The sequence below is a fragment of the Zalophus californianus genome, chromosome 15 (genome assembly GCF_009762305.2).
Source record: "Zalophus californianus isolate mZalCal1 chromosome 15, mZalCal1.pri.v2, whole genome shotgun sequence".
NCBI classification, from domain to species: Eukaryota; Metazoa; Chordata; class Mammalia; order Carnivora; family Otariidae; genus Zalophus; species Zalophus californianus.
The window spans coordinates 30,361,590-30,938,305 of record NC_045609.1 but is presented as its reverse complement, the minus strand read 5'-3'; the positions used below and the strand labels follow the sequence as shown (position 1 = coordinate 30,938,305).

The 576,716-nt window shown below is 46.3% G+C and overlaps 11 protein-coding genes, 1 non-coding gene and 4 pseudogenes across 24 annotated transcripts; 7 read left to right on the top strand and 9 right to left on the bottom strand.

The window, feature by feature from the left end:
• Window positions 1-27,946: 27,946 nt before the first annotated feature.
• FAM241B (family with sequence similarity 241 member B) lies at window positions 27,947-30,890 on the bottom strand. Its single transcript, XM_027596319.2, has 3 exons — window positions 30,791-30,890; window positions 29,413-29,561; window positions 27,947-28,725 (listed from the first exon to the last, which is right to left on the bottom strand). The coding sequence occupies exons 2-3, from the start codon at window positions 29,503-29,505 to the stop codon at window positions 28,456-28,458; spliced, it is 363 nt and encodes a 120-aa protein (XP_027452120.1). The 5' UTR covers window positions 29,506-29,561; window positions 30,791-30,890; the 3' UTR covers window positions 27,947-28,455.
• A 34,792-nt stretch (window positions 30,891-65,682) lies between these two features.
• NEUROG3 (neurogenin 3) lies at window positions 65,683-66,627 on the top strand. The gene is made up of 2 exons (XM_027587891.1): window positions 65,683-65,811; window positions 65,979-66,627. The coding sequence occupies exon 2, from the start codon at window positions 65,980-65,982 to the stop codon at window positions 66,625-66,627; it is 648 nt and encodes a 215-aa protein (XP_027443692.1). The 5' UTR covers window positions 65,683-65,811; window position 65,979.
• Window positions 66,628-83,707: 17,080 nt separating this feature from the next.
• LOC113920537 lies at window positions 83,708-91,594 on the top strand (annotated as a pseudogene).
• A 22,222-nt stretch (window positions 91,595-113,816) lies between these two features.
• On the bottom strand, window positions 113,817-163,576 carry TSPAN15 (tetraspanin 15). Of its 6 annotated transcripts, none has more exons than XM_027596276.2 (9): window positions 163,318-163,454; window positions 140,923-141,050; window positions 136,262-136,447; window positions 134,942-135,016; window positions 124,911-125,006; window positions 122,184-122,300; window positions 116,908-116,955; window positions 115,172-115,288; window positions 113,817-114,635 (listed from the first exon to the last, which is right to left on the bottom strand). In XM_027596276.2, the coding sequence occupies exons 2-9, from the start codon at window positions 141,016-141,018 to the stop codon at window positions 114,486-114,488; spliced, it is 885 nt and encodes a 294-aa protein (XP_027452077.1). In that variant the 5' UTR covers window positions 141,019-141,050; window positions 163,318-163,454; the 3' UTR covers window positions 113,817-114,485. The 6 variants fall into 6 exon arrangements, 5 of the variants coding, with proteins under 5 accessions (XP_027452077.1, XP_027452078.1, XP_027452076.1 ...); XM_027596277.1 differs by lacking the exon at window positions 163,318-163,454 and adding an exon at window positions 141,684-141,706; XM_027596275.2 differs by lacking the exon at window positions 140,923-141,050 and having other exon boundaries at window positions 163,318-163,573.
• Window positions 163,558-180,495, top strand: LOC113920544 (annotated as a pseudogene).
• A 4,209-nt stretch (window positions 180,496-184,704) lies between these two features.
• TACR2 (tachykinin receptor 2) lies at window positions 184,705-200,545 on the top strand. Of its 2 annotated transcripts, XR_003520336.2 has the most exons (6): window positions 184,705-185,661; window positions 190,156-190,350; window positions 193,898-194,051; window positions 195,329-195,525; window positions 198,462-198,878; window positions 199,412-200,545. XR_003520336.2 is itself a non-coding variant. In XM_027596274.2 (5 exons), the coding sequence occupies exons 1-5, from the start codon at window positions 185,270-185,272 to the stop codon at window positions 198,676-198,678; spliced, it is 1,155 nt and encodes a 384-aa protein (XP_027452075.2). In that variant the 5' UTR covers window positions 184,705-185,269; the 3' UTR covers window positions 198,679-200,545. The 2 variants fall into 2 exon arrangements, 1 of the variants encoding a protein (XP_027452075.2); XM_027596274.2 differs by having other exon boundaries at window positions 198,462-200,545.
• A 79-nt stretch (window positions 200,546-200,624) lies between these two features.
• Window positions 200,625-314,526, bottom strand: HK1 (hexokinase 1). 3 transcript variants are annotated; one of them, XM_027596273.2, is made up of 23 exons: window positions 314,395-314,526; window positions 308,338-308,488; window positions 305,009-305,089; window positions 288,760-288,954; window positions 279,986-280,082; window positions 276,631-276,678; window positions 245,099-245,261; window positions 233,536-233,684; window positions 228,787-228,906; window positions 225,577-225,672; window positions 224,891-224,990; window positions 224,596-224,779; window positions 218,851-219,006; window positions 216,186-216,419; window positions 213,789-214,093; window positions 212,285-212,433; window positions 211,829-211,948; window positions 210,366-210,461; window positions 208,778-208,877; window positions 206,029-206,212; window positions 204,081-204,236; window positions 203,044-203,277; window positions 200,625-201,517 (listed from the first exon to the last, which is right to left on the bottom strand). In XM_027596273.2, exons 5-23 carry the CDS (start codon window positions 280,010-280,012, stop codon window positions 201,373-201,375), a joined length of 2,766 nt encoding a protein of 921 aa, XP_027452074.1. In that variant the 5' UTR covers window positions 280,013-280,082; window positions 288,760-288,954; window positions 305,009-305,089; window positions 308,338-308,488; window positions 314,395-314,526; the 3' UTR covers window positions 200,625-201,372. The 3 variants fall into 3 exon arrangements, with proteins under 3 accessions (XP_027452074.1, XP_027452072.1, XP_027452073.2); XM_027596271.2 differs by lacking the exons at window positions 276,631-276,678; window positions 279,986-280,082; window positions 288,760-288,954; ... (1 more) ...; window positions 308,338-308,488; window positions 314,395-314,526 and adding an exon at window positions 262,979-263,171; XM_027596272.2 differs by lacking the exons at window positions 276,631-276,678; window positions 279,986-280,082; window positions 288,760-288,954; ... (1 more) ...; window positions 308,338-308,488; window positions 314,395-314,526 and adding an exon at window positions 252,326-252,568.
• On the top strand, window positions 308,145-308,484 carry LOC113920549 (annotated as a pseudogene).
• A 1,368-nt stretch (window positions 314,527-315,894) lies between the features above and the next one.
• HKDC1 (hexokinase domain containing 1) lies at window positions 315,895-357,231 on the bottom strand. Its single transcript, XM_027597127.1, has 18 exons — window positions 357,169-357,231; window positions 352,228-352,390; window positions 346,553-346,701; window positions 346,326-346,445; window positions 342,527-342,622; window positions 341,379-341,478; window positions 338,756-338,939; window positions 335,686-335,841; window positions 334,421-334,654; window positions 333,301-333,605; window positions 331,103-331,248; window positions 330,890-331,009; window positions 328,072-328,167; window positions 327,796-327,895; window positions 326,216-326,399; window positions 324,046-324,201; window positions 319,464-319,697; window positions 315,895-316,815 (listed from the first exon to the last, which is right to left on the bottom strand). Exons 1-18 carry the CDS (start codon window positions 357,229-357,231, stop codon window positions 316,668-316,670), a joined length of 2,754 nt encoding a protein of 917 aa, XP_027452928.1. The 3' UTR covers window positions 315,895-316,667.
• Window positions 357,232-370,706: 13,475 nt separating this feature from the next.
• SUPV3L1 (Suv3 like RNA helicase) lies at window positions 370,707-397,330 on the bottom strand. 2 transcript variants are annotated; one of them, XM_027596903.2, is made up of 15 exons: window positions 396,857-397,330; window positions 390,347-390,424; window positions 389,839-389,946; window positions 388,897-389,011; window positions 387,359-387,527; window positions 385,698-385,809; window positions 382,844-382,921; window positions 381,431-381,522; window positions 380,043-380,223; window positions 379,114-379,207; window positions 377,780-377,999; window positions 376,084-376,164; window positions 375,524-375,700; window positions 371,842-371,990; window positions 370,707-371,184 (listed from the first exon to the last, which is right to left on the bottom strand). In XM_027596903.2, exons 1-15 carry the CDS (start codon window positions 397,134-397,136, stop codon window positions 370,749-370,751), a joined length of 2,370 nt encoding a protein of 789 aa, XP_027452704.1. In that variant the 5' UTR covers window positions 397,137-397,330; the 3' UTR covers window positions 370,707-370,748. The 2 variants fall into 2 exon arrangements, with proteins under 2 accessions (XP_027452704.1, XP_027452705.1); XM_027596904.2 differs by lacking the exons at window positions 385,698-385,809; window positions 387,359-387,527; window positions 388,897-389,011; ... (1 more) ...; window positions 390,347-390,424; window positions 396,857-397,330 and adding an exon at window positions 384,239-384,304 and having other exon boundaries at window positions 370,714-371,184.
• A 16,892-nt stretch (window positions 397,331-414,222) lies between these two features.
• On the bottom strand, window positions 414,223-452,244 carry VPS26A (VPS26, retromer complex component A). 4 transcript variants are annotated; one of them, XM_027596609.2, is made up of 9 exons: window positions 452,112-452,244; window positions 446,748-446,897; window positions 434,788-434,863; window positions 433,486-433,642; window positions 432,480-432,644; window positions 429,935-430,041; window positions 421,085-421,153; window positions 417,992-418,134; window positions 414,223-416,027 (listed from the first exon to the last, which is right to left on the bottom strand). In XM_027596609.2, exons 1-9 carry the CDS (start codon window positions 452,112-452,114, stop codon window positions 415,914-415,916), a joined length of 984 nt encoding a protein of 327 aa, XP_027452410.1. In that variant the 5' UTR covers window positions 452,115-452,244; the 3' UTR covers window positions 414,223-415,913. The 4 variants fall into 4 exon arrangements, with proteins under 4 accessions (XP_027452410.1, XP_027452409.1, XP_035580185.1 ...); XM_027596608.2 differs by lacking the exon at window positions 452,112-452,244 and adding an exon at window positions 451,756-452,034; XM_035724292.1 differs by lacking the exon at window positions 452,112-452,244 and adding an exon at window positions 451,710-451,728.
• Window positions 420,955-421,096, top strand: LOC113924012. The gene has a single exon (XR_003520505.1). It is a non-coding gene; the product is annotated as a U4 spliceosomal RNA (small nuclear RNA).
• A 2,792-nt stretch (window positions 452,245-455,036) lies between the features above and the next one.
• LOC113923878 (cytochrome c oxidase assembly protein COX16 homolog, mitochondrial-like) lies at window positions 455,037-455,375 on the top strand. Its single transcript, XM_027597091.2, has 2 exons — window positions 455,037-455,114; window positions 455,178-455,375. Exons 1-2 carry the CDS (start codon window positions 455,037-455,039, stop codon window positions 455,355-455,357), a joined length of 258 nt encoding a protein of 85 aa, XP_027452892.1. The 3' UTR covers window positions 455,358-455,375.
• Window positions 455,376-470,367: 14,992 nt separating this feature from the next.
• Window positions 470,368-481,700, bottom strand: SRGN (serglycin). The gene is made up of 3 exons (XM_027596854.2): window positions 481,545-481,700; window positions 474,522-474,669; window positions 470,368-471,276 (listed from the first exon to the last, which is right to left on the bottom strand). The coding sequence occupies exons 1-3, from the start codon at window positions 481,618-481,620 to the stop codon at window positions 471,033-471,035; spliced, it is 468 nt and encodes a 155-aa protein (XP_027452655.1). The 5' UTR covers window positions 481,621-481,700; the 3' UTR covers window positions 470,368-471,032.
• Window positions 481,701-535,052: 53,352 nt separating this feature from the next.
• Window positions 535,053-574,540, bottom strand: KIFBP (kinesin family binding protein). The gene is made up of 7 exons (XM_027596931.2): window positions 574,040-574,540; window positions 565,372-565,470; window positions 549,576-549,655; window positions 549,075-549,258; window positions 546,339-546,423; window positions 540,817-540,932; window positions 535,053-536,474 (listed from the first exon to the last, which is right to left on the bottom strand). Exons 1-7 carry the CDS (start codon window positions 574,463-574,465, stop codon window positions 535,599-535,601), a joined length of 1,866 nt encoding a protein of 621 aa, XP_027452732.1. The 5' UTR covers window positions 574,466-574,540; the 3' UTR covers window positions 535,053-535,598.
• Window positions 568,664-569,014, bottom strand: LOC113923801 (annotated as a pseudogene).
• Window positions 574,541-576,716: the final 2,176 nt, after the last annotated feature.

The following is a 576,716-nucleotide window of genomic DNA, read 5'->3' as shown; positions in this document are numbered from 1 at the left end:
TAGTGAGCAAGCTACTCCAACATTCGGTTTCACAGAGGCGAAACCACTCACCCAAGGTCCCAGACAGGGTGGCTGTGCTGAAACCCTCTGGCTCCTTGGTGGGAGCTGCGTCCACCACATGGCAGCATCCAGACACACATCCTCCTTATGATTAAGGCCACAGAGCTGCCCCCTCGATGGCCCTGAATAAGGGAGCGTCATCTCCCCACATCCCATATCCCCCATCAAGCTATTCCCTTTCCACGGCCTTCCAGCAAGGACAGGCCCTCAGAAACAGGACTGTTGGTGCACCCTCTCCCTCGGGTCAGAGAGATGCTCCTTCAGCCCTAAGGGAGGATGCTCCTACCCCAACTTGCACGGGGCTCTGGACCCTTTGCAGACTGACCTACAGAAAAACCAAGTTCGCGGACTCTGAGGAGGGAGAGTTGGCAATAACGGGGCATGGAGGAAGGGGAGATGCGGAGGGGCGCCGCCACCTGGCCCCCCTTAGACACCCCAGTGGCCTCCCACGTGCTCGTGACAGGGCTTCCTCACGGCCCTGGGGCCCCGGTGCTGGACAGCCTGGAGTCTGGACTTGCCTTCTGGCCACGACACCCAAAAGACCCTGTCTCCGCCTCCGCCTCCTCCTCCTCCTGGGCTCCAGCCTCTCATCAGGCCAGAGTTGAGGAGCTCAGCACTTTGGGAAAAGCCCTCCCCAAGCCTGGGGGAATGAAGACAGATAGGGACGGAAAGCTTCCCCTTCCCTTACTTCTCACTGAGCACAGGGCCATCAGACATCAGTCCCTGGCCTGGTCAGGTACAGGAATGGGGAGTGGAATAAGGAGCCACAGTCCAGGAATGGGGGTGAAAATTGCGGCCCAGCCCCCTTGACAGACAGAATCCTGTCCTCCGGCGTAGGCTGGGTGGCTAGCCTTGCTGTTGAGGGGGGGGGCGCACCATGACCATCCTCGCCTCCCCCACCTGCACGCGGGCTGGACGGACAGACATAGCAATCAGAAGCATCAGGCTCATCCGAGGCCCCAGGACAGCCCAACGCTGGAGGACTGGGGTCCTTGTACAAAGGACGCTGCTCTGTTTTCAGGCAGCCTGGCAGCTCAGGCGGGACATGTGAACACACTGGAGGGCCCTGCAGTTCCTTCTCTAAACCCAAACCCTGTGGACCAGGAGCTGGAGCTCTTTCAGGGCGATCAGGACAGAAGCGTGCCTCTGAGGAGCAAACATTTTCTACTGAGATTCCAGGTCCTTACAAACAAGATCCTCCAAGGGAGGATACAAGCACTCTGACCCCAGAAAAAAGGCTCAGTGTACATTCTGATGGGATCTTTAGGATGTTAATGACAGCCAGTCTATCCTTCTGTAGGTCCCTCCGAGGCTTCTAGGGTCTTCTCTGAATATATCAGTCAGTGCATTTTCTTTCTGCAGGACATTTTCTAATTCAGACTGGACTTCCTTTCTGTTAGTCACTCAACAAATATTTATGGAGCCCCTCCAAATGGCCAGCAGGCTAGTCTACTTGGCAGAGGTTTGTCGACCTACCCACCCCAGCACCCTGGGCGCACTTTTCAGAGACTTCCCGCCAGTCACCTGTAGAGAAGACACATATGGTTTTGGAGCCTGCCAGGCCTCCACCTTCTGCGGGCCCTGGAAAGCTCTAGAATCCCAACCCTCCAGGCAAGAGAGGCAGCTGGGAGAGCTGGCTAAGCTGTTCACAAGAAGCTGACCTCTGTGTGGGGCTGACGTCTGGGCGTGCCCATCCAGGTGGCTGGGTACCACTCGGTCCTGGACACAGCCCCTCAGGAGGCCCAGGGCTGCCACCGCTGTGGGGTCTTTGGACAACACTCTACCCATTCCTTCTCCCTTGACCAGCCCTTGGCTACTCTGGCCACCTGCCTATGCCCTGTCTTGGCCCCCTCTCACCTCTTTAAGTGCCTGGAGCTTTTTGCCCATTTGGGCCTGAACCGCACTGAAGAGCCCCGTGCAAAGCTCTGATGCTGATTTGGCAAGGCAAAAGGTGATCCAGAGTCTGCCCACCTTGGGAGACACGCTTCCACTCCCCAAGGCTTTATTACGGGACTCACGACCAGATTTTGGGCATCTGGAAGAGAAGCCTCCCAGAGTGGTTAGCAGGGCCGCGCCCACTTGAGGAATCACGAAGACCCCAGGGAGGATTTGGTGGGGGGCGGGCGGGGTTGGGCACATGGTACCCACCCCACGCCCCTGCGGCCAAGTGTGGCCGGCCCAGGACCAGATGGAATAGCTCCTGCCGCGAAGCTCATGCGCCAGCAGCATCTCGGGGCCTCTTCCCCGAGGCTCAGCTTCCTCATCCACAAATGGGAGAAGGTCTGCAACGGCCGGGCAGACCTTGGCGGTGGAGCCAGACAGGCCCGGACTGGAACTCCAGCTCTGAGCCGAGATCTTGGGTGAGTTCCCTAACCTATCCAAATCGCAGATGCATCATTTGAGGAGGGAAAGGGGAGCAGCGCCTGCCCTCTGTGGCTGTTGACAGAGCTACAGGGAAAGCACACCCAGGACCTGGCAGAGAGCAGGGCTTAGTAAGCAGGAGTTCTCATACTTCGTGGGCCTGTTTCAAGGATTAAGTCCAAGGAGATAACGTGCGTGCAATGGCCTGGTGAAATACAGTGTACAAATGGTAGCAATCACCACTTATGGGTGCGACCTCCGCTCCCTGGGCCTCATCCCCGCCTTCCCCGTTCTCAGTCTCGTTTACCTTTCCTTCTCTGCCTTCACCTCCTCTGGGCCCCTCTTCCGCCAGTCCCCGTCTCTCCTCCTCCCGTCCCCACAGCCCTTAGCCAACATCCCACCTCAGTTTCAACCTCCCCCCAGTTTCAACCTCACCCCAGAAACTACATGGGTTCCCCACGGTCCCTCATGTCCGAGGTCAACAGCACCAACAGTGGCTGGCTTGGGGCAGAGGTGGCACGCAAGGTGGCTGGACAGGTTCATAGGACAAGTGGAAGCAGTTCATGAGGACACAGGTCCCCAGGCTGGCCCAGAACCCAAGGGGCAGCTCGGTAGACTGGGACATGCCCTCAGCTCTATCCGCAAGACCTGCTCTATCCATCCCTGGGGCCTGTCTCTTCTCTAGGCCCCAACTCATTCCCTCTCCCCTGGCTCTCCCTACCCCAGCCAGCCTGGCTGCCCTCTGTCTGGTCAACAGGGACAGCTCTGGCCTGGTTCAGTCTTTGCACAAGCTCTTCCTTCTGCCCAGGAAACGCTGTCCAGCCCACATACCCCCAAAGGTGGGAGAGCCCCGGCTAGAGCCCACCTCCTGCCAACTTGGCAGGGGAGGCTGGGCTTTCCTTTAAGATGTTAGGAAGAGAGGTCAGGCTGGGTGTGAATCCAGCTTTCTCACCTCCCAGCTGACCTTGAGCAAAGTGGCAGGCCCTCCCCTGCCCCAAGGAGCCCTGTGACTGCACGCATGAGCGCATCCAGCACATGCCGGGGGGCCTAAAGCAGTGGCTAATGGAGAGACAAAAACACACCCTCATTAGGAGGCTGGAATGGTAGGTGGGAGTCAAGTGGCTGAAATGTAGGCAAAGCGCTGTTCCTTTAGCCCAAGCCAGAGGGGAGCAGGCTGCACTGCTGCTCAGGTCAGTCCGGATGTGTGCAGGATGGACTACTAGAAAGAGCAGGCCTCTAACCAAACCCTGTCCTCCCTATGGTTCGTGGTCCCTGACCTTCTGTACCAGGTGAAGGGCAACTTGGGAGCAGAGCCCAAGCCCCACGCCTCTGAACTTGAAGCTCTAAGGCAGGCTGGGTACCCAGGAGGCGCTCGGCGACATCCCTAACTCTCCCGCTTAGCATCCCTCCCAGTTAAAAACACGGTCCTGGCTCCCTGCAACCCCACCCCTCTGCTCCCCTCAATTAGATTATGTCTGTAAAGCCCCCCCGGAGCTAAGTACACTATAAATACAAGGCATTTCTATTAGATCCAGGTTGAGGGAGCTGCGAGGGGCCAGGCGAGGGATGGGGGCTCCGGGGGGGAGGGGGGTGGTCTGCACCAGCTGACCTGAGCAAGGTGTCTCATGGCCCAGATGCTATTAGTCAAAACTGATGGCTGCTGCCGGCTCCTCGGAGTTACGAGGAACCAGGGAGGGCAGAGCTGGCGGAGACTTGAGCTTGTTGAGTGCTTGGGACTATTCGTCTAATATTTGTAGGTTGGAGTAAGCCCAGGGCACATTCAGCTGAGCCACTTTTTAAAATTTATTTTTCAGGGGCGCCTGGGTCACGCAGTCGGTTGAGTGTCCAACTCTTGATTACGGCTCAGGTCGTAATCTCAGGGCTGCTCTGCGCTGGGCATGGAGCCTGCTTAAGATTTTCTCTATCTCTCTGCCCCCCTCCCCCCGCACTTGCACACTCTCTCAAAAAAAGAAAGAAAGAAAGAAGAAAGAAAGAGAGAAAGAGAGAAAGAGAGAGAGAGAGAGAGAAGAGAGAGAAAGAGAGAGAGAGAAAGAAAGAAAGAAAGAAAGAAAGAAAGAAGAAAGAAAGAAAGAAAGAAGAAAGAAAGAAAGAGAAAGAAAGAAAGAAGAAAGAAAGAAAGAAAGAAAAAGAAAGAAAGAAAAAAGAAAGAAAGAAAAAAGAAAGAAGAAAGAAAGAAAGAAAGAAAGAAAGAAAGAGAAAGAAAGAAAGAAAGAAAGAAAGAAAGAAAAGAAAAGAAAGAAAGAGAAAGAAAGAAAGAAAGAAGAAAGAAAAAAAAGAAAGAAAGAAAGAAAGAAAGAAAAAGAAAGAAAAGAAAGAAAGAAAGAAGAAAGAAAGAAAGAAAGAAAGAAAGAAAAAAGAAAGAAAGAAAGAAAAAAGAAAGAAAGAAAGAAAGTCATTCTTCTGGCCATGTGAAGTTAAAGATTGAGGTTCTCCTGGTTCTCACTTGTTTGTGCTTGTTTGGGGGTCTGTTCTCAGAGACGCTTTCTCAGAAGGGACTGGGATGTTTTGCACTCAGAGTTAAAAGGCTCCACAGGCTGGAATGGGACCCCCGCAGCCGGGCAGTTCGGGGTCTCTGAATGCTGTCGGGCGCGCTCCTCTTTGACGACACCCTCCAGGGCATGACGGGAGCCACAAGCCTCATCTCTTTTCTCTTCCTGTACCAGCCTATCGACATCAGTGTGGCTTTTTATTCCTGTGGGTGCAGGTCCCCACTCTGGGGCCCACAGCCCATGGCAGCAGGAGGCAAGCGGGTGGTTAATCCACCTTGTCCTCGAGTAAACATGCACACCAGGGGATCCCGCCAGCAGGTCACCTGCACTGGGGTGTCTCTCAGATAATCGGTCCCTCTTCTATCTGATCACTGCCAGTGCCACCATACCCCATCACCCGTCACTGCTGGCATGCCCACACCCCACCACGATTCCCCGATCCCCCATCACTTGCCTCCAAACTCCCACCCTCAGAAACCGCCCAAGACGCCGTCCAGGAGTCCTGGTCAGGAAGACTCCAAGGAAGAACATCTGGACCGAGAGACTGCATGCGACCCGTGGGCCGAGGGGTCCCTGGGAAGTGACTTGGGGTCTGCGGAGGGTGCTGGGCGGAGCCGGCCTTGTCTGCAAGTGGAATGATCTCAGCCCAACCGTGGGCGAAGGCTGGCCCGATTGACCCATGAACACCCATTCCCAACCCGTCTGCATTTCGAGCGGCCCCGTGTCATGCAAGAGGGAGAGCGGCAGGATATTCACGGCAAGCCCAGAAGGAAGCCCTGTCCGTACGGAGCCCGTAGTATCTCGGAAGAGACAGTAAAAAAGGAATCACAACAGGAAAAAGTACAATGTTGAATGAAGGAGAGGTCGGGGGTGCTGTGGGAGACGGGAAGGAGGGGGTTCAACCTCGTGGTGTGGGAAGGCTCCACTGACAGAGTGTGGGGGCTGCCTGCTCCAGGTGTCCCCCTCCCGTCCCCAGTGCCCTGGCCCTTAGCTGAACACTTGGCTCCATGTCCCTCCTGCAGGCTCCGTCTGCTAGCAGGATGCCCACCGTGGCAGAGGCCCCCTCCCAGCTTCTGGACCCCACACCCCTCAGACCTCAACCCTGGAAGAGACCTCAGCAGCCTTCTGCTCGTGATGCACCCCTGGAAAGGAGCCCCAGGGCAGCTGACTTGTCCAGCGTGAACAGAAAATGAACAGACTCCCTTTGCATCACGGGAAGCCTGTGGGATTAACTCCCTTAACCCCTCTAAGCCTCAGTGTTTTCATCTGTGAAATGGGCCTGCCTCCGCCGATTGGTTATGAGGTTTAAGCGAGACAAGGGCAGTGAAGGTCCCTTTGTGAGCTGGGGGCATCCCGGACACAGTGTTTCTGAGGTCCGAAGGGGCATAGAGGCTGGGATGACTTCCTCTCAGACGGCTCCACCCCCAGAGACGCCGGTCCCACTCAGTGATATCTCTGACTCAGCAGTGACCCAAGTCAATGGAGATGCTGGAAGGGTCTGGGGAGGGTGGGGAGGAAGGGGTTCGTTGCCATCCTGGGAGGGGCTGGTCCCAGGCTCCATCAGTAACGTCTTCAGGGCGCAGACAACTGGAGACGGCGAGGTGGGGGCGAGGGGGCTGAGGGAACACAAAAGAACAGGAAGGTTCACGCTCAGATGGGAGGGAGAGGGGCCCGCGAGGTGTTGTGGACGGGCCCCTGAGCCCGGCCCCGCGTTAAATATATCCGCAGCCCATTGTTTCCTCGGTAATTGTATTTTGCAGTTTTCCCTCTTGAGAGGCCGCCTAAATGAGGAGCTGGCCAAGTCAGGGGCCGCCTGGAAGTTTTAAGAACACAATTGTTGTCATGATGAAAATTAAAATTGTATATTTTTTGTTAAAAAAAGCAAACACTCCAAGGTCATACATTGGCCCCGTGCCTCCTGGAATCCAGGCCTGTTTGCTATTCTTCCTCAAGGTGCCTGAGTAGGGGGGGCCCAGAAGCACGGGTCAGCTGGGGGCCATGGCTGGGAATCACACACAGTGGGACACTGGAGTCCTTAAGAAACAGCCCACCCTCGGCCACCCAAGCCCCTGACAGCCCCCGGGTCCCAAGGGAGGCTCAGAGGAACAACCCAAGGGCTGTGTCCAGCTCATGGTCCAGAGGCAGGGAGAGCCACGCGCAGCCTCACGGCAAGGGGCGACGACTGGCCTAGACCCAAGGCTTGCTGTCCTGGGGTGACCAGGCCCTGGGGCTGGCAGGGGGAGACATGTCCACTTCAGGGTGTGAAGCGCAGAACCCCCCTCCCCTGAAGCCAGCGTGCTGTGAGGGGCCGAAGTACACACGGCTATGCTCCTTTGCCTTTCTATGTCCTCCCTCTCCCCAACCGCCCAGCTCTCTCTGCTTCTGTCTCTCCCTCTGTGGCTGTTTCTATCTCTGCTTCTCTCTGACTCTCTGTCTCTCTGTCTCTCTGTCTCTCTGTCTCTCTCTCTCTCTCTCTCTCTCTCACACACACACACACACACACACACATTCTTGCTCTCCTTCTCTCTCATATTTTTGCTTCACAGAGAACCTCTGCTGAATTAAGGAGGCTTAGTCCCATGCAGGCGGGTAGGAGCCCTGGGGAATCACTGAGAGACCAGCTTGGGGTCAGCGAGTGGCAAAGCTGGGATACAAGTCCGGGGCTTGGGTGTCCCCAGCGGGTTGGGCACTCCACCTCCCCACCCACGTGCGGGGGCCGTGGAGACCGCCTAGTGGGTCTGAATCCACCAGCCAGAGCTCTCCACGGCACTGCCCTCCCCGCCGCCCCGGTACCCTACTCCCCTCCACTCCCTGCACCCGCTCCATCCTCAGCTGGGGGAGGCGGGGGCGAGGGGGGGGCTACACCCGTGCCCTCTGACCCTCTCCCTCACAACCTTGGCAGCCTTCCCCACCTCAGCACTCCAGGGAGAAGGGCTTAGTGGTCAGACCAGCAAGTTCATGAGGCCGAGTTCCCAGCAACCACAACTATGTGCTCCTGACAGGAGTGGGTTCGGCTCACTGGCCTGCCTGTTCTCAGGGGAGACAAGGTAGAGGACACCCAGCCCGGCCTCTCAACATGGCAGATCTCTTGGTGTAACTGAGCAGCCAGAGCGTGGAAGGCGCAGCTGGGGAGAGCCTGATGTGAGCTGGGAAGTTGGAGACAAACTTTCACCCTAGAAGAGTGTGCGGGTACACAACAATAGCAAATCCTTCTATAACAGGTTCCCAGCAATTTACACATGAACTGACTTAATTTCTACAATGGCCCTATTATCATTCCCATTTTACAGATGAGGGAACCAAAGTCCTAGGAGATTAAAGGACTTAGCTCGCAGAGACCCCAGCATCTAGCGCGGGCTGGCTGCAGAGACTGCTCCCGGGCACGCCCCAGCGCAGCTCAGTGCCGTCTAACAGCCCAAGCACTTGGCCACCCGGAGATGGTACAGACAGGGCCGGTGACGCTGCATCCACCCTGGGTTTATGTTCTGCAGTTGCCATCTTGCCATTCTAAGTGATTCGGGAGCTCTGCTCTTCTGCTCCATCTCCTGGGGACGGTTTCATTCCTGCTGAAGCTGAGAAGCCGCACGGGACAAGGGGAGGTCCTGGGCACACGGGTAGACGGCAGGGACAAGCGAGAGCCCGGCACTCCATCCCAGCTCTGTGCTGCACACAGGGGCATGTGAACACGTGAGCCACTCTCTGAGCCTGTGTTCCCAGGAATGGGTTGGATCTGAAGGGCTTTCTTTGAGGTCCCTCCTTGCTCTGAGATTCAGTGGTTTGAGAACTCATGAAGATGAACATATTCCAACCCAAGCGGTAGATCTTGGTGTTTCTTTTAAAGCCAGCACGCTAAGACCAGCGTTCTTCTGGTTGGGAGGAAAGCCTGAGATGATCCCCAGCCTCTACGAACATCCTTTCATCTCAGCAACTCCAAGACTCCAGCACAAGCCCAGGTGACTCATTCATTTGTCTACCTTGGGGTCAGAAGCCAGTCCTTGAGTGATTGGTGTGGGCAGAGGGAAGGAATGCTCTGGCTGACCCGGCCTGGCCCCCCCTGAATGGCCAGGAGTGAGAGTTGGCCGTTGGCGGTGGGGAGGCAGCACTCAAAGGAAAGCTGGGTCAGGTCATCACGACAACCAACACCTGCTCCGTGGAGCCTCACTGACCCCCACAAAGGGGCTGCCCCTCCCCTCCGGGGGCACCGAGCCCTTCACGTAGCCGTCTGTTGCAGCATGGCAGATGGGCTCATCTGGATCTCCTACAAGGGCTGAGTTTCTCCAGGGGGACCCCGTCTCATTCGGGTCTCCCAGCGTGCTGCTGAGGACCTGGCACACACAGTCACCACTCCACACACGTGCCCTGAAGGACAGCTTAAATCAGAGGCTCCAGACAAAAGTGCTTTGGAACGTTCTACACTACGTGCTTCAGGATCCATCTCAAGTGTCAGTTTCTTCCAGGATCAAGAGCCTGCCTCCTTTAGGACTTTGTGTTGGAAGAAACAACCACAAAAGCCATCTCAAATGGATTAAACAAAAAAGGAACGTGCTGCTCACAGAAGGTGGTTAAGTTCAGAAATGAAGCAAATCTCAGCATTGGTCTGAGCCGGTCGCTCAAAAATGTCACCAAGGACCTACTTGCTTTCTTTCACTTCTTTGCTTTCCATGATATTATCTTTCCTCTAGAGTCCACTTCCTTTGTGAGCTCAAGGTGGTTTCCAGAATCTCCCGACTACATACATACTCTGGCCCGGGAATGGAACATGCTGGCTTGCTCACACCCAACAGGGTGGCTGAAGCGAGAGCCCTTGTGTCCATGGCGTAAAGGTTCTCTTGCGGGAGCTGTGGAGGCCCAGTCAAAGATGGGGGGCCTGTCAGAAAAGCAAAAAAGGCAGGCAGAGGCAACAGCACAAGCTTCCCGCCCTTCCCTAACTCTGGTCACCCCAATTCTGAGCTCCCGGGAACCATGTTTCCGACTTTATCCATACCCTTGTCACCCGAGATTATAATGTAGGTGTTTACCTATTTGTTTACCACATTAGACCGAACTTCTTGAAAGCCCAGACCACGTCTTGTCTGGTCCTATGTCCCCTGTGTCTCAGGACCCACTTAGGGCTGGGTCCTCCCCAGCACTCAGCTCATGTTTGCTCAATGACAAAGTTTCCAGAGCAGGGCTCGCATGAAATAGACATCTCTCGGCCCAGAGAGCCATAATAACATCCTGTTTGTTTTAAAATAAGTATGTGTAGTCTTTTCCTAGCATGATTTCTTAATTTTATCTCTTCCATCTGGAAGGGCAGCACCCGTCCCTCCAGGAAGCCGGTCTGTGTGCGCCATGCTGCTTGGGCTTCCTGCTGGGGCAGGGATGGCAGGGAGGGGGGCGCAGGTCCTCCAGGTGCCTGTCTCCCCCTCAGGGTGAGATGGACGTGGATGTGGCCACGCCCAGGTCCAGTCACGACACCCGCTCAACAGAGGCACTGGAACAGTCACAGGAAACCAACTGCTCACGGTTCTCTGCATCACAAGCCTAAAGCAGGGGCTAAAAATGTCCTCAGAAAAACCGGCCACCGTGGATCAAAGACTTCTTCCCCCTTTGGAGGAAACCCCCCGGAGCATGAGGTCATCACACGATGTTCCCAGAAGGATTCTAAACCTCCAGATGGGAGGCAGCCTGGTTGGCCAAACTGCCTTGTCTCCTTATTTACGTTCTTTGTCTAACCCCAGGGGTTCTCATCATGACAGGAGGCCTGCAGCCTCCCCCTGCCCGCCAGCCCTGCCAGGCCTGCCCCGGGGCCCAGAACGGTGGAAAGGCCCCGTGTCCAGCTCCTAGTCTCGGCCAGCCCATCAAGCAAGGCCCCCACATGCCAGCAAGGACACTCAGCCATGTGTCCAAGGGGACCTGGAGCTTGGGACGGGCCACTTCCCAGACCTCACTAGAGTCAAGCAGTTGTGTGAACCTGCCCCTCTGGAGCTAGCTGATGGAAATGGGGTCAGAGCACGAGAAAGCACTAGGAACTGAGCAGTATGGGGCCCCAAGACACACTGCTGCCCTTCCTCAAGGAGGCTGAAGGCTCCACCCCATGTTCACCAAACTTCATTTGGAAAGTTCAGACAGGGAAGAACACAACTGTGCGGGTCCCGAGGGAGAAAAGCAAGCAAGTGCTGAGTCTGCAGGAGCCCCGCGGCTGGAGTCGGGGAGAGGACATCAGCAGGCCTGGCAGGTGGCCTCGCTCTTCCACACCTTCTAGGCCTTTCCAAGGGCAGGAGGGGCTGGAGCTGACTAGAAGGAGAGGGAAGCTTTCTGCATTCCAGGGTTTAAGACAGAGCCCCCCGGTAAGCAGGAGGAAAGTCCACATTCTAGTCCTGACTCTGAGAGGAAGTAGAGGCAGAGGGATGAGGCTGGGGGCACCCTCCCCGCGGCCAAGACCTAGCGAAGCCACTGCAGCTACAAATGGGGCCCCTGAACAAGGAGGGAAAACACAGGCATCTGCTGGGAATCAGTGTTTGCAAATCCCCATGAGAGCATCCCTAGGGGCCCCTCTGGCCTGGAGGCCCCCGGACTCTCACTGTGGCTGGAGGGAGTTGTTGCAGGGTGAAGGGTTGGGCCAGGTGCAGCGGAGGCACGGAGCCTCTACCCACAGGCCCCATCCGGGGAGAGCTTGGCACGGGGCAACAGCAGACAGTGGTGAAGGACTCAGGCCAGATTGCACGCGTCCGAGAGAAGGAGGCTGTGGACAAACCCCACTTGCTTGTTTGGCTATAACTGACATACAACACACTATTAGTTCAGGTGTACAACATAGTGACTCGATATCTGTATGTATGACAACATGATCGTCCATCACCACACAGTTATAAAAATGGTCTTTCTTGTGACAAACACTTTTAACATCTACTCTCTTAGCAACTGTCAAATATACAATACAGTATTATTAACTAGAGTCAAACCCCACTTGTCAAAGCCGGTTTCAGTTTTGGACTTTGACCTATGGGGTCAGGGTCTGTTGGGGCTTTGGCCTGAGGGGAGCTGGCTGGAGATTCCGGGTAGGGTCAGGCTTCCAGCTCACCACCCCGCAGTCCAAGCAGGTGCTTTCCCCTGCAGGGTGCCCCTTCAGAGCCCCCCAGAGCCAGGGTTTCTTTGGAAACGTCGGCAGGTTACATTGCATTGATCCCCACAGGCTGCCTGCCCCTGCCAACACACACAAACATGCACACACACACGCCCTCATAAAACACAATCATCAAACATACCTAGGCCCTTTGTATACCTCTGCAGCTTCCTTTCCATCCTTCTTAGTGGACACACATTCCCTTTTGGACCATTTTATGTACTATGTATAAAAATTACATAGGTGTTTTTATTCTGCCCTGTCACCGACTATATCACATGCAGGTTTTTACGGGTAAACATCGTTTTGTAGCACGGGCTCTTTTAAAAGAGAGCAAGTGCAGTAGGCCATGCCTTAGCTCCAAATGATTCTTAAATGGGACCATTCCAGGCATTGTGACCTGATGGTAGGGAGGGGCAGGGGGAGGAGAGAGAGGCTGTTTCCTGCAAATCGTTAGGCACCGGACCCACCACGCCAGACGCGCCCAGCTAGCCCCAGTCCCAGGCCAAGGGCCTGCTCCGCCGCCTTCCTGCCCTACCTGCCTCAGATGGAGGAAAGGCTCAGGGAGAAGTCTGGAAAGTCTCTGCGGCCTCTCTGTTCTGACCCGGAGGACGCCCCCTCGGTCTCCTGTTCAGCTCTGGCCTTGGAGGATGACACCGACAGCCTCCTCAGCCAGTGGCAGATCCCAGATCTACGGTGCAGGGCACGGGTTCCTTAAGCCAAAACAAAACAACGCAGAGATCCAAAACCAAAATTAGGTACCAAAGTGAACACGTATATAGAAAGAGAAAAATCAAAACAAATCACACGTTTTAAAAGCTGACAGTTTCCACAAATGTCACAAAATCCAACACACTATTCCAGACCAGCTTCGACTTTTACTAATTCAAATCTCATTCCCCTCCACGCCCCACCTGTTGCGGGGCCTTTCATGACCCCTGCAGGGACTGCACCTTTTTGCTTGGCAAAGGGGAAGACACCTAGGAGCCGTTTGCACCCCAGGCCAGCCAGCTGAACTTTGGCCACTTGTGGCATGCTGCAACCGCAAAGTGCATCTCCTTAAATCCGAGCGGGCTCTCTCCAGCTACTCATCCCCTTCGCCTGGCCACTCCCAGGGACAGTGGAGGGAGAAGTCACCCACACTGGTTGCAGAGATCACTTAAAAATAAAATCTAAAAAAAAAAAACAAAACCCAAAAAACCAAGTCAGTGGTCTTAACAGAGTACAGTGAAAGTATTGTATATGCAATTTTTACAAAGACATGTGACCACAGGGACTCTCTGCCAGGTCCCCTCCCGGGGCCTTGGAAGGCTCCAGAACACTGAGGGGCCCTGGGGTTGAAGCCCCCTCAGATTGCGGTGGTCCTACCTCTGCTGGGCGCTTGCACCCTTCACTTTGTCTGGGTGACTTTGTCCACGTGAAAGTCATTTCCTCTTGACCTCAAACCGAAAATAGGGCCTTGCCATTTTCTTCCATAGAACCTTGCTTTTCCCTCTGCTTCATATTTTTCACAATTTGTAGCCGTATTTGCGTGTGTGTATACTGATTGGTCCGTCTCTCCAGCAGACTGTCTCTCCCCAGAAGTTAGAGAGCACATCTGTCTTATCTACCATGTGTCCCCAAAGTCTAGGGCCCACAAGGCCCCTACCCGTAATAACAGGGTGAGTCAATCATGTGCTGCGTCATGTGACACTGAGCAGGTGTCAGTATATAAAGCATATAAAGCATCTAGGAGCTCCTCCCACATCTCTCATGCCTGCCGAGTTCTCTTCCTGCAACAGGAAGGGTTAACTGCCTTCTAGGGCACAAAAAGACAGAAAACCTAAAATATAACAACAGAAAGGAGAAAAAGATACCAAGGGAAGATGATGTATAATGTATATGGAAAGTCACATCTTTTATAATGTTTCTTAAAAATATGAAAAATATCATTCAAAATATGAAAACACAAAAGCAGTGCTTTTGAACAAATCAGAACATCTGGAAGGCTTGAAAGCAAGCAAGGCAAACACAGAATGGAAGGGCACCTGGCTGGCTCAGGTGGTGGAGCATGTGACTCTTGATCTCAGGGTTCTGGGTTCGAGCCCCACACTGGTTGCAGAGATCACTTAAAAATAAAATCTAAAAAAAAAAAAAACCCAAAAACCAAAACAACAAAAAGAAACAGAATGGAATGAGTTGAATCCATTATGTCACATATGAAACACATTGCATTATATGAGTATTTCCTAGAAGTACAAAATTGGGCTGGAAAATAGGTTGACCAAAGGAAGAAGAGAAAGAAGGAGGGAGGGAGGGAAGGAAGGAAGGAAGGAATCATTAAGACCTCAGAATTTGGCAAAATGAAAAGGCACCAGTTTTCAGCTGAGCTAAACCCGGCCTGTCACACCAGCAGCGTGGTACAGCTGACAAACAGAACTTTCAGGCTGGGTCACATGGTGACCAGTACGTGGGTCCCGTGACGAGTTGCATTTAGGTTGGGGGACTGGAGCTGGCCGTCAGCAGAAAGGCCTCCTGACCATGCCCACCTGGGCCACACACTCACAGAGGACAATCCCGGAGGGGGGAGCCGCCCATACTCCTTCCGCCCCCAGGCCTGTTCCCATGGTGACAGAGCCCCTGGTGCTGCATCAACTAGGAGGGGAAGCCCCTCCCAGGTTCCTGGAAGCCCAGCAGCTCTGCTCCCTGCTGGGGCCTCCCCATGGGCCTCTCCCGGCCCCCGGCCCCTCTGCCCCCTCCAGTAATGTCCTTTGTGTCCAGCTGTGTCCGTGAATGCCCCTCTGCCCCCCCAGCCCCCTTCTTCTGTCTGCAGTGCAGCAGTGTCCCCCACACCCTGACCCACCCTGATCTATTTGGGGAGAATGGGGGAAAACGACTCTTTAAATAATCTCCTGCCTGTAATTAATTATCGTAATGGCTTTCAACTTGGGGGAGAGAGGGGCACAATGTGCCTAATATGTTTTATGTCGACAAAACACATTTTCTACTTGGCAGAGAAAGAGCCTGTGGTGGGGTTGGGGCTGAGGCGTGATTTATAAGGAGATTGCTCCTGCTACAGACGCAAGGTGGCCCACCCTCTTTTCCCTCTCCCTCTAAGACCCCGGTCCTCCTTGCCTCACTTTCCCCCTTTCCCCAAAACGCCTCCCTCTCTCAACCCACGTCTTGTCCCCTGCTCCCATCCTCATTGCCCCCACTCTCGCTGTCTCTCTTCTCCTCTCCACAGACTCGAGGACTCTCCGGGGAAAAATGGTGCCGAGCCGACCCTTCAGGGTTGCCATCCACTGGCTGCATGCGGCAAGGCAAGGGGCCTGACGGGCATGGTGTGGGCGGGAAAGGTGGGGACCCAGGTCAGCTTTTTGGTCTGTTCCTCTGTGAGGCCTCTCATCCGGCCTTTCGGGCACCTCCTTTGTCCCTGGGAGAAGGGGGGAAACCTGTGTGAACAAAATGCGTTCTAGGTCTTAGTGGCCCTGGTGTGGAAGCCCTCTGGAGAAGGCTTCCACGTCTGCTGTGAGAGGGGAAAGGCAGAATTTCTGGAAAGAGGAAGGAGATGAAGTTAAGGAAACAAAAACAAAACAAAACAAAAAAAACCAGTCTCACAAATCATTCTTCAATGAGGGTGAGAGTCTCCACGGCAACCTGCCCGGGGCTGAGAACTCACTGGGGGGGGGGGGGGGGATATGCACTGTTGCCATGGAAACCACATCCTAGAAACCCACTGGTATTGGTCCCTGATTGCCTTTGCAGATGAGTGCTGGGAGCTGGGGTTAGACCTGCAAGGCCCCTCAGGGGAACTGGATGAGGGAGAGGAAGGAAGAGAGGGAAGAGGGGAGGCGCAGGAGAGGAGAGGAGACGGGGCGGGGGGACAGCTCCAGGAGTCAGACCACCTCTCTCAGAGGAATCGTGAGTTCTCTGGACTTTGCCCGGCGGAGAAGGAAGTGTGCTGTGTGCGCAGTGTGGGCATGTGCCAGTGAGTTGAGGGAAGGGGCCTGAGCTGGAGCCCCAGGCCGAGTCTCATGCCAGCCGGAGCCAAGATACCCACCTGTCCTCGCTGCTTCTATCGCCTCAGTATTCAAGATGAACAAATGGAGCACAGCCCGGGGTGCCCGTTCACTGACCCCAGAACAAGCCCCCGAAGGGTCTAGAACCAGAGGAACCCAGTTTGGGGCTACCAGTACTCCCCTTACCCCAACAAGGGTTCCAGAGGGGAAGTGATTGGAAGCTGGGCCCCAAAGCCTGTCTCTTGCCCTAATTACTCCCAGACCAGGGTTTGTGTTCCCTGCTTCAGGGAGTTGGTGGCCACTGGGTGCCTAGCGCCACCTGCTGGTGACCACTGGAAGCATGGTAGCAGCGACCAGAATGGGCAGTCTTAGTGTGTCCTCCAGCGCTGAGTCTCAGGGACCTCTTCAAGCCAAGTGTCAAACGGGGACCCTCCTCTAAACCCCCTCTCAGATGCCTCTGGGCCAGATGAACTCCTCAGTCAAGTGAGTCACAGAACTCATGAAGCATGAGCCTTTGGCAAGTCAGTTCCCTTTACGGCTTGGAAATTCTGAGTCCTTGACTCAAGTTGGTGCCCACGACCTCTGAACACAGAGGGAGTCTTCCATTTCCTGCAGGGAGCTGCCACTTTGGGCACAGTCCGAATGGATGACGTTTCCCACGTACCTGTGATTGCACCTGTGACTGCTGAGCCGTCAGCTCACGATCAGAGAGGCTGGCCAGGGCCTGCAGGAGCAGGGGTCTGGAGGGGATCGTGGGCACCCTGCTGGCCCAGCAAGGCAGGAAGTAAATGAATAGAAGCTTTGAGACAGGACAGCCGAGTTCAAATCACAGCTTTCCCGCTTAGCAGACCCATGACCTTGTGCTGTTTTCCCAATTTGCTAATTAGAGATAACAGCACTATCCACCTCTCAGGGTTCCAGGGAGGATTAAATGAGATGATACATATGAAGCCCTCATCATCATAGACTCAATTCAGAAGACTCTGGATTTGGGTCAGGCTAACTCTGACTCATTATAATATCAAGAACATGTACAAAGTGTTTCTTCCATCAGTAACTATTCACTGAGCCCCCACAGGCCAGGCACTGTGCTAGACAGCAGAGCTAGAGCAACAAAGAAGACAGATACAACGCCAGACTTCATGGAGCTTCTAGTCTGGTGAAAGGCAAAGGAAAGTGCCAGATGGACATCAAACAAATAATGACGCAAAGAGTGAATTACACTGCATTTTGAATAGGAAGCCAAGGTGCCCGGGGAGCATGTGATTAGGGAGTTCACCAGATCTGTGTGGCTAGGGAGGATTAATCTTTGCTTCTTCCTCCTTCCTGCTGACTGGAATGAGGGCACGATGGCTGGAGCTTAGCAGCCATCTTAGACCAAGAGGCAGAGCTGCTGGATAAGAGGGGTCTGCATCCCTGATGACTCTGTCAGAGTGCTGAACCCCTTCTGTGTTGTCTACTCCTGACTTCTTCATCATCTCCCTTGAGAGAAAATGACTTTTCTCTTCTTTAAGAAAAGTAGTGCTTTAGTTTTTCTGTCCTTGTCCTCAAAAAGCTCTGAACCACCAGACCAGAGTTAGTAATGAACATGCTGCCTCTGTATTAGACCATAAGAACCTTGGGGGCAGAGGGAATGCAGTGCCCAGCACTGGGCTTTCCTCATAGGAGGGAGTCTCAGCAGCCATTTGGGAGCATTGGTGTGAGCAGGAAGGATATGACAAAAGAATTCACGGGACAGAAAAGTCAAAGTGGATACAAATCTAGGGCAACAAGCATGAACCATTTCCAGAGATGCCCTGGGGGCAGAGTTAAAGAAGATGGAACAGAGAAAAAACTCAGCAGCCACGGGGGCAGAACCTACCAGAACAAGAGCTGAAGGACTTGGAGTCAGGGAGAGAACTGACCTCCAAAAACAAAGTGCCTTAAGGGCTTGGAGGTCCTTGGGGATGGCTTCGAGTTGGCCCTGACTTTGAGAGTGATGGCGAGGGAAGACGCGAGAACCGGGGCAGCAGAGAGAAACGGATTTAGAGCCTGCTCTGTCGCTTGCTAGCTGCTGAGTTCAGGTAAGTTTTCCGGGCCTCTCTGAGTTTCAGTTTACCAATAAAACAATGAAAATAGATGGAATTATATGTATGAAATGCTCCACACACTGGTACGTGGTAGGTGCCCAGTAATAACGGCCAACAAAATTTTGGGTGCTTTGGTGGATGGACGTTTTCAGGGGGCCCATGATCTCAGTCTCCTGGTGTTCAATGCTTTTCTGGAATCCCCTCCCCTGGAGTGGTGGACGGGACCTGTGGCTTGCTTCTAACCAACACAATGTGGTCAGGTGATGGGATGTCACTCCCGTGATTATATTACATTATATAAGACTCAGTCTTGCTTTGACGAAAACTCTGCCCTGAGTCCTAAAGCTGCAAGAAAATGAATTCTTCCAACAACTAGCCTAGGGAGCCGTTACTACTGGAGCCCCTGGATGAGAACCCAGCCCTGGCTGACATCTTGTCTGCAGCCTTGTGGAGGACCTGGCTACGCCACGTCCAGAAACTGTGCAGTAACACACATGTGTTGTGTTAAGCTGCCAAGTTTGGGGTAATTTGTCCCACAGCACAGAAAGCAAATATAGGTGCTATATCAAGAATATTTTACAGAATATTTAAGAAATATGTCACTTCATTCTGTCTGCACATCAACCCTCAGAGGTGGTATTTTTACCCACATTTATTATAGAGAGAAAACTGTCATGGGGCTACATTGCCTGAGGCCACACAATGACTGGAAGAGGGGGACAAAGGCTCCAGAGCCTGCGTGATGAAGAGCCTCATCACTGGCTCCAGGCGGCAGCATTAGCCTTAGTCTGCCCCATGCTATGTAGCAGCGTGAAGGCCTTTGGGAGGGTGTGCTCTGCCCCGTTCTCCACAGGCCCCACCCCTCCCTATGCCTAGTACTCAGCTGCTCCGCAGGGCTCTCTCCCGAGCCTCCAACCCCACAGAACTGAGGCACTGGGAGGTACAGCCCTGTTTCCCCAAGGACTTGAGAGCAAAGGGCAAGAGCCAAATTCCCCTGGGAATGAAGCTCGGGAAGGAGGCAGCCAGCACTCCAAGGGCCCTGGTGCACACACTTCCTGAGCCAGGAGGGCCACAGTGCATCACTTCCACGACATCTGTGTACTCCATGGTCACTGCACCCTCCGTACCCCAGGGCTGGGCCTGGTCTGATGGCGCAATCCCACGTAGAGCAGAGGAGGGACAGGGACACACCAGGACCAAAGCCTTAGAGGTGACCCCTCCCAGCTCCTGGAGCAGGGGCAGGTAAGGGGCCTGGGGAATAGGGGAGTTCTCATGTGATGATCTCCAGAGGAGGGTTGTCGTTTCACATAAGAGAAATGCAGGGATGTGGGCTGATGTCCCTGGCCAACTCTGGACCCTAACGTGGACTGCATTTACACTTCCGACCAGCTTCTTTCATTTCTCCTTCCTCCCTCCCTCCCACCCCCTTTCCTTAGCCCCGCGCCCCTCTTCCACCATCAGCCAAAGGCAGTTTCTCGGGATTAGCTGAGCTCAAAGTGGCAAAGAAATGCCCTCCCTAGGCCACTGAGGACTCTAGCACAGGCCAGTGCCTCAGAGGGAATGTCTGAACTGCATTATACGGGGGTTAGCAGCCATATTGGAAGATTTTTCAATTTTGTTCTCCCAGAATTTCAAAAGCAAATTACATTTTAAATATTCTTGGCTCATTTGCAACGACGTGGGATGGAACTGGAGGGTGTTATGCTGAGTGAAATAAGTCAATCAGAGAAAGACATGTATCATATGACCTCACGGATATGAGGAATTCTGAATCTCAGGAAACAAAACTGAGGGTTGCTGGAGTGGTGGGGGGTGGGAGGGATGGGGTGGCTGGGTGACAGACATTGGGGAGGGTATGTGCTATGGCGAGTTGCTGTGAATTGTGCAAGACTGTTGAATTACAGATCTGTACTTCTGAAACAAATAATGCAAAATATATTAAGAAAAAAAAAGAGGAAGAAGATAGCAGGAAGGGAAGAATGAAGGGGGGGGGAATCGGAGGCGGAGACCAACCATGAGAGACGATGGACTCTGAAAAACAAACTGAGGGTTCTAGAGGGGAGGGGGGTGGGGGGATGGGTTAGCCCGGTGATGGGTATTAAAGAGGGCACGTTCTGCGTGGAGCACTGGGTGTTATGCACAAACAATGAATCATGGAACACTACATCCAAAACTAATGATGTAATGTATGGTGATTAACATAACAATAAAAACTTTAAAAAAAGATCTATCCAAAAAAATAAAATAAATAAATAAATATTCTTGGCTCAGGGCAGCTGATTTTCACTAACAAGCACTGCAGGAGGTGATCTGGTACAAACTCTCATCCCTGGCACACTGTTCCATGCCCAGGGACTGTATGCACATCTGCCATCTGGACCTCACAACCACGCTGGGTGGCACCTGATCCTCATTTCACAGGTGAAGAAACTGAGGCCCTGTCAGTAACTTGCCCAAAGACACACAACTAGCATGTGGGAGATCTGACTCCTCTGCTCCTTGCTTCCTCTGAAAAGGACAAGCACTAGGTGAGGGACACTGTGTCCTGAAGGCCAGCCAGGTCACAAGATCACATTAATCAGCGGAAACCGGGCTGAGCACAGACAGATGAATGTGCAGGTGGGCAGGGCACTGGCAGGGCTGGCTAGACACAGTGCCCCCAATCTAGAGAGAGTCCAGCCTTAGAAAATGGGTGGGTCCCTCCCACTGGCGCCACCCTATGTGACGACAGCAAGCCTGGATTGAGAAACAACAGAGAGTAAAAGATTTCTCATTCTGCCTCTGACCCTGCAAGCTCAACTATGGGAAGGGGGGTGGTCAGCTTCAGGACCCCGGGGCCTCTGTCTTCCTCCATCTGCTCCTGTCCCAATCTGACCAGCTGAGTTGCTTTCACATCCTTGAGCCTCAGGTTCACCATCTGTGCTAAGGGGATCACATCTATTTTTCTGTTTGGGGTAGGATGAATGACACAAGGCTCTCGGCATAGGGCTTGGCCCAGAAGGAGACCATAATAAATGAATTCCAGTGGAATTCATGCTCCCTCCATCAGAAACCCTGAGTTCTCTTAATCAATGAAATAGAAGCCAATGGTAAGCCCGGGCTGGGTGAGGACGGAATAGGGTGGTTTATGGACAGAGGTCATGCTCCTGCATGAACATTCCACCAGATGGCGCCATGGGACAAAATTCACAGCCCTTCAGGCCAAAACATGGGGATGCAGGGGTTTCCAGGGTCTTCCTGCACAAGGGGAATGGAACTTTATTACCCAGTTCAGAGCTAAAGAAAGCCTGAGGCTATGTCACTCTGCATGATTTTCCTCAATCTCCTTAATCAAGATCTTAAAAAATGGGGCGGGCTGGGGGAGTGGGGGCCAGGAGAGGATGGGGGTAGAGATGGTGATGCTGGCTATACCAAGCCACGTCAGCAGCAACCACCTCGCCTGCTCCCAGAGCCAGACAAGGCCAGGCGAAGGCAGGAAAGGCACTGCAAAGCCAACTGCAAAGGGAACCAAGAAAATCAATCAAGTGTGACTCCAGAGGCAGGCTATTCCTGCCTCGACCTCTCCTGGTGCACAGCAGACTCTCCCTGAATGTTTGCTGAACTCACTTAGGACTAAGTTAAACCACTTACGGAGATTCACCCCTCAGGCCTGGAGAAGGGAGAGAGTTCTCTCAGGGTTCCCACATTTCAGGGAAACAGCCCCATGGAATAGTTTGGGGTCAGAGCTACAAGGCCCTTGGGGGTCAATTCTGTCAACCTGTTATGGTACAGATCACTCCATGGAGGCCAAAGAGGGTCACCAACTCATCCAAATACCAAAACGCTACAGAATGAAGACACTCTCTATGCACTAATATGAAATGTGTTCAGTGCAGGATGTACTGTTAAGTAAAAAAGTGAGAGCAGGAATGGGTCTATTTTTCCATTATTTGCATTTAAAAAGACAAAATTAGCAAATTTGTGTTGCTTACACTTGTGTCAATAAATTCTGGAAGGACTGAATGGACTCTAAGAACAATATGGAGTGGAGGGGCATAGAAGGATGGATGGATGGATGGATGGATGGAAGGAAGGATGGATGGATGGATGGATGGATGGATAGAAGGAAGGAAGGAAGGAAGAATGGATGGATGAAGGATGGACAGACGGATGGATGGATGGATGGGTGGATGGACAGATGGATGGATGGATGGATGGATGGATGAAGGATGGACAGACAGATGGATGGATGGATGGATGGATGGAAGGAAGGATGGATGATGGATGGATGGATGGATGGATGAAGGATGGACAGACGGATGGATGGATGGAAGGATGGATGGATGAAGGATGGACAGACGGATGGTTGGATGGATGGATGGATGGAAGGATGGATGGATGAATGGATGGATGGATGGATGAAGGATGGACAGACGGATGGATGGATGGTTGGATGAATGGATGGATGGATGAAGGATGGACAGACAGACGGATGGATGGACGGATGGATGGATGGATGAGGACAGGGGAGGGAGTTGAGACTCTCCTCTGGATACATTTGAACATTGCTTGATGTTTAAACCATGCAAATGTATTACTTTTCAAAGACTAATCTTTAAAAAATAGCTTGCTCAAGATCATACAGTGTTTCCCACAGTCATAGGAGGCTTTTACCTGGCTGTGTATGAAGTGATTTGGGTCAGTGTGCAAGATGCACAAACACAGCACCCAATCATATAGTGAGAAAACCCGTCATTTCTGTTCAGTCTCTGTCTCCATCAAGGAGAATGTCTCATTGAGATGCTAGTGTGTCTTTAACACCTCTCTAAATCCTGGTAAACTGCCTTTGTAACAAAGAAAGCAGGCATCAGGCTTCGGGGCTTGGCCCAAAGCAGTGGCTAGCTAAAATGGAATGTTATTTTCTCAATACCAAATTTACTTGCTTAAAGTAGATATTTCTACTATGAATGGCAAGTAATGCTGGCTCCCCATTATCGCGAGTAATAGAAGGCTTCCTTTTCAAAATAGATGTAAGTAAAATGTGAGTTGTTCTACACAAAAATATTAAGTAAACCCTAATGCCATTGTTTTGTGCTAACCTTGTGCCAGAAATGGCTAAATGCTTCCCATGAATTAATCCTTAATCCCCCTGCCGCTGTGAGGTGCAGAGGACAGTGGGGCAGAGAGAGCGTGGACTGTGTCCAAGGTCACTGGATAACTGGAGGAGGAGCTGGGAATTTGAACTCAAGCATTCAGCCTCCCGCAGGGCCCCCCCACACCAGAGGGACCAAAGCTGGTGGCTCAGGGGTGCCTAGGTGGCTCAGTAGGTGAAGCATCTGCCTTCAGCTCAGGTCATGATCCCGGGATCCTGGGATCGAGTCCGGCATCGGGCTCTCTGCTCAGCGGGAAGCCTGCTTCTCCCTCCTCCTCTGCTGCTCCCCCTGCTTGTGCTTTCTCTCTGTCAAATAAATTAATTTAATTTAATTTAATTTAATTTTTAAAAGCTGGTGGCCCAGGGAATGCGGACCAGCCCTCCTGCCCCCAGCCCCAGCCCAGCTCAGTCCCAGCACTTGAGGAAGTCACCCTAAAGGCTCAGGCTTCATTTGGGACAGCTTCATCTTCCTCTTCCCAAACTCTGGGTCCCTAAAGCCAAATGGTTTGTGCTCTCCCCCCACCCCCAAGCCAGAGGGTCTCTCTCTCTCTCTCTCTCTCTCTCTCTCATACACACACACACACACACACACACACACACACTTGAAGCACTCACTCAATCTGCTTCTTGAACTTTCTCTCACTGTTCTGTTGGGCCCTGAGCAGCGGCACAGGAAGCTGGTAAGCTTCGCTTCTGCCACGGTCGTGCCCTGCTGGACAGGCTGGAGGCTTCTCACTCCAGCGAGTTTGGGCCCCAAAGCCCTCTGCCGCCCCTTCCCCGCCCTCACCAGCCCTGCACAGCCCCTCAGGGACCCTGTGCGAGGTAACTGGATTTCTCCCCTTGTCAGTTTGCAGTGAAAATGTCACATATTCGGGAATGCAGGGAAGAGGGCTACACCCCCATTCAGCAAGTGTAAGTGACTGCAGTGACACAAGTGTAAGTGACTGCAGCCCAGAGCTCAAGCCCTGCGGAGGCCACCCAGCCCGGCAGCTACGGCCAGCGTCCTCACACCCACCTCGTGCCCTCTGCCCTTGCAGAACTGATCTGATGGTCACAGTGGGTTCCAGCAGGTAGTGAGGCCTGCACCTGCCCTGCCTCCCTCTGTGAGCGAGCTGAGGTGGCTCCCCTCCTCTCTCTGAGCCTCAGGCACCCTCTGCACAGTCCGGGGCTCAACTACCCCTCTGCTCCCCCAAATCTCGCCATCAAAACCGCCTGCTTTGTAAGAGGCAGGCTCTGGGTCACGTCCCTCAGCATGCCTGACAGAGCCTGTGGGGGGCGCCTGGGGATCTGCATCTGTAACAAGGCTGTAGGTGATTCTGATGGACAAAGTGGCAATAGAGGAAGGGTCCAGAATGTGGGCTCTGGCCTCCGTTTGATCCTCGCTCCGCCCCCCCGGCTCACTCAGGGCCCCAGGGCAACTTAGGAAGTCCCCACAGTGTGCTCCGCAGGGGAACAGAGATGACAGTGCCAGTACCTGTCACAGAGTTCTGGTGGCTTCTGAATGACATTGAGTGCCCGGCACAGTGTCAGGCACACAGCATGCTCAGCGGGTCCCTCCTGTCCTCACGGAAGACGTGCAGAAGCAGGTGCCTTCCCTACCAGCTGGGGAGGGGCAACACTAGTCTTCAGAGCCCAGCACTAGGCCCGCTGGGGGGCCCGGGGGCCCGGGGCATTGTGGTCACTCTAGGCCAAAGCCCCCAGCACAGGCACTGTGGTCCAAGGCACAGTCTCTGTGGCGGAGGTGTGGGGGCTGCTGCGGGCCCTCCTTTCCATGCTCACATCTCTCAGCCACCAGGCAATGGTGAGCCCGAGGCCCCAAGAGGTGGGATGGACCGGATCATCACCCCTTCTTAGAGTTGAGGAACGAGGCTCTCGAGAGGTTAAGTGAACCATCCGAGGTCACAGACCCACCAAGCAGAGCAGGGCTTGCATCCGGACAGGCTTCCTCTGGGGCCCAGCTGGCCAGGGCGGGGTAGCCTTCCCTGCCCACAGGGTCAGGCATCCGAGGGCAGAGGCTCTTCCTCAACTCACAGAGCCAGAGTCCCCCAGTCAGGGACCTCTGCCAAAGGGCCGGGCTCTGGTCCCAGTTCCAGAGAGACGGGAGGCAACGGAGGGCTCCTTGAAGAAGCTGGCAAAACTGGAGTCGCCATTTTGCCCGGTCTCAGGCTTGGTGTGTCTGGTGGGAAGATGGAAACGTGGCCTCCACCTGCAGGCTAGCTAGAGGGTAGGGTGAGGTAGGGTTTGGAGAGCCAAGGCCTTAGAACTTATGGAAGGAGGGCCCAGGCGACTGGGTAGTCAGGAAGTTGGAGCTGGAACAGGCATTCAGACAGGGCAGCTCCACTCACCAGGTAGCCCCAACCAGGGAGGCAACATGACTCCACGGGAGAGGGGGAGCTCCCCTTTCCAGCCCCACAGAGGCGGCAAAGGCCCAGTGAGAACCAAGCTGTGGCTCACGTGCCAGGGGCAGGGGGGGAGGGCAGCTCTCCCCAAGGCAGCCAGGCTGAAAATCCAACCTGACACGGAGATACAGGGCTTCGAGGATTATCCCTGGAGATTAAGAGAAACCTTCCCTGAAATCTGCCCTCACAGCAGCCCAGTCTGGGGGGTCCTGTCACACAGCAGGGGGAGGAGCAAGGAAGAAGGGCCCACCGCCTCAGACAGGACCCACCAGCCACGGCTCATCGGGCTCTGCATCGGGCCACTGGGAGCAACAAGCCTCTAACTGCTCAGAACTTTCTCGCACCGCGACTTCTCGTGATCTCTCATGATCTGTCGTGATCTCTCCGTGTGCGCAGGTGAAAGCCTCACTGAAGGCCATTCAGACAAAAGGCAGGGAAAAGGCCCCCGGACGCTTCCTGCTACACGGGCTGCACAACCCAAGTGGGCATTTCCGTCTGCACACAGCCCCTGCTTGGGGGCCGGACCGGCGCGGCATACTTCAGACCTGGGACTTGAAGGGAAGCATGGCAACGGTTAGCGAACTCCGCCCAGAGCCCAAGGGGCACAGGGAGGAAAGAAGGGTCAAGAGACGGGCTCCCCCCGTTCAACCAGAGCAGCTCTGCTGGGTCTGTGCTGTGTGTGTTGGACAATAAATAGCACTTCTTTCTCAAACAACCCACTTCAAGCCCCCAACCCCTTCCCTCAGGCTGGCCAACAAGTCTCTGGAGGGGCCTCTGCCCGGGGCGGGGGGGGGGGGGGTTGGTGTGGCCCTGGTGCCCCAGCTCCCCCCGCCTCCCAGGGCCTGCTCCACGCAGTCTCCTAGTCAGGGGCAGGGAGGAAAAGCCTGGTCTCCCCTGCCTTCTCTAAAGGACCCTCAATTCTCCTCAGAAGGCTCAGGCTTTGGGAACAGAAACTAAATTCTAGAAAAAAGACAGTTCTCAGCCCTGAATCTGTGGACCCGGATTCATACCCCTTAAAGGAACTTTATATATTGGGGGTTCACTCAAGATTTATTTCTTCAGAATCCCACAGCTTTGCAAAAGAAAAAGAAAGGGAAAGCCTGGCCCCAGAGGGCCATGCAGGGGGGGGGGGGGGGGGGAGTTCGAGGGAAGGGGGAGGGTGGTGCAGCGTCCTTCCTTCCCCACAGCTGTTAGGCTGGAGCCATAGGAAAGTGGGGGCTGCGCAAGCGTGTGGCAGATATGCCAGAGCAGGAGGAACAGCCCGGGAGCAGCAGGGACACCGGCCAGACCTGGGTACCACCTCCCCTTGCCCAGGCCCGGTGGGTGGGAGCCACTCCTTTCCCTCCTTTCCCGTTCTGCAATACCCCCAAGGGCCCAGCACCCTCCCCGCCATATGCACATCATTAAGGGAAGCCATGTTCCAACAGCTGCTGAAAAATCAAGACACAGAAAACATGGAGAAAGGAGTCCAGTTCCAGCACCACAAAGCTCCTTCATGACTGTCTGTGATAAAGGCCACCAGCCCCCTCAAGGGCAGTGGCGAGCACAGGAGCACCGGGGTGTATGTGTGGGGGGAGGGGAGGCGGGGTCGTGTTCCTGAGCAATATGCCCAGGCTCTCAGGAGGAGGGACAGAATCAATCTCGATCTCAAACTCACCCCATCCTCCCCACATACACCCCATGATGGTTTGCTCTAGAGCCCTGGCCTTCAAGGGGCACCTCCTAAACCTGCCTTCCTCCCCCAACCCCAGAAAAATCCTAAGAGGTGGGTGAAAATTCTGGGCCCCGGACAAGAGAAGGCCTCAGGCTCACCCAGCCTCCCCCTGACCACCGTGAGCCCAGAGCCCTCAGTCATCCTCCAACAGGGCCTCCACCCAGACCTAGGGCTTACCAGCCACAACTCAAGGCCTCCACTCATCCACACGCACTGAGTAGTCAGTGCCAAGACCTCCTGCCTTTTAAGGAGAGTGTGGCATAGCAGGGAGGCTGAGCAGCCTCTAGTCAGAGCCCCTGGGCAAGGGGGTCTGTACCGACCCCGTAGCCTCATTGGCCATTCTGGCCAGAGGACCCCGTGCCCCCTGGGCAGGCTGACATCTCAGTCAGCCAGAAGTCACCCAAGCATCAGACAAGGGGCCCACATCCAGGCTTTACCTGGACCCCCTCCAGGCTCCCAGCCCCCCTCCACCCATCCTAGGTCAACTGCCCACCTCCACCCTGTTCCCAGTCCCAATCACTCCCAACCACCTTCCTCATGTCTTCCAGATGTGCACACAACCATGCAATCACTTATGAATGTCTTTACATGGATTCATTTTTAGTTAAATTTATTTATTGAAAAGGCCACCACAATAAGGAGGTACCTGTACGACTTGTCATAAATAACAGGTAGCCAATTAAAAATATACCATTAAAACAAAACAGAGCTATAAAAGTCTGGAAACTTTCCCCAACAGCCTTAAGCCCAAGGCCTTCTCCCTAGTAACAGGGGAAGTCAGGCATGAGTTCCGGAGGCATGAGAACATATTGGCACCAAGCTGAGACTTTCTTCTTGGCATAAAAGGGTTGGAAGAGAATTGGAAAGGGAATCCCTTTCTTGCTCTGACTCTGTGCTTAACGCAGGCCCAATACTATCTAAAAACATCTCAAGGGGATGTGGGTACCCACCCAATACTTGGGGAATGCACGACAAGAGACTTCCTCTGCCTCGTGCTTCATGCACCGTGGAACGCCTTCTATGAGCACACCTTCAAGGCACCACCAGACCCCTCCCCAAGGCCCCCAAACTGCCTCTCCCGCATGCCGGCCCCGCGCGCTCCCAGAGGTCACCGCTGACTCAGGTGGGACACCAGGTAAATGAAGCCCACCAGCAGGAGTCCGCGCACGCCGAGCATCATGAGCAGGAAGAGGAGCAGGATGGAGGTCACTGGCTCCACAGCATGGTTGCCCAGATGCCACTGGGGGAAGCCCATGTTCACCAGCTGCCGGTTGAGGTCATTGAAGGGGGACGGAGCAGCACCCAGCCTAGCCCCAGCCTGCTGCTGGCGAGGGCCCGAGCCCCCCAGGGGGGCGCCATGGCCCCTATTGAGAAAGCTCTGGAAGGTGAACACAGAGAGGGGAATGAATCCAGAGAAAGCATCCCTGGAGATGAAGTATCAGAGAACAGGGGAATCTTCTGGGCTGGGCCCTGCCCGCCCCTCCAGCCCCCAGAGGGCCACACCTTCCCCGGATGCCACCCCACAGGGATCCCCGTCACCAAGTCACAAGCTCTCAGAGTACAGAAAATGCCAGGCTCTACTCCCCACGTCCTGCCAGGGAGAAGGCACCCAGGTCCGAGAAGGGGGCAAGGGGGGCTGGACTACAGGGCAGAGCTTGGGGGCAGCCATTTCTAATACTCCTCGCTCCCCCCCTGTAACGCCATCACTGGGTGGCCGTGGGCTCCTCTTCTCCACCTCCTCCCGTTCCCTCTCAGCCAACAGACTCTTAAAAGAAAGATGCAGGCTGCAGCGGGGAGAGCCAGGTCAAGGGAGAGAGGGCTCTTGGATTCCAGGTCCGGGAAGGCTGCCCGGAAGGATGAGAACTGGGGAGGCAGGCAGCTCCTATTGCAGATTGCAAGAAATCTGCCATTTTCCCCGAGTCTGGACCCCCAACGCTCTTTAGCCCGGCTCTCTGCAAAGAGGGCTCCTGGCTAGAGAAGGCGAATGACTAGCCAGAGAGCTTCTGGTTGCTAAGGAGTAACGGACACGGAGGGCAGGAGGCCAACTGCTCCCCTGGGCGCCTACCTGTCGGGGGGTGCTACCACGCGAGGGGAGACTGTTCCTCACGCGGGGGTCGTCATCCTGCACAATTTCCCCATTGGCCAAGATCCGCACCATCCTCCCAGGAGCGAGGGGTCCCCGCTGGGCTGCGCCTTTCCCCAGACCTCAAAAAGCTGAAAGAAATATTTTATGAGAGATAAGGAGATGCTTGCCTTCAGTGCAGGCAATGGCAGTTCTGGGTGCCCACGCTGGTTACCCGGACTGAGCAGGCGCTGCGTCCGGTTCATCACAAGGAGAGAAATCAATGCAAGTTATCTGACAGATGAAAATCTTTCAGACATTGAGTCCGCTGGGAAAACTACCAAAGGGAGCCTTGTTGCTGGAAGTTCTGCGACCCAGCAGCGCCAGCAACCTCAGGGATGAGAGCCCTTGCTGTGCGGCCCAGGCCCATCTCACACCTCCCCACACTCTGCGGAGCTGGGTACAGTCGGAGACCCAGAGGGGTCTAACTGGCTTGCCCAGGACCACTCATCTAGAGGCAATAGAGACATACCCTGAAGCCAGAGGCCCTTCTCTGGGCTCTAAGCAGGGAGTCCAGGGCACCCAGATCCCTAGTGTTGCCTTTTCCGGTCCGTTAAAAAGGGCCCATTGGGAGTAACTGCCAAGGACCTGGGCCTTCTCCCCAGAGCGGATCCGGGCCCACTTCAGAGCTACTTTAGGTGCACTGCCTGGCAGCAGACCACACTCAAGGCCGCAGGGCCACCAGCGCTGGGTGGAGGAGCAGACCCTTCCGGCAGGCGGCACGCCCCTTGCCTGCCCCTCACCTCTCAGATGACACCAGTCCCGCTTTGCTATCGGGGGCGGGGCCAGCCTGCCCAAAATAGCGGATGGCTCTGGAAGGGCCCCACTCCGCAGACCCCAAGGGTGTCCGTGGGCTGGAGGTGGGGGTGGGGTCCTTCCATGGCTCTCCCCGAGTCTGTGTAAAAGCCATTTTTTCTCAGGAGACAAGCCACAGTTTTCACCCAAATTCTGAAAAGCACTTGTGACACACACGCCAAAAGGGGTTAAGAGCCCCTGTTCTGTTGCCCTTGGCCTAGAGCCTGGGACAGGCGGGGTCCCCTTTCTGAAGCCCGCTGGTCCCTGCAGAAGGCCAAGCGGGTCACGGAGCTCCGCAGTCCCTCGGTGCTTTGTCCCCCAGCGCCCCCTGGGTGGGCTGAGGCTGCAGCCGGCTTGGGGACACCTGACTCGGGGAGGGGGGCGGTCGCGGGGGGCGTGCTGCAGGGCAGGGGCCGGGGGGGGGGGGGCGCTGCAGGGAGGGGGCACCGCCCCAGCTGCCGAGCCCGGCCCGGGGGAGGGGAGGGATACGCTCCCGCTAGCCCTCGCCCCGGGCCCGGACACCCACCTGCGGGCGCGGCTCCCGGCCTCGGCGGCGTCCACTCCCGGCGGCTCCCTGGCCGCTTCCTCCCACCTGACCTCACAGGAAGCGCGCGCCGCAGCGGCGCGGCCCCCTCTGCAGGCCGCCGGGGGAACTGCAGCTGCCGGGCCCGGGGGCGGCTCGGCGGGGAGGAGGGAAAAAGGGGGCGCCTCCGGGAAGGAAGGGTGAAGGAGAAAAGATGATGGGGAGGAGAGAAAGAAAGGAGGACAGGAAGGAGGAGGGAGAAGAACAGGAGGAAGAAAGGGTAGTGGAGCCCATGGAGGAAAAACCCAGAAGGAGGGAGTCCCTCTGCCCTGGGTGGAAAGACGGCTCGGCTCGGGCTCAACCCACCGATGAGAGTTTGCTGAGCCTGCTGGGGGGATGCCTTTTGAGTAGGACCCAACCCTACCCTCAAGGAGCTCCAACTCCAGTAGGGGCATGAACCACAGGCGGGTGTAAATAACTGTAACTTGAAGGAAGGAAGGCTTCCTGGAAGAGGTGGTCTTCGAGCTGGGGCCAGAAGTGTAAGTAGGATAAATAGGGAAGAGTGCCACCTGTCAAGGGAGTGAACAATCAACCTCAGCCTCTTTCCTGATGTTTTCGTATCCCCACCCTCCTGCCGACTCTCATAAGCTGCTCCCTGTGAACCCATTCTCCAGTGGGAGAGAAATGAGCTCTGTAGTCCCACAGTTTGGGTTTCAGACTCTGGCAAGTTACTGGGCTGCTCAGTCTCTCCTTTGCAAAATGAGGATAATCATACTTCACGGGACTGTTGCAAAGATTAAGAATGAGAGTTGCCGAACCTAGCAAGTGTTGATAAACTTTGGCTATGATTATCCGTCAGTAGTTGTTTCTGGGAGTAGGCAGATATGTGCTGAGTATATAGTAGGACCCAGATGCCCACTGGCCCCTAGTGAGGGAGACAGAAAGTAGGGTGAAATTTAGGCCTTGCTTTAAGGACTCATCACCTGCTATCATGGTTTAATTCTTTGATTATGAAGCCTTATCAGTAAAAAATGTTGAGCAGGTCCCCCTGATACCTGTATCTCATTTGTGTATTATTTATTGGCTTGTGGATAAAAGGTGGCTGCTAGAGCCAACCTGGCTTGAATCTTAGCACAGCTGCTTTCTAGTGGTGTGGTGGGCCAGTTATTCAACCTTTCTGGCATGAGTTCCTTGGTCTGTAAAATGAGAATAATACCAGTACGGTTGTCCTTGGGTTTTCATGGAGCACCAACACTTTGTGTACAGCCTGGCCACTGTTAAGTGCTCTGAGCTGCTGACCCTTACTGTCACTACCACCGCTCCGCTACAGTAAGTCAGTTGTAATGCATGGACTCTAAACAAGTTTAGGATTTCAGATAGATAAAAAACTGAAATCCTAATGCTTTTTTCCTGCACTCCGATGCAGGGGGTTACTGTGCATATGTGGAAGAGGTGATCCCAGGGCAGGATTCCTGATTGCCAGAGGTGGTCTGCAAATCTCAAAAGTGGCTGCACATTGGAATTATCTGGGATGTTTAAAAACAATCCTAATGCCTGAGTCCCACCCCAGAGGTGACAATGCTGTGGATCTGGGATGCAACCTAGGTATGGAGATGTTTTAAAAAACAAATTCTAGGTGATTCTAATGAGCAGCCTGAGCTGAGAACCACTGCCTTCCATGAACAGAGCCCCACAAGTGGGGCTCACAACCCAAGATCCGCAAGGAGGAAGAGACCTCAGCAGGCTGGGAGAACTGGGGAGGGAATAAGGGATGTGTCCAGGAAGCCTTGAGCTGGTGCAACTGCTGCCAAGAGACACAGTCCAACCAGAGGTAACCATGAGAGCCCAGGGGAGGACATCTCTCTAGGGAAGGGCAGGAACAGATTTAGGAGGCAGTAACGTTTGACTAGACTTGGAAAAGACCCATCAGTACCAATTAAAACAGCCTCAGGAGGCTGTGACTCACTTTTCCTACCTCTCCACTTCCTTCAGGTATCTCCCTTGCTCAGGAACCTGCAATGGCTCCCTATTGTCTGCTCCAACAAGACCCAACTCATTGACAGTCTCGGACAACCCTCCAAATCTGGCCCAGCACACTCTTCCCAACTCCCTGCCTCAACTCCACCCGCCTGGTCCTGCCGTACATCACCCAGAGTCCTGCTTGGCTTAGGCCTGTCTGTCTGCCTGAAGACCCTCTCCACCCAGTCTCAATCCCCCTACACTTTAATGCCAACAGCACAAACTTCAGTTCTGAGTGTTCCATGTAATAATAATAACCCCTGTGTGTGCAGAGTCCCTGTGCTTTCCAAAGTGCTTTTCCAGAGACCACATCATTCTCTGTTGGATTATGACATAGGAAGCATAGGTGTTATTGTTCCTTTTTGCTGATAAGAAACTGAGACTCAGATAAATGTTACATGGCCAGCTCCAGGTCAGCGGTAGAGCCAGGATTCAAATGAACCCAGATTCCTCCTCCCCTTCAGGCTTTTCCCCTCTCTGCTGCCTCTTTTATTTTGTGCTTCCCACACCCAATTCCATGAGCGTGAACCTGGGCCCCTCGTCATGCCTTATTCCCAGCAGGTGCCCCACAAAAACATGCTTTTGGCTCTGCTGGTCATCATTGCAGTTACTCTTGCACATGCTGAAGTTTGGGACGCCCTGCTTTAGACCAGTGGCTTTGCAAACTCTTTTGGTAGCAGTACATTTTACATCACAACCTAGTAGCCACACTCATGTGAAACAGAAGTTTCAACAACAGTATTTACCCTTTCTACATGAGCTATACTGTGACGTTTTCTATTTTTTAAGGGAAAAAAGTGCTAATCAAGATCTCACTCTATTTCACTATCCATGAATATAGTGGTTCTCAACCCCGACTGCACATTAGAATCACCAAAGGGAACTTTCATAAACTACTGGTGCCCAAACCAATTGGATCAGAACCTCCAGGAGGTGAAGCGTGGACATCTCCATACCAGGTTACTTAATAAGCACTCAAGCTTGTAGATGCTAATGCAAGGTTTTTAAAAAACTGCAGTAGATGCTCCTCCGGGCCAGACGGCTGCCCCTAAACTTAGAGTTCCCTCAGATACAAAGCAGTAAGTTCCACTTGGCTAACAAAGATAAGCTTGTGTAATAAGCCCCAAGCCCCAAACAGGAAACGCTGCCCAGGGCACATCATCACAATGACAGTCCCTTGCCTCCTTTGATTATCCAAACGCCAGGAACAAAGACCAACACGGAGCCTCCAATATGGCACCAATCCTCAAAGAAACCCTCTGACCACTCGGTGGCAAGTTGACTTCATTGCACCCCTTCCATTCTGGAAGGGCCAGAAATTCATTCTAGCAGGGAGAAACACCCATTCCAGGTGTATGTTTGCCTTTCCTGCCTGAAAGGCCTCACCCAGAACCACACATCTTACAGTGTATAACACTGCATAAGACCCAGGGTCCCACTTTACAGCAAAGCAGGTGCAAGAGTGTGCCCATAACCATAGGATCCACTGGTTACATCACATACGACACCAGCTGGCCTAATAGAACGTTAGAATGGCACACTGAAGGCCCAGCCCAGTGCCAACTCAGAGACAGCACTCAGCAAGAATGATGTGCCATCCTCAAGGGATGCATTCTATACCTTAAATCAAAGGCCTGTACAAGCTGTTGTGTCTCCCGTTGGAAAACACTTGGATTCAGGAACTCAAGGGTGGGAGCAGCAGTGGCCCCGTTTACCATCATGCCCAGTGACCCTCTTGAGGAATTTGTGCCTTCCATCCCCACAACTCTGGGCTCTGCAAAGTTAGAAGTTCTGCACCCCAAAGGGGGAACACCAGTGCCAGAGAACACAGCAAGAGTCCCATTGAACTATAAGCTTGAGTATTTTGGGTTCTTGTTTCTGGAGATTAGCAGGCAAGAAGAGGGGACATTGCCCTTGTCCAGGAGTAAGTGGTCCTTGTCACTGGGAGGAGGTAGGGCTGCTCTTACATAATGGAGACAGGACAATCATAACTGGTACCCACATGGTCCACTTGGATGCCTCTTGGTGGCCCTTTACCCAAGTGTAGTGTGGTAAAGGGCAATACAACAACTCCGTCCTCAAAAGGCCATGTGACCAGAACTCAGAGCCCTCAGGGACAAGGAGCTGGGTCACGCTTCCAGGTGAGTCACTGAGACCATTAGAGGTAACAACTGAGGGGTAGTGGAGGAGAGAGACGTCGATCCTTTGCAGCGACAACGGAGGGAACTGTAGTTTGTCCCACTAGTATTTCTCAGGGACAGCAAGCCACTGGAATCCTGAGAAAGTGGATCTGAATGGTGTGAAGGGTGGGCTGTAGGAGACATGAGGATGTGCTGGCCAGACCCCCCTCCAGGGAAGGACTTTTGCTCTAACTTCTGGAAGAGCATCCGTGGAAACTTCCACTGTCAGCCCCTTTACACGGGTTGCTCTGCTGCAGAGGGACACTTCGCCCAAGGTCAAGCCCTTCCAGAGGCTGCCCATATTCCACGACTGAAGGACACAGGAGATATGCACGGGCTGTGTCAGCTCCAGAGATCTTCTTGAGGTTGGCTGAGGCAGTCAGGTTTTTATCGTAACTTAGTTTTCCCTTCCGCTCACCCCTGTTTGCTCTGTCTCCCTCATCAATCTACTGAACTCTAAATTCTGTCTCATAGTTAGCTTCCTGGAGAACCCAAAATGGAACAAGTCCCCATTCTGCTGGAGTGGGAGAAAATTTAATCTCATTTACTGTGAGATAGCCACCGCCTCTGACGTAGCAGGCACAACCAAATGTCCTTCAGATTCACAGCCCCCTTTTGCCTTTTCATTACTGAGCCTTCCCCTCCACCAAGGTCTGACAGGTAACTAGACATCTGTCTAGGTAGCTAGGAAATCCAAAATACATGATCAGAATTAAGAAGACATTTTAGTAAGATTATTGTCTATAAATCAATTGTATTCCTAAGTACAAGCCGCGGAGTTAGAAAATTAAATTCCAAAAATAATACCAAATGAGATATGACTTTAAAAATATATGTACAAAGCCCCTAGGATTAATCTAAGATTAAAGATGCGCATGGGGTCCTCTCTTCTGTTCCATTGATCTATGTGTTTATCCCTCAGCTAATATCACAGAGTCTTGATTATGTAGCTATATCATAATTCTTGAAATCAGGTAAGAATGATTCTTCCTCTTTTATTCTTCTTCTTCAAAATTGTTTTAGTTTTTGTAGCTCCTTTGTCTTTCCACATAAAATTTAGAATAATCTTGTCTATATCTACAAAAAATCTTACTGGGATTTCGATAGGAATTGTGTTAAACCTGTATATCAATTTGGGGGACATTGGCATCTTTTTACCCTGTGGAATCTCCTCATCTGTGTACACAGTTTGTCCCTCTGCTTATTTAGATCTTTTTCTGTTTCTCCCATCAGCACTGTGTAGTTTTCAACATCTAAGGGCTATACATATTTCACTAAACTTACACCTAAGTATTTCATTTTTAAATGATTGCAAACAATATTACATTTTAGATTTCACTGTCCATATGTTAATAGTATATTAAAACTACAATTAATTATTGTATGTTTGTCTTATATTCCATAGCTGAATTCACTTACTAGTACTAGGTATTTCTGTAGATGTATTGGAATTTTCTGTGTAAACAATCATGTCATTTGCAAATAGAGACCGTTTTATTTCTTCCTTTCCAAACTTTATGTCTTTTATTTCCTTTTCTTGCCCTAATGCATTGCTAGAACTTCCAATACTACATTGAATAAGAACAGTGAAAGTCGACATCCTTGCTTGTTCCCAAACTTAAGGGAAAAAAATCACTATTTTTCACCATGAAATATAATATTAGCTGTAGGCTTTTTATATACATATACAGATGCTCTTCATCAAATTGAGAAATATCCTATTTCTATTTTTCTGAGCATTTTTATCATGGATAGGTATTGAATTTTGTCAAATGCTTTTTCTGTATTGATTGATATGATCATGTGATTTTCCTTCTTTAGTATGTCAGTGTGGTAGATTATATCGAGTGATTTTCAAATATTGAATCAGACTTGCATGTCTAAGATAGTCATGCTGTAAAATTCTTTTTATAAATATTTTCCAATATTTTGTTTAGGATTTTTACATTCATTTCCATGAAGGATATTGGAGTTTTTTTTCCTTTTTGGTTGGGGGGCTGTGTATCTCTGTCTAATTTTATTGTCAGGGCAATACTACCTTCATAAAATGAGTTAGTAAGTGCTTCCTCCTATTTTCTGGAAAAGGTTATACAGAATTAGCGTTAATTCTTTAAATGTTTGGTAGAGGGGTGCCTGGGTGGTGCAGCTGGTTGAGCATCTGACTCTTGCTATAGACTCAAGTCATGATCTCAGGGTTGTAATCTCATGGTCATGAGATAGAGCCCCATGTCTCTCTCTCCCTCTCCCTCTGCCCCTCCCCCCTAAAATAAATAAATAAATCTTTCAAAAAAAATGTTTGGCAGAATTCACCAGTGAAACCATCTGGACATGGAGATTTATTTGGGGGAGTCTGGGTTGGCTCTAGGGGAGAGGAAGGAATTATGTCTGGCTGGGAGCATGCACACAGTAGGCAGGGGAAGCTATGAGGTCCCGGCAGTGTTCAAGGTCTTGATCTGGTTGGTGGTTTCATGGATGTTCACTTTATAATAATCTGTTAAACTGCGCAGGGAAGAGGGAGAAGCAGAACTGAGGAAGGAGGTGGTTTATCCAGGTGGTGGTCAAATGGGTCTATTCTTTCATTAGAAGCAGCCTAGGCAGGGTATTCTTTCATTAGAAGCATACCTGGATAGGGTATGGCCTCTGGGGCCAGTTGACTTGGATTTGAATTCTCTGGCTCTGCTACCTACTTGCTGTGTGACCTGTGCAATTTACTTAACCTTTCTGTGCCCCAATGGTCTCATCTGTGAAATGGGGATGATAATACTACCTAACGGGAAGATTAATAGCTCTTAGGCATACAGTAAACAGCACGTGAGCTTTGTTAAGTACATAAAAATTCATAGATTCCTTCAACATAAGAATTCTTTATGTGCCTGTGCTGTGTTGGGCCCTTTGGTAAGCCTTCACAAGCCCGTGGACTTGGGCCTGAGTGTGAACTACAGAGGTCTTAGAGTCAATGCAGCCACCTCCCACTAAAATGCAGGTTGGACTACAAGCCTAAGCTAGGTGAGCCCACAGGTTAGCCAGGGGGTCCCGGCTATGGCAGCCCTAGGGGGACTAGGAGCCGGGCAGGTCCTTGCTGGCCGCCTGCTTCCCCAGCTGGACCTGGGGGCTTCGGGCGGTCTGGCACCAGGACCCGGATGGCCTCTGCTCCACCAGGGCTCAGAAAAGTAGAGGGAGGTCAGACTATGAGAAAAGAGGAGCAGGAAAGAGCCAGAGCGGAGGGTCTGGGATGCCTTTCATCCCATCCACAGAGGGAGCAGCAGAAAGAAGTAGGGGGGCGGGGTGGGCAGAAAAAGGAACTGAGAGCAGAAAATGAGGCCTGCCCAGCTGAGGGCTTTTTGTGGGGTCTTAATTAAGCCTGGAGGTCCTATTGTTCCTTTCATGGTGGAACATATGTTCAGAGCCTGGCTGAGGTTTGGGAATGAGATTTCAATGGTGCTGGGCCCTATGGCTTGCCGGGGAAGGGGGGTTAGGAGAGGCAGCCAGGAAGGGGGTACTGTCCCTAAGCCTTACCAGACTGATACCATCTCCCAGAGTCACCTGGTGGGACAGGACACTTCGAGCATTGTTTGGGTCAGAATGTAAAACATAAACAATGCAGACAAGCCAGGACTCTGGGCATCTCTATAACCTTCGGATTAAATCTCAGTCTATTAGTGGGCCTCCATCCCAAGGGGACTGGCCAAGGGAAGAAAAGTAGAATGTGCACAGGCAAAGGGTACATGAATCCCCCTGGGTCAGATGTGGAGCCTGAAGAAGGAAGCCAGGCTGGGTCACCTTAGGAGTGTGGAGGGACTAGGTGACTTCCCAGAAACAGAGGGGCAGAGAAGGGACTTACACAGAAACAGCAAACAAAGACAATATCTGTGCCAAGGCAACTCTGGTGACAAATCCTTAGGGATAGGGATGGTCTCCAAAGAACCCAGGAAGCTACTCCTAGAGTAAGACCGGCAGCATTTGGGAAGAGCCACGCCCAGAAAGCCTCCGCACCAAGTGACAGCTGCAGCAGTCAAAGCAAGAACTTCTCTGATTCTTCCCACCCTGGGATACAAACCAGCAGCTAGGCAGGTAGGCAGGAGAAGGAAAAGAAGACATAAGTGGATCACACCACTGCAGGGGTCCCAAGACTCCGGGGTCTGAGCTGCGGGAAGGGAGAAGCCCTAAATAAAGCTGGAGTTTTTATATTCCCCTGGAAATGGATGCTATTCGTTACCCACTAGTGATTGGGGAAAGCCCCGAGAATGGCCAGAGATTTCACCCAGGGGAAATGAGGAATAAGATGGGAGAGTCAGTAGGGAGAAATCATATAGCTGCTTACTGTTTGCGTCCTAGCATCCAGCTCATTCAAAGTCCAGTTCCAGATAACAGCTATGGCATGATGATTGCCAAGTGAGAAAAGCAAAGTACAGAACAAGGCATCGGATGGTGTCTCCCATCTAAGAAAGGGAGAATATAAATACGAACAACTAAATAAATAAATTGGCTTATGTTTTAAACAATGAAAGGATAAACCAAAAACTAATAAAAATGGTTTCCAATAAGGGGAAGGAGGAGACAGGGTTGGAAATTAAACTTCACTGAAAGTACCTTGTTTGATGGTGTTGGGTCTGGAGCCAACTAAATGTCTGACATCATTATAAAACAAAATTAAATCAGTACTTTTAAAAGTAGTAGTTAAAAATAAAACACAAAACGAAGTCTATGAACTTAACTATATATCAAGGTTGTGGCTTAACCACAGAGAATTATTTTAAGTGACTTCAAAGCACAGACATATGTAACAGGGACAAAAATGGTATGGAGAAGCTTCTGGATTCCCAAGGGAATTTTTCTTAGATTTTTACCTTGAGAATTCACTGGGATTCCCATGAGAGTATGCAGACTCCCCTCATCCTGGACCCTGCCCCCAGCCACCTGGAGTGTCTCACCCTCAAACTAATCCATACTTAGCCTCCGGCAATTGGTCAAAATGACCACTTAAACGTAACTACCGGTTTGTGGCTCTAGCAGCGTCTGTTCCAGGTAAGCCGATTCTGACTGCTCACCTATCTCCCCAGATTCCAGGGTGGTCGTTTGCCCTGGAATCTCAGTGCTCCCATGGGTTGAAGAAAAGTGGTTGATTTTCAGTTTGTTCGCCTTTTGTCCCATTTTAAGTATGCAATGATGACTTCCAAGCCCTTTACATGTTGAAACTGAAATCAGAAGTTCCATCCATAAATTCATTAGTTATTTTTTTAAAAAAAACAAGTCATTGATTACTTTGGTGGTTGCTAGGAGTATCTGTCAAAATTCAGTCAGACAGGTAGAACCCACCAGGAAATATTTATAATGAAGGATTTACTATTGTCACCAAGTAAAAAGGTGTGCATGGGAGGAATTTGTAGTGATTTTACAATCTACCATAACTATCCTGCTAGATCCCCAGTAAATTCAAGCAGATGTTCTGTTTTTTTAATTAAACCTTGTATTTTAAAATAATTGTAGATCAGTATTCTGTAGTAAGAAATAATACAAAGATACCTCTTATATACTTTATCCAGTTCCCTCTAATGGCAACATTTTGCAGAACTCTGGTACAGTATCACATCAGGATACTGACATGGACACGGTCAAGATACAAAACACTTACGTCACCATAAGGATTTCTCATGTTGCCCTTCTAGAGCCATACCTCCTCTTTCATCTCCTAGCAACCACTCATCTGTTTTTCCATGGCCACAATTTCATCATGTCAAAAATCTTATATAAATGGAATTGCATAGAACATAATCTTTTGGAATTGGCTTTTTCCGCTCCAGAGAATTACCTGGAGCTTCATCCAGGTTGTTATGTCTATCAGTGATTCATTCCTTTTCATTACTAAATAATATCCCATGGTATGGATGTACCACAGTTTGTTCAACCTTTCACCCACTAAGGATAATTCCATTGTTTCCAATTTGGGCTTTTAGGAATAAAGCTATTTGTGATATTGTGATTTATAATAAGAAACATGTATTTAGTCTTCATATTCTTTTCTGATACAGAGCTCCTAAAACCCATGGGGTTTCGTAAGTGATAAGAGAGACACAGATGGCTCAGTCGTTAAGCATCTGCCTTCAGCTCAGGTCATGATCCCAGGGTCCTGGGATCGAGCTCCGCATCGGGCTCCCTGCTCAGCGGGAAGCCTGCTTCTCCCTCTCCCACTCCCCCTGCTTGTGTTCCCTCTCTCACTGTCTCTCTCTGTCAAATAAATAAATAAAATCTAAAAAAAAAAAAGAGAGAGAGAGAGAGATGTCTTTTGATATTTATAACAAGCTCCTTTCAACCACACCTGAGTTTAGGTAAAGGAGGTGACTTGTGGAAAGCTCCTAAGGATGAAGGCTAGTTGCCAGTGGAAAAACCATGTGATTAGAGGATTGGAACTTTAGCCCCAACCCCTCCACCTCCAGGGAAGGGAGAGGGGCTGGAGGCTGAATCAATCACCAATGGCTAATGATTTGATCAATAGTGCTCATGTAATGAAGCTTCCTTAAAAATCCAAAAGACAAGGTGCCTGGGTGGCTCGGTCAGTTAAGCATCTGCCTTCGGCTCAGGTCCTGATCCTGGGGTCCTGGGATCGAGCCCTGTATCGGGCTCCCTGCTCAGCAGGGAGTCTGCTTTTCCCTCTGCCCCTCTGCTTGTGCTCTCTCCCACGCACGTGTGTTCTCTCTCAAAATAAATGTAAAATATTTTTTTTTAAAAAGTCCAAAGGACAGGGTTTGGAGAGCTTCTGGGTTGATGAACAGGTGGAGAAGCTGGTAGGGTGTAACACCCAGCGGGGGCACAGAAGCTCATGCCCCTTCCCACCTACTGTGCCCCCATGTATCTCTTTTATCTGGCTGTCCCTGGGATGTATCGTTTTACAATAAACCAGTAATCCGGCAAGAAAACTCTTTTCCAGAGTTCTGGGGGCCACTATTGGAAATTAATGGAACCAGGAACCAGTCAGTCACATGCACAGGTAACAACCTGGACTTGTGATTGGCATCAGAAGTGTCAAGGGGCAATCTTGTAGGACTGAGTCCTTAATCTGTGGCATCTGATACTAACACTAGGTAGGTAGTGTCAGAACTGAATTGAGTTCTAGGACATTGAGCTGGCGTCACTCCATTCTGGGTTCTGAGTGGCCCCCAGAACTCCCGAAAAGTGTTTCTTTGCCAGATTACTGGCTTATTATAAAAGGTTGCAACCCAGGAACAGCCAGATAAAAGAGACACATGGGGCACAGTAAGTGGGAAGGGGCCTGGAGCTTCTGTGTGAGAAAACCCACAACCACATTTGGTGACCAGAAGTATCAGATGTGGAGGAGAGTGCTCTGTGGGGAGAGAGAAAACAGAGGAGTTGCCCCATACACTACTATAAGGATTCATGTACAGATTTTTGAGTAAACATAAGTCTTCCTTTCTCTGGGAGAAATGCCAGGAGAGCAATTGCTGAATTGCATTGTAGTTGCATGTTAGTTTTATAGGAAACTGCCAAACTGTTTTCCAGAGTGGCTATCCCATTTGACATTCCCACAAGCAAGGTATGAGAGACGAGTTTCTCTACATGCTCACAGAAATTTAGCATTGTCGCTGTTTTTATTTAGCCATTCTGACAGGGGTGTATATTTCATTGTGGTTTAAATTTGCATTTCCTGATGGTCAATAATGTTGAACATCTTCTCATATTTTATGTGCCATCTATGTATCTTCTTCAGTGAAATGTCTGTTCATGTCTTTTGTCCATTTTCTTTTTTTTTAAGATTTTATTTATACATTTGAGAGACAGAGAGAGAGAGAGCACATGAGCGGGGCCGGGGGGCGTGCAGAGGCAGAGGGAGAGGTAGAAGCCGACTCCCGCCTGAGCAGGGAGCCTGATGTGGGGCTCAATCCCAGGACCCTGGGATCATGACCTGAGCCGAAGTCAGACGCTTAACCGACTGAGCCACCCAGACCCCGCACTTTTGTCCATTTTCTAATTGGATTGTTTGGGTTTTTTACTGTTTAGTTTTGAGTAATATATATATTCTAGATTCTAGTCTTTTACTGCCTATGTGCTTTGCAAATATTTCCTCACTCCGTAGCTTGCCTTTTCATCTTTTTAACAGAATCTTTCATAGAGCAAAAGTTTTAAATTTTGATAAAGTCCAATTTATCCATTTATTTTCCTCTTATGAGTCTTGCTTTTAGTGTCAGATCTAAAAGCTTTCTGTCTAGATCCTGAACCTAGATCTTGAGGAATTATTTTCCTGTAAGTTTTATAATTCTGTGTTTACATTAAAGTCCAGAATTCATCTTGAATTAATTTCTGTATAAGACATGAGATTTGGGTTGAAAGCTTTTGTTTGTTTACTTTGTTTTGTTTTGCCTATGGATGTCTACTTATTTATTTTAAAGATTTTATTTATTTATTTGAGAGAGAGAATGTGAGAGAGAGCACATGAGAGGGGGGAGGGGCAGAGGGAGAAGCAGACTCCCTGCTGAGCAGGGAGCCCGACGCGGGACTCCATCCCGGGACTCCAGGATCATGACCTGAGCTGAAGGCAGTCGCTTAACCAACTGAGCCACCCAGGCGCCCCTGGATGTCTACTTATACCAGCACATTTGCTGTAAAGGCTATCTTTCCTCTACTGAATTGTTTTTACACCTTTATCAAAAATCAGCAAGGCGTATTTGTGTGGGTCTGCTTCTGGGTTGTCTATTCTGTTCCATGTGTCTCTGATCTGTGCATCTATCCCTCCACCCATACTGCGCAGTCTTGGTTACCGCAGCTATATAATAAATCTGGAAATCAAGTAGAGTTAATATCAGTCTCCCTTTTCAAAATTGTTTTTAGCTATTCTAGTTCTTTTGCCTTGTCATGTAATTTTAGAATAATCTCGTCTATATCTGCAAAAAATCTTGCTATTTTTTAAAAGATTTTATTTTTTAAGTAATCTCTATACCCAATGTGGGGCTCAAACTTACAGCCCCAAGATCAAAAGTTGCACGCTCTACCTATCAACCCAGCCAGGTACCCTTGCTGGGGTTTTGATGGGAATTGTGTTAAGCCTGTAAATCAATTTGGGAAGAACTGACAACATTACTATGTTGAATTTTCTGATCCCTAAACATGGTATATGTCTCTACATTTATTTAGGACTTCTTGGTTTCTTTCATCAGCATTTTGTTGTTTTCAACATACAAGTCTTGTACATATTCTGTTAGATTTATACCTAAGTATTTTATTTGTGTGGTGTGTGTCATGTAAATGGTATCGTGTTTTTTTATTTCAGTGCCTATGTGTTCATTGCTAATATATAGAAATACAATTGACTTTGTATGTTTATCTCATATCCTGCAACCTTGCTGAATTCACATATTAGTTTTAGGAGGTTTTTTAATATTTCTTAGGCTTTTTCTATGTAGACAGTCATGTCATCTGCAAATAAGGACAGTTTTTATTTTTCCTCTCCAATCTGCATGACTCTCCCCCCCACCCTTGCCTTACTGCAGTGGCTAGAACTTCCAATACTATAGAGAGTGGTGAAAACAGATATCCTTGCCTAGTTTCCAATATTAAAGGGAAAGCATTCAGTTTATCACCATTATGTCTTTCATCATTTAATTTTTCACCATTAATATGGGTTTTCCATAGATGCCCTCTTTCAACTTAATGAAGTTCTCTTCCATCTTAGTTTGCTGAGAGTTCTTATCACGATTGGGTGTGGGATTTTGTCAAATGTTTTTTCTGCCTTGATTGATATTATCATATGATTTTTATTCTTCAGTCTGTTGGTATGGAGGATTATACTGATTGATTTTCAAATGCTAAACCATTCTTGTATACCTGGTCATGATGTATAATTTTCTTATACATTGTTGGAATTAAGTTGCCAATTTTTTTGAGGATGTTTGACTTTAAGTCATGAGAGATACTGGTCTATAGTTTTGTTTTAGTCTTATACTCTTTTCTGGATTTGTTATCAGAGTAATGCTGACCTCTAAATTGAGTTGGGAAATGTTCCCTTTTGTATTCTCAAGAAAAAATTGTGTTAAGTTGGTGTTAATTCTCAAAATGTTTGATAGAATCCTCTAGTGAAACCATTCGACCTGGAGATTTCATTTTCAGAAGGCTTTTATTTATGAATTCAAGTCTTTAAGTTAGTGTAGAACTATTCAGATTATGTATTTCTCTTGACTGAGGTCTGGTAGCTTTTTGTTTTTAAGAATTGATCTCTTTCTTCTAAATTGTAGAATACATACATGAACATAACATTGTGATATTGCTTTCTTAACCTTTAATGGTTGTATCATGTATAGTCACATCTTTTTTTATTCCTCCCATTGGTTATTATACTCTTCTCTCCTCTTACCTTTATCAGTATTGCTAGATGTTTATCAATTATGTTGATTTCTTCCCCAACAAACCACTTTTTTGTTTTATTGATTTTCTCTATTGTTTTCCTTTTTTAATTTTATTGCTTTCTGCTCTGATCTTTATTATTTCCTCTCTTCTTGTTTTGGGTTAATTTTTATTTTATTTTTATAGTTTATTGAGGTAGGAAAGTAGATTGTTGATTTGAGACCTCCTACTCGTTTCCAATATAAGCAATTAATGTTATAAATTTGTCTCTTAGTATTGCTTTAGCTGCACGCCACATATTTTGATATGTAATATTTTCATTTTCATTCAGTTCTGTGTACTTTTGTTTCCTTTGCTACTTCCTCTTTAACCCATGGATTATTTAGAAGTGTGTTAATTTCCAAGTGTTTGAAGATTTTCTTATGTGTCTATGTTGTTTAGAGCCTTGCTGAGTTTCTGTGTAGTAGTTCTAGCTGTTGCTCAGGGTGGAGTTTTGAAATCCCCAACTCTGAACATGTATTTGTCCATTTCTCCTTTAAGCTTTATCAGTTCTTATTTCATGTTTTTTGAGGCTCTGTTATTTGGTGAGTACACATTTAGGATCATTACGTCTTCTTGATAGATCAACGTTTTTATCATTAAGTAGTGCCCATTTTTGTCTTTAGTAATTTTCATTGCTCTCAACTCTTCTTTATCTGATATTAATATTGCCACTTCTCCCTTTAAAAACTGAATGTTTGCATAGCATATCGCTTTCCATCACTTTACTTTTGACCTACCTATGTTGTTGAATAGTGAGGTCTTTGTAAACTACATGTAGTTGGGTCTTGTCTTTCTTGTCCACTCTCTCAACATCTGCCCGGTAGTATATCTAGACCATTTACTCTTAAAGCATTAAATGTAAATGCTAATAGTATATTTAGGCCCTTTATATTTAAGGTAATTATTAAAAATTGGGTCTTACTCTGCCATTAAAAAATATTTTCCTGCTTATTTTGTTCTTTTTAAAAAAATTGTTGGGGCGCCTAGGTGGCTCAGTTGTTTGGGCCTGTGCCTTTGGCTCAAGTCATGATCCCAGGGTCCTGGGATCAAGCCCTGCATCGGGCTCCTTGCTCTGCAGGGAGCTCACTTCTCCCTCTCCTCCCTGCTTGTCTCTCTCACTATCTCTCCTTCTATCTCTTCTATCTCTCTCAAATGAATAAATAAAATCTTAAATAAATAGTTTATTTTTGAACCTCAATTTCCGTTCTAGGTAATAAAAATGTAAGATGTAATACCAAACAGTTGCCTTTGGTGACTTAGGCAGGAAGCCATGACTCTTCAAAGGAAGCTATATTTCTCTTTCCCTGCCTTCTTGTGGGTTACTTGTGCATTTTTTAGGATCCAACTTTATTTATTTATAGGGTTTTTGAGTATACAATTTTATATGGTTTTCTTAGTGGTTGCCCTGGACTTAGACACATGTGACTCACCTCAGTCTATTGCTATCAACATTTTCCCACTTCAAGTGAAATGTAGAAACCTTACTTCCATTTAGATATCTTTACCTTCCCCACTTTTAAATATCATTGCTTTGAATATCAAATGTGCTTATAATTTTTGTTTCAATCCTTATATATTACTTATAAAACTCAGAAGGTAATCTATTGTATTGTATTTCCTAATGCTCCAAAGAACTTCTTTTTTTTTTTTTTAAGGTTTTATTTATTTATTTGTCAGAGAGAGACAGCGAGAGCAGGAATACAAGCAGGGGGAGTGGGAGAGGGAGAAGCAGGCTTCCCGCTGAGCAGGGAGCCCGATGTGGGACTCGATCCCAGGACCCTGGGATCATGACCTGAGCCGAGGGCAGACGCTTAACAACTGAGCCACCCAGGCGCCCTCCAAAGAACTTCTTTTATCATTTCCTTTCTGTTTGAAAAATTTCTTTTATCCATACTTTAAGAATAAGTCTGCAAGTGATGAATTGCTTTAGTTTTCCTTTGTCTTATTCCTGAATAGTTCCACTGGACATAGGAATTATATTTGAGTTTTTCCTTCAGCACTTGAAAAATGTATGCCATTTTTTTCTGGTCTCCACATTTCAAATAAGAAACCTGCCTTCATTAGAATTCTGTTCTCATATATGTTAATGTGTTATTTCTCTCTGGCTGTTTGCAAGACTTTTTCTTTGTCTTCAGTTTTCAGAAGTTTAGTTATGATGTATCTTGACATATAGTTCTTTGGGTTTATCCTATTTGGAGTTAGCCCAGCTTCTTTAAACTGTGGGTTTATGTCTTTTACCAAATTTGAGGGATTTTCAGCCATTATTTCTTTGAATACTCTTTTAGCCCCACTCTCTTTCTCTTCTTATCTTTGACTTGAATGTTGGATCTCTTGTTTTTGTCCCACAAGTTCCTGAGACTGCTAAGAAAGAACACTTTCTTTCTCCATCTCTTTCTTTTTTTTTAAGATTTATTTATTTATCTTAGAGAGAGAACATGAACAGGGGGGAGTGGCAGAAGGAGAGAGAGAGAATCTCAAGCAGACTCCACATTGAGCACAGAGCCTGACGTGGGGCTCAATCTCACGACCCTAAGATCATGACCTGAGCCGAAACTGAGTCAGACGCTTAGCTGATTGAGCCACCCAGATGCCCCCTCTCCCTTTTATTAAATTCTGTTTTGTCTCTGTTGTTCAGTTTGGGTAAATTCTATTGAGCTGTTCCCAAGTTCACTGATTCTATCCTCTTCGTTATACTATTAAACTTACCATTGAGTTTTTATTTTCTGTTATTGCCTTCTTTTTCAGTTCTATAATTTCTAGTTGTTTCTTTTACTTCTTTGCTGTGATTTTTCCAACTTGTTTCAAGATAATTTACAATTGCTTGTTGAATCATTTTTATGATGGTTGCTTTAGAAATCTTCATCAGATAATTCCAACAGCTGATTTATCTTGGTGTTGTTATCAGTTGATTATCTTTTCTCATTGAAGTTACTATTTTCCTTGTTCATGGTGTGGTTTGTAATTTTCTCTTTTTTTCTTTTTTTACTATTTAATATCTTTGGACATGAAAAAATTTCATTATAACATAATCACAGGTGATAACTTTTACCAAGAGTGGCCAAATATTGCCTCTGTTTGTGGTATTATGCCACATCAGCAACAGCCAAGGAAAGATAAATGAGTGAAAGTGGATCCGTAATAGCCACGGAGAGCAGGTTTGTAAAGGGCTCCAGCCAATTGTGGCATGAAAGAACAGTAGCCCAGCATTGTTATCAATATTAATTCTTCAAAAGAAGCTCAAAATTTAGATTTTTGAGAGAGATCTCTTATTTTTTAAATATTGAAAATTCATTCTTTTTTTCCCCCAAGAATCTTCTGGCCAAACAAGATTGGATTAGGCTTTTAGGAAGTCCATTTACCCCTCAGATTTAGAAAGATTCTACAAGAGAAAAGGTATAGAAAATGCAGGGTATGCAATCAATCAAACTGGACATGTCACCCACTGAGTACACTGACATGGCCAGTTCATTAAATGTACAATGCAACTTTCAGGGCTGCTGCTGTGAACTGAATGTTTGTGCACCCCACCCCACCCAAATTCATATGTTAATTCCCTAAACCCCAATGTGAAGGCATTTCTATATCCACCAAAAACATCCTTCAAGTTGAGTATGAAATAAAGATATTAGATAAATGAAATCTGAGATAATTTGTCTCCAGTGAATCTGGGCTATAAGAAATGCTAATGGAGGCTCTTCTAACTAAAGGAAAATGACACCTATTGATAACTCACATCTACAGGAAGAAATGAAGAGCACCAAAAGTTATAAATAAATAGGTAAATATAAAACGCTATGTTATTTTTTATTCTTGTGATTTCCTTAAAAGAGAATAGACTGTTAAAGCAGTAAAATAATAATGTAAGAAAAGCAAAAATGATAATAATGCAAGGTAGATTTATAACACATGTAGAAGTAAAATACATCACAAACAGCGCAAAGGATGGAGGGGACAGATAAATGGCTTCATATTGCTGGAAGGAAAGAATAAAAATAATAAAAAGATACAGAATTAAGAAGCAAATAGAGGAAATTTGATGGAATATTAAAAATATCTGATCCAAAAGAAGGCAGAAAAAGAGAGATGGAGTAACAAAAACTTGAAGGAACAAATGAAAAACAAGTAGCAAGATGTTAAACTTACACCCAACCACATCATTAATTACACTAGAGGTAAACATATTACAAACTCCAGTTAAAAAGCAGAGATGTCAGAAGCCCACCTATATACTGTCCATAAGAGAGATCATTTAAATATAAAATACAAATATGTGAAAATTAAATAGATGGAGAGATATACCATGTAAACACTGAATATAGAACATCGGGTGTGGCTATATTAATGTCAGACGATGTAGATTTCAAGAAATCTTATTACAAAAGATACAGAAAGCCATTTCATAAGATTTTAAAAAGGACAATTAATTAAGATATAACAGTTCCTAAAATATATGAACTTAATAATAACATTTCAACATTTATGAAGCCAAACTGAGAGAACAAAGGAAATAGACAAATCCACAATCATAACTGGAGATTTTAACATCCTCTCTCATTAACTGATTGAAGAAGTAAACAAAAAAGAAAAGAAAAGAAAAGAAAAAATGTAGAAAATCTCAAAAACACTATTACCCAATTTGACTAAACTGACATTTACAGACTAACAACCACAAAATATAAATTAATTTCAAGTGCATATGAAACATTCAAGAAAGACCATATTTTAGACCATAAAATAAGTTTAAATAGATTTCAAAAGGTTGAAAACTTATAGACTATTTCTCTGGTCATGAAGGAATTAAATTAGAAATCAATAAACAATGAGATATCAGAAGGGGGAAAATAGAAATTAAATAACATACTTCCATATAACTCAAGAGTCAAAGGAAAAAATCACAAGAGAAATAAAATTTTTTGAACTAATAATGAAAACACAACATATCAAAATTTGTATTATGCAGATAAAGCAGTGTTTAGAGGGAAATGTACCGTGTTAAATGCCTATATCATAAAATAATCAATTATCTAGGTTTTCACCTTAAGAAGCTAGAGAAAGTAAATGGAAGAAACTCAACCCTATGTAAATAGAGAACAAAATAAGAGAAAAATTCAATGAAATAAAAAGAAACAAAGAAGAAGATGAATAGAGACAAAAGTCTGTTCTTTGAAAAGATTAATAAAATTGATAAACCCTTAGCTAGACTTATTAAGAAGAAAGAGAGAACACAAAATACCAGTATCAAGAATGAAATGAGTGGTATCACTAGAGAGCCTACAGACTTTAAAAGAATATTAAGGAAATATTATGAACAGCTGTTAAAGATGAAATACCAATCTTAAACACTCCTTCAGAAAACAGAAGAGGAGGAAGCATTTCTGTATCATTCAGGGTCCAATCAGGAGACAGAAACTCCACAGTAATTCAAATGGTAACTTGAAGTTTAGTATAAAGAAGTATTAACAGGAGATTGGGGGGGAAAAGGGAATTGTCTAGTAAGAGTCAACAAGAGACCTAAAGAATATAGGAATAGCAAACATAAGGAGTAGCCACTATCTCTAGGGGGTGAGCTGGAGTGATCATAAAGATTCCCCTCCTTCAAAGGGGAACCCTTCTACACTGTTGGTGGGAATGCAATCTGGTGCAACCACTCTGGAAAACAGTATGGAGGTTCCTCAAAAAGTTGAAAATAGAGCTGCCATATGATCCAGCAATTGCACTACTGGGTATTTACCACAAAGATACAAATGTAGGGATCCGAAGGGGTACGTGCACATCCGATGTTTATAGCAGCAATGTCCACAATAGCCAAACTGTGGAAAGAGCCAAGATGTCCATCGACAGATGAATGGATAAAGAAGATGTGGTATATATGTACAATGGAATATTATGCAGCCATCAAAAGGAATGAGATCTTGCCATTTGCAATGACGTGGATGGAACTGGAGGGTGTTATGCTGAGTGAAATAAGTCAATCAGAGAAAGACATGTAACATATGACCTCACTGATACGAGGAATTTTTAATCTCAGGAAACAAACTGAGGGTTGCTGGAGTGGGGGTGGGGTGGGAGGAATGGGGTGGCTGGGTGATAGGCATTGGGGAGGGTGTGTGCTATGGTGAGCGCTGTGAATTGTGCAAGACTGTTGAATCACAGATCTGTACCTCTGAAACAAATAACGCAATATATGTTAAGAAAAAAAAAAAGAAGATAGCAGGAGAGGAAGAATGATGGGGGGGGGAAACTGGAGGGGGAGACGAACCATGAGAGACGATGGACTCTGAAAAACAAACTGAGGGTTCTAGAAGGGAAGGGGGTGGGGGGATGGGTTAGCCTGGTGATGGGTATTAAAGAGGGCACGTTCTGCATGGAGAACTGGGTATTATACACAAACAACGAATCATGGAACACTACATCAAAAACTAATGATGTAATGTATGGTGATTAACATAACAATAAAAAATTTAAAGAAAAAAAAAGATCCCCCTCCTTGGGTTGAGACCCAGACCTCACTGGAGAGGACATGACATGACTCACTGGATGGTAGAGAGGTGGCTGGGATGCCCGAAGTGCCATGCTAGTGTGACATCTGGGATGCAGAGGGAAGTCATCCACAGTGAGTTATGCCTTGGAGCTTCCTACCAAGTTGCTGGGGTGACCATTGGTGGGAAGGTGCCTCTGTATCGCCCCGCTGCCTGAGAAGGGACTGTTCCTGTAGCATGCGGCAGTCGACAGTCGGAGGAGCCTGCATGCTCATCTAGCTAAGCCCTAGAGAAAGCTCACTCTGCAGGAAAAGGAAACCCTTTACCCCTCCCATGTCCCACCAGCACCCTCTACTGACAAGGCTTAATGTGGTGCCCGCTGTTAATTATTTAATTACACGACCCACCATCTCCTTTATCACAGAGCGGGCAAAGAAGAATGGTTTTGGAGTTGAGAAGCAATAAACTGATAACTGGCACAGCCTCCCCTTTCATTTTATGTGACCAGAAAGACTCTGATAACACAACCTGACAAAGACTACACAAGAAAATTACAGACCAATATCCTTCCTTGAACATAGATACAAAAATCCTTAACAAAACAATTGCAAATCAATCACAGCAATGTCTAAAAAGGATAATAATACATCAGAACTAAGTGGAGTTTACCCCAGCAATGCAAAATTGGTTTTAAATTTTTAAGAACCAGGGGCGCCTGGGTGGCTCAGTTGGTTAAGTGACTGCCTTCGGCTCAGGTCATGATCCTGGAGTCCCGGGGTCGAGTCCCGCATCGGGCTCCCTGCTCGGCGGGGGGTCTGCTTCTCCCTCTGACCCTCTTCCCTCTCGTGCTCTCTGTCTCTCATTCTTTCTCTCTCAAATAAATAAATAAAATCTTTTAAAAAAAATTTTTTTAAGAACCAGTCAGTATAATTCACCACATTAAAGAATAAAAGAGGAAAATTATACAATCATCTTGATAGATGCACAATAAGCATTTGACCAACTGTGACATTTGTTCACGATTTAGACTCTAAGTGAAGCAGACACTGAAGAGCATTTCTACCTGACAAAGGCCATCAATGACATTATACACGGTGGTGAAACTAGAGCCATGGAAGAGAAGTTTAAAAACTTAACTGATAAATGTGGTGCTGGAGATGCCACCTTAGATGGACAGGAAAGATGAGAAATGGCCTGATTCCTCTTCCTCCCACACTTTCACCTCCCACCAGTGTCTCCTATTGGCTGATCCCAGGCAGAAACCGGTTCTCCTGAGAGCCCCAGAAACAGGCCATGGGAATCAGCTGCCTGCAACACAGAACAGAGCCAGGGAAAGGCAAAGAGGAGATCTGAGGGAAAACGGGAACTATTCTAGAGATGCTGCCGGGAAATCTCCCATATCTCTTGGCAGAAGAGGGGAGGTTTGGCCCATCACAACCAGGGCAACTCGTGGTGGTCCAGCCACATCTTCTTCTGTCTCAACTCCGGAGGGCCTTCTGCTGCTAGTCTGGATTCTCTTCCTCAACCTATAATCCCTCTTCATACAGCGACCTGTTGAGTTGCCAAGCATACCTAAGTCTGACATACTTGGCAACCTAGCCCCACCCTACACCATGCCCCCTCCATCTTGCCTGACATTGAGATCACCCAGTCAACCGCATCGTCTTGTGAGTCTGTCTGAACTCTGGGTGACTTTGCTCATAGGGTCTCCAAGCCTAACATGGTAGGGACAGAGAGCTAAATTCCTCAAGTAGGTCACTGAGAGTGATAGAAAGTGGGGCTACTCTTGCTTCCTCTCTCTTGATTCCTGGACTCGTGTTCTACCCTACTGAGTACACAGCACCATATAGAGTGTTGATCTTAGTATGTATATTATGGTCCAGAGGATGGTCTCCCATCCTTGCTGACTTTGCGGTGCCTTCAGCTGGCCATTCCAAGGCCCTCTTTGGCCAGCCGCTAGTGTCCTTGCAGCATTGCTGGAGTGTAAAATATGGACCATCAAGGACCAGCTGAAAAATAAGATCAAGTGGGAACTCCACAGTGTCTCCCTGCCCCACGCTCTGAGGTCTCACCACGCAGTCCGGGTGGGTAGTAATCTAAGTCTCATTTGCAGAGCCCTCTACTGCTTGTAGAGCACTTTCACCCACACACTACATTTGTAACAATACCGCTTTCTTACACCTATATAAAACATCCAACTCCCCTCATCAAGCTGCTTCACACATGATGTCTTACTCCCGCAGAATTGAGAGATCCTTCCCTTGGTCTTCAGGAGAGCACACCCTTCTGGTGGTCCTCCTCCTTTTCTGGCCCTGCCCCCTCAGTCTCCTTAGCTCCTCCTCCTCCTTTCTGCCTTTAAAAACTGGAGTTCTTAAGACTCATTCCTCGACCCTACTCTTCTTCATGCCATGCTCTTTTCTTAAACTAGCTCATCTACACCCAAACTCTGGCTATACCCTGATGACTCACAAATACGCATCTTGAAAGACAAATACTGTATGATTTCACTCATATGTGGAATTTAAGAAACAAACAGATGACCATGGGGTTGGGGGTGGCAGGAAGAGAGAGGCAAACCAGAAAACAGACTCTTAACTATAGAAAACAAAGTGGGGGTTGCTGGAGGGGAGGTGGGGGGGAATGGATTAAACAGGCAATGGGTATGAAGGAGCGCACTTGCTGTGATGAGCACTGGGTGTTGTATGGAAGTGATGAATCACTAAATTTGACCTGAAACGAATATTACCCTGTATGCTAACTAACTGGAATTTAAATAAAAACTTGAAGGAAAAAAAAAAACACAAATACACATCTTCAGTCCAGACCTCCACCAAGACCTGTGGCCAATAGTCCACTCAACATCTCCACCTGGATGTCTCAGAGGCACCAAACACAACATGTCTTCTGGGGAACTTCATCTCACTTCAGGCACCCCCATCATTTCTATCATCCCTTCCCTAATGCCCCATAGTCCATCTATTGCCAGACTCTGCCCACTCTCCCTTTCTCAGCTAAATCCACTCATCTCTCTCCATGCCCTGTCCCCTGGCAAGCCCCACCCTCTTTCACCCAGAAAAACCTCTTGGTTTCCCCTCTGTTGATGCCAATTTTCTCTTCACATACACACTGATCTGTTCATAAATGTGCATTATGAACATGTCAGTCCTCAGTTCATAACCACTTCCTGTTGCTCAGGGCAAAAACCCACAAAGCTCTGCTGGGCCCAGCCCAACCCTATCAAGTGGAGCCTGGCCAGCCCTCCAGCTTCACCTTGAACCTCTCTCCCTCCTTCTCAGTGCTCCCTCCACAGGCCCTTTCACTTTGTTCAATGCTCCTTCCTGCTTCAGGCTTTTAGGTATGTTGGTCCTTTCTCTAGGACACCTTCCCTGACCCAAGCTTTCATTGCACCCTAAAGCTAGTCCTTCATAGCTCTCACCAGGCTCTGTTGTCATCTATTCATATGACTGCTTTGTTTAACATCTGCCTCTAGAGACCATGATGTTTTGCTCTCCTATGCATCTCTCTCAATGACCCCGTGGCCAGTAACAGTAACCCTCAATAAAGCATTAGCCTTGCTATGAGCGGGGCACTATTCTAAGTACTAGACATCTAGTAACTCATTTCATCCTATAACAACCCTAGAGGTGAGTACTATTACTGCCTCCATTTTATAGATAAAAGAATCAAAGCCAGAGAAATTAAATAATTTGTCCAATATCACAAAAAGCATAAGATCCATACATAGCCTGGATTCCAATCTACCTGGCTGGCTCCAGAGTCTGCTCCTGATCACTCCCTATTTGCCTCTTCATGGATGAGTGGGTGATGATTCCTACCTAACAGAGAGGAGCAGTCCACAGTTCCACAGAGCTGGAGTTAGAACCCAGAGCCCAAGATTCATTCTGCCAGCCTTGGTTCCTGCATCTTGGCCTGTAGTGACCTCATCAAAAGCTTGTAAGCTAGTCATCTCCGATCTGGCCCCAACTCTGGTTTTGTATCAAAAGCACGGATTTGCTAAATGTGCAGACTCCTAGGCTACTAGGAGGGTGTACTCTGGAATAGCAAGCTCAAAAGTGTTCTGGAATTCCTGTAAACATCATTGGGTCCATCTCACCACTAGACTCTGGACTCTTGAGGCAAGGACTGGATTTAACCCCAGTGCTGACACCAGTGTTTGGTGCTGTATTCCTCAGGGAATACATGCTAAATGGCTGAAAGGCCTTCATTTTGTCCATTTCATTCATTGACAACTTTTACTCAAAATTTGTCATTCACTCAAAGCCCAGGCACATCTCCATAGAAGATAATTTTCAGAAAAACCAGAAAGATTGCATGACTTGCCCAAAATTGCTCAGCAACCTTCAGACCACAAAGTCTTAATATTTGGGGAAGGGCACCATGAACCCCTTAGACGACTTAATGAAACTGAATCTTCCCCTCAGAAAGATGTATGCACACACAGAATGTTGCCTACCATCTTCTGGGATTCACAATCCATGAGTCCCCTAAACTGGAGTGACAAGGGTGGGGATGGACATTACACTGAAGATTTCCACTGTTGTCCAAGGAAAAGTTTGTATTTTCCAATAACTAAGCACGATAAGGACCATTGCTAATGGATTTCCCATTGATCACTGGGCATATGGTCATCCAGGCTTCAGACTCCATTTCCCAGCTCCCCTTGCAGCTAAATGAAGCCATGTGATTAAGCACTAGCCAACGTGCAGATGTATATAACTTTTAGGTTGTGCCCTCAAAAGGAAGGATGTGCCTCCCCTTCTCTGCTTTCATTAGCCCCATCATCAGAGTTTACAGCAGCCATATAGGTCTGATCAGCCCCTTCCACTCATTCCATATCCTGCCAGCCCCCTGCTGGCTGCCCAGATGCCCAGATCTCACGTAACCTTCATCTTCCTGGACCCATGAAGCCAATCTCTATCAGATACCCACCATTTTCAATGTCCCTGCTAAATGCTCAACATGACACAGCCCCTGATCTCAAGGACTGCATCCTCTTATGAGGGAGACACAGGACAAAGGACCTCCACATACCAGGCAGAGAATGATGGCTACCAAATGAGAGCAACTCAGAGCAAGGGCTCTGGGGCTTGATCATGGACTAATGGAAAGAGACTCAGGTTCTGACTTGGCCACCCTTGCAGAGTGGCCTTGGATAAGACATGTTTCCTTTCTGAGCCTCACTTCCCAACCGTTTGTCAACTCAGTGTTGAGGACTAGAAGCCAGTGAAGGTCTTCCTCAGCCCTAACCTTCTGGTTCTCGGTATTTCTCACAACACCTAGCACATCACGGGTTTGTGCTATTATGCTATGATTCTTTAGGAGGGGACTGGTGTTCCTTTCAAGTCATTCACGTTAAGAACTGTAGCAATGAATTCCACCCATGGTCTTGAAGGCCTTCGGGGGCAGGTGACTCCCCAAATATGTTCTACACAACTGAATAGTCATCCTAAGCCCTAAATAGCCTAAATCCCTGCTTTTCCAATTGAAACCACTTCCCACAGTCTAATCTCTGTGACTGTGGGGAACAGCTGGCCACCACCTTCTCCTAATGACCCTTCATAAACATTTATGAGACAGAGGTAAGGTGTGCCCAATTGACCTGGGCCATCTTGGTATCTGGGCAATTGCATTGACAGAAATTTGATGTGTAGTTTCCTGTGCAGACCTGAAGCTCTGCATAAAAGTGCTCCCTTCCACACTTGCATCTACAAAGTGTACCCCACCCATCATATAAGGTTACATGCCAGGTTGCCTCCAAGCCCGCTATGGTTTCTGGTGGACAAGAGTAAATGAGCCATATGCACACACCACCAGCTGGCTTCATTGATTAGTCCACACCCTCTTTTTTGGTAGTTGTTCTGCAAGAGTCTAACTGGATGGGTGCTACAACCAGCTCACAGGGTGGGGGACCCACAATATAACAGAGAGCTAGGGTGGATGAGGCATAGACTTGGGGTCAGAAGACCTAGATTCTTATTGCCTCTCCACCATACAAACTGGGTGCCCTGGGGTGAGTCACATCAGCTCTCTAAAGCCTCAGTTTGTTCATACGTAAAATGGGCTGCTGAACTCTGACCATGTTGCCTCACTGGTTTGATGAGGAATATTAATGTGTGAGAACGTGCTGAACACAGACCGGTGTCTTAACTGTTGATGATCCTGCCATGGCAGTTGCTTAAGATGGCAGGATTCAAATCGGAGGGGAGAGTGCAAGAGTCATCACATATTAGAACTTTTAGTTATATTTATGTTTATTTCCTGGATGCAAATTTCTTTGGAGGTATGTTTTATAATGTCTGTATCATCAACAATTGTATTCGTAAATGGTTGAACACTCACTACATGTTCATAGTGATTGCTTTACAGGAATTAAATTATTTAAGCCCCATGAGGTAGGTACTCTATTATTATCCCCCTTTTTATTTTTTTTAAAGATTTATTTATCTTAGGGCAGGGGGAGAGAGAAAGTAGGGGAAGGGGCAAGAAGGAAAGGGGGAGAGAGAATCCCAAGCAGACTCCATGGCGCTGTGCGTGGAGCCCAACGTGGGGCTTGATCTCATGACCCTGAGATCATGACCTGAGCCAAAACCAAGAGTCAGATGCTCAACGAACTGAGCCACCCAGGCGCTCTTATACCCTGTTTTATAGGGGAGAAAATGGAGGTGCCTCAGAGAGGTTGAGTCAATAGGGCCAAGCTTACACAGCTACCAGGTGGTCCAATTTGGAACCCAGGGCGCATGGCTCAAAATCACATTTTCTTCTCCACTACTTTTGCTGCCTGGTACAGAAAGACATCCACAACTTATAATAAATCTTATTTTGCATATGTTTTATATTGCATGTAATTTGTGAAGAATAATGAACAGCTATTATAACATATCATTATATATAATAACATATCATTATGTTTTTGAAGGGTGTGCCTAAAATAGTTTTCTGCTAATGCCACCTAATCAAAAAAATTGGGACCACCCGCTTTCAGGTCTAAGCAAGGGGCAATATGAAGCTCATTACCCTCACAGCAGAGCCGGGGCTGGAGTGGGGCAAGTGGTAAGGTGTGCCTTGGCACCAAATTTAAGAAGGTCCTCACTCTCAATGCCCTGTAAATCTGGATGGGGAGCTAGAAGCTTGTGGAAGCTATACGAAGAGAAAAACAAGAGAGAAGGGGAAAGTCTCCATTTTTTATTGCTCCCAAACCCTTCAGCTCCTCTACTCTCAAGACCTTGACAGACCTGCCCACCTCCACAGGGTTCCAGAGGGTGGCAGGATGGAGATCCTAGAGTGTGGGCAGTGGGTAGGGGGCCGGGAAGGTGACAAAATGAAGATTCTCTGCCAGCTAGCTGGAATGGACACAAGGGAAGAGGAGTTCCAATCCTAAACGCTGGGACCTTGAGCCTCAGAATGCTCAGGAGTAAACTGGGAATTAGGAAAAATCCCTTCCTGGCTCCCCTTCAGGTTGTATGAGAGGGTGATCTGCCTCCTTCAAAGTCCCATATGGACATTAAAGTTACTAAGTACTGTGTGGGAAACCACATTGCATGACATTCTATTGCTTCTCCACTGAGTTAGTCTAGAATTAATTCTGGACCCTCCCCACCTTGCAGCCCTGTGCCCTTCCTGCCTTCCCAATCTGATAACTAGAAAGTGGGTGACCGAAAGAAGTGAGGTGGATAGATTTCTCCTGCCCTCGTCCCCAATTCATAGCAATTCTGACACCCTTTGGTTTTATTGTTGCTGCCTAGACAGAATCCCCATGGCCCTGGGAATGGGTGGGAAGGGGGCATCAGGGTAGGAAACAGAGGGACCACCAACAGAGGGCTCCCCTGATTTGTACAGAAGAGACTTCTCCCAAAGAAAATTGTCCCCTGCCCTGGGCTAGTGGATCTCAGAAATGTCAGGACCACATTCAGTCAAAAACATATGGAAAATAAAAATTATTTATGTAAGGATGAGGGAATGAGCAAAGCTCATGCAAGTTCACACCAGGGGTAGGAGGGGCACACTTTTCTCATGAAAGAGGCCTGGAAAGAGCCACACACCCACCACCCAGCTTCCCAGCCCCACCTCAGCACTGGAGGAAATGAAGGTGTGAAAGCCTGGCATCAGTAGGCATGCTGTCACTGAGTGTCACAGTGTCCCATGGGTTGCCCATGCCCCAAGAACTGGAAGATGGAGGGGACAGAGAATAGCTTCCTAAACACCTCAGTGCCTGCCTTTCTCCACTACCTTCCCCGCTCCCAGCACCTCAACTGTTGGTGAAAGATCCATTGGCCAGAAACTCAGATCTGGGAAACCAAGTGTGGGGATTAGGGGAGTGGGGGCTCTCTCTCTGGGCTTCCTCCTCTCACAGCCTAAGACCCACTGATATCCAAGATTTCCAAATTTTGCAGAACTTGCAAAGAAAATGACAACGTATTTCCTTCACAGCTTTTTCCTTTAATAGATAAGAAGCAGGTTCCAGGTGAAACAATTTTCTTAGGGCGGTACAAGGATAGTGGCAGAGCCGGCCCCCATCCAGTGCTCCTCTCATCACGTTCCGCTGGTAAAGCCCAGCTCGGTGAATTTGCATGCGCCAAGGAGGTGAGTGGGCAAACGCGTGTGAAACGGCCTCCTCCAGGGGTACGGGCCTGCCCCCAGTGCGCCTCAGGTGGACGTCCACTCCTGGGAATCTCGGGAAGACCCAGGAATTGGGAAGCCCAGAGGTCAAGCGAGGGCCAGAGGTCAGGCAGTGCCCTACCGGCACCTCCGGAGCTTCTGGCCCTCTCCGCTCCTGCCAGAGACCCCTTTCCTGCCGCCTCAGGGTCGGCGCTCTGCGCCCGCTGCCGTGCGTTCTCCTGGCTCCCAGCCGCGCGCCCCGCCGTGCGCCCTCGCGCCGAAGGGCAAAGCGCAAAGTGAGAGGAGCCTGGGGGTGGCCTCCCCGCCTAGGGAGGTTCCCGTCTCTTCCGGGCTGGGGAGAGAAAATCACACAGTCCTGTTTGTTTCCCCAACCCCGACGGGCGCGGAGCCGGGCATATGGACATCTTGCGCTCCGCATCTGTGTCATCGGTCGCGTTTTCTGTGGATGCCTGCGTGTGTGCGTGTGTGTGTTTGCGACCGGGCGCTGGGAACAAACGTGCATCTGTTAAATTTGACAATAACGTCCTACTGCGAAGCTGCCAAGATTGGGGCGGCAGGTGGGGGCGGAAGGCAGAAGGGGTGGGGGGAGAGCTGCAGTCTCAAAAGGCGACGCCAAAGCGCCTGGCCCAGGTATTATGTCGGGAGAAGGTGAGGGGAGCAGCTGCTCCTTCTCGCGGGGTGTGTATGGGAGCGAGGGTGCGTGTGTCCCTGTGAAGAGTACACACCAATCTGCTCAACATATGTCGCCACAAATCACAGTATCTCTCCCTCCTCCCACCCCCCACTCCCTGCTGACCGAGGGCAGAACAGAGAGAGGCGCTGAGAAGAGGCGCCGCTTCAACAGGTGTCTTGGTGCGCAATGCACCTTTTCACGCATTCACTGTATCCGTTGGCGGCTGGGATAATGTGGACACTTTGTTTCCAGGCGCTGCGCGCGAGCTACCGACATCCGGGGGGAGGCGGCCCTGGGCAGGGAGGGGGATCTGGAAATAAAGACCTCGGGCGCTCCTGAGGTCCCGGGCCCTCTCTTCCCTTTGTTCGAGGGCTCCCGGGGCTGGAGCTCCCTCCTACGCCCCGGGGGGCGGCATATGGCGCCCTCTCACCTACCCAAGAAAAAGAACCAGCCACCCATTCAAGAGCGCACGAGGTCTCTGCGCCCGGGGAGGAGGAGTCTCTGAGGGAATGGCTTCTCTCCCAAGGCGCCTGAGGAGCCCGCCTTATCTCTCCCCACCCCATCTCGGCCATCCCCTCGGCTGGCCCGGCAGCCGTTGAGTGGGGCGCAGCGCACTGGGCAGCACCAGCCTGCGGGAGCGCCCCAGCTCCCGGCAGATGAAATATGGGGCTGGTGAGCCCCTGGAGACCATATGCTTTCAATAAAAGAAGACAAATAGGACCGAGATAGGCCTTGCAGCCAACCTGTTATAAATGGGTGGCAATTGGGCCAATGTACACGGAGGCAGGGCCCCCGGGGGGAGGCCTGCTCGGCGCCAAATCCATGTGTCAGCTTCTGGGACAGGTGTGCCCAGGGGCCAGGGGCCAGGCCTCCCCCCTCTGGGTGTATCACGGCAAAGGTAATATTGTGCTAACTATGAGTAAACAGTCATTGTGAAAACGAGGGAGAGTTTATCAGAGGCAAACTAGTTGGGGGGTGGCTTAACAATAAAGTTGTCCGCCTTGGGAGCAGGTGACGGCTGGCTGCGGGACTCCCGTGGTAGATGTTTTCCAAAGCACTCCACTTTACAATCTCTTGTAATTATTTATTAAACGAAATCTATTTATTATTATTTTAGCAAACACTGGAGACAGGTGGGGCTTTCTTTTCATCGTCTCCTTTTGTTTGAAGGGCTGTTTGAAGTGGCCAGTCTCGGCCCAGGCAGCTCGCTCGCCAGATTTTTGTCTTCCCCTCTTTCAGTGCCGAGGCGAAGGCGAGAGAAAGAAGCCCCCTCCTCTGGCAAGCTATTAGCTATTCAGCTTCCCATGGCCCCCCCTCCCTCCCGCTTGCTTCTCAAAGAGCCCCCAGGCATTGCGAGGATTCCCCCCGCCGACAGGAAGGCGGCAGGGCGGACCGCGGCCTTCCTTCGTTTCCAATCTGCCCGCGGTCCCCAGGCGCCCGGCTGTGGCCTGTCTCCTGGGCCGCGCCGGCCTCCGGGCTTACCTAGGTCTCAGAGAGCAGAGGCGCGCGCGTCCGGGAGGCCTCCGAAGCGGCGGCGGGCCGGGGGCTTCAGGGACCGGCTCTGCTCCCCGCTGGAGGAGCCGTTTCACAAATACCGCCGGCGCGCCCTGAGTTGTCACTGCTTGCGCCTCCGCCGCCAAAAGCACAGGTATTGACTTTGGAGAGAGGTCTGTGCGTCCCCAACAGCGGAGAGGGGGGACGTGGATCCCGGATCCCTAATCCCCCAGGACTCCGTGACCTCCGGCCCTGCCCTCCTGGCCAGAAAAGGGGCTGCCGAGAGCTGTTGGCGTTGCTCAAGGAGACCGCGGCTCCCGGCCGCTGCGCGCTCCTCGCCCTATTTTTTGCGCAAAGCAGTAGTGGTGGCTGCCTGCAAAGCCCGGGAGAGCCCTGGGCCGGAGCTGCTCTGGGGAAGCTGGATAAGAATTCCAAGTGCCTTCCAGAATTCTCTCCCAGTTAAGAAGGTTCCCAAGAACGCTCAGAGTCTTCCCCTGGAGCAGGAAGCTCACCCTGCCCCTCTTGCCGGTACCCATTAGCCGCTTGAGGCAAAACTGAGCCAAGCGAGTCCACCGTTGCCTTTTATGCCTTTTATCTGAGGGCCACTGCTGGACGAGAGTCCCGGTTTTGAGCTGCTCTCAGGATTCCTGGGACCCATGGGGGTGTTTTGATCCCTTATGGCCAGGGCTCGCTCCCTGGAGAGGGGCTGAGTCTGGAAACCCTAGGGAAGCAGGCTTTGGATTTCCTGTCAGTTCATAACGTGCAGGATGACAGAAATCAAGCAAGGCGAGTGTATGGAGCAGGGAAGTGGAGAGATGGAACATGGGTGGGTGGACACTGGTTTCCCCTTGGCACTGGGTGATGGGGCCACTGCCTCTTGTCTACTCTGACCCGGTCTTCCTCAAAGATACAGGACTTCCATTTTCTACACTTTGGGGTGTCTGGTTTTGCCTTGAAAAAATATATACATATTCCTCCAATCAGAAAGAGACAGCAGGTACAAGGGAGAATCTAGAACTAGGAGTCTTAGGACCGGAGTTCTATGTGGTTCCAATAGAACTTGCTGTGTGACCTTGGGTGAGTCCCTTCCCCTTCTGGGCCTTGACTTTTCCATCTGCAAAAGGGGCCTCGGGTTCTCCTTCTTATGACTAGAAAACACATTTGGAGCAATTCGTGACCTAAAGGAGGAGCAGTAGCAAAATGTGGAATCCAAGAGTCTCATTCCCTTTGCTGCCCCTGAGCCTGACCCCTAGCTTCAGTTGGAAGGCAGAAAGGGAAGGAGCATCTGCTTAACAGCACACCGGCTGAGATCTGGAGGACAGCGCCCCCACCCCCATTCAGTCCTAGAGCGCGCTCTCTCTCCCGGGCTCCCAAGCATACGCATCGTCTCCCTGCCTAGGAGGTAACCGCGCCCTCTAAGCAGCCGCGGCGGGTGTGGAGAGGCAATCCCCGGGGCAGATCCGCAGACTTACCTCCTCCCTTCACCCCATCCCCTCAGTTTCCCAGCGGGGTCCAGCCCCCCTCCGCCAGCTTCCGGGAGGCACTGGGTGTCTGGGTCGGCCAGAAAGTAAAGCCTTCGCAGCCTGCAGAGACGTAACACGGGCCCCAGTCTTCCCGCCCTCGGCTTCCCCCCTCTCTCCCCACCGGGCACGTCGCGGCCAAGAGAGAGCAGCGGAAGCCGCGACCCCTCACCCTGAGTGACCGGAAGCAGAAGACCACGGGGCGTCCGCGGCGGGGACAAAAGGGAAGGGCGGGGAAGAAAGGAGGGACGGCGTGTTCAGTCTCACTTTGGAAAACTTCCAGACGGCGCTAGCAGGGCCCTTCGGAGTCCCTGCCGGCTGCTCTCGGCCGGATCCCGGCCTCACGCGGCGGCGCTGGCTGGCCCAGGTAGTGCGGGCGGCCGCCGCCCTCCTGTGACTGGGCAGGAGGACGGAGGGGAGAAAGAAGTGATCCGCTTCTCGCGGCGCCAGCACACCACGGGCATTTAAAAGACAAGGCCTGGCCTCGAGCTCCTGGCCCTCTCCTGACCCCTTCTCACCTGCGCCCTTTCCCCGTAGGCCCTGGCCCGAATGCAAGGGGGCTGTCCACGATTGCTAGTCGTGGAATGTCCCCTGGAGGTCCCATCGTGGCCACCCTCCGCCTCTGGGACACGATGGAAATGTCTTCGGTTCTTGAAAGGAGATTGGGAGGAGAGGTTCTAAGCGCCTCCCTCTGAGGAGTGAGCGGCCTCACCTCGGGACACGGTGGTGGGGGAGGAGGGGGCTCCTAACCCCCAGGGAAGGTCTCTAAGTGGCAGGGGCATAGGCAGAATCTCTCTCTGTGGTCGCCCTGTCCGCCCTGCCCCAGAATGGAGAGGGTCAGGGAAACATCACCTTGTGTGCGTTTCCTCGCCTGACACGTAGAGCAAGAGAGCAGGGTGGCATCGGGAATTAGTGACGCTCCTCCAAGCTGGTAGTCGGAGCACCTTGCTCCTTGTCCTATCTCTGGCGGAGTGATTCGGGGCGAGCCGCCACCTTCTCTGAGCCTTAATGTCCCCGTGTGTAACGCATGAAGATTGGCGAACCCTATAGGCTTCCCAAAGCCCTCTTTGGGGCACCAAAAGAGGGTCTGGACAGATGCCAAGGAAAGACAGGAGCAAAGCGGTCTGGGGCGGCCAGACGGGAGCCAAACAAGGCTCTTCTCACTGGGCGAGGCTCTTTGAGGAACCGAGAGTTGCTGGGACAGAGCCCGCGGAGAGAAAGCAAACAGAGCGGCGCTCCCCTCCCCCGACCCCGGCCCTTTGTCCGGAATCCAGCTGTGCCCCGCGGGGGAGGAGCGGGCTCGCGTGGCGCGGCCCCCTGGCCCCGGCGCTGATTGGCCGGTGGCTCCGGCTGCAACCGGGCAGGCACGCTCCTGGCCCGGGCCGAGCAGATAAAGCGTGCCAAGGGGCACACGACTTGCGGCTCAGAAAATCCGAATAGTCTCGCAGCCGCGCCCAAAACAGCAACGGTGGCCCGGGACCCCCTTTGCGCTTCGCTTCTCTGGAGCTGGGGAAACTTCTAGGCAGCGGCGCCTGCGTCTCAGTTGCGCTTGCAGACGAAAAGGCCAGCTCATCTCACCAACTGCTCTGGCTGGCCCCCTGCTCTCTACCCTTTTGCGCGAGAGAACAAGGTAACACCTGGAGGCCACAGAGCGACGGGTGGAGGGGGAAAGGGGTCCTCTGATCCGGCAGGAGCGGGGGGCGGCTCTTTCTCGGTTATTTCCCACTTGGCCCTGGGATAGGGAACTGCGCCCGGGTGGCCGACCCACGCTTACCCCGACCTCTTATCCCGCCGCAGGATGGCGCCTCATCCCTCGGGTACGCCAGCTGTCCAAGTGACCCAGGAGACAGAGCAGCCCTTCCAGGGGGCCTCGGACGACGAAGTGACCTGCGTTGCGTCGGCTCCGCCCAGCCCCGCTAGCGTGCGGGGGAACTGCACGGAGGAAGAAGGCGGCGGCTGCCGAGGGGCCTCGAGGAAGCTCCGGACGAGGCGCGGGGGGCGCAGCCGGCCCAAGAGTGAGTTGGCTCTGAGCAAGCAGCGAAGGAGCCGGCGCAAGAAGGCCAATGACCGCGAGCGCAATCGAATGCACAACCTCAACTCGGCATTGGACGCGCTTCGCGGCGTCCTGCCCACCTTTCCGGACGATGCCAAGCTTACCAAGATCGAGACGCTACGCTTCGCGCACAACTACATCTGGGCGCTGACGCAGGCGCTGCGCATAGCAGACCATAGCCTCTACGGGCTGGAGCCGCCCGCACCGCCCTGCGAGGAGCTGGGCTGCCAGGACCGCGGCTCCCCGGGAGACTGGGGCTCCCTCTACTCCCCTGTCTCCCAGGCGGGCAGCCTGAGCCCCGCCGCCTCGCTGGAGGAGCGTCACGGGCTGCAGGCGCCTGCCTCCCCTGCGGGTCTGCGCACCGGCGCCCTGGCTTTTTCAGACTTCCTATGAAGGAGCCGTCGGCCGCTGGGCGGTGGGTGCTTGGAGGGGGGCGGGTGGAGGCTGTCAGGGATACACCGCGATTGCGGCGTCCCTGAACTTGCTCCTCCAGTCTCTGGCTCGCTGACACCCGGTGAGCCCAGGCTCCTACGAGGGTGACAGGCTGGATTCGATCCCCCGGTCCTCGGCGCCGCGCCAACTTCAGCCCCCTGTTTGCTGCCCGCGCAGGCGGGTAAAGCAGGCTCCGCGCTCCCCTCCCTGCAGCCGCCCCAAGTCTCCTGCAAAGACGATGAGGATGGTAGCACAAGGCAGCTGGAGACACCCACTGTCTCCAGCCACCCTACCCTCACTCAAGTCTGTCAGTCTCTCTTTCCTCCTCCACCAATGTGATTTAATCCAGTGTTTGATCCCTCGCCGTTGGCTCTCCTCACCGTTTGCTCTCCTCTCCAAAGACGCCGCTGACCTTCTCCTCCAGTCGCTATCAAGTCCTGGTTTCTGGCCGCCCCGCTGCCTTAATCCACGAAGGCGATCCTCTGCCTTCTTTCGTGCACTTTTCGGAGCCATTGCCCTCCGGGGGGAGGGAGACCAGGCTCTGAACTGGGAAAGAGATTGTCCGCCTCGGGAACGTCTGTCCCGCTTCCCTGCGACCTGAAGCGCCCCTGTCTTTAAAAAGGAAAAAAAAAAAAGGAAGAAGAAAGAAAAAAAATCAGCCTGTAAATTATATGATATCTTTTGAAGTGAATTTTGGTACGGTAAATTATATGCCCCCCTCCTTTACACGTTTGTATTTATTGATGAGATTTCACAGCAGGGGGAAAAGTCTATATTTTGTACATAAGATTATTTAGAGACTGGTGGATGAGATTTTGAGCCAATAATAATAATAATAAAGTACCCTCAAGAAACCTCAGTCAGGTAACTCGATTATGCAGAAGTGAGGCCACAGCCTCTGGCTGGGGTGGGGGTGGGCCTCAGTCCAAGGAGAGGGATAAAACGTTCTGGGGGTCTGGGCCCCTTCTCTGATTTGGGTTAAGAGACTGTGGTGCTAGGCTGGAGGCCGAGCAGATGGCGTCCTGAGGGCAAGTCAGCTAAACCCGCATGGAACGTAAGAGCTGGAGGGCTCTTGAGAAATCACTGGTCCAGTTCCCTGTTTTATTTATAGGGAAGCGACTTGTCATATTCCAAACTGTGGTTTAGATGAACGACAAGCCTTCAACTAAGGCTACTTGCTGGCGCTGCTGACCCTTTCCCCTACACCACTAGCCTGGATTTCGAGCGACTGTTGAATTTGGGGAGGAAGAGTAATAGCCCGACCACAGGGTCAGAGCCCTCAGAAGCACGGAACGTGGATTGGGCATTCCAGCAATTTTCCCAGAGTGCTTAAAGCGCTAGCACGTCTTCTGAGCGTATTTTACACAGCAGATTCTGGGGCGGTGGCATCCTGATGTGTGGAACTGAGCAGCAGGGAGCAGAGAAAGTGGAGATTCCTGCTGAAATCTCTTGGCACCCCGGACACCCGGCAGTCTTGATTGAAAACTTACCAAGAACTTGTTCCACGTTTCCAGCCACTCTTTACTCCCAAGGTAGAGTTGCGCTAGTGCGCAGCAGGGACTGAAACCTGTCCCAGGGGCGCTATTGGAGCATCCCTACATGGCTTGCGGGAGCCCCATACCTCTGGAAGCAGGCTGAGCTTTAAGAATTCGCAGTCTGCCAGGAGCTGGGGAACAGGAAAATGGAGGGTGGGCACTCTACCCTGTGAATTGAACCCCAGAGGCCTCCTTGGATTGGCCGCAGGAAGGAGCAGCCAGCCCCAGTGGGGCAAGGCGCCGTCAGGGGCCAGAAGCCAGACCGTAGGTAACTTTCCAGTTAGAACGAAAAGGTGGCGTTTTACCCGGGGCTAACACCTCTTCCGTCTCCCTTTTGCCCTCCCAGCTTCCAATTGAACTTTTCTTCTCCTCTATTCCCAGTAAAGGTAGCTCTGAGGAAATATGCCTCATTTATCCGGGGCTGGATTTGGGGGAGGGGAGAGGGACGGGCAAACAAAAGAATGAACGAAGGTGTTGTTTCATTTCATGGCTTTAATCTGGGAGGAGATTAATGGGTTATTGGTGATTTCTGCAGCAGCCAATTTCCCGCCTGAGGCACCACCCAGGGGCAGGTGTCAGCAGCTCCTAGTTGCACGGACCAAGCCAGTGCCTGTTACTCTCTGTGCCTTTAGGGGAAGAGTGTGGAGAGACAAAAAACAAGAAGGTCCATCTCTGTCTTCCCAGGAAAGCAACAAGTATACAGACAAAAGTATTCGAGGCCAAAATTATTGGTGCTGGGTAGAGGTACAAAGCACAGGACGTAGGTGGGCCTGCTGTTACCTGGGGCTGGACTGGGAGGCTTGCAAGAGAAGGGGACATTTGGGCCAAGGACTACAGGTTTAGAGAAGTCCTTAAGCAGGAAAATCCTTTCTGTGAGAGGCCGTGGAAACTAAGTGTTCAGATAGACAGGGGACTCCCTCGGTGCAAACGACTCCCTGAAACTGCAAGAGTGTTGGCTCCATGTTCCAGGTGGATGCATCCACTGCCCCATCCCCCTCCTACTTTTGAGGATGCTTATTAAGGAGCCATTAGTCACCAAACACACGCAGACTGGTCCTCCACCCCACAAATTAAAAAGAAAAAAAAAAAAGGATGGTTTAACCAACTTGACTGCTGGGCTGCCACCTTGGGTCAGGGGTGGATTTGACTCTGGAACTGTCTGCCGGCTCTACTCTCCAAGTCAAGAGGAAGCAGAGAAAGGTTTGGGTTTGTTAGAATCACTGCAAAGTTTAGGGCTCCCTTGCACAGGGTGAGCTCCATCACTGTGTATGGAATTGCACTGAGATGGGAAACTTTGTCCATGCCTCTTTCCAAAGAGCCACTCATGAAGAAGCTCAGAAATATTTCTGTGAGTGGTGTGGAAACTAACTAGCCCAGCCTCACCATCACCATGCCCCCCAACCCCCACGGGCATTTTGCTTTCAGAAGCTTTTAAAATCAGTCAAGCTGGTCTCAGTCTCGGCTGGCAGCCCGCGCTTGCAGACGACGCCTCCGCTGTAATGGTGCGGAGCCTCCCATAGTCTGAAGTCGTCGCCTGCGCCCCAGCTCTCTGAAATCCAGACAGGGTCCCCAGCGGGGCCAGGAAAGACCCTCGGGTCGAAAGGCTCTTGCCCCTCTTCTGCCTTTGTCTGAGACCAAGCCTGACTTCCAGAAAAACAGCACATGAATCTTGCACCACCACCCCACCCCCATCCGTGCACACAAGCAGGTAGATTTATGGTGCCCTGCCCCCATCCCACTCCACCCCCAAGCCGGCCTTGGTCGGGAGACAAAGCGTCCCGGGGCCATTGGAATGCTAATGTCTGGGAGCCCGGCTGCAGGGCTGGCACAAAGGCAGGCGGGGCTGGGGGCGCACGCGACCTCACAGGCGCCCTTTGCCCCTCCTCTCCCCTAAGGGCCACTCTGCCTGGCTGTGTGACCTTGGACAAGTCCCTGAGTGTCAGTTAATTCGCTGGAGAATATGAAGGGAGTCCTTTTTTTTTTTTTTTTTAAGATTTTATTTATTTATTTGAGAGAGAGTGCATGAGATGGGGGAGGGTCAGAGGGAGAAGCAGGCTCCCTGATGCGGGACTCGATCCTGGGACTCCAGGGTCATGACCTGAGCCAAAGGCAGCCGCTTAACCAACTGAGCCACCCAGGTGCCCCTGAGTCCTTAATACCCTTTCACTGGATTTCTGGGTGACTAAGAGAAGGCAGTGCTTGTGAAGGACGAGTTACAGCCTGCCCACAACCAGAAGGGTGGAGAACACCCTTAGGCCTTGGCAGGGGGGACACTGTGGGGAGGGTGTAAGAGATTTCCGCTGAAAATGTGGTACAGAATAAGTGCTGAGCATATTATAATTACATTTTTATATTTACATAATTAATATTCTCTATTGTATTTATTTCCCTCCTCCCCCTCCTTTTTAAATACCTTCAGGCTGTGCTCAAGAAAAGGAAGGGGGCACTTACTGTACCTGCTTGCTCTGCCCTCAAAGGGCCAAGGGCACAGACAGTGGGAGATTTGAGGCTGGACACTTCTTACCTTAGGTCCCTTCCTACAGTTGGTGAGGAGGGCAAGGAAGGATGTTCACACCCATAGAAACAGAGACCTAAAGTCTTAGAAGTTGGTGATTTCCTCAGACCCTCAATCACTCAATGAATTACTGAAATAAGCTAGGACTGTGACCTGGCTCTAGGTTCTGTGCAATTTAGAGCTCTGTGCTGAGATAGTTTGTTCCTGCTTTGGCCGTAGCTGGGTCTTCTGGGTCTTGTAAGGCCAAAGTCTCCCTTGCGCCCTTGCCTTTGGCCAACCCCACCCCCCGCCCCACCCCCGTTCTCTTTCGAGGTCCTAGGCTGCTCTTCTCTGCCCGCTCTGCTTCTGGGATCTGAGGGCCAGCCAAGGCGGAAGCTGGGGGCACCTGCCTGGCTAACCCGGTTGGGCACAGACTTCTTGAAAGCGGCCGCGCGCCCCTGACCATGGTGCTGAAAGTACCGTGTTGTTTCAGAGCTGGAGACGCACGTTCCTGGCAACTTAGTGTTCTCAACACGGAAAACCATCTATCGACCCTGCCCACGTTTCTAGACTGCAGTCCCTAGGGGGTCCCCTGTGGATATGTAGATCCAAAAGAATGTCAGGTTTCCTTGGCATGGTGAGGAAAGCATGGGCTCTGTTGCTGTTAGCTGACTGCATGACCTCAGAAAGGCCCTTTTTTCACTAGGCCAAAAGACTCCTTTGTCAATGATAGAGCTAGAACTGAGTGACCGTGTTAGGAACTTCTGACAGCATCTGAGAGGTCTGAAGTGGAGCAACATTGGAAGTGTAGGTTGCAACACCCCTAACTGGGAAAACTGGTTTGGAACTTGGCCCTCAATGGGAGTCTCATTCTCCGAGTTACAAAGAGATTTTAGTTATTCCAAGAACAAAGGCCTAAGGAAGTCCCCCAGATGCATACATAGGATGGCAGAGTGGTTAAGAACAGTTACTTTAGAAGTACACAGACATTGGTCTGAAGCCTGGTACTTCCAGTAGCTGGTGGTTTTCAATAACTGTGAAGTTGGGATGATAAATAGCGGCTGCCCAACTGGGCTGATTAATGTGCTTGCTTTTAGTGCGGCCTTAGCTGCCATAAATGGTAATTATTAGCATTAGCATCTTCATTTCTCTCAAATTCTTCTTATTCTCCCTGGACTTTTTAGGAGGGGGTGCTTTTGTATGAAGTTGAATTTCCTCTGCGCCTCTGTACAGTGTAAATTGGCACAAAGGCTAAGGGCCACTTATCCTTCTTGGTGACCTTCCTCAGCTGCTATCTACCCTTCCTAAGCTCCAGGATTATGCATCCAGATGTCCCTTGGGCACCCCAAATGAGACATGTCCAAAATGGAATTCCTCTCCCCTAACTCTAAACTAACACTGCTTCCTATTCCTGCTTCATTATGTATCACCATCCAGGCACCCATAATAGAAATCTAGGTTTTATCTTGACTTTTCTCTCTCACTACTTACATCCAATTAACCCTTATGTCCTGCTGATTTTTCCTTCTCACTATTTCTTGAATCTGGCTGTTCCTTTATTTCCTTATGACCACTACTCTAGTTGAGGCTTTCATCCTTCACATGGAGAGACTGCCTAACTGATCTCCCTATCTTTAATCTCAACACTCGTCACTGTACTCTCCATGTTACAGCCAGAATAACATGCAAATATAACACTGTCACTCTCCTGTTTAAAATCTTCAAGTGGTGGGGCACCTGGGTGGCTCAGTCGTTAAGCGTCTGCCTTTGGCTCAGGTCATGATCCCAGAGTCCTGGGATCGAGCCCCGCATCGGGCTCCCTGCTCCGCAGGGGGCCTGCTTCTCCCTCTCCCTCTCCTGCTGCTTGTGTTCCCTCTCTCGCTGTGTCTCTCTCTATCAAATAAATAAATAAAATCTTTAAAAAAATAAAAATAAAAATAAATAAAATCTTCAAGTGGTTTCCAATCATCCCTGGGATAAAGCCCATGTTCCAATAGAGAATGATGTTGTAATGTGAGCTGTGAATCTGGGTTCAGTTCCCAGCTGGTTCATTAACTATCAGTATGACCATGAACAAGTTTCTTAACATTTCTCTCAATTTCTTCATCTGTTAAGTGGAGATAATATTGCTTGTAGGGTTTAGGTTAAAGTGCTATAACACATTCACTAATAATTCAATCTGAGGTGAGCATTCTATGTGGGTTGTAGCTCTGCTCCATGACATCATTCAGGTACCTAGGTTCCTTCTCTCTTCTTTCTCCACCAGTTCCTAGGTCTTTGCCATCCACATAGTTGAGGCTGCATTGTCATAAGTTCTAGCCAGTGGGAAGGGAAAATACAGTATGGATGAACCTCAGCCACAGTCTTAAAGCTTAGACTCAGAAGTAGCACATTCCACTCACATTCCACAGGAAGAACATGATCATATCACTGTACCCAAGTGGAAGAGTATTTATGTGCCTAGGAAGAAGTGAAATATGGATTCTGGTGGGTAATGAGCAGTTTGCACCACAGGGTTATTGTCAGATTAAATTGGATCATATATGCTATTATTATTTATTTTTATCATCACAAATCATTTAAGGTTAGGACCAGAGTCCTGCTGCAGCAGCCTCTTTTTCACAATGCTTTACTTGCCTTGACATTTACCATCCAGAAATACTGACCTGCTTGAAGTTTTTCCTTACACATACTCAGGTATCCCTTCCATGCTTTTTTTTTTTTTCTTTTCCACACTGCTCTCTCTGCCCAAACCCTCTCTCCATCCTCTCCAGCTCCCACCAAACCTCCAACACAGACATTACCTCCTCCCAGGAATTTTCTCTGAACTATTCCTCCCTCTTTGCTCCTGTTCCCATAATATTCTGTGCATAGGAATATCCTTGCACTCTCCAGGTAGTATTGTTTATTCACCTGTGCCTTCCACTGGTCTTCTCAAGGGTAGGAACTGTCCTTCATGAATCCAATGAGTACCCATTCTCAACCATATGCTGCATGTTTTTAGAATGAAGTAATGAGTAAGTGAATTGACTCATGAATGAAAGGCATTTCAATTATTTGTTTAGAAATTTCTATCCTTCCCCAGACTGGCTACCACATAAAGGCCAATGAATATATGTTGAATAAATGAATAATTTATATAGAGACCCATTACCCTTCCTGCATCATACCCTCCTCAGCGCCAAAATAACCTGTCCATGGTTGCCTATGGGTCTACTTTAGAAGATGCCCCATCTGATTAGATGAGACTGGGTTATCACCACAGTATGATTATTTCCGAGATCACTAGTAACAACGCCCATAGTCAGGTGTGGTTGTCCCTCCTGAGATAGTCCTCTAGTGAATTTGACATCTATCTCAACTCATCACTTCCTAAATCTATCACCTTGAGTTAAGTTTTTTAGCTTCTCCAATCCTCAATTTCTCCATCTATAAAGATGGAGAAAACCACACTTACCACATAGGGTTTTATGAGGATTCAAATGAGAGGACAGATGTGTCCATACACTTCGTGTGCCTGCCAGGAATTTGAAGCAGAACTTATTACAGTACCCACTCCATCTCTATCTTATTCCTACAGATGATTAGCCAAGAAGGCATGGGCCAGAACTGACTTTCCCACATTAACTAGGGAAAGGTTATATGACTTGCCCAAGGCCTGTTAATTGTGGAGACAACCTGAGGCTCCTGATATCCTAACATTATCACCAGCTATACTATCTCTGTTGTACTGTCTATTGCTCATAACAAATTACGAAAAAGTTAACTACTTAAAAAAGATACATTCATTATGTGGGTCTTCTGTGGGTAAGGACTGCAGGCATGGCTTGGCTGGGTGCCCCTGGCTTGAAGGGTCTCATGATTGTAGTCAGGATGTCAGTCAGAAATATGGTGTCATCTGATGGCTTCATTGGGGGTGGATCCATTTCTGAGCTCACTCATTTGAGCTGTTGGCAGGATTCAATTCCTCGAGGGCTATTGGACTGAGGGCCTCAGTTCCTCAGTGGCTTTGGACCAGAGCTTTCCCCAATTCCTTGCCATGTGGGTCTCTCCATAGGGCAATTTACAACCTGGCAACTGGCTCCCTTCAATGCAAGTAAACAAGAAGACACCAAGACCAAAGCCACAGTCTTTTTGTAATCTAATCTCAAAAGTGACATCCCATTACCTCTGCCACATTTTATTTACTAGGAAGAAATTACTAAATCCAGCTCAAAGCCAAGGGGAAGAGATTACACAGGGCATAGATACCAGGAGGCAGGGGTCATTGGGGGCCATCTCAGAGACTGCCCATCATATTGGCAGTAGCAGAATGTTGCTGCCTGCTTTTCAGACCCCAGAGACAGACAGACACATGGGCACACAGGGGTACATGTACACGCGCAGGCATACGCACCACCCGCCACACACACACCTCCACAGGGTCAAATACACCAGGATTCATAAGAAGAAAGCCCCAGGTGATTTGACTCCTTGGGCTAAAGCAGATCTCTCCAGTGCTGGGTTGGCTTCTAAGAGCCCAGGAGGGGGACCACTGAGTGCACATTGGAGCCACCCCAGCTGATCTCTGACATCCATTTACTGCTTTCACAGGCCTCCCCGCCCCCACTCCTGGAGGCAGAGATTTAGGACGTCTGGGGCCTGGACACCGTACCCACTGAAGGGAAATTTACTGCCTCCAGAGAACCAGGGCCTGACTTGGGGTCTTGAATGCATCTTTTTCCCCTTTGCCTCTGCTTTATTAGGTTAATCATTGCTTGAATCGGTTGCCATGGTTTGGGCAAACCCATGGCGACTCTATAATGAAGCCTGAAAGACTCGGACCCCATTTATCATCCCCAGTGTTGGGAGGCCCAAAGCCTCATTTGCCTCCCCCGGGGTCTGGGCACCACCCTTTGCCTGGGGCCTCCAGGCCCCTTTTGAATGAGGAATGAACAGGTGGTGACTTGGAAGAGAAGACCCACATAGGTGGAGTGAACGGTGCACTGCACACCGCCCTCCCCAACACACACACTTATATTTTTCCACTCCTGGAGTCCAGACACAGACCAAACACACAGGCATCTCTGCCAGACTTTTTCTTTCCGGAGAGTGGGAGGCAAAAAATGATCTTCAGTTAGAAGGGGTCCATGGCTGTCCTTAGAAAGAGAATTTGTGTCTTGACAGACCCAGGTGTTACTACACTTCTTATCTTCTGGGTATAGATTGAGCAGCATTGCAACCCTGCAGTGAGTTGGAAACAGATAGGGCAAAGCCCAGGGGGGAAGCTGAGGCTTACAGAAGTTCAGAAACATGTTCAAGTTCACCCAGTGATGGTACAGCCAGGGTAGAACCTGGAGCTAGTAAAATTAACCATAGAAAATTTCAAAAATAGAAAGAAGAGTATAAGGAAATCTCATGTTATCTACCACCCATATTCAACAATTACCAACTCAGAACCAAGTATATTTTGCCCACATACTTACCCACTTCCCCCGCACTACCTGTGTAGATTACATTGAAGCAAATTTTAAACATCATACAATTTTAACCCTCAATCCTTCCCCAGTGTCCTTTCTTTGCTCAGCATAAATTGCCTAATAGAGTATAGCAGCAGAGGGAATTGACTCTGAAGACAAAAAGTCTGGGTTCAGGTCCAAGCTCTGTCCCTTCCCAGCTGCGTGACCTTCAGCCAGTGACCAAATATTTCTGAGCCTCAGTTTCCTCAACTACAAAATGATGCACTTACCTTTCTCATAGGATAATGGTCAGGATTAAATGAAAGAAGGCAAAATAAGTGCTCAGCACCTGTGTCAGATGCAGGGTCAATGTTTCCATTCTTGCTACCACCACATCATCAGCAGTGGCTGTCATATAGCAGAATGTTGGCTCTTGGCTTCCAAAATCCAGGTCTCTTAGTGAAATCTCTTGGCATGCAGGCAAGTACCTTGTTATCACTCTCTGCCTGGCTCAGGACTCTGAGAATACAGATCTCAACAGTGAGCCTGGCTCCGGGTGATGACGGGCCCCAAGCTCTGCTGCTCACAGAGCTGCTCTGAGCTCTCCACCATGAACCCCCCCACAACCAGCAAGACCAGGTTCCCCCTTCTCCTCTTCTTGTATCTTTAGACCTTCTGACCTCTTTGCTGCTGGTCCCATTTGTGAGCAGGTGCTAATATACCTGCCTGAAGTTTATGTGTGTGTGCACGTGTGTCTGAGTGTGTGTGCCATCCCCACATGGGAACTAGCATATTCTCACGCTTCCCTGGGCTCAGCCTGTGAGGGACCCCCCAGGAGGAGACTTAGACCTGCCCTCTTGCAGTTCATGGTTGACTGACAAGAGACCAGAGGAAAAGTCGTCAAACAAAGACATGAAGACGCAAGCTTAGCCACTAAGACCTGGAGGAGGTGGGGAGAAAACTAATCTCTGCCGAACATATTAGGTTGAAAACAAGAGAGGGGCAGGCAGGGGGCTGCATGGAAGCCAAGGGCATGGGAAAGGAGGCAGCCCATCTGGGTTCATTGTTTAGGTACGGCCTAGCCCCAATAGTGGACCTCTCCAGGGAAGGTTTATTCCAGGGAATCACCCACACCCCCAGAGAATCAAAGCTCTGAAGAGTCCTCCTGGCTGAAAGAGCATGTCTTCCCCAAAAGCTCCCTATCTTAATGGCAGCTAATTTCAATTGAGTGTTTACAATGTGTAATCATAGCCCTAGCAGTTTCTGTTAATTAGTCTATGAGAGCAGACTTATTCCCATTTTACAGATGATAAAATTGAGGCCGAGAGCAATTCAATGACACTTTACATGTTACCTGGTAAGAAGTAGAGTTGGATTGAACCCCCGCTCTCCTTATCCAGAGCTGGAAGTCTTGAACACTGCTACATTGCATAACTGATGTGCTCTCCATTTTGATTTTACATATTTTCAAGAATGCATAAAGTGGAGAGAGAGAAAATGCATGCACTGTAAGTCAGCTTCTGTAACCACCAATTCACAGCCAATCTTGTTTCTTCTATTTTCCCCAATCCTATCAACCCCAATCCTGCAAACACATTTTTTTAAGGTTTTATTTGTTTATTTGTCAGAGAGAGAGAGCAAGAGCACAAGCAGGGGGAGTGGCAGGCAGAAGGAGAAGCAGGCTCCCCACCGAGCAAGGAGCCCAATGCGGGACTCGATCCCACGACCCTGAGATCATGATCTGAGATGAAGGCAGACGCTTAACTGACTGAGCCACCCAGGTGTCCCTGCAAACACATTTTTTTTTAAAGATTTATTTATTTATTTATTTGAGAGAGGGAGAGAGTACAGAGGAGGGGGGAGGAAGAGGGAGAGGGACAGAGAGAATGTCAAGCAGACTCCCCACTGAGCACAGAGCCCAATGTGGGGCTTAGTCTCACGACCCTGAGATCATGACCTGAGCTGAAAGCAAGAGTCAGACGCTCAACCAACTGAGCTACCCAGGCATCCCCTGGGTGTGTGTGGAATTTTTAATTTTTATTTTTCCTTTGTGTGTGGAATATTTTTAAATATATCCCAGGTAGCTATCATCCCACTTGTAAATACATTTCTAAATGATAGGACTTTTCTTTAAAAAAGACTTTATTTATTTATTTGACAGAGACACAGCGAGAGAGGGAACACAAGCAGGGGGAGTGGGAGAGGGAGAAGCAGGTTTCCCGCAGAGCAGGGAGCCCGATGCGGGGCTCGATCCCAGGACCCTGGGATCATGACCTGAGCCAAAGGCAGACACTTAACCAACTGAGTCACCCAGGCGCCCCAATGATAGGACATTTTTAAAAAACAGAACCACTGAGCCATTTTTATACCCAATGAAATTAACAATTCTGTAATATGATCTAATATCCAGTCATATTCAAATGCTTCTAATCGTCTCTTTCACAAATGTACAAACAAAGAAATGAACAAAGAACCTCCCATTTTGGAATCTCCTCTCTCCCAGCTTGAGCAGGTAAGCCAGGCAGCCCACTGGAGGCCAGGACCAAGGCCAAGACCAAGACCAGGCCAGCCCTGACTCCATGGCTTGGAAGGACTGGCTCTGGGCAAGTCAATTCCCTCCCCACCCCCTCCCAACCAGCCCCACCCTAAGGTTTGGTGACAGCCATCCTGGTTAGGCCAGGACTTTCCCAGTTTGGACACTGCAAGTCCCTGGCAAACCCAGATGGTTGGTCACCCTGTAAGGAGCTGGAAGCCTGGTGCCCACCCCAGCCCTCCCTCCCTCCCACTCCTAGCTCCAGTGTGGTGTTACCTACCCAGAGCAGGGGGAGCCTGCCACTGAGTTTCAAGGGCCCTCAAAATAACAAATAATTTACGGAAACCTTTGAGGAGAGGGCCCCAAGCCCCCTGTCGCCAGCAGAGAATCAGGATCTTTTCACACCCAGGGGGCCAAATTCAGCAGTCTCCTCCCTTCGTCTTTTTCCCCTCTCCAGATCTAATGACAATCCAAAGAGTTCCTGATAGGGTTTTAAAAGATGCTCTTCATTCACCGTCCACCAAGCATGAAAATCCAGCTCGTTTGTCTCCATTCTTTGCCCTAAAGGCCCAGCCAGCCTCAGGCCTGCAGCCTCAAACTTGTCACTCACTTTCCACATCCTTTTGTGAGTTTGCCTTTATTTCGTTCTCCCATCTCCTCCTACACCCTCCTCTCCCCTGCTCCCCCCACCCCGGTCCTTCCCCTCCGCCCTCCCCCAGCAGTCCCCAGTTCCTCTGTCCACACAAAAAAGGCAACAGACCAGTCTGGGAATTTCTTTACAGTCCTTGTGCCCCTGCCCCCACCCAGGCCCCTTCTCACTCACTGCTTTTAAAAAAGTGGGAGCAAAAAGCCAGCAGCAGCTCAAATGGCTCAGGATCCAGGAACAAAATTGCCTCGTGCCCTGGCTGGAAATGGCCTCAAGGCCCCCTAAGTGCTGATCTTCGGCCTCACAGCTGTGGAAACTGAAGCTCAGAGAGGGGAATAGACCAGCCCAAGGTCACACTCAGAGTTAACTGCAAAGCAGCGCCCAGAGCCAAACGTCCCAGCTTCTCAGCCTGGATTCCCCCATGCAGAATTGATGGCTCCTCCTCTGTCCCCACGGCACTGAATTGATTGCCCTTTTAGGACTCTCAGCTGCCTGGGGTCATAGCTGGAAAGCCTTGGCCACATCCAGTGCTTTGCTGTGCCCCTTGAATGCTTAGCATGTGGTAGGCGTTTGATGGTGGCAGTGGTGTTTCTAAGGAAATTGAACTGAAGGAATGTGAGTGCCAGGCTGCCCCCAACTCTTTGGATCTCTTATCAGCCACCTTCTGGGCTGTGGCTTTGTTGCCAGGCTCAGGGTGTCCCCCTGGGCCCAGGGGAGAGAAGGGAGGGTGAGAAAAGTTCAGAAGAGGCTATGTGTTTAGCAGTCAGACCCCTTACCAGCCATTGCCCCTCCTAAGAACAACCCACACTGGGAGGAAGGGGGAGGGCTGTTCCCGCCCTTCTCAGGGGCAGGGCAAAAAGAGCTGGAGTCCTTAAGAGAGCAGGAGGTGGGATGGGCATCTCATCTGGAACCATATGAAGCAGAAAGGAGCGGGAGAGAAGCAGGACAGAGTAAGAAAGGCAGAAGGGGTTATGAGGGGGTCTGGCTCTGCCTGTGTCCGTGAGTGTCATCATTGTGCCAGGCCCTCTGAGTGATAAGGAAAGAGGCAGCTGCTGGTTGTGGGGCCACATGGGCCTCGGAAGGAGGGGAAGGTCAGGCTCAAAAGCACATCCCCAATGGGGCATGGCCTCTCCCTTGGCCCCATCATTTGTGAAATAGGGATAATTATAGTACCTTTCTCCTAGATGGTTATAAAGATTAAATATAGGATCTACAATACAATAAGTATACACTGTCTACAATATAATACTATATAAAAGAAAGGGACTGTGTGACAGCTTCAGTGAATGTCAGCTGGTGCTACTATCATGATTATTGCCCCTCCGTACTTAAAAACATTTTTATTATGTCCGTATATGACTACAATTATTTAAAAACTGACCCATCCTTTCTTTTTGGCAGTATTATCAAATGCCCTAAAATAGTCAAATTCTTGGGAAGGGATAATTGGGTGATGGGTATTAAGGAGGGCACTTGATATAATGAGCTCTGGGTGTTACAAGCAACTGATGAATCATTAAATTCTACCCCTGAAATAAGAGTACAGTGTATGTTAACTAAATTGAATTGAAAATAAAGAATTAAAAAAAATGGTCAAATTCTTGGTCCAGAAATTCTTCCTAGAGAAATCATCAGAAATTACATAAAATGTATCCACAAAGGTATTCATAATACCATCTTTTATAATGGTAAAAATTAGATATAAAAGAAATGTCCAACCATAGAAGACAGATTGGATTATTATATTTTAGATATATTGATTATATATTATAGGTTAATATTAGATTATTAGATTATTATATATATCTAAAATTACATGTTTTAGATACACTACATATATTACATATATATCTCTCTCAAAAATGAGATACAAAAGAAATGTCCAACCATAGAGGGCAGATTAGAATATTTTATATATATATATATATATATATATATAGTGTAATATATATATAGTGTAATATATATATATAGTGTTGAAAAAATAATACTTGTTAACATGAGGAAATGTTCACAATATATTGCCAAGTGGAAAAAACACACCTGATTTTAAGCAAGATGGCAAGAAAGGCAACTTGCAAACTACTCCACTACAAAATATCTAGAAACTCTGGGTAAAATCTAACAAACATTATTTTAGAGGTATAGTATGAAGCTATTTGCACACAAGATACATGCATGTTTATGCTTAGGAAAGAATCTGGAAACACATCAACCGATTTATTGACTAGACAACGAGACTGCAGGACTTTCTTTCATTTCTAAAAGTTGTTTGTTTTGGGGCACCTGGGTGGCTCAGTCGTTAAGCGTCTGCCTTCGGCTCAGGTCATGATCCCAGGGTCCTGGGTTCGAGCCCCGCATCGGGCTCCCTGCTCCGCGGGAAGCCTGCTTCTCCCTCTCCCACTCCCCCTGCTGTGTTCCCTCTCTCACCGTGTCTCTCTCTGTCAAACAAATAAATAAAATCTTAAAAAAAATTAAAATTAAAATTAAAAAATAAAAGTTGTTTGTTTTTTGCCCTGAGCTTGTATTATTTTTTAATTAGTGGGAAGTGTTATCATTTAAAAGTTTTAATGAGGGGTGCCTGGGTGGCTCAGTCGGTTAAGCATCTTCCTTTGTCTCAGGTCATGGTCCCAGGGTCCTGGAATCAAGCCCCACATCTCCCTCTCACTCTTCCCCTGAGTTCTCTCTCTTTCTCTCTTTCAAATAAATAAATAAAATCTTAAAAATAAATAAATAAAAGCATTGAAGAATGAATGCAATAGTACTTTGATTTTTAAAAATATCTTTGGTGGGATGGCTTCCCAGACAGGGACCTTTGCAGTGAATTGGCCAGGCAAGCAGAGATCAGGAGCCTTGGTATAGGCACTCAGGGGCTAAGACGTCAGTGAGTGAGGAGGAAGAGGGGGGCTGGAATTCCCGCCTCTCAACTCAAAAACTAGTGATCCTTCTTCCTCCCTTTCCAGTTTCCCACTGTACCACACGGGGTTTGAGAAAGGGATGGAAGGGAAACTGAATGCGTGCATTGGTTCAGGATTGGTCAGGTGCCCCCCATGTGCCCTGCACTGTGCCAGGCACTCTGGAAATTCAAGGTAGATCCGGAGCTCCAGCACCTGCTCAGGAAATGAGCTTTCTGTATAAAAACATTTACCAGAAACTGGTTGGTTTGGTTAAACATTAAAGTAGGACTTTTAAAAACTTTGTAACCATCTGAGATTAAGAATCTCTCTGTGGTGGGGTGAATAGTGCCCCCCACTTCCCATCTCAGAAGATATGTCTACCAGGAATCCATAAATGTGACCTTATTTGGAAGAAGGGTCTTTGTAGGTGTAATTAAGTTGTGTGTCTGAAGATGAGCTCATCCTGGATTAGGTGGGCTTTAAATCCAGTGACAAGGCCCTAGAAGAGAGGAGAGAAGAAACAGATCCTGAGACCCAGGGAGGAAGGCCACATGAAGGCAGGGGCAGAGGTTGGGTTTAGGGAACCCAAGCGGAGGAGTGCCAGGAGCCACCAGAACCTGGAAGAGGCAAAGAGGGCGTCTTCTCTGGAGGCTTTGGAGGGAGCAGGGTCCTGCCGACAACCTGATTTCAGACTTCCGGCCTCCAGAATTGTGGGAGAATAAATTTCTGTTGTTTTATGTGACCATGTGGTATGGTGGCCCCGGGGAACTAACAGACTTTTCAAAAAATACTGCATCTTTCTTACCTCTTTACAGAGCACACACCGCATGCCAAGTGTGTGGCCAACAGTAAAAGCTCAGCAGGGGTTGGCTTCCACACTCACCTGTCGTGGTGGTTAGGCAAACTTCACAAGTGTCAGCCGTGGTCCAGCTCTGGGCACTCCCGGAGCTCCCGAAGTGTGCCCCCCTCTCTGACAACGGCCCCAGACTGCTGTGAGGATGGAGCTCTTCTCTCTGTTATCCTGGCCTCAGTTATTTTAAGTGGCCTGGCTCTGGAGGCTGGCCACCTTCTTTCTAGTGTGCTGCCCCCTATCACCTATGGCCTGGGGAGCCAGTGTTCCAAGCTCAGTGGGATTGCGTAAAAGAAGAACTAACAGAATCTAAGTGAGGAGCCGTGGGCCTTTCCCTTGAATGTATGAGCTTTGGGTTTTGGACTTGATGTCATCAGGATGATGCCAGAAGATGGGAAGAAGGGAGGCCTCATCTAGTGGGGTGGAGGCAAAGCCCCGGGGTACCAGCTGGGGGCTCTCAGGAATGTGGATGATCAGGACGAATGCGGACTTGCTATGGAGGGCACAGTGCTGGCCTAAGAGCTTGTCAGAGGACAGGGTTTCTAGAATGACTGAGATGGCCCACACCGGATTTGGGGAGGAGGCCCAGAAGGCCACCTAGAGGAAGTAGGAACTTGAAGGAAGAAAGAGCCTCAGGACAAAGAGACAATGACAGACAGTGAAGTGAGTATGGGATTTGAGTCTAAAGCCCTGGTTGGAATCCCAGCCCACTCACTGTTAGCAATGGGCAGATATCCTTTCAGACTTTTATATAGACATGAAGAAAACCTTATACTCTACTTTTTTATACTATCCTATTTCACTTAATATGTTATGAACATCTTTCCTTCTTAGTGAAATATAGATCTACCTTGTCATTTGAATTGCTACGTTAATTGCTTCCATTTTCTCATCTATACAATGGTTGTTATCTGACCTGCTATGTTCTTGGGCTTAGGGGAGGTTTAAATGAGAAAACTTATGGTACCACAGATCTGCGTTGGAAGAGGGGTCTGTGTGTGGCTCATGGACCTTAATTAGCCACCCTGCTCCAAGGAACTGCCTGGACCAGGGAAGGTGGGGGGACAGAGCAGCCTTCCTACAGCTCATCCATCAGCAATGACAAACCTGGCCTCAGCTGCTGAGCAACGGCAGGTTTGGAGCAGGAGCCCCTCCCTGGGCCCTTGGCACCCTCCTCTTAGGTCAACACACAGAGTGGGCTCCGTCGGCCAGGTGAGGACAGGGAAGATTAATGGAGCAGGTGCGGGCTTGGTGGAGGGGGCGGGCAATCACCTGGCCAGACAAGGTCCCCCCTGGAGACTGAGTGCCCAACACAGGCCAAGAACCAAAGCGGATGTCATTCAGCCTGGCTCGGGCTTGCCTGGAGGGGGGCTGGAGCCAGCTCTGCTGCCCATCCCGTCCCTGGCCTCACCTGGCCTCACCTGGCCTCATTCGGTCTCCAACGTGGGGGCCCACAGGGAGGCCCTCAGAGCCCAACCTGTGGCACTCAGCTTTAAAATAAATGTTTTTTTGTTTCTTTAACTTCCCAAGTAACTCACTGCAGAGAAGTGTAGATTAGCAAAATACTATAAATCACCCATTAATCTCACCACCATTGTCAACAATGTTAACATTTATGATATTATACCTCTATCTACACACACCAACACAAACACACACATACATATATATGGAGAGAAGAGACACAAAGAATTCACTCTATAGTTTTTGTCCTATAATCTTCTTTTAACACTTACATATTATGAACAGCCAAAGAATTATACATCTACTTCATTGTTTTAATTGCTACATATATTCTGAATGTTCAGGTACAGTATCATCATATATGTAATAAAAAAATCCCCTTTTGGATATTTAGGTCATGTCCAACTTTTGCCCTCTGTAGATAACACTGAGATGAACATTTTTATTATTTCTTTAGGGAAATGTCCTAGAAGTGAGACTGTTATGCCAGACGGTATGTGCTTTTTAAGGCTTTTGGTGCATACCGCTAAAGGTTTACCACTGTGTTCATTGGAGCTTGTGGATGGTCCCTCCTGCATTGGGGTGAGGGGGAGAGGCAGGAGCAAGGCAGCCTGTGGGCAAGAGGTTGGAAATGAGGCCAATCTAGCATGGATCCCACTGTCCAGGGGTTTGTCATCCAGCCTTCCCCCAACCCCCATCCCCAGGGAGAGAAGTCATTGAACGAGCAGGCAAGGAACCTCAAGGCTTGGGGGCCGGTACCTGGGAGCAGCACAGAAGTCAGATTGGAGGAGGAGAAAATCTCCAGGGGACATGAAGTCAGAGAAGACTTCCCAGAGTGGGTGAAATTTCCAACAGGTGAAGAAACGGAGGCTCAGAGTATCTAGTAATTTACTTGGTGGACACAGCTGGTGGGCAGCCAGGACTCAACCCCAGGTCTGTCTGGCCCTATAGCTTGTGAGACTTCCCTGGGCCAGGTTGCCACCAGAGCTGAGATTACTTCTCAGCATCACTCGGGATAGAAGTCCTTGGGAGTACAGCTGGGGTCCCCAAAGCTGGGGAGTGTGGGATCTGAGGCTGTGGAGATGGAAGGCAGGGCCTCTTACAGGCTCCCCCACCCCCTACCACTACCACCACTGTCCTTCTCGGCATGGGGCAGCCAGCTGGCGACCCGACCTTGTGCCTCTGACAATGATTTAACCACATTAGTGGAGGTTTGGGGGAGATTTGTAAAGCTGTCAACAGGTGAGGGACTTTAACTCCAGCCTTTTGGCTCAGCCACTAGTTGGGGGTGGGGAGGAACAGGACCCAGGGGACCTTCTGGTTCTGCTTGCATTTCCAGCATTGGAGTCCACCATGGGACACGAGGGACGCACTAAGCCCATGCAGTTCTGTGTCTCTTCCCCCACCCTAAATCCAGCTTCCCTTAGGGTAACCCCAGGCAGCTCCGAAATATTGTCACTCCTCTCCCCTGGCCCATGTAGGGAGAGCCCAATCAGCCACAGAAAATGGCAGAAATCACAGTGGTGAGGGAATCCAGAGACATGGGTTCATATCGCAGCCTCCCTACTGTCGGTACTGAGGCCCTAGAGCGAGTGCTATGGGGGCCAGAAGACAACACACATGAATGGTGGTGGCCAAGTGGAGACTATGGTCACCTGGAGAGGCCACATTCCCCTAAGGGGGCCAGCTGGGACTTAAGTCCATCTTCTCACTTGTAGGCATCAGTGAAGACTTAGAATTTCTTGAGAGAGCTGGACATTCGGATTTATATGTGAAATCTTCCCAATGTTACCAACTAACTAGAAAAAAATTCAAACACAGTGTAGGACAAACAAACAAACAAACAATTCTGAATGTAGCCTTAGGCTATAGTCTCTGGCCTAGACACAGAAATAATAAAGGCCAGAGGAGCCACTATTAGATATTGTCTAGCATAACCCTTTTGTTTTAGATGGAGAAACTGAGGGGGGCCTGGGTGGCTCAGTCGGTTAAGCGTCTGCCTTCGGCTCAGGTCATGATCCTAGGGTCCTGGGATCGAGTCCCACATCAGGCTTCTTGCTCAGCGGGGAGTCTGCTTCTCCCTCTCCCTCTACCTGCTACTCCACCTGCTTGTGCTCTCTCTCTTTCTGTCAAATAAATAAAAATTCTTTAAAAAAAAATAGATGGAGAAACTGAAGCCAGATTGACCAAGAGAGGCATAACTTGATTAAAGTCACATAGTGAGTTAGTGGCCTGGCTGGGCAAGGAATCCAGGCCTTCTGCCCCCAGCCTGTGACTTTGTCAGAACTTGCTTGGCTGAGGGGGGCCCCTGGGGAGACATTGGGGGTTCTGAGCAGCAGGTGAAAGGAGGAAAGCTGAGCCCCTCCCTTTTTGCCAGGCTCACCTAAGGCACCTTCCGTCCTCTATGAGCCCGGGGGTCCAGCAACCAGGTATTTCCTCTTCACCTCTGCCACCTCTGCTCCGGGACTCTATGTTCAAGCTCCTGTGAGCAACGACACAGGGCAGCTAGGGGAGGGGTCTAGCACCTTTGCTCCATCAGGGACTTGACTGACAAGCTACCCACTGTGGTATATGGCACAGGGGAGTATCTCCTCCACAAATACTGATTTTTAAACCAAGTAAGAAATTAGACAAAGAAGCAAGGTAGATAGAGACCAAATTTTGATTTACTATGGATGAAGCTGATTTTGAAGAACATGGTTCATGGCTGTGGGCAACTGGGCTTCCTAACATGGAAACCCAGAATTAGATTTACCAAAGAACTCACAGGCAATCCTGCACCATCATTAGCCTCCCCTAACCACAAGAGCACAGCAAAAATGCATGCACCTTGCAGGTAGGTTGCAGCCAGAAAAAGGGGCTGGGTCACTCAATCCTGACTCATCTATCAGGTAAGCCACTCAATGTTCCCTGGAGCAGAATGAAGGAGAGAGAGCAGAGAAACTGGGTGTGTTACCTTAATGGGGCTCATTAGACACAGAAGGAAATATTAAGATTCCATTTTATCTCTGCCTTTGGCTTAGTAGCTACACTTTTTATTCTCTTAGTGATTGCCTAAGGACTTACTTCCAGGAGGCTTGCTTCATACCACATTATCACCATCTGCCATCCCTAATATTATACCATCTCACATACAGTGTAAGAACTTTACAACACTACACTTCCATTATTCCCTTGCATCCTTGGTGCTATAGTTGTCATACATTTTCTACTGATATTATAAACCTCCAAATATAGAATTATTGTTTTTGTTTTATACAGTCAATTATCTCTAAAATATTTTATATTTATGCATATGTTTATCAGCTCTTGCTCTCATAATTTCTTTCTGTAGATTCAAAGTTCTATCTGGTATCATTTTCCTTCTCCTGAGGAATTTCCTGTAACATTTCTTAGAGAGCAGATCTGCTGGCAACTAATTCTGTCACCTTTAATTTGTATGAAAAAATAATTTCATTTTTGTTTTTGAAAGATATTTTCCCTGGGAATAGAATTCTAGATTAATTCTATTAATTAATAGAATTCTAGATTAAACTGCCACCCCTCCCCGTGGCAGTTTAAAGACATTGATTCACTGTCTTCCAACTTGCATAGTTTCTGATGAAAAGTCTGCTGTCATTATCTTTGTTCCCAGGTGCATGTTTTGTATGTTCTGTTTGTTTTTTCATTCTCTGACGGATTTCAAGATTTTGTCTCTATTGTTGGCTTTCAGCAATTTGATTGAATATTCCTTGGTGTGATTTTACTTGTGTTTATCCTGCTTGGGGTTCATTGAGCTTCTTTGGTCTGCGGATTTATAGTTTACATCAAATTCAAAACTTTTGGGGCACATGAGTGGCTCAGTTGGTTGAGCATCTAACTCTTGATTTTGGCTCAGGTCATGATCTCAGGGTTGTGAGATCGAGCCCTGCGTTGGGCTCCGTGCTGGGCATGGAGCCTGCTTAAGATTCTCTCTCTCCCTCTCCTCCTCCCCACCACACTTGCTCTCTCCTCTCTTAAAAAAAAAAAATTGAAACTTTTGCCCATTACTTTTTCAAATGTTTTTTCTGTCTCCACTCTCTCCTTCTGAGGCTCCACTTCCATGTATGTCAGACTATTTCATTTGCCTTATTGGTCACTGAGACTCTGTTGATATTTTTCTTAATCTTTTTTTCTCTGTTTGCTTCATTCTGGAAAGTTTCTAAGGCTATGTCTCCAAGTTCACTGAACTTGTCTTTAGCAGTGTCTAATTAGCTGTTCATCTTATGCAGTGAAATTTTCATTTCAAATACTATATTTCTCATCTCTAGGAGTCCATTTGGGTCTTTTTATCATTTATTTCTTTCCTCGTTATGTTCCTGTTTTTTCCCAAATCACTGAGCATAAGTATATTTGTAAGAGTTATTTTAGTATCCTTGAATACTAATTCCAAGATCTCTGTCATTTCTGAATATATTTCTATTAATTTATTTTTTTCCTTGTTAAGGGTAACCTTTTTTTGCTTCTTTGCACTTCTAGTCATTCTTGATTGGATGCAATGTAAATTTATGTTGTTGAGTACAGGATTTGGTTGGTAGTCCATTAAAGAGGGCTGGACTTTGTTCTGGCATGCCATTAAAAGACCAGTATAATCTTTCAGAGGCTTGTTTTAAAGCTTTTTAAAGGTAAGACTAGAGTAACCTTTATTCTAGAGTTAGTTTAGTCCCACTATTGAAATATGACCCTCTGGTATCTCTCATAGGGCTTCCCTCATTTGTTTCTCTTCAGTCAAAGATCATAATTCTGAGTTGCCTGATTTCTATTGTCTAAAAATTGTTGTGTCATATGTTTTGTCCAGTCTTCTAGGTAAATCCATCCCTGTTACTCCCTTGTGACTGAGAAAAGTCTAGAAAGAAATATTCGGAGTGAGGAAATGGGGCATCTGGTGGCTCAGTTGGTTAAGTGACTGCCTTTGGCTCAGGTCATGATCCTGGAGTCCTGGGATAGAGTCCCATATTGGACTCCCTGCTCAGAGGGGAGTCTGCTTCTCCCTCTGACCCTCCCCCCTCTCATGCTCTCTCTCTCTCTCATTCCTTCTCTCTCTCAAATAAATAAAATAAAATCTTTTTAAAAAAGAAAGAATGAGGAAATGTTTTGCCATTAACTGTTCCTACACAAGAGTGAGCAACAGTGAGGACCTGGACCATTTTAGGATCATACCTGTGCTCTGAGGGACGTTCTTTTTGATCATCTAGTTGCCAAGCTGTGTGGTGCAATGGACAAATAATGGATCAGGGATATAGTTCTGCCCCCTCACTGTAGTGACATTTTGTTTTGGTCTGCCCCACATCATTCCCCCCCTCTTAGCCATAACATCTGCTTTCCTTTGGAGAACTGCTCCTCCCTTATTTTATATGGTTCCACTTGGCTGCCAATCATAGTGCTCTGCCCTCTAGGCAACAGTGATGAGTGACCCATGCCCAGCCAATCAAAGCTCTTAATCTCCCTGCCTCAGTCATTGGTTAGGGATGATTACATGATCCAAGTTGGGCCAATCACATCCTTTCCCTAAGATTTTTACATGGATGCTAAGAGAGATAGCTTTTCCCGGAGTCATTGCCAGTCTGGACTGATACAAGCCTATAGTTTCCTGTGGACACATCCTTCTCCTCTTTTCATCTCTCCAGTAGAAGAGATCAAGGCAGAAAGCCTGAGGCAAAGAGCAGAGAGGGTCCTCGCAACATGAGTGATGTCCATGCAGTCCCAGAGGCTAGATGCACCCCTGCACTTTCTGTTTATATAATCCAATAAACTCCTTTTTCTACTGGCTTGATTCATTTTCTGTCACATTCAACCAAAAAAAAAAGATCTATTTACATACTGTTTGAGGTCTTGGTCTAGGTGTCTTCAAAATGCAGTGTGTATCCTCTAAGGGGTATACAAGATGATCCATTGGTGCATGGGAAGAAAGTATAAGATCTATTTATGAGTAGGCATTTTCCAGATGGAAAAGAGGATATCAGCATGGCAGAATAACATGTGTGACAGCATGGACACTAGAGTCCACCCTCCATGAAGGCAGGGCCAGGATCTGTCTCATGTTTATGTTTCCCAGCACTGAGCACAGAGCCTGACTCACAGGTGACATCAAAAAATAATTGCTGACCTTCCCATGATACCCAGAGAGGGGTCCATACAACATTGTTCTGGGTTCCTGTCATAACTTAAAGAGAAATTTCACAAGGTCCATAGCCCTTGATGTTCTGCAAATGAAGGAGGAGGATGTCCTCAAATTTCTTGCAGCAAGAACGCACTTGGGTGGCACTGACCTTGACTTCCAAATGGAAGGGTACATCTGCAAAAGGAAAAGTGATGGCATCTACATCATAAATCTGAAGACAACCTGGAAGAAGCTTCCGCCGTCAGCTTGCGCCATTGCTGCCACTGAAAACCCAGATGGTGTGAGCACCATATCCTCCAGGAATCCCAGCCAGCGAGCTATGCTGACGTTTGTTGCTGCCACCAGAGCCACTCCTACTGCAGGCCGCTTCACCTCTGGGACCTTCACCAACCAGATCCAGGCAGCCTCCCTGGTGGCTTCTGGTGGTTACTGATTCCAGGGCTAAACACTGGCCTCTCACAGAGGCCTCTTATGTTGACCCATCTACCATCGCTCTGTGGAACAGACTCTCCCCTGTGCTATGTGGACATTGCCATGCCTTGCAACAACAAGAAAGTTCACTCAATGGGTCTGATGTAGGGGATGCCGACTGAGAAGTTCTGCACATGCATGGCACCATCTCCCGTGAACACCCATGGGATGTCATGCCTGATCTCTACTTCTACAGAGAGCCTGAAGAGACTGAAGAGTTAGGACAGGCTGCTGCTGAAAAGGCAGTGACCCAAGGGGAATTTCAGGGTGAATGGACTGCCCCAGCTCCTGAATTTACTGCTACCCAGCCCAGGGTCTCAGACTGGTCTGAAGGCATGCAGGTGCCCTGTGCAACCATCCACCCCAAGGAAGACTGGAGTGCTCAGCCAGCCACTGATGAGGGCTCTGCAGCTCCCACTGCTCAGGACACTGAAAGGTTAGGAACAACAGAGTGGTCTTAAGCTGTTCTACAGACTCTTAAACAGAAAGGGGAAATAAGGTTGATGGGAAACAAAGGTTCTAAAAGTAATGAATGAACAAATGAATGAATGAATGAATGAATGAATATTTGCTGGGTAAATGAATGAATAAATATGCAAAGATGAGTGGTGTTTAAACAAGGGCTTGTAGTGGGGTGGAGGGAACAGAAACAAGTGGACATGGCAGGTAAAGAGCAAGTAATATGAGTTTCGGTGAGGGAAGGGCATGGAAATTTTTGGTAGGGAGATTTTTTTTTTTCTGGGAAGGCGGGGACACAATTCATCAGGGTAGCCTCACTGAGGACAGGAAGTGCAAAGATTAAAGGAGGGGAGAGAATTCAGCTGGAGTAAAATTCCTGAGTCAGGAGCAGGCCTGACCTATTTGTACAACAGCAAGGAGGCCGGTAAAACTCAGGTGGATGGGTAGGAGGCCATAGAGACAAGGGGAGGATGGCTGGATCCTGTGGGGTGTGTAGCCATTCTAAGGACTTGGGATTTACTCTGAGGGAGATGGGGCACCATTCCAGGGTTTCAAGCAGAGCTGTGGTCAGGTTTGCATTGGGAAAGGATCCTCTGGCCACAGCACAGAGAACAGGCTGAAGGAGGGGCAAGGTGGAACCGGAAGCCTGTTAGGGGGCCATTGGCAGTGACTGAGGTGAGAGAGGACAGCAGCTTGAACCAGGGTGCTCTGCAGAAGGATCTGTCGTGACCATAGAGGCAACTAAAATCCCTGGCAACGATAGGGTGCGAGAGAAGGAGGGGTCGGCCACAACCCCCAGGGTTTTGGGCCAGAGCAATGGGAAGGAAGGAGTAGCCACCAGCTGAGATGGGGAAGGGGATGAGAATCTGGTGTTATAGGTGTCCAGGAAGCTCTTCCAGCCCAGTCTCTGCCTCGGTGATTGTTTGGAGCCGCAGGACTGATGCTGGGACCTCTGGCACCGTCCCCGTCCCTGTCCCCATGTGTTCACATCACCCACCTAACGTCAGTGCCCTTGAATCAGTAATGTGACATCAGCTTGTCCTGCAGGAGCTTGAGTCTTCTCAGAGAACCTTCTTGGAAGGAAGTGGTGGGCTCAGCTTTTCCTAGAAAGACAGGTCCACCTTGTTCTGGAAGTCGGGAGCCCAAAATGTGTTGGCAGGACTGTGTTCCTTATGGAAGCTCTAGGGGTTTCCTTGGTTTTTCCAGCTTCTAGAGGCTGCCCCCATTCCTTGGTCTGTGGCCTCCACATCACTCCAGCCTCTGCTTCTAGTACCATCTTCTCTCTAGTAGGGAGATTTCTATGGTAAAATTTGGGTTAGAGGGCTCTTTTTGCAGAATGACCAAGCAGTGACACTTGCTAGGGGACTGCCTCAGTTAGGTGTGAAATGATGGACACGTCAGGAATGTGGTGCTGGTACCAGAGAGATTCAAGATGCAGATCCACCCTGGTGACTGGATGTTGGGGTAGTAAGACAATGGGCTGGGGGTAGGTCTGGGTCAGAGAGGGGGATCAGAGGTGTCAGGGCAGAGGTCGATCAATGAAGACCCAGGAGTTTCCATTTTGGGATCTTGGGACAGAAAGTTTCATGGTGAGAAGACAGTGTGGAAGGAACATGAGTTCTGTTGATGGTCTCTGGTATTTTTGAGTTGAGACAGCCACGTGGATTAGTCCTAGAGGCCATGAGATTTGTCAGGGATGGAAATAAGTTTGGAGGTTGTCAGGGAAGAGATAATATTAAAACAATGAGACCGGTTATAGGTGAGAAGCCCAAGGAATGAACCCGAGGCACATTCAATGCATGGGACCAACACTGCACAATTACATCACTCCAGAAGGCACCTGTAGTCTAGAGACACTATGTATCAAATACACAGACACGTGCACACACGCACACACACATATACACAACCCTGACAGCAGAGGCCTGGGCAGGGCCCAGAGGAAGATGCACACAGCATGCCCAGAGCAGTGGGAGGAGGCCAAGGACACAGTGGTGTCCTGGAGCCATGAAAGATGAGTATAAGAAGGCAAGGCTTTCAACAGGATTGAATGCCACAAGGAGGTGAAGAATAGGGACTGGAAATGGGTAGATGGCAAGGAAATACAGGGCAAGCTCTGTCCTGACTAGCTGGTGTTCTAGAGCCAGTCACCCGCCTCAACTACCGCCTAGAGCAGGGAAGGGTAAAGGAGCTGGGCCCTCCGAAGTGCCTGGCACATGCTGAGTAAATGCTTAGGAAATGCTGGCTCCTGCTTTATTGATGAGGATTATTCTCTTTTCACCTTCTCAAAGCTTCCTTGCCTGCTTCAGCCTGTGCAGACTACCGCCACCTTGGACCTCCCTCTCTGCCTCGCTCCCCAAGCATCCGTCCGACAGGAGAGCCCCTGGATGATTTGGGGTGTCCCTGGGTCTCTCATTCAAACTTATATCTTGCAAGTCCCCGCAGGCCCACGATTCTGAAGGTAAAGATGGCCTGCAGTAGCAGGAAAGAGCCAGAAGTCCCCAAAGCCCAGCGTGGTCCCTGATTGGTCAGTGGGCAGTAGGCGGGGCTTATTATGAGCCACGCCCCTAGCGTGTGCTGACCCCTCCCCCGTCCTTCCCAGTTTGCAGAAATCCAGCCCCCTCTGTCCTGCACCATCCACTCCATCCCGGGGTGGAGGGGTATTGTCCTGTTCTTTTTTTGTGAACTCTTCTGGGGCCGAGGCTCTCCAAAATGCCCCCATGGGTTAGGAGAAGCAAGCAGTGTTTCTGGTTTGGTGAGGGCATGGGCAAAGACACCTAGAAAATCCTGATCCCTCCACACCTCCAGGTCTCTGTGCCTCAGGAGACTCCCATCCACGTGTTCTGGGGAAGAGAGTTCAATTAGCTGGGAATGGGGGGAAAGTGGACAGGGAGGGAGCCGCAAAGGGCACACAGTGTGGCTGGAGGCTGGCCAGCTTTTGCAAGCTGATTTGCTGTGGCAGGGCTGGAGGAGGCAAATGCTCCTTTCTTCCAGAAGAGGGTCTGCTTTCCTTTCTCTCAAGTCCAAAAGAGAGGGAGAGGGGAAGACAGGACTTTCTGACTGCCCTGGGACCAACATCCTCCCCCACAGCCCCCAGGCTTCTCACACCTTCTGGGACCCCAGTGAGCACAGAAAGCAGCAGTTCCATGCAAAAATGCAGTAGGTCCCCACTTTGCCCCTATTTCCCACTCAGCAGTGGGGCAAACCGAGGTTAAGGGCAGCCAGGCTGAAACCACCACAGCCACTGCCCCAGGGCCGGGGCTGGGAGGGCCTCGAGGCACAGTCGTGCTTGTGTCACTGTGGAAACGGAGGGGGGAGGAAGGTGCTCATTTTTTTGTTTTTTGTTTTTTGTTTTTTAAGATTTTTATTTGACAGAGAGAGACACGGCGAGAGAGGGAACACAAGCAGGGGGAGTGGGAGAGGGAGAAGCAGTCTTCCCGCGGAGCAGGGAGCCCGATGCGGGGCTCGATCCCAGGACCCTGGGATCATGACCTGAGCCGAAGGCAGCCGCTTAACCGACTGAGCCACCCAGGCGCCCCAGAAGGTGTTCATTTTTAATCCTCTTGATCCTCTGGGATTTGGGATTCGGCCCAGGATAGGTCTAGGTTTGTTGCAGACACTGGCTAACACCCACCTCCAGAGAGCCTCGGGCTTCCAGCTCCAAAGCCCTTGGCCGCCCCACTAACTAGCTGAGGTTTAACAACATTGTGGTGTTTGAATTACATTTGTTATTAGAATTAACTTCTACTTTGTCTATTTGCAGTTAGGATATAAACCTTTCCTCTTAAACACTAAGCTTCAGTAATACACTTTAAATAAGATTAACGAGGGGTGCCTGGGTGGCTCAGTCAGTTAAGCGTCCAACTCTTGATTTCGGTTAGGGTCATGATCTTGGGGTCCGGAGATCGAGTCCCCGGCTCAGCGCGGAGCCTGCTTAAGATCCTCTCTCCATCTCCCGCTGGCTCCCTCCCTCCCTCTCTCTAAAATAAATAAGTAAAATCTTTTTAAAAATAGATAAGTTTAAAGAAAAAGGATTAATAGTTTAGGTGGATGTGATGAAGGCAAAAAGTGTGCAGTGGGTACCAGATAACTCAGGTCTGGGAGACTCTGGTCTGATGGGTGGAGAGTGGGGTTCAGAGAGGCGGGGGTTGCCTGGAAGGAGCTGGGGCGGCTCCTGCACCACCCACGTGGCTCCAAAATGGAGGCCTGGCTGCCCAGAGACTCCAGGGACCTGGAGCTTCCCAGGCAGATGCTCTGGCCACTGGAATGAATTAAAAGCCTGCATTTCCACCTTCCTGCCTGCTTGCCTATCCCCCAGACCTCCTAGGGCCGAGGGCTTTGTTTCTTCCTGGCTTGGTTGGGAGCCTCCCTTCTCTCTCTCTCTCTCTCTCTCTCTCTCTCTCTCTCTCACACACACACACACACACACACACACTCCTGCCCTCTCCTGAGATTTCCCCCTCCCCTTCTCTCCCTAGGCTGTGAGGCCCCTTCAGGAGCCCCTTTGTAAGGTAATTGGATTTCTCCCCTTGTTAGTTTGCAATGAAAATGTCATCTATTCGGGCCACCGCCAGGGAGGGGCTGGCCCCCATTCAGCGAGGCTGGCCTGAGCTGTGAAGCTATTCAGGCCTCCCTGCCTCCCAGTGGGGCAGCTGGCTGCTTCCCTGACAATGCCCCCCTGTGCCTCCACACTGACCAGTGTGCCCAGCCGCTCCCGGGAGTAGCCCTGACAGGCCAAGGGCTTGGGGGACTAGAGTTTGAGGTTCTGAGGTCACCACCACCCACCAGCAGCAAGTAAGCACTGGAGGTATTTGATTTTCCGAGTATTCCCCACCCCTGAGTGTGGGCACTTGGGAGGGGGCAGGACTTCCCTGAGAGAGAAAATGAGAGAGGGGGCTAGGCTTCCCTGAGAGAGAAAATGCCCTAAGTTCTAAGACGTTGGGGCACTTGTAAGCCAGACTGAGAAAGTGCGCAGGGCAGGTGCTGGGGCAGAAGGGTGGACGCGGTGACCTCCCTTGGGAGACTGCTACATCTAGCAGAGCTGACCAATCCAAAAGCCATGGTGGTGCCACCTAACCTCAGCTGGACGGTGCACACTCCTCACCCTCAGGGCTCCTAGTTGGAAACAGAGCAGGGGAAAATGACTCATGATGTACCCAGGCATCTGCCAGTCCTTCCCCAAGAGTTTGTGGACAAAGTGAAAAAATGGGGGAAATAAGATGGAAAGGCAGTCTTATGAATCTGTAACCTGTTCCCCCAAAGGAAGAAAGATAAACCCCACCCTTACCAGCACTATCCAAGTGTGGAAACTGAGGTCCGTACTGTGTGAGTACTTGCTCAAAATTGCACAGCTCAAGAAGAAGGCAGAGAAAATGGCAGAGAAGGGTTTCAAACCTGCATCTGTCCCATTTTTAAGCTTACTGTTTATTTTTTTAAAGATTTTATTTAAGTAATCTCTACCCCCAGTGTGGGGCTTGAACCCATGACCCCTAGATCAAGGGTCTCATGCTCTTCAATTGAGCCAGCCAGGTGTCCCCTAAGCTTACTATTTACAAAGCAAACTCGATTTGGGATGGCATCGACATTTCCTTCCCCCACTCCCAGAAGCCCCACCATCCGTTTCACGAGATCATGTCGGGACTACTGCCAGAGCTTCCTGTGATGGGCGAAATGGTGACCGCCCAAAATTCGTACGTTGAAGTCCTAATCCAAGTATCGCAAAATATGTCCTAATTTGGAAATAAGGTCACTGAAGATGTAATTAGCGAAGATGAGGTCCTACTGGAGCAGGGTGGGCCCCTAATGCAACATGACTAGTGTCCCTATAAACAGGACAAGCACACAGGGAAAACACCACGTGAAGATGAGAGTTCATGCCACAGGCCAGGAGCTACTAGCAGGGAGAGAGGCCAGGAACACATCCTCCCCTAGTGCCTGTGGGGGGAGCCTGGCCTGCCCACGCCTGAATCTCGGACCTCTAGCCTCCGGAATTGTGAGACACACGTCTGTGGTTCTAAGGCACCCCATATTTGTGGTGCTTTGTCACATCAGCCTGGCAAACTACTATGCTCCCTAATTGGGTCCTTGCTGCCCTTGATCCATCTCCTCACAGCTGCTGGAGGGGTGGGCAAGAGTGGAGACCTCACCCATCACCCTCCTGCTTCACAAGTCATCTGTAGTTCGCATCACCGTCAAGTGCAGATTCCAAGGTCTGACCTAGCCCTGCTAACTGCTCCAGCCCCGGCACTGTGCCCCTTCCTTACATCCTATTCCTCCGCCACCTGCAGAGCCAGGAATGTGCTCTGGTGTTTCTCACTGTCTGCAATGCTGGAGTGTTCCTGCTCTGCCCACCCCACTTGTTCTCTTGAAAGATGCCTGCTTAGGGGTCTAGTGAAACTTTCCAAGACTTCCCTCTCTGGGCAATGACCACGGAAGTTATCTGGAGTCAGATCGCCTCATTGAAGATCCCAGCTCTGACACTTGCTAACTGTGGCTTGGGCAATTTATTTTCCCTTTCTCTATGTCACAGTCTCCTCGTCTGTGAAGTGGGGCTAATAATAACTATTATCTCAAAGGGCTTGTTGGAGGATCTAATAAGCTGGTGGTAGCTGGTCTCCCAAGACAGCCGCCAATGAGTGATGGTTCTAGGTAGTCTCCTCCAACATTGAACCCGGGCTGGCCTGGGACTAATAGAAGGTGGGAGGAGTGTTTCTGTGCCAGTTCTGAGCCTCGTCTTCAAGATGACTAGCATCTCGTGCCTTGAGCTGCCATAGAAGAGGTTTAGCTCTCCTGCTGGAGGGGGAAACCACCAGAACACGTCATTGAGGAAGAGTCCTGAGACTACATGGAGAAGGAGCGGGGACCAGCCATGCCAACATTCGAGAATTGCAGTGGAACCTCCAAATGACCTCAGGCCCAGCTGTTACTTGACTGCACCTGCATGAGACACTCCAAGGAAGACATGCAGAAGAACTGTCCAGCTGCACCTAGTCATCCCATGGAACTCTGAGGGGTAATTAAGCCACTAAATTTTCAGATGGGTTGTGACACAGCAGAAAATAACCAAAGCAGAGTTAAGCAGGTAATGTGCTAAGAACTATATCTGGCTCACAGTAAGCGCTGAAGGTGTTGGTTCATTGCCACTCGCTCTAGAATCCTTAAGGCTGTCTTCTACACCCTGCTCTTTGGGACACGGGCAGGAGACCAAAAGAGGAGAAATGCAAAATCAGGACAGGCGCCCTGGGGAAGATGGTTCTTGATATGGGTTTTGTCGGAGAGTTGATGCCTCGCTGGCTGCTAGAGGCCATACAGCTGGAGTTACCTCCTTCCAAAGGGGTGTGGTGGTTGGTTTCAAGATCACTGCCACCCTCATTGGTGACCATGATGCCCTGAGCCTCCCATATCTCCCTTACTGACCCCAGGCCCCCATACCCACATAGGCTCAAGACTTTCTCTCCTGAGTATCTCTAGCCGACGGGTCCTGTGCGGCATTTGCTCACTCTGGTGCTTTGGGTCCAGGGCTGGTTTCTGAGGGAGGCATTTCAGACACTGGGTAGGCTAATGGGGAAAATGTTTCGGGGGGAGGAGGTGGGTAGAAGCCCTTAAATCACACCAGGTATTCTGTCTTCTCAGCTGGAATAAGTTTAGAAAGCAACAGCTCCTTTCACTTCTTATTTGGTTAGTCCATGGTACCAGTCATATAAGAAAATCAATATAAATGCTTGATGATTTCCATTTATTTATCAGGTTTTAAGACAACGAATCGTTTTTCTGTCATCCTTCACAAGAAACCCACTAATATTGTGGGGATTTTTTCCTTTCAGTATCATTATGAACTCATGAGTCAAACATCTGATAGATTTCAATCCATTATCATTATTATTGTCTTTGAAGCTCAAATTGTCCCATTTGGGCCAGGGGAGGCCTCTTTTAGTTGGCTCCTGGGTCCATTTGATGTAACCTTAGTAGTTTGATAAATTTCTCTCTATCAAGTATAACAAGATGTTCCAGATTCATCTTAGATGTTTCCTGTCCCAAACTAGGGATCTTCTGTTTCTCAAAAACCCTGATTTCCTTTCATGGGAAGTGGGAAAGACTGTAATCTGGGTCCTAGGAATACTCACTGCTGCTGGGTTGGTCATTGTTCCTAGATGTTTTCAGTGGAGAGAGATAGAAAATGTAAATTAAAAATACATAAATATTTTAAGATATAATACGTCAACACTTTCATACTGGATTTCCCGATTCAAATCCAATATCACAGGGTCGTTATTTAACCTCTACTGTACTATACCAGTGTCTCCTTTTTCCATATCAAGATTCCTAGTTCCCAACACTCAGGAAACAAAGGATTCGAATAGCCAATAAAGGTTTGCTGTACCACACTCTGCATGTACAACAGTATCAGAATAGCAGCGCTATTGTTACCACACCAATATGATTACTGAAAATGGTTTAAAATATCTTTGCATATGTTCCCTGCCCCCGTGATCTGTTGTAGATGGTGGAAGGAACAGGAGACCTTAAAGTACCAGTGGGAATCAGCCACCCGCCAATGAGGAACATCTGTTTGGATCTTTATATGAGTCGGAAATAAACTTCTATTGTGTTAAGCCCCTGAGATTTAAGGAGGGAGGTTACAGCAGGTAGTATTGCCTTATTAACACTGTAACTAACTAAAAGTATCTAGACCTAATGCATTCTTGAGTCATACATCTTTTAGCAGCTTTGTTCAGATGTAATTCACATACTATGAGTCACCCGTTTAAAGTGCACAATTCGGTTGTTCTCCATACATTCACAGATATGTGCAACCATCATCGCAATCAATTTAAAACATTTTTGTCGTCTCAAGAAGAAACCTCCTATCTGTAGTTATCACCCCCCTAATTCCTCTTCCGTCACCCCTAATTATCAGCAACTTCTAATCTACTTTCTGTCTCTGTAGATTTTCCTATTCCAGATTCCATATTAATCAAATCACATAATTATATGGTCTTCTGGGACTGGCTTCTTTCATTTAATGTAATGCTTTAAAGGTTTATCCATATTGTGGACTGTATCAGAATTTCATTATGCTTTATGGCCAGATAACATTCCACTGCATGGATATTCCATCGATAGACATTTGGGTTGTTTCCACCTGTTGGCTATTATGAATAATGCTGCAGTAAACATTCATATACAAATTTCTGTGTGGACATATGTTTTCATTTCTTTTGGGTACATACACAGGAGTAGCATTGCTGGGTCTTACGGTAACTCTATATTTAATCATGTGAGGAGCTGCCAAACTATTTTCCAAAGTGGCTGCAGCATTTTACAATCCCACCAAGGGGCATAAAGTTTCCAATTTCTCCGTATTCTCACCAACAAATGTTATCATCTGGCTTTTTGATTCTAGCCATCCTAGTGGGTGTGAAGGGACATCTCATTGCCATTTTGATTTGCCCTTCTTTGATGGCTAATGACACTGAGCATCTTTTTAAATGCTCTTTGGCCATTTGCAAATCTTCCTTGGAGAAATGTCTATTCAGATTCTTTGGCTGTTTTTATTTTTTTTTTAAAGATTTTATTTATTTAATTGACAGAGAGAGAGAGAGACAGCGAGAGGGGGAACACAAGCAGGGGGAGTGGAAGAGGGAGAAGCAGGCTTCCTGCTGAGCAGGGAGCCCAATGTGGGGCTCGATCCCAGGACCCTGGGATCATGACCTGAGCCGAAGGCAGTCGCTTAACCAACTGAGACACCCAGGCGCCCCTCTTTGGCTGTTTTTAAATTGGGTTATTTATCTTTTTATTATTGAGTTGTCCTAAGCCATAGATCTTAATTATCTTTTTAAAAAAATATTCATTTATTTAAGTAATTTCTACACCCAACGTGGGGCTCGAACTCATGACCCCGAGATCACAAGTCACATGCTCCTCTGACTGAGCCAGCCACATGCCCCAACCTTTTAATCTTGCATATTGTTGTGGGTCTACTCAGTTTTGGGGAGGGGATGCATTTGGGTCATTTATCTTCTAAAAAATTTTGCATTTCTCTAGTTCTTCAAATTTATTGCCATTTAGTTGTGTATCATATTAATTTACAATTCTTTTCATTTCCTTCATATGTGTGGTTACATCATGTTTATTGCTCCTAATATTATGCATTTTAGCTTCTCCTCTATGCTCCCCCAGTCTGATTCAGGCTTGTCAGAAGTTAGCTTTTTTATCTTTTATAAAAGCTAAAGTTTCATTTTATTAATTTTTTAGTATTTTTTTACTTATTTATTTCAATTTTTACTTTTTAGAAATTCCCTATACTTTCTTTCTATTTTCTTTCTTTCATTGTTATTTATCTTGGTTAAGTCATTTATTCTGAAAAACAAAAATGTTGTCTATTTTCTCTTGTGAAGAGTTTTGGATGTGTCTGGTAAGTTTTTTATAATTTGTTAATAATTTAACAATTCAGTTTTGATTTCCTCTCTGACACAATGGTTATTTAAAAAGTGTTTGTTCTTTGTTCGATTGGTTACAATCTTTTTTAAAAATAATCTTTGCATCATTAGGGCCCCTGGCTGGCTGAGTCAGTAGAGTGTGTAATTCTTGGTCTTGGGGTCATGAGTTCGAGCCCCACATTGGGTATGGAGATTACTTTAAAAAAAAATCTTTAAAAAAATTTTTTTAAATAATCTTTTCATCATCTAATTATCATCTCAATGAATTAAGATTAAGTGAATATGGCCTATAAAATGTGTTTGAAATTTATTATCTTTGTGACCAAGTAAAGAATACATTTTTGTTAATGTATCATATAGTTTTACATGAGACAAAACAATGCCAGATGCATATATATGTACATATACGATGCATTTATGTATACAAGATGCATTTAGGTATGGTCTTGTTTTTTTAATTATTCAGATCCTCCACTCGCTTGCATAGTTTTGTCTACTGAATTGTCAAATTCCGAAAGCTTTGTATTTAGATCACCAGCATGACTGTGGGGTTTTTTTGGTTCCTTGTTTTTCAGCTCTGTTTGTATTTCTAGAAGTCTTTACTCTGCTTATTGAACTGCTATATAGTTCAGCACATAAAGGTTTACAACCGTTTTATGTTATTCATGAGGAAGGAGTTTCTCTTTTATTTTATTTTATTTTTTAGGAGTTTCTCTTTTAGAAATGGGTGTTGAAATTGTTGTATTGACACACTGTAACTAAATCTCCTAACACTGAACTATCAAATGAAGAAGCCCTCCTGAGCTCTGGTACATGAGCTCTGGTTCCTTAATTTATTTTTTAAAGATTTTATTTATTTATTTGAGAGAGAGAGAATGAGAGAGACAGAGAGCACGAGAGGGAAGAGGGTCAGAGGGAGAAGCAGACTCCCTGCTGAGAAGGGAGCCCGATGCAGGACTCGATCCCGGGACTCCCGGATCATGACCTGAGCCGAAGGCAGTCGCTTAACCAACTGAGCCACCCAGGTGTTTCCCTAATTTTAAGCGCTGTGTGATATTCCACCGCAGGAATGTATCATCAGGTGTCTTCTCGCTCTCTTTGGGTACCACTTAGGAGTTTCCCCATTTTTCACAATTACAGTGTTGCAAGGGACCTCCTGGTAACCACTCCCAGGGCACCTATGTGCCCTGGGGGGGTGGAGGGGCGGTGCACAGGGAGTCGAGATTCTGGTGTCTGAAGTCTAGGGCCTGGTGCCTTTACCCTTTACTCAGGGAACTCATAAATATTATCACTCTCTCTATAAGCATTGAGGAAAGTTAGGAAAAATTGCCACAAGCCTTACACATTTTTAACTCGACTGGATTTTCTCTTTTTTCAATCAAGAGTTCACTGCTTTTATAACTTTATTGCCTGTTTCCTATATTCCCTCCTCCCGCCCCTCCGTGTGTGCGCATGCGTGCGTGTCTGGCGGAAGGCAGAGAATGCCTGTCACTCAGGTGAGCGTCCTGTGGCCTTCGTCCTTGTCTGTTCTCAGTACTGCTCTGTCCTTAGGCTTTTCCTTTGCATCCTGGAAATGCTTCTCCATCTGGTCCTTTGTATCTTTCATTGGAATTTTACACTTTCCATTCGACTCCCTATTGCATCCAGTGCAAATTTAAGCCAGCCGCCGTATTTCTGTTCATCACGGTAAATTGCCCTTACTTCATAGAAGCAGTATTCTCTTGCACCTTATAGAGCCTGAAGTACAAATATTCTAATTTTGCCGGTAAAATCTCTTGCTGAGGAAGATTATTCTCTGGGTTACGTACTCATTTGTCATCTTCATTGAGCACCTGCTATGTGTTCGTGAGGTACTGGAGTGACGGTGATTATACGATGCAGCCCAAGCCCTCTGGTCCTCCTTTCCCCTTTGCTGCACCTTTTTCCATGGGCCCATGTTTTTCTCCTGAGGACTCCTCCTCTAATGAAGAGTTCTTTCCCCGTCCTTTGTCAAATGCGTGGATTGCCCCAGCTTCCACGTGGGACCCTCAGACCCTGAAGGAATCTTCCTCACAAATCTAAGGTGGGAGATGTTGGGGTATGTGGTACCCAGCCACGCCTTGGCCAGTATTCTCCACATGCTGGTTCCCCTTCTGCGTGTGAGACCTTGTGCTAATCCTCCAGGCAACATCAACTATGAGCCTTTGGATGAGATGGGTCTTCTGTTCCCACTGCCTACTCTCTGACTGGGCAGGTCTTCCCATTGAAGTTGGTTCTGAGACCCACTTTTGCTGCCACAGGGTCCAAATGGGTCTGAAGGGACCTCTACTGGAGGTCCTGCTCTGGAGACTCCCCAACATTGCCCAGGTCAGCATCAGGAGGACAGCTAAGCCAGTCATAAAACCCCAGCCAGGCGGCCCAGCCCTCCCCCCAACCCAGTCCCTCACGAATGGCATCTTAGTCTGGATCCTTGCTAGAAGCTGCTACAAGATCTGCCCCTGGCACAGGCTCAGTTTCTTAAGTTGACACAGATCTGTTTTTATTTGTAGCCGCCCAGGTTTTTCAGTAGGTATTGGAAAAGGGAGAGACAGCCATGACACATTTGCTTTGGAGATGGAAGAAAGGACAGGGTTGCAGGATTGGGAGGGGACAGGGCAGCCATCTGCAGGGGAGGCAGGTGGGATTAAAGAGCATCCTTACATCTGACACAGCTACTCCCTGAGCCATCACATCTAGAAACCCTTAGATGTTCCCTCGGGAGAGGAGAGAGAAGCCCTAAGAGGGACACAGATTTGACCAGGAGGACAGCCCTTGGCCCTCTGGGGCTCATGTATGGAATGCCCAGGGCCCTCTCGGTCCTAGGAGCTTGCCCAGGACAGGTGCCGTATGTTCCTGGCCATTTCTGTTCCCTCAGTCTGCACCTGCTGATGAGCACCCACCGTGCACGAGGCACCCTTTGGCTAAGCACCGGGGGAGATAGCTGCGCATGGAGCAGAGCAAAACCGTGTCTGCCAGTGGAAGAGACCGCAAATAGCAAAATAAATCAGTAAAATAGGTAACACCCTCTGACCACTATGTTATTACTGTCGCTTGTTAGCATGGCCTGCTCAGTGCAAGGGGCAAGGGCTGGGGGGTGGGGTGCCGAGCCCTCACAGGGCAACAACTCTACACACATGGTCTCGTGTCACCCCACAGTGACCTGGCCAGGTAGGAGTGATTATACTCCTTTCCCGGACGAAGAAGTTGCCCTCCGGAGCCCAGGTGCCTGCACTGGCTCATTCTGACAGTTAAGTCCCTACCACCCTCCCCAGGCTCATTTCAGGCCCTTCTATGGCCATCTAAAGGTGGAGGCTTCCCTCTGGAGGTTGCAGGCTGTGCTGCCTGAGCAGGGGGGTGGTTCTTCACCTGGGGTCCTGTTTGGGCTGCAGGAGGCGGAGGCACTGGAACCAACAGGTGACCCTGCTCAGACGCAGGCAGAGCGCTTCAAACCCCAGCTCCTTCCTTCATTCCGCTAAACTGGCCTCTCGGAGCCCTAGTGTCCTCACCAGCGAATCGGGAATAATGAAGCACCCGCCTCATTGCTGTGTCAGCCAAACAGGATGAAGAATGAGATACACTCAGCACGGTGGACAACGATAACCAGTTACTAGTGTTCGCATCAGGCCTCAGCTTCCAAGTCTATAAAGTAGGGTTGGAAAATCTCCTCTATGCCAACCTCACAAAATGGTCACTCCTTTAACGGCCATTTATTGAGCGCCTACTCTATGCAGGCACTTATGGTCTTTTAGGCTCGCTCACCCTGCGGCTCACTCCTTGAGACCGGATGGGAGGCACACTCCAGCTGCTGCCGCAGCACCCCCGCCGGGGGAGCGGCCCAGGCTCTGAGGCGTGGAACGGAGGAGGGGGTTTGCGTACTGGGCTCCAAGTCGCGGCCGGCGGCGCCACCTAGTGGCAATATGCAGCCATGCCAGAAGACTTGTGCCTTCTGTGTTTCTGGGCTCTCAGGACTGCAAATCTGGCTCCCTTGAGGAGCTCACAGACTGTGGGGAGCCAGGAGTCGGTGCCAGAGACAGCGACCCCATATTGTTTATGAGCGCTTCCCAGGCCCCAAGAGGGTGGTAGGCAGAGCAGGGGCCTGGAAGGAGTCAAGCTCTGCGGTTACTGGCAAAGCCTCTTGGCATACAACTTACTAGTCTGGTCTTGGTTTCCTTCAGGTTGACACAATATGTGGGAGCAGGGGCTGCCTGGGGTTTATCTCCTCGCGGAGTGTATATCTCTCCAGCTCATCCTTTCCCCTCATTCAACCACTCTGAGCTGCTGCTGTGTATCAGGCACTGGGCTGAGTCCTGGGAATACAGTGGGGACCAGACACCTCTCTGCTGCATTCCGCGCAGGACTGCCTTACTTCCAGCCTGCCCTGCGGCTCCTCTGGGGTCAAGGGTCTGAAAGGCCTGCTTGGAACTCAAGGATGCAGAATCTAACGTGCAGGGGAGTTAGGCCCTGCAGGGCCACTCTTGAATATTGGGAGCTGATGGAGAAATGTTTCCTGCTTTCATCCTGGGGTGGAGAGATCATTCCCAGGCCTTTTGATGGGGTCTCAGGGAGCAAGCCAACCCCACTGCGGTGAGATGCAATAACACATTCCTGTATTAGCTTTCTCTTGTTCCTTATCTTTTTCCCTTGTTCCTCACTCCTGGTCCCAAATAAATTACCTGTATGAGGGATTTGTCTCCGGTTCAGCTTTCAGGAGAACCCAAGCTAAGAAAAGCAATGAACAAAACACACAAACATCCCCACTTTCACGGAGCATTCACTCCAATCAGAGACAGGAAATAAACAAGGCCAATACGCACAGAGCAGTTCCCTAGTGATAAGGGCTGGGAGAAAGACAAAGCCGGGCACGGGGCAGAGAATTAAGGAAGGAGATAGCCATTTTATCGAGGGTGGCCAAGGACCTCTCACCAAGCAGGCGACATTTGACCAGATGAAACTGAGAGCCAGCCATGCTGACATCTGAGGGCCGAGCCCTCCAGGCGGAGGAAATAGCAAGTGCAGAGGCCGGGTGCATTCCTAGAGCAGTCAAGTCTGACTCCAAGGCCATTGGCCTAAGCAACTGGAGAGATGGAGTGGTCGTTCCCTGAGATGTAGGACAGCTGCAGGTATGTGAATGTATGTATAAGTGTGTGTATGTGTGTGTATGTGTGCGTGTATGTGTGTGTGTGTATGTATGTATGTATGTATGTGAATGTGTGTATGTATGTGCGTGCATGTGTGTGTGCGTGTTTGTGTATATGTGCGTGTATGTGTGTGAATGTGTATGTGTGTGAATGTGTGTATGTGTTTATGTGCGTATGTGTGTGTATGTGCGTGCATGTGTGTCTGTGTGTATAAGTGTGTATGTGCGGGTATGTGCGTATGTGTGTATGTGTCTATGTGTCTATGTGTGTGTATATGTGTGTAGATGTGTGTGTGAATGTGTGTATGTGCGTATGTGCGTGTATGTGTGTATGTACGTGTGTGAATGTGTGCGTGTATGTGTGTAGATGTGTGATGTGTGTCTATGTGAGTGTATGTGCGTATGTGTATGTGCGTATGTGTATGTACGTGTGTGTGTGAATGTGTGTGTGCGTGTATGTGTATGTGTGTGCCTGGGTGTCTCTGTGTGCGTGCGTGTATGTGTGTGAGTGTGTGTATGTGTTTGTATGTGCGTATGTGTATGTATATGTGTGTAAGTGCGTGTATGTGCATTGTGTGAATGTATGTGTGTGTGTCTCTGTGTGTGAAGGTGTGTGTAAGTGTGTATGGGTGTGAATGTGTGTATGTGCGTGCGTGTGTGTAAGTATGTGAATGTGTGTATGCGTTTGCATGTGTGTATGTGTATGTGTGTGTGAATGTGCATGTATATGTGTGTATGTGTGTGAATGTATGTGTGTGAATGTGTGTAAGTGTGTGTAAGTGTGTGTATGTGCACGTGTGAATGTGTGTATGTGCGTGTGTATATGTGAATATGTGTAAGTGTGTGTATGTGTGTGAATATGTGTGTGTATGTGCGTGTGTAGGTGTGTGAATGTATGTTGTGAATGTTTGTGTGTGTTTGTATGTGCATGTATGTGTGTATGTGTGTGCGTGTGTATGCATATGTGTATGTGTATGTGTTTGTATGTATATATGTATTGTATTGTGTGCATGTGTGTATGTGTTTGTGAGTATGTATATATGTATTGGGGGTATGTGTGGGTGTTTGTGAGTATGTATATGTATACACACACACACACACACACACGCAATGAAACATTACTCAGCCATAAAAAAAGAAGGAGGGGCACGTGGTTGGCTCAGTCAGAAGAACATGTGAGTCTTGATCCCGGAGTTCCAGTCCCACGTTGGGTGTACAGATTACTTTAAAAAAATAAAATAAAATATTCACCAAAAAAAAAGGAAAGCTTGCCACTTGCAAAAGCATAGATGGACCTTGAGGGTATTATGCTAAGTGAAATAAGGCAGAGAAAGACAAAAACTGATCTCACTTATATGTAGAATATTAAACAAAAAACAATTTATAGAAACAGAGAACAGACTGGTGGTTGACAAAGGTGAGGGTGGGAGTGGGCAAAAGGAGTGAAGGGAGTCAAAAGGTACAAACTCCAGTTAAAATAAATAAGTCCCGGGCAACGTACTGTACGGCACTGGGACTATAGTTAATAATACTGTATTGCATATTTGAAAGGTGCTAAGAGAGTAGATCTTAAAAGTTCTCATTACAAGAAAAAATGTAACTACGTGTTGTGATGGATGTTAACTAGATTTATTGAGTTGATCATTTTGCAATATATACAAATAGTGAATCATCTTGTACCTCTGAAAATAATGTTAAGTATTGCTATACATATGGAATATAATGCTATTATAATGCTATATGTCAGTTATATCTCAATTTTTTAAAAAAGATAAGTAAATGAGGTGATGGCTGTGTTAATTAACTCAATGGTGGAGATCCTTTCATAGTATATATCAAATCATCACATTGTACACTTTAAACATATTAGAATTTTATTTATCAATTATACTTGAAGGACAGTTGGAAAGTAAAGTTATTAATAGAATGAAGAAATTAATAAGCGGATCTGAAAAAAAAGAGTGAATGAGAGGCAAGGAATCAGAGTATGGACACTAGGAATTCCAAATGGTTGTGGTGGAGGGAAGGCCAGAAATCGAGGAGTGGCTATAGGGAAATTGAGATCAGGGGATTTGCTTTTTGTTTCCAGATAGGAAGCATAGCTTGTTTATGCACTCATGAGAATGATCCAGCTGGTTCTTTGAGAAGATCAATAAAATTGATAGATCCCTGGCCAGACTCATTAGAGAAAAGAGAGAAAGGACAAATTACCAACATCAGGAATAAGAAAAATGTGATAAGTACGTATTCCGCAGATATTAAAAGGATAATAAGGGAAAGTTCTGAACAATTTTATGCCAATGATTTTGATATCCTAGATGAAATGGACAAATTTCTTGAAGGACTAAACTGCCAAGCTCGAAAGAAAGAAAGAAAGAAAGAAAGAAAGAAAGAAAGAAAGAGAGAGAGAGAGAGAGAGAGAGAAAGAAGAAAGAAAGAAAGAAAAAGAAAGAAAGAAAGAAAGAAAGAAAGCAAGAAAGAAAGAAAGAAAGCAAGGAAGGCAGGAAGGAAGGCAGGAAGGCACCACGGAAGGAAGGAAGCAAGGAAGGAAGGAACGAAGGAAGAAAGAAAGAAAGAAAGAAAGAAAGAAAGAAAGAAAGAAAGAAAGAAAGAAAGAAAAAGAAAAGAACCTAAATAGCCTGATATCTTTTAAAGAAATTGAAATTATTATTTTTTAAAGATTTCATTCTTAAGTATTCCCTACACCCAACGTGGGGCTCAAGCTTACAACCCCGAGATGAAGAGTTGCATGCTCCACAGACTAAGCCAGCCAAGCACCCCAAGAAATTGGAATTATTGTGTAAAATCTTCCTACAAAGAAAGCCCCAAGTCCAAGTAGCTTCACTGGTGAATCCTATCAAACTTTTAAGGAAGAAATAACACCAACTCCACATAAACTGTCCCAGAAAATTGAAAAGGAAAGAATACTTCTTGACAAATTCTATGAAACCAGCATTCCTTTGATACCAAAACCAGACAAAGACATTACAAGAAAATTACAGCCCAACATCCCTCCTGAACATTGGTGCAAAAATCCTAAACAAAATGTTAGCAAATCAAACCCAACAATTAAAAAGTGAGTGGAGCTTATTTGAGGAATGCAAGGTTGATTTAACATTTGAAAATCAACTGATGTAATTCACCATGTTAAGAAATTTTAAAAGAGCAGAAAAAGCATTTAACAAACTCCAACATTCATTCTTGGTAAAAAAAAAAAAAAAATCTCAGTAAGCTAGAAATACAACAGAGCTTCCTCAACCTGATAAAGGACATCCATGAAAAACTCACATCTAACATTATATTTAATGATGAAAGACTGAACGTTTTCTCCATAAGATGGAGACAAGGACATCTATTCTCACACTTTCTATTCAGCAATGAATGAAACAGAATAGAGTCCAGAACAACCTCACACATATGTGGACAACTGACTTTCAGCAAAGGTGCAAAGGCAAGTTGGGGGAGAAAGGACCGTCTCTCAACACATGGTGCTGGAGCAACTGGATATTCTTCTACCATATAAATGAATTTTGATCCATACCTCACACCATATAAAAAAATTAACTCAAAATGGCCCATTGACCTAAATGGCCCTAAATGGGCCATTATAAAACCTCTAAAAGAAAATATAAGAGAAACCTTTGTGACCCTGGGTTTGGCAAAGATTTCTTAGATGTGACACCAAAAACACAATGCACAAAAGAAAACAAAATTGATAAATTGGATTTCATCAAGTTGAAAACTTCTGCTTTTTGAAAAACACTGTTCAGAGAATGCAAAGATAAGCCATAGATGGGGAGAAAATACTTGCAAATCATCTATCTGCTAAAGAACTTGTATCTAGAATATAGAAAGAATTCTCAGACCTCAATAAGAAAACAAACAATACAATTTTTAAAGAAAGATTTGAACAGATACTTCAAAGAAGTTAGTGGATGGTGAATATGCCCATGAAAAGATATTCAACATGATTAATTATTGAGGAAATGCAAACTAAAACTACCATGAGGTATCACCACACACCCACAACAAATATTGGCCAGGACATGGAGGAACTGGGACTCCACACAGCTGGTGGAGGTATAAAATCATGCAACCACTTGGGAAAATACTTCGGCAGTTTCTTATGAAGCTAAACAATACACTTACCATATGATCCGGCTATTCCACTCCCAGATGTTTACCCAGGAGAAATGAAAGTGTATGTCTATATGAAGACATGTACCCAAATGTTCATAGCAGCTTTATTTGTAATAACAACAACAAAAACCTGAAAGCAGCACAAATGCCCATCAATAGGTAGATGGGTAAACAATGGCACGTCCATTCAATGGAATATTGCTGAGTGATAAAAAGGAATGTACCACTGATATATGCGACAAAATGAGCAAACCTCAGAATAATCATGTTGAGTGAAAGAAGGCCAACACAAAGAAGAGTACACATTGTATAAATCCACTGATATATAAAATGTTAGCATGTACAAAATAATGTATAGAAACGGAAAGCAGACCCATGATTGCCTCAGGGGTGTGGTGGGGAGGGCTGCAAAGAGGGATTCCCAAGGGGCAAAAGGAAATTTTTTTACTGTGAAGGAAATGTTCATTATCTTGATTGTGATGATGGTTTCTTTAATGATATGTTTGTCACTTTAAACATGTGCGGTTTATTTTATGTTGAGTACACCTCAATAAACTTAAAAAAATAAGTTTGGGGGAGATCGTATTTGGAATTTTTATTCAAAGCCAGCCTTCCCGAATACATTTGATTGTTTTGTTTTTCTTATAATTATATAACAACAAAAAAGTCCAAAATTAAAGCTACACATCTCCTTCAGTTCCACGACTACTGTGGGCCATTTTCTGTATGCGCTGTGGTGAGGGGAAGGGATTCGTCTTGAAGGTCAGTCTTCCATTCTTGTGAGATGAGCAGTCAGGAGGATGTTGTTGGCTCTGAGCACCAAGAGAGTGCAACAGGAGAAGCATCCGAACCGTGGGACTGAAAGAGTCCTCCCCATGTGTCCCGTTTTGCTTTCTAGAGAGGTGAGTGGCTGAGGTTTGGAAGAAAAGGAGCAAAGTGTCGGTTGGAGCTCAGCCGTCTGTGACCACCCACCCATGACCCCTGCCCCACGTCAGCAGCAGTGTCGGGTAGAGGGGTGTCTGCACAAGGTAGAGGAAAGAGGGAAGACTAGGTGACCAGAGGCGTTCAGGTTACAGGGTCATATGACTTCGGATAGACACACTCAGTGCTGTCCCAAAGCTGTTCCGTGCTTCTGCCATCTTGCTGCCCCAAAAGCAGCTGCCCCCCACTCTGCGCCCAGAGAGAATCCCCAGAGAATTAGCCAGAGCCAGCCAGCCAGGAGGCCACCAGCCAGACGCAGAGTGCAACCTGGCCTTGCGTGCATAGGTCAAAACAGGGACCAGGTGGAGTTCCCAGCAGCAGCTGCAGTGACCACCCCATGCACGGGGACATCAGCAGTAGCAGCCATCGGGGCTTTGCACGCCCAGTAGCATGCCTGTGTCCACACCAGGCGACAGAGGGACCGAACACTGGGGAGATTCCACCTGGGTACCCCTCATGGCTTTGTCACCTGCCAGCCAGGTGCTTTGGGCAAGTCACTTAACATGCCTCAGTCTCTCCATCAATAAAATGGACATAACAAGAGTGATACCCCACACGGCTGTGAGACTTAAAGGAGCTGGTAGCTGTGAGATGTTTACATGAGCTCCCGACACGGAGTTCGCTCTCAGATGTGTTTGCTGTTGTTACATTAGTCTGTGCTTTGACAAACCCCTCTCCTCCCCCTTCCCACACCCATCAGACAACTCAGGCCCCTACACATGGCCGACCAAGCATCCAACCAACTTAGCTTCTAGATGTGATGGGCAGCTCCCTAACACCCTCAGACTAAGTTCTTCAGATCTGGGGGCTGGTGCTGTTTATTTCTATTGCTCTGACTACTCAGAACCTCGCCAGAAATCTGGAACCCAAGTCTTGGGAAGGCTTGGGTGGGCTGACCCATGCAGGTCCTGCCATCTCCAGCAGGGGGCGATGGGTACCAACCTTTGCTGGGCGTTGAGCATTCTTCCTCCCCGTCCCCAGAACCAGGAACACCCGCTGTCGGTGTTGGAGGATCGAGCCTCCCAGGTTCCAAAGCTGCGGGTGAGTTTGTGGGCACAGCTCCTTCCCAGACCCCTGACTTTCCTAGTTCCCATCTGCCCCACTTCCCGGAGGAGGAGCCTCTTGCCATTGGTGGCTTTGCCTCAGTTTCCCAGTGTGTAAAATAGGTGTGGCCATCTCTGCCTCTTCCAGAGATTTCCCACAGGTGAATCCCTAGCAGCAAGGACAGGCAGGGGAGGCTCCAGGCCCAGCCCACAAGCACAATTGGGAAAAGCCATTTCTGTCAAAAGCAACACCAAAGAATGGGAGCGGCCATTCCAAATCCGGAGCAGGCAGCCTCCAGCCAGCTGCCCATCCTCCTGGGCTGCCGGGTCCCAAACCATCCCAGATCTTGGCCCCAGGGTGCCTCCTTCAATCCTTGCACCAATCAGGGGCTTCCCGGCCCAAGCAGCGGACTTCTCCAACCCCTCCTGACCCAAACAGCACAAATGAAATACACACAAAAAATTAAAAAAAAAAAAAAATCACATCTTTATTGTTTGATTAATAAACTGGCTTGGAAGGGCAAGAATGGGGTGTGTGGGTAAACACCCAGCTTTGATTAGTCAGAAACTCCTGTTAACCGTGTACAAAATGAATGTTACAAAATCACGTAGAAAACGGGGTCAGCAAAGCAGCAGCCTTGGCGAGGGCTCAAGGTCCCTTGAGGCTGTGAAATGAGCCCAATCTGGCCTCTGGGGCGTGGCTGAGGGACTCCGGGGCCGTGGGGGCTACACACCCCAGCCCCCACAAGGCACACATGGTCTCCTCCGTCCTCGCTTACGAATTACTACAAAATTGCCCTCAAAGGGGCATAAACACCACAGGCCATGGCATTGCCAGAAATGAAATGGGCCCTGAGCTGAGCCCTGAGCAGCGCCTTCCGCGGCGGCGCGGGCCTAGAGAAGGGGCGCCCTTGTTCCCCACGCTGAGGAGGGTGGGCAGGCACAGGACCCCAGAGCTGGGGAGGGGCTCCGCTCCCCAGAGGGACGGTGGCCGAGGGAGGCCTGGACAGGCCACCAGAGCAAACACAGCCAGGGTTTTGGTCAGTGCCAAGTGTGGGGAGAGGATCCGCAGTCCTGTGCAGCCACCGTGCTGTGGCCTGAGCGGTGCGCTCCCGGCACGGTCCAGACGGGGGCGCTAATTGGGGTAACACATGCAGCACCCTGTGCCTGCTGCCTCCACGCTGGGCTTGGCGCCGGGCCCCAAGAGTCCGTCAGTGACAGAGTGCTCCATGATGATGTCCTCCACCCGGGTGATGTACAGGAATGTCAGCAGCACCCCCAGGAACTGAGGAGCAAGGGCAGGGTGGGTGAGAGCCTGCTGGGGATCCGGGTGGCTCTCTCTGGCAGCCCCCAGCCCGGGCCCTTCTCTACCCCTCAGGAAATCCCAGAGACCCTCTCTGTGCCCCATCAGCAGAGGCCCCTCCATTCTGGGACTCCTGTCTCCAGCCCAGCTATGCCGCTCACTATCGAGGGGACCTCGGGCAAGTCACTTAACCTTGCCAAGCCTCAGTTTCCTCCTCTGTAAAATGGGCATGCTAATAGTATCTACCTCCCAGGATTGCAGACGGCTGTGCCTGTAAAGCACTTGGAAGAAGTTTACAAGCAAGGTTCTTGCCATTTGCCCTCTCCTTCCGGCCCTCTAGCCCTCCAAGGGTGAGCCCAGATTGATGGTACGAGAGCCTTCTTCACCCCACCCGTTTTGTACCTTTTCTGCCTTCTGTAATCACCAAGCCACATTCTCTGAACTGACACCTTGCCCACCATTCCACTTCCAGCTCCCTTCCCTGGGAGACGGGGCTGGGGGGGATGAGGACAGCCCACCTGGGGGAGCAGGATGCCCAGCAGGAGGCCCGCCATGATGGTGTAGTTGTCCATGAACCAGATGAGCACAGCGTTGGTGCAGCCCCGCACATAGATGACATCCTGCACGCTGAGGCGCTGCACAGGGAGGAGACTGGCTGACCCCTCGCCTGGCAGAGCCCCAGCCCCAACTCTGCTGCTCACTCGAGGTCCACGCAAGTCCCTCATCCTCTCTGAGCCTCAGTTTCTCACATGCAATTTGGAGCATGGCTCTAGACCACTGGGTCTCCGTGGGTGGTAGTGTTCCCTAGAGAGCACTGAGGACATTGTGGTGGCACTTCTGGTTGTCACGGCAGTTGGGTTTGGGGACTGAGGGGCTGCAGAGCTAAGGGCAATCCTACTCACAAACAACTACCCTGTCTACCTGCCTCTCAGAAGTCCCCCGGGGCATCTAGACAGCTGAAAACCCATCCAGAATTACCCAAAAGGCCAACTCCCAGGACTCATAAAAACCAAAGTGTTTTCTGTGTGGTTTTGCTATGCGCAGATACACGCGCGCACACACACACACACACACACACACACACACACACACATATATACTGTATGTAATTTTGCAGAAATACTACTAAAGATGTAAATTCAAGAATGATTATATTGTATTTTGTTTGGAATTTTATCAAGAATTGCCCACCAGGGGCGCCTGGGTGGCTCAGTTGGTTAAGCGACTGCCTTCGGCTCAGGTCATGATCCTGGAGTCCCGGGATCGAGTCCCACATCGGGCTCCCTGCTCAGCAGGGAGTCTGCTTCTCCCTCTGACCCTCTTCCCTCTCGTGCTATCTCTCATTCTCTCTCAAATAAATAAATAAAATCTTTAAAAAAAAAAAAAAGAATTGCCCACCATTTTTAAAGACCACGTCCACGGCAAAAATAATGCCCATGGGATTCCCGTTTGGAGCACAACTCCCTCTCCCACGGGTCAGCTGCCCCTGGGGGCAAACACCTGATTGCTTTGTTGCGTCTTCTGCTGTATCTAATGCCTGAGCATTTGCATGTGAAATATGCTATCTGCTTGTAAATTGTTCTATTTCTCCTATTATCTCAGATCCGTCACTTGTTCTGAAATTAGGCGTGTAGGTAGATTATGTTATCTGTGAATTTCATTTCGAGATACTAACTAGGCCATTACCAGATGATTATTATAAAACCTGGCCATTGGGTCTGATGGCTTGAGAACCTCTGCGAGTCCATCACTCTCCAACTGAAATGTGTGTCAGAAGCACCTGTATTTCTATATGTGCGTTTCTAACAAGTTCCCCGGGGCTGCTGTTCCTGCCGGTCCAGGGACCTCACTTTGAGAACCACCACTCACAGGCATCTCAAGTTGTCATGATTTTTGGCTCCCTTCTTAGGGAGTGTCACTCTTAGCCCAGCGGAGTTGCAAGGCAGGCTGGTGCTGAGCACGGCTGGGCACACGGGCATGCGGGGGTGGGGGCTAAGGGCAAGGGCTCGGTGGCCTCCCACGGACAAGCCCACAGTAGGTGCTCAGCAAACACAAGCAGGCAGGCTCTGCCGGCCTGGGGGGTTCTTGGCTCCCTGAGTCCTTCCATGTCTGGGCACAGGTGGAAAACCCTGGCAGTCCCCGACTCCTGTTCCGAGCCAAGAGCCCACACCCCCGCCAAGAACCCTTCCCATCACTCTGGGGATGGGACAGGAAGAGCAACCTTTCTCAAGGAAAGAGATTGCAAAGACATTACCTCCTTGTCAATAGTTCTGTAGCCACACATGGTGTTGACCACTTCCGTCTGAAACAGAAACGTGTGTTAGCTGTCACATCCATCGCGCTTACTATGAAGGACTGTTATTCTCCCCTTTTCCCTGACCAAAGCATTGAGGCACAGAGTAGCACCGTCTGTATGGATGGAGCTGAGACTCCCACGCGGGCAGTCTGGCTGGGGTCTGCATCTTAACCTCCCTTCCTCACCTGCGCCACTGCCCCACTCCAGAAGTGCCCAGGAGGACCGACGGGAAGGCTGGTTCTGTGAGGTTTGGGTGGGAGGAGCCCTCCACCACCAGCAGCCCAGGACCCCCGAGAAAAGCGTGCCTTCCCGGGCTCCCTGCTGCAGCCACCCCACAGCCACGGCTCTGCTGATAGGGTGGTGCAAGGTCTCGGAGGTGGGGCCCAGGCCATTCTCGCTCCACTCGCTCTGACCACGGAAAACCCCAGACCACAGCCAGGCCCCGGCCAGCTGCGCTTTACCTGAGGACCGGGCCAGGGCCTCCGACCACACGTCCCTGCCCTGCAGACTGCCATTCCACCAAGCGAAGGGCCACACAAGTGCCGGCCCAGGAAGGGAGCTGCTCTCAGGAGCTCTGGGCTGCCAATCCCCCCAGGCGCAGGGAGAGCTGTGGTCGGCACAGGGAGAGCCGTGGTTGGCCCCGGGCGCCATCCCATCCCTTCCCAGCAGACCTAAGTCAGAGGGTGGGCAGGGGCTCGCACCCTCACTGCCCAGGCCCCTCGGGCGGTCTCCTCCTCCTCCTGCAAAGTGAGAGGAAGCGAGAGGCCCCGGCCCCATCCATGTGACTGGAAGCCGCTGTGTGGGGTCAGGGGGCCCCGGGTGCTGGCAGCCAGGCAGGTGCCACACAGTGGCCAGCACGGCCTCTGGCAGCACGTGGCTGGTCCAGATCCTGCTCTGCTCGCCAGGAGCTCTGTGGCCAGTCTTAGGTGTGCTGTCACGGGACTGAACATGGGGGCCCTAGATAAGTATTTGTTGAATGCATGCATGCATGAATGAATGAATGCATAGGTTCCTCGGTCTCTTCCATAAAGCAGTGGTGCTCAGTGACCCCACATCATGGGGCTGTTTTGAACATAAAGCGAGATATACCCATCAGGGGCTTATCTCAGGGCTAGACACATGGAAGAACCCAGGGGCGCTGGCTGGAATGACTTTGGACAGGATCCCAGCCCCTGGAAGGCAAGGAAGGCTGTCTGCTCTCCTTCCACAAGACTGGGTTGCACCTAAGGCTTCCTCTCAGATATCAGGACCTGGTTTGCAGGCAAAATCACCTCCCTTAGTCTAGACTGTACCCCAGGTGCCCTCAGACCCAAATCCATCCAGCATCCACTTAACGTCGCTCAGCTTTTGTGGCTCTTCTAGGCTGTGCGCACGGCCCTCGTGGAGAGGGTCAGGCCCGGAAAGCAGGTGCGTGATAGAATGAGGGGAACGGTGTTTTCTACCCTACATGTCTGTTCTTTCTTTCATTCACTGAACAAATATTAACTGGGCACCCATTATGTACCAACCACTGTTCTAGATGCTGGGGAAGTAGAAGAACCAAGGAAAGTCTTGGCCTTCATGGAATTTATATTCTAGAAAGGGAGACACTCAATGAGCACAGTAAGTAATTGATATGGTAGAGAAGGTGACAAGAGCAACCACTTGGCACTGTGCTTCCAGCCCTGGAGGCAGGGCCCTGCCGTCAGGCCCAGACCCCTCCTCCGGACTCGCCTCCCCTGCCAGGAGAGCCCCCTCCAAGGAGGGGGGATAAGAGGTCTCCGCGGTCTTTCCAAAGGTAAAGCCTGCCTGGGTTTGCCCACAGAACCGATATTCTCCAGAGGCTCTGCTGAAGGTTCACAGGCCCCAAGAGCTGCTCTGCAGTCTCTTCCATGTGGCACAGGGTCAAGGTCAGGAAGGGGACTCCTGAGCAGCCCAAAGACAACACAGCAAAGTTCACAAGGGTTCTTCACGGGTGCGTCCTCTCACTCTGGCCCAGGACTGATGAGCTGGGTTATCTGAGGCCTGAGAAGCGAGTGGGAAGGTGAAGAGAGAGGCCTGGAGGGACAGGCCCCCAAAGGGTAGCCAAAAATGAGAGAGTGGAGAGCTATACAAATTGGACACAAGAGCTCAACAGGCACAGCTCTGGAGGCCATTTAATGGAGTGGCAAACTGCCCTCCCCACCAACAAATCTTGGGGACATCAGTGTAACCAAATTTCACAAGCCTGTATGAACTCTGTTGCTTCAAATCCTCTGTAGGAGGCTGGGTAGAAGACATTCCCTTTAAAGCTGAGAGCTAGGGGGGAAAGTGACTTGCCCTGAGGAACTGGTTGGCCTTCTTCTGTTGAACGGTCACCATGTAACAGACCACGTCTCCCCTTTTCCTCTGGCTGCCAGGAAGCTCTAAAGCACCAAGCACAAGGCTCTAGTTTCTGATTTTTAAAAATTTCCTTTTTTTCTTCTATGTATTTTCTGTGTGTTCATTCAGATCTGTGGCTAAATGAAATAGTGACAATAAATAGATTCATACACAAGTTCATACACAGATTCTATGAAGGCAGGAAACACCCTCTTTTCTATTTAGACAAAACCATGGTGGGAGGCACAAGGAGAACCCACGGTGGTTTTGTAGTGGGACACCAGAGATAACCCACCTCAGTGCTCCCATCCAGAGGCTGGCTTCACGGTCCACTTCTCTGCGGGGGGCATCCACGTTTATACTCCCGGCCTGGACTTCTCCCCCAGACTCCAGCCCCCCTATATCCAAGTGCCTCTTTGACCTCCCTGCTGGAAAATCACACAGGCTCCGCAGACCTGCCCTCTGCTGTCCTCCCCTCTCAGGCAATGGCAGCCCCGTCTTTTCTTATGACTCGGGCCAAAACCTGGGAGTCCTCCTTGATTTCTCTTTCCCTCATCTCCCACATCTGATCTGTCAGCAAATCCTGTTGGCTTATACGGAAAACAAAGCCAGAATTGGACCAAGTTCTTCTACCTCCACTAAGCCTCTGTCTTCTCCCAGCTGGTGTGGTGGACGCCGGGAGGAGCTTTCCAGAAGCCCTGCAACTGTGGGAGCCCAATCAGGAGGAGCCTTAGCTGTCAGTCCCTTGCGGTGATTGTCACATGTGGTTATTATTTTATGTGTCAACTTAGCTGGGCCTTGGGGTGCCCAGATACTCAAACATTATTCTGGGTGTTTCTGTGACGGTGTCTTTCAATGAGATTAACATTTAAATCAGTAGACTGAGTAAAGCAGATTGCTCTCCCTACTGTGGGTGGGCCTCGTCCCATCACCTGAAGGCCTGAATAGAACAATAGGGCTGCCTCTCCCCCAAGGAACAGGAAATTCTTCCTGCCCGTCTAACTGCAGACCTGAGTTGAAGCACTGGCCCTTCCTGGCTCTTGAGCCTGCCAGCCTTCAGACAGGAACGACACCATTAGTTCTCCTGGTTCTCAGGCTGTTGGACCCAGTCTGGAACTCCATCACAGGCTGTCCTGGATACCCAGCTGCCTGACTCCTCCTGCAGATCTTGCTCGCTAACCAGAATCTCAGAGCCTGCTTCCCTGACAGCCTGACCTGACATGGGCCGCTGCGCTAGCTCCTAACCAGACTCCCTAGGTCCACCTCTGCCCCACCCCCCACAGCAGTTAGAGGGACCCTGGTAAAGCCTAAGTCAGATCTGCCAGTCAGCTACCAAAACCCTTCATTTGACTCCTCGTCACTCATGGGAATACCAAAGTCCTGACCATGGCCTTCAGGGTACCCGGGACCTCCCTGACTTAATCTGCTACTATTTCTCCCCCATGCTCACTCTGCTCCAGCCACATTGGCCTCTGTGCTGTTTCTCAAACACACCAGGGCAATTCCTACCTCAGGGCCTTTGCACTTGCTGTTCTCTTTGCCAGGAATGCCCGTCCCCCAGATATACATGGCCTACCCCTTCACTTCCCTCAGGGTTTTACTGAGAACCTACCTTCTTAGTTGCAATCCTCCACACCCCTGCTTTTTCTCCTGAGCATTTACTGCCTTCGAGCATACTATCTGTCACTTTTTATCTTGTCAGTCTTCCTGACTAGAATGTCAGTTCCATGCAGAGAGTTCTCTGTGTGTTTTCTGTACCCCTAGAAACTAAAATCACATCTGGCACATAGTAGGCCCTCAACAAATATCTGCTGAGTGAATGAATACACATAGGGCTTGACCTGGACAGCTTGGCTTGGACACTCAGGTGCCACTGCCTTGGGTGATGAAGTTCAGGATCGCCCCCCATGGGCTTCTCTGAAAACGCTGGGCTCTTCCCCAGCACTCCCCCTTCCCAGAAAGCTACCCTAAGATGGCAGCTAAAATTTCCAAACAAACCTTCCCTCCTGGCCCAGGCTTTTTTAAGGCTGGTGCACTTGGCACCGGCTCCCTGACTTACGGGAGAGGCCCCCACCCCCATCGACAACTGCTTGGTTTACAGAATCCAGGAGTGGGCGCAGAATGGCAGAGATGTTCGAAAAGAAATTTTCCATGACTATTCAGGGTATGAGTAATTGCAAAGCGCGCCACCTCATTCCAATCCAGAAACCAGGCAGTTTTTGGACACATTAGTCAAACACAGAGGACTGACGAAGCCCCTTATTTGTAAGTGGTGACTCCAGAGGACAGCTTCCCAAGTGGCCATGGAGGTGACAGCACTGAGTGGGGGTCCTGCCAGGGGGAGGCCGTGGCTGGCATTTATATCACCACACCCATTCCCAGGTGCCGCCCAGTGAAGGCTGCAGAGCCGGCTGCCCCACGAGGCCCCCCTGGCCTGGACCCCTCTCCGCGCCTCCGTGTAGGAGTCCAGAGCACAGTTCCCATGATGGTGGCATTTCATTCCAGCCCCACCAACCCTTCAAATTCAAAAACCTTTGCCTGGGCAAAGGTTTTTGCCCTTCAAAAACCCTTGCCTGGGCAAGGCAGGCACCTAATGCTTGGTGCCCCAACTTCTTCATCTGTGCAGTGGGTAAAGTAACAGGACCGACCCCACGGTGCTGTGGAAAGAGCTAAATGAGTTACCGCAACTAGAGAGCCTCGAACAGGCCCGCACATGGCAAGTGTTGGATAGCTGGTAAGGACCGCTACTGGCAGGACGACTGCCCCGCCCCCACCCCCAGACGTACCCCTTCCAGTGGCCCTGGAGACCCGGGACGCCTTGGCAATGACCACCACCTCCTGCCTGCCCCCCATTCCTGAAAGACGGGAGGCGGGTGCCGGGTCGGGGTGGGTACCGTGTTTCTGACGCAGCAGGTGTAGGGCACCCCACAGGCCAGCGGTCCGGGGGCGCTGCAGTCGTGGTACTGGTTTTTGCTCCAATCCCGGTAGTCTTCCCCGCCACAGCACTTGAACTGAGAGGAAAACAAGCAGGGAAGGGGGCTGCCATCACCGCCGAGGCCCCAGGCGCCCACCAGGAAGGGGCCCCGCCGAGAGACCCGGCGGTTTCTGATCGGGTCACCTGGGAGGGGGGCACCGGAGGCTGTGGTTATCAGCCAGTTGCCTGGGAGGTAGGGAGCACCCCATCACTGGAGAGGCGTGCAAGCCAAGGCTGGGCAGCCTCTCGGAGGGTTACCAGTGGGGGGGAGGCTAGACACTGGAGGGAAAGTCGTTCCTTGACACCCCCATCTTCACATCCCAGGGCAGCTGCTCGACCCTTGAAGGTCCCAGAGACTAAGATTCTATGGGCCGCCCCCACAGCCCAGTGGCCCCTAAGCCACAGTCACCCAGCTCTGCCTGTCAGCCCTCAGCACAGGGGCACACACACCTCACGTCCTGCCACAGGCTCAGGACCGCAGGGGTGGCAAGGCGGCCTCATTTTCCCCTTAGCTTAGCTGCTCCCCGCATCTCCCCCTGCACTGGTGTGGGCGCCCAGGGAAGCAGTGATTCCCCTGAGGGGCTGACGTGTGATAGGTGCGGTGGCTCGCACCAGAGCGACAAGGGTGAGCCAAAGCCACACAGCCGCGGGCGACAGGGACAGGCTCCGCTGGGGAGACAGGGAGTCACCACTACGTGGAAAGGTCAGTGGGGTAGCGTTGTGTGCCAGGAGCATGGGAAAAGAGGAGAAGGGGGTTGGAGGGGGCGGCTGTACGTTGGGAGGTCAGGAGAGGCCCCTCTGAAGAGATGACATTTCATCTGAAACACGAAAAGCAGGAAAAAGCCAGTCAACAGAGCATAGGCCCCGCGCAGGATGAGTGAGGTGTAGGCGGGTCGCAGGTACGGAGGCCCGTGTGTCTGGAGCAGGGCGAGGATGATGCGAGGGCCAGGTGGAGAGGCCGGCCTAGGCCACCCCACGCAAAGCCGCGTTAGCCAGAATAAGTAGGGGGCTGGGATCATATTCGGAGTGATGGCGAGTCACTGGAAGGTTAACTAGGGGAGTGACAGGGTCAGAGGTCCCAGCACAAGCACAAAGCAGACACCCTTCCAGAGTCCCCACAGAGGGCTTCCGGCTGTCAGCTCTCAGGACCTGGCAGTGCCTCCCCAGGGTGCTGCTCAAAGGGCATTTGCTTTGAGTTCAAGAGTCCAAGAGACTAGAGTTCAAATCCTCATACTACCATTCTTAGCTGTGTGAATTTGGGCAAGTTGACCAGCCTCTCTGGGCCTCAGATCCTCATGTGCCAAGCAGGAAGAGCAATGCTGGCATTGCACAGCTGAGCTGAGGATTACAAAGTCAGGCCGTGCATGAAGCACTCAGCCTGGGAGAAATGAAATCCCGAAGCCAGGGGAACGCTGGTTCCAATAAAAACATTACGCTTCACCCGATGGCCAGAGCTGGCCGACACGCCCCTAGCAGAAAGGGGCCTCCCGGAGGCTGCACCTGTTGTGACTACAGTGAAGGCCTGAGCCAAGGGAGTGGCCACCACGGGTGGCCGTGGGTGTGGGGAGATCTGGTTCTCGCTGAGGGCTAGCCCCGGCAACCAGGCCCGCTGAAGCCCCCTAGACCATGTCCCAGGAAGCTGCCAGGGCTGATTCTCGCCGAGGAGAACATGGTGGCAGTGGTTGCCACAGTCGAGAGGAAGGGGCCCCCCACAACCCCCTGCTGCCGATGAGAACCTGAGCCTCAGAACTAAGTGAGACTGATGTACAGAAGCCACCAAGGGCAGTGCTGGCCTGCCACAGCTGTTATTATAACACCAGCAGACGTGGGTGGACCTTGGGGGGAAGGGGCAGTATCCCCAGAAGATGATCATTGCATTCAAAGAAGTGTTACAGGGGCACCTGGGTGGCTCAGTCGTTGAGCGTCTGCCTTCGGCTCAGGTCATGATCCCAGGGTCCTGGGATCGAGCCCCGCATCGGGCTCCCTGCTCCACGGGAAGCCTGCTTCTCCCTCTCCCTCTGCTTCTCCCCCTGCTTGTGTTCCCTCTCTTGCTGTGTCTCTCTGTCAGATAAATAAATAAAATCTTAAAACAACAACAACAACAAAGAAGTGTTACAGAGGAAAAGGAGAAGTCCTGTTCTGTTCCCCAATGCAGGGGGAAGTGGAATTGGGGAAGAGTGCTCTCTACCTCAGGGCTGTCCCTGATTTGCCAGGAGTGAGCTCCCCGTCCCTGAAGGGACTCGGCAGAAAGGTCTCTGAACTGGGCAGCTAGGAGGTCTGTCTCTCCCACCTCAGGGAAGGAGGACCTTTGCCCATTGGAGAAGGGTCCCCTGGAACCCTGCAAGGAGGCTTGTAGCTATAGCAGATCTTATTCTAAAAAAAAATTTTTTTGATGGGGGCCTATCTGTGTAATTAAAGAGAGGGAGAGTAAGGACATTCTGGGCCAGGCATGTGGTTGAGAAGGTCAGGCCCCCACCCTTGGTGCCCATCCACGGCCCCGCCACTGCCTCGCAACTTGCCCAGCACCAGCTTTGGGAATGGATAAGCCACTGCTCCCTCGCCCCCACCCTTGCCCTCTGGAGCGAGGTCCTGAGCCAGGGGCAAAGGGCATGGCAGGCGCATCTCTGACCCAGAGCACCTGGCTCACCTCCTTCTGAACAAAGTCCATGATGTTTTTGAAGTCCAGATCGTCATAGTAGTTCTCGATTCCTCTTCGAATGTTGTCATTCAGAAAGTCGATGGTCTATTTAGATGGAGACATTACAAAAGAAACAGACAACCCCCCACCCCCTCAAAGTCCAATCCAAGAGCTCCCAGAACTCGGGACTGGAACAGAAAGCCCACAAGCCCAAGTAGCCCCCACCCAGGCTGCACCACCTCCCTGCCCACACCTCTGTGCATCCCGGTGCCCATCTGATACCTGGGTCCCTTTGCCACGTCTGAGCAGGAATGATTCACCCCCTTTCCTATACAGATCAGAGAGCCCAGGCACCAAGAGATGGGACCCTGTCTGGGGAAGCAGCCACGCCAGGCTGGGACTTGGCTGGCCCGGGTCCCAGCCTGGTGCCCTTCCCACTGCCCAAAGACAGGCCTGAGCCGAGTCTTTGTCCTCCAGGCCTCCTCTCCACTCTTGTCTGCTATCCAAGCTCTTGTGTTATGGATAAGGAAACTGAGGCCCAGACAGGGGGCCTGGCTCTCCCGGGGCACAGAGCAGGCTGGTTAGGGGCCTGGCCAGGACCGGAAATCAGGTCTCCTGACTTCCCCAGTGGGCCACTCTTCATCGCTGCAGGGCTCTGGGCTGAAAGACAGGGCCCACCTCCTGGCTCGGGCTGGTCGACCCCCGCCGGGAGTAGCGCTGGCACATCGCCCTCTCCCGGTCACGCTGGGCCTTCTGGATCAACAGCCCGGCTGTTGTGCTGAAATCCAGGAGCACAAAAGGCCCCACAGCGGGAAGGGGTGGGGGCGGGAGTGTGGGCTGCCCAACCCCACGCTCCTAGCGACAATCAGGGCTTTCAGCGCTGGGAGGCCCGCAAATCACCAGAGATTGAGCTGGCACAAAGGGGGCATTCTTGGCTCTGGAGCCAGACGATCCCTGGGGGAGGCGCCTGTGGGTGCCACTGGGAAAACAGGGCCCTGGGTTCCAGGCCTGGTCCTGCCACTGCAGGCCACACCACAGCTACCTCCCCTCTCTGAGCCTCGGTTTCCCACTTGTGAATCAAACCTGCAGGCCTATCTTTGAGATAACTACCAGCTCTGAGGGTCAGAGACAAGGCTGAGAGGGGCCGCCAAGGCTCGTGGTCAAGAACAGTTCCGGTAGCCACCTGGGCCTCAGACAGCTCATTTAGCCACCAAGCCTCCACTTCCTTACCTGCCAAACGGGGAACATAACCTCTGCCTTGGAGAGATTTGAGTTTAGATAGAGTAAAGCTACAAATGTGCTTAGCAAGGGGCCAGTCACATGGTAGGCCATGGTATTGTTATAGATCTTTCTCTTCTTTTCCTGGAGACACATACCCTACAGGACTGCTTCATACCCATCACATCATCAGTGAAAAATGGCTAATCCCAAGGGAAACCGAAGCCTCAAGTCTTGTCCAAAAGGCCTCCTGAGGTGGAAGCGGCCTCCCAAGCAAGAGCCAGCCCCTAGCCTCGGACCCCTCACAAACACCCTGCAGCCTGGAGAGGTAATCTGACCAAGGTCACTCCACTGGTTGCTGGCAGAAAGATGCCAGGACTCCCGCAGGGCTGGATATGGGGGGCCAGCAGATGAGAGCAAGAGGCCCTGGGCAAGGTCGGCAGAGGGGATGCCCAGTGGCCTGGTGGGGAAAGGCTCTCCCTCCCTCTTCAGTAAGTGGCTCTGACCTTTCTCCCCAAACCAACTCAGTCTCTGGGTACTTTCCAAACATGCTGACTCCAAAAAGGCCTCTGCAAAAATCAGTCCTCCCATCTGGTAAGCTGAGCTGGGTCCCTACAGGGAAGGGAGGCCCCACTGGAGGCCCCTCCGAATGGGCAGGAGGAACAGATGGCCCCAGGCTCCATGGACAGCAGCTGCCCCAGCTCCCTCAGGGACCTCTTTGGATCAGGCTTGCTCTTGTGCCCTCCTACGTGTGTGTGCGCATGTGTGCGCGTGTATATACCAGAGATATGAGGATACTTAGGGGGTCCTTGTGCCGTGATGGGGCTGGGGATGGATGAGAAACTCCAGTGAGACAAGCAAGCTGCCCAGCTCATGAATTTAACTGCAAGGTGCTCAGCTATGTTCAGCTACGTTCTACAGGACTGGGGGAGCCACTAGGAGGATGTGCCTTGTGGGGCACAGCAGGGATCCTCTGCCCCTTGGGGACCAAACCCCCGGTGCCACCCCCGCCCTGCTCGAAACCAGCTCACAGCAGCAGGGCCAGCTCCAACTAGGGTGAGAAAACCACCTTTCCTCGCCAGGCTGGCATGGCTTCACAGGGGCCACATGGCCTGGCTAAACTAAGCAAAGCATAAGCAAACATCAAAGGCCACAGGATTTTCAGAGCCTATTGTTTAAACCACCAGAGGCAAGCTGCAAAGAACCGTCCTTTCTAGTTCTTTCTTTTAAATCTAATTTTAAAGCTTTCCAAAGCCTCTGCGGCACAGCTTCCAGCAGAGGGGCTTGGTGTTTTTAAGTGAATGAGGAATCAAGGGGGTGGGGCATGTGGCAGCCCCGCCCCCAGGCCCAGAGGCTGAGGAGCAGGGGGAGGAGGGAGGAGTGGAAGGGCGGCCACGGGAGCCTCCCTCCTGGCCTCCAGGGATGGCGCTTCCGTGGCTCTCTCCCTGAGACCCAAGGCTGCAGAGGCCCTGCTGACACCAATACCAGCCCGGTTGTCACAATGTGGAGGGGCTGCTCAGCCTAGAACGTCCTTTCTTCCCTTGCACGTGAGCCTAGCCCGCATCTCTGGGCTTCCCTCAGTGCCCCAGACTGTGGGGACGCGTCCTCTTGCCTCCAGTACTGAGACAGGCTCAGTCGAACAACCAAAGCCTGAAGAGAACCCAGGGAGCAAGAAGAAAGGAGAGAGGGCTACAAGGTTCTTTGGAACATTTGCCAGATCCTTCCACCAACCCTGCTGGAAGTCACAGGTTTAATCCAGGGTGGGGGTGGGGGAGGGGGAGAGGAGGTCCTGCTTCAGCTTCGCAGGGACTTGGGCCTCCAGTTCTCACTCCCACACGTTGTCCACAGTGCGGCACAGCAGCTGGGAGAGTCTGGCCAGGTCTCAGTGCAGAACCTCCTCTACTTTGCTCCGGGTGGGCAGGATATATGTGTGTCCACATGCTCCATCAAGCAAGCCACGGTGTCATCTCCTTTCTCCCTACCCCTGGCTTCAAGGGCGTGTCCTGAACCAGCTAGTGCCGGTGCCATGATAAAGCAAACAGGTCAGATGCTGTCCACCGTGCCATGGCCTAGTGTTGGGTATGACCCCAGCATCCTCTGATCAAGGCCAGGAAAGAGGCCACTCTTCACCCCTTCCTTGGCAGTGGAGGGAAGGTAGAGGCCAGGAGGCCTGGGCTGGGGGTACAGACATACCAGCTACCACCTGGCACCCTCTGGGTCTCCCGCTCAGCTCCGCCTGACTGGCGACACATGGGCAGGTGTTGCCCTCTTCCAACACCCCTGCACCCTCAAGAGAGGCCCCAGAACAAGCTGGAGTACTGGTAGGTCAAGGTGAGACCCAGACAGTTGTGGAGGTCACTCAGGTTCTTCTCGCACGGGCTGGGGTCAGGACACTGCATTTCTGATGCCCAGGCCCTTGGAACTCTGTGCCCAGCTTCCCAGTGTGCAGCTGCTAGACTCTGTACAACAGAGAAGCCACTTGAGTCTGACCATCAGGTCATGCCCGATAGTGGAAACCCTGCCCAGGGTCAGGGATGGAGAGTCTTGTCTTTATACCTAGGTGTTTTGTTGATTTCTTGCTGCCAGCGGTGGCCATGGCCTGTGCCCCTTCCCGAGAACCACGTGTGAGGTCATTAGCCTAATTTGTTCTCATCTGGCACCATGAGTGGATTCTTAGATTTACAGGTAGTCTGTGGAGCCAGACTTGTTATAGTAGGGCTCAGAGAAATGTTTCTTCTCCTCTTGGTGAGGAGAAAGTGGAACTGGGGACTCACCTCCTCCTGGCAGCTGACCTTCATTGTTCCCCACCTTTTCTCTCCACCCTACGCTGCCCCTTCCTGCTGCCGTCAACAGCCATCCTCAGCACTGGCCAGTCTGGTATTTTACATTAGAGTTAGAAGGGACATTATTTTTCTGTATATGGTATTTTCCCCCATGATTATAAGAAAAAGAAAATTTGGGAGCCAGGGAAAAAATATCAAGAAGAAAATAAGAATCACCCTAGCCCTACCTCTCAGAGGAAATAAGAGTTAATATGAGAATATTTCTATTTTTTTCCAGGTTTTTCCAGGCCTGTTTTTTTCATGGTAGAGATATTACTGCATTTATAGTTTTATATCTCATTTTTCATTTATTTTGAATTATATATCACAGGCATATGAGCACATGGCTCATGATGAGCCTCAGAAGAGCCAAGAGCCCTGATAGTGAGGGTCCTTCCTGGGCTGCACACAGAGATCCTCCCCTGACAGGACCCCGTAAGGGGACTCCCCATCCAATCCTCAGGCTTTGGGGATAATGAGATAATGAGAAGCTCTTAGCCCTGACCTCAGCCCATGGCATCCTTAGCTGTGAGGACCAGAGAGCTCAGCCCTCCGGCTGGATGAAGGAGCAATTGGTGTCATGGCCGCTACTGACCTATGGGGGACTGGAAAATGATAAACCAGCCTGCCTTTGAGATAGCATGCTGGAAACCAGAACTGCTGCTCATTTAGGGGATTGTTAACTAAAACAATCGATGCTGCTGACCACAACCTGGACCTGAGCTCTAGCTAGGAAAGCACTAATCCAGAACCTCTGGAAAGCCACAGGCTGGCTGGGAGCCCAGTGACTGCACAGAAACGCATCCCCATGGACAAATGGAATAGACACTTCTCTCCCCTCAGGCTGCGGAGACATGAACCAATACCTTGATCTTCCAGCTCAGAGAGGATGGTCTGAAAGACAGAAAAGGGGAAAAGGGAGGAGCAAGTAGTGACACTAGATTGAAAAGACAACAATGGGGCAAAGAAAAAGGGAAATAAAAGAATATTTTGAGACAAACAAAAATGGAAACACAACATACCAAACTTCGGGGATGCAGCAAAAGCAAAAAGCTTAGTTCTCAGAAGGAAGTTTATAGCAGTAAACATCTACCTTAAGAAAAAAAGAGAAAGACCTTGAATGAAAAATCTCACTTTACACATCAAGAAAGCAGAAAGAGAAGAGCGAACTAAGTCCAAAGTTAGTAGAGGGAAGGGAATAACAAAGATCTGAGCAGAAATAAATGAAATAGAGACTAGAAAGACAATAGAAAATATCTATAAAATTAAGAGATTTTTTTTAAAGATAAATAAAATTAACAACCTCTAGCTAGACTAGGAAAAAAACAGACAATTCCAATAAATAAAAGCAGATATGAAAAAGGAGACGTCATAACCAATACCACAGAAATACAAAGGATCATAAGAGACTACGATGAACAATTATCCACCACCAAACTGGGTAACCAAAAAGAAATGGATAAATTCCTAGAAACACACAACCTACCAAGGCTGAGTCATGATGAAATAGAAAATCTGAACAGACCAATAACAGGTCAGGAACTAGTAAACTAGTAAAACTCTAGGACCAGATGGCTTTACTGGTGAATTCTACCAAATACTTAAGGAATAATTAATACTAATCTTTCTCAAATTCTTCCAAGATATCGAAGAGGAGGAAACGCTTCCAAAATCATTACGAGGCCAGCATTCCTCTGATACCAAAGCCAAACGAAGACACTACAGGAAAAGAAAATTAGAGGCTAATATCTCTGATGAACATAGCTGTAAAAATCCTCAACAAAATATTAGCAAACCAAATTCAACAACACATTAAAAGGATCATAGCCGTGATCGAGTGGGATTTATCCCTGGGATGCAAGGATGGTTCAACAGCTGCAAATCAATCAGTGTGATACACCACAATAACAATGAAGGATACAAATCATATGATCATTTCAATAGATGCAGAAAAAGCATTTGACAAAATACGATACCCTTTTCTGACAAAAATGCTCAACAAATTAGGTATAGAAAGAATGCACCTCAACATAACAAAGGCCATACATAATAAACCTGCAATTGACATACTCAGTGGTGAAAAAGTGAAAGCCTTTCCTTTAAGATCAGGAAGAGAAAAGCGTCTACTCTCACTACTTCTATTCAGCTAGTCCTGGAAGTCCTAAGCCAGAGCAAGGAACTTAGGCAAGAAAAAGAAAAAAAAGTCATCCAAACCAGAAAGGAAGTAAAATTTTCTGTTTGTACACGACACGATCTTATATATAGAAATCTGAAAGACCCCAGGGGCGCCTGGGTGGTTCAGTCGGTTGAGCGTCTGACTCTTGATCTCAGCTCAGGTCTTGATCTCAGGGTCATGAATTCAAGCCCCATGTCAGGCTCCATGCTGGGCATGGACCCTACTTAAAAAAAAAAAAAAAAAAAGAAATCTTAAAGATTCCAGCAAAAATCTGTTAAAACCAATACACAAATTCAGTAAAGTTGTAGAATACAAAAATCACCCTACAAAAATCAGTTGCATTTCTATACACTAACAATGAACTATCCAAAAAATAAATTAACAAACCCATTTACAATAGCATCAGATAGAATAAATTATTTAGGGATAAGTTTAACCAAAGAAGTGAAAGATCTATATACTGAAAATCACAAAACACTGATGAAAGAAATTGAAGACAACACAAATAAAGGGAAAGATATCCCTTGTTCACGGACTGGAAGACTTAATATTACTGAACTATTCATACTACCCAAAGTGATCTACAGATTTAATGCAATACCTATCAAAATTCCAACAGCATTTTTTCACTGAAATAGAAAAAAACTCTTAAAATTTGTGTAGAACCACAATATGACCCCAAAAAGCTAAAGCAATCCTGTGCACAAAAAGCAAAGCTGGAGTAATCATACTTTCTGATTTCAAACTATATTATAAAGCTACAGTTATCAAAGTAGTATGGTACTGACCCAAAAAACCCACACATATAGATCACTAGAATAGGATAGAGAGCCTAGAAATAAACCCAGTCATACCCACTAATTTTCTATAAAAATGCCAAAAATACACAATGGGAAAAGGATAGTTTCTTAAATGGTGCTAGGAAAACTGGATATCCACATGCAAAAGAATAAATTGGACCATTATCTTACATCATACACAAAAATCAACTCAAAATGGATAGAAGACTTAAAGATAAGACCTGAAATTGTAAAACTCTTAAAAGAAAGCATAGGGGGAGAAATCCCAGACATTGGTCATGGCAATGATTTTTTGGATCTGACACCAAAAGCACAGTTAACAAAGGCAAAAATAAACAAATGGGACCACATCACACTAAAAAAATTCTGCACAGCAAAGGAAAGAAACAAAAAAATGAAAAGGCAACCTACAGAATGAGAGAAAATATTTGTAAGCCATATATCTTTTAAGAAGTTAATATCCAAAATGTATAAGGAAACCTTATAACTGAATGACAACAACAAATGATCTGATTAAAAATGGGCAGAAGAACTAAATAGATATTTTTCCAAAGGAGACATCCAGATGGCCAACAGTTATATGAAAAGATGCTCAACATCACTCATCATCAGGGAGATGCAAATCAAAACCGCAATGAGATATCACCTAATGCCTTATTTGAATTGGCTATTGCCAAAAAGACAAGAGATAACAAATATTAGTGGGGAGAAAAGGAAACCTTTGTACACGGTTGGTGGGGATATAAATTAGTATAACCAGTACGGAAAACACTATGAAAGTTCCTCCAAAATTTCAAAATAGAACTATACCATATGAACCAGTAATCCCGCTTGTGGGAATATATCCAAAGGATATGCTGTCGCATTACTCACCATAGCCAAGATATGGGAACAACCTAAGTGTCTATTGACAGATGAATGGATAAGGAAATATGCTTATTTATTTAACATATTTATATATTTTTATTTTTATATTGTATTGTATATATATCCATTGCATACACACACAATGGAATACTATTTAGCCATAAACAAAGAAGGAAATCCTGCCATTTGTGACAACAAGGATGGACCTTGAGGGCATTACGCTGAGTGAAATAAGCCAGACAGAGAAAGACAAATACTGCAGGGTATCCCTTGTATGTGGAACCTAAAAAAGAAAAAGGAAGTCAAACCCATAGAAATCAGAGAGTAGAGTGGTGGCTACCAGGGGCTAGGGATAGGAAATAAGATGTTGGCCAAGGGTACAAACTCTCAGTTATACAGTGAATAAGTTCTGAGGATCTACTGTATGGCATTGTGACTCTAGCTAATAACACTGTGTTGTATACTTGAAATTTGCTGAGAATAGATCTGGAGCATTCTCACTAAAAGCAGAGTTCCTGTGTGAGGTGATGGATGTGTTATTTAACTTGATTGTGGTAATCATTTCACAATGTATATGTGAATCGAATCATCACATTGTACATGTGCATGTAAATATGTTGCAATTTTACTTGTCAATTACACCTCCATAAAGCTGGGGGGCGGGGAGGAAAAAAGAACTGAAACCGAAGAGCTGCCTCTGTCTTGCTGTGTGCTGTGGGAAGGGCTTCCTAAACTCTCTGTGCCTCACTGACTCCATTGATTTGATGGGAGTCTCCCTGCCCCTCTCCTGCAGTTCCTAAAATGGGAAGAAGACCCCTGGATTCCAGGGGTGTAGACAAGCCTATGTTCAAGGGGCTCCCCTGCTGCCCCCTCCCCGGGGCCGGGATCCAGCTGCACCCACGAGGAGTTTGGCAGGAGTCAAACACCAGGTCACTGGAGGGCTCTGTAGCCCCCTGTGTCTGGGATAGCGACGGCTGCCCTGGGCTCAACCTCTGACAAGAGAGAAAATGGGGCCACAGCCCTCAAGCACCTGCTCAGCAGCAATGCCCGAGAGCGCCAGGAACCGAGCTGTCTGGGTGGGGCGGGGTGGCGGCAGGGGAGTGGACAGACCGAAGAGAACTTACTCAAACTCACCCTGCTCCCCAAGTCCCACCTCCAACACCAAAGCTGGGATGAAGGCAAAGGAATGCGATTATGGGAGAAATGACAGAGCCTTGGGTTGGAAGTCAACCCCACACAGCCACTAGGTTATTGTGGGGTCTTGGACAAGTCATTTCTCTCCTCCAGGCTTCGGGACAGAGGAGCTGATAGGTAACAAGGGTCCACCGGGGGCCATAACCACGCCGGGTCCCTCACATGCATTCTCTTATCAAATCCTCACCCAAAACCCAGTGAGCTAGGAATAATAATCCCCTGGGAACCTGAGGATCTGAGAGGCTACCCAAGGTCACACAGCCAGTATGAGGCGCACGCAGCCTGCAATAGAAGGATTGGAGACCAAAAGCTCTGAGAACCTCGCCAGCTCAAAGGGGCCCTGATTCTGCCAACTCTTCCAGGGCCAAGCCGTCATCCCCTCCTTCCTAGACGACAGCCTCCAACTGGCCCCTCCACAGCCTCCCGCCTCCCTACTGTCCATTCTCCACTCAACAGCAAGTAAACTGTAAATCAGATCACATCACTTTCCTGCAAAACTCTCCAAAGGCTTCCTACTACTTTTAGAAAAAATTCTGAGCACCCAAACCATGGCCTACGAGAACCTATGAGATCTGCCCTGGTGGCCCTTCCAACTTTGCCTTCCGTCCCTCCCCATCACTCACCCGCTTCAGCCCAGTGGCCTGCATGCTGGCCCACAGAGCTGCCAAGCTCCTTTCTGCCTCAGTGGTTCCCTCTGCCTGGACCTCCGTTTCCCCTGCTCCTCACCTGGTAGGTTCCTTTTCATTCTTTCATCATTCCCTCATCCACCCCAGGCACTCACCTGCCACCTGTTCTGTGTTCTTGTACTCTGGTCTACTTGTTCAGTGCCCATCTCCCCAGCAGAATGGACATTCCACAGGAATTATCTACCCTGCTCTCCGCACACCCCTAGTTTATAGCCCAAGGCACACACGGTGGGTGCTCAGCATACACATGTGGCTGACACCTGCACCAGAGGCCCACCTGGTTCCGGAAGATCAAGGCCACCACGCCACCGATGAGCTCAATTATGAGGCAAATCCCAAGGATGTACATAAACTGAAAAACAAAATTCAGAGATTCACCTAGAGGGGCAAGCGAAGCGCCATTTGCTCCGAGGTCAAGTCTGCTGGAGCTCTTATTGGCCCCTGGGCCTTTTGCTCCTTCTTCCCGTGAGGACACAGGATGTGGACAGATATTCCCCGGGAAAACCCATCTCTGGAGCCAGTCAGTGGTCAGGAAGGGTGACTCAGCTGTCCAGGCCAGATTGCTATTGAGGTTTGTCTCAGGAGAACTCAGCAGCGTCTGGGTGGAAAAACACCCCCTCCCATCACAGCCCCACCACGAGGACAGCTGGTCCCCACTGCAGCTGACCCAGAGGCAGGCCTGGCCTGATGGGCAGGCTAGGGTAGCATCTCCAGCTCTGCCCGCAGAGCCCCTCAGAAGCGCTTCCCAGACCTCCCAGAGTGGGTGACGTGATGTCTGAGGCTTGAAGGATATATACCCCCACCCCTGCCCCTTATCACAGGGCAGCCCTTGTCCAAACTGATGCCAGCAACTTCCAGCCTCAGCCAGCACCAATACCCTGCTTGTAAGGGCTTTTAGGAGCTTCCCACGTGAGGGGTGACGTGAGGTCAAACACACATGTGGGCGCAGAGTGAATCTGCCAACCCAGTCCCCCCCCCCAGCTTTGGGGAGCCATTCGTTACTTCACAGAAAGGGGGCCGGGTGGGGTTGACCCCAGGGCAGGCACTTGGCCCAAGCAGGCCCATCGGAGTCCTGGGACTTGGGCCCGAGGTTACCAGGAAAGATTCCCCAAATCCGGAGCTGTAAAGACCATTAGCCTGAGGCTGCTGGTGACTATTGCAAAGACAGCGTGAGGCCTGGGAGGCGGCAAAAGAGAGAGAGCCCAAGGGCACCATCTACACCCCTGGTCCCAGTGTGGGTTTGCTGATGATGTGAGCCAATGACTCACCACCAACGTTTTTGGGGTTTACTTGCTCTCATTTCAGTGTGGTTTCTCCCACTCGCAATTGAGAGGCCAGACCAACGCAGGGTTTAAATAAGAAGAATGGGATTCAAATCAGCCTTGACATGCAAAAGTGGAAGTGGCTTGGTCTCTCTTGGGCCAAGGTGAACAGGTAGGCTGATCCAGGAAACCCTCTAGAAAGTCTCGTTTGAGGCAAGGACTGAAAAAAAAAACGGGCTGCCCAAGGGCCCCGAGGCAGTCTCCTCAGCTCTCCGGGGGGCTCCAAGGACCGCTCCCCCCGCCCACCAGCTGAGGGGTACATGGGGCCCACTCACCGCTTGGAGAAGGCACAGGTTGTCACGGAGGGAAGCCAGCACGCCAATGAAGGAGACAATGAACATGATGACCCCCAGAAGGATAAGGATGATGGCCGGGGCCAGAAAGGCGCTTTCAAGGGTCTTATATTTCTGTCGTTCCACCTCTGCGTAGATCCCCACTGACAGGACCAAGGCTCCGATCAGCTGCAGCAAGAAAGCAGGGGGTGAGAGAGAAGAAAGACTGGCAGTCACTTGATGATCCTACAAAGAGTTCATCTCGGGGCTACGATGCCTGTCGCTGGGGGGCTTACCCCAGATGACCGTACATGAGGGAAGCTGCTATGGGCTGAACTGTGCTCCCCCAAAGTTCAGACGCTGCACTCCTAACCTCCCCCACTTAGTACCTCAGAATGTGACTATATTTGGAGATAGAGCCTTCAAACCAGTAACGAAGTTAAAAATGAGGTCATATGGGGGGGGCCTTAATCCAATAGGGACTGGTGTCTTTATAAGAAGAAGAGATTAGGCCCCAGACACACACAGAGGGGAGAGCACGTGAGGACACAGGCAGAAGGAGGCCATCTGCACCCCAAGGAGAGAGGCCTCGGGAGAAACCAACCCTGCCGGACCTTGATCTTGGCCTCCCAGCCTCCAGGGCTGTGAGGAAATAAATTTCTGTGGTTGAAGCTACACGGGCTGTGGCACTTTGTTAGGGCAGCCCGAGCAAACTGGCCCCGACCCTCTTTAGAGGAAAGTACCGCTGAGCTGGGGGCCCTGTGATACCTCCTCCACAGGCGGGTCACCCAGGGACATTTCAGAGCTGCTAAACGCAGCACCCTGAATGTGGAATATACAGGCAGGAGGACCATCGGGAAGGAGGAAGGTTAGGGTAGGAGGAATTTTGAGGGGATTTTTAAGTCAAATTCCTTGTTAAATCAACTTTCCCAGCAGTGGAAAGATGACTGAGTCCCACTCTGTCAGGAAAAACCAGGTCACAAAGCCCTTGGAGGGCCCCGCTTGTCCCTCAGCCTCAAAGTCTCGTGCTAAATTTTCAGGGAGTTTTACCAGCTGCCACCACTCCCAAGCCTCAGACGAGTCTGGGGCTACACTGCCGCCCTGGGATCCCACTGTAGTGTCCTGACTGGCCCCCTTCGGCCCATTCTCCACATCAGAGTGACCAGGCAAACCCAAATCAGAGCAGGCTGGTTCTCTGTGCACCAAGAATGAAAGCCACAACCCTAACCACAGATGACAGGTCCACACAACCTGTCTGAGCTCACCTCTCACTTCCTTCCCTCCCTCCCTCGGCTTTCGCAGCACTGGGCTCCTTACTGCTGGTGGAACACATTCAGGGAGCCACCCCAGGGCCTTTGCACAGGCTGTTCCCACTGCCTAGAATACTCTTCTTCCTGACATCCACATGGCTCACCCCTTCATCTCCCTCTTGTCTTTTGCTCAGTTGTCACCTGCCTTGTGAGGCCTTTCTGGGGCCATCTTATTTAAAAGTAGAAAATCCTTCCCCCTCAAACTCCTGATCCCATTTCCCATTTCATTTTTTCTCCTCTGCCCTGACCAGTATTTAACGAGCAGCTTTCTTCTTTTACTTTGTAATTGTTTGTCTTCCCCAAGAGACTCTAAGCTCCATGTCAGGAGGGATTTTCCAACTGTTTGGGGCATCCCCAGCACCACGACAGTTCCTGACATTTAGGAAGTACAGTTGGTGCTTACAATCAATGTGTATTGAATGGATGCGTGCCGGACTTCCCTTGGGCTTGAGTCTGACGCTGTGTACCCCGTCCCCTGCTTGTCCAAGGATTCTGAGTTTCCGGGCCACGCCTTCCTGAGAGCAAGGACACATTGCCAGATATGCTGGAGAAGGTGGCGTGGGACAGTAACCAGAGCCGTGGCACAGCCAGCTAAGGTCCAAGGAAAGGAAGTGAGGAGTGACACCGACAGGATGTTGGTGAGATACCCTAGAGTCAACAGCTAGAAAACTGAGGGGGCCACCTCTCCAGTTCCTCACTGGCCTTAAATTGGCTCTAATGTGCCCTCAAAATAGATCCCCTTGACTTCCTTCTGAAGAGTACTAAGAACGCCCTGGAGGAGTAAACTGTAGTTTAGGGAAAGCAGGGAAGTGCCTGCTTTCTCCAAAGCTTTGACAAGTGGCCAGGATGCCAAAAGTCAAACAGAATGAGCTTACTTAGGAACATTGTATAAAAGAGAATGGCCAGGAATCTGTCTCCCTGGGACAAGTTGACCATATCAGGAAAACCGTGCGTGAAATGATGTCATCAAAAGTACCAAGTTGGGTGAATGTTTAAATTTGTAAGGCAGAACACACACACACACACACACACACACACACACACACACACACGAAACTTTCTACAGGACAATGATGATCCCAGGAAGTAAAATCTGCCTTTGACAGAGCAAGATCAGCCAGAGGCTATCTGGTCAGTTCATGCTCCAAAACCCAGAACAAGGTGAGATCATTGTTCAAGGCCGGCCTAAGCCCTGTGGGTCCTCTAGAACAAGAGCAATCAGCTGTTAAAAAAAAAAAAAAAAAGCCCCATCTCCCTCTTCTGAATTACTGGACTTTTAAGGAGTCGCTTGCTCAACCCTAACCCTGAACCAGACGCTGAGCGCAGAGATCCCTCCACCCCAGAGCTGAAGATCATGGTTAAAAAAGACCCCACACGGACAGACAGACAGACAGATGGACGGAAGCCTTGAGGGCCCAGGCAGGGACTGAATTAAATAAGCAAGGACACAGTGTAGGTGCGGGTGACAGAGGTGGGGTTTTATCCTCTGTCTGGATGAAAAATGTCATTCTTACGCAGTCACTGACCCAACAAGACTTAATTTTTTTCAGAATTGATTCCTTATACTTCTGAGAATTTTGTGTTTCCTGTTTTAAAGAAAAAAAAAGGTCTTCTGGACAGGAGGGCCCAGGGCCCTGACATCTTCTCTGGGCTCCCACCCTGTGCCCCTCGCTCATGCCTGCCTGAGACCATGCTTCTGGGCTAAGGTAGCCTGCTTTGGAAACCATCTCCAAAACACCAGAGTAGACCTGACCCCAGCCCTCTCCATAAAGGCATAAAGTGGCTCCTTCTATTTTTACAAGCTCCCTAGAGCCTCAGACCCACTCCAGGATGGCCTTGCCGGCAGGAAACGACACTTCCTTTGATGTGCTCTCCCTCCTGGTGCTTTGGCATTGCCTTTTCCTTGCTGGTCAGCCTTGCAACATTCCCAGACCACTAAAGCCATAGGAAAAACTCCAGTGGCGAACACAAACCCAAGCATCCCGACTCCCCCCGCACTGTGTAAACTGAGCCATCACACACCCGCTTCCCTGGTCCCGCCAGACAAGCCCCGAGGGGGCTCCCACAAAACACAGGCTGCTTGGGCTCCTCACTCAAGTGCTCAAGGGGCCACGGGCATGGGGAGAGGCAGCCGTACCCTTCCTAGGAACATCGAGATTTCCGATGATATTTACATCTCTGATGACATCAGTTTATGTTCACATTTGAGTATAAAATTAACTGTCAGGGCGAGCATGCAATCCCGTCCAGAACTCTCGGCTAATTATAGCCTTTCCACAAGGCTGCGGGCGACCACTCCAGCCCCAGCCAGAAGCAAATGGCCCATTTGTCGTGCAACTTCAGCTAGACGGGGCTGGTGGTGGGGGGCGGGGGGGGGGCACACAGCCATGCCCATCTGGGACCAAACAGGGGATACCGCTGGCAGTCCCCAGACCAGGCCCAAAGCCCCAGGCTTTGCAAGCCCTGTGGTGTCTTCCACAGGCTGCTCGGGAACTCTGTGGCCCAGCATAAACTGGCCTGAAGGATCCTGCGGAGCCCTGCAGCTTGGAACCAGCTTCTTCCTCTGCAGGGAGAGGCCCAGCTTCACACAGATGCTGGAAGCAGGAGGCCCTGGGAGGCTTTCCGGCACCTGTGTCTCCTCCTTCGGGAAGCATCTGGTCACCCGCCTGCTGGCTCATCCCCAACTGGGGCAAGTCTCACAGCGGACCTGTGAGACCCATTTTCACCCTAAAAGGCACTTACTAGGTATCTATTATGTTCCAGGCCTGGAGGTCACAGGAGTCACAAGACTAGATAGGGGTAAGATAGGGGTCAGAGAGGCTGGAAATGACCTCGACAGTCCGATGGATGGAATTCAGCGGGTCTTTGAACTGGGGATGGAGAAAAAAGTCCTATCTTTACTTTTGCTAACCTCTAGCTGAAATGTTTCTGGCACAAAAAAGGTGACGATTTCCTGGTCTGTGGGAAGCAAGCTGCAGTTCTGGAGAGGTGCTGGAGAGCTGGGGATTCGAACAAAAGTGAGGGGGAGAAAGGCTATGTGAGGAAATCAGGGTGGGCTTCCTGGAGATGTCAGTGTTTCCTGGAAGGTCCCAAGAACTGCTTCATTCTGGAACTATTTCATAAGGCACTCGAGGCTCCAGAGTTCTCTGTTGGGCCCCAACAAAGCACTTTCCTGAGTTTCTAGCTTTGAAAGGATGTAGGGAGTAGCTAAACTCTAAGGCCCTAGAGAGATTCTAAGTAAGATGGGGTTGGCAGGGCCCCTGCCTCTGGACCTCACGTCCGTCAGCCCTTCTGCCCCAGGCCAATCCTGCCTGTGCCTGGGCGACAGCCAGCTCCTCCTCAGCATGCTCGTACCAGCTTGTCTCCTGCGCAGAGGGAACAGCAGAGGAGAGACAAGAGATGCGGGCTGGCATTCTGGGCCTCCGTTATCAGCTCAGTGCTCCCGGCCATGTCCCGTCTCCTCTTTGGGCCTCATTTGTCACCTGTAAAATAATAAAGCCTGCTGCCATTTACAGAGTGATGATGCCGCACAGGGGACCGCAAATGCTAGACCTGTATCACCTCCCTTAACCTTCGCACCCCCTCACACGCCCAGGAAAGGACCAGTCTCACGTTCCTGGCCAGACCCTCAGCCAAACCAAGTGACACAAAACGTAGGGGAGGCAGTCAGGATTCCCCACTGAAGCCTGTCTGTCTGACCTGCCGCTGAGGCTTCCAGACAGGCCTTTCGAGACGACCTGGAGAGAACTGGGTGCAAATGTCCTGGCAAAATACAAAGGTACCACGAGCAGAGCAGTGCTGCCCAGAGCAGGTCCTATGATGACACTAACGTCCAGTCTGGTAGCTACTTGCCACATGCGGCTAGCCAGCTCTTGAAATGTGACTTGTGTGCCCAAGGAACTACATTTTTTATTTTATTTCACTGTGATTAATTTAAACGTGACCACGGGTAGCCAGGGGGCCACCGTGTTGGACAGCACAGCTCTAGAGTGTCCCCCATTGGATGCTCTCCACAATGCTCCTTTCTAAAGTCACAGCGACCACCCTTATTTAGAAATCATGGGCCCTAATCATCCAGCCACTAGCTAGCAAGGGTTCGATTCATCTTCACTGACCTCATTCGGCAGAAAACAGTCTCTTCTCACAGTTGCCCCAAGAAAGCTCACTTCGTGTTGTCCCCTGCCTCTTACCCCCAAGGAAAGCAGGTCAGGCCAGATCCAGAAGGCCCTGGGCAGTGCCCCCAACCCAGACTGATAGAGGGTCCGTTCTCTCTCCTCCAGAAGAGTGCCAGACCCAGCTCCAGGACCACGGGGCAGTTCCACGCTCTCGGGTCCTGGAGCCCAGTGCCGCCACCCTGGCCCCAGCCCCGCCACAGGCAGCCTGTGCTTCCGGAATGGGGCTCCTCCCAGCCCCAAATCAAAGCCAGCCCATTGGGAAAGCAGCAGCTGCCGGCAAAGGAGCCAGTTTCTGGCTTTTGTCACTGATACTTTGCTGTCAACTCTGCCTTGACTCTGGACAGGACTTCTTTGTTTTAACAAAATATAGACATCAAGGGCAGAGAACCTGGTTAATTGCAGACCTTGGTCCGTGACAATCTCTGACACAGCCCGCTTTCGCTTATAATATAGTAAGCACCGTTGACTACCCAGTTCTGCTCCCGCTGATCTGGCATGACCCCACTGTCACACATTAAGGTCCCACATATGCTTAGGTCTGTTTGTGGCTCCTGATCCGTTCCCTCGGTCAGTCTGGCTATCCCCAAACAAACCTCCCCATCATAGCAACTACAGCTTTATAACACATCTGGGCATCTGGAAGGCCAAGTCCTTTCCTGTCTTCTTTCAAAGTGGCTAGATATCCTTAGACCTAGATTCTTCCCTACACATTTTAGAGTCACCTAATCAAATTCCAAGAAAAACCCCACTGAGGTTCGACGGGATCACTCTGCATCTATAGATCCCTTTGGGGAGGATTGACATCTTTATCAGGGCTTCCTGCCCGTGAGCATGCTTTACTCCTTCTTCGTGTCTTCTTTATTATGACTTCTCTATGAAGGGTGCTCCCCATCCCCTTTGAGCTTTTTGGGCAGAAGTGGGGAAAAACCTCTGGAAGGCTGGAGGGCCCACCAGCTAGGTCCAGGGGTGGAAAACATGGCCTTTGGAAAACAAACCTCTAGGAAGCAAGGTGGGTACACCAGTCTGTTTTGCTTCCCCTCCTACAGTTAGGGAAGCTTGAATTCGAAGACTCCTACACACACACACACACACACACACACACACACACAGCACATTCCAGGCTATAAAAGAGCTGAGCTGGGAGGCTTGGCAGCCCAGCTATTCAACCCAGCCAGGGCAGAGAGTGGGATTTCTAATCAAGAACACCCCCCCCACACACACACACGTACCAAAAACTGTGGGTAAGAGCTGACCCAGCTGGGACTCTCCAAAGTTTGGGGACAGACAGGTAGGAAGTGGTAAAACAGACAACTGATAAGGCTATTCTGAGACAAGAGGTGGAATTACTTCCTCCTGGGAAGTCAGAGAAGGCCCATTGGAGCCGAGCCTTGAAGGATGCAAGGGAGTTTGACTGCCCACCACTTTATCTTCCATGAGTGTCGGGACCACTGGCCCAGTGTACCTGTTGGAGGAGTGAATCTGAGAAATCATCTTGCTTCAGATGCCCATAAGCCCAAAAAAGAAACGCAGGTGATCGCATTCCAGAACAGAGTGTTCCAAGGCCTACAGATCAGAGTGACTTGTGGTTCATCTGAAAACCAGGGAAAGAGCCAAGGGAAAAAGGAGAGTCAAGAGCAAATCACCTCCACCCAACACATTCCTCTCCCTGGTTTTCTTTTCCTTCCCTCTCCAGGCCTCCCTCTCCCCCCACCCCTTCACTGTGTCAGGACCAAGAGAGTCAGAAGCTGCTCCCAGGGCTGCGTTCCCGTGGCATCTGGGTGATTATCTTCGCAGATCTCGGGCCCACGTGGGCCCCAGCCAGGCAGGCTCATTAACAGAGGCCCATCAGCACAAGAAGCCACGGGTCCCTGGAATGCATCCTGGATGGGTGGGCCTGGCAGCGGTGGGACAGCGGACAGGCGGGCCTGGCAGTAGGGACAGGAAGTCCCCCCGCTCTGGTCACTGCAGGCAGTGCCCTAGGCCTAGGGATGGAGCTCCAGCTGAGAGGTGAAGAATAGAGAATGGAAACTGGGATCCGGGCTTGGGGGCCCCTCAGGAGGAAGAGCTCTGCAGTGTGGGGCTGGGGGTGTTTCCTGCTGGTTGTGCCAAACCACCACTGCTTACCCTCTCCCTCTGGCCCGGGGTGCCATCTGCCACAGCACCCAGCATCCAGCGAGTGAAGGCTCTCCTGCTCAGGGCCGTGGGTTGCTGCCAGGAGCAGGGAAGGTGGCCCAGGCCTCCCCGCCTCTCAGACCTTTTAAAAGGAGACACAGGCTCACAGGGGTGACAAGGGGGCTTTGTTCTAGACAATGGCTTCCAGTTCAGGTCCCAGCAGCCATTTAGAGCATGCATGTGTCCACCAGGTACTGGACCAGACATCCCCGATTCTTCTACTGGCCTGGGGCTTTTCCCAGAAACAACCCAAAGTGAAGGCAAGAACTTCAAGGGACAGGGTTGGTGGGTAGGCGGGGGCCTCCTGTGGTCTCACTTCTCCCCGACCCTCCGGGCTGCTGAAAGAAGTCCCCGTAAAGGAGGCAACTGCCGGGGCGCCTGGGTGGCTCAGTCGGTTAAGCGGCTGCCTTCGGCTCAGGTCATGATCCCAGGGTCCTGGGATCGAGCCCCGCATCGGGCTCCCTGCTCAGAGGGGAGCCTGCTTCTCCCTCTCCCACTCCCCCTGCTTGTATTCCCTCTCTCTAACAAAAAAATAAAATCTTTAAAAAAAAAAAAAAAAGGAGGCAGCTGCCTGAACAGGAGTGGGCAGGGCAGGGCAGGGCAGTGGGAGAGGGAAGGAAGAGCTCCAGCAGGGAGCTGAGGACCCATGGCCAGGCGACCCCTTGCCAAGGGTCACCTGGCTGAGTTGGCCATATGTAAATTAAGGGTGGTCTCTACACTAAGTGTTTCATGTTTCTTATTTTTAACGTTAGATGTAGTTTTTTATCTAAGAAAAAAATGAATCAAATTGCTTTTTATATAAATTTGGCCCTTACCTCATTCTTTCCCCCTCTGCCCCTGAACTAGAGCTGGAAGGGAGAGGGGGCAGTCAGACCGCAAGGGTCAGTGCCTGGCATGTGCGGGGCCTCCGAGAACATAAACTGCCTCCACTGCCAGGGTTCATGACTCCAAAGAGGTCAAAGGGCAAAGGGGAAAAGGAGCAGTACCATACATTGGAAGGAGAGTTGGAGGTGAGGGGAGACTAATCCCAGTCTGTCACCAGCTCCCATGTGACCTTGGGCAAGCCCCTTCCCCTCTCTGGGCCTCAGTTTCCCTGCTCCAAAAGGGAGGATGTTGGCTACAAGCCCCAAAATCCCTTCACTGCTCCAGAAGTCCATGGAAACTCATACGAGGACAGCCCCACCCAGAATCCCGGCCATCAGCGGACGAAGGGTGGCCCAAAGACCCCTCTCCTGGGATCCCACTGCTTTCCTACCTGGTCCAGAACGTCACGCTTCAGCATGAGAAAAAGCCCTACAGGGGACAGAGGTGCCCTTCCCACCCCAGCCTCCACCAAGACACAAACCACCAGCACTCTGTCTCCTACAGCAGCAGTGGGTAGGACACCAACTGTTTTTTTGGAAATAGTAAAGGTGTAAGGGGCTAATACCCATCCGCCAAAACTCAGCTCAAAGCCCTCCTCCCCTGGGAAGCCTTTCTGGATCACCCCAGCTACAGGGATCTCTCTCCACTTCTGATCACCTATGAAATCAACAATGGGAAGCCCTCACCGGTACTGATATTCGTCGTATTAATTATGCCCATTGAGCAAATAACGTCAGGTGTTTATTACCGACCGCGGGCAGGGCGTGACGGCAGGACCCAGCTACACACGTCCCATCTTTGACCTCAACAACTTCAAAGTCTGCAAATGTGTCACTTCCACAAGTTCACAGGACGTTGGGGGGCTTAGGTCCCAGACCACACTCTCCCCACAGCAGCTACATGAAAAGTGCTCAGGGCCAGAGCTGGTCCACAGTGGCCGGCTCAACCACACTGTCCCTGAAGCAGGATGCCATGCAAAAGTTTCTGGTGTTCAAGAAATGTGATTCCTCCTTCCCCAGTAAAGATACAGTACAGTTCTAACACGGACATCTTCAAATTAGAGGCCAGAAACCATTTCCCCTTTTAGAGGCACTTTGCTCCAAGGATAATTTGGGGGAAGGAGAGTCCTTGCTGTGAATCCCAAGGCAGCATTCACTGATTCAACATACATTTATTAAATACCTATTATGTACCCAGCACTGGGCATAAAAAGATAAAACTTAGCTCCTGCCCTCAAGGAACTCGATCTGGTAAGACACACGAGCATACCAGCAAATGCAGCAGAGTTAGGGAAACACCGGGGCAGAGTGTGCAGAGGGCCCAGAGAGGAGGAGATGCTAAATCATAGGCAAGACCAGTGAAATCTGAGAAGGCTTCCTGGAGAAGGTGATGCTTGAACGGAGTCCATTTAATGCATGGGATAGATAAGCAAAGATTTCTGAAGTGGCGAGCAGTTTCGGAAGCCCAGGAAGGTACCAGGGGGACAGCAGGTTTGCACAGCTGGAGCCAAGCACCGGTGACTGGAAGAGGGAGGAAGCCAGGCAGGCTCACAGAGGCCAGGCCTCTCAGGTTAAACCAAAACGTTCATTCATTCAACAGCTCTTTACTCAGGGGACTTTTAAGCCAGTGGTTCTCAAAGGTTTTGATCTCAGGACTCCTTTTTACTCTTAAAACATTTGGAGGACCCTAGAGCTTTTGTTTTTGTGGATATCTATTAATTATTGACTACATAAGAAATTAAAACAGACATATTCTAAACATTTAACTCATTTAGAAATAGTAATAGACTTACAACATAAATAGCATACTTCTTATAAAATATTTTCCAAAAAAAAAAAAATGGAGTGAAAAGAGTGGTATGAGCTTTACATTCTTTAAAAAAGATTTTTTTATTTGAGAGAGAGAGAGAGAGAGAGAGCGCACGCACCAGCAGGACTTGGGGGGAGAGGGAGAGGGAGAAGCAGACTCCCCGCTGAGCGGGGAGCCCAACGTGGGGTTCGTTCCCAGGATCCTGAGATCATGACCTGAGCCAAAGGCAGACGCTTAACAGGCTGAGCCACCCAGGCGCCCCTGAACTTTACATTTTTGCAAACACTGTGTGGCTGATAGGAAGACGGCTGCCGTCTCCTAGCTGCTCCTCGCTCAGTCTATAGTCATAATCACCCCCCCACCCAGTGCCCCGGAATACCCCCACTAAACACGCCCGAGGATGACAGAGGGGAAGGCAAGCAACATCTCAGTGTCACTATAAAAAGGGTCCTCCAAATGGTTTTGACTTCAGGGACCCCTTGAAAGGGGCCCCCCAGGGAAGGCTGGAGCACACCCTGAGAGCAGCTGTTTGGGGAACGAGAGGCGGGGGGGACACAGCTAGAGCAGCGAACCAAACACACAAGTCCCGTCTTTAGGGGGAGTTCACATTCTAGCTGGGGACAGACAAATAAGAAAAACACAGTATGTCATGGTTATAAGTGCTATGAAGGAAATAAACAGGAAAGGAGGCTGGGGAGGCTGGGGGAGGAGACTGTCATTTTAAATGGCTTAGTCAGGGAAAGTGACATTTGAGCAAGGACTTGAAGTAGCGGAGGGCTCTCTAACATCCATGAGACGTATGGATGAATGTTCAAGAGCTACCAAGACCTTGGAATGTGCTCCTGTGCTCACAGAAGAGCATCTATGGGGTGACAGAGGGGGACTGTGTAGGAGATGAGGTCAGAGGGCATGGGCGGGGGTGCGGGGGGGCAAAGCAAGTCAGGTCAAGCCTGGGAAGCCACTGAGAGGACTCAGACTTTTGCTCCGAGTGTGTGGGAGGCGCGCAGGTTTACAGAGGAACCTCTGACTGACCTTGATTTTCAAAAGAGTTACTGGGACTGACTGCTGTGCTGAGAACAGACTGGAGGTGGGGTTGGAGGCGCAGAGGGAAAGCAGTCAGGAATCTCCTACGGTCACCCTGATGCCAGGTGGCAGCAGCCTGGACGAGGGGGGGGCATGGAGAGGGGGCGAGAAGCAGGCAGATCTGAGATATAGTTTGACATTGCAATAGGGAAATAGCTGAAATAATTTAAGCAGAGAGTCACACGCTCAGATTTGCTTTCAAAAGTTCTTTGTGGGGCTCCTGGGTGGCTCAGTCGGTGAAGCATCTGCCTTTGGATCAGGTCATGATCCCGGGATCCTGGGATGGAGGCCCGCATCGGGGCTCCTTGCTCAGCAGGAAGCCTGCTTCTCCTGCTGCCCCTCCCCACCCCCGCTCATGCTCTCTCGCTCTCTCTCTCTCAAATAAATAAATAAAATCTTTAAAAAAAAAAGTCTTTTCATCAAAGAGAATATTCATATAGCCCCGAAGAGTCATCCCACAGCTTATTTGTCATCAAGGGGACATGCATGTTGACAATGGAGGGGGCTGGCAGGCTGGCTTGGCACGGCCAGCAGTGGGGTGGCCGGACATCAGACGCCTCCAAACCAGTGTAGTATCCCGGGCCTCCCGCCACAGCCCCCGTGCAGCGCTTGTACCAGAAATGTGTGGCCTGAGCCCAGTGACCAGGAAACCGAGACGCGAATCCAGAGCGCAGGCGTCTGCAGGTCACCGGCCCGGAGCCGTCCAAGGAATCACAGGCAGTGCGGATGGACTAGACTGGGGGATTCCAGAGACGCGTCTTGGCCAAGCCAGTGTGTGAACCTCGAGTGCATCCTGGCTGAGTAAAAGATCCACCCCAAAGGACATCTGGGGAACAACCGGATAGGAACCGTATAGGAGATGAGGTTTTATTTTATGGAGATTCTTTTTCAGATGGAGAATGGCAGCGCGTGGGAGAATGCCTTTTTTGGAAAGCTGAACGCTGGAGTATCTAAGGGTGAGCTCACAGTGCCTGCAGCTTTCTTTCGGCTCGGTGGCAAAAAAGTGTTGTATTGAGAGAGGGAGAGAGAGAGAAAGTGAGAGAGAGAAAGATCAGAGAGAAAGAGATGTTAAGACGAGATGTTAGCAATTGTTAACCAAAAGCATGCAGGCATTCTTTAAACTCTTCTTTCAACTTTTCTGTGGGTTTAAAAGAAAATTTTTTTTCGAGCTCCTTTCCCCTCTGACAACTTGATTTCGGAACTACTGATTTTAAGCTTCTCTGGCAACCAGGTTTCTCCAGCTTGCAAGAGAGAAAGGGCCTCTCCTGCCCCACCCCAACCCTCCAGAACCAAGGAACCCAAGACTGCGTCCCACATATCCGTGGGCACACAGACGTCCCCAAAACCTGCTCATACACACTGGCTGTTTGCAGAGCATCCACGATCTAGCAACACCAGGTCATGTGGGCAGCCAGCTCTGGCTTGTGCAGCTCCCTCGAGCACCTCCCCCAGGGCCTGGCACAGGGCCCAGCACGTGCGGCTAGGGATTCGGGGTGGACACTCAGGGAGTCCCAAGGCTGGCTTCCAACGGGACGAGGGCTCATGCAGGCCCCCTCCACCCCTGCATCACATCAATATCCAGGTCCAGCAAGTCTTCCCGTATCCACTTGCTGATTTTCCCTAAGCAACGAGAGCACAAGGCCCCAGCAGATCCTGGTGGATCAGGCAAAGGCAGGCAGGTGACACACAATCGTCCTTCCAGGGCTTCAGAACATATAACATTCAGGGACTCAGAAGTATTTCCACTCACGTTTCAAATGCACTGCGACCTTTTTTGTCAAAATGAGATTCAATGCAGTGCAGGAACTGTGATGCTGGATCCTGATTTGTTGTTTTTAATGCACTGTGAGAAATATTTTAGGGACGACTGGAGAAATTTTAATATGGACTTTGTATTTCCCTAGGCATGATAATGATGGTTATAGCCAAGAATGTTCTTTTTTTTTTTCTCTCTCTCTCTCTCTCTTTTTTAGAAGATGCATCCTGGGATATTCGGAGTGAACTGTCATCATGACTTTGACCTGGCCAAATGTTTCGATTCTGGCTGATGGGCATCTGAGTGTTCCTTTTGTCATTTCTTCACCTTCTCTCTCTGTTTTAATCTTTTTACAATAAAAAGTTGGGAAAGCCGGCAAGATCCAAGTTCCATTTTTCCCAAGAGGAAGGCTGTTTACAGGTCTGAGTTTCCCTTTGGCCTGGGAAGTCTCCGTGGCCACAGCCAGGGGCCTGCTCTCCAGAGGCTGGGGGCAGGCTGCTTCCTGCAGCCTGGGATTAATGCCCTCTCCAGATGTCTCACTAACTGCTAACTGGGGCTAAATGTAGGTTATAACAGGAACCTACCAATTATACAACCAAGAAAGCCTACTAGAAAACAGGACCCTGAGGCTTCGGGGCACGGTCCTCCCTGTGCACGGGAGAGCGGCCTGGGGGAAGGCAGAAGGGGGTCACTCTACACCCTCAGTTCCCTCCTTCTCTGCTTTAAGAAAATTAGGGTAAGGGAACACACACACAACAAACTAGCAAGATGCAGTCCTGCCATTTAGGAGCTGTGTGACCTTGGACAGACCACTTCCCTCTCTGAGCGTTGGCTGCCTCTGCCATTAACCAGGAACGCTAACACCTGCCCATTGTCACACAGAGGACCCCAAGAGACAGGGAAACTCCTTTGTAAGCTGTAAGGTGCTCTAACACGTAGTGAGAATCCCCATTTTTTTTTTTTTTTAAAGTCAGCAGATACAAAGACCGTGTTAAGTGCCTACACCTGACCAGGAGTTTCCACCACATTTCTTTAAATCAGCTTTTCCTTAGTAAAACAAACAGGATCCTGACCTAACCTACCAATATCTATGAAATCATAGATTTGAGAAATCATTTTCTTCCGCACATATCACACTTCATGCATATCTATTAAATTTTAAAATGTTACCCCAGGGACCACCTAAAAGCCTCTTTCGAACCACCAGGAATAAGCAGATGGACATGGCTCTGGCCCAACCCCCTTATTTTGCAGATGGGAATGTGAGACCCAGAGAGAGGCTGTCACTCCCAAGAGGTCACACAGCATCTTAGCCATTGGATAGCAGCTGTGACCTGGGTCTCCAGACTCTCAGGCTCACGCTCCCTCCACCACAAGCTGTCCCCCCTCATCAGGAACAAGAGTTCTCACGCCCTGGCATGCCCTCTCCTGACGGAAATATTAAAAGGACAGTGATGGACACTGAATGACAGGGATGCCAACTCCTTTTCTGTCTTCCTGCAGTTCCAGAGAGCCCGATGTAGATCTGGGTCCCGGCTCCTGTGCCGCTTCGGGCCGGCTCCCTCCTGTCCCACAATCCACACGGGGTGGGGGTCCGGAGCCCCTGCCCTGGGAAGCTGCTCCCCACACCGGGGCCCCTGCTCCTCTAGCAGAGCGTCGGGGAGAACAGGAGGGCCCCCAAGGCTGCCTGAGTAAAGGAGCCAATGAACCAACGACTCCCTCAAACAGCCCAAGTCTCCAAAAGGGAAACGGTCTTCCAAGGAGAAGCTCCTGAGACAGAAAGGAACTGAGAGAGTGAGGCTGGGCATTTCCTTGCAAGTTCCCTAACCTCTCTGGGCCTCTCCTCACCTCGGTGTAGAGCCGACAATGCTGCCTCTCCGGGTGGCTGGCCGAGTAAATGAGAGCACGTCCCTCAAACCGAGGGAGGGCTCACTGATCATTAGCTTTAAAAAGGACAAAACAGGAGGATCCAGAAGGCACGAGCAGACTGGACAGGGGGCAGCATGGAGCGCTTCTCGACTGCAAAAAGGAAAGTTCAGTTCTAAGACAGGCCAGCCCCAGGGGAGTCCACAGGGGAGAAAGAAGATGGGGACAAACAGACCCCACTCCTGTCACAGGGACTAGGGGTCCCTCCACAACTCCTGTCCTCCTCTTATTTCTGCTCTGATCGTGACTCCCCCACCCCCACCCCGCCCTTGGGGATGCAAAGAGTCAAGTGGCCACTGCCACCCCTATGGGAGCCCAGAGCCCAGCTGTCTGTCCACTGCTGACTCAGTGTCCCCGCCAGAGCCTCCTGGGAGGCCCTGGCCGGCCCCGCCCCCATCACAGAATGTCTGCAGCTGCCTGAGCTCTCTGCTAGCACTCGGTGACTGACAGCCTCTCAAGGGACAGGGCTGGTTCCTCTCCCCCCACCCCCAGCGCAGCACAAGGCCAGGCAAACAGTGATCCTGGGGCAGAGGTTGAGCGGAACCCAGCCAGCGTTCCAAGCTGCTGCCCGAGTTCCCTGCTGCACACAAGGCCACGCAGCAGGTCTCTGTCCCCGGGCACAGCGGCAGTCCCGTTCACAGGGGGAACCCCCATCCCCCAGATGGAAAGGCTAATCCCGGGGGAAATCACCGAGTGGGGCTCATCCTCCCCTCTGAACGATGTTGTTCCACTGGCCACACAGTTTGAGAACCAGAGGCAGCTGCTGTGGGGTCTGGCAGATTTCCTCCCGTCTGAAAGGAAGGGGTTGCGCCAGGTGCCCTCCGCGGCCCCTGGGAGTTTGGCCCAGCTGGAAGTCCAAGTCACATTCTACCCGCGCCAGGTAACAGGTGACACTCCTGTTCCGAAAGGCTGTACGAGAAGCCTAAATGTTTTACAGCCCCGCTTGGCAAGCAGTTTCCTGAGAGCTAGCTCACATCCCCCTCCCCTGCTTTACCCTCCTTCCATCGGAGAGCACAACCACTGGCCTGCTCGGGCGGCAGGGCCGGGGAGGGGGCGGGGCCGGACGGTAGGCTTCGCCCCACGCCAGCCCTGCTCCGCCCCCAAACCCCATCCCGGCCTCCGCAGTCTTCAGCACAGCCCGGAAGAAGGGACAGCCGTTCCCCCTGCTCAGCTGGGCCCCGCACTAGTGAGACAACCTCGTGGAGCAGAGAGGGCTTGCGCTTGTTCCCTGAAGCTGCCCTCAGGAATCCCAAGTTTGCTGGAGTTGCGCCGTAACAACTGGGTGGCTTAGGGCAACAGCCAGTCTGGAGGTCTGAGGTCTGAAACCGACGTGTCCCAAGGCTCCTCGACCTCCGGAGCTCTGGGAGAAATCTTTCCCCGCCTCTGCCGGCTTCTGGCGCCTACCCCGCCTGCCTCTGCCTCCGTGTGGTCTTTCCCTCTGTGTTTGTGTTTCATCCCAAAGCTTCCCCTGCCTTTTCTTATAAAGACGCTTGGCCTTCGATTTAAGGCACACCCAGATGATCAGGATGATTTCATCTCAAGATTCAGAACCTAATTATATCTACCAAGACCCCTTTTCCAAGTAAGGTCACATTCGCAAACATGAACGTATCTTTTTTCTGGTGGGAGGGTGGAGTGGGGTGGGGGACCATCAATCCACTGCAGAGCTCAGTGAGCAGAGTCAGAAATCGAGTTCCCATCCTTCCACTAACTGGTCACTAACTCATCACCATGACCCCAGACAAATACATCTCACCTATCTGGAACTGTTTTCCCATCTGGGAAATGGGGATGGACAACCGCCTGCCATGTCTCTCCTACAGGGGTCAGAACTGCAGGTCAACGAGATCACAACGGACATTCCAAACACAATGCCCATGCATCAGTGGTTCTCAAACTGAAGACATAATTTAAGGGGGGCGGGGAACCATCCTAGCTCAACTCCCAAGTGTGAATCCCTGACTCACAAAAATACTCACAAAAATACTTGTTAAGTTACAAAGTTGACTACAGAGAAGTGTTACCTTTAGAACAGGTGAAAGAATCTTGTAAAGATAACCAAAAGGCAAACATTATTCTAGAACTCACGGACCGCCCCCCCCCCCGCCACTCCCCAGATACATCCCAGTGCCCCGGAGAAGCCCAGCCTCCTGAGCCATCCCCCACATCCCCAAGCTGGCAGTCTCCGCAGGCCTCCACCGGCCCTTCTCACCCAGGCTGAGCCTGCCGACTCCCTCGTGCCCCTCCTCCAATCCCAGCTAGTCCTTCTCTCCTGTCCCGGGACCAGCACCAGCAGCAAGCCTCTTGCAAACAGTACACTAACTCCCAGCGCACAGACACTGTCCAGATTGTCCAGGAGGCTGGGGGAGTTTCAGCACGTCACTCGGGATTCACACGGAGAGAAGATTGGCTTGGAAACCTGGCCAGTCCGGTCAGAGTTCCCTCACAGGCACCACCAGAGCTGCGGCTTCCGCTCCAAGCTGCACATTAGAATCACCTGGGGACGTTTAAAAATGAGAGCTGCCTGGGTCCCACCTCATACCCAGTGTATCAACTCCAAAGATAGGGCCTGGTGTGTACTTGCAAAATCCTCCAGGACCAGCAGCCTCAAGCCATAGTCGAGGCCCACTGATCTAGAAGGTCCTTTTGACCTCAGGAAGTGACCCAGACTCAGAATTTGGCACCAGCCCCGGAAGCCAGCATCCCACTCCACTCCAACTAGAGGACTTGGCCCCAGTCTGCAATGGGGTGGCCCCAGGGGTTGGCTTCTGCTCTCTTGCCAAGCACATGGAGCCCAGCACAGCACCCGACATGCTATGCATGCACAGGAACTGAGTGGCCCCAAGCACCACCGTGGTCCCCCCATGCTGCCCCCAGCACAGCCCATCCCCTGGTAAGGGATCAGAAACAGCACAGAAAGCCTATGTGACTGGTCCAAGGCCACGCACAGTATCCTGGGAGGGGCTTCCAGCAGCCCTGGGAGTAGGTGGTTCTCTCCCAGCAGGAAGGAAGGGGCTCTAAGCCCCTGAGTCCAGACCAGGCCAAAGCTGTTTTCCTTCTTCCCCTCCATGCAAATATTTACTTTCCTACAGGCCAAGATGCAAATGCCTCCCTGGGTGAGAAAGTTCCCTTCGGAAAAGATTAAATACAACACAGCAGGCACTTTCAACAGTGAATAGCTCTGGTCCTGGGGGATGGATGCAAACGGTGGGTTGTGCCAGTCCCTTCCCCGGTGGGGGCCTCAGTCTCCTCAGCTGTAAAATGGAACAAGTGTCCCCTGTCTGCCTGGTTCACACGGGTTGCTCTGAGGATCCAAAGAGGTGAAACAAAGTGTTGGTGCGGCAGGCACCCGATGGCATCCTTCCCATACCCTCCGGCACCCCCTGACCAACACCCCTGGAGCGCAGGGCTCCTGCCTGGTGATGCCAGCGCCCAGCACCTATGCTGCAGGCTCCGCCCCATCTGCCTGGCCCCATGACTTGCAGAGATCTCCCCTTCCCACTGATGAGGAAACTGAGGCCCAGAGAGTTGTGGCTGACTTGTCCACAGTCATGCAGCCCATCCGTCTCGCTCCTCACCCATCACCCAAGTGATCTTCCCCTGATCTGCTACTTGATGGAGCTGGGTCTCCGTGGCCTCCAGGCCCAGCCTTCCCCAGGGGTGCATCTGACCTCTGCGTCCAGGCCCAGCCATCGTCCCTCTGCTGTGACCGCCCTCCCTCTCCTGAGGCTCGTCTGCGCTCCTGTCTGTGCCCATCGTCCTTTAAGCCCCCTTCCCTCCTCTCCCAAGTCACCCCGAGGCTCCTCTATAATCCAGGCTGCCCAGCGGGACAGCAAACGGCCCGTGACTTCTGGCTGCTCCTGCCCACATTTAGCTTCCATCCTCCTCGCGGGGTGACCCACTGGGTGAGGAAGATGACACCTTCGTCTTCTCCATTTCCCCCTCCTGGCCCAGGCCTAGCCTAGAGCTGGACAAATGCCCCACCCATGCTGACTCCCACGGGCCGCGGAGGGCACCTGGCGCAGCCCCTTCCTTTCAGACGGGAGGAAATCTGCCAGACCCCACAGCAGCTGCCTCTGGTTCTCAAACTGCGTGGCCAGTGGAACAACATCGTTCAGAGGGGAAGATGAGCCCCACTCGGTGATTTCCCCCGGGATTAGCCTTTCCATCTGGGGGATGGGGGTCCCCCCTGTGAACAGGACTGCCACTGTGCCCGGGGACAGAGGCCTGCTGCGTGGCCTTGTGTGCAGCAGGGAACTCGGGCAGCAGCTTGGAACGCTGGCTGGGTTCTGCCCAACCTCTGCCCCAGGATCACTGTTTGCCTGGCCTTGTGCTGCGCTGGGGGTGGGGGGAGAGGAACCAGCCCTGTCCCTTGAGAGGCTGTCAGTCACCGAGTGCTAGCAGAGAGCTCAGGCAGCTGCAGACATTCTGTGACGGGGGCGGGGCCGGCCAGGGCCTCCCAGGAGGCTCTGGCGGGGACACTGAGTCAGCAGTGGACAGACAGCTGGGCTCTGGGCTCCCGTAGGGGTGGCAGTGGCCACTTGACTCTTTGCATCCCCAAGGGCGGGGTGGGGGTGGGGGAGTCACGATCAGAGCAGAAATAAGAGGAGGACAGGAGTTGCGGAGGGACAACTTTATTAAATCCTAGCTAGTTACTGTGGGTGATGTAGGCTGTGACCCTGTGTTCTGTCTGCCACTCCCTGCCATAGGGACACCTTGGCCCCTGGGCTCCTGGAAGAGCTTCTCCCGGCCCCACTTCCCCAGGTGCTGGGACCAGTGCTCCGCCTTGTGGGACACTTCTAGGATGGCCTCTGCCTGGACATGCATGCCCATCACGTGGAGCACGGTTTCTGCTGGTGCACTGCTAGAGCCCAGGGACTAAGGGGTGGGAAGGACCCAGCCTCCGAAAAAGGCCACATGCACGCCCGAGGGGTCAGACTTCTCAGCCTAAGGCTATGGCCACAGCCATCTGCTCTAGGCAGACAGAGCATCCCCAGCAGAAAGTAGCCTCCTCTACTAAGACAGACTCCAGAAGGTCTCACATCTTAAGTCCCAGCCCCCCTGAGCTCTGCAAGGCCCCCGGGGACGCCGGGCCCTACAGGGTGCTTGATGCTTTTGCATCTCTCCTCTTGCAGAAGCCTCCCCAAGGCCTCTAGTGTATCCAGAGATGAGAAGTGTGGGAGGCTCAAAGAGGTGGTCCTTTACCCAGGGTCACACAGCAGAAGCAGCACTTGATCTGTGTCTCCAGCCAGCCCTGCCGTCGGGTCCTGACAAGTAAACCTCCGCTTTCAGTCACTCAGACCCCATACTCCTCATAGGACTAGGCCCCTGCCACCCTCCCACCCACAACTTGGCCCTTCTTAGGCTTCCCCATCTGCTTCAGCCATGCTGGCCTACCCCAGGGCCTTTGTATGGACTACTCCCTCTGTCTGAGATGCCCTCGCAGGACTTTGTTATGGCTGGCTCCTTCTCATTCCTTGGACCTCAGCTGAAATGCCAGCTCCTCATAAAGGTCTTCCTTGACCACACCATGAAAGTAGGAACTTTCATCTCCTCCCCTTGCTCCCTAATTTCCTCTTTAGCACTGATCACAAGCTACATTTATTTACTGGTATGTCTGTCTTCCAAGGCCTGGACTAATTCTGTCTTTTTTTTTTTTTTTTTTTAAAGATTTATTTATTTATTTATTTATTTGAGAGAGAGAGAATGAGAGAGAGAGCACATGAGAGGGGGGAGGGTCAGAGGGAGAAGCAGACTCCCCGCCGAGCAGGGGGCCCAATGCGGGACTCGATCCCAGGACTCGATCCCAGGACTCCAGGATCATGACCTGAGCCGAAGGCAGTCGCTTAACCAACTGAGCCACCCAGGCGGCCTGGACTAAGTCTGCCTTGTTCATAGGTATTTCCCAGTAAACATCACAGTGCCTGGCATACACACTTGGCATCAAATAACTATTTGCTGACTGAAGGAGCAAAGAACCACTTCCACCCTGGAGAGAATTGCAGGTCAGGACTGGACTCCGCGCCTTCCACTAAGATGCAATTCAAACCCACTCACATGCACAGGTTCTCTCTGGACAAGGTTAATCTCAATCTCGTGTGTTTGGGGCTAACCCAGAAGACCTCTTTCCCCCTGTACACAGAGCCAGCCGGTACAGAAATTTCATTATCAGTCTCTTATCTGGTTTACTCTGAGCCCCACCCCAGGCTGGCATTGTGAGTCACCCGGAGAGGTAAGGCACCAGGCTGGGTAGGAAGGAGGACAGGTTGTTACTCCTGCGTCCTGGGAACAAACAGCCAAAGACGGGGAGGTCCCAATCCATTCCTACAATTTAAAACAATGCCTCTCTTAGAGGAAGAGAAGGGCTCAGGCTCAGAAGCCTAAGCTAAGGGCAAAGAAACTTCCTTGAGGCCTTAGTTTACTCATCTGCGAAATGAGTGCATTGGAAGATTCTCCAAGTGCCTTCCAGGTCTGCCTTCTTGATTCTCTGGATTTTTAAGGCCTCTTGGCCAGGCTGGGAGGGGGGACCCTAGCCCCATTGCTTCCACATCTTCTGACAGCCCGTTAGACCTGGTGGCTGCTTCTCCAGGATGAAGTCACTTTCTGCTTAAATTTCACCAAGTTCTCTTTGAAATGCTTGCCTAGAACAAGAGGAAAATGGGCCTGCCTGAGGATTCAAGCACAATAATAATTTTTAAAATTCAGGAAATTAAGTATGTGCCTGTAGGTACAAGGAAATATCCAGATGTGTGTTTAACAGCCTGTAACAGGGGTGCTCCCCGAGGGCCAGAACAAAGGTGACTTCTACACTCTTCAGTGTACTCAACTGAATTGCCTGAAAGGTTTTTTTAACTAAGCACACATTATTTTCACAAAAACAGTAAAGCTCTTTTCAAAAGTTAGAAATTCCTGCTGGAAACTGAATCTATTTTCTTTTCTGTCTGGCTTCATCTAGTGCTTAACTGGAGGCCAGGGACATGGTTCCTTCCAGAAATGCTATCCTCCACCTACACCTTGGGCCCTGACAACAGGGGGAGACCACGGGGTGGCGGGGGGGAGAGGGGGGCAGGGTGAGGGCTGCTGAAGGTCATGGCCACCCAGTGCAGTCAGGTCGCATGGGTCCTGCTCTTGGTCTGTCCCAAACTTGCTATGGGGTCTAAAGCAACTCGCTTCCTCTCTCCCGGCCTGTTCTCCTCAGTAAAATGAAAAGGTCACTCTAGAGGTACCTTTAAGGACCTTTCTAATTCTCAGTCTATGGATCTTGAGTTCCTAGAAAAATAGAGAGGAAGGTAGGAAAAGATTGGCTAATCCTTAAGTAGTTGCTATAGTGTTTGTGCTAATGTACCAGGCACGGCTGTAAGCTCTTCCTGTATATTCATCCATTTCAGGGTCTCAGCAGCTCTCCAGGATCACCCACTTTACAGATAAGGCAATGGAGGCCTCATGGAAGTTAGTGCTTAAGTCACTCAATTTATAAACACCAGAGTTGGGATCTGAACCCACGCAGCCTGGTACAGGGTCCACACTCTTAAACCTAAACTATAGGAAAATATAAAGAATCACAGGCCAAGCTTCTCCATCCTTGGAGAAGGCAAGGGCTTCCCACTCGCCTCTCCCGCCCCAAGTCCTTTTCTTCCTGATTAGTCAACATCCCCCAGCCCTGACACTCTTTTGTACCCAACTGGAAATCCTTACCCCATTGTCAAGGCAACAGACTGAGGCTTTCCAGAGGGTCAGTGCCTCCATGATCAGCCCAGGCCACTCTGCAAATCCAAGGCCTCAGCAAATCTGACCACTGCTGGCTACACAACCAATTCATGCCCTGGTCAGGGGCCCCCACCTCAGATCCTGGCTCACAAGACACAGCTTTCCCTGAGCACTCACTCTGTGCCCAGACCCAAGACCAGCACTTGGAAGAGGGTATGAACAAGCCACGCCCCTGACCTCCAGGAGCCCACAGTCCAGCAAGGAAAACCAGTGGTGTAAATGGATCTCTAGGATACCCTGTGGTCAGTGCTAAAATTAGAGGTGTGTCCCCAGTGGGCTGAGGGCACATGTGTCAGAGTGATTCATGCTGCATGGTAGGAAGAGGAGGCCCCAATGCCTCTGGGTGAGACCTACCGGAAGGAGCCCTGAACTGGGGCCGAGGGGCACCCTGAAACATGCCCCGAGCCCCGCAGTCCCCCCTCTGAAAACGAGAGGGCCCCCAAGTGTGGGACAGGAGGTCATGTGAGGGGTTCAGGTCACATTTATACTGACTCATAGACTGAGAAACAATTTTCATTGCTCACTCTCCTTCCCATCCTTCCCATTGCATCTGGGAGCAAATCTGTTTGGTGCCAGTTTGTCTTTCAGCCTCTCAAACACTTGTCCGCCTGCCTTTCGAACACAGAACTCAGGTGCACAGCCTACATCACCCATCCAGCCAGGATTTAATCACGTTTTGTTTTCCCTGCACTATTTAGTGTTATAGTTGCACGCTCTCGTCGATGCTCAACATCGGTTTCCCATTGGCAGTGGTGATATAAAGCCTCCTTTTAAAAAATAAATTAAGGTTAAAAAGTGAGTCAGTTTAAAGTAATAGAGTAAATAATACTATAATTGGTATAAACCCTACGTAGGGCAGTTTAACAAACACCAAAATTCTAAACGCACATGCAAAACCAGGCAAAGCGGTTCTATGCTATTAGACATTCCAACTGTGATTACCACTGGAGGGAGGGGGTGGTGACCGGAAGCGGGTGCGGGGCGGGGGGGGCTTCTGGCCTCTGCTCTCCATTCTAGTGGTTGACCTGGGGGCTGATTATACATGTGTGTTCACTTTGTAAAAATCCATCAGGCTGCATCCGCTTATGATCAGTGCATGTCTGTATGTATATTACACATTCTCGTACCCTTTTAACCCACTGGTTCTCCTTCTAGAAATTACCCTGCAGATATACACACACATGTGCAAAATGACATGTTCAAAGCTCCTTGCTGCACTGCTGTTTGCAGTCACCAAAGATCGGAAACAACCCGAGTTCCCCAGCTGGGGACTGATTGAATGACTTTGGGCATAGCCTACAGTGAGCTCTATGTAGCCATCAGACAGAATGACGCGGCCACTACCAGAGCTCCAAAATTCACATGGACTTAAATGTAAGTGGAAAGGTAAGGGCAGAACTGTGTATCATGTGCTCCCTTATATGGAAAAAAAAAAAAGAATATATAACGCATGCACATGTCCGCGCCTAGGGCATCCTATGGCTAGGATGCTATCTTCGAAGTGAATGGTAAGAAACTGATCATAGATGTCCCTTCTGGACAGGGCGCACCAGGGGAGAGGGGGAGGCTGGAGGCTTGTCGCTGATGACTACTCTTTGGTACTTTAAAATTTTGTACAGTGTCCTTGCATTTCATATTTGATAATAAGACTGAAAATACAAAGTCTTACAGAAGGCGCATGACTATGGTAAAACTTATGGCCCCTTCCAGACCCAAGTCTGAGATGAAGGTCTTAGTACTTTGGGCTTATAAAGCAAGTAACCCTTGGCCCCACTCCTCACTCCAAGGGATGGTACCAGAGATAATGGGCCTTCCTATAAGGGGTTTCCAGTTAGCAGCAAAGCCTGTCTAGGACACATTACTTCTTCACACTGGGCCTCCACCCTGCAGTGAAAATCTGGCACCTAGAGCTGACCTGGCAGAGTTGGCAGGTGGCTGAGTTCTTGGCATGGGTGGGGAGGTTTTTAAGCTGAAATACTTCCAGGGATGGGAAGTCAAGGACTTGGTAGGGCAAGCTCAGTTGGCTGGAAAGGAAAGATTCCAAGTTCTGAGTCCCACCCGGCTCCAAGAGAAACAAAGCAAGGGCCATTGAGTGGTCTCCCTGCAGGCCACAGGGGACAGCGACAGAACAAGGCCTTGACAATCGAGGTCAATTGTAACTATATAACTCTCTCTTGTACAGCACCGGTCTCACCCACGTGTCACTATCTTCCCATATCACTAATCCTAAAAACAATCCACTGAGGTGTGGAGCAGGGTATCAGTTACCCATTTTACAGATGGGAAAATGGAGGTACGAGGGGGTTAAGAGACTGGTCAGGGATTACACATGGAGAGAAGGGGTGAAGCCAGAAACACAGCCCCCACCTTCTGATTCCTGGTCTTCCCTTTTCTTACCTACCCTCCACCCCCAACAACCTTAGCCTTCCCTCTTTCAACTGTGACCTCCAGAGAGAAGAGCTCCTGCGGCCAGACAAGCAAGGGGCAGGCAAAGAATCTCAGAACCAAGGGGCCTGTGAGACCATCAGGCCCAGCAGTTTACAACCCTGACTACACCTAGAATCACCTAGGGAGCTTAAATAAGTTTAAACAAATATCTATGCCGGGGCCCAGGGATCTGTAGTGTTTTTTAAAGTCTCTGGTTGATGCTGATGCAACTTTGGGAGAGAATCACCCCCACCCCAATCCCATATACAACCTTCTGCCTCCCTGAGGCCTCCACCATCCTCTGCTCCATCCTCTGACCCCCAAATGTACTGCTCATCTCTCTTCCACATTACCTAGAATCAGAGAACTGGACTGGGAATTGGGCTTAGCCTAGTTCTCTAGATAGGCAAGTCACTTAACAGCTCTGAGGTCCCAAACAAGGAAGTGACTTGCCTAAGATCTCCCAGTGAGTCAAAAACAGAACAAGACTAGAATCTGGATCTCTTGCCCACCAGGCAAGGTCATATCCATAGAGGGGTCAAATGGAAAGTCAGACCTGTTATCAGGCAGATCTAGCTATTCCGGCTAACAGAATAGATCCAACGAGGGTCTGAAGAGGAGAATACGGTGTGCAAATGTTTCAAGAGGGATGGGAGCCAGGGATCACCCCTCCAGTCCCTGGGCAAGTCTGCCCTGTGGCTACTGGGGGCAGGAGACTATTCTAGAGTGGCAAGGCTGGAGCTGGCTTATAGAAAGATGTCCTCATTTTTAGTTGGGGGTCCAGCCTAGTCTGAAACCTTCATAAAGAAATCAGTCTCTTGTGACAGCCAACCAGGAGGGCCCAGCTTCCCAGTATATAATAATAATAATAATAATAATAATAATAATAATAATAATAATAATAATAATGGCTCACACTCCTTAAGCTCTTCACTGGTCCCGGTGCTGAGCACTGTGCTTGGACTACTTCATTCAATCTCCACACCCATCCTTAAAGTTGAATATAATTACTGTTTCTGTTTGCAAATGAAGAAACTATGGCCTAGAGAGTTTAAGTAACTTCCTCAAGATCAGTCAGCTAGAAAGTGGTTGCGGCAGGATTAAAGGCCTAGTTCATGTCCAACCACTAACACCTTGCCGCCCAGCAATACACAAGAAGAGGTAAAACTCAGTGGCTGCGGAAGTTACCCGACGTCCAGGAGCTCCTGGAGACCTCCCCAGAAGTGATCTGGTGAAACCCTCCCAACTACTCCGCTGACAAGGCACGCCCATCCTCCTTCCACGGAAGAGGAAACCGAGGCACGGTAGGGAAGCATCTCGCTCTGGGACATCCGCAAGTAGCTAGTGGGAGTCCAGGTTTCCCCGCCCAATCCAGACCACAAAGCCTGACCACTTCTTCCGCACAAGCTGATGGGGAGGCAAACTCTAGAACACCCGGTACACCGTGGTAACCACCGCCTAGCGCACCAGCCCATGCGCAGCAGACGCGGAAAACCAACGCTCTGGGCAGGTGCACACAGGTGAGCCACAGAGCGCTCCTTCGTCGTAGTCAACGGGCTTTAACGCTCCGGGCCCATCCGCTGCTGACATTCAGGCTGAGCCAGGGCGCCACAATTTCCTACTTCCCAGGGAGAGTGGGACGAGGAACCAGGCGTGCACTCCCCGCGCCCTCCCTGGAGCAGCCAAGTCTAGACCCTACCCCGGTACGGCGTCCAGGGAGTGTCGGCACCACACACGCCCCCATCTCAGGGTCCCCCTGGGGTCACTCACCCAGAACACCGTGGAGTAGATGACCAGCGAGAACTTGAGCCAGAGGTAGGAGAGGCGCGCGCAGTAGCGCACCTGCTCGGAGTCCCCGCGGGGCATCCTGGGCACTCTCCGCGGGGCTGCGGGGCTGCGGGGCTCCGGGGCTCCGGGGCTCCCGGGCTAGGTCCGTCGCCGTGAGCAGCCCCACCTGCGGCTGCCAGCCCGGCCGCGCGCCCCGCCACCCGCGCCGGCTCCGGGACTGACATGCGCTGGCGGCAATCACAGCCGCGGCCCGGGCCAGTCCGCCCAGCGGCCAATGGGCGCGAGGCCGCGGCCCAGCCTCTGGAAGGGGGCGGGCAGGGGGGCGGGGCCGCGGCCGGGGACCCGCTGGAGGCGCAGGAAGGGGAGGGGGCGAGGGTTATGCAAACGAGGTCTGGGGCCGCGCTGCAGACGCCGGAGCTAAGGGCGCCGAGGGGGGCGTGGGAGAGTGTGCACAAAGGAGCGCTGGGGAGAAAGCCGGCGTACCTAATCGGGGGGACGTAGAGAGGCGTGCTTTCCACTGTTGGCAAGAGGGAAGACTGTAGGAAGAGGGCAGGAATTAACCTCTAAGGTGTTAAAAGTGTGCAAATGAATGTGCAAGCCGTGAATGGAATAAGGACGTGGAGCCGCTCAGCCTGAGGGGGGGGTGGAGGACCGACTTCAATTAGCAAGGTGTGGCCGACCAGGGTGGGGTTTAAGGGGTCCTCTTGGAGTTGGGGCCGCGAGTTTCCTTTTGTCACAGATCCCCAACTAGACTTTTTCCAACAAGTCTCCGGGAATCCCCTTATCTGAGGCCGGTGGAGATCCCAACACTGCCCCCCAGGGCCTCCTCCTCCGGGAAGCCCTCCCACCACCCATCCTCAGGCCAGGTCAGTGGCCCTAGCCCTTGCTGCACACACTCAGTCCTGGTCTGACCCAGCCTCTCCTCTCTCAGTGTTTCCTCGTTCTGGGGTCAGAGTCTGTCTCCCATGGCACTCCTGCACACACCCAGCCCAGGTCTGACCCAGCCTCTCCCCTCCCGGCGTTTCCTCCGCCTGGGGTCAGTCTGTCTCCCATTGCCATGGGAGTCAAGACTCCCTTGACTCCTCCGCTGTTTCCGGCGGAGCTCAGCCTGGGACTTGGGAGTCAGGCAATTGTTTGGGGCATTCAGTAATTAAATGTGTGGCCCAGAGGTCGGGCTCAAGACAGTGCTAGACGGGGTCCCTGGTGGTGACTGCAGGAATGGCACCCTAGTCCAAGTCCGCTGCCCTGGACTCCCAAGCCTCACATATACACACCTTCCCAGAGAAAGACGCCAAGACAGACCAGGCCCGCCCCAGCCCCCAGGCCTCTGCCCTAGAGGGAAGAAAGTAAGGTTGGGATAGCATGTCCTGTCCCCTTCGAGGGCCTTCTAGCCAGACCAAGAATCAAATTGACATGAGACAGATTAACAGGAGAAAATCAAATTTAATAGAATACATATGAGGAATACACATAGATGTGAAAATTCCAAAGACAGGCAAAATGAGGTACATATGTCATTCTGAACTAAGGAGAAAGGGGTAGGGGTCTGGGACTTCAAGAAAGAAATACAATTCACAGGAAGATGAAAAAGAGTAAATGTTTGATAAATGTTTGCTGGGCGCCGCCCCCCCCCAGGAACAATGGGTCACAGAGGATTGGCTCAAACAGGCCTTGCTAGGTTCCTCCCTTTCTACCAGACCTACTTTATTATTTTTTTAGAGAGAAGGGGAGGGGCAGAGGGAGAAGAGAGAATCTTAGGCAGGCTCCATGCTGAGCGGTGAGCGTGGAGCCTGACGTGGGGCTCAATTTCACGACCCTGATATCATGACCTGAGCTGAAATCAAGAGTCCGCGGCTCAACCGACTGAGCCACCCAGGTGCCCCTACCATACCTACTTTATATCATAACATAGTTATCTGTGTCTTCCTGAAGCAGATGCTCCATCTAAATTCTTTTTAGGCAGTTGAGGGGGCAGTAAAGAGCTTTTCCTGAATCTGCTGGACTTTGATGCTCTTTAATTCAAAATAACCTTCATGCCAATGTGGCCCGTCTGGGGGCAGCTAGCCCTTGGCCCCTGCAGCTGGAAGGCAATGCCTTGCCCAGACAAGTCAAGGGAATTCAGTTTCCTGGTACAAAAGGAGCCAGTCCTGCACTGTTTGTGTGGGGTAGGGACGCAGAACCAGGGACCGCTGCACATGACCTGAAAAGAGTAGCCAAGGGTTACAGAGACATCTTACCACAGTGTTAAAAGTTGTCCTTTGAGGAGGAGGACACTAACCCTTTACCCTTCTTTGGGGGACTAGCTTCCCTCCCCCAGCCCTGCAGAGCTCACCTTACACCCTCTCTTTGAGGTACTGGTCTCATCCCCTAGCCACCCCCCCCCCAGGGGCTGTCTGTCTCCCTCTCCCTGGGGGTGAGCCTCCCCACTGGGGTTTTCTTTCCAGTCCAGCTTGGGGTTTTCTTTCCAGTCGCGCTTGGCCTTTCTTCTGGCCTCTAGCTAGCTGCACTTTCTCTTCTATTTCAAGTCTTCCCTGGTGACGTCCGTCAGCAGCCAGCAACCCCTGTGGGCTCTTCCTGAGCCTCTGTAAGTAGTGCCCCGAGGGAGGGGGCTGTGACAGCCTTGCATGGGGAGCCTGGAGCTCTTTGGGACTAGCATATCCTTCCCTGGGCTCCTGAGCATCTTTGTTGCCCTTCCCCACTCCTAACCTGACCCCAAGTACTGTGGGCTGCCCCCAGCCACATTTGCAAACACTGAGACCTCAGAAGAAATGACACCTTATTTTTAACTTCTACCTCTTTTTGCCAGGAGCTCTGGGCTGGGGGTCAGCAGCCTAGGGCTAATCCTGGTTTTGCGGTGAACGTTTTGAGAAACATTAGCGTGACATACAGGTGTGAGTGTGGCCCTGGCTACAGTTTACAACCACCTAGTGAGTTTTAAAGCTATGCTGACGGGCACCTGGGTGGCTCAGTTGGCTGAGCGTCAACTTCTCGGTTTCCGTTCAGGTCGTGATCTCAGGGTCATGGGATCGAGCCCCACATCAGGCTCTGCATTCAGCGCAGAGTCTGCTTGTCTCTTTCCCTCCCCTGGTTTGCTTACGCTTTCTCTCTTTCTCTCTCAAATACATAAGTAAGTAAAATTTTAAAAAATAAAAAATAAATGGATGCTGATATCCAGGCCCCACCCTAGTTCAGCAAAGTCGGAATTACCACCAACGGGGACCTAGGAATCGGTATTATCTTAAAGGTCCCAGGTAATTTCTAAAGTGCAGCCAGGACGGCGTCTCACCAGTCCAGAGGTAATCATGCGGGGGAGGTGGTCATTTCACAGCTAGGCCACATTCCAGAGGTCACCCAGCTAGCCAGTGGTGTGCTGGTGAAGGTTTAATAACTGCCTCTCTGTTGGCGGGGGGTGGATGGGAGGGCTCCTGTTGCTGGCCTCCAGAGTGGGAATACTTCCACCTGTGGTCCCTGGGCGTTAAGAAGAGACATAATCACACAAACAGCTCTCTACACCTCTGCAGCTCTCCCTCTTTCAGTCCACCCCTGCAGCTTGACCGATTAGCCCAGAGAACCCCACCAATAATGACAGAATGCATGAAATTCACAGCTCATCAATTAGCATAACAGGTATTATTTTTTTTTGAAGATTTTATTTATTTATTTAACAGAGAGAGAGAGAGAGAGAGAGCGCGCACAAGCAGGGGGAGCCGCAGAGGGAGAGGGAGAAGCAGGCTCCCCACGGAGCAGGGAGCCCAATGTGGGGCTCGATCCCAGGACTCTGGGATCATGACCTGAGCTGAAGGCAGACGCTTACCTGACTGAGCCACCCAGGCGTCCCAGCATAACAGGTATTAGAAATGAGCTCCCATTTGCTGAAATCAGTAGTATTCAAGATATGTAGATTGTCTAAAATGAGACACCACCCATTTCTTGTTCAGAGTAAAAGAATTTCACTTAGAGGTGAAGCGTGGGGCTAAATCTTTGAGGATCCCATGTTCTAAGGTATCTGGCTGCCAGACGTGACCAGCAGTCTCAGGAATGTTGCATCTTCCTTGAGTGGACCCTTCATGCAAGGTGGTAGAGCGCCTAAAAGCACAGAGAGCTAGGCCTTCACTGACTTTACAGAACAGATTGTAGGAACCCGTTTTGTGGCTACTGGCCAATAAATGTTTGTTTTATAGATATTTTTATGGATGTCACAATTTGTTCTGCGATCTGTTTTCATGATATCCTGGCAAGCAGATTGTAGGAGGAAATACCTAACTGACACTCTTAGTGGCTACTGCTTATGAGAAAAGAATCTAAGGACGTGCAATCACCGACTTGGCTTTGCATAATAAGTTCGCCTTCACGTCCCTGGGCAATTGACTGTGCCTCTGGTTCCCCATCTGGGAAACCAGGAGGTTGGACCCTTTCTCTTCTAGCTCTAACAACCTTAGCTATAGTCCTCGTGGTCAACTCGGTGAGCAAATGTATACTGAGCTTCTCCTGTGAATCAGGCCCTGCCCCGGGCTCTGGGATACATCTGTAAACAAGATAGCCAAGTCTCTGTTGTCTTCTACTGGGGAGGGAGTGGTGGGGACATATAACGTATATGAAAACAAACACATGAAAGGGAGATTTCAGGCAGTGATATGTATTCAAGATCTGGAAGAATAGCTTCCTAATGGAAAAGACAGCAAGTGCAAAGACTATGAGAGAGGGACAGGCTTGTCCTGCGTCCCAGGGGGGCTCAAGCAAGGGACTTCAGGAGGGTAGAGGGGGTGACGTCGGACCTAGGAAGGAGCCTCGCAGCTTTGACCAAGTGGTTTAGAGTTATTTCCAGTTTCAGTGAGGGCCACGGGGAGGTTTTCAGCAGGGACGTGATACAAAATGGGATTGATGCTTCAGGACGCCGCTGCACAGAGTCAGGACAGGAGGGTGCTGGCTGGGAGGGGGTTGGTGAGAAAGTCAATCTCAGAGCAAGAAGGCTGGGGCTGGGCTGGGGCACGGCACCAGAAATGCATCTTGGACATAGAGCCAACAAGACTTACTGGCAGATTGGATGTGGAATGTGGGGAAAAGAGAAATCAAGGATGATCCCAAGGGTTTTTGCCTTGAGCAACTAGGTAAATGTCACTGTCCTTTATTTACCAAGGTGAGGAGGTTCAGGGAGAGGAGGGGGAGGTTGGGTTGAAAATCATTTACTTTCTTCGGCCATTTAATTTTTTGAGATACCTTTTCAAAATCCTGGTGGAGTTGTCCAGGGAACTCAGAGGGGAGGTTTGGATTGATATGAAATTGAGAGTCATCAGATCAAATTAAACCATGTGAGATCATCTAGGAAGAAGACGTATGTAACAAGAGAAGAGAGACAAAGACAGACCCTGGAGCCCTCCAGCGTGGAGAGGAATAGGGGCTGGCAAAGGAAAGAGAGAAGGTACAGCCCCTGAGGAGAAGGAATTGGAGGCCAGTAAGGTGACGGGGATAACTGGAGAAGAAAGAGCTTCAAGAAATTAGAAGAGGTGTGCCACGGGAGTTAGTGTCCTGGGAACTTTCCTTAATACACTGAGGATTCATCTACACCTCAGAGGTCAAGTAGGGGTAGGACAGAGAACCGACCATCAGCTTTGTAAGATGTGGGTCATTGGTGACTTTGATAAGACCTCTTTCAACCAAGCAGTGGGGCCAAAAGCCCCGAGAGAGGGAGGGGAAGAAATGGAGAAAGCCAGGACAGACAACACAGGGGAGTAGACACTCCCAGGCAGGTGTAAGAAACCATTTGGCCAGGAACGGACACTTGGAACTCTTCCCAGTCTGCCAAAATAGCCTCCCAGGCCAAGGACACAAGAGTTGGCCTCTATTTGGGAAAATTTGAATGGCCACCATTCTTTGCAGCTTCTCCATCAAGAGGTAGAATCTATTTCCTTACCTCCTGAATCTATGCCATCTTCTGACTTGCTTTCGCCAACAGAATGTGATAGCAGCGAGGTTGCTTGAATTGTACGTCTTGGAACCAAGAGGCCCAGTAGCTCCTGCTTTGGCCCCTCTTGGAATGCTCCTGCCATGAGAACAAATCAGAGCTAGTCTGCTGGAAAGACCACAGGAGCTAGAACCCGGCTTCCTGGCTGACAGCCACCAACTACCAGATATATGAGTGACAGCATCTTAGACCATCCGGACCATCCCCCTAACAGCTGACTATACTTGTGTGAATGAGTCCAGCCCAAATGTGCCAACCTAGAGAACCATGAACTAATATGTGATTGTTGTTTCAGGCACTGAGCTGTGGGCTTTCACATACTCAGCACTCAAGTCCTCAAAATCTATGGGATTTGATATTGTAGATCCCACTTTACAAAGGAGGAAACAGAAGTTCAGAGAAGCAAACTGACTTTTCTCCATTAGGAGGTTCAGGTGTTATGTGACTCAGCAAGGAATGTGCCTTCTACGCTAATGCAATTAGCCCCCAGCTATGCCAGAGTAAAATGAGTTAACTATGTGGCTTAAAAAGCAACTGGGAACAATACACTCAGCTCACATATTGAGAGTTCGGTACTGGTTAGAGTGGAAACTTTTTATAGAGTTAGTGTGGGTTTCTGCAAAATAGCAGTTCCATGAGATTTTAAGTGTTTTATAAAGAAGGATCTATCAGGTAAGTCTGGGAATGTGTGGACTTCAGAGCCTTTACCACAGGAACGGAGGCTGTGCATCTCTGGGAGGAGAGAGGGGTATGCAGCTTTTCTTGGCTGTGCCTGATTGCATGACTCGGTTTCCCCCAGACACAAGCTATAATGTCTCAAAGAACCACTGTCCTTCAGAATATACTTTGGGATTTGCTGTCCCGTGGGACGGGTTCCTAATTCTTTTAAAGTTGGAAGTGACCTCCTCAAAGTTATGTCTCTATATTTAAGAGGAAAATCAGAAACAGACTATTTCTGCTTTGTGCTTGACCTTGCGAAATTATACAACTTCCTTTGCTGTGATTGTCAGACAACCAGATCCGTTTGTGATCATACCTCTTAGGGCCCTGCATGGGGTGAGGGACACATACTTCATGACCTGGGGGACCAGGTGAATTCCAGACGAGGGCCTCCAAGGAAAGCCAAACGCTCATGCTCAGAGGGGCTTGGGTCACTCCAGCCATTTCCCATTTTGTAAATCCCCTGAAGATCTGCCTCCTTCTGTCCCCCAAGAAGGCTGGGGGGACTCCTTTGCATCCCACAGCCTCTCTGCTATCCTTGGCTGCTGGACACCCCTTCTTACAGCCCCACCACCAGACTGCTTCTAAGACCTTCAAAAGCCTCGTTCTGGGCAGAGGGAACCAAACCCCCTGTCCTAGAGGCCCACTCTGGTCCCTGGAGGCCCGTTGGGCTCTGCCCCTTCCCACCCCTCCTTCTAGAGACAGGATCCTGGATCAGTTATGCAAACGTTTCCTCCCACAGAGGCCAGCCCAGGCCCTCCTTCCTGCTGTCCCCTGTTGTCCCCACAGCAAGTCTGCTCCTGACCAGCCAGCTGGAGCTGATGTCCTCAGGAGCAGCTGTGGGTGGGTATACAGGTAGCAGGGGTGTAGGGGAGAGAGACGTCAGCCTAACTGGCCGGTCATAGGGGACTGTCACTGGAGGGTGGCACAGCCACGCCAGGGAGCCCTGTGCAGACTTTGGAAGTGGTGTGGAAAGGCTTGAGTGTGTGGTAGGAACTGCTCCTCGGACGCAGAGGCTCTGTCTGTTTGGGAGTGGGGGTGGGGCCCATGTCAGGCTCTTCAGAGCAGCTTTCTAGGCCTCCGCTCCCAGTGATGGGCGGGCGAAGAGAGCAGTGGTGTCACAGGAGGGCAGGGCCTATGGAGGAACTGTTGTCAGCCTTCAGAAGGGGCATCTCTGGAGTCCTAAGGGGAGTGGCCCTGGCCAGAACCCAGACAGCCAAGCTGGAGGACCCCGGATCTGGCAAGTGGGTGGGTCCTACAGGGAATGGTCAGTGCAGGCTGGCATCTCAGGAGCTGGCCACTGTGGCTCGTGAGCCTTCCGGGGAGGGGACAGGCTCTGGATTCATACTGCTTCTGGCTTACGGATGGATGTGTGATTGAAGGGCAGCCCAGGGGAGCATTTGATGTCGGGGTGCCGGGCTCCAGGTGGGGAGGGCCCGTGTGAACCGGAAGGCCTATCTCATGACATGATTTGCAAGGGGAGGTGGGGCAGGTGGAGGAAGCAAGATAACCAAAGGTAAGTTCAATACGCTCGTAGCTTTTTCCCAGTACGTACTGCCCCTCAATGGGCAGTGTGAGGTCTCCCCGTATGAAAAGGGGGCTCTGTTTTAAGAAGAAGATAGGAGGGCTTCTTCTGAATTGAGAGACCAGCAAATGTCCAGTCCTTTCCTATACAACTTGGCTTCCCAGCCTGGGCCCCGGGTGTGTCTGCACAACCTTTGGGACTTCAGTCCCTCAGCAGGTGACAGGCTACACATTCCTGAGGATGGTGTGAGGCTCACCACCCGCAGCTCTCCCAGCAGCAGCGACGGATGGCCCATGTGAGCCTCCGCTCCAGCCACACAGATGCAGCCAGGCCCTGGCCTCACACCTGTCTTCCTGGGTACCTGGGAGAGGATCCTCACCCTGGTCCAGCCCCGGGACGCTGACGGCGTGCCGGCTTCCTTCCTGATCTCTTGCCCTCTGCATCCCTCGGCAGGTGGGGGCGGGGGGGGGGGGAGGGGGATGTTACCGGATGCCCGGCAAGATGTTTCCGTTCTCTGTCCCTTCTTTCTGGAATCATCAACCATCCTGAGCGGGGGTTTCAGGGCATGTGGTGTGTTCAGTTGGAAAACTGGGACAGTCGCTAGAAGCCATAACCGCTTGCCTGGAACAGCGGGGTTTCCTGGGGTGCAGCATTTCAGTCCTAACACCAGAAAAGTCCTGTGCAAAAGCAGGACAAGTTGGTCCCCCTACTTCTTTCCAGCCTTCCCAGCACCTTGTACAGGTTCAGAGGGGAATAGCCGGCGGTGAGAGAGCCTCGGGCCTCAGACCCCCAAGGAGCCGTCAGAGGCATGGGAGGGAAGACCGGGGGACCAGTGTCTTCAGCTCGCTGAAGGCTGCCCTGGGGGGAGAGGGAGGAACTCCTTCAAGGGACCCCTGGGGTGGGAGCGAGACCTATGGGACACGTGGAGGGTGAGTTGGGCACCCGGAAGCGGCACAGGGGGGTAGTAAATGTTTGATTCAGAGTCAGCATATCGGGTAGGGCACATGGCAGCCCTGCCATGCGCAAGCCAACTCTGAGTGAAGACCTGGGAATGTGAGTTACCCTCCCGGGACGACAGTGCCGTATGTGAAATGGGACCTTCCGAGGTACCCAGATGAAATTATCAAGCCCGGAGCCTAGAACAAAGCAGGCACTGAATAAATGTGAGTCAAATCTTCCCAGAGCCCAGGGGCAGCAGAGGACCACCGGACGTGGAGAAGGCACGACATGGGAGACCACCCAGGCCACGTCCCTTTCCGCACAGCCCCGGGGGGCCGGCCCCGTGCCTGGCACCCACCTTCCGCTGGCTGGCTTTCTCCTTAGAAATTTTTTGGAGCCACCGATCAGCGCTGAGGCGGTGGGTGGGTGCTCGTATGCCTGATTAAGAATGAGAGAAGAGAGAGGTTAGGACATTTTCCCCAGGGAAATATATCCCCCCTGGGGAATTAGCCATAAAGCAGAACTGACAGGGGCGGTTCGGGAAGTGCCAGAGCTGGGAGGCTCTTTGGACATCATTGTGTCCAACCCTTTTGTGAACGGACAGAACTGCAGCTGAAAGAGAGTTAGCGCCCCGCTCACGGCTGTGTATTTTTACACTTGGGCCCTTGCCTACATGTGTGCTATTTTGCACAATAAAACTTTTTTTTTTTAAAAAAAGACAAATGTTCTCTTATTTTAATTTGCATTTCCCTGATAATTAGTAAGGTTGAGTGTATTTTTATATGTTGATTAGCCATTTGTAGCTCTATAAATTTCCTGTTTTTCTCCTTTGTACATTTTCCAATTAAGTAATAGCTTCTTTGGAGCGGGCGATGCGAACGGCTGACAGGCTTTAAGAAAATGCCATTCCCACCCCCATCCTCCCCACAGCGAGAGCCCTTCGAGCTGAGGAGACTCCAGGCCGGTCTCCTGGCACTTGAACTTGATGGGGGAAGGGGCTTAGAGCTGGCTGCCAGCAGGGGTTGGCCCTGTTGGGGCTCAGCCAGGCATTCTGGGAAGGCGGCCTGGGAACACTGGCTGATGGGGTGTTGGGCCAAGCCTGTGTGACTCACAGGGAGTGGCTGGGTGCCCAGGCAGCAGGGCTTCATAGTAGCTCCACCTGTCACGGGGGGGGGGGGGGGGGGCGGGCAACGGCTCCCAGAAGCCTGGGTGCTTCTGGGGGGAGGGGAGCCTCCGAGGACCCCAGCTCTCGGGGCAGTCTCAGGGTGCCAAGAATGGGGTCCAGGGGACACAGAAGTGGGGTCTGGACTTAACCCTTCAGCTACTGAAGAGATAGAAGGCTTTACACTCCGAAAACATCTCTGCATCTGCCGGTCTGTGCCAAGTTAAGTCCTGCCTTGGGTGGTTGCTGTGGGATCCCAGGCGGCCCTTAAGGGTGGACTTCACAGTTTATATACAAAGTGCTTTCACCCATGTGTGAGAGTCTTGGCCACGTGCAGACTTACCCGGGTGTCACCCTCCTTCCCCACTGGACTGTCGGCACCAGGAGGCCAGGACCATCCTACCGCCATGGTATCTGGGTGCCTGGGGGAGGGCTCATGGACATGGAGGACACCAGTCAGCTGTCCCCTTGGCCATGTGGGCTGACTCGGCTTGTACCCCATTTCAGACTGCAGCCTCCTGTCCGTCCCCAGGCTTCCACCAGAACTCCTGTCAGCCCGGCATTTGATGACAAACTTGTGGAGTCACCAGGCGGGGCCAATGCTCTTCTCCCAGACTTTCTGACCCCTTTCTCCTACTTCCTATATTTTCCCTCAGGTCATTTCAACTTCCTTTTTCCTGTTTTCTGACAATTCGGCTCAGCCGCCGCGCCTACTGTCTGTCTGGCCTACCCCCAACCCTCTCTGCGCTGCTTCAAGAAAACAAAAGGCCTTCCATTCGCAAAATGCCTCTTTCTGTCCCAGACACGTGTTGACTGAACGGTTGTTTTCTTCTCTCCCGTGGGTCATCAGAATAGCTTTGTGTGGGACACAAGACGAGGAGACCGTCTCAGAGAGCGTGCCCCAAGTCACACACACTCACAGCCCGTCAGGAGCGGCACAGGGACTAGAACCCGGGCTGCCTTCAGCCACCTCCACCACTTTGCCTCAAGCTTCCCTCCCACACGGAGGGATGTGCTCACTCTCTGCCTGAGCACACGGCCCGGAGCATTTCGCAGTGACCGCAGAGAAACCAGGCTAGTCTGGGCTCCTGGAGGGTCAGGTAAGCCAGGCTGGGGAGAGACCCTTGGCAGCTTAGGCTACTGCTTACCATTTACTTCTAGAGCATCATAAATGCCATGGGGGCCTGGTAATTCAAGTCAGCTAGGGGTGGAGGGGCGTCTCTTCCCTCTTCCATAAGGAATCTAATCCTCCTTTACATTTACCTCCTTGTGAAGCCAAATCAGCTGCCCCCCAGAACGCCCTCCAATTCAGCAGCACTCACACATTTTAAAAATTTTACCCAGAGATGTGTTTTACACATAGCCCATGTGAACACAAAAGACACAACTGAGTAGAAGTTGCACGAAACACACCCACCCTCGTGGCCTGATACATTCATACATTTTCTCTGCTATCCCTTTGTTTCAACACTAGTCATAATCCACTGTTGCAAATCACTACTCTAATTCAAAGTGTACTTGATCTCGGGGTCCTGCGTTCGGGCCCCGCAGGCTCCATGCTGGGCATGGAGCCTACTTAAAAAAACACAGAACAAAGTACTGACAGAATGCCATCAGAGAAACCCTACTAGACCCACTTTCGCAAACAGATGAGCCACACCTGGATCGCCAACATTTGTACAGAAAGTATCTAGGCAAGGCATGAAGCAAAAGCAAAGCCTTTAGAAACTTGGCTCCGGTGAATTCTGCAGTTCGCTTGATTGAGCACTGACTGCAATCCCTTACCACCCCACCCCCCCACCCCTCCACCCCCGCCATCTCACTCACTCTCCAGGTAACAACCAGGAAGCCTGGAGGGGACACTTGAAGGAGCACCTGGGCCACAGAGAGCCCCTGTATCTCCAAGGGCAAGGACAGGTTTGGGGCCTCCACTCCCAATAGTACTGATGTGCCATACAGGACCAAGTACTTTATTACATAACCTAAAAGTCTGTGTAAAAGCTACAAATAATGTACCAAATAATATTATACATTTGTAGTATGTGTAACAAAAAATATATATACAATATTAAGGTAAAAATTCCAAGGTCTACAGACAAATTTAAGAAAAAGTTATAGTTGGACATTTTAATATACTTTTTAAAAAACTTGATGGTTCAAGCAAACATAATAATCTCGTAATACAGAGGATTAAGTAATACAATCAACATACTCAATTTAATAGGTATGCTAAGAATTTTTAACATCAGAAATAAAGAATATACATCCGTTTCCTATGTCCCTGGAAAGTTTACCAAATTAGTCGTGTATTTAGCCGCAGTAGAAACTAATAAATTATGAAAAGCAGAGATTTTGCAAACAACATATGCTGATCGCAGGCCAATGAAACTAGAAATCAGTAAGATTGACCCCCAAAATCCCTCAACTATCTGAAAATTATGAAACATTTTTCTAACATAACTTCTAGATCAATGAGAAAATTGCAATTAAAATAACAGATTTCCTAGAAAATAATGAAGTAAAGAATACATCTAAAACCCTATGCATTATAGTAAAGATACACTCAAAGGAAACATTATGACCTGAAATTCTTTTTTATGTAAAACGGGAGACTAAAAACGTGTGACTTCCTTCTAAATTTAAAAAAATTAGAAAAAAAGATCAAACATATTCCCTCACTCAAAAAAAGCAAGAGGGTGGGAAGTGCCTGGCTGGCTCATTCGGTAGAGCATGCAACTCTTGATCTCAGGGTTGTGAGTTCGAGCCCCACATTAAGCATAGAGTTTACTTAAAAAAAAAGTAAGAGTTTAATAACTTAAACTTACAAATCAAGAAATAGTGTTATTATGTTATTAAGACAGGGACATCAATTCCAAAAAAATAGCTCAAAGAGTTGAAATCAGTTGCCTCTGGGGGACAGGAATTGGGTTAGGGAAGTATTACAGGGAACCACTTTTTATTGTTTTTAAGTTTTATGGTATTGACTTCTTAAACTGTATAAATGTATTACTTGGATAAAAATTAAATTTAAGGGGTGCCTGGGTGTCTCAGTCGGTTAAGCCTCTGACTTCGGCTCAGGTCATGATCTCAGGGTCCTGGGATCGAGCCCCACATCGGGCTTCTTGCTCAACAGGGAGTCTGCTTCTCTCTCTTGATTTGCCCCTCCCCCTGCTCATGCTCGCATGCTTGCTCGCTCTCTCTTAAATAAAAATAACTAAATAAAATCTTTTAAAAATTAAATTCAAAAAATACTTGAAGAATGAAGGGAAAGTGAACCTGGGAACTCGGACCCATCCTGATACAGTGGAGAGAACATGGATAGCCAGACAGGACTGAGTGTAAATTTTGCCTCGGCTGCTTATCTGTAATAGGATCCTGGGCAGTGCATTTGACCTTTAGGTCAGGCTTTCTTCCTTTGTGAAATGGGCACTAATATGTCCATCACTATAGGAAGGGACAAGGATGAGCCCCAGCCTCGCGGACTAGATCAGGAGTCCCCTCCCATATACCCTTCCCTGGCATAGGCAGGACCCCCAGCCACAGAGCCTTGCAGATGCACTCAGCCCATCAGCTCCCTGATTTCACTTCTTGGTTAAAATTGTTATTTAGGGGGCACCTGGGTGGCTTAGTCGGTTAAGCGTTCGGCACTTGCTTTCGGCTCAGGTCGTGATCTCAGGGTCCTGAGATCGAGCCCCGAGTCCGGCTCTACGCTCAGTATGGCGTCTGCTTGGGTTTCTCTCTCCCTCTCCCTCTGCTCCACCCCTCCACGCTTGCTCTCTCTCTCTCTCTCTGTCTCTAAAATAAATAAATAAATCTTTTTAAAAAAAAAACATAGTTCTTTTGGTTTCAGTCTTCCATAAGCCACAGCATTTTGGCTATTTTCCATAGTCTCAAGGCCCCCGGGCAGATGTTAGCCACAGTTTCTATTTTCAAACAGAAAACGAGTTAAAAAAAAAAAATGGCTTTAAGGGCATTAAGAACAGATGTCTTTACATCTACATCCACTTTTGAAGAGAAAATCTATTTCTTTATGCTCCAAACACTGGCAGCAGACTAACAGTGGAAATAAAAACCTGGGACAAAATTCAAAATCATCAGAATTATAAAATCCACCTCTCGTGTTGGTGTAAAGATCCATCCCATTCCTGGTTCCACACCTCATGGAGCAGAAGGAGGTGTGGAAGGAAGGGAAGGCAGGCATCTGAAAAGGCAGGAACAATACAGCATGGTAAGCATCCAGATGCAGGAGGAGCAGTTGCCTGGATCTGAATGTGTTCTGGGAAGGCTTCCAGGAGGCGGCAATGTTCAAAGGAGGCCTGCCAGACTAAGTGGAAGTGGCCCGGATGAAAGCGTGTGGAGGAAGGTCTCCACACAAGGGAAGAGTTGTTCCCAAACTTGGTGCAAACCCAAACCACCTGGGGATCTTTCAAAAGCACTGGTGCCTGGCTCCCACCTCCTTAATTGGGCAGCGGGGTGTCGGGGGCATCATCAGTTTCCATGCCCAGGTGATTCTAATGTGCAGCAAAACATGGGAACCCCTGGCTCACACCAGGGCTTGAGGCAAGAGCCCGTGAGTCTCTGTAAATTGGGGAGGAGGCCAGACAGTGGAATGGAAGGAAGCAGATGGGTTAAGATCTGGGGTGTAGAATGCACAGGAGTAGGTGATGGGGGGAGAGAGTGAGGGTGGAAAAGCTGGGCAAGTCCAGGTTTGAGACTTGGTTAACGAGGTAGATGTGGTCCGTTTTCTGAGATGCAGGACACAAAAGGAGAAAGAGGTATGCACAGGAAGACCTGCTGCTTAGAGGTGATGCATGCTTATTACGGGGAAGTTTGTCTCAATAAATAGTAACCTTGGCTGTGGTCAAGGTCACCATCACCATCATCACCATCATCAGCCTGATCTGATTCAGAGGTTGCTTAAAGCCCTCATGGCCGCAGGGATTAAAGCAGTGATGTCACCCTCTAGTGTCAATCAAGACAGACATAATTCCTGGCCTCACGGATTTCTCAGCTTGGCAGGGAAAATGCACTTTGAACAAGTGTGACGGGTCGGGATGTTAACAAGAAGGAAGGTATAGGAGAGCTATGAGAGTATGGGACAAAGATAGCTAACCTGGGTGAGCGTCTAGGAAGTTCTTGAAGGCTAGTCTATCATTTAGGGTTAAATGTTCTACTAGAGCCCAAACGAGGGTGCCTCAAATAAGAGAAGTTTTTTGTTTTGTTTTCTTTCTCTTTTTCATGTAACGGCCCTGGGCTCTGCCATCCACGACATGTGGCTTCCCTCTCTGGATTTAGGAGGGCAGCCCCTGCCTTTGCCATCCCCAGCCAGGAGGAAGGGGGAGTAGAAGTGAAGGGCAATCAGCTCCCTCTTTAAAGATGAGGTCCTGCATCCTGCAGTTATATGTATGTACTTATATGTCGCTCCTGCCCACATCCCACGGCCAGATCTGAATCGTGTGACCACACCTAACTTGGAAGGGAAGCTTGGAAATGTAGTCATTAGCTGGGCAGCCAGGTGACAGCTAACACTCAGGGAGGGTCCGTTGCTAGAAGGAAGAAGGGGGAAGTGGTCCTGAAGGATGGGTGGCAGTCATACCTGGTAAAGGAGTGGGGTGATTTTCCTCTTAACCCTGAGAGCAATAGGGAGCCACGGAAGGTTTTCCAACAGGAAGCACATGGTCAGGTGTATTTTTAAAAGAATGGAGTGGAGGGGGCAGCAGATAAGACAGTGGGTAGTGAGGAGGCTATTGCTGAAAATCTAATGATAATGATGATCCGGACCCAGTGGGGATGGACAGAGGGCATTTGGATCCAGGCATATATTTGGCTAATTGAAAAAATGTTTATAACAAAGTGTGACAAAGACCATATGGAATTCCAACCTGAGTTGAAGACACATGACGTCTTTATTCATCCCTGCTTTCCACTGGTTAGGGGTCTTCAGAATCCCTCAGCCTCGTGATGTCATTTTAGTGAAACAAAATGCAAGTAACCGCAGTTGATATCATGAGGGCCAGTCAGCTGTAATTTTTAGTAGAACCAACCCTGTAATGGGGTCAGGCTATGCTCCCCAACTCTGAGGTGCGTGGGGGAGGGGACATGTTGCAGGTGATCTCAGGTGGTCCAGCCTGGGGTCAAGATTAATGGTCAAGAAGGCCATTTGGGGCCAAGGGCATGCACCTGGAAGCAGCCAGTTGGCCCCCAGAGGGGCGACGACATCACCACTCTGGAAGCTTCCACCCGTGCTCTGTGCTCTCATAGCTGGCTTCTGGGAACTTGGCAGACACAGATTAGAGACATCCACCAGCGAGCTTCATTGTTGTCCTTCTGGGAACTCAGTCCCATGAGAGCAAAAACCTCTGCAAAAGAAGAAAAAGGCAGATCCTAACAAAGCCCAAGCAGCAAAGGGACCGTTTGAAAAAGATCCGACAACGGGAGGAAGCTAGCCGGGAGATAATTCCCGCTGGAAATGCTATTATCCCTGTGAGGCTCTGGCATAAAGCACGACAGCAGCCTCCCGTGGAGCTTCCCTTTGAGGAGAGCGAGTGGAGAGCTCTGCTTGAAGGTGGTCCCTCCAAGGCCAAGGCCGGAGAGCGTGAGATGGGCAGGGAGGCCGTGGGGCCCTTGCTGGGGCCCCCCCACCCCGCAGGAAGCTCTACAGAGCTACACACAGACGCCCCCGGGCGGGACACCAGTGTGTGCCCCTTTGACAGAGAAGGGCCAGATCACACACCACCGTCTCCAGCTCCAGCCCCTGCAGGCGGGCACCCTGACGTTGCCAAGGTGTGCACGCAGGCGGCATTTAAGACCTGGAGTTGCAGGCAGCTATGGGAGGAACACCCTGCCCTTTAGAGCCCAAACCAGCAGGGTTCAAGCCCGCCTGTCACAGAATGAGGCATGCTGTGAATAAATGTGTTTAAGAAAAGGGGTGCCTGGATGGCTCAGTCGGATGAGCGTCTGACTCTTGAGTTTGGGTGGAGCCCCACATCAGGCTCTGTGCTCAGCCGGGAACCTGCTTCTCTCCCTCTCCCTCCGCCCCGCCTCCTGCTCACATGCTCGCTCGCTCTCTCTCTTTCTCTCCAAAATAAATACATAAATCTTAAAACAAAACAAAACCAAAAAAATGGCCATTTGGCCCCAAGAGCACATGCTGGTGTTTCTTTCCCCAACAAAGTGGCACTTGAGGGGTGGGTGCTTGAAGGACCAGTAGGGTGACTTCAGACATGTCCCAGAAAGGACATTCAAGGCTCTCCCCCAGCAGCTTCCACTCTTTCCAGCCTCATCTCTGGAGCGGCAGATGGATGTTCCCATCATCTTAATACAGAAACTTAGCTTTAGTGTTTCTTACCTTTCTCTGTCACACTGGAAGGATGAAATGCCAATAGGTTTGTCACTTCCTAGGAAGATCTGAAGATTAAAGTCTCCGTGCCCTTGGGGAAAGCGGAATGATCTCTTTGGTACCTGGTGTTCTAGGCTTTACCAAAGTTGCCGTGAGAGAGCGAGAAGCATGGTGAGGTTTGGAAGAAGGGGCTGCGTGTTTACAGAAGCAGAACTTCCTTAAGAGGATGGGGAGGAGGGAGGACTGTGGAGCCAGGAGAAGTGAGCATTCAGTCCCTGTCCCTGGCGGGGGCCTGGGACACATGACCCCGGTGTGGGGGAGGCGGTGCACTCTGCAAGGATGGGTCTCTGGGACCCGATCCCCAGTAAGCCCCATATTCTCAGGGCCCAGGCATGCCTCAGAAATGACAGTCACCTGCCGTCAAGGAGCCCGCAGAAACAGGGAGAAGAGACCTCTCCAGAGTGACATGTGTGACTGAATGACCAACAGAGGCCCCACCCCAGATGCCTTGGCACTAGACACAGCCCCAGGGTAGGGCGGTCAGGGGGGGCCCCAAGAGAAATAAGATTGGCTTTCCCTGTCAGCTCAACAAGGTTGAGATGATTTCTAGAGAGGTTTTAGAGAATGAGAGAATAAGGAAATGGGATCCTTCTGGCACCCCTGGCTGTGTGAACTGAGATTTACACTTAAGCTAGTCCTTTCTGTCAGAACCTTCGGCTCCAGCCAGCCCGGTCTGGCCTTTCTGCCCAGATGGGGGTTCATTCCATGTCCCCTCCTCCATTACTTCTGAGGACCACTCAAGGGGCAGCACCCCCCTCACTCCCTGCAACCCCCAAAGGCCTCTCCCTCCCTCCTCTGAAGCTTGAAGCTCATGGTGTCACCAATTTGACAGATGCATATGGAGAGTGCTCTGGTTCTGCTAGGACTTGGCTCCCCAACTTGGCCAAGAGCTTCATGAAGGTAGAGACATGACCCTTTCTCCTAATCCTGGGCTGATCACTGGAGCCCCTGCCCGGTCGAGAGACCCACAGGGCCCGGGGCTTGGCCCTTTCAGCGGAGGTTCCCATCCCTTGTCAGCCTCTCTTCGCCTCATCATGCTGGCTCACTTGCTTCTGCGCATGCCAGCACCTGGTCTGTAAGACCCAGGCCTGCCTCTGGGGGAGCCTGCTACCCAACCAGCAAGTGGGTGTTGTGGTGGTCCTCCTAGGACAAGCCTTGCCTACCCTTTTCCTCCTCTGCCTGCCATAGATGGGCAGATTTTGCTGGAGCTTGATGTTGACAAATGGACCCATTTTTGTGTTAAGAGCCTCTGAGCTCTGTGTGCACCAGGACCCCAGCAGATGTAAACACTGGCAGCCTCTCTTCCCCGGCTAAATAAACTGCAGGCTTCCAGAACAAGCCACTGCCCCAGCACACCCTCATGGTGTTTAAAAAAAATGTCAGCTCGCTCCAGCCCATCCTCTTGGCACAGGCCAGTTCTCCCTCTCCCAACTGAATGTCCCAGACTCTGGGCCACTGATGTGCAGGCCAGGGAGCAATGGGGACAGAGCTCATCTCCTAAAGGGGCCAGCCTGGGCCCCTCCGCCTTATGGACAAAGGGTAGCTATGCATGAGGAGTAAATCCTATGCAGACCCTGATGTCCTCCAAAAGCCCTGCCCGAGCTCCGAAGACATGTTTTCTTCTTTTAAAGTTTAGATCCTGTGAAAATAAGAATGTTACTCCCTTCACCCCTGACACAAGGATATTTTAAACTTTTTTTTTTTTTTTTGGTATTCGTTATTCATTAATTCACCTGACATTTATGGGGCAGCCGCTTGGTGCTGATTGCAAAGCATTAAGCTGCCCCATCCACTCCAAGTTGCCTCAAAGCCCACATGAGTGCTCATCCCATTACTTTAAAGTTTTCATGCCCATGTCTGTATATGCTAGAGATAGATGCTAGATAGAGATAGATGATAGAGCTAGATGATTGGCTAGGTACCCAACCTGCGCCATCAGTTCCGCCGATCGGCCAGAACCCATGGGCAGTCCTGCCCCCCACACGTCCTTCCCATGCACAAACCTCCATGAGCAAACTGGGGGCTTCGTGTGTCCAGAGGAGCCAAAGGACCTTAGAGTTCTTTTCCTATTCTAACAAAGCCTAGCCTTCAAGATGCTTGTCTAGCGATAGACTCGGCAGGCCAACTCGGGGCTGCAAGCACACAGGTGCAAAGAGCTGCAAGAGCCCCTGAGCTGGGGGAAATGAAAACCCTTAGATATAATAGCTTCAAAATCGAATCCCTGTCCATATCCATGGAAGGCGACAGGCTGTCGCCGGAGGAGGACCAGGTGCTAGTTGGGGCTTCTGTAACTGGTGACGTGCTCTCAGGGCCCCAGCCCGGCACTGTGCTTGCCCCTGAGGCTCAGCAAGTTCTGGCTGCCCGGGGGCAAAAGGCAGAACAGCCAAGAGACAAATGAGGCAGAAACAAGCCCCCAAACTGAGTAGGTACATCTGCCGTAGCCGGAGAGATCCAGGGCAGAGGCCGGTCTGCAAGGGGACAGACGTCCGGAGGGTGGTGGCCGGCTCCAGAGAGGGAACAGGCCTCTGCCCCCTGGCCTGGCTGGGGCTGGAGCCACTTGTGCCAGGAGCCGAGGCTGGGAGGGCCCCGCAGCGCACGTGCCCACGCGAGGACTAGGGGCCCGGCAAGCACCCGCCTCAAGGGGCAAGATTGGATCCCCCCCGAGACCATGCACGTGTGGTGTAGCAGCACCACGGGGGCACCCCTGCTGGTGACTGAGACCCCCCCTCTGCTGTCATGGGGGGCCACCCTGCCCTGCCGCGACTGCCCCCCCCAGGGACCGCACTCCCACAGTTGTGCATAGCTGCGCCAGGGCGTGTGCGCTTGCACACGGCAGCCACACACGGGGGCTCAGAAACAGCATCATGCGGCAGCTTCACAGGGTAACCCCCCCCAACGCACACAGGTACAGAGTGGGTGACCAAGAGCAGGTGCCTACGGACAAACCCAGAGCAGCCCCTCAGGCCTTTCTGGGGTTCACAGAGGAGGCAGCGAGCCCCATCCTTGTCCTGAGAGACTGAGATCCCGGGAGAAGCAGCAGCATCACCAGAGAACTCGCCAGAAGCGCTTTGAGTTCTGTCTTCTCCCTCTTGCTGAGCCCTGAGCCGTCTCATCTGGGGTGCAGGGGGCGCCCTCTGGGGCTACAACTCGCTGTTGTGCTTTTTCCGTGCCAGCCCCCATGCTAACTAGACTCTGTGTGCATTATCTCATTTAAAACTCACAGGCACGCCATGAGATGTGCACCTGATGTGTTCTATCTTTGTTCAGATGACAAAGCCAAAGTGCAGTAACCTTAAGAGGCTTGCCTGGAGTCACCCAGGCAGTCGCAAACCCAGCCCGGCTCCCAAGCGTGTGCTCCTGATCACTTTCTAGATGTAGCCCCCGGCCCGCACTGGTCGAGTGTAAACACCACCCCCACACCCCAGGACTCTGCCCCATGCCAGCCCCCCTCCCCCCCACCTCCTCTTTCCCCTGGGTCTCTCCTGCCCTGGCACCCAGTCTGAAATCTTTTCTCGAGAAAGGCAAGGCTGGGCCATCCAAGCAGGGGGTGGGACGAGGGGCGGGAGATAGAGCTGAACCTCGTGAGCAAGCAGCACTTCTGCCAAGCCCTCACCACCCCGCCTGCGGGAGCAGCAAGGGCTGGCAGTTGGCGGAATGGTGAGCCAGCCTGTCCCAGACCACAGCCCAGCCTGCACCCCAAAGCCTGGAGCGAAGCCCGCTGGGCCGTTGACCCGTGGAATCCAAAGGCTGCTGCTGTGGGTTCATCTGATCCAGAACGTTTCCAGAATGGAGGGAGGCACCTGGGTTTGAATCCTGGCTTGTCACCCACTTACTGAGTGACCTGGGCTGGGCACGTCCCCTCTTGGAATCTGTTCTTCGTTTCTGCAGGAAAGTGGTTGACTGATGATTGGCAAGGATGTTTCCTGCTCTGAAACTGGGTCTTGGATTCTAGATTTCCATGGGACATTTGAGAAGTCTGGACAGGACATAGGAATCTGAAGGGCAAACGGCTCTGGACCCAGCGCTCAGCACAGCCCACGTCATCTTCACTTGAGACTTGGGAGTGACCCCCTGTCTCCCCTGAGTGCCTGGCTTTGCACCTACTCCTCTGTGCCCCACATACTCCCGCACCCAGGAGGATTTCTCTTCTATAGCACATCCGGGCAGGGCACCAGGGCTCCGGAGGAGTGAGGAGTCAGGCCAGGTGTCCCAGACCTGGAGGCGGCCATGGGGGCCCGTGCTGTTGTGACCGACGCCAACATCTCATCCAGCCTTGAGAGCAACACCACGGGCATCACGGCCTTCTCCATGCCCGGCTGGCAGCTGGCCCTGTGGGCCACTGCCTACCTGGCCCTGGTGTTGGTGGCCGTGACGGGCAATGCCACGGTCATCTGGATCATCCTGGCCCATCAGAGAATGCGCACAGTCACCAACTACTTCATTGTCAACCTGGCGCTGGCTGACCTCTGCATGGCCGCCTTCAACACCGCCTTCAATTTCGTCTACGCCAGCCACAACATCTGGTACTTCGGCCGTGCCTTCTGCTACTTCCAGAACCTCTTCCCCATCACGGCCACGTTCGTCAGCATCTACTCCATGACCGCCATCGCCATTGACAGGCAAGAGGGGGTTCGTGGGGAGCCGGGGGAAACAGGTTCACTGTGTTGGGGCTCGGACAGGGCTGGTGATGTGCCTGCGATCATACAGCAAGTTAAGGGCAGATCTCAGGGAACTGCCTCCCGGCCGGATTGTGATCCAAAAGTCGGCCTCTGGAAGACCGGGGGGCTGTGGAACCAAAGCAGGCCAAGTTAAGGTTACACAGGAGGAGAACTTGGCACTAGATGGTTGTTCAAGGCTGGAGGGAGAGAACGGCTGTGTTCGGAGACCTTCTGGAATGTTCTTCTCTGGAGTTGATCTTTTTTTCTTTTCTTCTTTTCTTTCTTTTATTACGAAGAAATTGCTTCTGTTGTTTTCCTATTCCTAGATAGATGATACGGGGCGGGGGGAGGAATTTAATACCGCATGCAGTTAGCCTGTAATTATAATGGGTTCAATTGTCTTCCCAACGCTGTTCTCAGGGCGCTGAGGGATCAGTGTGGAGCCATCTGCCATCCTTTTGAAGCTGGTTAGGGCAGACAGGGCACAGTTTGGACTCAGAAGGGGACTGTGTGACCCTGAGGGAGTCTGGTTGAGACAGACAGCAAACGAAAAGGGACACAGAAAGACATCAGGTGCGTGTGGGAGATGGGACAGGCCTGGGACCCTCAGAGACACAGACCCCTTGTCAGGATGGTTTGCGGCGGCACGAGCCCCACTGTCCCCCTCCCCCCCAGTCTCCATCCCCACTCAGTTGCCCAACAACACCTAGCAGCTGGCTTCCCTGCTCTGGGCTGTATTTCTATGGAGTTTTCCTGAAGATTTCCTTTGAGAACTGTATTTCTACTGGTTAAAAATGAAAAGTTCGAAAACCATTTGTCTAGGCGACACTTCGGACTTCATACCCGGGGCAACTGAGGCTCGAGACAAGCAGGATTGCTAGCAAGTCAGGGGCAGGGCCAGGGGCCCAGAACCCAGACCTCTCTGCTCGCAGTAAGGGGCGGGCCCCTCACCATCCAACCACACCAACCTCCCCCCACCAAAAGCACCTCAGTCCCCCTGGATGTTTCTGCTAGTCCACCAACATTTCCTTTTCATTCACTCAACAAATATTCGAATGTTCCCTCTGTTTCAAGCACTGGGGAATATATACCAGAGCGAACAATAGTCCTTGAAATCAGGCCTCATGGAACGTCCACTTTAAAGGGGTGGGGGTGGGGGGCATATGGACTTGAGAGGACGGGGTGGGAGCCAGGAGACCAGGCAGGAGGCTGCCGAGTGACAATCCAGGTGAGAGGATGGTGCTCAGAGATCGAGGTGGCAGTAGTGAGAACTCATCCATTCGTTTCTTCGTTCCGATGTTCCATGCCCCCTGTGCACAGATGCTGTTCTGGGCATGGGGGTGAAAAACAGATAAAGACGCTTGCCCTGGTGAGAATTGAAATAATAAACACAGGAAGAAATGGTACACTGTATTTTGAGGTCATGAGTGCTGTGGGAAGATAACAGAGAGGGGCAAGGGGCCAGGCAGGCTGTAGGGCTAGACAGGGAGTGGGGCCGGCCCTTCTGCCGGTGGGTTTGCGGCAAAGATGGAAGGAGGAGGGTGGACCCCATTAGCTCTGGGGAAGAACATTCCAGGGAGCAGGCACCGAGGCAGCAAAAGCCCATGGCAGGATCGTGCCTGGTGTGTGTGAAGAGCCCCCAGGAGGGCGGTCCTCACGGAGACACTGTGGAAAAACTCAGGGTGCACAGAGTCAGCAGCCCCTTGTGCCCCAAACACCAAGATGGGAACTCCCCTGTGCAGGGCAAGGACATCCTGTTGTCCTGGCCTTGTCTCAAGGTTCGGATCAATCCCGGAGAGGAAGGCCCAGGGGTCATCCAGGACCAAAGCCACTTCTGGTGGATTTAAAGGAAATAAATACATGGGACTCACCGTGTTTCAAATCCTAATCCCCCACAGCCTGCAAGCACTTCTCAAGCATCTCACTGCCTTAGCGTGCCAACCAGAGGGGCACGAATGACTGTCGGCCCACTTTACAGAAGAGGAAAGAGAAGCTCAAGGGGCTTAGGTTGTTTGCTCAAGACTCTACTGTTGGAATGTAGCGAAGTCAGGATTCAGATTTAAATGTTTTTTTTAAAGATTTTATTTATTTATTTGACAGAGACACAGCGAGAGAGGGAACACAAGCAAGGGGAGTGGGAGAGGGAGAAGCAGGCTTCCCGCGGAGCAGGGAGCCCGATGCGGGGCTCGAACCCAGGACCCCAGGATCATGACCTGAGCCGAAGGCAGACGCTTAACGCCTGAGCCACCCAGGGGCCCCCGGGGTTCAAATTCAGATCAGTATGAATCCAAAGTCCCAGACCTGCCCCTCCACTAATGGGGTAAGAAGGAAAGCTCTCCTCTTTCCCACCCCACCGCCTAGAACAGCAAGGGAGTCCAAGCCCCCACGTTGACCCGCTAGTCACCTTCCTCATCTGTGGGGAGGGGGCCACTGAAGAAAGTGGCCTCTCCTCTTGTTCTGCTGAGACCCTCAGCCGGGGCCCAGGCTGCCGAGGGGTGGAGCTGGCCCAGGGCCCAGCCTCAGTAATGGGAGAAGGTCAGCGTCTTGGGGAGAAGAGGGAGGGGGTCAACAATCATCTAGCCCAGACGCACGTTACCTGCGACCACAAACTGTGCACAGAAATCCCAGGGGTCATGAGCTTCTGTGAGGGTGAAAAATCACAATTACACATGGAGACAGCACATCACGTTTTGCTGGGACTCCAGCAGTGCCCAGGACGATGTCACCAATAGAAACCACAGGTACCTCTGCTATGCAGAAATTTCCGAGTATTGCCGACAGCCAGCCATCACTACTTAAAAATTACCGTGGGTTCCAGACCTGCTTCTAGATCTTATTAGCGGGTTGATAAATAAGTGTGTGTATTGCTATGCCCCAAATCAATATATATATATATATAAAGATTTTAATTATTTGAAAGAGAGTGAGCGGGAGGGAGAGGGAGAGAGAATCTGAAGCTGACTCCGCACTGAGCACAGAGCCCCACACGAGGCTCGATCTCACGACACTGAGATCATGACCTGAGCCGAAACCAAGAGTCAGACACTTAACCTCCTGAGCCACCCAGGGGACCTTATTTCATATTTTGGTAACTGTATTTCAGCATAACTGGTTGTCTTTCTAATCTTGCGTAATTTATTCCTGTAAAAACCATATTCTGAGGAGGGCCCAGGGGCTTCGCCAGATGGCCAGCAACAGGTCCATGACCCAGAGAGAGCCCCCAATCTAGTCCCAGACCCTCCCTCTTCCGAGGTGGCAACCAAAGCCCTGGGTCGTACAGCACAGTAGAAGCCATATGGGGGCCGAGGAGGGGGCCTCTGTCGTTGGTGGTTGGAGCTCTTTGGATCCTTTGACCTTGGAAGGAGGCGGCTACCCCCAGCTCTCCGTCCCCGGTCAGTCGGGGCCCTGACCCATGAGGCCTCAGCCCCACCAGGCTGCAGGACACTCCCACAGTGGCTTTGGGCGTCCTGGGGGCAGAGGGAGCTACACAATGTTGTTCAGAGCTCGTGCTGTCTCTCCTAAGCCTCAGTCTGCTGGTGCAGGAAATGGAGAGACCAATCCTTGCCTGGGATACTCGGCCACCAGGCACCAGGGGTGCCAAAGAGCAGCCCAAATCCCTGCAGGTTCCCCGGAGAGAGGCGGGAGCTGAGGAGACAAGCTGCTTCTGGCCGACTTCTTGGGAGAGGTGGTCTTTCACTTGGACTTTAACGAATCCAGAATGGAGGGAGAAATTCCAGTCTGAGGGGAAAGAAATGCCCCCACAGAGGGTCCCACAGGCAGGGCTGTTCCTTGACCAGAGAGAGCCAGGGACGGTGCAGGAAGCAGTGACACAGGGGGCTGGAAAGTGCGTTGGCCCTGTGCAGAGGGCCTTGAATGCTGCGTTTAAAGGTTTGGACCTGCTCTGTCTGATAATGTAACTAGAGCCGTATGTGCCTATTTACATTTAAATTAATTAAAATTGAAAATCCAGTTCCTCAGTCATATTAGCTATGCTTCCAGTGTTCATAGCCCTGTGTGGTTAGTGGCTCCTGGACAGGACAGGGCATATAGAAAGCGTTTCCACCACCGCAGAAAGCCGGGGGGCAGTGCTGGTTTGGGCTTTGGCCGGGAGACTGTCAGGTTCTGCTAAGGTCTCTAAGCAGAAGAGAGGCCTGCAAAGGGCCAAGGGGCTCGGCTGGGCTGAGCTTCAGGCAGAGGTCCTGAGTGGACTTCCAGTGTGGCCACACCACTCTCTCATGTCAGACAGAGGCGGTGAGGTGGGGCCTGCGCTGGGGGTTCGGGCGCTAGAGTGCTGTGTGGCCGTGGAAGAGTCACCAGCCCAGGTGGCTCTCTGCAGGTCCCCAGCAGCGGTGGAGGGGTGGGGTTGGGGGAAATGAGGCTACAGGGTGGGGGAGAAGGGGATGGGGGTTGCTCTGATGGGAGGGTGCCCCCACTCACACAGCCCTCTGCTCACAGGTACGTGGCCATTGTCCACCCCTTCCAGCCGCGGCTCTCGGGCCCCCGCACCAGAGCGGTGATTGTCGGCATCTGGCTGCTGGCCCTGGCCCTCGCCTTCCCCCAGTGCTTCTACTCCACCATCGCCATGGACCAGGGCGCCACCAAGTGTGTGGTGGTCTGGCCTGAGGACAACGGCAGCAAGATGCTCCTTTTGTAAGGCCTGTGGGGTGCAGAGCATGAGTGTGTGTGCACATGTGTGTGTGCAGGTGCACACACCTGAGAATGTCCGTGCTTGTGCATATGCACGTGGGTGTGCATGTGCATCTGTGAGGGTGTTTGGGATTATGTGAGTCCATGTATATACCAAGGGACACTTAGCACTTCCAAAGAGTCAGGCTTTACACACATGAAGCTATTCAATTCTCCTAACGCTACGGGGCATGCATGTCTTATTATTCCCATTTTCAGATGAGGAGAACAAAGACTAGAAACTAAGTAATACGCCCAAGGTCCCACAGTAATACGCCCCAGATTTAACGCCAGGGCTTAAATCTGGGCAGTGCCGCTTCAGAGCCCCCCACTTCCGCGCCACCCCAGGACTCAGATAAGGATGGGTATGTCCTTAGATGAGGATATGCATACGGCGCTACTGTGCAGCCAGGCTGCCCCCATTTATGTCTACGTGCGTGTGTGTGTGTGTGTGTGTGTGTGTGAGAGAGAGAGAGAGAGAGTCCGGGCCATGTTCATGGAAGTGTGTGTGCACACAGGTGTGTGGAAATGTGTGTGTGGGGGGGTGTTTGGGGGAGGGCACTGTACATGCTCCTGCCACAGAGGGTCAGGGTATTGAGGCGGAAAGAAAGGGCAGGTGGCAGAGCCTAGGATGTTTTGCCTGCCTCAAGCTGAGTGGGGGCCGTGGGCCGGGGAACCAGGTAAAAGAACTCAGACATGGGCCAGCCATTGTGCGACCCTGGGTAAGTCCTTTTCCTTTCCGGGCCTCGGTTTGCTACGTGCTGGCTTCCAGATCCTCATGCGCGGCTTGGTCGTTTAGCAGAGGGTAAAGAATTGGTTAAGGTTTGGGAGGCAGCAGTTGGGAGGGAGTCCTGCTCTGTCTCCTGCAGGCTGGAGGACCCTTCCTAGTCCCTTTGGCTCCTCTCCCGGGTGGGGATTAGTTAGAGCACTTGGCGGGGCGGGGGGGAGGGGGGGGTTGCTGTGAGCATGTGTGAGACCCGTCTGTGAGCCGTTAGCGCCGCGCCTGGCCCAGAACGGGCACCCATATGCGGTAGTTTAAGCCGCAGACAAATGAGAGCAAACCTGGACGGGGCCGATTTCGTCCCACAGAGGCCCAGCTGCCCGAGGCAGGAGGAGGTGCCTGCTTTGCGCGCAGGGGTTGCCAGGTCACCATGGCAACACAGCCCCCGGCCCCGCCTCCTTAAACACCCCTCCCCCAACGTCCACCCCCACACCGGCTCCATCTGCCCCGAGCACCAGCCAGAAGGGGGCCTCGCTGTGGCCTTCAGTGCTAGGGAAGAAGCCTGAGAAGCCCGGTCCCGGAGACTGATGAGTTTTGAGGGCGGGCCCTGCCTACGGTCTCTGCCCTCCCTCTGCACCGCGCCCTGCTCCGAAGGTCTCGCGGCTCCAAAGCCAGTGTCCATGTAGGGAAGGCTCGGGGAGGGGTGGAGAGCCGACTATTTTGTGACTGACCACTGGGGGGCAGTGTTTCTCCACCTTACTACAGGCCTTTCTCCCTGAGAGGGGGACCAGTAATAACTCTGGGGACCCCGCACCGGCTCTGTGGGGATGGTGAGTTCCAACCCTGATTCAGGCACCAAGGGAAGACAGGAGGGCAAGACGTGAGCTAGGAAGGCGATGCTTTGGTGTTACCTAGAATTCTGCGAGGATTTGGGGAAAGCCTGGTTTGTGTGTGCAAATGTGTTCCTTGTTCTTGGTGGAGGAACTGAGATTTAAATTGGGGGCTGCATACTCAACGGGCTCCCATCCTGGGTGTGTAGGCATCCGATGAAATTACAGATGCCGCGTCCAGGAAAATACACATAGACCCTCCAAAATCAAAATACTTTTTAAAAAGCCCAGGCTCTGAGAGGAGGCAGTCCTGGTTTTTGGTGGACCCCAGATGGATCCCCAGGGCTCCTTGGAGCTCCCTTCAGCGTAGGAACCTAGCCCAGAGTGAACTCCTATCCTGAACCATGTCCCAAGGAAAGAATGAGGCAAAATCGAGATGTCACTCATACTTGGGAAGGATCTTAGGGATTACCTCCTCGTTTTACAAAAGGGGAAACTGAGACCGGGGGAGAGGTCAGACTTGCCCGAGGTCACACTTTGAAGTGAGAGCCTGAGCAAAAACTCAGTTCTGACTTCATAGAGCTGGCCTTCAGTAGCAGGGAAATCGTCTGAGTGTTGATTAAATCTCTAGAGCTATTTCATACGTCACAGAATTCTGCACCTCTCTGAACCTCAGTTTCCCCCTCCGGACACTGAGGCGGGTAGCCCTGCTGACCCTCAAGGTCTATCTAGCTCAGACACTCTGTGACCTTACAATGAAGGTAAAGTGAGAGGGGCCTGGCATTCGCTGTTCCCCCCTGCCCTTACCTGCACCACACAGGGGTCTAGGATAAGGATCCCAGGGTCTAGGAGCACCTGTCCCCCCAAACCTTTTGTAATTAGCATACTTGCTCAAAGAGCGAGCAAGCAGAATTCTAAGCACAGGCTTTAGGAAGACATTTGCTGGAGCCACCTGCTCCCCCGCCTCTGGGTGGCAGCACCTCTAGAAAAGGAGCCCAGCAAGGCTGGCCCACAGGTCATGAGGGTGGGGGCCTTGGGAACACTTCAGCCCTCCTAGAAAAAGGTCATGTGCAAGGGCCACGGGTCTCGGGCCCATTCCCAAGGTGCCCCCACCTGGGCCCTGTCGGAGAAGAGCTGCAGCATCACTCAGAAACTAGAATGGGCAGCACACATCTCCTTTACATCATCTTTCCAAAAGGAAAAGAAACTGCTCCTCACAGCCCAGGGTGTCCTCCACAGGGATTGGATGAGTAACCATCAGTGTGTTCTGGGCCGCTTGCTCAAAGGTGGTGTGAGAGAAAGGCTGCTGATGTGAGCCGTGTTCCCAACCAAATGCTGATGGGCAGGAAGAGATGATCAATATCTTGTACAGTTGGTACTGTTGCCAGGGGCCTGTTCCCTGATAAGGATGTCGGGGCAGGATGGAACCGGATCAGCTCCTGAAAATCTACCTCTCCAGACAGACAGATGCAGCTGTAGACTATACATATATATAATCTGTCTAATGCATATGTACAGAGATATATGATACACACACATATGACTGAGGAAGAAAATATCCTGATTGTTAATATTGGTGAGAATGGAACTGGTAACTTTACTTCCTCCTTTGTGTTTAATGGCATTTTAAATGTTAAACAAATGTGTTATTTGGTTAACTTTTTCATTCCTCTTTATTTCCTTTTTTGGTAGCGTTTGTCTATCACCTGGAGGATCGCAGAGATAAAGCGCGTGTCCCTTTTGCAGCAGGGGAAGCCCTCTTTGGGCATATACGCTAGCCAGTGTTGTCCTTTTTTTTTTTTTTTTTTCTTTAAGTTAAATCAAGGCCTTGGGAGGTGGCCCCGGGTGGCCGGCCGGAATTGGCTCAGGGGCGCGCGCGGGGCCAGGGGGACTGAGGGCTGGCGGATGCCGAAGTCGCTCCCGGGCCGTCCCGTGCCCAGGCCCTTGGCTTTCCCTCCAGGTACCACCTCGTGGTGATCGCCCTCATCTACGTGCTGCCTCTCGTGGTGATGCTCCTCGCCTACAGCGTCATCGGCCTCACGCTCTGGAGACGCGAGGTTCCCAGGCACCAGGTGCACGGCGCCAACCTGCGCCACCTGCAGGCCAAGAGGAAGGTGGGCGCCGGGGGCGGGGCCCGGCGGGGGCGGGGGCGGCCTGGGGCCCCGCCCTTCCGGGCTCGAAGCCCGCCCCGACGGCGCGCCGTTGAGGACAGGATCCACCCTAACTTGCACTTGTCCCAAGTCCCTGACCAGAGTCCGAGTTCATTCTTCCTAGGAGGACAGAGTTGCCTTTGGCCCTTGGCCAAATGCGAAGTTAAAGGAACTCCCCCAAAATGTTTTGAGAATCAGAGAATCCTAAAACCCCACAGAATTTCAGATACCCCCAAGAATCTTAGAATGATTGACTCTCAAAATCTTAGACTTTCTGAGTAATCGGAGTGTTGAATTTAAGAAGCCCCACAGAACTCCGGGAGGCTCCCGTATAGAATCACAAGAGAACTCTCAAATGCTGGAACTGCAGACCTCCAATCCGAGATCATGGAGACTGGACTGGAGTCCAGCAGCACCCAGTCTGTCTTCAATTTCCAACCCAAGTGCCAGTGTCCACCCCTCCTCCCCGCCACTCAGGGCCCCCCCAAGGGTCCTGATGCAGCATTCTATGATTCAGACCTCCTCCACTGTCTCCTAGTCAAAGCTTATCTTTGCCGTGCCCCTTCCTGTTAGGCGTCCAGGGAAGGTAATGGTTAATCCCATCATGTATCAGGTCACGGTCTTGGCTTCAGGTCTACCACTGGGCATTTTTCATAGGAGAATTCAGGGAGGTAGTCAGATATGGGACACTGTCTGAGTGTCCCTCCCCGTGAAGAGCTGGTCTCCACTTGCCATCGCTGGCTTGCCCTCCATTCCTCGTCGGGTACTGGGCCAGTTTAGGAGGGCCTGCAGAGACCAGGCTTGAGGGGGGAAGGTCAGGGAGCTGGCTCCTGGGCAGAGGCTGGATGCCCGACTAGAGTCTCACTACCTGTGGATAGAAGGGCTATGGCAGACACATCCCAGGGAGAGGGGCACTTGAGAACCCATAGTTAACACAGGGGATCCCGCAAGGATGGGGTTAGGAGCTCACCCGCTCTCCAGGGAGGGGAGCCGCTCTGAGGGAAGGGGTCCGGGACACCTGCTAGATGAGGAGGCCTCCGAGCTGGGCCTCAAGGAGTGAGGACTCGAAAGAAAGAACAGCAGTGTGGGCAGAGGTGCAGGGCCCAGCAGTCAAGGCTGCTTATGCTCCAAGGGACTGAGGGCTTCCCAGGCTGCCATGAGGGGTGCCCTGCCACCACCCTTGGAGGATTGGGGTGTGGTGCTTCCAGGCTGAGGTGTGACCTGAGCCTCTCCTGACCCAGTTCGTGAAGACCATGGTGCTGGTGGTGGTGACGTTTGCCATCTGCTGGCTGCCCTACCACCTCTACTTCATCCTGGGCAGCTTCCAGGAGGACATCTACTACCACAAGTTCATCCAGCAGGTGTACCTGGCGCTCTTCTGGCTGGCCATGAGCTCCACCATGTACAATCCCATCATCTACTGCTGCCTCAACCACAGGTGAGCCCCCATCCCAGCCCCCCTCTCCTCAGCCCTCAGGAACCCTTGGCCTGGCCCCAGCTGGACTCCCCTGCACAGCATGAGCCTGTGCTTCCCACCCCCTCATGGGATTGCTGTCCTCACACTGAGCCCACAGCACAGTCCTCAAGCCAGGCCTCCAGGCGTGGCCTGGCTTGAGCCCCTCCTCCTCCCCAAAACCTTGTCCTGTTGCCCAAGCCACAGTTCTCCCCGTCCGTCTGCTCCTGCTCTCTCTTCAGGGGCTACATCTGGGACCAGGAGAAGAGAGAAGGGAGGGACAGAGAGGAGGAGGGAGGAGGAGAGTCAGAGAGAGGCCGCAAGGCGGACAGAGAGGGAGAAAGGAAGGAGCCGGTAAAGGAGGGCGGGACTTCCTCTGTCCCGACATTTTTAAGAGCTTCCCGTAATGAGACGTTTCCTTGAGCCAGGTGAACCACTCCAACCTCAGCAGTATGAAGCACTCAGCTGGGGGGCCCAGGGCGAAGACTGGAGAGGGAGCAGGCTGCTCCCTGGGGAGATCAGAGGGCATTTCCTGCCGCCAGGGGGGATTTCTGGGGCCGCTGAGGAGTGACCTTGGCAGAAACAGCCAGGGAGGAAGGAACCGAGTTCTCACTCCTCCCTCAGACACACCTGGTTGCCCCAGCCCCGTACTTCTGGCAAATCGGAGTCCCCCAGAGGGGCTGGCGTTTGCTCTGGGGCACCTGGAGAGGTGGAAGGCCTCAGAAAACCCTGAAGGGGGGGGTCAGGTAAGAGAAGATGAGAGGTGAACACTGAGTCCGGGTCTCTACAAGACAGCCATGTGGGTAAGGTTGGCCGTAGGCCTCCGTGTCCACGCCTTTTGTCACCCGCCTGCCCACGTGTCCAGGCCACTCATGATGCCATTAGGGTCCTTGTTGCCCAGATACCCCAGCCACCTAGGGCAGGCCAGGAGGAAGTGAGAGAACTGTGATTTTTTTTTTTTTCGAGTGTTTAATGGGTGCCAGAATCCTCCATTGTCTCCTGAGTTGTAAGAAGTAGATGATAGGAGGAAGGGAGGTGTTATCCCCATTTTACAGATGAGGAAACTGAGCCCCAGAAAGGAAGACTCCTAAACTCATACAACAAGCAGTGGAGCCAGAATACCATAGATCTCCAAGGCCTGTAACCTTGACCCCACAGCACACCTTTCTCTTGATGCAGCTTCTAGAACTTGGACTCAGGAACTGTCATAATCAGGGAGGGGCCCCCAGCACTCCATGTGTGTGCATTGGTCACTCTCCCATTACCCAATGACACAGTCCCTGAAAGTCTGAGCAAGTCCCCAGGCTCTACTCATTTCTGAAATAACTTCAGAATCTTCAGTAGTTGGTGACTCTAGCTCTAAAGCAGGACTGATGCTTCTGGCAGGAGGCTTCATTCATTCAGAACCTGTTCACAAGGGACTCCGTGTACCTGGCACTGTTCCAAGCCCCTGGGATACCCCAGTGAACAAAAGCAATGGTTTCTTTCCTTGGGGAGCTGCCATTCTAGTGGGGAGATAGACAGTAAGCAAGCGTAAGGAGCGGATGAATCACATAGCATATTAGGTGGTAAGCTCCACAGAAAAAAGGAAAACCAGAGCTGGGGATGGGAGGAGCGGTAGTGCCAGGGGGAGGAGTGGACACAGGGGGAGCAATTTTATAGCAGGGCCAGGGTTGGCCTTATTGAGGATTCTTTTGAGCAAAGATGATTGAATGGGCCCTGCAGCTGTGTGGGGAAAGGCTCCAAGCAGAGGGAACAGCCAAGGCAAGGGTCCCTGCGGTCAAGGTAAGGCCTTGGGCTGGGACTCTGCCACGAGGAGTCCAGTGGCGCTCTGAGTTGGGAGACATGTACGCTGACTTCCCTTTTAAAAGAATCCATCTGGCCGTGTGTCGGCACTGGACCACAGCGGCGGGGCAAGCAGAGAAGCAGGGGGGTGGGGAGGCTGTTGCAGGGATGACGGTGAGAGGTGGGGAGAGGGTTCAGACGGGGGAGAGATGTGGTCAGAGTCGGGCTATTACTAAGGTAGAGCCAACAGAACCTGACGGAGGGGAGGTGGCATGTGTGAGAAGTCAAGGCTGACTCGCAGGTTCCAGGCCTGAGCAGCTGGAAGGACGGAGTTGCCAGTTGTCAGGAACTGAGATGGGGACGCTGGAGGGCAGGCGGGGGGGGGGGGGGGGGGGGGGGGCATGCTGAGTGTGAGCGGAAGGGGCAGAGGCCGTGAAGCTCCCACAGGAGAGGCGTTTGTTGGGCCACACCATGGAATATTGTAGAACTGCAAGGTGAGGAACCAAAGTCAGGCCTGCTCTTCTGGAACATGGCACCCCGTGTCTCCTGGGAACAGACAAGCGGCTGTCACCCAGGGTCCCCTTGATCTCTGCTCCTCTCAGACAGACCAGTGTTCCTTTCTCGCAGCCCATTTCCTCCACTGCCGTCTGCTTCCCCTTCTAATTTACCTTTAGTCCGGCCATGGGGAGAGCTACTTTTTAAGCAAATATACCAAAATGTAGTAGTTCTCTGTGCATGACTTCTTTCAGAGCAGCCCCCCTTGGGAGAGCATCCTTATTGTGTCCAATACTGCCAAAGCCCAAACTTCTTAAGACTCCTCTAGAACATTCCTTTAGAAGCCAGTTAACAAGCCAAACAAGAGAATCTGTTATTTCTTTAGTTGTATTTGGTTTCTTTGTCTGTAATAACAAATGGTCTAATTAGGCTTAATCACCCACTTCAATCACTAGATTTAGCTCCAGATTCCTTCTGGGCGTTTCCAAAACTCAAATCCACTCAGGAACAGTGAACAATGATAGACAGTTAGGGGTAAAAGGATCACTTTCCTTCGGAGGGGAGATCGGCTCCTGGAGGTGGGGGCAGTTCCCGGACTGTCCCCCTCACCCCTCTGCTCAAGGTGACCCTCCACCTCCTAGGTTTCGCTCTGGATTCCGGCTTGCTTTCCGTTGCTGCCCGTGGGTCACACCGACTGAGGAAGATAAGATGGAGCTGACTCACTCTCCATCCCTTTCTAGGAGAGTCAACAGGTGTCACACTAAAGAGACTTCTTTCATGGCTGGGGATACCGCCCCCTCTCAGGCTACCAATGGGCAGGCCAGGGGTCCCCAAGATGGGGTACCTACTGAACCCTGAAGCCTTGTGCCTGGCACCCTTGGAGAAGTAGCCAGTTGAGAGGTCCAGATCTAAAAGTTTGACCCATGCCCCAGGCTTCAGTGCATCAGTGGAAAAACAAGATGGGGCCAGGAGCTCTGCAAGTGGATGCCAACTCTAATAAGAGGGCCCAGCCACCCCTCTGACGGGGCTTCACAGCAACAAGAGTCCAAGAAGACAGTGTGAGTTAACACATCTCATCCAGGAGTCACAGGCAGGGATGCCTTCCTGGGGCATACACCCTGATCAGTGACTTCCGGCGTCGGGGTAACAGGGAACGGGGGGAAGTGGAGGGCGTACGCAGCCAAAGGGGACAGCAGCTGACCAGCTCTGGACAAATGTTGTCATGAGGTAATGGGTGCCCACCATTGCCAGATCTTCCGGATCTTTCATGACACGCCAGAAATCCAAATTTGTGAGACTTCCAGCCTTGTTCCATTTGGCTCACCTTTTTATAAATATTCGTTAGACCAAACAGAACACACCTGGGGACAGCACCCAACCATGGTACTGATTTATTATCAGGCTAAAGACCACCCAGGGAGGGAGCTGCTTACTTTGCAAAGCCCATCACCTGTGAGTCGACCTGGGGCTTCTCTGCTTCGGCATCTAACTCAGACCCAGCTCAGTGCACACCGTGGCTAAGAGTCAAAAGGAGCCGCGGCTGTGTTGCCTCAGACAAGTCCTTCTGACCCTCCGCCTCTTCTTCTCCCAGTGACAAAACTGCCTCACAGGGATGCTGGGAGGAAGACTGAAGTGCGGCCTCTAAACCAGCGTCAAGCGCTGAAGAACCAGCAGGCGAGACTCTTATCCCGGCCCAGCCGGCTGTGTTCCGCGGATGCCTGCAGGACGCGAGCAGCGGTGGTCACGCTCACGCCGGCAGCGGGCAGGTGGAGGGCAGGGAACGCCAAGCATCTCGACTCCCGGAGAGCTCTAGGCCTGACCCACTGCACCGCAAGGACACCCTTCTCCCTGCCTGCCGCCTCGCCCTGCACACCCCATTTGCCCCTCCAGAAGAACCACGTGACACTGTAAATGCACAGCAAGAGGAGCGCCTGGGTGGCTCAGTCGTTGGGCGTCTGCCTTCGGCCCAGGTCACGATCCCAGGGTCCTGGGATCGAGCCCCGCATCGGGCTCCCTGCTCGGCGGGGAGCCGACTTCTCCCTCTCCCGCTCCCCCTGCTTGTGTTCCCTCTCTCGCTGGGTCTGTCAAATAAATAAATAAAATCTTTAAAAAAATTTTTAAAAAAATGCACAGCAAGAGAGTTTGATGCTAGGTGCGATCCCCCCAGAGATCACGGTGCCCAATAATGGGGCTCCGGCCTTAACCCGCACAGGGCACGAGAGGCAGGCTGATGTGGGACCCACTGGCGGGCCATGGGGTGAATCAGCAGCCTCAAGGTTGAGGTGGGGCAGGGATAAAGGGTCAGGTGGGGAGCGGTTTCCTACAGAAGGGATTCGTTTAACAGGGGGCGGGGGGGGAGGACCGTGTAGGCAACCTGCTCCTGGGGCTGCAGCAAGATGTCATCCGTGTTAGAGCAGGGTCTACACCCTCTGTTCCCTTGGAGTTGGCAGACGGTGATGAAGGGCGGGGTCTACTTGGGGACGGCGGTGGGGACAGCCAATGTGCACTGTCCTCTCATTAAACCCAAACAATCCCTGGGAGCCCAGAGGCCTTCTACCGCTTTACCTTCCTAACGGTGCGGTGCGGGGCTGAGACCCTGGGGCTGCGGCAGGGAACTGGCCGGGCAGGTGCTAGAAAACAAGGACAGAGGCTAGCTCGGTGACACTCTGCAGAGAACAGAGAAGTTATGCTACTCAACAAAGGCTGGGGGCTGAAGCACTCTCCCCACCCCACCCCACCCCCCACCCAGGATCCCCAGGGCATGGCCTCCCACCTTCTCCGGCCAGCAAGCATCACTCGGGGTCTTTGAATTGGTACAAAGTTTACTAGGTCATACAACGTGGCTCACAAAAGCAATGGGGAATTCCAACGAGGGCACTGTTTGTTGGTTTCGTTCCTTTTACCCAAACGGAGACAAGACATTTTCCCGCAGAACTGCCCACATCCCCCCACCCCCAAGACAGACAGAAGGCAAGACTGTCACGACGTGGCTCTGACCAGTTCCACGGACACACGACTCAGTGGCACGGACACGTCTCGATGGGAACCTTGGGACGCCAGACAGCAGCGGGGGCTGGGACGGGAGGAAGCCGCTAAGATGCCCCTGGGAGGAGGAGTCCCGGCAGTGTCTGCTGGTGATAATACATTTCACACGGGGGTGGGTCCCCAAGGACGGGCTGCGGAGGCCCCTAAGGCCTGTCAGATGGCATGACTTTTCATCTTGGGCCAATAAATAACTGTCGGACGAATGCAGAAACTGGAAATGGGCGCCACTACACTTCACACGTGGGGAGCGGACGACCAGGTTGAAATCGGATCATGCAGAGTGGCAGGGCAGGCGAGGAGGGGCCTGAGTGGGGAGAGATTATCAACAGCACACGCTCTATTTTGTACCCTACGTTACGCGCCAGTAGTTGGCTTGCGGCCCCTCCCCGCTGCGGCGGAGGTGGGCCCTGGCGCCGGCGGCTCCCGGCCCAGCTCGCTGGGAGGCACGGGGGTGGCCGCCCGAAGAGAGACGTGCCAGAGGGGCAGCAGGCCGGGGGGCTGGCACCCTTAGCTGCTCGTCTCTTCCCGGAGCCGGACGCCCACTGCCGTGATGAGAGCAGCCCCCTTGCCGCTACCGTCTTCGGACAGGAGGAAGGACACGTTACATTTGGGGGACAGTTCCTTCACGGTTTGGTACATGATTCTGGAGAAGCTGAGAAAGAACAACACACGGAGGAGGAGGGTAAGTGGACAAGATGAGAAGAGACGCTGGGCGCGCGCGAGGACACCTCAGGACCCTAACGACAGGGGACAAGCGAGACAGGAGGGGCTTCTTAGGAAGGGTTGGGGGGGACACCGGATCTGCCGCCGATTCTATGACCCCAGTTTTCGGCAGGGAGAAACAGCTGAGAATCCAAACAGATGTGACTGGACGGCTTATCGGGACCAGGGCAGGAATGACACACAGACACACTCATCCCCCAAGCCCGAGGCGTCTGGGGGACCGGATACCGAGAAGGGTGCCAGGGCCTGGCCCCCTGAGATCCCCAGCCCATCACCAGCCACGGCCCAACACCTGGCCTCTGAGGCCCAGAGCGGTAGGCCCCCGGTGAGAGAGAACCTCAGTGACAGGTGACTCTAGGTTCACACACTGTGTGCTGACGGTGACACAGGGCCAGGTTGAAGCAGCTCAGGGCGATGGAGGTGACACGGCCTACCCGCTGTGGCACCCCAGCGAGGGCCTGCCCCACGCCTTCTCCGCTACCTTCCGGGCCTGCCCGTGGCCGTCAGCCCGTGAGGACGAGGGCGCTCGGCAGCTGGGCGGCTGAGCATAGCTTCCACGTGATGGTGGGGCGTTAGAGCCAAGCGTGTATGGCTCCAAAACCTAGCTCTGAGCCACGGCAGTGTGCTGCCCCGGGTGACAGAGAGGACAGCTACAGAGGTGGGGAGATGGGTGCAGATGCAGCAGGGCAGCTGGCTCCCTCCCCAGCCACAGCCGTGAGGTAAGCAGCAAATGCCTACATTGATGTGGGTGAAGCTGCTTTTAAGGAGAGTGACATTAAGGCCCAGTTTACCAGGGATGGTCCCAGTGTAATTATTAGTGCAGTCTCTTCACTGGCAAAAGCGCCCCAGTTTAGACAATACATAACAGGGTCACTCTATTCATAAGGGGCTAAGCTTTGGGATATGTGGTCGATCAAAGGGCAGGTGGGGCCAAAGATCCGCCTTCAGCACAGAGTGTCAGACCCTTGACCATAAGGAGCCCACTCCCCATCCCCCTTCCTGCCTTGCAAGCCTCTTGAGAAACTGATTTAGCAGGTGAACAAGACAAGGTGGCCTCCTCCCTCCGTCCTTCACTCCCTGTCCCCACTTACCAGACACAGCCTCCTGGCCGGGCTGCAGCTACCCAGGCGCATGGGTAAGGCCACATTCACCCTTCCCTCGGACTCTGCCTGACCTAAGGGAGCCCCAGGAGGAGTGGGGAGAGGGACATCTGTGCCACTGGTGTGAGCTGAACCAAGTGAAGCCACTCCTCTCCAAGGATCTCAGTTAAACTTCAAAGCAGCTCATCACCTGGTCCCAGAGAAGGCCCAGTCCCTAAACGCACAGCCTTCGGGTCAGCTGGGTCCTGGTGAGGAATTCTCCTGCTGCGACTCACATCCTGCTGTCCCATAACCCCCATCAAGGGACCTCAGCAGCCCAGGACGCCCTGCCCACCCAAGCGGAAGCCCCACTCACTGCGGATGAAGCTTGTAGAGTGTTCCATCCACGCCCACAGTCACATTGAGGTGGTCCAGCCCTCTGTTCTCGCGGATCTTATCCACCACGGCAGCCATGCCCGCACCACACAGCTGTGCAGCCCTCTTGGACACCACCCCGCACACGGTCTTGACCAGGATACTGTCGTCACAGGTGCTGTTCAGGCCCAGCTGCTGGAGGATGGCCCGGACCTGGAGCAGCGCTAACCGGTCACTGCGGTGGACAAAAGCCAGAAGGCTGGATGAAGCGGGGCCCTGCAGAGCAGCCTGGGAGCCGACGCTGGGGGACTAGCCCCAAACCACCGTACTTACCATGAGTAGGGTCGTGGGGGCTTCCTTCCTCCAAATCAACATTTATTTTTATTATTTCTTTTTTAAGATGTTTTGTTTTGTTTTTTTTTTCAAGTAACCTCTACACCCAGCCTGGGGCTCAAACCCACAACCCTGAGATCAGGAGCTGCATGCTGAGCCAGCCAGGCGCCCCAGCTTTTACGACCATTCTAAAAACAAGGCGGCTTTTGCTTTGACAGAGCACCCTGCACCTCCTCTCACAGCTCACCAAGGAAGAGGGCAAAGGCAGGGAGGAAGCCATCACCGCACACAGGAAAACAGGAGGAAGGCACGCTTCCTGGGTGACCAAACGGCCCGATCCCAGGCTGCCTTTCAGATGAGCGCAGGTGGGACTAGACCTGTGGCTCTTGGCTCTACTGGACTCAGCGCCCTTCAACACAAGGATCTGTGATGCACCTTTATCCTGAAATGGAGTCCATACACCTGACTTCTACACCTGACTTCCAAATATACATAATGCTCCAACATAAAGCATGAAGAAAAGGAAAATCTTTTATAATAAAATTATATGATTTCAGTATGTAGCTGCTCAGGGCCTACTACTCCAGAGGGTTAGAAACGTCCTCACAAATGACAACGTCCCGTGAGGTGCCTCCCCGCCCATCACGACCCTCCCTGGCCACACGGACCTCTAACAGACCTGCGGGGACGCCCCTCATCACTCACCTCTCAATCTGGGAAAGATATTTGGTCTGAAAGATGCCCCGGGTCTTCAGCGTCTCAGAGATCTGCCCTCGGAAGAGGAACCCCTTCTTGGTGAAGTCGATCAAGATGTTGCGGACGATCTCACCCAGGTACATACCGCTAATCATCTTCTCAAACCTGAACCAGGAGCAGGGGCTGGTGTCTACGTGAAGCCTTTGGTCTCCCAGCAGCCCCGCGGGGACATCACCAGCCTGCACACCCAGCCCTGTGCCCCTCAGCAGAGGCAGAGGGAGGCCAGGAAGGGCTAAGGGATCCTCAACCCTCCCCAGGATCAGAACCGAAATCACCAGCCCTCACACCTAACTGCTGGGCCATCTCCCTTCTGCCTTTGGCCAGCAGAACCCCACTCCGGCTCTTAGCTCAAAACTCTCCTCCAAGAGGCCTGTCCTTCTCCCCCCGACCGGGTTCTATCCGCCTGTCTCAGGCTCCCATATACCCTCCCTTCCCCGTCACAAGGCCCACGGGCACACTGCCTCTCTTGGCCCGGCAGCAGAAGCCTGGAGAGACTGGAACCCGTGTCCCGCTCAGCTTTGAGGCCCAGGGTCTGCACAGCCCAGCGCTAGGCTCTCAGTCAAATGCTCAATAAATATCTGCATAATAAGCAGACAACCGGTCTGAGTCTTAAAGGGACAAGACGACAAGGAGGGCAAAGTTCCCATTAGATTTCTGGAAGGTTTTGAAAAAGCCCAGAGTGCTGGTCAAGCCCCCAGCACGGGGAGGAAGCCACCCAGGCTGGAGGGTTCGGGCGGCTGCCGTGCTCCGGAGGGCAACCTGTTCTGGGCCTTCTGACTCCTGCCCTCACCACGCTCAAGTCCCAGTGTCCCCAGGCTGGGAAGAGCCACTGGACACTCCGGGGGATGTCAGGCGCGCCACAGAAAAAACCCAGGAGATTGCACTATTATTATCGGTCCTCATCCAGTCCCTCTCACAGCGTGAAGGACACCAGCTGAGCGCAGTGCTGAAGGGGTTCTAACCCCCTCCACCGCCTGCTACCTCCCTGCCAACCAACGGGGTCTATGGTAGGCAATAGGAGCTGGAATCGAGTGACACTGATCTTCGCTATGTCATTTTATGATTATCATCTATTTACGGTAATACTGGTTTCCCCTTTTTTCTCCCTTGTTAAATTTAAGTGAAAAACAGAAGCTGACTTAAAGAAAACCATTAAGTAAATAACAGCGCAGGTGTCTCTAGAAAAGGCAAAAATCTTGAGGGTGGCTGGGGAACAAGTCTTATTTGGGAGGTGCCATCCCCCCCCAGTGCTTCCTCCTGCTCCTGGCGACACCGCTTGGACCAACCCATCCCGGCGATGGCAGAGGATGACCTGCGTCCTGGGAGCCCGAGACAAGGAGTCCTCGCTCTGTCTGCAGGGAGGACAGACACTGCCGTCTCAGGCAGGGTGTCTGGGACCCGGGCTCCCACCAGCCGTGAGGCGGTGCAGGAGGCTGGGGAACGACGAACGGAAGCCCCCACTGGCCACATCCTAATTCACCGTGCCCTCTGACAACTGCAGGTCAAGTGCGTTTTACTTCCACCAAACAAAACAAAAACCTGCTGACCAAAGGTTTCTATTAGTCTGATGGCGAAGAAGCACAGAGCAGTGGAAAGACCAGAATGTTCCAGAATGAACACGGTCACTGAGGGAAGTGGTGTGGCCGCTGCCACCCTGTCCTCTGGGCAGACTCCCGGCAGAGGAGGCACCTGGCCAGGACATCAACCTGGCCCACGTGTACCACCCTCCTGGCTCTCTGCTCTCCTTGAGCCAAAAGCAAAGGTCAGGAGGGAATCGGAGCCTCTGTCCAGACTCCACTCCTACTAGAAACTTCTTCTGTTTTAATAGGCAGAACACAGCCTTCCACCCTCACCGTCCTGGCTCCCGTACGTGTCCCCCTCCACCAAGCAGAGTTACCTTTGTTTCCCAGCGTTTAGAGAATATTCATCTACCAGTCTGTCGTAGATTGTTCTGATATCATCTAGACACCCGTTGTCCCCAAAGGCACCCCACTCCATGTTGATGCACATGCGCCCATCATTCCCCTCCAGCATCTCGACGTTCTTCATTTCTTCCATGTAGCAGGCATTGCTGCCGGTCCCTGCAACACACGAGGAGGGCAATGAACGGCTGAGCCGTGCGGCCTGGGGTTGCGGGGAGGGCCTGGGGCCGGGGACTCCACAGAGAAGGGGTACATTTCTGAGATGAATAAAGCAACAGCTTTGCTTTCCTACTGTTTCCCAGGAAAACCTCGAAACAGAAAAGGAGAGTCAGAGTTAAACTACCCAGAGAGCATCTGATTCACTTACTCTATACCAAGACGTCAATATTGAGAGCCTCGAGTGTGTACCTGCCCAGGCAGGGCTCTGTTTATTTTTATAGAAGACAGTCAGACAACAAAGAGCTATGTCTTCAATGGCAAAAGTTTAGGCAATGTTCAGATTGGAAGGATATTTCTCTCTCTCTCTCTACACACACACACACACACACACACACACACACACACACATATACACACAACTGTATACACACACGTGTATCTATAAAATACTACATTGGGGGGTCGTCTACCATCACACCATGGATGTCCACTTATCTTTACGGATCAAACATGGTCATGGACTATGCCGGCCCAGTCCACTCTCCCATGTGTTTCAGAATGAAGCCCACCGCTAGTTCAGGGAAGGCCAGTGTCCCGAGCACGTCAGTGGCGCCTTTCCAAAGGTAATGGTGCCTCGTCATTTTGATGTCACAGCCCTCTTTGAAAACCTGATGATTCTTCTTGGATGCACACACTGCACACACACACTGTGACATACAGTTCCCAGAGGCTCAGGAGCCTGGGCTCTCGATCCCTGAACTAGCCAGGCTGTGGCCCTGCAGGGACTGGCCTGGAACCACCAACAGTTTGCTGTTCTTGTCCCTGAGGAGCTGAGTACAGAAACTGAGAGGAAGCGGCATATAAAACGTTCACAGCAGTTTCTGTCGCCATGACATCCAAGCCTGTGGTCATCGGCCTTGTCTCAGTGAATGGACTAGAAAATGTAAAACCAACCAACCAACCAAGGAATACTTCGCCCAGATATTTTAATCTGCACCCCAGTCACCTGGGGAGCTTGTTAAGATGCAGGTGCTGATTCAGAAGATCTGGGGTGGGGCCTGAGACTCTGCATTTCTGACACGCTGGTTACACTCCGCGTGACCAGGCCCCAGAGCACCACCAACCCAGCCTCGGTGGGATGCAGGCGGACTTCCAGCCCCCTTGGGGGACACAAGGCAATCCCCACTGGCCTGATCAAAAGGGCTTGGATTGTTTTCGTTCCCTTTAAAGAAACTTCCATAGAATTCACAGACGCTTCTCCCTGTGTCACTGGATTGTTTGGGGTTTTTGTTTTCTCAGCTCCCTTTCACCCCAAAGTGTGAAACTGAGAGAAGAAGAGCCCCCAGAAACGGCCAGGGGTGCACAGAAAGCCAAAACATAGAAATCATACTTCTTGCCAATGGGCATTGGGAGCAGAGATGGATGGATGGAAGAAGGAGAAAGCGGGTGTGCGTGCAGCCCGAGGTGGGACAACGTCCGCCCCACTGGCTCACTCTTCCCCCAGTGCCAGGTGCCAGGAACAGCTAATCAGGCGGCCCTGAACTGGGCAGGAAGGCCAGACCCAGCCCTGAAGCGAGGGAATGTGCTTTGTCACTCTGGATTTGCATGTCACACCTAAGCCCATTCAGAAGCAGAGGTGCAGGGGCTGGGTGGAGACAGAAAGCCTTGCAAAACAAAGGAAGAAACAAAACAGCCCTTGCATCAAGCCCCAAAAACCTTACACGAGCAGCCGCTCCCCAGTTTTCAGAATTTCCTTAGGAGCCAAAAATGGCTTCACAAATGAAAAGGTCTCCCGAGCACGAGGAAGGCCGCCTTCAGGGGCCTTATCCCCATCTCCCAGGCACTCAGCAAAGGGTCTGCCCGGCAGGGCTACCAGCCCTCCTCGTCCAGGTAGGGCCTGCAGGGGTTGGCCATGAAACAGGGCCTTCTCCCAGCATCCTGACACCAGGCGCAGGCTCAGTGGGACAAATGGGTCTTCTCACAGCCCGAATTGATGTGCTTCAGGAAACGTGCTCTCAAGTCCAGACCCCTCATGTGTTTGGACCACAAGGGAACCCGCAGAGCCAACCTCTCTGCGACCCACTGAAGTGGTTGGGATTGCTCAGAGACAGTGGCTGCCAGAGGCAAAATGGTGCCCAAGACCAGTCTCTGGCCCTTGCCCACAGTCAGGGGAGAAGGAGGGCTCTGTTGCCTTCCCAATCGCAGGCTCCCACCCCTCAACACCTGCCTGGTGGCCCTCCCTATAAGCCCAGTAGTTGCCCTGATGGCAAGGCTGGCCCCAGGTACTCCCACCCTGTCCACCCAAGCCGTGTGAGCCATCTGGGGCCTCATCCAGGGCAGCTCCGTTTTGACAATCTGGTCACGAGCCTTGGGGTGAGCTGTCAGGGGAGCAGAAAGTCCCCTGACAGCTCTGCAACCTCGGTCTAAACTCTGGAGGCAGTAAGAGGACAATAGGGACAGATACAGTGGCCCTCACAGAGGACTAATCTGCTGGCTCATGGCCCCACAGAACAGGAAAACGCAGCCTTCCCTGCCCCGAAGAGAGAGACGTCCCAGGACACCCACCTACGATGAGTCCAACCTCGCAGGTAGGCTCCTCGTAAGCACAGGTCATCATGGTGCCCACCGTGTCATTGACCACAGCCACCACGTCCAGGTCAAATTCCTTTGGGAAGAAAGGGACACAGCTTTAGGGGAGGGACAGCGCTGCCTGATGCCTCATCTGAAAGAGTTTCCTTACCAGCCGTTAAAAAGGTAGTAAAATATTCCTTCACTGACTAACCACCTACGATTAATGATGTATCTGACACTGGAGATCTAAAGAAAGGAAGCATTCTACCCATTTCACAGATGATGCCGAGTACCAGAGAGGCAGCCTGGAGGGAACTGTTGAATGGAGAAAAGATGAGGGACTGTGGCCAAATAGCTCTCTCTCTCAGGAGTTTAGAGGGTTACAGCCTTCCAGAAGGCAAAACGGAACTACCAAACCCATTCCTCAGAATCTGTCCTTCTGAAATAGCCATGCAGGTACACAAAGACGCTTACTGCATGCATGGTTTGCAGGGACCAGAAAGAGAAATAACCCAAATATAGATCAAAAGGGGCGATGTAAGACACGGGTTCCAGCAAACACTGGACTGCTATGCGGCCACGGCAAAGGAGGAGGTTGGCCCCTATGTGGTGACAGGACAAGATGCCTGTTTCACATTAAATGAAATAAGCAAGTTGTAATAGAGGACATCCGGTAGGATTCCCGTTACAAGATGTGCATACGTGTGTTGGTCTCTGCACAGAACGCAGGTCGGGAGAATGCTAACACGAAGAGTGGGGACATGGGCAAAAGTAGGTCAGCGGGTTTCTTTCGAACGGGATGTAAGTTGTCTCGCATACTCTGCCAAGTGCAACCAATCCCTCTCTCAAAAACCCATTCACGTCAGCCTTCCCCACTGCCTGGGGATTTGGCTGCTCTCCTGAACTAGAGGCGTTTGAACTTTTTTTTTTTTTTTTTTAACGAATTCCCTCATTAATAAGTCAGATAAAATCTTTCAAATTTTCCATTTTATATTTTGTCAATGTCCTCCAGCCAAAGACCACCAGAAACACACCTGCAGTCAAACAGAGCTGGTAACAGGGACTGGGTGCCACACGGGCGACATATCTTATGGGGCATCTCGGAATGGGTTAGAAAGCACCTACTCCAGGATTTGAGCCTGGGTTGGGAGTTTCAGGGGGTGCTCAGAGTGGGGCTCGCTCTGGCCTGGAGGCTGTCCGGAAGCAGGGCAATCCTGAGTGTGTGCTAAGTGCTGACGGGAGTACAGACTTGGCTCCTTCTTGTCTAATTCCATCAGTTATGGAGTGACACTCCGTGTTCAACAGGAGGCCACCAAGGCTGACAGCGCCAGGCCGTGCCCGGCTGCCGGGGGCTGCTTTTCTCTTTTTCAAGCTGTCAGAGAGTCATGATTTTACCTTTCTTAAACCATCCTTTAACAACACAAAACTGTTCACCTCCGTTTTACTGCTGACAGTGTAGGGAACCCTCTTACCCAGGTCATGCACGCTTCTGTATTGTTTGAATTCTTTACGACCTAGCAAGGACAATTTTTATAATCCCCCGAACAGTGAAGATTTTTAAAAACATCCTTTTAATAGTTACCTCTCTCCTTTTTATTGCTTCCCTTAGTAATGTTGCTACATCGTGCCCCACGCAGTCAGTTGCCTTAAAACCCTTTGTCCAGGTGATCAAGATTCCCTGAAAGAAGAAAGGCACCAGGAGAGTCCTGTGTAATCAGCCCCTTCTGGGCAGAATATAACATTTCACTCCCTCCCTCCTGAGTAAACATCTGCTGAGAATTTACAGGGAGCCTAGCTTAGAGCATCTGAGGCTCAAAGCAGTAACACAGAAGGAGCCCTCCACAAGGCCCGCCCCCTCCTAACCGTTCCCCATGGCAGTCTGGTCCATAATGCCCATTTCACAGATGGAGAAACTGAGGCATAGAAGGATAACGGTGGGGCCCCTGGTATAACCAACTAGTTCCCCTAAAGAACAGTATGCCAACAACATAAATGGAGAAATGCAAATTTTTAGTAACACTGTTACTGCCTAACGTGAACTTTTGGTTTGAATGAAGGTGAACATTTGTTGGGTGTGTACTCAACTATGATGAATACAGGTGACGGTATATGTGAACTCCTTAAACAATGCAGACCTTTAAAAACTGCAAAATGCAAGTTTATATGGATCTAACTGCTGAGATATAAAAGGGCTTAAGAGGAAAAAGCCCCAAGTCAGCACAGTGAGTTGATTAACTGGCTTCCAGAAGCAGGTGGCCTGACCTAGCCTCCCTAGTGCTGCCCATCATTTGCCTTAAATCCCAAGGTTCCGTGTGATCAGATGCTATTCCGGGGCCCCCTCCCCAGCCACACCCCCACCTGTGACACAAGGAGGCACTCGTGACTCCTCCAGCATGACAGGCTCCATCTTACCTCTATGACTCTGCACAATCAGCTCCCTCTGCCGGGGTACCCCCCACCCCACCTGCCACCAATAGCCCTTAGCCCAGTGCTGAGCTGCAGGTGTAAGGCTGGGATCCTCCATTAGACTGTCGGCCTCCTGAGGACAGGAACTGTCAGATTCCGCTCTGTACCCTGCACTTAGTACTTGGCAGGTGCTCGAGCCCTGACCCTGGACCCTGTTTCATTCCACTTATTGAACATTTATTAAGTATCTCCTCTGATAAAACTCCGTGCTAGGGCATGGTGGGGGGGGGGGGGTAGGGGGACACAGGCCCTTGCTCAAGGAGCACCTGACATAGCAGAAAAAAAAGACACAATCACCAACAATTACGAAAAAAGTGCTATAACATTTAAAGGAAGAGGGAACACTGAGGAGGGTGAGATACTTGTGCCCAGGGGATGAGGAGGCTTCCCGGAAGAGGTGGGTGGGCCAAAGGATAAAAAACGAATAGAGAAGGGTTTCAAGATGAACTGGAGGGCATGACATAAAGCCTGGGTCAACCCACTGTGACGTGTGAGCCGTTTCTGACATCGAGGGGACAAGTGAGGCTGGAGGAATCCTCAAGGCCAGCCCTGCCCCGAGCCTAGAGGAAAGAGACTTACCGCATCCAGGCTCGTCTGCTTGCAGGGGAATGAGAACGTGAAGCCCAGAGGCATCTTGGGGCCTTTGATCCCCATGTAGTCCAGGAAGTCAGAGATGCAGGAGACGATGTGGTCAAACAGCTGTAGGAGAAAAGAAGGGATTACCCGTGCTCTCTGGCTTCCTGCTTCAGTGCATGAGTACAAGGGCACGATTCCATGCGCACACACACGCACACACGCACACACACAGGCACGAGCATGTGCACACGCGCTGACACATGCAGAGCAAGTACCGCTACAGGAACTCTGTAGCCCCCTGGGCAAGCCCAGCGTTGCCGAAGGTGCCTGATGCTTTCAGGCCACAAGGACATGATGGCAGAGCTGCGTGCACCCCGTGCCAGGTTTGGGGGGACCATCGATGCCACTGGACATGTGACACACATGTGCCATCGTGGAAGAAAAGCCAAACCGTCTCACCTCTTCCCCGGTGCCCTGCATGATTTCAATGGGGATGGCATAGATCTTGTTGTGCATTTCCACCGTTCTCTTTTTCCCACTGCGGATTTTCACCAGCAGGACACGGAAATTTGTTCCTCCAAGATCAAGGGCCAAGAAGTCACCATGCTCTATTAGAGTCAAGAATGTAAAGAACATCAAAAACAGCTAAGTGGCTCTTGGCAGCCGGTAACCCCAAGACTCGAGCCCCCATATTAAATACAGGGGAGAAGCTCCAGCTTCTGCTGCCTCCAGCACACGGCTCAGGCTCGGGGAGGGTGGGCACAAACTCACTGGCCACCACGACCTTCAAGCCACACTAGAAGGACAAAAGACCCATGGATGAACCACCTGTCACAATAAACAAACAAAATTCTCCAGGGTTACTGAAAAGCATGGCAACAGTGACCCGATTTTAGGGATGCCCTCACAAAAATTAGTCCTTTATGTCTATGTGTAGCGTGTGCGTAAAAATGTGCACAGTCATTCTCTTCCCTGTACTTTTCCTCTGCAAAGTGACTCTGCAGTTCTTCCCATCAAAAGATGGAGTCTATTTCTCCTCCCCTTGGCTCCAGCCCAGCCTTATGACTCACTTTGGCCGACAGAGTGTGGCAGAAGCAAAGCTGAGCCAGTCCCAGCCTAGGCCTCCAAAAGGCTTTGAAGTCCTTCCTTTCTTTCATGGACCCTGGTGCTACCACGTGGACGAGCCCGGCGGCCTGCTGGAGGATGAGATGCACGGCCAGGCACTCTTGCACCCTTGCTGAGTGCCGACTGCTGGACGTGTGAGCGAGGCCTCCGAGCTGACCCCCCCAGCGACTGCAGACTCATGAATGCGTCCAGCAGAGACCAGCTGAGCTGGGCCCAGAGGAGTATTAAGAGGTGGTTGCTGTTTTAAGCCACTAGGCTTGAGGGTGGTTTTGAATGCAAGGATATAAAACAATCATAAGTAACTTACACATGGGACCAATTCATATCACAAATTTGATTTCAAGGACCCACCAGAGAAGCCCCTCAGCATCTCCAGAGCGCTCAGCAAGGTCAGCACTAAGGGCTGAACTCTGTTCTCCAAATCTGCCTGGAGCCCCAGGCCCCTGTCTGCTTGCTGCACACCACGTCAGGACTTTTGAAGGGCGCACTGGGTATCTATCCTTCTGCTGGTGAATCTGTCTGTGAGAGAACCTGCCGCAATCCCAGCGTCGTGGGACTGGCCCAGTTTCACTGTTTTAAGCACACTTTCTGATTCAGAGCAGGACTGTGGTTTTAGAGATGGTGCTTGCCTGGGAGGCCAGATCCAGGGCAAGTCAAGGGCCCTGAGTCACACAAGGGGCAAGTCAGTGGTAAAAATGGAAAGCAGAGGGCTTTGAACGCATTCCTAGTCCTTGCTAAAATAAACGCATCCGTGGGAGATGCGACTTCCCTGCAGCCCCACTTGGTCACTGGTGGGAGAAGCGGAAGGGGTGTGTCAGCCCCCGGCAGAGGCCCTCACCGGTCCCATCTGGAGTGCTCCGGACAAAGGAGGGCAGCATCTTGACCACGGCCTTCTCGTGCGTCTGCTTCCTCAGGCCCATATCCATCTCAGCCCGCATTCTCTTCTTCACCTCCAGCAGCATGTCCTTGGTGAGGCGGAAGTGGGCCAGGGTCTCCTCAATCTGTCGGTGCTGCTCCGCCAGGCGGTAGGCCACCGCGGTGACCATGGCGGCCCCTTTGCCGCTGCCGCTCTCCGAGAGGAGGAAACGCACATCGGAGTCGGGCACCAAGCGCCTCAGAGTCTTGTGGAAACGCCGGGAAAACCTGGGGGTGGGGCGGGGAGCAGGCCACAATAGTTAGACTAGAGCCATCTCTCAGGAAGCTCTGGTTCCCCTTTCTTTTCCCACACCTGAATTCCATGCTCTAGACCTGATTTTCTCATCACCCAGGTCACACACGAGCACTGTAGAAAAGCTGGCAGATGCAGACAAGTAAAAAGGAAAAATGCAAATAGCCCACAGTCATACACATTATGACATGACGATCAAATACAGAAAATTCAGGGTCCAAAAAGGGTTCTGTCCTCCACCATGACACGGAGCTAACAGCACAGTGATGTCCGGAGCCTGGTGTTTGGAAGTCAGACAGATCAGGAGACAGGGACGAGCTCTGCCACCCGCATCAGGTGACCTTGGGCCTGTGACTTAACCTTGGAGTCCATGAGGATTGACAGTACCTGGCAGAGAGTGGGGCGGTGAGAACTAAACAAGTTTGTCAATTGCTTTGATTGGTTACTGGCTCCATAAATAATCACTCTTGTTTTTTATTTTCACTTGCCCATTGCTTCCGCTCCCAAGAGTCGGGACATTCTTTATTGGCTAGAAAAGGACTTTAGGACTCAGTGAGACACAGAACCTCCTCAAAGTTTATGGTCTGTCATAAGTATGGAAAGCTGCCTGCCAAAGGAAACAGGGAAACCAGAACCCCAAAACATCAACAGTGACCAATGCCAGGGGATAGAATGAAAAATCACATCTGTTCTCTTTGTAATTTTTTGAACTGTCTAAAGTTCCTATACCAAATACATGTGACTTCTGAACTAGAACACATTTAATCAAAGTTATTCGTTTGACATGTGATATTATAGATGAAGAGTTCGGGAGGTGGCTGGTGGTGACTGGTTGCACAACGGTGTGAATATGCTTAACACCACTGAACTGTATACTCAAAAATGGTTAGGACAGGAAATTCTATAGTGTGTATTTTACCACAATTAAAAAAATTTTTAATGTGATGTTGCAAATCCCTTTCTTGTCCAAACATTTGCCAAGAAACTACCCATCCCTGAAAAAGATAGCTAGTTTCGTTATCAAAAATTTTACAAATACTGGGGCACCTGGGTGGCTCAGTCGGTTAAGCGTCTGCCTTCAGCTCAGATCATGATCCCAGGGTCCCAGGACTGAGCCCCATGTCGGGCTCCCAGCTCAGTGGGGAGTCTGCTTCTCCTTTTCTCTCTGCCTCTGCCCCCTACTTGTGCTCACTCTCTCTCTCAAATAAATAAATAAAATCTTAAAAAAAAATTACAAGTACTTTAAAAATACAAAGAGATAAAACTATGAACCTAACAGATAAGGACATGTAATGAGCTCAAACCCTACCTGCTCAGTAACAGAACGGTTTCCACTTAAGTCAACGTTCACTTAACTGTCTCTAGAACTGGCTGTCAAGGTACCACAAGACCATTTCACATGCACTTTGTACACAGAGTGGCCAAATATGAGGTCTTGTGCAAAAAAATCACATCCCAGGCAGCTATTGTTAATAGTATATGAAGACTCAGAATTTCATCTTTAAAACTGCACAAGCCATGTTCTCGGTCCCACAAAAGGCTTTTGCAGCTAAGGGGTTCAATACACAAGAAGGCAGCATGGTAAGGAGCCCCTCATCGCCAACGGGGATCACTGACAACTTGTATCTCCCTCCTGCTCTCAGATGCAAAGCATCAACAAGCTGCCCATTTAAAAAAAAAAAAGGCACGTCTGAGGGTTGGGGGGCTCTTCACAGGAGATTCTAAAACAAGAATGTGGGCATCGCACCTATGACCCAAACTATAGTTAGGATGGAGGTCTCTGATGCAATATGAATAAGCAAGAGAATTTAAGATACAGACATATTCCACCCAGTGTTCCGGGCAGCCACAGAAATCTCTAACAAGACCTAAGAAGTGAGGGGCAAATGACAGTACAGAAGCAACACCAGGAATACTTCTCAAGTGGGCAATTCTGACCTTTCTGCCCAGAGCTACGTATTGTCTCATATGCCAAAAACCTCCACTGGGTGCAACAGTCTGACCTTTGGGGGAAGTCCTGAGCCTAGATGGGCACTGAGTGCCAATGACAGCAAAGGGCAGACTCACTGTGGGTGCGTCTTGTAAAGAGACCCGTCGACACCAACCGTGGTCCGCAGCCTGGGTGTGCCCTTGTTATCTCGAAGGCGGTTCAAGATGGCGCCCAGCGTTGCAGCCACCAGGTTGGCAGAGCGAAATGAGACAATGGTACACACGTGCTGGACTGAAATACAGTCGTCATCGGATGGCTCCACTCCCAGGCGGGTCAGGATTTCTTTGGCATTGTGGAGGCCTTCCTTATTCCTGTGAGGTTAGAGGCCAATAAGTGTGAGTTAAGGACCACACTGGGCAGTGCAAAGCACTGAGGGTCCAGAGTCCACACCCGTTCACCATGGGTGAATGACGGGATGAAGACAGTCAAGTGCCTGAGAAGAACACACGAAGGAGTCTCCTCCATAAGAAATACCGGGTAATAAAGAGAAGAAACTGTACCGGGCTGGGTTATGACATGCCAGGGACACGGAGAGAAGGGAGGTGAGACATTGCTGCCTCCACCCCAGAGCTTTGTGCTCAGGAGATGCAGACAAATCTCCTGCTCTTGAGGTCTGTGAGCTGTCCTGGGATGCTTACACACCTTTCCTTGAGGTTTTCCATGGAAATTTTAATTTTCTGCATACCTGTTTTGTGTATCTTTTGTTGGATTCATCCCGAAGTACTTCAGGATTTTGTTACTATTACAGATGGTATGGTATAGACGGCATATATTCATATATATATATATATATTTTTTTTTTTCCTTTTTTTCACCCTCATGTACCATAGTAACGTAAGATGTTTAACAATGGGGAAAATGGAGTCAGCAATATACAGGAACACTCTGTACCATCGTTGCAATTTTTCTAAGTCTAAAAATATTCTAAAATAAAAGACTTATTTAAAAACATACATATTTTAATTATTGCCAATATACAGAAATACAGTTGACTTTTGTATCTTATCTCCAGACAACTCCCTAGCCTCTTGTTATTCTATTCACATCTCTAGATATTTCTGGTGTCCCACACAGACAATTAACATCTGCAAATAATGATAATTTTACTTCCTCTTTTTTTTTTTATTCTTATGCCTTTTTTTTTTTTTAAACACTGGCTAAGACTCCAGGACAATGCTAAATAAAAATGGGTGATACTGTCTTACTGCTGATTTTAAAGAGAACGCTTTGAACATCTGCCTTGGTAGGATGCTCAGGTTTTGCTGAGACAGCCTTTATGACAATAGATGTGTTTTCTTGAGCTAGTTCAAGTGGGCTTTTGCTTCTTGGTAACCAAAGAGCCAACACCAGAAGCAGGCCAAAAGGAAGGTAGGCATTTCTTGAGTCTGTGAATGACTGTGAAGACATGTCAGGAGGCTCTTGCCCCCTCCCTCTGCAGTAGTGAGCCGGGAGGCTTGAGAAAAGAGACGGCTGGAAACTGGGTATCATGGCGCCCTGCCGACAGTCGCTCTGCCCCAATAGCTCCTGAAGGGGAGTGATCCGAGGGTAAATGCCCAGGGATGTGACAGAGGAGTGAGTCCACATAAACCCCTTCCAATTCCCACAGCCGCCTCCTCTAACTGCAGCCCACTGACCTGCATCTGCTCCCAGGAGCCTGAGCTAGGAAGCCACCAGCTCGATGTGAGTCTCCAGCACACAGCAGAGCAGTGGGAACGACAGCTTTGTGCAGAGATGAAAGGCCATCTCTAGCACCCAGCGAGCCCTATCTTTTGGCAGGTGGCCTCACATGGCTGCATGTCTGTCTCCAAACCAGGAACAGAGCTTGGTGGCCCACGGAGGCCAGCCACAAGAAAGGAGTCCTTCAGACTCAGAGGCGCCCAACCATGTCAAACTGCCCTGGGACCACGTTTACCCTCTTCCCTCTCAGGGTGCAGGCCCACAAGGCACAGCTGGGCCAGAGAAGTCTGGGTTTCTCATGGTGAGGTCGGAAGGTAGCAGTCAGGTGGCTGGCTGGACTGTGCACCCCCGTCTATCTGCCCTGTCTCAGCTGTTAACCACAGTTTCTCAAACTTGTGCCAGGGAACACATCTGGCTGTTGTTAACAGGTGAGAGAATGGGGGGCAGGCAGTGGGGAGGGCATTTCAGGCACCAAAGGAGTTTGGGAAACTGGAGCACCTGGGTGGCTCAGTCAGTTAAGCGTCCAGCTCTTGATTTGTGCTCAGGTCATGATCTCAGGGTCGTGGGACTGAGCCTCGAGTCAGGCTACACACTGGGCATGGAGCCTACTTGGCTGCTTGGGATTCTGTCCCTCATTCCTGCCACCCCCTGCTCACATACGTGCTCTCGTTTGCGTGCTCTCTCTCTCCAGAAAAAAAAAAAAGGAGTTTGGGAAATTATAAGCTAACCAAAGTGAACTGGGTTTTCTTTGATATGGTAATGAATACTATAAATCTCTCAATGGAGAATAAATATGCAATATTTCCCAATCCTGTTAGCCACAGAACCCTTTCTTCAGGGAACACCCAATTATCATGAGGTCACCAAGGGTCCCTGGAACAGCGTCTGGAGAAGGTCCTCATATGTCCCAGGGGGCTTCTGAGCCCAGCACCCAGGCTCAGTGAGCTCCTCGTTCCCCGCTAGAATCATTGGCTCCCTGGACTCTAATCTCCCCCGTGTGCGCAGGCAGGCAGGGGCTGGGGGTGGAGTGAAGGAAAAGAGAAAGCCCCGAGGGGCAGCACCTACTTCTCAATGGCTGACACATCGCTGGTCTTGAACTTCCCCCTGGTGAGCAGCTCCGGGGTAATCCGCCCTTCAAATAAGAGGCTCTCCTTGGCCATCTTGACCAGGATCAGTCGCACCAGCTCCCCCAAGTACATGCCACTGACCATCTTCTCAAACCTGTGGGAGAAAAGCGGGTGACACTTGTCGGGTCCTTCCTATGTGCGTACCCCTGGGGCGGCTCACGAGGAGTAAGACAGACAGGCAGGCAGAAGGGAGAAGGCACCACCTCGTCCTCCCAACCTCACGGTCTCACCAGCAGGCAAAACTGCACACCTGTGCCACTAAATGACGAGGAGACGGCAATGGGGGAGGGGGCATCTCCTCCAGACCCCACACCCACCGCCAGGTGGGCAAAGGAGGTAAGCACCATGGGGCACAGGGGCAGGCAGGGAAGGCTGCCTGGAGGTGAGACTGGGGATGACGAGGAGGCCCCCAGACAGAAATGCAGAATATGATCATTTCTTACAAGACACTACACTATGCTTTTTTAAGGGGCTTTCCTATCCAACCTCCCTTGCAGGGAGGTTCCCGAGTCCTGCAAGAGGAGGTGGCTTGGAAGTATTCTCTCTGTTTCCCAGCTCACAAAGGGTAAATGCCTTCTTGGAGGGAAGCCTGAGTAGATGATGGGGCTGAAACACAGCCATTCCCCATGGGACCCCCGTGGCTGGCCACCTCCCAGGCATCCATGTTCTCCTTCTCTGGCCAAAAGGACCAAGAATTTGCTTTGGGGAGCCCACTCCTCCCCCACTGACTTCACCCTCAATCCCAGGGGAGGGCTCTGAGTAGCTCATGTGCAGCCGCAGGCCCATCCCAGAGCGCCTCCTCTCTCTAGCCTCCTGGGGAGGCATGGGCTCTGGAACTGCAGCAGCCAAGTTGAGGCCAACGCTGCAGGAGAGAGGCGACCACGAACCAGAGCTCCGTGCCACCTCTGAGCCAGATTCAGACTCCACGTGCTGGCTGAGCAGGGGCCAGGAGGGAGCCCCGAGGCGGACAGATCAAAGCAGCAGGCCCTCATCCAGGAGCCCAGCTGGAACCCCAGAGCCACCTGTGACACAGCAGAACCACCTGTTCCATTCAGAGCCGGGCCCAGGAGCCAAGGCTGCTTAGCTGAGCACCTGGCCCTCCCTTGCCCCAAGACGGGCACAGAGAAACACGGTTCTCCTTGTTCCCGCTCCTGACGGGACCGGACACGATCGCCCCAGCCACAACTGTGTCGGGGATCCCTGGCAGAAGAGTGCCTCTCTGAGTCCCGGCCACTCAGCCACCACCCCAAGGACCTATGGGAACAGCCTCTGCGTAGCCCCGAGCCGGAATCTCAAAGCAGGTATAGAAGCCAGACTGTCTGGGCTCCATGCCGGCTCTGCCCTTGCCGTGCTCCTTGCTCCCTGGTTTCCTCACCTAGGTAATGGGGAGAACGGCAGGGCCTGCTGATAAGGTTACTGTGTGGAGAATATGGGTTCACAGGGGTGACACGCTACAATCTCAGCTCATCGTGAGTATGTGGCCTTGCTCTGCATCTCACGCTTTCCTGAGCACTTCACGTGCACTAACTTACTCCATCCTCATTATAGCCCTATGAGGTGGACAATATCATTCTCAGTTTCACAGACGAGGAAACTGAGGTTCAGAGAGGTTGTGTCACTTGCCCACGGTCACAGAGCTAATAGGCAGCAAATGCACACGTGGAACCAGTTAAGCCCCAGAGGCTGTGCTCTAGGCACTGCGCCACTGTGCCTCTCTCATGGGCACCGCCATTAAATGGGAGCTATTACTGTCACGCTAGCGGGCAGCTGGCCCCACCCCGACCCTGTCTCTGGCTGCCGTCACTAGCTCACTTCCTCCCTAGGCAGCCGGCCCCCACTGGGCGATGTGACAACAGGAAAGCTTCTTCCCCTTAGCAGGAGCTCAGATCAGCCTCCTGGCACCTCCTACCCACTGCTTCTCACTTTGCCCTCTAGGGGCACTCAAAATGATCTCCCTTTTCCACACGACGTCTCTTACATGCATAGATCCCGCCGTCCCCTTTTCCCAGAACCCGTCAGAGCAGCAGGACGAGGAAAAGGCATGTCTGATGTGCCTCGCTCAGCCCAAGCCGGAGGCTCAAGGACACAGCAGCGCTCCTTCTCCACCGACACACTTCCCTCTGCTCCTGGGAACCCAGCAAGTGGTGACCTGCCTGTCAGCAGTCAGATGTGCAGGTGATACCGTGGCGCCCCCCGGCAGGCACAGGCAGGCCTGAGACCCACGGGGCCTGGGGACAGGCTGGGAGGGGCGGGGTGGGGGTCATGTTCAGACAAGGGGAGCGAGGACTTGAATGCCAGTCGGGAGTGCCCCTGGCAGCCAGGGTGTGCTCAGACCGGCAGCCCGGGCACAGAGAGCTGGGAGAGGTCTGAGGCCATGCTCAGCGGGATCAGCAGTGTGCAGAGGTTCTGAAGAGTGGGCAGAGCGATGGGAAGAACAGATGTTTGGGGAGGACGGACTTCACCACCATTCGGGCCGAAGAATTCTCCAGGTCGAACCATCCTGCTGTCCTAGTCACTGCTGCTGCTGTTTTGTGGGGCAAGTGTCTCCTTGCATTTTGAAGGATGTGATAAGGAATCACACAGGGCAATAGAATTCAAAAGTCCAAACACAACACAGATAAAGAAGATCAAGAAGGCCAAGGAGACAGGAGGGGAGGAGAAAGAGAATTAAAAATGAAAGAAGATGGGACTCAAATCGAGAGTAGGATCTGGGTATGTGACCAGAATTTCAAAGGCCTCGAATACAAGGACAGTAGGGAGGAAGCTGAATATCTGACCCGTTTTAGAGAGCGAGCTCCTAACTCTGGGCCAGGCTGGGGTTGCTGAATACTCGGAGCTGTCCCCTGCTGTCCTGAAAGCAGCAGTCACCAGTGAAGGCAGGAACCACAGAGCTACCGTGCTCATGCCCTTCCTGGCAACCGGACATAGTCGGCACTGGGTGACGCACGCAAACTCCAGACAAAACGAATGAGTGGGTGTGTAGGGGTCGACAGCCCATGTGGGTACCAAGGGCCTTTGTGCAAATCCCACACACCTACATTTTCAACCCTGGCCACAAACTGTAATCACCTGGGGAGGTCTTAGGCTCCCGAGGACAGGTCCCAGCCCAGGCCCACTGAGAGTCAGAATTCGGAGGGAGGTGGATAGGATGAGGGGTGCCCGGGCAGCAGTATGTTTTTAAAAGGCCTTTATGCAATTCTGATACGCAACCAGGGATGAAAAACCACTCCTCCAGACCCTTCTTGATAAATGTTTGTCCATAAATAAGAGATGACTCTTAGACATTCTAGAAGCTCATTCTAAAAACTCAAACTTTCAAGTGGGGCAGAAAACCCTAAACCTAAACCAGATCAAAGCTCAACAAAGAGTCTTGGGTCAGCTTGTCCTATCCCAGTGCCTTAATTTCCCCACCAGTCAAATGGAGCTAACACCCCTCCCTGACAAGGAGGGCAAAATGGCTTTGAAGACCTTAGCATTGCACAGAAGACGACACAGGGAATCTCCAAAAGCTTAGGCAAGGAGCCTAGGAGAATAGCAAAAATACGCTTTAACAAAAAAACTCTTCTGGCCAGTAGCCTATTTCCAGGAATATGTGATGTAAGTCAAGAATTTGTCACCTTTTCAGCATTGTTCTTAACCAGACCTGACCTCTGGTGATCAGTTCACAGGGAAACATACTAGAGAAGATGAACTTCACCCCAACCTTCACTCTTTCACCCATTCCCCTATTTATTCACCCACCCATCTGCTAGCCATCCGGCCACCTCCCATCCACTAGCCATCCATCCATCCATCCCCAAGCCCCCATCCATTCATGCTCCATCCCCCCATCCTCTGTCCATCCATCCATCCCCCAAGCCCCCATCCTCCATCCATTCCTCCTCCATCCCCCACCCACCCATCCATCCATCCAGCTCCCCATCCCCCCATCCTTCATCTATCCACTCCCATCCACCCATCCACCTCTCCATCACATCCCCCCTCCCTATCCACTATCTATCCATCCATCCATCTCGCTCCATGCATCCATTCAGCCACCACTCCAAAAATGTTTATTGCAAGGCAACTGTGAGCCCGGTTCACAGTTCAGCCTAGGGATATAGTTCAGCCCTTTAGGAAATTCAGAAATACTTCAAAATGGATGGCAGAGAAATCCAGGTTTCCATCCAAGCCACAGGGGACCCCCACACTGGGGCAAAGGATACAGACAAGGGCCTGGGTCATATTTGCTCAGCTATCACAGGTAACTGCCCTGCTCCACTGAGAAGGAAGCAGTTACCTGCCCTTCTGATTAAGTGATTGACAGTCACGACAGGTACCTAATCTCTTATCTGAAACCCCTGGGGTCACATATGCTTGGGAATGTGTAAATGTGAGGATTTTAGAGATGCAATATGATGCATAGGCACATGTTACAGAATATCCCCAGAGGTACCTGAAACAGCAGTACAATCAAGCACGTCCATAGCTCCCCAGTGAACTGTATGACTGGGCACGGTAAATAGTTCCATGTCAGGTGGGGTCAGGTTTTAGTACTGCAAGTTAGGCAAATGGATTGGGGGGAAAAAAAAAAAACCTTTGGCTGTCAGAGCTTTGGAACTGGCACCCTTTATCCCAAGTCTCAGGATGCAAAGTAGATGTTCAACTCTGGGTCTAAGAACTTGACATTCTCTTACTGAGGAACCTAGTTTATTCACCACCACCATTCCCGGTGGAGGGGGGCTGGCCATTTACACGATTCCATTAACTCGGGCGGTGGAAAGCCCAATCATCCAGCCTAGGGTATGGAGCTCTTTGGGTGATGGGTTTCAAAATGACAAATGAACTCCCAAGGTAAGGACTATTAAGCCAACAGGGTCAATGAACATCTCTCAGCACACTGACAGCATCCAAGCCCAGGATGTTGGGAGGGCGATCAGAGAGAACTAGCAACCCACGGCATCACAGAGAAATAGGAGCATGGCGCTTCAGGAGCTAAGGAGCTCAAATCAAGAAATGCCCACACTGCCATGAATAATGTCACTCATACCTCTGTAGCCAGGAGCTCGCTAAGGCCAAAAATAACCTGCCCCATTAGTCTGATGCTCTTTATCAACTCTGACCCATCTGCTCATACATAACATGGGAGAAGTTTCTCCATTCTCTGGGCTCCTTAAGGTCTGTATGACTCGAAAGGTTTACACCCACTCCTCTGCATGACAGACGTTCACACGTGGGACATCCCTCCCCAACTAGCTCTAAGTGCCAGACCGGAAGGGGCTCCTCGGAGCCCAGCACAGAGCTCTCAGGACACTCCCTGAGAAGGAAGCAGTTACCTGCCAGCCACCCTGCCTCCCGCGTGGCCTTGCTCCGCACCCAGCGGCAATGCTAGTGACTACAGGGTGTACAAGGGTTTTAAAACCCTAGCTCTATACTAATGCTTCTGTGCTCTTCATCTTCAAAATCTTTTACCAGGACACAATTATAGCATAATTTGACAAAGAGAAAATCATTTAAAACATGCTTTTAAAGCTGCAGACGCCACAGCCGCATATCTATCCAAAGGAGTGACAGACGGTGCAAATCTGATGGGCTTCTTGCTTTGTGATCACCTGCCTTTCTGCCCCTCCCATCTCAACCCCACATCGTTGGCTAAGTATCCCCAAAGTCATGCACACGACTGGTCAGAAAAGGTGGGACTCACAGCTGCTTCCCAGGGTTGAGGGAGCCACGGTCTATCTCTCGGTCAAACTCGGTGCGGATATCTTCCAGGGACCCGTCGTCCCCGAATGCCCCCCATTCTGTGTTGATGCACATCCTCCCCTCATCGCCTTCCACCAGGTCAATGTGCCTCAGTTCCTCCATGTAGCAGGCATTGGTGCCAGTGCCTTGGAGAGAGAGACCAGATCAGAAGCTGCGACCGCACCAAACCCCAAGAGGAGGCTGCCTGTGCCTTCTGGAAACACGGGCTGAGGGCACGGGGAAAGGGGTGACGTTACCAATGATGAGGCCGACTTCACACTGCTGGTCATCATAGCCACAGGTCATCATGGTCCCCACCGTGTCGTTCACCACGGCCACAATGTTGGCATCATAGTCCTGGGGACACAGAACGGGGGCGTCACCGCCCACTCTCACGTGGGAGCAGAGGTCACGGAGGGCGTGGCCAGCGAGCCCCCGTGTTCAGACCCGGCAGGGGGGTGCTGCTCTCATTACTGCTGGCCCTCAGATCAGCCGGATTAGAGCGCAGCAACTGCATTATGGAAACTGCACAGTCACCTTCACTACCTGGCTCAGGATTCTTTTCCGAGTGGATTTCACGCACGGAGCCACAACCCTCCACAAACCACGTGCTCCAGGCCTGTGCTGACGGCCCTTGTTCCAACCACGCAGGCTGCACCTGCCCGCGTCAGCTGCCCCCGCACAGCCCAGCGCTTCTGTCGGAAGGAGGCAGCCCCCCAGGGCTCGGCCCCTCTGGGCAGCGCTTCTAACATTCCTGCTTTGAACCTTCTGGGCTGTGGGCCCTCCCCAGTCATCTGCCTGGGTCTTCAAGACACCCCGTGTGATGCCTCCGGCCATGCACTACCGCCCCCAAGAAGGGCCTTGGTCTGGTTCAGATCCCAGCCTCCTCCCCACATCGCCCCACCTCCACGCGGCAGGGACAGGTGGCCCTGAGAAAAGTTACCCCGCGCTTTTTGATGGCTTTGTTAAGCAGCTTCACCACATCCATTCCCTCCACTCCACTCGCTTTAAATTTCTTTGTCCAGGTGATCAGGATGCCCTGCAAAGGAGAGCAGATGGGGGTTGGACGAGGGCTGGGAGGCCTGCAGAACCCCCAGGTCCCTGGGGAGGCTGCTCAAGGGCAGTAACCAAGCAGAGGCCCAGAGAGGACAGGTGGCTCCCTCCAAATCACACTGGGTAACCACAGAGCCAGACTCCGTCCCGTCTCCTGTCCATCCGTCTGCAGGACGGATTTCTCTGGGGGCTGCCATGGAGAAAACTGTGCAGCTCACACTAGAATCCAGCCAGTGGCTTGCCAGGACAGTGGTGTCACCCAGCGTGCAAATCTACCTGGATGTCAAATGCACAGCCAAACTTCAAGTAAAAAGAGAACAAGAGAAATCCTGTTATTACCTGACCACCCCTCTCCACTGGCGAGCCAGAGCCCAGCTCCTATAGCCCCGAGGGAAGACAGGCAGAGCCAAATGGGGAAGAGAGACAAAATGCCAAGGCAATTTTTGGCTACTGAACTTCTAAAGCCAGGTGCTAGAGATTTAAGGATAATACTAACTAAATATGAGTTACGCCTCTTTCCCAATTTTTAACTCCCATTTGTAAGCAGCAACTCCACTATTTATACAATAGGGCTCATTTCTGTTTGTAGATTAATGGAGAAATATCAAAAAGGCTAGACAGCCAATGGTCACTCACTCGGGAATCAGGAAGGGTAGAAATTTTACTCTTTGCTTTACATCTTTACATTATCTATATAAATAGCTTTACATATTGCTTTTGTGTTTTTTTTTTTTAAATCAAAGATACTCGAAAAAAATAATTGTTATACTTGACTGTTTTTTCTCTGAATGGACAAGGTTGCCACACATGCGGCAGGACAGGGCAGAGCTCTCATTCAGGCCCCGTGGGCCTCTGGGGGTGCCACAGGGATGGGGCGCTTGCCCGCACACAGCCTGCCCCCGCTCACGGTGAAAGCCGCACAGCCCCGTGAGATGCACAGAAAGGGGAGTGTGCGGGAGACTTTGTGGTTCTTTGCTCAGCGGCAGCCTGTTCCTAAGCCAGGCATTCCAGAAACCCCTGGACACTGTTTTCTTCCCCTCTACCCCAACCCCCAAAAGCCTCAGAGAGTATGCTGCGGAAAGAATGTGGGGCTGGAAATCAGGAGGCCGGTCCCATTCTCACACCTCTGCCCACTTCCTTGTGGGCAGCTCCCCAGATTCCTCTGAGGGTCACTTTGCTCATCTGTGGAATGAGGCAGCTGGTCTAGATTTATACGATCCTGAAGGTTCCAGGTAGCCTTGAAGAGTGGGCCTAGGCAACCACCCACCAGATCGGTAATTAGTCTGTGGTCCACTGGCTTCCCGGCAGGCAGTGCGGCCCGGCCCAGGAAGCCCTCCCCGGATGGGGAGGGTCAAGGCCTGTGTGTGTGTGGGGGGGTGCCTCTAGCCCCTCTGCCCACAAAGCCCCTCTAGCAGACACATCTGCCCTGCCCTGGGGGGCTCTCCTGCCTCTGAGGATATTCTCTCCCCCTTCTGCAATGCCTTCCTCCCTGGAAGATCACAGCTTCTGTGGGGCAGGCCCCATCTGCTCCCTGTCCTCTCCCAGGGTCTAGCCCAGCCGCACAGGGATGGCACCCGGGCAGTGGTCACTGACGACAGAGCTAGGTCGAGCAGTCACTTCACTCCCAGGCCACCCCCACCTCTCTGCCCGGGGGCCATGACTGTCATGTCTCCACTCTCAGAAGCCAAGGGAAACTTAGTACCAAGAACAGACTTTGAGAAAGGTTCGGGAAGACACCGAGAAGACACATCACAAAGTGATCCAAACATCTTGGAGGTGTCGCAATGCCAGACACCAGAGAGTCTGGACAGGCCACGGCAGTCCTGACGGAGACAGGCGGACCGCAGTATCTCAGAGGTCTTCAGTGGGGGGGAAGGGGGGGGAAGGGTGACGGGAGCGTATGGGATTCTGGTCCTAGATCCGTCGTCAATAAGCCCTGTGACCTCGGGGGCCTGGTTCTCCATCTGGGGAATGACGGGCTTGGCCTACTGAGCTCTCAAGCCCCCTCTTGCTCCAACATGATGTGATTATACAAATGACACAGACGGGGGGGCTCCAGGGGCTTGAAGCGGTGCCTGGGACAGGGCGCTTACCCTACTGATAAGGAGGTACAGGGCTGCTGCCCAGAAGCGTGGAGGGGGCCATGTGCACCAACGTGACTATCCTGCAGGAAAGCAGACTGGTTAGGAGCACAGGCTCTGGAGCCAAACTGCCCAGAGCGAATCTGGGCTCTGCTGCCTCCCGGCTGTGTGGTCCTGGGCAGGTTCCTGACTCCTGCTAGCCTCAGTGTCCTCATCGGTAACCTGGGAATCACAAGCACTTCATGCACGGGCGTTTTGGAAGATACCGTGTTCACTGCAGAGTGCGCCTTAGGACAGAGCCTGGCACCTGAGCGACCCTCGGTAACGTGAACTCTCAGAGTCCCTATTATGAGGAGTTTGTTCACAGGTTGCTTGCTCTGTGTGTGTGTGTGTTTTCTGTCTCTCGTGTAGAAAAGGAACAGGCTGCATCTACTTATTCTGTCTCCCTGCAGTCTGAGGTACAATGGTGCCACGGGGTATGTCTGAGTCCCTCCCTGCTAAGCAGATGAATGAATGAACAATGAGCTACAACAGCGTGGGCATATAACGATCCACCCGAAGGTCCAAAAGGGCCTCTCTGGGGCTGGAGCTGCTCGCAGGCAGAAGCTCTGGAGAGGTGGCCCGGGCACCCGAGACGTGGGGTCCTGACCAGATTCCCCGTTCCCAGGATGGCCTCCAGGTAAACCCCACATTGCACAGCCCTGACAAAAGGCTTGCCCGCCTCTCTCCACTGTCACCAAAACTACTTGCTATGCTTTCACTTGCTTGCATTTCGTAAGTGTCCCCAGCTACCTAAACACCATGACCCATCTCCAGAAATTTGGAAATCACTTAAGTAATTGAAAGACAAACACAACAACATGACCTCACATTAATTCCTACAAATGTTTCTTGAGAAATACAAGATATGCAGGCCATCCATCTGGTGAGCAAAAGGGACAAAGGGTCGGGAAAAGGGGCTCGTCGACTTTCCCATTCTGGGGCTTCTGTCGGGCCCACCAATCCCAGCATGCGCTTACCTCGTCTATTTTGGACTGCCGACAAGGGAAAGAAAACGTGAATCCCACAGGTAATTTCTTGTCCTTGATTTTTTTTTTCTCCATAAAGTCTCCCAGGCACTCAGCCACGTGATCAAAAAGCTGGAGGAAGCACAAGAGAGCAGTCAGGAGTGAAAGAGAGTAGCCGCGCTGGCTGCCCATCCCCACGCCACCCCCGCAGCACCCCACAGCCCTGCTGGGAAAGCCATGCTGGGTGTGAATGCTAGAGAAAGAGTCCCTTAAAAAGAGACTTCCCTGCAGGGCAGCACAGCGTAGGAAGCAGTTCAAACCCTTTGATCAGATCTAGCCTATCAGTGGTCACTAATATGTCTCACTGGGTGCTCAGGAAAGTTTAAAGGAATAGAAAATCCCCTCACCCCTCCATAATACCCGGGCAGTGGGTGGAGTGGTGTCTGGCCCCTTCTCTCGATCTGTATCTCTATCTACCTCGGTCTGTGCAAATTCCAAAAATTCTATGTGCAGTTCCAGAGCCTCTAGCCCACTTGCGCGATTTCACAATCTTCAGACTATCCTATTTTTATTTTACTGAAGTCGGATACGCACACACAGAAAAGTGCACACATCTGAAGCACAGAGTTCACTGGATTCTCTCCAGCCCACCCGCCTGTGTCACCAGCACCCATGTCAAGGAACTCTGCCAGCACCCAGACTCCTCCCTCGCGCCCCTTGCGGTTACTGCCAGCACCTAACCCCACAAGGGCGTTTGGCAGTCGCTTTGGATTCGTTCTGCCATCTGTCTACTACGGAGAAAAGCAGGGAGGGTGCATTCTTTGGTGTCCGCCTTCTTTCCCTCGACATGACGTGTGGGAGAATCATCCACACTGTTGTGTGCCTTGGTAGACTATTCATTCTCATTGCATTTAGTGGATTTTAACTTAAGTTTGCCAGCTCCATGACACCTTGCCTAGGATATACATACACATCTTAGGAGCCACTAGAAAGAGCACAGACCACGATTTCCCTAGCCTCTGCATGAATACTGTCAATGATAGAAGGCTGACCACCTCCAAGGCAACCTTTTTGGATCTAATACCTCCCCTCATCTCTAAAATGTATCCAGAATTGAATATAATGTTTCATATGTGTTCTGAACACAGGAGGGCTTAGTTGAACTAAGAACCTCCCTTTTCCTTAGCTCTGTACCTCTATTAATGTAATCAAAGCATATATATGCTCTTTTGGCAACCAAGCCACAGTCTAGGTAACCCCGTCTTTTTCACATGGCTATCATAACACTAGACCTCCCTTATGTATGGGACTGACACAGCTACGGAGCTTCTAGAATGCCAAAAGAAGGCAGTGCTGGCAGGGCCAACCACATGGTCACAGAAAGCAATCCCAGCCCATGTTCCCAGACAAGGCTATCTTCCTGAAAGCCTTCCTTGCAGGGATATCCTCGAGAGGGGGCCAGAAGTCATTACTCCTATCCCCAATTTTCCCCAGAGGTTCCTGACCCAGCTCTAAGGTCTGACTTTGCTGCCAGGATAAAGGAAAACCCGCCAATTTTGATTTAGGAGCCTCTGTCCCTGAGTCACTCTTACTCAGACTGTGCCTGCAGCCAGTGACTGTGACTGGAGAGACACATGACCACCTTCCCTGGAGGGGCCCGGCTAAGCTTCCTGCGACCTACATTTCTAAGTAATATAAACCCATTACGAAGTCCGTCAGCAAGCCCCACGTCATCTGCTCTCACAAGCCCCAGGCCCCCCTGTGGCCCTCAGCAGAGATGGCCTCGGGGCAGAAGGCGGGTGGAAGGAAGGCCACAGGAAGTAGCAGGGAGAAGGCAGCCTGCAGAAAAGGATGCCCACGGATGAGGCGCTATAATAGCTCCCAGATCCAATCCAAACACAGCCACCCGCAGTGCTCTGTTAAGAAGGAAATGCCCACAGCCCAGGAGCTCCCAGCCTGCTCAAAGAGCCCGGAAGCTCCCACCACGCTAGCCCGAGTCTGTGACCGACCAGGGAGGGAAGCTAGCCAGCCTCGCCGGGCTCAAAATTCTTGTGTCTAAAAAAGCATTATTTTTTTCTTTCCTAACAACATAATCATTATTTTAAAAATCCCCAGAGATTGTTTCTCCAATTGAAAAGGGTAAAAATGACGAAAACAAAAATTTAACATTTATTATTCAAAATTTCCCAAACTAAATAAATAATTTTTAAGAAGCCTGCATTTATGCCTCCAAGATTATTAAAGCTTAAAGATGAACTGAACTTTTTGGGATAGCGTGTGTGTGTGTGTGTGTGTGTGTGTGTGTGTGTGTGTGTGTGTGTGAGCTGGGGAGAAGAAAAAGATAAAGCAAATAGTTAGCAGCTGGGGAATCTGGATGAGGGCATATATGGGAGCTCTTTGTGTGTATCTTAAAACTTTTCCATAAGTTTAATATTATTCCAAATAAAAGGTCTAAAAATCTATTAAAAATTCCTGCATATTACAGAAGATGACATCACAACCCGTGAATTCGGGGCTATTCACAAACTGAGTCTGAGTTGCTTCACGGGCACAATGGGGCCCTTAACCTCCCACCATATTCTACAGGTTGATCAGAAAAATGGTCCCCTGACACTTATGTCTAACCTCAAACCAAACTTCTGAAGAAGAGCTTCCTGTTTCATCCCTATTTTCAACTGCCAACCCTCTTCCTCAGCCGCTGGACTCTCCTCCTTGCCCACAGCCCTCACATTTCTTCACCATCAAAAAATTTTAAAGATGATAAAGACAAGAGCTAGGCTCAGAGGGTTCCACCTTGCTGAAACTGTAACAACTGGAACCAGACTACGTGAGTACAAATTCCAGCTCTATCATTTATGAGCTGTGTGACCCAACGGGCTGGCTGCTCAACGTATGAGCCTCCGTTTTCTCATCTGTAAAATGGGAATGATGACAAAATGAGTTAATACATACAAAGTGCTGATGTCAGTGACAGGTACCTAGCGAGCACTGTGGAAGTACTGCTATAATAATACATCATCATTACCACCATTGTCATCATCTTCATTGCCTTTTCTTTGCAGACTGCTTGGAAGGGGAAAAGGAGCAGAAACAGACAGCAGGAAACAGTGACCCTGGAGCTGAGAAGATGGGGACAGAGGCTGGGACACATGAGGTCCCAGGGGCGCAGTAAGAAGAAGTCACTGTGGAAGTGAATAGATAACCGAGTGTGCACCTGTTGGGGGGGCACCCCCTTAATTTACAAACCCTGCTCCTAAAAGGTCAAGCCAAAGCACACGGGAATGTCAGCACGGGCTACAGTCCTGATGGTGAAGGCAGCAGAGGTGGCTCAACCCAAGGCCCGTGGACAACAGACAGTGACGGGTCAGCACTTGCTGCCAAATGGAAGGAGCAGGATGCCAACTCAAGGCTGCTGGCTACTTGCAGGAAGGACAATGCAGCAACCACTGCTGGGCAGGATTAGGAGACCTCGCAGCTAGCAGCCCGCATGCACAAGGATGGGCCGTTTTCTGCAGCCTGGCAGTGGAGGGGAAAGCAGGGGAATCTCCAGGCAGGGCCATCCAATGAGTGATACACTCATCTGTTCTGGAGACAGTGCCTTTTTCAATGCTCCCCATGACACAGTCGGAAAAGCTCTGAACCCAAGCCCCCCAGGAGCAAACGAAAGGCTGAGATTAGCCCTTTTCTCTCAGACCAAAAAAAACCAAAACAAAACCAGGGGGAGCGGGGGGGGGGGGGGGGGGGGGGGGGGGGGGGGGGGGGGGGGCCAGGCCCCACCCACATTAACCGCTGGCCCCAGGCCCCACCCACATTAATTTAGAAACAAAGTAGAGTCAAGAGGAGAAGGCTCCTGGGTCTCATCTCAAAGTCCAGGTCAGAACAAATGAGTTTTCTGGTGAACTTAGTCATGAGCCTTGACATGAACACACCCTTCCTAAAACAAGTATTTGGCAAGCTCCGAATACATCTCCTGGGCAGCAACCATGACTCTGAGAGGCGAGCTACAGACTACAGGAGCCAGAGCATCTCCAGGAAAGCGGGAGGAGCAGCTCCCATACACAGCAGGCTGACAGGACACTGAATGACCGGAAACCGCGATCACAGGGTCCTCAGTGAGCGAGGGCCCCCACCACGCACCACAGCCAGAGGGACGGGGCAAGGGTTCCCACAGCCCCTTGGCCAGCTACAGAAGACAGCCCTTCCGGGGGGCACCCCATCAAGGGGACGGGCCTCAGGTATCAGATGTGACGGAAGGGGATGGTGCCCTTCTGTACCAAGGACTCTCAGGAGGCTATTAAATCAGTAGCCAGGAGCCCTTGACTAGCGCTTGGGCCATGAGCTCCAATTCCCGCCGCCCTACAAGGTGACAGCCAGACCCTGTGAGGCCTGGGCCCCAGGTGAGCTGGTGGGGGAAGCCAATGACTTGGAAGAAGGGCTGTTTTCACCCAAGGGCTCTGCGAAACCTGCACTAAGGAGCCAACCCCAGGATCCTTAGGAAATGAATCCCTTTGCCCACAGAGCTGCCGGGCCCCCTCCTCATACCTCCAGCATATGCAAGTCCCAGTGGCCCCCCCGTCCCATGCACCAGTTTTCCCAGACCGTGGGCTCTCATTAGACGGTCACACCCTTCCACCCAGCAGCCCCTCTCCACGTGAACCTATGAGGGACTCCTTCCAGGGGCTCAGACACCAGAGCTTGGGGGGCTGGTTCCCAGAGGTATGAGCCCGCCGAGGCTGATCAGAAGGGAGCGGGGGGACCCACCTGGCTTCCACTGCCGTGCACGATGTTCTCCGGGGTGTCGTAAATCTCGGACTCCATGTGAACATTCTGGTTTTGCTCATGATTCACTTGCACCCTCAGAATTCGAAAGGAAGACCCGCCAAGATCCAGGGCAATGAAATCTCCCTTTTCTGTTTAGGGAGACAACAGGTATCACATCAGGGTCACATGTGACGGGAAGACCCCACGCTTTGCCCACCTCTTGACAGGGTCCGGCTGGCCTGCCTCCCCCGTGCAAACCTCACCCAACCACTGCCCTGTCTGGAAAATGGACCCAAACCAGCCCAGCGTGTGGCTGGCCAGCTCCAAGCAGGGGAAGGCGGGTGCTGTACAGAGCGCCCCCCGCCCCCCGCAAGCTTTTTCTAATTCCCTACCGTTTCCTCCAGACAGCACTGTGATCCATAAAATACAAACAGCATCTCAACTCCGAGAACACCCCATATCTGAGATCCATCCCATGCCTTGAGTGTCTGCCACACCTCCACTTACTCCCCGGGGTGGGGAGGGTTAAACTGTGGTAAAATCTACATAACATAAAATTCACCACTGTAACCATCTTTAAAGTGGCGTTAAGTACAATGTTGTGCAAACATTACCACCACCATTCATCTCCAAGACTCTCCCTCAGCCCTGACAGGGTGATGAAACTCTAGAACCATTCCCCACTCTTCTTCTCCTAGTCCCTGGGTCACCGGATCTCGCCTTGCTATCACCACAGATTTGCCTCATCTGGATAGTTGACAGAAGTGGAATCACACAATACTTGGCCTTTTATATCTGGCTTCTTTCACTTTGCATAATGTCTCAAAGTTCATGTTGTAGCGTGTGTCAGAGTTTCACTGCTTTCTGAGGCTGCCTGATCTAACCCACTGCGTACAGTTACCACATTGCCTATCCATCCACCCACCTGCCGGGGGGTACTGTGTGGTTTCTACCCAGGGAAGGCTTTTAACAGAAGTCCCGCTCAGTCACGTAGCAGGAACTGGCCTGATATGGCTGCATCCCTCAGGCCCAGTGTGTGCACTGACTGAGGTGTGCCTCAGTGGGACGCAGATAATGGCACTGTACGCCCAGGCCACCACACAGCAGCAGGGGAGGAGGCCATGGGAAGGGTCCCAAACCATCAAGCCACCACCTAACATTCTTTACCCTATTTCTCATTAGTAATTCTTACACATGTTTCCAAAAATGTGGTAAAAATCTGTGAATTTTACTACCGATGTGACATCCCCAACTGCCCCAATGGGTATCAGGCCAGGGGTGACAGCCACCACTGCCATCCTGAGCCCCGGGAGTCCCCAGAGTCATCAATACTACAGCAGCATAAATACAAGTCTGCGTGGGATCTCATTTTCCTAGGGAAGCATCTTTAATATTCTATTTTTCAGTAATGGCATCACTGAGATATAAATCACCATACAAGTCACCCATTTAAAGTGTGCAATTCCACAGTTTTTCATAAATTCAGCGATGCCACCATTGCCTCAAACCAGTTTTAGAGTGCTTTCACCTCAAAAAAGAAATCCTGTACTCTTTTAACTATCTCCCTCTCGAACAAGCAAGCACCCTCTTCCCCCGCTGCCCTAAGCAACCATTAACCTACTCCTGTCTCCACTGCTGTGTGCATTCTGGACAGTTTGTATGAAGGGCATCACACGGCACGTGGCCTCTTGTGGCCAGCATCTTGGTGTAGCAGGGGTCAGCACTTCATTTCCGTATGGCCAAATAACAGTCCATTGTAGGGAGGTACCTCATTTCATTTACCCATTTGTCTGTGGATGGACTCTCTGGGCTATTTCTACCTCTGGCTGTCATGAATAACACTGCTATGGATATTTCTGCACGAGTTCTTGTGCGGCCCTGTTTTCATTTCCCTTGGGTATATACCTAGAAGTAGAACTGCTGTTGAGTGGTAACTCACTTTGAACTTTCTGAGGAACTACCACCGGTGTCTGAGGAGTGGCCCCATTGTCCATCCCCCCAGTGAATCATAAAGGTTCCAATTTCTCCACATCCTCAATTCTTATCATCATCTTATTTTATTCTGGTTTGCATTTCTCTGGCAAATGCAACGAGCACCTCTTCACGAGCTTCTTTGCCATTTTTTGCCTTCCTTGGCGAAATGTCTATTCAGATTCCCTGGCTTATTTTAAAAATGGGATTGTCTTTGGAGTGTTGAGTTGTAAGAGTTCTTTCACATTCTAGACCTAAGTCCCTATCAGATATATGACTTGTAAATATGGTCTTTCATTCTGTGGACTGTCTTTTCACTTTTTTTTTTTTAAAGATTTTATTTATTTATTTGACAGAGAGAGACACAGCAAGAGAGGGAACACAAGCAGGGGGAGTGGGAGAGGGAGAAGCAGGCTTCCCGCGGAGCAGGGAGCCCGATGCGGGGCTCGATCCCAGGACTCTGGGATCACGACCGGAGCCGAAGGCAGACACCTAACGACTGAGCCACCTTTTCACTTTCTTGACGGTGACTTTTGAAGCATACGAGTTTTCCATTTTGACGAAGTACACTGTATCTGTTGTTTCCTTTGTTGTTTGTGCCTTTGGGGTCATATCTTAAAGGAAGCCATTGCCAAAACCAGGGTCACAGAGATTTACACCTGTGTTTCTTGCCAAGAGTTTTATAGTTTTAGCTCTTACATGTCGGTATTTGATCCATTCTGAGTTGATTTTTCTTTATGGTGTGAGGCAGGGGTCCAACCTAGTTCTTTTACGGCTGGATATCCACTTATCCCAGCAACATTTGCTGAAAAGACGGTTCATTCCTTCATTGAACAGTCTTGGCACCTTTGTCAAAACTCAAGCGACCATACATGTATGGGTTTCTGAACTCTCCATTCTTCCCCCCCAATTTTGATACATAATTGATATCCTGAGCTCTCAATTCTGATCCACTGATCTATCATCCTTATGCCAGCACCACAGCATCTTGATTGTTGCTTTGTAGGAAAATTTGAAACAAGGAAGTGAAAGTCCTCCAACTTTGTTCTTCTTTTTCAAGATTGCTTTGGCTATTTTGGGTCTCTTGAGGTTTCTTCTTCTTATTTTTTAAGGTAATGGTTAGGAAGAAAAAAAAAGCTTCTCTTTTATAAAGCAGACACATCTTTGTATTTGATTCCACCGACCTGTCAGCTCGGACACATTGCTCTATTTCTGGAACTTAGAATGGTGTTTGATATACAGTAAGAGCTCAACAAATACTTGAACTCATGAGGTGGTAAAGGAATCAATGAACAAACCAAAGAATTCTCAGAGTGAATTTTCCCCATTCTTAACCTCTCTCTCAAGTTCCTTAAGGGAAAAAAACCACAACCTGGGCTTGTGTGCATCCTACCCATGGCACCCAGGAGAACTCAACGAATGCTCGATGGCTGCTTGATCACAGGGGCTGGTGCCCCAATCACTCACTCACTCAAGGTAGCCCTGCTTATTGGTCATTAAGCACAAAACAGTGATACTGCTGGTCGGTTGAGAAATTTATTGAGAAATTATCCCTGTATCATACAATTCATCCATTTTAGTTTTTTAAGGTTATTTTAATTCCAGTGTGTTATAATTCATCCATTTTAAAGTGTAGAATTCTGTGGTTCTTCAGTATATTTACAGAGTTGCACAACCATCACCACTACCTAATTTTAGAGCACTTTCAGCATCCCAGAAAGAAACTCCGTACCCACGAGCTGTCATCACTCCCCACTTCCTGGCAACCCCTCTTACCCACCAACGACCACAAATCTACTGTCTGTTTCTCTAGATGTTCCCACTCTGGACATTTCATACCAATGGACAGGTGGTCTATTGTGGATGGCTTCTTTCACCTACTATAGCTGATGTTTCTGATGTTTTCAAGGTTCGTCTATGTTGTGGCATGTATCAGTACCTCGTCCATGTCTATGACTGAATTATATTCCATTGTATGAATACACCACATCATGCCACTGGTTTTAAACTGCTTCTATGGTCCAAAGGAAACAGACCGAGGGAGAACGCCAGGAAGCAGGTGTCACAGATTGGTAGGAAATTCTGACCCAGACTTTATGGGTTGTTTGCATCCGTTTAGAAGGTTTTTTGGTTTGTTGGTTTGTTTGTTTGTTTTCAGATTTTATTTTTAAGTAATCTCTACACCCAGCGTGAGGCTCGAACTCACAACCCTGAGATCAACAGTTGCGTGCTCTACTGACTGAGCCAGCCAGGTGCCCCAGTTTAGAGTTTTCTTAGGGGTTTCCATCAGAACCTTAATCCCCATGCTGCTTACCCAGTTAAAAAACTGAATTCAGTATGAGGTGGCTCCTTCTCTCAGGACGAATTACTAGAATATCAAAAGCACTTTATTTTACCATCAACTGACATTCACTAAGCCTCTGTGCACTCCAGTTGCTACGTCCTTCATATGCATCATTTTATTTTTAGCTCCCTCAACCCTGTGCGGTAGGTACTATTGTGTCCTCCATTTTGCAGGTGAGCAAGTAAAGGCCGGGAGGGCTTAGGTGACTAGCCCAGGCACACAACCTACATGGCAGAGCCAGAACATGAATCCAAAGCTCAAAGTCACCACCACTGGCTCCAGCTGCCTGCCAGACAGACCTTGTGGACACAGATCCCTAAGGGCGGCAGTGGAGTGAGACTTCAGCACCACCAGAATGGCCGTTTTTTTCCTGGGGTTCCTCAACATCCACGACTCCTTGCGGCTTTTGGTTTTGTTCCTCCTTGTTCTCCAGTGAAGACAGTGCACTCTCAGTACAGTAAACAATTCTAAACCACTTGAGCAGATGAACGGGCACAAAGGCAAACACCGTGCTAGTATGAAATTATGGGTGCTTTTTGCTTTGTTTCAACATTTTAACTTAATTTTTTACTGCTTTAATGTTTGAATAAACATGTATTTATTTATTTCCTGTTTTACACCATCTTTACATCATAACTTTAAAAAAAATAGCATGACCCATTTTTCGGTTGCTATCGTGGTCAAAAGTCTCATTTGCAGTTAAATCAAAGGTCTTAAGTCAAAGCAGCTTCTTGTACTCAGGTTCCAGGTGTCTGCGCAGGAGCTCCCGGTTAGTGGTGTCAGTGCCGACACAGATCAGGCGAGAGCTTTCAGCCCCTGCTGCAGGAAGGAGTCAGGTTTCAGGCAGCACCTCGGCAGGACCCAGGCCTGAAGTTTTTCAAGCAGGATAAGTGAAAATGACCTCAGCTGCCGATAACCGGAAGAATCTGGCCTTAGGGTACATGGGGCTGGGCCCCACTTCTGCAACTCTGCAAAGCCCCCTGCTCCATCCCAGGTGCCTGATGTGGCCCGTCCACTCCAGCTCTCCCCTGCTCCTTTGTTCAACAAGTACAGGTCAACAGCATCCCAAGAAGAAGTTTGAGTCAGAGACAGCAACCAGAAAAGGTGACCTTGAGATATCAAGACAACACTAAACACTGGACACTCCCCACACCTGCAGGTGGGAGTTGACCGATTTGAGGAGGGCCTTTCCCCGAAGGCAGTTTACAAGGGGGTCATTGTCAAGCCCAGTGCAGTTCCTGATCCTTCCCTGAACAATGACCCTGGTTCCAGGGTGCGTGTGTGATTGCTCAAAGAAATGGCAGGTGGCACCTCCTTCTGTAAATCACATTTGCAGCTCGGGAGATGTGGGACAAAGCTCAACAAATCCAACTGAACGACTTGCTCGTGGGCACATCTTTGGCACTGCCAGAGCCCCTCCCTTTTCTTAGTCACTCATATACTTGCAAATATTGTGATGCTCATTATCTTTTACGTGTATGTGTCTTTTCTTCCTCAGTTGGATGATAAGCAACTTGAAGGTGAGGGCAATGTAACATGCTTCCTTCCGTCCCCCGTGCTAAGTCTTGTACACAGCAGGGAATCAGTGTTTCCTGCTAGTTCAAAAGAACTGTCTGGGTCAAATGCATGTGTGTCTCGTCCTATTCTCTGCCAAGGCAAAAGATACCAAGGGATGACTTCTGGTAAGGGCAGCAAGATTTCCGGTAAACTTTGGGGGCTGTCTAAGCATCTCTTTAGATAACTATCCTCCCCATTTTTCATCTGAGGTTGGGGGTAGGCTGAACCCCTGCTCCAGCTCTAGGGGGACCAATGTGTGATCCAGGTGCAGGATCCAGGAGCATCCAGAGTCTCCCATCCTGGCCATCATGATTGGCTCAGGATGGGCATATGACCCAAGTCAGCCAACCATCACCCTCTCCAAGACCATCGCTAGGATCACCGGCTCTGAGGCAGCTGTCAGCTACAGATGCCAGAGCCATCTATCTCTGCCACCCTAAGGAAGAGGCAGCCTTTGAATGCAGCCAACACACAGACTGAAAGAATAAGGGACAGGTGAGTCCCAGGATACAGAAGCCAACTTACAACTAGATTTCCCAGTTACATGAACCTAAAATTTTGCTCTTTTTGCTTACACACATTTGAGTTCGATTTCTTTCAGCTACAACCAGAAGGCTCCTGAGTCCAATATTCTTTATTAGGGAATGAATCCCCCAAATACCTACTTGCCCTCCATAACAAAAGTCATCTATTTCATCTCAGGTTGGTTCCCCGATTAGAGCCACGGTGCCCCATCACCTCACTGCTGAGGTACCAGAGCTGCTATGTGGGGGCTCCTCCACATTCTGTGGGATACCAGGGTGGAAGTGAGACAGCCTGCCTTTGCTTTCCCCTTTTTTCTGCCTCCTCCCCCTATAGCATCACAGAGATGCCAGTGAATTCTGAAAAATTCTGAATCTTTTTTTCCCAGGGCTAGACCTACATGGTTAGGCCTGAGGGTGGGGATCCTCTGACTGGCTGCATCCACTGGGAAGGGCCCTCCCAAAGAATTCTTAGAAAATTAATTAGATGACACTAGTGTTAAGGAGGACAAGGACCCACTGGAACTCTCACGGTGGTTTGCGGTTTCCAGAGCACTTTCATTTGATCCTCTTGCAGCCCTCTGAGGCAGGGAAAAGCCGGGTTTGATAACCCATTTTACAGATGAGGAAATGGAGGCATAAGGAAGTTGAGTGACGCCTCCAAGGTCAGACAGATAATAAGCAGCAGAGCCAGAGATTAATCCAGTGTTCTGGGTTTGTTCCCCCCCCCGCCCTTTAATTTCAAGTTCAGCTTCTTTTTATAGCACTGGGCTTCCCTCCAACTACCTCGTCAAACCTTTAGCCTCAACGTTCCTTCCTGCCCTGCTGCCTCCTACTTGCAACTTCTTCCCACATTTCCCATTTCCACCAATGCCAGGAGAACCGCTCTTCCAGAGAAGGCTCATTACACAAAGCATCTGAAGGGCCCCTGGCAGCTCTCCACTTGATGATGACCACCATTATTCACAGCAAATAATGGAAAACAAACACGGGGACAGATGTCTCTCTCGAGTCCTGGTCTGTACTGGATAAAATACAGAGCAAACAGAAACCCCGCCTTCAGGAAATGCCTACTTTTGCCCTGCTCAACAAGTTGATTCCGTAGGTGAGACACAAAGGCTCTCCCTCCGCGTCTGCAACCCAGCTACTTGATGACAGTTCTACACCTACATCAAAAACCCAACCAGAACCCGAGAATGCAAATTTCACAGGTGGAGAGAATTTTTGAGACAATCCAACCATCTTCCCAGATAGGGAAACAAAGACAGAGAAAGGGAAGTGACCAGCCCAAATGCCATGGGAAAAGATAGTATTTTCTTTCCTTTGACCTAAAGAAATGCTATGTATATTTGGGGCCCCCAAAATTAACCGAACATACCGCAAATCAAATATTTTCCAACTTATCCTTTGGGGAAAGCGCATGCTCAGAACCACGAGGCAGAAACAGCAAAACATTCAACACAATTTACCCTCAAAAACCTTGCCACCTAATTAGTATTTCCAGTAACCTTACTGAGAAATGAGAGGAAGAGAAAAAAGGGGAGGTTTCGTGAACGAGACACAGAGCGAGCCCTTCTAAGGGAAGCTAGACGCAGAGGGCCAGCCATCCCCAGAGATTCACAGCTCTGAAAAGGGACTTTCTGTTTAGCCAAGTCACCAAAGTAAAAAAGCTTCAGTATTTTCCTTCTTTTATTTATTATTCATACCTTTCCTACTCCAAAAAGGATATGCAGCAGCTAAAAGCCACTTTAGGGTTTAAAAGAAAAAAATTAACATATAGATTACTGAAGAGCAATTAAAAGAAAAACCACTGCCCATAAAAAATGTCCAAAGGGGGGAAAAATAGTAAAAATGTGCTGATACATTTCCAAAAAATCAGTAGAGTTTCAAAACTCTGAGCCCAGTCCCCCGGGGTCAAGTTCAGCAGGAAAGGAAAGGTTTGTTTCTCCCTTTGACTTGGAAGTCACACCGCCCTTAACAGGTGGGGGCATCTCTCCACCGAGCTGAGTCCAATTTATCCCTCAGTGGTTTGGGATTACCACTAATTCTGTCGCTGACTAATTACACAGTTAAAGCAGTGATTAACATTTAAAAAGGGAACTGCACGGTTTACTATCAAGGAGGCCCGCATTCAGACTACTCCAGGGGACCTCCTGGTTCTTGGTTGATAAAGGGGTGCAGGGGAGGTGAGAGTGGAGGCACCCCAGTCACAAAGGGGCAGGGAGTGGACTGGGGGCAGGTATGCGAAGCCTTGGCATCAGCCTGTGTGGGGCTGTGGGGTCCGTTCCAAATGGAGTGTGGGCCCCAGGGCATATGAACTGAGCCCAACCATGAATATTAGGAACAGTTATGGGGAGCAAGGCTATAAGGGTGTGTTCGGGGAGCACCGTGCTCCCCAAAAAGATACACTTAAGTCCTAACCCTTGGGACCTGGAAACGTGACCTTATTTGGAAACAAGGTCTTTGCAGATGTAATCAGGTTAAGATAAGCCCTGAGTGTGGGGCCTAATCTGATTAGGATCCCCATAAGAGGGAAATGCCCTGTAATGACATAGGAAGAGACTGGAGACATGCAACTGGCAGGCCAAGCAGCACCAAGGACTGCCCACCACCACTGGAAGCCAGAAGGCGCATGGAGGCAGGGGCAGGGCTAGGCGGGTGAGGCAAGGGAGGGCGCTGAGAGCCAATGGGCAGACCCAGGCTGCACAGGAAGGGGGTCTTCATACTGCAGGGCTTTGGTTTCACCCCTCATCCTCCTTTGGTCAACACCACTCTGTGCTCCTCAGAGGCCCTAAATATTTGGCCCCGTCCACACTGGAGAAGAGAGGCTCAAAAGGAGGCGTGGGGCCCAGGCTGCTGGCTCCCTTTCCAGAAAAGCCAGGACAGTGCTCCCCAGCATGGGCATTACCACACATGTCATCACACTTAAAACAGGGCTGAGTGTCAGACGCGTCGTTATTTTACATAACACGAAGAACAAACGAATACCACCCGTTATAATCTTAAGGTGCAGTGATAGATAATGCACTGCTGATTTCAGAAACATTCAAACTAGAAAGTGTCTCAAAATAGATGAAATATGTAAGAAAAGATCAAAGGTTAGGGGAAAAGGCAGGTAAGCCAGGTTCAATAGATTTCTTTTCTGCAGCTCAGGGCCTACAGTGTCTTGGCATCCGACATGAATGTCTGAGAAGGGCTGCAGAGTGTTTTTCCCCAGTGAGTCTGAATGCTGGGCCTTATTTTGAAAAATAACTGATAGGGGTAAATGGCTAGATTACTCATGTAGCTGGATCACACTTAGAGACCCTGAACTCTGCAAATGGATTCTAAAAGAGTAAAGAACACCCCTGGCTGACATACGGTCCCTGCATGACATATGGTCCTTGGACATGTTAGCCCTGGGCCAGTCACACAGGATCAGGGGCCCTGCGGGAATCAGGTAGCCCTCGGCACTCTCCCAAGCCGAACCAGGGTAGGGGCCCTCCGGGGGCTGCCCACACCCACGTTACCTCCCCCTTCCCCTTCTCTTAGCTGGAACCAGGCACAGCCATGCCTCTCCGACAGAACTCTGCTAATCCTGGAAAGGCTCAATTCTCCTAGATGTGGGTGCCATCTGGAGCTGAGGAAAAGCAGGAGTGAACCACAAAGCCAGAGACATCAGAACAAAACCCCGGGCACACCACAGCCCCACCACTCCAAGTGACCAGAGTTTCTTTGCTCGTTATTAAAAAGTTAAAACTGCTGGTAACCAGGACCTCAAGGAAAACAAAAGGAGGGACGTGGAATAGATTTCCAACAGTCGAGAGCCATGAGAGATATAAACACCAATGCGTACGTGACCACAGAGCCAACAGAGCACATGCCCTCCATCAGCATCCAGATCTCATCCAGGACTTCTAAAGAGCACCGCAGACCCGGCATGACTGTCCCACCGCGGCCGGCCCGCTCCGACAAGCTGTGTGCTTGCCCATCCTTTGTGAACATCGGCTGGAACGGCTGCTTTCCGGACACCCATTTTGCACCCATTTGGGAGCATACCAGATGCTGCAAACCGAGGCCTGAAGCGAAGCCTCCAGAGCAGGGAAGAAACCATGCAGGTGTGAGGGCCAGGCTCTCAGGGCGTGGACTCACAGCCCCTGGAGAAACCGAGAGAAACCCGACCTCCCCATAATCTCTCCCCCTCCCTCTCGTGCAGCAGGTGAACCCCAGGCCGGAGCACAGAGCACCCCTCGGAGCGGGATTCCTGGGAGGGTGCCGTGCCGGCCCCAGCACGGCACCTGCCCCTGCAAACTACTAGCTGCAGGTCAGCCGGACAGAACGGCCTCCTCCAAGCGAGCCAAGCTCTGCCCTCTCAGCCTCCGCTCTGCCGGGTACAGGAGCTAAGCCCCCTCCTCTGGGGAAGGGGTACTGACAATCCATGGGGAGCCCCCAACTCCCCTTTGTGGGCCATGAGCTACACAGCTACACACAGACAGGAGAATTTTTTTCTCCCTAATTCTACCTCCCTTGCCGTTTGTCTGCTTGAGGGGCTACCTTCATTTAATATCTATAAAATTCTTTTAGATGGGAATGTGTATCTCCCCTCTGAGTCCAATACCCAGCTGGCCACTGGATTGCTACTTATCTGAAGGGAGGTCTTGGTGCTCTGATGAAGAGATTTTCCTAAAATGAACTCTTCATTTGTTCTGGAGACTTTCATGTTCTAGAGCAATGCACACAGCATCTGTAAGGTACACACACATACACACACACACACACACACACACACACACGACCCTTTCTTATCATTAGCCACTAGACAGTCAGTCCAATGAGGGCAGATTAGCCTTGTCCAACCATGGCATCTCCAGTGCCTGGCATATGGTAGATGTTCAGTAGGCATATGCTAGCTGGATGGATGGATGGATGGATGGATGGATGGATGGATGGATGATGGATGGATGAAGGACGGATGGATGAAGAATGGATGGATGGATGAATGGATGGATGGAGGGAGGGAGAGAGGGTGGATGGATAGAGGATAGATGGATGGAGGAAGGATGGCAGAACAGATGGATGAATGAATGAATGAATGAATGAGGGAATAAATGAAAAAATGAAGAGAAAGTAGGAAGGATGTTTTCACAGAGAATTCAGCTCTCAGAGCTCAATCTCTGGGTGAGAGACTCACCTGAACCATCAGGGATGGACCTTACAAACGTTGGCAACATCTTGACTGTGGCTGTTGGATTAAAATCCCGGGAGAGGCCATTCTTCATCTCCTTCTTGAAACGAGTCATGATATCTATCAGAGTTTCATCGGAGAGCCGCATGGCATAGAGATACTTGTCAATCTGCGGGAAGGATAAGAAGGAAGGGAAGTGAGGCCAAGCCTGAAGAAGGTCATTTCAGCTTGAGTCTGGCTGGGGCGGGACAGGACAGGGTGAGGTGCCTGCCTGTCTAGGACAAACCAGCTCCCACAGACGCTGACACATCACATGATGAGATAAGCAGTCACGCAAATGCCATCAGCCACATCCCTCAGAGCAGTCTTGCAAATGCTCCGAGCCCCAGTTCTTCCTGTAAAATGAACCAGGTAGCTCCAAGTCCCTTCCAATCCTCGAATGTTGCATGGAAGTTGCCCTTCGATCCCCAAGCACATGCCGGAGGCGCCCTAAGCCTGCACATGACTCCTTTCCTCTGTGAGAAGTAGCTGGCCCATCCTCAAGTGGATGGCAGTGTCACAGAGGTTAAGAACGAGGGTGCCAGAGCCAGCCACGTGGGGTTCAAATCCCAGCACCATCACTTAACAGCTGTGTGATTTTCAGTTTCCTCAACTGAGAAACTGACATGGTAAATCTCATAGATGGGAGTTTTAAGATCAGATGAGACGGAGAAGCACTTAGAACACAGAAAGTGCTCAATAAACATTAGTGTTAACGTGACACAGTGGTGCTGGTGGGTTTCCTCGGGCACGATTTCTTGGTGGGTGGAAATAGTGGCCAAAGGGCTGGAATCATTCAGGACATGGGGCGGCAGGCCCAGAGCAGAAAGACCTTAACCCCACCATCCCCAGAAGGTACGGAGACAGCCCCCAGGCTCCCACACCCATGGGCCTGGGCCGACATGCCCATACTTCCAAGTCATTCCAAGTACTGCCCCAATCTACTGCTCTTCCTGGGCTCCCCATTCTCCTTGGGGTTCCAAGGCTCCTAACCACAGACCCCTTGGACTGTCGCTGGCTATTCTTCCTTCATAGTATCTTCCCATTTATTCTCTCAGAAAGTATTTATTGGGCACCTACTGTGCTCTAAGTCACCTTGTCTCACCATTCATTCTTTTTGCTTCCCTTTGGCTTAGGAAGCCCTGACAGCCATGTGCCTGGATTTCTCCTTCCTCATTTCTGATTGCTCCTCAGTCATTCACTGTAATGGTTTTCCATCTTCATTCTCTCTCCCTTCCAACCCAACCTGTACACCGCTGCCACAGTCACCTTCTTAAAGTGCAACCCTGGTCAATTCTTCTCCGTGCTCAAAGCCTTGCAATGTCTTCCACGTCCGAGGTGCCAACACTCTGCAGGTGTGGCTTCGTGCTCTCTGAACTCTGGCCTAAACACCTCTACCATTCCTGGGGGGATCCCTGGGCTTTCCCACCAAAAAGCCCTTCCTTCTCTTCCCGGCTATCCAAATCTCCCCTACCCTGCCAGGTTCAGATCAAATCTCACCTCCTCCTGCAGATGTCGGAGTTCCTCAGGCTGGAGATGACCCCTCCCTCAGCACTGATCTCTCTGCACGGTAGAGCCTGGATCACAGCTTTCTGCACCTGTCACCTTTACAGGGTCTGCTCCATTCACCTTGACCCTCCAGTGCCTTGCACGCAGCCTTGCACACGGAAGGCTCCCGGGGGATGGAGAGAGAGATTTATGACCCAATGAGGCTGAAAAGACCTTGATGCTTATTTGCTTCTGAGAATGGCATCTCATGTTCACTTTGCAGGGTGGCTGGAAACGTCCTGACTCAAGGACACAGAGTCCTCAGCCCTAGGTCATTTCTGCATATTTGAGCTGGGGCAGCCTTCTGCTCACTCTGGTCTCCATGCCTTGTGCTCCCCCAGGCCCTGCGTGTCCCCTGCCTCACGAACCATCATCAGCACATTGGCAGGAGTCCCCCAGTGTCCTCGGCGGCCAGAGACAACCCTGCCCCCACCCCCAAGCTCTGCTACCACAGCCACCTTTTCCCTTCCCCCTTGTGATAAAGCCCTGCAGAGAAGAGCAATCAGAAACCACCAAGAGCTCAAGTAGAAATTGCCAGAATCACGGCCTTAGGAGAAGACACGCTCTGTCCTACCCCCAAGGCTGGCACCAGATCAGCAAAACTTGCTGTCGTGGTGCCCACAGTCTGGCGGGGGAGAGGCAGTCACGATACAAGGGTGTGTGAGCAGCCCCAGGAACAGGAGTCTACTGAGAAGCCTTCCCGGAGGCGTGATGTCAGGGTGTGCATCCAGGCACAGTCAAGAGCATGTGTGAAGGCCAAAGGCGGGGGGGGGGGGGGGGTGTGTGTCCAAGGAACATAAAGAAATTCAATATGGATCAAGCACAGTGTAAAAAGTGAGGCAACTAGAAAGACTGTGAGGAGCTACATTGTGCAGGATCTAGTAATACACGTTAACAAATTTAGACTTGATCCCAAAGCACAGCGAGCCTTGGGATGACTTTGACGAGTATTCAACAATGACATTTGTGTTTCAGTGAGATCAAGCTGTCTGCTGGGGAGAGAATGGGTGAGCAGGAGCAAGACCATGCACTAAATCAATAAACGTCACATTGCTACTCTAGCATTTGGGACATGCTTCTGCTATCATGTTCCCCACCCTCCATCATGAAGTGTTTATTGACGGGTCTATCTCTTCTGATAAAACATGTGAGTTCCCTAGGGAAAGGAACTCACCTGGTTGCCTGGTACAAAAGAGGAATTCCATTCATACTAAATGCTAGAATACTACTCTATATCTTATGGCTCACAGTATATCAAGTGCTTTCATATCCAGTAGGTCATTTAACCTTCAAAACAACACTATCAGGGACACACTCTTGATCCCAATTTTACAGATGCAGAAACTGAGGCTCCACAAAGCAAAGTGATTAGTTCAAAGACACAGCCAAGAGAGTCAGGTCTCATACCTGCAAGTCTAATGCTGCTCTCTACAACTGTTCCCATCCCTCGGGGAAGACCAGTTCCCCTATTCTGTGGAAGGTAAGCCCAAGTAAAACTGCTGAGGTTTTCCAGCTGGACAGGAAGAAGCTTCTAGAAAAGCCAAGGCTCTCTGCAGCTCCACAGCCATCCTGCCCCGACTCAAGGTGCAGGTTAGCACAGGGACAGTGATCCGAGAAAAAACCCAAAAAGAGCCTAGAAGCTCAAAGGAGGAAGCAGGCTGGGGACACAGAACACAAGCCAGCCCCCAAGCATCTGTGGAGAGGAGGCTTTCCTCCTCTGGTTCAAGGTCATGAATCATTATGTGGGACAACCCCTCTCAGAAGAGATGTGGAAACGGGGTCCAAAAAGAAGGTGTAAGTTGGGGCCGAGCTGTAACTGAGCCTGAGGCCTCCTGGATCTCATGTGAATGAGAGAGTAAGCTACCGGGAGCCCTTTCCACCGGTCCTCGGGAGCTCAGGAGGGGCCTCTGAACCAGCGTAGATGCTGGGCCGGGGGTGGGCTGGCCAGCCAGGCAGCGCCCGGTGCAGGGCTCAGCGGGTCCACGGCACACGGACTGGGGCCCCTCAAGCAGCGCAGGAAACACGGGTGCAAAGCCCACGTGGGGGACACTTGCAGAACACTCCCAGGGGCCCAGAGCGCCCAGCGCCTCACCGAGCCAGGGGCCTCGCTCCCCTTGTTCAGGCCAGCCCTGCCTGGCAGCTGGCCACACTGCCCCTGTCCACCTGGGAAAGGCGACTGGGTCCTGGCTGGCGGGAGGGAGGGAGGGTGTCAGGCCAACCCCCCTGCCCGTGTGCTGCACATCTCCGGGCGGCTGCGCCCTGCAAGAAACCCAGCAAGAGAGGGGCTATCCCTTCGGTGGGGCCAGAGGCCCAGGAGCGGAAGCCGGCAGAGGGAGGCAGCCCTGAGAAAGGACAACTTCTGCTCTCCGGGGGTTTGGCCAAAGTCCGTGGTCTTCTCAACTTGTCCACTTCCATCCCCTCTCCTCAGCGTCTCCAGATCGTGCCCCTCCTCCCTGAGCCCGCCCTCTCCCCGACACATGCGCAAACAGGGGCTGCTGCTCCGACCCCGCATGCTGGTGCCCAAGAATCCCTCCCGTGCCTCCAACCCCTTCCTCTGCAGTTTGGTGACCGGAGGCCACAGCATGGCAGCTCCGGAGGCTGCAAGCCGCAAGCCTCAGCCTTCGGATGGTCTGTCACAGGCCAGAAGCTCCCAGAAATCCGTGACAGGAACCCTCAGCACCCCACCCCCCACCCCCACCGCGCGCTCCCTCTCGCACGTGGCGTCTGACAAGCACATGCAGGACTCCGGGCCGACTGAGAAAGAAACCAATAGGTGCCAGGCTCCCGGACACCCCGGGGGCTGGGTCCCGCAGACTCTTGGCCATGACTGAGAAGGACCCCCGCCCCGGCCCCGGGCACCTCTCACCAGCCCCTGAAGGGAAGGTGCCCTAATACTGTGCAAACCCTTGTCCTGGATTGGCCTTCCTGTGGACCAAGAAGGCCTGGAAGCTCTCGGCCGCGCCAGAAGCTGGACCACGGCAGAGGCCGGAGGAGACCCCGGAAGACAGAGCAGGGCCCCCCACCAAGCTCCTCTGGCTCAGAGCTGTGGGGCTAGCGAGAGAAGCCAGGGGCCCGGCACTGGGCAGCACGCAAACATCGCTGGGCCCGACCTCAGACCCCCTCCTGCGCCCAACAGAACAGGCACAAAACACCAACTCAAGACCGGACATGCCCGAGGGAACACGCCCGTGTGGCAGGAGGCACGGTCACCCCTGGTGACCCAGGCATTTTGACACCCCCCCCTTGACACCCCCCCCCAAGTGGACGGGGGCATGGCCATGGAAATTTTTCACTCCTTCTCTCCTCGGCTCTACCCTGAGGCCCCAGAACAAGGCAGGGCAGCAGGGGTGACTGCAGGTGCCCGGCGCCCGCCTTCCAAGTGAACTTCCCACGGGAGCCACTCTACTTGCAAAGACAACTGAGGGGCGGGCAGTGGAGGGTTAAGAAAACTCTTGCTTCAGGACAGGGCAGAGATTTCAACATCGGATTCACTTCTCTTTCTTAGGGAGGCTGACTCAGGAGAGAACCGGGCCGATGAGTGTCACTTGGATAATAGCTCGCCATCTGCCGAGGGCTCTGCCGTTTATACACAGGATTGTCACACACGTTGTCCCGTCTGGATGTCACAGAAAGAGATGAAATGAGCTCATGGATGCCACGGCCGGGCATGGGGCAGGCACGAAGAACGTTAGCTTCCGCCACCACGACCCGGGGAGGGAGGCAGGAAGGACAGCCTTATCCCCGTTTTAGAGTCGAAGAAACGGGGACCCGTGACTCACACCAGGTCTCATGGTTTGGAAGTGGCAGCCGGGTCTAGATCCCAGGTCTTCTAAGCCCTCATTCTGGGCTTCTCCTTACGCCTTGAAAAGAACATGGGACTGTGGATGAAGAGAACGGGGTTTGAACCTCGGATCTGCCATTTAGTAGCTGTGTGTCTTTGGACAAGTTCCTTAACCTGGCTGAGTCTTGCCTTCCTCACTGTTAAAGGCGATAATAATGCTTTCACCTCAGACAGCTAGTGGGAGAATTTTAAGAATGTGCCAAGAACAAGGTAAACATCAAATAACATTTCCCACCCTCCCATCGAAATGACCAAAAGGGAGGCTGTCTCCCTCCATGCCCCAGCTAACTGGTAATCACGTGGCCCTGACTCCTTTTAGCTAGGAGAAATGCACTGATTACCAAACATTACTGCCCCATTCTGTAGAAGAGACCACTAACGGTAGCGCAGCCATATGCCCGAAATCACGGCAAATTAAAGACTCTGGCGAAATTCCTCTGAAGCGTTGCCCAGTTTTATTAGGTTGTTTTTTTTTTTTTTAACTAACAGTAAGTTATAGTCACAATAAGCAATATACACTTGTTATTAAGAAGTTCACACAACACAAAAATGCATAAAAGTAAAAAGTGTAAGTTCTCCCCCCAGTCCTTCCAGAGAAATCCCTGCTAAGAGCTTTACGGATTAGGATGGTTTTTCTACCTAAACACTCATGCATACAGAGCGCGCCTTTTTTTGTTTTGTTTTACAAAAATGGAATCATACCTGGGGGGGTGGGAGAGGGGGAAAAATGGAATCATAAACACTTTCTCCTTTGAAATCTTAACCCCACCTTCCTATTTCCTCCAGGACCTGCCTTTAAGACTCACACTAAGAACCATACTTGGATTTCCTCAGGACACTGCCTGGTTCAATGATGAGGCACGGACAGGGTAGCGTGGACACCCGTATCCGCCTCTGGCTTTGATACCCCGTAGGCACCTTGGTTTTCCCATCTGTCACGTGGGTGTGTTCACATGACCTTGAACTACAAAGGCCTCTCTACTCTGCACAGCACTTTCACAGTGGTCCTCAAACTCTCCTGTCCAGAGACGTGGTGATGGTGCCATCACTTCCAGTGCCCTAAGGAAAAATCAGAGGCCAAAGAGGTTCCTCGAATGGCCAAAGTGACCACTGGTCAGCAAGAGAACTGGGGTAGACACCAAGTTCCCTGGTTCCTGGTCCTGTGCTTCTTCCTCTGAGAGCTTTCCCGCTCAGCCGCGGAGAACCCAGGCCAGGTTCCTCCCAGACCCAGGAGATGGGGGCATGGGGGCGGCATTAAGGCCACAGCTCCCACCACTCCACGGGCAGCACGGCTCCCTCGCCTTGCAGAAAGCATGCCACTCCTCTTCACTCTCCACCACCCACAGGCTGTCTGACCTGTTCTCGTCCCCCTTCCCAAAATCCCGGGAAGAGAGTTCAGAACCACACTGAGCCCAAAGGCTATGCCCCGCTGCGGTGTGTGTGCTGGCCTGAGCCCCCTCCTGCCCCTCCTCCCGCCTGCCCGGGCTCCTCAGTGCCCCGCCCCACCTCACTGCTATGGGCGGTGGCCCAAAGAACCTGTGTTCCTGTCCTGTTCTTGGCAACTGGGGAGCATCTCCTGCTCAGCTCCTCGTGGCCACAACAAGAGACATCCTCACCCTGCAGAGTTCCCCACGGGAGCCGCCATCCCAGCACCAGCCTGCCTTCCCTCGGGCAGCCTGGGGCCCTAACAATGGTTCTTCACCCCCAAAGGCCTTTCCTCATGGATCCACCAACCCCTCTGCTTGCTCGGCCTGTAAAGGGCTTCTCCATGCCTCCTTTCTCCCAAAGTCCACCTCCAGACTCACCTCCTCCGAGGGGCATGCCATGATCCGCCCCACCCAACAGCAGCTGCTCCTCTTCTCAACATCCCCTCTGCCATCAGTGGTCACTATGTAGGTATTAATTTGCCCCGGTGGACACATGGCAGCGGGAGAGCCTCTCTCAGGAGCGGCAGCAACACACACATGATCTGTGCCTCCAGCTAGTCTGTGAGCGCCCAGGGGACAGGGGCCATGCCTTCCAGGCCCTTTGTGTCCTCTGCAAAGCCCTCCGGGTGTCTTTTCCACTGGGCTGGGTGCCTGCGCTTCTGGGCGGGAAGGCCTCTGGTGCCGCCTAGCCAGGGAGGTCTCAGAAGGGTTTGCTGGCTCAGATAAGGACGCTCCTCTTCCCTGAATGGCCCAGCCCCTCACTTCAGCCTCCTGGGGACCTGTGTGGGGCCAACAGCCTCTCCCTGAGGGACAGAGTGTTCCAGGCGTTCTCTGGTCCTCTACCCCGCCGCCCCCCCCCCCCCACACACACACAACATCTGCATCTCAGGGCTGAGGCCCTGAAGGACACAGAGCCCTACAGATAACCGAGATTCTCACTCCACTCTTCAGGCCTCCCAGAGACTGCTAAATACCTGACAGCCTCCATAGGAAATGTGTTTGGGAACATGAATTCCACTCTAGAGGCTCCCGAGTGAAAGATGGGTGCACCAACATCACCAGAGCAAACAGGACCCCTTCCGCAAGTCAAAATATTGTAAGGGGAGGTTCCCTTTCCCCAGGCTCTTTACGAAGGTTCGTCCCCTCAGGCAGCCCAGGGACCAGAATGGGTTCTTCACCCTTATCTGCCATCTTATTTATGCTTCTGAACTGCAAGCTCCGAGCTCCCTTTCAACGAGCATGGGCTGGGCACCACAGATTATCCATTTGACACTTTTATGTACTCCCAACAAATCAGGAAGAGAATGGGATCCCCGCTCTTGATGAGAAATTGAGGTCTGGGGAAGGGAGATGTTAAGCAGGGACCCGGCCCATGCTGGGCGCATCCACCTGCCCTGACTTGCAGCGGGGCGCAGGGACTGCATCTTACACAGGAGGAAGCTGGGGCCGTGAAATCAAGTGAGGGACCCCAAGCACCCAGCAACCGGTGCGGCTCCCGCTCAAGACTCCAAACTCGACACTCCTCCCCTAGTTCCTCAGAATCCTCTTGCGAGAACCGTGTAAGGCCTTGAAATCATGCCCAAGGTCCTCCTGGCGACCTTGGTATGCATTAATACCCCATAACAAGCGCTTCCTGGGCTGGTGAGAGAGACCAAGCTGCCGCCCAGGACGAGAACAAAGCTGTCACACTGAACTAGCTAAAAATAAAGGAGGTACCCAGTGGCCTCAAGGGGAACAGAACCGCCCTGGAATGTGGCAGGGCAAGAACAACAAGCTTAATTCTCAGCCTCGTGTGCTGGGGCCAGCCTCCAGACTCACAGTTCCCAACGTCCCAGGTACCTCCAGCCAAGAGAGAAGAGAGTCTCCAAAGTGCAGTTTGGCTTTCACTATGAGACAACCAGACCCTAAGGCCCTGGGGTGCAAATAGTGCAGTGGTGCGAGTAGACCTGGCTAGAAATCCAAAGCCCTCAGGCCTCCTCCAGCTACACTGACCCCGCCCCCATCACCTTGGACAAGTCACTTCCATGAGCAAAACAGCAACAAACTGCCCTCTGGCCCTCATACAGGGCACAGGAGCTCCAGACACCGTGGATTACTCTCCTTCCTCCCTCTCTGGATTACTCTGCCTCACCGAGCCTCTCACAGCGCCTAAAGGTGTGTCCTGGCATTCATACAGTTCCCTATGCTCTCCAAGTGTTTCCACATCCCTTCTCTAACTGGATAAATGAGCAGACGGCAAGGCAGGAATCATCCACTCCATCTGACAAATAAGGAAACTGAGGCCCAGACAGCTCGCTGGCCACCACCACACTGCTCAAGCTAGAAGCATGTGTTAGAGATAATGGATCCCAGCCGCCTAGTCTTACGGATGAGGACACTGAAGCCCAAGGACCCGGAAGAACCCACCACTTTCAATGCAGAGTGCCACTGCCCAAAGTTTAGCCATAAAATTCACTGTCTAGCAGAGCTCTGTCCAACAGAAACATAATGCAGCCGCATATGTAATTTTAAACTTTCTAGTAGCCACATGTTTTTTAAAAGAAAAACAGGTGAAATTAATTTTAGTAACATTGTACTTAACCCAATATATCCAAAATATTATTCCCACAGGCAAACAATGCTTTTAAAATGATTAATGAGATAGTTTATATATCTTTTTGTCATACAAAGTCTTTGAAATCCTGTGCATACTTGACACTTAAGACCACATCTCAAATCAGGCTCACCATATTTCAAGTGCCCAGTAGCCATGTGCGGCTAGCAGCTACTGTTCTGGACGGCATAGCTCTAGCATCCCCAGTTTGGGAGGCTTCGGTGATGGTTTCTACTGCAGGCTGCTGCCCTGTACTCTTTTGGAAGTGTGCAGCCCTGGACCACGGTCCGGGTTCTGCAGGGACGGCGAGATCTGCCCACCGGTGTCAGACCTGCAATCCCTCTCCTGGTCCTACTGCTTTCTGGCCACCAAGATCATGTCAATTGCATTTCCTGAGGTTCAGCTGCCCCATATGTAAGATGCAGGAAGAAATACCTACATCCAAGTTGGCTGGAAGGACTCAACTAAATCAAGCACGTGAGAGTATGTTGTAAATAGAAAAGAACTTTGCAAAGGTGACATGGTGCCTTTACGATGACAGTGGCCTGGGTCTCCTCCTCCACCCATCCCAGCCACCCAGAGAGACATCAGAGAAGGCACCAGGTGACACAAGAGAAACGAGGGCAGATCGAGTAACAGGGCTGAAAGCAAACCCCAATCAAGGAAACTAGCCGCTTACAGTGCAGCCAGGCAGAGGCTGCAGGAGAGGACAATCTTCAGAACTAGGCATTACAAGAGCATTAGGGGTTCTTCTTGCAGGTTAGGCATTGCCCTCGGTGGGGGTCCTCTTTTAAATGCAAACAAGGATGGGGGGGAGAAGACAAATAGAAAGAGTACAGGGAGAAATTTGAAAAATGGGAAATCCCTAACATTTCACTGTAAATGACTTTGTTGGGCCAATTTCCTTCCCAAGTGGAGGGAGTTCATCAACACTGAGCAAGGGTAGGGGGGCATGGGGGGAGGGGGACAAGCAAAGCCAATGTGCTCGTGTTGGGGAGGATGGGGAGGAAGGGGAAGGAGCAAAAGAGGTCTGGGGAACCTGGTGGTGGACGGGTAGGTCCTGTGCCCAGCTCTGCCTCATCTCTCAACCTCCTTGGCTCTGTTTCCCTAAACAACAAAATGGGAGGGGTTGGGTGTGGTATGGTGGGAAGAACATGGGTTTCTGAGTCAGGGGACCAGGGAGTGTTGTCCCTATTACTAATGAACTGTGTGGTCTTCAACAAGTCACTTCACCCCTTGCTGGCGGGGGGGGGGGGGGGGGGGGGGGAGGTCTCTGTTTCCTCACTTCTAAATGGAGACGGTGCCTTTCTCCAGGGGGATAAAGACAGGGGCTCCCCCAGCAATGCCACTCCTATGCATATGCCCAAGAGGAGTGAAAGCATATGTCCACGCTGGAAAAACATGCACACAAATGTTCACAGCGACATTATTCCAAAGTGGAAATAACCCCAATGTCCATCAACTGACATATGCATAAACATACCACGGTATCCGGATATAACAACTAAATATTCAGTAATGACGGACTGATCCGTGCTACAGCATGGATGAACCTTGAAAACATGATGCTCAGTGAAAGACCAGACACAAAGGCCACATACTGCATGATTCCACTTATACGAAATGTCCAGAAGAGATAAATCCATTTTTAAAAAAGAAAGTAGATTAGTAGATGCCAGGGGCTGGGGTGAGGGTGGGATGGGGACTATCTGCTTAATGGGTACGGGGTTTCTTTTGGGGGTGATGAAAATGTTCTGGAATTAGATGGTGGTAATGGTTGCACAACCTTGTGAATGTACTTGAAGCCACTCTGTACACTTTAAAATGGTGAGTTTTACACTGTGAGTATTATACCTCCACTAAAAAAATAACGGGGCTCTGCCATCAGATTCGATGGGTCTGAAGGCTGGCTCTTCTGTTTCCTATCTGAGCCTCAGGGGTCTCTCTCCAAAAGTGGAGATCATAACAGTACCCCCCCCCCCCCGGCACAGGGGCGTTGTGGGGATATATCGCCTTCAGCACAGCACCCAGCAGTGAATGTGACAGGCATTTCATGAAGAAACACTGATGATGAAATAAGACCTGTGTTAGGAAAGAAAGGCCCCTAGTCGGCATTCAATGTCCCTCCGAGGTGCCCTTCAGGTGTCAGCGTTTGTGGCCTATAACCAAGCCTGGAATCAGATGAACACAAGATCCGACATCCCCCCCCCCCCCCCCCCCCGGAGCAGGGACCTCGGTTTGCAAATGGCTGGGCTGCACACTTCGCATTTCAGTTGTCCTGCGGTGGGGCACGGTCACCCTCTCCTTTTACGGAAGATAGTCAGAGAGGCTGCGGGCCTGAGCGTCCTCAAACAGAGGCGGGCACATTTAGGGGACTGATAAGCCAGCCGCGCCTGGCTCCACCCAGGAAGGGAGAGGGTGTGCGGGCAGAAGCCCACGTGCATGTTTTAATTCCCGGAAAAGTGCAACGGATTCCCACACTGGAGCACGGCGTGGGGGGGGGGGGCACAGAGAGCCCTCCCCGCCTTTCCCTGCGCCTACTCCCCCTCCTCGGGAGTATGCACGCGTCCCAGCAGCAGTCAATGGGGCTGGCACGGCTCTCAACGAGAGCTGTCAACCTCACAAGGGCTCTGCTTGATACGGTAAACGAGGAAATGGCTAATTTTAAACTAAGCTCAACTAAGCTCGAGTGCTGTAATGTGAATGGAAATGACTGGGAAGAAAGAGTCTCTTTAAAATTATCTACTTGGGACGCCTGGGTGGCTCAGCCAGTGAAGCGTCTGCCTTCGGCTCAGGTCAGGATCCCAGGGTCCTGGGATCGAGCCCTGCATCGGGCCCCCTGCTCAGCGGGGAACCTGCTTCTCCCTCTCCCTCTGCCTGCCGCTGCCCCTGCTTGTGTACGTGCGCTCGCTCTCTCAATCTCTCTCCCTGACAAATAAATACATAAAATCTTTATTAAAAAAATTATCTACTAAAACATGTTACAGGTTTGACCGTCCCGAGGGTTAGTGTGGGACAAGAGGAACCTGTACAAACTTCTGAGGGAAGTATGAAGATGGCAATTTGACAAAATCTGGAAAATGGGAAGATGCACACACTCCTCCACCCAGCAGTTCCGTCCCAGATAGACAGCCCGAGAGGCCAGAGCAATGCGCGTGTCTACTGGAGACGGGCATGAGAAGAATCACAGTGGCACTGTTTGTAATGTGAAACATCAGAAACCCAAATCCCCATCCAAACAATAGATAAAGTATACATTGTGGTATATTCACACAATGTAAGAGCATGCAGCAGTTTAAATTGATGAAACACAGGTGTATGGATCAACATGGAAAAACCCCGAAGATAGATCGCTAAGGTAGAAAAGGCGAGTTGCAGAAGGATACATGGAGTATAGCATCCTTTACAAAAGCTTACATCCACATAAAGTAACACTGTACACTGTTTATAGATACATGCTATGTAATAAAGGCATAAAAACATGCATGGAAATAATAAACATCTAAAACAAGACAGAGGCGCTCTCTGCAAGGAGAAACAGAATGGGACAGGAGATGGGAAGGCAGGGCTTCCAGGCTTCTCTAGTGTAACTGTAACTGTCTGTAACTTCTCAGGCTGCGCGGTGGGTACACAGGTGTTTAATATTAATCTCAAATCTCGTTTTTATGCACCTCAGATATTTCAAAATAAAATTTGACTCCTACGTATTGACTTGTGGGGGAGAGAATTAAAATACAGACTCCAAGTTAAATCATTAAAATCAACAAAGGTGGATTTTTCTTCTAGAGGAAAGAAGCAGAGGGAGTAAGAAGAGCCCACTGGACCCCATTCCAGATTGTCTTAAGACCTTGAGAAAATCATGTCTCTCTCCATGGGACCTCCAGTCCATTTCTAAATGAGGAATAAAATCCCTGCCTGGGGTCTGCAGCACAAAGGGCAGGCGGTGGGATGCCCAGGGGAGGCGCTGCTCTGGGACACTCAGGAATACTACTACTTCCTGTCCTCACAACCTCTCAGGAGGTTTTTGAAAGCATACACACACACAAGCATGTTGTACACTTGTGTGTATCGTTAGATAGACAGGTGCACGCGCGCACACACACGCACACACACACACGACATCTGATAAGACAGCCAGAAACGGTACTGGGATGCTCAGAGATAACAAGCCATTAAAGAGAAAGCAAACTACATTTTGAGAACTATCCATCTGACTACCCCCCCCCCAAAGTTTCTAAGTATAATATTCCCATTTGTCCACCTAGAGCCTGGCTTTAAGCCACTCCTGAGCAAGTGATTTCCCACCCATGATCTGACCCCTGGCCCCCAACTGCGAGAGCAAATCATTATTTATGCTCCAGGGGAACAGGGATCGTGTCTACCAAGTCTATAGTTGTCACCCCAGCCTCACACAGCCCTCTGCACATAATAAAGGACTCAAACGTCTTCCAAAGACACTACTGAGTTCCCATGACCGGATTGGATTCTAAAGGTCCTCAGACCAATAAGCAGGTGCCAGCAGTCTGGCCATGACTGCTTCTGGGCCTCGGAGGTGTATGGCTGCCCCGCTGTCCGCAGGGGCGTCCTCAGGCATGCTCAGAGCGGACTCCAGAGGCTAATTCTACCCAGCAGGAATCCCTGACTGCAGACACACGCGGAGACAGTACCAAATCAGTCTCTTTTGGAGAAGGCTGCCCATGCCATCTCCAGAAAACAGCAGGAGCGTGGGAGGACGGCAGAGCATGGCCAGATGTGAAAGTCCCTCATACCCACCCGGTTTCCCAGTTTATTCCCTCACGAAGGTCCCAAATTATCAAACCAAATGAAGCGCTGGGGCTTCTCTTGGGGGGGAGAACTCCGAAGACATCTGAGGTAGCAGGGACAAGGATTATGAGATGAAGATTCACCAAGGAGTGAGGCTCTTCCTGGACAGTTGTATAGATCTAAAGGTATCTGAGGCATTTTTCATAATTTCCTAACCCTCCTCTCCCTCACCCCTGAGCAATAAGGAAAGGGCAATTTTTTATGCTTGCTTTTGCAGCTGGGACACATGAGCTCTGAGAAAATAAACCGTGGGTAGCCCTTTCACTGCTAAGCATACTCTCCCCCACCTTCCTGGGTCCAGTACTCCTGAGTTCAGCTGTTGGACAAATCGCACCTATTTGTTCACCGGCTAATGGGGATTACTTAGGGTCACGGGGACCCCACTCAGAGATAACCCACTGGTCACCATTCTGACAAACTTGAAGGAGACGAAGCTAGTTCTTCCTTTTTTTTTTTTTTTAAGATTTTATTTTTAAGTAATCTCCACACACAGTGTGGGGCTCAAACTCACAACCCTAAGATGCAGAGTCGCATGTCCTACCAACTGAGGCAGCCAGGCGCCCCGGGAAGCTAGTCCTTCTTAAGAGGCCAAGTTCTCACCTTGCTGGACTCCTCTTTCTCTCCCAAACAAAGCACTATGCACACCATCACCCTCCTCCAGGCTCCTAACGGCAAAGCCAAGCGGAAGAAGCAGGCAAGATGACAGGCCTGTTAAAAGTTACTTGGAGGTCAAAGGACCCAGCCTCTAGCTGCAGACCTAGTAGATGTCTGGGATTCTGATGAATGGGATCTTTCACAAACACACACATGCCTTCCCTTTCCCGCTAAAGGCACTAGGAGAGTAAAAGGAAAGTATGTCTTGTACTTATTTCAGTCTAATGCCAGGACACGCTTTTCCCAGCACCCCATTAACCAGTGTCATGAAGGGAGAGTCTGGTAAATGGGGCTCCACGCCAGGCAGCCAGGCACTTGGCCTGTTTCAACCCCGGATATATTTATGAGATTGAATTAGTGACATGTCTCATAGGCAATGGAGAGAGAAATGATAACCCTTTTCATGATCACTTCTGTATCCTGAGCAATCCCGAAGGAACCTTCCCTGGCACCATCCCCATCTTCCTTCCTCCTATCCCCAGGCCAGAAGGCAAGAAAATGAATGAAGGTTAGTGGGGGGGGGGGGTGCCAGGGCTGTCTCCAGAGCCCCAGAGGCTGCCTAGGGCTGAAGGGCTGACTCATCATGGCTACCCACGCTGGCTGGGTAGGCAGGCGGGGGGCTAGCCTCACTGGGTCCCCACTGGGTCGCAGGTAGGGCCCAATTTCAGCAAGAAGAACAGGCCTTGCAGTCCTGCAGCCCCACCCAGGCTTTTCACAGCAAGCAGTGGGTAGGAAGGGCTGCTCTCTCCCAAGTCTTGAGTCCCAAGAGAGAAGATGCAGTCCCCCAGCTTCTGCCCAGGTGGGGGTGGGGAAAGCTGACTAGGCCACTGGAACGCGTTTCCACTAGGCTCTCGGGAGGCCCAGGAAGCTTCCTGGTGACCACACCCATGGATGGCCATGCTACGTAGCCCATAATGCAGACCAAGGTGATCCTCTGACAGGAATACACACCACCCCCCCCCCATAGAAAGCAGTTTAAGGTGGTGTGCAAGAAAGCCATCTCGTTCTTAAAACTCTCCGTGGCCAATAATAATATGTGGTGGAAGTTTTGGCTCAAGACCCTCCTCCAGCAATGTTCTGAGGCCAGCAGAGAGTGGGGAGGAAATGCCAGGATCCCAATCTCAGAGCAGAAGGGATTTGAGGAGGACCAACTGATTCAGAAGTCACACACCCAGATGCCTCGGGGAGCCTGGTGGATAGAATTGGAGGGAGGCCACAGTTAACACTGAGTGCCTGATAAAACAATTCTTACTGAGTACAATCCAAACCTCAACCCAACATAGGCCCTGGAGGCCACACAGGTGATGGTGGGTATGGACGGTGGAAGCTTAGAGGGGTCATCTGGGTCCCCCACCCCAGTGATCTGCTGTCTTGAGCTACAGTGTGCGCCACATGCAGGGGAAGGACAGTGAACTCATCTGTACCCTAAATTCCCCACTGGAAATGGGAAGAACATCAACGGCACACACCACCACTGAAGAGAACATGAAATGTACCTGGAGGCAGGCACAGCTCCCTGAGCTCCGTGGCCAGAGGAAGCTCCACAGTGCTGCCCAGCAGTGAGCAGGAGTCCCACAGTGGGACAACTCTAAAGGCACTGTTGCTCCTAGCTATGAGGGACGGTGGCAGATTTCCAGGCCTGTCTCCTAATTGCCCTACTCTGGTCCCCACTCAGCACAGGACCCAGGATCCAAGCAGCATCCCCAGGGCCTTTGTCTCAGCACCTCCCCCTCAGCTGACTTCCAGTAGGAGCCCCGGTTCCCAGGGGAGGGAGGGAGAGACCCGCCCTGGCTCTGCCTCTAACTCACCGGGTGACCTTGATGAGGTCACTGCCCTCAGCAGGCCTACTTCCTAGTGTGCCAGAGGGGGTTGTCCTAGGTAGATAGGAAGAGAACTGAGGGAACATCCTGTGGCTTTACGCTCCCACCTCTCACCTGTGGGTACTTCCCTTGTCTGAACTCCACAGTCAGGTTCACTGTGTATCCATTCCACCTTACTCCAGCAGTCCTCCCGTCACCCACGCTGGGACAGGAGCCCGTGCCAGGCCCCGGACTGGTAAAATGGGCGCTTTTCCTCACCACCTAGGCTGTTCCTTAAAAACATGGTGGCAGGGCTGTCATAAGGGAGAGACACACCTTTAAGACCTGCCAGCGGACAGCATTTTCTGCTAGACAGATGTCCAAGGCAGCAACCCCTTAGGGTAGGGAGATGCGTCCCTGTGCGAGTACACACATGTCACAGGCATACATGTCAAGGCCTCTATCCGACTCAAAAGACCAGTCTCTTATTTAAGCTCCCTGCGCTGGCTGGAAATTACAGTTTAAGAGAGCAGTCACGTAGAGGAATAAAAAATTCCATTCAAGACATGCCACTCTGGACCTGAGGCCTATGAGCAAAGTTTCCGGTGGCCTCCGCAGCCCTCCCCGTTCCGGGAAGCCGGGCGGGTCACCCTGTCCCCAGATTAAGGGGCAGCCGCAACAGCGGGTAGAGCCGGGGTGAGAGCTTCTCCCGGGCACCCGGCGCCCTCCGCGGGGAACCCCAAATGTGGGATGCCCGGCCTCCAGCCGGCAGCCCCGCCTGCTGCGCACTCAGCTCCCCACCATCTCTGTAATCACTCCTCCGCCCACGGCGCTCAGAACCTTCCGAACAGGCCCTGCGGACCGACCCACCGGTCCCCGGGCTCAGGCGCCTCCCCGCGTGGCCCGGGGGGGGACCCATCTGACATCCACAGCCCGGCTCAAGGACACTGCAGCAAGCAGCCCGGTCTCGGGGGTCTTCCCCCCACCACACACACAATCCCGGGCAGGATCGAAAGGCGAAGGCTTCCCCCGCCCTGCAGTCCAAGCAGTGCCGGCCTGGGGGAGCCTGGGCGCGGGAGGATGGAGGCGGCGGCGGCGAGCGGATGCCGGAATGCAACGCTGCGCCCAGAGCGCCGGGCGGCGGCGCGCGCGGGGGCTCACCTTTTTGACTTGGTCATCCTTCAGCTCGGTGAAGTAATAGGCCAGGAGCTGCGCGGCGATCATGCTGACGGCGGCGGACACGGAGCTGCAGGCGAGGGGCCGGCGGGGGTGCTCCGCAGCCCGAGCGAGCAGTGGTCCTCGGGCGACTGCTCGGCGGCTCCTCCTCCTCCTCCAGCCGCGGCTCCACCCCCAAGGCCCGGGAGGCGGTGGCTCGCGCGCTCCCCGGCTCCGCGCTCCCGTCCCCGGGAGGGTGACAGCCGCCAGCCGGCCCACCTCCTCGGCGCCCATTGGCTGCCGCCCGCCTCTGCAGCGCCGGGCGGCGGCGTCCGGGCCTGGGTGGGGGGGCGCGGCGGCCGCTCCCTCCCGCGCCGGAAAGGGGGCGGCGGCGCTGCGAAATCCCCCACGGGCAGGCATCTCCCGGCACGTCCCCCACGTAGGGAGCCGGCGCGAGGGCGGGAGGCTCGCTCGGGCGCGCAGGGTCGCGCGTGGCGGCGCCCGGCCGGGCGGACGCGCGCGGGGCGCGGGAGGAGGCGCCGCCCGACTCGGGCGGGACGAGCGGCCCCCGAGGAGGGCCCGCTGCCAGCCGGAGCGGCCTGTGGGGGCGCGGCCCCCTTCGCGGGAAAATGAGGCTCGCCCCCGGGAGTTCCGCGGATGGGCAGACGCCGGAGGCGGGTGCAGAAGTGGGCGTGCAAAGCGAGCCGGGCCTGGGCCGGAGGAGGCGAGAGCCCGGAGGCTGCGCGGTCCTCGCACCGGATCCCCGCTCCGGCCGGCTCCTGCGGGTCCGCCGGGAAGAGCGCCGAGCCTCAGCTGCGACCTCCGGGCAGTGCATCACCCCTAACCCGGCTCGCCCGGCCTAATCTCCGGCAGGCGGATTTGTGTTGCTAAATCGAGAGCGACGCCCCACAGCGCCCGCCCCGGAGTCACTGGTTCCTGCCGCTCTCCCGAGGGCTCACGCCCCGGCCTGTCCGCACCCCCCCCCCCCACCCCGGGCTTCCTCTTCCTCTCGGGCACCCAGGCTCGCGGGCGTCCGGGGGATCCTTCAGGCGCCCCTCCGAGGTGCCACCTTTTTCACTTCCCCAACGGAAGTGAGCCGGGCTGGGAGGAATCCTGAGAAAAACGTTCAGCCTTAACGACGAGGAGGGGAGGTGCGGAATCAGGCGGTTAGGGGGCTGCTTGGACCGATCGCTACCAGAGTGTTCTTAGATCCGTCGCGTCTGGGTGCGGGAGTTCTACTGCCTCACAAGGGGACATGTAATGAGCTCAAAATACAATGAAGTGGTTACTATCCTGATTCAACAGGTAATCAAGTTGAGGCTCACGGAGGCGGCGTTTCTTGCCGAACTTTATACAACCAGGAAGTTGTAGATCCCAGGATTCGGTCTGTGTGTTTTCCAAAGTCAGTGCTCACCGCTGCAGTTTGCGGTCCTTGCTATTGTATGTAGCCTCTCCGCGGAAATAGGCCGTGCTCTTGGGACCACGGCTGCACCAGGCGGTGCCCTGACAGATGACCACAGTCCAACCCCCCAACCTCTACCCCAGACCTGGATCCGGGGGAGCCCTGACCAGCCTACATAAAGGTACAAAAGTGGTCTCAGCGGGGAGATGGCTTAACATTCCTCCTCAGGAACATCAGGGGTCTGACCGCGGCAGTCACCACCAACCAAAGAGGACCTCAGATGTGGCCCTTGAGGCCAGAGCCTTCAGTCAGGAGCTCAGCACTCATGGCTGGCTTTCTGGCTGTGACATTCTGAGTCACCTTCCTGAGCTTGCTTCCTCATCCATGACATGGAGATCCTAAAGCCCACCCACCCACTACATTAAAACACCTGCTTATTAGACACCATAAATGGTGGGTATTATTATAAGATTGGGAAGCTGATGAGGGCTTCTCACTTGCATTCCTCCCCGTTCTAGGCCCTGAGAGGGTGTAGCAATTTTATATTTGTAATTTTGAATTGCTTTCCGAAGAGGCTCCCTAAAGTTATTTAAGCTTCAAACCCCACAAAGCCTGGGTCTGCCCTCAGGATAGTATCGTTATAAACTAGGAAGAGAAGTTCTCTGGCATCCATCCAACGCTTACACTGTCTACATGGCCATAAAGAAAATTGGGAGAAAGAACGATTTGGTTGTTCTCCACTGCCATTTGAGGCCTGCAACTGGGATGCTGGAAGTTCCTTGAGGATCAAGAACTGTGCTTTGCAAATTGCTCTGGCTTCCACACCTAACCCTCCAAGATGGCATGAGCCCAGTGCAGGGATCAGAAACATTCAGAGTATACATACCCCTCAACCCACCCACCCCCACCCGCCGCCATCACTGTGCCCCCATTACGTCCATGTTCTCTTGCATCATTATGAGCTGGAGCCAGGGAGCAGCTTTCCCAGTTTTCCAGGCTACCCCAAGATGTTATGTTTGCAAGCAGGGCGGCTGCCAATGCTTTCTGTTCCCTGGCAGTGGAGAGAGAAACTGCTTCTCAAGATGACTCCTTCCTCTCCACCCCTTGAATGCACGCAGGCCCCAAGGTCCATCAGTATTTCCTGTGAAATACCTCTAGGCCTGCCCCACTGCTTCCTTCAACCCCTAGGCCTCATTGTCCCGTGCCAGAAATATTACAAAAGTCTTCTAGCTGCCCTGCCTGTTTCCTGGCTTTCTACAATCCAAGTCATTCTGAAGTCCAGGCCACATTATTCCTGCTAAAAAGCAGCCTAATCACATCACAGCTCTACCCCAAATCCCGTGATGACCCCCTCCTTCCTGACGGAGCCAATTGAAACACTGCTGCCTGATGTCTGAGGCCTTCTGTGATCTGACTCAACTCTTCCCCACTTACCCCTTCCTCCCCCAGGGGCCCCAGTGAGGCCACTTCCCACTGTCCCCGGCCCGCCAGGCCCCTTTGAGCCCCTGCTCGTATATTCTTGCTTGCCCCGTCTTCTCCACTCACCACCCCCTGACCAAGTGTCCGGGTCCACCCTCTCCCTGAGGCCCAGCTCTCCCACTGCCCTCCACAGAAAGCCTTTCCTGAGCATGCTACTCACCCCGGTCTCCCAGGCCTTAGCACTTCCACAAGGCCAACTCGGACTGTGCTCACAGTCCATCTAGATGTAGACCAAGACTCTTCTTTACAGATGAGGAACCTGCGATGCAGCAAGTGGGCCATCTTTGTCCAGTGTCAGGCTGTGGTGGAGGTTGGAGCTGGGACTCAAACCCAGTTCTGATGCCCAGCCAGTGCTCTGTCCATTCTCCCCCACCCCCACCACACTGCAGCCTGGGCCTCAGATAAGTGAGGCCAAGGCCTAACAGTCTGCCTGATATTGGCGACTGTCTTCTGGGGGGCTGGCCTTCTCTGCCCCAATCACACAGCTTCCTGAGACCAGAGCCCAGGCTGCACTGCTGTGTCCCCTCCTGGGCTCAGAGCTGGGCCTCTGTCCCCCGTCTTATCATGCCAGTGATCACCTCGAGCACTTCTTTATTATCCCCACCTCTTTTTGCCGTCAGATAGCTCTCAGACCCCAGCTGAGCCTGATGAGGGAGCAGGAGGCCAGCTGAGGACAGAGCACAAGCTGACACACCGCAACCTCCCCTCCACACACAATCCTGGGTGGGATATATGTGACTTTCCTTTAGGAAACCTCCAACGGTCTTAACAGTGATGCTTCGCTAAGAGGGAAAAACAACCTTCACTTAATAATAGCCAGGCCTCCAGTAGCCTGAGAGTCCTCTTTGGCATATGAGAGCCCTTTTGGACACCTCCCTTTTTCCTTACCTCCCCTAACTCCATAGTATATAATCAGCCATTCCTCACAACCCCGGTGCAGCAGCTCTTTCTACCCACAGGTCCTGTCCCGGTGCTTTAATAAAATCACCTTTTTGCACCAAAGACATCTCAAGAATTCTTTCTTGGCCGTCAGCTCCGGACCTCACCAACGTTCCAAAACTACATCAAGCCCCCCTTTGCTGATTACTCTCTGGACCCCAAGGAAGAACAGCAAAGACCTTGACCATTGGAAATCGAGTTCCGGAGGTCTCCCCTCACCCTCCAGATGGCCTTCCCCTCTCACCAAAGTGCCCTGGATTTCCCTGTTCATTGTGCTCCCTCTTGTACCAGAGTTGGGGTGGGGGCTGGAGGGGTCAGGCCATACCAGGCTGCCACCCACAAAATGCACCTGCCAGTAAGAGAAGGCAGGCCACGGCCATGTCAGAATGTGACAACTACCATCTGACCCCGGGCACTGGGAATGGCACCCCAGAAATTCTCTCCAGTGGATCAGAGCTGTACCCCAGCACCTGGGCGCACACTTCTACCGGCAACGTTTGCATGATACGGACAGTTTACGGAGCATTTATTCTCTCGAATAATGCCTCATTTCTCCTGATAACAGGCTGGTGAGGTTACCAGGGCAAATATCTTTATCCCCACTTAATCAGTCAATGAGAGAGTGTTTAAGGTCTCCAAGGCAGAGACAGGGCTGAAAGAAAAAGGAAGGCTAGCGTGTGAGCCACCGCCGCGTGTTGGAATCCTGAGGAGACAGGGATGCTGGCAGGCAGAGCATGGTCTGAGAGGAAGCACCTGGAAGGGGTCCTGAAACCCACATTTCTATTAGATCTGTGGATTTCAACCTGGCTGCTTTTACAAATGCTGATGCCCGGGCCTCAGCCCCAGAGGGCGGTGGAACTGACCTGGAACGCAGGCCAAACAGCACTTTACAAAGTTTCCCCAGGTACGTCTCAGGTGCTGCTAGGATGGTGAATCGCTGATTTAGATGCTAACTCTCCGCAGGAACAGGTGGAGATTTCTGAAATGAATCCACCAGCACTGTTTTCCGTGGCGCCTCTTGGACAATGCTGAAGGCAGCCGGTTTTGCTCCCTGGAGGGGCTGGGGCTGTAAAATCACATTCTCGGGGAGGGGGGTGGGGGGATGGGGAACTGGGGGATGGACATTAAGGAGGGTCCGTGATGTCATGAGCACTGGGTATTACATAAGACTGGTGACTCACTGACCTTTACCTCTGAAACCAATAATACACTATATGTCAGTTAATTGAATTTAAATTAAAAAAAAAAATCACATTCTCGGCCTGTCTCCCTTCCTCTTTTATTTGCCCAAAGTTCTACCCGCTGACAACATCATCACAGAGGTTACAAATTGGCAACAGGCTACCACACGGCCCAGCACATATCTTATTTAGCCCACCTAACATGTTACAAGTATGATGAAACACTGACAAATTAGGAGATTTCACTTGAAAATCCAGGTTCCCAGCGTCTCAGGTCTAGCCACGCTGGGCCCCTGTTATCCCGGGGCAACGCTCAGCTAGAACTGAGTAGCCACTGCCCCCTCCAGACAGTGCAGGGGTGCTGCAGCTTGCCCCAGGCCCCACCCAGGCGGCCCCCCTGCACTGATGCACACGCCTCTCTGGCCCCTGTAGGCCTTTAAGCTCCCAATAATTGGAATCTACAGGCAGAAGGCTTCAGGTGTTAGGGCCGGGATTAGGATGAGGCAAGAAAGGTGCCTAGCGGTGCAAGGTTTAAATCTTAACGTTCAAATCTTGCACTGTAGGCACCTCTCTTGCTTCATCCCAGTCCCCTAAAGCTCTCTGCCAGGCTGCCCCTTGCTCAACCCTGACCTGTTTCCCCGGCTCAGAAAACCCCTGATACCCAGAGACACCTCTCTCAGCTTCTGTCCCAAGAAGGTTTCCACTTCCCTGTGGGGATGACTGTCCGTCACAGGAGTGCAGAAAGCCCCATCTGGCCCTGTTGCTTCTTGGACATCCCATCCTCTATGCCATTGCCTCTGAACCTGATAAGCCTCCTATGCATCAAGAATGATGGCCTGGAAGCAGGGTTAACCAGACGGCTGAGGCCTGCCTGGCCTCAGCCCTGCTCCTTATCTCAAGCCTGCTCCTTTCCCAAAGGAAGCCCATATCTTGTTGGAACAGAGCAATCTAAAAAATCACCCTGCTGATTCCTCTGAGTTTTAGTTCTAGTTCTCTCCAACGCCCACATACAACCACCTCTCCGGGGCCAGTGGAAGTTCTTTATTCCTGTCCCTTTGGAATTAGCTCCAAAATATAGAAGGAAATGTTCAGGCAGGAGAGTCCATGTCAACACCCAGGCAGGGTTCTTAGGCTGTGGAGTCTCATAGGCCAGCACGTTAAACATGCATACAAATAAAAACTAGATACTGACTTTTCATTTTGCTAAGAAAAAAATAATTTTTAGTCACAATTTCCATCTCCTATCACCATTATTTCCTAAAGAAAAAAGATGTCTTAAGCCAGAGAAAGAAACACAGGGGCTGCTTTTTAAACTAACTACCTCTGGCTTTATAATAGCCAGAACTCACTGTGGTAGAACTCACTGTGGACCGGGTATCGGTCTAAATTCTTATATTAACTTGTTTGACCCTCAGTACAACCTAATGAGGTAAATACTGGTCATAGCCTCATTTTATAGATGAGAATATTGAGTCACGGGGACGTAAGGTGACTTCTCCAGGTCATACAGCTACTGCAAAGAGCTGGAATATGTGCCCAGAGAGTCTGGTTCAAGACCACCCTGCTGTTCTAACAAGGTGAAATATTCATTTTACCATAGAGTCCTTATTTCTCTTATTCTGTGCAGGCCCAGCAATGCCTCAGTCGCGTCGCAGATGGGTCCAAAAACCCACGTTGGGGAGCTTCTTCCCTAGGGTACCAAGTCACGCTTGGTTAGATTTGTAAAGCATGGCACATGGATCCTGTTATAAAGGGCATTCTCAAACCACATGGTAAGGCAGATTCGCATGACCCACAGGGATTTTATAAGGGAGATATGGAAGCAATTGTCCTTCCCAGTGGTGTGGGGGTGGGGGACATGGGGCTCGGTAGATTCAGCTGAGCTGGCTGAGTGTGCCCTCCTCGCTTGCTGTCTTCTGGGGGTCCATCCCCATGTACCCTACCCAAAGAACCACTCTTGTCACTCCAGAACCACTCCAGCCCCCCTTCTCTCCTGAGCTCCAGACCCATATTCCAACTGCCTGTGAACATCAACTCCTAGACCCCACAGGCACCTGAAACTCGGTAGGTCTCCCATCACAGTCATTTCTTCTTCTTAAACTCACTCTCTCTTCTCATTCCCCCTCCTTTGTCATTTATTCACTCAACAGACATTTGTGAAGCACCTGGTCTGCTTCTACTTCCTGGTCACTAGAAATGGGCTGGTGAACAGGACGGAGTCTCTGCCCACATTCTGGTGGGGAGATACAGGTAGTAAACAAGTCACGAATTAAATACACATCAGGTTAGGTGCTAGGAGGAAAAATGAAGCAGAATATAGGCAATACAGCTACATGCTACAATTTCCATTTCCCCTTTGTTCTAATGAATGGCTCCAATTTTTAACTGAATCCAACCCCCCCCCAATTAAAGACTATATTTCTAGCCTTCCCTGCAGCTATAGATGTGGCCATGGGAGCAAGTTCTGGCCAACGAGATTAAAGTGAGAGCATCTCGTGCTAGTTTCCAGAAGCCTTCCTTAAGACACTGCAATTATGCAGCTTTTCTTCTTTGCCATTCTTCCTTCCTGCTGGCTGAAATACAGACAGACTGGCTAGAGAACTAGGAATGTCTTGGATATTGAGATAAACTTGGGAATGTCAGCCACACAAAACAAAGCAACAAAATAAAATAGAAGGAGCTTGTGTCCCTGTCACCAAGATGCCCCATATCAGCCCCCCACTGCCTCTAGATTTCTAGAACTTCAGAGGAAAATAAAATTTCAATGTGTTAATCCAACTGCTATTTTGGAGTTTTCTGTTACTATCAGCCAAATCTAATCCTAACTGATACCTAGGTTGAACAACAGAGAATAAGAGTATCATTTTGGATAGCATGAATAGGAGAGGCCTCTCTGAGGATATGACATTTGAGCAGAAACCAGAATAAATGGGAGTACACCATGTCTGTGCTTCCTCTGCCCTCTTGGGAAAAAGTGTCCCAGGTAGAACCATCTTCCCATCAGCCAAGCTGAAAACCTGAGCATTATCCTTGAGATTTTCCCCTCCCAAATGTCCTGCATCTAATGTGTCACCAAACCCTATGGAGTCAACCTATATATGTGCCTCAAGAACAAAACAAAACACATCCTACCTAGAACTCTCTTGAATCCATCCTCTGCTCCCCATTCCTTCTGCTAGAACAGGCCTGTAGTGGGATGCATGGTGCCCCCTAAAAGATATGCCTTAATCCCCACAACGTGTGCATGTGACCTTATTTGGAAAAAAAAAAAGGGTCTTGGTGTATCCCTAAGTTAGGGATCTTGAGATAAGATCTTCCGGGATAGGATCTCCCTGGTAGGCCCTAAATCCAGTGACCTTCCTGATAAGAGGCAGAAGACAAGACAGTAGGGGACAAAGAAGAATGGCCCATGAAGGAGGAGGCAGAGATGAGAGGGGGTTCTGCAGCCACAAACCAGGGAGTGCCTGGAGCCCCTGAAAGTGAAAGAGGCCAGGAAGGATCCTCCCCTAGAGCCTGAGGAGGGAGCCCCGCCCTGCTGACACCTTGATTTCGGACTTCTGGCCTACAGAACTGTGAGATAAAAAATTTCTGTTATTTTAAACCACGAACTTTGCACCAGTTTGCTATTGCAGCCCTACAAAACTGATACAAAGCCCTTAACAATATCAACTCTCTCCTAGTCCCAGGCTACGGAACTGATCTGTTCAGAATCCCCTGTAGCAAAAAATGTTTTGACCGCGTATCTCAACAATCTATATATTTACTTATAACTATCAATGCATACTACTGCACTATTATTTATGTTATAAAACATACCTAAAACATAGACATGAAAACAGATGAGACAGATGGGAGTGTAAAATTACACTACTTTGGAACTGTTTTTGACTATTCCTAATAAAGTTGACTATAGGGGTGCCTGGGTGGCTCAGTGGGTTGGGCATCCAACTCTTGGTTTCGACTCAGGTCATGAGCCCCGCATAGGGCTCCACACTCAGCATGGAGTCTGCTTGGGATTATCGCTCTACCTCTCCCTCTGCCCCTCCCCCTTCTCACACGCTCCCTCCCTCTCTCTATTTTTCTCTCTCTCTCTCTCTCTCAAATAGTTACATCTTTAAAAAAATTAATATATACCTACCCCATGACCCAGCGATTCCATTCCTGGGTATTTACCCAAGAGAAATTAAAGCACGTGTCCATACAAGGATTTGTACACAAATGTAGACAGCACTTTATTAGCCAAAACTAGAAACAACCCAAATGTCCATGAGCAGACAAGCAGATTAAAAAATTGTACTATATCTATACATACTTCATACTTCTCAGCTATAAAAAATGGAATTCTTTTTTTCCCCTTTGTTAACAATTTTACTGAGATATAATCCACATACCATGTAATTCACCTATTTAGAGTATACAGTTTCGTGATTTTTAATAAATTGCAGAGTTGTGACATCATCACCACAGTCATTTTTAGAGCATCTTCATTATCCCAAAAAGAAACATCATACCTATTAGCTGTCACCTCCCAAACTCCCGTGCTACCCTATGGCTTTAGGCAACCACTAATCTACTTTTCTGTCTCTACAGATGTGCCTGTTCTGGACATTCCATGTAAATGGAATCTATACAATATGTGATCTTTGGTGAATGGCTTCTTTCATTAAGCGTGTAAATGTACTTCATTTATGTTCATTCACATTGTAGTACATATCTGAACTGCAGCCCTCTTTTTATTTCTGAATAAGATCCCATTGTGTGGATATACCACACTTTGTTTATCCATTCATCAGTTGATAGATAAAATATTACAGACTACGCGCCTTAAAAAACAGAAATGTATTTTCTCACAATTCTGGAGGCTAGAAGTCCAAGATCAAGGTGTTGGCAGGTTGAGCTTCTTCTAAGGACTCTCCTTAGCTCGCAGATAGCCGCCTTCCTCACATGGTCTTCTCCCTGTGTGCACACATCCCTGATGTCTCTTTGTGGGTCCAAATTTCCTCTTCTTGAAAAGATGCCAGTCGGATTGGAATAGGGTGCACTCTAAAGACCTCATTTTAAATTAATTAACTCTTTAAAGACCCCCATCTCCAAATGTGATTATATTCTGAGGTGCTGGGGGTTAAAACGTCAACGTACGAATTTGGTAGTAGAGGGACACAATTCAGCCCGTAACAGTTATCACAGTAAGAAACCATTGCCAAATCCAAGGTCACGAAGATTCATATCTATGTTTTCTTCTAAGAGTTTTATAATTTTAGCTACTGCATATTTTGAATTAATTTTTGTATATTGTATGGGGCAGGGATTCAACTTCATTCTTTTGCATGTGGATATCCAACTGTCACAGCATCGTTTGTTGAAGAGATTATTCTTATCCCACTGAATTGTTTTCATATCCCTCTGAAAACCAAATAACTGTAAATGTAAGAGTTTACATTTACCTCTCAATTCTATTCCATTGATCTATAGGTCTATCCTTACGCCAGTACCATGCTGTCTTGATTACTGTAGCTTTATAAGTTATAAAAACAGGAAATGCAAGTTCCTTGACTTTCTTCTTATTATTCAAGATGTTTTGACTAATCTGGGTACCTTCCATCTCCACATGAATTTTAGAATTAACTTGTCCATTTCTGCCAAGAAGCCAGCTGGAATTTTGATAGAGATTGTGTTGAATCTGTAGGTCAATTTGGGGAGTATTGCCATCTTAAGTTTTCCAATCCATGAACATAGAATGTCTTTCCATTTTTTTAGATCTTCCTCAATTTCTTTCAACAGTGTTTTATACTTTTCAGAGTATAAGTCTTGGACTTCTTTTAAGTTTATTCCTAAGTGTTTTGTTCTTTCTGGTGCTATTATAAATGAAACTGTTTTCTTAATTTCTTATTGGATTGTTCATTGCAAATGTATAGAAGTACAATTGATTTTCACATATCAAGTTTGTATCCTGCAACCTTGCTGAATGTGTTTATTCTAACAGTGTGTGAGCATGTGTGTGTGTGTGTGTGTGTGTGTGTGTGTGTGTGTATCTTAGGATTGTCTATATAAAAGATCACATAGGAATGAACTCAGTACATGCAGCAATATGAAAATATTAAAGCCAGGTACAAAAGAGTACACATGTATGATTCCATTTACATGAAGTTTAAGAACAGGAAAACTAACCTATGGTGATAGAAGTGAGAACAATGCTACCCTCAGGACAGGGGATGGGGGAAGTATTAACTGGATAGGGACATGAGATTTTGGGAGGTGATGGAAATATTCTATATCTTGAATGGGGTTCTATAGGTATAGACATGTGTTCAAATTTCTTGACCTGACACTTAGAATGTATGCGTTTGACAGCTAATAAATTATACTTCAATTAAAAAAAGGCATAAAAATGAGATAAACTAATTTTAAACGTGGTGGCCTAATAGTACCATTAGCTAATTATCTCAAGGTCCTCTGTAAACATAAGGATTAGCTTATCATCAGTGATGTACAGAATAAAGCCAGAATTCAAAAAGCCTTGTCTGTTTTTTTCTCTGACTACTTTTTATATCTGATCAGATCTTTTATTTCTTTTAACCCCAAGATGTGGCTAATGAGTAGCTGGTACCAGGGATAAGAAACAAGTTGGCGCTCTTATTTTCTCATTGTTCATTAGGTTTTTTTAAGTTTATTTTTTTTAGTAATCTCTACACCCAACATAGGACTCAAACCCAAGACCCCAAGATCAAGAGTCACTCTCTCTCTTCCGACTCAACCGACCAGGTGCCCCATTATTCATTAGCTTTAATCCATAGTTTCTAGGCAGAAATCTTTCTTTTTAATTTTTTTAAAGATTTTATTTATTTATTTGACAGAGAGAGACACAGCCAGAGAGGGAACACAAGCAGGGAGAGTGGGAGAGGGAGAAGCAGGCTTCCTGCAGAGCAGGTAGCTGGATGCAGGGCTCAATCCCAGGAACCCTGGGATCATGACCTGAGCCAAAGGCAGACACTTAACGACTGAGCCACCCAGGCACCCCCGCAGACATCTTTCTAAGCCACTTGCTTATTTTGTGAGGGTCAGCCTAGTTAAAGCCAGATAATATGATGTACAAAACTACCCCAACCAGGCAGTCAGAAGACGGTAATGCCTCATAACATGCTAAAAATGGCTCTGGAAACAAAGGAAGGGACCACTATCTGTCCCTTCTTATTGAGAGAGACCCTGAGTACAAAATGATACAAGTAACCATCTGGAAGCCTCACCAAGCAAGTCTACCAGTGCCAATTGAGCTTTAAAAAGTTGTTAGCAAGGGAACTTGTACAACTTTCTTCCCATTCCAAAGTGGATCATCTTGCACACACACCGCCTCTGGAGAGCTCTCTACACTCATCCCCACTACCTCCTGGCTGATTCCCTGGAGGCTCAACGCTGATGCTCCTTGCTGCTGTCAGACAGAACACAATTTAATCACATGACTCTTCGGCCTAAAGATCTTTTGGGCCCCCTCTCTGGAGTTCCTTAACTGGACATCCAGGGCCAGCCCAACCCAACTTCATCAGCCTCCCTTCCCGCCTTCCCCACCAGCACCACACCAGACAGCCTCCCAGGATCTTTCCATCCTTCACAGGCTCCCTGTCTGCCCTAGCGGCTGGCTATGCCTGTAATGTCCTTCCTGGCCTGCAGATTCTTTCTTCTGCTTCAAGAATCTCCTGCTAATCTCACGTCCACTGTCCAACCTTCCTTCTCTCCCCAAGACAGGGTGGATCCCTCCCTCGTCTGGCTCTTAAGGCACATGTCACCCTCTGTTGTAATTTTTTCCTTTTTTGCATGTTGAGTTTCACTTCTCAGCCATAAATCCTCAAATGCTGGAGTCTCTGATTCATTTTTGAAAGAACAAGAATATGGCTGTTCGATCAGTGGAATAAGCAGCAGGGCAGAGGTGGCTATGAATCTGGACCCAGCCTCGGACCTCACCTGGGACTAGATAAGGGAGCCGGATGTAGGAGAAATCAAAAGTTACTGTACTTTTCTCCCAGCAAGCTGGCTCTCCAAAGCCTCCACCTCGCCACCTTCCCGAAGCAATCCACCTCAGATTCACTCTACTGCAATTTGATAGGCACAGTAAAGTGCCCGCTTGGGGAATGAGAGGGAAGGTGAGGGGCCATCACAGGTAGCACAGAAAATTCTCTGATTTGGAACCCTATGGGTTATGTCAATAGGAAAGATCTGAAACTTTTTTTGGCCCATGTTCCAGTGCAGAGGGGATGGGTACCAAGTTCCTGGCATGCCAGATTCCCCACAGTGGAAAAGACAAGAGGGGAGAGACCCTTCCATTCCCTCTCCCAGAGCCTCTCCCACAGTCAGGAAGCCATACAGCTCCAAGGTAGGAAGGTCCTGTGTTTAGCTCGGACACTTAGCATTTTGCTCCCAAGAAAGGGCTAAGAGAGGAACCTAGGAACAAAGGCCCCCTCATAAAGCTCCTGCCCTGTGGGGTGGGCTGGGCCTAGGTAGGAACAGGTTAGAAGTAAATGTTCTTCCTCCCCTGGTAATCCACAGTAGGGCTTCATGGCTCACTGAAACCATGATCAGAATTCCCAAAGGGAATTGCCACACACTATCCCTCTTGTTTAGAAAATGTTACAGAAGGATACAGAAAGAGCATTTAGGTTTCTTACCTTAGCTTCAGTAAGCGGGGGCTTGATGGGCCTTTCAGATGCTTCACTCTTAAAGAAAGACAGGACAAAATAAGGTGTGACAAAGGCATCTTAGCAACTGGTATTCACAACATATTGATGCTCATTACTAATCAATCATATTCAGAAAGCAACCGTAACCCCGAAATCACAGACGACATCCTGACATGATGAACAATTCTCTGGATGAAGTACAGCAGAGCTCAGAAATGTCCTGTTCGTGAATGTATTCCCATCAACATTGATTAGGTGCTTCCAAACCTACAGGGACTGTGCTGGGAAGTGGGGGTTCAAAGATGACAGACACAGTAGCTCTGCCTGCAGGGAGCCCACAATCCACTAGAGCAGACAGATGTGCTGACCGATAATGAAAGCATGGCGCTGGCTGAGCCGCTGGAGAGGCGTGCAGGGTGGCTAGGGGAACACAGGGGCCTGTCCCTGCCAAGCCACTGGCCACAATGTGTCCCCAAGATTGCAGGATGCAATACTTCCCAGAGGAACATGGAGGGAACATGGCCATCAGGCAGCAACTGGCTGGATGAGCTAGTACCCTTGACGAACTAGCATCCTGTCCTTCTGTAACGCTCTTAGGACTTTGCATGCCTCACAGATTTTTGGAAGCTGCTGCCAGTCAAGAGAGGGGCCCATGGAGACCTCTCCACGATGGCAGCTGAAGGGATAAGGAGGCTGTAGTACATTGTTTGTGGAAAAGAGCCGTAATGGTTCTCCTCCTTGTACCCAAGCCCTCTGTTGTCTCCTCCCACAGTGACTCTGGATTTAGCTGTGTGACTGGGCTTTAGCCAGTAAGAAAATAACGCCTTCAAAAACTCTTGTGCTGGGGCCCGTGCTCTCTTGCTGCTCTTGGAACTCTTGCAACCACCACTCTTGGCAGGTGAGGAGGGAGGAAGCCCGGAGTGAGGGAGCACCAGAAGTAATCCCACTTCCTAGAAGGGCTGCATAGCGGCCCACAGACATGTAGCCAGTCCGTACAAGAATCAGGGGTAACCCATGCATTCTCCCTGGAGGGCAGAGACCATCTTTTCAGTCCTTCTTGCCCTGCCTCACATAGGGTAGGGGCTCAGTAAGTGTTTGTTGTTCGTGAACAGAGAAACCACACCCTCTTCTGCGTAGGCTGCTTTGCAAAGAAGCTCTACAGAAAATCATGGTCCTACAGAAGCAAGAAAAGGCATTTTTCCATAGACAACCCAAGTGAGAGGACCCCATCTCGGCAAGTTTTTCACGTGGCCAAAAACCAAACAGTCTAGGCTTTACACCGATGCCCCATGAGAGCAAACTTGCTACTGAAAGGCACTCTCATGAAGCCTTATAGATGCTTATTGGCCTTCAGGAGAATTAAGAGTAAGGAAACAATGAAAAATACTGTCTGGGGCTTGGAACAGCCAAGGAGCCAAGGAGACAGAAATGGAACAGACCATATAATTTGGGGCCGTTCCTTAGATTAACAGTGGGAATTCAATATCCAGAGCACAACATTTCTAAGCTTGGAACAACTCAAAATATGAATGTCCCTAGGCAGTTACAGGTGGAGTCCCATGCCTTACCCCCAGCCCTGAGTTTGTCCTGGAGGTGGAAAGGGCACAAAGCCTCGGAGTCACAGGGACCTGAGTTTACGTCCTAGATTTGTCACTGATGAACTATGTAAAATTAGGCAAGTACCTTAACTTCCCTACGCCTCAGTTTTCCCATCTGTAAGATGAGAACCATACCTACGTTGTTGGGACTTTGTGAAAATGTAAGGAGACCGTGTAAAGTGGCAGTCGCAGAGTAGTTGCTGGTTGAATGACAGCAGATACAGTAAAGATCACAGGCTCGTGGAGACCCAGGGCAATAATCAGAACTCACCCAGGGCCCCGTGAGAGGACGAAACTCATTTCCAACTCCTGGATTTCTCGCTTGCGCCTGAGATCCCGGAGCCTGGCTTCCTGTCTCCGGAGCCCCCAGGACCACAGAGGACCAGCCCGAGATGCACAGGCTGATGCTGAACTCCAAGTACCAGCGCCTGAGCCTGCTGATGGCCGTGTGGCACCTGGGACACGGGCCGCTTTGTGCCACCCCTCCAAAGCTGGCCTGGCCCGCTGGAAGCTCTCGGTGGCATTCTGCCTGAGGCTTGCAAGGCTGGGTAGGGGCACAGAAGGGGATGGTGGGGACCGTGAGAGGTGGCAAAGACATCCCAAACAGACCTCCTGGTTTGGAGGTGCTCCTCCTTTCCCAGAGCAGGCAAAACTTTTTTCACCCCAAGTGTGGCGTAAAGGAGAAGGAAGAGGCATTGGGGGTCCCAAGGAGTTTGCAGGTTTATGTGTTCAGTGGCCTCCTGCTCACTGTAACCCAGAGAGGTGCCTCGGAGTGCAGAGATGAGACTGAGACGGAGAGCCTGAGCCTCCACGTGGGTGTCAGAAGCAGGGTCGAATTCAGTTCTCTCAAAGGATGTATGTGGGCTGGACAATGCATCTCCCCAGAGATGATGAAGGGGGTATTTTCAAGCCAGGCCTGTAACAGGACTGGGGAAAGTTGCCCGCCCCCCCTCACCCGGAGGCCAAAGCAGCTCCTGAAGCTTGTGTTCTCTCCTCCCCACTCCCACATACAATTGGGAACGATTTTTCACCCACAGGCTGACCAGGGAAGTCTTCACAAAGTAGGCAGGCCAGGCCACAGCAGGGACCAGCAGGCTTGCTCTGAGAGAATCCCATCCCCAGGGCACTACTGAAGTCCCAGCCCCATGCGTGTCACTGGGCTAACACCCCTGCTGTGCCTCCATTTCCCAACTGTAAAAGGGGGCCTCCGTAGTCCTTGCCCCAGTGGGACCATCTGCAGCATAGGCTGACTGGAAATGAACCAGCTACTCAGAAGAACATCATTTGTCCCATAAACACTTTCCCAGGGTTATATCCACATCCAGGGGAGAAGTAAAGCTCTCTGCAGGAGGCAAGAATGGGTTTCTGCTTTTACACGGCCATATATAATCTGGCCAAGGAAGGCTTCTCTTAGAAAAGGCCACACTCCTGTTTTCAACACCCGTTCCTGACTTTGCAGTATAATGACCTAAGAAGTGATTAACCAAGGGGTGACGTGAATGACCCCCTGGGCACCCCCTGCTCAGGACCTATCTGACCTGGTAAAAATTAAACTGCACAGAGAGAGCTAGAGGCCAGATGTGAAGGCCTCCTGCCATACCCCATAACACTTCTCTGCCGAGCTCTGGGTCTGGGTTTACCTCCTAGAAAATGGACTGCAAGTAACACCCCGTGGGAGAGTGCACTGGGCAGGCAGTGGTGTATGTGACCCCATGACGTTAGAGGACAGCAAGGGGAGAACTCACCCATCCTCGCTGGCAGGTCTGCCCCATGGTGCGGAGGACACCTGCTGTGCCCAGCTTCTCTCTTCTCTTCTGCTCTCAGCAGTCAGGGCTGGGAGGCCTGGAGAAAAGCAAAGCCCAATGGAGGAAGAATGATGGGCTCATCAACCTCATTCCTCTCCTCACCGGTTGGGAAGCTAAACACCCCAATACTGAGGACCAGGGGCAGAGAACTGGCCCCTGTGTCCAGAAGGATCCATAACCCCAAGTAAAATGTCATAAGGTTTCTGGCAGGATATTATTCTAGAAGAAATTCCCTGGCAGCTGGTCCTCATGTGGTGCCTCATCACCAACTACAGCCTCCTCTGCTTACAAAAAGGTCCGAAAATAGGGTCTTGCTTTAGGGAAGAAATCCAGTGGAAATTAGCCAAGGCGACTTCAAAAAGCCCCAATTTCAGAAGTGTGATCTCCACCACACTGTCATTCTTTTCCCCTAATTTAAACAGGGTAGGGTGTAACTCTGGGTAAAAATCACTTCTCTAATCATAAAAGCAATGCACAATCATCACCAAAAAAAAAAAAAAAAAAAAAGTCAGAACACACAGGCAAGTAGTTTAAAAATTAAAATCACCTTTACTCCTTATAGAAATAAGTTCTTTTAACATTTTGGTCTATATCCTCCCTCATATTTTTCTCCAGATAACTACACACCAGTAACAACACAAAAATGGAACCATGCTCTTATACTCTTTTTAAATCTACCTTTTTCCATGGAATAATAAATTATGAAAATCTTTTCATGTCAATTAATAAAGATCCCATCGTTTTTTTTATTGGTTACACTGGTAGAGATCTTATAGTTCATATTCAGAAAGGCTTACTCAAGAATGATATAATAATAATTCAATAAGTGTCAGATATCCTAAGTCAAAATTGAGAGCAATTTTATTAAGTCTCTGCCATATCCTGAGCAGCTTTGAAATATTATGTGATTTGCCTGCCAATTAGTGTGCTGCAGCAAATCCAAAAACTTCCTACTATTTAAGGCCTTTTCAGTTCAAAGAGAGTAAGCCAAGAGTCCAGGCTTCTAAATAGTGATGTAACACTGGGCCTCCAGCCATCAAACCCCAATGGCTCAGGGTTGGTGAATTCTGCCAGAGCTGGTCTTGCTGGGATACCTGGTACCCCTGACATGCCAAACCCTCCCTAGCCCAGCTCAGAGGCATAAACAAAATTTGTGGGGTTTCTTTGTTATTTATTTACATAAACACAATTTGATTTAAAGCTCATACTTCATTCCTTCATCCTAAGCATTTCTGGTAGAGAAGACACACAGAACTTGGCTGTGGTATGTTCTTCAGAGAACTTGGAAATATCAGTACTTGTCTTATATTTACTTGATATTTGCCCCCCTCTCCCATTAAAGGATAAACTCCCAGGGTGCAGGGATTTTGTGCATCCCCCAGTGTTTGACTTACACATAGTAAGTGTGGAACACAGTGCTGAGGTCAGGCTGCTTGGTTTGAAGCCCTACACAGCCATGTAATAGCTTTGACTCTGGAAAAGTTACTTAATCTACCTGAACCTCAGTTTGCTCAACTGTGAAATGGGGACATTAACAGTAGTAATAGAGCCACATGGGAACGTGAGGTCTGTGTATGTAAATAGAGCACTTAGAATCGTGCTTTGCATATAGCAAATACTCGATACATATCTATTAACTATTATTCTTGTTGAATGATTAACAATGTTACTGAAATTCACAACAGTTGTGAAAGCAAAAAGGGGCCATAAATGGCTTATAATTGAGGCATAGACTATTCAGGGGGCTGATTTAAAGCAGTGAGTCCACAGGGAGAGCAAAAGACAATTTGTTGGAGTGACAGAAGATGGCATCAGAACTTTTATTTATGACTTTTTAAATTTCACCCTATAACTTTTTTAGGCTATTCTTTATAACATACACATTATTTTAGTACATTACTAAATGTCTATAATTTTTTAAAAATTGAGATATAATTCATATACCAAAATATTCACCTTTTAGGATATATATATACACATCTATATATGTGTGTGTGTGTGTATGTGTGTATATATATATATATATATATATACATATTTCAATAGTTTTTAGTATATTCATAAGGTTGTACAATCATCACCACTATCTAATTCCAGAATATTTCCATCACTCCAAAAAGAAACCCTGTCCCCATCAGCAGTCACTTCCCACTCTCTCCTCCTCCCAGGCCCCAGCAACAGCTAATCTACTTTCTTTCTCTATGGATTTGCCTATTCTGGACATTTCACTATGTGAGATCATAAATGCATAAATCCAAAAAAAATTAAGATACATGTGTTGGGGAATGTGTCTGCCGAAATATTTTACTGACAGAGTACATGACCAAAAAGGTTTGGAGAGCCCTGGCTGAGAGAGTGGAACCTTCTGGGTTTTGTCCCCAGCTCCTCTGAGTTTCCCATACAGATAGTGACAGGAGGTCACAGGCTCCATTGATCCATGCTAATTAAAGCCCAATAGCTAACACAGGCCAAAGCAGAATGTGATCTAAAGATAATATGCATTTTGCTTTGCAATTTATGATTTAACTTTGTTTTTATAAAAAGATGTTCCCCTAATTATGCTTATGATAGGCTAACAGTTTAAAACAGCAATGCAGGGTGCCTCAGTGGCTCAGTCGGTGAAGCGTCTGTCTTCGGCTCAGGTCACGATCCCAGGGTCCTAGGATCGAACCCCGCGTCGGGCTCCTTGTTCGGTGGGGAGCCTGCTTCTCCTTCTCCCTCTTCCTCTCTCCCTGCTTGTGCTCTCTCTCTCTCTGACAAATAAATAAATAAAATCTTTAAAAATAAATAAAAAATAAAACAGCAGTGGAGCCTGGGACCAGGGTTCTAATCCTGCTCTACCACTTACTGAACTTCCCTGAGCCTAAGTTTCCCTGTTGTAAAACGAGGGAGGTAAGAGGTGAGAATTAATAACCTTTTCGCCTTTTGCATTAGAACTGGGCCTTAGGTTAACGCTCTGGTTCCATTCCCCCCGTTACTTGGTAATGTCACCTGCTAGACCCCAAGGTCTGACCTTTACTGCTCACCTGCTTGTACTCACCAAAGTTGTCCCACATTTTTCTTAAAGCCCTTCTTTCCAGCTTATCTTTTAACTCAGACAAAAGACCCCCCAGGCATAGCATCCCCACTGGAAACTGAAACTACCCCTTAAACAATAATGAAGACCCTGACAGAGAACTCAGGCCAGTGTGGACTCATGCTTACACAGGTGGGCCATGGGGCAACCCATATGGTGACCAACAGTCAACTCTACCTCATTGAAATGCTAAAATCTCTGCCCACGGAGGGGTACAAGCCTTATTTACATAACTTATCATGTATGTACAGGCATGTTTCCTTAAGGCACATGTGTGACCTTATGCCTGCCTCTACATAGATGACAAGGCTCTCTTTCTAAATATTTATCCCAACCATAAATTAAAAAAAAAAAACAAAAACAAACCCATTCATCCTTGCTCAGAGAGTCACAGCTTTGGACGTTATTACCTATGGTTTCCTTCTTTGCCACAGATAAAGTTTCTTTTGTGTGACAACACCTGGTGTAGCTTCTATCTGACTCACCAAGGAGGGAACTCATGTTAGCTCCCTTCCAGTAAGGGTGGAATATCAAATACGTTAGGAGTAACATTTCTTTTTTTTTTTTTTTTTTATGATTTATTTATTTAGTTGAGGCGGGGTGGTGGCAGAAGGAGAGGAAGAGAGAATCCTCAGGCAAACTGCACCGAGCCTGGACCCGGATGCGGGGCTCAATCCCAGGACCCTCAGATCATGACCTGAGTTGAAATCAAGAGTCAGATGCTCAACTGACTGAGCCACCCAGGCGCCCCTGTTACTGAGTAACATTTCTTATGATAAAGCTGACCTCTTGTTGGTAGATTGCTCCTGGGTTGGAAACATTATAAATACTAGATGGGATACCATAGCTCTAGGTTTCCCTAACTGAGATGAGTCTTGTTTTGTCCCCTATAGAGACCATGGAAAATGTCCCTATGGAGTTGTTACAGGAGAATTTGGCTCCTGCTGGGCAGGAGGCTTTTCAAGCCGGGAGGAATCCTGCACCCACCCAGTGAGAGCTTCTCCCTCTGTGGACTGCTACACAGATTCCCTCGGAAAAGAAACATTTGGCCTTGTCCTGCCAGCAAGCTGTGGTCGCCGTCTTATAGCCCTGCAGGCAGAATGGAGCCAAGTGTGGCTGGTAGCAGTCTTTGAATCTGAAGGTTTAGTAGAGTCTAGAACACTCCTGATGGGGGTTACAGATTGAGTTGTGCAGAGATCCTGGCATATAGTAAGTATTTAATTGATAACTGTGAGTACTAAATAAATGGCTATTATTATTGTTTTTTGGTATTTTGTTTTATCTACATTCACTAACTCATAGTGGGCAAGAGATTATTCTAACCCCGAGGAGCGCAGGTGGGGTATCAGACTACCAGATAGAGCCCCATTATGAAACAGGAGAAAACACCATTCTGTAATTCCGAAAGGAGGAAATATACAAATGTCCCTTCCACACAAGTATTTATTGAGCACCAACTGCATGCCAATCTCAGTGCTAGATGAGAAGATGGAAAAGATGGATACGGTCCTGGCTTGGCAGAGCTTGTAACAAAGAGCAATTACAGTGCATGTGATGGGGGGAGGGAGAGTGGGGTAGTTTATTTGGAACTACATAGATTTGGGAATCCAAGAAGGCATTTCAGAGTACCAGCCTTAGGCCATGGCACAGAATCCTAGGTTGGATGAAGACTGGAGTCCTGGTGCTCACCTTCTTCCCCTGCCCACTGTACACAAGGTAGCTTGTTGCAACGATGGGCATGCCTCTCTCTATCCATGCCCCTGGGTCGTTCTCATCCACAAAGACTGACCTTGGCCAATGACTTGCTTTGGCCACTGGACAATGCATCACAAGAAAAGATCTGAAAAATGCTTATACATGAGGGGCTTATTCTCTCTCGTTGCTCTTGGGACCCCTGCCACTGTTGCCATGGGAATAAGCCCCAGCTAGCCTACTGGATGACTAGTGGCCACATGAGGTAGAAACAGCCGTCCCAGCTGAGTATCTTAGGCCAGCCAGCCCCCAGCCAACCAGGGGACTAAGATGCAGGAATAAGCCCAACCCAAACCAGCCACCCCTGGCTCAGCTCTGCAGAACCACTGTGATAATTGTGATTATAAGAAATATTTTTTGGTCTTTGTCCCCATTCCTGGCGCACAGCTCCTAAAATCCTTGTAATTTCCTAAGTTTTAAGAGCAATGGGAGAATCTTGTATTACAATAGTTGGTCTTTTGTCCTCAAGTAGCTCCAGTTCCTGAAATAGTTCTGGTGATAAAGGTGGTAGGCATGTCTTGTTACTCATAACAAGCCCCTTTCAATGACCCTGAGTTTATGTTAAGGAGGATGGGGCTGGTTGCCTGGGGAACCAACCTTGTAATTTAAAGGTGGGAACTTTCAGCCTGCCCCTCTCCAAGGCAGGGGTAGGGGCTGGAGGATACATCAGTCACCAAAGGGCAGTGATTTAATCACTTGTGCCTATGTATTGGAGCCTCCATAAAAACGTAAAAGGACAAGGTTCAGAGAGCTTCCAGGATGGGGAACACGTGGAGGTGGGGGAGGGTGACCTCCCAGTGAGGGCATGGCAGCTATGCACCCTTTCCCATATACCTTACCGTATGCATTTTTCCATCTGGCTGTTCTTGAGTTACATCCTTTTATGATAAATGAGTAATCTAGCCGCTAAACTGTTTTCCTGAACTCTGAGCTGCTCCAGCAAATTAAGCAAACCTGAGGAGGGGGTACTGAGACTCTATAGCCGATTGATTGGTCAGAAGCCCAGGTGACAACCTGGCCTTGTGATTGGCATATGGGGGGGGGGGAGGGAGAGGTCTGTGGGACTGAGCCCTTAACCTGTGGGGTCTGACACCATCTCTGTAACCAGGCGCAGGGGTGTAAGAGCACCCGCTCCAGGGTCCCAAAGAGATCAGGTTTGGCCACTTGCCACTGACAAAATCCAAAGGCAGAGACCGAGTGGTGGTGAAACAAGAAAGGAATTGATTTCAGTGAGGCCATCACCCAGAAGACAACAGACTAATGTCCCAAAGGCTGAATACTTGCAGGTTTATATAAGGAAAACGTGGGACAAAAGTCGGTGGGTACGTGCAGGTGGGCAGTCATCGTCTTGGGGTCAATCCCACGGGGTCTTGCTGGCTCAGGGCAGTCCCTATTGCCAGAAGGGATAGTTTTGGTTCCCATCACGGGATGCTTTGCCCACTCCGTCTTTTGTATGAGTTAAGAGATAAGCTAGGAAGAACTTAATCAATTAGCAAGTACAGACCGAGGTCAAAATGGAGATCATTGGAGTCCTCTTTTATCTCCAAGTTGAATTGAGTTACATCTAAGACATTCTGTAATTCTGGTGATGCAGAATTGTTTGGTGTGGGAAGAAACCCCACATGTTGGTAACCAGAATGGTTCAGTGTGAGGAGTGAGAAGGAGACACCCAAGTGGAGTGTTTCTTCCTTTACAACCACCCAGCTGAGCTCAACCCAAATTGCTGAAACATAGAACCATGGGCTTATTCTTCGAAGCCACTAAGTTTGGGGGTGGTTTTTTTTTTTATGTCGTAGCAGATAACTGAGCCCCAAGGAGCTGGTCCCTGCCCTTCAGGAGCAGGCTCTCCTGGAGGATCCCTGAACCAGGAGATAGGGAACCATCTCCGGTCTGCGGTCCACAATCTGTTCCCCAAATGGTCTCCAGGAAGGTGATTAACATTTCCAAGCCTCAGTGTGTCACCTGATTACAACCGCTCTCCTGTCTACCTCACTGGGTTGTGGTGAGGATCACATACAGCTACCTGGATCCCTCAAGGGAGCCATTAGCACGGCCTGAATGGAAGCTGGAAGAAACCTTGTTGCCCAATAACCGTTAATAATGCCACAAGAAGAAAGAGTTGCATTCATAGAGCACTAACTGCATCACACTTCTTACACAACTTCTCATGTGATGCTTTCACACCATTACAAGGGGGATAATAAGATCCTAACTTAGGGGTGAGGATGCTGACGTTTAGAGGGGTGCCGTAATTTCTCAAAATCACACAGCAGGACCTGGGGAGACGAGCAGGGTGCAGATCTTACAGACTCCAGAGCCCTCTTTCTTCCCACCCCATACACTGCCGCTCCTCCAGAGTCTGTGTCACGTCATCCACCCCTGCTCACACCTCAGCCTCCTGAATGCTGGGGTGGAGGGAATTGTATGCTTCCCAGCCCCAGGCCCTGTGCAAGGAGAGCCTGCGGGAACCAAGCTGCCCACCAGCATTCAAAGCGGTTCGTCAACAGATTCCACGCGCACTCTTGCCTTTCACTCTGATACCCGGGTAACTTCCCAAATCTAGTTCACACATTGCTCTGGATCACCAAAGCAACCTTACCAAGAATAAATGTTACATCTTCCCTATCGGCATTAATGTCTTAAGTTCCCATGGGTCTGTCGAAAGACAAAGAAGATTATGCTACCATCCCCTTCTTCCATGGCTTCCTATCTGCTGTTACCCAGGAGACAGGAGTGGAAGGGGAAAAAGGAGCCCTGGTGACTGGCCCAGGGCACTCAGTTTGAAGGTCATCCAAAGCAGCATCGCTTATTGTCAAGAGACTGCTTGGTCTAGAGTTCACATAGAAATTCATGGCATTTCCATGGGCCCACCATGGTTCCATTCTGCATATGCAGCCTACTTCGTGCTGGGAGTTGGCATTCCCCTATCACTCCATTACCCTTGGAGCCCATCACTCTTCTCCCTGGGACTTGCACAGATCTCTCTAGAACTCCCTCCTCAGATTCTAAAGCATCTGTGTAAACCAAGTGTTGCCTTTCCCAAAACAGCTGGCACAGGCACCATCATAACATACTTTCAAAGTAGATGCTTCATTTCTTGAATCATTTACCTGAATTTAGGGATCCGGAGATCCCAGCATTTTAATAACAGAAAAATATGTAACTCATTTGTGTCTCCTAATGGCTGGATTCCTTGCTCGTTTCCAGCTATACTTTCTTTTTATCCTTTGAGCCTTGTTTTCAGACACCATGAACCCCCTCATCAATTGACTTCCCATCTTTCAGGCACTGCTACAAATGACTCGGGCATTAAATTGCAAGAACCCCTCATAAGTGACATTATCCTATTTTATAGACGAAGAAACTGAGGCTCAGCAAGATGAAGGAACTTCCCAACCTCGGACAGCGGGTGAGGAACAGAGCCAAGCTTTGAAGTCAGGCTGGCTCCAGGTCCTGGGTGCTCTGTCATTCTACTACACCCTCCTCCACTGTGCCTAGCATCAATTCAGACACAGAGGTTAGTAGAGAAGAGCAAGTGAGTACTCAGGAGAGAGAGGCCTTTTACAGTTTATCAAGCTATGATGAACACAGCTTTTGCCTTAAAAAAAAAAAATCACACTCTAGATGGAATTGGCCCCAATACTTCAAAGAGATCTAGCTATAGTAAGTTCTGGTCCAGTTACAAATCACTGTGTAACCTTGGGAAAGTGTTTGTCCCTCTCTGGGCCTCATCAGTAACATAAGTGGGTTTAAACCCCAGCAGCTAGCCTTCGAGATCCTGAGACTTGAGCATTTATTTACAGAGGACAGGAAGCTACAAACTGCAAAAGGCCAGGATGGGGTCTAGCCCAGGGAGGAGGGAGACCCCCATGGTTTGGCCACTTGCCTTGGGATGGCTTGAGACACCTCTGCTGCCTCTTCACTTGGTCTCACTCTCATTTTTCCAAAAGGACAACATACGCCACCTTGCAACCCAACTGTAGATTCTTGGCACAAAGCAGCTGTGGGTGGGTGTTTAGCTCTTTTCTTCCTCGGGAACAATGCTCTGGGTAACAGTTCTTTAGCTGGTTAGTTGGGAGTCCTGAGAACAGACAGAGACAAAAGATGCATTTGTCATAATATCAAGAGTCACCAAAGGACTGGCAGGGGGAGAGCATGCACCGGTGTCCTGTGGAAAGAGGAGCACAGGCCCTGTTTCCAGTGAAGAGGATGGTACGGCGGCCTCACGGGCAGGGGCAGGGGCTGGGGCACTTGGTGTCCTAGACATTCAGAAGGTGCTTTATGGTTATGGAGTTCTTTATCCTACTCATAGAAACCTCATGAAAACCTTGGGTGAGGGGCAGGAATCATGGCGGTGGTGAAGAGGACAGTGGGGACGGTGATGAACAGGGACCCACGTGCACTGAGCCCTCGTGATAGTTACCAGACACTGTGCATTGACTCTGGAAGCTCCCACCAAATGCCAGGAAGCAGAAACCACTTCCTTGTGCCCAGGGAAGCCGAAGCTTACAGAAGGGAAGTCAGGTGCTCATGGAAATGCAGCAGTAATGTACATGAAATGTAGCTGGACTGGGGTTTGAACTTAGACCTCTCCCACCCTGGGGCTTAACTCTTTATTTTATAGGTGCAGTAGCTGAGGCTTAGAGCCAACAAAACCAACTGAGGTTTTACAATCAGGAGAGAGAGGAAATACTCTGGCTGATGGGAGAAGTAGAGAAGACAAATGTCTGATTGGTGCCAGCCAGAGCTGGGGTGGACCTCAGCCAAAAATCCTAGAGCATGCCACCTCCTTCCTTCCTCTTCCTGTCATGAGGCACTTCTTTGGGGGGGGACAAAAGCCCCTCTTCTTCCACTCTCTTCCATAACCCTGGGCATGACCCACCACTGTTCCTCCGCGCTGCCACCTTCCCTTTTTCCTACTGTGTTTTCCTACCTTCAGAGAGCTTTCCTCATAGTCTCTTGGGGAGAGAGATGTTAATTAAGAAATCACATGAATTACCATTACAAATTGTGACTTGTATCTGGTAACTGTCATGAGGAAGCATAGGAAGCCACAGCATCGGATCCTGGGGATTCATGGAAGGCATCCCAGAGGAAGTGACTTTGGATCTGGGACATATTGGTCTGGGTCAGAGTTTTCTTTGAAGCCCCTGAGGCAGGGACAAGTGAGCCTTAATAAAAGAGGAGGAGAATGTGCCTTAAAATTTATTAATTCACCCCCTGCAGATTTGGGGCTTGCTGAGAGTAGGCTGGCCTGGGTCCCTGCCCTCTAGGGCAGTGGTTCTTCAAGTGTGGTCCCTGGACCAGGGGCAGCAGCATTACCTGGGAACTTGTTAAAAATGCACATTCTCAGGCCCTGCCACAGACCTATCCAACTGAAAACTTTGGGGAAGAAGCCAACCATCTGTGTTTAAGAAGCCCTCTTGGGGCGCCTGGGTGGCTCAGATGGTTAAGCGTCTGCCTTCGGCTCAGGTCATGATCCCGGGGTCCTGGGATCGAGTCCCGCATCAGGCTCCCTGCTCCTTGGGAGCCTGCTTCTCCCTCTGCCTCTCTCTCTCTCTCTCTCTCTCTCTCTCTCTGTCTCTCATGAATGAATAAATAAATAAAATCTTAAAAAAAAAAAAAAGAAGCCCTCTTGGCCATTCTGCCACCGGCTCGAGTTCAGAGCCACGTTCTCTATGTCTACAGTCAAATGCATTACTCATCAAAAGTATAATAGATCTGGTCCTCTCCCCCTCTCTCATGCTCTCCACATGAAAGAGGAATTCACAGATGACATTTTGAGAGAATACCCAAAAGGAATCTGTAGCCATAGAGAGAAATGGGACCAGTTGTTTGATGGGATTGGAGGTAGGGATAAAATACAAGGATTTTAGCAATTCAGAGGTTAATTTCCCAGGAGATGAGACTCCAGGAGGTGAAAGCGTATTCTTTGAGAGCTGGAAAGAACCTAGAACATCATGTGCCACTCCCACCCCGATCCAAGACAAGACCCCGTAAGTAGTATCTCACCCTTAAAAGCAGCTTTCTCCACTGTTGGCCAGTTGTGTCTGAAATGAAATATGCCTCCCTCTGACTTCCTTCCATTGGCCTTAGTTCTCTGGACTCTTGCAGAAAACCCTTTCCCCCTTCCCCACAACCTCCCAAGGATGACAATCATGCTTATCTGTGATTCTTAGCAAAGACATAATCACTGACCAACCGAATGTGAACGAAGACCCTGGACTTATAAATGCTTTTATTAAAGCAAGAGTGAACATGATAGCAACTTCAAGTACACGTGCCCGTCAGCTGGGCAGGCCGACTTGAGGGTGGCTGTGCAGGCTGGCCCACATTCTGAAGAATGTTAAATAAAGGTCACAAGGAGCTGATTCCTAACTCTGTCCCGAGCACTGGATGCTCCCCAACTCACTGAGCCCCTCCCATTTGCTTTCTTTTAAGTCCTGCATTCATGACTTGGACTATATATTTAAACTGCCAATGCTTATGTGTATTAACCACTTCACAGCCAGGATCTACTTACAGTTTCTGGAGTGAACAGTCCCCAGAACATGTTTCTTTTGTCACTCTGAGGTCCCTCATCTCAGCCAACCAATTGCATGGTCATTCACACATTCATTTAACCATTCTGCACATCCAGTCCCAGTCCACCTGGGGGTGGGCACTACCCAATTTCTTCTCCAAATTGAGAAACCCAAGCTTAGAAAAGTTCTGCTCCAAAGAATATGCTAACAAAAGACCCAACTTCGAGAAAACAAAATTTGGCAGAGTATAAAAAAGCAACTTAAATTCTTTTTCAAACTTCCCTCCCCACAGCCTGGGAAGAGGGCAGGGAGATGATTAGCACATTTCAGAGAGAGCCAGACTGAGGCCCAGGAAGAACTACATCACAGGGCCCTGCCTCTCAGCCTGGTCATCCACCACCAGTCAGTACCTCCCGGGCCTGGGAAGGCTCTCAGGGATACCACTATCTAGAGATGACATCAGCCCTTGAGTGATGATATGGAACTTACCATCCACCAAAACAAAACCTTGAAAGAAACTTACTATGAAATGGGCCTCTGACACTTCTTGTGCATAAAGATGGTCTTTGGAGAGTCACCTCGAGATAAAAGCTGACTCCTCTGGGGCTGGAATCACAGCTTCTCTATGCTGTCTAGATGTTGGACAACAATGTGACCACAAGCTCTTAAACTGGCTTTCCACCAAATGCTGGAGGGAGAGCTCATTTGCCCACCACCTCGTAACAACCGGAGCCAAATCTCTGTTTCATTTTTACCACGAAAACGACTCCATCCTACCACAACAGTCCTTTGCATTCAAGCCTCTTCGCAGAGGAAGCCAAAGACTTCCTATCTTGAGCAAAAAATGCCAGCTATGTGCTCCCACAGGGTTCCAGAGCCCGGGAGGCACAGGGCCCCGGGGCCTATCACAATAACCTCCCATCTGATCTACAATTCAATTCTCTTTTGTATAAAACCCCAGACACTGTCCAACAGTGCAAATCCCAAGCTTCAAACCCAGGACAGTCCACCCTGTCCTCCCTGCCAGAAGCATCTCTTGACCTCACAAGCAGACTCAGAAATCTAGACAGACTAGGATCTGGGGCCCAGGGACTGGCCACATACATAGCTCTAACTCTCTCAGGGGAGGGATGAATTCCCAGGTTGACCCAGTACGTGCTGCCGTCTGTGTACCAGACACAGGAGGAAAAGGGTATCGGTGAGTGGTGGGGCCTGGGAGCAGAATTGAACTATGAAGTCCTCAAATAGTTAATAGACAAAACACAGATGCAGCCCACATACACCCAAGAAAAATGAGCCAGGCAGCCGTCCTGTCAGCAGTTAAGTCCTTTAATAGTAAGTGCTTTAGTTATCAGAGGAAATGCCAGGTGGTTCCAAGAAGATGGATTTGACCTGGGACAGGGCTAACCTGTCCCTTTCCCTAGAAAATGTCAGTCTCCTTTCCTCTGGCCCCTCAGGCCTAGTCCCACCATCAGATTTACTTTTGCACCCAGCCCTCCCCCTGTCCCTCCACAGTTGACTGCAAAACATACTGTTTTTTGTTCGTTTGTTTAAAGATTTTATTTATTTGACAGAGAGAGTGAGAGAGAGAGAGAGAGCACAAGTAGGGGGAGTGGCAGGCAGAGGGAGAAGCAGGCTCCCTGATGGAGCAGAGAGCTCAATGTAGGGCTTGATCCCAGGACCCCAGGATCAGGTCCCGACCCGAAGGCCAATGCTCAACTGACTGAACCACCCAGGAGCCTCAAAACATACAGTGTTTTTATCAGCACCAGGGTGCCTGATAAATAGTATTTCATTTAGGCCTATAAGAAGTTATTAAAAGAGGAAAAAGATAGGACACCTGGGTGGCTCAGTTGGTTGGGCATCTGCCTTTGCCTCGGGTCCCACATCAGTCTCTCTGCTCAGCAGGGAGTCTGCTTCTCCCTCTCCCCTGCTTGTGCTCTTTCTGTCGCTCTCTCTAATAAATAAATAAAATCTTAAAAAAAAGGAAAAAGATGACATAAATCATAATGGTTATCCATGATATATTGTTAAGCCAAAAAAGTTAGAGAGTAATGTGTAGAGTAAAATCCCATTTTTATTACCACTGCCACAAACAAAAACAATCATATCCACATATATCAACTGCACCATAGGAAATGTCTGATTGTGTAGATGAAAGATGGTGAAGGTTAGAGAAAAGTGATGTAAAATCTGCTCCTGCCTCTCCCTGCATACAAACTGAGACAGTCACTTCCTGCTCCTTCAAGAGGGGCAGGAATATCTCAGACCCCAGGACAGGGGCCCATGGAGTAAGATCAGGGCAGAAGGCTTGCTCCAAGAGAGCCAGAAAAGCATGTGAGGCTTGAATAGCCTCAGGTATTACTCACCTATCTCCAAGGGCTGGGAGATAACAACCCCAGTGAGATATTCCCTCCCAGTGCTGCTTCTCCCTAAGAGACTAAAGGTTAATCCCGGGGCAGCTGGGTGGCTCAGTCAGTTGAGCTCTGCCTTTGGCTCAGGTCATGATCCCAGGATCTCGGGATCAAACCCAGCACTGGGCTCCTTGCGCAGCAGGGAGTGTGCTTCTCCCTCTCCTTCTGCTTCCCCAAATGCCCCCTGCTTGTGCTCAGGTACTCTCTCTCTCAAATAAATAAACAAAATCTTTATAAAAAATTTTAAAAAAATATCAAAAGCTGATGTACTGGGTAACATCCTTTAATTAACTCCACAAGGTTGGGAAGTTACCTCATTTTCACATTCTCATCCTCAAAGCATCAAAGATAAACCAGTACCTTATCTAACTAGTAAAAGAATCCAGCCAATATAATGTCACTCTTCCGAGTCAATTTGCTTTATTTCTTAAATTTAATTTCTCATGTTTTTTGGAGTTTGCTCTTATGAATTTAAAATAAGTGAGTGAATGAATCTATAAACTATGTGATTGTCTTCATTCTAGATAGGTCTTTCTAATATGCGTATTTTTCTTGGTAAGTCTTCTTTCCTCTCCAGATATTTGGATGTGAAATAACTCTTCATATCATATCAGTACTATGTCTTTTCTGTATTACAGGATGTTACTGGTCCTTGAAACTTTATTCCTTTTGGTTTCCATGAATTATTTTATTTTTTATACCGACATTGTAATGATAAATAAATTTTCAAAGCTGAGAAAAAAAATTTTTTTAAATAAAGGTCAATCCCTAAAACCCTGACCAAGGGAAATACTTGGGGCTAATAAGAATGTTTAATGGGGTTTGGGGGCCCAGGAATCTACATCCTAGAGCTCCGCCTCTCCCATCTCCATGAATTCACTGGGACTGACTCAGACTAGGCTCTAGCCTTAGGCTCTAACCCAGTACACATTCCAAGACAGAATAGTGGATAACCCTTAGTGAAGAAGCTCACCAGGCAACTAATGAGATATCTGAGGAACAAAACTACCTGAAAAGAGCATCAACAAACCAGGCAATATAAACCATTTGAAGCAGAATATTAGAACAGACAGACAAAGAATGTAAAATAAAGATGATAGATATACTCAATTATTTAAATAAAAAATCTTTTAAAGGATAGATATACTTAATGAGATAAAGAAGAATAGCATGAAATAAGACATGAAAAACATAGAGTTGAAAAACAACATAATAGAAAATTAGGCATATATACATACATATGTGCGTGTGTGTGTGTGTGTGTGTGTGTGTGTGTGTGTGTGTGTGTGTGTCACCAAAAGCATAAGCCATGAATGAACTAAACTTCATTAAAATTAAAAACTTTTGCTCTTTGGGAGACCCTGTTAAGAAAATAAAAGGCAATGGCAAGATTTCATTCCTTTTGATGGCTACATAATATTCCATTGTATATACATACCACATCTTCTTTATCCATTCATCTGTCAATGAACATCTTGGCTCAAACCATGAGAGACTATGGAGTCTGAGAAACAAACTGAGGGTTCTCGAGGGAAGGGGGTGGGGGGATGGGTTAGCCTGGTGATGGGTATTAAAGAGGGCATGTACTGAATGGAGCACTGGGTGTTATACACAAACAATGAATCATGGAACACTACATCAAAAAACTAATTATGTAATGCATGGTGATTAACATAATAAAATAAAAAATGCAAAAAAAAAAAGAAAAGAAAAGGCAAAACATAATAGATGGATACATCTATTAGAATGGATACAGATGAAGAATGAATTGCTGAGTTGGAAGATTAGATTGAGGAACTCTCCTAGTAAGTAGTAGGGAAAGAAAAAGAAATAGAAAAGTTAAACAATATGAAGGATAGAAGCAGAAGTGTCAACATTTGGATAATAGGAGTTCCAGAAAAAGAGAAAAATTAAAATAGAAGATATTTGAAGAAAAAACAGATACATTTCCTACAATTAAGGGGGAAAAAAATGAAGGACCTCAGATTGAAAAGGCCATAAAAGAGTGCCTGGGCGGTGCAGTCGGTTAAGCATCCGACTCTTGGTTTCAGCTCAGGTCATGATCTCAGGGACATGAGATCAAGCCATGCCTCAGGCTCCATGCTCAGCTTGGAGTCTGCTTGAGATTCTCTCTTCCTCTCCCTCTGCCCCTCTCACTTGTTCTCTCTCTCTCTCTCTCAAATAAATAATAAATAAAAAGTAAAAAGAAAAGGCCATAGAGTGCTAAACAAAAGATAGAAGGGAAAATCCACCCCATATTACAGAATATCATAGACAAAACAAAGAGCAAATTCTAAAAGCTTCTAGAGAGACACCAAATTACCCAAAAGGGAACAAGAACTAGATTGACATTAGGCTTCTCAACAGCAACAATGAAATAAGAAAACAACGAACTTCATGAATTTAAGGAAAGGATTCTTGAATCTAGAATTTTACATCCAGTCAAATTATCACTTAAATATGAGGGCATAATAAAAATATAAAAATATTTTTAGGTTTATAAATCTTCAACTTGCCACATAAAGTCTCTCCTTGAAAATACTTTTGAAAGAAGATAGCAGAAGGGGAAGAATGAAGGGGGGTAAATCAGAGGGGGAGATGAACCATGAGAGATGATGGACTCTGAAAAACAAACTGAGGGTTCTAGAGGGGAGGGGGTGGGGGGATGGGTTAGCCTGGTGATGGGTATTAAAGAGGGCACGTTGTGCATGGAGCACTGGGTGTTATGCACAAACAATGAATCATGGAACACTACATCACAAACTAATGATGTAATGTATGGTGATTAACATAACAATAAAAAAATTTAAAGAAAATACTTTTGAAGAAAGTAGTCAAATAAGTGAAAGTTTATCAATAACAACACAGAACTAAGATTCTAGACTCTTTTCTACAGGAGTAGGGGAGACCAAAGCACATGAAAGCATACTAAAATACTTGTCTTCTTTGGAAAAAGATTTATCTATCAACCTCTCAATTCCACATCCCAAAAAAAGAGACAAAAAGAGAAAAATGAAATACATGTAAAAGGAAACATAGATAAAAATAGATTAAAATCGACATAAAAACAAAGGTAGTAGAAAAAAATTCAAATATATTAATAATTATAGAAATGTTAATGTACTAAACAACAAAAATACTGCCAAATGCTATTTTGAAGAAGTATGTCTGAAGTATGACAGAAGAATTGACGGCAAAAGAATGAAAAAAGATATATGAGGTGACTTACTTACCAAAAGAAAGCTGGTGAGTTAATATCAGACAATATAGACTATAAAATGAAAGGCATCATTAGACAAAGAAGGTCACTACAAGAATGTTAAATTTTTAACTTATGAAGAAGATACTAAAATTTTAATAAATTGGCCTCTAGGGACACCTGGGTGGCTCAGTGGGTTAAGCGTCTGCCGTCAGTGCAGTTCATGATCCCAGATTGCTGGGCTCCCAGGTCAGTGGGGAGCCTGCTTCTCCCTCTGCCTGCCACTTCCCCTGCTTGTGCGTTCTCTCTCTCTGACAAATAAATAAATAAAATCTTAAAAAAAAGAGAGAGAGAGAGAGACTTAAATATATTTCTCTCTGTTGTTAGGTCAAGCAAACAAGCCAAGTCAACAAAGACATAGAAGAGCTGAACAACAAAATTACAAGTTTAATCTAGTAGACGTATATAGAATTCTTTATTTAACATAGAATATATATTGTTTTCAAGCACACATAAAATATTTGCAAAGCAAGCCTTAATAGATTTCTAAATAATAAATATAATACAGAGCAGGGATTAGCAAACTATGGCCTGCAGGCCAAATCCACTCTGTCACCCGGTTTTATAAATAAAGTTTTATTTGAACACAGCCATTCCCATTCATTTATATATTGTCTATAGCGACTTTTGTGCTATAATGGTACAGACCATATGGTTCACAAATCCTAAAATATTTATTATCTGGCCTTTTACAGCATAAGTTTGCCAACCCCATATTCTATGATCAAAACACAATTAAGTCAGAAGTTAACAACAAAATAAATTTTAAAACTTCATATTTTTGGAAATTATGAAAGTAAAAACTTAGAAGCTCTTTTAAATAATGAGTAAAATAAGAAATCATAATAAGAATTCAAAATATTTGAAACTGGTGGTTAGGACAGAGAAGGTAGCAGCAGGTCACTGTATTCACTTAACAACTGGGAAAAAATGGGCAGCTGAAAAAAATCATATTTCTTTTTAGAGACACTAGAAAGCTATCAATACAAAGAAATCTAATGGAACTAAACTCCAAGGCAGAAAGAACTCTTCCAAGGTGAATGGAGATTAGCTCCTGCTTTCCTCTCTGAGGGCATTTGCCGAGTCTGGACATGAACTGACAGAAATTGGACTTGTCAGAGCAAAGGCAAACCTGCTGAGAGAGAGAATGAAGAGAAAAAACCAGCTTTTAATGGCCATGTAGGTTGGCCTGACAAAGTAGAATCTCAAGAAGCCTTAAGTGCACACTGGTTTCCCCACCTACCAGTGCTCCCCCACAGGATTTTTACATGTTCAGGGCAATAGAGGAGTCTAGGGATTAGAATGGAAATTCAGGGAAAGATTTCCTGAAATATTATGTTTGAGAAAGAGAAGTCTGCTTGAAAAGCAGGCCTGCAATAAACACAAGTTAAGCATCAATCTTAAGACAGTGGAAGCTAAAAGCAGACTGATCCAGCTGGATATCAAACTGGATTGAAGTAATGAGTCCATCATTTCAGCTGTCTCAGAGAAGAAAGGGTTGTTCTCTTTCTGGGAAAAAAATAACATCTACTTCAGACTCTGTGGCTATTATTATACAAGACAGAGATTGAGAGAGAGAAATAATGCAAAGAAGTAGGAAAATGTGACCTATAAGCAAGAGAAAAAATAAACAATAAAAACAGTCTTACAGGTCACCCAAAATTGGAATTAGAGTTAGAATTAGCAAACAAGGACTTTAAAATAACTATTATAAATATGTTAAAGAAAATAAAAGATGGGCAAAATGGATGAAAAGATAAAGAATGCCAACAAAGAAATTGAATTGCTTAAAAAAAAAACTCATGGATATTCTATAATTTATAAAACACAATATTTTAAATTAAGAATTAATTAATCCACCTTTATACTTTCCCTATGCCTCACTCCAGATCACCAGTGTCTCCCAGAAAGAAGCTCGTGGACACATCTGCCTCCCCAGGTTTTGCAACTGCCTCCCAGAGGATACCCCTTAATTATGTGGCTCTGGTGGTCAGTGGGCCTTACATTCCAGAGTCTCACAGAACTGTAACAAACAAACAAACAACAACAACAACAACAACAACAACAGTTTTTAACTGCCTATCCCCTCAGGGCACAGCACAGAGGCAGTAGACTGAAATGACCAGTTTTTCCACATAAGGCCTATTAAAAGATCTTAAAACTACAGCCTGAGGGTCACTAATTTAACACATATCTAGGGACCAACTCCAACTCCAATCCCTTTCAGAGAAAGAGAGGCTGGCAGGTGCCATGTTACCACTCACCCTTTACCCTGCCCCAGATCTCTTGTGTCTCCATAAAAGGAGCTTGTGAGTAAATCTGGCACCCTGGCTTTTGTAGCTGTGGCCCAGAAGATACAACTCTTGATAGCCTGGCTCTGGTGGCCAGTATGGCTTGTGTTCATGGGCTCAAAAGGACTCTAGCAAGTCTAGTTAAGAAGTGGCTATCTTCCCAAGGATCAGTGCAGAGGAAACAAAAAGAAATGCCCATCTCCCAGAATTCCCCTGAACGAGGTGTAGTTGCAAACCTTAAAAGCTGCTGCCTGAGACTAGATCTTCCAGTCAGCCTACATCTAGGTGCTGAATGAGATTCTTTCTCCTGGGACACTGACACACCTTAGCACACCCTCAACTACTGGGAGCCACTAAGAACAAAGAAGCCTGCTTGAACAATTACAAAGACTTGAGAGACAACCAAAACCAAAAGCTAGGTTAGGATTGAATGATAAAGTTCATCTCCTACATGAGGCCACTCTTTCAAGACTGGGAAAGATGGCTGTATTATCTAATGCATAGAAACCAACTTAGAGAGTCAAGAAAAATGAAGAAACAGAAGAATATATTCCAAATGAAATAACAAGATAAAACCCCAGAAAAAGACCTTAATGAAACAGAAATAAGGGATTTACCAGATAAAGAGTTCAAAATAATGGTCAAAAAGATGTTCACCAAGGTCAGGAGAACAATGCAAAAACAAAATGAGAATTTCAACTAGGAGATTTAAAATATAAGAAAATACCAAACAGAAATCACACAGCTGAAGAATACAACTAAACTGAAAAATTCAATAAAAGGGCTCAACATCAGACTAGATGAAAGAGAAGAAAGGATCAGCAAACTGAAAGACAGGGCAGTGGAATGCATCCAATAAGTGGAGCAAAAAAGAAAAAAGAATGATAAAGAATGACTTAACAGTCATATAGAGAACACTCCATCCAAAAGCAACAGAATACATATTCTTTTCTAGTGCACATGGAACATCTTCCAGGATAGATCATATGTTAGGCCACAAAAGAAGTCTTAATAAATTTAAGAAGACCTGAAATCATATCAAGCATCTTTTCTGACCACAATAGTATAAAACTAGGAAATCAATTACAAGAAGAAAACTGGAAAATTCACAAATACATGGAGAATAAACAACATGCTACCGAATGATATGTCAAAGAAGAAACCAAAAGAGAAGTCAAAAAAATATCTTGAGGCAAAATAAAATGGAAATACAATATATCAAAACTAATGGGATACAGCAAAAGCAGTTCTGAGAGGAAAGTTTATAGTGATAAACCCCTACATTAAGAAACAAGAAAAATCTCAAATAAACCACCTAACTTTACACCTAAAGGAAGTAGAAAAAGAGCCCCAAGTTCAGAGAAGGAAAGGAAATAACAAAGATCAGAGTGGAGATAAATGAAACAAAGACTTTAAAAGACAATAGAAAAGATCAATGAAAGTGAAAGCTGTTTTTTTTCTTTTTTCTTTTTTTCTTTTTTTCAAATTTTATTTTATTATGTTATATTAGTCACCATACAATACATCATTAGTTTTTGATGTAGTGATCCATGATTCATTGTTTTCGTATAACCATGCAGTATGTGCCCTCCCATACAAATACCCATCACCGGGCTAACCCATCCTCCCACCCCCCTCCCCTCTAAAACCCTCAGATTGTTTCTCAGAGCCCATAGTCTCTCATGGTTCATCTCTCCCTCCGATTCCCCTCCTTCATTTTTCCCTTCCTTCTCCTAATGTCCTCCATGATATTCCTTATGTTCCACAAATAAGTGAAACCATATGATAATTGGCTTTCTCTGCTTCACTTATTTCACTTAGCATAATCTCCTCCAGTCCCATACATGTTGATGTAAAAGTTGGGTATTCATCCTTTCTGATGGCTGAGTAATATTCCATTGTATATATGGACCACATCTTCTTTATCCATTCTTCTGTTGAAGGGCATCTCAGCTCTTTCCACAGTTTGGCTATTGCAGACATTGCTGCTATGAACATTGGGGTGCATATGGCCCTTCTTTTCACTACATCTATGTCTTGAAATCAGTTGCTTTCTTATACACTAACAACGCAACTGTAGAAAGAGAAATTAGAGAAACGATTCCATTTACAATAGCACCAAAAAGCATAAGATACCTTGGAATAAACCTAACCAAAGAGGTAAAGGATCTATACTCTAGGAACTACAGAACACTCATGAAGGAAATTGAAGAAGACACAAAAAGATGGAAAAACATTCCATTCTCATGGATTGAAGAATAAACATTGTTAAAATGTCTATGCTACCCAGAGCAATCTATACCTTCAATGCCATCCCAATGACGTTTTTCAAAGCGTTGGAACAAACAATCCTAAAATTTGTATGGAATCAGAAAAGACCCCGATTCACCAAGGAAATGTTGAAAAAGAAAAACAAAGCTGGGGGCATCACATCGCTCGATTTCAAGCTACATTACAAAGCAGTGATCACCAAGACAGCATGGTACTGGCTTAAAAGATAAACTAAACAAACCTTCAGCTAGATTCTCCAAGAAAATAGTAGAGGACTCAAATAAAATCATAAATGAAAGATGAGATGTTACAACTGCTACCACAGAAATACAAAAGTTGATAAGATTCTACTATGAACAGTTATATGCCAACAAATTGGAAAACTTAGAAGACATAAATTCCTAGAAAATAAAACTATTAAGACTAAACCATGAAAAACTACAAAATCTGAACACACTAATAAGCCCACACATTAATGGTCAATTAATTTTCAACAAAGGAACCAAGACTATACAATGGGAAAAGGATAGTATCTTTAATAAATGGTGTTGGGAAAACTGGACAGCCATGTGCAAAAAAATGAAACTGGACCACTGTCTTACACCATACACAGAAATGAACCAAAATGGATTAAAGACTTGAATATAAGGCCTGAAACCATAAAACTCCTAGAAGAAAACAAAGGGTAAGTTCTTTGACATTATCAGTCTTGGCAATGATTTTTTTTATTTGAGACTAAAAGCAAAGGCAACAAAAGCAAAAATAAACAAGTGTGACTATATCAAACTAAAATGCTCTGTACAGCAAAGGGACCCATCAACAAAATGAAAAGGCAACCTAAAGAATGAAAGAATATGTTTTTAAATCATATATCTGATAGGGGCTTAACATCCAAAATATTTTTTTAAAGAGAGTGCACATGACTAGGGAGAGGGGCAGAGGGAGAGGGAGAGAAGCAGACCGCTGAGCGTGGAGCCTGACGCAGGGCTCATTGTGGGGCTCATCCCCATGACCCTGAGATCATGCCCTGAGCTGAAACCAAGAGTCAGATGCCCAACCAACTGAACCCCCTTAACATCCAAATATTTTAAAGACATATATAAATCAACAGAAAAAAAGAATCTAATTAAAAAATGGGCGAGTATTTGAATAGACATTTTTCCAGCGAAGACATACAAATGGCCAACAGGTACATGAAAAGGTGCTCAACATCATTAATCATCAGGGAAATGCAAATCAAAACTACAGTGAGATATCACGTCATACCTGTTAGACTGTTGTTATCAAAAAGACAAGAAATAACAAGTGTTGGAGAGGATATGGAGAAAAGGGAATCTTGTACACTGTTGGTGGGACTATAAATTGGCTTAGCTACTGTGGAATAAATATGGAGGTTCCACAGAAAACTAAAACTAAAACTACCATATGACCCAGCAATTCTACTTCTGGGTATTAATCCAAAGGAAATGGAATTACTATCTCAAAGAGATATCTGTACCTCCACGTCCATTGCAGCATTATTTACAATAGCCAAGGTATAAAAACAACCTGTGACTACCAGTGAATGAGTGGATAAAGTAAATTTGGTTTCTAGATACATGGAATATTATTCAGCCATAAAAAAGGAAATCCTGTCATTTGCAACAACATGGATGGAGAGTGAGGGTATTATGGTAAGCTAGGAAAATCAGACAGAGAAAAACAAATGCTATATGATCTCAATTGTATGTGGAATCTAAAAAAACCTGAACTCCTAGATACAGAGAACAGATAAAGAGGGTGAAGGAGGGTGAGCAAAATGGGTGAAGGTGATCAAAAGGTACAAACTTCCAGTTATAAGATAAATAAGTGCTGTGGCTGTAATGTACAACATGGTGACTATAGTTAACAATTACTATATTGTATATTTGAAAGTTGCTAGGAGAGTACACTTTAAAAGTTCTCATCGTAAGAAAAAAATTGTTAACTATGTGTGGTGATGGATTTTTAACTAAACTTATAGTGACAATCAGTTTGTAATATATACATATATCAGATCCTTATACATTTTTTAAAGATTTATTTATTTATTTTTAGAGAGAGAGAAAGGGAGAGAGAGAGGGGGGTGAGGAAGGGCAGAGGGAGAAGGAGGGAGAGAATCTCAAGCAGATTCCCTGCTGAGCATGGAGCCTGATGTGGGTCTTGATCTCACAACCCTGAGATCATGACCTGAGCTGAAATCCAGAGTCAGATGCTTAACCAGTTGAGCCACCCAGATGCCCCAATCAGATCATTGTATTTTATACCTAAAACTAATATAATTTTATATGTCAGTTATATCTCAGTAAAAATTTTAAATACTACTTTGTTTTATTTTGTCCTACTCTATAAGACATTTTCTTATCATTACCCAATAAAACTGGATATCAATATAAAATACAGCAAAAAACATTTTTTTATTAATCCAATGCTGATGATAATCATTTATTGTGTGCACTCCCTAGTCATGTCCTCTAAGTATTTCTCATGTAGTATTTTTGTTAAAAGAGAGAGAGAGAGAATTCATTGGCTAGGCTTAATGGCAAATTGGATACAACAGAAAAAAAAATCAGTGAACTTAAAAGATTGGTTAGTGGAAATTATGCAAACTGAAGCACAGAGGGAAAAAAATTAATGAAAACAGAACAGAACATGAAAGATGTGTGAGACATGATAAAATAATCTAACATAGGTATATTAGAGTCCTGGGAGAAGAGAGGAGAAATACTGGGTCACAAGCCAAGAATTTTCAAAATCCAACAAAGACATCAACCCACAGATTAAAGAAGCTCTCAGCAAATCTCAAGCAGAACAAATAAAAAGAAAGCCACACCCATGCATGTTATAGTTAAACTGCTAAAAACTACGGATAAAAGGAAACCCTTAAAAACAGCCACAGTAAATAGACACATTACTTGCAAGAGAACAACACTAAGAATGATGATTGACTTCTCAACAAAAACTATGGAAGCCAGAGGCACCTGGGTGGCTCAGTTGGTTAAGTGTCCGACTCTTGATTTCAGCTCAGGTCACGATCTCAGGGTCATTGGGTGGAGCCCCATGTAGGGCTCTGTACTGAGTGGGGAGTCTGCTTGAGATTCTCTCTCTCTCCTTCTCCCTCTGCCCCTCCCTGCCTCGTGTGTGTGTGTGTGTGTGTGTGTGTGTGTGTGTGTGTGTGTGTGTGTGTGTTCTCACACACAGACACAAAAAAAACTATGGAAGCCAAAAAAATATGAAATAACATCCTTAAAATATTGGAAGAAAAGAACCTGCCAAATTAGAAGTCTATATCCTTCCAAAATGAGTCAAAAAAAAAAAAAAAGACATTTTCAGACAAATAAATGTTGAGCGAATTTACCTCCAGTAGTACTGTATTACAAGAAATGCCAATTGAAGTTTTCCAGATTGAAGGAGAATGATCCCAGATGGAATCATGGAACTGCATAATGAAAGAAAAAGTAGCCAAGTGGATTAATATAACACAGTTTTTAATATAAAAAGACTATCAACTGTTTAAAACAACAATAACTATGTATTGTAGGTATTATAACAAATATATATGTAAACTATATGTCAACAATAGCATAAAGGGCAGGAGGAAGGTAAATAGGTTTATACAATAAGGTTCTTACGTTGCCCATGAAATGGTAAAACACTAAGTCAAGGTAGGCTGTGATACATTAAAAATCCATATTGTAATTCCTAGAGTACCACCTCAAACAATGTAAACTTTTCCAGAGTGAAGATAATATTGCCTATCTAAGTTGTATCAGGGCATGCATTTATTGAAACTCACCACATGGAAATTTTTAGTTTACTCATTTCATTGTATGCAGAGTTTATCTCAAAAGAAAGTAAAAGCATTTAACAATCTGTATAATTTAAAAGCCAATAGATGAAATAAGATGGAATAATAAAACTACTTTGATTAATCCAAAAGAAGTCAGGAAAACAGAAATAAAGAAACAACAAATAGGACAAATAAAAAACAAAGCATTCAGGGGATAGGATTAAACCCACCTGTAATAGTAGTTACACTAAATGTAAATAGAATAAATACTCCATTTAGAAAACAGAAATTATCAGACAACATAAAAACAAGACAAAAGAAGATCCAACTAAATGCTGTTTACAAAAGACACACTTTAAATATAGGGTACACATTGTTGAAAATAAAAGTACAGAAAATAACATAACATGCAAACATTAACCATAAAACAGCTGATGCAAATATCTTAGTATCAAACAAAGTAGACATAAACAACAACAAAAATGTCTCCGGCAAAATTGATCAACAAAAAGAGAAAAGGCTTAGAATAATGTAATGAATGAAAATGGGGACATAACTAGAGATACACTAGATATTTTTTTAAAATAATGAGAGAACATTAGTTAAAACTTCATGTCACAGTGACAGACATATAGATCAAGAGAATAGAATTGAGAGTCCAGAAATGCACCCATACATTTATGGTCAATTGATTATTGACAAGAGTGCCAGGAACCTTCAATGAGGAAAGAATTGTCCTTTCAAGAAATGGTGCTGGGATTCAACAATGGATAGTCAAATGCAAAAGAATGAAGTTGGTCTTCTCCCTCACACCATATACAAAAATTAACTCAAAATGTGTAAAAGACCTAAATGTAAAAACTAAAACTATAAAACACGGAGAAGAAAACATAGGGGTAAATCTTTACCTGTGTTAGGCAAAAGTTTTCTAAATATAACACCAAAGCACAAACAAAAGAAAAAATAAATTGGACTTTATCAAAAGTATAACTTGTAAGCTTCAAAGGATATTTTCAAAAAATGAAAAGACAAGCTACCGAAATGGAAGAAATTGTTTGTAAATCATACATCTGGAAAGGGTCTAGTATCCAGAATATATAAAGATCACTTAAAACTCAACAATAAAAAGAGAAATAGTCAACTTTTAATATGGGCTAAGGATTTTAGCAGACATGTCTCCGAAGAGGATGTACAAATGACCGATAAGCGTATAAAAAGATGCTGAATATCAATAGTCACTAGGGAAATGCAAATCTACACCTAGTGAGATATTACTTCATAAAAAGTAGGATGGCTGTAATTAAAAAGACTGCCAATAGCAAGTGTTGATGAGGATGCGGTGGTACAACGCTCCACTACACTGCACACACACGCACACACACACACACACACACTGCTGTGGTGGGAATGTAAATGATGCAGCCATTTTGGGAAACAATTTGGCAGTTCCTCAAAAAGTTAAAACATGGAATTACCATATGGTCCAGCAATCCTATTACTAGATGTATATCTTAAGAGAATTAAAATCATATGTTCACACAAAATCTTGTTGGCAAATGTTTACAGCGGCACTATTCATAATAACCAAATGTGGAAACCACCAAATATCCATCAACTTGTAAGTGAATAAACAAAATGCAGTATATCCATACAATGGAATATCATTGGCATTTAACAGAAGTAAGTTTTGACACATGCTATAACACAAAGGAAGCTTGAAAATGTTAAGTGAGAGATGCTAGACACAAAAGGGGATGATATGGTATGATTCCATCATATGAAATGTTCAAAACAGGAGCCTCTGTAGAGACAGAAAGCTGATTAGTGTTTGCCTGGGCTAGGGCTCAGGAGGAATAGTGGTTACTAATGGGTACGGAGCTTCTTTTGGGACACGGAAAATGTTCTGGGATTAGATGGTAGTGATGGTTGCACAACTTGTTGATATTTTAAAGAACCCTGAATTGTACACTTTAAAAGAGGTGAATTTTATGTTGTTTGGGTTATATCTAAAAAAAAATTATGTCATTATATTTTTAAAATATGACAATGTGGATAAATTCTTGGAAAAATATAACCTAACCAACCTGATTGAAGAAAAAATGGAAAACCTGGACACTCTGATTATTCAAAAAAATTGAAGCAGTAGTTAAAATCTTAACCCAAAGAAAATACAAGTCCCAAATGGCTTTTGAAGTAGATTCTACAAAACTTTCAATGAACTCTTTCAGAGAATAAAAATTCCTTCTATGAGGCTAGTATACATATACAAAAGCAATGGTGGTATGAAAAAGAAAAAAGATAAGCTTATTTCACTCATAAATATAGATGCAGAAATTCTAAATAAAATATCAACAAATCAAATCCAACAGTTATAAAAATGATAATATCATTTTAATATTTATTTCATAAATAATGAAAATAAAAATGACCAAGATGGGTTTACCCAGCATTGCAGTGATGCTTTAATATTATTAAATAGATGTCACTCACTTTTGTTAAGTAAAGAGAAAAAAAAATTTATACTACATCAATAGTGTAGTAAGATAATTTGATAAAATTCAATACCTGTTTGTGGGAAAACAAAAAGTCTTAGTAAACTATGACTAAAGGAGAACCTATGTAAGCGGATGAAATGTACTCCCAAAAACCCATAAAAATCATTCTAGGAGGATGGAGCAGAGGCATTGCCTCACGGAGGGCCTACATGGGCTCAGCCTTCAAGATCCACAGGTGGGGGGTGCCGATGAGTGTGGGAGGGGACCCCCAGTTTTCCTAGTGGCTCTGTTTCAGCCTCAATCCAGCAGCTGGTGGGGCCCGTGGAAACCAACAAGAATTTACCATCAGGAAAACATGAAGAAATCCGAGGAAATTAGCAAGGGAAAAAGAAAGGAGTTTACCTTGACTACCTCTCAGAGGAAGCGGAGGGACTCTGAGACCACACAGCACAAGCAGAAGGCAGCTGATGAGAAGTCTGCGCAGTTAGGAGAAAAATGCTGAGTGACTGTCTGGAAAGCCCAGTGCTGCTTCCAACTAGATGTATCATAAGTTCTGTGAGCGAGATTTTGTAGAGTGAACAGTCATTACATATGCTATAACAGATCCTTATAAAACTATTTTAAACTTTACTATACAGCTTGTGTTGGTGTGATGTTTCAGACCCATTCTTCAAAAATAAAACACTAACCATGCATATGAAAAAAAAATGATTCTAAATGAAGAAATGTGCAGGAATAAGACAAAGATCCTCACCACCGCCATTTCACGTCAACATTGTACTGTATGATTTAGGTGATATAGACAAGAAACAAAATTAAAAGTGTAGAAATAGAAAGAAAAACTGATAATATTGGTGGATTATATAATGGTCTATACATAAAATCCAAACTAATTTAAATAACTAGAGGAGATTCCTAAATTTGATCATTTCACTGTGGTTGTGTAAGAGATTGTCCTTGTTCTCAATAGATACATGATGCGTTATTTAGAGGTGAAGGGTCATGATCTTTGCAATTCACTCTTGAATGATTTTGCAAAACTAGAATATGAGTAGTAAGTAATCCCTATTATATTACATTATGTATCTACACAGGGAGATAAAACAAATCTGGCAAATATTATCTATCAATGAATTTAGGTGAAGGATAAATGGGAGTTCATTGTAACATTCTTGCCAGTTTTCTACGGATTTTGGATTTTTTCAAACTAACAAGGTTAATAAAAGTAATAGAAAAGTCTAGTAAGGTAATTGGATATAAGATTAGTAATAAAAGTCAATTGCATTTCTTTGCATTAGCAACCAGACAATTAGGAACTAAAACTTTTTCTAAAGGACTGAATTTTTAATCACAAAACCGTATCACAAAACTATCAAAAACTATAAACTACTTAAGAATAAATCTAAGAATAGAAGTGTGGAAGATTTATGTAAGAAATTACAAAGCTTTTTGGAAAACGTTAGGAAAGGCCTAAATTAATGGAGAGATAAGCCATGTTAATGGCTAAGAAGAATTAATATCTTAAAGAGATCATTCTCCCCAAATTAATCTACAGATACAATGCAAGATCAATACAATTACCAAAAGGCTTTTTTGAATTTTGGTTTTTGTGGAATTTAACAAGCTTGCATGTTATGTCAATGGTGAAGGAGAGACTATTTAAGAAACAGAACTTGTAAAACTAGTTACCTAAAGGGGGAAAAATAAAATTGGCTTGTAAATTATCCATATGTAAAAATCATCTCACTTGGATTAAGAACAAATGTCAAAAGCAAAACTTTGTCATTTTATTTTTTTTAAGTAATATCTACACCCAACATGGGGTTTGAACCCACAACCCTGAGATCAAGAGTCACATGCTTCACCAACTGAGCCAGCCAGGCACCCCTCAAAAGTAAAACTTTTTTTTTTGAAAGATTTTATTTATTTTTTTGAGAGAGAGAGACAGAGCATAAGCAAGGGTAGGGGCAGAGGGAGAGAGAGAAGCAGACTCCCCAGTGATCAGGGAGCTGACTCAGTGCTCGATCCCAGGACCCCTGAGATTATGACCTGAGCCAAAGGCAGCTGCTTAACTGACTGAGCCACCCAGGTGCTCCTCAAAAGCAAAACTTTAAATGTTTTTAGAGGACAATATTGTTGAAAATCCTTCTGACCTTAAGGGTAAAGACAGATTGGTTAAGAAACAAAAAATGCAAACTTTTTTTAAAGATTTTATTTCTTTAAGAGAGAGAGAACGAGCGAGGGTAGGAGCAGACGGAAAGGGACAAGCAAACTCCAGGCTGAGCACAGAGCCCGACATAGGGCTTGATCCCCTGACGCTGAGATCATGACCTGAGATAAAATCAAGTGCTAGATGTTTGACCAACAGAGCCACCCAGGTGCCCCCCCAAAAAATGCTAACTTTTTAAAAAAAGATTAAGAATTTTGACAATATTAAGAACTATGTTCATCAAAACCTTAAAGAAAATTAAAAAATGAGAAGATATTTGTAATGCCTAAAACTGACAAAGGACTAGATTCATAATATATAAAGAACTCCTACAAATCAATAAAAAGGAACAAAGAGCTCAACTTAAAAACAGGCAAAAGCCATGACTAAAACATTTCATTGAAGAAGGAAAACATTTGGTCCATAAATATATGAAGAAATGTTAAATATCAGGGAAATACAAATTAAAAAACCACAATTATATACCACTATATACCCATTAGAATGTCTAAAATTAAAAAGACCAACCAATCCAAGTGTTGACAAAGATGTGGAAAAACTCAAAGTCTCATATACCAGTGATGGGAGTATAAAATGGTTCACCTACTTTGGAAAGTAGTTTGGTTTTTGCCTAAAAATTTAACTGAATGACTTAACTATTCCACTCCTAGGTATTTACCCAAGAGAAATGAAATTGTATGTCCAAACGAAGACTTGTATACAATGCTCATAGCTGTCTTATCTGAATAACCCAAAACTGGAAACAACCCAAATATCCATGAATAGATGAACGGATAAACAAACCGTGGTATATCCATATAATGGAACAGTCAGCAATGAAAGGAATGAAATCAATACTTGCATCAACATGAATGAGTCTCAAAGTAAGTATACTGAATGAAGAAAGCCAGATTTAAAAAGTATACCAACTATATGCTTCCATTTATGTAAAATTCTGAAAAATGCAAACTATATCAAAACAGAAAGCAACTCAGTAGTTAACTGAGTAAAAGGAAAGAGAAACAGGGCAGAAAGGAGATATTACAAAGGGTCACAAGAAAACTTTTGGCGGTGATATGTTTATTATCTTGATTGTGTTAACAATATCATAGCTTGGAATATTGGCAGTTTGCTGGATATCAAGGAAAAAAGTTTCTGTAGCTTGACTGTAAGAGAACAGAATAATTCCTTTTAGAGAGAAAATCCCTCTTTTTATTCAAATACCTCAATGGGAAGTTTTTTGGCTGGGAAAGGTGAGGTCCCCTGGGCTGGCGTATAGAAGAGTCATTAGCTCTATGAAACAGAACACTAGGAATTTTTCATTTTATGGAAAGAGTCCAGAATTCATAGACGAGAAGAGTATGAGAAAGAAGCTTGCAGAGGAATTGGGGAGAATCTGTAATCCATGTAGCCAGAGAGCCTATGGAGAACAACAGCCAGTGAAAAATTCTCTGGGGTGAAGACAGTCATAGAACTTTGATATCTAATATTCATATTTAAGTTGTTTCCTATTCTGTGAAGTAGTCCCTGTTCCACAGTCTCCAAGCCTTTAGTTCAGTCTGTTCCAGACACTAGCCTTGAGTTAATGGTGTTTGGGGAATCCGAGAGGAAGGGACAGTTCTGTACATCAGACAAAACAGAGAGAGAGAGAGAATGGCAACCCCTGCAGGAATTGTGACATCGACTAAGATGAGTGGAAGCAGTTTACTGGAGGCAGGAATAAGAGGAGTAACTGGAAGATGTAAGCCTTTCATTCAGGAGTGTTGAAATGTGAGTGCAGGAGACAGGCCTCTCTGCAGCATGTGGGATATGAACCATTTTATTTGAGTATTAGAGGAAAGAATGACTCCAGACCGGCTGACTTTGTGAAAGGCCACTCTAGACTGTCACAGAGGTGACTCAGCAGGAACTGGGTCACATACAGACAATGATGTAAATGGCCCCCCTGGAATTGTCCCTGTGCTGTTAATGCATCCCTGCTTTTTAGGTCAATCCCCCAAACCATTCTGATTCCCTAAATTATCAATAACCTACCTTTCTTGCTATCTCTCTTTCTTTCTTATATATTAAAAAAAAACAAAACTGGAAGATTTCATTTTCTCGCCAGCATCATTCTTTCCCTGGCTGGAACAGAAAGGAATTCAACTCTTCTACTCTAACTGACCCTTTTAGTTCACCCCAAATATGAGCTACCAGATCCCTCTATCATCCCTGACTTGGCCCAAGTCCCATCCTTCTTCTAACAAAATATGGTTCACGAGGAGTTTCAACTGTGAAATAGTAAAAGAGAGAATATATCAAGACAGTGGAGGTGGAAGGAAGGGGTTGTGAGAAACGCATTTCTCTCAATTGCCATTCTTTACCCATCTGCATATCTGGGCAATCAGCTTGGAAGGACTTTTAGGTTGATGGTCAAGGTGATCATACCAATAAAAAGGCCCCTAACAATATAGCAACCACCATAACACAGCTACCTCACATGTGTACAAGTGGCTCATAGCTTATCCCCGTGTCCACGTATTTAGCTTGTGTAGTTGGCATAACCTTGTTAGGCTGTTATCTGTGAGGAAATTGCAGCTCAGAAAGGTTGACTAGCATGCCTGATTCTTTCTGAGTCCAAACCACACTGCCTCTCTGCCATCTGAGATGCTTTCCCTAATTAAGTGCCAGGTCTAGTAGGATATTTCAATCGGGGATTATTAACCTAAGCCCCCAAAGGAGAGACCCCCAAAGTGGGGAGTCCCCGAGCTTCTTTGGGACTTATTTTCAATCACCTCTAATTGAAATTTGGCATTCCCTTCCATTTTGGATGCAGACAACAAACCACAGAACTGGCAGCAGCCCCTGGGACTCTGTCTCCAGGAGAAACCATGGACATTTTCACGTCTGTGCTGTGGTTGCAAATGTCTCAAAATACTGTTTATACTCATCAGGATTTCAGAATTATGGTTGTTATCAGGCTCCTGCTGGATCTCATTACAGTGCAATAAAAAAATAAACACATATGTTGCTTTAATCTAATAATTGTAATTCAATACCATTGGCTTCCCTTGTACCCCTACATATTTTAGGCATTTAGAAGCATTATGTGGGGTGCCTGGGTGGCAGAGTTGGTTGAGCAGCCGACTCTCAATTTTGGCTCATGTCGTGATCCCCGGGTCATGAGATTGAGCCCCACATCAGGCTCCATGCTCAGCACAGAGTCTGCCTAAGACTCTCTCTCTCCCAGGGACACCTGGGTGGCTCAGATGGTTCAGCATCTGCCTTCAGCGCAAGTCATGATCCTGGGGTCCTGGGATCGAGTCCCACTCTGGGATCCTAGCTCGGTGGGGAGTCTGCTTCTCCCTCCGCCTCTCCCCCTGCTTGTGCTCTCTCTGTCTCTCTCAAATGAATAAATAAAATCTTAAAGATTCTCTCTCCCTCTCCCTCTGCCCCTCCCCCTGCCATGCTCATACTCTCTCACTCTCTAATAAATAAATCTTTAAAAAAAAAAAGAAGAAGCATTATGAGAAAGGATCTGTAGGCTCTGCGCAATTGCCAAAGGGGTTTATGGTGCACGCGTACACACATGCATACACACAAATACTCGCACACAGGCTGAGAGTTCCTGATCTAAAGGACGAAGCACATGTTCAGGAATTGTGTTCTCCTCTTGTTCCTGTTACCATATTGGATTGCAGGTATTTATATGTCTTTCCTTCCTTGCCAGCATGTGAATTCTAATAAAGCAGGAGCGCTATCTTCTATTCCTTTGGGTCCTCGGTGCCTAGAACAGGGCTTGGCATTCACTGAACTCTCATTTATAGAGTACCTCATGTGTCTAAGGCTCAGGTCCCATTGGGGGAGGCTAAAGAATGAAGAGATTCAGGGGAGAGCAATAAATTCATTCACATACTTGTCTGAGTATTCATTCATTCATGCATCCATTTAGAGAATTATCTAATGGCTATTCAATGCCAGTCGCTGTGGTAGGCCTGGGGAAAATAGGAAAGATGAGCTCCAAGTCCTTATTCTCACAGAGCCCCCATTCCAGCTAATGGGAAGAAGAGTACACAAGATTTCTGAAGACAGACAAATGGGAATAAGGTCACTTCTTCTGGAGAGTCAGAGTCATGGGGAAAATCTAGTTCTTAAATCTAGCAGCTCTTTTTAGCCAAAAGGTTGCTGGGAGAAACTAACCACAGGGTAGAAATGTAGACTAAGATGCCCCTCGTAAGAGGAAAAGTCAGGTCCACATGAGAATACTTTACCTTGTTGCTGTGGCTGCTGGTCTTGCCTAGTAAACTTTGAGGAGAAGTTAGCTTTCCATTGCCCCCGGTGTTTCAGGGGCTGGCCTGTCCAAAGACAACAAGATGGATGTGTGCCCTCTCAGCAGTTCCGTTCTGGTTCAAAGATTCTATGATGCTCTCAATTAGTCAGAATGTGCAAGGTTGCCTAGATACCTTGGGGGTTCTTTTTCTGATGAGAGCCCAGAGCTGGATGAGCTCCTCAAACCTGGTAAGGGACCTGGTGTGGGACAATGTAATGGCCCAAGTGCCTGCATCTCTGGGCCAGATCACCCATCCAGGCAGGAGGGCGAAGGCAGAGACTCCCATCGGAAGCAGGAGGAAAAGGAACTAGGGGGCTGGGTGTATCTTACCAAGGAAACAGAGAACTGGGGAGAGATAACAAGGGCAACAAGGTTTGGGGTTGATGAAGACAAAATCAGATAAGGTGGACGATTTCCCGAAAGTATGACTTCAAAATACAAAAAGATAAATTCAATAAATCCATACAACATCTCCCCAGAGAGGTATAACCTTAAAATACAAAAAAAAAAAAAAAAAAAAAAAAATCACTTTGGTAAATCTAGGCCCCACCCACAGAAGTATCTCTCTACGTGTTTACTGAATGTATGAAAAAATATTTCCTAGGGAACCTCAGCTCCCTCATCTGTCCCCAGCCCCAGCTGGTCTCTCTTACCCTCCTTCAGCCTCCTCCATTCTATCCGTCTGAACACCCTGCTTCAACAAATGGTGACAATTATCACTAGGAATTAAGTACATAAATCAAAATAAAATCAGCCTGGACGGTCTGGGATATTATTCTCTTCAGTCTGTAGCCCATGATAATGGCCTCTACTTTTTCCAAAATTTTCTTGGAACACTTCATTTTTCAATCATGCCTCCATCTAGTAAGGGTTTAATAAGAACAGCATCTTCCTGGGTTCACTGGAGCAATACAAAACTGTATTTAACAAAGAGCTTTCAGTCTCCTAGGCTAGATGAGAAACACATACGGGCACCTCTGTGATGAGGTAGGAAGTCACAGGTGGTTCGGATTAATGGGGAGCGGGGGAGGCTGAGAAAAAGCAAGGACATCCAGCGGGGAAATGGTCGGGGACAGGTCAACTCCACTTAGTTCTGGAGGCTAGAATGCAGCCTAATGGGACTGGTGGGGAGCGCTGAGTTCCAGTGAGGTAGACGTCAGCTTGGAAATCAAAAGGACCCCCAGCCAACTTTAGCTGTTCAAAAGCAAGGGCTGTAGGATCATGTGGTAAATGCCCAGGCACGAGAAGTATTTGTTCAAATGAGATTTGGATAAACTGTTAAAGGTATTCTAGAAGATAGTCCATATATTTCCCCCTGTTGGGAAGAAGTCTGGGCTAGATGGATGCTCTCAGAAACTTCGGTGTCCCTTATTCCACCAGCAGAGCATGAAGTTAGCAAGCGAGCCTCCCAAATGAAATATTGATACCTCATGCAAAGATTCTTAGGAAATCAAATATTTTTTATTCATTTACTGGATTCCACATATCTAACAGTCCTTAACACAACGACCCACAGTAGCAACACAAACCACATGTAAAATGAAAACAGGTGCCCCAAATGGCACCCCTCCCCATCACACATGCAATATTGAGAAACGCAGTCTTACAGGTGCTGACATAACTCACTTTAAGCATGAAAAGATTCCTGCAGGGCTGCCTGGCAACCAACCCTTCTTCATCCTGGGGCTGATACTCCCAAGTCTTTATTCTCTTTCCGTGTTCCAAGTCAGCATGATGAGTTAAGGACAAGTTAGATTAGATCTCCAGTTTATTACATGAATCCCCATCCTTCTCAAATGTGCATCCCCAAGTGAGGACCCGATCGACTACAAGCAATGGCTGAAGCACCACAGTGGGGAGCCAGCCAGCCAGGCCGTGTGGGCAACAGCCACAGGACCCAAAGCCCTAGAAAACTAGCAGCTCCAGCCTCAACTGAAAATTTGCTAAAAGGGGATCTCTCAGGCCCAAATGCTTTGATTTTATAAGTTGGCCCATCCTTGGCCCAAATATGCGAATCAGAAATGTCATTTAATGCCCCTGAAAATAACACCAAGTAACCAAATGCTAGGAGTACCCGAGAACCCGGGATTCTCTTTTGGCCATCCAGAATGTGAAGTCAGCTAGAAGCTTGCCTCTGGTTCCTGACCAACGCATCTGCTGGAGGAAAGGCCAGCCAGTATCCAAGGCACATGGGGCCCAAGCCCAAGGGGGTTCCTAGTCCTCCTTCTGGGCCTGCTGTAACCTCTTGGCCACAGCAGTGATCAGAGCGGCTCCCTTTCCACTCCCATCTTCGGACAGCATGAACGTCACATCACAACGAGGTGCTAGTTCTTTCACAGTTTCCTGCAATATCCGAGAAAAGCTATGAAAGAGAGAAAGAGAAACATCATCAGCACTTACATATGGGATCAACATATTTATGAATGATCCCAAACTAGTTTGTTCCTTCCAGCTTGCTTTTAATTGTACCTTTTATTGAGCACCTACTAATGCCAGAGACTATTCTAGGTGTTTTATATACAGAATATACATATAGTCAAAGTGTAATAAATAACAGTTTTGGGGGGGCTTTTTTTTAAAGATTTTATTTATTTGACAGAGAGAGAATGAGCACAAGTAGGGGGAGCGGCCGGCAGACGGAGAGGGAGAAGCAGGGAGCCCGACGCAGGGCTCGATCCCAGGAGCCTGGAATCATGACCTGAGCCGAAGGCAGACGCATAACGACTGAGCCACCCAGGCGCCCTTAAATAACAGTTTAAAAACAATTATTAGGGGGCGCCTGGGTGGCTCAGTCGGTGAAACATCCACCTCTTGATTTCGGCTCAGGTCATGGTCTCAGGTTCATGACATCGAATCCCACATCCCTCTCCCTCTCCCTCAGCTCCTCCCCCCTGCTCACTCACTCTCTCATAAATAAATAAATAAATAAATAAATAAATAAATAAATAAATAAATAAATAAATAACATCTTTAAGAAAAAGAAATGATCACTTGGTTTTTGTCCCTTGGTCAAGTTTTGGTTCAAGGGAGAGGCTTGTAGGGACCACATCAGAAATAAGTGATTCTTCTGGAACCAAAGTAATGAAAATATTCTTTAACTAATTTTGCTAGAATTAGAGTTCTTCAACTCTACACTCCATAGTATATATCACTTCATAAACAATCCCAGCACAATGGACCAACTTAGATAAAGATGTTTATCCAGGGGTTTCATTTGAGAGGACAAGAAGTTGTTTCTACAACCATTTTTATTTCTATAATCCCAATTCCCTTATACCTAAAACCTCAACATTAAGGATATACTCTCTTTTGATAAGATTGGCCTATTTCCTTTAATAAGCCTTAAAGTGTTAGGGCGGAGATGTAGGTGACAAAGGGAAAGCCGTGTGAAGTGCTGGTTACTAAGTAGGTCCAAAACCCTGCCTTTTGGCACATTGACGTTGGTGCTTAGATTGGCCATGGGATGCTTTCTGGTCAATAAGTTACAAATTAAGATTTTAACAGTCTATATGATTCTAGGAAAGTAGTTAAGAGTTGACAGAAGACAGCACAGATCAGAAAATTCAGGTTTAAAAAAAAATTTAAACTGGAGTGGCGGGGGGCGGGAGGGATGGGGTGGCTGGGTGATAGACATCGGGGAGGGTATGTGCTATGGTGAGTGCTGTGAATTGTGCAAGACTGTTGAATTGCAGACCTGTACCTCTGAAACAAATAATACATTATATGTTAAAAAAAAAAAGAAGACTGTAGGAAGGGGAAAATGAAGGGGGGGAAATTGGAGGGGGAGATGAACCATGAGAGACGACGGACTCTGAAAAACAAACTGAGGGTTCTAGAGGGGAGGGGGGCGGGCGGATGGGTTAGCCTGGTGATGGGTATTAAAGAGGGCACGTTCTGCGTGGAGCACTGGGTGTTATGCACAAACAATGAATCATGGAACACTACATCAAAAACTAATGATGTAATGTATGGTGATTAACATAATAAAATAAAAAATTTAATTTCCTTTGTCATTTTTCCATTAATAAAACAAATGAGACAAATGTAAAAATAAATAAATAAATAAGGGATTCTAAGGGGAAAAACAAGAAAAGATACCAGTCCCTTATTTTGGATAATTAGTCATCATCACAGGAAGAGCTAACGATCCAGGATTACAGTAACAGTATATTCGTGTATATGTTTCAGTATGATTGGAAATTTTTATGAACTTGTTAATACTTTTCCTCTTCACCAAAACAAAACATTAAACATTAAATAAAAATAACAGCTTTCAAAAAAATAATATCAGCTTTAATGCTGACTTTTTTGTGACGTGCCACGCACTCTACAGATACTGTTTAACTTCGTCCTCACAACAACCTATGAGGTAGGTAAGATTTTTGTCATCATTTTACAGATTAACAACTGAGGTTCAGAGAGGGTAAGAAACTGGCCCTAGGCCTTCCAGCTTCTTTTTTTTTTAAGATTTTATTTATTTATTTGACAGAGAGAGAGAGACAGACAACAAGAGAGGGAACACAGCAGGGGGAGTGGGAGAGGGAGAAGCAGGCTTCCTGCCGAGCAGGGAGCCCGATGCGGGGCTCGATCCCAGGACCCTGGGATCATGACCTGAGCTGAAGGCAGATGCTTAATGACTGAACCACCCAGGCTCTAAGTGATGGAGCCAGGATTCAAACTTACATTAATCCTTCTGTCCACTGACTCTGAGCTAAGAAAGTTATAACCAGTTCACACTTGACAAATGCTCTGTGCTGTGCAAAATATTCAGTTCTCATTACCTCCCTGTGAGGTCTGGTGGGAGTACTTAGTACTAATCACTTGTATTTGTTGAGCACTGGGACCTCAATCCTTACTCAGCCCTATGAGGTAGAGATTACTACTGCCTTGAGGAGCATGGGGTTCAGAGAGGATGGCGAGCACTCCGACATCCTAACCACTAGGAAAGAGAGCCACGCGGGCTCCCATCTCATCTGTTAGATGCAGTGGGGGCCTCTCTGGGGCACTCACTGCGGGTGTAGCTTGTACAGGGTGCCGTCCACTCCCACGGTGATCTTCAGGTACTCCAGCCCCTGGTCTTGCCTCCTCTTCTCCACGACAGCAGCTAGGCCGGCGCCATAGAGCTGGGCTGCCCGCCGGGACACAGCTCCGCACACCTCCTTCACCACAATGCTGTCCTCACACGTGCTGTCCAGGCCGAGCTGCTGCAGGATCCTCCTGACCTGGAGGAGGGCCAGCCGATCGCTGCGGGCAAGCAGAGCAGGACGTCAGAACCTGCTTCCTGGGGCCCTGGACCCTGCTCCACATGGCTCACAGACCCCACATCCCTAGAGGCCTTAGGCGGAGGGAGGGAAAAAATGATCCAGGCAATGGCTGCGTTAGAGCAGAATGCCATAGCAGCTGGGACTCAAGGAAGCCTGCGACACCTGCAGCACCCCCCCCCCAGAAGTCCCACCATCTTTAAAAAATAAAGTGTGGGCCCCTCTGGTGTTAGGCATGTTCAAACCTATTATCTCACTAGAAGCTATTATTAGATTCAGCAAGCAACACATCGGGTGTACGTTTTCAGAAGAGGAATCTGAGGTTCAGAATTGCTAGAAACTTACCCACAGACAGCAGAGAGCAGGGATTCGAGCACATGCCTTCTCACACCAAGTCTAAGCTCTGCCCCTGCGCATGCCAGTTCCCATTACTCTGGCCCTGTTCACCTGGAGGCCAACTTTCCTTCTACTTAACTTTTTCTGATTTTCCGTTTTCTCTTCCCATCTAGACTACATGCTCTTTGAGGGTAAGACTGTATTCTCAATAGTAGCCAGCATAGGGCTGTGTACATTCAATGGGGAAGTGAATAAATTAGTAAACAAAGTACAATCAGCACCTCAGTGAACAGGAACCCACACACAGGACCGTAAGCACATAAGCACAAAGCAGAGAAGCACCTGCCGTGGGGACAGGCTGGCCTCAAGTCTAGACCCTGATTATCTCCCAGTGAACTCATAGAGCTCTGGCTTCCAAGCTAAACAAGGTAAAATTATATCCTTGACTGTCTCAAGGAATACATAGGGAAGAAGAATGTTATTAAGGGAGAAAAACTGAGAAATAACCTGTCTGGTTATACAGCGGATTCAGCAGGTAAATGGTGGTGTAGTCAGAGAATAGAATCCTTTGTAGACCCTAACAATGAGCTTGTGTGACAATGTTTAATGCTATGGCAAATGTTCATGACATATAAGTCAAAAAAATAGATGATAAAATACTATGTGCCATATGATCTTGGTTTGTTTTTGTTTTTGAATGTTTGTCTTTGCGCAGAAAAAAAAAATCAGAGCAGAAGGAAATCTATTCAGATGCTGGTAGGATTACTGGTAGTTCTTTTCTTCCTTTTGCCTTTTTTTTTTTTTTTAATTTAAGTAATCTCTACACCCAGGACACCTGGGTGGCTCAGTAGGTTAAGCATCTGCCTTCGGCTCAGGTCATGATCTTAGGGTTCTGAGATCGAGCCCCACATCGGGCTCCTTGCTCAGTGGGGAGTCTGCTTCTCCCTCTGCCCCTCACCCAACTCATGCTCTCTCTCTCTCTCTCACTCTCAATCTCTCAAATAAATAAAATCTTAAAGAAAAAAAAGTAATCTCTGCACCCAACTTGGGGCTTGAACTCACAACCCCGAGATCAAGAGTCATATTCTCTTCCAACTGAGCCAGCCAGATGCCCCTTCCTTTTGTTTATGAATGAGTAATATTTGTATAGGATGAAAAAACGTGGGTTTTTTTCAGTATGTAAAATAATAAAACCTGAAATTCCTTCCACAGTCTAGCCCATCACAGTTTACCTAGTTCTTTCATGTACATTCCCCTAATCACTGGGGTTAAACAGTAGAGCATTTATTTTCTATAAGGAAAGAAATTGTTATCCAGGGGCGCCTGGGTGGCTCAGTCGTTAAGCGTCTGCCTTCTGATTAGGTCATGATCCCAGGGTCCTGGGATCGAGCCCCACATCAGGCTCCCTGCTCCGTAGGAAGCCTGCTTCTCCCTCTCCCTCTGCCCCTGCTTATGTTCCCTTCTCACTCTCTCACTGTGTCTCTCACTGTCAAATAAATAAATAAAATCTTAAAAAAAAAAAGAAATTGTCATCCAGAGAGGTAATGTGACTTGCCTCAGGTCACACAGCATAAGCAATCTTAAACTCAGGCTTGGAGACTGTAGAAGACCAGGATTCCCCCCAAGAATCCCTGTTGCATCCAATGGACAATGTGCTTTGAAATGGGCCACAGTCAGCACAGCACCTCCCATTCCCAACTGGCAGGACACTGGATATGATTTTCTTTTTATTCCATGAAGTTTAAAAACAAATAAAATACCTAGAAACAGGAAATCAAAGCATCCAAAGCAGACACCTTTTGTGCGGCAGAAGCAAATATTTCTGGAGGCATATAGGTCCTGCTAACTTACTCTTGTCCAAGAACATTTTCCCCTTTTTATTCAGGCAACAACAACAACAACAACAAAAAAGGCAACGCAAAGATAGTCCGTTTGAGGAAGAAACCATTTGCTCCCACAGCAAAAGAGGATCCCTCTGGTCATCAAAGGTGATGACTTTTAACTTACACTTTTGAATCTAATGGGTTGAAGCCAGACAGAAAGGATGCTGGATATCTGCTGATCAACATATCACAATCACAAAATCGCTGCTGCTGCTACTGATTCTACTACCATCTCCTTAGACGGCAAGATCTGCTCTGCAACAGTCCATCTGATCTCTCTCATTAAGTACACTGCTTTCACTTCTAAAGAGTTTTCCTTTCCTCCCAAAGTGATTTTTGGCTTGCTGGCATCTGGCCATAAAGACCAGTAAAATTAACTGAATGAATGCAAATTGACAGAAATTCCAAATACGAAACTTCTGATAGAACAAGTGCTGGTAGGAAAAGCAGTGAAACTGACACGTTTGTACATAACTAGTGGTGGTGGAAACTGGAACCATATTTTTAAAAGTGTGTCCATAGGGAAATGCTTCTTTTAACAAAACACTTCTACTCCTAAGGAAATAATCTGTGAGATACAAATGATAACACAAAAAAGAAATATGATGGTGTTACACAGAATTGCGGAAATCCATAAATTACAAGCTAGACATCTTATACTAAAGGGAAAGTTTAGTAAATTACAGTATAGCAATATAATGTAACATTACACAGCCATTTAAAATGATAATTACACCAAAGAGTTGAGATGGGGAAGTTTCTCTTTCTAGAAGTATTCCAGCTAGAAAATGCAGGAGTGTTAGCATTAACTTGTCATCATTTTAGAATCACAGATCTAAGCAATGAGCATCAATGACTGCTAAGATCAGAAAAGACAGACAGACAGTTCAATGCCCCTATGAAATATTCTTGTCCAAACTTCAGTACTGAATCTAACCAGGCATCTGGGTCTTCCTGTGAGTTTGCAAGAAATACAGGGGAGAGGAAAATGCTAAATGCTGTAATCAGCAAAATCTAGAACACAGGAAACTTCTAGGATACAATGACAGTTTCTTCATCAAATACATTCCAAGGGGAAACAAGAGGAGAAGTCTATACATTAAAAGAGATTTTTAAAAGACATATCAACCAACTGCACTTTATGGACCTTGTTTGGCTATGGATGCAAACAAAAACCATTATTTTTAGGCAATTTGGAAAATAGAAACACTGGCAGCATATTTTGAGATTAAGGTTTATCATTAGCTATTTTAGGTGTGATGATAGTACATGGTTATGGTTTTTTTATTACTTGTTTTTAAGGATTTTTTGTTTGTTTTGTTTTGTTTCAAATTTTTATTTAAATTCTAGATAGTTAACATATAGTGTAGTCTTGGTTTCAGGAGTAGAAGGTTATGGTTTTTTCAAAGAACTAATATTTTAGAAATACATTTTAAAATATTTATAGATAAACTGACATAAAATGGGAGATTTGTTTCGAATCAATCCAGTTTGGGGGTGGGAAAAGCAAGTGTATATTAATGGACTGAGTTTGGCTGTGAGTTGATCATTGTTGAAGATAGTGGTGCAAATATTAGATTCATTTTACCATTCCCTCTACTCCTATATATGTTAAAAATTTTCATAATTATTTCAGAATTGTAACTGAAAATTGTCACGTACAAACACTAAGTAAACAATGTATAGAATGATATGTGTGGTATGATTGCAATTATGTTTACACACATTTAAAAACTTGAAAGGGAATATGCAAAAATCAAAACAATTATATTTAATCATGACCATATGGGTGATTTCTTAAAAGAGTTTTCTTTCGTATTATGGACACATCATCTTTTCAGAAACAAAAGAGGATCATTTTTTAGCCGAAGCTAACTCCCGTGTAACAGTTTAGGAAGCTCAGGGCTCAGGCACGTGGCTGGCCCTTCAGCTGTGTGCTGTGGTCCCTGATGCAGCTAGAGAGACAGAGCAGCTCTAGGAGGAAACCCCTTGCCCAGCCAGGCTCTTACTGTTTTTATTTTTAAATCTCAAGTCTGCTGGACCCCAGCCTGACAGCAGCACATCCCAGTCAGGGCCTCTCACACCGAGCAGGTGAACTTGATCCCACATCACCTTTCAATCTGGGACAGGAACTTGGTTTCAAAGATGCCCCTGGTCTGGAGACGCTCTGAAATCTGCCCTCGGAAGAGGAGACCCTGCTTGGTCAGGTCAATCAGGATCTGCCGCACAATCTCCCCCAGGTACATCCCACTGGTCATTTTCTCGTATCTGTGTGGAGAATGGGGATAAGGTTGATAGAAGCAGGAAAATCAGCACTGGTGAGTGGTTCACAAAAGGACCTTGGGTCTGGGTATGGATGGTATACCACTGGCATCCAACAACTGCCTGGTTTGGAGTGGTTCAGAGTGGGCAGTAGGCCCAGAGAAATGCAATGCAGAAGTCTGCACAATATGGGACAGCCGAGTCTTTGGAGCCCTGTTGACCGGGAAGAAGCCAGGTCCCAACAATGCCCCATACTGGCCTCATGAGCGAACACTGTGAGCCATCATCCATAAAACAGAGAGCAAAAGCTTGATCTCACAAGAGTGTTGGGAGGCCAGCATCTGGTACACAGCAGGCACTGAGCAAAAGCGAGTCCCTTTCCAGGTCCCAAAGCCAGTTCTCCTTGGCTTTGTATTATAAATCTGGTTTACTAGATTCCCCTTGGCTTTGTAATTGAAGAAATCTGTTCCATTAGAGATGCTGCTTCATGAAATACTGTACTTAAACCGCACACACCAGGGGTTCTTTAAACATGTTGGAAGGGAGCCAAGCCCCTCTTTCTACCAGGCTGTGAGCTCCATGAGGGAAGGAGCAAGAGGAAAAGGGACTTTGTAACCAGCAGGCACTGACCAGGCACTGTGCATGGGCATGAGAGATAGCGTTACTAACAGTGATGAGGAGCTGGACTGCCACGGCCTGCAGGGTCAAGTGGGAAGCTGTGTCTGAGACTTGTGCGCTGGACCTGTATTCGCTTTACTGCTCAGGACCTCAGCAGTCTAAGGAACCAATACTCAAATAATAGTGACAGCGAAGCAAACTCAAATGTGTTGCCCCCTTAAGCTCTCACTCTAAAAAATGTGAGCCTCCAATGGATTCAGACACAAAACTAAGTCAGAAGGCACTTACCCCTTGAGAAGAGCCATGATGCTCGAATGCCCCAACTTGGGATTCAGAGATAAGGTCCCTTCTTTTTGGAGCAACCCCTGGTTCAGCTGGGCTTCCCACAACTCACCTTCCTCCCAGCTATGAAGGCTAGTGCCAACGGAAGACCAAGGACCATTCAGGCTGGTCCTGGCCTTGCCCAGGTATCTTCCTGTACCGAATTCTCGGTTCCACAGTTACCAAGGCATCTGTGGCCCACGGATCTCATTATGTTTCCTATCTGTTCAACTTCGCCACTGGGATATCATCATCAGGATAAATCTATATTTTCATTTTATTTTATACACTAAGACACTGAGTTTCATTGTGACAAAGACCATATGGCCTGAGGGTAAAGCATTTACAATCTGGTCCTTTACAGAAAAAGTTTGCCAACACGTGCTGTCATGGATGGGCCTGAGTTAATTATCAATTCCTAGCATGCTAACTCTATCTCTACCTACCCCTTTCTCTTTGACTCAAGAAGCTAGATGAGAACACAAGCGAAAATGTACTCAATTTTTTTTAAAGAATCATTCATTGATTTCAGTATTTTTAGTAGTATGGCTGGTAATTAGAATCTACCTCCCCAGTAACTGTGACCCATGATGGGACATGACATCATGGTTGAGAACCAGTACTCCCATCCGCCACCTGCTCGCACTTCCCCACCCCCAGCACAACAGGGGTCACCAACCTGGTAGCCAGACCTTGAAAGGCTGAGGATGTTGACCTCTAAACTGGGTCTACTAGAAGCCCATCCCGAGAGGGCCCACTAAGTCAGCATGCCCCTGCTCTGTGACACTTGGCCCACAGTGAATGAACTTGATGACCATGTCTAAATCACTTCCAAAGCCACCACTGGACCTTATGGTACCTTATGGTGATTAGAAAAAGCCACCCCTTCTTTGTACTTCTTGGAAACTTGTCCTGTATTTTGCTTTCGTTCCAATAAGACACTTCCCTGACCTCTGATGGGGAGTAGTAATAAAAATACAAAGCTATAGCAGCTATGGTATGAATATAGTACACCCCCCCCCCGATCTGATAAAGTCACACACTGCACAACTACATAAATATACACATCCACCCTCCTCACCTCTGTTTGCCAGGGTTCAAGGACCCCTCATTCACCTTCTTGTCATATTGGGTCCAGATGTCGTCTATGCAGCCATTATCTCCAAATGCTCCCCATTCTGTGTTAATGCACATCTTCCCTTCATCCCCTTCCACCAGTTCAATGTTCCTCATCTCCTCCATGTAGCACATGTTGCTGCCTGTTCCTAAAAGGAAGCATGGAGGGACTTTAGACTTCAAAAACATCACCAGGTCCTAAAGAGGCAGAGGGGGCAGTGGAGAGAAATTTAGGCTTGAAGTCAGGTATGACTGGGTGTGAATTCCAGCTTTACATTCATAACTAGGGACCGTAGACAAGTATCTCATCTTTTAGAGGTCCAATTTCTTCATCTGTAAAAAGGAAATAATACCTGCCTTATAGGTTTGTTCTAAAGAAAACAGTGAGTTGCTTCCTCCACATAGTAAGTGGTGCCCAAGAGAACACCATCCTCCCCCTCCTCGTCACCACCAACACATTACATCAGCATCCTCACCATTACTGTTAAGCTCTGGGTACACAAGATGGGCTCCCAAGTAGTCACAGTTAGCAGCCAGAGCTAGACAGGACCATGAGGAATTTTCTAGTCTTGGAGAAGTAAACATTGGCAGCTGTAGGCCACCTTCTTTCTCCTTTGCCCCTGACCTGGTCTCAGAACTATTCTCAGTGCAACAGTCCAGGCAACTGTTATATGCAATCCAACAAATCTCACCCCTTTGCGCTCCTAATTCTAGGTGCCCCGCCCCCACAGATGAGGAAACTCAAGCCCAGGCAGAGTAAGTAACCTGTCCATTGTCACAAAGCGGGTAAGAGCTACAGTGAGATGAAACCTCTTAGCTGGCATTGGAGGTGTCTCACTATCTCCCCATCTCCTTGTTCTACCCCCTGCTCACATCGGGAAGCCTGGACAGCCAACTGGAACAACTTGCCTAGATTCTGTCATTACTAACCTGTGCCCGTCCCTTGGAATGCTCATCATCTCCATCTTCACCTGTTCAAATTCTACCCATCCCCTCACCAGTTAGAGAGTCAGCCCCCTGAAATCCACCCTTGCCCTTAATCACTGCCAGAATTCTCCCCCAAAGCCCCTTAAATGCCTGTATCACATGTCAGGCCACTCCCTTCCCTTCTAGGTTTCCTTCCAACTCTCCCCCATCCTGTGCACCCACAGCCAGAAGAGGTCAGTTACCAGAGGAGGTGTACATTGGAGCTGATGAAAATCAGCCCCAAAACAACAGTGGCCTCTTTCCACTCCGGATCCTCTACCCCAAGGCCCTAATTTGAAAACCCCTCTTTCTATGCTATTCTCCTTCCTCAACAAAAGGACAACGTTGGCTTAGGACCCTTAAGGAGAAAGATATGAAGTAAAGATTTCGAAATTAGGAGACCTGGAATCCTAATCTTAACTTAATCTCTGCCTTGGACAAAGCTGGCTTTAGAACCTCTGTGTAATGGAACAATGCTCCACCCAACCCCACCCCCACCCCCAGCCCCACACTATGTGAAAAGGAAACCACCAAAAGATCAGACGGGAGTAGGCTAATGGGACATGCCTGACCACTTACCTGCAATCAGGCCAATCTCACAATTAGGATCTTCATGGCCACACGTCATCATGGTCCCCACTGTGTCATTTACAAGTGCAACTATGTCCAGGTCAAACTCCTGCAAAGGAAGCAGCCATACTATAAGTAGGATGTGCATGCCAAACAGGCTCAGGAGGGGCATATCAGCCCAAGGGGAGCAGAGACCAGAGGCACAGGGCTGGGCACAGGATGGCAGAGCAAAGGGGCCTGGGAGAAGGCGCAATGTTGGGCATCAGCCTCAACACCATAACATACATTTCTCCTCTTGATGGCTTCCCTGAGCATGTCCACCATGTCTTCCCCTTCACAATCAGTGGCCTTGAAGCCTTTGGTCCACTCAATGAGTGTTCCCTGAAAGAAAGGAGAAATTCTTTTGAGCAATAGTTTGCTGGGACCACTACACAACCTCAACATCAAAAAGATGCAAAATGCTGTGGTCGGCTGCTAGTCACTGGGCCTGGATCATAGTGATTCTATGTCTAATTCAGCCAAGGACAGATTAAGATGTGATGAAAGATAAAAGCTACAACACATCCATCAAAGCATGGTTCCACAATGAAAAACTAGATGCAGCCTATCGTTCCAATGATATAGATCTATTATCTTGTGCATTGATATAGAAAATGTTAAACAGTTATAAAAAAATCAGGCTGTCAGAGAACATTGACTCTTAGAGAAAGATGTTCACCATACACTGTAAAGTGAACACACATTAAATAAATACAGACATTATTCTTTTAAAAACCACAGACACACATGTGTGCGCGCACGCACACACACACACACTCATATCTAGAAAAAGGTGTGCAACAATGCCCACACCACGAAGTTGACAGGGGTTCTCTCTGGGTGCAAGATTATGGGTGCCTTTTAGTCTTTCCTTTTTGTGTGTCCATATTTTCTAGTTTTCCCAAAGTTCACATGTATAATTTTTATAATACCGAGAAAAAGTATTTTTCATTTTTTTTTAAAAGAAAGCCCAAGATTAATTACACTCTTAGCCAGAGACAGGAGTTAGTCTAGCCTCAGAATCCACAGCCTAGGGCCAGGGGTGGGGTGAGGACAGGTCAAGCTGGGGCATCTAGGTCGGGAGAGCTCCTGGGATAGGGGAGGGGGCTAGCAGCTCTGAGGGCAGTGCCCCCATCCCCGTGGGCTAGATGGCCATCTCACCCTGGGGCCCTCGGCCCTGGTCTCCCTCCTTCTCTCCACAGTCCTTGGGAGGTTCAGCTCCCTTGTTCCTGCCCTGGTGGATGTATGTAGAACATCAGAGTTTCACCCCCCAGTTGAAAATCTTTCGTCTTAGTTGCAATTACACAAAAATATTTTTTGAAAGTCTTTCTTTTTTCTCCCTAGCCATCAGTGGCTTTGCTACCAGCTGTCCATTTGTCTCCCCCTCCCTCTTAACCGTGTATCCATGAATCTGTCAGAACCCCTGGGAGAGGCCTAGAGACCTGGTGTCCTGGGTCAGGAGGAGTGGCTGTGCCTGGGCATGCATTGATCATTCAGGACTGTGGACAGCGGCACACGGCTGTCTGAATGGCATATTAATTTTTTTATGGCAGCGGTCATACAGTAATATGTTGCCCTTGTAAAAAATTAAAGTGTTACTGATAAGGACAAAGTCCCCTTTAACTTACCATCCCCCCAGTCTGAGAGGTAACCTCTACTATCAGGCAGATAGGACTCCCTCCAAAACTTTCTCTCTCCGTTTACATGTATTTTAAAATAAATTCACACTGTGTGTGGACTACTGTAATTTGGTTTTCCCACTTAATAACGTATCTTCTAGACCTTTCTGGGTCGGTTAATATGGATCTGCCCCCTCCCTTCACTGCGTGGAGTATTCCTCAAATATAACTGCATAGAAATAAAAAATACCTATGAAATAAGTACTATTTTTATCCCCATTTTTCAAATGAGGAAACGAAGGTCCAGAGAGGTTAAATAATTTGCCCCCGGTCACACAGTCAGTAAGTGGAGAAGCCAAGATTCGATGAGCTTCCAGACCCAGGCTCTTAGCTACCGTGTTCACTGTGCTGCCTCCCATCAGGTGGGTGGTGTCCGTGAGGCACTTAGAACAGTGTCCGGCACCGAGCACGCACTGTGCATGTGCCTGGTAAATGCAGATCAAGTAAGTAATTCCTTACGATTGCTCTGCCAGAGTTTCTTTAGCCATCCTCCGCTGCCATGTGAGCGATTTCTCGTGTTTCCTTATTAAAAAGGGGGTGCTATAGTGAACACCCTTGATCACTCCTTCTCGGCACATGTTTGAGAAATGGAATCCTGAGAAATGGGTCTTCTGGCTCTTAGCATTCTGGCATTTTTAATTTTAAAAGAGCTAGCCATATGACCAAATAATTCAGCCCTTTGAACCCCCCTCTCCCCATTCTCTGAATAATAGGGTGGGAAGGAACTGCTTGCATGTGTGTTTCCATGGTGTTCTCAGAGCCCTGAAGAGATCTGTTCCAGTTCTGATTTTGTACCGACCCATCAGATGAGACCTGCGTGGCTCGAGTTTCTCCTATGCAAAATGAAATGGGATAAAAAATAGAGTGTAACGCATACAATAAGAATATTATTTCTTGATTTTGGGGTTTTATATATATATATTTTTTATATATATATATATTTATATATATGTAGGTGTACTGTGTATTATAGCCAAGATGGTTCCAGGATATTGGTTCTGGGTCCTGGTTTCCCCAAGGGTAAAGTGCAAGAGCCTGGGCTCTCAGGCTGGTGTCCTGGGTGTCCTGGGTTGGAACCTTCCACCACTGTTTATAGATGTAGCAACTTGGACAACTGACTCAACCTCTCCATGCCTCTGTTTTTCTTAACTACAATGTGGCAATTAAAAATAGTGTGTATACATACAATGAGCTATTCCATAACAATGAAAATGGAACATAAGAAATAGAAAATATTAAATGGTTCAAATGCTTAGTTATGTTTCCCCAGCTGCCCTGAACCTGAGACCCTTAAATAAGGCAACAAACAGTGACCCAGCGGTACCGCGAGGTTCCTCTGGTGGACAGCGCACCGGGCTGTTGGGAAGGCTGTCGGGCTGTCTTACCTTGTCAATGCTCGTCTGCCTGCAGGGAAATGAGAACGTGAAGCCCAAAGGCAGCTGGGCTCCCTTGAGGCCCATGTAGTCCAGGAAGTCAGCGATGCACTGCACGATGTGGTCGAACAACTGCAGAGAGAGAGTAGCAGTCGTCCCAGGCCCGCAGCAATATGGGGGGCAGGACGGCCCCTTGGGCACAGAACTCCCCCGCCCCGCCTGTACCTCCTCGCCGGTGCCCTGCATGATCTCCAAGGGGATGGTAAAGATCTTGTTGTACATTTGCACCGACCTCCGTCCACTTCTGATCTTTACCAGGAGGACCCGGAAGTTGGTTCCCCCCAGATCCAGGGCAAGGAACTTCCCTTTCTCTGTGGTGGAGAAAGTGAGAGCTGCATTCCACCAGCATGCACAGAGCAGGGGCTCGTGTGGAGGCATTGAGAGGGAGAGGAGCCGCCAACACAGAGCAGACTCAAGCCTTCTCCCTTGGGGCGCCCAAGCCAGAGGAGCGTGGGTCACCCAGCACAGCATCCCAGCGCTGGACAGGCACTTCGAGCCTGTCTGAGGCCAGCCTGCTTTTCTTGGTATCTGGTAAAGGCTATATATGATACTTAAGCTCAAGGAGCCTCTGAAGGTGAATCCAAGTCAGGCTACACTGACCGCAGTGAAATCTGGAGGATGTTCCCATCTTATGGCCCACAGGAATTATTCACCATGAGCATGAAATGATTCTTCCTGCCCCCTGCTCTTCCCATCTGTGGATTCCCACACCTGCTCCTGACTCATAAGAAGCCATGTCGAGGCCAATGCCCCCGACTATCATCCAGGGCCACCCCAGTAGTATCTCTCATTTCTCTGACATAGCAGAGCATCAGAGTCTGTCCTGTATGACCTTTCACCTTGCCCTCTGCCTCTCTCACTCTGTTCTGTCCATACTGGTCATTCTGCTGTTTCTTGAATTTGCCAAAGACATCACTCCCAGCCAGCTCTCTAACCCCTTCTCCTGCTCTGTTTTTCTTTGTAGCACCTGCTGCTACATGGCCTCATATGGCATTTATTGTCTGCCAGCCCAACAGAATGTAAGCTCCACAAGGGTGGGGATTGTGTTTTCCTCCCTGCGCTATCACCCTGCCTGGACCAGAGCTTGACATATTGTAGATGATTAATGGAACTTTGAAAAATGAAGGCAGGGGCGCCTGGGTGGCTCAGTCGGTTAAGCATCTGCCTTCGGCTCAGGTCATAATCACAGAGTCCTGGAATTGAGCTCCATGTCGGGCTCTCTGCTCAGCAGGGAGTCTGTCTCTCCCTCTGCTCCTCACCCTGCTCTCGTGCTCTCTCTCACTCTCTCTCTCAAATAAATATTTTTTAAAAATTAAAATTAAAAAATGAAGGCAGAAGGATGAAAGGAATGAATGAATAAACACTTGAACAGTGTCTTTTACTGCTCTTAGTTTCTTTCCCATGTAGACTCGAAGGATATTGGCTCTGGAAAAGATCTCTGTTTTTGAGAGACCCCAAATGCAGCTGTGCGACCTTGAGTATGTCATCTGACCTCTCTGAGTCTCAGTTTTGGCAGCAATAAAATGGGAATCATTTTTTCTTTGTGTAACATACAAAGTGGTTGCGAGGATGAGATGAAATTAAAGATTCCAAAACAAATTACAAGATATAGAGCATTTTACAAAGGTCATTATTTCCAGGTGAGGCTCCTGAGGTTCAAAGAGGTGAAGTCACTTGTCTAAAGACCTGACCCCGTTGTTTAGTGGCTCCTCTTGGCTGAGCACAGGGAAGAATCAAGGATCAGAAAAGTCAGGGGCAGAAAACAATGAGAGCAGAGAGGAAGAGCCAAGCCCCCGGAGAAGAGAGGCAGGGAAGCAAGCAGGAGGCAAGCCAGACGAGTCCAAGTATCCAGATGGCAACTCCGGGGGACAACACCTGGGTCTTCTGTTTGCCAGCAGCGTGGGGTACACGGCATGTTCTCAACTACACAGGCATGCGCATATAACCTCACTTAGGTATTCTTCCATTGCAAATGCCTGGGATTCACCAAGGCAAACAGATTGGGAAGGAGCACTGACCTTCTACCTTACTCCCCTTCCCTCCGTTATAGAAATGAATCCAAGGCTTTTAAAACTAAAAACCTGAGGTGCCTCTGTGGTGCAGTCAGTGAAGCATCTGCCTTCGGCTCGGGTCATGATCCCAGGCTCCTGGGATCGAGCCCTGAGTCGGGCTCCCTGCTCAGCGGGAAGTCTGCGTCTCTCTCTCCCTCTCTTTCTCCCCTTGCTCGTGCTCTCTCTTTTTCTCTCTCTCTCTCTCAAAGAAATAAATAAAATCTTCTTTTAAAAAAATTTAAAAACATAAAATAAAACTAAAAGCCTAACTGGATTGAAGGAGTTTTGATGGGAGGTCTGTGCGCGGCCCACCTGTGCCATCCGGCGTCCCGCAGACGTAGGTGGGCAGCATCTTGACTGTGGCCATCAGGTGGGTGTCCTTTTTCAGCCCATACTCGAACTCAGTCCGCATCTTGCTCTGCACATCCATAAGCTGCTCTCGAGTCAGCCGGAACAAAGCCAGCACCTTGTCGATCTGCTTCCGTTGGGCCTGCACACGGGAGGCCACCGCGGTCACCATGGCAGCCCCCTTGGTGCTGCCACTCTCCGACAAGAGGAAGCGAACATCACAGTTCGGGACCAGTCTCCTCACCACCTTGTGCAGGCGCTTTGGGTATCTGAAGGCAGGGGCGATGGTAAAATATGTAACAATCATAAAGGCCCAAGGCCTGGCCCATGGGAACAGACACAGGTATAGTAGTGGAATGGGGGTCCTGAGGAGCCTTGCTGGGCTGGATTCACCCCTTTAGTTGCCAGATGACGGTGGGGCAGGGGGCTGACTGGGGGAGGGACTAGGGCAGCTAGGGTAGTGGAAGGGACACTTGGAGGCTCAAAGAAGTGGTTATTTTAGCACTAATATTTCCATCAGTAGGACATGTCCACACATAATGTATTGGCTGAGTATCATCTGCATCCAAAGGGGAAGGATCCTTTCCCCAGCTTTTTCCATTGTGTACCTGCCTGACTCCCAACACCACCTCTGTTAGCTGGAGGGGCTCTCCCACTCCCTCCTTCTGGGAAATTCTCATTTCCCTGCGTTTTCCTACCAGTATCCTTCCTGTGAACTTGGCAACCTCTGCCCTTCAGATTTTTCCCCATCTGTAACTGAGTGTATTTTACTTTCCAATATTAGTAGGTATTCAATAGTAATAGACAGATAGCTGGATGGGTAGATGGACAGATGGATAAATACCTGGATGGATGCCCTTCTAGTCAGGCAACTGGGCTTAGCAGAATATCTCTTTAAGAATGATCCCCCCAAATAACCCAGCCAGCTAGATGAATACGGTCTCTCTTTGCCCTGTAAACTCAGCACAGAGAGGAGATGGTTGGTTCCAGCCACACAGAGAAGCAGCGGACTTTGGAGAGAATGCTGGGTCTCTGTCCTGGGCAGACTCACTGGCGGGGGGTGTGCGCCCCAGGCAGCACTCACTGAGGGTGTATCTTGTAGAGCGTGCCATCCATGCCCACCGTGGTCCGGAGCCGCGCCAGCTTCTTGTTCTCCCGGAGGCGTGTCAGGATGGCTGCCAGGGCAGCTGCACAGAGGTTGGCTGAACGGAAGGAGACAATGGTGCAGACGTGCTGGACTGCGATGCAGTCAGCCTCCGAAGGCTCCAGGCCCAGATCTGTCAGGATCTCTCTTGTATTGGCAAGGCCTTCCTTATACCTGGCCAGGGGACAGCAATGAGAGGGTCACGTTTCTCCATCCCATGGAAGTTCCCTCAGAGAACCAGCTTTCCCACCTCTCAGGATTATGAAAATAAGTAAGCTGGCACATCGTGATATAATAATGAAAACCATATCAACAATGATCATAGCAGCCACCATTTACTGAACACTCACTATGTGCCAGGCACTCGTCTGAAGATTTGACAGGCATAGAGCGGGTTACTTGTCCACACTTAAATAGCTAGGAAGTGCAAGGGTCAGGATTTGAACTCTGGCAGGTAGATCATAGAACCCACACTTTTAACCATCTTATAATATTCTGCCTTCCACAGAAAACTCAGTCCCTGCCATGCTCTGCAAAAACAGATTCTAGGAGTCAGATGCCACTCTGCTGAGCTCAGAATCTAAATTGATTACAAAGCTCAGGGCAATGCCAGGGTTTCTAAGCCAGGGGAACAGGACCCTGAGTAGACTGGAGCAGCTGCCTTCACCAGCCATCTCCCCATTGCAGGGACCTCTGTGTGAGGCCTCAAATCACCAAAGCCAAGGCCAGTCCTCAACAGTACCAGGTAGAGAAGCCTCTTGCTAGAGCAGGAGTTCTTAACTTAGATTCCATGCATGGGCTTTAATGGATCCAAGGATGTCCTAATATTGCAAGGAAAATTGAGTACAAACATGCATTTTTGTGGTAAAGGGTCTAGAACTTGAATTAGATCTTCAAAGGGGTCTGGGACCCTAAAAAAGCTTTAAGTCACCACTTTGGGGAGAAGGAAGGCAACAAAATATAAGAAATGAGTAGATCTCCAACCACAGACTCCCTGGCCAATGAAACCAACAAGAAGCCGCATCAGAGTCACGGAAGGCATTGCTAACCCACCCAAACCTGGGCCCAGGTCTGAAGCTGTCCTGGTGAAGATTGGGATGGATCTGGTCCCTTCTGCTGTGCCACTACCATGAACATACCATGCCTTGGCTACCCACCCTAACCCTCTGCAGACTCAAGGTGAAGCGACTCAGCCAGCAGCTTACTTCTCCATGGCAGCCACGTGCCGTGTTTCAATCTTGCCCTTAGTGTGGAGAGCAGAAGATTTTTCACCACCGAACAGGAGACCTGCCTTGGCCATCTTCAGCAAGATGATCCTGACAAGTTCACCCAGGTACAGGCCGCTGATCATCTTCTCAAACCTATGATTTAGTGAACAGATCAGTAACAGCTATGGTTATGGTTATGTAGCATCCTTTCCCCATGCCCACGAGCCATGGCCCATTGTCAGGACCATGAACAATGGAAGGACCACTCCATGGCTCAGGGGACCTCAGGCCCCATCCCAGCCTGGGGTGCCTTTGGGAGCTCACTTATCTCCTCTGAGCTACATTCCCCTCACCTATAAAAAGAGAGAATTATACTAGAGGAGATCTAAGATTCCTTCCTGCTCATGAAGTGCTTGAATCCAAGAATCTTTATCACAAACCACCCCTGGCCATGGGGGTAGCATTCTCATATTAGGCATAAGGAATCTCAAACTCAGGAAATTCAGGTGATCCCAAGATCGCCAACCATGGCGTGACAAATCCAAATTTCAGATGCTTCCAATGCCTACACCATGCTTCTGGCCAAGAGAGAAAGATGCTGTATCTGGGATTTGGGCTTGAGAGGCTCTATAGGCCCAGAGAGGTTCTATAATAGTGTAGATGAAATATCCCTGCTACCTACACCTCGACTCTGAATCTGTATCCGACAAGCAATGACTATTTCCCAGGCAAACAACTAAATATAATTTTTATTCTCCAAACATAAAAGGGCACAAAATCAAGGACAACCTGTTTTCTAATCAACTTAATCTATTTCATTAGAAAAAGTTGTAGGGCGCCTATGTGGCTCAGTTGGTTGGGTGACTGCCTTCGGCTCGGGTCGTGGTCCTGGAGTCCCAGGATCGAGTCCTGCATCGGGCTCCCTGCTCAGCGGGGAGTCTGCTTCTCCCTCTGACCCTCCCCCCGTCATGTGCTCACTCTCTCTCTCATTCTCTCTCAAATAAATTTTTAAAAAATCTTAAAAAAAAAAAGAAAAAGAAAAAGTTGTAGAACATCGCAGAAACAGAATACAGTCAAAAGAAATCCAGGTTGGGTTTGGGGAAATGAAGTTCATTTTAAGTGAAATGGAGAGAGTGAGGGTGATAAGGTCCAAAAAATGGTCCTACTTTCTTGGGCCATGACTGCTCTGTGTCACCAGTGAAATGGGTGTGTGCCTGGGGGAGCAGGTATGTCCAAAGCAAAAATTTGCTTTCTGGGTATGCAGTGCTAGTGTTTGAATTGTTTCTAGGAGGTACTTTAAATATTTATTCACCAGAGCTTCTTGGAAAATTGGCCAGGACTCACAAAATGCACAAGGAGTCTGGAACATTTACTGGGCCAGAAAATAAGGAAGTCCGTAAAGAGTGATGGGAACACATCGAAAGGACACAGGGACCAGCTTGAAGGGGCTTCCATTGGCCAAATGTGAAAATATTTGAGCATCAAAATAAATAATGATAGGAAGAAATGATACCCCATTAAATAAAAGAAAGAATCCCTGTATTCCTATGAGGAGAAACAGATCAATGGAAGAGAGAGGAAAGCCATGATTTACAGGAGAATCACAACAAATAAACATGATGGATTTAGAAATTCGTCAATGGATGCTCAAAATTAAAAGTGGAAGTTAATGGGAAAGGAGATATTTCCATAGTCCCAAAGTATCTCTTCACCAGATACATATTCACAGCAGAAGGAATAATAACAACCTTCTGGGAGAGAAACCTCTTACGCAGTCCCTTGGCCAAGTGATCTGAGGGAGCATCTCAAGTAATGAACAAACATTGAGGGCCTCCAGATATGATGCACTCAAGAGGATACACGTCCCTCTGTGATAGTCCTGCCAAAAACACACACCTGAATCTACTCATGAGGAAACAGTGGGCAGTTGAGGGATATTCTGTATAATAAACGGCTTGTATGAAAAACAAAGAGATACTACAGAGGCTTTCCAGGCTCAAAGAGGCTAAAGAGAAAGGCCACAAGATGTCATGTGTGATCCTGAACTGAGCCTGGACCAGGACCATTCTTTTTTTCTTTTTTTATAAAGGACATTAATGGGGAAGCTAGTGAATTTTGAGTAAGGTCTGTAAATTAAATATTAGAACCGATTAAGTGTTGATTTCCTAATTTTGATAATTATACTTTGGTTATATGCCAGAATATACTTGTTTGCAGATAACACACTTTGAAGTATTTACCATGAAGGGATATTATGTTTGAAATTTAGTCTCAAATGATTCAGAAAAGTAATTTTATTCAGACATTTTGTGTATATGTGTATGGATCTACATAAACACAGAAACAGAGAGAATATTAGTATTTAAGGAATCTAGGTGAAGGGGAATTTTGTACCACTTTTGTAACTTTTCTGTAAGCCTGAAATTATTTAAATTTTTTAAATGCCTTTTCATTCAACAAACACTCAATGAACTACAATAATGTGTAAGACACTGCACATAGAAAGGAAAGAAAAATCAGATGTGCAGCTCTGGAGGCTCAGCATGCAGGCAGAGCTGAGGCAGACCCAGGGACTTCTGGCGAGCATGGGATGAGAGCCAAGAAAGACTCCCCAAGACCTAAGCTGGGAAGGCATCACAGCAGGTGCTATGATTAGGCCTCTGAAAAAGTGGGGTGGCAGGGAGCACTGGAAACACAAACGAGGAGCTTGCCTGAGTCCTGCTCCCTTGGGCTACACTGGTTTTGTTCTATTTTTGCTCGTCCAAAGGCACCAAGAGGGCAGGACCTGAGTCACCTGGTTCCCAGCTGTATCTCCTGTGCCCCACACATACACACTCCAGAAATATGGACTGAATTAGCATTGGGGTTATGACCTAGGGGAGATCACTCCATTCCCTTGCCTTCACTTTCACAGGTGCCCGATGAAACTGAAACCCAAGCCTCGCCTCATAAACTCCTTGTGACGGGTAACTGGTCACAACTAGAAAGCCTCCCAGGTTCAAGGTGTACCTGGGTGACTGGGTATTTACCGATGCCAACGCCCAGATGACAGCACAAGGGGACTCACAGTTGCTTCCCGGGGTTAAGAGAGCCAAGGTCCAGCTCCCGGTCGAACTCGGTGCGGATGTCCTCCAGAGCCCCGTCGTCCCCAAAGGCCCCCCACTCCGTGTTGATGCACATCCTCCCCTCATCGCCTTCCACCAGGTCAATGTTGCTCATGTCCTCCATGTAACACGCATTGGTGCCAGTGCCTGCACGAGGGATCAGAGCAAATACGCAAAAACCAAAAGGCTCCCAGCTGGGCAAAGACACAGAGAACTCTTAACTGCCTGAGAGCCCTCTGAATGTACCACAAAGTGCTTTTGATCCACTTCCTGGGGCCGGTTCTCACTGAGGGAAGCAGCTTTGGCAAGCCTGGGAGTTCATGAGGAATAAAGCTGACATGTCAAGTCTACACTTCTCAGATGTTAATGGTTTGCTGTCATGAATGGGGTCGATTGTGAAGAAGTCCCTGATGAATATGTATAAAAGCTGACAAAGCACATTTATAAAGAGGACGAGTTAAGCTAACCTTATAAATTAAAAAAAAAAAAAATCACCAACCCACAGTAATTTTTTTAATCCTTTCCTTAAGCTACTTAGCCTCTTCTCTATTTGATACTAAAAATATTCTTTACTCATGGCCTGCCACAATTTGTTCCTAGCAGAAGCTACATCCTTATCTTTGACAGTGATTAGCTATCACATAAGAAAGCAACATTCCATTATTCAAACACAAAATCACTCCAAGGAAATGCCTCAAACGCTAGAATACTGGGGAGTGCCAACAAATTGGGCAGTCTGTGTGGGACCCACCGGGATGATGGAAATGTTCTACAGCTGGATTGTGGTGATGGTTAGGAAACTCTACATTTACTAAAAATCACTGGTTTGTCCCCTGGCCAGACTTATCAAAAAGAAAAGAGAAAGGACTCAAATAAATAAAATCATGAATGAAAGAGGAGAGATCACAACCAACACCAAAGAAATACAAACAATTGTAAGAACATATTATGAGCAACTACATGCCAGCAAATTAGACAATCTGGAAGAAATGGATGCATTCCTAGAGACGTATAAACTACCAAAACTGAACCAGGAAGAAATAGAAAACCTGAACAGACCCCTAACCAGTAAGGAAATTGAAGCAGTCGTCAAAAATCTCCCAACAAACAAGATCCCAGGGCCAGATGGCTTCCTAGGGGAATTCTAAAAATCACTGGATTGTACACCTTAAATTAGAGAAATTTTTATGGCTCAAAGCTGCTAAAAAATTATTTTTTTTAAGTATCTTCCCCTGTCTAATGCTCTGGTTTGAGGATTTTAAAGCCTAAGAAATGTCTTGAGAGAAGCAGAATGTAATGCAATACCTGGAAAAAGCTTTTCTAAGAAAAGCGTGGACACAATTGAGGCATGTGCAGCCTACCAGACACAGTCACTGAGACACAGTGGACAGTGGCTAGAAGCCATGGCTGGCATGCGCCCATCCCACTGCAAGCTGTGGGGCTCCGGAATTAGAAAGGCAGATCAAGCCCCTCGGGTGTAATGATCCTGCCCCTTGGAAACTCCAGCTGAGGAGAAGCGTTGGAAATTACAAAAGAACAATTCCGAAAACTCTCTCCAATAGTGGTAAGGGAATGGGGAGATGGTAGGAACTATTCAAGAAGAGCCGATAAATCCAATCCATTTGGCTTTATCGTCCCCCACACCGCCTTCTCACAGACGCCTCTGGCAGAACCCCTCCCAGGTCAGGTGCTGAGGACCAAGCAGCAGACACCTCTGCTGTGCTGCAATGTCCCTGATCTAGGCCCCATCATGTCCTACCTGCATAGGAGAATGGCCTCTTGGCTGATCACCTTGCTTCCATTCTTGCCCCCAGTAGTCAAGTCTCTTTGTCTGACACAGCAGCCAAAATGAGCTTCTTAAAAATGCACACCCCATTTATCCATCCCCCACCCAAAGCCCTCCAGTGCCTTCCCGCCTGCCTCCTCTTGGGATAGAAGCCAAAGGCCTCCCAGTGACTATGTCCTACATCCTGTGCAATCTGCCCGGCCCTGTCCACTCTCTCTGGCCTGAAAAGCCCACTCCTTTCAGCCTTCAGTCACTTTGGTTCAGCCACTGTTCAGCTTCTTAGGGTTCCTGGAGCATCCCAGATGCAATCCCACGTCAAAGGCCATAGGTCTCCTCTTTGCTTTGCCAGGGCCTCTCCATCTCCCCTTTGCTCCTTCCTCCTCATCCCCAAGGTCCCTGCTCAAGTGTCCCCCTCAGAGAGACCTGCTGTGACCACCCCACCACACTCACTCTCAGTCACCTCAGCCTGCTTCACTCTTGTCATCACACCAACCATGACCTGACATTACCTGTCTGGACCTGTCAGGCCTTTCATCCGCCTCCCCACTGAAAGCTGCACAAATATCGGAACATCCAGGTATTAACTCCACTGCAAACCCAATGCAGAGCCCAGGGCCTAACACACAAGACGCACTCAGCAAATACTCGTCAAACGAATGCATTAATTTTCCATTTCCCTACGTTATGTCTCATAAACAGAAAGTGCCAAAACCCTCCCACAGAATGGACTCTATTTGCTAAAACTAAGCCCCAGACTAGCCCCCTTCCCCGACCTGGAAAATCAAGTCAAACTGAATTACCAATGATGACACCAACTTCACAGTAAGGATCATCATAGGCGCACGTCATCATGGTCCCCACGGTGTCATTGACCAAGGCCAGGATGTCCACGTCTATGTCCTGATGGAACACAAGTCCCAGAGGGCGTCAAGGGGTGGGAAGGGGGCATCGTCCCTTTATCTTTGCCCAGAGAGGAAGCAAGAGCAGTGAAGGTGATAAGACAATCACTAGCCCCTTCCTGGAAGAGACAGGGCCTCTGTCAAGTTCAGGGTTCTAGAAGAGAGAAAGGACAGCTGGGGACTGAAGAGTGGAACCCAAGCTCCCGCTTTACAGCTGAAGGCCTCTGCGCAATGGAAGTATGAGGGACAGACCACTAGGAATCCTGCCTTTATTGGAAGGACCCCCAAGGGAAGCATGTTTCTCCTGGGAGCAAAGCCCTCCCTCACCCACGGGGACAGCTTAACCAGCCTCAGCCAAGTCCTCTCCATGGGCAGCACCAGGGATTTCTCATCTGGGTTCCCCATGTTGACAAGTCAACTTGGATTATTACCCCAAGGTAATATGGCTCCCCAAGGTTTGGGGGAGCATTCTAAAGTGAAATGAAACAATAAAAGAAAAACCCAGGATACAAAAGATTATGATTGCATCTTTAAGGAGAAAAAAAGACTAGAAGGGCATCGCTCTTGCTGTCAGGATAACAAATAAGTTGGGTTTACTTGTGTACTTCTCAGCTCAGCAAGGAGCATGTCTTGCTTTTTCAGTGTAGATTATTATAAAATTTAATCAACGAATAGAGATAACCCATGAATAGAGAGTAGAAAATAGGAGAGACAGCCAGACTGGAAAGAAAGCGATATTTTAAGCAAAAAGGAAAGGTGATTAGGGCATCACACATGCACGTGATCTAACGGAGACCCTCTGAGGGGGCTGTGGCAGCTGGGGAGGTCCCAGGGAAGCATGGGGCCACATTTCAACAGCCACTGGAACAAGCACCATGTACCGAGGCTTACTGGTAGGTTTACCCAAATTGGTCACAACTGGCCACATCTATACCACAATGACACCTGCCCCAAGATCAATTCCTTCTCTGATTCTCCTTCTAGGACAGACACAGTAGGAGACCCCACCTAGAGAGAAAGGGGCTACGACTGGGAGGCAAAACCCTCACCTTGTGTTTTTTTATGGCTTTGGTCAGACAACTCACTACATCTGTGCCTTGAACTCCCCGTGCCTTAAACTTCTTGGTCCATGAAAGCAGGATACCCTGGGGGAAGATTTCAGAGGCAGTTAAAATGAAGAAGGCACTCAGTTCTGAGAATGAGTGGCAGAAATTTCATGTGTAAAGCGCATCCCCACGGGCTTCTCCTCTTGAAGCTGAATCACCCCCAATTCTTACAACATTCCTTCAGCTTTTTCTAAACCACGTAAACATCTTTATTTCATCTGAGCAGTTTGAGACAATATACATAATGGCAGAAAGAACAATCACCGAGGACATGGACTCATAAGACATTAGTCAAGTCATTTAACCTCTCTGAGCCTCAGTTTACTCATCTGTGAAATGGAGAAACCTCATTTCCATGCCTCTCACAGAAATGCTCTGATGGGAATACCTGGCCTGTGGTAGATACACATTATGTGCACAGAATGCATGGATTGCCAGGTGCACAGAACAGAACTAACGTGGTATTACCTGGTAGGACTCCCTTGGGAACTTTAAGTTCAACTTAGAAAAATGGCTCTCTACCTGCATTATCAATTATGTGCATAAAATTGATGTTTCCTGGGGCGCCTGGCTGGCTCAGTCAGTAGAGCATGCAACTCTTGATCTCCGGGTCATGAGTTCGAGCCCCACGTTGGGTGTAGAGATTACTTAAAAATAAAATCTTTTTTTTTAATGTTTTTAAAAATTGGTGTTTCTCAAGAGTTTTGTAAAATAGCAAATAATCAGAATGTTTCAGACTGGAAGAGAATTTTGGAGACTAAGAGATTTGCCCAAGGCCACACAGTCAAAAATAGCTGAGCCCAAACTCACAAACTCCCCACCACGCCCTCCCAATCCTCTCAGTTTACGGATAAAGCTGGGAGATTTACAGAGGACGGAAACTGCTCTAGATCTCAGTGAGTGAAGGACAGAGTCCAACAGGAACGCAATGGTCTAACTCCTGACCCGGGACCAGGGTTTGTTCCCTGTACCACAGCGCTGCCTACTGGCAGCCCTCCCTAACTTCTGCCTTCATAGGTCAGGGAAATATCCCTGCTTCATGGGATAGAGGAATAAGAGACTGCAGGGCGGCATCCCCCAAAAAAGGGTGCTAGGGACAATGTGGGATGCATTAGGAGCAGGATGTATGGGGGAGTGGAAAATAAATGCTTGTAATATATAGTTAAGTGGAAAATTTAAAAGGACATGCAATTATATTTTTTAAAAACTATGCATACAGGGCGCCTGGGTGGTTCAGATGGTTAAGCATCTGCCTTCGGCCCAGGTCATGATCCCAGGACTCTGGGATCGAGTCCCGCATCGGGCTCCCTGCTCCTTCGGAGCCTGCTTCTCCCTCTGCTTCTCTCTCTCTCTCTCTCCCCCTCTGTCTCTCATGAATAAATTTTAAAAAAATCTTTATAAATAAATAAATAAAACTATGCATACAGCATAACTGTAGCTGCAATTTTTCTCAAATATGAAATGGAAATAATCATATCTACTTCCTATGATTGCTTGGGGATTTTAATGAGATAATACACATAAAGAGTTCAGCACAATGCAAGATACACTGCCAAAATCTGAGGTACGGTGTCGCTATTATTTTTTTTTAAAGATTTTATTTTATTTATTTGACAGAGAGAGACACAGCGAGAGAGGGAACACGAGCAGGGGGAGTGGGAGAAGGAGAAGCAGGCTTCCCGCGGAGCAGGGAGCCCGATGCGGGGCTCAATCCCAGGACCCCGGGATCACGACCCGAGCCGAAGGCAGACGCTCAGCGACTGAGCCACCCAGGCGTCCCTATTATTATTATTACATAAAGATGCTGGTAGAGATTTGGCTTAGAAAAATGCCAAAATCTTGGATAAACAAACCATACATTCAGCCCCCGGGGTATCAAGAAGATATATAAGTTTGGTTCTCAAACTCAGATGAATTCCAGCAGAGCTTGAGAAGTCTCTTCCTTCTTCCTGGGGTCTCCATTTCTGAGCTCAGAGAAGATCTGTTTAACTACTCCGTGAATCTGACCTCCATCTCGGGGCCTGATTCCCCATGACTCCTCTTCCCACTTCCTCTACAGATTCCGGGACCTCTGCTCCTCCAGCCAACAAAGACGGCGACACCTCACAGCCTGACTCCACCTGGTCTCTTCTCACATTCTCTGAAACCTTCTTCAGACTAGTTTTTTTCCAATCCTTTTTTTTTTTTTTCAATAAAATAATAAAAATGTGAACCTCAGCCCATCCCCTGTCTAGATAGATCATGGCAAGTTCCCACTCAGTGGAATCAATTAAATGATTGATTGTACTTTTAATTGTCAGATAGTTAACAATCACCTATAAAACACAAGACATCGTGCTATAGCCCCTACAGGTGGAGAAAAATATAAAACAGGGGCTCCTGGGTGGCTCAGTTGGTTAAGCATCTGCCTTTGGCTCAGGTCATGATCTCAGGGTCCTGGGATCGAGCCCTGCATCGGACTCCTTACTCAGTGGGGAATCTAATTCTCCCTCTGCCCCTCCCCCTGCTTGTACTCGCACTCTCTCTCTCTCTCTCAAACAAATAAAATCTTTAAAAAAAAAAAAGAATAATGTGAAATAGTGCCTGCCCTCCAGAAACATCTGTTGAGTCAGGGGACAAGGTACAAAAGCACCAAGAGACCAGTGATATAGGGACAATCCTTGTCGTGGCCCTGCAGCTACCACTGACGCACCAGGCACAGTCTGGGGCCGGTGGCAGAGGTTTGGTCTAAGCTTCCCTTCAACCCGGCAAGGAGCTATTATTATCCCTGTTTTCCGGATGGAAAATCAAGGAGCTTAAGAAGTTATGTAACTTGCCCTGGGGACACAGCTTGTTCTGAGCCATGATTCAAAGACAAGTCTGTGGGACGTGATAACCCATTCCTTTTCCACTCTTCCCCACTGATAATGGCCCACGCCAGCAACAGCAAACACATCCCAGGGCAGTGCATGATATCAAGGTGCTCCATGAACGGACCAACAGCTGGGCGTCATGACCGGCACATGCAGGAGGAGATCATGGGCCCTCACCCCACACGTGTGTGGCCTGGGGATACCTGACTCTTGACCATGACTCCCTGACCCCAGAAAGCTCATTGTCCTTTTCTGTGGCCCCTTACCTATTCTCACAGATTTATATAAGATTGGGTTTGACCTCTCCCTGTTTATCAGTTGAACATATGAGGCACACAGAGATGAGACCCCCCGCTGGGTAGTGGCCCAGCTGAGACTGTACATCCCAACATTGTCATTCCAATACCCCATCTGCATCCTCTTCCTAAGGGCTCACTGGAGAGTGAGACTCCCCAAGCCTTCCTCCTCTTATTCTAGTCGGCTATGTCAGGGGTGCTGGGCGTGGTCCCCAGACCACCAGCATCCATATCCGTCACCCAGGAAGCTATTAGAAATGCAAATCTGATTAAGGAATTCTGGGGTGGGGTCCAGCAATCTGTGTCTAACAAGCCCTCCAGTGGATTCCCATGCAACCAAGTCTGAGAACTGAGGAGTAAAAACCGTTCTGCTGCCTTGTGCCGTGCCCACGTCAAGTGCAAAATCAAGGCTGCTGCATTTACGAGTTCTCTGCCTCACATTTCCACCTCACTGTGCAAAAAAGGAAAAAAACAAAACAAGAAGACTCCTACTGATCTCTCCTGTTCCCAGCCTGACTCCTTGAACATGCCCACATTCCCCAGCCCCAAACCCAAATCCTGCCCAGCTTCTTCCCTCCCCGGCATGAACCTTACCTCTTCCAATTTAGTCTGTCTGCAGGGAAAAGAAAACGTTAGGCCAAGGGGCAATTTCTTATGCTTCAACCCTTTCGTCTTCATGAAATCTGCCAGACAGTCAGCTACGTAGTCAAACAGCTAGAGAGAAGAGAAGTACAGGATGCTGCGCTAAGGCATGGTCACTTGTAAACTTGATGCCAAGGCCATGCCCCATCCCCTACTTCATAAGAGCCCCTGCCCGATACCTCTGAGCCATTCCCTCGGATAATTTCGTTGGGTGTTGGATAGAACTGACTCTCCATCTGGACATTTCTTTTCCCCTCTTCAGAGACTTGCACCTTCAAGACACGAAACTTGGACCCTCCAAGATCCAGGGAAAGAAATTCCCCATTTTCTATGAAAAAAGAAACAAACAAAAAAGTTATCACTTATGGAAGGCTGTTCTATGGCCAGCTTAGCTTTAGAAGTTGGGGCATGACCCAAATCTGCCCACCAGGCCATGCTGGAGGGCGTAAACATGGAGAAGGCAAATATAAACCCACTTCAGGCAGGTGGTGGAGCCGAGTCCAGCATGCCACAACCAGGCTGAAGGAGCTGATACTCCAAGTGCGGGCAAAGTGCCGGGAAGGCAGGAGGAAAAGGCAGGGAGGCGGGCAAGGAAGGGAACCGAGCCCCATACAAGCCTCAGTCTCTTGGACAGACAGAAAACACTCCAGGAGGGAAAAGAGGGACCAAAGGATGGCCCCTACGGAGCCAAGGATCTTCATATTTGGGGCCAGACCCAGCCCCGTGCAAGACCGATGCTATTAATAAAAAGGTGGATATGACACATGTGTTAAGGTGAGGCAGCCCACTTCAGTGACTTCAACTCAGGATCCAGCCAGGATTCCTGCCAGGATGCCTGCCAGTCTTCTGCATTGGCCACAGATACAGGATAAGAATGCAGGTGTGCATACCCGTAAACCAACAAGCCTTTGTATAGAATTATCTGTGCCTGAAAAGTGGCAACAGGTACCAGGCATGCTTCATGATATACGCCCAAAGCACATGTGAGTGAAATTCCAGGACCACAAGTCTGGCCCCCCAGTGGCCTTGTTTTGTACCACGTGACCCTAGATACAGCTGCATGCAGATAAGGGACCAGCTGGCCATTCAGATTTACTCCGTGTAATGTGAAATAAAACAGTGAGAAATTGCTAGTTCATCGTAAAGACTGAAGTGGAAGCATCCCCCAAACCAGAGGTCAGCTGGGTAGCCAAGGTGGCCCCATGTATGTAGGCTGAAACCACAGAGGAAGACCTGAGTCCCACCCAGTCCCCTTGTGGCCTGAGAGGACCACAGCTCCTGCCCTCAGAGTCCCAAAGGACCCTGCGTGTCCCCCTTTGTGCTCTCCGTGTCCTTGTACAACAGACCTCCTTTCCTGACCTGGCTTGACTGGGTTCTGTGCTCCTGGCAATCAAAGAGCTAGAGATGGTGCTCTGCAAACTTGAATGTGCATGTGAATCTCCCAAGAATTTTAACATGCAGATTGTGATTCAGTGGAGGTGGGGTCTGAGATTTTGGTGTGTGTGTGTGTGTTTTTTTTTTTTTAGTTTATTTATTTATTTATTTCTCTATTTATTTAAGTCCATCTCTACAGGGGCTTGAACTCATGACCCCAAGATCAAGCATGCTAGCAGGGTACCCCGGAGATTTTGTATTTCTAAACAGGTTCCCAGGTACTGCTGCTGCTGGTCTGTGGACCACAGTCAGAGTAGCATGGGCCTTAGTCATTTCCAGACCCAGCTAGCAGGATCTTTTGTTTTTGTGGAGCTTATCTGGAAAGCAAGATTCTTATCTCCCTAGATCTGCCCCCAAAGAAGCCTGATGGAGCCATTTCTTATTCAGGAAGGGAATCCAGGGACCTAATATTGTGCAACTTTTGTTAGCATTCATCACATACCAAGCAAGAGATGCTTTCACAGATGTTATCTTGTCGAGCAGGAAATAGGGTAGATCACACAGTCCATGTACGAACATTTACTGAGCGCAACTCTGTGCCAAATAGCAGGCCAAGTGCTAGGGAAGCACAGGGAGCCCTATCTAAACCCCAGGGGAGGCGGGACTGAGATGAGTGCAGAAGAACTCGAGGGAGGGAGGCAGCCAGAGCAGGTCCCAGGGAGAGGAACGGAGCCAAGGAAGGAGCTCACATAGGGAGGGCAGGGTCTGCTTTTGGAGGAAGGAGGGAGGTGTGACAGAAATGAGGCTAGCAGGTCGTCTCTGGATAAACTAGGAAGGATTTGGGAAAACTGGCCCACACCAAAGAGCTTGAGCTTTCTCCAGAAGGTGAGGGGGAGCCACAGAAAGATTTTAAGCAAGGGAGTGCCAAGTTCTGATTGAGATTTGGGGAAAATGCCTCTGGCACCAATCTGGATGGACTGGAGGATTTTCATAAAAGAGGAGGTTCCTGTGCTGCAATTCAGGTTGGAGGTGAGGCAGCCCACTTCAGTGACTGTGAACCCTCGTGCAGTGTAGCACAGAGTCATTCCTTCCTCTGGCCTCCGGCACCGCTGTCAGTGTGCAATCACCTGGCTTCACCAGTGGACTCAATACTCGATTTCCTGTAAACCAGGTGTGATCCTTTCTGTGACTTTGACCCCAGAGAAAGGACTCACTGGACCCTGAGGGAGGCAGGACCTGCCCAGCAGAGGCAACAGTGGCAGAAGGACCGTCAGGATCTCTACAGCAATTATTAAGATTATTATGACCTTCGTCATGGGGACAGAACGTACAACATGGTGACTACAGTTAAGAATAACACGTTGCATATTTGAAAATTGCTAAGAGGGTAGATCTTAAAAGTTCTCATCGGAAGAAAGAAGAAATTTGTAACTATGTGTGTTGCCGAACGTTATTGTGGTGACCACTTCATGATACGTACAAACATCAAATCATGTTTACACCTGAAACTAATATAATGTTATGTCAATTATATCTCCATAAAATTTTTTTTTAAATAATAAAAAGATAATGATCCACCTCTGTAGATAATCCTCCTGTGACCTTTCAGGGGCTCCAAGGTTTCCTTCTCCTCATCCGTCCCCAGGGCAAATGCCCCTGCTCCTACCCATTCCCTAGTGGAGTGTCTCCCAAAGATGCACAGTGACTGACTGTGCCGATTCCTGGAAATTCAGAATCTCCAGGGGGAGAGATCTAAGAAACCATATGTTTAGGAATTGCTCTAAGTGAGTCTTATACTAGGGGGCGAGCAGGGGACCCCTGTCCTAGGGCAGACCCCGGGGCCCATCAGCCGACCACATCAGGGCTCCCTGGGCACCCCTTCAAGGCCCCCCCCTCAGTAGCAGCAGCTGGAGTCAGGCCTCCAGAACCAGAGTCCCCCTCACAAGCATGCGATGGGCACCTCCGGTTCCCCTTCCTTTGTGGCTGGTAGAGGGTAAGGCACACTTCTCAGGCACTTGGTAAGAACAGTCGATTGCAGCTCCCTGACAGAAAGGCTCTACCAGTTTACCTCCTCTCATAGGTTTGGATGAGAGGACAGAGAGTAGGTGAACTCGGTATTTCTCTGGAAACTGCATACGTTTTTGAAATGGAAGCCCCAACAGATTAGTAGCATTTGTTTGCTTTTGTTAGTGACCATGAAATTACACCACTAGCTCACAGGAACTACGGAAGACTTGGGGCAATATTTTGGAAATTTTAAAGCACTCCTTCCACATGACTTCATCTGATCCTAACAGCCCTGATCTTTTTACTGATGCGGACAGGAGTGCAGTGGTCCTGGGACTTACCCAGGCCCCCTGGCTGCAGGGACTCTGGGCTCCGAGACCTCACTGCAACAGGCTCACTGGTGAGATTTATTATGTGATGAGATGTGAGATATTATGTGATGATATTTATTACGTGAGGAGACAGTGAGGAAAGGAGGTGGTGCCTCCTGGCCTGAGGAGGGTTATTCTAAAATTTGGTCCATTTCACTTCCAAACCTTCCTGAAGCAGCCAGGGCCAGGAAGACTCGTCCAGTCCAGTATTCTCCAGACCCTCACAGGCACTTTCCCTTGCTTCTGGGGACACACCTCTGCAGGAGGAGCCAAAGCACAGGAAGCCAGGAGGACTTTGCCCTGGTGCCCCCTCCCCCCGACACACCCATGACTCAGGTGCTTACTCTGAATGGCCCTGGATGACCTGTCAAGGACCACAGTCCCTCGGCACTCTCATAGAGCAGTGCCTGGAACTCAAGCAGATTTCAAAGCAGGACTGTCTCTCTCCAAAGCTTATGTCCCTCCAGGGTGGACATAGCCCACCCTGTCACGCACCCACCAGTAAGGGAAGAGGCTTTCCCCATCACAGTTCCCGGGGACCCCTTGAATGGTAGAAGCTACTTTGACCCCGCCATTGGCCCAGAGGGGCCAGAACCTAGCTGATCTAATCAAAGTCCCTGAGAGCTCCCCAGACTTCAGCCCCTGCTTCTTCAAGGGCCCCAAAGACCCCACTGGAGCTTGCTCAGAGCACTGGGACCCTGACATTGGTCCTCCGTGTTCTCATCTGACCTGGGCACAACAGTTACACCTCAGGGTTCTTATGGGGATTATGTGAGGCAGTGAGTTCCTAACACCCCTGACCACAGCAGGTGCCTTGCAGATACCACTTCCTGTCCCTCCTCTGGCTCTGCCCAGAGGCTGAGAATGGAGGAATTGGATCTAACCTCCTGGATTCCATCCATAAAGGTCTCTAGGCTGTGGTCAGCAAAGTAATCGTTCCCCAGAGATGCCCACATCCTAATCCCCAGACCCATGAGTATGTTAGTCAACATGGCAAGGGAACATTACGTTACAGATGGAATTGAAATTGCTCATCAGGTGACCCTGAGGTTAAGAGATTATGCTGGATTATTTGGGTATGCCTAATGTAGTCACAAGGTCTTTAAATGTGAAAGAGGGAAGCAGAAGGGTCAGGGTCAGAGGGAAATTTAAAGATGCTATCTGGCTGGTTTGGAGATAAAAAGGGGCATGAACCAAGGAATACAGGTGGCCTCTGGAAGCTGGAAAACACAAGGCCAGAGATTCTACCCTAGAGCTTCCAGAAGGAATGCAGCCCTGCGGACACCGTGATTATAGCCCCGTGAGACTCATTTCAAACTTCTGAACTTCAGGACTGTGAGAGAATAAATTTGTGTGGTTTTAAGCAGCTAAGTTTATGGTAACTTATTACAGCAACAATAGAAAACAAATACAGAGGCCAGCTCTCTCATTTCACAGATAAAGAAACTAAAGCTAAACATTTTGCCAAAGGTCACTGAGAAATGGCAGAGCTGGGCCTAGAGCCCAGGTTTTTTGAATTATCGTTCATTCTTCCTTCTATCACATCATGTTGTCTTCCCTTACTTACTACCTTGGGCCTGGAATCTAGGAACTTAGGCATGAAATACCATGTATTATCTATTTGGCAAATATTTCAGGGCCTAGCAGGCATCAAGCACCATGCTAGGTGCTCAGAACAACGTGGTGAAGAAGACACAGGCCCCGTCCTCATGGAGCATCAGCCCAGTAGGGAAACTCACACACAGCAGGTGTCAGGACAAGCACCTAACCCAGCATGGGAAATCCTCCTTCATGGAGGCGGTGACCTCTACCCTGAGACTGAAAAGCTAAGTTGGTGTTCATGAGGGGAAGAATGTTGGGATGCTCCAGCAAGTAAACAGACAAAATGTGTGGGGCCAAGGCACACAGAGAAAAAGCAGGGTACATTTGAACTTTGGCTCAAAACTTTTGGTATTGAGTGGACTGAAGCATAGGGAGTTCGGGAAGAGTATGCACAGAAGGTGGGAGAGATAAGCCAGGGTACAGGAGCAGACTCCGGGTACCCGTCAGCCAAGAAGAAAGCAGGGGGATCAGGGTCCCTGGCAGCCCCTAGCCCCACTCACCTGAGCCATCTGGAATGGCTCTGACAAAGGTGGGCAGCATCTTCACAGATGCTGTGGGGTTGGTGTCCTTCCCCAGACCCTTCTGCATTTCAGCCTGGAAGCGAGCCATGATGTCCAAAAGGGTCTCATCGGAGAGCCGCATGTGATACAGGAACCTGTCCACCTGCAACAGACGCCAGGGTGACCAGGGATGCCTGCTGGGCAGTGGCGGGGGGAGCGGGGGGCAGGGGTTGTGCTTCTGTCAAAGCTATAAATTCCCACTCCCATCACAAAGCTATTTTTCTGACTCTGGGGATAGCTTCATGATGTGGAATCCCAAAGATTCCTCTCCTGACCCCTCACCAAGCTGGAGACCAGATGGGGAGTTGGAAGAATAGAATGGAATGGAAGTTTGGGAGGTAGGAATTTATTCCTCTGAAGGGCAAGATCTAAGGAAGAAAGGAGTCTCCCATTTTTCTGATGGGGCAATAGAGGGGCAAAAGTGACAAGGATTCAGGGTTTCTAATTCCTAGTTCAGGGACTGCACCATTGTCCCATTGCCTCTCCACTGCAAAAGACTAGCTAGAGCTTGAACCTTAAATTCCTAAGCAGAGAACCTTTCTTTTCCAACGACGACCATATATACCCAGAATTGTTTCCCTTTGTTTATGGGCTACTAGGAAGCTCAGAGCTAAATACAGTTTCCAACAGCAACCTGTAAATTCTAGTTCTTTAAATTTTCATTCTAACTGAGGTTGTTTTAATTAAGATGAAGTTTAATTTTTAAAGCCAGCTCAAATTGCTGCTGGAAATGAGTGGATGGACACTCAAGTAACCAGGAAATTGGGGCAAAGGACCACTGCCCTAATGGAGGGAAGTTATAAAAATCACTATGGCTATCTATGCTCAGTCCACTTGAAGGTAGTGTGTCATATCAGAAATGGCAGAGGGGTGCCTGGTGGCTCAGTTGGTTAAGCGACTGCCTTCGGCTCAGGTCATGATCTCAGGGTCCTAGGATCGAGCCCCGCATCGGGCTCCCTGCTCGGCAGGAAGCCTGCTTCTCCCTCTCCCACTCCCCTTGCTTGTGTTCCCTCTCTCGCTGTCTCTCCCTCTGTCAAATAAATAAAATCTTTAAAAAAAAAAAAAAGAAATGGCAGAACAGCATCCTCCTCATGCTAATGTTAATCATTTGGAGTGGCAGCCTGGATTCCCAGGGCTCGTTGGAATGGATTATTGAGGGGGGCAGGAGCAGGGACAGTGGCATAGATGCCCTGTATTTGCCCCTCCTGCTTTATACATATACTGAGCAGCCTCTCTACCCATCCAGGTCACAAGGAGACTTGATCCCAGCACATTCCTGGAGGAATCACTCTCCCACACTTTTCTCTAAAGCTAAGAACATCTGCGGAAGTCTACAGAGTGCTTTTACATACGTCACCTCATTTAATCTCCCTGACATTGCTTTGAGGCAGCCCGGTGAGGCCAGAGTTCTTGCTTCTGACTGAGAGGTAAGGACCCCAAGGCCCAGAGCCATGACGCAGCAGTGGGACAGCTGTGGGTGAGGGGCACCCTGAGACTGGAATGCCGTCTCCATACTCCTTGCCCCACCACCTGGTTTTGCTTCACAACTCCATGCAGGACGCAGGAGTCCAACAGAGATATTACACCAAAAGTGCAAGGGTAATATGACCTATATCACAGGACAGGTGCCTAGCCATCAGCCAGGCCCAGTGGGCAGGCATCCCAGCTCAATCTAGGGCCAATCTGGAGACCCAAGGCAGTGAAATGACCCATGGCTCCAGGGATGTGGGGGCCAGAGAGAGTCCAGAAAACCGTCAGAGAGCCATTAACAAAAAAAGGACAATTGGGCTTTCAGTGCATTTGAAGAGATAGGAGGGAACCAGGTCATGCTTCATTAAGGGCTTCCTGCTCACCCTGAGTCTGTTTATGACTAATTGGTTGGCACATCTACAAACATGGAGAAACCCGACAGAAGGGACGTGACCCAAGTAATTGGGACTTGGGGAAGGGTGAGATGTGCTACACATCCCCAGAGCATAGAGAACTTCTCCAGCATCCCCAGTGTCATCCCTCCCGTAGAAGGCATGGTTTTGCGGCCCTGCTTGGGTCGTTTGCCAGCTATAGTTTAACAGTCATTCAGAACTTTGGGTTCCTGCTCCCACTGTTGCACTAAGTTAAAGTCATGACAGAAAGAATGTCCACCTAGCAAGTTTCTTGTTTATTCGCTGTACCTCCCACAGGCCCTGGTACAGTAGCTAGAAGGGAAGAATGAAACACATGTTGGGGCAAAAAAAAAAGCTCTATTTTAAATCCAACCCGGTGATCTGGGGCCTGTGCATAGCCAGACACATTCTTTGCAGGCACTAAGGGAGGGTGTTTGAGTTGCAGAAAACCAAGCACACTTTTGGAAAGACTCTGAAACCATAAAGCAGGACATCTTCTAAACAAAAGAGCCAACGAGCAGCACATTTAACATAGGAAGAACAAATTCAAAACTGTAAGCTCAGACCTGCTGAATGACAGAATATGGGGGCCAGAAGTGACTTTGGAGATCGCTTAGTCCAAAGGTCCCATATGAATAGAGAACCATAAAAAGTTTCACCTCTTTGACCCAGTGATTTCAGTTCTGGGAATCTAACCTTATAATAATCCCAAAGATGGAGAACATTAAACACATTCCTCTGTTTTTCAAAGCAATATCTTAATTGTTAAAAATGTTTTTGAAAGTAGCCAAGTTATGATGAGCACTGGATGCTGTATGTAAGTGATGAATCCCTGAATTCTACTCCTGAAACCAATATTGCGCTGTATGTTAACTAACTAGAATTTAAATAAAAATTGGGGGGAAAAAAGTAGCTGAAGAGAGAAAAGGTTGAATTATAGTATATCCAACTGGATTGCATATTGGAAGATGTTAGAATGATAATTATGAAGAAATGGGAGAAATGTACATAAGTGGTTACAATATAATAATAAGTGAAGGAGACAAAATTTAGAATTGTAGGTATGATACAACTGTAGAAACATACTATAAGGGCTTCCACAGGGCAAATCCGACAGTGTTTGTGAGAGGGGTGGGATTAAAGGTAACACTTCCCCTTTTCGTAATGTTGACTTACTCAACTGTAAAAAGTACATTTTGAAAACCTAGCCAGTCCTTCTCTTATGAGTGAACAATCTGTAGGTCAGTGACCAGACTCAGCCCAATGTTGTCAATAGGTCAAATAATGTCAATAGACTGAATTGGAAAAGAAGCTACCAGAGTGGTTTCTCCTTTCTTCCTTCCTCCCTCCCCCTGCTTCCTTCCCATTTTATTTTGTTTTGTCTTAGTTTGAATGTTGGTATAGGGAAATGTAAAAAAAAAATTTTCCAGGGTCTGAATAGTAACCCTCGCGGCAAATATGGCCCAGGATCCTGACGACTCTGGAAGTAGGAAGCATGGAAACTGAGGAGGGGATGGGCTACCTGACCCAGGAGAGAGAAAGGCTTGTTGTGCCTTTTGACCAGGTGTGTTTTCCCCACATGAAAGAGTGCATGAACCCGTGTTCTCAGAACCTGTGAGTCATCTAGCAACCCATAAACCAGACACCCATCCTATCTCAGTCACATGTTGCTTAAAGTGGCTACATGGTGCTCCTGACTATCCGGACTCCCGCTCACTCTTCAGCTTTCTTGAAGGGGTCAGGGAAGGGTCAACTTCAGGCCTTGACAAAGGCTGACCCTCCTCCCAGAGGACCTGGAACGAATCAGCGGAGGCTGCATAACCTCCCTCCTGAGCCTGCACCCTTCCTGATTCTAGGATGTAACAAAAGGCCTAAGAAAATGAAACGGATTTGCAGAACCAAACGTAGTTTCCAAAGGCTCCCCTTTGGGGTTTAGAGAGACACCTCCTTACTAAGCAGGTAATAACAGAAAGTGAATCCTTCAGCAGTGCTGTGTAGGACTTTTCTACCTCCTTAAGAAGCCAGGAGAGGACTCTGTGAATCTAATCAATAAATGAAAATTAAGACAGCTTAAATCAGATTGTTTTATAATATTTTAAGATTTGCTATAACTTCTAACCCAAATCTCTAATGAACAGAATTCCATGAAGGTTTCTCCCAGCAAGCACATGAGGGCTGTTACGGGGCCACGCTCTCTCTCTCTCCCTGTTCGAAAAGCCAGGAGGCATCGTGGCACAATGGAAAGAATGCTAGGGGAGTCAGAGACTTGGGTTTAATCTTCACTCCACTTGAAATACTTGGGTGACCTTGGCTAGGTCTGCCTGCTGAGAGGGCTTCTATTATCTAGAAGTTGAGAGACACCAGCACCCAGGGAGTGGCTAGCAGGGCAGGCTGGGCTCATGCCAGGCCTCCCGGAGACAATGCCAGTGAGCTCTAGTTGAGGCTTGGCAACTGTTAAGCAGCCTGCCTTGGAACATATTTTGTGCAGAGGTTTCTTGAGCAAAGTGACAAACCAATGCACACCAGTAACAGCACATCTTTGGCAAACAGCACATGTCAATAATAAATAGTTCAATTATTGTACATTAAAACCCACACCCCTCTTGGCTCCCATGCTTATATTCCTTAAAGCACATGAAGAATCACGTGAATTACTTTAAAAGTTCTCAAAATTTCTCTCCCCTCCTTTGTAGCCTCTCCTCCCAAATACCCCTTATATCAAACACAATCATCTTCAACCTTTCTGAAGACTCTCATCCCCTCCCATCCCATATCTACCAGGAAGTGCCAAGTGAAACGCAAGGCTCGGGACAATGTGTAATGTCCAGCCTGTGGAGGATTCACTTCCTCCCCCACTCCCGTGAGCTCTTTGCTGGTCCTTTGCTCCCCGTATCTCTTCTAATAAGCTTTCTTAAATCCTTTTGGATGCAGGCACAGTATCAATTACTTCTGTCAGTGAAGAATGAATCGGGTATCTCTCCGCTTTGTGAGTCCTTACCTTCTTGATCTGATCCTCCTTTAGCTTGCTGCAGTAAAATGCCATCAAGTGTACCGCAAACATTTTTTCCAAGCTTGGTTTCTCTTGAGAGGGGCAGAGATTTCTGTGCAGTGTTTACTCCTGCGTCTCCAGAGAGCTGCCCACTTCCAGTTTAGGCTGGAAGACTCCAGGAACTAGGTGCTACAGATTAAATACTTCCAGGCTGCTTAGAGTTCAATGATTAAACTTCGCCCCCTCTCTCTGGTCCCTCCCTCCGGCGTACACTTGATTGTCTAATAGGAGGCTTGGGATGGTAGCTGAAAGTTGGTGGAGGGGAGGCAGGGGATGGGTCGCTTGACTCTTTGAGAATTGGGTGCCACAAGATCTCGTTGCCAAGCAACACTCTCAAGCTAGGGCTCCACCAAGCCCACTCAGCCGAGGAAAATCTTCTGAGAAGCTGGGCATTAAACAAAGCCAACTTTCAACCAGCTGAGCTGCTCTGCAAATGTCTGGTCTCGGCCTTTTCTCTCCAGTCCTTTTCTTCTCAACACAGGGATGGAACTCCGGACTCCCTGCCCCTCTGCAGCACTGTCTTAATTAAGACCAAACACTGCCCCGGTCAGGGAGACTTTAGGAATGTTGGGGCAAATCCCTCCCTTTGTGGCAGAGCAGATCTCTTGCCTAACAGCCCATGGTAACGGAAAATAACTGATAAAAATTTATCTATTCCACAATGATAAGCCAGAAAACCTTGACTGCACAGGTGGGGACCCAGGAAAAAATATCCATGAGAGAGGATGAACTGAAGTCATGGGTGTTCACTGGAAAGCTGCTGCTGGAAAGACTGAAGTCACAGACAGGAAATGTCTCAGGCCAGGAAGACATCTGGTTTACTCACTCATCTCATGCATCATACTTGATGTGGGAAGGGCACAGAAAGGGGCCGATGTGTGGGTACAGTAGACCTTGCACTCTTCCCACAGTCATTGGTCAGCTAACAAAATCAACAACAACTACAGTATTAACAAGAGCAGCTACCAAGGATAGAACACGCACTGTTCCCATTTCATAGATGGTGAAACTGAGGCCCAAAAAGGGACAGTGACATACTGAAAATCACAAAGCCTATAAATGGTACAGTGAGGAATCAAACCCAGGAGTTTCATTCCAGGGCCCAGCTCTTAACCGATATATAATATTGCCTCTCTTCTTCCTCTGTGCAATAGATAATCAACTGACAATTACTAATAGCAGCAGCTTTCTGCTGGGGACTGTCAAGAATTCCAATTACTTGGATAGTTAAATAACAGAGATATCATTCCAAGGGGGTCCTCCCAGTGAGGGGAAATAACAAATGAAAGCATCCCTGACCATAACTTCCCAAATATTAATCAACTGCTCCTAAAATTAGCAACTGACCAGATGTGAATGCAGGTCTGCTGGGCACCCCAATGTTTCTCGCTCCTTCATAGCACCTGCTCCTCAATACAAGGGAAGAAACGTGTGTTCCCTGTCGGCTTAGCAGCCTCAGCTTTGTTTTCTTTTCTACTACACAATCTCGTGAATCCAGTGATTACCAAGCACTTGCCTCATCAAAGAACCTTCAACTGCAGCCTCTTCAGAAGCCACTGATTCTCCAGTCAGCACCCTCTCCCCACCCACCATATGTATGAGCCACAGCAAGTCTAGCATAAGCACCGTGTTCGATTAAAATTACTCCAGATACTTCCCTCAGACTGCTATAAAACTGTCTCCCAGGTTGAGAAACCCTATCCTTTCCAATCTGTTTACCCCTCAGACTATGAACTCTTTCAGCTCCTTTACTTTGTCTATTATACAAGCAAACAAAGGTTAACCTTCAGTTGCTAAAACTGGGCGCCTGGGTGGCTCAGTCATTGAGCATCTGCCTTCGGCTCAGGTCATGATCCCAGGGTCCTGGGATCGAGCCCCTCATCGGCCTCCCTGCTCGGCAGGAAGCCTGCTTCTCCCTCTCCCACTCCCCCTGCTTGTGTTCCCTCTCTCACTGTGTCTCTCTCTGTCAAATAAACAAATCTTTTTTAAAAAATAAATAAATAAAAATAAAACTATTCAGTTCCCCAAGCCATGTGGAATTGTTGGTATTCTGAAACAGATGAGCTCTGCCTGCATCCGTACAGGCTGCAGATAACATCTGGGGGCAGGTCACCTGCCCATAGGTGGTAACAAGACCTGTCTTAATTCCTCCTTTTAAAAAGTAACCTCTGCAGTGCAGTGTGGCACCAACTGTCGTTGATTTATTCACACTCGGGATAAGAGGGTACAATGGCCAGGGGACGAAAAGACCCAGAGCCATAACCAAAGGTCTCTACAATGTCATGGCTGCTTGTGTGCACCAGAGAGGCAGCCTTGGGAATCTTAATCAGGCAGAGGATATCAGAGGATGTTCATCTGTTACATCATTCCGTTTCTAATGTCAGCACATCAGCATCTCCGTTCCAGGTCTGAGTGAGCCAACAAAACTGAGAAGCTTCACAATTACAAGGATCACATACATTTGGAGTCATCTAGCTCAGATTTATAAAGACAAAATAATTTGCTTGTTTTACCATTCCTCATCTGATTATTCCAGTCCAACCCTTGGAATTTTTCACTCTTATTAAATTTCTAGGTAGCCATTCAAGGATATCTGGGTGCGAGTCTTATAAGCATTTAGATTTTAAAGAATACTCATTTGAGGGTTGGCACCGCTGAGTGAGATTTTGGTTAAAGGGTAGTACCAGTCTGACTCAAATCTTCCATGTAAGAAGGGAAACTCTCTCACCACTATACACACCTGTTTCCCTAGAACTCTCCCTTATGGCAAGGCCTAAAGATATTATCTGCTTTCTTTAAAGTACTGAGCATGGTAGGAGGACTAGAAATTTAATAGAATTTACCCACTTATTTAGTAAACACCTGTGTAATATATACTAAGTGTCTTCAATATTAATTCCCAGAGCAACTATCATTTTATTCTCTCCAATTTACAGATGGAGAAACTGAGGCATGAGGCCCAACTGGTACATGGTGGAATAAATATTTGAATGCAGGTAGTATGGCTTCAGAGTCCATGTGTTATACTGGCTCTCACTAACCTGGAAGGAAAGTAGAGGGGAACGTGGGACCTAAGCTGGGAAAAGCAGCCCAAAGCCGCAGGCAACACAGTGGAGAGTGCACATGCCCTGGGATCCCACTTTGGCTCTGCCCTCACTGAAGACAAATGCTCCAGGCTCCTATATGTAAAGGGTTCATAGCTACCCCAGCGGTCATTTTGAGAATAAAAGTAAACGAGATCACATAAGAGAATCTATGTGGCCCACAGTGGGCGCATTAAAAGGATTTCTTTAATCTAAGCCTTCACCTGGGGGGAATCCCTTCTTAAAATTGCTCTTTCATCTCATCCCATTTGGTCCCTTTGAATAAGAAAATGTATGCAGCCCTTTCAGTACATTCAGTAAAACACCTGCAAACCATTAGAAGGTACCAGTTCCATTTACTGGAATTACTGGAATGATTAGGAATTTTATAAATATTCTACTACTGCTACTAAAGAAAATAATCTTGAATTCTGTTCCATATTCTTTTTCATGATAAATCCAAAACTAAGTTGTCCAAAATATAAATCAGTCTAACCTGCTGGCATTCCGCTTGCTGCGAAAAAGTAAGAGAGTGTATAAGAGAGCAAACTTCCATACAAGAAAGTCAATGTAGAAACTTCCAAACCCTGCCAACAGTTACAGTTACTATGGTGTCTCTATGGGAGCAACCACAAATGAAGTAGAAATGTTAACTTCAGCAAGTTTCAAAAGAATGCTACTGATCATTTTTTATACGTTTATTCCTGACCAAGAGAGGACTGGGAATGCTCATGAAGAAATTAATTGCACACAATTATTTTTATCACAGCTACATTAAGAGCTGTATTTGCAAAATACATATCAAGGAGAAACAAGTCATACAAGGAAATCAATCCATGTGGCTTTAACATTTTTCACAGTAGTTACAATCTCAATTGCACAAAATAGCAAACTTCTGAAAGCAAACAGGACTCTGGTTAAACATGGGGTAAACCCCAAGGCAAAGAGAAATGAAACAGTGAGTAGTAAGAGATCTTAACATAATTTTGGAAGACAGAAAGCTGACAGAGACTAACTTAGCAGAGGAAACACTGAAACACTGCAGAGAGTGAGTTTGCTGAGAAATGAGCAATGACATTTTTAATTTTAGAAATCCTCAGGAATGGGAGGCCCTGGTTCCTTGGAAGAGCAAGAGGCAAGACACAGAACCAAAAATGGGAGATTGGCCACAAGTGTATATAAAAAAAAGCAGACACCAGATGTGCTACTCCACCTAGAGTACTGGGTGACCCAGCAACCACCAGCCTTACCAGAGAGCTGGGGCTTTTATTCTCTGGAGAGATTGAACCCCAAAGCCTCTGGACTTGGGACCACCAGGCACCATGAGCAGTGGGAGTGAGGCACAAGGCTGAAAATATGGCCACCAAGTGAAACCCTCAAACTGAGCAAGGAGACCCCAAACCACTTTTTTTTCTGCCCAGTTTCTGCCAGCAGACATCTATCTGTAAACATCCCTCTCTCCCTCACTGGGAGGAGTCGGGGGATTCGGTTTTTCCTCTGGCAACACTAAATGGCCTTAGATGTGGAAAAGGCAAAACTATAGAGACAGTAAGTGATCAGTGGTTGTCAGGGGACTGAAGAGGAGGATTAAATAAGTGAAGCGCAGGGGAGGTTTCAGGGCAAGGAAACTGTTCTGCATGATGCTGTAACAGTAAATACATAACACCAATATGTCTGCCAAAACCCACAGAACTTTATAGCACAAAGAATGAATTTAATGTATGTGAATTTAAGAAAATACTTAGGAGATCCTGGATGCAATGCAGACTGACAAAAGACTCTAACTGTATTAGAAATGTGTGAGATAGCCTTACTGAAGGGAATGGGGAGAAAAGATGCTGACCTGACCAACAGCAAAAGGAACTATATCCAAGTAACTGGAGCCTGGGGAAGAGGGAGATGTACTACACACACAGGAACTAAACTTGCTCCTTTTTTTTACTCCAGGGCCCCTGACACCTGCCCCTGAACCTATTGCTCAGGTTCGCTCAGCCCCAGAGCATACGACACCTGCCCCTGAACCTATTGCTCAGGTTCGCTCAGCCCCAGAGCATACAGAACTTCTCCAGCATCCCCAGTGTCATCCCTCCCGTAGAAGGATGGTTTTGAGGCCCTGCTCGGGTCATTTGCCAGCTACAGTTTAACAGAGTCATTCAGAACTTTGGGTTCCTGCTCCTGCTGTTTCACTAAGTTAAAGTCATGACAGAAAGAATGTCCACCTAGCAAGTTTCTTGTTTATTCTCTGTACCTCCCACAGGCCCTGGTACAGTAGCTAGAGAAGGAAGGGTGCTGTGCTCTGGTTGCTAAAGCTGTTTCCCCTGGGAGCACGGCTGAACTATTCTGAAGTCACTATACATGGATACTGGAATCGGATCATTAAATGGAGGCAGGTTGGCAGGAGGTGGTTTTCTCACTGTTGTAGTGGGAGGTTACTGACAAGCAAGGGAGAAGGCTACCGTGATTCATGTTACTGGAGTACAATTTAAGACAACAGTATAAACTCGTGATTAGCTTACTATAGATACATACGGATATATACATATGTGGATGTATAAACATATGTACCTGGGTTAGTGTACTCATCTGTTTCCTTGCTCTGTCAGCTGAGAGACCCTAGAAGCAATGATACTCAGTGGCAACAAGCACATCTGGTACCCAGATCTTAGTTTCTAATATCATTCTACACACACACACAGGAACCTGGGATCCTTGGGAAAATGTCTGGTTCTAGAGCTGGGGCAAGGTATACACAAAATGAGCCTGGAGCCTCTTGTGCCAGAAAATAAGTAAATGCTTAAAAAAAAAAAAAAAAGTTAGGGACATGTCAAAGGGATACAAAGGACCAACTAAAAGACCTCAAAATAACCAAAGCTAGGACAATTTGAGCAATAAAAGTATTATTGGATTATAACTCAAAGTGTAAAATAAATATCCATGAATCCATACTGATACAGAGAATTGAATAAATAAATAAATGGGGGAGAAAGGACAAATCTCCCATGCAGAAGAATTCCAAATAATTTATGTAGATAATTCCCCCTCAAGGAAGTGGAGCATAACACCCCCCTCCTGAACTGTGGGCTACAACACAGTGACTTCCTTCCAAAGAATACAATATGAAAGGGGGAGAGAAGGGACTAACTTTGCAAGAGAAATCTGCTAAAACTCTACCTGTCAGATAATCAAGGTCAACATCATCAGGGATGTCATGTTGATAGTATGTACCTTTGATATGATATGATCAGAATAGCACTTTACCTTCACTTTACCCTCAAACAGCAAAACTCCAGTCTAATCATAAGAAAAATATCAGACAAATCCCAAATGAGAGACATTCTATAGAATATGTGACTAGTCCAGTTCAAAGCTGTTGAGGTCATCAAAAGCAAGAAAAGTCTGAGAAACTGTCATGGCCAAGAGGAGCCCAAGGACACATGATAGTTAAATCTGAAAATGTATCCTGGATGGGATCCTGGTACAGAAAAAGGACATTAGGTTAAGAACTAAGGAACTCTAAACAATCTGTGGACTTTAGTTAATTATAACAAATGTAGCACACTGATGTCAGATGTTAACAATAGGCGGAACTGGGTATAGGCCATATGAGAGCTCTGTACTATCTCTGCAACTTCCTGCACATCTAAAACTATTCTAAATGTTTTAAGTTTATTTTTTTTAAAACCCCATAGATCCTGATATTTGGGGAATACACTAAAAAAGCCAGCTAATAACCCAATAGCCAAAGTAATCCTGAGAAAGAACAGGTATCATATCTGATTTCAAGCTATGTTACAAAGCTATACTCGGACGCCTGGGTGGCTCAGTCGGTTAAGCGTCTGCCTTCGACTCAGGTCATGATCCCAGGGTCCTGGGATCAAGTCCTGCACTGGGCGCCCTGCTCCATGGGGAGTCTGCTTCTCCCTCTACCCTTCCCCCCCTGCTCATGATCGTTCTCTCTCTCAAATAAATAAATAAAATCTTTAAAAAAAAGTATACTAATCCAAACTGTGGTATGGGCATTAAAAACAGGCCAATAGATCAGTGGAACAGTAGAGAGCCCACACATAAACCCCCACATATATAGTTAACTAATTTTTGACAAGGGTGCCAAGAACACACAATGGGAAAAGGATGGTCTCTTCAATAAATGGTGCTGGGAAAACTGGATGTCCACAAGCAAAAGAATAAAACTGGACCCTTAACCTTACACCCCTCACAAAAGTAACTCAAAAATGATCAAAGATTAAATGTAAGACCTGAAATCATAAAACTCCTAGAAGAAAACATAGGAAAAACAACCCTTGACATTGGTCTAGGCAATGACTTCTTAGATAAGTCACCGAAAGCACTGGCAACAGAAACAAAAATAAACAAGTGGGACTACGTTAAACTAAAGAGCTTCTGCACAGCAAAGGAAATAATCAATAAAAGACAATCTACAGAATAGTAGAAAATATTTGCAAACCACGTCTGCTAAGGGACTAATATTTAAAATACATAAAGAACTCATATAATAGCAATAAAGAAAACAATCCAATTTAAAAATGAACTAAGGACCTGAACAGACATTTTTCCAAAGAAGACATACAAATGGCCTATATGAAAAGGTGTTCAACATCACTCATCATCAGGGAAATGCAATTCAAAACCACAATGAGATATCACCTCCCACCTGTTTGGATGGCTTTTATCAAAAAGACAAGAGATAGCAAATGTTGGCAAGAATGTGGAGAAAAGGGGACGCCTGTGTGGCTCAGTTGGTTAGGCATCTAACCCCACATCGGGCTCGCTGCTCGGCGGGAAGCCTGCTTCTCCCTCTCCCACTGCCCCTGCTTGTGTTCCTGCTCTCACTATCTCTCTGTCAAATAAATAAATAAAATCTTTAAAAAAAAAAAAGAATGTAAAGAAAAGGGAACCCTGATATACTGTTGGTGGGGGTGTAAATTGGTAGTTATTATGGAAAATAGTATGGCAGTTCCTCAAAAAATTAAAAACTGAACCACATGTTGCAGAAATCCCACTCCTGGCTATATATCCAAAGCAATTGAAATCAGTATCATGAAGGGATATCTGCACACATATTTTCACTGCAGCACTATTCACAAATAACCAAAATATGGAAATAATTTGAGTGTCTGTCAATGGATGAATGGATAAAAGAAGGAATATGGGGGTGCCAGTCAGTTAAGCATCTGACTCTTGATCTCAGGTCAGGTCTTTTTTTTTTTTTTTTAGATTTTATTTATTTATTTGACAGAGAGAGACACGTGGAGAGAGGGAACACAAGCAGGGGGAGTGGGAGAGGGAGAAACAGGCTTCCCGCTGAGCAGGGAGCCTGATGCGGGGCTCGATCTCAGGACCCTGAGATCATGACCTGAGCCGAAGGCAGATGCTTAATGACTGAGCCACCCAGGCGCCCCTCGGGTCAGGTCTTGATCTCAGGGTCATGAGTTCAGGTCCCGCGTTGGACTCCACCCTGGGAATGGAGCCTACTTAAAAAAAAAAAAATTTTTTTTTTTCAATTAACTTTGGGGCACCTGGGTGGCTCAGTCAGTTGGACATCCAACTCTTGATTTCAGCTCAGGTTATGGTCTCAGGGTCCTGAGATCAAGCCTTGTGTCGGGCTCCACACTCTACAGGGAATCTCCTTGAGATTCTCTCTCTCCCTCTCCCTTTGCCCCTCCCCCCATCTCACACTCACTCTCTCTAAAATAAATAAATAAATCTTTAAAAAGAAGATGGAATATCATTCAGCCATGAGAAACAGGGAAATCCTGCCATTTGTGACAACATGGATGGGCCCTGAATGCATTATGCTAAGTGAGATAAGTCAGACAGAAAAGAACAAATATTGTATGGTATCACTTATAGGTGGAATCTAAAAAGAAACTGAATTTGTAAAAACAGAAAGTAGAATGGCAGTTACCAGGGACTAGGGAATAAGGAATTTGGGGATATGTTGTTTAAGGGTGCAAAGTTATAACAAGTAGATAAATAAGTTCTAGAGATCTCAGGTAGAACAAAGTGATTATAGTCAACAGTATATTATAAACTTCGAAGTTACTAAGAGATTAAATCTCAACTGTTCTCAATACAAAAAAGGAATGATAAATATGACATAACATGGTATGTTAGCTAATGCTACTCTAGTAATCATAGTGCAATATATAAATGTATCAAACCAACACCTTGTACAGCTTAAACTTATACAATGTTATACGTCTATTATTTCTTAGTTTAAAAAAAAGCCAGCTTATGATCCAATCAACCTACATCAAAACCCTGAAGTTAACAAGCTCTATCCGTGTCAACAGAGCTTAGCTTAATTCCTCTTTTAAATATGAACATAGCCAAAGATTACTAGACATTCAAGAGAAGTTACCAAAAGTGGGCGCCTGGGTGGCTCAGTTGGTTGAGCGACTGCCTTCGGCTCAGGTCATGATCCTGGACTCCTGGGATCGAGTCCCGCATCGGGTTCCCTGCTCGGCGGGGAGTCTGCTTTTCCCTCTGACCCTCCTCCCTCTCATGCTCTCTGTCTCTCATTCTCTCTCTCTCCAATAAATAACAAATCTTTAAAAAAAAAAAAAAAGAAAAGTTACCAAAATAAAGGCAGAAATCAAACCAGGGGCACCTGGGTGTCTGTCAGTTACACATCTGACTTTTGGTTTCAGCTCAGGTCATGATCTTGCAGTCGTGGGACCGAACCCCACATCGGGCTCTGTGCTCAGTGTGGAGTCTGCTTCAGATTCTCTATCCCTCTCCCCTTCCCTCCCCCCGCCTCAAATAAAACCTTTAAAAAAAAAAGTCAAACCAAACAAGAAAAAAATATATGTATATAGAAAACAGAAGAAAAGTTTTTTAAAAACCTGAAGTATCTTTAGGGAAATAAGATATTGCATCCATGAAACAAGAATAAGGTAACTAAAAAGAATGGAACTGAAGGGAGGGGGTGAAAGAGCTTTATGACACTCAAAAAAATTCAGTACTTTCTTCCTAGCAAGAGTTTTAAGTTCAAAAAGAGAAATTTAACATTGGGCTAATTAGGAAAAGTCATAATTGATAAAAAGCGTATATGAATCTATAAGGAACTTCCTAATAAGACTTTCTGGGAATGATTTAAAGGTGTACTTTCTGACACATTTTCCAATATTTTTTATTTTGATAGTATTAAACGTTTATATTCTCTGATAACATTTTACAACATTCTTTTTTTTTTTAAGATTTTATTTATTTGACAGAGAGAGACACAGCGAGAGGGAACACAAGCAGGGGGAGTGGGAGAGGGAGAAGCAGGCTTCCGGTGGAGCAGGGAGCCCAATGCAGGGCTCGATCTCAGGACCCTGGGATCATGACCTGAGCCGAAGGCAGATGCTTAACGACTGAGCCACCCAGGCACCCCACATTTTACATTCTTAATTAGCTTCAGGCAGTTTAAATTCAGCTAAGAAGATGACCGCCTCTAAGAAATACTGTACCAGGACTGTCAGTAAATGAAGTAATGTATGCATATACATTGTAAACTTTGCTATAACAATACAAGATATGACGTATTACATTAGTAAGAGAAGAAGAGCATTGGCCTAGGAAAAGGAGCAAGATAAGCTTTAAGATCAGGGCAAGATTTAGTTAAAAAAAAGTGAAAATACATGAATTCTAATATTACTAAAAATTGAATAACAGCAGGCAGAATTGGTAATGCTGCTGGAAATCATTTATATGAATTTGTACAGATCCCTGAGTAAAGTCACGGTATATGGACCAGGTGGTGATGAGATTAAATCACGGTGCAGAATTTAGAAGACCGAAGTCATGGCAAGTATTTCTTCCATCGTCTCTCAAGGTAGAGATTTTTCTCGTCTAATGGACAAAAGTCTCCGTAAGAAGCCCAGCACCAAACGCATCCACTTTCCTAGAGCTGGGGACTGTCAGCTATTAGAATGCCAACATTCTCGTGTGAAGCAACAAAACCCTTACCTTTTTTTTCCCCTCAACATCATACTCCCCTTCATTCTTCTGAATGCCGTGACTCAGATGTGTATCTAAATCTTTCTTTTCAAATGTGTATCTAAAATCTTTTTTTTCTCAAGACATAGACATTATATTGTTTGTTACTCTTACTTTTAAAAGGAAAAAAGGAACTGCCAAATAATAATAAAGAGCTCTAAGAAACAAACACTATGATAAACTAAGATTTTGATAGGTTAGAAAATGAAGTTAGAGAAATGACCTATGAAGTAGTACAAAAGTCATGAGCATAATTTCTAAATACTGATTTAACAACCCAAAAAAGTAAAAAACAAAAAAAGGAGTAACAGCTATATCAAAAGGGAAATGCAGGGGCACCTGGGTAGCTTAATCAGTTAAGCATCTGCCTTGGGTTCAGGTCATGATCTCAGGGTCCTGGGATCGAGCCCCACATCGGGCTCTCTACTCAGCCGGGAGTCTGCTTCTCCCTCTCTCTCTGCCCCTCCCCCACTCATGTGCGCTCTCTCCCAAGTAATTAAATCTTTAAAAAAAAAAAAAGGTTAATGGAGAGAATGAGTAATTTAAGTAAAGATTTAAGAAAGCTAAAAATCCTCACCTAATAATAACAGGAAATCAGTAGCTAATGTCTTAACTCAGGAAATAGTAGGAGATGCATATTATGTAGCATCAATAAGGTAAATACTAGAAGAAATAGATAGAGTCGAAAAGTCTTGTCTCTGGTTTTTAAGCTGTGTATACATTCCTTTGACCAAAAAAAAAAAATTTAATAGCTTAAGCTTATTTGGCTTATGTATACAGATTAGAGCTAAGTTAATGTACCGAAGTGTGGCTTAGGGGAAAGTTATTATTTCCAAGTAAGCTTTGTTTTGAATTTATATCATGAATTTGTTTTGAATTTATTATACTTCAAATACTTATATGCAAAGGGAATTTTATAGATATAATGTGATCAACATCCATCCATCAGGTTTGTTTTTTTGTTTTCGTTTTGGTTTTTTGACAGAGAGAGAGAGAGCAAGGTGGGGTACAGAGGGAGAGGGAGGAATCTTAAGCAGATTCTGTGCTGAGCATGGAGCCCCATGGTGTGGCTTGATTTCACAACCCTGTGATCATGACATGAGCCAAAAATCAAGAGTCAAATGTTTAAAGGACTGAGCCACCCAGGTGCCCCTATTTACCAGTTTTAAAAGGATGACAGTAAGTGATATACATGTTAAGAAAATGAAAATGTAGCTGTTAAAAGAAACAAGGAAATTTGTGAACATTACAAATTAAATTTAAAAATATATATGTACACACACACACACACACACACACACATACATACATACATGTCTCAGCCTGATTACAAGGACTTGAGAAAGACTTTCCAGCAGGGATTATCAATTTCACTGCAAATTGTAGGTATGTCAATCGGCAGTTCAAAGCAGTTACTAGACTTTCCCAAGCTTCTATAAGTACCAGGGGCTTTTCAAGGACATGAAGTGGATATTGAGCACATGGTATCAAATTTTAGGGTAGACTATCAAAGTATAGCCTTGAAGGACCAAGTTCAAGAACACCTCCTCTACCCAAATTTACCAAAAGTAGCTTCTTGAATTGTCTTCTAAGCCCAATACTATTTCAAAAGATTTTTTTCCTCTGGCATTTTTGCCCATAAAGACAACTGTTATAAATATCATCTCTGTCTGAAATTGTCCCATGTTAAGTGACAGGCCTTTAGTAACAGTGATTAACTCTGAAGTCTATTTATAATCATTGCTATCTCTGCTCAAGTTTATGTATTTTACATGGCTTTGAAATAGAGGAGGGAAATAGCCTGATTCATTTATCCATTTGCTTGTCTCTTAACAAACCCTAACTTTTCATTATATCCTAGTATGTCTGAGTCGGACACACCTAGAATGACTGCATTGTAATTACAGACTCCCGGTTCTAAGCTGTATGAAACTTTGGTGTTTTATGATTGTTTTGTATGTTTGTGATTCACAGTTGTCATTTTTTCAAAGGACCCAATTCCATTCTGTAGATTTACACTAGTCCACAAACACAATGTACAAAGCATTACAAGCCACTGGTTATTATTCCTAACCAAGTTATGTATTGTCCACATTTTATTAAATTACCTAGCTCTGGTCTGCTGGAACTGAGGTGGACATCTAAGCCTCATGTTGATGTACAGCTGAAACCACAATAATCCAAGGAGGGCTTTCAAGCAAGTACTTCAAAACCTGCTAGAAAACTGCAAGGGAAGACAAAACAGTTGTGTTTTAGAATCACCGAGAACATGACCTGAGTGGAAGGAAGACCAGGCTATTTTTTTGGTGACAAGTAAGCACTTGTTTAAAACAAAACAAAACAAAACAAAAAAGTGATAGCCACAATACCATAGCAGAGAGTAAATACATATGAGAAAAAAAGGGTTTTAAAATATTTTTATTTGCAAAAATAAAAATAAAACTAATCTGAATCAGGTTCCTTCTTCTTCCTTCTTGTCCCTTTTGAGTGAGTCCCAGGCTCTGTTCTGTCTTTGCCATGCTCCATTTGTTGTGTCAACCACTCTTTTTCTAGCTGTTTCAGCACATCTGCAGTGAGGAGGCCTTGCTGCACCAATCTGGAAGCAAGGGATTTCTCTCCCGCATTGGGGCTGGGTGGCTCAGCAGCTTTACTCCCTAACGTTTTGGTGCCACGCACCCTTCTAGCTTGGCCCTTTACAGTTCCCGACAATCGTGACTGGTTCTCTGCTGACAAGCTCTCCAAATTCAACAGCTTATGTGCCTCTGAAATTTTAATCAGTTTGGTGATGTTGTGTACACCGTCTTGGATAATGCCATCTAGTTCTTTCTGGAGGTCTCGAATAAGGCTGGCATCTGGAAACATATCCATAAACCGGTAGCTGGGAAAGAGACATATTATGTTATAACAACAGCTCTTCTCACAGTATTGGACTTATCTCACTGACATAACTCCATCTTGACACTGATTGATCCCAAATACTCTGCTGTTGCAAACTCGGTCCAGTGCGTTTGCTCAACCTTTATTTCAGCACCAGCACACCTGAGGAATATTGTCATTATGAGGGTAGGTCATCACACATATCTTAAGTGATTCCGATATGCTCCCCCAGTGGGACATGCCCAACCTTTGAAAATCACTGACTTAGCACAGTACCCTTCAAATATTAATATACAAGTGAATCACCTGGATATTTTGCTGAAATGCAGTTTGATTAAGTCTGGGGTGGGCCTGATATTCTCTAGTTCTAACAAGCTCCCGGGTGATGCCAATGCTTTGGGTCCAGGGACCACCCTTTGTATAGCAAGGATCTAGTAAACCTTCTCACCTACCTATCTTAACTAGAATCATAAGTCCCTCAGTCATTTTTAGAATGGGTATAAACAAGGCTCAACAGCCAAAATGGACAAAAAATATAACATAGAACAACACCCTGCAAAAATGTTTCTAGCTTAAGAGCAAAAGACCATATTCATAAAATCTTTGATTTCCTCTATTACTTAGAAAAATGAGAGTACATAAAGGAAAAATTTGATACCTTAGCCACAGGTAAAGATCCAAGACATCATGGACAGCTTCTAGATCCATGAGGTCTTTAATATTCTTAGGTGGAAGTATTGGCCATTTAATATATCTGCGTAACCATGAGAATGTCAGTGGTTCATTCCTGCTATACTGCCTGGCAAACTGAAAGAGAAGAAAAGAATTTGGTAAAAGAATCAAAATTCACTTACGTCTGCAATTAGAAAAAGAAAACACAACAAAACATTAACTGTGGTTATGTTTCAATAAGCAGGCTGGTATCTTTCATTCTTTATACTTTTCTATATTTTTTTAGAACATGTAATATTTATAAAGATACTTTTAAGGAAAAAAAGGGGGAGGGGGTTTTCTTCATTTTCCAAAACCAGGGCAATAATATGTGCATCAGAAGTTGTACAAGAACGAACTTTCCAGAGCCTAAGTCTGTTAACTTTTATGAATATTAATGTTCTAAGTTCTGGATAGACATCAAAGACTCTCATTTCTATCCCTTCATGCAATAGTCCTATAACTACAAATATGAGCTGTATCTTGTTAATGTCCTCTCTTATCATAAAGAAACCCTTTGGGGTGGCTTGGTGCAAGGTTGCATATGAGTCAATCAAACTGGTAAAGAGACTCCGCCTCTTCACTCGGCTGTATTGTTTTGGCCAAGCCACCACTCTATGCTTCAGTTTCCTCATCAGTACCATAAGACCACCACACCTCCTTCTGGAACCAGAGGACACTGTTGGAGAATGTGCTTGGAAAACCAGGCTTCTCCCACTCCCCAACAATGCTAGGCAGGATTATGCATCAGACCACAACCATATGAGACCTCTAGAGCAAGAGTTTAAAATCTTTAGCTTCAAGAATAAGCTGATTTCAAATGGTTCATTTCCTGATTAGGGAAAATTCTCTCTAAATGTTTAACCTAAGCAAGGTCAATACTTCAGAGAGTCAAGGCAGTTTTAGAACAATTGTGGTTAAATAATGTTATGATTTGGGGCGCCTGGGTGGCTCAGTCGATTAAGCGTCTGCCTTTGGCTCAGGTCATGATCCCAGAGTCCTGGGATCAAGTCCCATGTCGGGCTTTCTGCTTAGCGGGGAGCCTGCTTCTCCCCCTCCCTCTGCCTGCCGTTCCACCTGCCTGTGCTCTCATTCTCTGTCAAATAAATAAATAAAATCTTAGACAAAAATGTTATGATTTTATTAAATTCAGTTGTGCATTCTGCTAAGCTTAATAAATGCCAAACAGGATAGCCATGAAGGATGGAAATCTGACCATACTAACCTGCTAAAGCAGGAAAGCCAAACTCAATTTCTCTTACAAAGACAGTGGCTTTAATATTTGTGGCCACAAACTATGGAAACCCAGTATGTAAAAGAGCTAAGTATGGAGCTGCCCAGAGAAGAGAAGGGAGAGACGCCTATCAGATACCTCCATCCAGCAGCCAGCCCTAAAGGAGCTCCCCAGAACACTGATTCCAAACAACTATCCCGGGGGGCATCAGAGGCCATCAATGGCATTGAGTTCTTTTATAGTTCAGTAATAATGGTGATCAAGAAAAAAGGAAGGGCGCCTGGGTGGCTCAGTTCATTAAGCGTCTGCCTTCGGCTCAGGTCATGATCCCAGGGTGCTGGGATCGAGCCCCGCATCGGGCTCCCTGCTCCGAGGGAAGCCTGCTTCTCCCTCTCCCACTCCCCCTGCTTGTGTTCCCTCTCTCACTGTCTCTCTCTCTCTCTGTCAATTAAATAAATAAATAAAATATTTGAAAAAAAAAAAAAAGGAAAAATCTCTAAATTTCACATGCTAACCAACAACAGAACATATAAGCAGCTGTTGGCCTGTACCGTTCTAGACTTCTTACTCCTTAGTAAAATGCTGCTTCATTAGAATAGCTGTTTGAAGGATGGTATAAATGGGGTCGGGGCCATGAATTCACGCTCCATCCAGGTCAGTTTATACCATTTGAGACTTTGTTCCATAAACTTCAATCTTATGCTAACTAACTCTCCCATAAATGTCAGCTCTAAGAAACGTATCTTCTAGGTAAATACCTGGACGTGCAATACCTCTAAGACATATTAATGGGAAAAGAAAAAGGCAAGTTGCAGAATAATTCATCATAACATTTATGGGAAAACACACCCACACAACAAAACTACAATTTCTGTATGTACACATATGTAGGCAAGCACAACGGAAGAGGTCTGCAATGACACAAACTGTTAACTACAGCACTGTCAAAGACTGGGATTGGGGGTGGTAACCCAATTTAACCTATCTGGAGTGTTTTAATTTGTGCAGCGAGAAAGCATTTATGTATTATTTATGTGATTTCAAAGTAATTTAGAACATAACCTAGAAACAGAGTTGGTAGGAACACAGCTAGTTCGCAGAATGCTGAGTTCCAGAGAGAAGACAGTGGTGAGACTCTAAGTCCGGGGAGGGCTCAAAGAGGAGGCCTGTGGGGTTTAGTGGGATGGAACTCCAGGCAGAGGCAACGGGGGAGAGGCAAGGGCGCTACAAGGTAAGAGGACATGGCAGGGGGCTGGAAGTTTAGCTTCCACTGCCCTTCCCTGCCCCCCTTGTCTGGGTGCATCCTGTGCTCCTCAGAAGGCAGAGGTTTGCATCCCTATGCAAATGAATGAAAAAAAAAAGGGGGGGCTGGAAGCTTGGCACCAAACTCATAGAAGACAGCAACCCCTGGTTCGGTGCCTTATAATTAGGAAAACCGAATACCATTGCCACAGCTAACCCCTACTCCCCTTCTCCTTCCAAAAACTATTAACCAATGCCATTAAGAAAGAAGTGTATCGGAGCACCTGGTTGGCTCAATTGGTAGAGCATGTGACTTTTTTTTTTAAGATTTTATTTATTTGTCAGAAAGAGAGAGCGAGCGAGCACACAAGAGCATGCGCACAAGCGGGGGAGCGGCAGGCAGAAGGAGAAGCAAGTTCCCCACTGAGCAAGGAGCCCAATATGGGACTCAATCCCAGGACCCTGGGGCCGTGACCCGAGCCAAAGGCAGGTATCCAACCAACAGAGCCACCCAGACGTCCCAGAGCATGTGACTCTTGATCTCAGGGCTGTGAGTTCACATCCCACGTTGGGCATGGAGTCTACTTAAAATAAATAAATAAACAAACAAATATTAAAAAGCAGACCCCCCAAAAAAAAGAAATTAAAAAAAAAGAAGTGTATCATTAGGCAAAGAACCCCCTCGAAAAAAAATTACAGTTGTTTTTGTTTTAGCTTCTTCACAAAGGCTACCATATAAACCCAAATACAAAGCAACAGTTCCCCATTATCCCAAAAAATTGCCTGTAAGAAAAAAAGAGCCACTTTATATTTAACTTCTTATACAGTATCCCGTATCAAAAGATACTCTCCAAGGGCACCTGGGTGGCTCAGTTAACGGTTAAGTGACTGCCTTCAGCCCAGGTCATGTTCCCAGTGTGCCAGGATCGAGTCCTGCATCAGACTCCCTGCTCAGCAGGGAGCCTGCTTCTCCCTCTGACCCTCACCCCCTTCATGGTCTCTCTCTCTCTCTCTCTCAAATAAATAAGATCTTCAAAAAAAAAGAAAGAAAGAAAGAAAGATACTCTCCAATTGTTTTAATCTGAATAACAAAATATTGTTTGGGGAAATGCACGGACTTGAAACAACTCAAAATATAAAGACAAAGGCTCACCTGTAACAGTGAAGAACAGACAAAGGGCTGCTTCTTGTTGATAGGAGCTGTGCAGAAAACATACCTCACTCGTAGACTTAATGGAATATGTTGGATCAACTCTGCAGAAAATTTAAAATCATCCATGTTGCAGACAAAATACTGCCCATCAACTTGTGAAAAATCTACAAAAATATCCTGGGGGGAGGGGGGGAAATAAATTACTGGACTGCCTAAGCGGGCATGAATAAAGAACTCAAGTCTACAAAGGACAATCTCTTTAAATCTGTAACAGTCTTCTAGAAAGGCCTGCTTAATTCACTGCCTTCCCAAGCTAAAAGACCTCCCCCATAGCCTCCCCAACCTGAAATACTCAGAAAATTCCTCAGGACAAAAGGCCCAGAAGATTTTCAGAGAACATTTTTTTCACTTTCAAGATAAACTTCACAAGTAGCAATGTCACAAAAACAGACTATCCACTGATGCCCAGGAGGTTAATTAATAATTGTCTGACATATCAACATTTTTAGAAAAGAAATTTTAGATTTTAGAAGAGATTTAAAAAGTGACTTCTTACTTACAATGAGATTAGAAAGTGTTGTATCAGGGAGATGGTAGGCAAACATTTCAATCTGCTCAGCAGTTGGATGAAGACCGGCTGCCTTTAGTAAAAAAAAAAACAACTGTAAGTTTTCTTCTATTTTTTAAGATGTTATTTTTTAAATAATTTTTTATTGTTATGTTAATCACCATACATTACATCATTAGTTTTTGATGTAGTGTTCCATGATTCATTGTTTGTGCATAACACCCAGTGCTCCACGCAGAATGTGCCCTCTTTAATACCCATCACCAGGCTAACCCATCCCCCCAAGATGTTATTTATTTGATAGAAAGAGACAGCAAGAGAGGGAACAGAAGTAGAAGGAGGAGCTGGGAGAGGGAGAAGCAGGCTCCCCGCTGAACAGGGACCCCCGATGCGGGGCTCGATCCCAGGACCCTGGGATCATGACCTGAGCCGAAGACAGACACTTAATGACTGAGCCACCCAGGCGTCCCAAGTTTTCTTCTTTTTAAAGGACAACTTTTCTTAAGTTATTTCAAAATAAAGTCCTATATTAGGCTAAGCTCTCGCCAAACGAGTTAAATGACAAGAATTTGAGTAAAAAAGAAAAAAGCAACATCACTTTCCCATTTATTACCAATTAAGAAAGCTGATGAGATGATTTAGTAAAACTAACCAATTATACCCAACTGAGTAATTAGTCATTCTTTCGAATACATCTTAGTTATACTCCTAAAATCTATGATGATCTGATAAGAGTACCAAAACTGCTTTCCAGGGTCTCAATTATCTTCATTGAACAAAAATGAACAAGGAAAACCCAACTGCTTTAGCCAAGGCAATAAAACTGACAGACAAATACAGGAAAGAATGTCTAAACTGGAGGCCAGTGATCTCTTCAACTGTATTCCAGTATTAATAAATGCCTACAGGTAAGGATATGCAGAGAGAAAGGGAATGGGAAAGAAAAAGAGCAAAGGATGAATGGAGGAAAGAAGAGATGAATCACAGGAGGGAGAAGGAGTATGAGCACAGGAAATCAGGCGCACAGGAGAAAAGTGGGAGTGTGTCATCATCAACTGCACTTTTAACAAAAGCTGCAGAAATTAGTTCAACCACAGCTTTCCTCCAGGAATGCTTCCTTGCATCATCTCATTTCTATTCCCCTTCACCAGAGCCACTGAAAAATGTGAAGAGCCACATTAATTTATAAGTGAATTTTCCAAGCAACTTAAATTGTAACCGTTTGTTTAAAATACATACGCTGCTGCCTCATTAACTGCACTAACCAAAATTGAATCTTGTCCTTACTGGCTCAAAGCTGTATTGCTTAGTACTGTTTTTGCCCCACACTCAAGGGTTTCTTCTACATTCAAGCTTCTCATAATTTTTCGGTCTGCTGACATAGCTGTGTGTCCACCTGAAGCAAATATACCCCCACCCCACCCATCGCTAGACTACAGGAAGAACTAAAGGAAAATCAGGTTCATTAAACTTGTTCCATCTGGATCTTTCACTTGCACACCATTCTCTGATGAAGGGGTCCCTATGCCACTCCAAAGCAGTAAAGTAGAGCTTTCTTAACATGACTTTCATGGCACAAAACTTTCTTTTGCTTATTTCTGTTTCCAGGTGTCAGAAGAGTCTAGAAGATAGGTGAAGAAAGGAATGACTGTCCTCCACAGAGAAGTAATTAACACGGTACACCTTACCTTTATAGGCTCCACATGCCTATTCAAAATTTCCTTCAATAAACTGAGGTCTTCTCGATTCATTGTTGTCACTTCTCCTTCTTTATATTTTGAACTGAACCTACCAGCTCTGCCAGCAATCTGCAAGGCCTGAGAGGTGGTAATTGGTTCTATTTCTTTCTCTCCCTTTTCATTGACAGTGGGTTTTATAAGGGAGTAAAATATAATTCTTCTTATGCTCCTGAAATAGAAATAAAAGTACTCGCTCAGACTGCTGAATAAAAAACTCTCCATCATTTTGGGTCATTGTAGAAATGCTCACTGCAATTCTAGTTTAGGCCTGCTTACAATCTTGTCCACTGTTTACAAAATAAGGAAAAGAGGTTTGTTAGTAATTCTTTTTCTTCCCATTAGTTATTTTTTAACAAATGAGTAAATTTACTAAAAATCATTAAGTTGTAGATTTACAAGGGGTAAACTGTGGAGTACGTAAATTATCCTTCAATAAGGTACAGAAAATAACTTTCCTTTTTAAGATTCTATTTATTTATTTATTTAAGAGAGAGCAAGAGCACGAGCAGGGGGAGGAGCAGAGGGAGAGGGCCAAGCAGACTCCATTCTGAGTACAGAGCCTGACTCAGGGCTCAATCCCAAGACCCTGAGATCATGACCTGAGTTGAAATCAAGAGTCAGACACAACCGACTGAGCCACCCAGGCACCCTGAAAATAAACTTTTTTTTTTTTTTTAAACAAATAAACCACATAAAGTGCTCTCAGACTGCTTTTAAAAGTTGGCTGCTATCCCTGGGTGGCTCAGTGGGTTAAGTGTCAGACTCCTGATTTCACCTCAGGTCATGATCTCAGGGTTGTGAGATCGAGCCCCGTGGAGAGCTCTGTGCTCAGCAGGGAGTCTGAGAGTCTCTCTCCTTCTCCCTCTACCCCTCCCCTCTCACATGGTCTAACAAAAAAACAGAACAAAAACAAAAGTTGGCTGCTATTAACAGCTTTGAATAGTTCTTTAATTCATAAACTATTATTTATGCCTTGATTACCCAGAGAGGAATATTTAGACATAAAACCTAATGGATAGTCCCACATTCAAAATGGGCACTCACACACTTGCTGAGGAACTGAAAATACAGTAGAATAACATAACAGGTTAGTGGTAGGGAGTATCACTCAAAACTCCTAGTGCTGTGTGCTATTTTCTTTTTATTCCCTCAAGAGATGTAAACAAGATAAATCTCAGATTCTCCTAAACCTAAATGTTTGGCCATTCTATTGCCAATTAGAAAATATTTAACTGCCATCAAACCCATTGAATATCCATGATTATTAAAAACAAATTACTTACAAATTAAGTCCCATGCCAATTGCATCTGTAGCAACCAGGATTTTGCATGGATCATCAGGATCATTAAACTTTTTTGCTTGAGCAAGTTTGGTCCCTAAAATAAGAAGAGTTTATGTTAGTTCAGCATTCTCAATCTGCCACATCACACCAAGTATATCTTGGAACGCTTCACCTCTTACTCTCCATTTTTATCAGTAAAACTCTTATTGTTTCTGGGTCCCTGGGTGGCTCAGTCGGTTAAGCGTCCAACTCTTGATTTCAACTCAGGTCATGATCTCAGGGTCCTGGGATCGAGCCCGCATTGGGCTCCACGCTGAGCTTAGAGCCTGCTTGGGATTCTCTCTCTCCCTCTCCCTCTGCTCCCCCCACCCCACTCACACTCGCTCTCTCTCTCTCTCTAGGAAAAAAAAAAGAGAGAGAGAGAGATTTCAGGACTACAACTTCAACACAATTACCAAGCTCATATTTCACATTTTAATATTTTTGTTTTGTTTTGTTTTTAGAGAGAGAGAGCCAGGAGGGGCAGAAGGAGAGGAAGAGAAAGAATCCTAAGCAGGCTCCACGCCCAGCACAGAGCCCACCATGGGGCTCGATCTCACAACCCTGAGATCATGACCTGAGCCAAAATCAAGTGCCAGATGCCTAACTGACTGACACACCCAGGTGCCCCTTTAATGACTTTCTTTAAGAAAATCATCAACTCAACATTTAAAATACAGTCCAACATAGCAGCAAGAACTATGAATTTAAAAACTTCTATCCCTACCAAGATGAACCAGAGAAATTTATTTTATACGACCCACAATAAATTATTAGTGTATCAAGCAAGTTAATTCAATATCTTTTACTGCATTTTCTATACACGGCTCGACATAAATGGCAAAAATAAGAGACTTCATATCCTTGTCATGATGAAAGCCAATAATTACCAGGTGGGAGACTGCCATATATAACAGCTGACTCCAATCCCCGAATTTCAATCTGTCGACTCACAGAATAAATATCATTCTTGCTAAAACAGACAATGCAGTCCCCAGGCCGAAGGTTGTCTAATGATTCTAATGCATGATCCAGCACGGAAATGGGGGTAAGCCTCTTATACTTTCGAACCTACAATAAAGACATGATATTGTAAAATAACACATTTAACTTCTTATGACTAATAACTAAGTGAAAAACTTGCAATGAAACGTAGCTTAAAAACTGGGGCCCCTGGGTGGCTCAGTTAAGCATCTGCCTTTGGCTCAGGTCATGATCCCAGGATGCTGGGATCGAGCCCTGCATCAGGCTCCCTGCTCAACGGGGAATGTGGGGGCTGGGGGGGTGGTGTCTGCTTTTCCCTCATCCTCTGTCCCTCCTCCCAGCTTGTGTTGTCCCTAAATAAAATAAAATAAAAAAATAAAATCTTAACAAAAAAAGTAACTGACAAGTTCCAACATTTTTCAAAGGAAAATACAGAAAAACATTTATTTTCTTATTATAAATGTTACCATCAGTTCTCATTGGTATTTCTAAATCCATAAAATGTCATACAGCATTTCACAAATTTTCAAAGCACTTTCATATATATTCAATTTTCATGGCAACTTGGTAACTTCAGAATGCTTATTAAGTATTAGTTCCATTTTATGAAAAAGTAAAATAGAGCCCATAGAAAAGATCAGGTCTGATAAGGATTCGTTCCGTTCTGGCCTTCTGTGATTTGCCTAAGAATGAAAAGCTAATAAAAGCAAAGCCTAGAAACCCAGAATTTCTTCCACTACAATTCCAGCCTCTCCCTGAAAGCTGAACACAAAACTAATGGGCCCATTTTTAAACATGTCTTCATCTTACTCAAGAACTATAGTAAAAAACAAAACAAAACATAGGATTAAAAGGAAACCAGTTACTTTCTATCCTGTGAATTTCAGAAAGGGATACGAACTATCTCTAGCAATTAGATGTATATCAAAGGTCCTAATACCGGACATCTAAGGCTCAGAAAACCATGAACTTTTGCTAAGCCTCAAACTTCGAACATTCCTGACTTAGTTAATTCTAAAGAGATCTGCTCAAACTCCAAAAGATTTTGTCAAGAAAAGATGAAAAGTCTCCTGTACTTTTGGAAGGCTTAGGGTATGATGGCCATTCTGCCAGGATTTCGGATCATGATATTCAACCAAGTATGTATGATCTAGTCAACTGAGAAAATGAAGCGTTCTTTTTAGTTAAGTTCTGATTTTGCCACTACGTGGGACCTACGAAGCCAATGCTGGGGTACTCTAGGCTATTTGCTACACCAATAGCGTAGCTTGAGACAAAGCCTATAATCTAGTACCTCTACTTCCTCCCCAGTCGTGTACATAAGCTCAGTAACCAGGTCAATAGCCGCAGATTCTCCACACAAATGGACTTCTTCAGCACAGAGTCCTGTTAAATGCAAAATCAGTTTTTTAAAGATATGAAATTAGACATGTAATACCTTATATAGCAAAAATACTTTAAGTTTGCTTACCTATTGCTTTACAACTTTACCAAGCGTTTTCATCAATATTATCTCTTTGATGCAAACCTCAAATTTACAACATTCTGGTGGGCAAAGATTCTATTTTTATGAATCTCAGAGTTTTTAAACTGCTTTGGCCAAGGTTTTGAGTCTATTAGAGGGTGAAACCAGCCAGGACTAGAACCTCGCATTCTGATGGTTAGCACTGAATCTCATACTTGCATTTTTCAAATTAGGCTCCACGGAATCACTAAGGTGCCGCAGAGGCTGAGGGCTGGAGGGTAAATGAAACTCCAAGCTCCTTACCACTGAGCAGATCCACTGTCATCTATTTTAAAACGCAGACTTTAATGTATACACTTTGTTTGAAGGAGTTCAGCTATTTGTTTTTAAATTTGAAAACACCTGCCCTACAACACGCTGATCAAAAAATCCACTCCAGGGGCACCTGGGTGGCTCAGTCGGTTAAGCGTCTGCCTTCGGCTCAGGTCATGATCTCAGGGTCCTGGGATCGAGCCCCACATCGGGCTCCCTGCTCCGCGGGGAGTCTGCTTCTCCCTCTCCCTCTGCCTGCCGCTCTGCCTACTTGTGCTCTCTATCTTTCTGTCAAATAAACAAATAAATTCTAAAAAAAAAAAAAAAAAAAATCCACTCCAATATCAAGCAATGGAAATGTTCATTCATGTCCACAGATCTCAGAAACTCCAATTCCAGGCGCCTATCCTAAAGAAATAACTAAATAAATAAATGAAAAGCTATGGCCACAAAAATTTTTACTGTAGCACTATCAGTAACAGGAAAAAATGTTCAACTCTGTGGAAAAAAAATAGTGCAGCTCTTCAGTGAAGAATATGCAGTATTAATATGTGGTGTGAAAAAAAGTCTATGAAACAAGAAAACTGAAAAAAAAAGCAAGATACAAAATAATTCACAAAACACCGTATTTCCAAGGAAAAAAAGATTGGCATGAAAACACCAAAATGTTAATCCTGGTTGTGTAAAGATGGCAAGATTTGAACATTTTAACTTTAATTAACTGGTTAAGCTAACTTTATAGTAAGAAAACTGGACTTTCCATTATTAAAATAATATTTAGGAAATAAGAACTCACACTAGGCTGACTTTTTTGTTTGATTTGTGTCAAAAAGAGAGGATCCTAATGACTCTATTTGGCAATGTGAAGCAGAGAAATGCATCTCCGTGCAGATGTCACAAAGCACAGGTCTTAGCATTCAGGCCACCAACCTAGAAGTGCTCTGGTCCAGGCCCATCCTCTGGCTGGATCTTTGATCATCTGAATTTCATCAATCACGGCCACTTCATCTACAATAAGAGGTTATCGTGAGCAATACAATCTACTTAAATAGTGTCATGAACAAATTATAGCACCACAACTCAAGCTTTCGTCACCGCCATCATCACCGTCACTCACTAAGCACTTCTTTTCTGGCAGGTTTGTTCTAAGTGCTTTATTTACAATTATATCTCATTTAATCCTGACAACAAGCCTATACAGTAAGTATCATAGCTATTTTACAGAAGAATTAACTAAGGCCCAGAGAAGTTAAGTCACTGGCCCAAGGTTACACAGCATGTGCAGTTAATAAGTGTTAAGATCGAAAAACATGACATTCAAACCCAGGCCATCTAGCATGTAGTAGGTCCTTTTGTCCTGTTCTCTGCAATCTCAGAGGCAGCCTGGAGACTCTGCTTAATAAGAACTAACACACCCAGGGGCACCTGGGCAGCTCTGTCGGTTGAGTGTCCGACTCTGGATTTCAGCTCAGGGTCATGATCTCGGGGTCATGGAATCAAGCCCTGCATAGGGCTCCACACTCAGCGGGTAGTCTGCTTCAGATTCTCTCTCTCCCTCTCCCTCTGCCCCTCCCCGTGCTTGTGCATGCATGCACACGCTCTCTAAAGTAAACACATAAACCTTTAAAAAAAAAAAAAAAAAGAACACACCCACAGGGTAGTAAAAAAGAGAAAGTATCTATACTTCCAGGAACAAGCAGGAGACAGACAGCCTTGTTATAAAGGAAGGTTCTCTATCACAGGAACCCAGACAGATGCCAGGAGGAGAAAGTGGAAGAGCAAGAGTCATTCCTGAGCTCCAGCTCATTCTTAGGGGTTTTAGGCTCATCACTATGGCAAAAATTAGTACCTCATTTTATTTTCTAATGCCAAAATGCTTTTGACCATATTATTTTATTAAGTCATATAAATTATATTTTAATTTTCTTCCTCAAATACCAAGGAGTTGAGAAAAGCACATTTAAAAAAAATTAATATGCCCACAACAACATTTAGGAAACAAAAGCAAGCACACTTTATACTGAAAAACCGTCAGATTAAAAATCACTTATTGCAATTGGGTACATACAAACAAGATTAGAAAAAAGGGGACAGAAGAGGGAATTTTGATTTATAAACTTCTGTGCTATCTAAATTTTTACAATGTATTACTTTTGTAATAAACTCATCTTTTAAAAACTATCCATTTACTCAGAAAAATTAAAATGAAAAAAGCTAACTGAAGTACATAATATATAATACCTATTTAACTATACATACCCACAATGCACACATAAGTATATGCATACACAACACAAACACAGAAGAAATCTGGAAAATACACACCACACGGTTAACACCTGTTGATTCTAGATGGGTAGAATTGAGAGGTTGTAGGTTTTCTTCTCTTTGCATTTATTTTTATATTTTCTATAATGAAGATATGATTGCTTACTGGTAAGAAGAAATTAATTTTTATTTAAAATATTGTCAAAACTACTTAAAGAGAAGTTCACTGAAGTGTTACATATAATAGTGAAAAACTTTTATTTTTTTTTAAGATTTGATTTATTCATTTGAGAGAGAGAGAGAACACGAGCAGGAGGGCAGAGGGAGAGGGAGAAGCAGGCTCCCTGCTGAGCAGGGAGCCGGGACACGGGGCTCAATCCCAGGACTCCAAGATCATGACCCAAGCCGAAGACAGGCACTTAACGGACTTGAGCCACCCAGGCACCCATTAGTAAAAAACTTAAACAACCTAAATATTCTTTAGTAGGGGAGGGAATGAATTTTAGTCATAAGATGGAATTTTAGTCATAAGTTTAAATGAATAAACTTGATATATGTATTTATGATATATATGATAAACATGCGATATGATACACGTAAAACAAGACTAGATCTAAAAACATGTTGTACAGAATAAAAAGCAAGTTGTGGAACAATACAATATGGTAATCACGTCAATGTTTTTAAAATACACAATCTAGGGGCGCCTGGCTGGCTCAGTTGGAAGAGCCACGACTCTTGATCTTGGGGTTGGGAGTTTGAGCCCCACGTTGAGTGTAAATAAACTTCATTTTTTTTTTTTTAAGATTTTATTTATTTACGTTAAAGAGAGCAAGAGAGAGCACAAGGCAGGGGTGGAGGAGAAGCAGATTCCCCGCTGAGCAGGGAACCCAACATGGGCTCTACTCCAGGACCCTGAGCTGAAGGGAGGCACTTAACTGACTGAGCCACCCAGATGCCCCGTAATAAATAAACTTTAAAAAAATTCTTGGGGCACCTGCGTGGCTCAGTTGGTTAAGCATCTGACTCTTGATTTTGGCTCAGGTCATGATCTCAGGGTCCGTGCTCAGTGGGGAGTCTGTTTTCCCTCTCCCTCCCCCTGCTCACACACACTCTCTCTCTCAAATAAACAAATCTTTAAAAAAAAATTCTTAAAATAAATAAATTTTATTTATTTATTTTATACGTATCAGTGATATGAAAAAAGACAGGAAAGATATATACCAAATACTTGATAGCAGTTGGATCAAAAGAGGAATTGAATCGGGGAGTGGTACAAAGGAAATATCATACTTGTTAACATTTTAGATCCTTGGAGAGAAAAAGGGAAAGCAACATTGAAAAGCAAACACCATAGAGTTTGGCATTTATCAGCGGTGGTGAGCAGTGGGTATCTGTTGTCCTACTCATCTCAATTAAATATTTTTTTTACAATAAAAACACATTTCATCTGTTCATCTGTATTTTCAAATAAAAAAATTACTAAACCATAGTGTTTTAAATGGCATGTACATACAAGGAGTTGTAACACTGCACATCTCAACTGTACAAGCAACATGGGCAGCCTGTTTCCCATCTGGCTCTATGGTCACACGCTCTTCCCCTGTTACCAAGTCACATGGAACACCCTAGGATGACAAAAAGAAATCTGGAGTTATCACCACCTTTAAAATGACAGAAAAAGAAGTTTTGGATGTTTGAGTATTTTCGCCATTACCATCAAATTTATGAAAAATAAAAGTGGCTCGCTTACATAACCTACACAAACTTGGAAACATCTCAAAATTCTCACGTAACACAAACATGAGAAATTGTAGCGGTTTCACTTTTTAACTTTGTATGTTTCTGTACTATTTTGGTTTAGTAAAATAAAATGAACATGGATTTCTATATTCAAGAAGAATATTATAAATAATATCTAAGAACGTAAAGACCTCCTAATAGAATTCCTTGAGAAGGAGCAGCATTAATAGTATGGTGTAACAGTTTACCCAGGACCGAGGGGCTCCTCAGGACGAAGGGCTTCAGGTGCTAAATCTGGGAAAGTACAGGCAATCCAGGCTAGTCTCCCTAGAGGCCTGAACTCATCATGAAGAAACATCTGATATATCCAAACTGAGTGACAGTTTACAACACAAATGACCGGTAGTTTTCCAAATGTTAAAGTTATGAAAGATAAAAGAAGGTTCCTGAGGAATTGTCCCATATTAATGGAAACTAGAGACATGATAACAAAATAGAGTGTTGAGACTCTGGACAGAATCCTAAGGGGTTGGAAGAGAGTGGTGGTGGTGTTATCGACAACTGGCAATTTAAATATAGATTGTGGATTAAGTAATAGTATTCTATCAATATTAAATACCCTGCTTTCGAGAAATACCATATGGTTATGTCAAAGAAAGTCTTTGTTCTGAGGAAATACTTTCTTTTTTATTTATGGATAAGGAGGCAGGATGTATGTCAAATTACACAAGTCATCCAGAACAAAAAATAGAGAATGCAAATTATCTTCCCAAACCGTTCATCTCACATTATAAAGTCATAATAAGACAATGAACCAGAACGTGGCCCGTTTAGTGAAACAATGCCTCAGACGACAGGGCGTTCAGTCCTTTACAGGTCTAAACAAGTGGCTTCAGTCTTTATCATTAGTTCTAGTTCATAGCATCAGAGGTCTAATTGAAAAAAAAGGTAAGTTAAATACCATAACAGAGTAGGTTAACTCTGAGGAAGCAAAGGAGGGCCTCGGAGGGAGTTTCAACTTTATCAATAGTTTATTTCTTAAAAAAATAAATAAAACAAGAAGTATGGCGAAATGTTAGAATCCGATGGGAGCTGGGTAGTGGACTCAAGTTATTTGCATGTAATTCTCTGCATTTCTCTGTATTGGTGAAATATTCTGTGATACTGTATTTCATTCATTCCAATACACTTTTCACATTTTAGTATCTCTGAAATCAGGAGGTAGCCTAATGGCAGGTCAGAGTTCAGTTGGCAGCTTCTTTTTCTTTGCCAGTTGTACATAAAATAATCGTACATCTTACAAAGTACAATGAACTATAGCAACTTTTATTAGTGGTAAATTACTACATATGCCCTTTCCCACCTTCCACCTTCACCCTGCCCAGCCCTCCCAAATTAACAAGAAAAAGAGCAAATATTTGGTAATATACTGACAGCAGCATTACTCTTTTCGAAGATCTCATGTGCCAGTAATTTTAAAGGGCCACAATACACTCCAGATTTTGCTGACAAGTATTTCTGGATTGCATGATAAGTCTTTCCACTGTTTGTGGGGCCTGAATGGAATATTATCTTCCGCCGTATGGCTCTGGCTTCTGGGTACCTAAAACGTAAGTAGGTAAACAGCTTATTCCCATTAACCTGAAAATCCATCCTGGCAAAGGTATCAACTGAAAATTATTCCAATGAAACATCCTGTTAATATTCACTTGACAGGATCTTTTGGGAAACTAAATAAAATGAGTTTCAGATCCACAGTAAAATAATGATTTTGGGGGCACCTGGGTAGCTTGGTCAGTTAAGCTTCTGCCTTTGGATCAGGTCATGATCCCAGGATCCTGGGATCGAGCCCCACGTCGGGCTCTCTGCTCAGTGGGGAGCCTGCTTCTCCCTTTCCCTCTACCTGCCACTCCCCCTGCTTGTGCTCACTTGCTCTTGCACTCTCTCTCTGCCAAATAAATAAAAAAAATTAAAAAATACTGTTTTCCAAGATTGGCATTCTAACTAGAGGACAGAAAAATCTAAATGCAAATTAATTTCTTGGGTATTTTTGCCATTGTACAAGTCCCTTCTCTTCAAGAGTTACTTACAGTAAGTTTAAACTGCTATCAGCTCCACAGATATGTTGACATCATTTCCACACCTCTAAATACATGACCCTATAAGTAAATATTCCTAGGTTTCTGAATTTCAACATATATAATATAATGACTGAGTCTTCTGTCTCCAGCCATGAGGAATGGTACGGGACTTGCCCTCCCACCACAAACAAGTACAAAACTGGACAAAATACATGCCACAGCTGCTTGAGGACATAAAGAACAGGCAGTGTAGGACTACAGCCTGAAACAAAGGTACACTTGAGATGAGTCCTACTGCACTCCAGTAGAGCACAGGGAGGTGGAACCCAAACAAAGTATGACAGTCCCAATGAGCTGAGCAGTAGAGATCAAAGTCAGAGATGCTAAAGCAGGTGGGATTTAAAGGGCATAGTGTGGAAGACAAGAAAGGGTTCAGTGGAGGAGGTGCCTTGAAGTCTATGTGAGACTTCCCTTGGGTCCCTGGCCAAGGGCTGGGCTGCACATGTGCAGGGTCTAGCAGAAAGCAGCTTGCTAAGGGTTTTAGCAGAAAGAGGTGGCAAAGCCCTAGATGTTGGGTGCTCCAGCCACAATGGCGATAGTGGTGAGAGAGCTCATTAACACCCAGGCATTTAGCTGACACTAGAAAGGCCATCCTTTAATTGTAAGGCCGACACCCTAACGTAAGGGCTACTCTAATTTGTCCTAGTAAAACCTACTACCTAGCTTGATCAGAATCAAGGGCAGACACCAGAATTAACTGCCTGTTTTTCTAGGGGAAACAACTCCTAGACTCCTTATGATTTATCATCCAGCCTCCAATAAAAAAATGTAATGATCACTAATCTCCCAAGATTAGAAACTAATATCAAATCCACAAGTAAAGAAACTAACCAGTTCGGTGGTATCCTCAAGTCACTGATTTTACGAAGGTCATCCTTACATTCCAACACAGGAAATATCTGTTTCGCGTGTCTCAAGAAAAATGGAAATAAATCATCCACATGAGCTGAAAAATACAACACTGCATTAACAGGTGCAATCTACATGTTATCCATAACCAGACTTAGTGAAACTTTCCTTCTTAGCAAGGTAGTCAAGCGGAGATTGCCAGGATAAAAAGAAAAATTCTGGAGCAAGGAACTCTATCCTTTTCTCAGATCCTGCTCTGTCTTATGTTTTCTTTTTAATTTCACTTACATTTTCTAGGAAAATAGCAAATTGGCTGTCAACCACCATGTTCTACTCTTCTGATAAAAACAGGTGAAGATCAGCATTGGTGAAAGTTAAATTAAAGAACCTGGAAATATACATTAGCAAGAAGACCTATGGTTACTGAAGAGAAATGCAGGTACAAACACTTTACATATAGAAAATATAACCAAAGCCAAACTGCCGATGGGAACACAACAGTGATGTTCTTACATTTTTTCTTTTCTCGCAAAAACTCTGTCCTGACATGAGGGAGAAAAAAAGTCAATGGCAGAAACAAATGGAATCCGCCACATGCTGATTCTATCTTCTGTGAGAGTTCACTTCACTATGGCCTATACATAACACATAGTGGAGAGCAGAAGGTGATAGATCAAGACCCCAGTCTTCCTCCAGTCTAAGATATATGGTGGATTTGATGACTAGCTCAAGGATCCACTGTAGAAGCAAAATGACCTAGAAGGCCTCCTATGAAAGCATACCATTATTTACAGACGGTGTGAATAGGCCCCACTCTATAACAAACAAGCTCTGAACAGAGAAATAGACATGAAGCATGGGAAGAAATACAAAGTATGCTCAACACATTTTAAAAGAGATTTTTTAAAATCTCTAAACACTTACCGGCACTGAAGCAAATATCATTCAAAATAATGTGAATGTCCACATCCAGAGAATGAGACTGCATGATATAATTTCTAAAGCTGACGAAAGCTTGATGGAAGAGACGAGCTGTGGGAAACACAAAACCAAAATAGGTAAGGCTTAGTTTTCATTTCATTTCTCATTTAAAAGGTACATATACACATTACAACTAACTCATCAAAGTGTCCTCTGTCTTTGGGGGCAGAGGGGGGCCCTACAGCTGGTTTATTATGATCTGGCCTAATAAATTTCACTAAATCCTAGCACCACATGAAGGAAAAATTAACACACAATTCCTTTGCTGTGTGTCCGGCTCACCGGGTGCATCTTGCCAAACTCCTGTCAAGACAGAAGCGAAGGTCAGGGACATCCTCCAGACAACACGTATGTACTTGTTTCCTGGGCACACGAGGTCTCACACAAGAATGACAAAGCTGTAATCTATGAAGTAATAAAATATCTCTAATGGAAATGCTATTAGCCTTACCATCGAGTCCATAATCAGCACCCAGTTTCTGAATTTCTTTCCTCTTGTAAAACTTGTCTAAGATCTTCTTTACTTCATCTGAAAGAAAGATGTGCTTAACATTGGATTTCTAGATGGAGAAATGCCCAAAGAACAAAGAAACTTGAATTCATAACACTCAAGGCAACAGCTTACTCAGTGTTTCAAGTATTTAAAGGTTTTAGTTGATCACGTGCTCTTTATGGTTTAATAGTGCAACAGAGTGTCTAGAAAAATTATAAATTCAAATAATAGAATATTCCTGTTATACTGCAGAGGAATAAGCAAGGTGCCAGAGGATTAGACATTGCCCTTAGCCTCCATCAGGCCACTCTCACATGACCATATTCTGTTTCATTTACTTACAACCTTTCCAAACATCTAATAGTGAACAGTTAAAAGGTATCTAGAAAGAAAACCAGTACTGCAAGGACCAGATCGCCACGCTTTCACTCAAATGACTAAAGAGGTCAGGGATGATCTTTAGTTTGAAGATGATGATTTTAAGAACAGACTACACTTATTTTGTTCTAGATGGCATAACTACAGTCAGTGGGAAGTGAGGGATGCAGATTTCAGTGGAATTTATACAAGAACTTCTAACAGAACAGTGGAAAGGGGCTGCCTCAAAAAAGTGCCAGCTCCTTGTCACTGTAAGTACTCAAGCAAGGCTGAGAAGACTGTATATTTCAAGGGTGATGGAGGGGAGGATGAGTCAGATGTCTGCCGAAGCAACATGCCAGTATGAATCAATAATTTCATAAGTGAAAATATCTGAATCAATCAAGCTGCAATTGTATTAACATTGTACATATTAAATACCAGTGCATTATTCCAGGGATAAAAGTTCTACTGATCCAGCCACACACACTGTATTTCTGGGAAGACAGGCCAAAATGGAGGATAGTCTTGGCCCAAGAAACACAGAAAGGCCAAGTGGCCTGTATTTTTACCTCCTGCACAAGTACCAACCGCATTTTCATGCAATGACAATACACACAATACTTAATGAAGAAATTAAGCCTGAATAAAGCATCCCACTAATAAAAATTTGTTTTGCATAATGAGGAATTTTAAAATCAGTGGCTTAGGCACTAGATTTGCCCACAATGAAATGTGAGATACCTACATGTATATCACTTATCACCGGCAGCTATCCTGATATTTCTGGGTATCTGTGACTTTGAACCCAGTGGGGGCGATCATCTCTTTCCATCAATAGTGGAAAAATCAGTTACAAATAAAAGACTGGAAAAAAGCACATACAACTGCTTGGGGAAGTTCTGCAGAACTACAGACTCCATACAAACTGAAGACCTCACATTTGTTTAGAATTAACCCATTTTCAATATTAGGCAGCCATCAAAAGGAATGAGATCTTGCCATTTGCAACGACGTGGATGGAACTGGAGGGTGTTATGCTGAGTGAAATAAGTCAATCAGAGAAAGACATGTATCATATGACCTCACTGATATGAGGAATTCTTAATCTCAGGGAACAAACTGAGAGTTGCTGGAGTGGTGGGGGGTGGGAGGGATGGGGTGGCTGGGTGATAGACATTGGGGAGGGTATGTGCTATGGTGAGCGCTGTGAATCATGCAAGACTGTTGAATCACAGATCTGTACCTCTGAAACAAATAATGCAATATATGTTAATGAAAAAAAAAAAAGAAGAAGAGAGCAGGAGGGGAAGAATGAAGGGGGGGAATCGGAGGGAGAGACGAACCATGAGAGACGATGGACTCTGAGAAACAAACTGAGGGTTCTAGAGAGGAGGGAGGTGGGGGGATGGGTTAGCCTGGTGATGGGTATTAAAAGGGCATGTTCTGCATGGAGCACTGGGTGTTATACACAAACAATGAATCATGGAACACTACATCACAAACTAATGATGTCATGTATGGTGATTAACATAACAATTAAAAAATTTTTAAGAAAAAAATAAAAAATAAAACAATAATAAAATAATTAATGAATTTTTAAAAATAAAAAATAGAAAAAAGAATTAACCCATTTTCCATAACTAACACTCCAGTGTTACGCAAGAATCAAGATACTCAAGGATACTCAAGCATAAGGTTTCCTGTGCTAAGTGAAAGATGCTAGTCAAGAAAGACCATATCCTGTGTGATATTATTTTTTTTTTAAGATTTTATTTATTTGAGAGAGAGAGAATGACAGATAGAAAGCACAAGAGGGAAGAGGGTCAGAGGGAGAAGCAGACTCCCCGCTGAGCAGGGAGCCCGATGTGGGACTCGATCCCGGCACTCCAGGATCATGACCTGAGCCGAAGGCAGTCGCTCAACCAACTGAGCCACCCAGGCGCCCACTGTGTGATATTATTTATATGAAATATCATAATGTGAATTAGTGGTTGCCATGGGCTGGGTGAAGGGAAGTGGGGATAGGGGAATGTAGAGTGACTACTACTAGGTATGGGATTTCTTTTGGGGGTCATGAAAATGTTCTAAAATTAAGATTATGGTGGTAGTCGTACAACCCTGCAAACATACCATTACACTTTAAATGGATGAATTTTATGGCATATATGTTACTTTTTAAAGCTGTTGTAAAAAAAAAAAAAGAATATTACCTACACAAAAATCTCTGTATCAACACTTTATCTAAAAGCATGCTCCAAATCCACTACCAATTTTTTAAAAGAAAACTGCAAAAAAAATTAATGGAAATACCACTAAATATTTTTTAATTTACTACAAAAGTATATGAAAACATAAGTTTTGCTTTTCATAAAAATTAAGCTTTAGGGGCGCCTGGGTGGCTCAGTCAGTTAAGCATCTGCCTTCGGCTCAGATCAGGATCCCAGGGTCCTGGGATCGAGCCCCACATCGGGCTCCCTGGTCCGCGGGAAGCCTGCTTCTCCCTCTCCCACTGCCCGCTTGTGTTCCCTCTCTCGCTGTGTCTCTCTCTGTCAAATAAATAAATAGAATCTTTTTTAAAAAAATTAAGCTGTAAAAGTTTCACTATTCTTAACAGAATGACCTGATTTTTTTATCACAATTACTTCTCATTAAAATTAACAGTGATTACGGGCGCCTGGGTGGCTCAGTTGGTTAAGCGACTGCCTTCAGCTCAGGTCATGATCCTGGAGTCCCACATCGGCCTCCCCGCTCAGTAGGGAGTCTGCTTCTCCCTCTGACCCTCTCCCCTCTCATGCTCTCTCTCATTCTCTCTCTCAAATAAATAAAATCTTTAGTCCACATTGGGCTCCCTGCTCAGCAGGGAGTCTGCTTCTCCCTCTAACCACCCCCCTCATGTGCTCTCTCTCTCTCGCTCTCTCAAATAAATAAATAAATAAAATCTTTAAAAAAAATTTAAAAAATAAAATTAAATTAAATTAACAGTGATTAAAGGAGACACCCTCTGGATTTCAGCCACAGTAGAAATGACTCAGTCACTACAACTTTCACCAGGTAACATACAGCTTTCTTCCAGCCTCCTGCAACGGGAGCCTGGGAGCCTGGGATTTAACATGGCTAAAGTGGGACTCAGCTACATTTGCTAAAATTAAGAGGCCCACTATAAACTCTAAGCCAGCTGCATCCTTTTAAATGGTTACATTTTCTTTTGAAGAAAAAACAAAATGTTCAAGATAGTCCATCAGGATTTCTAAAATGTGAATCTACCTCACCTGAGTGTTACACAAAGTAACAGTCCACTTTACTCCACCTACATCGTGATGAAGAACAAAGCAGCCATTAGCAATATTTTAATTCTCTCGTTTCACTGTAAGCATCCATCATTAAAGAGAATCCCACTTCAGGACACCAAAGCTACAGCTCACTCGAGGGCTGGAGAAGCAGATGGAAAAGTACACAACTCAACCTCTCTTCATAACAGAGCTGGAAAGGCCAAAGCCACAGTGGAAATGCAGGTGGAGAGAAGTGATCAGAATAGGTAAGAAAATCTCTAGGATCCATAAAGGAAAAACAGCATCATTCCTTATCGGTGGCATTTAGCTCCTTTCCCTCTACTATTACAACTAGTATCACTACCATTGTCATTGAATATGATGTGCGGGAATATTGTTCTAGTAGTGGCCAGAACTCATGCTGAACCTTTATTTTTCCTTTCCAAGTTTTTATTTAAATTCCAGTTAGGCAACATACAGTATAAAATAAGTTTCAGATGTAGAACATGCTGAACCTTTCATAACATCACAAAGGGAATGAAAAACCCTAGATTTGCTCCAAGGGTAACTACTGCAGCAGACAGGTGCATCAGACCAAATGCCTCAGACCCTTCTGCCTCGCTCTCAGGTGACAGGTGTGACATCGGCACTGAGATGGAGGAGCCTCAGCTATCCTCTACATCCCCAAACGTGTCCGTGCCTGATATCCTGCATTAAATTACAATTTTATTAAGCCTCTGCTCCTTCATAAGGTCCCTCCTGCAACCATGATTCTCATCCAGAAAGCTAGATGTGCTCTGAACAGAAAAGTGTCACCTAACGTCTATACAGGGACTGTCCCCATAATCTTGACCCCCTTAGCATTATACCCGAATTCCCTACTTCATCAAGTGGTATGCCAGAACAAATCAGTCCAAGTTTTGACAAGCTTCCCCCAAACTCTGACTCCAGTTCACTCTACTAATAGGGAGGCGAGGGGCTTCAACCCTCTTGCAACAGCTCTACAAATTCAAGTTCCAATGTGCATCTACCCATCTTCCACTACTAGAATCTATAAGGAAACTACCACACAACCTGCCTCAATTAATCTGATACTCTCCCTGGGAGTGACAACTGCTAATGAAATCCACCAAGAATATTATTTTTTTGCTGCCACCTCCTGTAAACAAGCCAGTGATTAATCAAAAATCAAAAGGAGGGGCGCCTGGGTGGCTCAGTGGTTAAGCGTCTGCCTTCAGCTCAGGTCATGATCCCAGGGTCCTGGGATCGAGTCCCTCATCAGGCTCCCTGCTCAGCGGGAAGCATGCTTCTCCCTCTTGTGTTCCTCCCCCTGCTTGTGTTCCCTCTCTCGCTGTGTCTCTCTCTGTCAAATAAGTAAATAAATAAAATCTTTAAAAAACAAAAATCAAAAGAAGATCATGCTCTGCTGGTACATCTGCCACCTGTGGTCAGCCAGGGCTCACGTAGCTGATCTCAATGTCTGGATGCTACTACTTTCCTCCTTTGCTGCTCCACTTGAGACTGCCCAAAGCTTCCAGCCTAGTCACCTTTCCCAGAAAGAGGAGGGCTACTCTGCCATCAAAGGTAATTGTACTTCATTGCTAGAACTTCCAAACACTTAAAAATTCATAGTAGTGCCCAAAGTTCTTAAAAATACTATTCTGGTGGAACCAGCTGATTCTAAGTAGAAATATGTATAAGGAATTTTACACCAGCTATTATAGCCTAAAGGAAAAAAGCCCTTGTTGATACACTAACCTAAAAATACATTATTTTATTAAATCCTCACATCAACCTAGATTTATAGGTAGGGTAGATTATTTGGGCTTCTAGGGGAATAGTATTCCCAGTTTCCATGTATCAGATTCTTACTGCAGGGTGTCAACCCAACTTTTATTGTTTTGTTGTTTTGTTTTGTTTTTTTTTAATTTGACAGAGAGAGAGCGTGCGCACAAGTAGGCAGAGTGGCACACAGAGGGAGGAGAAGCAGGCTCCCCACCAAGCAGAGAGCCCAATGCGGGGCTCAATCCCAGGACCCTGGGATTATGACCCGAGCCGAAGGCAGATGCTTAACCGACTGAGCCAGCCAGGCGCCCCGACAACCCAACTTTTAATTCCATTTCTCAAATGGCAAATGTGTTTAGTACAAATAATGTTAGTTTACATTTGTTCATCCCTTTACATTTTTCAAAGTGCTTTTCCTAACATGTTCTGATGATTTTCACAATCCAGAGATGTAGGCAGAGAAAATATTATGCTCATGTTACCAGCTAGGAAATGGACAAAAGGTAAGTAAATTGTAAATCAGACCGGTAACTTAAGTGCTGCGTGACTATCACAAATATGCACCATCTTTCTACTCGCCGTCAATCCATATTCACATGGCTAAATTCATTATAATCAACCTAGAAATATAGATAGGTAGATATTCAGCACTACTGTGTGACTACAACAGTGTTTGGCATATAGTAGACATACAAATAAGTTTTTGGCAAATAATACAATATATGTTAAAAAAAAAAAAGCAGAAGGGGAAGAATGAAAGGGGGGAAATTGGACGGGGAGATGAACCATGAGAGACGATATTACTTATATGATGGTTTATACCATTCCGAGAGGAGCGCAGTGAAAGGGAAAAGACCACTTCTGGGGCGGCATATTAAAAGACTCAGTAAAACGCAGTCCCAAGCCTTGAGGGGCTCACAAACCAGCGCGACAGGCAGACACTGACAGGCACGATGACAGCGCTCGAGGGGACCGCGGGTCTCCAGGGGAACAGGGTGCAGCGTCCTCGCGGCCACGCATCGACCCCGCAGCCCTCACTAGCTCCCGCACTCACTCTTATCCAGAGGGCGGGTTAGCTCGGCCCCGACGTCGCCATCCGCGCTGGGGCCCTGCGGTTTCACAGTCAAAGGCACGAACAAGGACGTGTTCGGGGCTTTAGGACCTCCTGAGGCCGAAGAGGAGGAGGAGGCCAAGGCAACGGTAGACACACGCCCCAGAGCCCCAGGCAGGGGTTCACCGCGGGCGCGAAGGACAGAGCAGACAGCTGCCCGGTGGCCAGCCCAGTGCCCCGCCGGGAGCCGAGCCCACAACAGGACACACCTGGGGAAGGACATCGAGGCCACAAGCCCTAAAGGAGGCTGGCTGCAGCGGCCTGGGACTTGGCGGTAGACAATGACGCGTCCCGCCAGTGCCTACTGTTCAGAAAGCCCCAGACCGAGCAGGGGAGCTGCCCAGGATAACGCCCGATCAAAAAAAAAAGGGTAGTGTCGTGAGATTGCTCATAAAGAAGAGGAAAAGCTTAGAAATAAAAACCAGAAAATATAAGTTCTGGTTCTCTTTCTCTTTTTCATTACTGATTGGACCAGCTTTCTCTAAAGATAAGAAACTAATCAGGCACTGTCGGAGATGTCACTAGATGGGGCGGGGGCCTGCGAGTTGTGTCACGTGTCGCGAGCTAGCGTGGTAGGTGCGCGCGAGCTCAGAAGCACGTGGGCAGCGCGGTCAGCGGCGCCTGTTAAGGCTGGGGGACAGACGCGCGCGTATGTCTGTTGTGGGCACCAGCGTGGCTAGCTGACTCTCTAAAGAGCGTTTCTCAAGTTTATTGGATTATTAACTCCCGTTTTCTGTTAGAGTAGCGTTAGAGAACATAACTTGATCTGGCCTTCAGAACGTAGCTAAGGAATTTTTTTCTGCAAGTTCTTAGGTAAACCCCCTGTGTGACGCTTGTGTAAGTACTTGTTCTTTAACGTGAGCAGTTTGTGTACATCATCCAAGCAGCTGAGATGTCACAACCGCGTAGCAAAAATAAGTCCTCTGTATCCCAGCCAAGTGTGGTTTCATTTGCATAAGTTGAATACTGTCATAGGAGCTTGCAACATGTTAATTCAAAATACGCTGTTATATTTTCCACATCTCTCTCATTATATCTAAAACATTAATATCTTGCAACTTGAAAGGACGTGTCATGTAATAGGTAATATCGCATTTCCAATAGGATACCAGTAACCATTTGCTAATAGGCAATGTGCCTTTCTATATATATATATATATATATATATATTTTTTTTTTTTTAAGTAAAAGTAATATATAGATATGTTTTCAAAGTAAATTCTACCCCCAAGGTGAGGCTGGAGCTTAGGACCCCTAAATCAAGTGTTGCCTGCTCCACGACTGAGCCAGCCAGGCACTCCCACAGAATATATTTCAAACATCAGAATATACATAGATAACCCCTGGGCGCCTGGGTGGCTCTGGCTCTGTTGGTTAAGCGACTGCCTTCGGCTCAGGTCATGATCCTGGAGTCCCGGAATAGAGTCCCGCGTCAGGCTCCCTGCTCGGCGGGGAGTCTGCTTCTCCCTCTGACCCTCCTCCCTCTCATGCTCTCTGTCTCTCATTCTCTCCCTCTCAAATAAATAAATAAAATCTTAAAAAAAAAAAGCAGATAACCCCTTATTCTCCAAAAGTTTCAGATCTGGTTTTGGTGATACTAACTGTACAAGTGAAGCAATGCAAATACATGTTAATCTTAGGCTAATGAGAGTTTAAAGAAAGGAGCAATTTCAGATCCTAAAGGAAGTTTCTGCCAGACTTAGAAGCAAACAAACAAGACAAATAGGGAAGTTGTAAGGAAATTCTAGTCAGAGGAAAGGATATAAGCAGAGGCTTAACTATGGAAAAGGCATACTGAAAAAATTTAAATACCAGAATTAAGGCAGGCTTCTTTCTGTGTTTGGCAAATAGTTTTTAAATGTTTGAGCAGTCAATTAGTAAGTGTCTAGGATAGACTGGAACAACTACCCACCCCCCCCCCAAAAAACGGGGGAAAACCAATTATAACTATAGCAAAATTTCTAGCTGAAGCTGGTGGATTAGTGTGTCTGAATTATGGTAGACCCCATGTATATGGAATGGAGAGACTTAACAAATCCTTAGATAATTTAAATATTACAGAAAATGCCATGAAACTGGGAGAATGAATGAGCCAAATACTTAATGTGCAATGAGGCTGATGTTATTCCTTTTGTTAATATGCCTGACAACCGTTTATAATTATTGGGCCAGAATCAGCAGTTGTTAATAATCTTAGGGATGTAGTAATGTACTCTAATACAGTTTTACAGGAAAAATATCTTAAAACAGTTTTAACTGGGGGCCCCTGGGTGGCTCAGTCATTGGGCTCAGGTCATGATCCCAGTGTCCTGGGATGGAAACCCCAGGCTTCTCCCTCTCCAGCTCCCCCTGCTTGTGTTCCCTCTCTGTCTCTGTCAAATAAATAAAATCTTTTAAAAAAAAATTCTTAACTGGTAACTTTGCACCTACTTGCAAGTATAAATTGTGGTCTGAGTTTTATGATAGTATATATAGGTTTTCCTCTTCAGCCATTCATAGAGTTCTATAAGCATTCAAATGGGAATGTTCAACATAAAATTTTTGCTTTTACGGGATAGAGAGCTGTCATTCCCTTTTGGGAGATATTTATCAGCAACTAGTACGTATTAGAGCCTATTAGAGCCTCCATAAGTGTTTGCATGAATGAATGCAATAACCATAACTGGTATCCTTGCCTGCTCTCAAGCCTCCATCCATAACTTTGCACAGTCACCATAAGGATCTTTCGATAACACAAATCTGGGGGTGCCTGATCTGGGTGGCTCAGTCATTTAAACATCTGACTCTTGATTTTGGCTCAGGTCCTGATCTCAGGGTCATGAGATGGAGCCCCAAGTCAGGCTCCACGTTCAGTGTGAGCTTGGGATTCTATCTCCGTCTGCCTCTCCCCCCACTCATGTGCGTGCATGCACACACACACTCTTTCAAATTAAATTAAATTTGAAAAACGCAAATCTGATTAACTTATTCCTGCTTAAAATCTGTGAGTGTATTCTGAGTAAGTGTTGAGATAAAGCCCATACTCCATTCATTTGTATGGCATCCAAGGCCCTTCAAAATTTGCCCTCCTATCATCTCTCTTTCCCCATATCTATCATTCTATTAATGCCACAAGTACACACCACTTATTATGTCCTCACTTCTCACCTCCGTACCTCTGAACACATTGGGTGCCTCTCTTGTGTGCCATGGGACTTGGTGCAACTGCTGTCTAGCACTAGAATTGTGTCATAACTGTGTCTCTAGTACAGTTGAACAACACATGTTTGAACTTTGTGGATCTACTAATACATGGATTTTTTTGATAAGTACAATATTGTACGTGTATTTTCTCATGATTTTCCTAACACTTTCTCTAGTTTACTTTATTGTACAAATATAGTAATACATATAACATGCAAAATATGTGTTAATCTACCGTTTATGTTATCGGTAAGGCTTCCCAGTCATTAGTTAAGTCTTGGGGAAGTCAGAAGTTACAGATTTTCTACTCCACAGGGATCAGTGCCCCTAACTCCTGCTTTGTTCAAGGGTGAAGTGTAGTTTTTTTTTTTTAAGATTTTATTTATTTATTTGACAGAGAGAGAGAGAGGGAACACAACCAGGGGGAGTGGGAGAGGGAGAAGCAGGCTCCCCACCGAGCAGGGAGCCCGATGCAGGACTCGATCCCAGGACCCTGGGATCATGACCTGAGCTGAAGACTGACGCTTCAAGATTGAGCCACCCAGGCACCCCTGAAGTGTAGTTTTCAAACGTTGGGTGCATCAGAATCATCTGGAAAGCTTGTTAAAAACAAAATTGTTGTGGTGTACCTGGATGGCTCAGTCAGTTGAGCGTCTGACTTGATTTCTGCTCAGATCATGATCTCAGGGTACTGGGATTGAACCCCACATTGGGCTCAACGGGGAGTCCTTGAGATCTCTCTCTTCCTCTCCCTCTGCCCCTCCCTCAGTCCCTCCCTCCCTCCCTCTCTCTCTCTCTCTCAAATAAATAAATCTTTAAAAAAAACAAAACAAAACTGTTGGGGTCCTAACCTGAGTGTGATTCAGTAGGTCTGGGGGGGGGGGCAAGAATTTTCATTTCTAACTTGTTTCCAGGTGATGTTGACCCTGCTGGTGTGGGAGCCACACTTTGAGAAGTACCCTGGATTATAGTTCCATCAGGGTAGGGCCAATGAAACAGCACATACGTTCAGAAAACATGCTGAATATATACATAAATAACAAAATAAATGGGGGAGAGGGAAAGAAGTGGAGGAAGTAAAAATAACCCAGGTGACAGGGAATAAAATAAGCAAGTTCTCTCTACTTTGCCTTTGCTATTAAAACCTGGTATAGAGGGTTTCACAAAAGCACATCCTTGTATATTTCTCCCCTCACATCTTGCCTACCAAATTCTGTAGTTTCTAGTATTTTTCCAAAACAAGGTTATCGTGACCTAAATACTAAATTGTTTAACCTAAGTGAATTTTTTAAGATGCGTTTGTGGGACTTGTAAATAGCACCATCATGGTCCTGCTCTGCTCTTTATTGTTTTCCCTCCCAGGCCGTTAAAACTCCTAGAGAACCTGGTCTGTTTCCTTTATTCTAATGCTGAGGTGCATAATAATTCTTATCCATAATTTTATTACAGTTGGACTTGCTGCAGGATTGTTGAACATGATGGTCAAGAAAGAATCCTTGAGATGTTTTACAGTACAACTTTGTAAATTTATTTAAGTAGCGCAGGGAGAGGACCCCTGGGCAGAAAGTGCTGCACTTTTGCTGTGTGAAGCTGGTGGTTAGTGCTTATGTTCAAGGGGGGAGGGGACATGCAGGGAGCATTACATCATAAGTGTTTTCTTCAAATTTCGACTTGTAAAACTACTTCTGGAGATTTCTCTGTTGCTTATCATTCAGCTTGATCTTAACTACTGGTGAGATATACAGGTAGTCATGAGACCCTTTAAGAATGTAGCAACCATGGGCACCTGGGTGGCTCAGTTGGTTAAGCAACTGCCTTCGGCTCAGGTCGTGATCCTGGAGTCCTGAGATCGAGTCCCGCATCGGGCTCCCTGCTCAGCGGGGAGTCTGCTGCTCCCTCTGACCCTCTTCCCTCTCGTGCTATCTCTCATTCTCTCTCTCTCAAATAAATAAATAAAATCTTTAAAAAAAAAAAAAGAATGTAGCAACCAGCATGTATTTGATCCTTATCAACACTGCAGGCTATAGGTCAGGCTTCTGAACTAAAGGTGAACATTTTTCTGTTTCTGTCCGTCATCATTTCCCTCCTGATGAATTTTCAGTACTTAAATCTTTAAGGTTGTTGAAGGACAAAGAGCTTATCTTCTGTAACTTCTCCAAGCTGACAGGGGTCATAGAGATGTCCCTATCCATGGATCAAAATTGATCACTGTCTGTGTCTACAAGTAACTATTACAGAAGGCAATTGTTGCAGAGTCCAGAGGTGACACTGGGGTAAATTTGTTTCAAGTAGTAAGGATCATCTGTCGTCTGGGTGAAGGAGTCAGGAACTGCGTGTATGTATCTCAACAACAAGAGAGAACAAAGTGAAAGACAACATATTAAGATTAACGTAATAAAAATAAGAAGTGTGATAAGAAGACCCTTTAAAGTAGACCTTAGTTCACCTGCTGACCAGGAATTTAATCAGTCATTAAATGACATTGTAGAGTCTTTAAGAGCACCAATTTGATTTAGTAGTAGGAATATCCCTGTTGGGGTGATGTATCATATCAGCTACGTATTGATGTAAATAATGCCAATCTGTGCCTTATGATGGAGAAACCCACCAAGGGAGGCCTGAAGTGCTTGCTATGGGCAGCAAGCCACAAATCCAAGGCAAAGATTGGTTTTGTAGCTCAGTGTAATGTTGTGCCCATTGTAAAAAAAAAAAAAAAAAAAGTTACCATTTAGGTATGGTGTGCGTGTCTGCTAAAACTTTGGAGACATTAGCAGAGTCATCCGAGATATACACAAAACATTTAGTCTCAATATTAGCAATAATAACTTTTTCTTTGACTTGCAGTCATCAAGGGCCATTAGGTTTTGGAGGGTCACGTTTCAGATTTGTGGGTGACTTAGTGTTGGGTTTAAAGGTGGAAGCTGTATGCTTGGCTAAAGCCTCTGTTGGTAATTTTACATCGATAGAGGTGGCTCCCAGGACAAATATGGCTAAGGGATACACCGGATACACCATTAAGAAGCCTTCTTTGGAAGAGCCAAGATGTCCATCGACAGATGAATGGATAAAGAAGATGTGGTATATATACACAATGGAATATTATGCAGCCATCAAAAGGAATGAGATCTTGCCATTTGCAACGACGTGGATGGAACTGGAGGGTGTTATGCTGAGTGAAATAAGTCAATCAGAGAAAGACATGTATCATATGACCTCACTGATATGAGGAATTCTTAATCTCAGGAAACAAACTGAGGGTTGCTGGAATGGTGGGGGGTGGGAGGGATGGGGTGGCTGGGTGATAGACATTGGGGAGGCTATGTGCTACGGTGAGCGCTGTGAATTGTGCAAGACTGTGGAATCATAGATCTGTACCTCTGAAACAAATAACGCAACATATGTTAAGAAAAAAGAAAAAGAAGAAGATAGCAGGAGGGGAAGAATGAAGGGGAGTAAGTCGGAGGGGAAGACGAACCATGAGAGACGATGGACTCTGAAAAACAAACTGAGGGTTCTAGAGGGGAGGGGGTGGGGGTTGGGTTAGCCTGGTGATGGGTATTAAAGAGGGCACGTTCTGCATGGAGCACTGGGTGTTATGCACAAACAACGAATCATGGAACACTACATCAAAAACTAAAGATGTAATATATGGTGATTAATATAACAATAAAAAAATTTTTAAAAAGAAGCCTTCTTTGGGACACCTGGGGGGCTCAGTCAGTTAGGCATCTGCCTTTGGCTCAGGTCCTGACCCCAGGGTCCTGGGATTGAATCCTGCGTTGGGCTCCTTGCTCAGCTGGGAGCCTGCTTCTCCCTCTGCCCCTCCTGCCCCTGCTTGTGCTTGCTCTCTCTCTGACAAATCAATAAATAAATTTAAAAAAAAAAAAGAAGAATCCTTCTTTGCCTGATGTTTAGCCTTAACAATATCCTAACTATGAAGAAACGCTAGAAAGTGAGAGATGAGCTGTCTGGGGAAATAAGGGCATCCCAAGTATAGTCTCTGATCCAGTTATAAGGAAGGTGGGGCCATCCATTATCTCTAAATTCACCCTTATTTCCAGAGAGAGCCAAATCAAGACTAATTCATTTGTAAAACAAGTCCAGTTTTATTTACATAAGCTCCTCAAGAAGAGTAATTGATCATGTAGATCCTTTAAATCTGCTTTGCTGGAACTTTTCACAAGGAATCTCTAGATTGAACTTTTAATAGCCTCTCAAAACCAAAGCCAAGCCAAATACTTGTCATCAGACTTGCCAGTAATACCTGTAGGTTAGGATGTATTCTTCTTCTCGAGGTCCCCAGAATATCCCAAAGTTCCTGCACCTGCCAGGAAGTGACATTCTTTACTCACCTGGTAAGGCTGCCGGGAACTCTAAGCAAGATATCAAGCCAGTATTTCCAAGGGGCTCCATGGGCTTCATAAAGTCTACCTTAATTCCTTAAAGCTGTCTGGTCATATCTGAGTCTATGCATCTCTCTCTCTAATATGACATGCCAGTCAAAGTCTTGGTAATATAACCAATGTTTCCAATGGTGTCCTGTTAGAAGGGAAACAGATTCTTACTGAACTTATACAAATAACTGTAGTTGCCATGAAAGAAAGAATACTCACTGAGAATTTCTAAATCCTAGAGGGTTCAGGTAGGAGGAAAGTTAAATGCTTCAATTTGCTCACAAAGAAATACTTTTTCACATTTCTGTAAGTCATGGGTATCTTAAGAGAAAATTTCCTTAAATCTGGCAGAGCAAATGTTAGAGAATCAGCAATGTTTCAAACAAGAGTCACATGCTCAGGGTGCCTGGGTGGCTCAATTGGTTAAGCATCCGACTTGATTTCAGCTCAGGTCATGATCTCAGGGTCCTGGATGAAGCCCCATGTCAGGCTCTGTGCTCAGCAGGAAGTCTGCTTGAGATTTTCTCTCTCCCTCTTCCTTTGCCTCTCCCCCCCCAAATAAAGAAATAAATCTTTATTTTTTTTAAAGATTTTATTTGACAGAGAGACAGCAAGAGAGGGAATGCAAGTAGGGGGAGTGGGAGAGGGAGAAGCAGGCCTCTCGCTAAGCATGGAGCCCAATGCGGGGCTCGATCCCAGGACCCTGAGATCATGACCTGAGCTGAAAGCAGCCGCTTAACCGACTGAGCCACCCAGGCGCCCCAAGAAATATTTAAAAAAGCAAGAGTCACAAAAACTATAATCATCTTCCTCAATTCATTTAGTCCCATATTACTAATTCTAGTTGTTTGGATGAAGCCTTTTTTGGTTAGTTCTGGAAATTCTTACCCAGTTTAGTTTTATTTTTTTATTTTTTTCCCAGTTAAGTTTTATCATTTTAAAGATATCAAAAACCTTCGTTTTTTAAAAGATTTTTTATTTAATCATTTGAGAGAGACAGAGAGAACACAAGCACGGGGAATGAGAGAGGGAGAAGCAGACTCCCTGCTGAGCTGGGAGCCAGATGCGGGGCTCAATCCCAGGACCCGGAGATCATGACCTGAGCTGAAGGCAGTTGCGTAACCATCTGAGCCACCCAGGCACCCCAAAAACCCGCATTTGTTAAAAGTCCTTTTTATGAATCTCTTTGAAGATAAAACATACTTGCAAGAGCATCAGAACAATAACTATAAATAACCAAAAAAAAACCCTTCAGCAATGGACATGGTTAAAGATCCAATATAAGAATTAATCATAATGTAATTGACAAGGAAATCTGCTTATTTCTATGACACACAACATTTCAATAGTTGAAGTAATGACCTTATGCCAGGACATATTAAAACTAAAAGAATTTTATATATATTTTATTTAGGTTTTATTTATTTGTCAGAGAGAGAGAGAGCACAGAAGCAGGGGAAGCAGCAGAGGGAGAGGGAGAAGCAGGCTCCCCGCTAAGCAGGGAGCCCCAAGCGGGACTTGATCCCATGACCCTGGGATCATGACCTGAGCCGAAGGCAGATCCTTAACCAACTAAGCCACCCAGGCGTCCCAAGGAATTTTTTTTTAAGATTTTTATTTATTTATTTGTCAGAGAGAGAGAGAGAGAGAGCACAAGCAGGGGGAGCAGCAGAGGGAGAGGGAGAAGCAGGCTCCCCACTGAGCAAGGAGCCCGATGCGGGACTCCATCCCAGGACCCTGGGATCATGACCTGAGCCGAAGGCAGACGCCCAACGACTGAGCCACCCAGGTGCCCCTGAATTTGATTTCTCATTTAACTTAGCAAAACTTCAAAATTTCAGATTACCAAAGATTTTGAAAGCTATTTAGAAGTTTTACCTATAGGGCGCCTGGGTGGCTCAGTTGGTTAAGCGACTGCCTTCGGCTCAGGTAATGATCCTGGAGTCCCGGGATCGAGTCCCACATGGAGCTCCCTGCTCAGCGGGGAGTCTGCTTCTCCCTCTGACCATCTTCCCTCTTGTGCTTTCTATCTCTCATTCTCTCTCTCTCTCTCAAATAAATAAATAAAATCTTTAAAAAGAAAAAGAAGTTTTACCTATAAACCTTTTTATTTAGCCTACTTGGTTTTTTTTTAACAATTACCCATGAAAACTCTGATGAGACAAACACAATTAACCCTCGTGTTAAGTCATTTTTTGCTGGCAACTGGCAACAGAGATAACATGAGCTTATTTGACCTTTAGTAAACCTTGGTAGAATACAAGTTTTATATTTAATGCTGCTAATTCTAAAGACATGTCTACCTTAATTATTATTATTTTTTAAAGATTTTATTTATTTGGCAGAGAGACAGCGAGAGAGGGAACACAAGCAGGGGGAGCCCGATGCGGAGCTCGATCCCAGGACCCTGGGATCATGACCTGAGCCAAAGGCAGAAGCTTACCGACTGAGCCACCCAGGCGCCCCATGTCTACCTTAATTAAACTAACAAATTTAAATTAGCTTAAATACTGTATATGTAACACTGGGTCCACTAAAAGTCAATTTGTTCTCCACTGTCAATTTTTACCTGGGGCTCCCGTGGGGAAATCTGAAGGGGGCAGAAGTGGGGAGCTCTTGGCTCCTTGATGGTGAAGGTAGGAGAAGCAGCGACCAGTGACGCCAGGGGATGGTACAGGAGCTGGTTATGTAAGGCGGCTCCCAGTGGTGCAGGAACAGGAGGGAGAGGGGGGCGCAGAGTAGGTGAGGTGCTGCCAGGAAGCCTGGAAGCGGATAAAAGCCCAGAGGGCAGAGAAGGAGGACTCCTGGTCCGAAAGTTCTTCAGCTCTGACAGATGAGCAGATGGATGTTTTCTTTTTTCCACCCACAAAAAGTGAGGGGCGCCTGGGTGACTCAGTTGGTTAAGCTTCTGCCTTCGGCTCAGGTCATGATCCCGGGGTCCTGGGATCGAGCCCTGCTCAGCGGGGAGCCTGATTCTCCCTCCCCACCCCACCCCTGCTGTCTCTCGCTCACTGTCTCTCTTTCTCAAATAAATAAATAAAATATTTATTTTAAAAAAGTGAAAATGGGCAGTCCATGTTGGACCAGAGAAGACAAGGAACCTCCCCAAAACAAAGGGAGTTTTGGCAGCTGTTTGGGAATATTCCTTAAAGTCCCTGTCCCAAGGTGAACTAACCAGATAATTGGTTCCAATTATCCTAACCATTAACCTGGGAAACGAACGATGGAGAAAACCCCACATACAACAAGAGTCAGACAACATTTATCCAGTCCTCTCAAGAGTATATTCCAGATCTGACACACAAAAGAAGAAGCAAACAAAGAGGAGACTAGTGACTTAGGAAAAACAGGCAGGCATGTAAGGATCTTGACAGCAACCTGTTTACAAGAGTTGCACATCTTGGGGGTTAGGTTTATTTTATAGCCCAACAGCATGGGGTGCTTTTTTTTTAAATCCAAATTGACTCCAGTATACTAGGAGACAGCCCAAGAGGGAATCCTTTAGGATCGAGAAAGCTGATCTCATAGTCCATTCCTATAAAACGAAGAGAGTACTTTACCTCAAATCCCCTTCGGCTTCTGAATGGCATCCCATCAGGAATATTGCCAAAGGTTCCTGGGGTTCAGGGTGGTGGGAGGCATCCCTCTTCTCAACCGCTCTGACACCTTGGTACTACCTGAGAAGTGATGTTGACCTCCCTTCCCTTCCCCATTGCACCCTAGACCACAAAGGCTGGTGAATGGACTGAAACACCACAGAGACTGGGGCTGCCTCTTTCCATTTTGGGGGAGCCAATATATTTGGCCACCAATATTAATACCCTTTGAAAGCCTCTGGATCTAGTATTAATGGATGGGGTAGAGGTCCTGGCCTTTGTTAAGAAGGGACAGCTATTTTATATCATATTAAATGTCATGTATCTAAGCTAGAAGTACTTTCATTTTTTCTTTTTAAGATTTTATTTATTTGACAGAGAGAGACGCAGCGAGAGAGGGAACACAAGCAGGTGGAGCAGGAGAAAGAGAAGCAGGCTCCCCGCGGAGCAGGGATCCCCAAGCGGGACTTGATCCCATGACCCTGGGATCATGACCTGAGCCGAAGGCAGACGCTAAACTGACTGAGCCACCCAGGGTCCCCTAGAAGTACTTTCATTCTAATAGCAGGACTGTTGCCCATGTAAGGACAAATGAGAGACATGAAGAAATGAAAGTGTGGAACCCCTGTCTAATCCAGGCAACTTTCTCGTGAGCTTTATCCATGATCCAGTCCCAAAGGAGTGGTCCCCCATTGGGTGAGTGCCCCAACTGGGTAATAGCTCTGGTCCCTTTCAGGAAGCAAACGGTCAGACATGTCTTGGACTTTATGCTCATCGAGGGATCACACTGGGTTATTTAGGAAGAAACCTTACACAGGAGTCTTAAGATTGGCAGCCATCCGAATGCCATGAATGGCTGTCCCATGCCTGAGAAGAATACAAGTATTAACAGGTAAAACAGGAAGAGCCTGATTTCTGAGCCCAACACCATTACGGCCAATGTACTGATGTCCATCCAGCCAGGTGGCAGGAGTTTGTCCCTCCTTGTAGTTTGGGCATGGGCAAGAGGTTCTCTCCTGAGCACTCAGCAAGACCTGTTCCAAAGCGTTGTACTATTCAGGACATCTCTAAAAAGGAACAAGTAAAAAACAAAGACCAGGGATAAAGAAGACTTACCAAGCTGCATCAGGGCTCTTGGATTCATTCATAATTCCTGTACAGGCCACCAAAATTGTGGCATCGTTGAGCTTGCCATTCAAGAAGTAATTCTTGAGACATTTTATGGTGCAACTTAGTAAGTTTAAGTAGCACGGGGACAGGAATTCCTGGGCAGCGAGTGCTGCACTTTTGCCATATGAAGCTGGTGGTGGTTACATGCTTAGTGTTCAAGGCGGACGGGATAAGCAGGGAGCATTAGATCATAAGGGTTTTCTTCAAATTTCTTCTCACAAAACTACTTCCATAAGATTTCTCTGGTGCTTATTATTTGGCTCGATATTAACTCAGTGAGATGTACAGGTACTCACGAGACTTAAGATTCATTTACTGGGGCACCTGGGTGGCTCAGATGGTTAAGCATCTGCTTTCAGCTCAAATCATGATCCCGGGGTCCTGGGACTGAGCCCCACCCACATCGGGCTCCCTGCTCGGCGGGGAGCCTGCTTCTCCCTCTCCTTCTACTGCTCCCCCTGCTTGTGCTCTCTCGCTCTGTCAAACAAATTTAAAAAAAATATTTTTAAAAAATAAAAATAAAGATTTATTTATTATTTCAAAGACAGAGAGTGAGCAGGGGGAGGGGCAGAGGGAGAAGCAGGCTCCCCGCCGAGCAGGGAGCCCAACACTAGGCTCGATCCCAGGACCCTGAGATCATGACCTGAGCCGAAATACAGAGTCGGTTGCTTAACCGAGTCACCAAGGTGCCCGTCATGAGACCTTTTAAGAATGTAGCAACCAGGGCGCCTGGGTGGCTCAGTTGGTTAAGCGACTGCCTTCGGCTCAGGTCATGATCCTGGAGTCCTGGGATCGAGTCCCGCATCGGGCTCCCTGCTCAGCGGGGAGCCTGCTTCTCCCTCTGACCTTCTCCCCTCTCATACTGTTTCTCTCTCTCTCTCAAATAAATAAATAAAGTCTTTAAAAAAAAAAAAGAATGTAGCAACCAGTGCATATTTGACCCTTATTGAAACTGTGCAGGCTATAGGGCAGCCTTCTGGGCTAACAGCGAACATTTTTCTGTTTCTGTCCCTCATCAGGCTTTTTTCTAGAGGAGGACACCTAATTTTATAATCACTAGGAAAATAAGGTTCACTAATTTATTCAGATATTGAAAGTATATTATGTCATAAGCACAAAGTACACTAAAACAAGACTGAGCCAAGAGGCTTAAAATCCATAAAATTAAAGTCTTTTATAAAAGTGTGGTAAGCAGAGGCCCGGAGGTGTGCACAGCATGGCTGGGCAGCACGACAGAGAACATCTAGCTCTTTGACTTGGAGATGGAAATGGTGTCTGGCAAGACTGGCCAGCAGAGCCTTACAAAAAGCTAGCAGGCGTGCAGACAGGAGAGCAGGCATCCTCCAAGGGGTTTAGGAAAACGGGAGCTGTTATGTAGTATGGAGTTTAAGCTTTCTCCTGGAATGGAGTCACTAAAGATCTGGATAGGGGAGTGACTAAGAATTATGCTCATGGAAGGTCCCAAGCCGTAAAAAGGATCTATTAAAAGGTGCACAGTTTCCTCATTATGCCTTTGATCTGAAACTTAAAATATGTTATATTCCAATTCAGGCTAGTACAAGCCCCTGGTGCCTTTATGTCTGTTCAACAGATTCCGTTGAATACAAAAGGAATGAAATTAAGATGTTACTGACTCACCTAGTACTTAGAATTGAGTATTCCAATTACTTGATCCATATTGATGAAGGAGTCTGGAATATGCCACCTGTGGCATAAAAATTTTGAGGAGAAGGCATTTGAGTTCCTGAAATCCTCTGCCTCAAAGCAAAGCCTCCCAAAAGAACTCAATTATCATAAATCCCCTCTCAGGGAGCAACCAGGGAAGATGATCTCATCACCAGGTACAGTGAGAAGTTGGCACCACGCCTAAACAAACTGTCACAAAACTATTCTATCTTCCATCAATTCTCCTAAGGGCCCATTTATCTTTCTTAAGTCATTTACTTTCCCATAAGTGCCCTTTCTACCCCCAACTTCCCCTATGAAGAAGTCACGTATAAGTGTCCTTCATCCCCTTTCCCCTATCAAGATGATATTTAAGGTCCCAAATTCTAACTACCCCTCTAAGTCACATTTTTGTGAACTCCCTCATACTCATTAAGTCAGTCTTTTCTCGTTTGTCTTTTGTCAGTTTAATCAGCACGCTCCCAAAACACAGAATCTAAGAGAGGAAAAGTTCTTCCTCCCCAACAATTCAAAACTGCCTGCCAGCCACTTATTTCTAATTATGTACTTTCCCTCTTTTATGATTTCAAAATAATAAAACTCCTTTGGGAGCTGCTTCTCAAATTTAATAGAGCCCAAGGTAGAATCGGTTAAGTGTTCTAGTTTTTAATCTGATGATTGCATTTAAAACTATGATTCTTGATTTCTGTAATTTGTCACTGTGGTTTCTGTAAAAGCCCAAGGTGCTGGATTTACAAACTCAAAAAACCTTTGTTTAGGTGCTTGTTTAGAATTAACATCTTTTAGATGTTAACCTCCATGTTTATGTATAACTGAAAAACCGTAAGTATGACAAATTAATGCTTTTTCGTCTTTAGAATTGAGAATTGAAAGGTAAAGTAGATAGGAAATGTGTGAGTAGGGAAAGTAGATGATAATTTACCATTCTTGAAAGAAAACTTAAGAGGGTGTAAACTGAGCGGGACTGCCTGATCGGAAGGGTCAAGAATTGCTAAAATTCTAGTTTTTCTAAAAACTGATTTGATTGTTCATGGTTTTTTTTGTTGTTGTTGTTAAGATTTTATTTGAGAGAGAGAGCACAAGTGGGGCAGGGGGAGGTAGGGGCAGAGGGAGAGGGAGAAGCAAACTCCCCACTGAGCAGGGAGCCTGACGTGCAGCTGGATCCCAGGACCCTGAGATCATGACCTGAGCTGAAGGCAGACGCTTAACTGATTGAGCCACCCAGGCACCCTGTTGATGTTTTTTTAAAAGATTTTTAATTTTAATTTTTAAAAATATTTTTGAGATGGGCGCCTGGGTGGCTCAGTTGGTTAAGCAACTGCCTTCGGCTCAGGTCATGATCCTGCAGTCCCTGGATCGAGTCCCACATCGGGCTCCCTGCTGAGCAGGGAGTCTGCTTCTCCCTCTGACCCTCTTCCCTCTCATGCTCTCTCTCTTTCTCTCTCTCTCGAATAAATAAATAAAAATCTTTAAAAAAAAATATTTTTGAGAGAGCGAGCCATGAGCAGGGAGGAGGGGCAGGGAGAAGCAGACTCCCCACTGAGCAGGGAGCCCGACGTGGGACTCGATCCCAGGACCCTGGGATCATGACCCGAGCTGAAGACAGATGCTTAACCAACTGAGCCACCCAGGTGCCTATAAGATTTATTTTTAGAGAGGAGCATGGGGGGGGGGGGAGTTTGTGGAGGGGCAGAGGGAGAGGGACCCCCCGCCGTGACTCTTCATTTTATTTCATGAGGTTCTTGCTATCAGAGTCTGCTAACAGAAATTCAGAATGATTAAACTGTGTCCCTCTTGTATTTTTTTTAGTTCTGCTTCAAAAAATAAAGTTCAGGGAGTTCTGGGTGGCTCAGTCAGTTAAGCATCCGACTCTTGATTTTGGCTCAGGTCATTATCTCAGGGTCGTGAGAAGGAGCCCTGCATCCGGCTCCCAGCTCAGCATGGAGTCTGCTTGAGATTCTCTCTCTCCTTCTCCCCCTGCTTGCGTGTCCTCTAAAATAAATATTTTTTTTTTATTTTTTGTTTTATTTATTTGAAACAGAGAGAGCACAAGCAGGGAGGAAGATCAGAGGGACAGGGAGAAGCAGACTCTCCACTGAGCGGGGAGACTGACATGGGGCTCGATCCCAGGACCTTGAGATCATGACCTGAGCCGAAGGCAGCTTCTCAACCGACTGAGCCACCCAGGCGCCCCTAAAATAAATAATTTTTTTAAAAAAGTTTAAAGCTACAAACAACAAAAAAAACCTCTTCACTAGTGACAGAAACCACCATTTACATGGTTTAGACAGTGGTTCTCAGCCCTGGATGTTTTTTTTTTAACGCTGAGACCCGGACCCCTGAAATTCTGATTTTATTGGTCTGGGTAGGACCTGACATGGTTATTTTAAAAAACTAAACTGATTTGAACATGCAGCCAGGGTTGAGAACCACTGGATGTTGCATTTTAAAAAATTAATTTAAGTAATCTCTGCACCCAACATGGGGCTTGAACTCACTACCCTGAGATTAAGAGCCACATGCTCAGGGTGCCTGGGTGGCTCCGTCGGTTGAGCGGCTGACTCTTGATTTTGGCTCAGGTCATGATCTCAGGGGTCCTAGGTTGGGCTCCATGCTCAGCAGGGAGTCTGCCTGAGGATTCTCTTTCCCTCTCCCCCTCACCCTGCTCACTCACGCTCTCTCTCAAATAAATGATTTAAAAAAAAAGTCACATACTCCACTAACTGAGCCTCTGTACTTTTTTTTTTAAAAGATTTATTATTTATTTTGAGAGAGTGAGAATGAGAGAGTACATGAGAGGAGGGAGGGTCAGAGGGAGAAGCAGACTCCCTGCTGAGCAGGGAGCCCGATGCGGGACTCGATCCTGGGACTCCAGGATCATGACCTGAGCCGAAGGCAGTCGCTTAACCAACTGAGCCACCCAGGCGCCCGAGCCTCTGTACTTTTTATTAAAAACACAAATCTCTTTTCAGTTTATTTCTAGTTGACTGGCCAAATTTTTACTCAATTCACCAAATATTGATTTCAAATTTTTATTCTTCAAATTGGTTATGCAACAAAGTATTAAGCAAAGTGAATAAGCATCCTATTTATGAGTGTTTTAAGTCACCTAATTAAAAGCATTATATAACTATTTGAAATTGAAACTGACAATATTTATAAAAACTTCTTGTAACAAATATAGCTTCCTAAACTATGAGCAATCCTGTCCTCAATGAATAAATCTGACAGTAAGATTTGAGAACAGAACATTTTAATCATTCAAATAGCAAGCTCAGTATCATTTCAAATTCTTTATTATACATCATGGTTGCACAATTTGAGGCTGGTTAAACACAATTGTTTTCAAAATTTCTTCGAATATTTTCTAGATTACTACATGCAAGTGACCATGAAAATATTTGGCATCTTTAAATTTTGAAACTCTGAACAGGCACTTACATGAAGGAAAACATTACCATTCACAGATAGCCACATTTAAAATAGATGCTCCAGCACATGGTACATGGAACCTTTTGCCATTAAAGAAGTTGGTTACTGACCATTTTATCAAAGTGCCATAGTAGTAAACAAGTTTAAAGAAATGTAATTTGGGTTACTTAGCTTACTCATAAAGTAAGGTTAACTGACAAGACTTGCGCTGAAGTGTATAAAAAAATATTGGTACAAAAACCAGTGAACCCTAAGTGAAAGTAGTTTCACACAGCAGGCTTCATTTTAGTTCCTACACTCCACATTTAGTGTATCTGAGATCAGACCCTACGCATATGAACAGACAACTAAAACCTTCTTTTTGGAACTTTGAACAAATGACTTGAATTTAGTGTTAACAAAATTTAAACAGAGTGGGTGAAATTACATTTGAGTTTGAACTAGCCAAAGTTCCAGTTTAACAAACATGAAATTGTCCAGATCTAGATAACTACATGCTTCACAGGTCCTCCTGAGTTCCCCATCCTCAAATATTCCCCTGGAAAGGGAAGAGAGTATTTGTGAAAGCAAGAAAATTATAATTTTATGTATGGGGTAAAAAGATGCCTTAAATTAAAAAAAAAATTCAAAGTAGTTACAGAAAAATTATCTAGTTGTAGCAAATTCGAAAATGCCAACAGAGTCAACTCTGCATTGCAGAAAACATACAGTGGTACCTGCTGGATAGTAGTAGCAAAATAGTTACTTAATATGGCAAAAAAGAAAGATAGAAAGAAAAGAAATGAAAGAAAGAGAAAAGGAAGAGAAAGAGGGAGGAAGGGAGGAAGGGGCAAGCAAGCAGGCCACGGTGACATGCCACATAATCTCGGGGAAAAATTTTAACATTCACAAAACAGAAGACTTCAAAGAGGATACAATTCAGGAAGCCATGGAATGGTGGAATCAAAAGCACCTACAGTGAAACACTCCATATGTATTTCTCAAACACACATGTAGAAACAAATGTATTTCTCAAAAATACTGAGATGCCATGTTTTAAATCTTTGCAGGATTTAAGGCCCATTCAATTTTTCTATTTTTATTTGAACACGAAATACTTAATTTTTTGCATGTAGAGAAGAGGTAATTATTAGCATGAAAAAGGAGAAAAGTATTTATAATCAACATTACGAAGAAAAGCAAAATTACAAATACCAGCCTACTCACATGAAATCTTTAATGTTTATGCATATCTGAGTGCTTATTATCAGGTCAAAGTGTGCAGTAAAAAAAAAAAAAAAAAAAACACAAAAAAGGAAGAAAAAACGGCAGCTTAAGAAAGTTCCAGTGTTTCAAAGAAAGCGCTTTTTTTAATGTATATACATGAAGAACATTTAGTTGTATCATAAAATAAATGCAGCACTGTAAGATAAAGGAAGACTATTATAAATGGAGTTTTGGCCTTTTCCCCCACTACAAGCTGCAACCATCTTTAACCTGCTGAACTTAATCTCAATGGATATAGGAGTTTTTTGTTTTTCTTTTTTTCTCCTATTCAGTTCACATTTCAGGCTGTTCAGCAGATGCCTGTGATTCTGGTGATTCAAATCGCTGGTGAAAGTTTGTTCTCTGTTTCCTCAATTTTTCAGGAGCTTTTCTCCATAAAATGATCTCCTAGTAAAACATATGCAAGACATCAACAAATTAACATTCTCATATTATGCCTTAAATCTTCACCATGGAAATAATGCCACTTCAATTTTAACTATAACAAAATTAGATTCTTCCCAACAAAAGCTGTTCTCTTTGCTGAGTGACCTACTTTCTTCCAGTTCTAATCTTGGACCACCCCTTCTGCCAGCCCTGCTTCCCTCTCATAAGCACCTATGCACACCAACACTGCCAATCCAATGTGGCACAAGATTCTAGCTATTACTGATTTCAAGAATTCCTAAAATTTGTCCTTGGTTTGCTATTTTGCCCTTATCCAAGTTCAAACCTTTGTCACTTCAACCTCAGACACTAAGAGCTTCTTGGTAGACAGCTCGGTCTCCAGTGCCTGAGGCCCCTTTCTAACCCACCCTTCCAATCACTACCGGATTTGGCTAAAACTCGGCTTCGACTGCACTTTAGTAGTTCTCAGCACCTTTAGGATAAATCTCAGACCAGGCATTCAAGGTCCTTCATAACCTTTATCCAACTTACCAACATCACTCTGTTCCCTCACCAGCCAAACAGTTAACGCTCTCCTCCCAATGCATTCCAAATAAACCCGCCCTACAATTTCTCCTATATATTTTTTTCTTCAAATGCTTATTCCTCTGCCTATCCAAATCTTGTTCCAACCAATCCATCCTGAGATCTCTTTTAAATTCCTAAAATTAAAAAAAAACAATTCCTAAATTTGCTTTGTAAAGTCATGACAGGCTGCTTATGTTGGTTACCAAACATCCAAATGAATGCCGTGGGAAGCAATGTATTTATTCAATAAGGCTACAATATGTAACTGATTTGGAAACTGTAAAGTTTATATAATCTTTTTTTTAAGAGGGGGGAAGGGCAGAGGGAGAGGGAGAAAGAGAATCCCAAGCAGGCTCTACACCCAGAGCAGAGCCCAATGTGGGGCTCGATCTCACGACCCTGAGATCATGACCTGAGCTGAAATCAAGAGTCAGACACTTAACTGAGCCACCCAGGCGCCCCTATATAATCTATTTTGAGTTACAAATTATCTATTTTTAATTTTACAGCATTATGGCAATATCAACAGAAAAGGTTTTCTCTCTTCTAAATTATTGTCAAACTGTAATTTTAAGTTTTCTGTTAATTAGCTTTTATAATTTTTCTCTTTCCACACATATGCAATGTGAGGACCTTGAGGACAAACTACGTTTATAAAAGGTAGATTTTGTATTCTTCACAATACTCAGTGCAGAATAATTTCTAATTTAGTTTTGAGTACTCAATTGACATTCAAATATTTATTAATCTGGTTCATAATATAAAAGACCATTCCAATCACAATCTTCATTGAAAATTCACCAAAGGCTTTTGATTTTCAAATGAGAACTAGTTTTATGATAAACATTTTATATAAAAAAGTATTAGATTTGGGTCATCTCAGGTAAATTTACAACAGAATGGAAAACCAGAATCCATCAAGTTAATGAAATCATTCAAAGTGCTAACGGAAATCTACATCTGTTGATAAAGGAAAGATATTCGAGACACTCCTGAATGAAAAAGCAAATTAAAGAACAACACACATATGATCTAAATACACATATACAAGTTTGTCTGGAAAACTAATCACAATGGTGGTGGAATTTTTGTTAACCTGTTCTTTATTGCCTAATTTTTTTAACAAACAGTAGGTATTATTTTTATAAAAAAAACAAAACTTTCAAAAGAAAAATAAAAGCTCTGCCAAATTACAGCCCATTCTGGGGTCCTGCAAAATGACAGGGAAGAGATCTATCACAACACTATTCCATTCACACTTAAATTTCTTATCATAGAAACTCCCACTTGCTCAGTACTGTAAAGCTTAGAAAAGTGAGTGCTTTCCAGGTGTTTTTAGAACTGTCATAGAACAAAACATCAGCCTTGGTGGAACATCAGCCTTGGTGGCACCGTACCTGCTGCTTGAAGTACCTTCTGTCTTCCTCATCAACAAGGACTAGATTCAAAAAGTACCTTACTGAAAATTTTTTGTTCACATCTCTCATTGTTGGAGTTGGGTCATATCCCGCTAAAAATAGTCTTATTGGAATTGATTCACCTGAAAGAAAAACAATTTTCATTTAATTCTAAAGATGAAAATATGGTCACATAACACCTAGAACCAAGCATTATAGAGAAGACACTAACACTTTAGTTCTTCATGAGATGGCAGCTTAACAAAAACCTTATTTAAAAATTTTTTCTTAAAGATTTTATTTATTTGTCAGAGAAAGAGAGAGCGAGCGAGCACAAGCAAGGGGAGCTGCAGGCAGAGGGAGAAGCAGGTTCCCCGCTGAGCAAGGAGCCAGATGCGTGGCTCCATCCTGGAACCTTGGGATTGCGACCTGAGCCGAAGGCAGACGCTTAACCAACTGAGCCACTCAGGCACCCCATAACAAAAACTTTAGACCAGGGTTTCTCAGCCTTAGCACTACTGACATTTTGGGCCGATAATTCTTCATTGTGGTTAAGTTCTATTAACTGCAAGAGGTTTAGCAGCATCCCTGGCCTCTATTCACCAGATATCAGCAGCATTCCCCAAGAGTGGCAACCAAAAATAACTCCAAGCAACAACAAATGTCCAAGGGGTGGTGGGTGGAGCAAAACTGCCCCTAGATGAGAACCACTGCTCTAGAGTCAGAATGCCTGGATTCAGATGCCAACTCTACAACTTACTGGCTGTGTGACCTTGGCCAAATCACTTAACCATTTTGTTTCAAGTTCCTTATCTGTGAAATGGAAAACAGCAATAATATCCATCTTGTAGAGATTTGTAAGGACTATATGAGTCAATATATGTAAAAAGCTTAGAATAGTGCCAGCAGGTAAGTGCTGTTTTCATGAAGTTTACCATAATTTCTAATCATGTGTGTAAGTTCTTCAATACTTATTAACTAATTCATCCAAAGCAACAAACATGTTCCGAATGATGATTATTCCTTCGTTACCAAAAAGACTACTATTCAGATTCGCATGGCTTCTTTCTTAAGGGTAATTATTTGCATATTGTTTTGAATCTTTTATATGTAATACTTTTCTTATGCACATCCATTTCCTGAAAGATATATGATCCACTACTTTACATAAAACTTTGTGGCTGCTGAAATTTTACAAAGTAATGTTGCCTAACAGGAGTGTATGTACACACACACACACACACACACACACATACACACACACAGGTCTTAAAGTTAGAAAGACCTGGGCTCAAATCCAATTCTGCAATGATTAGCTATTAAAGGAAACCAGATTATGTCACCACAAAATCTGCCTCTTTGACATAAAAATTATTTTGAGCTGAAGGCAATAATGAAGCAGCAAAGAACAGAAAAGGCTCCCCATTTTCTGCCTAAAGGCAGGCTATAACTTCTCCCTTTAATGAAGATAGTCTTATCAGCCCAGGGATGGCTGATCAGGAATGAGCAAACAAACCTTACTCCATTTGTTTCCTCCCTTAGATTTATTTACCTTCACACAGCTTGCCACACCCCTGGAGAAGCCTGCAACTACTTTCCTTTTTCCAGTTAGATCTCGAAATTTATTGTTCTTTTGATGCTATATATGCTGAAATTCTAAGCCACTGTTTTGAGTTATTTTTTGTTGAGGTTTTTCCTGCATGATGTGCACTGCACACATTAATAAACTTTTTTTTCCTTTATTAATCTGTCCTTCTGAGTCCCAGCTGAAAATCTAAGATGGGTAGAGGTAAAGTTCTGCCTCCCCTACACTTTAACAAGTTTTTTAACCTCTTTGTATCTGTTTAATCTGTAGAATAAGATACCATCACCTAACTCAAAGGAAACATTGGAGCACCTCAGAGTACAATGCCTCATCTATAGTTGGCACTCAGTAAATGATAACTACTTTTTGAAATAATTACTAACCGAATGAGAAAAAGCCAAAGATATAGATGTAAAATGATAAATACTGAGGTACCTGGCTGGCTCAGTAAGTAGAGCATGTGACTTTTTTTTTTTTTTAAGATTTTATTTATTTATTTGACAAGGGAGACAGAGAACACAAACAGGGAGAGTGGCAGGCAGAGAGAGAGAGGAAGCAGGCTCCCCATTGAGCAGAGAGCCTGACGTCAGTCTGGATCCTGGAACCCTGGGATCATGACTTGAGCTGAAGGCAGACGCTTAACTGACTGAGCCACCCAGGAGTCCTGAACATGTGACTCTTGATCTCAGGGTTGTAAATTCGAGCCCCTTGTTGGGTATATAGATTACTCAAAAAAAATTAAAAATCTTTAAAAAGGTAAAATTATAAATACTGGCTTTATTATCTTGGATACTGAAGATAATAATGGAACTGCTTGTTTTCTTGGGAGCTATAAGGATTACAGAATCCCACAGAAATTAATGCTCAGCTAAACAGCACCTTGTATTCAGCATGAGTAAAAAAGACTTACCAAGATAAACTATCATAACAGAAGACAATCAAAATATTACAAATTCAGAATTAGATAAGAGATAATATATAAATGTCTCTTCTAAATACTAAAGATTTTTTTCTTTCTTTTTCTTTCTTTCTCTCTCTCTCTTTCTTTCTCACTCTTTCTTTCTTTCTTTTTTTTTTAAGTAGGCTCCACGCGCAGCATGGAGCCCAGTGCCAGCCTTGAACTCACAACCCTGAGATCAAGACCTGAGCTAAGATCAAGACACAGAGGCTTAACCAACTGAGCCACCCATGTGCCCCTAAATACTAAAATTTAAACTGCGTAAAAAATTAAACCTTATTTCAGACTAGGAAGTACTATTACAGTCTTTCAGTATCTATACAAAGACGATCTTAAAAACATCATCATCAGAACCACTTTAAGAATTCACAAATACTTTTACACTGCATAAACACTTTCAAACTAAACTGCCATGAACAAAGCTTTGTGCAGTGGCAGTATCGTAGCCAATGAGGTTTATCCGAGGCACGATTATTGCTAATTAAACTGCCATGAACACTGCCGTTTATACTACCTATCACACAAAAGAAGTAAATGAAAAGTATGTTACCTTTTACTGGTGCACCATCCATTATTTCATATTTAGCAATTGTTTCTGTTTCTGTGGTGGTACTGGGTCCTAGCACAATAATGTAAACGACGTTAAAAAAAATAATGTAAATGACATTAAGTTAAATATTTCCAAAATACAATTTCCAACCTTATATCTTATTTTGCAACTACATTATTTTAGTACTAATTTATCTTCCCATTTTGTGAAAATCATTTTTTTCTATTTCTTGATCTACACTTAACATACTTATCACTTGACTGAATGTTTCACTCTCTTCTTACCATATATATAGTTCAGAATCTTCTCCATAGAGTTCCTTCTATCATTTCTAGTATCTGCTAAAATAGAAACTAGCAATACACATAAGAAATAACCACTGTCATGCTAGTTTTCTCTGCAACATTCAAACTGTCTTCTTTCAGAGTTAGTTAACTCTAACTTGGAGAAAACATCAAACTGAGTACTTGATTGACATAGTTCTTTTAAGTTTGGATGTTCATCTAATAAGAGATTATTTGACCCCAGACATCTGTAAAAAGTCAATGATATGATAAATGAAAAAAGCATATCAAAACATACATTAATGATCCCAATGCTGTAAAACATATAATATGCAAAGACAATTAAACTCTGTTCTGAATTGATTATAATTATATAATCTGCCCTTAACATGGTTTCCTTGGTTCTAAGATTTGCAAGTTTTACTATATATAATATATAAAAAATAATCCAAACAGATTATTTTTTATTTAAACTTTTCTAGAATCAACACAATTTTTAACCAGAAAAAATGTTTAATTTCTTTTAAACAAGAAAAAGGAGAGAGGAAGGAAAGATGGCGGAGGAGTAGGGGACCCTATTTCAACTGGTCCCCAGAATTGAGCTGGGTATCTACCAGACAACTATGAGCACCCACGAAACCGGCCTGAGACGTAGGAAGATCTGGAGCTCTACAAACTGAATATCGCAGGCGGTTGGTTTTGAGGTAGGAAGCGGGGAGCCCTGATTCAGCGGACAGGTATCCAAGGATAAACGGCAGCAGGAGGGTGCCTGGCCGTGGGGATCCTACACCGCCGGTGAGCGACAGCCTGGTGCGCTGGGGATGGGGTACAGACTCACAGACCGGTAGTGGCAGGGAAAGGACTTTAGGGCAGCCCCTGGTGCGGAAACCCGGAGCGGTGGGGTCCAGCGAGCGATCTGGGGGCAGCTGGCGGTTTTAGAAGCACAAAGGTCAGAGACGTGCCCCGACCTGGAGGCAGGACTGGGGGCGCTGCGGAGGGGTGCACAATCCAGGACTCTGCAGTTTATAGCAGCACAGACAGAAACGGAGACAGTGTGGCCTGGAGAGCTCACTGAAGAACAGACTGCGGTCTCTCTGCTCTGAGGCAGAGGGTTGGAAACAGTCTCTTCTCTGACTCGTGAAGAGATGCGGAAAGCCGCCAGAGAACAAAAGCCCCAAAAACTGATTCCCGCTGAGCCCATCCCCCGCCACAGGGGGGCAGGGCAACTTCGCCCAAACAGGGTTGCCTGAGTAACAGTGCCGCAGGCCCCTCCCGCAGAAAACCGGCTGGGAAAACAAGAGGCCAGCAACCCTAAGGTCCCAAGAAAAGAGGTGCATCTTGCTTGGGTTCTGGTCAATAATTTGGACTCTATGCATTCCCTCAAACACCCATCAACAGAATGACTAGGAGGATGAACCCCCAAAATAGAAAAGACTCAGAGATTATGACTTATGCCACAGATTTACAAATGGATGCAGATATAACCAAGATGTCCGAGATGGAATTTAGGCTAGCAATTGTGAAGACAATGGCTAGAATGGAGAAATCAATTAATGGCAACATAGAGTCTCTAAGGACAGAAATGAAAGCTGAATTAGCAGAACTTAAAAATGCTATAAATGAGATCCAATCCAATCTAGGTAATCTAACAGCTAGGGTAAGTGAGGCAGAAGGACGAATAAGCGACCTGGAAGACAATATAATAGATAAAAAGGGAAAAGAGGCCAGGGAAAACAACTCAGAATCCATGAAAATAGAATCAGAGAAATAAGTGACACCATGAAGCATTCCAATGTCAGAATAATTGGAATCCCGGAGGGAGTGGAAAGAGAGAGAGGACTAGAAGATGTATTTGAGCAAATCATGCTGAGAATTTCCCTAATCTGGGGAATGAAACAAACATTTGCTTCCTAGAGGCAGAGAGGACCCCTCCCAAGATCAAGGAAAACAGGCCAACACCCCGGCATGTAACAGTAAAACTTGCAAATCTTAGAACCAAGGAAACCATCTTAAGGGCAATTAGGGGGAAGAGATTCCTTACGTACAAAGGGAGGAACATCAGAATAACGTCAGACCTATCCACAGAGACCTGGCAAGCCAGAAAGGCCTGGCAAGACATATTCAGGGTACTAAATGAGAAGAACATGCAGCCAAGAATACTTTATCCGGCAAGGCTGTCATTTAGAATGGATGGAGAGATGCAGAGCTTCCACAACCGACAGAAACTGAAAGAATATGTGACCACTAAGCCGGCCCTGCAAGAAATATTAAGGGGGGGTTCTATAAAAGGAGAAAGCCCCCCAGAGTGATATATAAAAGAAATTTACAGGGACAATCTATAAAAACAACAGGCAACATGATGACAATTCATATCTTTCAATAATCACGCTCAAGGTGAATGGCCTAAATGCTCCCACAAAACAGCACAGGGTTGCAGATTGGATAAAAAGACAGGACCCATCCATATGCTGCCTATGAGAGACTCATGTTGAACCTAAAGATACATCCAGACTGAAAGTGAAGGGATGGAGATCCATCTTCCATGCCGGCGGACCTCAAAAGAAAGCTGGGGTAGCAATTCTTATATCAGACAAATTAGATTGTAAACTAAAGTCCGTAATTAGAGACACAGAAGGACACTATATCATTTTTTTTTGACACTATATCACTCTTAAAGGGTCTATCCAACAAGAAGATCTAACAACTGTAAATATCTACGCCCCCAACATGGGAGCAGCCATCTACATAAGCCAACTGTTAACCAAAATAAAGAGTCATACTGATAATAATACATTAATTGTAGGAGACCTCAATACTCTACTCTCAGCAATGGACAGATCATCTAAGCAGAAAATCAACAAGGAAACAGGAGCTTTGAATGATACACTGGACCAGATGGACCTCATAGATATTTACAGAACATTCCACCCTAAAACAAGAGAATACTCATTCTTCTTGAGCGCACATGGAACTTTCTCCAGAATAGACCACATACTGGGTCACAAATCAGGTCTCAACTGATACCAAAAGATTGAGATTATTCCCTGCATATTCTCAGACCACAATGCTTTAAAACTGGAACTCAATCACAAGAAAAAATTTGGCAGAAATTCAAACACTTGGAAGCTAAAGACCACTCTGCTCAAGAATGTTTGGGTCAACCAGGAAATCAAAGAACTCAAACAATTCATGGAAATCAATGAGAACGAAAACACATCGGTCCAAAACCTATGGGATACTGCAAAGGCGGTCCCAACGGGGAAATACACAGCCATCCAAGCCTCACTCAAAAAAATAGAAAAATCCCAAATTCACCAACTAACTCTACACCTTAAAGAACTAGAGAAAAAGCAACAAACGATGCCTAAGCCACGCATTAGAAGAGAAATAGTTAAAATTAAAGCAGAAATCAATGAATTAGAAACCAGAAACACAGTAGATCAGGTCAACGAAACTAGAAGTTGGTTCTTTGAAAGAATTAATAAGATCAATAAACCACTGGCCAGACTTATCCAAAAGAAAAGAGAAAGGACCCAAATTAATAGACTTATGAATGAAAGGGGAGAGATCACAACTAACACCAAGAATATAGAAACAATTATTAGAAATTATTATCAACAACTATATGCCAATAAACTGAGCAATCTGGATGAAATGGAGGCCTTCCTGGAAACCTATAAGCTGCCAAGACTGAAACGGGAAGAAACTGACAACCTGAATAGGCCAATAACCAGTAACGAGATTGAACCAATGATCAAAAACCTCCCAAAAAACAGGAGTTCAGGGCCTGATGGATTACCTGGGGAATTCTACCAAACATTCAAAGAAGAAATAATACCTATTCTACTGAAGCTGTTTCAAAAAATAGAAACAGAAGGAAAACTTCCAAACTCATTCTATGAAGCCAGCATTACCCTAATCCCCAAACCAGGCAAAGACCCCATCAAAAAGGAGAATTTCAGACCGATATCCCTGATGAATATGGATTCCAAAATCCTCAACAAAATCCTAGCTAATAGGATCCAACAATACAAAGAACCATCCACCACGACCAAGTGGGATTTACCTCCGGGATGCAAGGGTGGTTCAACATTTGCAAATCAATCAATGGGACAGAACACATTAATAAAAGGAGGAAGAAGTACCATATGGTCCTCTCAATTGATGCAGAAAAGCATTTGACAAAATACAACATCCTTTCCTGATTAAAACTCGTCAGAGTATAAGGATGAGGGAACATTCCTCAAGTTCATAAAATCCACCTATGAAAAACCCACAGCGAATATCATCCTCAATGGGGAAAAGCTGAGAGCCTTTCCCTTAAGATCAGGAACACGTCAAGGATGCCCACTCTCGCCACTATTCTTCAACATAGTACTAGAAGTCCTAGCAACAGCAATCAGACAACAAAAAGAAATAAAAGGTATTCACATTGGCAAAGAAGAAGTCAAACTCTCTCTTTTCGCAGACAATATGATATTTTATGTGGAAAACCCAAAAGACTCCACCCCCAAATTACTAGAACTCATACAGCAATTCAGTAATGTGGCAGGATACAAAATCAATGCACAGAAATCAGTTGCTTTCTTATACACTAACAATACAACTGTAGAAAGAGAAATTAAAGAAACGATTCCATTTACAATAGCACCAAAAACCATAAGATACCTCGGAATAAACCTAGCCAAAGAGGTAAAGGATCTACAGGAACTACAGAACACTCATGAAAGGATCTCCAGGAACTACAGAACACTCATGAAAGAAATTGAAGAAGACACAAAAAGATGGAAAAATATTCCATGCTCATGGATCGGAAGAATAAACATTGTTAAAATGTCTATGCTACCCAGAGCAACCTTCAATGCCATCCTGATCAAAATTCCAATGACATTTTTCAAAGTGCTGGAACAAACAATCCTAAAATTTGTATGGAATCAGAAAAGACCCCGAATCGCCAAGAAAATGTCAAAAAAGAAAAACAAAGCTGGGAGCATCACGTTGCCCAATTTCAAGCTATATTACAAAGCTGTGATCACTAAGACAGCATGGTACTGGCACAAAAACAGACATATAGACCAATGGAACAGAACAGAGAACCCAGATATGGACCCTCAACTCTACGGTCAAATAATCTTTGACAAAGCAGGAAAAAATATGCAATGGAAAAAAGACAGTCTCTTCAATAAATGGTGCTGGGAAAATTGGACAGCCACATGCAGAAGAATGAAACTCGACCATTCTCTAACACCATTCACAAAGATAAACTCAAAGTGGATGAAAGACCTCAATGTGAGACAGGAATCCATCAAAATCCTAGAGGAGAACATAGGCAGTAACCTCTCTGACATCGCCCACATCAACTTCTTTCAAGTACATCTCCAAAAGCTAGTGAAACAAAAGCAAAAATGAACTTTTGGGACTTCATCATGATAAAAAGCTTCTGCACAGCAAAGGAAACAGTCAACAAAACAAAGAGGCAACCCACAGAATGGGAGAAGATATTTGCAAATGACTCTACAGACAAAGGGCTGGTATCCAAGATCTATAAAGAACTTCTCAAACTCAACTCCCAAAAAACAAATAATCAAGTAAAAAAGTGGGCAGAACATATGAAAAGACACTTCTCTGAATAAGACATTCAAATGGCTAACAGACACATGAAAAACGTTCATCATCATTAGCCATCAGGGAAATTCAAATCAAAACCACGTTGAGATATCACCTTACACCAGTCAGAATGGCAAAAATGGACGGGGGAAAGAAACAACAAATGTTGGAGAGGTTGTGGAGAAAGGGGAACCCTCTTACACTGTTGGTGGGAATGCAAGTTGGTACAGCCACTTTGGGAAACAGTGTGGAGGTTCCTCAAAAAGTTAAAAATAGAGCTACGCTATGACCCAGCAATTGTACTCCTGGGTATTTACCCCAAAGACACAGATGTAGTGAAAAGAAGGGCCATATGCACCCCAATGTTCATAGCAGCAATGTCTGCAATAGCCAAACTGTGGAAAGAGCCGAGATGCCCTTCAACAGATGAATGGATAAAGAAGATGTGGTCCATATATACAATGGAATATTACTCAGCCATTAGAAAGGATGAATACCCAAGTTTTACATCAACATGGATGGGACTGGAGGAGATTATGCTAAGTGAAATAAGTCAAGCAGAGAAAGTCAATTATCATATGGTTTCACTTATTTGTGGAACATAAGGAATAGTATGGAGGACATTAGGAGAAGGAAGGGAAAAATGAAGGGGGGGAATTAGAGGAGGAGATGAACCATGAGACACTATGGACTCTGAGGGTTTTGGGGGGGATGAAGGGGGGGTTGGATAGCCCGGTGACGGGTATTAAGGAGGGCAGGTACTGCATGGAGCACCCGGTGTTATAGGAAAACAATGGATCGTGGATCACCACATCAAAAACTAATGATGTATTGTATGGTGTCTAACATAACATAATAAAATTTTTTAAAAAATGCGAAAAAAAAAAAGAAAAAGGAACCTGACATTTGATTTTAATATCTTTAAATCCCTTAAAACTTTTATTAGCAGGTGAAAATGGAGATTAAGAAATCACAGATGATTCTAATTATGATTCCAATTATAAATTCTTAAAGAGTGTTGCCTAAAATTATTTTCAGCAAAAATCCAACAAATGAGACAAATTAAATCTATACACTAATTAAAATTAAAAAGCAATTATAAATAAATCTGGGGCAAATGGTCAGCCATCTGGAAAAAACTAAAGTTGAATCCATATCAAGACAAATTCCGAAGAAATTAAAAATTTAAACAAAATCCCCAGATTATATTATTTTAGGAGAATCAAGCACAGAAAATTACTTTTAGAACATCAGTGTGAAAAAGGCCTTTCTGTGGCATAAAACCTAGAGTCTATAAAAGGAAAAACTGGTAAATTTGACTACACAAAAAGAACTACATGGCAAAAGCCATCATTAGCAAGACAAATTAAGGAAATTTTTGCTGCATTCATTCATTTAGAAGGATTTTATTTATTTATTTGACAGAGAAAGCAAGCAAGAGAGCATAACCAGGGAGAGCAGCAGAGGGAGAGGGAGAAGCAGGGAGCCCAACCATGGGGCTCAATCCCAGGACCCCTGGATCATGACCTGAGCCAAAGGCAGATGCTTAATCAACTGAGTCACCCAGGTGCCCCTTTTGCTGCTTTTAATACAGGAAAAGGAATTGATTTCCCTAATATATAAAGAGTTTCTACAAATCAGTAAGGAAAGACTAATAATCCAAAAGAGATGGAACATAGGATATAGATAGGCAGTGTTTATAGAAAAGAAATAAAAATAGCTTTTATACACATGAAAAGATGCTTACCCTCATTCAGAATGAAAAAACTAAATTAAAACTACAACGAGGAACTTTCTCTCCCTACTCATCAGATCAGCTAAAAATTTTCTAATGTTGTATTGGTAAGAATAGGAGGAAAAGGGGCAACTGGGTGTCTCAGTCAGTTAAGCGTCTGCCTTCGGCTCAGGTCATGATCCCAGGGTCCTTGTCAGGCTCTCTGCTCAGTGGGGAGTCTGCTTCTCCCTCTCCCTCTGCCCCATCCCCCTCCTCATACTCTCTCTCTAGCTCACTCAAATAAATAAATAAAATCTTTAAAAAAAAAAGAATAAGAGGAAAAAGAGGCATTCTTCTACATTCCTTGCTGCTAATAATACAAATTGATACAACCCCTAAAGAGGATAAACTGATACGTATCAAAATTACAAATGAATATACTCTTTGAAATAACAATTCTACTTTTAAGATTTTTATCTCCCACACACACCTGCACACATACAAAATGACATTAAGTTTAGCACTGTGTGGAATAGCAAGTGACTGGAAACAACCTGTAGCAGACTGGTTAAATTCTAGTATATCCATAGAAAGGAATACTATAAAAAAGATGAGGAAGTACTCTACACATTGATATGGAAAGATCTCTAAGACATATTAAGTGAAAAAGCAAAATATATATTGTACATAAACATTTAACTTAAAAGCAGGGGGAAGGGTATAATATAAAGGTAGTTATTGTATATGTATAAATATCAAGAAGCATTTTAAAACTTATAAACATATGGGCGCCTGGGTGGCTCAGCCGGTTAAGCGTCTGCCTTCAGCCCAGGTCATGATCCCAGGGTCCTGGGATCGAGTCCCGCATCGGGCTCCCTGCTCTGTGGGGAGCCTGCTTCTCCCTCTCCCACTCCCCCTGCTTGTGTTCCTGCTCTCGCTATCTCTCTATCAAATAAATAAATAAAATCTTAAAAAAAATAAAAACTTATAAACATATGACCTATGAGTAGCTGGAGTACACAAATAGGACACTTTTTACTATATAGTCTTTTACACTTTATTTTTGAACCATGTGAATGTGTAACCTATTCAAAAATTAATTTTTAAGAAAGCACAAATATTAAGCAATATTAAGTATCAAAGTTAGTATCCAGTATGTATATTTATTGTATATCTAAACAATATTTTAAGATTTAAAAATTTTTTAAAACAGGTATTTTAATTCAAATACTCTTTTTAACTTACCAATTCCTGTGATCTCTTTTTTGATCAGTTGCAACTCCATATGTTGGATTTTTATTCTTACTAATAAAAAGTAAATTTTTCCAACAATCACATCCTTTAGATGATACCTTTGGGGAAAGAACATACCTCATTTACCAAGTATCAGTTTAAAAAAACAATCAAAAAGGGGCACCTGAGAGGTGCAGTCGGTTAAGTGTCTGACTTGGATTCAACTCAGGTCTCAATCTCAGGGTTGTGAGACTGAACCCCATGTCAGGCTCTATGCTCAGTGCAGAGTCTGCTTTGGATTCTCTCTTCCTCTCCCCTTTCCCCTCCCGCTCATTCTCGCTCTCTCTCTCATCTGTCTCTAAAATAAATAAATATTAAAAAAAAAAGAGAGTGAAATATGTCCTGAAAGGCTTTAGTAGACCTCTTTATGTCAGACATCTTTATGACAGTAACTATTTAAGAATACCATTTTGGGGGCAGATGGGTGGCTCAGTTGGTTAAGCGTCTGCCTTCAGCTCAGGTTATGATCTCAGGGTCCTGGGATCAAGCCCTGTGTCTGGCTCCCCATTCAGCGGGGAGTCTGCTCCTCTCCCTCTGTCCCTCCCTCTGCTTTTGCTGTCTCTCAAATAAATAAAATCTTTTTAAAAAATACCATTTTGGCTAGTCATATTATTTAATGTTTTTTTTTTTCAAAAAAGTATTCACCACTTTGCTATAAAAATAGGAATCAAGCTTTAACTTGACCATCAATACACCTCAAAGGGAAGAATTAGCCTGATTAACTGTGGGTCCTTTACTTAGAAGTTAGAGTCCAAAGAACTTAAGCAGAGAAAATTAAGATTGTTATGCTTGCAATATTTATTTGGTGTATAAAGATGTTTCTGAACATTAAAACTCTACACAAGAGTTTAGTGTCCTTATTACTCTAAGTGCTAGAGTAGTGCAGCTAACAAAGCACTTGCCCACAAAGAGACATTCCACAGGCTGAGTTTGTTGCTATGATATCTAGTCATCAAAGTCCTTTCCCAATTACTCTGGAATGACGTGCTAATAAATCTGGAAATTACTACAATCCCCAGAGGGCTTTTCAACCTTCTCCCAGGTTTGAATCTCAAAATAATATCCCAGGAGTTGATCAATGTATTATGCTGGCCTGAAGGGAGGCTTCCAGTGACAAAGTTTTAGGTCTTAAACAATTTGATAATTTTATTAACAATATAATTTAAGACTCTGAAGGCATGTTTATATCACATTTTTAGTAATATAAATTGGTGAGTGACAAGTCATGTAACAGAAGAACACACAGGAAGGGGATAAAAGAATATACATCCATTTCTTCAACAAATAAACTTTAGTGGAAAAAAATAAGGGGGAAACTTACAATAAATTAAAAGAAATTTAAGAGTCAAACAACCAAATGCAATGTGTCCGGATGCCCTGGATTTGAACAAATCTTGTTTGGATACTGATGTGAATAAACCATGTAGGGGAAAAAAGACATTTTATGAGATAATCAAGGAAATGTGAACATTGACTGGATATGTACAGGTATTAAGAAATTATTAATATTTTTAAATATAACAGTATTATATTTAAAATAATACACAATTTTTATGGATGAAGTTCTATGTCTGGAATTGGCTTCAATATAATCTGTTGGGAGTGTGGGGGCTGGATCCAGGTAAAACAGATCTGACCGTATACTGACAAGTACTGGAGCTGGGCGCTGGGTACCTGAGGATTCACTGTACTGCTCATACACTTTGGTCTATGCTTGAATTTTTCCATAATAAAGTTTAAAAAGGTATTCAACAATAAGCAAAGCAGGAGCCTATTTCTGTAAAAATACATTATATAAACATAATATATACCTTTCCCTCTCTTGTGAAAAGATATGCAAGAGATCTTATGATTAAGCGGTAAAACAAAAAATAAAAAAATTAAAAATGTGATCTTTTTACACTGCCAAAATTTTCTTATTTATTTTTTTTTAAGATTTTATTTAATTATTTATTTGAGAGAGAGAGACAGATAAAACACAAGTGGAGAGGAGAGGGAGAAGCAGGCTCCCTGCTGATCAGGGAGCTGGACACGGGGCTTGATCCCAGGACCCTGGGATCATGACCTGAGCCGAAGGCAGACGCTTAACTGACTGAGCCACCCAGGCGCCCCTACATTGCCAAAATTTTCAATAATGAAAATGTACTGCTTATGTAGGCAGAAAAAAGCATTTTTGTTCAGTTTTAAAGAAATGACTAAGCTAAAGTTATACCAACCCAGTAAGGAAAATTTTTACAGACAGAAGGGATTAGTTGCCTTCTGAGATGGTAAGATCCCCTACAAAAAATGACCAAGCAGAGACTTACTAGGAATTGAATATGAAAGACACCTACACTGAGTCAAGAAGATAGTTTTTCTGCTCAGAGATTTCGTTGGGCTGTTAACATCAAATTAATGTCAGTTCTATCCCTACTCTGACCAATTTACAAAGACCTGAAAAGCTTATTTCTTAAATTTTCCCTGATCATTTAAGTTATCTGTTGTTAAAGGTACTTACTTTGATTTATTATATTCAAATTCTATGTGTAGACAATCTTCAATGCCCACTTCCATCTTAATAGAGTTGTTAACATCAGGATATGTGGCAAGCTGGTGAACAATAAGATCATATTCTTTTATCAAATCTGTCAGTCTTCTTACTATTGTCACTTTAAGAAAATACCTACAAAGCCAACAGAGAGATAAGTTAAATCTCCTATTATAAATTTTAGTGTTTTAAATAAGCAAACATTGACTGCAACTCAGCTTTCTCCTTACTGATCCTTTGGGATCAACTTACTTCATTAAAGAATTCTAATCTTTAAATGCTCCCACTATCAAAAAAAAAAAAAATACAAAGTGCAATTTTAAGAAGAGTGTACGTATTTTTAGATGCATTTGAAGTGCTATGGTCATGCCTTCCTGAGGAAATCTCTACCACTTTTTTTTTAATTTTATTGTTATGTTAATCACCATACATTACATCATTAGTTTTTGATGTAGTGTTCCATGATTCATTGTTTGTGTATAACACCCAGTGCTCCATGCAGTACGTGCCCTCCTTAATACCCATCAACAGGCTAACCCATCCCCCCACTCCCCTCCCCTCTAGAACCCTCAGTTTGTTTCTCAGAGTCCATAGTCTCTCATGGTTCATCTCCTCCTCCGATTTCCCTCCCAATCTCTATCACTTCTTACCATATACCAAATGAGATTTGCTGGGAAACTAATGGATTTTGAGGTAATTCTGTTTACAAGACAAAAGGAAGTACCTAGGGGATGATTCATACAAAGGAATTATATGACTAAAACTTCTCATGATGGCAGTCTCTAAATCTACGATAGAAGGCTCTTATTACCTCAGGTGAACATTAGCTAGACAAGACAAAATATTTGGCAGAATTCTTAAAAATCTGAAGTCTATCAGTCCAGAATTATAATCAGAAATTCTAATAAGACATTCAATAGTAGCCATTACTTTCTGGTTTTGACACCATCTACAGTTTGTCAATACATATTCATACCTCAAGCGGACATTGGCACCGATGTAAGATTCATATGGCTTTTCAACTTGCATAAATTCAAAATCATAACTTCTGCTCTGAGTTAATTCTCCAGGCAAGGCTAGTTCTTTCACTAGGTTTACAAATTCATGAGTATTACTCTTGTCATTGAAAAGTTCTACAAAATTTTAAAAAGCAAAAAAGACCAATTACATTTAATACCTATTTCATTAAAACCCAAACTTCTACCTCCAAAGCAAATAATTTTTACCAAAAGAATTAGTTGGATTTGTCTTTAATATACTAGAGCTATGATATAAATTCCATTATCCTCATTATGCTCCACCTAAGCATAAAAAAAAATTCAGTCGCACAGCACAATGAAAATTTCTATTATAAAAGATGTATTCATTCCTTTAATGTAGTTAAGGCTTGCCCAAAATGAAGCTGCTTTAACAGACACATTTCCAGGAATTATTTGAACTTCCTCCCTTCAAGGCAAAAAGCATTTATTGTTTTGCTTTAGTTAGGCAAATATATTACCTTGATAAAACTATAATATACAAAAGACTTACCAACTATCAGTGAATTACTATAACTTGCCCCTCAAGTATAATCTCATCTGGAATAGATATATAAACAAATATCTACCAATTCCAATTTTGATACTTTAAACATGTATAGTACATCTTAGAAAGCAAGATTTAAAACCTAGTTATGTATACTGTAATAGAAAGATCCATTTTTTTTCTCTTTTTCAATCTGCCATACCAAAAGATTTATACAGTTTAACTCCTACTAAACCAAGAATGCCTCTGAAATACATGTGTGGAAATGTACACAAGCTGATCTAAGTCAAGAAGAAATTACACCTTTCTTTTTCACATGGAATTTTCTGACAGGTGAGTCTGGCTACAGGCACACACTAGGTTAGGAAGACAAATGGCGTGGGTAATTAGAAAGTGAAGGATGAAGGTGACACTGGTAATTGTAAAGCTGGTGAAAAATGTAGGCAGATGGAAATTTCAGTGAGTCAACTAATTTACTCGAATTATTTTTCAAGGCTGGTAATTTACATAACTCTTTTCATTTTTAGTAATTAAGTTTAATAACAAATAAAGGCAGGATGAGTCAAGTATTTAACACAATTCAAAGAAACATGATTTAATGTTTATAAAATAAATCCTCTCCTTTATTATGCAAAATCAATTCCTTCTTTCCACAAAACTAATTTGTAATTCAAGAATTTAAGTGCCAAATCCAACCCTCTTCAAACTCAGTTATTAAAAAAAAAAAAAAAAGTAATACTATTTTAAAACTCACCAATTTGACCTACAAATTCAATTCTAATTCCTTGGTGCTCTAGCCTCTTTCCAGGTTGCTTAAAGGCTAGGTTTACCTGCCAAAACATGAAATTATAAAATATGTTAACAATCCTTTGAGTGGGCCTACTGATAGATTCCTTCCAGATGAATGCAATATATAAATATTTCAGGTATTCATTTCTGAAGTTTGAGACACCACCACATACCTAGATCATTATGACTTTACAGCACCAGAGAAGGTATAACTTACTCATATACAATCACTTACACATACACTTAAAAGCACCTGCTTTGTTAGGAAGGAATCCTTTCTAAGTTGGAGAACTATAAAGACTCAAATCAAAAAAAGGGAAAATTTGCAACTAATCAAATGTGTTTTCTGGTCAAATAGTTAAACAATTCTACACAATAGCATTTTAATGTAAGGTAATCACTAATTTCAGGAATTTACCTAAAAGACCACTTTAGCTCTTTGTAACCAAAAATATATTATATTTCCTAACCTTAAAAGCAATTGTTTATTCCCCCTGAATCTGCTACTCACTCTAAAAACAGAATGTCCAAAGACTGAAATTTTGTATTTGTATGATTTACCTTACATATTTTGGAAGTAAAATATATAACCTTGAAATCCTAAATTTACATCTGCCAAATAGAAGCCTTAATTTTATAAATCTTTTAGTTTGACAAAGTATCTATAAAGTACAGACATATTAAAAAAATTTTCCAAATGTTTAAGGATTAGCTAACATACATAAAAACATACTTTCAGATTTATTCTTTACTATAAAAAATATTAACATGACTCTCAAAAGCTTTTTTAACTAATGCTTCTCAAAAGGTAACAGTAATCAAGGGCCAATAAAAACAGAGATCCAATTACTTCTGTTTGTAAACTATATTAACTAAAATTATTCACTTTTCTTTATCTTCCATACTGTAACCAGAATGAGTTAGTTACTTGCCTTCCAAATTAATATCTCAGAGAAAGAAGCAAATAATTAAATAGTGGTACATCATATGATGGAATATTATTAATGTTTAAAAATAATAAGATCAAAGAATTTTTAATGATGTGGGAAGATGTGCATGATATGTTACATGAAGGAAGCATGGTCAAATTGTATACAAGCATAATGCCAATTATATTTTTTTTAATTACACAAAAGAAATACTCTTAAAGCAGTTACTTCTGGAATGTATAATTAAGAGTAATTTTGTCTTCTTCGTAATTTTCAAGGTTTTGTTTTTTTACAATGGTCAATACTTTCAAAGTCAGAAAAATACTTGAAAAAAGTATATCAGAGGATTCACATATACTAACAAGTTGAATTTTAGGTTTGAACTACAAATAATACAAGCCTAACTCCCAGCTATTTCACAAGCCAGGCAGTAATTAGAGCTACTCTCTAATTTACACTAATAAAGCACATAAAAACAGAGTACTTCTTAAAATGTCTATCTGGCAACAGATTTGGGGAATGTCTTCATCGAAACATGGCTGTGTCTGATATTTTTAAATTTACAGTTCTTCAAAAAATACTCTGAAACCATACTATTAAGGTAGAAATTTAAAGTTATTCCATTTTTCTACCAAATTGCCTAAACTCTGAAATTGTCCTTGGTCTCCCACTGATGTCAAAACACAATTGCTTTTAAGCTTAATGCAAGATATTCTGGAATCTGAAGGATCCCAGGGTTGGAAGGCATAATTAAGCATTTTTATTTAAAAGCTGTTCTGCAAGGGAGCATAGAAACATAAATGAAACTATGTGAACTGAGTTAAAGAATTTTAATACTAACTCCTACACTTTTGTAACTTTTATAATTTCAAACATAAAATAGTTCCAAGAACAGCACAAGGAAATCCTACATAATCTTTATTCAGATTCATCATGTTTATGTTTTGTCCTATATGATTTATCATCTCTCTCTCTATATATAGACGTCTGTGCATACATATACAACTTTTTTTCCACAGTTGAGAATAATTTGGAGACATCATGCTCCCCTACCCATAAACACTTCATGTGTACCTAAGAAAATAATCTTTTAATCACAGTGCAAATATCAAAATCAGGAAACTTATAACTCCATAGATTATATTCAAATTCCAACACTGTGCCAATAACGTACTTTACACCCTTTTTTCCTCCTATCCAGGCTCCAATCCAGGATCACATTACTTTTAGTTATGTCTCTTTAGTCTCCTTTAATCTCAAACATTCCTCAGTCATTGCTTTTTTTTTTTTTTTTTTGGTGAGAGCACACGCACAAGCAGGTGGGGAGAGGCAGAGAAAGAGAACGTCTAGGCTCAGCACTGAGCCCAACATGGGACTGAATCCTGAATCTCAGGACCCAGAGATCATGACCTGAGCCACAATCAAGAATCGGACGCTTAACCAACTGAGCCATCCATGTGCCCGCAATCATTGCCTTTCTTGACCTTGATGTTTTTTAATACAGGTCACTTATTTTGTTGAACAGCCCTCAATTTGGGTTTGTTTGATATTTTATCACAGTTAGACTCAGCTTATGCATTTTTGGCAAGAATACCACAGAAATGAAGTTGTGTCCTTCTCAGTGTATCTTATTAGGAAGTACATGATGCCAAGCGTGATTTTAACTTTGATCACTTAATCAAGGTGATCTACCAGGTTTCTCCAATTTAAAGTTACTATTTTTTCCCTTTATTATAAGTAATTTGAGAAATGTGAGACAATGTATACCTCTTTAAAAGGCCATGAAAACAAAACATAGGGAAACTGTATATAAAACATATTCACTGCCTTAACAAGCCAATCTCAAACTCATTTTTCAGCATCTAATATTCTGTAGATGTCTCAAATAATGCTGTCTTCAGGAGCTGTGTAAGGAGTAAAATTCATCTACACTGTGTTTAAGACACACGTCCATCAACGTACTACACACCATTTATAGTATCATTTACAATGAATTACTGAGATATCTGCACTTTATTGTTGCTGAATACTGTGGTTATCCAAAATTAATTTCCAACTGCTACCAGAAGAATGTGGTCCATATTCATATTGATGAAAGATACTGCGATAATATTCTTTGTTTAAAGAATTAAACTATAGGGCGCCTGGGTGGCTCAGTTGGTTGAGCAACTGCCTTCAGCTTGGGTCATGATCCTGGAGTCCCAGGATTGAGTCCCGCATGAGGCTCCCTGCTCAGCGGGGAGTCTGCTTCTCCCTCTGACCCTCCCCCCTCTCATGTGCTCTCTCAAATAAATAAATAAATAAAATCTTTTAAAAAAAATAAGGAATTAAAACTATAAAGCCCTACAATCTCAGAATAAACATATACCTTTGTTCACTTTTGTAACAAGGAATAGAGAGTTCATTATAGGTGGCTTGGCCCTGGCAACACCACTTCAAGACAATTTACTTATCACTGACCAACCTAAAAGAATCTTAAGGAATTATACCTTATGAACCCACCAAAAATATACCCAAATGACTATCAAATTTTTCACAATTATTGTGACTCAATAATTAAACATGCAATCAGTAAGACTCTCTCAAAATTATTCAGAAGGTAAATAGTGATACAAGCTATATTTCAAAAAGAGGAAACCTAGCTCAAATATATATCATAAAAAATTTAGGATACAGTCCAACTGTTCTAGACTTAAAGAAGAATTGTCACTTGAACATGAACCAAAGCAGTAAATACTCTACCCAAGGATTAAAAAAAAATCTGAGTAAGTACCTTTTCAGAATTTCTCTATTTATCTTGTAATAATCTACACAGTCCCACTTGTCTTAAGAAATGCTTCAAAAATGGGGCACCTGGGTGGCTCAGTTGGTTAAGTGTCTGCCTTCGGCTCAGGTCATGATCCCAGGGTCCTGGGATCAAGCCCTGCGTCAGGCTCCCTGTTTAGGGGGTGAGTCTGCTTCTCCCTCTCCTTCTGCCCCTCCTCCTGCTCATGCTCTCTCCCTCTCTCAAATGAATAAATAAAATCTTAAAAAAAAAAATGCCTCAAAAACTCTCAAAAAACTTTTAGCAGATAACAATTAATTTTAACTTTAAAATGTATATGCTCTAAGAGTCCCCAGGAGTCCCCAAACAATTCAACGGGGAATGAATATTCTTTTTAACAACAGTGCTGGAACAACTGAATATCAACATACAAAGGAATGAAGTTGGATCCCTACCTCATGCCATATACAAATTTGAAATGGATCAAAGACCTAAATGTAAGAAGCACAATTACAAAATTCTCAGAAGAAAACAGAGGTATAAATCTTCACTGCTTTGGATGGACAATGGTTTCTTAGATAACACCAATGCATGAGCAACCAAACAAAAAAATAAATTGGGACTTCATCAAAATTTTAAAACTTTAGTGCTTCAAAGACACCATCAAGAAAGTGAAGACCCAAAAAGAAAACAGGAAAGAAAGAAAGAAAGAAAGAAAGAGAGAGAGAGAGAGAGAGAGAGAGAGAGAGAGAGAGAGAAAGAAAGAGAGAGAGAGAGAGAGAAAGAAAGAGAGAGAGAGAGAGAGAAAGAAAGAAAGAAAGAAAGAAAGAAAGAAAGGAAAGAAAGAAAGAAAGAAAGAAAGAAAGAAAGAAAGAGAAAAAAGAAAGAAAGAAAGAAAGAAAAAAGAAAGAAAGAAAGAAAGAAAGAAAGAAAGAAGAAAGAAAGAAGAAAGAAAGAAAGAAGAAGAAAGAAAGAAAGGAAAGAAAGAAGAGAAAGAAAGGGGGCAATTCAGAGAACAGGAGAAAATGTTTGTGAAATATAACTGATAATGGACTTGTATCCAGCATATGTAAAGAACTCTTGTAACTCACAATAAAAAGACAACCAAATAAAAAAAGGTCAAAGGATATGATTAGACTTTTCTCCAAAGATTTCTCCAGCAGCAAGCATGTGAAAAGGTGCTCAGTATTAGTCGTTAGGGAAATGCAAACCAAAACCATAATGAGACACCACTTCATACCCACTAAAATGGCCATAATAAATACATACACTAAGTGCTGCCAAGAAACTGAAGAAACTGGAACCCACACAGATTGCTAGAAAGAATGTAAAATAGTGCAGCTGCTTTAGATAAGATTGGCAGTTCCTCTAAAAGTTAAACACAAAGTTAACATATGACCCAGCAGTTCCACTCCTACATATACACACAAGAGAAATGAAAACATATATTCACACAAAAACTTGTGCACAAATGTATAGCATTATTCATAATAGTCAAAAAGTAGAAACCCAACCGTCTGCAACTGATGAAAAGATAAAGGAAATGTGGTATATCCATATTCCACATGGATATATATTGGAATATTAATCATAAGAAAGGATGGTTTGATACATACTATATGAACAAACCTTGAAAACATTATGCTAAAGGAAATAAGTCAGACACAAAAGGACAAATCTTTTATGACCATCTTTAAGAAATAACTAGAACAAATTTACAGAAAAACAAAGTGGACCAGAAGTATCCAGGGACTGGGAGAAAAAGGAAATGGGTAGTTATTGTTTAATGGCTACAAAGTTTCTGTGTGGGGTGATGCATAAATTTTGGAAATAGTGGTGATGCTTCTACAACCTTGTGAATGTAATTAATGCCACTGAACTGTACACTTAAAAATGGTTAAAATGGCAAATTTTATTATATATAATTTTTACCAATTTTTTTGAAAGGAATGAACCTTTAAAGCAACTGCTAAGTGAAAGGAGCCAGACAGAAAAGGCTATATATTGTATGATTCCATTTATATAAAATGTCCAGAATAGGCCAATCCATACAGAAAGAAATCAGATTTGTAGATTAGTGGTTGCTAGGTGTCTCAGTTCATTCAGGTTGCTGTCACAAAATACTGTATACAGGGTGGCTTATAAACAACAGAAATTTACTGCTCACAGTTCAGGAGGCTGGGAAGTTGAAGATCAGTGGGCCAGCAGATGTGGTGAGAGCTCTCTTTCTGATTCACAGATGGCTATGTTCACTGTGTTCTTACATGGCTGAAGGTATAAGGGAGATAAGAGCACTAATCCCATTCTCAAGGGCTCTGTCCTCATGACCTAATCATGTCCCAAAGGTCCCATCTCCAAATACCATCACACTGAGGATTAGGTTTCAACACAAATTTTATGAGGGCACAAACATTCAGTCTATGGCACTAAGGAAGTAAATGCTAATGGTATGGTGTTTCTTTTGGGGTGATGAAATGTTATGGGATTAGTGGTGATGGCTGCACAAAGAAAAAACACTGACTTGTACATTTTAATAGGGTGAATTTCTTGGTATATGAATTATACTCAATAGGCTATCTTTTTTTTTTTGAAAAGAAAGTAAATGTTGCAAATTGACCAATGGAACAGAACACACAATCTCTGTTTTTGACAAAGGTGATACTGCAGTGCTGTGAGGGAAAGGATAAATGTTTTGGGTTCATGAGATATCCACACAGGGGAGTAAAAAAAAAAAAAAAAACTAGGCTTAACTCCTAGGTCGCAAAGACAAAAGCAACCCCAAACAAACTGAGGATCTAAATGTGAAGTGTAAAATAAAAAAATTACAGGAGAAAGCTAACAGGAGGATATCTTCATGTGCATAAGGTAGGCAAAGATTTCTTAAATAGGATACAAAACACACAAACAAAAAGGAAACATAACATTTACCGTGTATTAAAATTAAGAACTATTCATCAAAAGACACCAGTAAGATAGTGCAAAGTCACACCAGAAAGTGAGAGAAAATATTTACAACACATATACAAAGGACCCTACATTGAGAAGCATAAAAGCCTCTTATCAAGAACACACAAAAAACTATTACACACCAATAAGAAAAAAAGTCAACTGAGTAGAAAAACGAGCTCTCCTCACCCCCCAAAAATAGGCACTTCATGAAAGATATAAAATGGTCAATAAGTCTACGAAAGGTTGCTCAATTTCAACGGATGTCAGGGAAATCAAAATTAATACCATGTAACAACCAAGAGAATGATACCATGAGAAGAAAAGCCATAGACTAAGAAAAAACATTTGCAGAAGACACATCTGGTAAAGGACTGTTACCCAAAACATACAAAGAACTCTTAAAACTCAACAAGAAAACAAACAATCCAATTAAAAAGTAGGCAGAAATCCCTATCAAAATACCATCAACTTCTTTCAAAGAAATGGAACAAATATCCCTAAAATGTGTATGGAACCAGAAAAAGACCCCAAATAGCCAGAGGACTGTTGGAAAAGAAAAGCAAAGCTGGTGGTATCACAATTCCGGACTTCAAGCTCTATTACAAAGCTGTAATCATCTAAACAGTACGGTACTGGCACAAAAACAGACACATAGATCAATGGAACAGAATAGAGAGCCCAGAAATGGACCCTCAACTACATGGACAACTAATCTTTGTCGAAGCAGGAAAGACTGTCCAATGGAAAAAAGACAGTCTCTTCAACAAATGGTGTTGGGAAAACTGGACAACCACATGCAAAAAAATGAAACTGGACCGTTTCCTTACACCTCACACAAAAATAGATTCAAAATGGATGAAAGACCTAAATGCGAGACCGGAATCCATCAAAATCCTTGAGGAGAACGCAGGCAGCAACCTCTTCGACCTCAGCCGCAGCCACTTCTTCCTAGAAACATCACCAAAGGCAAGGGAAGCAAGGGCAAAAATGAACTACTGGGACTTCATCAAGATAAAAAGCTTTTGCACAGCAAAGGAAACAGTCAACACAACCAAAAGACAACCGACAGAATGGGACATTTGCAAATGACATATCAGATAAAGGGCTAGTATCCAAAATCTATAAAGAACTTATCAAACTCAATACCCAAGGAACAAATAATCCAATCAAGAAATGGGCAGAAGACATGAACAGACAGTTCTGCAAAGACGACATCCAAATGGCCAACAGACATGTGAAAAAGTGCTCAACATCACTCAGCATTAGGGAAACACAAATCAAAATCTCAATGAGATACCACCTCACACCAGTCAGAATGGCTAAAATTAACAAGTCAGGAAATGACAGATGTTGGCGAGGATGTGGAGAAAGGGGAACCCTCCTACACTGTTGGTGGGAATCCAAGCTGGTGCAGCCACTCTGGAAAACAGTATGGAGGTTCCTCAAAAAGTTGAAAACAGTGGGCACCTGGGTGGCTCAGTCAGTTAAGCGTCTGCCTTTGGCTCAGGTCATGATCCCAGGCTCTTGGGATTGAGTCCCACATCGGGCTTCTTGCTCAGCAGGGAGCCTGCTTCTCCCTCTGCCCCTGTCTACCACTCCCCCTGCTCTCACTCTCTCTGACAAATAAATAAATAAAATCTTTAAAAAAAAAAAAAAGTTGAAAATAGAGTTATCCTACGACCCAGCAATTGCAATACTGGGTATTTACCCCAAAGAAACAAATGTAGTGATCCAAAGGGGCACCTGCATCCCAATATTTATAGCAGCAATGTCCACAATAGCCAACCTGTGGAAAGAGCCTAGATGTCCATCCACAGATGAATGAATAAAGAAGATGTGGTGTATATATATACAATGGAACATTATGCAGCCATCAAAAAAATGAAATCTTGCCATTTGCAATGACGTGGATAGAACTAGAGGGTATTATGCTAAGCGAAATAAGTCAATCAGAGAAAGACAATTATCATATAATCTCACTAATATGTGCAATTTGAGAAACAAGACAGAGCATCATAGGGGAAGGGAGGGAAAAATGTATCAAGACGAAACCAGAGAGGGAGACAAACCATAAGAGACTTTTAATCTCAGGAAACAAACTGAGGGTTGATAGAGTGAAGGGGGGGCGGGAGGGATGGGGTGGCTGGGTGATGGACATTGGGGAGGGTATGTGCTATGGTGAGTGCTGTGAACTGTGGAAAAAAATAAATTAAAAAAAAAAAAATAGGCAGAAGATCTGAACAGGCACCTCACTAAAGAAGATACACACTTGGCAAATAAACATAGAAAAAATGTTCAACATCATATTACCAACTACACACCTATTAAAATAGACCAAATCCGGAATGCTAACAACATCAAATGTTGGCAAGGATGTGGAGCAACAGGAACTCTCAGTCATTGCTGAAGGAATGCAAAATAGTAGCATTACACTGGAAGACAGTTTGGCAGTTTCTTATAGAGCTAAAGATAGGCTTACCATACAATCCAGCAAGCACACTGCTAGGTATTCATCCAAATGGGTTGAAAACTTATGCCTATATAAAAACGTGCACACAGATTTTACAGCAGCTTCGTTCATAACTGCCAAAACTTGGAAGCAACCAAGATGTCCTTCAGTAAGTGAACAGATAAATAAACTGTGGTACATCTTGATAATGGAATATTATTCAACACTAAAGAGAAATGAGCTATAAAGCTGTAAAGACACAGAGGAACCTTAAATGTGTATTACTAAATGAAAGAAGCCAGTATGAAGAGGCTAGATACTGTATGATTCCAACTACATGACATTCTGCAAAAAGCAAAACTATGGAACAATATAAAGGTCAGTGGTTTGGCAGGCAAGACAGGAAAGATGAACAGGCAGAACAAAGAGGATTTTTAGGGCAATGAAAATACATTATAAGGATGGACATATATCATTATACATTTGTCCAAACCCACAGAATAACAACACCAAGAGTGAACCCTCAGGTAAACTACGGACTGGGTGATTATAATGTGTCAATGTAGGTTCACCCTTGGTAAAAACTGTGCCGTCTGGTGAATGAGATCAATAATGGGAGAGGCTATGCATGTGTAGGGGCAGGAGGCATATAGAAAATACCTGTACTTCCCTCTCAATTTTGTTATAAACCTAAAACTGCTCTAAAAAAATAATTCTTTAAAAAAAAAAAAAGATTTGGAAAAAAAGTGTGCAGACAGAAATTCACATGTCAAGAATCATAAAAGGAATTTATTCTTGCTTTGGTTGGGATGTCAGACTCTCAGAAATCCAAAATCATATCTAAGGTATGAAGGATTTTTATGCAAAGACACTATAATGCAAAACCAAGTTTGGAAACCAATTATTCAGTCCAACTTCCCTAATTTTAAAGTGAGATCCACAAAGTTAAATGACTGCCCAGAGTTACCTACCAAGTCAGGGGTAAAGTCAAGACTAGATCTTCCAACTCTAACCCAATGATCTTTTTATTATACTCAGGTATTTCAGAAAGCCTAGACTTGTTCTTAGAGAACATGCTGGGTCACAGGTAACCAATGCTTGTTTTCCTCTCTTTCTTTAAAGTTTTCTTTTCAAAGTACTCATAAGTCACCTATTTAATAACCTATTCTAAAGGTATGCCAGGAATCAATATTAATAGCAGTTACAACACTTGCAAAAAAGAGAAAACCAAACATCATGTACCCCTCTGGAAAAAAAAAACACACCACCACACATACTCTTGCCAAAAGAACTGAACTTGACTCTGATCAAGCTTCTAGAAACAGCTACCAATTTACAGGCAACAACTGTATCATGAGTATGCAATCACAGAGAACTCTATAGTTTGAGTGTCTCAGGTTCTTCAAAGTATAAGAACAGAAAGGCATGAAGAGGGAATGTGAGATTAAAAGAGATTTAAAAGCCATATCAATCTGTTTAAGGGAGCAAGACTAAACAATTAAGAAACACAAGGAACTTTATTATTATAAAATCAGCATAGTGATTTCTTTTGAGAGGAAGAGGCTATGTTTGGGATCAGACACAGGGGTAGCTGGCAAAGTTCTCCTTGAATAGTGATTACAAGAAAACATGCCTTATGATTATTTGTTTTGTGGTTTTCAATATGTGTTTTATTTTACAATAAAAGTTAAAAATGAAAAAAATTTCAGGTCAATAAATAATCAGATTCCAGATACAGTATCTTCTAAGCAACAGAAAATATTTATCCATAAATTATCATTTTTTAAAATGTAATCTGTAGTTATTGATTAGGACTACATATGACGCCAAAAATGTAATCTGAAGGTACACTATTTTCTATAAACCACACTGAAGTAGCTTTTATTCCCCTTCAATTCCCATCTTCCTTTATTTGTCCTAAAAACATCAGCCACAAACTCCTAACTAGCCCAGATGACATAAGATCACTTTAAACCAGACAGTAATTGTTCCCTACTAGACTTAAAAACAAACAAAAAAGGGGCACCTGGCTGGCTCAGCCAGTAGAGCACGTGACTTTTCTTTTTTTCAGGTGGGCTCCACACCTGGCCCAATGTGAGACTTGAATTCACCACACCTAGATCAAGACCTCAGCTGGGGTCAAGAGTCGGATGCCCAACCAACTGAGCCACCCAGGCACCCCTAGAGCACTGGACTCTTGATCTCAGTCAGGGTCGTGAGTTCAAGCCCTATGTTTGGCTTGGAGCCTACTTAAAAAAAAATTATGATTAATGAGTATTAATCATATTCGCTAAGGTATAAGATTACTTTTATACCTCACTTGATAAGGAAAAGAGGGAAAAGTGAAACCTTACAGAAGGGATCACAGATGTACCTGACCATGCACAGATACATTCCAAATGTACATTAAGTCCTCTACAGAGTACCAAGGAATGAGATCAACAGACACAATGGTAGTAGTGCAGAGAGATAAGCTATAAAGAATGAAACATTTAAAGGTATACTAAAGAGTTATCTCCAATCTAACTCAACTTAATGTATAAAAGGAGAAACAAACTCTGAGTGGATCACAGCCCCATTGGAGAAAGTGAAGCAAAACAGATGCACAGTCACAAACACAAAATTCTGCTTGCAATTTTAGACTCTGCCCCTGTAACCCTTCCGGTTTAAGAATCTTTCCTTTAATGTTCTAATGAATCAAGGATTTTAGCTGACCTTCTAAAAAAACTTTCCATCTCTAACAAAATCATTCATATTTAGAAACAGTACAGACAACTTTGATGACTAATTCTAATATCCTACAACTAGGTACTTCTCACAAACAAAAGATTTACCTTTCCTGAAACAGATTCTCCGTCATAAAAAAGATAGTGTTTTTCTACTTTGCCATCTTCAGTTTTCATTTCGGCCATTTTCCTGGTTTCTCCATCATTAAGGACAACATCGATCTCACAAATGGGTCCAAAAAAGCCTCCAAGAAAACTCTGAAATAAAAGGAAAATGCTCATAATTATGTTTTGTCACTACATTTTGTAATTCAAATCTATCTCTGACCTACAGTTAAACAGACTACAAATCTGTAAGTACAACATGGAAATAAGAACTTATATTAAATTCTACATCAAAACTAAACAAATTTAGTATAACAAGGTACATACAGCTAATACTGTACTGTACATTAAAATTTGTTAGAGGACAAATTCATATTGTATGTTTTTTACCAGTTTTTTAAAAAACAAAAAGAAAATTAAAATTTAAACATGCTATAATTTCAATCATTTCCATAGGTAACCACTATAAATAATCAATTACTACCATATACCAAAAATCTAAAAAATTAATTCTTAACATCTGGATTTGAAAAGTTACCTTTAGTTATACTTCTATGCTGTTATTTCATATGCAGAACTCATACAATCCAAATTATGTGTACAAATCCAAATGAATTATTACAATGTACTATTTACTATAAAACGTACTGCTATATAGGTCTGAACAGGATGTGTTACACATCCACCAACAAGAGAATGGATACATAAATTTTATTCTATATTCATACAGTAGGCAAAGAAATGAGACACAACTATACACAGGATAACTTTCACACATACTATATAATTCCATTTATTAAAAAGCCAAAAACATGTAGCATACATTATAGCATCAGAAGTCAGGAAGTGGTTAGAAGAAAGCACAGAGGGAGTTTCTGGGGTGCTAATTAAGTTGTTTATCTGAGCACTTCACACATAGGTTTGTTCACTTTGTGAAAATACATCAAGCTATATACTTATTTGCACACTTTTTTGTACTTCAATGTTAAACATGTGCACGCGTGTGCACGCACGCACACACACACACACACACACACACACACACACACACTGTATTCCCTAACGTGGCCTACATATATCTGGCTCTATCCATCTCTCCAGCCACACCAGTCTCAAATTATCCAAGTTAATCAAATTTGCCAGGTTCCTTCTTGTCCTAGACCAAGTATCTTTAACCTAATTCAGCCTGTGAGTCTCAGTCTGACTTATTTCCATAAAGAGGCCTCCCATACCTTCCTAAATTGAAACCAGAGTCTCCAAATTTAGGCCTCACAACACCATGTAGTTTTATTACTTCATCATTTGTGATAACATGTGATTATTCAATACCTGAATCCCTGACTGAACTGTAAACTCCATGAGGACAGATACTTTATCCTTTGCTCATCACTGAAGACAGTGGCTAGGGGTAGTGTGTGGCATTTAGTAGAAAGCATTCAAATACCTATTGAGTGTTAAATTAATTTTGAATAAAACACATACTGTCCTGATAATAAAAAATAAATGGATACACAAAAGAAATTAGTTAAATCCGGAATATCTGGAAAGACGAGACCTCCCTGAGGAAGTTAGCTTTGGTGCAGTAGCTAAGTCTAGAGCAAGAACTTGCATCAAGCCTCAGTTCTGTCCTCAGGTGGCAGAGTAACAGCAAGCAAGCTAATGATCCTCTTAAAACTCTGCAGGACACAGGGTGATACTATGATCAAAGTAGACAGTGTTTCCTTAAACTCTGAGCTTGCTTTTTTGTTATTAATCCTTTATTAACAAAAAGATTATAATTTCAAGAAATCAACTCAAAGAATTGCCAGATTTGTACTTGTGACATACTACAAAGACACAGCATTTTTTCCTTTCAACAATGTTTTTCTTATTTTTTATTGTTATGTTAATCACCACACATTACATCATTAGTTTTGGATGTAGTGTTCCATGTTTCATTGTTTGTGCATAACACCAATGTTTTAATCTTTCCTGGCAACATTACAAATAACAAAGTCAATTTTAACCATAAAATTAATTTTAATCAGAAAACTATTCTGAACTTAGAATGAAAAACATCAATGATAGGTCACATGCAATGCCCCTTCCCAGTCAGCTTTCATACTCCAAGTTTTGTACTCCAAACTTGCTCAAAATGGTGTATTTTTTCCTAAGGGCTACAGATATGAAAATGTACAGCAGCTCAAAATCAGGCTGCTGATATTTACTAATTCTCAACTATGTGCAAACTACAGAGCCAGCCAGGGTAGGGGGAAGCTGCTATGGGAAGAGCAATTCTGAAAGGGTAGAAGACAACAGCCTCATTTAAGATAAAATAGAAGCAGGAAAATAAAATTTAATTTTCTCATCCCCCCTTAAAACATCCCAGAGATGCTTCTGGGAAAAATGAGATTTGAAAACTATAAAAATTGTTTTACGGATAAAAGGAAATACTATGGTAACTTTTTCCACATATGGATACTTAACACAAAGTGCTGAACTTGGGATTTGAAAGCTGATATTAAAAGACCAAGTAATCAGGGGCACCTGGGTGGCTCAGGTCATGATCCCGGGGTCCTGGGATCGAGCCCCACATCGGGCTCCCTGCTCCGCGGGAAGCCTGCTTCTCCCTCTCCCACTGCCCCTGCTTGTGTTCCCTCTCTCGCTGTGTCTCTCTCTGTCAAGTAAATAAAATATTTAAAAAAAAATAAAAATAAAAGATCAAGTAATCAAAAATAACAAAATCAAAATTGCCACTAATTAAAGTGGTGTAAGAGACTGAAGTCTTATAAAACTTCACAATTAACCAATAACGTAAACAGTCTTATTTTGACACCATAGATAAAAATGAAAAATTCCTAGGCATTAAAAATATGTGAAAGCTATGTGTTACCCTCTATACTTTTTGTATGCACGAAGTATTTTCATAACTAAAAATTTAAAAGCACTTACTTTTCAACACAATCAAAACACTAAGATGGGGAGAGACTAGAAGGTATTTTTAAAAGCTTAGTTACAACACATGCCTAATAGGTTGAGTAATAAGCTACAGTACCTTGACAAGGTTTACAGAGAATTGAGCACCAGGTTAACATCCAGTTTTTCACACTAGGACACATCAAAAATGAACTAGTCTTACTAAAAGTCTCAAGAAAACTGTTGATGTCTTACATTTAACAAGTAGACGACAAAGAGAAAAATATCTGAGAAAAGTTTGTCTTTTTGTTTTCCTTCTAAAGGAGTTGAAAAGAAAAAGATTTCTCTACCCAAAGTCTTGCTTTTGAAGTTTCTATTGCAAGATGTGCATCTTCTGTCATTTCAAAGAAAATGTAAAAGAAAACTTAAGATCTTTTTTTAAAATTATTCACAAATTATAATAATTCTCCTGATATATAAAGAGGAAACAAAATACATAACTGACAGGATGGTGAAGACTAAGAGGTGGAAAGGGAATGCAAACTGTAAAGGTTAGGATACATTAACACAGACTTTTGCTGAAATTACAAAAAAAAATTTTACAGTGAAAGACTACTCAGTTCTGGCAAAGATAGCTTAAGTGAGCATTCAGAATATGAGATTTTCAGGAGCAGTATTAGACAGGAATATACAAGTCAAAACTCAGGTAGCCTTTAAATAACTAGACTGCAATATATATGACTATTAAAAGATTATAGCATTGTTTTTACAGTTTTCTACTTGTAGCCTAACCCTCATTATCACCTGTAGGTCAATTTAAGATTTTTCATATAATTCATAAACCCCTACTGAGCATTACCATCCAGCAAAATTGCATGTGGATGTTAAAAGTCAACAAAATTTTCTAGCCTCACTGAAGAAATTTCACTCCTTCCAGTGGATGTAAAGAAATGCAACTCAAGGTGAGTGGAAAGGGAGACTCTCAAAATTTACACAAGCAATGAAACAGCAAATTTTCATGCACAGATTGCATTTATGCCCATTTCAGTGTTATAAAGCTTTACAATTTAATGTTTGACGAGTAACTTGAAAATTGCTCTTAAACTAATTTTTAAAATAAGCAAAAAAGCTTTTAAGTCTTCTTGGCAAAGTATATTCAATTAAAGAAGACTTCCCTCTCTGACTAGGCAAGGTCTCCCAATACTTGTTAGATTTATCACAACTGTTATTTCCACGTTAAACAAATAATTACACAAATAGAGATGTTTACCTCCCTCTAGACTGTAAGCTACAAGAGAGCAAGGGCTGTTTCAGTTTTGCTAGCGGCCCTTGGGTACGCCCAAATAATTATTTGTTGCATGAAAAAAAAGGCCCCAAGTTTAAGAATGAATATGCCTGTCTTTACTTTTCTAATTTTAATCAAATCAACACGCCTTCTGAGTTTAAAATGCATTTATTCAAAACAACTTTTTTTTTTTTTTTTTTTTTAAGTAAACCTAGCTTCGTCTTCAGCCAAAAGTCTCAAGCAGTTTACTGAACCGGTGAGTTTTGGGAAAGCTGATAGTATCAGGAGAGCACACAGTAGGCGCTCAACGTATGCTTGCTAAATGAAACGAATACCATAAAGGGAGCTAAATGAGATCCAATCTAGAGGAGATAGCCAACACAAAGTTAAAGGTATCGTGCCCACGCCAGTGCTTCCCACTAACTGGTTAGAGTACTCTGACTTCCCTCCCTTCTCTGTTCCCTAGGCCATTTCAACATCCCAAAGCGTTAAGTTTCAAGAAAATGGCTTGGGGAAGGAAATGAGAGCCAGAGCTTAAACTAGCGGGCACAAAACCAGTGTGCTTTGAATTAAAGACGTCCCCCACTTCAATGTCCTTTCCTTTTTCTCTCCCGTTCTACAAGTGTCAACATCAAGGCTGAACTGGGGTCAAGATATCGCCGAATGTCACCACATCGAGATAAAAACAAAAACGTGGAGTTTATCAATCCCGTGACACACTGGAAGAGAGTGACCCAGTCCCCCCCACCCCAGCCCGGAACTGGGGGACTCCCGGGTCACTCCACCTGAAGGGAAGCAAGGCTGTCCGGAAGGAGCGGAGGGACTGGCTACCTTGGAAGGGGAGGCGGCGCTGAGCCCCCGCACAGGCGGGGTCCGAGTACCCAGCCAGGGCCCCCAAAGCCGGTCGAGGAAGGCGGGCAGAGGCTCCGACATGGCCAGGAGAGCGCGCCACCGCCCGCAGGTGCTCGGGCCTCTGCGAGACCGGGAAGAGGCGGCACTGCCGCCCGCCCTTCCCCGATCCCGCGGCGGCCAGACAGGCCTAACCCCGCTCCCCGCCCTGCTGGCTGCCCCCCCTCCTGACGTTGCCCTCCGCCCCACCCGGGACACCAAGCCAGCCGTTGGCCGTCCCGCCGCGCGCTCTGAGGCCAGAGCTGGAGGCGAGCGCGCGGGCAGCACCGCGCACTCACCATTGTCAGCGCCGCCGCCGCGTCCCCACCACCTCACTCCGCTTCCCTCAGAACTCCTAGTCCAGATTCCCTCCGCCCAAGCGCCCGTCACGTGACCTCGAGCCGCTGGCCGCACGTGATCCCTCCCTTCCTTTCCTCTCCTCCCCCTGCTCCAGTCCCCTCCCGGCCTCTTGCCCCGCCCCACTGGCCAGCCTGGCCCTCGAGGAGAGGCAGTTTGGAGGCGGGGCCTAGTGCTCCACCCTATACCCTAGGGGGCGGGGCCACCGAGTGCCGTAAGGTGGGAGGGGCCTGAGTGGACGCAGGCTCCTCAGGCCCTCCTCGCCCTCTCTTCGGTCACGTGGGGAGCGGTTCGCTGACGGGCTTTTTTGCCACTCCCAGTTCCTCTTCCCTGTGGAAGTTTGAGTAGCTGGAGAAGAAGGCGGGAGGGTTTGTTCCGCCCTGCAGGCCCTCTCCCCGGGTGGGTTACTGGGCAGCTGAGGCGAAGGGGAGCTGTTACCCGAGGCGCTGCTTCCTTAGGCCTTGCAAGGTACATGTTCTCTTCATCCAGGGAGGAGGCATTCTTCTTTCATCTTTCTGGAACTATCCAGCTCCCTCTCCCACTGAGAGCTGCTGGGTTTTGAGAACTTGTTAGCACTGTAGCCTCTGAAGAGCCGGCCAGTGGGGAAAATGTGAGAGTGCTACATCCGTTGCTTTGTAAAGTACACGGATATCTTGCAATCTAGCCACCTGAGCTGTGCTGTCCGGCCAGTACGTGAGGGGGGGGGGGCTTCCTAAAACAGGTGGTGCAGCTAGCCAGTACTCTGGCTTTGACCGCATCCAGACACTGTGGTATGAGCCTAGAGGCCCTCCAGATTAATGGGGTGCTGTTTTAGTTTTTAAAAGCAGTGTTGAACCACCACAGTGTATACATGACCAAAGCAGAAAAAATGCTCATCTGAACGCACCATCATTACCCCATCATAACAAAACAAAATCAAGTTTGTGAGGCAGGGTCATAAAGCACGTGTAAAATTTTAAAAGGCTTGAAATTAGAGCATGGTCTCTAACCACAATGAAATTCACCTAGAGATAACAAAAAGTCAGAAAATCCACAAATATATGGTAACTACGCAACGTAGTTCTAAACCTCTATGTCAAAGAAGACAGTGGAAACTTAAAAATAGTTTGAACTAGAAGAAAATTATAATAGAATTTATGGGATACAGCTGAAGTAGTATTTACAGGGAGATCGGTAGCTTTCAATGCATATATTTGAAAAGAAGAGTTTTAAAATCAGCAGTGTAAGTTCACATCAGGAAATAAAACCATACTACCATGTGGAGGGGAGCAGGGGATATATGGGAACTGTACTTCCCACTCAACTTTGCTGTGAACTTAAAATTTCTCTGAAATAATAAAAAAAAAATTAAAAGCCCTCACGTAGGTGGTTACATTATCTTCAAACAAAGGTGCCATGACAAATCTATGGGGAAAGGACAGTCTTCTCAACAAATGGTGTTGGGAAAACAATATCCACTTGCAGAAGAATGAAGTTGGACCATTATGTTACACCATATACAAAAAATTCACTCAAAATGGGTTTAAGACCTAAAACTGTAAAACTTGTAGGAGAAAACATAGGGGGAAAATCTTTGGACTTGGCAATGATTTCAACAAAAATGACACACAGCACAGGCAACAAGAGCAAAGATAGACAAATGGAACTGTATCAAACTTAAAAACTTTTCTTCATCAAAGGACACAACAGAGTGGAAGGGAAACCTATGGAAAGGGAGAAAATATTTGCAAATCATATATCTGATAAGATATCCAGAATATATGTTACTCCTTCAACTCAATATATATTCTTAATATCTAGAATATATGAAGAATGACTACAACAATAACAAAAAATCAAATAACCCAGTTAAACAGTGGGAAAGGACTTGTACAAACATTTCTCCAAAGATGATGTACAAATGCCCAATAAGCATATGAAAAGATACTCAACATTCGGATAAATGCAAATCAAAACCACAAGGTAGCATCTCACACCTATTAGGATGGTTACTATTAAAAAAAATAATAAGTGTGAGTGAGGATGTGGAGAAATTGGAACCTTTGTGCACTGTTGGTGGGATTGCAAGATGGTGAGCCCCCTATGGAAAACAGTATGGAGGTTCTTCAAAAAATTGAAACTAGAACTGTCATGACCCAACAATCTCACTTCTGGCTATATATCCAAAAGAATTGAAAGTAGGGTCTCAGAAATATTTGCATATTCACATTCATAGCACATATGAATGCTCATGTTCATTCATAACAGCCAAGAGGTAGAAGGAACCCAAATGTCCACGGACAGATAAATGGAATATTAATCCATCTTCAAAAGGAAAGGAATCCTGTCACACACTAGAACATAAATGAACCCTGAGGACACTGTGCTAAGTGAAATAGGCCAGTCACAAAAAGACAAATACCATACGATTCCACTTATATAAGGTATCTAAGTCAAATTCATAGACACAGAAAATAGAATGGTGGTTACCAGAAGCTGGGGGAAGGGGGAAAGAGAAGTTACTATTTAATGGATATAGAGTTTCAGATTTGCCAGATGGAAATGTTCTGGAGATCTGTCTCACAGCAATGTGAATATACTTAACTGCTACCGAACTGCACACTTAAAAATGGTTAGGATGGTAAATTTTGTGTGTTCCTTACCACAATAAAAAAAATTAAATGCAGAGTAGAAAGAAGGAAGACAAAGATAAGAATAGAAGTCAATGGAATAGAAATAGGCAAGCAATAGAGAAGATCAAGAAATGCAATAGCTGGAGGCCAAGGAAAGGAGGCGAGTCAAGGACTTCCTCCTGGGGAGGGAGCTTGGATTCGGGAGGCCGCGTTGGGCCTGTTGGACTAGGCGTCCACGCGTGGGAGAGTTCAGGCATGTCTGTACGTGCGGTGATGCGCGCCTTGTGCAAGAACAAGACACTTTGCTATGGAGTCCCCATGCTGTTGCTGATTGTTGGAGGTTCTTTTGGTCTTTGTGAATTTTCACAAATCTGCTATGATGCTGTGAAAATTAAGATTGATCCTGAATTAGAAAAAAAACTGAAAATAAATAAAGTATCATTGGAATCAGAGCATGAGAAAATAAAGGATTCTGCTTTTGATGACTGGAAGAATATTCGAGGACCCAGACCTTGGGAAGATCCCAACCTCCTCCAAGGACGAAATCCAGAAATTCTTAAGACTAAGACAACTTGACTCAGTTGATTCTTTTCTTTCCTTTTTCTTTCTTTCTTTCCTTCTTTCTTTCTTTCATTCATTCATTCTTTCTTTCTTTTTTTAACAAAAATGTTATCAACTGGAATTCCCACTTCATATGCAAGTGGGAAGAAAATTTCAGACCTGCAGAAGCTTGGATGTGAGTAACGTGATGACAGATGATCTTGATAAAAAGTCACAGTAACATCAGGCAGTGATTTTATGTCAAACCTATGTAGGAAAATACTATCGATCACAGGCTGATGAGAGTTTTGGTTTTACTTATAGTACCTCACAGGATATACTAATCAGTCTCCAAAGTGTCACCTGATGATTGTATTGATACGATCAAAACATGTTAAGAAAAAAAAAAAAGAAATGCAATAGTTGGTTCTTTAAAAAGATTAATAATGTTGATAAGCCCCTGGCAATACTAATCAAGAAAATAAGAGAAAATGTAAATTAACAATATTAGGAATGGGAAAGAAGACATCACTTCAAATCCTACAGACATCAAAAGGATAATAGAGAAATATATGAACAACTTTCATGCCAGTAAGTTTGACAACTTAGGGGAAATGGACACCTTCCATTAAAACAACTTTCTGAGGGGTGCCTGGGTGGGTCAGTCAGTTAAGCATCTGGCTCTTGGTTTCTGCTCAGGTCGTGATCTCATGGGTTGTGTGATCAATCCCCACATCGGGCTCCACGCTCAGCAGGAAGTCTGCTTGAAGAGTCTCTCCTCTGCCCTTCCCCCCACTTGTGTGCATTCTCTCTCTTTCAAATAAATAAATCGATCTTTAAAAAAAAAACTTTCTGAAATGAACATAAGAGGAAATACAAAATGTGAACATCTTACATCAATGAAATTGAACAGAAAATTTAAAATCTTCCCACCCCAAAACTCCTCTAGGCTACAGAATTCCCTGGTAAGTTCTACCAAAATGTAAGGAAGAAATAATACCAATGCTGAGCAAGGAGCCCCATGTGGGGCTCAATCCCAGGACTCTGGAATCATGACCTGAGCTGAAGGCAAACGCTTAACCAACTGAGCCACCCAGGTACCCCAATCTATACAAACTTTTTAAGAGAATATAGGAGGAGAGAACACTTGCCAACTCCTTTTCTGAGGCCAGCATAACCCTGATACCAAACTCTGACAAGGACATTACAGGAAAGAAAACTGCATATCAATATCCTTCATTAACTTAGCTGCAAAAATCCTAAACCAAGTTTATAAGGCAGAAATTTCTGTAAAATCCATGATCTGTGGGTTGGCCCCACACTAGTTAAATGTGTTCTTTGTGTACCTATAAAATTCCTATTTAGTGGAGTGGGACAACACCTTTATATATGTTTTAAAGTTCATCTCTGGAGGCACCTGGGTGGCTCAGTCAGTTAAGTGTCTGCCTTCAGCTCAGGTCATGATCCCAGGGTCCCAGGATGGAGCCCCACATTGGGCTCCCTGCTCAGCAGGGAGCCTTCTCCATTTCCCTTTCCCTCTCCCTCCGCCACAACCTCTGATTGTGCTTCCTCTCTCTCTCTCTCTCTCCCTCTCTCTCTGTCAAATAAAATCGTTAAAAAAAATAAAAAAATAAAGTTCATCTCTGTTATTGTTGATGCTCAAATCAGCATTAAAATATAGATAAAGTGAAATGAAATGAAAATAAATGAAACTTTTAGTCTAAGGCTGCAAAGAAAGCAAGGATAAATCTAAGAAGGAATGTGTTTTATGTTTTCCCCTTCTAAGTAGTGTATCTATAGATAATGATAGATGATAGATGATAGATAGATAGATAGATATAGAAGATAGATAGATGATGATAGATAGATGATAGATGATAGATAGATAGATAGATCAAATAAATGAGAGTATTTCCTGGAGCCAGATATTTGGATTCTGGGATCCAAACAGGTATCCAAATATTTGTTCATTAAACATATGTTTAATGAGTGCTCACTAAATGGCAGGTGTTGTTTTAAGCTGCAGAGATAGAGTCAATTAGAAAAGAAGAAGAAGAGGAGGAAGAGAGAGGAGGAGGAGGAAGTTGTTCTTGTCCCCAAGAAGCTTATATTAGAGTATAGAAAAAGTAATTAAATATAATAGTTTTAATTAGAAGAAAGCACTAAAAAGAAATAAACATGGTGACATGAGTGGAAAAGAGCTATTTTTAGATAGGGTGGTGGGAAAGTGACATTGAAACTGAAATCTGAAGGGAGGAGTCACCTATTAGAAGAACTGAAGGAAGAGGTCCATCCCAGGCAGAACAGTGAATGCTAAGGTTCTGAGCTAGGAAAAAGCTTAGTTCTTTCCAGGAATGGGAAGGCAGTGTAGCCGAAACCTAATAAATGACAGGGACAGTAATACAGGAAGAAGAACAGTTAGAGAACAGTTGGGTATAAGAAGGAGATCTACAGATGTTGCTCTCCTCTCTAGATCCAAGGAGGATTATAGGGTCAGAATTTTAAAGCAGCATTTTCTGTTATAGCCTGTGTACCTTCACAACCTTGAGGAGAACTGTTGTCTTCCATCTTCATTCCAACAGAGGACTCTGTTTATTCCCTTTGAATAGTCTCCCTTCCTTACCAGATTTAGGGAAGGAACCAAAAGCTACAACTTCATCCCATGCCTCTGACCAACTGCGATACCTAAAATACAGTAAACCCACAATACATATTTTTTTAAAGATTTTATTTATTTGTCAGAGAGAGAGAGCACAAGCAGTGGGGGGTAGCAGAGGGAGAGGGGAAACAGGCTCTCTGCTGAGCAGGGAGCCCAACGTGGGGCTCAATTCCAGGACCCTGGGATCATGACCTGAGCCGAAGGCAGGCGCTTAACCGACTGAGCCACCCAGGCACCCCTGACTTAATTTTTAATTAGAGCTATAGATCTACTTGGAGATCAACTAGTCCAACCCTTATTAGGATCAAAAGACTATACAACTTATTAATGGAGAAGAGCTGGTGTCCTGACTCCCACTCCAGTTCTAGACTCCCCACTTGACATTAGTAAGTAAAAGTATAGTCAAAGTACATTTAACAAGTCAGATAGAACCTGGATGGGGTCCAGTGATTTCTAAATGTCTAAAAGTTATTTTAAAGCCATATTAGGTATTAGTATATTATTCATAACTGTACTGACACTGGTATTGTCATTTGAACTGTGAGAAGACAATCATAACAATGCAAGTCTTCATGAAATAAGACATTATCAATGAAAGAGGGAGACGATTTTTTTTTTTTTTACTTAAATTCGCCTGTTATCTTGACTGTTCTTCTGGTTCCCACCTACTCTTGTCTGGGAGCCTAAATATCAACACATCAGAGAGAATAAATGAAAGAAAAGTAGCAGCAGCAAAGAAATACTGGTGAAGCCAAGTATAAATAAGAGCTGGCAAAAGAAAACAAAAACAAAGCAAAGCAAAAAGCTGGCCAAGAAGGTCACACCAGAGATCAGTTTATACTAATGCCTTGTTCTACTGATCAAAACCCAGTAACTGTGCTGTTATAATAAATGCAAGGAGCAACGGAACTGTTGAGCAAGTTATTTATTTATTTATCTATCTCCCTATCTACTTATTTGGCAAGCCAGAATATTAAAGCTAGATGGTAAGAAATACAGTGTTTTGCCAGGCAAGGACTGTGACATCTCTAAATTTGCACTTTGCAAGAAAAAAAGACATGGGGAAAATGTGACTAACAAGCATTGACTTTCATAAACAAAAGTACCAGGTTTAGGTAAAAAAGTATTAGGTAAGAAGATAATTTAAGTTTTTATCTACCTATCAGGAACCACTTAGGAGAAAAATAGCTCTTTATTGAAATTTATGAAGACTGAAAAGTCATAGTAATAACTGTGACAGTGTAAAGGAGCAACTCTTTGCAGAGTTGACAGCCAAAGCTAAGTAAATAGAATCATGTACAAATACACTAGAAGAATGAAAAAAATTAAAATTAAATTATGCTGGGTATAAAAACACTTTTTTCTCAACTTAGAAGATAGCTATATATTCAAATGGAATATATTTAAATATATTTATAGGATATATATGTAGAAAATACATATAGAATATATAAATATATTCTCTTTAACTTTAGCCAGTACAGCTATAATCATGGTAAATACTCTTTTTTTCCTTTTTTTGGTAGCCATTGTCAATGGCAAGTGTTTCTCTCAAAATATATAGTTCTTTTCTTGAATGTTTTCACACTTAATGTTTTATCTCACTGTTCCCTTTTCTTGTTTTATTGAGATATAATTTATACACAATGAAATGTGCAAGTCTCAAAATAAATAAATCTTCAATGTTAGCCATTGTTATAAATGTGTGGTTATCTCACTGTAGTTTTAGTTTGCATTTTCCTGATGATTAATGTCAAGCACTTTTTCATGTGTTTATGGGTCATATGTGTATATACCTCCTTTTGTGAAGTGTCTGTTACAACTTTGCCAATCTTTTATTGGAATGTTTATCTTATGGGGTTCTAGTTTATTAAATACTTTGGATACATGTCCCATATCGGATATATTAATTGCAAATATTTTCTCCCAGTCTGTAGCTTGCCTACTTATTTTCTTAATGTTTTTGAATGATTTGAGATTTTTGGCTTTTACATTTAGGTATGTGATCCATCTCAAAGTTTGCAAATAACATGAGGTAGGATTTGAGGGATTATTTATGTCCACATGGTTCTAGCACCATATGTTGAAAATAATTTTTTTGCCTCATTAAATTGCTTTGGTGTCTTTGTCAAAAATCTATTGACTATAGAATTATGGATCTATTTCTCAAGTTTTTTTTCTGTTTCATTGACTATTAGTCTACCTTTATACAATACTACATTGTCTGGATTACTATAGCTTTATAGTGAGCCTTGAAGTGAGGAAGTGTAATTGCTCCAGCTTAGTTCTTTTTCTAGAATGTTTTGGTTAAGTTCTTTGTATTTCCTCATAAATTTTTGAATTGTTAATCCACTTCTACAAAAAAACCTACTATGATTTTTATTGAGATTGATAACTCAATTTGGGGGAAACTGACATCTTAACAATATTGAGCTTTCCAATCCATGAACATGGTATATTTCTCTATTTATTTAGATCTTCTCCAATTTCTCTCAAGCCATGTTTTATAGTTTCCTGTGTAGAGGTCTTGCACCTCTTTGTTAAAGTTAGCCCTAAGCATTTATATTTTTGATATTATTTTCAGTGGAATTTAAAGATTTTATTTATTTGACAGAGAGAGACAGCGAGAGAGGGAACACAAGCAGGGGGAGTGGGAGAGGAAGAAACAGGCTCCAGTGGAGCAGGGATCCCGAAGCAGGGCTTGATCCCAGGACTCTGGGATCATGGCCTAAGCCAAAGGCAGACATTTAATGGCTGAGCCACCCAGGCACCCCTTAAGTGAAATTTTTAAATTTCATTTTCTAATTCTTTAATGCTTGTGTGTGTATATGGTTTTCTTTATGTGTGTGTGTGTGTGTGTGTGTGTGTGTGTGTGTGTGTGTGTGTGTGTATGGTTTTCTATATTGACTTGTATCTTGCAACCTTGCTAAATTTCTTTGATGATTTCCTCTCATCTCTTTTCTGTCCCCACTCTTCCTGGATCTTCTATTAGTCATATATCGGGCTTAGTAGACTGATTGTTTCATTTTCATATTTTTTTTTCCTATTTTCCACCTATCTGGTTTTGTTGTTCTTGTTTTCTTTTCTAGGGGATTTTCCCCCAGTTTTATGTTCCAACACCTATAATTTTTTTTATTGCTGTGTCATGGTAGCCAGCTTCTAAGATGGCCCCCAAAGATCCATACTTCTATGTAGTCTCTTCTCAAATTCTTCAAGGTTGTTCTGTATGCCCAACATAAAAAGTGGAAGTGGTAGCGTGTGACTTGAAAAGCTGCTTCTGACTTGTGCTCTCTTGGATCATTCACTCTGAGAGAAGTCAGCAGCCATGTCATGTAGCCAAATGGGGAGGTCCACATAGTGAGGAACTGAGGCCTCCTGTGAACAGCTAGCACTAACTTTCCAGCCATGTGAGTGAGCCATCTTGGAAAGCTGATCCTCCACCCCAGTCAAATCTTCAGATGACTGCCACCCAAGCTAACGTCCTAACTGCAATCTTATGAAAAGACACCCCCCCCGTGGGGTTTAGACCAGAACTACCTAGGTAATCCACTCCCAGATTTCTACTCCACAAAAACTATGAAATAATTAAAGTTTATTGTTGTTTTAAACCAATAAGTTTTGAGGTAATTTATTAACAGCAATAATTAACTAAAAGATACTATTTTGTTTTTATTTCCCAAGAGCTCTTTCTTAGTCTCTGAAAGTTTCATTTTATTAGCATTTTGTCCTTGTGAAGATAAAAAAATAAAACATCCAGTAATCAACATATAAACATTTAAAATGTAGATTTGTGCATAAATCACTGAGGTAATTTCCTCTGTAACAAATCACATATCAACTAGCAGCATGATTGTGATAGTAAAGTTCCAAGTTTCTATGGACCAATGATAAATGATAAATCATACTATACCATTATAAGCTGGAAACATAACTGATAAGATTTAAGTCCAAAAATAATCATTGGTTTAATGCAGTGGTTCTCAAAAAGAGGGGTTATTTCTCCCTAATGGGCATTTGCCAATATCTGGAGACATTTTTTTTTTTAAGATTTATTTATTTATTTGACAGAGAGAGACACAGCGAGAGAGGGAACACAAGCAGGGGGAGTGGGAGAGAGAGAGAAGCAGGCTTCCTGTGGAGCAGGGAGCCTGATGCGGGGCTCGATCCCAACACCCTGGGACCATGACCTGAGCCGAAGGCAGACGCTTAACAACTGAGCCACCCAGGTGCCCCTGGAGACATTTTTGATTGTCAGGTCTGTAGGAGTGCTACTGAGATCAGAAATGCTGCTAAACATCTTACAAGCACAGGGCAGCCCCCTACAACAAAGAGGTATCCTGTCCAAAATGTCAATAATGCTAAAGCTGCGAAACCCTGGGTTAGTATAAACCTAAGAAGACAAATAGAGTTCTGAAAGATCAATTGTATTAATATTTTAAGCGGTGACTCAAATGATAAAACAGACTACTTGCTGAGGGAATAGAGACAAAAAGCTTTTGCAAAATCAATCATTCTCTTCTCTTTGCTACCTTAGCTTTTTGTTTGTAATTATTACAGATTTGAAAAAATATCTATAATGTAAAATGTATTATAGCTATTTATGTGTTTCCCCCTCTACACTGTGAGTACTCGTTTTTAAAAGATTTTATTTAGTTGTTTGTTTATTTATTTATTTAGAGAGAGGGGAGGTGGGGCGGAGAGGGAGAGAGAGAATTCAAGCAGTCTCCATGCTGAGCCCAGAGCCTGATGAGGGCCTCAATCTCATGACCCTGAGATCATGACCTGAGCCAAAATCAAGAGTCAGATGTTTAACCAGCTGAGCCACCCAGGCGCCCCCATTGTGAGTACTCTTAACTGTTCATTCCTGGTACCTTGATCCTTTGTAGGTTTTTGTTGATTGTATAATATGAGAAAAAGTGACCATGAATTAATTACTCAAAAGTACAAAATTAGAAGAAACCCTAAGTCCTCCCCCTTGAAAAAGCCCCATAATTATGGCAAATTATTGACAAATAGAACCAAAAAGGTAAAAGAGTGAGAATTAGAAAAAAAACCTACATGGGTCCTACTTCTCTATGTGCCTGAGAATATTTACTTCCACCTATCCACTTTCCTTTGTACCAGGCAAGACTAACACATTCATTCTCATTCAATCTCTGTGAGACTCTAAGCTCAAGGACAAAGGCTATCTTGTATGTCTTTGTTTCCTTCTGTATCCCCAGCCCCTAGCACAGTACCTGGCACATAGATGGAATCTTTAAAATAATCTTATGAAGTAGCTGTAACACACGTTTTCGTGATTATAATCGTTCTAAGGGCTTACTATGTGCCAGGCACTGAGCTAATCATATCTCATATATTGCCTCATTTGATCTTTACCACAACCCTACGGGAAAATATTGTTGACCTATAGTATAGATAAGGATAATAACCTATGTTTATTGATCACTCACTCAATGACATTGTCCTGAGCACTTTACATACATCAATTTATTTAATCTTCTCAATAAAACTGTAAGGTAGGCACTATCATTATCTTCATTTTAAAGAGGAAACTGAGGTACAGAGAGGTTAAGTAATTCATCCAAGCTTACCTGTTTGGTAAGTGACAGAGTTTTGAATCCAGGTAATCTGTTCTCAGAGTCCACACAATTAACCCCCTCACCACATTGCCCTCCCTGGACAAGTTTAGCAAAATTAAGTAACTCGTCTTGAGTTACAAATCTAGTAAAGGGTGAAATTGGTATTTAAGCCAGGACTTTGAGGTTCTAAAGCTCATAGTTTTTCATGTGGTCTAATTACCTCTCCAAAGACAGAAATAATCTACATTTCCTTTGTGACAAGTTTAAGATTTTTCTCAATAAAAGTGTCATTTTTTAAAATAAAAATCAACCTGGGGATGGGTTAAATGGGTGATGAGTATGAAGGAGGGCACTTGTTGTGATGAGCACTGGGTGTTGTATGTAAGTGATGAATCACTGAATTCTATTCCTGAAACCAATATTACACTGTATGTTAACTGACTGGAATTTATAACTTTTTAAAAGATTTTATTTATTTTATTTGTCAGAGAGAGAGAGAGAGAACACAAGCAGGGGGAGTGGCAGGCAGAGGGAGAAGCAGGCTCCCCACTGAGCAAGGACCCCCGATGCAGGACTCCATCCCAGGTCCCTGGGATCATGACTTGAGCCAAAGGCAGACACTTAACTGACTGAGCTACCCAGGCATCCCAATTAGCCGGAATTTAAATAAAAACTTGAAACTACAAAAAAATTAACCTAGACTATGGTCTTTCTTCAAATGTGTAAAATGTAACATTTAAATAGAAAACACAAAGCAATATGTGTATTTTCTAAAACATGCCTTTTCCCCCCTCCACTACACTAGTTATGGGAGCCAAAAAATAGGTCTCATGTCAGTAACACCCTACAGAGCATAAAAACTCATGAAGTTCCTGTTGAATAATCACAGGTAGGTTTATTAACAGAAAGATCAGGGTATAACTTAACAACTGCCACAAAAAGTAAAGTGCTATAAAGATAATTTCTATGAGTTGGGGTCTATGAGAGGCAAACCCATAGAGCAAGTATACCCAGGGGGTGTTCTTAGGATCAACACCTGTGCAGAACTGGAAGGTACTTGAATGATGACAGCCATAGCTTAAAGTTCAGTAGGATTCTTATTATGTCCCCTGGTGAAGAAGTTTCCCCTAAGGAACTGTAACAGCTAAATCTGCAAAACACAGAGTTACAGGGATAGGATGCACGAATTCCCCAAGTGGGTTTGATGTTAATTATGTCCTATCCACGGGCACCTGGGTGGCTCAGTTGGTTAAGCGACTGCCTTCGGCTCAGGTCATGATCCCAGGGTCCTGGGATCGAGCCCCGCATCGGGCTCCCTGCTCTGCGGGAAGCCTGCTTCTCCCTCTCCCACTCCCCCTGCTTGTGTTCCCTCTCTCACTCTCTCTCTCTCTCTCTATTAAATAAATAAAATCTTTAAAAAAAATAATTATGTCCTATCCTGCTTCCACTTCTTGGTTCCTGGAACCATGTATTCTACATATTATGGACCCAGCACAATATAAAGTTTATTGATTTAGCATGTCTACTGTATCCTGGAAGTTGGCATCCCAACCTCAGTGTATTATATGAAAGCTGGTATCTTGGCTGTACCTTCAACAGACTATCATTCTATCATGTTGGTGGCATCTAGGGGAGGTGATAGAACCACTGGATCCCATGGTCATGTGCCACTGCTAAATTCTTTGTTGTGAAGTGGGTCCTTTGGTTTGATGCAATCATGTCTGCGGATCAAACATTCCGTAAGCCCTTAGATATTGATGTTGTTGGAGGCCCTGTATGTAAGAAAGGCAAATCCATACCTAGAATACATGTCTGTTCCTATTAGAACAAATCCCTGGCCCTTCCAGAATGGAAGGGGCCTAATATAGTCAACCTGCCACAAAGGTCTCCTTGAAGAATGGCGCCATATCAGTGGCTCAGCAATGAGCTCTGTTGGTGGCATATGGGACACTTGGCAGCATCAGTGGCTAGATCAGCTTTGGTCGGTGTGGCCATGCACAGCCTCCATCCCAGCCATTATGGCTACTCCTTCATGAATTTATTGTGCTAGCATTAGGGTGGCTGATGACAGAAGCTGACTGACATCTGCCCGAGTCATTTAGCTACCTGGTTGTTTAATGCTTCCTCTGTGATGGATGCTTTCTGATGGGCATTACCATCTGATACAAAGATTTTCACACTCTGCATCTTATCTTAAGCCATTCACATGCTTTACCCCAGACTTCTTAGTCCCCGGTATACAATATTTCTATTTTAGGCCCCTGACCAAAACACTCACCGCTACCTATGAAAACTGTATATATTCTAATCTTAGGCTACTTCTCTTGCCACACAGAGTAAATAACCAGGTACAGCACAAGTGAAATCATACAGTTTTTGTCTTTCTCTGTCTAACTTATTTCACTTAGCATAATACCCTTTAGATCCATCCATGTTGTTGCAAATGGCAAGATTTCTTCTTCTTCTTTTTTTTTTTTAAGATTTATTTATTTTAGGGACACCTGGGTGGCTCAGTCGGTTAAATGTCTGCCTTCAGCTCAGGTCATGAGCCCAGGGTCCTGGGATGGAGTCCCACGTTAGTCTCCCTACTCAGCAGGGAGTCTGCTTCTCCTTCTCCCTCTGCCCCTGCTCACGCTCATCCCAAATAAATAAATCCCTTTTAAAAAAAAGATGTATTTGAGAGAGAGAGCGAGCACACACAAGTGGGGAAGGGGCAGAGGGAGAGGGAGAGAAAGAGAATTCCAAACAGACTCCCCACTGAGCACAGAGCCTGACATGGGGCTTGATCCGACAACCCTGAGGTCACGACCTGAGGCTGAAACCAAGAGTCAGACGCTCAACTGACTGAGCTGCTCAGGCGCCCCAAGATTTCATTCTTTTTTATAACTGAGTAATGTTCTAGTGCGCGCATCTGTGTGTGTGTGACTTGCACTCCACTTGAGAAGGGTCGTCACTTTCTTCAAGCTTTTAAGAGCCATTTTAGCCGTGCATCAACACCCTCTCCTGGAGTTCTTGCCAGGGTGTTAAGGCTTGTACCCCAGGATAGTACTTCTATAATGATAAACGCTACTTGATCGTACTTTATGTTTTCCTTCTATCCCTTATTCTAGCACTCTTAGAATTAAGGTCCATAGACACTCTCCTAGCTGCTGAGGTACATGATGGCTGGGTTCTGCAGAACCTTCAGAGTGTATTACCCTTCTTTTTTGCAGGCCCGGTGTTTCCCTGTTCATTTTTATTGTAACTTTAATTACTGATCTCATGGCTAGGAGGGATGTTCGGGATAGACCCTGATGGACCATCCACGTGGTATTGAGGGCACACGCCTCTTCATCATCTTCAAGTCAGAGGAAAGCACTGGTTGTTAAGGAGTGGGCCTCTTCTTAAGTTCAGAAGGCTTGAGGGAATCCGGGGCATTGAGATCCCCGAATGTACCAGTCTAGATGTCCTCTCTCGGGGTCCCATTTTTTCCTAATCAGGGCCCTGACTTTACAGAACAGACTTGGCTAGGTTGACAATTTAACGTTCTTGAACTCTGCTAGTCTTCAGATTACATCATGGGCCTAGTCCTCAGCTATGTCCACCTTCTACTGCAGAAGAGAGCTTCTTAATACAAGCATAACCATCTTAATTGTGCTTTACTTTCTTGCAATTTGCAGGTATTGTGTTTCTTAGAAATTGGTTTGTGGCAACCTTGCATTGAATACATCTATCGGCGCCATTTTTTCAACAGTGTTTGTTCGCTTCATATCTCTGCGTCACATTTTAGTAATTCTCACAGTATTTCTAACTTTTTCATTATTATTATATTTGTTATGGGGATCTGGAAAAAGATGCCATCTAGGACCTCCATAGCTAGAGGAAAGTCAATGGCTGGCTTCAGAGCTTCACAGCACCAACTGATTCTCTTGCTAGGGGCTAATGCAGCTGGTGGTTTTAGGTTGAGGCCAGTGCTCATTCACCATTCCAAAAGTCCTAGGTCCATTAAGAATTATGTTTAACCCACTCTGCCTGTGCTCTATAAATGGAACAAAGCTTAGATGATAGTGCATCTGTTTACAACATGGTTTACTAAATATTTTAAGCTCACTGTTGAGACCTACTTCCTTAGAAAAAAAGATTTCAAAATGTTACTGCTCATTGACAACACACTGGGTCACCTAAGAGCTCTAATGGAATGAATGTACAAAGAGGTTAATGTTATTTTCATGCATCACACAACATCCATCCTGCAGACCTGGATCAAGGAGTCATTTAGACTTGAAAGTCTTGTTATTTAAACAACTATATTTCTTAAGGCTATAGCTGAAATAGATAGTGATCCTCTGATGAATTTGCACAAAGTAAATGGAAAACCTTCTGGAAAGGATTCGCCGTTCTAGATGCTATTAAGAACATTCGTGATTCGTGGGAAGTGGTCAAAATAACAACATGAAAAGGGATGTGGAAGAAGTTAGTTCTGACCCTCATGGATGACTTCATGGGGTTTGACACTTCAGTGGAGGAAGTAACGGCAGACGTGGTGGAAACAGCAAGAGAACTAGAAGTGGAGCCTGGAGCTGGGGCTGCATGGCTGCAATCTCATGACCAAACTTGAACAGCTGAGTTGCTTCTTATGGATCAGCAAAGAAAGTAGTTTCTGGAAATGGAAACTAGTCCTGCTGAAGATGCTGTGAAGATGGTCGAAATGACAACAAAGGACTTGGAGTATTACATCTACTCAATTAAAGCAGGGGCAGGGCTTGAGAGGATGGACTCCAGTTTTGAAAGAAGTGGGTAAAATGCTATCAAACAGCATCACATGCTACAGAGACATCATCCATGAAAGGAAGAATCAATCAATGTGGCAAAATTGTCTTATTTTAAGAAATTTTTGCAGCCACCCCAACCTTGGAGCAAGCTGGTCAGTCAGCAGGCATCAACATCAAGGCAAGACACTTCACTAGCTAAAAGATTATAATTCTCTGAAAGAGGATGGTTAGCATTTTTTAGCAATGAAGCATTTTTATTTAAGATTTTATTTATTCGGGCGCCTGGGTGGCTCAGTTGGTTAAGCGACTGCCTTCGGCTCAGGTCATGATCCTGGAGTCCCAGGATCGGTCCGCATCGGGCTCCCTGCTCAGTGGGGAGTCTGCTTCTCCCTCTGACCCTCCCCCCTCTCATGCTCTATCTCATTCTCTCTCTCAAATAAATAAAATCTTAAAAAAAAAGATTTTATTCATTCATTTAACTGAGAGACACAGCGAGAGAGGGAACACAAGCAGGGGGAGCAGGAGAGGGAGAAGCAGGCTCCCCCAGAGCAGGGAGCCCGATGCAGGGCTCAATTCCAGGACCCTGGTATCACCACCCAAGCCAAAGGCAGATGCTTAACGACTGAGCCACCCATGCGCCCCAGCAATAAAGTATTTTTAAATTAAGGTATGTACACTGTTTTTGTAGACACAATGCTATAGCATCCTTAATAGACTACGGTATAGTTAACATAACTCTTATATGGAATGGGAAACCAAAAAATTCATTTGACTCACTTTATTGCACTATTCACCTTATGGTAGTGATCTGGAACCGACCTGTGGGGTCTCTGAGGCGTGCTAAAAGCTGCGGGGGTCCGGGGGGGGGGGGCAGGGGAAGCCATTTGTTTTCACAGTTAGCATTTAATTCATCATCCTTGATTTTTCACTGTCTCTTTTAAAAGTATTCATTGCTTCCAGCAATAGCCATCCAATACTATTGTCTTTATAATTCTACTTTCTCACATTTCTCAATGCCTCATACACTACACCCTGGTGCCTTTTCTCACACTGGTATACCATCCCAGTCCATCAGCTGAAAATGTCAACAATTGTAATCCTGTCTTGTGACTGTGCTGCATCTACGGCCAGGGATGGGGTCCAGCTCATTTGCCAGCTAGGAAGCAGGGGATCTATCTCCATATTTATTTGACAGAGAGAGAGAGAGAGAGAGAGAGAGAGAGAGAGTGCACACACAAGAAGGGGGAGTGGCAGCGGGAGAGGGAGAAGCAGACTCCCCACTGAGCCCAGAACCCAAGTAAGGCTCAATCCCAGGACCCTGAGATCATGACCTGAGCTGAAGGCAAACACTTAACTGACTGAGCCACCCCAGTGCCCCCCAAATTCCATTATTGCATCTGCTTTCTGCCCCTCCTAGCACCCACTGTCACAGGGTGGATTCTCCATGGAGCCATGCAGAAAGTTTCTAAGGGAGCTCTCTCAGGATAGATACCTGGAAGGGGAATGGAAGGAAGCAAGACTAAGTAAAGGAAGAAACTGCACTGCAAAGCAGTCCCAATGAGGTGTTGGCTGACCTCCCAGGGAGCTCAAAATCTGCGATGGCCCTTCTGAATTACCCCAAGTTCAGGGGAAGCGCCCGGCATTCATATGTCCACACCAACCACTCATTAGATGCAGGCTGCCCTGGGAAAGGGTGTAGCCTTGGACAAGGTGGCTCTTTTCAGCAGAGATTGATTTGAATAAGTCCTCAGTGCTGAAGAGGTGATCTGGACAGTGCAAAACAGGATTCATGACAATGATGCTGACAAGCTTTTCAGAACTCAGGGGAACCCAGATGGGAAAAGCCCTCAAGAAGAGGAAGTGCTTGGGCCAGAATAAGCTTCTTGCTCTTCCATAATTGTTTTTCTTGATTTGCTAGTGAATAAGATTTGATTTTAGCTACAAAATTTGCTCTGTAAAATAATCTTACAGATATTGTTGATAAGACTTCTAGAAACATCGGAACAAAAATAATTATTTCCTGAGTTTAGAACAAGAGATCCCAGACAGCGTAACACATTGATTATAGTTCTGCTTTAATAGGGTAAGATTTGAAAATACACAGATATCCAGGAAAAAAAGTAAAGCAGTATGAAGTATTGAGAGCATAATTGTGCTTTAATTTGGGTCTTCAGTTTCTAATTGTAACAGCAATCATACTTCTCAACAAACAATGTCCACCAGCTCTGCAAACACATCCAATGGCAATATTAGAGCAATACACTTTACACTGGACTTGTCAAATACCCACTCTAAATCCACCATGTGTTTCATCTGGGTTTTTCATTAGAAAAGAGGCATATCTATAATTCACAATCAGAGTCAGGTTTCTGAAGATGTAGGTATGAAATATTGCCTGTCAATTTGCTTCTCAAACTGAATTTAAAAAAAAACAGTATAATTTATTCTTTAAAGCAATTATATAGACATGGGTGGTCCAATTAATTTCATAGTGACGTTGGTTGAATATGATACAAAGGAAATACAGGTATCTTCCAGGACAATAGGATAAAGGAAGCTTTCAGAATTCATGAGGAAAAAAAGGTGATAAAACCTAAACTTCTTTTTCAGATGTTTTAAAATTTCTATAAAACCTTTTGTTCCAAAATTAATCACTTAACTATGGTACATAAAATATATTGAATGCATTGCCTGACATCAAGATGGGAAACCCTCTCTTTCACATAATAAAGTCCCCTTCCGGTCCATCTTCAACCAAGTCCTGGTTGTCTGATGGCAGATTTATCTTGAGAGGCCTAAATTTGTAATAAAACGCACTGCTTTCATCTACTGGTTGGTATTCCTGTTCAATTTCAGTTAAGAAGCCACTTCCAGAGCCACTTCCAGATCCTGATCCAGAGCCAGATCCAAAATAGTCCTCCGCAAGAGGGAAGACATCATTCAAGTTCTGGGATCTTGTCATTCTGAAGTAAGACAGAAAAATGAAAGGGGAAAAAAAAAAAACAGTAAAGTTTGAGACGTAAGGAAGATAATCATAATAAATTTTTTAAGACAGAAAATTAACGCAGCTACCCGGTTGCTCAAATTAAAAGTTAAAAGTTTCCCAGTTATTCAATGCTTTAAAACAAAAAACAAATCAGATCTTTCTACTTGTTTACCTATACTTGTTGTTCTTAACTCATTGCATTTATCAGTCAACATCTATGCATTGCAGATTCATAATAAACAGTGCTACTTTTCTTATCACTAGCATAGTAATCCTATATTTGGTAAATTTACTTAAGGGGTCATTTTTTTTTAAGATGCCTTTCCCATTTTCTTCCATTAAAGAAAGGACAAACAAGTGTAAGTTAACCTAGATAGGTGACATTTTTTTCTGATTTAAAATTTCTACAAAACTTCTGATAATTCACAGTGCTTCAACAAAACTCATTCTTAAGAAATTCTTTGTAACAAGTTAAGCATTATGTTTACCACAATTAACTAATTCAATTTCCTCTCATAAAGTAAGTGCATTCATTCAGCTGGGTTCAGTTTGGTGGTTAGAAGTCCACTCAGCACCAAAGACCAGAGCCATGGTGTTACCCCTCAGTGGTAGAACAAGGCAACTAAGTATCAGAGACAAAAATTTAGTTTCATAGTCTGTGGGTCATTTTTTTCCATGAAAATAATGAACCACGGCCCATATAACAGATTAGAGCTTCATTCATGCGTGCATTCAGTAAATACTTAACATCTGATCCCTGTTCTAAGTGCCTGAGATAGAATGGGAACTGATAGATGAAGTCCCTGCTCAAGAAATTTATAAACTGTTGGGGAAGACAGACAATGAAAAGTGAATAAATCAGGAAAACATGAGGCGGTGCTAAATGCCATGCAGAGAAGTAAAATAGACTAAAGTAATAGAGGGTGACCAGGGGGTTAGGTTTAGACTGTGAGGTCAGAGAAAAGGGATCAGAGCTGGAAACACAGATTGGTAGTTCCATATGCACGCATACACAACAGAAACCATAAAAAGGACGAGGTCACCTAAAATAAGCATGCAGATAGAGAAGAGGACCTGGACAGAACCAGGGCCTCACCAACATATTAAATATTGAACGGAGGAGAAAGAACAATCAGGGAAATAGAAGAAAATTCAAGATAAGGTGGGACCATAGAAGCCCAGAGAAGAAAGCATTTCAAAGCGGGGGTGGGGGGTGGGGGGGGCGGTCAACTGTTTTTGAAGGTAACTAAGAAGTTGAGTAAGGAGAGAAGCAAAGAAGTAAACAGTGGATGTGTTAAGCAGGAGTGATTGTGACCTTAAAAAGGACTCTGAGTGGAAGGCGGGACGGAAGTTCAAACAGAAGGGGTAGAGGGGTGGGGAAGACAGGAAGCATCCCTTTCAGTAAGTGTTCCTTTGAAAAGGAGCGGAGAACAGGGCAAGGGCTGGAAAGGATGCAGAGTCAAAGAAGAGATTTTACCCAACTGTACGAGACGCTAGAGAATGTCTGCACACCGATGGGAAGAAGATACTGGGCTCAGAGGAGTAATTGCAGAACTGACATCTAGAGAAGTGAAGCCAACTAGGGGAGAGCGAGGACCCCGAGATGAGCGACAGTAAGGAAATACCTCTCTCTCTGGGCTAGAGGGGCAACGGAAGAAGGTGGTGTTACCTGAGGCCAGCATCTGGTGGGAGCTGAAGCCATGGATGAGAGATGGCCCTGCCAGAGGCACCATCCAAAGCAGGACTTGACAGGAAACATCCTGGTCTCTCCCTGCCTCCCATGCTCCCCCCATCTCCCTCCTGTGCCTTCCATTGGCCAAACTCAGCCACAGACCTGGGAGCCTGAGAAAGGCAGACCATGGGATGAGCCCAAAACAGAGCAAGAAGGGAAAAGAAAGATGGATAGGAGGGCAAATGAGTCCAGGACCGATACAAGAGCAGGGACTGTTCATTCATAAGGGACAGGAGTGGGAGAGTAAGAAGAAAACTTGTCCGCCTGAGAAAAGGGGGAGATCAAAGAGATTTAAAAGAAGAAATGGTGTAAAATAGTTGTTTTGGAGAACTTGGGTTATTCCTCTAACATTTTAGATTTAAATGAATTACTATGGAAACCCGTGAGTTAAAATCATGGAGAATGCTATAAAATCCGTTTCAGGCTAGAAGCAGAAGACAGGAGCAGGATGGCAGGGTGGCATTTTGAAGGTGGTGAGGACATCATCTCATGCAGTGAGTGCCAGGGATGAAGAGAGTCACCAGGACCCTCAGAGGGATGCTGGCCTTACCTGGTGTGGGCATGATGATTTACCCCGGCTTCGAGGAGAGTGATTTCCTAGGTTTAATCTTCTAAGTCTAAGGATTAATCCTTTTAAGATAATCCTTTTCATAATACAGTTTTGCTGCACGTTATATAACTTTGATATTCATTGAAATAATTGATTCTAAGACAATTCCATTTCGGTTACTTATGAATTCCTGTTCGATCTTTTTTGCAAGTTTAAAGCAGGTTTGATTTGATCAAGAAGAGGTTTGGCTTTCTCTTTGACAAGTCATGGCCATTTATTCTTCCTTTCCCTAATTTCTTTTTTTTTTTAATCACTACCATCTAATCTCAGAACATTTTTATCACCCCTCAAAAGCCCTGTACCTGTACTCCCCACTCTATTCCTCTCTCTCCTCCAGCCCCCAGTGACCACTCCTCTATTTCCCACCTCTATGAACATTTCATATTGATAGAATCATGCAATATATGTGGCTTTTTGTGTCTGGTTTCTTTCACTTTGCATAATGTTCTTGGAATTCATCCATGTGATAGCATGTATCAGTACTCTGTCCTTTCTTTTGGCCAAATAATAGTCCACTTTAGGGAAATACTATGTTTTGTTCATCCATTCAGTTGACAGACTCCTATTGGATTTCAATGTATAATATGCTCTACTTACATAAGTAGAATAATGTACAATAATTTCCAATACTTGTTGGTGAAAAGTACTCAATTTTTATCTCTGCCCCCACAAAAAGACCTTGCAAAAGTATAGATGAATCATGCATTCTTGCACATCTCCTATGCCAGTAAACACAGTACTGTTTTACCATGCCCTGTGCAGTGAAAACCAAACCATCAAGGCAAGATACTGAAGAAACACACTCTGGACAACACTCCCATCTCCAAGCCAAGATCGCAACAGAGGTTGGTGAAAGTAAAATCAGAGAAAGTTCACTTACGAAGAAGGATCGGTCCTCGGAGGAAGGATTCTGTTGGATTCCCCTGGGAGTAAGTTAAACATTGGTCCCTTTTCATCAATGCAGTTTGCAGAATTACTGTCAGGACTGCAGCGGACCCACTGGTACCTGGCTCTCCGCACAGGAAAACCTGCCCAAACAAGGAACCCACGTGGTTAATACGTATCTCTTACACTGCTTCTAATCACCCTGTCCCTAAGAAATTTTTGATCCAGTTGATTCTAAATTTTGCAGAAGGTGTGGGCAGGTTTTATGACCATAAATATAACAGGAGTACCCACTGTGTGCCAGCCTTTTATATACATTGTCTTCACAATAACCCTAAAAAGTAGCCCAGAGTTGAAGGTTAGAATAGGTTTTGGCAATCAGCTGCCTGGAGTAACGTCCCAGCTCTGCTACTGGTGAGCTGTGAAACCTTCACTTCTCTAAAAAAATAAGTAAATAAATCTAAAAAAGAGAAGAATGAGGAGGCTGTCTGGATACTGATATAGATTCTCCAGGGTTGATTATTAAGTTAAAAAAAGTAAGGAACAGGGACGCCTGGGTGGCTCAGTTGTTAGGCATCTGCCTTCAGCTCAGGACACGATCCCAGGGTCCTGGGGTTGAGCCCTGCATCGGGCTCCCTGCTCCGTGGGAAGCCTGCTTCTTCCTCTCCCACTCCCCCTGCTTGTGTTCCCTCTCTCTCGCTGTGTCTCTCTCTGTCAAATAAATAAATAAAATCTTTAAAAATAAAAAGGAACACTGTGCATTGTGTTAATGTGTGTTTGTTTTTAAAACTATATTTACATGTATGTTTACATATATGTACCTTGAACCTCTGAACAGATACAAAACAAACTGCCTCTGTGAGGGAATTGGTAGGCAGAAGACAGTGGAAGGAAGGACATATCCTTTGAAGCTTTATTTATTTATTTTTGCAAGAGAAAGAGAGAGAGAGAGGGAAAATGAGTGGGGGAAGGGCAGAGGGAGAAGCAGACCCCCCGGCCCCCCCCCCCCCACCGCTGGTCTGGGACAGCCAATCGTCCAAAATGGATTAGTTCTGTCGCTGTCTGGAGACTGGAGGTAAGGTAGCAAGATAATATCCAATGTTTGCCCCTTACCAGCTGTGTGTCCTTGACCAACCTACTTAATCTCCCTGTACCTCAATTTCTTCACTCATAAAATGGGGACAGTAATAGAACTAATAATGAGATATAAATGCTAGGTTCTTAGAATAATACCTGGCACCATGGTAGGAGTTCTTTAAATGTTAGTTTCTATGATGAGCAGGAAGACCACAATGACCAATTGGACAGAGATCAGAATTTAAATACTCATTCTACCATTTAGTACCTGATTCTCAATGTCTCATCTTTCAAAGATGAATAATAGTGTCCCCTTTGGGGGACACTATTCCCGTTCAAATGAAATAAAAGTATGTAAAACACCTAGCACAAATCTTTGCGCAGGGTATTTAATATGTTTTATTTTTCTTTCTCCTTCTCTGATTCTTTCCTGAAGCAGCCTAAGTTTGGCATCTGGTTGCTGCATAGAAGCCCTGTATTGTAGGTGGGATAGAAATCCAGCATCTCCAGCAGAGGGCGACAGCTTCACACTCCGTGCTGGCCAGAACAGTGCAGTCCCAATAGCGTAAGACAACCACACAGGGAATTTTCAACGTTCTAGCAGCCATACATTTAAAAAGTAAAAAGAGACAAGTGAGACTAATGTCATCACATTTTACTTAGCCAATGTGTTCAGATATTGCCACTTAACATATAAACAATATAAAAGTTATTAATGAATATTTTACATTTTTCTTTTCATGCAAGTCTCCAAATCTGGTGTATATTTTGCACTTAGAGCACACGTCAGTTTGGACTTGCCACATTTCAAGTGCTCAGTGGCTATCGTTTTGGACAGAGTAGATCTAAGCATTCTCCTTTACCTGCAACTGATGTGCTGAACATCAAACTGAGGTAATATTTGCAAGGATAGGAAGTTAAACAGAAAAGTAAAACTAAAACTTTATGAGGAAGCATCCAGGTGAAAGACCGTATCTTTTCACCCGCGTAACAAATACAACTTTGGCAAATTAGTGAAAACAAAATACAAAATGCCCCTCTAGAATTCAGAATCTCAGCTTTTGAAACTTATTAGAGAGGGACTTTTTGGGGGCCCCGGCTGGTTCAGTCGGGGGAGCATGAGACTCTTGATCTCAGGGTTGTAAGTTCAAGCTCCACGTTGGGTATAGAGATGACTTAAAAATAAAATTTTTTTTTTAAAGAGGGGCTTCTTTGGGGGGGGAATTGACTATGGTGATAGTTGCACAGACCTGTGAATATACTTTAAAAAAACATTGAATTGTAGACTTATTTTTTTAAAGAATTTATGTATTTATTTGAGAGGAAGAGAGAGTGAGTGAGCAAGAGAGAGAAAGAGAGCACAAGCCAGGGGAAGAGGCAGAGGAAGAAGCAGACTCCCACTGACCAAGGAGCCTGATGCAGGATTCGATCCCAGGACCCTGGGATCATGACCTGAGCCGAAGGCAGACGCTTAACTGACTGAGCCACCCAGGCGCCCCTGAACCGTACATTTTAAATGGATGAAATGTATGGTTTGCGAAGGCTATTTCAATAAAGCTGTTTAAAAACTTGTAGAAGTCCCCCCCCGCCAAAAAAAAAAAGTTTATCTAATTTGGGTCTGATCATTTTCAGTCGGCTTTAAAATAAAGAACATGGTTACAGACTCAAAGTTCCTGACGTATCTGTTGCAGGGTGTTGGCAGAATATGAATTCAACAGTCTCAGCCCCTGCTGTTGTGGAACTACCTTGACTCTATCTTGCTTGGTCTTATGATTACTGTAATTGAAAATAAAAAGAAAAGGGAGAATGCTAGTGGACACAAAGGTTATCTTCCTCAAAATTCCCACCTGCTGGATCTGCTGGCTAACTTTGTGGTGGATTTCAGGGAAAAGAATGGGTTTTTTTTTTTTGTTAAGATTTTATTTATTTATTCATGAGAGACAGAGAGAGAGAGAGAGGCAGAGGGAGAAGCAGGCTCCCCAAGGAGCAGGGAGCCCGATGCGGGACTCGATCCCAGGACCCCGGGATCATGACCCGAGCCGAAGGCAGACGCCCAACCATCTGAGCCCCCCAGGCGCCCAAGAATGGTTTTTATTCAGAATCCTTTTCCTCACTGCCCCCCACCACACACACAGAGTCACTAGTCCTGCTTTACCAAAATGTGTTTTCTATGAATGAACATTACTCCTGTCATTCCTCTGCATCTTTTTTAAAAAATATTTTCACTTTTTATTTTATTAAAGTAGGCTCCATGGCCAAAACGGAGCTCGAACTCACAGCCGTGAGATCAAGAGTCGCAGGCTCTACCAACTGAGCCAGTCAGGTGCTCCTATCTGCATCTTTTTACATTGTAATACCAAATTTTCCCCAACAGCATCACAATGTACCAATTTGCTATTCTTAATGGAGATTTGCTGCAGGTGTATTACAGAAACTGAAGCAGAAAATGCCATGCGGCAGGGGGAAGGGGGATGCGGGGGGTATAAAAAAAGACCATTTTATTCATTGTTTTGGTAGCATTGAAACAGACATCCCTAAGTTGGAGTTGCTTCCTACTGGACAATCAATTCCACAAGATAGACAACCCTTGCATGGTTTGACAAGCTATAAATGTTCCAAGTTTACTTTCAATTTCTCCCTCTCCCTCAATTCAGTGGTAAACTTTATAGCAAGTTTACTACAGTCAAAGCAAGGTTTTTTGTTTTAAATAAAGAAAATCTCAGGGTGCATGGCAGTCAGTAGAGCATGTGACTCTTGATATAGAGGCCATAAGTTCAAGTCCCACGTTGGGTGTAGTGATTACTTAAAAGTAAAATCCTTAAAGGGGCGCCTGAGTGGCTCAGTTGCTTAAGTGTCGACTCTTGTTCTCCGCTCAGGTCTTGATCTTAGTCATGAGTTCAAGCCCCTTGTTGGGTTCCCAGTGGGCATGGAGCCTACTTAAGAAAAACATATTTAAAAAGAGAGGGAGGAAGGAAGGAAGAAAGAAAAAATCTCTAATCCACCTAGAAGACAGCCGAGCTGCAACAGAAAGTTAACTCTGACCTTGAAATCAGATGACCACTTGTGGCATTAATTAGTTGTCACGGGCCTAAAGCAAGTCTCAAATATTTTGCAAGAGGTTGATCTAAAGAGCAAATGAGATGGTGAATACAAGATCAGTTTTCTCCTCTATAAATTGGTGTTAATTCCTCCTCACAGGGAATGTGATGATCATTTATGAGAGCATGGAAATGAAATCACTTTACAATCAAACAGCAGCACACATGGCTGGAATCAATATCTACTCTAATCTAGGGAGTGTGGAGTGAACACACTATCTGGCCACACCTGCTCATGGATCTTCCATTTTCTCTCTTTATGGGCGTCTTTAAAAAAAGAGAGGTAATAAAAGAGTTTAGGATTCACAGACCTTATCAATAATCAATAATCCCCTGGCGCTTTACATTAAATCAAAAGCCCCCCGTGCTCTCTAGGATCTCCCACGCATTGCCAAATTTCCCATCCTTTGCCCCTGATAGACAGGATTTTACATCATGTTTTTACTTGGGTTTGACTTAACGTAACTGATATGGGCTGAATTGTGTCCCCTCAATTTGTATGTTGAAGTCCTAACTCTCAATATCTCAGAATGCGATTGTATTTGGAGACAGGGCCTTCAAAGAGGTAATTAAGGTAAAATGAGTTCATATGGACGAGCCCTAATGCAATATGGCTGGTGTCCTTAGAAGAAGAAGAGATAAAGACACAGACTCACACACAGAGGAAGGACCTTGTGAAGACAGAGGGAAGATGGGCTTCTCCAAGCCAAGGAGAGAGGCTTCAGAATGAAACCAGCCCCACTGACATCTTGACCTTGGACTTCCAGCCTCCAGAACTGTGAGAAAATATATTTCTGTTAAGCCACACCAGTCTGGGTACTGTGCAGCCTCAGTAAACTAACACAGTAACCTAAGATGTTTTGAATATGTTCAGTAAGGACAAGCCAAAAGCCTGGTTTGAGCAGTTTGGTCAAACCAATGGTTTAAGTAAACATTTTTTAAAAGATGGGGAAAGAATGCTATCCAATCATACTGGCATCACATGGAGGAGGTAAGGGAACCAGCGCTGAGGCTCTTGCATGGCTGCCTGGAGATGCTGTCACACACGCCGTGGGTGGGTATCCATTTCCCTTATCAGTCTGATGTGCGCACAAACCCTTAATTCCAACACCAAGGGCACTTCTCCTTTGGAAATACCCTCATTTTTCAGTTCATTCATTCTATCTTTTTTGGTTCCTTTTCCAACAAAGAGCTAAACTTACCAGGTAATGATATAAATGCTAGTGCTTTATGTGATTTCATAATGGTTTCTTCACTTCTTTCTAATGAATACCAACTACGTAAGGAATGTTTTTGGTTTTTTAAAGGTTGTATTTATTTATTTATTTATTCGAGAAGGAGAGCATGAGCAGGGGCAGAGGGAGAGGGAGAAGCAGACTCCCCACTGAGCAGGGAGCCTGATGTGGGGCTCAATCCCGGGTCCCCACGGTCCCCGGGGAGCCACCCAGGCACCCAGGAACATTTCTGTTTCAGTTCTAGTTTTACCTACTGAATCTTAGTGGGGAATGTGATATTTCAGGGAAATCTTGAATATGTAAAGACTGACTTAGCTCTGGCAGGGGTGGACCCCCCACCAACTGGTCACTCAAGTTTGTGCTACAACTATAGACCTCATTACTCTGGATCTTGTCAGAACACATTAGGGAATTATTTCATCAAGCTCAAGATTTTCCCTAAAAGACCCAGGACAGTTTCTTAAAATCAATACAGTTTTATACTTCAAAAAATACATAGATTATTAAAAAAATTAAAAATACATAGATTAGTAAAAAGCTTCAGCAACATTAACATAATGAATGTATCTGACTTTATCTGTACGATTTCATTTCCACCAGAAGTAAAAACAAGACAACTAGAAGTCACTTCGAAGAAACAAATCCAGGACATGTGTGTCACTGTAAGTCAATGTTTCCTGTACAAATTGGGGGAACTTAAATAATTTTCTACTATAAATTCTCCCGTCTATTTATCAGGCCATAACCTTCTGCCTTATTTAGACATGATCTCTTATTTACCAAAGGAGAAAAATTGTATTTTTCTTACAAACTGATCATTTCTGTTGTCTTAGTCATAAAATTTTAAGTTGTTTCAGTCTGACTAACCAACCCTAAATGATAGAGAGATCTAAGAAGAAATTTCCAAAGGTAATGTGACTCTGAGCAACAGCACAAATACTAAAATTCTCTGGTCTGTCATTAAACTGAGAGGGTTTGTACTATGTCTAACCATAATTGAATTTTCACTATGAAATTTTTTTAAAAAAAGGAAAAATACACAGATTTACTCTGATTTTTAAAATATATCATTTTCCACTGTTAGAATAATTATGATACTACCATAATATATTAAAACTTGGGACTGATATAAACCCTGGGACCTCCAAAACTCAACGGTGCCATCTCCTCCAAAAGACACATGGGTCATGTTCTATATTCCTTTCTGGAGTTTGTTGTTGTTGTTTTTTTAATTTTTTTTTTAAATTCAATTTAATTAACCTACAGTGTATTATTAATTCCAGAGGTAGAATTTAGGGACTCATCAGTTGACCTTTCTTGAGTTTTTAAAAGTTTATAAACTATACCTTTTCATCCAAAAATAAAATAGCACATTTCAACCATGGTGTGTGTTTACGAGGCCACACCTGCCTCAGAGTTTCATTTTTTTTTATACCAAACTTAATCAAACTCACATTAAAGAGTTCAGCCCCCCCAAATCCTTTCTCTTTGCCTGCTGTCCCACGATATAATACATTCTGTACCTTAAAGTGAATATAATCATTTGTGTGGACCCCGGGGCTTGCAAAGATTACGGAGGGGGGTGGGGATGAGATTCCTGGGTCTTACCTTGAACTGAAGAATCCAAAACCAGGAGGAGGGCAAGAGCCAGGACAAGCCTACTGCCCTGTTGGAGTAGCTGCATGGTGACCAGCTCGCTTCAGTTCTGCTGCCTGCACACCGATCTCACGATTAGGAAATGTAGCAGGGTGCACTCTGTCCCTTTTAGAAAAAGTTCCAAACCCTCAAACCCTGCCCAGAACCCACGTCACAATTTCCTGAACAAATAGAAAGAGATCCACATCAAAACCCAGAAAGATAAAAAAAAAAAAAGAAGAAGAAGAAGACAGCAAAAGCACTATTCATACCCATTATGAAACTGCACTGGACTCTCCCTGGGTCTGCTTTTTCAAAAAGTTTTGTTGTTTGCCACTTGCTTGTTCGTAATTTTTTCCCACTAAAACAGTAGCATCAGCATTCAGGACAGTCTGTTTTTCCTTTCTTCACTGAACAACCTAAACACAAGACAGTTAACATAAAGCGGCAACTGCACTGGGGGTGAGTGGGTGCTGTGGGGGCTGCCTTTCCATCGCTGAGGACCTTCAACCTAAACTACGAATTTTCTCTTTCATCAGAAGTAGCATAGCTCACTGAGTCAAGCTCCAGAAGCGAAAGTTCAAAGTGGAGTTCTCATCTGTAAATAAGTGTTCTCCGATCCCAGATAACCCGTTTTTCTCATCACACTCGGTTGCTTGCCCTGGATCATAGGCTCTCCCTCTACCTCCAGAATGGACTGAGGACTTCCAGTTGCCAAGAACTGGCTAAGACAGAAAAATAATCTTGCCTTCCTCTGCTCCTTCACACCAAGTACCTCTTGTCATTTCATTCCATTTACACTTTTCATCTTTTCTCCTGGTAAAATTGCTCAACTTTTTGAACAATTTCTGAGCTGGAGCTCAGAAAACCCACTCGCCACAGCCCCAGTTCCCAGGTCCTGGGGATTGTGCTGAGACTTTGGGAGGACCGAGGAACACGGGGTCCAGACAGTAAACACCAGAGTTTATTATGTGTTCTGGCCCTGGGGGCATGCACTGTTTCCTTCTATTCAAGCCTCAGCCCCTCCACATCTCAACGCACCTCTCCCTCCAGCCCCCCTTCCCATTTGCATCCTCACACTCACCAGGCCTTTGACAGGAGGGAGGAGTTTCCCTTCCCTTGTCTTCAGCTTCCTGCTGATTCCTTTACCATTTCCTGCTAAGGACAGGCCTCAGAATCTAATCGCTGGGTAGCTGTGGTGCCAGTCCACAGGGGTCATGGAGAACGCCCATCTTGACTGTCCTCAGAACCGACTGGAAGTGTGTCCAGGGACTCCTCTCCGGCCCTAACCCAAAAAGTCACAAATCCGGTGGGTGCCCCACTATGGAATAGTGGGTCAGCCTGACATAATGGCCCTCGTCTTTGGTCCCTTTTAACCCTACCCCCCAATTTAAAACCCTGGCACCAAAACAATAATCCCCATCAGTAGCTTCAGTAAAGCCGTGCAAAGCCTCTGAACTGCTCAGAGCTTGTGTTTAATGGTAATTCGGGTGGCCTTTTTGATTTGGGTCCTTCATTTTTTTTCTTTCTCTGGATCATGGTGATTCTTTAAAAAAAAAAAAAAATTGGCGCAGCATTCTCAAACATTTGCTCTTCTCCCTCTACCCTGACCACCAGCAGTTTCTTTTCCCAAATAGCCCTCCTCCAGCTTCATGTCCCTAGTCCTCTTCAAGCCGTAGCAGAGCCTGACCCATGCCTGTGGCAGTCAGAAGTCCTGGGTCCGAGCTTGGACCCTCACTCCGCAGCCAAGAGATACTGAGGGCAGCGCAAAACTGCTTGGAGGGATGGCTCCCAGACTCATTTCTTTTTGAAAGCTCTAAGTTAAAGATCCTTCCACTCAGCAGCCTCTAGGACCTCCTTGATTCTTCAGTGAGGAGGTCTTGACTCTGAACTGGGCACTGCACCAAAAAAACCAACAGCAAATAGACCCTGTACCAAATCTATGTCTCTCGAGTCTTAAAAGTGACTCTTGAACAAATATTGGATTTCTAGCGTGGGAAGAGACCTTAGAAATCACCTCCTTTGCAAAATCAGGTGGGAAAATTGCAAGTCCAGAAGGGTACATGACTTGCTGCTGGTGATTGACAAAAGCAGGTCTAGGACTTAGGGTTCCTAATTCAAAGTAAGTGATAGGTGAAGATTAAGATTTGTAAATCATCAGAAGTCTTCCTTTTAGTATTTTTCTTTTTTTTTTTTATAGATTTTATTTATTTATTTGACCCAGAGAGAGAGATAGAGAGCACAAGCAGGAGGAGAGGCAGGCAGAGGGAGAGGGAGAAGCAGGCTCTCCACCAAGCAAGGAGCCCGATGCGGGGCTCAATCCCAGGACCCTGGGATCGTGACCTGAGCCGAAGGCAGCCGCTTGACCAACTGAGCCACCCAGGCACCCCTTTTCTTTTCTTTTCTTTTCTTTTTTTTTTTAAAGGTACACACGGAAGTACTTCTGTTTGGAATGAGAAAATGATGGTGGTTTGCTTCCAAAGAATCCAGTTTCAGGAGGGGGATGAGAGAGGGATAGCAGTGGATGGCTGAGGCTGAGCAATGAGAAAATCAAGGTTCATTATACTAGTCTCCCTACTTTAATATGTTTTTTAGAATTTTCATAACAAAATGTTTTTTAAAAAATCAACCTTTTGAAAAAGTATCTTTATTGGGTGCCTGGGTGGCTCAGTTGGTGAAGAATCTGCCTTCGCCTCCAGTCATGATCCTGGGGTCCTGGGATCGAGTCCCACATCGGGCTCCTTGTGCAGCAGGAAGTCTGCTTCTCCTTCTGCCTGCCGCTCCCCCTGCTTGTTCTCTCTCTCTCTCTCTCTCTCTGACAAATAAATAAAATCTTTAAAATAAAAAGTGGCTTCTTTATTCATGGATATCAGGCGACTTTGAGTTTCCCATTCTTTCAGTTCTGTTCTCATTCCATCTCAACCCCTTTCGTGGATGGGAGTCTGGCTACCAGTCTTGGTCCCAAGGGAGCAGCGACTATTGTGTTCTTAATCCCCTTACAGAGTATCATTGGATGGGTGCCTGTAGGGTGGTGCTCTGAGAGAGGGCATAGGCTCCCTGCATCCCCAGCTGGGCTCCTTCACTAGCTCTTCTTCCCTTCTTTTTTTTTTCTTTAAAGATTTTATTTTTTTTTAAGATTTTATTTATTTATTTTGAGAGAGAGAATGAGAGAGAGAGAGCACATCAGAGGGGATAGGGTCAGAGGGAGAAGCAGACTCCCTGCCGAGCAGGGAGCCCGATGTGGGACTCGATCCTGGGACTCCAGGATCATGACCTGAGCCGAAGGCAGTCGCTTAACCAACTGAGCCACCCAGGCACCCTAAAGATTTTATTTATTTATGTGACAGAGAGAGACACAGCGAGAGAGGGAACACAAGCAGGGGGAGCGGGAGAGGGAGAAGCAGGCTTCCCGTGGAGCAGGGAGCTCGATGTGGGGCTCGATGTGGGGCTCAATCCCAGGACACCGGGATCACGACCTGAGCCGAAGGCAGATGCTTAATGACTGAGCCACCCAGGCGCCCCTCTTCTTCCCTTATCACTAAAGCCACACACCCAGTTTACTAGAGCCGGGTCCCTCCTTGTTGAAGGGCTCCATGGTTCTAATCCAGAAGCCTCCCTAGGTGTTGCTAAGTATCTAAAAGTTTGGTAACTTCAGGGTTTTCATCTTGGACTGGAAAAGGGGGAGGGGCAGAGCTCCCCCATCACAGTTCGGGTCTATAATTTGACAAGAAAAACAAGGGGCAGCAGGTATATAGGAAATCCCTGTACCTTCTGTGCAATTTTGCTGGGAATCTAAAACTGCTCCAAAAAATACATTAGATTTCTATTTTAAAAAGGCATAAAAGAACTTCTCAGATGCTACCTGAGTCTATGAGAATGACATTCCAATTCTAAAAATTAGAGGGCTTAAAAGAACCAAAGTTGCAACAAAAGAGCCATGTGTAGACTACCATTAATAATAAATAATTGGGAATAGTGGGATGTGTTACTTCTCTTGGAAATGTTTTCACAGGGGTCAAAAATATGGGAAAATTTCAAACATAAGGGAACAGGAGTATACATGTGGGTTAGAGGGAACCAGGCCCTTTGAAAATGATCAAGAAAGGAGGTCCTTATTTGACTTATCTTTTTCCCAAGACATGCTATCTATCAATACCATTCTAAGTTATTTTTGTATATCTTTAGTAAATTATATTTTCTAATTAAAAATTAATACATGCGTACTATGGAAAAGCAGGCAGTGGGGGAGTAGCAATGGGGGGACTCGAAAGAAAGGACAAATCCCTTGTCACCTTCCATCCAGAGATTACCACTGTCACATCCTGCCTTTGGTAATTCAAAGTGGCACACACCACTCACTAGAATGCTGGGGTCCTGCTCATCTCCCCTTATTTTGCCATTATTTTATACCCTACTCTATGGAACTACCTAGCCCCATAGGTGTCCCCAAAACTAACTTCCCGCCAATCCCATAACCCATCCATCAATTTACCACCTCAGGGCTCTGAGCTTCCTCTGCACAGAAGCAAACTATCCAAGTTCCCAAACTCAGTGACAATATTTCCTAAGCTTCGCAGCCCAACCTCACTCCTACTCCCCCAAACACACACACTGAAATTCCAGCCACATACCTGCGATTATATTTAAAGTTATTGGTCACTAAGGAAGAGGGAAGTCCTTGTCCCTTAATTTGTAACCACAGAATATTAACCAGATCTTCAACGGCTTCTTGGTGTCAATCCTGAGGTTGATCACATTTACCAATTAAGTTACAGCATTTGAGTTCATTCTTATTTTGTGCCAGACTCCATGAAATTTTTTTTTTTTGGTCTTGGTCACAAACATGAAAAATGAACAGAATCTCTTAGTGAAGTGCTGTTTCATGGCTTAGTCATGGTTATTACACTGAGACAGTAAAAATTTTTCTTACAGCCAATCTTAATTTTTAACCCCTCCTAAAGAATGAAGGGATATTGCTCACCCTCCAAAAAGACAGTATCTACTGCTGGAATAAGTTGTTCTTCCGGCATCAGTGATATGCTCTACATTTGATGACCTTTATTTGATGATATCCCCAAATGGACTAAACTTCTAGATTAGTTCCGCATGTTCCTGTACATCACCCCAAGGCACTGAATGAAAGAGTAAATGAATGAATTCTGTATCGAATAATTCTTCCTTTTTTGCATGTGCTAGTCTTGTCTTCTCATCTAGATTATCCCAGGGATATGGTTTTGACTGGAATAGAATATAGTGGGGCTCAAAAAACTGTCAATTAACAAAAAGTTAATAGTGGTGTTTTCTAGACAGCAGGATAATGTTTCCTCTTCATCTTTTCCAGAGTATGCCAAATTTTGTATTCTAAAATTGTGTATCATGTTAGTAATCAAGGAAAAAAACCCTCAAAAATATTTTGATTGTTGATATAAATTGAACTTAAAAAATTATTAATGGAGAATATTCTTTGGATAACCTCTCTTGGGGCACAATGAGACTAAAGAAGTTGAGTCAGAGATCAGCATTCAGGAACTGCCTGATAAAAGTAATTTGCCTCGATGCAATGTGGCTGGGAATACTAAAGACTGGTAAGAAGTAGTAGTCAGGAAGGCTGAAGGAAAAGAACATCTGTGGATTAAGTAGAGGGTGCAATCTCATCACAAATGAAACAAGAACAGAGTTTCTTTTCAGATTTTAAGAGTATTCGTGGAGGTAATAATACTCCTGGCTCATGGAGGTGAGATTGAGGTCCCTTCCACTCTTCCCCAAAACTTGGAAAATAAGGACATGAGACCCCCCCCCAAACAACACTGTAATAACAAACTGGAGGAAAGACATGCAAATTCATGTCTGAAGAGGTGACGAGGTCTTGTCCTCAAAATCAAGTCAGCCTTCCCCAAGGCACATCCTATTTGAAAGACCAAACTGAAATCTCCTTGAATTGGACCAAAGGGCACTTCCCCAAGGGGAGATGGGGTGGTCTCTCCTTCCTGGCTGGTGGGAATGTAAGCAGAACAATTCAGCAAAATTCCTACCTCCAGGGACTCCTGATGTAGTTTTCAGACAGGATGGGGCTGGTGGGGAGAAAGGAAAAGACCGTTATGGGCAAGAAAGAGTTTGCTCAATAGATCACAATCCAAAACCACACTCTTGAACTTGCAGGGCTTGCATCAAGATCCTCCTCGTTCCATATGACCAGAAGACCCCCAACCCAGAGGCCTTTCTGTATTTCATGGTGGTGACTGGGAGGGACTCAGGGCCCAGCCTGAGTAACCCACCCCAGCTCACTGCCAAGAACCACCCTCCCATCACTTAGAACTGCACTGTCCAACATGGTAACCACATTTGTCTAGTAAGCACTTGGCTAATCTGAATTGAGATATGCTATATTTGTAAAATATACATTGGATTTCAAAGATATAGTAAGGGAAAATGTAAAATCTTATTAATAGTTTTTATATTGACCATATATTGAAATATTTTGGATATATTGGGTTAAAAATATATTATTAAAGTTAATGTCACCTGTTTTGTTTTACTTTTTAAAATGTGGCTACTAGAAAATTTGAAATCACATATAGTGATGTACATTTTGTGGCTGTGTAGGGGAGAAAAAATGTCCTGATACCCTTCAAGATTCTTCCACCTGGTCTAAGAATTAAATTGACATGAGAGATTAATGGGAGGAAAAAATCCCAAAGTTTAATTATGTGCACATGGAGGTCCAATAATGAAGTTGAGACCCAAAGAAATGACCAAGGCAGGCAGTTTTTATACTTTTTAGACAAAGAGACAATAAATCTGTGTGGAATTGACAATACAAAGAAAACTTAACTTTGGGAGCTTCAATTAGTAAGGAATACTAACTGGAATTTGGGCTGGGATAGCAAATTAGCAGAAAGTAAAAACAAGGGTATTTTAATACAGACTTCTTGGCTCTAAATTTCCACTCTCTGGTGATAAGGATGTATCTTTACCTCTTGGAACAGGGAGGGAACCTTTCACAGGGGAGATTTATTTCTTGCTTTCTGGAGACAAAGGTGGTGGTCAGAGTATTCTTTTTGCATTGACTCGCTCTTAAGTGAGTTTTATTTAAAACAATCGATATGTCAAAGTGGCACATTTTGGGGTAACCTGCCCTTGGCCCCTACACTTGCATTATATTCCTACAGCATTGGCTTAAAAAAATGATGATTCATGATTAAGGAAAATCTGGGTTAGAAAGAAGGAAGATACATAACCCAAAAGTATGCTTGCATGGAAAACATTCCCTGAATAGGCAGCCCTCAATGAAAAACACTCAAACATTGCTTAGAAAGAACTCATACAGGGTTGCCTGAGTGGCTCAGTGGGTTAAGCATCTGCCTTCAGCTTGGGTCACGATCCCAGGGTTCTGGGATTGAGTCCTGCATCAGGCTCCTTGCTCAGCAGAGAGTCTGCTTCTCCCTCTGCCTGCTGCTCTCCTTGATTGTGCTCCTCTCTCTCTGACAAATAAATAAATACATCTTAAGAAGAAAAAAAGAAGAAGAAGAACTCATACAACCCAAAGCATCCACTGTTGGCTATTTTAAAGGACTTCATGTGTATTAATTCATTTGCTTATTACAAATTGCCCTGTGAAGTAGGCATCATTGTGTATCTATTATACAGATGAGGAAACTGAGGCACAGAGGTGGGACTGGACTTTTGGCAATCTGACTTCAGGCCCTGACTCTTACTTCATACTCTATACCCCAGCCCCCTTCCTGTGACCCCTCATACGAGCTCTCCTTTCTGGATGTACTTTCTGTGGGGGATCTTCTTTGTTAGTCCTATGTCCCCAGCAAGCCCATTCCACCTCTGCCCTGGCATTAAAACACCAAACACTCCCATCTGTCATGTGTAGGAAGAGCTCTTCCCTAGAATCACAGGGCCCCAAATCCTGGAGTTTGGGGCAAAACCAAGTGTCTGACAATATGGTGCTCTCAAATTCCTCCTTTTAGCAACTCTGGATTGTGAGAACACAGTTTTATATTTCTGGCCCCTACAGCCTAAAGGCTAGGAAACTTTGGCAGGTTGTCTTTTTAACGTTTGTCAAAGACCGTTTCTTTTACCTTTTGCATAATACTTCCCAAACCTTCCCAAACTGACAGTTGGCTGCTTGCAGATGTTCTGAACCTCAGCTAAGGAAATACTCTCAGGAGCAGCCAAGAGGGGCCCTCTTGGAACACAGTTCCCACAAAAAGGGAAGACGGTTAAATGCTGGTCCCACAAAGCCTTTTGCCTCTTTCACCTCATTTTTTTTTTCCTGACTAAAGGCCAGGCTCTTGCCCCTCTTTTCCACAGAAACCATGGAAGTTAAATGGTTTTGCTTTTGGTTTTTAAAAGTCTCAATCATAAGAACAATTAACTTATTCATCCCAGAAAGATGCTACAATCGTCATCTTATTTGTGACATTATTATAATTATTACTATCAGTACTACAAAGAGCACTCAGGGAGCGAGGAGGCAGGACAGCGGAGAGTGGTCCATTGGTAGCTGTCTTCTTTTACAGCTGAGGCCACTGAGGCCCAGGGAGTATACGGCTCATGCAAGGCCATGTCCCAGTTGTGAAAGAGCCTGGGTCAGAGCTGATTTCCGTTGGCCCAGAGGTTTGGGCAGAGCCTGGTCCCCAGGGTCGGATAAATCACCCTACCCAATGGAGCCACCACCATGTGATTAGCATAGGCATGCAAGCCCTCCTTCTTCCCCTTGGCCCTTTCTCAGACTTATCTTTCGGGTGGCCCCTTCCTGATGTTTGTGTTGGATTTTGTTTCTTTGAGATTTTAGCTATTCCTCCCACCTGAAACACTCCATTCCCAGATACCCGCCTGGCTAAATCTCTCACCTTTTTCAAGTCTTGACTCAACTCTGACCTTTTTTTTTTTTTTTTAACTAAACCCTACACCCAATGTGGGGCTTGAACTCATGACCCCAAGATCAAGAGTTGCATGCTCTTACTGACTGAGCCAGCCAGGCGCCCCAAATAGGACCTTAGGAAGGCTAACCCTGACCCCCAGTTCCTACTGCAGCCTCCTCCCACACACCCCATACGCCGCCCACATCCTTTTCTTTTTTTCTTTCGCATTTATCAACTCATGGTCTAGAATGTAAGCTCCGCGAGGATAGGGATCTTTTGTTTGCTGATGTACACCAAGCATGCAGAAGAATCCCCGGTCATAGTGGATGCTCAGTAAATACTGGTTAAAATGGAAAATGTTGAAAGGTGTTCTTGGCGTTCGCCAGCTCAGACGGTAAGAATCTCAGGGCAAGGATTGTGTCCCTGTCACAGGCCCTTGCCATGCCAAGCATACAGGCAGGCCCTCCCTCAGGTTCAAAGTCAAGTCTAACCCATATAAAAAGGTCACGAGAGGAGATCCTAGGGATTATTTTATTCCCCTGCTTCTTTACACTCTTATTTCATTTCTAACTCTTCTAGAATATGAAAATAGCAAATTAAGGTAAAATAAAATTCTGAGGAAGGAGAGAGGCTGGAAAACTCCGAACAGGTTTCTCAGGGCTGTGGACTGGAAACCAGTCTAGTAGCAAGGAGCCAGGTCCCTCTTGCTTCAGAGAAAAACAGGCTCAGAGAGGTTTTGAGACCTCATAAGACAGCAAGTGAAAGAACTGGCTGATCAGCAGTCTCCCATCTCTATAGGTGACAGAGCAAGAGAAAATGTGCCTCTTTCTAAGTAGAAGAGAGTTCAGTGAAATTTCAAAAAAAAATGCCTTCCTTAGAAGGAGATGCAACATGAGAAGAACAGAACCAGGGGAAATTTGAGACATCCAACTTTAAAATAAGTCATCTTTTGATTAAAAAAAAAAAAGCAAACAAATAAAGCTCCAACATTCACTGGACAAAGCCGGTGTTCCTTTTCCCAATTCCTGTGAATTCTAAACATTAGGGTCATACAGTGGCAAGAAAAATGGAGTGGTTGGGGGTCGGGCTTGGCCTGAGACCTCGGGGGTTCCAACCTGTCACTTCCTAGCTGTGATGTCAGGTGTGTGGGTTAACCACGCGTGCCTCAGTTTTTCCATCTTTAAATGGGGTGATGATTGCAAACTCCTAGGAACACTGGGGATCAAACAAGTGTGTCCGTCTGAAGACCTGGCACATGACAATAAAGAACAAAGTCAGCACCCAGTAAATAGGCACTCTTACCATTTGGGTGCGGTATAGTTGGAAGTCCTTAAAAGTACACGTGATTTCCCAGAGGCAGAAGGCTGGAATAGGGACCGAAAGGGTTATCTTAGTAGAGACAGAGGCTACAAGGAGACACGCTAGATCTGGGAACTGAAGACAGTTTGCAGACTGTACTGATGAGGAAGCTGAGGACAGAATTTGATGAGCTGAGGCGCGATTCCTTCCCAGCAGAAATGTAATCCTAGCCTCAAAATCTCCTTGCGGGGGAGCTTCTCTGATATGATCCACTGGCAGCTTCTCTTCTTCTGCGGTGTGTATGTGAAACAGAGATGGGGAAAACTCCCACAATGGGCGTGTGAGGCAAGAGCCCACAGAGATCGAAGGCCCGGAGATGATGGGGCTCTCGAGACAGCTGACCTCTTGCCTCAGGCCCCCAAAGAGGATAATCATTACCTGAGGGTGGCCACAAAGGATGAGGTTAGGGCCACTCAATGGCCCTTCCCAGGCAGGGGCGACCGAAGGCAGGGCTGCTCCCCACCTGGGCCCCCTGTCCTCTGGAAGTTCCCAGAGGGTTGGAAGCTGTCCCAACCCTTTTTCCACTCCGGCCCATCTCCACACTGTCCTGGTGTGGTGACGCCAGCAAGGATGGTCCACGAGGGCAGGGACTGGTTCGGATCACCAGGGCAGCTGGATGTTCCTGGCACATAGCAGGCTCTCAGTACGTGCTTGTGGACCAGACACAGCTGGAGCCAACCCTCACCATATACAGTGAGGGGGTTAAGATAACCTTCTTGTACTCCAGATTCCACGCTTGTTAAAATGGGCTGATGTCACCTCCTTCACAAAGATGTTACGAGAATTGAGTGGATTCAAACAGGAAGCCCTCTTAGTAAGTGCTCAGTGATTGTTAGCTGTTCATTACCATTACTCTAGTTAGCTGCACGATCCTGGGCAAATCACATATCTGAGCCTTGGCTTTTATTCCTGTAAAGTAGGAATGTTCCCTACCTCAGAGAGTGGTTGAAAGACTGAGGGAAGATTGCGTGCAGGGCCCTTAGTGCATGGCTTGGAAAATGATGGGTAAGAAGTCAACCAACCACTGTGCTGGATTCCATTCTTTCGGGGTCTTGCTAGTTGAGGGACCAACTGCCTGGATATATAACTTAATATTAGTAATCCAAGGAGACTCTCTAGAAAAAAATAGAATTGCTTTGGGCATGCCTTGCTAGGGGCACACCATGAGTATCTTCTTTGCTCTGCCTTGGGTGAATTCTTTCACTGCCTGTGCCCCCGGCCCCCACCCAGTAGGGATGCCCCATGGCTCCCAGGTACAATATCCTCCAAAGTGATCTGGTGGTTAATTTTCCCAGAGCTGAGTCACCCTGTCGTTCTTTCTCCCCTGGAGAAATGGCTCAGAGAGTCTCCCTTTCCAGATCTGTGCCTGACTGGGAGCTTTTAAAATCTTACCCTCAAGGAGGAACTAGTGATTGTATTTTAGACAGGGGGTGTTTAGTGAGGGAATATTCTGAGGCAGGACCTTTACCAGTTAGCAAATGCCAAACCAAACCCAAAACACCCTGCTTGTACTTTGTCTACAGGTCAAGTCCTGCCATGTGCTGATGAAAAGGCCTCAGCCAAGTCATGACCCTAGGCACCAGGACCCCGGGAAGGAAAAGGTGGTAGTGAATGCCCTACCTCCCAGCTCCACAGAGGCCTCTACTTGGATCAAGAAGGAGGTCAAATAGAAGACCAAAGGGGGAAGTCAATTAGGCAGCCACTTCTCCCTGAAGGCAGGCCTTCATCACCTTCACAGGACTCTGAACCTACAATGGGATCTCCATCTGGACAAGGATTTTCTCTTTTTTTGTGTGTGTGATTTTATTCACACCCATGAAAAGCTAAAGATAAAAAAAAAAGTGAAATTTTTTTATTATGCATTTACTTAAACCACTTTAACTGAAAGGAATGAACTTACATGAAATCAAGACAAGAGGTCACAGTATTTAAACTTTCCCTTTGGTTGGTGGTTTGTGGATCAGATGTGTTTCTTTTTCCAAGTCTTTTTCTTCTCCAATTAAACTACCTCTGGGCACCTGCAGAAAAGACCTCAGCCTTTGCTACAAGCTGCCCACTGAACCACTAGCTGAACAAGTATTTATTGGGCACCTACTATGTGCTTGGTGTGGGGCCCTGGGGTGAGGCATGAACAAAGGGAATCTGGCCCTAGGGAAGCTCTGTGTAGCCAGGACAAGCAAAGAACTTTCAGCCACCTATAACCCCGATTATGCCTATCACGAACACTGCCGCAGAGGTTTGGTTTTTATATTATAATGACGTTGCAACAATTAAATTTTAAGAAAAACCTTCACCAGTCACTGCCCCTAATCTCACTGTCTTAGCACAACCCTTTCCATTTGTCTTTCCTTTCAGCTCCTTACTACAACCTACACATCATATTTTATAGCAGAAGCAATCACAACATACTTACCGGATAATATTTCTGCACCATTTATATTTTTCTATGTTCCTTCCTCGTCTTCATAATTAGCCTTTCCAAAGGGCTACGTGCTCTTCTATCCTGATGCCTGTTCCAGAGCCACTCACTATTCCCCTACGGCTGGACTTTCATGTTTTTGTGGGGTTTTTGGAGTTGCAGAGAACGGTGCCAGGTTCACTGACTTAGCAATGCTTGTGGAGCATCTGAGGTCCTGTGCCGACAGCATCTGGGCCCAAGGAGCCACCGGCCAGCCACGGTCCTCACAGAGCTAGCTCAAGGGCCCACTTGCACTTCAAAGCCTTAAAGGAACACCAGCAACTGTTTCAAGAAAATGCAAAGACCCCTTGGAGGACATACAAAGGGCATCATGCTAAAAAAGCCCCACCAGAAGGGACCAGAACCTGAGGGGCTCTACATTTTCACAATGACCGAAGTGTTTGTGGAAGTCCCAGCTCCCAAGGCTCGGTCCCCAGCAGAGCTGAAAGCACCTCCACACAAAGCTGTGTTTCTAAGTGGTGACTCTTCTGATTTCACTGGCAACTGAGGGAAATCCCACCTGTATTTCAGAAGGAACTCCCTAACCCTGTGGACTGGCCAGGAAACCCCAGATCCCCTCCTACACATGGGAGAGGGAGTTCAGGCCCGAGTCCAGCATGGGGGGCTTACTGCAAGGGCTGACCTGTCTACGGACCTTTCTCTTCTCCACTTCTCACTCCATGCGGGGTGGGGAAGGAAACTGGAAGGAGACCCATGGCTTGGTTTCCCTACCGACTGATTTTCCTACTCTTTCCTTAGAAATAAACTTCCTAAGAACTTTCACTTTCACTCATTCTACCCCACCAAGACTGCCTGTCCCATAAAATCCCATTCTCTGGTCCCCACCCTGCGCTAGCTGCCAGAAACTGATGCAGAAGAAAAACCAGGGGTGTGCAGGCCAGCTGGAAACCCCAGGCTTCAGGCAACCTAGGGTTCACTTCATGTGCTTGTGGGTTCTCCCTTTTCTCAAGACCACTATGGAGTGGTGTGGGAGGAGGGATGGTTACTGGTCAGCTTCTAGGAAGCTTCTGCACAGCAGAACTCCTTATGTTCTCCCCCTCCAGGGTTGGCTCCAAAGGCTATCTCCAGTGCTTGGCAAATGTCAGGGGATTTGGCGGAGCACTTATCACATGGGATCAGGCGGTATTGTGAAGGGCAGTCCCCTTGCCCTTGCAAAGCCTTGCAGGCAGATACAGATCCCTCAGTGACAGCTTGGTGTCAGTACCCTGAAACAGTGAATAAGGAGCCCTCTCTGGAAGCTTCATCCCCTCCCAGTCTGTGAGATAGGGGATCCAGGACAAGTCACATCCAGATCCAGTCATGTCCTGGTGATGGAAAGACAGTAGGACCCTCCCCACCAGTAGAGGGCCACATATCAAGTACACTAGGCTCCTTGGTCTGGATTCCAGAACCAGCCTCAGACCCCCTGAATTAGGCTCCAGGAGTCTGTACTCTTTTTTTTTTTTTTTTTTTTTAGGTCCAACACCCAGCATGGAGCCCAACCCGGGGCTTGAACTCATGACCCTGAGATCATGACCCGAGATGAGATCAAGAGTCTGATGCTTAACTGACTGAGCCCCCCAACCCTCTGGCGCTCCTGGAGTCTTTTTTATAAGCACCCCAGTGATTCTGATGTTAACCAAGTCTTGGACCCAAGCCCCTCCTCGTGCCAGCCTGAAGCTAAGGGACCCAAGCCCCTCCTCGTGCCAGCCTGAAGCTAAGGGACCCAAGCCCCTCCTTGTGCCAGCCCTGGGAGGGCTGTGCCTTGGCCACAGCAGCTTGGTGTCCCAGAGGAGGGGTAGGATCTTGGCTCTGGGCCCCATGCTCCACAGCTCCCCCGCATGCCACCTCCTGTGTATTACCCGTTATTTATGCCAATCAGCTGTTCGTGTGGGAGCCCAGGCTTCCAAGCTCCCTTCCTCGAGCCTCCTGGTGCTCAAGTTTTGCTGCATATTGGAATCACCTGGGAGCTTTAAATGATCCAGAAAGCCTTCAGTGGGGTACAAGAAACGTCCTCTGGTATCATTCCATCTGTACCGTAAGCCCCTTTCTCCAGGCCTGCACCCAGCCTCTGGCAGGTGGGTGAGAAGCTCATTTTGCTCCATCCACTTTATGAACCAGCTGCATTTGTGGGATCTAAGCTTGAGAAGGACCAAAGACTCCAGGGGAGGGAAGGTAACAACAGAGTAAGCACTTCACTCTCCTAGGCCCTGAGCCAGGGCAGGAGGCCTCGAGGTTAGACTAAGAAACAGTAGGCTGCCTGATCCAGAAGGAGTCAGGGGCATGCACTGCCCTCGGGGCAATCCATTGCAACATGGGACATTCCCTCCTCCCAAGCATGTCGCCAAATACCAGGGGAAGGAGCCAACAGGGTGGTGGGGATCAAAATGGATCAGGTTCCCACTCTTCCTGACGAGGAAACGGAGGCTCAGAAAAATGAAGCCGCTTGCCCTAGGCGGCAAAGAGAGAGCCAGAGTTTGAACCCTGCTCTGTCTCCCAAGACCCGGCCCTTTCAGCTTCTAGGAAGCCAAGCTAAGACTCGGATCCAAGCTTCCAGATTCCACGTATGGTGCTCTTCCCCAGCAGCTGCCGTCGGATAATGCACGAGGGTCTCAGAGCTCCTCATGAGAGCCCCACCAAGCTGTCCTCAGAATAGGGGTGGTGACAGCAACACCTCCAAGTCGACAGCCCCCGGGCCCACCCGCATGCACTCTCCACCTCTCAGTCTCCCCAGCCCTGGGTCCAACTCTTCCTTTCTCAGTTGTCCCAGAACCTGGTCTGTGTATTTCTGGGCCACTGTGACTGAGGTCTAAAACACAACGTACTTGGTGAATTTTTTTTTAAAGAAATAGACCTTATTGTGTCCTAAACCAAACCACCCCCAAGGAGAATCACTAGTCCATGCCCAGAAAAGGCAGGAAAGTTTGGACTTCTAGCTACGCACCCCTCTCCGGCTCCTGTCCCTGTCTGTGTCCAGCCCCGAGCTGCGTTGCCAAGGACTGGAGCTGAGCAAGAGATTGTCTTGCACAGTCAGACCGGGAAAGTTTGAGTCTTTTACATACAATAGGACTATCTTCACGTCAGCTGATAGCCTGGTCCAACAGAGGGCTCAGAGATTGCTTCTCAAGGTCTGCCCAACCTAGAAAGCACTTACCTGCAGCCAGTCTGAGAGACCATCTTGGAGGAGCGGGGCAGTCAGGTGAGGGATACAACGTCCTCGGTCCTTGTTGGGCTAGGGCTAACTTCTTGCATTTATGACTTGGTCAAAAGAGCACTGGAATTAAATGGAGGAGATGGGTTCATTATCAGTCCATTAATCTAGTCACTCCTTACCCATTTCATTCATTTGTTCACTCATTCAATAGCCAGTTTGGGGGCATCTGCTATGAGTCTGGCACTGCTATTTACTAGGAGGACAGTAACAAGACACCCCAAGGAGTTCAGTTATGGTTTCCTCAAAGGAGTCCATGCCCCTTAAAGTGTTCTTAACTTTTAAGGCATTACAGAAATCCCTTAAGACAATGATGAACCTTCTCAGAAAAATGACTAACCATAACGTTATTTGTGTAATTTTAGGAGTGCCTGGGTGGTTCAGTTGGTGAAGTGTCTGCCTTCAGCTCAGTTCATGATCCCGGGGTCCTGGGATGGAGCCTGATGCTCAGTGGGGAGTCTGCTTCTCCCTCTCCCTCTGCTGCTCCCCCTGCTTGTGCTCTCTCTCTCTCTCAAATAAATAAATAAAATCTTTAAACAATATTATTTGTGTAATTTTAGGGGTCTCAGTGAACCCCCAGGGTTACATCTCCCAGTCTGATGACTTCTCCCTGTGATTTGCCACCAATTCTCCTGGATACATTCTTTCCCTGCTGTAGGCTTCAGTTTCCCCATCTGTCACATGTCTCTCTGTCACATGACTCCTTTGGCCAAACGGTCCCTGAGGACCTCTCAAATCTCAGAAATCACTGATTTTAGAAGCGCCCCCCTCCCTCCAGTTCTGAGAGAGCTGGCCAGCCGAAATGAGATTAGGAGGAGGAAAGCATGTATGACCTTGGAAGTACCAGAGAGTGAATAGAAGGTGGAGGGCACAAAGCAGTGTCCGTAAGACAGAAGGAAAGAATGCTCCCGTCCCAGCCTTAGTCTTCTCCTAGGGCAAAGGTCATCCGGATGGGGCGATAGTTAAGGTCCGCCGGAAAGCTTAGGTGCTAAGATGACACCCAGAAGCCACCCCTTTAATCAGAGGAATTCCCAGGAGGATGAGGTCACCAAATCCCTCATCCCTTCAACAATTATTGAGGAATGCTCCAGGGAGACCAAGGTGAACAAGCCAGAGGAGGCCTCTGACCTCGTGGGGTTTCCTTTCAGGAGGAGTAGAGAGACCACTCACGTGTAAACCAAGCGAGATCATTCTAAGTAGTCATAAATGCGTAGAGAATAGAGATTACTGGGATAATCAAGGAGTGGGGGCTACTTGACATAGGGTCCACCCAAAAAGTGATGTTTGAGATGAGATCAGAAGGGTAAGAACAAGCCAGCCAGGAGAAGATGGGGGAGGGGCTTTCCGGGCAGAGGGAGCCGCAAGGGAAAAGGTCTCGAGGTGGGAATGAGCTTGGCAAAGCAGTGAGGGGGAGAGTGGGAGGCACTGGTGTCTGAGAGCAGGGGGGCCTGAGAGGCCAGGGGCTGGAAGCCACTGGAAGGTTTTACAGAGAGGAGAGAACTGATGTCTTTAAGTGTCCTCCCCCTTCCCCCTCTGACCTCCCTGCGTCCCTCCCCCCCTCCTCCCCCCAGCCACACTGGCTTCCTTGCTTTCCTCCGCACAGGACCACTCCAGGCCACTCTTCCCTTAAGTTCTTCTGCAGTGGCCGTTCCTTCCCCTGGAACACCTCTCCCCCAGACAGCCACACGGCTCCCTCCCTCACCTGTGCCAAACTTTGCGCAGACGCAGACCACAGCCTCTAAATGAAGCTTCCTCACCTCCAAACTTAAAACCGTACCTCCTGGGGCGCCTGCGTGGCTCCGTCAGTTAAGCCTCTGGCTTTGGCTCAGGTCATGATCCCGGGGTCCTGGGATCGAGCCCCACATTGGGCTCCCTGCTCGGCGGGGAGCCTGCCTCTCCCTCTGCCTCTGCCCCCCCGCCCCCCGCTCGCGCTTGCTCTCTCCCTCTCTCAAATAAATAAAAAAATCATACCTCCTCCACCCACCACTCCTTCCCCACCTTCCTTCTCTGTCCTCAGCATAACTCACCATTTTTCTCACCCGGGAAATAATCTGCGGCTTCATTTGTTTACGGCTGTCTCTCTGCCGAAATGTCAGCTCCTAAGGGCAGGGGCTTTTGTGTGTTTGGTACCCTCCTGCTCCCCAGTACCTGAACAATGCCCGACACTAGCAGGTCCTCAGTAACTATTTCTGGAATGACTGAAGCAATTAGGAGGTGGTTGTAGCTCAGACACAGATGATGGAGTAGCTCAGACACAGATGATAATGGCTTGTAAAAGAACGGTGCGGGAGGGGGGGGGGCGGCGCAAGGGCAGCGAGAATTCTAGAAGGCTAGGATGAGAAAGTCTGGAGCTGGCTGGTCTGCAGCCCAAGCTCTTTTGCTATGTCCACATAGTAGACCTGTGGAGCCACAAATGCTGGACCCTCATCTCAGACCTGCACTTTACCTCTCTCTTTCTTGCCTTTTGATTTAGCATCAACACCTGAACTAGATCAGAGACAAAAAACAACAAACTCATTTTTGAGTCCAGACCCCTAAATTCCTACAAAATGTCAATAGGAAGCACCTGGCTGGTTCAGTCTGTTGAGCATCCGACTCTTGGTTTCAGCTCAGATCATGATCTCAGGGTCCTGAAATCGAGCCCCACATTGGACTCTGTGCTCAGCAGAGAGTCCGCTTGAGATTCTCTCTCCCTCTTCCCCTCCCCCTACCCACCCAGTGCTCTCTCTAAAATAAATAAATGTTTTTTTTTAATGTAAATAAGAAGGGGCACCTTCTTAATGGACTGGGTGGCTCAGTCCATTAAGCTTCTGCCTTCTATTCAAGTCATGAACCCAGGGTCCTGGGATCCAGCCCCGCATCAGACTCCCTGCTCAGCGGGAAGCCTGCTTCTCCCTCTCCCACGCCCCCTCCTTGTGCTCGCTCTCTCTCTCTCTGTCAAATAAATAAATAAAATCTTTTTTTAAAATGTAAATAAGAACCTAACTGAAATTTACAACAGAACTTAGTATATTGTTTTCTCTCTCTCTCTCTCTTCTTTTTTTTTTGAGATGTAGTGCCCATTCCATGATATCTACCCTTTTAAATTCAGTAGTTTTTTTTGGTATATTCACTACTATCTAATTCCAGAACATTTGCATCACTCCAAAAAGGAGACTTATACCCATTAGCAGTCACTCCCTATCCACACCCGGCTACCCCAACCCCCAGCAAGCACTAATCTACTTTCCACCTCTATGAATTTGTCTATTCTGGCTGGCATGTTCATATAAGTGAAATCATATAAATGAAATCATACAATAAGGGGCCTTTTGTGGCTGGCTTTGTCATCTAGCATAACATTTGTTTTTTTGGGGGGTTGCTGTGCATTTTCTTTTTCTTTTTTAAATATATAACGTATTATTTGTTTCAGAGGTACAGGTCTGTGATTCAGCAGTCTTGCACAATTCACAGCGCTCACCATAGCACATACCCTCCCCGATGTCTATCACCCAGCCACCCCATCCCTCCCACCCCCCACCACTCCAGCAACCCTCAGTTTGTTTCCTGAGATTAAGAGTCTCTCTCTCTCTCTCTCTTTTTTTTTAAGATTTTATTTGACAGAACAAGAGAGAGCCAGAGAGGGAACACAAGCAGGGGGAGTGGGAGAGGGAGAAGCAGGCTTCCCGCGGAGCAGGGAGCCTGACATGGGGCCCGATCCCAGGACCTGAGCTGAAGGCAGACACAACGACTGGGCCACCCAGGCGCGCCCTGAGATTAAGAGTTTCTTATGGTTTGTCTCCCTCTCTGGTTTCATCTTGTTTCATTTTTCCCTCCCTTCCCCCATGATCCTCTGCCTTGTTTCTCAAATTCCACATATCAGTGAGATCATATGATAATTGTCTTTCTCTGATTGACTTATTTTGCTTAGCATAATACCCTCTAGTTCCATCCATGTCGTTGCAAATGGCAAGATTTCCATTTTTGATGGCTGCATAATATTCCATTATATATATGTATGTATGTATGTGTATATATGTATATATATGTATATATATATATCACATCTTCTTTATCCATTCATCTATTGATGGACATCAGGACTCCTTCCATAGTTTGGTTATTGTGGACATTGCTGCTATAAACATTGGGGTGCACATGCCCCTTCAGATCACTACATTTGTATCTTTGGGGTAAATACCCAGTAGTGCAATTGCCTCGTCATAGGGTAGCTCTATTTTCAACTGTTTGAGGAACCTCCATACTGTTTTCCAGAGTGGCTGCACCAGCTTGCACTCCCACCAACAGAGTAGGAGGGTTCCCCTTTCTGCGCATCCTCACCAACATCTGTCGTTTCCTGACTTGTTAATTTTAGCCATTCTGACTGGTGTGAGGTGGTATCTCATTGTGGTTTTGATTTATATTTCCCTGATGCCGAGTGATGTTGAGCACTTTTTCACGTGTCTGTTGGCCATTTGGATGTCTTCTTTGCAGAAATGTCTGTTCACGTCTTCTGCCCATTTCTTGATTGGATTATTTGTTCCTTGGGTATTGACTTTGATAAGTTCTTTATAGATTTTGGGTACTAGTCCTTTATCTGATATGTCATTTGCAAATATCTTCTCCCATTCTGTCGGTTGTCTTTTGGTTGTGTTGACTGTTTCCTTTGCTGTGCAAAAGCTTTTTATCTTGATGAAATCCCAATAGTTCATTTTTGCCCTTGCTTCCCTTGCCTTTGGTGATGTTTCTAGGAAGAAGTGGCTGCGGCTGAGGTCAAAGAGGTTGCTGCCTGTGTTCTCCTCAAGGATTTTGATGGATTCCGGTCTCACATTTAGGTCTTTCATCCATTTTGAATCTATTTTTGTGTGTGGTGTAAGGAAACGGTCCAGTTTCATTCTTCTGCACGTGGCTGTCCAATTTTCCCAACACCATTTGTTGAAGAGACTTTTTTCCATTAACCATTCTTTCCTGCTTTGTTGAAGACTAGTTGACCATAGAGTTGAGAGTCCATTTCTGGGCTCTCTAGTCTGTTCCATTGATCTATGTGTCTGTTTTTGTGCCAATACCATACTGTTTAGATGATTACAGCTTTGTAATAGAGCTTGAAGTCCGGAAGTGTGATGCCACCAGCTTTGCTTTCCTTTTTCAGCATTCCTCTGTCTATTCGGAGTCTTTTTTAGTTCCATACAAATTTTAGGATTATTTTTTCCATTTCTGTGAAAAAAGTTGATGGTATTTTGATAGGGATTGCATTAAATGTGTAGCTTGCTCTTGGTAGCATAGACATTTTCACAATATTTGTTCTTCCAGTCCATGAACATGGAATGTTTTTCCATTTCTTTGTGTCTTCCTCAATTTCTTTCATGAGTATTCTATAGTTTTCTGAGTACAGATCCTTTGCCTCTTTGGTCAGATTTATTCCTAGGTATCTTATGGTTTTGGGTGCAATTATAAATGGGATCGACTCCCTAATTTCTCTTTCTTCTGTCTTGTTGTTGGTATATAGAAATGCAACTGATTTCTGTGCATTGATTTTATATCCTTCCACTTTACTGAATTCCTGTATGAGTTCTAGCAGTTTTGGGGTGGAGTCTTTTGGGTTTCCACATAAAGTATCATATCATCTGCAGAGAGTGAGAGTTGGACTTCTTCTTTGCCAATTCAGATGCCTTTTATTTCTTTTTGTTGTCTGATTGCTGTGGCTAGGACTTCTAATACTATGTTGAATAGCAGTGGTGATAGTGGACATCCCTGTCACATTCCTGACCGTAGGGGGAAAGCTCTCAGTTTTTCCCCATTGAGAATGATATTTGCTGTGGGTTTTTCATAGATGGCTTTTATGATATTGAGGTATGTACCCCCATCCCCACACTGTGAAGAGTTTTAATCAAGAAAGGATGCTGTACTTTGTCAAATGCTTTTTCTGCATCTATTGAGAGGATCATATGGTTCATGTTCTTCCTTTTATTAATGTATTGTATCACATTGATTGATTTGTGGATGTTGAACCAGCCTTGCAGCCCAGGAATAAATCCCACTTGGTCGTGGTGAATGATCCGTTTAACGTACTGTTGGATCCTACTGGCTAGTATTTTGGTGAGAATTTTTGCATCCATGTTCATCAGGGATATTGGTCTGTAATTCTCCTTTTTGATGGGGTCTTTGTCTGGTTTGGGGATCAAGGTAATGCTGGACTCATAAAATGAGTTTGGAAATTTTTCTTTCCATTTCTATTTTTTCAAACAGTTTCAGAAGAATAGTTATTAATTCTTCTTTAAATGTTTGGTAGAATTCTCCTGGGAAGCCATCTGGCCCTGGGCTTTTGTTTGTTGGGAGAGTTTTGATGACTGCTTCAATTTCCTTGCTGGTTATGGGTCTGTTCAGGTTTTCTATTTCTTCCTGGTTCAGTTTTGGTAGTTTATACATCTCTAGGAATGCATCCATTTCTTCCAGATTGTCTAATTTGTTGGCATATAGCTGCTCATAATATGTTCTTATAATTGTGTGTATGTCTTTGGTGTTGGTTGTGATCTCTCCTCTTTCATTCATGATTTTTTTTTTTTATTTGGGTCGTTTCTGTTTTCTTTTTGATAAGTCTGGCCAGGGGTTTATCAATCTTCTTAATTCTTTCAAAGAACCAGCTCCTAATTTCGTTGATCTGTTCTACTGGTCTTTTGGCTTCTATTTCATTGATTTCTGCTCTGATCTTTATTATTTCTCTTCTCCTGCTGGGTTTAGGCTTTATTTGCTGTTCTTTCTCCAGCTCTTTTAGGTGTAGGGTTAGGTTGTGTATTTGAGAACTTTCTTGTTTGAGAAAGGCTTGTATTGCTATATACTTCCCTCTTAGGACTGCCTTTGCTGCATTCCAAAGATTTTGAACAGTTGTGTTTTCATTTTCATTTGTTTCCGTGACTGTTTTAATTCTTCTTTAATCTCCTGGTTGACCCATTTATTCTTTAGTAGGATGCTCGTTAGCCTCCATGTATTTGAGTTCTTTCCAACTCTCCTCTTGTGATTGAGTTCTAGTTTCAAAGAATTGTGGTCTGATAATATGCAGGGAATGATCCCAGTCTTTTGGTATCAGCTGAGACCTGATTTGTGACCTAGGATGTGATCTATTCTGGAGAATGTTCCATGGGCACTAGAGAAGAATGTGTATTCTGTTACTTGGGGATGGAATGTTCTGAATATATCTGTGAAGTCCATCTGGCCTAGTGTGTTATTTAAAGCCCTTATTTCCTTGTTGATCTTTGGCTTAGATGATCTGTCCATGTCAGTGAAGGGAGTGTTAAAAGTCCCCTGCTATTATTGTATTATTATCGGTGTGTTTCTTTGATTTTGTTATTAATTGGCTTATATAATTGGCTACTCCAATGTTAGGGGCATAGATATTTACAACTGTTAGATCTTCTTGTTGGATAGATTCTTTAATTATGATATAGTGTCCTTCCTCATCTCTTATTATAGTCTTTGTTTTAAAATCTAATTTGTCTGATATAAGGGTTGCCACCCCAGCTTTCTTTTGGTGTCCATTAGCATGGTAAATGGATTTCCACCCCCTCACTTTCAGTCTGGAGGTGTCTTTGGGTCTAAAGTGAGTCTCTTGCAGACTAGCATAATGTTTTTGAAGTTTGCCCATGGAGCATGTACCTGTAGCCAAATGACATTCGCCTGTATGCACCTCATTTCATTGCTCCATCCATCTGAGGATGGACATTTGCGTTGTTTCCGCTTTTTGGCTATTATGGGAGTGCTGCTATGAGCATTCTGTACAAGTTTTTGTGTGGACTGTATTTCTGTTCTCTTCAGCATATACCCGGGAGTGGAACAGCTGAGTCACAAGGCGACTCTGGGTGGAACTTTTTGAGGAACTGCAGACTGTTTTGTAAAGTTTCACCTCTGTTATCATCCTCGTGTTGCTGAGGTGGGGAGGAAGTGAGGTGACTCGCTCATGTTCACCAGGTACTGGATGTCGTGGGGAGGGGGGCGGGGGCACTGCTTATACAAAGGAATCTTCTTCTCCTCGACACATTTCACCCATTCTTCAAAACTTTTGAGTGCCTTCTGTATGCCAGTCACTAGTCTGGGTGCTGGAGATACTAGAGGTATCTGAGAGCAGGAGAGACATGACCCCTGCCCTCTCTGAGATGCAGTCTAGTGGGGAAAACAGACAGTGAGCCAAGAATTACAGTTTCAACAGTGTAGTTTGGAAGTCCGAGAGAGGGTGTACCTCAACTTAGCCTGTCCTTTGTTGCAGTAAGAGTCTGGGCTCTGAGCCAGCCATCCTAGGTTTAAATCCCCACACCCCACATGCTAGCTGGTGGACCCAGCAAATTCCCAACGCCCCCGCCTCCATTTCTCATGTGGGAAAGGGACCGAGTAATAGTATGAACTCTGAGGGTGTCAGGTGGAGTCAGCGCATCAAACATAAAGCACTTAAAGCTGGCCCTGGTAAGCCCCAGAGAAGTAGCAGCTGTTGATGTTGCTGTTAGGCGGTCTACCCCTTACTCATCATCCAGCAACATGAATCCCAGTCCCTCCAATTTGCACGGTTTCAACTGACCCCACTTGCCCTACCCCATCCACACGGCCTTGGCGGGAATCAAGGAGAATCCCCACAGTGCTCTGTTGCAGCATCCTGCCGTGCGGCTCATCGGGTTTGATGTTCCACTTAGAACCCCTGCCTGCCAGGTTCCTTGCTGTACAGAGAAGGAGATGCTTTTGATCTGTCATCTTTTCTCCTTACCTAGATTATAAGCTCCTGGAAGCCAGTCTGTCTCACTCCTGCAACGCTAACATGTGTTGGCCAGAAAAGCAAACAGAGGCAAAGTCTCAGGGTGGGTGGCAGGGGCTTCGGAACACAAGCTCTGGAGCCAGACAGACCTGGGTCAGAAGCCCGGCTCTGCCACCTAGATCCACCTGACCTGCGGCCAATTGCCAAGACCCTCGGAGCCCCCTATTGTCCTCCGTGAAATGCGGCCAGGGGCCACTGCCTCTCAGGGCGGTGGTGGGAACCAGCAGTGAGCTGTAGGAGCGCCTTGCTCGGGCACAGTAGATTCTCCAGAGCAGGTGGTCGCCGCGGGTCGCATCAGGGCAGCGCTGCCAGGAGCCCGAGCCCCGCGGGCCAGCACGCCCTGCACACCCAGCCAAGTACAGGAAGTTCACAAGGTCAAAAGGCAAACGAGCTCTCCGAGATGCCTTCTGATCACTATCAGGTACACTGGGTAGAATGGAACAGAATTCGCTGTTTGGGCTTTTGTCTTCTTCTTACCTCACAGATGCTATTTTTATGAAGTGCAGACGGCAACAGAAAGTACTCATGTAACCCTACCCAGTGAATTATTAAGAAAGGCACATGAGCGGGGACTGTGCAATCCCCAAACTGCCATGCCTCCTCGTCAGCCCGCCAGCCAGAGAAATACTCTCCCGAACTCTACACTCTTCCTAAGAAGTTTCCTGGGTTGGGGCTTTAACACATTACTCAAGAATTATGACAGAGGGTAGTTAAAACTTCCTCCCATTAAAAAATAAGCATAAAAATAAATTCCTCCCACTCCGTGGTGTCCTGTAAAGGTGACCTCACATCAGCAGTGTGTGTCCCGTAGTTAATCTTCAGAGATTTGTGACGAATAGTAACATGTTGTCTTTGAAATGTGTCTTTTCTTCAAGTGGGCTTCATTAAGGATGAGCTGTTTATTTGTATCAAAAGCAGTCACAGAATTTGTCTATTGCAATGAGCAAGGATTTAAAAATATAAGTTTTGTGTGTGTGTGTGTGTGTGTGTGTGTGTGTGTGTGTGTGTGTAAGTTTTGGATATATGTATATATACACATACCAAAAATACATATATTTTTTAAGATTTTATTTATTCATTTATTTTGAGAGAAAGGGTGTGCGGATGCATGGTTTGGGGGAGGGGGGCAGGGGAGGGGCAGAGGGAGAGAGAATCCCAAGCAGACTCCTCGGTGACCACAGAGCCCGACTGGGGCTGATCCCTCACCCCTGAGATCACCACCTGAGCCAAAACCAAGAGTTGGATGTTCAACCAACTGAGCCACCTAGCACCCCTTTATATATGTTATTTCATAAATGGCTTCCCATTTTTCCCATGGCAATTCCAAGAGACAGCACACATGTGGAGGGTTATTGTCCCTGTAAGTCTCATCCTGGTACCTGAGTTTCTTGGGGTATCATAAAGAGGCCCTGGAAGCCCCAGCCTCGTGCCCATTTTATATTCAGAGGCACTTGTAAACCAGGAGAATTTTGCATGGAAGGAACTCCCAAATATAATTCTAGACTCAGAGAAATCTCTCATTTTGGTTGGGTTGGACCCGAAATTCACGTTTACTTAGCAAACCCCTGAGATAGAGTGAATGAATCGTGCAAACAAGGTCAAGTGTGTGTGCTAGGTGGGTGGTGTCAGGGGGAGGCGGTGTTAATGACTTAAGAAAACTTAAGAGAACAAAGTCTTCTAAGACCCCAGTTTGGTCAAGGCACATGCTAATTATAAACCATTCTTTCCTAGATTTCCCTTTTCAAATATTCTCTCAGACTCTTCACTAATCTGTATTTTGCCCCAAATTGGTCAAACTTGACCATGAAATAAAAAATTGGTTGGAGGCAGGAAAAGGGAATTGGCTTCCCTTTGGTGGTGGCTTGAATTGGGCAATACAGAAGGAAAGGAGAGAAGGAAGAGAGAAAACAGAGAAGAGGAATACTCTGGTCCACGCTGAACTGGTATTACAGGGAAACCGATCGGCCCCCGAGAGTGAAAGCTGGGGAAAGAACTCTACTGAGTTCTTTCATGCTCTACTGAGCCCCGCCTACACCAGACACCCAGGGTTTTGTCCCTAGACTTTCTGAGTCAATCACCGAAGAGGAAGAGCATACCTGAAATGCACGCTGACTCAGATAACCCAGGGCCTCTGGGCACAGCTTTCTCAAACCCCAACTCGGACGCTTGTAGCCTGAGTGGCCCTTAATCCCTTTGGTGACTTGGGTCTGCCCTGACTCTCAGAGGGATTAATTAGCTCACTAGAGGCACACTCCCCTGCCTTTCCTCCCTATTTGTAGGTAGAGGCAATTTGGAGACTGTGGGTCATCCTGTACTTATTTCCAGTAGGTTCCTTTTGTCACCAGCAGCTTCTCCACTGGTGCCAAGAGGTATCTGGGGAGAGGGCTCTATCCCGGGCTGCTTAGCTCATGCCGGGCAGACACCTCTTCCAGGCAGCCTGGTTGAAAAAGCTTTTGGCCTACTTTCCTTTCAGATTTCAGCGAGGGCGAACACTCTGGGTTTCTGTGGTTTGGTTCTTTTTTTTTTTTTTTTGGTCTTAAAGATTTTATTTATTTATTTGACAGAGAGAGAGAAAGAGCACAAGCAGGGAGGGAGTGGCAGGCAGAGGGAGAGGGAGAAGCAGGCTCCCTGCTGAGCAAGGAGCTCGATGCGATGCGGGGCTCGATCCCAGGACCCTGGGATCATGATCTGAGCCGAAGGCAGACGCTTAACCGACTGAGCCAGCCAGGCGCCCCTCTGTGGTTTGGTTCTTGTTAAAATCCTGAAACTTCTCTCTGCTTGAGGAGGAAAGTCTTGAATACATTTTGGTAGAAATGTATTCAAGAAAATGTTTTCTAGAAAACTCAGTAACTTCCCCAGGTTATGCCTCAGGGACAAAACCTGTTCTTTTGCAGTAGAATCAAGAATTGAGAGGGAGGGTGAGAACTGGGGAAGATTCGAGACCTCTGCTGCCTTCGGTACCTGTGGTATCCTGTGTTTATTTCTACCAATGACTGTCCCCGGTTGGTGTGGAACCGGAAGTGTGGCCTGCCCTCCGTCCCACTTCCTCCTGTCCAAGGTTGCTGCTGACAGGGAGGGGAGAGGTCATCAGACTCAGCCAGCAGGGACCTGTGGGCCTGGCTCTGCCACCAGCTGTGTGATGGGTCGTGGGGGATTCATTGCACATGTCTAGCTTATTTTTTTCTCCCCTAATCACCAGGTTTCTACCCTGGGGTGAGAACCTCTGAAATGGTGTGTAGAATTTAAATGATACATATGCATTCTCCTAGGGAAAAGAGTCTGTGGCTTTTGCCAGTGGCTGAAAGAGTTCTCTGACCCCATGAGGATAAAAGGTCATGTTTGAGGACCCTGTTCTCTGACTCTGGGCACCATGGAGGCCATTTCCTGGGCTTGCCCTTTGTCGGGGGTTTTATGCATGCTCTTATTTCAGTGACTTCTGCCCAGAGCCCTCTGATCCCCCTCCAGGACTCCTGCCACCCACAACTACTATTCCTTTTGTTTAACAAAGCCTTGTTTATGGCTGCTGAGCCAGGAGGTCAAGTTCCTCCTGAGTGACACTGCCACCTCTCACCAGCGGGTCACCAGTGGGCATGTGCGCGGGGGTGGAGGGTGGGCCCCAAGGACACTATTAATAGGGCAGCTAACGCCCTGTCTTTGCTCCACCAAGACTTTCCTCCTCAAGCAGGGAGAAGAAGGTTCAGGATTTTAACAAGAACCAAACCACAATGATCCAGAGTGAACTCTGAAAAGGAAAGTAGGCCAAAGGCTTTTGCATCCAGGCTGCCTGGAAGAGGTGTCTTCGCGGCATGAGCTGAGCTGCCCAGGAAGTGAGCCCAGACTCCTCTCCCCAGCCCTTCCCTGAGCTCCTACTTCCTGTTTCCTCTAAGCAGACTCAGCCCTCTGAGCAACCCACCAAGAGCCCAGGAGCCGGTGGGAGAAGGTGGATGTATCAGTTAAAATGAACCCAGTTGTTTCTGATTTGCTCTACACACCAATACCAGCCCCAAACTTTCCTAAGGTTTTATTTATTCTTTCCCTCCTCTGAGTTCTTAGCTCTGCTTCCCTGCCACCAAACTCTGAGCTCCCCCAGGGCTGGGACCATGTCTGGGTCAGGCTTGGATGCCCCTGCACCCGCCGAATTGAAGAAGAGGTCTAAAGGAGCACCGACAGGAATCCACCGGTCTCCTGTTTCCGCCTCTAGTAGTGGGGGCAGGGCAGGGGAGAAGGGCCATAAGGCAGCGGGGAGCCAACCGCAGCACCAGCCCCCGCAGGGCTCAGGCACTGTCACCCCCCCAGTCCCAGCGACACAGGGGGGCCTCCCCCAGGCTTCCAAGGAGCTGAAGGGGCACTTTTGCCAAGAGATGGGAATCAGACTGAGTGAACCACGGGAGGCTCCCATCACAAAGAGAGGCCAGACAACCCTAACCATCAACTGTGTGACCTTCATCCGCAGATCATATGGGACAAGAGAGGGAGTTACTATTTCTACTAGATGCCACTTGTCTTCTCTTGGAGGTCAGCAGGGACAGCAAGGTATACCTTCATCTTGGTTGGGGACCATTTTGGCCATCTGGGGAAGTCTATGTACCCCCTCCTCAGAATCCTATTTTATAATACATAAAAATCTGGGTGGCTCAGTTAGTTAAGCAACTGCCTTCGGCTCAGGTCATGATCCCAGGGTCCTGGAATCAAGGTCCCCCATGTGGGGCTCCCTGCTCAGGAGGGAGTCTGCTTCTCCCTCTTCCTCTGCCCCTCCCCCCTGCTCATGCTCTCTCTCTCTCTCAAATAAATAAAATCTTTTTTTTTGCTTTACTACATAATTTTATTTGACAAGAACACTTATAACCAAATACTATTATTCTGTCCATGTGAACCGTGAGCAGACTGAGGTAAATAAAATCTTTAAAAAGAAATACATACTAGGGCGCCTGGGTGGCTCAGTCGGTTAAGCGACTGCCTTCGGCTCAGGTCATGATCCTGGAGTCCCGGGATCGAGTCCCGCATCGGGCTCCCTGCTCGGCAGGGAGTCTGCTTCTCCTCTGACCCTCCCCCCTCTCATGTGCTCTCTCTCTCCCTCAAATAAATAAATAAAATCTTTAAAAAAAAAAAGAAATACATACTAGATACATAGAATTTCAATAAAAACACTCATGTTGAATACCAGTAATCAAAATATCTTTTTGATTGTGATATAGTGATATATGTGCTTCTTTATTAATACATTAAATAACAAAATCTAGGAACAAGTCTAATATTTGCCTTAATTTTGATGTGGGGGTGAACTTAAATGATATTTCAAGATACCCACAACAACCATAAAGTAATATGAAAATGTCTGTGATTTCTATGGGTGACAAAGTCACTGTTCACGTTAATGTGGTTTGACACCCAAATCCATAATGGAAGAAAATGCTCAAGTTCAGTTAGAGGTTGGTGGAAATTAAGGTGTAATCTCTTCCCAGGCCAAGTTCACACACTCCTTTAAATTCAATTTTGCATCTTCAGGGTTAAGTGTCCTCAGCCCGGACCCTTCCACAGCACAGGTTCTCAACCACCGGTTGAGCAGCGGTTCTCAAATCAGGCTGCATACCAGAACCCCCTGGTGAGGAGGATGCCTGGCCCACGCCTGATCACCCTGACTGCAATCCCTGGGGGTGGGGCCCTGGCATCCTGTTGAGGTGTTTTTTACATTTAATTTTATTTTATCTAAATTCAATCAATTAACATATAGTGTATTATTAGTTTTAGAGGTAGAGGTCAGTGATTCATCAGTTACATGTAACACCCAGTGCTCATTCCATCACGTGCCCTCCTTAGTGCCCACCACCCAGTTGCCCCGTTCCTCCACCCAACTACCCGCCAGCAACCCTCAGTTTCTTTCCTATGATTAAGAGACTCTTATGGTTTGTCTCCCTCTTCGATTTTGTCTTGTTTTATTTTTTCCTCTCCTCCCCTATGATCCTCTGTTTTGTTTCTTGAATTCCACATATGAGTGAGATCATATGATTGTCTTTCTCTGATCGACTTATTTTGCTTAGCATAATACCCTCTAGTTCCATCCACGTCGTTGCAAATGGCAAGATGTCTTTCTTTTTGATGGCTGATTAACATTCCATTGTATGTATATACCACATCTTCTTTATCCATTCATCTGTTGATGGACATCTGGGCTCTTCCCATAGTTTGACTATCGTGGACACTGCTGCTATAGACATTGGGGTGCAGGTGCCTGGCGTCTTGTTTTGCTTTGTTTTGTTAATTCCCCAGATTCTACCACGAAGTCAGGGTGAGGAGCCACCCGCTAGAAGAATAGAATCAGGGGAGTGAACCCCACTGGGTTAAAGAGCTGGCATGAGAGCAAGCCTGAACTCTGCTCCCAGGACTGGAGCATGGGCATGGCTGCCCACTCATCAAGTCTTTACCTCCTGGGTGCTGGCCCAGGCTGGGTGTGGTGTTGGGCATAGAGAACACCATAGGAGCCATCCTAGACCCACACGGTTGTGTCCACTCTCTCTTTAAGCTCCACACCCTGGTCCATCCAGTCTCTCCCCTCCTACCTTACCCTTAGGCAACTGCCTTGACCAATTCTAGGAGCACCACTTGTTTTGTGTTTTATGAAAATGGCACCCCCTGGAGTTGTGCACAGAGGGGAACTGCCCGCCCAGCTCTGCACCCAACTCTATTCCCCACTGCCTCTCTGCTTCCGGCAACAAGCCTGGCATACTCTAGAGGTCCTCTAAAGAATTCCTTTCTGGGGGCGCCTGCATGGCTCAGTCGGTTAAGCATCTGCCCTTGGCTCAGGTCATGATCCCAGAGTCCTGGGATCAAGGTCCTGGGATGGAGCTCCGAATTGGGCTTCCTGCTGAGTGAGGAGTCTCCTTCTCCAGCGGGCCGCCGCCTCACTCGTGTGCTCTCTTTCTCTCTCTCAAATAAATAAATAAAATCTTAAAAAAAAAAAAAAAAAACCTGCCTTTCTGTTCTCTGCATCTCAGTTCCCATGTCCGGGAAGACACAGAGGAGTAACCAACCATTCTGGACTCTGCCAGTTCTACCATGTAAGATTCTTCTCCACAACCTAGTCACTTGTTTCTTCATTTCAGTTTATAAATGAGTACCTACCATGTGCCAGGCACTATTCCAGGTGCCTGGGCTATCTCAGTGAAGAAAAGGTACAAATCTCTGCCCTTGTGGAGGTCAGAATTTAGTGGGCTGGGGGTGGGGGCCGGGAAGACACTGGGCAGTACACGACGCTTCGGGGACTCACCGTGTGCTACCGGCAGAAGTGGACAAAAGTGAAGAGGGTGGGGGCAATTGGAAGTGGGAGGCACTCCTCCTAAATAAGGGGGTCAGGGGAGCTCACCCAAGAAGGGGACATCTGAGTGAAGACTTGAAGGAGGGGAAGGAGTGAGCCGGGTAGAGAGCCCACCCATGCGGGACCCTGGGGGCTGCCTGCCCTCTTTCAGAGAAAAGCCTTCGCCAGCCTCAAACTCTGGAGAGACAGAGTGAAAAGTCTCAGGCCTATCGCTGCGGGAAACAAGGAAGAAATGGAAGAAGGGGTTTTAGGATCTTGAGCTTCAAGAGTAAGTAGCAAAGAAAAAAACCAATTCCGTTCCTATTGTCCGCAAAAGAAAATACAACAACAGCGTTGCATCACTTTGGCAATAGCCAGGGATAACCAGCCTCCACCCAGCCAAACAATGGGGGAAGTAGGGCTGGAGGAAGTGAAACCCTTGAACTAGAAGCCTTGGAAGGCCCCTCCCCACTGCCACCCCACCCAAGGCCGGCAGCTCCGGATGGAGAGGCCGGATGCCCTGTCCCCAACCTAGGCCTCTCTGCTCAGCCTGAGCCCTGGCAGCTTGGGTGGGTGACCCACATCACCTGTGCCCGCCCTGTGTTCCTTGAACTCATCAGCACTGTCCTAATTCAGGGGCTTTGTGCCTGCTCTTGTCTCTGCCCTGAATCTCTGACCCCACATGCTGCTGTAACTCCCTGCTCTGTTCTCAAGTGTTGCCCCAGAACGGTCTTCCCTGCCCATCCTATCATATCAAAAATAGCCCACCACCTCTACCACCGGCTCCTCTCTGTCCCACCACACACACTGCTTACCACAACTCAACATTATATTATATACCCATGTATTGGTCATCTATTTCCATCACTAGAAAGTGAGTTCCATGGGGGCAGACTGTCATATTCATCATTGTCCCTAGAGTCTAGACCAGTGCCTGGCATACACTCAGCACTCTGCTCTGCCTTCCTGGCGTTAGGAGATGCTGCCGAAACTACCCAAGAACTAACCAGATTATTTGGAAATATTTCCCTCCCAAAAGATACCCACCAACTGCACTGGATTGAATAGTGTACCCCCAAAATTCATGTCCACTGAAATGTCAGAATGTGACCTTGCTTGAAAATAGGGTCTTTGCAGATGTAATCAAGTTCCAATAAGGTCATGCTGGGTTTGGATGAGTCTTCCTCCAAATGTCCCTGTAAGAAGAGGAAATTTTGGCTACAGAAGAAAGATGTGAGACAGAGGGAGAAGGCCATGTGTTCACGGTGGCAAAGATTGGAGTGATGCATCTAGAAACCAAAGATCGCTGGCCACCGCAGAAGCTAGGGAAAGGGAAAGAAGGATCCTCTCCTAGAGCCTTCAAAGGGAACATGGCCCTGCTGACACCTGATTTCTGACTTCAGGTCTCCAGAACGGTGAAAAAAATGCACTTGTTTTAGCCAGCCAGCTTGTGGAGCTTTGTGAGGGCCGCCCTGGGAAACGAATACACCAGTGTTACCTGGAGCTCTGATCTTAAAAGTGGCACTCCATTTGCTGGGTGCCCATCCTGGGAGGGACCCAGAAGCATTAGCCGTGGCCCTGCCCTCAAGGAGCTTGCAGTCTAGTTTTGGGAAGACACGACATAGAGCCTGTTCTTGCCAAGATTTCCCTGCCCGTTCTGGTAACTGCTTCCCGCGGAAAGAGGAAGGGCTGGGCTTGCAGTGAAGCATGCGGAGCTGTGAAGCGCTAGCGCTCGCTCGCTGACTGCGGGGAGAGGGCGGTGAGTCCCCGCCAACAGCACCTCCTCACAGAGCAGCGCTGTCCAGTAGATACATCGTGCCACCCGCATATGTCCTTTCAAATGTCCTAGCCCCGTTTTAATTTTACTTATTAATTTTTTAAAAAGATTTTATTTATTTATTTATTTGACAGAGAGAGACACAGCCAGAGAAGGAACACAAGCAGCAGGGGTGGGAGAGGGAGACGCAAGCTTCCCGCCAAGCAGGGAGCTCGATGGGGGGGCTCGATCCCAGGACGCTGGGATCATGACCTGAGCCGAAGGCAGAGCTTAACGACTGAGCCACCCAGGCGCCCCTACTTATTAATTTTTTTTAAGTAGCCTCTACCCCCACCGTGGAGCCCAACCGGGGCCTGAACTCACAACCCTGAGATCAAGCCCTGAGCTGAGATCAAGGGGCAGCCACTTAACCCACTGAGCCACCCAGGCGCCCCTCTAACCACAGTTTTTAAAAAGAGAAACAGGTAAAAGTAATTTTAATAAAATATTCTATTTTGCCCCAAATATCCAACGTATCTTTTAATATATAATCAATATAAAAATTACTAATGAGATATTTTCATTCTCTCATAGTCTTCAAAATCCAGGGTGCATTTTGCACTTAGAACCCATCTGAATTTTGACTTCCGCAGTTCAAGCGCTCAGTGACCACACGTGCCTAGAAGTTGCCACAGCAGCCAACACAGTCATAGAGGCTTCCAGACTGACCAGCGGTGTTTCACGTGGGGCCCACGGACCCCTAGGGCTTCGTGAATGCACTCTGGGAAGTCCATTCATTTCCCTGACACCGTCAGCCAAAGCTTGGGTGTATGTGCTTCTCTCCAACCCCCTCTCCGCGCCCCTTGCCAGCGCCCCTCAACAGCTTAGCATTTCAAAGCCCCCCCCCCCCCCAGCAGGTTAGGAAGCCCCGTGGTAGGTGCAGACTTCTAGGCCCGAGCCCGGAGGGTGTGGGCGGGGAGGGGGCGCCTTAGCCCAGGCAGCACCGCGGGCGGAGACTCGGCTGCCCCAGTACCCCCGCCCCCTCGCGGCCCCGCCCCCGCGCCGGTGACGTCACAGCGGGGGCGGGGCGGGGGCCGGAGCTAAAGTCAGCAAGCGGCAGTTTCCCGGCCTCTTGCGACACGTGTGACACACTCTTCTGCGCTCGTTCTAGTTCTCACACAACTTTCCACGGAAAGAACGGCTTCCTCTTTCTTTGCCCTGGCCTCACCTTCCTCCTTAAGAGCCCGTCCTCGGTCTCCGTCCGGCCTCGGGGAGGGAAGCCCCCTGTAGAAACCCCTCAGCCCCGCCCCAGACCGACCTACAAGGAAGGTGCTTTACAGTGAGGGTCGCCAAATCAGAATCGCCTCGGGTGGGGTGTTGAAAACATCGGTGCCTGGGCCGCGGTGTCTGGGGAAAAGGGCCAGGAAGGGGTCCTCTACTGATGCTGAGCTGTGCCGGGGCCGCTGTTCCTATTGGCCTTTGGCCTTGCTTCTTTCTCCGAAGGAAGGTGGCGTGGCCGAGTGAGAAGGGGCCTTTGCAGGCACCTGAGTTTTGAAGCTGGACTCCTGCCTCTGTCCAGCTCTGTGAATTTGGGCAAGCGTTTTTTGACCTCTCTGCCTCTCCATGTTTTTACATGCAGAGTGAAGGTACCATGAGATTAAAACATCCACAGCTGTAGGAGCCCTGCTCTCAGTTCTCCCGAGGTCAGCTTCCAGGGCCCAGCTCCCCCCGCCCCCACCTCACCCCTGTCTCACCCCACTGATTTCCCGCTCTTCCCCATCTGACTGGGAGAACCAAATGTTTCAGACACCAGCACACTTATGGTCAAGATACTTCCTCGAGTTCCTTCCTCCAAAAATGCCAATGTCTTGACATGATCCCAAACAACACTACAGATTTCTCACAAAGCCAGGATCTGGGATGCTACGATTTCCATCAACAGAAACGTTACCTTTGACCATCAGCCACACTGAGGGATGATTTCTTTTTAAAGGCCGATAAATTCCCAAGTTTCAGAAAGATACCCTGTTTCAGAAGGATCTCCTGAGGGGGTTGACAGGAGGGATAAGCATGGATTCCCTTCTTGCTGGGTGGACATAGGGGAGCAGGGAACAGCTGTAGCAGGCTTGGCCTCCTGGAACATCCTGACATCCTCAGTCTCTTCCCCTTCCCCATTCATGGACCTCCTCTCCAAGCAGGCGGGACTCCTCCTGATGCCCAAGCACTGCTGGAATATCCTAGCCTGAGCCCTCATCACTACCCAGCCCCCTTTTCCTCTTTGCCCTGTCTGAGCCTCCAAGTCCCACCTCCTCCAGGAAGTTTCCAGACTTCAGCTCCCAAGTTTGCAGGCTCCCTCCTCAGACTTCCCAAAGCCTGGAATACCTGCACCACCTCCTTGGCCTCTGCGCTGGAAGCTAGAAGCCTGGATTCCCAGGCAGGGCCGGGGGGGTGGGGTGGGGAGGGCTTGCATAAAAGAAGTACTCAACACGGTTTTACTCATCACTGTTCAAGATGCTGCTTCAGGGGATAGAAGTGAAAATTCCAATAACTTAGGGCCTAGACATAAATTATATCAGCCTAAGAACTGGGCCTGTATGACTCATGTTTACATCCAGTCCCACTGAACTTGAAGTTGCAAAAGAGAGGAAACAAGGGTTACTACAAAACAGCCTAACCACAGCGTGCACTCATCTTGTTTGTTATCTGCATGTGACGCTTTTGGTTTCGGAAACATAGACCTATTGCAAGAGTGGTTCTCTGGGCAGGAACTAGTTCTTCTCTATTGGATCAGCTGGGGGCAATGAGGGGTGGGCCTCTACTAAGGGTTAGGAACTTTGTCACATTCAGAAACACTTTCCATAAAAGGGCTTCCCTTCAGTAAAATAAATCACAAAGTCAAGCAGGAAACATATTGAGAAGGGTGTGTTTTTCCTGAGTCATCAGTTTGTTTTACTTCATGGACATGGTGTTGAACTGTGTAATCAATCTAGTTTCCCTTTTCTCATTGGCTCCTGGGAAGCTCAAAGACAATCACGTGACCCACCAAAGTGAGGCTGTCCATTTCTGTATTAGTCTCTTGGCTGGCTCCATTTCATGTTCCCATATTCATTTTTTCCTCCATTTTTCTCACCAACCTGCTGAAATTTGCCTTAAGTCCTATTTAGAATAAGGAGGGGGTAAGAGAAAGGAAAAAAGTGGTCCTTACCCTTGAGGAATCAAGAATAGATAAATAAAGAGATAAGTAACAATAATGAAAATATTATGGAAGTTAATATTTATGTAGCATGTATGCAAGGCATTATGGTATATATCATCTCACTAAATTCCCAAAGAGGCCCAGCAGGTAAGTATAGAACTATTATTTTCCCCAAATTAGTATCACGGATGAGGAAAGGGCAACTGAGAGAGGTCAGGATCAGACCATCGGGGAAGGGTGTGGCTGGGACCCAAGCCCAGGTGTGGGTGACGCCAAAGCTTGGGTTCATAGGCACCACATCTAAGAAATCACATGTAAGTGAAGGAGCTATTTGGGGTTCACAGAGAGTCTGTGCAATCGAGGGTTAGAGAGATCACCTTCGGCCAGCCCGCTCTAAAAACTGCCAACATCTTTGACTCTCACAGAGACTATCACTAGGTTCTCGGTACCTGGGTTGTAATGACAAATAGCTAAGATCTAAAGAGCCTGTGGGTCCCAGCTCCAATGCCATGCCTTGCTCCCAAACCTAGACCTCGGGGGTGACAGGGACTGCACAGCCCCTGAGGGCAAGGCCTGCGTCCTATTCTTAAGGGTCCCCAGAAGCCAGCATGGTGCCTTGCCCAAAGTAGACCCTCATAATAGGTGTTACACTAAGAAGCAAATAAACAAGTTCACGGATGCTTCACAATCATTTTTGGCACTGTGCACATGAAGAAAGCTATACCCGAGCCCACACAAATGTATTCTGATCACATACGTGACACAGACACACACATGTTCAGAACCCACAGGTTCCTACGGAGGCCCTGTCTTTTCCATTATAGCCATCCTTACATACGTGCTACAAGTTCTTCAAATTTTGGTGAAAAGGGAAAAAATAGTAAGCTGACCACTTTATATCCAGGGTAAAGGAGAAGATTCCAGGGCCCTAAGTAGGCCGTTCACACTTAGATGGCTGGGACATTGGATTCTGCCAGCAGGGAAAGCTGGAGCTGACATGGAATCAGTAAGACGTGGGGGTCAGCCCCTGGGGTGCCCCTCACCAAGCTAGGCCATGGGAGTCTCTGAACTTTTCAACGCCCTGCAGTTTTATTCAGTTGAGGCCTGGATTGCTCTTTTAGTCAATAAGCACTATCAGCAACTGGAAGGCAGAACGGGATAGTGAGTAAACTCCAGGGCACTGGACTCCGAACTGGGCTCAGTTCCCTTCTCAGGCACTGTACTAGTCAAGGTTCTCCAGAGAAACAAATTCCTTTCTCCTGGTGGACCTCAGTCTTTTTTCTCTTAAGACCTCAAGCTGATTGGTTGAGGCCCATGCACATTAAGGGAGGTAATCTGCTTCCCTCAAAGTCTACTGATTTTTTAAATATTAATCTCATCTGCAATCAATCGATTGTGTACCCCCCAAAATTCAGATGTTGAAACCCTAATCCCAGTGTGATGGTACAGGAGTATTAGGAGGTGGGGACTTTGGCAGGTAAGTGAATCATGACGGCAGAGCCCTCAGGAATGGGGGCCAGAGAGCGGCTCGCTCTGAGGATGCAGCCAGAAAATGGCTGCCTGCAACCCGGAAGAGGGTTCTCACCAGAAACCAACCGTGCTGACACCCTAATCTCAGACTTCCAGCCTCCAGAGCTTTGAGAAATCAATTTCTATTGTTTCGAAGCCACCCAGTCTGGCTTTGTTATAGCTGCCCCAGTTGACTAAGGGGTCAACTAAAAAAGACCGTCCCAACGATGCCTACACTGATGTTTGGCCAAACAACTGGATGCCAGAGTCTAGCCAAGCTGATGCATAAAGTCAACCATCTCGGGCACTTAACTAGCTTTGTGACCCGGGCCTCAGTGACAGTCGTAAAGTTGTTGGCAGGTCTGGCAGGGGCGCATACACGAGTGCTCTGCACAGTGCCCGGCACGTGGTGGTGGGGTCCGGTCCAAGCAGGGCCCAGGCAGCGGCATTAGGAAGGGGATCCAGGTCACTGGACTCTTGTACACATGTCAGTGGCAGCTGAGCCACCTTCCCAACCTGGTACATGCCTCCTGCCGGCCTCAGAAGAAGGAGAGCAGCGTGAGGGCAGGGACACGTCCTCATGACTCACTCCTGGCAACGCAGAAGCCACGGGTTTGAGTTGCTTCTCTCCACATGGCCGGACCATGGGGTCACTCTTTTTTTTTTTAAGATTTTATTTATTCATTTGAGAGAGAGAGAGAGAGAGAGCATGAGTGGGGTGGGGAGAGGCAGATGGAAAGGGAGAAGCAGTCTACCTGCCGAGCAGGGAGCCCGACGTGGGGCTCGATCCCAGGACCCTGGGATCATGACCAGAGCCAAAGGCAGACGCTTAAGGACTGAGCCACCCAGGCGCCCCTAGAGTTTCTGACTGAGCAGACCTGGGTGAGACTTAGGAGTCTGCATTTCCAACAAGTTTCCCGGTGCTGCTGCTGCTGATCCAGGGAACACACTTTGAGAACCACCACTTTTAGGAAATAACACTGAATTTTTTTCAAAATACTTTATTTATTTATTTGAGAGAGAGAGAGAGCGCGAGCGCACAAGTGGGCAGAAGGGCAGAGGGAGAGGGAGAAGCAGACTCCCCACTGAGCAGAGAGCCTGACGTGGGGCTCTGGGATCATGACCAGAGCTGAAAGCAGATGCTTAACTGACTGAGCCACCCAGGCGCCCCAACACCCAATTTATGTTTTCTATTAAATTGAATCTCCATACACAGAGTTTGCTTCACGTGAGCTTTTCGTGCACAGCGATTCACATCTTTTCATTCAAGGTGAGCACAGGGACCTGGGAAGCTTAGCGAGAACATATGATAGCTCATACGGGTTGGTGACTGAGAGTTGATGTCCTCCTTCTCCGTGGGCGTGGTGTAGGAGTCCTTTTTTGGGGGGAAAGGGGCAAAGGCAGAGGGAGAGAGAGTCTCAAGCAGCTCCAATGCGGGGCTCAATCTCACAACCCTGAGATCATGACTGGAGCCAAAGCCAATAGTTGGATGCTTAACTGACCGAGCCACCCAGGCACCCCTAAAGGCTGCACTCTTAATTGCCAATGATGGATACTTGAAACCTATCAAAGCAGAAGAGGTAATTTGTTGGGCGAGTTGGGGCTTCAGGCACACCTGGGTCCAGGTGTCACCATCACCATCAAGAATCTGACTGCATCTGCTTTCCTCCTGTCACCTCTGCTCTCGGAAAGGTTCTCTCCCCACATGGTGACACAGTGACCCCAGCAGCTCCACGTGAGGCTCAGACCAACCCAGCAGTCTCTGTGGCGACCAAGCTCCTTTGTGCCCCCAAACCAGCCAAGTCCACAAAATCACAGGTTTGCCCAGAACAGGGTGTATCTTCCAGACCCAGGAGTAAAATGAAGTGTGCGCATGTCCTCTTGCCCCTGCGCCCCTTAGAGCTTGAATGACAGATACTCAAGGAACTCTGCAAAGTGGGGAGTGATGCATGCTTCCTCCTGAGTCCCACAACACTAACCACAGAAATGAAGCCGAAGTGAGAGTGACTTGGGAGGACAGAGCTCTTCCCTGGGCCTCGGTTTTTCCATCTGTAGAGTAAGGAGCTTGTGCTATTGTGCTCAACCTCACAGCTCAGTCAGAAAAAGGCAAATTAAAATAACAATGAGATCCCCTTTTCATCCAACAGGTAAGCAAAAAGTTGCAACAAGTGACCTCTAAAGTTAGAGAGGATGTGGGGAAACTGATATATTTGTGCATTACCTGTGGGAATGTGAATTGCTACAACTCTTGGGGAGAATAATGTGGCAATATCTTAAAATGAAAATATGTGCCCTGTTAGAGGTCAGGATAGAGGTACCCTTGGGAGGGTAGCCCAGGGGCACGAGGCAGGCTCTTCCAGTGCTGGCAATGTTCTGGGGGTTTGTTTTATTTTATTTTTGAAGTACAGTTGACACACAATGTTACATTAGTTTCAGGTGTACAACATAGTGATTCCACAAGTTTATACCTTCTGCTGCGCTCACCACAAGCGTAGCTCCCATCTGTCACCATACAACGTTGTTATAATGCCATTGACTACATTCCCTGTGCTGCACCTTTCATTCCTATGACTTACTCATTCCATAACTGAAGTCCGTCTCCCACTCCCCTTCACCCATTTTGCCCATCCCCCCCCACCCACCCTCCCCTCTAAAAACCATCAGTTTGTTCTCTGTATTTGCAGGGCAGGTCGGATTCCACTTTTTGTTGTTGTTGTTTTTCATTGTTTTTTTTTTTTTTTAGACCCCACATGTAAATGAAATCATATGGTATTTGTCTTTCTCTATCTGACTTATTTCACCTAGAATAATACCCTCTAGGTTCATCCATGCTACAAATGGCAAATCTCATTCTTTTTATGGCATATATATATATATATAAAGAATATGTGAGATAGATAGATACAGATAAATATAGATATATGTGTTCTATCTATCTCACATATTCTTTATCCATTTTTCTACCCATGGACACAGGTTGCTTCCATATCCTGGCTACTGTAAATAATGCCACAATGGACATAGGGGTGCATTTATCCTGTTTTTGTTTTCTTCGGGTAAATACTCAGTAGTGGAGTTGCTGGATCGTATGGTATTTCTACTCTTAATTTCTTGAGGGACCTCCATACTGTTTTCTAGCAGCTGCACAATTTACATTCCAGCCCACAGTGCACGAGGGCTCCTTTTTCTCCATCCTTCCCAACACTGGTTATTTCTTGGCTTTCTGATACTAGCCGTTCTGACAGGTGTGAGGTGATATCTCATTGTGGTTTTGATTTGCATTTCCCTGATGGTTAGTGATGTTGAACATTTTTTCATGTGTCTACTGCCCATCTGTACGTCTTCTTTGGAAAATGTCTGTTCAGGTCCTCTGCCTGTTTTAAATTGGATTATTTGCTTTTCTGGTGTTTGCTTATGTAAGTTCTTTATATATTTTGGATATTAACCCCTGATTGGATATATCACTTGCAAATACCTTCTCCCATTCAGTAGGTTGCCTTTTCATTTTGGTGATGGTTTCTTTCACTATGTAAAAGCTTTTTATTTTGGTAGAGTCCCAATAGTTTATTTTTGCTTTCCCCCCCCCCCTCTTGCCTGAGGAGACCTATCTAGAAATATGTTGCTGATGTCAAAGAGATTACTATCTATGTTTTCTTCCAGGAGTTTTATGGTTTCAGGTCTCACATTGAGGTCTTTAATCCACTTTGAGTTTATTTTTGTGTATGGTGTAAGAAAATGGCCCAGTTACATCTTTTTGCATGTAACTGTCCAGTTTTCCCAACACCATTTGTTGAAGAGACTCTCTTTGCCTCATTGTATGTTCTTGCCTCCTTTGTCATAGATTTGTTGACCACATAAGCATGGGTTTATTTCTGGGCCCTATTCCATTACGTTAATCTATGTGTCCATTTTTGTGCCAGTACCATACCAATAATTTGATTATTATAGCTTTGTAGTATATCTCAAAATCTGGGGTTGTGTTACCTCCAGTTTTATTCTTCTTTCTCAAGATTGCTTTGGCTAATTGGGGTCTTTTGTGGTTCCATACAAATTTTAAGATTATTTGTTCTAGTTCTGTAAAAAATACTACTGGTATTTTGACAGGGATTGCATTGAATTGATGTTCTGCTTCTTGATCTGAGTTCTGATCACACTTTTGTGTTCTGTTTGTGAGAATTCATTAAACCGTACGTTTTTTATGATGCGCTTTTTGATACATATGTTGTACTTCAATAGAAAGTTAAAATTATATATGCAATTCCTTTGATCCAGTTATTCTAGTTTTAGAACTCTATCCTGTAAGAGTAAAAGCAACATTATGTATCGATAGGTAAGGATTTATTCACAAGCATGTTTATTGGTTTACAGTTACATAAAAACTGAAAATAACATGACTGTTCATCAGCGGAAATAAGTGAATAGACAAGGTCTATGCATGCTATGGACTCAGAAGCTGCTTATAAAAAAAAAGTTGTATCAGGGGCGCCTGGGTGGCTCAGTTGGTTAAGTGTCCGACTCTCGATTTCAGCTCGAGCCATGATCCCAGGGTTGTGGAATCAAGCCCTGCATCAGGCTCCCTGCTTCTCCCTGTCCCTCTGCCCTGTTTGTGCTCTCTCTCTCACTCTATCTCAAATAAATAAAATATTTTTTTAAAATGTGTCCATATCACTGCTGCCAATGTATAAGTGAACGGATAGATGATTTGTGAGGTCGATGGAAGTTAAAAGGGAAGGGTAGGGACACTAACATCCTTATCTTAGTGGATGGTCTTGACGTGGAACAACACACACGTGTGTATACATAGATATTCACATTGAAATAGTTAATATACCTTAAGTACATCTTTGTATATACATATTCATTACATATTATTATATTTATAGGCATACCTCATTTAATTATGCTTTGCTTTATTGCACTTCACAGATAATTGCATTTTGCACAAATTGAAGATCTGTGGCAACGCTCCCCAAGCAGGTCGATTGGAGCCATCTTTCCAACAACATTTGCTCACTTTTTGTCTCTATGTCACATTTTGGTCATTTCCACGAGACTTCTAACTTTTTCATTATATTTGTGAAGGTGATCTGTGATCAGTGATCTTTGATGTTAGTGCTGTAATTGTTTTGGGTGCCACAGACTGTGCCCATAACAACACAGTGAACTTAATCGATAAATGTCATGTGTGTTTCAGCCACTCCACTGACCAGCCTTTCCCCCATCTCTCTCCCTCCCTTTGGGCCTCCCTGTTCTCTGAGACACAACACTATTTTTTAAAAGATTTTATTTATGTATTTGTCAGAGAGAGAGCCACAGGCGGGGGTGCGAGGGCAGCAGAGGGCAAGGGAGGAGCAGGCTCCCTGCTGAGCAGGCACTTAACCGACTGAGCCACCGGGGTGCCCTGAGACACAACACTATTGAAATTAGGCCAGTTAGTAACCCTACAAATGGCCTCTCAATGTTCAAGTGAAAGGAAGAGGTGCATATCTCTCACTTTAGATCAAGAGCTAGAAAGGATTATCAAGCTTAGAGCAGAAAGCATGTCAAAAGCCAAGATGGGCTAAAAGCTACACCTCTTGTGTCAAACAGTTAGCAAGTTGTGAATGTAAAAAGAAAATTCTTGAAGGAAAATGAAAGTGCTACTCCAGTGAACACATGAATGATAAGAAAGCAAAATAGCCTTATTGTCGTTGTGGGGAAAGGTTAGTGGTCTGGATGGAAGGTGAAACCAGCCACAACATTCCCTTAAGCCAAAGCCTAATTCTGAGCTCTCTTCAGTTCGATGAAGGCCGAGAGAGGTGAGGAAGAGTGCAGTAAAAGTTTGAAGCTAACAGAGGTTGGTACATGAGGTTTATGGAAAGAAACCATCTCCCTCACACAGAAGTACAAGGTGAAGCAGCAAACGCTGGTGTAGAAGCTGCAGCAAGTTCTCCAGAAGATCCAGCTGAGATCATTCATGAAAGTGGCTGAGCTACACAACAGATTTTCGGTGTAGATGAGACAGCCTTCTATTGGAAGTAAATGCCATCTAGGACTTTCCTAGCCAGAGAGAAGTCAATGCCTGACTTCAAAGCTTCAAAGGCCAGGCTGACTCTCTGGTTAGGGGCTAACGTAGCCGGTGACTAAGTTGAAGCCAGTCTTCCTTTATTGTTCTGAAAATCCTAGGGCCCTTAAGAATTATGCTAAATTTACTCTGCCTGTGCTCTATAAACAGAACAAAGGCTGGATGACAGTATGGTTTACTGACTTTTTAAAACCCATTGTTGAGATCTACTGCTCAGAAACATATTTCTCTCAAAATATTACTTCTAATCATTGACAAGGCACCCTGGTCACCCAAGAGCTATAGAAGGAGATTCATGTTATTACACTACAGACACAATGGTTGGCAGCCCTGGATCAAGGAGTCATTTCAACTTTCAGGTCTTATTATTTAAAAAATACATTTCTTGGGTGCCTGGGTGGCTCAGTCGGTTAAGCATCTGCCTTTGGCTCAAGTCATGATCCCAGGGTCCTGCGATAGAGTCCCACATTGGGCTCTCTGCTCAGCAGGGAATCTGCTTCTCCCTCTGCCCCTCCTCCCACTTGTTCTGTCAATCTCTCTCTCTCAAATAATAAATCTCAAATAATAAATAAATGAAATCTTTAAAAAAAAAAAAAGAAATACATTTCTTAAGGCTATAGCTGCCATAGATGGTGATTCCTCTGATGGATCTGGGCAAAGTAAATTGAAAACTACTGGAAAGGATTCGCCATTCTAGATGCTATTAAGAATATTTGTGATTGGGGTGCCTGGGTGGCTCAGTTGGTTAAGCGGCTGCCTTCGGTTCAGGTCATGATGCTGGAGTCCTGGGATCGAGTCCCACATCGGGCTCCCTGCTCAGCAGGGAGTCTGCTTCTCCCTCTTACCCTCCCCCCCCTTGTGCTCTCTCTCACTTTCTCTCTCTCAAATAAATGAATAAAATCTAAAAAAAAAAAAAAGAACATTCATGATTAAGAACTGGCTGGGCTCAGTCGGTAGAGCATGTGACTCTTGACCTCAGGGTTGTAAGTTTAAGCCCCACGTTGGGTGTAGAGATTCCTTAAAAATGAAAAAATCTTAAAAATAAGAAAGAACATTCATGATTCATGGGAAGCGGTCAAAATAGCAGCATGAACAGGAGTGTGGAAGACGTTGATTCCAGCCCTCATGGATGACTTCGTGGGGTTGGAGACTTCAGTGGAGGAAGTAACGGCAGATGTGGTGGAAACAGCAAGAGAACTAGAAGTGGAGCCTGGAGCTGGGGCTGCATGGCTGCAATCTCATGACCAAACTTGAACAGATCAGGAGTTGCTTCTTATTATATATCAGCAAAGAACGTGGTTTCTGGAGTTGGAGTTTACTCCTGGTGGAGATGGTTGAAATGCCAACAAAGGATTTAGAATATTACATCCACTCAGTTGATAAAGCAGGGGCAGGGTTGGAGAGGATGGATTCCAGTTTTGAAAGAAGTTCTACTGTGGGTAAAATGCTATCAAACAGCATCACATGCTACAGAGACATCATCCCTGAAAGGAAGAGTCAATCAGTGAGGCAAAATTTATCGTTGTCTTCAGAAATCACTGCAAACGCCCCAGCCTTCAGCAACCACCACCCTGCTCAGTCAGCAGCCATTGACGTTGAAGCAAGACCCGCCACCAGCAAAAAGATGATGACTTGATGAAAGCTCAGATGATGGTTAGATTTTTTTTTTTAGCAATAAAGTATTTTTTAATGAAGGTGTGGACATTTTTTTTTAACCTAAGGCTACTGCGCACTTGGTAGACTACAGGACAATATAAACATTATTTTTATACGCACTGGGAAACCAAAGAATTCATTTGACTCGCCTTATTGCAACATTCGCTTTATTGTGGGAGTCTGGAACTGAACACATGAAATGTTTGAGGTGCATCTGTACTACATATATAGTTTAACCAAAAACAGTGTCAATATTGAGAGATATTAAAGAGGCAAGGAGGGGAAGTAAGGGGCTGTACGTGGAAGAAGCCAGAAGATGATGCTGTAAATTGATAAATCAAGAAATAGTGATAGGAAGGTATTATCACATATATGAGTAGCCTCCAAAAGACAGTTACACAGGTTCCCTCTTGGGAGTGGTTGAAGGGCGTGGGTGGGGAAGGACAGTACCAGGGACTGCTACTTTCTGTTTTAAACTCCTTGAAACTATTTTTATTTTTAATTTTTTTAATTTTTAATTTTTTTAATTTTTGTTAAAATATTTTACTTATTTATGTGAGAGAGAAAGAGCACAAGCAGGGGGAGCAGCAGAGGGAGAGGGAGAAGCAGACTCCCCGCTGAGCAGGGAGCCTGACGCAGGGCTCAATCCCAGGACCCTGAGATCATGACCTGACTGAGCTACCCAGGCGCCCCCTCTTGAAACTATTTTTAAATTAGGCATATTTCTTAAATTGATTTTGTAAAATGGTATTTAAAGTAGCTTTTAAAATACTAATTCGAAAGGACACATGTACCCAATGTTTACAGGAGCATTATCTACAATAGCCAAATTATGGAAACAGCCCAAGTGTCCATCGACTGACAAATGGATAAATGGTATATATACACAATGGGATATTACTCATCCATAAAAAGAATGATATCTTGCCATTTGCAACAACATGGATGGAGCTAGAGAGTATTATGCCAAGCGAAGCAAGTCAGAGAAAGACAAATACCACATGATCTCACTCATCTGTGGAATTTAAGAAACATAACAAATAAGCAAAGGCGAAAGAGAAAGAGAAGGAGAAGCAAACCAAGAAACAGACCCTTAACTATAGAGAACAAACCAGTGCTTACCACAGGGGAGGTGGGCAGGGGGATGGGTGACCTAGGGGTTGGGGATTAAGGAGCACACTTGTGATGAGCACCGGGTGTTGTACGGGAGTGATGAGTCACTAAATTCTACACCTGAAACTAATATCGCACTGTATGTTAACTAGCTGGAATTTAAATAAAAACTTGGAAAAGAATTAAATTAACTTAAAAAAAGGAAATGAATGTAATTGTGTGCATGTCTAAGTAACATTCGGCAATTAGTGAACTAAAAAGACTAAGAACTATACACTGATGATAACCAGTACCCTAGGCATGGATGACATTGCCCTGGGGAGCCTGGAGGTCAAATCCAAAGTATCATCATATTTAAGTGATAGATGGAAAAGGCTGTTAACGAAAACACAAGAAGCAGCGGGCAAGGTAGAAGTAGTGCAGTGGTGGAAGGATGGGCAGGAGATGAGGAGTGAGGACTGAAAAGCTTCCATTGGGCTTAGCCGCAGGGAGGTCCCAGGACTTCGGTCAGTGGCTAAGTCGACGTGCACGTATACTGGTATGTTAGATTACACGCCCTGTATATGCGTATGCTGACATCTTGGACTGCCAGGCTACAGAAGTATGAGGGGATGGTTGTTATTTTTCTCATTCACAGTGTTCTAAGTTCTCGTCCACCTGGCATGTGACTCTCCTCCCCTCCAAATAAGACAGTATTAATGGCAGGTCCAAGTTACACACCTGTCTCCATTCTGCAAGTTGGGGGTTTCATGGGGGAAGGGCCTCACTGTCTACTATTGGGGAAAGGATTCCATCTTCATAAGCAGGCACTCCATTTTTCTTTTAACCAGTAGTTGCCAGTCTTTCTTAGGGTGTGAGAGCGAAGAAAACCATGTACTTGTTTCGCCCTAAACTTGTCCGTTTCCTGAGAGACAGTCCTGGCTCTATATGCAGAGTAGCTATTATCACACCACTGGGAAAATGATTTGGGTATTTCCACTCAAATCTTCCAAGAACTGCTGCTTGGCAAACCACCTTTCCTTTTTCTCGCCTCCCTTGAGGCATTCTAGAATATTCTTGAGGGGTCATTAGAAAGTCCCTAACTCTCAACCAGGAGGCTTCCCCTTGGGCCCTGAGAGACTCGCAGCTGTGGTTACCAGTCTCGGCGCCTCACTCCATGCACCCAACAGAAATCTGCCAGTGCAGGGAGGTGCTTGGGGAAGTTGGAAGAGACAGTTGCAGCTTCTTGGCCACTAAAACTGCTGGGAATGCTCATTTTGTCCCTCTGTCCCCAAGCCAGGTTTTCCTTGGGAACCAAAGGCACAGAGTAATTTTCTGGTTCTGGGATGCTTCTCTCTGAAAAGCTGCTCCAGTACACTCTAGCTCTACCCTCCCTCTCTTAATTCTAAGAGCAGGGGTTCTTGTATTTACTGCACATAAGAATCACCTGGGGTTCTACTAAAATGTAGATTCCTGGATCCCACCCTCAGAGTTTCTGATTAGTTCTGGGCCAGAGCCTGGGAATCTGCATTTTACTAAGTACCTATAAATGATTCTGATGCAGGTGGTCCTGGGACTTTAGGAAACACTGCCCTATAGCTTGTGCTAATACAACCTATGATCTTAAGTATAATTATCCCAATTATCCAACAGTCATTAACTACTATTAAGTAATAAATTCCTGCTGCTGACCCTGGAACAACACAGCAGCCCATGTGAGAAGCAGATTAATTAGGAATCAGTACCTGAATTTGGAGCTCGTATTTGAAACCTAGTGATTTGGTCTCCGGCAGCTTAGTCCCACCTCTGCTGAACAGTGTCACCCAAGCCTCTCCTACCTTATCAGCTGCCCTGGTGGGCATCTGCCTAGCTCTTGAAGCACCCCAAGGGCTCCCAAAGTGACATTTATAATGCACTATCATATATCGGGTCAGATCATCCCAAACATACCTTCCATGTTTGGCATAGAAGCTCTATTGACTTCACGTGGTAAGATATGCATATTATGCTCAAATTAAGGAGGTAAAAGCAGGCCCATTAATTACAAGTTAGGACACTCTGGCACCTCCTCAACGAATGAAACTTAAGTTATTCTTCCAGAGGCTGAGAATCATCTCTCCATGAAACGTAAGGAGATTTTACGGTCTCCATGCACAGAAAAACATAAATGAAGGATTAAATACTCAGAAGCAGAGTTCAAAACTCTTGAGTCTAAAAGGATAATAAGTTCCTAACAGAAAGTCATCCCATAGATGGCTGTTGCACAATCAGTAGAGCAGATTGAGATTATCCTGTTCTCTTTACAATTGCTTACATGACCGCACCATTTTCTCAGTGTCCAAGCAATAGGTTTCAGCTGAAAATTAAAAGCATAAAAATCATCCAAATGAGATAATAGATGACTTTCAAGAGTGATGAGTCTCTCTCTTTTTTTTTTAAAGATTTTATTTATTTATTTGACAGAGAGAGAGAGAGACAGAGAGAGAGGGAACACAAGCAGGGGGAGTGGGAGAGGGAGAAGCAGGCTTCCCACTGAGCAGGGAGCCTGATGCGGGGCTTGATCCCAGGACCCCGGGACCACGGCCCGAGCCGAAGGCAGACGCCTAACGACTGAGCCACCCAGGTGCCCCAAGAGTGATGAGTCTCTTGATAACCAAACCTGTGCTAACAGGAAAGGCAAAGTGATTAAGATAACCAGTGGAGAGAGAGTGAGTGAGATAATTCAGAAGGAAGCGGGGGGTGGGGGTGGGGGGGAGCTGCGTGCCAATAGCTGGTATGCGGCTGCATGGGTCATGTCAGACTCAGAAACTCATTATCATCCAGCAGGTTCTTTGGTTTTCTTTTTTCTTTTTTTAAGATTTTATTTATTTACTTATTTGGTGGGGGGCAAGCATGAACACACAAGTGGGGGGAAGGGGCAGCGGGGGAGGGAGAGGGAGAGAAAGAATCCCAAGCAGGCTCCACGCCCAGCGCAGAACCCAACGTGGGGCTCGATCTCACGACCCTGAGACCATGACCCGAGCCGAAAACCAAGAGTCAGATGCTCAACCGATTGAGCCACCCAGGCGCCCCTTAAAGATTTTATTTTAAAGTAATCTCTGCACCCAACGTGGAGCTTGAACCTACAACCCTGAGATTAAGAGTCACATGCTCCACCGGCTGAATCAGCCAGGCACCCTGTTTTTTTGGTTTTCTTAACTATAATTTTGAACCCTCTTTTCATAGGCCTTCCTGTCACTTCCTGTAGATAAAAAATTAGTATTAGGTCATGGCCTTTCTGAGAAAGAAGTTTCCTGGCTTAGAGTCTGGTTGGATTACATGGGTTGTATGGGTTATCTGGGTGAGTTTATGAGAACTGTACTTTTTCCTGGATTCCTCCTTGACACATAGTTCCTGGCTGCCTTCTTGAATTTTTTCCCATTCTAGATTTTCTCAAGGTCTAATAATAATAAAGTCATGATAAAAACAATTTGAATGGATATTATGGCCTCCAATTGTCTTTTTTTTTTCCTCCCTAAGAAGATTACATGGCTCTAGAGTACAAAATGACTAAAGGCCCATTTACGTATGGCCTCCTATACATGAGTACTTCTATACTTACTGGACCATTTAGAAAATATTGTTGCCCTGACATATTTGAGTTTTCTCTCTTCGTATCTCCTAACTAGTAACTGATTGTGATCATTGAAAGCAGACATGCAATGCCAATAGCTATGAAAGGTTTGGAAATACTTCAACAGCTACCTTGCTACAAAATAATCTTTTAAAAATCTATATAGATATAACTATGGTTTGGACAACATGTGATTTTCGGTTAATCTGGCTAACTTAATGGCTTGTCAGCAAAAAAAAGCAAAACTTGAAGTGTAGTTGTCCATTGAAACTAACACTGATAGGGGCGCCTGGGTGGCTCAGTCGTTAAGTGTCTGCCTTCAGCTCAGGTCATGATCCCAGGGTCCTGGGATCGAGCCCTGGGTCGGGCTCCCCGCTCCGCGGGAAGCCTGCTTCTCCCTCCCCCAATCCCCCTGCTGTGTTCCCTCTCTCACTGTGTTTCTCTGTCAAATAAATAAATAAAAATCTAAAAAAAAAAAAAAATACTGGAATTAAAAAAAACACCTATGCTTAGTAAGTAGGATTTCCCTAAAACATAACCTACAGTTAGGAAAACCCTAAAATTCATATACAAATTTCAGTGTTCTTCTCAGATGACTGTTCAGGATTAACAGGTAATGTGCAAGCTTCTGATAGCAGGCATTCAGATACACTTATTGAACAAGTGAATGAATAAATGATGCCTTTATCTTATTAGTTGTCTAAAGCTAGCAAGACTGAAAAGACAATTGCAAAGGACTTCTTTGTCAAAAAACCCCACAGGATGCCTCAGTGGCTCAGCCTGGTAAGCGTCTGCCTTCGGCTCAGGTCATGATCTCAGGGTCCCGGGATCGAGCCCCGCGTCGGGCTCCTTCCTCAGTGGGGAGCCTGCTTCTCCCTCTCCCTCTGCCACTCCCCCGCTTGTGCTCACTCACTCTCTCTCTCAGCTAAATAAAATCTTTAAAAAAATAAAAAATGAATAACGAATGACTAGATAAATGAAGTTATGAAATTGAATCGGTTGGTAGCAAAATGGCTATATCAAGAAAGGCTTGTAACAAGGGGGATTTGTTCTAGAATCAGTTTTCGAGAGAGCTGAAGAAATGAGTAGCCGAGACGCAGGGTCATTATCACTATCCCCAAGAACCTTCCCTCCCATCTTGGTCCTCTTCACTTTCCTTTTAGAGCCAGATTAGGGGCCTTACTAGCAATCATTTCATCTCGAGTATCTTAACATCCTAAACACAGTATGACCTAAACAGAACTCTTAATTCTAACCCTTTATTCCCTCATCACCACACGTTTCTCCTGCACACTCCAACTTAACATGGTTCCTGATTTTTCTTTTCCTCTCCTGCCTTCCATTTAATCCTTGAGCATGTCCTGTCGTTCCATCTGCAAATTGCATACTGAATTTACCCACTCCTCTCCATCCCTGCTCTACCACTCTAGTCCAAACCACTCGGATTAATCTTAATGGAACCCTGCTTGTCTCCCTGTTCCTACCCAACGGTGCCTGCCCCTTCCCCTCCAATTTATTCTTCCTCTAGGAGCCAGAGTGGTTTCTTAGAAATGCCATCAGATCATGCCACTCTCCTTTTAAAATTCTACAAAGGTTTCCCACTGTACCTAGAATAAAATTCAAACTCTTCCTCCTCCTCTACAAAACCTTCTCCATTTGGACTCTCTGTCCCTGCCTGACTCCATCCCATTCCACAGCCCTCACCTGCTGCAGCCACATTGGCATTTCCTATCTCTTAAATGCCAAATTCCTTCCTCAACGTGTTCCAGCCTGAGTGCCTAGCACACTTTGGAATACTCTACCACAGAATCTTTACTGCCTATTCCCCCATTTAGTTCTCAGTGTCACCTTCTACATTTTCAGAGACCTCTCCAGATCACTATAGCTCAATTAGGCACCCCTTCCTACTAAATGTTTACCGTATCACTCTGGTTCCTTCCTTAATAGCACTCATGACCTGAAATCACTTTGCTCCTTTGTTCACTTGCTCCATGAGAGCAGGACCTTGTTGATCTTGCTCATCACAGTATCGTTTATGCTTAGAAAAGTGAGAACACAGTACCTGACCCACAGTCGACATTTAATAATCAATATTAAATACTGAGTGAGTTATACATGCCTGTTATGCTCAGATTTTTTTTCCTGAAAAATTGATCTCAGAGGAAAAGGTGTTTATCACACCTTTATGTTTCAGAATCTTAAGAGTCGACTGAGTCCTAGGCTTTGTGAAGCAAATTAATAGGCAAGCCAACATACAGAGCTATTCTCTGTATCAAATCTCACAAATGATCTTGATTTTGTGCTTCATAGGGACTCCATCTCAATTCTTCATTTCTTGAAATGACATATATCAACAATGTTATTCTGAAGTACATGTCCTTTTTTAACAGTGCTTCAACGTTTATAGATATACCAAAATGCTCTTATAAGAAACTCGGCCAATAAGATTTTTCTGGCACAGAGACTATCTCAAATACTTCTTCAGTGAATGAGGTTTTAATGTTTTCTAACTGCGCGATGGTGCCAAAGAAATATTCTCCTCTGGCTTCAAGTAGAGCAATACCTTCGAAGTGTCAAAAATAAAACTGATTCTTACAAGAAAACAAAAGAGTAAATGGAACCTTTTATTAGTGAAACAAGTCAATTTATTTTATTTCCAACAAGGCCTTTTCCTCTATAAATGAGACAAACTACAGTACTTTACAACAATATAACTTAGTTTTTTGATGTTTTCAGAAAAGAAGCCATTTCTCTGGGAAATAGGAAAGTAAATATTTTGGGAAGAATAACTACAGGAAGTTACTTTTCAATTAACAGGCTTGACTACCAGGTATGTAACTCCAGAATTGTTCCTCTTAACAAATCTATCAAGTACTAGCCAACAAAGAACCTACCTTTAGAAACCGAGGCAGGAAAGGTTTCTACTTAAATAGGAAACAAGCAATCTAACATACCAATCACATGTCACCTTAACAAGGCAATTTACATAATTAGGTATAAATTATCTTTATGTTGATTAAGGTCCTAGCAAAGACAATTGGTCTGTTACATCAATTTCAAACTGCACTCATCTGGCTAGAAAGGTAAACATCACAATGGAATGGGGCTTGTTTGACTAAGGGGAAAAACTCTCTTCAATATTGCACATTTTCTTTCATTAAAAACAAGGATTATTAAGTCAAGGCCATCTTGGTTCTGAATCTCTCCATTTTTGTTGGAAGAAGACTCACCATCTCTTTACTAAGTTCTAACTCAACTTCTATTTCCTGGGCAGCCTCAGGGTGCTTTTCACAGTAATCAACAATAAATTTGTAATGTTCCAATGATGTTGCCAAATTTTCTAGCTCTTTCTTGGGATCTGCAGTGATGATTTTCCCATAGAGACGGGCAACTCGAAATTTAGCTAGCATGGCAGGGCGAAGAACATCTTCCCCAATATGCTCAGGAAAGACTTTATTCGGGTCTCTCAGGGAGTCTAAGAAGAGCTGGTAGTATTTCAATGCTGACTTATTGAGATTATTTATTTTTTTTACAATGTGTGAATCGGGGTCCCTCAGCTTGTCAGCAATGGCAACCTTCAAATCCATCATATCATAGTACGCATGTGCAATCTCAAATTGAATCTGCCTGTTGACCAACAGGTAATACTGCGGGTTCAGGTCCACAATGAGGGGCTCTAGCATGGCTATTCTCCGTTTATGCATCTTGCACCGTCTCTCCATATCGGTTTCAAAGAAGGCAAGTACCTTAAACAGAGCACTGTGGTCCTGGACCACTTCGATATGGTCAGTGACATAACCATCAATCTGAAAGAACTCTTTTGCCTCAAAGACATAGTGCTGACCCAGTAAGAACAGTTCTCTGGCTTCTTCAAAATCTAGAGGTCTCAGGTAGCTCACTTTCTCTTCCACCGCAGAGATGGCGTCACACAGCTCACCAGCTCCAAACTGTACAGCTTTCTTCCTCATCCTTTCTTCCTCATCTAGTTCTTTTTTCCTTAAAGCTCTAAGTTCAGACTGTTTATCAAGATCAAGCTCTCCTATGTTGTCCTGAAAGAAAAAATACATTATGGTGAGAAAGGACACTGATCTCCTGCCGTTGAATAATATTACGGCAAACTTAATAGGAAAGAAAAGAAGGCCCTCTTTCTCAGCTGGGCTTCTGGAGGTGCTACAATCTTACACCTCTTTTGAGACTTCTTTCTTCTAAAACTGTATTTCAATTGTATTAAAAATGTTAAGAAATAGGGGCGCCTGGGTGGCTCAGATGGTCAAGTGTCTGCCTTCGACTCAGGTCATGGTCCCGGGGTCCTGGGATCGAGCCCCGCATCGGGCTCCCTGCTCAGCGGGGAGCCTGCTTTTCCCTCTCCCTCTGCTGCTCCCCCTGCTTACTCTCTCACTCTCTCTGTCGAATAAATAAATAAAATCTTTAAAACAAATGTAAGAAATAGGAAAAGGTATTTAAATCAAATAAGCTGCTCACATATGACTTTCCTCTCTGGGGAACTAAAACTCATTTATAGTTTCTTCTTCAGGTAAGATAAACGCATATGAAAGAACTTTAGAGACTGTGAAACATTATATACATGTACTAAGTTATTAGTATTTTAATATTAGGGTAAGACTGTAATCTACATCCTAAAAATATTGCACCGAGATGCCATTAAGATTAATGATATGCTAGAAGTTATTTAATGAAATACAGAGAAATGTCCAGGTCTCAAAGACACTAAAGTGAAGATAGTTAAATCTGTCAAAGTTATCTCCTCCTAACTCTCAAGGCAAAAAAAAAAAAGAGGTAAAATGGTTTAAAAAATAGACTAAGCGGGGCGCCTGGGTGGCTCAGTCGGTTAAGCGTCTGCCTTCAGCTCATGATCCCATGGTCCTGGGATTGAGCCCCACACCATGCTCCTTGCTCAGTGGGGAGCCTGCTTCTCCCTCTCCTTCTGCCTGCCATTCTTCCTGCTTGTGCACGCCCTCTCTCTCTTTCTCTGACAAATAAATAAATAAAATCTTAAAAAAAAAAAAAAAGACTAAGGTCGGGGTGCACTGGTGGTTCACTCGGTCAAGAGTCCTACTCTTGGTTTCAGCTGAGGTCATGATCTCATGGGTCCTGGGATCAACCCCATGGCAGGCTCCTCAATCAGCACAGAGTCTGCTTGAGATTGTCTCTTTCCCTCTCATTCTGCCCCTCCTCCCACTCATAACCCCACTCTCTCTCTCAAATAATCTTAAAAAACAAAAAACAAAAAAACTAAGCTCATCTTTCTCTCCCTGGCCAATAAAACTGAACATCAGATCCCTCTATGCTCCACCCCTAAGCCTTCTCTTCCTGTCACTCAACATCGTCTCTTGATCTGCACCGTTCAAAACAGTAGCCACGGGCCACATGTGGATGACTCCTGGGCACTGGAAATGCAGCAAGTTCAAAGCGAGACGTGAGCTGTATTTACAACATATATATCCAATTTTTAAGACTTAATTCAAAAATAATTTTAAATCTCTTTAATATTGATGACCTACAGAAATGACAATTTTTTAAATATAATCTGGGTTTAAAAAGTATAAAGTTAATTCACCCTTTTTCCTTTTCTAATGTGGCCATTAGAAAATTGAAAATTACAGGGCGCCTGGGTGGCTCAGTCAGTTAAGCGTCTGCCTTTGGCTCAGGTTGTGATCCCAGGGTCCTGGGATCGAGTCCCCCATCGGGCTCCCTGCTCAGAAGGGTCCTGCTTCTCCCTCTGCCTGCCACTCCCCCGCTTGTACTCTCTCTCTCTCCCTGTCAAATAAATAAATAAAATCTTTAAAAAAGAAAAAAGAAAGAAAACTGAAAATTACATACATGGCTGGTATTCTATTTCTATTGGACAGCGCTGCCCTAGAGGTGACTGTTCATACCCACGTCCGCCACTGTCATCCGTGGGAGGATGGCTCACAAACAGAGCTACAGCCCATGCCTCTTCTCAAGCTCCAGACCCATAGCTACAGCTCCCTGTATGGCCTCTCCTCTAAGAACACTCAAAGGCTCCTCAGCTGCAGGATGTCCACAATGGGACTCCTATCCTTCTTCAGCTGTTTCCTATTCTAGTGCTGTTTAAGTGAAGAAGCCTCCATCAATCTGGATAGCCAACAACCTAGGAATCATCCTTGAGATGTCCCTCTCCTCTCCCCTTTACCCTGCACTTTCAGTCTATCACCAAGTCCTTTACATTTTGTTTCCCAAATACCTCTAGAATCCATTCTTTCCGCTTTATCTCTTCTGCCACCATCCTAGACCAAGCTCCCTTCACATTTCACCTGGACGGCTCCAGTGGTCTTCTAACAAATCTCCCTCCTCTACTGTTGCTTCCCCTCAATTCATTCTCCACTCTGCCACCTAAGCGATTGTTCCAAAACCCTTCAAGCCTTCCACTCCTCGAAGGCCCTGCTGGTTCCAGCCCCTTTCAAACTCTATCTTACATCACGTGCTCTCCTACTCTGCTCCAGCCTCACAGGCCTTTGTGCCATCCCACCTAAGACACCATGCTCCCTGTGCCCCAGAACATGCTGCCTCAGCTTGCTGGAATGCTGAGCCTGCTATTCTCCAGTCCAGCTAATTCCTACTCATTCCCAGAGCATCCTTCACATGTTACTTCCTCCTATATGTCCTCTGGCATGTGTCTCCCCTTTGTGGAACAAAGTTGCACTTTTTTTTTTAAGATTTTATTTATTTATTTGGCAGAGAGAGACACAGCGAGAGCAGGAACACAAGCAGGGGGAGGGGGAGAGGGAGAAGCAGGCTTCCCACTAAACAGGGAGCCCGATGCAGGCCTCGATCCCAGGACCCTGGGATCATGACCTGAGCCAAAGGCAGACGCTTAACTGACTGAGCCACCCAGGTGTCCCCAAAGTTGCACTTTTATGTGAAGTAAAACCCCAAGTCTACTCTTCCTTCTCCTAGGACAACGACTAGCACAGAGCTGGCATAAACTGTGTAGGTCTTAAGCTTGAATTGAAGAAGGCTTTTCAGGTAAACAGATAATCAAAGGATGAAGTTAAAATAACAAAGTCAGATTAAGGAAAATCTGAGTAATTTAAGAGCAAGCAACTATTTTAACTAGTTTCAAGTAATCAGGTGACACGTTCTGGTGCCCAGTCTGGAAAACATCAACTAAGTGAAGGGTATGAGTTAAATGATGGTGTATTTTGCTTGGCACAATTACTTCAAATGCAAGCCCTAAGTCTCCAAAATCTTATTTACTTACTTGCTTCCTGGCTGCTTGGTTATTTAGATGCTTTCCTGGCCACTTTCTGAGCAGAAGAAAGCTGACAACTTTTCCTGGATCCAGCTTCTCTAGACGTAAAACTTCCTAGTTCTCCCTACTTCCTTTCTTTCCCAAATATGCCTCACCTTTACCCTCTACCTCTAAAATGCTCTCATCCTTGCACAATGTATGCTTCTGGGGTTTTATGGTTTGTTTTTCTTTTGTTTCGTAGTTTCATGGGTTCTATATTATCACTAGTAAAAATTATTGTATTTTAATGCATGTATGAAAAAAAAAAAAGCATAACTCCTCCAGGAAAGTTTTCTATGTATCTATGTTTAGTATACTGCATCCAAAGGATTTACTTTCCCTCCTTAGTGGTTAGAAACTAGGATTCAGTATGAATTAGTAATGATGATTATGACCATGAACATTTACTGAGGACTTAGTATGTCTAGGGTACTTTTCTGAGCCCTTTGCATATACTATTAATTTAACTCTGATAACATTATTAGGTAAGTACTGTTATCATCTCCATCTCCTTTGTGAGAAAATTGAGACAAAGAGAGATTAAGTAAATTGCCACAAACATACAACTATAAACTGGCAGGGCTATTTCCAGATATATATTTTTATAAAATAAATATAAATATATATACCGTATAAAGTATATAAAGGTTAGATTGCTTATAGTCTAAAAAGAGGTGAAGAAAAAGGTGAGAATATTAATAGAGATAATACAAAGCAAAATCTAAGTGATTTAGGGCAGGCAAGGAATGTTTTATGGAGTTTAAAGAAGGGAAATGATACCTGTAGGCTATGAAAAATTACACACTGAACAATTAATATACTGAGAACCTACCATGCCTGAGATAATGATATACCGTGAATACAACACAGCCCCCACCTCTCAAGGAATTTATATTCTACCCAAAGGAAAGTCTTTAAGGAAAAAGTGGTATTTGAGATAGACCTTAAATAAATAAGACTCTAAAAGGTAGAGATGGGAGAGCAAGAACTATTTGAGAGCATTCTGCATGCTTTGTATAATAAACATGCAGTAAGCCCAATGAGCATAATTCCCATTTTAAGCTTTTACTTCCATCTTGCTTATTTAAGAAAGAAAAGGCACCTTTTGACTACATTACCTGCATGGAAAGCTGGGCATTCTGCAGGAGAGTCAAGCAATACTTGATCCAGCATCTTGCTATTTCTCCTTTTCTTTGATGATAAAGCTCTGGCACATCTCCCTCAGCTTCAGTAGCTAAAATCACACAACGTTATTTGCCTAAGTTAATGGTCACAATCGCAATTTTCATTGTGTATTACATTCTTTTTATAGCACTTTCCCCTGAATTTAAGAGTAACAGATTCTCACTGAAGCAATGGAGGGAAAACCGACCCAAAATTCCTACCACCCAGAGGCACTCACTGCTATTATTTTTGTAGATTTCTTTCTAGTTTTTTCTTATGTGTTATCTGTTGGTAAAAACTAAGGTCACAATGTATATTCAATTTTGAATATAGATTTTTCTTTATATATCATACCACTAACACTTCACTCATATCATTATCAACTCTAACATTTTTAAGTACAGTCTTGTATACAATTAAATAGATGTTCCCTACTTTATATAACTATTCTTCTAATATAACCATTCTTCTAATTCTGTTGTTTCTACTTCTTCTATAAGAAACAAGTCTAAACAAAGGTCATGATCTTGAGGTTGTGGGATCGAGCCTGACATCGGGCTCTGTGCTCAGTGCGGAGTCTGCTTCAGATTCTCTCTACCTTTCCCTCTCACTCATTCTCTCTCTCTCAAATAAATAAATAAAATTAAAAAAAGATTCTCTCCCTCCCTCTGCCCCTCCCCTAAGTTTGTGCACGCACACATGGTCTCTCAAAAAAAGAAGAAAAATAGTGTGAAACAAGGTGAAAGTTAGCATAATTATTAATCAATTTGTCAAAAATTCCAATTTAGTGAAATTCGAATTGAAATAGAGTTCTCATGAATTAAAAGGTAGTCCTAAGTGCAAAGCTTCCCCCAAATTAATATTCAGAATGATGAATATAGTTTAATGAAGGGCCAATTATTTCATTTTGTAATGCAAGTCCCATGTCCAGTTTTACCAAAATATTTAAGTTACATCTGTGGAGGGCATTCCTTTTTTTTTTTTTTTTAAAGATTTTATTTATTTATTTGACAGAGAGAGACACAGCAAGAAAGGGAACACAAGCAGGGCGAGTGGGAGAGGGAGAAACAGGCTCCCCGCTGAGCAGGTATCCCGATGCGGAACTCGATCCCAGGACCCTGGGATCATGACCTGAGTCAAAGGCAGATGCTTAACCGAATGAGCCACCCAGGCATCCCGAGGGCATTCCTTTTTAAAAGGAAAAATTTATTTTAAGATTTCTCATGATTTGGGGCACCTGGGTGGCTCAGTCTGTTAAGCATCCAACTCTTGATCTCAGCTCAGGTCTTGATCTCTGGGTCGTGAGTTCAAGCCTCACACTGGTCTCCACACGGCATGGAGAGTACTTAAAAAATAAATAAAATGACAATGTAAATAAATAAATAAATTTCATCATTTAAATTATTTTGGTTTTCACTATTTAAAAAAAATCCTGGGGCACCTGGGTGGCTCAGTCGTTAAGCATCTGTCTTCAGCTCAGGTCATGATCCCAGGGTCCTGGGATCGAGCCCCGCATGGGGCTCCCTGCTCAGCGGGGAGCCTGTTTCTCCCTCTTCCACTCCCCCTGCTTGTGTTCCCTTTCTCACTGTGTCTCTCTCTGTCAAATAAATAAATAAAATCTTTAAAAAAAATCCTTTGTAACATGAAATAACATTTTCCATCACATTAGATTTAATGCAGTACTGCATTAAACTTTCCTCTGTAGTCTACCTTTTTCCATCAACATGGGTGTGCCACCAACACCAAGTACAGCAGTCACAGTGCCCAGCTCTACAGGGAGAGAGTCAAGTTGCTAGCCTACCAAACAACACGGAAGCACAGCACTGAAGCAAGTCACTGGTGGGTTGGATTGTCTCCTTTAGATGAATATTTGTTTCAGCAGAGAAAGTGGGTTTTGGGACACCTGGGTGGCTCAGTCATTAGGCATCTGCCTTCAGCTCAGGTCATGATCCCAGCGTCCTGGGATCGAGCCCCACGTCGGGCTCCCTGCTCAGCGGGGAGCCTGCTTCTCCCTCTCCCACTCTCCCTGCTTGTGTTCCCTCTCTCACTCTCTCTCTCTCTCTGTCAAATAAATAAAACCTTTAAAAAAAAAAAGTGGGTTTGTTATTTCTTTTTATTTATTTAGAGAGAGAGATTTATTTATTTGAGAGAGACAGAGCAGAGGGAGGGAAAGAGAGAGAGGGAGAGAATCTCAAGCAAACTCCCCATTGAGTGGGGGGCCCAACATGGGGCTCGATCCCATGACCCTGAGATCATGATGTCAGGCAAAATCAAGAGGCAGACGTTTAACCAACTAAGCCACCCAGGCGCCCCCAAAAAGTGGTTTTTATCTCCAACAGTAAAACTAAAGAACAACATACAATCGATTCTCATTATCCGTTGTAGTTATGGTCTATAAAGTTACTGTGAACACAGAATTATTAGCAAATGCTGAAACACTGCTCCTCGGGAAAATACAGGGTTAGATTCCCATGGGTTTCCAGTCATATTTTCACCAACTGATCAATATGTATAACTTTATTTCATGTGTCTTTCTGTTTAACGACCCCTTATTTAGTATATATTGTTGGCTTATTAACACTGAGCTCAGGACCAACAGCACTCTAACTTGTGCCTGAATGGGGCTTATCTAACATTGCAGTTTCTCCATAAGGCAGTCACAGCTTTCATGTGTTTACAAACACCAGAGAGCACCTTGGCACTACATGGGGGCCATTTTAACGAATGAACCACCCAGGCGCCCCTACATGGGGACCATTTTAAACAATGAAATTACCAAAAAAAACACAAAAATATGAAGAACGGGTACCGAATAAACCACAGAAAGGACACTTATTTACTATATGAGAGCTGAAACAAGAAGGCGACTGTTGCCTTGTTCCATATCAGCTGGGAACGTGCACCTCAGGTAACTCAACTTTTTTGTTGTTCTGCACAAATGACCACAGAAGTACCTCCAGTACTGAGTTTGGGGTTACAAGTAAATTGTAGCAATAGGTGAATCCGCAAATATGTAATCCACAAATAATGAGGACTGACACTACTCTGGAACTTGTACTTAGATATGAAGTCCTTTTTCTTTCTCTTTCAGAAATAGCTCGTGGATCTGGGTACTTGACTTCCTTAAGGGTTGGAAGCAAAAGTTACTGGGTTGATAACTTAGTAAAATGTGCTCAGGGCCCTATGTAGATATGTTACCGATTTTATAATAATAAAAAGTACCAATCTTTTTTTAAAATTGAAATACAACCGATATGTGACATTACAGCTGACCTGAACTACACAGGTTTGAACAGCACAGGTCCACTTATACATGAATTTTTTTACAGTATAGCACTGTAAATGTACTTTCTCTTCCTTATGATTTTCCCACCATTTTCTTTTATCTGGCTTATTTCACTGTAAGAATAGAGTATTAATACATATAACATACAAAATATGTGTTGTTTTTTATGGTAAGGCATCTGGTCCACAGTAAGCTCTTAGTAATTAAGTTCTGGGGAGTCAAAATTTATACATGGATTTTTTTTTTTTTAAGATTTTATTTATTTGAGAGAGAGAGAATGAGAGATAGAGAGCACAAGAGGGAAGAAGGTCAGAGGGAGAAGCAGACTCGCCGCTGAGCGGGGAACCCAATGCGGGACTGATCCCAGGACTCCAGGATCATGACCTGAGCTGAAGGCAGTCGCCCAACCAACTGAGCCACCCAGGCGCCCGGATTTTTTTTTTTTTTTTTGACAGAGAGAGAGATACAGTGAGAGAGGGACACAGCAGGGGGAGTGGGAGAGGGAGAAGCAGGCTTCCTGCTCAGCAGAGAGCCCAATGTGGGACTTGATCGTAGGACCCTGGGATCATGACCTGAGCCGAAGGCAGACACTTAACGACTGAGCCACCCAGGCGCCCCTATACATGGATTTTTAACTACAAAGGGGACAGGCACCCCTAACCCCCCCATTATTCAAGGATCAACTATATATTAGTTTCATACGCACAACATAATGATTTGATGTTTGTATATATTACAAAATGATCATCACAGTAAGTCTAGTTAGTATTTATGACCATACACAGTTCAATTTTTCTTGCAATGAGACTTTAAAGATATACCCTCTTGGCAAATTTCAATATGCAATACAGTATTAACTATAATCACCACACTGTATATTACATCCCCAATTTAATTATAACTGGAAGTTTATATCTTCTGCTAAAAAAGATTCTTCTTTTTCTCTTTTTTTTCTGAATAATAATCCACTGTACATATACACCATATTTTCTTTATCCACTCATCCATCAACGGACATTTGTTTTCATATCTTGGTAACTGTAAATAATACTGCAGTAAACACGGGGGTGCATATATTTTTTCAAATTAGTGTTTTCTTTTTCTCTGGGTAAATACCCAGAAGTGGAATTACTGAACTGTATGTTATTTCTATTTTTAATTTTTTGAGGACCCTCCATACTGTTTTCCACAGTGGCTACACCAATTTACATTCTCACTAACAGTGCACAAGGGTTCCCTTTTCTTCACATCCTCACCAACACTTGTTATTTCTTATCTTTTTCATAAAAGCCACTCTTACAAGTATGAGATGATATCTCACTGTAGTTCTGATTTTCTCAAATATACGAATTAACTGTGATTTTTAAAACTAAATAAAATACTATAATTAAAAACTAGACATTTGGACACATCACTTACGCAGGATGCCAACCAAAAATGTGTCATCTGATTCTTAGCCTAAGGAAACATCAAACACCAACTTATGGAAATCTAATGTAATAACTGGCTTGTATTTTTCAAAAATGTCCGTGAATGAAAGAGAAAGAATGGCTGGGAAACTGTTCCAGAGCAAAGCACAGTAAAGAGATGTGACAATTAAATGTAGTATGAAGGGCACCTGGGTGGCTCAGCCGTTAAGCATCTGCCTTCGGCTCAGGTCATGGTCCCAGGATCCTAGGATTGAGTCCCACATTGGGGTCCCTGCTCAGAGGAAAGCCTGCTTCTCCCTCTCCCACTGTCCCTGCTTGTGTTCCCTCTCTCTATCAAATAAATAAATAAAAATCTTTAAAAAAAAATAAGTAAATGTAGTACAAAATCATGAATTGGATACTCTAGTACCAGAAAGGACATTACAGGGATAATTAATGAAAAGGAAATATGCACTATAGATAAGAGATTTGTATCAATGTTATATTTCCTGTTCTATGGTTATGTAAGAAAATATTCTTAGGAAATATATACTGAAGTATCAAAGGGTTAAAGGAGCCTAATGGATGCAATCTTCTCTCAAATGCTTCTGAAGAACAATAAAATGTGATTGCAAATGAGGCAATTATTAAAAGTTGGTGAAATGAGAAAGGCTATGGTAGTTCTTTGTTCTGTTCTTGAATTTTCTAAAATTTAAAAATTTAAAAGATTTCAAAATGTTTCTTAAAAGCTGTGTAATAAAACATGCACATATGAACTTACTGTCTTCTGTTGTTGAGATCTTTCCAGTTTGACCAAAAATGACATTAGCAGCAGATAAACAGTGCCTGGCCTCCATAAAACACAGCTGTTGAGGAAATAAACAAGATTAAGTGCAATTATCACCCAGCCTTATTTGCAATTAACACTTACATAAAGTCTTCTAATATGAGAAAAGCTATAAAATTAGGTAAGGAGACCTAAGGAGACCCTGTGTGGTTGCTGAACATTAAAAAGGTATATGACATATATTCTCTGGTTAAAAAGCCACCTCAAATATTAAAATAACAATGCCCCCAAACTCGTAATAATAATCCAAACTGGCTGAGAGACAACTGCTGAGTGAACTGAAAGTTAGCTCTCTTCCAGTTATCAATAAGTATAATTCAAGAATGCCTATCATCCTAGACTGAGAGTGCTTCAGACAGTCCTTTAGGTTCAATCCACATAGCCAAAATGCCATGCGTGATAAATGTGTCCCTTGTCAGAGAACTTGGAGATTTAATTTTCTGAGGTTTAGAGATCTCTCTATATATCCTACTTCAAAGGCAAAAAGGGAAATATGGATAGGAAGAGATTCCTGTCTCCTAGAATTTGGAGAATTTACATATAATGAATGTGGATTCCCACCAAGTTTTGAAGTTAACAGATCTCCACAGATGAACTTTCTGGAATTGCTTTACCAACACACTCGAAGACTTCCTAATTCAAATTTGGGCATGGTAAAGTTCTCATCCACTTGGAGAAGATCTCCTTGTTAATTTAAACATTTTGCATTTATCATGTAAGTCACAGGACCAACCCAGCAGAAATACAAAGTTAAAGTCCAACTTTTAGTTGGAAGCCACCCTCATCAGTTAAATGTCTAGTTCGTATTAATAATACCTCATTTTGTTGAGAAGATTTTTCATGGTTGGCTATGACTTTAAAATCTCAGCATTAAACGTATCTCTCCATGATAGCAAATTCAGAAGCCACCTTGAGAAGAGCTGGGTACCGTGTACAGTATTAGCCCAGCAACATAATCTACAGATCAGAATGTTGGTATTACACCTCAGAAGCCCAAAGAAAGTTACAGTTTACATGAAGAAGCTTTAACTGTCCCTCTACAATCCCTTACCCATCTTTATCACTTCAGCTTTAGTCAGAGTGGTTCCCTGTAAGCAGTCACTGCTACAACAGCGAGTGCCTTGTGCCCTCTAGGTGGCTGGTAAATGTGGGACTTTAGCACCTGCCAGGTAGGGACACATCAAGTAGCAAAACCTCATCACTGGAACCGGATGAAGATGAGAATGATATAAATGACAATTGCATTGTTTTAAAGAAAATGGTTCAAATCTCTTTTTGCAATATAACTCAGCTAGTTGTAACAAAAACTTATAAAACATTTTGGTTTAAAAAAAAAAGCACAGGGTGGGGGAGGTACTCATGAAAATTACTGCATGCTCCACATAAGCAATGCTTAACAACTTTAAATTTTTTATTACACTTCAAATTAATATCTAGATATCTTAGTACTATTAATATCGGTGGAGTTTAAGGTGTTAATTAAAATCACAGTGAATACGTGGCTTTAAAGTTGCTAAACAAAACAAATAAGGGGCCTCTGGAAGCTATAAAAAAAGGTGCCACAAGCAGAGGCACCGGATAACACTTTTGATGATGACCACAATGAAATGGATTCATGAAAGTTAGGTTTAACTGAATGCTCCAATAGACGCGACAGCGTTACTTACACGCTTGATCTTAGACCAAAGTCCTAGAAGCGATGCTGCAGTCACCACAGCCCTTTCTCGCCTGCTAATAGCTTTTCTGAATGAAATTCTGTGGGACAATACTTTAAACATAGGGCGCATTTACAGAACCAGCACTAACAAAAAGCTTAGAAAGGACAAAGGCCCAGTAAGGATATGGCAGCAGGTAACCAGAGAGATTTAAAGAAGGAACTCTGATAAGCAAAGAATTACCAAAATTTCAGAGTGAATCAGAAATACAAATAAAAGTAATTTCTACTGTGGAATACCTTATTGAGGATTAATAGAAAATCTGGCTGGGAAAGGTGGCTGAAAAGCGTTTTAGCATTAAAACTCTTACGGAAGAAAGGAATAAAATAGTCCAATTAAAAATATACCAACATGATTCTGAATAATTGTGATACACAACTGAGAAGCTCAAGTTTGTTCCTGTGTAATCCTCCAGAAGAAGTGTATCATAAAGAGCTACAACTCTGGAACTGAGCAGAGACATTTCCAACAGAGAAAAATTACTACGGAGGAGTTAATTCTAAAGAATAACTGAAATGCATCACATGCTTTTATCGAAGCCCACATTTAACAGTCAACTTCCTCGGACAAATCCTCATAGTTACCAGATTACCACTATATAAAGATAAAGCTGTATCTATAAGATAGACTCTGCAATTTAAGGTAACATCTCACTAGAATGCACTGATAGTGTTCTGTATCAAAAAAGATGGTCTTAGGTAACTAACATGTAATTTTAGGGCTAGCAGCATGTAAGACAAAGACAAAATTCAGCATCTTATGATTCAAAAGGATTAATGCAACAAAAAGCTACAAAAGTCTAATATACTGGCAAACTGGGCTGCACTTTTCTGTCCAGTTTACATCGTAAAATACAAGCTACCTGTTTTTAAAAGATGACATTTTCAAGGTACCCTGGTTCTATTTTTATACACACTAGCAGTAACTTTGTTAGACAACTATTTGAGAAGCTTACCTTATTGATGTAAAATTGCGACAAGGTAGCAGCATTAATAGCCCACTCTATAGGATGGTAGGCATTGTGTTCAAGCTGCCGTTTTAGGGTACTGTGACAATAATGAGCAGCCTTCTCAAACATTTCCATATGCTGGTAGACTTGAGCCAGGTAATAGAGGTTATGAGTATAAACCTTCTCAAATCTATGAAGAAAAAGTAAATATTTGTATAATGGCTTACAATTTATAAGGAACTTTCATATAGCTTGGTCATCTCACCAACCCTTCGATTTGGGTATGGCTAGTGCATCTATCTGACAGATAAGGAAAACGGAGCCTCAGATTTGAACAGGGTCACATATCTGGTAAGTGGCAAATGGACGTTTTTAAATCCATGTCCGAATCCACATTCTGTAACTTTAGGAGTGTCTCAAAAGAGAAAATACTGTGCTTTTTGGAACAATCATCTTATCTATACCATGTGGAATTACCTGTGAGAGCAGATTTCTGTACCTACTCACCTTTTTGATCTCTCTTGTTCAGTAAGTTTCTCTTCTTCAGGAAGAAAATGCTCAGTAGGATCAAGAGGAGGACTCCCAATCTACAATTAAAGAAAAACAAAACTCTAAAATTTTAAACTGTAAACACCAAGCGCCCTCTTCTGGAGAAACTGGAGAAATCAAATTTTTAAAGCCCAGTAGATTTCATTTTTTACTAGTTCCTTTTCATGTTACCCAAGAAGTAATTTTCTTAAGCATAAAATTTTAAAGAGTCAAACAAATAAAAGGTGATTGCCTAGAAGCTCACAGTTGACAAAATTTTAACTGCTGTGGGAGATGAAGTTCAAATATACTAAAAAAAGATCTACCAATTTGCCTTTTCTCTCAAGGGAATGAGAAAAGTATATAGATTGCCCCCTTTTAATACAGAGGCAATAAAATCAGTGATTCTGTTGTGTATTACCTTGGCCAAGTCACCCAATCTCTTGTGCTTCTGTTTTCTCATTGATGAAATTACCTCATAAGATTGTTATGAGGATTCAATGAGTTAATACAGGTAGGTAAGTCACTTATAAAACCATCTTAAGCCCTCCGCAAGAGCGCCACTACCACCTCATCTACTTCTGTGAGGACAGACCTATCCGCAAGACCAGCCTTGCTTTAAAGTGAATTTGTTCAACTTCAAATAGCAAAAATGCCTTCCATTTTTAAAAATGTGAGCTTACATTCTGGGCGTAAATGCTAAAAGTATCACAACTTGGGTTCCTAGAATTTACAGAAAGTAAAAATGACTAAGACAGGAAGCAAGGCCAAAGGCAAACACAATAGATAAGTAACTCTCCCAAGATCTCAATAATTTTGAGGGCTGTTTATATGCTAACTCTTTAAATAATATACATGCTTACTCTTTTTTGATGAAGGGAATTAATCAATGTATTATTTTCTATACATATTTCATTGTTACAGCTACCACATGTCATATATAACCCTAAATCAAACCACTCTCTTCTCTGAACTAAAACACAGGTATAACTCAGTACAAAAAGTTTGATATGTTTTATGTTTCTATATTAATACTAATGAAATATCATAAGTGTTTGGTATCTACACATTTTTTGAGAGGGGGAGGGACAGAGGAAGAGAAAGAGTGAGAATCTTAAGCAGACTTCATATCAAGCACAGAGCCCAACGTGGGCTCAATCTCACAACCCTGAGATCATGATCTGAGCTAAATTCAAGAGTCAGATGCTAAACCGACTGAGCCACCCAGCTGGCCTGGATCTTCACCTTTTTTTTTCTTAAGATTTTATTTGTTTGTCCGAGAGCGAGAGAGAGCGCGCAAGGGGAGAGGCAGGCAGAGGGAGAAGCAGGCTCTTCGCTGAGCAGGGAGCCTGATGCGGGACTCGATCCCAGGACCCCGAGATCACGACCCAAGCCGAAGGTAGACACTTAACCGACTGAGACACCCAGGTGTCCCGGATCTTCACATTTTAAATGAACAATTTCATGTATAGGAATGTGAGCCTAAAATCATGAAAGGAGGGTGTTCTATATGGCTAGATGTTTCTGTGATTTGTCGCACATAACTGACCACCTAGACCTGCACATACACAGGCAGGCTAATGGTTTTTGAGATTCATGCTATGTGAATAACCTTGGGAGCTTGGTTGTTTGAAATATATTATCTGGCCTCCAGACCAGAACTGGCCCTTCTGTTCTGGATGCCAAGAGCTACAAATCTTGTCTCACATCCCCTCCTGCTCCAGGCTGGGCTGGACCCCTGGAATGGGATCTGGGAGAGGAGGCAGACAAACATATCCCAGGCTCCTTGAAAATATAAAAACATGATAACATAGAAATGCAGCTCGCTCCAAACGCCATGTAAGCAAACAATGTTTAACTTCAAGCCCCATCATTTGCCCTATAAATATGGCCCTTATGAGGATAGTCAGTTAGAAGTCTCACCTAAGGGGAGGATGCTCCACCCAGGCCTCTCCACTGGGACTCCAGCCTGGCTGTTTCCACGGGGCTTCCCCAGCTAACGAGATTGGATGCTGTAAGTACCCAATGTGATGTAATTTTGCCTTATTCTCATTTATTGCAGACTCCCCATTGAGCCGGGAGCCCAATGTGGGGCCCGATCCTAGGACCCGGAGATCATGACCTGAGCCAAAGGCAGATGCTTAACCATCTGAGCCACCCAGGTGCCCCTACACTACACAGTTCTTAAAGAAGCAGCTCAAACTTATATTTTAGACTAAGTCCAATTACTGAGACAATACAGTGTAGTGGTTAAAAGTATGGGTTCTGTAATCAGGTCATGGGGGTGAGAATCCCAGCTTCACCACTTATTAGTGTGTGGCCTTGGGCAAGTCACAATCTAGTGTGCTTCTTTGTCCTCATCTATATAATAGGAATAACAAAAGTATCTACCTTATAAGTTGTCATGAGGATTAAATGAGTTAAAATTGGTAAATCATTTATAATAGTGCCTGCAGGTACTATAAATAAGTGCTTAAATGTTTGTTAAATAAGTAAAATATCAACAGTGGGAATATAACAAACTAAAAAGCTTCTACAGAGTGAAGAAACCCAAAAACAAAATGAAAAGGCAACCTACCAAATAGAAAATTTCTGCAAATCACGTATTTGAGAAGGGGTTAATATTCAAAATATATAAAAAACTCATGCGACTCAATAGCAAAAAGACCCAAACAATCTGATTTAAAAATGGGCAGAGGATCTAAATAGACATTATTCAAAAAAAGACATACAGATGGCTAACAAATACATGAAAAGATGGTCAACATCACTAATCATCAGGGAAATGCAAATCAAAACTACAATGAGGTATTACTTCACACCTGTTAGAATGGCTATTATCAAAAAAGACAAGAAATAACAAGTGTTGGCGAAGTTAGAGAAAAGGGAACCCTTGTGCACTGTTGGTAGAAATGTTAGGCAGCCTCTATGGAAAACAGTATGGAGGTTTCTCAAAAAATTAAAAATAGAACTACCATACGATCCAGCAATTCCACTTCTGGGTATTTATCCAAAGGAAATGAAAACACGAAAAGATAAAAGCACCCCCATGTTCACTGTAGCATTATTTACAACAGCCAAGACCTGGAAACAACCTAAGTGTCCATCAGTGAATAAATGGAGAAAAAATGTGGTGTGTGTACACACACACACACACACACACACACACACACACACACACAGGAAATTATTTAGCCATAAAAAAAAAAGGAAGGAAATCCTGCCATTTGTAATATGGATGGACTTTAAGGACCTTATGGTAAATGAAATAAGCCAGAGGGGCGCCTGGGTGGCTCAGTCGTTAAGCATCTGCCTTCCGCTCAGGTCATGATCCCAAGATGCTGGGATCCAGCCCCGCATCGGGCTCCCTGCTCCGCGGGAAGCCTGCTTCTCCCTCTCCCACTCCCCCTGCTTGTGTTCCCTCTCTCACTGTGTCTCTGTCAAATAAATAAATAAAATCTTAAAAAAAGAGTCAAAGAAAGACAAATACCATACGATCTCACTTATATATGGAATCTTAAAAAGAAAAAAAAGAAAAGCAAAAACACACAAGAAAAAAGAATGCGTAGATGCAGAGAGCAGACTGGTTGTTTCCAGAGGTGGAGGTAGTAGAGAAAAGGGTGAAGGTGGTCAAAAGACAAAACCTTCCAGTTATAACACAAACAAATCTCGGGGATGTACTGTACAGCATGATGCCTACAGTTAATAATACTGTATTGTATATTTGAATTTTGCTAAAAGAACAGATCTTAAAAGTTCTCATCACAAGAAAAAAAACTGTAAATGTATGTGGTGACAGATGTTAACTCGACTTGTGATCATTTCACAATATAGACAGATATTGAATCATTATGTGGTACATCCTATACTAATATAATGTTATATGTCAATTATATATCAGTTTAAAATAAAGATTTAACATAAATGAGCAAACAAATCAGCCAGAAAACACAAACTCTACACGTAAAAAGGCATGAAGTAAACACTTTCAAAAGAAGAAATAAAAATGGAATATAAACACTTAAAAATCATCAAAGAAACTCAAGTTAAAACAAGACCATTTTGCCTACAATAACACACAGATTTTTTTTTAAAGCTACATAAGATGAGAACTCTCATATACTAGTGAAATAAGAGTACATTGCTAGTGTTTTTGGAAAGCAATTTTATAACATGTGAAATGCTTTTAAATGGCCATTCTCCAAATATTGAACAGTACAACTTGTATGTGGCATCTAAAAAAAAAAGGTTAACTCCTAGAAATAGAATAGAATGGTGGGTGCCAGGGGCTGGGAGAGGGGGAAATGGGGAGAAGCTGGGCAAAGGGCACAAACTTCGTTATAAGATGAGTAAGTTCTAAAGATCTAATAAACAACATAGTGACTATAGTTAAAAAATACTGTATTATATACTTGAAAGTTGCTAAGAAAGTAAATCTTAAATTTTCTCATCACGCCCCGGCCGCCCCCAAAAAAGGTAATTATGTAAGGTGATGGAGATATTTTTTTTTAAGATTTTATTTATTTATTTGAGAGAGAGCATGAGATAGAGAGAGCATGAGATGGGGGAGGGTCAGAGGGAGAAGCAGACTCCCTGCTGAGCAGGGAGCCCGATGCAGGACTCGATCCCGGGACTCCAGGATCATGACCTGAGCCGAAGGCAGTTGCTTAACCAATTGAGCCCCCCAGGCGCCCAGGTGATGGAGATATTAACTAATCCTAGTGTGGTAATCATTTGCAGTATATTCATGTAACAGATTATCACATTGTACACCCTAAATTTATACAATAAAGGTGGGGGGCACCTGGCTGGCTCAGTAGGTAGAGCATGTGACTCTTGATTTTGGAGTTGTGGTTCGAGCCCCACACTAGATGTATAGATTACTTAAAAAATAAAATCTTAAAAAATAAAAAGCCGGGAAAAGTTTAAATAAATAAGTTAAATATCCCTCTGTCTCATTTTTTTTAACTTTTTAAGTAATCTCTATACCCAAAGTGGGGCTCAAACTCATTACCCCAAGATCAAGAGTCACATGCTCCAGCAAATGAGTTAGCCAGGTGCCTCACTATTTGGTCTCTTAACCTCACACAAAACCTACCAATGAATAACTCTTCATAACAATAAAATATATATTCTTGGGCACCTGGGTGGCTCAGTCAGTTAAGCATCTGCCTTCAGCTCAGGTCATGATCCCAGGATCCTGGGATCGAGTCCTGCATTGGGCTCCCTGCTCAGCGGGGAGTCTGCTTCTCCCTCTGCCTGCCACTCCCCCTGCTTGTGCTCTCTCTCTGTCAAATAAATAAATAAAATCTTTAAAAAATAAATAAGTAAAATATATTTTCTTTATTACTTATTCTATATCTGAACAATTTTATGGAGAAAAAGAATCCCTTTATCTTAATACAATAATTATTCAACAATATTACCTTGGAAGGCAGCATGGTACAGTAGAAAGAACAAGAGTTTGGGGTCTGACAAACCAAGTTTAAACCCTGACTCTGTCACATAGTGTATGTTAACCTCACTGAATGACAAGCTCCCTACCTATAAATGGGAATAACAGTACTTCCTTCATAAAACAACAAGAACAACAAAACAGTACCTCCTTCATAGAGTTGTTGTGAGAATAAAATACAGCCTGCTTAAGCACTCAATAAACATTAGTGTTTATTAGTTATCACTTTTATTTTATATATTTTTTAAGATTTTATTTATTTGTCAGAGAAAGAGAGAGCGAGCACAAGCAGGGGGAGCGGCAGGCAGAGGGAGAAGCAGACTCCCTACTGAGCAAGGAGCCCGAGGGGGGATAAATCCCAGGACCCCGAGATCATGACCTAAGCTAAAGGCAGCTGCCCAACTGACTGAGCCGCCCAGGCGCCCCTACAACTTCTAAAATTAAAATGTTCATTTTTATCACTTATAACATCTAGTCCATCTTTACAGGGAAGATGAAAAAACATGAGTAGAGTATAATCAAGGTGTATGCATGTATTGTATACATTTTCCATGTATTCATGATCCAGATGTTTATCATTTTAATGGTTATATCATATCCCCTTTTATTAGTGTACCATAGTTTACTTAACCATTCTGCAACTATTTGATATGTAGAGCATGTTTCTGGTGACTTTGCATTAACTACTCTATTATCTGATTCGCACAACATTTCTGTATTGTTGAGATAGGAAGGTTATCCCCATCTTACAGATGAAGAACGGATGGCACAGAAAGTCTGAGTTCCCCCAGGTCAGTCAGTATTAACCACAAACCAAACTAGAATCCCCGGTCTCCTATCTTCAAATCCAGTGATTTCCCCTGCTGTGTTTAGATCTCTCCTTTACCTAGAACTCTACTTCTTATCTACAGATTTTTTTTAAATGACATTCTAACGCCTGCCACTATTAGGGCAATAATTTATGAAATACTAAAAATATTTTTATTCGGAATGACTATTGATACTAGGCAAGTACAAAATCATATAAGCAATTAAATTCTCCAACTACTGTAGATATATATTTAAACCGAAACGCTCTATTAAAATTCACTCAAGCATTCACACAGTAGTAACATTCTTTTTTTTTGATTGATCTGGATGGAAGTGGAATATCACTCATTATTTCAAGAAAAAGGTACTGTTCTAGATGCTGTGGAAACAGCAGTGAATACAATTAAAAAATATCCTTGTCATCAGGGAGCTTACATTTTAGTACTGAAGATGGGTGATAAATAAGATAAGTCACTAAAATGAACATCGTGTTAGATAATGGTAAGTGTGAAGCAGAAAATAAAGCAGGAAAGGAGGACAGGAAGCGTCAGAGGGGTGGTTTGTAGTATCAAGTGGAGGGGCCAGTGAGTGCTTATTGGATGGGAGACATGTGAGTCACAAGCTGAAGGGAATGAAGGAGTGAGCCAGGTCGATAGCTAGTGGAAGAGCAGTCTCAGCAGAGGAAACAGTTAAGGGCAAAGACCCTGAGTCAGGAGCTTGTCTGGTGTGTTTCAGGAATAGCAAGAAGGCCAATGTAGCTACATCACAGTGAGACAGGAGAAAATAGTAGAAGATAAAATTAGAGAAGGGGCGCCTGGGTGGTGCAGTCGGTTGAGCAACTGACTCCTGGTTTCAGCTCAGGTTGAGATCTCAGGGTCATGAGATCGAGCCCCGGGTCGGGCTCTGCACTCAGCACTGAGTCTGCTTAAAGATTCTCACTGCCTCTCCCTCTGCCCCTCCCCGCCTCAAATAAATAAATAACTTTTTAAAAAATTACAGAAATAATGGCAGCCAAACAGATAATGAACTTATAGTCGTTATAAGGTCTTTGGGATCTACACTGAGCAAGATGGGAGAGCCATTAGCAGAGCTTGAGGGAAGCAGTGATGTGATGGGAGCTGCGAACAGACTGAAAGGGGCATGAGAGCAGAAAGACCAGTTAGGAGACTACAGCAATACTCTCAGCAAGAGAGAGTGGTGGCTTGCACCAGGGGATAGCCGTGGTCTGATTCTAGATATAATTTAAAGGTGAAGCCAACTGTAGGTTAGGTAAGAGTGTCAGGAGGAGAGGAGTGTCCAAGGTTTTAGGCCTCAGCAACTGGAAGAAAGAAGTTGGTGTTCACAGCAAGGGAGGTGGGGGGGGGAAGGCTACCGGTGTTAGATGGTAGCTTTAGAGATACCTACTCCTTAAAAAGTGCAAATGTCACCTCAGCAGTGGGACAGACAAGTCTGGAATTGGAGAGGTACAGACTGGAGATGTAATTGGGAGCCATCAGCGAAGAGATGGTATTTAGAACAAGGGAATGAAGGCAGATGGAAAGAGGAGACGTCCAAAGACTCCACTCTGGGTACTCCAGTGTTCAGAGGCTGGGGAAATATGGAAGAAGCATCACAGAGAAGAAACAGAGGTGGAAGCTAAGTAAAAGAATTGTTTCAAGGAAGAGAGACTAACTGTGCCAAATGCTAGATTGACCAACTATGTCAAATGCTACTGAGAAGTCAAATAAGATGAGGACTAAAAATTTACAGCGATTTTAGCAACATATAAAACACTGGTGAACTTGGTAAGACACTGATTTTCTTTTTCTTTTTTAAGACCTTTTTTTCCAGGCAACATACATTTATTTCAAATTTCTAGGAGGTAAAAAAAAATATCAGATACCGATGCTTTATGCATGCTCAGGGCCAGCTTATAAATACTCCTTTCTGGGCCGCCTGGGTGGCTCAGTCGTTGGGTGTCTGCCTTCGGCTCAGGTCATGATCCCCGAGTCCTGGGACCGAGCCCTGCATCGGGCTCCTTGCTCTGCAGGAGGCCTGCTTCTCCCTCTCCCACTCCCCCTGCTTGTGTTTCCTCTCCCGCCGTGTCTACCTCTGTCAACTGAATAAATTAAAAAAAAAATCTAAAAATACATACATACATACATACTCCATTCAGTGAAGTCTTAACACAAATTTGCATCGGTGAAAAGAAACTGGCAAAATTCATTTCTTGCCAATCAACTTGTCAGATGGTGAAGACCAAAACAGAATGTTCCATCAGTTTTAATTTTTTTTCAAAGATTTTAATTATTTATTTGAGAGAGAGAGAGAGCACGAGCCTGCACACGTGAGGTGGGGGGAGGGGCAGAGGGTGAGGCAGACTCCCCACTGAGCAAGGAGCCCAACGCCGCTCGATTCTAAGACCCTGGGATCATGACTTGAGCAGAAGGCAGATGCTTAACCAACTGAGCTACCCAGGCACCCCCAGTTTTAATTTTTAAATATGACTGTCACATTGGAAAAATGAAATAAATTCATTAAAATAAACTGTACAAAGGCAAAGTAGAATAAAAATATTTTACTAAAACAAAAGATTACAGAAATTTCCTGACAAGCCATATAAAATGGTCATAAGCTTTTTCTTAAAGGAAGGATTCTACACTTGATTCATAATGTTTATTAGTGAGGGCTGTGATGTTTGTTTAATGTTCCCATTTTGGTTCAATCAAGCTTATCCATCTACAGCATCTAAATAAAGTTAGACTTGGCTAGAGAGCATATTCTAAAGAACTGGTTAGCTGCTTTTAACCAAGGCAATTAGATCACCATAAAAGTGGGAAAGGAATCCATAAAATTAAAACTACTTCTCTCCCTCAAAAAAAATAATAAAAACACCCACACCCCTGCAGCTAATCCTGACAATTACCTTCATTCACAGTGCTTTATAGTTAAACCATGATGGGGGAAATGAATAAAAGCAGAGAAGGGCCACTCCTTTTAAACATTTCACAACGATCCAGATGGTACTTCTAGCCTCTCCTCATGCTTTACAACAGTGAATCAGGACAAGACATAGATCTGCTAATGTGCACTTAATCACCAAAAGACTGAAGATGTCCGGGCTTTTATTCTGTAATGTCTCTAAGACTGTGCAAACAAAAAGGAAGAAGTCTCGGCAGAAGTGATGCACGCTTAATGATCAGATTGATTTTAAATATTATTCATGGCTTATAGCCTAGTGCATGCTCTAGCTGTTTCTATGGCTTGGGCTTCATCGGTCTTCTACCGCTCCGCTATATCATCATGGATCATCTGGATTGGGAGCACTTAACAAAGCCTGGATCGAGAGCAGAACTGTTCGGATCTGCAACGCTGAGGACCACTTATCTTCCAAAATATCTACACATATTCTTCCCAACGTGTCTACATTAGGATGATAAATTTTGGTCATGAAACATAGTTTAAGGGCTACCATCAAGTATTCTTCTGGAAGGAATAGTTCAAGTTTAAAAGTCCCTCCCTCAAAAATGAAACAAGATGAAACCAGAGAGGGAGACAAACCATAAGAGACTCTTCATCTCAGGAAACAAACTGAGGGTTGCTGGAGTGGAGGCGGGTGGGAGGGAGGGGGTGGCTGGGTGATGGACACTGGGGAGGGTATGTACTTTGGTGAGCGCTGTGAATTGTGTAAGACTGATGAATCACAGACCTGTACCCCTGAAACAAATAACACATTATATTTTAATTTAAAAAAATTGTTTTTAAGTCCCTCCCTCAAAAAAAACAAAATTAAAATTAAATAAAAAATAAAAGTCCCTCCCTCAAATGGAAATCCTGGGGGCCAGCAATGACCACATGAAAATAACGGGCATTGTTTTCATCTGGTTCTGCTTTAATGCCAGGAACTGCTTCTGCCAGCAAATGCTGGGTTTCCTTCATAATCCTGTGGGACAGCCCGGCCATCTTGTCAACTCCCGAGTTTGGCCTCTGATCTTGACTCTGGCTCTGCTTGTTTCACACACGAGTGTTAAGATTTTAAGTAATCTCTACACCCAACATGGGGCTCAAATGCACAACCCCGAGATCAAGAGTCACATACTCTACTTGCTGAGGCAGCCAGGTGCCCCAATAAGGCACTGCTTCTTAACTCTGAATGTTAAGAAACCTCAAAATATCTGGTTATTTAAAGGAGTGCTACGCATAACCTCAAAACAAAATTAACTAAAATCCATTGTAAATTTAGAAGACTGCCAACATTTTTTAAAAAACTAGGCTTTATTTTTTAGAGCAGTTTTAGGTTCGTAGAAAAATTAAGCTGATGTGGACACCTGGGCAGCTCAGTTGGTTAAGTGTCTGCCTTCGGCTAAGGTCTTGATCTCAGGGTCCTGGGATCAAGCCTCCCACACTGGGCTCCCTGCTCAGCGGGGAGACTTTACCCTCTCTGCCACGACCCCTGCTTGTGCTTGCTTTCTCCCTGTGTGTGTGTGTGTGTGTGTGTGTCAAATAAATAAAATTAAAAAAAAAAAAGAAAAGAAAAATTAAGCTGATGATATAGAAATACCTCCTATACCCCCTTGCCTGCACACATGGGTAATCTACAAACTGCCAACTTTTAGTAGGCAAAATTTATTAAGGAATGGATGGTAACACAGTGATTTGCCACTTTTACAGGGCTATGACCCTCTAAAGTAGAAATTTTTTATCTAGGCTCCCTAGAGCCCTAGAAAGTTCTATGGCATCCCTTTTGTATTACCACAATGGGGTGGGAAGAAGGAACCTAGTGGATTGGGCTGAGAGTTCTTCTGACCTGCTTAACCACAGTGGCTCAATCAGTTTTTACAAATTACATTTCAAAGGGATTTCACAAGTGGAAAAAAAAAAATCACTGAAAACCCTTTCTCTGAGGCAGTGGTTCTCAAAGTGTAGTACGTGGACCAGCAGCAGCAACATCACCTGGCACCTTGTTAAAAAGGCAAATTCTCAGGCCTCAACCAAGACCTACTGAAGAGTCTGGGAGTGAACATTCTGTTTTAGGGGCGCCTGGGTGGCTTAGTTGGTTAAGCGTCTGCCTTCGGCTCAGGTCATGGTCCCAGGGTCCTGGGATCGAGCCCCGCATCGGGGTCCTGCTCAACTGGAAGCTTGCTTCTCCCTCTCCCACTCCCCCTGCTTGTGTTCCCTCTTTTGCTGTGTCTCTATCAAATAAATAAATAAAATCTTAAAAAAAAAAAATTCGTTTTAACAAGCCCTCCAGAGCCCTCCAGACAGATGCATGCTGAAATTTGAGAACCATGCCCTCAAAGACTTCAGACATTTTGCTTAAGTAGCTGTTTGCTTTCCTGTAAGCACTGCTATTCTCAGTGGAAATCAAAATAAAATTTTTATTTATATTTCAAAACAGAATTTTTATTTTTTTATTCTTTTTTAAAGGTTTTATTTATTTATGAAAGAAAGAGCGCAGGTGCATGAGTAGGGGGGAGGGGAGAGGGAAAGGGAGAAGCAGGCTCCCAAGGAGCAGGGAGTCCAATGCAAGACTCAATCCCAGGACCCTGGAATCATGACCTAAGCCAAACGCAGACATGTAACCAACTAAGCCACCCAGGAGCCCTCAAAACAATTTTTAGATTATAAATGAAAATATGCCAGTATCAGTATTTTAGGATAATATCAGAATATTTCCTATACAATTATATTTGGACTAAGACTGCACTTAGACCCCATCTGAGGATTATTTTTAAGAACGCTATTTGGGGGGGCACCCAGGTGGCTCAGTCGTTAAGGCATCTGCCTTCGGCTTGGGTCATGATCCCAGGATCCCAGGACTGAGCCCCACATTGGGCTCCCTGCTCCACAGGAAGCCTGCTTCTCCCTCTCCCACCCCCCCTGCTTGTGTTCCTGGTCTCACTCTGTCTTTCTTTGTCAAATAAATAAATAAAAAATCTTTAAAAAAAAGATCAGAGCAGAAATCAATGAAATAGAAACCAAAAGAACAGTAGAACAGATCAGCGAAACTAGGAGCTGGTTCTTTGAAAGAATTAACAAGATTGATAAACCCCTGGCCAGACTTATCAAAAAGAAAAGAGAAAGGACCCAAATAAAAAAAATCATGAATGAAAGAGGAGAGATCACAACCAACACCAAAGAAATACAAACAATTATAAGAACATATTATGAGCAACACTATGCCAACAAATTAGACAATCTGGAAGAAATGGATGCATTCCTAGAGATGTATAAACTACCAAAACTGAGCCAGGAAGAAATAGAAAACCTGAAGAGACCCATAACCAGCAAGGAAATTGAAGCAGTCATCAAAACTCTCCCAACAAACAAGAGCCCAGATGGCTTCCCAGGGGAATTCTACCAAACATTTAAAGAAGAATTAATGCCTGTTCTTCTGAAACTGTTCGAAAAAATAGAAATGGAAGGAAAACTTCTAAACTCATTTTATGAGACCAGCATTACCCTGATCCCAAAACCAAAGACTCCATCAAAAAGGAGAATTACGAACCAATATCCCTGATGAACATAGATGCAAAAATTCTCACCAAAATACTAGCCAATAGGATCCAACAGTACATTAAAAGGATTATTCACCACAACCAAGTGGGATTTATTCCTGGGCTGCAAGGCTGGTTCAACATCCACAGATCAATGTGATACAATACATTAATAATAAAAGAAAGGACAAGAACCATATGATCCTCTCAATAGATGCAGAAAAAGCATTTGACAAAGTACAGCATCCTTTCTTGATTAAAACTCTTCACAGTGTGAGGATAGGGGGTACGTACCTCAATACCATAAAAGCCATCCATGAAAAACCCACAGCGAGTATCATTCTCAATGAGGAAAAACTGAGAGCTTGTCCCCTAAGGTCAGGAACACAGCAGGGATGTCCATTATCACCACTGCTGTTCAAAATAGTACTAGAAGTTCTAGCCTCAGCAATCAGACAACAAAATGAAATAAAAGGCATCCAAATCAACAAAGAAGTCCAACTCTCACTCTCTGCAGATGATAGGATACTTTATGTGGAAAACCCAAAAGACTCCACCCCAAAACTGCTAGAACTCATACAGGAATTCAGTAAAGTGGCAGGATATAAAATCAATGCACAGAAATCAGTTGCATTTCTATACACCAACATCAAGACAGAAGAAAGAGAAATTAAGGAGTCGATCCCATTTACAACTGCACCCAAAACCATAAGATACCTAGGAATAAATCTAACCAAAGAGACAAAGAACCTGTGCTCAGAATATTATAGATTACTCATGAAAGAAACTGAGGAAGACACAAAGAAATGGAGAAACATTCTATGCTCATGGATTGGAAGAACAAATATTGTGAAAATGTCTATGCTACCTAGAGCAACCTACACATTTAATGCAATCCCTAGCAAAACACCATCAACTTTTTTCACAGAAATGGAAAAAATAATCCTAAAATTTGTATGGAACCAAAAAAGACTCCAAATAGAGGCATGCTGAAAAAGGAAAGCAAAGCTGGTGGCATCACACTTCCGGACTTCAAGCTCTATTACAAAACTGTAATCATCTAAACAGTATGGTACTGGCACAGAAACAGACACATAGATCAATGGAACAGACTAGAGAGCCCAGAAATGGACTCTCAACTCTATGGTCAACTAATAATCCACAAAGTAGGAAAGAATGTCCAATGGAAAAAAGAAAATCTCTTCAACAAATGGTGTTGGGAAAACTGGACAGCCACATGCAGAAGAATGAAACTGGACCATTTCCTTACACCATACACAAAAACAGACTCAAAATGGATGAAAGACTTAAATGTGAGACAAGAATCCATCAAAATCCTTGAGGAGAAAACAGTCAGCAACCTCCTAGCCACATCGCCAAAGGCAAGGGAAGCAAGGGCAAAAATGAACTATTGGGACTTCATCAAGATAAAAAGCTTTTGCACAGCAAAGGAAACAGTCAACAAAACCAAAAGACTACCGAGGAGAAGGGAGAAGATATTTGCAAATAACTTAACAGATATAGGGCTAGTATCCAAAATCTATAAAGAACTTATCAAACTCAACACCCAAGGAACAAATAATCCAATCAAGAAATAGGCAGAAGATATTTCTGCAAAGAAGACATCCAAATGGCCAAAAGATACATGAAAAAGTGTTCAACATCACTCGGCATCAGGGAAATACAAATCAAAACCACAATGAGATACGACCTCACACTAGTCAGAATGGCTAAAATTAACAAGTCAGGAAACGACAGATGTTGGCAAGGATGTGGAGGAAGGGGAACCCTCCTACTCTGTTGGTGGGAATGCAAGCTGGTGCAGCCACTCTGGAAAACAGTATGGAGGTTCCTCAAAAAGTTGAAAATAGAGGGCGCCTGGGTGGCTCAGTCGGTTAAGCGACTGCCTTCGGCTCAGGTCATGATCCTGGAGTCCTGGGATTGAGTCCCGCATCGGGCTCCCTGCTCGGCGGGGAGCCTGCTTCTCCCTCTGACCTCTTCCCTCTCGTGCTCTCTATCTCTCATTCTATCGCTCTCTCAAATAAATAAATAAAATCTTAAAAAAAAAAAAAAGTTGAAAATAGAGCTACCCTATGACCCAGCAATTGCAATACTGGGTATTTACCCCAAAGATACAAATGTAGTGATCCAAAGGGGCACATGCCCCCCAATGTTTATAGCAGCAATATCTACAAAAGCCAAACTATGGAAAGAGCCCAGATGTCCATCGACAGATGAATGGATAAAGAAGATGTGATATATATACGATGGATTATTATGCATCCATCAAAAAAATGAAATCTTGCCATTCGCAATGACATGGATCGAACTAGAGGGTATTATGCTAGGAAATAAGTCCATCAGAGAAAGACAATTATCATATGATCTCACTGATACGTGGAATTTGAGAAACAAGGCAGAGGATCACAGGGAAAGAGAGGAAAAAATGAAACAAGACAAAACCAGAGAGGGAGACAAACCATAAGAGACTTTTAATCTCAGGAAACAAATTGAGGGCTGCTTGAGTGGAGGGGGGTGGGAGGGATGGGCGGGGTCGGTGATGGACATTGGGGAGGATATGTGTGTTAGCACTGTGTATTGTGTAACACTGTATTGTGTAATCACAGACCTGTACCCCTGAAACAAATAATACATTATATATATATATATAAACCCTATTAGGTGATCACCTAGACAGCTCTATAGAGAGATCCCTGGGTATACTGAAGAGTCATGTACTAATAATGTAAATGAGGAATAAGAGCCTTCAAATCTTCACTAGTTTTTCTTTCCTTTTTTTTTTTTAACATTTTATTTATTTATTTTACAGAGAGAGCACAGCAGGGGGAGCAGCAGAGAGAGAGGGAAAAGCAGACTCCCCACTGAGCGGGGAGCCTGATGTAGGGCTCAATCCCAGGACCCTAGGATTATGACCTGAGCCCAAGGCAGACGTTTAACCAACCGAGCCACCCAGGGCCCCCACATCTTGACTCGTTTCAATAAAAATTTAAAATTTATCTGACATCCAACATACCTCTTTCATATACTGGTTATACAGTGCTTCTGATGATTCTAGATAAGCCTGTGCAGTTTCAATTTCTTCTCTTTCAGACCACAAGATACCCAGGTTATTCTGGAAAACAAAGAAAAGAGAAATAAATAATGACAATATAAATCTTCCAATTAAAGTAACTTTCAGGGGCACCTGGCTGGCTCAGGTGGTTAAGCATCTGTCTCTTGATTTCAGCTGAGGTCATGATCTCAGGGCCCAGGCCCAGCAGGGAGTCTGCTTGAGATTTCCTCTCCCTGTGCCCCCCCTTAAATAAATAAACAAATCTTTTAAGAAAACATTTCAATAAACTTATATGTTATTGGTTTCTTTTGTAACCCTTTACATTTTACATTATACATTTAAAATAATTATTCTGTTTATGAAATACAGGCTTTACTAGACTGCAAAAGGGGCTCATGACACACACAAAAAAAGGGGGGGCACATGTAGAAACCCTACAGTTTACAGGTGACTTGATCATTCCTCTGGAACACAGACCTCGTCTTCTGGCTTCACATAATGTTTTTTTTTTTTTTTTCACATGATGTTTCTATTCTATCATTTTTTTAAGTTAAGTGATCAGTCCTCAGTAGGGACTATAGGTCACAGAGATAATGTATTGAGATGGGACAGTTGTTTCCTTTTTATTTAGGAGGGTCCTTTGCAGGACCCTGGGGAAACCTGAAGGGGCTCTTGCCCACTACTAACTTACTGATTACTCTGCCCACCCAGACTCAAAGAATATAATCTCCCTTAATATTCATTTCCTGATCATAGAAATGGATGCACAAACCACCTTGTCTCACTCTCTAGTTCAACTTATTTTTCCTGACAATAGTCCCGGAGAAACTCCATTTAGCCATGACACCAATAAGCCCAACCCCAGCACACTCTATCTAGCCTACAGAGTCTAGAGATTTCCCTAGTACCAGGAACTGGTTGGCCACATTTGCTCTGTTTTGATGGGATGGTGATATATTTAACCTGCTAGCTCCAGGGTAGGCTGTGCCACAGAAAGCAATGGTTCCCGTGTGCGATAAATCTTAAACCAAGTAGAGAACCCCAGAGTGTATCTACAAATGACTAAGGTTTTTCTTTTGAGCCATAACCTATTGAGATCTTGAAGGTACAGAACATGCAACAGATCTAGAATTGATTTGATTTTTAAAAATTAATAGTGTAATGTTTTGTTTTTTAGTTTTGCAATTCTTTTTATTGAGATATAATTGACACATAATGTTAGTGGTTTTTTTAAATGTTCACTCCACAAAAATAACCACAATTGACATTCTACATAAATTATGTTTAAATATAAAATAAATCCTAAAATACACCAGAAACTACTATATCATTCACAGAGCATCATCATGTTCTTGCCCTCAGGATATCAGACCAGGTAGGAAAAAAATTAAATATAAAATAAAAACAGCTAGGGGCACCTGGGTGGCTCAGTCAGTTAAGCATCTGACTCTTGGTTTCAGCTCAGGTCATGATCTCAGGGTCATGAAATCGAGCTCCACATCAGGCTCTGCATGCAGCACAGAGTCTGCTTGAGATTCTCTCTCTATAATAAATAAATCTTTCTTTTTTTAAGTTTTTTTTTTAAATTTATTTGAGAGAGAGCACAAGTGGAGGGGAAAGGCAGAGGAAGAGGGAGAAGCAGGCTCCCCATTGAGCAGGGACCCCAACGCGGGGCTCGATCCCAGGACCCTGGGATCACGAACTGAGCCGAAGGCAGACACTTAACTGACTGAGCCACCCAGGTGCCCCAATAAATAAATCTTTAAAAAAACAAAAAACAGGGGCACCTGGGTGGCTCAGTCAGTTAAGCGTCTGCCTTCGGCTCGGGTCAGGATCCCAAGGTTCTGGGATGGAGCCCTGCGTCGGGCTCCCAGCTCTGTGGGAGGCCTGCTTCTCCCTCGCCCACTCCCATTGCTTGTGTTCCCTCTCTCGCTGTCTCTCTCTCTCTGTCAAAAAATAAATAAAAATAAATAAAAAATAAAAATAAAAACAGCTAAAAAGGTACTGCTGGTGAATTCTACCAAACACATAAGAAATAATACCAACTCTGCACAACTCTGTCTAGTAGAGGAAAGAATGCTTTCCATCTCATACTAAACCAAAGACATAACAAAAAAACCACAGCCTGATATCCTTCATGAACACAGATATGAAAAAATATTAAAATTTTAGCAAATGGAGTTCAACAATATACAGAAAGGGTAATATTTCACCCAAGTTTTACTTGGTAAAAACTTCAAGTGTATTTTACCACAGGAAGGAAAGGTTAGTTTAACATTGGAAAAATCAAGGTCATTCACCATATTAACAGACTAAAAAAGAAAAAAACATGAATATCTCAGATGCAGCAATGAAATGACGATGCTGAAAGAAGTGAGACCAAAATAAGAGAAACACTGCATGATTCCATTAAGAAATTCTAGAAAATGTGAAGGAGGAGCCAAGGCGAAGGGAGAGAGAGAGAATAAAGTCTCAGGGATTACAGAGGAGCACAGGAAGCCTCTGTGAAAGGATATGGTCAATGGATACGGTCAATACCTTGATTGCAGAGATTGTTTCATGGGTATATACATATGTCAAAATTCATCAAATTATGTACCTTATTTTTTTTTCTACTTTAAAATTTTTATTTCTGTGTAAAACAAAGACAGAACTCCTGGAGGTCAAACAAAGAAAACAGACACCAAGTTCAAAGCACTATTAAGTCAGGAAACAAAGAAGAATCTGAGGTAGAAGTCAGGCAATATAATCCACAAACTTTTTTTTTTTAAGATTTATTTATTTACTGGGCGCCTGGGTGGCTCAGATGGTTAAGCATCTGCCTTCGGCTCAGGTCATGATCCCAGGGTCCTGGGATCGAGTCCCGCATCGGGCTCCCTGCTCCTTGGGAGCCTGCTTCTCCCTCTGCCTCTCTCTCTCTCTCTCTGTGTCTCTCATGAATAAATAAATAAAAAGTTAAAAAAAAAAAAAGATTTATTTATTTATTTATTTGAGAGAGAGAATGAGCTAGAGAGAGCATGAGAGGGGGGAGGGTTAGAGGGTGAAGCAGACTCCCCACAACCTTTTTAGGGGCATACTGAACCATCACATCTCTAGTGAGATCTCATTTTTTTTTTTTAAAGTCACAAGTTCCAAAAAGTTAATAATCCACTCTCCGAAATCAGATGTAAAACTATGACCAACAGAAGATAAACACAAACTTTTGTCATGTTAACAGAGAAAATGGTTTTACTAAAAGCTGCTGACGTTTCCATCAGTAGCAACCATAGGGAGGCCGTTGGTTATAACCACGTTCCATTTTGGTGGGGGCAGTAAGGTTCTTGTCTGTGTTGCAGGTAACTGTTATCCCAGGATCATCCATGCCACTGACTGCATTGACTGTCCCTTGGCCACCTCCGTCTACTATCCCTACCTCTAAACTGTTATCTTGCAACTGATTGCCTCTATTTCTCTGGTTCCCACCAGCTCTGCTACTCCATTCCTCAACGATTGGAGGGGATTCAGGAGGGCATTTCAGGTATTCCTGGTACTCTTTGTCATCTTCTGTGAATCTACTGGCAAACATCTCTTCAAATTTGGGAACAGCTTCAGGAGTATCTGTCATCCTGAAATTCCCAGCAATCTCAGGCAGCTGCAATGTTTAATGTTTATGTTGTTTCGATCTCCAGCCCGCACCGTGGGCAAAGGATCTCCCACTACTTCAGCTCTCCAAGGTAAGGAACTTAATGTATTTCAGATAGACAGTTTATCGTATGCCAGTTATACCTCAATAAAGCTATAAACACACACAAAAGCTACTCTTTATACATTTATATCCTGGGAGTGGGGAGAATAATCTACTAATTTGTTAGGAAATTTTACTTAGGTGAAGTAGTTAAATTTCACTCAAGATGAGGGGCACCTGGCTGGCTCAGTGGGTAGAGCATGCAACTCTTGATCTCAAGATCAGGAGTGCAAGCCCCACACTGCGTGTGAGAAAAAGATGATAGTGCAAGTGTATATTGCTGATAGCAAAAATTGGAAGGAAAACTGGAAAAAAATTCTTTTTTTTGTTCTGTTTTTAGAGAGAGATCATGCCCGAGGTGGGAGGGGGCAAGGGGGCAGAGGGAGAAAGAGAATCTTAAGCAGGCTCCACACCCAGCACAGAGCCGGATCTCATGACCCTGAGATCATGACCTGAGCTGAAATCAAGAGTCAGATGCTTAACTGACTGACTCACCCAGGTGCCCCAAGGAGAAAAATCATTCTCCTAGTGAAGGTAGAAGGGGATAGTCTCTTTTGATAATCTAATGTGGATCCAGGTTTTGTATTTCTATAGTTTCCCAGGAAGGAAACACCAGGTTGAGACAAAGCAGTCAGAATATCATAAATTCCCATGAGCTGTTACTTTCAAACTTTTTCCTACACACACACACACAGTCTTTTACAAAATAGAATCATTCTAATTCCAAACATGCCTTATAGTCTTCCCTCTCCCTCTTAATATTGATTTTTTTAATTTTTTTTTAAAGATTTTATTTATTTATTTGACAAAGAGAGAGAGAGGGAGAGCACAAGTAGGCAGAGAGGCAAGCAGACGGTGAGGGAAAAGCAGGCTCCCGGCAGAGCAGGGAACCCAATGCGGGGCTCAATCCCAGGACTCTGGGATCACGACCTGAGCCAAAGGCTGACGCTTAACGACTGAGCCACCCAGGCGCCCCAATATTGATATTTTTGATTAACAAATATATATCATTATTTTTTAGTGGCTGCACACTGTTCTTCTGTATGGATGTATCCATATTTATTTAACCATATAGCTACTGACTGATATTTCATTGGTTTTTTTTAACTGACAATGCTGTGATGAACATCCATGCTGACATACCTTTGCATACCTGTCCCAATATTATTTTAGGATATTGATATGGAATTTTTTTTAAGATTTTTTTTATTTGACAAAGATATAGCAAGAGAGGGAACACAAGCAGGGGGAGTGGGAGAGGGAGAAGCAGGCTTCCCACTGAGCAGGGAGCCTGATGCGGGACTCGATCCCAGGACCCTGGGACCATGACCTGAGCCAAAGGCAGACGCTTAACCAACTGAGCCACCCAGGCGCCCCTGATATGGAATTTTAAAGTCAAAGTCTTGACTCCAGAATTCTGATACCTACTGATCTTCCGGAAAGTTCTGTGAATTTGTATTTCCACTAACGATAATGCTATAGATATTATCTGTTTCCTCATAGTCTCTCCAGTAACAAGTATAAGCAATAACTTTAATAATCTCTGCCAATCTGATCCAATTTTTCTATTTTTTTTAGTTTGCTTTTTTATTAGTGAGATCAATGCTCTCATCACTGGGACACCTGGGTGGCTCAGCTGGTTAACCTTCAGACTCTTGGTTTCGACTGCAGTCATGATCTCAGGGTTGAGATGGAGCCCGGTGTCCTCTACACTTGGCGCTGAGTCTGCTTGAGATTCTTTCTCCCTTCCTCTCCCTCCCACTCTGCTCCTCCCCTGCTTGCATACTCTCTCTCTAAAATAAACAAATCAATAAAATCTTTAAAACAAAATCTCCCATCCTATATAGCAAATATTAAATGTAATAAAATTCTAGTGTGGTAATGCCACTGGAATAAACAGATCAACCAAACAGTAGAGTTAGAAACACACTAGCACAGGGGCGCCTGGGTGGCTCAGCCGGTTAAGTGTCTGCCTTCGGCTCAGGTCATGATCTCAGGGTCCTGGGATCGAGCCCCACATTGGGTTCCCTGCTCGGCGGGGAGTCTGCTTCTCCCTCTGCCTCTGCTCCTCCTCTCCTTATACTCTCTCTTTCTCAAAAAAATAAATAAAATCTTTAAAAAAAAAAAAAAAAGAAACACACTAGCACAAATAGACTTAAATTACTATTGCTGTATAGTTTTGGTATCTGGTAAGCTAGGTACTAGCCAATTAAATTAAATTACCTTTTAATCTAATCTAATTAAATTATTATTTCTGTATAGTTTTAGTACCTGGTAAGCTAGTTTTAGTGCATTTTTCTTTTTCTTATGTTCACTTTTCTTTATTCTTTCAAACACACATACTCATTTTGTCAAGCTCTAAGAAAAACTATTATGAGTTCAGCAGAATCTGCATTAAACCTACAAATGAATATCAGAATATGACTGTTATGTGGGTGCCTGGGTGGCTCAGTCGGTTAAGCATCTGCTTTTGGCTCAAGTCATGATCCCAGGGTCCTAGGATCCAGACCCATATCTGGCTCCCTGCTCAGCAGGGAGCCTGCTTCTCCCTCTCCCTCAGCTACTCCCCCTGCTTGTTCTCTCTCTCTGTCAAATAAATAAATAAAATCTTAAAAAAATATATATATATGACTGTTATGTTTATTGCCACCCAGGAAACTGTTATATTTTTCCATTTAGGATTATCAGTTCTATTACCTCTAATATTGCTGTTGTGAATGCAATTTCTAAAAATAGTATTTTTAACCAGTATTGCTTATGTACAGGAATACTATTAATATTATATATTTATTTATATCCTCCCACTTTATTGAATTGATCAAAGTTCTAATAGTTTTTCAGCTGATGACTTTAAAGTATTCAAGGATCACATATGCAAATAGTTACTTTTGGAAATTATTTTTTTTCCCAAAATTAGTAACTCTTATTTGCTTTCTATATCATTGCAGTGGCCAGAACTTTTTTTTTTAAGATTTATCTATTCATTTTATTTTTCAGAAATATTTTATTTATTGGGTGCCTGGGTGGCTCAGTTGGTTAAGCGACTGCCTTCAGCTCAGGTCATGATCCTGAAGTCCTGGGATCGAGTCCCACATCGGGCTCCCTGCTCAGCAGGGAGTCTGCTTCTCCCTCTGACCCTTCCCCCTCTCATGTGCTCTCTCTCTCTCTCTCTCATTCTCACTCTCTCAAATAAATAAAATTTTTAATAAAAAATTTTTTAAAATATATTTTATTTATTTGAGAGAGAGAGAATGAGCAGTGGGGAGGGGCAGAGAGAGAGAGAGAGAGAGAGAGAGAAGCAGACTCCCTGCTGAGCAAGGAGCCAGATGCGGGGCTTGATCCCAGGACCTGGAGATCATGACCTGGAGATCATGACCTGAAGATCATGACCTGAGCCGAAGGCAGACACTTAATGGACTGAGCCACCCGGGCACCTCTTTTCCATTCATTTGAGAGAGAGAGAGTGTGGGGGAGGGGAAGAGGGAGAGAGAGTGTGAAGCCCTATGCAGGGCTCAATCCCACGACCCTGAAATCATGGCCTGAGCCAAAATCAAGCCAGATGCGTAACTGACTGAGCCACGCAGGTGCCCCTGCAATGGCCAGAACTTCTAATCAAGGTTTTCTTCCTGATTTTAGTACGAATACCTAAAATAATTCACCCTTCAGAAAAGGTTGGCTATTTGAAATACTGTATTTCATTGAATGTAAGATGTCCCATCTGTAAGAAACAATTATTTTATCTATCAACAAGAAAACACTGCCAAGTAAATTATGACACAGCTATAAGATGCATCCTGATTTTAGACATATTAAGATATGAAACAATGTGCATATTAAAATCAAAATAAATACTGGACATTCCATATTACATTTAGGGTGGCTGCTAATTCTATTCTTGAGATGCTGAAACTGTTCAATGCTTAAGATTTTAGGCAACCGTATGATTAAAGAAAATTTCGACTAATTGAGGTTTTGTCTGAGTTCAGCATCTTATGAATTTCATTAGATCATTCATCCACTGGACAAATATTTAGAATGGCCTACTATGGAGGAGGCACTGAGGTTATAAATAGCGTGCAAAAAGAGATAGTTCCTGTTATTGCATAGCTTTTAATTTTCTTGGATCATGATAAAAGAAAATGACCTGTACAATTTCCTTTTTAATTCTGAGGTTTTTCTTTGAGGCCATATGATCAATTTTGGTAAATGTTCCCTGGATCACATATATTAAGAACTGGAACTACTAGATGTAAGGGTTTGTGAGCTTACTCCAAGTTCCTGGCACATAAAAGGAGTTCATACAAATTTGTATTTTGAAGTGTTATGTTCCCGAAGAGAATGTCAGATTTATTTCTTAATAAACCAAGGACCATATAAATGGGAAACGATAAGTATTATAAGAAATCAAAGATACAAGTTCGGAACAAAATGATCCAAAGAAAGTCACTAGAAGTATGAACTCTGTTTTGAGATGGGTTTTGAAGAATGGGCAAGAATTCCCTGGGGAGCAAACGAATATATACGGCAAAAACAGAAACTGAAGATTTTTAAACAATTTGTTTTAAATTAAGCATGCACTTGGGTCATCCTCTGTAATTTCCTCGAGACCTTAAGGTTTAAATTACTATGGATTTCTTCTGAATAGAATGAACAGGATTTGGACTGGTGGAGAAGAGCGGGAAAAGGCATTTATGAGGTAGTAGGGTCTCAGGAAACCAATGCGTTGACCACGACTAAGCGAAGCAGCAAGTGATGTCGGTGGAATTTGCAAGCTGTTTATTCCAAAGCTTCAAAAACACGGGGTCAAATTGTGCCTCACAACATTTGCCTTTGGCCTTGGCGAGAGTGGGGACCCTCTCCACCCCTCGCCTCTGGCCGACGACAGTGGGCCGGACTCGCTCTCACCTGCGCCTGGATGTAGAGGGAGACGCAGTCCTGCGACAGCCGGTACTTGCGCAGCAGCCTCAGGCATTTCACCAGATGCTCCTCCCCCGCCGACAGCTCCTCGGTGTCGATGTGGTTCACACCGAGGTGGAACTCGATCACCGCCAGCCTCACTGCTCCCTGGGCGATGGGCCCCTCGGCCTCCACCACTTCGGCCGGCGGCCCCAGGGCGTGGTCCCCCGCGCCCAAGCCGTCCTCCGCCTGAGGCCGCTCATCCTCGTCCTCAGGCGCGGGGCCCAACAGCGCCTTGACCTCTTCCAGCAGTGCTCGGGCGCCGTACTTGGACTTATAGGGTTCTTTCTCGGGGTTTTTATGCAATTCCACCCGCGACAGGGCCAGCGCGGCCTGAAATTTCTCACGAATCTCGGCCCACGGAGGATTCGCCATAGCGGCCTCTACCGCCTGGGCGCCCTCAATGTTTGCAAACGGGACTCCCGCCTTCTTTCTGCTTTGCGACACTTCACTTACGGCCTCGGACAGATCCCAACACTGCGGAACCGTAACCAATGAGGTCAGCCAGAGGAACCGCAATGTGCTCGGCTGTAACCAATGGAAAGGCGTAGTGGGCACCACAGTAACCGTTGTCACGGAAACGAAGCTCTCAATGAGGGTGGTCCCACCTCCAGCCCCACCCTCTGCGGAGATGAATTCTCTCGCGTGACCCGTAGAAGTTCTACCTTTAACAGAACACGTTAGAAACATAACTAGCTACTCTCGTTAGTTGGTATAACCTGAATGACAGAAAACTTGATATTAATATATAACCTAGCCCATGACTGGATGAAGATGTAACAAGAATTCATTTATTATTAATATATAGCTTCTGAAGTGAAAGTTAGCTTTCACTACGTAAAAAGCACTCAGTGATCGACAAATGTTTTTACTTCAACACTGAAGTAGGTTGTAGGTATGTGTACAACTTCCCAAAGTAACACAGAAGTCCCAGACCTGTGATAAGCCACCTCAGGCGTGCCTTTTTCCATTCTATACCTTCCTAAGTTATGAAGTCAAATGCAAGTCAAATGTGGGGGGAAGGGGCCGGGAGGAGGTGTTAACTATTAGGCGCTAGCTAGCTCTATGTTCTTGGAGATACACAAAGGAGCACTGATTTTAGAAGCTCATAGACATAGTTTGATTCTCAGCTCTGCTTCTAATTGACAAGTTAACTTTTCTAAGCTTCAGGTTTTTCATGGTAAAACATAAGTGATACTATTACTTATCTCTACAGAATTATCCTAAGGAAGAAGTGAAATTAATATCTATCCTTTAAATGTTAGTGTTCCTCGGGGCTCCTTCCTAAACTTTGTCCCAGGGAGATCTTATGCATTTCCATGGCTTCTATTACAAAACTTGGGTCTCCAGGCCCGATGATTCTCTGGAGTTCCAGACTGTAACATCCATCTCCCAACTGTAACCACCACACCTGAATGTTCCACTGTATATCAGTATGTTGAAACTGGAACTCATTCTCTTCCTCTTCACATGCCCCCCCCCCCATACCACATTAGCTCTTATGTTCGGCATCTCCGAGAATGGCACCACTTGCACTCACTCTCTTCTCTCATTCTTAGATTTATTTTGTTTTACTTGGCAGAGAGAGACACAGCGAGAGAGGGAACACAAGCAGGGGGAGTGGGAGAGGGAGAAGCAGACTCCCCGCTGAGCAGGGAGCCCGATCCAAGGCTCCATCCCAGGACCCCGGGATCATGACCTGAGCTGAAGACAGACGCTTAACGACTGAGCCACCCAGGCGCCCTCTTCTCTCGTTCTTAAATATAAAACCAAATACTGTCCAATCCATTTCCTAAAGAACTCTTGCGTCTGTGTACTTCTCCTCTCCAGTAGTTTGGACCACCATCATCTGAATTACCTTTAGTAGGTACTCTTGCTGCCAGTCTGCCTTCCTCCAGGGCATTTTCCACAACACTTCAAATGACTCATCCATTCATTCATTAAGTAGATGAAGTGTCTGTTAATTTGCCAGGCACTGTTCTAGCTTCTGGGAATCCAGCAGTTAAAAACAGACAAAAATCTCTGCCCTAGTATAGGGAAATACGTTAAATATTTTAAATGAACTATATAGCAATGTCGGAGGATGAGTGTCATGGGAACAAAACAAAAGAGAAGATAAGGAGTGTTAGCAGGTGAAGCAAGGTTGCTATTTTTAAACAGGAAAGTTCCTCTTTGAGGAGTGTCATTTGAGGAAAGATCTGAAGGTAAGAGAGTGAGCCATGAAGACATCAGGGGAAGTATATCCCAGACAAAGGAACAGCAAATACAAAGGCTTTGACACAGGAGTGTGCCTGGTGTGTTCAAGGAACAGGGAGACCTCTTAAGAGCCTGGGGTAGAGAGAACGGAAAGGGCAGTAGGTGATGAAGTCAGAGAAGCAAGGTGGGCCCAATCATGTAGGGTTCTTAAGGCCACCATAAGGACTTTGGCTATTCTGAGTGAGATGGGAGCCATTGGATGGTTTTGAAGGAGTGACAAAATCTGACTTAAGGATTATTCTGAAAACAACTGAAGGAGGGGGACAGAGAAAAAGTGGGGAGACTGAAAAAAAGCAGGGAGACTGGTGAGGAAACTACCGTAATAATCATAGTAGGTGCTCAGTACCTAGCTGATCACGAATAGGAAAGC

Coding starts and splice junctions, on each gene's coding strand:
- KIFBP (XM_027596931.2), bottom strand. CDS start 574,465: ATGGCGAATCCTCCGTGGGCCGAGATTCGTGAGAAATTTCAGGCCGCG. Junction 540,933..546,338: donor GATCTCAACAACAGAAGACA/GTAAGTTCATAT, acceptor GTGTGATTTTAG/CTACTGAAGCTGAGGGAGAT. Junction 536,475..540,816: donor ATGCCCAGCTTTCCATGCAG/GTAATGTAGTCA, acceptor TTTTTCTTTCAG/GACAACATAGGAGAGCTTGA.
- HK1 (XM_027596272.2), bottom strand. CDS start 252,442: ATGTGTCCACCGGGGCAAATTAATACCTACATAGTGACCACTGATGGC. Junction 206,213..208,777: donor CGAGGTTGGACTCATCGTAG/GTGGGTGTCCTG, acceptor CGTGTGTTGCAG/GGACCGGCAGCAATGCCTGC. Junction 201,518..203,043: donor CTCTACAAGCTTCATCCGCA/GTGAGTGGGGCT, acceptor GTTCTTTCTCAG/CTTCTCCAGAATCATGTACC.
- HKDC1 (XM_027597127.1), bottom strand. CDS start 357,231: ATGTTTGCGGTACACTTGATGGCATTTTACTGCAGCAAGCTAAAGGAG. Junction 333,606..334,420: donor CTCTACAAGATACACCCTCA/GTGAGTGCTGCC, acceptor CCCTGCCTTCAG/ATACCCAAAGCGCCTGCACA. Junction 326,400..327,795: donor TGAGATTGGCCTGATTGCAG/GTAAGTGGTCAG, acceptor GCTTCCTTTTAG/GAACAGGCAGCAACATGTGC.
- TACR2 (XM_027596274.2), top strand. CDS start 185,270: ATGGGGGCCCGTGCTGTTGTGACCGACGCCAACATCTCATCCAGCCTT. Junction 185,662..190,155: donor ACCGCCATCGCCATTGACAG/GCAAGAGGGGGT, acceptor CTCTGCTCACAG/GTACGTGGCCATTGTCCACC. Junction 195,526..198,461: donor TACTGCTGCCTCAACCACAG/GTGAGCCCCCAT, acceptor TCCACCTCCTAG/GTTTCGCTCTGGATTCCGGC.
- VPS26A (XM_027596608.2), bottom strand. CDS start 451,857: ATGTCGGAGCCTCTGCCCGCCTTCCTCGACCGGCTTTGGGGGCCCTGG. Junction 446,898..451,755: donor GCGCCGCCTCCCCTTCCAAG/GTAGCCAGTCCC, acceptor CTTTTATTTCAG/AGTTTTCTTGGAGGCTTTTT. Junction 416,028..417,991: donor GAAGGTACTTCAAGCAGCAG/GTACGGTGCCAC, acceptor ATGTTTTACTAG/GAGATCATTTTATGGAGAAA.
- TSPAN15 (XM_027596275.2), bottom strand. CDS start 163,413: ATGCCCCGCGGGGACTCCGAGCAGGTGCGCTACTGCGCGCGCCTCTCC. Junction 135,017..136,261: donor ACCTGTGCCTTCTCCAAGCG/GTGAGTGGGCCC, acceptor TTTGTTTTTCAG/TTTATGTACATCCTTGGGAT. Junction 122,301..124,910: donor TGGACTTTGTTCAGAAGGAG/GTGAGCCAGGTG, acceptor TTTTCCTCTCAG/TTCAAGTGCTGTGGCGGGGA.
- SRGN (XM_027596854.2), bottom strand. CDS start 481,620: ATGCAGCTACTCCAACAGGGCAGTAGGCTTGTCCTGGCTCTTGCCCTC. Junction 474,670..481,544: donor TTTGGATTCTTCAGTTCAAG/GTAAGACCCAGG, acceptor TTGTTTGGGCAG/GTTTTCCTGTGCGGAGAGCC. Junction 471,277..474,521: donor CCGAGGACCGATCCTTCTTC/GTAAGTGAACTT, acceptor GTCTTACTTCAG/AATGACAAGATCCCAGAACT.
- SUPV3L1 (XM_027596903.2), bottom strand. CDS start 397,136: ATGTCCTTCCCCAGGTGTGTCCTGTTGTGGGCTCGGCTCCCGGCGGGG. Junction 385,810..387,358: donor TCGAAAAGAGTAATGCTGCT/GTCAGTATATTA, acceptor TTGTCATCCTAG/GGTGTTCCATGTGACTTGGT. Junction 375,701..376,083: donor CAACACTTTCTAATCTCATT/GTAAGTAAGAAG, acceptor CCCTCCCCCCAG/GATATTTTTGTAGATTTTTC.
- NEUROG3 (XM_027587891.1), top strand. CDS start 65,980: ATGGCGCCTCATCCCTCGGGTACGCCAGCTGTCCAAGTGACCCAGGAG.
- LOC113923878 (XM_027597091.2), top strand. CDS start 455,037: ATGTCTGTACGTGCGGTGATGCGCGCCTTGTGCAAGAACAAGACACTT. Junction 455,115..455,177: donor TCCCCATGCTGTTGCTGATT/GTTGGAGGTTCT, acceptor GTGAAAATTAAG/ATTGATCCTGAATTAGAAAA.
- FAM241B (XM_027596319.2), bottom strand. CDS start 29,505: ATGGTGCGGATCTTGGCCAATGGGGAAATTGTGCAGGATGACGACCCC. Junction 28,726..29,412: donor GTGGTAGCACCCCCCGACAG/GTAGGCGCCCAG, acceptor TTCACCTTCCAG/AGCTTTCTCAATAGGGGCCA.